We start from the raw sequence: 528,613 nt of genomic DNA, 5'->3' as shown, positions 1-528,613 counted from the left end.
AACTGAAAAGAAGCAGGAAAGAACAATTTTCTTCAACAATTTGTCCACCCTGTCACTGGAGAAAATTTAAGAATTTGGGGGTGTTGGTACTAAGTTAAACACAGCAGCTGTTCATGGCAGAAATGATTTAATACATACATTCTCTGAATATCCTATAACCAAAGCAAAGAAAAACACCAAGGGGTTTGCTCTCCTCCTTGGAGCTGACTGCATTCCAAGGCAGAGCTCAGGTCACATGCCCAAGGGCTGCGCCCAAGCTTGTCCGCAGCCTTATGCAGCTGTGGAGTCTGGAAGACTGTTGCAGGACTGCTGGCCTAGTCCCAGAATGTCAGCCTCGTTTTCGATTTACTGGCTCTTGTTGCTTTATGTCATGCTGACCTTATTGTTAAACACAGGTTTGTTTGCTTTTTTTCCACTCATGGAGACATGGGAGAGGCATTATTTTTAAGCTGGTTGAAAACTTTAACTGATAAAGCATTTTTAGAGAAACATGAATCAGGCAGCTAAGAAAGCATACTCTGTCCATTACTTTAAAGAAAATGTACAGATTATTAACTCTGTAGTGTGGCGTTAATGTCCTGGTCAATATTTAGATAGGCATGAATAAAATATTTAAATGATATTGTAAATAGTTTTCGGGACATATGCTATAGCTTATTTTTATTATCTTTTGAAATTGCTCTTAATACATCAAATACTGATGTATTCAATTTATCAGATATAAATTATTCTAAATGAAGCCCACTTCAATGTTTTTGTCTTGTCAGTTATATGTTAAGCTTCTGATCTCTTTGTCTATGATGTTTACTAATCTGAGTTTTTGTTCTTATGAATTATTTTAGACAGCAGTGGTTTTAAGCTTTTTGCCACGAAAAAATTTTCTCCTCCCCCAGGAAAGTTTATACCCTGAAGTATCCATCCACCAAACTCTACTTCTATTAAGAAATAGTTATTTTGTTTTCTTAATGTTCTGTTATTCAAAGACATATCAGTGAAAGCTGCTGAGCAGCATGAATAACAATTATATCCACACCGATTTGATATATTTTGTGTAGCCTTAACTTGATAGTATAAAATGTCATTGCTTTTTAAATAATAGCTAGTCAATGGTCTTCTATCGTAGGTTTCCTAAACTAAGTTAAGATCCAGAGCTTTGGGGTCATAATATATTACATACACTTATCTTTTTCTAAGGGCTTTAAAATTCATGAGAATAACCAAAAAAGGTACGTGGAAAGTTAATTCAAACATACCATATTCTTGTCAAAACAGAGATGTGGCTCTGCTTGTTCTCCATAAGGTAGAAATACTTTCCAGAATTTACCTAAACTAGTAAGCCCTGTATTTGCTATGATTAGGGATAGGAAGATATTTTCACATGGCAGACTTTAGAATTCCACACTTTAGCCAATAAAGTATCTCTTTTTGATCTTAGTATTCTGTGTATTTTAACTTTTCTAAGATGTGCACGTTTATAAGAAAAATCAGCACAAAGGGTTTTTTTTTTAAGTTAAAAGCTTTTAATTGAAATTTGAAAGAAACAGAAGAAAATATCAAAGTTCTTTGTATTTTGAGAGGATTAAATACGATTTACAAAAGTTACATGGAGGGCTATCTAAAACATTAACTTAAATATTTTTTGTTGAAAAGTCTTTAGGCATCATTTTATTCCTCAGCAACTAGCTGTGAAGCCTTTACTGTGTTGTATGCCAGTCACTCTGCCAGACTGTGGAGATAACCAGCATTTCCTTCTCCAAGCTTAGAGTTGGGTGGGGAATAAAGACAGGTAAACAGCTACAATATTGTACTGTGAGTGCTTATGCTGAAGAAAGTTCAGGGAACTACTAGAGCACCTAAGAGGAGCACCTACCTTGAATTTAGGGGTTAGCAGAGGCATCCTGAAAAAAGTCAAGCCTAAGCCATGATCTACAAGCAGTTTAGGAATTAGCAGAACATGCAGGGTGAGGAGATGCCAAAGGCAAGAAGAGAAGTATTCTAAACAGGAGGGATCCCGAAGAGAAAAGAGTATCCCAAACAACATATGCACAAACCTGATGGGGAGAGAGAATATAGGGTGGGGATGGATGATGAGACTGAAGAAGAAAGCCAGGTCTAGATAATCAGTGGCCTTGTACAGCATGTTAAAGAGTGTAGACTTGATTCTGTTGTAAACAGGAAAGCAGCACAATTCATATGAATATTTTAGAAGACTCCCACTGGAATATGGAGAATAAAGTTGGAGATGACTAATCCTGGAAGCAGGAAGAATATTTTTGAGGAAGTTGCACTATTTTGGTGAAAATGATGGTCATAAACACGAGGAGTTGTAGGTGATCATGACCTCCTCTCTAATTCTCCAGAAGGGTTTTGGAAGATATAACATAGGAACATTGACAGAACTGACGAAAGGAGACAAAATATGCCATATAAATTGTCAAACACAAGGCCAGACATCTAATTATTTTGCATATGTGTTGAAATTACAAATTTTTCAAGAAAGAGAACAAAAACTACAAAACTTAGTTTTACCAAGTCCCAGAATTCTATCTATCCAAACAATCTGTACCACTCCACCTATATCTCTACCTTTGCATTTCTGTCCAACCTCAAAGTCCAGGTCTATATACACAGGTAAGACTAAGCAGCTCAAGGTTCAGAAAATGAGAAAGAAAGAGGAACTGAGTTGTGTTGAACCCATGCAAAATAAACACATTCTTTGTATAGATTCTTGAAACTTCAAGAGGAGAGGAATTCACCTAACTCATAGATATTTGATGTTATGAATCCATGGCTGGGCTCGGCTTTTAAAAAGCCGTATCTGAGATTCCTTCTGTGGAACAAAGTTCCATCAAAGCCCATTTGAAAGCCTACATTAAAAACAAAATTCTTGCTGCATTGTATACAAATAATAATGCCATGATCAAATAATCAGATGCCATTATCAAGTGGAATTACAAAATGGTATACCCACTCCAAAAAAAGTAGGCTAAATTCTCGGTAGAGTGTCATGACTTCATGAGCCCTCCACAGCATTGGAGCTGAGGAGGAAGCACCGGTGAGCAATAGGTTGAAGAGAAAACTTGGCACTTAAGAATCTTTCCATCTTTTTTTCATCTAAAAGAGCCTTATTTTTGTATTACCTCATTCAATTTCCATCAAGGGCTGGTTTTCCTTTTTAGTTCCATTAACCAGACAGCAGCTGGGAAGGAAGAAGCTTTCTATGTGCACATGGTAGCTGTGGGAAGGAGGTTTCTTTCTCCAGGTCTTCACTGGCCATATGCCAGTCCCTTGTTAGTTATGCCGAGTCATAGAACCCATTTCTGTCGTCTCATATTTAAGTCTTTGGCTTGTGAATTTATCTATTCTTTCAGCTTCAGCACTGCAGAGTGCTGAGACTTTGCTAACTTCCATTCTTGCTGGCTTAGCAGATTCCTTATTCCTCTTAGGCCCAGCTGTTTTCTCATCTGGCCCTGCTGTGGAGTCACCTTGCCCTTCCAGGAGAGCCATGGCTTACCACTGCCTGCTAAGCCTCCACTCAGCTGCCACCACACTAAATCCAAGTTTCTCTAGGATGTTGCAGAGTTTCCGGGCAAGCATAAAAGTCTTGATTTTCCTGGACTTCCCTTTGTCTTAATCTCACCTCCTTCAAGTTTCAGTCTCAGAATGTAGGCATTTGTCCTCTTTGCCCTACCTATTCCTTCTTCTGAATCATGAAAGGCCCTCACTTCCTCTTGCTGTGTGCTGGAAGCTTCTGTCAGGTCTTAGAATGAGTTCTCATCTCGTCCTAGTAGCTTTCGATGCTTAAGTCCACCTTTTAAGGATACCTTTGAGATTTAGAACATTGTTTTTCACTTGAGAAAGACCTAATCTCCAGACTTGCCTTTCTGTGGATTTCAAACACCAATTGAGGACGTCAAAAGCTGAATGTTGACTTTCTTTGAATTTTCTGCTATAACAATTCCAGTTATCCTCAGAGCAATATGCCTCCAACTGACCAGGAGAAAGGTCGGGTGCCAAACAGAAAAACACAAAGATTAATTATTTCAAATAAGCATATACTTTGAAAGTGCTTTGGGAATTCATGAGGTTTTCTATCAAGAGGGTAAGACTCTTCATCCATCCACGTGTGCCTGACAGTCCTGGCACTAGCTGGTAACAGATGCAAAACTGTAAAAATTAGGTGATCATGGATTTTAACGGTATCATCACATACATATTTTCTATGTAATGTTTTATATTTCCCCTAAAATACTTTGACCGTTTTGCACATGGTAGATATTCACTTTTTTGTGTGTTGAAGTTGATGAAATCTTCAGTTATCTACCCCATTGCTTGTTAGTAAAACTAGTGTTAATACTTGGCAAGAGATGCAGGGAATTTTTCTCATGACTCACGACCTATTTAGTTATTAATGCTACTACCCTATTTTGAGTAAATAGTAGGTCACTGAGTACACTGTCAAGAGTTATACTTTTAAAGATATTTAGCACTATATACTTCTTGAGTCTAAAGTCATACACTTTGCTCATTTCTGAATGAAAAAGACATTTCAGAGTATGTTGACAATTGATGTGAAGGTTTTTGCTGAGAAGGTGAAACTGTTCTTTCATCTGTGTATGCCTGGGGCTGGGTCCCTGGCAGTGATTGGGTGACAATGCAAAGCTGTAAAAACTAGGTGCTAGTGGGCACCTAATATCATCACCGTGTACTTATTTTCAAGCTAATATGCAAAATCCCATCTCTGTTTTTAAACTAAGTGTAGATTTCAGAGAAAATATTTTGTGGTTCGCATAAGAAAACAGTCTACTCAGCTTGACAAGTGTTTTATGTTAAATTGGCTGGTGGTTTGAAATGAATCATCTTCACATAATGTTTTCTTTAAAAATATTGTGAATTTAGCTCTAATTCTTGTTATTCTGTGTGATAATAAAGAATAAACTAATTTCTATATCTCTCTTTATTAGTGAATTATAGCATCTAAAACCTCAATACAATTACATACAAGACACATACCAATTATAAGTGCATTCTTTACCAGTCATTTTAAATTTATAACCAACATTTCAATTTGTACAATACTGTATGTGGCATAAGGTTAGATACTGATATGGAAGATTTGGCATTATAGAGACAATATCCTTGACTGTGTATGCATTTTAGCAAAGCAAAGAGTGATTCTCAGGCAATTAAGTTGAAACCAACTACATAGTGTTTTAATCAGAAAGACAAAATACAATCAACTGATATCTAGTGAGATTCAATAATATACTGTTTTGGTTATTCACATTGATTAAAAAGTTTGGTATTACACAAGAATTTTCATAAGAAATTTAATGCATTTGACATTAAGGCAAATGATAATCTACTTATAATAACAAAGTATTTCAGACTACATTGGTTTCGTTACTAGGAGTATAATTTAGTATAGTCCTAGAAATATACAAATATATAAAATAAATGCCTAAATTGTATAAGGAATTGATGCAGGCAAACCCCAAAATGGGGGCTCAGCTTGGGAGGATTTTTGGCTTAATTCAGAAAAGAATTCAAGAGGGAGTCCACAGTGAAAGCAGCCAAGTTTATTGGAGCAACAGCGTCCAGCAAAATGGCTACTCCGTAGGCAGAGTAGCCCTCGTGGGTTGCTGGCTGGGTAGATGCATACCAACTCTTAATTATATGCTAACTATGAGGTCTGTTATTCACAGATTTTCTGGAAAAGCAGCAGGGAGTTCTTGGAACTATATAAGTTAATTTCTGGATGTTTCCATGACATTTGTAAAGTGTCATGGTGCTGATGGCAGTGTCTCATAGCATGCAGATGCATTGTAACTTCTAGTCCTAGCTGATTTGGGCCAGTTTCTTAGCTACACCTGTTTTTCATCAGCAGGGTCATGAAAACAAGTCCTGGTGATATTTTACCTCAGAACCATTATAGGTCTTGGAGACACAAAGATGAGTAGAACAGGATTCTTGCTGTAAGTTTGAGTTGATACAATGCCACATATTATTAATTGTTTGAAATGTCAAAATACTTGTTTCTTACTGAATCAACTGGATTTGGAATATACTAGAAAATCTGGAAAGCTTTATTGGATCATTTGGCCATGAAAATGTTCCTATCACATAAACACTTTATTTATTCCTGGTTAATACTATGTTTTCGGTTTTTAAACATGCCACCATATTCAGATTTACAAATGTAAATACTGTTGAGAAACTTCATATTTACCTGTGAAACAACATGCTGTTTTTTATAAATACTTGATTTTGATGGTTGGTGGAGTTTTTCCAATTGAAGTTAATTAATGAATAAAGAGAAAATGTGGCAAGTGGCTATGAATGTCAATGCACATGAGATTTTTCCCTTATGCCCCTATATGTCACTGTATGGAGTCACTGTAACAAACTAAGTGTAGCTCTCTCCACACTGATCATGAATAAATACTTAATATCAAGGATCAAGTTTTTAAAGCTATATTTCAATGGCAGGAAGTTATATTTACCTAAGCAGATGAAGTTTAAACCCATCTTATAAATGATCGAATCCAAACAAGTAGAATATAATATGCAGAGATCTGTGACCAGTTATTTGTGAGTAGTTTGGAATTCATAAAGCTTAAACAACTTAGGTACTCTATGAAAAAGCAAAGTATTTTTATGTTTGAATTATGTCAGCTACCCATAATTATGCTGTGATATAAGAGAAGCAGTATAGTAAGAATATATGCTCTGGAGCTACACCGTCTCAATCTCATTTCATGCTGTACCACTTACTATCTATGTGACCTTGCAGCATACTTTCACTCTCTGCCTTAGTTTTCTGATCTGTAAAATGGATATAACAATAGTACCTGTTTCATAGGGTTGTTATGAAGATCAAATCAATATAAGAAAAATAAACTTAGAGTAATGTGTGACATAGCAAGCACTATTTCAGTGTTTCATCCAAATTAAGTGGCTTTTTCCTTAATAGATAAATGATTAAGGGTACAAAAGATATTAAACTTTTATCTTTTTTTTTTTGAGATGGAGTCTTGCTCTGTCACCCAGGCTGGAGTTCACTGGCATAATCTCGGCTCACTGCAACCTCCACCTCCTGGGCTCAAGCGATTCGCCTGCCTCAGCCTCCCAAGTAGCTGGGACTACAGTTGCACACCACCAGGCCCAGCTAATTTTTGTATTTTTAGTAAAGACAGGGTTTTACCATGTTGGCCAGGATGGTCTCAATCTCCCTACCTTGTGATCTGCCTGCCTCGGTATCCCAAATTGCTGGGATTACAGGCATGAACCACTAGTGCCCGGCCTAAATTTTTATATAAACTATTTAGTAAAAATAATTTTTAATATTTTAGGTCATGGGAAATTCAGTAGCATAGTAATTATCAAAGTAGTAAATTTTTTCAGCAAAGGAGATCAAAGATAGACTGTTACGAGTGAAAAAATAGGGTATTAATCAACAAAATTATGAATCTGAATAGTCACAATTTTTCAGTTTCTGTACCTGAAATAGTTTCTGCATGGGATAGATTGGACTAACCAAATTTATCTCATTTTATGGCTCTAGCCTAACTACCTTCCCCATTAAATAATGTTTTTAAATATATGCAAAGAGAAAAAAAGAACTTTTTGAATTATGAGATATACCGAACAAAACAATAATGAAAAACTATTTATAAAATAGTTAAGATTAGATTATAAATCTAAAGTTGTATTTTGTCGGCACTAAAGGACTCCAATATTGTTTATATGTCAAAAATTATTGGCCGGGCACAGTGGCTCACACCTGTAATCCCAGCACATTCGGAGGCCGAGGCGGGCAGATCACCTGAGGTCAGGAGTTCAAGACCAGCGTGGCCAACATGGTGAAACCCCATCTCCACTAAAAATACAAAAATTAGCTGGGAGTGGTGGCAGGCACCTGTAATCCCAGCTACTTGGGAGGCTGAGGCTGGAGAATCACTTGAATGCAGGAGGTGGAGGTTGCAGTGACCAGAGATCACACCATTGCACTCTAGCCTGGGTGATGAGTCAAATAATAATAATAATATGAGAAACACAAAGTAAGATCTTTACTTTGAGAAATACTGTTTTGTGTAGTCCTTGTTTTGACACATGATGAACAGCTTGGAAATCTAAAATAATTCATTTTTTTTTTCAAATAAAATTTGACTCATGTGAATGAAATGTTTTAAAAATAAAATAAAATCCAACATTAATCACATTCAATTAAATACAGTGTATGTGTTCATTCTTCATTAATAGAAGTTCATTTCTCCTACTTCTTTTACCCTGTGCTAATATCAATTTCTAATTATTAGAGACCAACAATCAATATGAAATCAGTATTGCTGGTTTTTTAGCTGTCACTGATATGAGTACCTATTATGCACAAAGTCTTGCATTAGAGAACTCTACATACATTTTCCCTACCCATACAGCAATCTATACAAGCTAAACCTGAGTCACATTGTACAGAAGTTTAGGTAGAGGTTCACAGCAGTCCACTAAACCTGAAAAATGCCAGGTGCAGTGGCTCATGCCTGTAATCCCAGCACTTAGGGAGGCCTAGGCGGAAGGATCACTTGAGGTCGGGAGTTCGAGACCACTCTGGCCATCATGGTGAAACTCCATCTCTACTAAAAATACAAAAATTAGCCAGGCATGGTAATCCCAGCTACTTGCGAGACTGAGGCACGAGAATCGAGAATCGCTTGAACCTGGGAAGCAGAAGCTGCAGTGAGCTGAGATCACGCCACTGCACTACAGCCTAGTCAACAGAGCAAAACTCTATCTCCCCCACAAATTTTTTTTAATTAAATAAATAAACCTGAAAACCATTGTTTGCACCGTTTCTTCTTCCAAAGCAAAAGAAGTTTCTGTCACAGACAACTGGGGAGAGGGCAGTCAATGTTCTGGGAAAATCAACTATGAACAGCACTAATTTCCCAACAGCACAGTCTATGCTAAGGAATTCATCAGAGATCAAAAGAAACTCAACTCCTCTCCTACTAAATTTGTGATTAAAAATTGCATTTAGATTTAAGTACTGGAAATACATTCTGAGACAGAACATTTTCTTGCAAGTAATTGACATGGTCTGTGCAGTTGGGGAAACTGTCTCTTTAGTGACAGAAGATAGCACTTTGGATTAAAGAGTTGACTGATAGCTCCTAGATCTATAGGAATTACTATAATAGTGTTTTTTTTTTTTTAAATTCATACACATCTTAAAGAAAATATATCTTAAAATTTTATTCAGTGATATTAGGGAATGCTATATAAATTATAATAAATATAACATTCTTGAAAATCAAAAGTTCCTCTGATTTAACCTTTAACACTGAATCATTTGGAAAGGAATTTTTAACATTTCTTTTTTTTTTAATTATACTTTAAGTTCTGGGGTATATGTGCAGAACATGCAGTTTTGTTACATTGGTATACATGTCCCATGGTGGTTTGCTGCACCCATCAACCCGTCATTTACATTAGGTATTTTTCCTAATGCTATCCCTCCCCTAGCCCTCTGCTCTGGAATGTGTTTTAATAGTTGGAACTCTGAGGATAAAGTCATATTCTCAGTATTTTCATTATATTAAATAGTTCTGATATAATTGATGACTTAATGTCCTATTTCAAAGCTTCCTTATTTTATCTGAATGTTTTCATCTTTATGTAGCAGAAGGTTGAGATAAGTAACCATATAATCCTTATATAAAGGTAAGACAGATTTAGACACTAAGCATTTCTGTTGAAAACAAACTTGGGCCACATTGTAGACAAAGAACACATGCAGGATATATCACATTTAAATTTTGAAGTTACATGACATATATATATGTATATCATTTAAATTTTAAAGTCCTTAATTTGTTAAAGCCATGTTAGCAGAATTGTACAGAATTAGTTGTTTTGTTAAAATAAGGTTTAAATCACACCAACCTGGATGATATAGAACAGGAGAAATATTTTTACTTGTCATATTTATTTTGATTTTTATAAATCTAAACATTTCCTAATGATCACAATGATTACAAGATGCAGTGTTCTTATTGAAACATTACTAAGTAATGAACAATTAATCAAATGAAAGAATAATTTTAAGATGGATCAATGTCAAGAAATAGTTTTCTGAAAAATTTTAAGATTCACAAACCATTATTATGAACCTATTCAAGTTCTTAAATGATGTTATTAAAAAGTATGCATAGTAAGAAATGTATCAACTAACTCCTCACTAAACTTGAGAAAATATAGAATAACTAAGGTAAAAATCCATAAATTATGCAACAAAATTCAAATTGAGGAGGGAACTGCCATGCAATATTTATATTCATTTAACCAAATAATATTTACATTCAGCTTGCACAAATTTTCAAGTTTTGGTACAAGTGTTCTGTTGATTTAAGGATAATTATCACTAAGAATTTCTAAAAAAAATAAATAGAAAAACAATAAAAACCTGATTGATAACAGGTTATAGTATACTGGCAAAAATGGAGGTAATCAGTGAACAAGAACATAGATACCTGTGAACCTAAACAGAGATGGCCTATGTGCCAATTTCAGATACTTGTTAACAGCACCCAAATAAATACCTATAGTAAAACAAACAGCAGAACTTCACGCAGTTTTAAAAGATAGGTTTGTCACCAGTTTGAAAAGTAATCCCTTGTGATTTTAGTAATCTGTCTTTAATTCTGAGCCTCTGCATCATCATCTAATAAGCAGAAATAAATATTTTAATAAAGAGCTTTGCATTGAAATGCAATAGTGCCTATGAAATTCCATCACAGACAAGAAAACCTTATACAAATATGATTTTTACCAAGAAATAGGTAAGTACATGGCTAAACACCCTTACTAGATACAACACAACATTCTACAACATAAGTAGATGTAATTAATTAGTTTATAAATGAATAAATCTTGGGTCACCAAATATATGATTTTTCATAACCAAAATATATTAAGCTTACCAACATAGATACTTATCAGTTGAAAAGCCCAACAAACCTATATTCAAAAAAATTAAGGCCGGGCGCGGTGGCTCAAGCCTGTAATCCCAGCACTTTGGGAGGCCGAGGCGGGTGGATCACGAGGTCAGGAGATCGAGACTATCCTGGCTAACATGGTGAAACCCCGTCTCTACTAAAAATACAAAAAACTAGCTGGGCGTGGTGGCGGGCGCCTGTAGTCCCAGCTACTTGGGAGGCTGAGGCGGGAGAATGGCGTGAACCCGGGAGGCGGAGCTTGCAGTGAGCTGAGATCCGGCCACTGCACTCCAGCCTGGGTGACAGAGCGAGACTCCGTCTCAAAAAAAAAAAAAAAAAAAAATTAGAATGCTGATCTGGTAAATAAGTCATGGCATGTGGGAGAAGGCAGTTTGTGTGGGAGTGCATCTGGAGAATGGCATTCCAGGGCCACATGGACCTTCATCCTGTGTAACTGAAGAAGAGGTGGCTGTCAGCGTAGACCCATACCCTGCAATGGGAGATAGACGAGGAGCTGCTGCTTAGAAAACATGTCAAAAAATGATTGTTTGCACATACCCTGAATTTTTACAGTTTCCAACCTTCAAATAGAGAATGATATTCATAACTATTATATAAGAGGTCTTCAGTTTTAAACAAGTTTTGTGAACAGAAAAACATTTTATATTTAAAAGTCATGCAAAATTTAAGAAAATCATCTTTACTGGTAGCTCAGTTAATAGAATGTTTTCCAAACAATAAATAAGCATATGTCACGAGGAAACTGACTTAAGTAGAGGTGATCCAGGGACAGGAAGGGATTATTGTTTGTGCCCAAATTATCTGAATTGGCTATCTAAACTGGGCTGAATTCACTTTTGCTGTGTAACTACAAAATGTGTTTCTTTCAAGAACTCAAAAAAATGCTGAACTTATATTCCAAGGCTATTCACACTTTCCATCATTTTTATATTTTTAAAAACTTTCTTAAGAGAACTAAATTACATATATCATGTGGAGCTAATTTCTTTAACAAGTTCTTACCCTAAGTTATTTCTACTTAAGTAGGACTTACAGTGAAATTATTCAGGGATAATAAATGTCTGTTCTTAACTCTGCGTGTACATATGCATGAGTGAAAGGAATCTAGAGAAAAATAGAGTCAGGTCCCTCTTACAAAAGACAGCAAACATTACCTACTGTGAAGGCTAAAATATAGGGAAAAGAGTTTGGAAGCTTGAAATGAAAAAACTTTTGTGTTCTAAGCTGTGTTCTGACACTTCCTATTGAGTTGGCATGAGTTACCTATAACCTTTCTGAACTTTATTTTACCTATCTGAAAAAATGGGGGTGTATGACATACATGTAATCTCAAAATTCAACATTTTTGGAAATTATAGTATTATTTACTTCATTTTCGATTATTTAACTATGCCTTATTCTTATACTGCAATCTGGGCAATAGTTTAACAGATTTGTATTTAATTTTGTTTTATAAATTCTTAGTGGTTATTGTATTTAACTTTATGCAATTTGAACCTGAATGTTTCCATTGAATTACTAGAAAATGCAAGAAACAAATAGTTCCTTTTAATTTTCTACACATATATTAATAATCTGAAGAAATTTATGGTACTTACAAAAAATTCCCCCAAATAATTTTTTCTAGTTTTTTCCATTTAATTATGAAATTGGATAGCTATAGTATATAGCACTAGTTTGATTTGTAATACTTTCAAACCTAATACAGTTTTCCCTGAACTAAAACTTCTCATTTTTTCTATATTCTATTATTACTAAATTTTAACTACATTTTAAAAAGCAATTTTTGTTTTATCTGCAAAAGCAATTTTCCTTTTATCTTTCTATTTCCTCTCTATCCATTCCCTTTAATAAAATCTTGGTTCTGAAAAACAAGGCATGTTTTCCACTATACTTTTCTAAAATTTAATTTGACATTACTGTTCAAAATGTTAATTTGCACTTTCTCAGCTATTTTCAGAAAAGCTCATTGTTTAAATGACTTAAAATAATAAGCAAATAGGCCAGGCACAGTGGCTCTCATCTGCAATCCTAGTACTTTGGGAAGCTGAGGAGGGAGGACCATTTGAGTCCAGAAGTTGGAGACCAGCCTGGGCAACATAAGGAGATCCCATCTCTATCAAAAAATTTGAAATTATTCAAGTGTGGTGGTACATGCCTATAGTCCCAGCTCTTCAGGAGGATGAGGTAGGAGGATTACTTGATCCTGGGAGGTCGAGGCTGCAGCAAGCCATGGTCGCACCACTGCACTTCAATGCCGGCAACAGAGCAAGGCACTGTCTCATCATCATCATCACAGTAATAACAATAATAAGTAAATAGCTTCACACCATACCCTAAGGCTAAACTAAGTCAAACAGAAGTATTTAAATTTGTTTTATTGGTTAAAACAGAATAGTAAAATCATTTTAATGATTTTAACATGTCAATTTTAACAAAGTGCATGATAAATGTAAAATTTAGTTGTTTAAAAATCATCTTCAAAATAGGTATTTCAAATCAATAAGGCCCTCTATATTAATTTGAAAGTCACTATGTTTTGATCTGTTTTTAAATATTTTTCTGTATGGAATTTTTGAATTACATGTTAAGAACATGTACTGCTAAAGGATGTAATAATATTATTTAAAACATTAATGTTAAAATGCATTGCTAGTTCTGATGTATTTATTTCCACATATCAAATTCATTATTTTTACCCATCCAAATACCACAATCTAGTATCTAAATTGATAACTCTTATACCCAGATATGTGTTACACTTAAATTATCTTATTGCTTATAAATGTTTTTTCCTTTGCCTGGGTTTGTTTTTTTGTTTTGTTTTGTTTTTTTTGGTCTCTCAGTATACCGTTTACGCTTAATTAAAACAAAAATATGGTCAAAGAGTCATAGAATGTTGGAGTTGCACAAGCCTCTAAAAATCATCTGGTCCATGGGTTGTTTCTCCGTAGGGCAACAACAACTGGTTTTGAGGCAGTTTGAATTCCAACACAGTCTATGCAGAATTTCAGTGTCTGTGTATGTATACATGTTTTCCATTGCTCTCATCAACTTCTCAGAGGGGTCAACAATGAAACACATGTTATGAAAGAAATCAATTCCATCACTTCATTTTACAAATAGAGAACTTGAGACTCAAGAGAATCTGCGACTCATCCAAGGTCACAGTGAGGTCCAGAAGGGTCCAAGCACAGGAGTCTCTGCCCTGTGGAGTTAGGGTGTGCCACACTCCCAGATTGTGGTTGTGTTCAACAATCCAGAAGCTCCCTGAGCCCCATACTTTAGGGTGTGAGTGTGAGAGCTGGAGCAAGGTGCTGATTCGTATATTAAGAGGAAAAATCAGTTTTTATTTCTGAACTTATGCCATTGTCAGTACTTCACTTCTCACACCAGATGCATGGAGTTTTTTCCCACAATTCTCCAATTGTCTGCAGACAACTGGGTATCCTATGATGCAATTAATTCCAGTACCGTCTGGAGTTAGCACAGCCCTCACTGGTTAAGAGCCCAGTCCCATAAGACTGCTCCCACTTCAATTGAAAGGGGGTGGGTTCCCAGGTTTTCCACAATTTCTATCTGACTTGGCTACAAATCAGAGGTTCCCACAACCCCACCCAGGTTCATAGAACCCCATACAGCTCATAGAACTCAGAGAAACACTCATGTTTACTAGTTTAAGGTAAAGATATGATAAAGGATACAGATGAAGCGGTACATAGGGTGAGGTCCAGAAGGATAGAAGTTCAGGAGCTTCTGCCCTGTGGAGTTGGGGTGCACACCCTCCCAGCTGGGGATATGTCCAACAGTTCAGAAGCTTTCTGAACCCCATATGTTAGGGATTTATTTTATGGAGGCTTCATCACATAAACATAATCCAATTATTAACTCCAGCTCTCCTCTTCCCTTTCCAGAGAATGGAATGTGAGGCTCAAAGTTCCAAGTTTCTAATCACAGTTTGGTCATTCTGGTAACCAGCCCACATCTGGGAGCCCACCAAGAGTCATCTCATTAAAACAAAAAAATGATCTTATTATCCAGGAAATTCTGAGGGATTTTGGAGCTCTGTGCCAAGAGCCAGGTCAAACACCAAATATTAGAACAAAAGATGCTTCTAGAACCTCTATTAGGAAATCACAAGAGTTTTAGGAACTTTTGTGTTAGCAACTGGAGGCAAAGACCAATATGTATATTTCTTATCATTTCACAAGATTGACCTCAGAATGTTATTGATCTGTAGAGCTCCCAACATAAGTGGGTTTTCAGCTAACACCCGCTTGTGGCTTCCCCATAATTTGGTCTTCAAAAACTTAAAAGTGAATTTAATCTCCCATTTCAGTTAGCATCACAGTATTATTACACTGTAACTGTAATGTAATTAGAATTTAGTATTCATATTTTATCCCTTAAAATATATATTTATGGAAAAATTGAAATGAATTTCTCATAATTCTGCAGATAAGTTATTTCAGAGCACAATAAATTTCTGCCCATCCTTTTTTCTCAATTGAAAGAAATTATAGAAGTTGGCATTTCTGCTCCACTGACCATGGTGCTTGACCTATTCACTAGTAAATGTTGTGTAACCTTTTCCTTTCTTGTTATTTGGAGTTAGAGGTGATATAAAATAAACACAAAAGTCAGAATAAAGTTTAATAAAGATTGATCAATTTCATAACATTATATCTCATCTATGTCTGTCACTCACTTTTGTCATTTACTATTTTGTAAAAAACTTAGTACAAAAACTATAAAATGAATAGACAAATGATTTCTAGAAGATACATTCTGCTTTGAAATGCTCCAAAACATAGTTAGTAGGCTTAAAAACAGAATTAAACAACTCTGTCTTCTAAAAGTGACCATTATTTTTTAAAAATCCAATAATCGTCAAAATAGAAACATATTTTAAAGAATGACGATCTAAATTGACTTTAAATGATTAGAGAGAATGGAACAGAAAATATTTCTTCTGAGCAAACAAGGACCTGAAATAATGACAGAAAGAAATGTCCCCTCACTGTTCCCTAATGCAGTAACCAATATACATTGAGCTTCTATTATGTGCCATTCAGGAACTTGTAGGATTATCTAAGTAAAAAAACTGAAAAACAGAGCTCACACTCAATTAAATCATGGACTTGTTAGAGATGAAGAATATTATACACATGAGAAGAATTCAGGGAAATTTAATCCATAATATAAATATATCTTAAATCATAGGCTTCAATTCTGGTGTCAGAGTTCAGAGAAGGGAGAAGGTAGTATAGACCAAAGGAACGCAGTCTGGAGCTAATAGAGGTTTGGGTTAGATAGTTTGACCAAAACTAAAATAGCAAGTCAAAGTTTCAGCATGAAACTCCTCATAGTTGCAAATTTTCTTCAGACAAAGTCTTTGGAGAACAAGGGCAATGAAAAAGCTAACCAAAAATAGAAAAAGTGCCTACATGTGTAGTTGAGAAATTTATATTATAAAAACCACAGCAAATCGGATTCAGCAAAAAAAGAAGGGACATAGACGTTTATTTTAAGTAGGACAACTACCATGTTTTGGCAGTGTCATTAAAAAGATATGTAAATAATAAAAATGAGAAAGAGTATTGAAGAAGGTAATCTTAAAACTTGAAAAAATAAACATGTAATATCATATTAAAATGCCACAGTAAATAAATCTTGTCTCTGGCATCATCATTTAGAAATTATTTAATTTCTAATTCTTTCTCAAAACACTACTGCTGCTATTATGACTTATTTTGATGTTTCTTTTCCAAATAAAACCTCAGCAGCCAAGAAACTCAAAATAAAGCAACACATTTCATGAGGGCAGCCTACCCAAAGAGAAAGAAAGTGGGGGTTGGTGGGGGTTAGAGAGAGAGGTTTCAGTCTCTTAGCAGATTATGGTCCTTTTTAAGGTCATATGTAACTCAGTGCCAGGAACAGCAATTGTAAGAAAATGTTGCAAATAAACTTCTCAATTATATTAGCAAGGATTACAGCTTCTTTTAAAACTTCTCTGTTTTCTAGCTCTGAAGGTCAATGAACATTCCCATGAATCTTTGTATGTTTATACCCAAAGTGCACTGTGAACTTGGGCAAAGGAGGTAACTCTGGCTTAGCTGGGCTTTGTAGGTTGATATTACAAATACAATTGAAACCGAGCCAGTTTCACACTTTTGCAAAGCATTAAAAAAAAAAAAAAAATACATTTGTAAGTGGCATCCAAAGACTCAAGAGTGATTCCAGAGAGAGTCGTGTAAGTGGAGATTTATCTTTTGCAACGCTAACTGCTCTTAGTTCTCTGCCATCCTTCCTTAGGGCATCTTCACATGTTTGCAGAGTCCCCATGAATTCAGTCTGCACCAGGCTACACTAGCCTCCCCCAGTTCAGGCTATCTGCTACACACTTGTGCCTTTCTACACTCCCTGCAAACACATGCTCAGTGAACTGTCTCATTAGAAAGAAGCTGATCAATCAATACTCCAAGGAGTAAATAGAGTATGCCTCCCTGTGACATTTGCCTGTGAAAGGAAAATAAGTCTCATTCAAAGTGAATGTTGCTATTGCTGTTATGAGGCACAGGTCTCTTAGGGAGAAGGTTTGGGGCCGTGTGGTCTTAAAATTTAGAATAACAGAAGCGCTTTTTTTGAAAGGATTGTATTTTTGTAGGCGACGATGACTACAGCTAGAAATTGAGAGCAATGAAAGTCTAATTTTTTAGTCTCTCCAATTACAGTTACGAGGGAAGATGTAAATATTTTCTAATGAAACTCAGTATTCACATATCAATGCATTTAGATTTACAAGTGGGCCCTGATACTACTTCCACGTAAATCTGCATTTATTCCTTAGACGTCTGTTTGAGATCCGGAGAAATAAATGAGGCAGTAAATATGTTAGCCAGTCCACAATTCATGTTTACTTTTAAAAGTCTCCAAACATCTTACAAATAACAGTCTTTAGGGTGGGAAAGAGCTAGAGATCATTCCTCTGCCCTTTGATTAAAGAACTTAAAACACACACCCTTAGTACATTTCAAAGGGGACCTAAGGCGAACCTTCTCTTTTACGCTTAAGAGGTTTGTGGGTATAATAAGTTGCGTTTGGAAGAGACCACATGTAGTTCAGAGTGAATCAGTACACAATTCAGAATTCCATGACGTTGGCCAAAATCCACCATCTGTACTCTCCCTGGAGCTTTTTATGAGCTCTAACTTTTATTTTTCTTCTTAAAGATCAGAAAGAGGTGCCTCAATTAGAAAGATGCTTCTACAAAAGTACCTGAATTCAGGTAACACTTGCATTCTGCTACATAAAAGAAAGTTTTAGCATATGTTAATTAGTCACGTGACCAGGCAATTTACAAATAAGACATACTAAATTGGTTATAATTTCTAAGTTTAAGACAGGTAAAGAGAAATAAGAACAATGTAATCAATGATAAAAATCTCCCATGAGTCTCAGGATACTTAATCTGTCTACACTTTACCTTTGGTACTTAACGTACCCTTTGTTTTACTATTTACTTTTTAAGTCTATTTCATTCTTCAAGGTATGAATTAAGTTTCTCCTTGCCCATAATACTTTTCCTAATCTTCTTAATAAGAATTAATCTCACTTTCCTAGGAAGACCCTTTTTACCATGGCAACCACAGAAAGTTGACACAAAAGTTGAAAGAGAACTAGTGACAATGCCGAGGGTATTTCTCCTAAACAACACATACTATGTTAAAATAGCTCACGAACTATCTGTAAACTGAAGCTACAGGAAAAGTTTTAGTAATAAGATTCTTAGTTTTGTTACCAGGAAGGGGTCTCAATCTAGACCCCAAGAAAGGGTTCTTGGATCTCACGCAAGAAACAATTCAGGGTGAGTTCATAAAGCGAAAGCAAGTTTATTAAGAAAGCAAAGGAATAAATTTATTTTATTTATAAATTTATTTTTATAATATTATAAAATAAATATATATGTTTTTAAATATTTAAATATTATTAAAATATATATTTTTATTTTCATAATATAATTTTATATAAATTTATTTTTATAAAATTATAATTTTATATAAATGTATTATATAAATATAATAAATTTATTTATTCCATAATAAATATGGCTACTCCATAGGCAGAGCAGCCCTGTGGGCTGCTTGTTGCCCATTTTTATGATTCTTTCTTGCTTATATGCTAAACAAGGGGTGGATTATTCATGAGTTTTCTGGGAAAAGGGTGGGCAATTCCCAGAACTAAGGATTCCTCCCCTTTTTAGACCATATAAGGTAACTTCCTGACATTGCCATGGCATCTGTAAACTGTCATGGGCCTGGTGGGAGTGTCTTTTAGCATGCTAATATATTATAATTAGCATATAATGAGGACTGAGGACAACCAGAGGTCACCTTCCTGGCCATCTTGGTTTTGGTGAGTTTTGGCCTGCTTCTTTACCACAACCTGTTTTATCAGCAAGGTATTTGTGTCCTGTATCTTGTGCCCACCTCCTGTCTCATCCTGTGGCTTAGAATGCCTAACTTCCTGGGAATGCAGCCCTGCAGGTCTCAGCCTCATTTTACCCAGCCCCTATTCAAGATGGAGTCACTCTGGTTCAAACACCTCTGACAGCTTAAGAATTTACAGAAATCGTAATCCAATATTTTCAGATGTTTCTTCCCATCTCATACGTATCAGTTAATATTACATTTCCTATAGGATTATTGTTACATGTATAACAAGACTAAGATGCTTTTGAGGCTCTATACACCAGAAATAAAAACAAAATAGGTATTAAATCTTACAATGAAATAGAAAGTGTAATCCAGCTTAGGTCCCTAAATCATATCTATGAACTCTTATACCATTAGAATAAAATTCTAACTTAGAATGCCTTCTTCACTTTTTTCTTTTTTTTTTTTTTTTTTTTTTTTTTAAATTTATTTATTATTATTATACTTTAAGTTGTAGGGTACATGTGCATAACGTGCAGGTTTGTTACATATGTATACTTGTGCCTTGTTGCTGTGCTGCACCCATCAACTCGTCATTTACATCAGGTATAACTCCCAATGCAATCCCTCCCCCCTCCCCCCTCCCCCTTCCCCCCTCCCCCCTCCCCATGATAGGCCCCGGTGTGTGATGTTCCCCTTCCTGAGTCCGAGTGATCTCATTGTTCAGTTCCCACCTATGAGTGAGAACATGCGGTGTTTGGTTTTCTGTTCTTGTGATAGTTTGCTAAGAATGATGGTTTCCAGCTGCATCCATGTCCCTACAAAGGACACAAACTCATCCTTTTTGATGGCTGCATAGTATTCCATGGTGTATATGTGCCACATTTTCTTAATCCAATCTGTCACTGATGGACATTTGGGTTGATTCCAAGTCTTTGCTATTGTGAATAGTGCCGCAATAAACATACGTGTGCATGTGTCTTTATAGCAGCATAATTTATAATCCTTTGGGTATATACCCAGTAATGGGATGGCTGGGTCATATGGTACATCTAGTTCTAGATCCTTGAGGAATCGCCATACTGTTTTCCATAATGGTTGAACTAGTTTACAATCCCACCAACAGTGTAAAAGTGTTCCTATTTCTCCACATCCTCTCCAGCACCTGTTGTTTCCTGACTTTTTAATGATCGCCATTCTAACTGGTGTGAGATGGTATCTCATTGTGGTTTTGATTTGCATTTCTCTAATGACCAGTGATGATGAGCATTTTTTCATGTGTCTGTTGGCTGTATGAATGTCTTCTTTTGAGAAATGTCTGTTCATATCCTTTGCCCACTTTTTGATGGGGTTGTTTTTTTCTTGTAAATTTGTTTGAGTTCTTTGTAGGTTCTGGATATTAGCCCTTTGTCAGATGAGTAGATTGCAAACATTTTCTCCCATTCTGTAGGTTGCCTGTTCACTCTGATGGTAGTTTCTTTTGCTGTGCAGAAGCTCTTTAGTTTAATGAGATCCCATTTGTCAATTTTGGCTTTTGCTGCCGTTGCTTTTGGTGTTTTAGACATGAAGTCTTTGCCCATGCCTATGTCCTGAATGGTACTACCTAGGTTTTCCTCTAGGATTTTTATGGTATTAGGTCTAACATTTAAGTCTCTAATCCATCTTGAATTAATTTTCGTATAAGGAGTAAGGAAAGGATCCAGTTTCAGCTTTCTACTTACGGCTAGCCAATTTTCCCAGCACCATTTATTAAATAGGGAATCCTTTCCCCATTTCTTGTTTCTCTCAGGTTTGTCAAAGATCAGATGGCTGTAGATGTGTGGTATTATTTCTGAGGACTCTGTTCTGTTCCATTGGTCTATATCTCTGTTTTGGTACCAGTACCATGCTGTTTTGGTTACTGTAGCTTTGTAGTATAGTTTGAAGTCAGGTAGCGTGATGCCTCCAGCTTTGTTCTTTTGACTTAGGATTGTCTTGGAGATGCGGGCTCTTTTTTGGTTCCATATGAACTTTAAAGCAGTTTTTTCCAATTCCGTGAAGAAACTCATTGGTAGCTTGATGGGGATGGCATTGAATCTATAAATAACCTTGGGCAGTATGGCCATTTTCACGATATTGATTCTTCCTATCCATGAGCATGGTATGTTCTTCCATTTGTTTGTGTCCTCTTTGATTTCACTGAGCAGTGGTTTGTAGTTCTCCTTGAAGAGGTCCTTTACATCCCTTGTAAGTTGGATTCCTAGGTATTTGATTCTCTTTGAAGCAATTGTGAATGGAAGTTCATTCCTGATTTGGCTCTCTGTTTGTCTGTTACTGGTGTATAAGAATGCTTGTGATTTTTGCACATTAATTTTGTATCCTGAGACTTTGCTGAAATTGCTTATCAGCTTAAGGAGATTTTGGGCTGAGACAATGGGGTTTTCTAAATATACAATCATGTCATCTGCAAACAGGGACAATTTGACTTCTTCTTTTCCTAACTGAATACCCTTGATTTCTTTCTCTTGCCTAATTGCCCTAGCCAGAACTTCCAACACTATGTTGAATAGGAGTGGTGAGAGAGGGCATCCCTGTCTTGTGCCAGTTTTCAAAGGGAATTTTTCCAGTTTTTGCCCATTCAGTATGATATTGGCTGTGGGTTTGTCATAGATAGCTCTTATTATTTTGAGGTACGTTCCATCAATACCGAATTTATTGAGCGTTTTTAGCATGAAGGGCTGTTGAATTTTGTCAAAAGCCTTTTCTGCATCTATTGAGATAATCATGTGGTTCTTGTCTTTGGTTCTGTTTATATGCTGGATTATGTTTACTGATTTGCGAATGTTGAACCAGCCTTGCATCCCAGGGATGAAGCCCACTTGATCATGGTGGATAAGCTTTTTGATGTGTTGCTGAACCCGGTTTGCCAGTATTTTATTGAGGATTTTTGCATCGATGTTCATCAGGGATATTGGTCTAAAATTCTCTTTTTTTGTTGTGTCTCTACCAGGCTTTGGTATCAGAATGATGTTGGCCTCATAAAATGAGTTAGGGAGGATTCCCTCTTTTTCTATCGATTGGAATAGTTTCAGAAGGAATGGTACCAACTCCTCCTTGTACCTCTGGTAGAATTCAGCTGTGAATCCATCTGGTCCTGGACTTTTTTTGGTTGGTAGGCTATTAATTATTGCCTCAATTTCAGAGCCTACTATTGGTCTATTCAGGGATTCAACTTCTTCCTGGTTTAGTCTTGGAAGAGTGTAAGTGTCCAGGAAATTATCCATTTCTTCTAGATTTTCCAGTTTATTTGCGTAGAGGTGTTTATAGTATTCTCTGATGGTAGTTTGTATTTCTGTGGGGTCGGTGGTGATATCCCCTTTATCATTTTTAATTGCGTCGATTTGATTCTTCTCTCTTTTCTTCTTTATTAGTCTGGCTAGTGGTCTGTCAATTTTGTTGATCTTTTCAAAAAACCAACTCCTAGATTCATTGATTTTTTGGAGAGTTTTTTGTGTCTCTATCTCGTTCAGTTCTGCTCTGATCTTAGTTATTTCTTGCCTTCTGCTAGCTTTCGAATGTGTTTGCTCTTGTTTCTCTAGCTCTTTTAATTGTGATGTTAGAGTGTCAATTTTAGATCTTTCCTGCTTTCTCTTGTGGGCATTTAGTGCTATAAATTTCCCTCTACACACTGCTTTAAATGTGTCCCAGAGATTCTGGTATGTTGTATCTTTGTTCTCATTGGTTTCAAAGAACATCTTTATTTCTGCCTTCATTTCGTTATGTACCCAGTAGTCATTCAGGAGCAGGTTGTTCAGTTTCCATGTAGTTGAGCGGTTTTGATTGAGTTTCTTAGTCCTGAGTTCTAGTTTGATTGCACTGTGGTCTGAGAGACAGTTTGTTATAATTTCTGTTCTTGTACATTTGCTGAGGAGTGCTTTACTTCCAATTACGTGGTCTATTTTGGAGTAAGTACGATGTGGTGCTGAGAAGAATGTATATTCTGTTGATTTGGGGTGGAGAGTTCTGTAGATGTCTATTAGGTCTGCTTGCTGCAGAGATGAGTTCAATTCCTGGATATCCTTGTTAACTTTCTGTCTCGTTGATCTGTCTAATGTTGACAGTGGAGTGTTGAAGTCTCCCATTATTATTGTATGGGAGTCTAAGTCTCTTTGTAAGTCTCTAAGGACTTGCTTTATGAATCTGGGTGCTCCTGTATTGGGTGCATATATATTTAGGATAGTTAGCTCTTCCTGTTGAATTGATCCCTTTACCATTATGTAATGGCCTTCTTTGTCTCTTTTGATCTTTGATGGTTTAAAGTCTGTTTTATCAGAGACTAGTATAGCAACCCCCGCTTTTTTTTGTTCTCCATTTGCTTGGTAAATCTTCCTCCATCCCTTTATTTTGAGCCTATGTATGTCTCTGCGTGTGAGATGGGTCTCCTGAATACAGCAGACTGATGGGTCTTGACTGTTTATCCAGTTTGCCAGTCTGTGTCTTTTAATTGGAGCATTTAGTCCATTTACATTTAAGGTTAAGATTGTTATGTGTGAACTTGATCCTGCCATTATGATATTAACTGGTTATTTTGGTCGTTAGTTGATGCAGTTTCTTCCTAGCCTCGATGGTCTTTACATTTTGGCATGTTTTTGCAATGGCTGGTACCGGTTGTTCCTTTCCATGTTGAGTGCTTCCTTCAGGATCTCTTGTAAGGCAGGCCTAGTGGTGACAAAATCTCTAAGCATTTGCTTATCTGTAAAGGATTTTATTTCTCCTTCACTTATGAAACTTAGTTTGGCTGGATATGAAATTCTGGGTTTAAAATTCTTTTCTTTAAGAATGTTGAATATTGGCCCCCACTCTCTTCTGGCTTGGAGAGTTTCTGCCGAGAGATCTGCTGTTAGTCTGATGGGCTTCCCTTTGTGGGTAACCCGACCTTTCTCTCTGGCTGCTCTTAAGATTTTTTCCTTCATTTCAACTTTGGTGAATCTGGCAATTATGTGTCTTGGAGTTGCTCTTCTCGAGGAGTATCTTTGTGGCGTTCTCTGTATTTCCTGGATTTGAATGTTGGCCTGCCCTACTAGGTTGGGGAAGTTCTCCTGGATGATATCCTGAAGAGTGTTTTCCAACTTGGTTCCATTTTCCCCCTCACTTTCAGGCACCCCAATCAGACGTAGATTTGGTCTTTTTACATAATCCCATACTTCTTGCAGGCTTTGTTCATTTCTTTTTCTTCTTTTTTCTTTTGGTTTCTCTTCTCGCTTCATTTCATTCATTTGATCCTCAATCGCTGATACTCTTTCTTCCAGTTGATCGAGTCGGTTACTGAAGCTTGTGCATTTGTCACGTATTTCTCGTGTCATGGTTTTCATCTCTTTCATTTCGTTTAGGACCTTCTCTGCATTAATTACTCTAGCCATCAATTCTTCCACTTTTTTTTCAAGATTTTTAGTTTCTTTGCGCTGGGTACGTAATTCCTCCTTTAGCTCTGAGAAATTTGATGGACTGAAGCCTTCTTCTCTCATCTCGTCAAAGTCATTCTCCGTCCAGCTTTGATCCGTTGCTGGCGATGAGCTGCGCTCCTTTGCCGGGGGAGATGCGCTCTTATTTTCTGAATTTCCAGCTTTTCTGCCCTGCTTTTTCCCCATCTTTGTGGTTTTATCTGCCTCTGGTCTTTGATGATGGTGATGTACTGATGGGGTTTTGGTGTAGGTGTCCTTCCTGTTTGATAGTTTTCCTTCTAACAGTCAGGACCCTCAGCTGTAGGTCTGTTGGAGATTGCTTGAGGTCCACTCCAGACCCTGTTTGCCTGGGTATCAGCAGCAGAGGCTGCAGAAGATAGAATATTTCTGAACAGCGAGTGTACCTGTCTGATTCTTGCTTTGGAAGCTTCCTCTCAGGGGTGTACTCCACCCTGTGAGGTGTGGGGTATCAGACTGCCCCTAGTGGGGGATGTCTCCCAGTTAGGCTGCTCAGGGGTCAGGGACCCACTTGAGCAGGGAGTCTGTCCCTTCTCAGATCTCAACCTCCGTGTTGGGAGATCCACTGCTCTCTTCAAAGCTGTCAGACAGAGTCGTTTGCGTCTGCAGAGTTTTCTGCTGCTTTTGTTGTTGTATAGTTGTGCCCTGTCCCCAGAGGTGGAGTCTACAGAGACAGGCAGGTTTCCTTGAGCTGCTGTGAGCTCCACCCAGTTCGAGCTTCCCAGCGGCTATGTTTACCTACTTAAGCCTCGGCAATGGCGGGCGCCCCTCCCCCAGCCTCGCTGCTGCCTTGCCGGTAGATCACAGACTGCTGTGCTAGCAATGAGGGAGGCTCCGTGGGTGTGGGACCCTCCCGGCCAGGCGTGGGATATGATCTCCTGGTGTGCCTGTTTGCTTAAAGCGCAGTATTGGGGTGGGAGTTACCCGATTTTCCAGGTGTTGTGTGTCTCAGTTCCCCTGGCTAGGAAAAGGGATTCCCTTCCCCCTTGCGCTTCCCAGGTGAGGCAATGCCTCGCCCTGCTTCAGCTCTCGCTGGTCGGGCTGCAGCAGCTGACCAGCACCGATCCTCCGGCACTCCCCAGTGAGATGAACCCAGTACCTCAGTTGAAAATGCAGAAATCACCGGTCTTCTGTGTCGCTCGCGCTGGGAGTTGGAGACTAGAGCTGTTCCTATTCTCTTCACTTTTTTCAAACTACAGCTGAGCTATTAATAATTCCTTATAAACAAATTTACAAGAAAAAAACAAACAACCGCATCAAAAAGTGGGTGAAGGATATGAACAGACACTTCTCAAAAGAAGACATTTATGTAGCCAACAAACATATGAAAAAAAAAAAAGCTCATCATCACTGGTCATTAGAGAAATGTAAATCAAAACCACAATGAGATAGCATCTCATGCCAGTCGGAATGACGATTATTAAAACATTAGAAAACAACAGATACTGGTGAGGCTGTGGAGAAATAGGAACACTTTTACACTGTTGGTTGGAGTGTAAATTAGTTCAACCATTGTGGAGATAGTGTGGCGGTTCCTCAAGGATCTAGAACCAGAAACACCATTTGACCCAGCAATCCCATTACTGGGTATATACCCAAAGGATTATAAATCATTCTACTATAAAGACACATGCACACATATGTTTATTGCAGCACTATTTACAAATAATTACAACCCAAATGCTCATCAATGAGAGACTGGATAAAGAAAATGTGGCACATATATACACCATGGAATACTATGCAGCCATAAAAAAGGATGGGTTCAGGTCTTTTGCAGGGACATGGATGAAACTGGAAGCCATCATTCTTAGCAAACTAACACAGGAACCAAAAACTAAACACCGCATGTTCTCACTCATAAGTGGGAGGTGAACAATGAGAACACATCGACACAGTGAGGCGGACATCACACACCAGGGCTTGCTCAGGGTGGAGGAAAGGGGAGGGAGAGCATTAGGACAAATACTTAATGTGTAAGGGGCTTAAGACCTAGATAACGGGTTGATAGGTACAGCAAACCACCATGGCACATGTATACCAATGTCACAAACCTGCATGTTCTACACATGTATCCCAGAACTTAAAGTAAAACACAAAAAAATAATAATAATTCCATGTATTTGTAATGATCTCCAACATTTGAAAAGATTCTATATAGGCCATTTCATATGCATTATCTCATCTGGAAAAGCACCCCGATAGAAAACAGGCATTTATTACCACTGCATTTTTGAGGAGGAGAAAATGAAGCTCAGAGGTATTATGTTCATCAAAGGGTAACTGGCTGAGCTAGGGAAGGAAATGTGGTCTCAGCCACTCCCCTGGCCCATTTCCCTCCTGTCTTTTAACCCTACATTTGCTTGTTGGATTAGTCTTGCCTCTTCCTCTTTAGGTCAGTTTGGAAAACAAGAATTCTCTGAACTGTTCCGGAGACACTGGCTGCCAGTTAGGCTGCCTGTTACAAAACCTGAATGGCTATTAAATTGTTTTATATAATTTAAAAATATATATATATAACCTTTAAAGAAGTATATCTAATAGTGTTATTTTCTTCTCCCATTAAATAAGTTTTGAAATCTGATAGTTGAAACCGTTTATTCATCATTGCTATTCCATCCAGCAGTGCTAGCAACATCTCATTTAGTGGTTTTTAATCCTGCACCTGAGAATGTACAGCTATTGAGCTTATATTTTTTAGCCGGATCACTTTGAACATGAAAATTATCATCAAGTCTTGGTGAAAACTCTATTCCTTACCTAGGGCTAAAAGAAGAAGCAACGAGAATTTATAACTTCCCAATAGAGTTTTACTAGTTCTGAAAAAGAAATAAAGGGCTTTTAAAAATTTGTACTTTTTTGTTATTGCAGTTCCTTATATTGTTTCTACACCTGTAAAATTTGGACAACATCTATTTTTCAGGGGTCAGATAAGGAACAAATAATACTATCAGCTGCTATTGATTCAGGACTATTTCATGTAATACTAATAATCTATGAGATATCTTATTATAGCTCCATGTTACAGATTAGAAAACTGACATTTTAAAAAATCCAGATTTTAAGCCAGAAAGCACAATTCTGAGTATAACCACTACTCTATATGCCCCTATAAAATAATCTAATGACATATGGTAAAACTCTCAATTCACGGTGACTCTTGGAAAATGAAAAATATTCAAGCAGGAGAGTTCCATGGAAAGGTAAAGCCATAAAGTTCTTTATAGAGACAGAAAATATAATAAAAGGTTTTTCTCTGTTATTTCCATTCTTTTTTTTCGTTGCAGCCCTTCTCCTATTGTATGAAGAAAAAGATAAACAGCTCATACACAGACTTTCTTGAGTCAGAAGAGTCCCAGAAATGTACGCACCTGAAATGAAATTACCAAAGGAAAACAACTGGCATAGGGACTAGAACAGTCAGAACCTAATAGGACTGATCCCTCCCCTTTGCGGTAGCTGCTTCCTAGCTCGTAACTGCTCTAATCCTACTCCAAAACAAGCAGTTCCGCACCATGAGGAATGTGGACTTTCAAAGGTTGATGCTAATTGATTGAGTCGATGTTTCAGGAAGCATTTGCCAAGTTCCACCTCAGCATAAGGATGTGGCCTCCCTGCTACAACAAAGCAGCAGCAGAAAAAACTCTCATGGCCTGTGGATGATGCTCCAAAGCTAAAAACAGAGATTACGGTCAAAGGGTTCTGTTAATAAGACTTAAATGAAGTGAATTTCACATTGATACCAGCAGATCCTAAACCTGAGGATCTCAGACTAAACACTCGGTAAAAAATTCCAGGTTTGTAAAGCCCAAATGAGTCTATTTTAGATGAGCTCTTTTTAAAGGTTCATGTTCTTGGCCATTTCCCGTTCACATCCATTCTTCCCTACTCCACACATGAAGCCAGTATTTCCTCTGCTGACTCATTGTTCCAACAAAATAATGCAACTTCCTCTCAACACCTTTAAATTCTGCTGAGCGCCTCTGTTTGTTTAGCAGCTGTCTGTGCTCAAGACTCTGCCAGGAAGAAAGTCTGCGGATTTTTATGATTTTTTTTTAATGGATTCTGTTTACTTCTATGGTAAATGAGGCAGATATACTGATGATGAGGGCCTCAGATATTTGTAACAGTTTCCTCATTCAAGAGGACCCATTCCTCAGCCAGACGAATCAAAAAGGAAAAAAGGAAAAAGAAAAATTAATCACTACTCCCCATAAAATTCACTGGAACCCAAAGATCATAAACTGGTTGTTCACTGGCTACATCCGGAATCGTGTTGTTTGATCCAACAAGACAACATTCTGAAATATTTGCTGACATTTTTAAAGCAAGGAAGACACATGAACAACCAGATTTCTATCATCTCTTTAAAAATGGGAAAATCTAAGCCTACATTTTGTATGACAACAATCAGTTGGAGTTTAATAGGTCTGTGCCTTTCAGGGCTAGCACTGTACCACTCATCATGGCTTCACTTGGCCCTCTTCACACATTTGTATTACCTGACTAACCTACTAGGCGTTCCAAGTGTGGGAACCCTGCTGACTCATGTTGCCTTGGCTACAAGGCTGTCTGATGCTTCTATCTTTCAACTCATCAATTTCCCTGAAAGTAAAGTTGTGGGAAAATAAATACATTGTTTTATAAAAAGCTTTATAGCAAACTGTGAGATAGATATTTATCTCTATTTTCTGATGGGGAAATGGAGGCTTGCGGGCCTGAGGCCTCATTAGGTCTATGGCTAAAAACTGTTACATATTTAATGGGGAGACTGAGGCTTGTAGGCTTGAGACCTAGTTAACTCTATGGCTTAATCAGGATTCCAATCCAAGTCAGGTTTCCTGACTCTTAAGACCAGCCCTGTTTGCACTAAACTCTAATTCCTATTGACCAGTGAAGCAATAAGAACAAAATGTCCACAGGAATAAGCACCTATCCTGGAATATGATTTATATTCAGAACTTTGTAAATTCAGATGTTATATAGAGATAATGAGAAATGTATGCCTTCCTTGATAAGAAATGAATCCAGGCTTTACACAATTGCAGAGAGCAACAGTGGACTGGGAGCTGGGAGGAAGGATTCCAGACCCAACTGTGACATTCTCTGGTGTTGTGACTTGAAAAGGTCTCTTGTTCATTTGGAGCCTCCATGTGTGTTTGATATTTTATAATAGTCTCTGGCTTCATGGCTGCATCTCCTATTTAGGGGCCTCCTGCAGAGCCCTTCATCTCTGTCACTGTTTCCCCTAAGTGTTCTCTTTCTTCTTCCTCGTTCTTACTGTCCCCCAAGTCTACTTTTTCTTAATTCAGTGTTTTCCTTTGCCTTTCCACCCACAATCCCATCTTGTCCATCTGAAGTAGACTAGCCTCTGCAAAGTATTTGTAGATAGGTAAAGAGAAAGCATTTATTATATAGAATGCACTGTATCTAGATGAACTGTGTTGCTATAGGCCATTTGCTATAATGAATAACTTTTTAAACAGATATATTCTCATGGAATTATGAACAAAAGTATCATAGAATATATTAAGATTAAAAATTTCTTAAATCTGTGATTTCAAACAGTGAACATATAAGTGGGGTACAACACGACCCAGTGGAGGTCTAAAATGTGTACATTTATATATCATATGCTAGTGAGTCACATCTTATATAGACAGTTTTAGATCAGAGTTCTGGTTCCTTGACAGGTGAAATTAGCAGTACTCAGCCATCACATATGTTAAATGTGGCATTTCTCTGATGATTAATATTTTTTGGTTCTGCAAATGGTTTGGTTTAATAAACTGATGAGGAGGCAAGGTATTTCATTTGGCTAACTATAAAATAAACACTATTACAGAACTTAACCAAACAAGGGTTCTTCCTCACAAAACAAGCAATCTGTAGTTAACCAGTCCAGATTCCATGATGATATCAATGTTCCAGGATCCTTCTTGCTTTCATTTTGTGGCCACAGAATGGTACCTCTACCCTCAGCTTTTCTTCCCTTTTCCAGGGAGGAATAATAAAAGGGAAGTCACAAAAAAGAAAACAAAACTTTCCCAGTAATTTCCCTTTTAGGACTTTCACTTACATCTCATTAGCAGGAACTATATCAGATTGGCCCCACGTTGCAAAGGAGGCTATCTGAGAAATAAAGGGCAAATAGTTGCCCTAAACAAAATCTAAGTTTTCTTAGATTTTGGAAGGAGCGAGGATGAGATTTTGAGTAGGCAGTTTATATAGAGTTCCTGCCCTGGGCCCATAGTATATGGATGTGTGGAACTCACAGTCTGATAGAACACAAATAGATCATGAATAGATGCAAACCAGGTACTCTACACTTCAGTGGAATGACAGTGCAGGGGGCTAGGCAGACTCTTGAAGGGGAGAAGATTCGGGGTCCAGTTTCTGAATTTAACACCCACTGAAATCACGTATACTCAGCAAAAGGACACAGTTCCTCCTTACCTGTGAGATTGTGCTTGCTAGCAACTAACTCCCCCAAGCTAAGCAGCCAATCACACCTACTTCCCAGCAATCTCCTTGACAGTTATCTTGGCTTTATGTAAAGTTCTCAGGAAAGCCCCTGGGTTTATGGACCTTGCATCCCTTCTTGTAGACATCCCTGCTTCCAAGAGCATGATCTACCTAAATCAAATGTACTACAGAAAACAGAGATTATAAATATAAGTTTCTTTTTCATATAAAAAGCAGATGGTCTAGAAGTATGGCAGTTCTGCTCCATGAAATCATGCAGGGAATATACATATTTATATATTATATATATTTATATATATTTTATATTTTTAATATATATTTATTATATATAATATATATGTTGCATATATGTGTATATATGTTGCATATATGTAAATATGTAAAAATACATATATGTGTTGTACATTTTTGAATTTATATCTTTATACTAGTGCTTATATTTTTGTAATATACGTTCACCAAAATTGGATTGCTAGGGTCCAGTATTCCAATTATGAGCATTTTTAATTTATTAAATTTTGTCAAATATTTTAGATCAAAATGTTGAAGTAATTTACACATAATTCACATTTCCCTGCCACCTGCACAGAACTAGATGTCATCTCTGTAGTTGTAATCATCCAGGTGAAAATGGTATTATATTGTCATTTTAATTTGCATTTTCATTAGTGAACCTAAAACCTGTTTGAATGTTGTGTATATTTCCTCTTCTTTAAATGGATCCTTGGTGTCTCTTGACTGTATTTTCATTATGTCATTTTTCCTGTTAATTTAAAATAGTGCTTTGGATATTAAGGATATCATCTCTAACTGTTAACAAATATTTTTTCCATTCTAAAACATATCTCTCCTTTATGACATAATTTTCTATATTAACTTTACAATTTTTATATCATTAAGATTGTCTTTTTAAATTTTTAGTTTCTTGCTTAAGACTCCTTTATACAAATAAACTCCTAATACGTCTTTTAATTCTATTATTTTAATTCTAAAGATTTTTTAAATTCTATTTTTGCAAAATGGGGTCTAATTTTGTGTTCCTTTGCATTTATTGCCAATTATTAAATTAACCAATGTTTATTAAATAAAAGTAATTTAATAAACGTTGGCTAACCAATGTTTATTAAATAAAATTTAAATTAAATGTAGTTTATTAAATAAAATTAAATGTATTATTTATTAAATAAAATTTAATAAATTAAATGTGTTATTTGTTAAAGTAATTTAATTAAATAAACTAAATTATTAAATAAAAGCAATTTAATAAACTTTGGTTAATTTAATAATTGGCAACAAATGTAAAAGAACACAAAATTAGACCCCATTCATACTTTATGCAAAAACAATTTAATAACTTTGAATTATTAAATTTCATTTTTATATTTTTATGCATATAGTTGAATATACTTTGCTTTCTTTAATATCTAAATTTTTGTTTAATCTAATGCCAATACTATACTGTTTTAATTTCTGTAACTTTAAATTATATTATTAATCATACAGTACAATTATTGCCATTACCTCAAAAATGGTCTTGATCCATTTCTAACACATTCATCTTTTTTTTTTTTTTTCTTTTTAAGACTGCTCTGTTACCCAGGCTGGAGTGTGGTGGTACAATCTCCGCTCACTGCAACCTGCGCCTCCTGGATTGAAGTGATTCTCCTGCCTTAGCCTCTGGAGTAGCTGGGAATACAGTCGCCCACCACCACACCCGGCTAATTTTTTTGTATTTTTAGTAGAGACAGGGTTTCACCATGTTGGCCAGGCTAATCGTGAATTCCTGACCTCAAGGGATCTGCCCGTCTCAGTCTCCCAAAGTCCTGGGATTACAGGTGTGAGCCTGGCCTATTGATACATTCTTGTTACCTAAAGTCCATACTTTCTTTGGATGTTTTTAGTTTTTAGCAAATGTCCTTTTTCTGCATCCAGATTCCATCTAGAATATCATGTTACATTTAGTTGTCATGTCTCCTTAGGCTCCTCTTGGCTGTTGTTTTTGAGGAATGCTGGTTAGGTACTTTATAGAATGTCCTTCAGTTGGGATTTGTCTGATATTTTTCTCATAATTAGACTGGGGTTTTATCTTGGGAGGAAGTAAAGTATTCTCACCAGAACATATGAAGGGTACATTGTATCAATATGACTTTCTTGATATTGACCTTGATCGCCTGTCTCAGGTGGTGTATGTCAGATTTCTCCATGGTGGTACTCTTTCTGCCTCCAAGTCTATCTTTTCACATTTCCATATTTTACACAATTCCATTTTTTTAAATGTGTATTTTAGAATCATACTTGATAATTTCCTTATTTGAAGTTTTTGAGGTTTTTTGAGCAAGAGGGGGGGTCATAATTCTACTTCGCTGTTTCTGCTAAACAGTAGCATGGTGTTATGCAGACAAAAAGGAACATACAAACATTTGTAAAATTTTACCTATACACCCTAGTATAGGGTGTATTTCTTGTCAATTCCAATAGGCTGTTTTGTTTGTTTTCAGTAGACTGTATTGGCTTCCTAGGTACATAATCATACCTTCTTAAAATAAGGATAATTTTATCTATTTTTAGGGAAGACACATACCAATTATTTCCTTTTCTTATCTTACCACATTTGTGAAAACTTTCCACAGTCTTCATTAATAGCAAAGATAGCTAGTAATCTTGTCTGATTTCTAACTTAATAGAAAAAGACTCCGATATTTTGATGATTTGAAATAAACAGTCTTTGCATGTGTGTCATTTACCAATTTATTGCCTTCAGTTCCAAAGACATCCTTTTTTGTCCACCTTATGACACTGGAGCTGGACCCTGAAAACATTTCTCCGTTGCCAGCTGGTGTGACATTACACTTTTGGTCAATAGAGGGTAGAGAAGGGACAGTAACCAGATGAGATATACCTGGCCCAGTGGCACTCACCTAAGCAGTCCTAGCAAACCAGCTGTCACCCTCTAATTTTCCCGCCACAAATGGTCAGCCCCAACTCATACCCTCTAGGAAGTTTTTGGCAACCAGTATGCTGTGTATCTTGTGCTAGTCGTGCCCTCTCCAATAAAGTGTGTATGTCAGCCCTCAAGGGGTTCATTAAGTTACTAGTCCCCTGGTACTTTCCCTTTGCCCTAGGATAGCAGCTGCTTTCACCATTGCTATTCCTGTGTTCCTTAGAATTCTCTGTTAAGGGCTGAGCACAGTGACTCACACCTGTAATCCCAACACTTTAGGAGGCAGAGGCGGGCAGATCACCTGAGGTCAGGGATTCGAGGCCAGCCCGGCCAACATGGTGAAGCCCTGTGTCTACTAAAAATACAAAAATTAACCGGGCATAGTGGCATGTACCTGTAGTCATAGCTACTTGGGAGGCTGAGGCAGGAGAATTGCTTGAACCCAGGAGGCAGAGGTTACAGTGAGCTGACATCGTGCTACTGCACTCTGCCTGGGCAACAGACTGAGACTCTGTCTTAAAAAATATATACATATATATATATATGTGTGTGCATATGTGTGTGTGTGTGTGTGTATAATTCTGTTAAGCTCTTTAGTAGCTGATCACCTTTTAGTAGTTAATAAACCTTTATATTAATTTTAACCTGTTCTAATTACTGGTGTGATTTCTGTCTTCCAGCTAGACAGTGATTGCTGTACCATGTTTAAGTATTTAAGGATGACCTTCTTACTCCTATTTTACTTAGAGTTATTTTAGCACTGGCCACCAATCAAACAAAAGCCCGAGAAGCAGGTACAATAGACAGAATAATGGCATACTGAAGATGTTCACCACCTAATCCCTGGAGTTTGTGGCTATATTACCTTACATGGCAAAAGGTATAAAGCAGATAGGATTAAAGATTCTGAGATGGAAAGATTATATTGGATCATCCAAATGAACCCTATATAATCACAAGGGGTCTTTATAAGAGGCAGAAGGGTATATCAGAGTAGGAGCTGTGATGACAAAGCAGAGGCTGGAGTGATTCAAGAAAGGCCATGAGCCAAGGAATGCAGGTGGCCCCTAGAAGCAGGGAAAAGGCAAGGAAACAGATTCACTCCTTAGAGCTTCCAGAAGGAAGGCAACCCCACCCACACTTTGATTTTAAGACTTTGATCTCCAGAACTGTAAGTTCATAAATCTGTATTGTTTTAAGCTATTACATTTATAGTAACTTGTTACACCAGCATCAGAAATTAATACAGATTTTTGGTACCTGGAAGTGAAGTTCTGCTGCGACAAATACCTAAAAGTGTGAATGTTGCTTTGGAATTGGGCAGTGGGCAGAGAGCGGAAACATGTTAAGGAACACAAGAAAAAGGCTTCTATAACCTTGACCAGCCTGTTAATAGAAATATGGATGTTAAGGGTTCTGCTGCCAAGGGTTCTGAAAGAGGTGAGGGGCACATTAGAGAAAATGTGTGTTGCCGTAGAGAATACCTAAATCTTAACATAATGTTAGTAGAAATATAAACATTACAAGCGTTGCTGGTGAGGACTCAGGAGGAAATGAGGAACTTGTTCCTGGAAACTAGAGGAAAGGGGATTCTCATTCTATAGTGGCAGACAACTTGGCAGAATTGTGTCCCACGGTTAAGTGGACAGCAGAACTTGTAAGCAATGAGCTTGAATATGTGTCTGAGATTTCCGAGCAAAGTGTTCAATGTGCACCCTCGTTCCTTTTGGCTCCTTATAGTAAAATGTGAAAGGAAAGGAACAGATGGAGGGAAGGAGACAGTGACAGAGGCAGGGGTCATCAGAGAGAGAGAGAGATCTGAAGATGCTATGCTGCTGGCTTGACGGTAGAGGAAGCGGCGGTTGTCACGGAACATGGGCAGCCTCTAGAAGCTGGAAAAGGCAAGGAAACAGATTCTCTTCCAGAATCTTGAAAAGAATAGAGCCCTCAGATACCTGTGAGATACTGAAGAAAGATCAGCAATGCAGGCCCTGGGGAAGTATCGAAGCTGAAAGAAGGAGCTAAAAGTAAGTGGTGTAGTGAGCAGCTGGAATCGGTTGGTAAACTTGCTGATGTGGACTGACCCGGTCAGAGCTATTCCTCTTTCTGGTAGCTCTGCAGAGCACTAGCAGCAATGCTTAGAGATCCATTGCTTAATTCCTCCCATACAGGCAAGGGTTTTTACCTGGGTTCTAAGGATGGACTTTAGGGGAGGGGTCCGTAAAATGCAAAAAGAAGTAAGCATCTTGATTTTAGTCCCTTGAAACTAATTTCAGGCCTCCACAACTGTAAGATGCTAAACTTGTGTTGTTTGCAGCTACTGTTTGTGGTGATTTGTTACAGCAGTGATAGAAAACTAATACACCTGGTAAATAGCATCTCATGGAATTCCCATAGTAACCTTCTGAGGAAGGTATCATTTTCATATGGAATTTAGGCACAGAGGTTAATTAACTTGCCCAAAGTCACATGGCAAGTAGCAGAGCTAGGATATGAACCCAGAGCCTCTAATTCTAGAGCTTGCATCCTTAATTAAACGAGGTACTTTAGAAACATACCCAGGAGGGGCGTCTGCAGCAGGTAAGACTTACCTTGAGTAGCAGGAAAGGCCGGGCAAAGCTTGGCAGCTTAACTTACTCCACAATCCCATAGCTTTGTGTCGTGCATTACCCAATATTCCTTGGCTAGGGTGAAGGCAGGCCTGCCCCTGAACTCCCGGAAAGGTCCAGGATGGGAGAGACGATGATGGAGCCCTCTTGAGATGCAATAGCCAGAAAAAATCCTTTCTGGCAGATGGAGTTCTTGGGTTCACAAAGCAGAAGAAAATCAATCTGCTCGGCCTCGAGGCCACAACCCCGGGCCGGAGAGCAGTCTGAGAAGTAGTGTATAAATGCTCTGCAACCCCACGGGCTCTCCCAGCTCAAATTTCCCCGTGGTAAGTATTGTGGTCTCGTCGGGTATTCCCTCATCACAAGAATAGGCACCATCTGTAGGCTCGCCTGAACTTTTAAGCTGAGTCTGCTGAGCCTCGTTGCTTTCTCAGCCAGATGTTGGAAGGATTAAGTTGTCTCCAAGCTAAACTCCACTCCCACTTTCCACAGAGCGGATACTTGCTTCTGACGGACATTCCAGCCACAGCCTTTAGCCACTCTGTATGCAGCAGTCACTTGGTGCTTTTTAGTGTGGTGAGCAGGTGGGTCAAATGTGGGGTGCTTTTTGAGAATTGATCAAAACTATGGAGGCTTCGCTGGAAAGGAATATGCATCTAGAGACTCAAAGCACCTAGTATTTAATGGAGGGAATTCCCAGACCTCCCTAAGGTCCATCTTTGGAACCCAAGTTAAAGCCCCTGATTTTATGAAAGGAATTAAGCAATTAATCTCTAAGCATTGCTGCCTGTGCTCTCCAGAGCTCCTAAAAAGAGGAATAGCTCTGGCCAGGTCAGCCCACATCACCAAACTTACTAATTCTAACCACTCACTATGCCCCCTTCCTTTTCTTCAGCTGCTTTCTCAGCTCTGGTACCTTCTTCACTGCCTGCATTGCTGATCCTTCCTTAGCACCCTTACAGACATCTGAGCCACATTTGAATCCCCTAAATTATCCATTCAGAACAGTGGCCATGTCATGTCAACTTGACCTTTGAAATGAGTCATTTTCTTGAACTGGCTTTGTTCATTTCTTGGGTCAATGCAACATTGTCTCCTCAGCCCTCCTACAGTGCCCAAAACACACTCACCCTCACACTTGTCCCCCATCCAGTGTTCTTAACGGCAAATCTGATGGCATCATTATCCTCCCTAAACTCTCCCTGCCTTCTCAGATTGGCCCTCATGCTGCCAATGGGCTCATTTTTACCTCATCCCATCCTGCCACGCTCACAGGCCAACATGCTTCAGCAAGCAGTCAAACCCCTGGTCATTCCAAATTAGATTTAATCCGTCAGAAACTGTTGAAATCAGTGGGTCTTTGCTGCCTTCGTTTTCTATTGGTGTTCTGTCCTTCAGGGTCTAGTTAGGATGGTTCCTTTTGGGTGTGAAACCTTCTCTAATCCTTTCTTTCCTCTCTGAACTTGGGTTACTGTGTGCCCTTTTATACTTTGTGCCTCTATCATACCTCATTTGTACTATTGATACATAGATGTACATATTTTCAGGGTACATGTGATATTTTGACATATTCATATAATGTGTAAGGATCAAATCAGGGAAAACATTATTTTTTATGCTGGGAAGACTCTCTTCTAGCTGGAATGATTCTCTTCTGGCTATTTGAAAAATACGAGGAGGGGGCGGAGCAAGATGGCCGAATAGGAACAGCTCCAGTCTCCAACTCCCAGCGCGAGCTACACAGAAGACCGGTGATTTCTGCATTTTCAACTGAGGTACTGGGTTCATCTCACTGGGGAGTGCCGGACGATCGGTGCTGGTCAGCTGCTGCAGCCCGACCAGCGAGAGCTGGAGCAGGGCGAGGCATCCCCTCACCTGGGAAGCGCAAGGGGGAAGGGAATCTCTTTTCCTAGCCAGGGGAACTGAGACACACAACACCTGGAAAATCGGGTAACTCCCACCCCAATACTGCGCTTTAAGCAAACAGGCACACCAGGAGATCATATCCCACACCTGGCCGGGAGGGTCCCACACCCACGGAGCCTCCCTCATTGCTAGCACAGCAGTCTGTGATCTACCGGCAAGGCAGCAGCGAGGCTGGGGGAGGGGCGCCCGCCATTGCTGAGGCTTAAGTATGTAAACAAAGCTGCTGGGAAGCTCGAACTGGGTGGAGCTCACAGCAGCTCAAGGAAACCTGCCTGTCTCTGTAGACTCCACCTCTGGGGACAGGGCAATAACAAACACAGCCGAAACCTCTGCAGACGCAAACGACTCTGTCTGACAGCTTTGAAGAGAGCAGTGGATCTCCCAACACGGAGGTTGAGATCTGAGAAGGGACAGACTCCCTGCTCCAGTGGGTCCCTGACCCCTGAGTAGCCTAACTGGGAGACATCCCCCACTAGGGGCAGTCTGACACCCCACACCTCACAGGGTGGAGTACACCCCTGAGAGGAAGCTTCCAAAGCAAGAATCAGACAGGTGCACTCGCTGTTCAGAAATATTCTATCTTCTGCAGCCTCTGCTGCTGATACCCAGGCAAACAGGGTCTGGAGTGGACCTCAAGCAATCTCCAACAGACCTACAGCTGAGGGTCCTGACTGTTAGAAGGAAAACTATCAAACAGGAAGGACACCTACACCAAAACCCCATCAGTACATCACCATCATCAAAGACCAGAGGCAGATAAAACCACAAAGATGGGGCAAAAGCAGGGCAGAAAAGCTGGAAATTCCAAAAATAAGAGCGCATCTCCCCCGACAAAGGAGCGCAGCTCATCGCCAGCAACGGATCAAAGCTGGACGGAGAATGACTTTGACGAGATGAGAGAAGAAGGCTTCAGTCCATCAAATTTCTCAGAGCTAAAGGAGGAATTACGTACCCAGCGCAAAGAAACTAAAAATCTTGAAAAAAAAGTGGAAGAATTGATGGCTAGAGTAATTAATGCAGAGAAGGTCATAAACGAAATGAAAGAGATGAAAACCATGACACGAGAAATACGTGACAAATGCACAAGCTTCAGTAACCGACTCGATCAACTGGAAGAAAGAGTATCTGCGATTGAAGATCAAATGAATGAAATGAAGCGAGAAGAGAAACCAAAAGAAAAAAGAAGAAAAAGAAATGAACAAAGCCTGCAAGAAGTATGGGATTATGTAAAAAGACCAAATCTACGTCTGATTGGGGTGCCTGAAAGTGAGGGGGAAAATGGAACCAAGTTGGAAAACACTCTTCAGGATATCATCCAGGAGAACTTCCCCAACCTAGTAGGGCAGGCCAACATTCAAATCCAGGAAATACAGAGAACGCCACAAAGATACTCCTCGAGAAGAGCAACTCCAAGACACATAATTGCCAGATTCACCAAAGTTGAAATGAAGGAAAAAATCTTAAGGGCAGCCAGAGAGAAAGGTCGGGTTACCCACAAAGGGAAGCCCATCAGACTAACAGCAGATCTCTCGGCAGAAACTCTACAAGCCAGAAGAGAGTGGGGGCCAATATTCAACATTCTTAAAGAAAAGAATTTTCAACCCAGAATTTCATATCCAGCCAAACTAAGTTTCATAAGTGAAGGAGAAATAAAATCCTTTACAGATAAGCAAATGCTTAGAGATTTTGTCACCACTAGGCCTGCCTTACAAGAGACCCTGAAGGAAGCACTAAACATGGAAAGGAACAACTGGTACCAGCCATTGCAAAAACATGCCAAAATGTAAAGACCATCGAGGCTAGGAAGAAACTGCATCAACTAACGAGCAAAATAACCAGTTAATATCATAATGGCAGGATCAAGTTCACACATAACAATCTTAACCTTAAATGTAAATGGACTAAATGCTCCAATTAAAAGACACAGACTGGCAAACTGGATAAAGAGTCAAGACCCATCAGTCTGCTGTATTCAGGAGACCCATCTCACACGCAGAGACATACATAGGCTCAAAATAAAGGGATGGAGGAAGATTTACCAAGCAAATGGAGAACAAAAAAAAGCGGGGGTTGCAATACTAGTCTCTGATAAAACAGACTTTAAACCATCAAAGATCAAAAGAGACAAAGAAGGCCATTACATAATGGTAAAGGGATCAATTCAACAGGAAGAGCTAACTATCCTAAATATATATGCACCCAATACAGGAGCACCCAGATTCATCAAGCAAGTCCTTAGAGACTTACAAAGAGACTTAGACTCCCATACAATAATAATGGGAGACTTCAACACTCCACTGTCAACATTAGACAGATCAACGAGACAGAAAGTTAACAAGGATATCCAGGAATTGAACTCATCTCTGCAGCAAGCAGACCTAATAGACATCTATAGAACTCTCCACCCCAAATCAACAGAATATACATTCTTCTCAGCACCACATCGTACTTACTCCAAAATCGACCACGTAATTGGAAGTAAAGCACTCCTCAGCAAATGTACAAGAACAGAAATTATAACAAACTGTCTCTCAGACCACAGTGCAATAAAACTAGAACTCAGGACTAAGAAACTCAATCAAAACCACTCAACTACATGGAAACTGAACAACCTGCTCCTGAATGACTACTGGGTACAAAACGAAATGAAGGCAGAAATAATGATGTTCTTTGAAACCAATGAGAACAAAGATACAACATACCAGAATCTCTGGGACACATTTAAAGCAGTGTGTAGAGGGAAATTTATAGTACTAAATGCCCACAAGAGAAAGCAGGAAAGATCTAAAATCGACACTCTAACATCGCAATTAAAAGAACTAGAGAAGCAAGAGCAAACACATTCGAAAGCTAGCAGAAGGCTAGAAATAACTAAGATCAGAGCAGAACTGAAGGAGATAGAGACACAAAAAACTCTCCAAAAAATCAATGAATCCAGGAGTTGGTTTTTTGAAAAGATCAACAAAATTGACAGACCACTAGCAAGACTAATAAAGAAGAAAAGAGAGAAGAATCAAATCGACGCAATTAAAAATGATAAAGGGGATATCACCACCGACCCCACAGAAATACAAACTACCATCAGAGAATACTATAAACACCTCTACGCAAATAAACTGGAAAATCTAGAAGAAATGGATAATTTCCTGGACACTTTCACTCTTCCAAGACTAAACCAGGAAGAAGTTGAATCCCTGAATAGACCAATAGCAGGCTCTGAAATTGAGGCAATAATTAATAGCCTACCAACCAAAAAAAGTCCAGGACCAGATGGATTCACAGCTGAATTCTACCAGAGGTACAAGGAGGAGTTGGTACCATTCCTTCTGAAACTATTCCAATCAATAGAAAAAGAGGGAATCCTCCCTAACTCATTTTATGAGGCCAACATCATCCTGATACCAAAGCCTGGCAGAGACACAACAAAAAAAGAGAATTTTAGACCAATATCCCTGATGAACATCGATGCAAAAATCCTCAATAAAATACTGGCAAACCGGATTCAGCAACACATCCAAAAGCTTATCCACCATGATCAAGTGGGCTTCATCCCTGGGATGCAAGGCTGGTTCAACATTCGCAAATCAATAAACATAATCCAGCATATAAACAGAACCAAAGACAAGAACCACATGATTATCTCAATAGATGCAGAAAAGGCTTTTGACAAAATTCAACAGCCCTTCATGCTAAAAACGCTCAATAAATTCGGTATTGATGGAACGTACCTCAAAATAATAAGAGCTATTTATGACAAACCCACAGCCAATATCATACTGAATGGGCAAAAACTGGAAAAATTCCCTTTGAAAACTGGCACAAGACAGGGATGCCCTCTCTCACCACTCCTATTCAACATAGTGTTGGAAGTTCTGGCTAGGGCAATTAGGCAAGAGAAAGAAATCAAGGGTATTCAGTTAGGAAAAGAAGAAGTCAAACTGTCCCTGTTTGCAGATGACATGATTGTATATTTAGAAAACCCCATTGTCTCAGCCCAAAATCTCCTTAAGCTGATAAGCAACTTCAGCAAAGTCTCAGGATACAAAATTAATGTGCAAAAATCACAAGCATTCTTAGACACTAGTAACAGACAAACAGAGAGCCAAATCAGGAATGAACTTCCATTCACAATTGCTTCAAAGAGAATAAAATACCTAGGAATCCAAATTACAAGGGATGTAAAGGACCTCTTCACGGAGAACTACAAACCACTGCTCAGTGAAATAAAAGAGGACACAAACAAATGGAAGAACATACCATGCTCATGGATAGGAAGAATCAATATCGTGAAAATGGCCATACTGCCCAAGGTAATTTATAGATTCAATGCCATCCCCATCAAGCTACCAATGAGTTTCTTCACAGAATTGGAAAAAACTGCTTTAAAGTTCATATGGAACCAAAAAAGAGCACGCATCTCCAAGACAATCCTAAGTCAAAAGAACAAAGCTGGAGGCATCACGCTACCTGACTTCAAACTATACTACAAGGCTACAGTAACCAAAACAGCATGGTACTGGTACCAAAACAGAGATATAGACCAATGGAACAGAACAGAGTCCTCAGAAATAATACCACACATCTACAGCCATCTGATCTTTGACAAACCTGAGAGAAACAAGAAATGGGGAAAGGATTCCCTATTTAATAAATGGTGCTGGGAAAATTGGCTAGCCGTAAGTAGAAAGCTGAAACTGGATCCTTTCCTTACTCCTTATACGAAAATTAATTCAAGATGGATTAGAGACTTAAATGTTAGACCTAATACCATAAAAATCCTAGAGGAAAACCTAGGTAGTACCATTCAGGACATAGGCATGGGCAAAGAATTCATGTCTAAAACACCAAAAGCAACGGCAGCAAAAGCCAAAATTGACAAATGGGATCTCATTAAACTAAAGAGCTTCTGCACAGCAAAAGAAACTACCATCAGAGTGAACAGGCAACCTACAGAATGGGAGAAAATCTTTGCAATCTACTCATCTGACAAAGGGCTAATATCCAGAACCTACAAAGAACTCAAACCAATTTACAAGAAAAAAACAAACAACCCCATCAAAAAGTGGGCAAAGGATATGAACAGACATTTCTCAAAAGAAGACATTCATACAGCCAACAGACACATGAAAAAAATGCTCATCATCACTGGCCATCAGAGAAATGCAAATCAAAACCACAATGAGATACCATCTCACACCAGTTAGAATGGCGATCATTAAAAAGTCAGGAAACAACAGGTGCTGGAGAGGATGTGGAGAAATAGGAACACTTTTACACTGTTGGTGGGATTGTAAACTAGTTCAACTATTATGGAAAACAGTATGGCGATTCCTCAAGGATCTAGAACTAGATGTACCATATGACCCAGCCATCCCATTACTGGGTATATACCCAAAGGATTATAAATTATGCTGCTATAAAGACACATGCACTCGTATGTTTACTGCAGCACTATTCACAATAGCAAAGACTTGGAATCAACCCAAATGTCCATCAGTGGCAGATTGGATTAAGAAAATGTGGCACATATACACCATGGAATACTATGCAGCCATCAAAAAGGATGAGTTTGTGTCCTTTGTAGGGACATGGATGCAGCTGGAAACCATCATTCTTAGCAATCTATCACAAGAACAGAAAACCAAACACCGCATGTTCTCACTCATAGGTGGGAACTGAACAATGAGATCACTTGGACTCAGGAAGGGGAACATCACACACAGGGGCCTGTCATGGGGAGGGGGGAGGGGGGAGGGATTGCATTGGGAGTTATACCTGATGTAAATGACAAGTTGATGGGTGCCGCACACCAACATGGCACAAGTATACATATGTAACAAACCTGCACGTTATGCACATGTACCCTACAACTTAAAGTATAATAATAATAAATAAATTTAAAAAAAAAAGAGCAAAAAAAAAAAAAGAAAAATACGATAGGTTATTGTTAACTGTAGTCATCCTAAAATATGTTAATAGGTACAAAAATAAATGTACTGTTGTCTTTAACTTACATATCTGTCTCCCTCATTGAGCTATGAACTTTTCAGGCACAAAAACCATGTCTAATTTTTAAGTTATTAACAACCAGAACAGTGTTTGGCACTATGTTGGTTGAAAGAATAAACGCAGCTCATCCCAACTCTCCCTTCACCCACTCTATCCCCTCCCTCTCCCCAATCTCTCTATTAGCCTCTTCTCCTGTGTGATGTGGAATCCCCCGTCTTGGGTGGGATTGCTCCTTTTGGCTTTGGGGTCTTATTCCTGTTGGTTTTCCACTTCTGCCAAAATTTGGTTGGCTGATAACATCATCCACCCAGGTAAAATCATCCACTCCTCTTTCTCTGTATCCTACTTATCTTTTCCATCATTTCTGCTATTTCCCAGGTTCAGAATAGTGCCCTGTCTCAGGATCCTAATCACCCAATGCTTAATCTTTTTAGCATTTTATAGTATTATATTTTATTGATCTGTACATGTTACCACAATAAACCATGGATCTCTTCAAAAGAGGAAATATATCTAACTTTCTCAGGATCTCCAATGACTTGAATAGGTCCTACACAATAATTTTCATGTGTTCAGATGTCTACTGAATTTTTCTATTCTGTGCAATTTTGACAAGCGGTCATCTAGATCCACTCAAACACTCCCTGTGATTGAAAGCTGTTTCCTGAGTTCCGTTTGTGGAAGACTTGGCAATATAATTATGTTTTTGAACCTAAATCTCAATTGTTGTGACTTCTCCCAGCGACCTTTGGCTTTTGGAGTAGTTAGACATATCTTGCCCTCAAACATCAAAAAATTGCCCTCAGATAGCCCCAAAGAACTTGTTCATAGTTCTGCTAAACCTGTGCTTCTCAAACCTCATTGTTTATACATATCATCTGGGGAGCTTGTTAAAATGCAGATTCCAATTCAGGTCTGAAATTCTGCAACTAAATAGCTTTTAAGAGGTCGAAAGGTCAGTCAGTAATGACGCTCAGGTCTAACACATTTTCACATGATAAGGTTCTCACCGTCTTCGTCTTTCTTCTGGAGAAGGTCGAGTTTGCCAAATACCTCTTTCAAGTGTGGTAGCCAAAGCTTACCATACTCCACTAGGTGTAGTAAAGAGATGGTTCAATGAAAAGAGTACTTACTGGGTTTCAAGCCAGAACACCTGGATTTGAGTCTAACCTCTACCATATACCAATGATGTGACAATGAATAAGTCAGATAAATTCACCTGCCAGAGCCTTAGTTTTCTTTCCTGGAAAAATAAAAAGAGCAGAAGAGACATCCAGTGACAGTGTCTGGTAGTTGGAAGGACCAGAGTTTGCTGTGACACAGTGCATGGGAAACAGTTGATTAATGACTATGTATCATATACACTGGAGGCATTGATTTCTTTCAATGAAGCTTAAAATTTCACTTCTTCTGTTAGCATTTGCATCAGAAAGCTGCACACTCAAACCCCTAAGTCTTTAATAATTGAGTAACACCTACTAGTTGCAAGGCACTGGACTAGACCTTTCATGCCTGTTTTCTGAAATTTTTGTATATCCCCTCCCCGCAAAAAAGTTCTTCATTATAACAGCCAAGGTGAGCTGGGTCTTACTTACCTTTTGCCTTCCTGTTCCATGTGTACCCTCCAGGAAAGTTATCCTTTATCAAAGGATATCCTTTCTAAATAAACTTTTCAAAGATCAAACCCTCTGAGAAGCTGCCGTCTCCACAGATCCACAAACTGGCAGCAGATTACAGAGGAGATAAGAGCTCACCATTCTGCTGAAACTGTGTTAATATGGTCTTCAACTTCCTAATTAGTACAATGAGAGGCTTGGACTAAATTATTTGGTAACCTTGCTCTGAAAAGCTCTAAGCGTTCCATGGAGATGCCAGAGCTGTGGACCTGGCCGGGTGCGGTGGCTCACGCCTGTAATCTCAGCACTTTGGGAGGCTGAGGTGGGCGGATCACTTGAGGTCAGGAGTTCAAGATCAGCCTGGCCAACATGAGGAAACCCCGTGTCTACTAAAAATACAAAAATTAGCTGGGTGTAGTGGTGCACACCTGTAAGGGGGTGCTGAGGCAGAAGAATTGCTTGAAGCCAGGAGGGGGAGTTTGCAGTGAGCCGAGATGGTGCCACTGCACTCCAGCCTGGGTGACAGAGTGAGACTGGCTCAAAAACAAACAAACAAACAAACAAAAAAACGCATCTGTGGACCTGCATGGGTGAAGGGCAGACATATTTCAGCACATGTGAAGGCACTGAGGCTAGCAGCTTGATTCATATTTTTAACGTATCGGGTTCCAAGTAAGATTTATTTGAAGAAAATGATTCTGCTCCAGTTGCTCCAAAAATACATTTGAAAGCTATTTGAATTGGGTAATTGCAAACGCAACTTATGACACGTTCTTTGAAAAAAAAAAAAAAAAAGGTCTGTAAATCTGTGATATGATGAATATAAACATCTATGAGGATTAGAAATACATATTTTTGTTTTCCTCCCTCTAGCATAGGCTGATCCAAAGAATCCTTTTCAGCAGACTGGCTCCTGGCATTTGGAAAGGTGGAATATTCCAGATAACTTATTTCTGTCAACAAATAGAGTCTAGCTGAATGCTATGCTTGGCTCATTTACCCCAAATACCCAGAAACAGCATTTGCAAGCATGTCAACCAGTATTTTGGGGATTTGCATTCCCCAGGGTATCTTATTCGAAAAAGATTCAAATGTCTTTATATATCACCCATGTTCTTATCTATAGCCCCCTCCTTTTTCCCCTAATAGCAAGAATTGTCATGTTAGAAACTTGAAAAGAATTTTGTCTTCTCAGTTTTGGGCTATACACAATTTCAAAGTTAACAACACAACTTATTTGGCTCAAAAACTTCAACTGTAAGTTTAATATAGCTTAATTTTCCAAATTTGGAATTTTTTTAATGGTTTAGAAAATTGAGTTCTTCAACATCACCCCCAAATTATTCAGCTCAATCAAGTGTTGCTAGGTCTGGTAATGACAGAAGAAAATCTGTTTCACCTCTGCCCTTAAGACATGTTCACGTGTGTAGAGGGTTGTTTACTCCATTAACATATAAATAACTCCAGAGTAGATCCATATATTCATGGATGTTGAAGAATGATCCCACTGTTCCTGGGAGAATTGACACAGACACAAAAACACATGCCCACAACCGTATTCTTTCAATTATTAAAGGGTTTACAATGAATGCTCTTTTGCTAATGAATTTGTTCATTTAATGAAAGGGGCTTACTTTACTGTGTCTCTGTATGCTCAACTCTGTTCTAGTCTGAGATTGAGTGATGAATAGAAGATGTATCTTGCACACGCAGATCAAAATTTAATGGGGAACAAGTGAAAATGTTTAATTCTTTAATAAGTCACTTAAATTGGCAAAATGATATAAGTATCCCCAGCTCATGTATTGTTTTTTGGATAGTTTTGTTACCTTGTTTTTTAAACTATTAACTAAAGTTTAGACCTTATTTGGACATCACCAGCTTATCTATTATTAGTAGTAGCAGTAGTAGTAGTAGTAGTAGTAGTAGTAGTAGTAGTAGTAGTAGTAAGATGGAATTTCACTCTTTTTGCCCAGGCTGGAGGGCAATGGTGCAATCTTGGCTCACTGCAACCTCTGCCTCCACGGTTCAAGCGATTCTCCTGCCTCAGCCTCCTGAATAGCTGGGATTACAGGCATGTACCACCATGCCCGGCTAATTTTTTATTTTTAGTAGAGACGGGGTTTCACCATGTTGGCCAGGTTGGTCTTGAACTCCTCACCTCAGGTGATCCACCCGCCTCGGCCTCCCAAAGTGCTGGGGTTACAGGAGTGAGGCACCACGCCCAGCTATTACTGTCTCCTTTCTGTTCCTGGATCCAGTCCAGGGTTCCACATTGCATTTAGTTGCCCTGTCTCCCAAGTCTCCTCTGATCTGTGACATTTGCTCAGTATTTACCTATTTTTCATGAGCTCCACAGTCTTGAAGAGTACTAGGCTTAGATCTATTCTATAGAATGTCCTCAATCTGGGCTTATCTGATGTTTTTCTAATGGTTACACTGGAATTATGGGTTTGGGGAAAGAAAACCACAGAGGGGAAGTGCTCTTCACATCACATATTATGGGGTTCAAGTCAACCACATGATATCAGTGATATTGTCTTTTTTTTTTTTTGAGACAGAGTCTCGCTCTGTCACCCAGGCTGGAGTGCAGTGGCGCGATCTCGGCTCACTGCAAGCTCCGCCTCCCGGGTTCACGCCATTCTCCTACCTCAGCCTCCTGAGTAGCTGGGACTACAGGCGCCCGTCACCACACCCGGCTAGTTTTTTTTTTTTTTTTTTTTTTTTTTTTAGTAGAGACGGGGTTTCACCATGTTGGCCAGGATGGTCTCGATCTCCTGACCTTGTGATCCGCCCGCCTCAGCCTCCCAAAGTGCTGGGATTACAGGCGTGAGCCACCACGCCCGGCCCTGATATTAAGTTTTACCACTTGGTTAAGACAGTGGCTACTAGGTTTCTTTTCTGTAAAGTTATGACAGTTTTCCATACTCTAAATTTTGGAAATGAGATACTAAATCTAGCTCACCTTTAAGCAGGAGAGGATTAAATTCTACCTGCTAGAGGGAAAAGTAACTATAACTCCAATTATGATTTGGAATATTTTTCTAAAGATTTGTCTCTTCTCCCTCATTTTTTTACATAAATAAAATTTATTGTCATTGATATCCATGTGGATTCATGGATATTCATTTTGTACTTTGTTTTATAAGCCAATCATTCAATACTGCATTATTTTGTTGCTCAAATCATTCTAGCTTTGGCCACTGGAAGCTAATTCATTTTTAATTCTAAAATATCAGTTATAGGGGATTCCAGGCCAACATTTTTAACCAACATTCTTAAACAGTAGCTCATCTACAATAATCTATAATATCTAACCTAATAGTCCATTCCTGCTTAACTATACTGGCGTTAACATTAATCCTTATAACTTACCAGGTGTTGTGTCATCACTTTATCTCTTTTCCTCTGATATTGATGAAAACTACAACCTATGTGAGCAAGCCAAGTTGTCCAATGGTCAACCTGTGAGGCTTAGTTTTGGCAAAGTGATTTGCTGCACTCTGATAATCTATGGAGCAATGCAAAAGAAATACACGATTCTCTTTTTTTGATGCAGTGAAACAAAGTTTTACCTAGAAGTCAAGTCATGACCAAGAGGGTCATAAAACTAATAAAAATGGATGGGAAGAATTTGTACGCTGATATTTCATTCATAGTACACTTGGAAACTTTTACAAACATATATTTTCAGGTAAGCTTGTGTGCTTGTTCTATTTAGTATTTTGCATATCACCCATTTCCCTCTCCCCTTGGTGGATATCTGCATTATTAATAGGTTATCAACATTAACATTTTCCAAAGCTTGCAGAATACCAATTTGTGAGGAGAAGGTCACCAAATTCTGCTATGATTTAGCCATATCAAAGTGATCACTCACAGTACCAGAAACCTTGTTTTTTCTCTACATAAAGCCAAGAGGATTGCCCTCCAACACAGTGGGTCTTCAAGTACAAAGACTAAATTAAAATGTGCTTACAAAGTTTATTTTTAAAGTAATTTAAAACACAGTGTAACCATACATTAAAAATATTGTGGCAATTCAGATTAGGAATAAACATGAAGTTATTTACATGTTGGCACATGTACGTGTGTATATATACACAAAGTGCAGATAAATACAGAAATACTACAAAATAAACAAAAAATTCAATGATAATTTATGGACAATCACTTTTATATTTATTACTTAATTTGTCATGTTAATGACTGCAAAGAAGCTCCTAGTACTGAAATATAATATCTAAACATCTGACTTTTATATAAACTACAGTACCTCAAATTTTAACAGTATATAAATAGGATTCTGAATTAAAAACCCAGGTGTCTTCCCTGCCAAATTCCCTATTTGTTAAGGTTTCAGCTCAGAAATCAAGGACTCTGAAAATCCCAACCTTTGTTATGTGGTGGTATCTTGGATTTTAAGTATAAACCATGAGCAGACAGTGTTCTTAGACCAGTTCTTGTGGGGATCATTCTCTGCAAAAAGGAGGCAGTTGAGGGTACACTGACAGATATAAAACCTCAAAAATGCTGCCATATAGAGATTAAAAGTGTGCGTTTTATATATATATATGTATATGTAGCCATATATTTTTATATAAAATGCATTTTTATATAAAATGCACATTTTTAATCTATAAAACTGAGTAAATTCAAGGCAAAATTGAGTTGCTGTCAACTCTGGATGCAAAAACACCATGGGAAACACTGGGGAAAGATGGCAGATGGTCCAAAGGGGAGAAAGTGGTTAGCCTACTGAGGAGGTTTTGACACCTTCCGCCCCTGCCTCCTCCAACACTTTAGTTTCCCAAGTAGCCCTGTACACAAGCATCTTGAATGGTGGAGAATCTTTATGATGGCAATAAATGAAAATGATCTCCACCTTTTGGGACTCTTCAGTAAGTGCACAGACTCCATTTCTCTACACAGCACCAAGAAAAATTCACACTGAACTTGGCATCTCTCTCATGAATGCCAAGAGGTAAAGGAATGACGGGCTGGGCTCCCTAAACCATAGAATACCTTTTAAACATTGGTCTAGGACATGCAGATCAATTTTCTGCCAATGGCTTACTGTGAATGCTGTCAACATTCTTATGTAAGACTCTTTATTTAAAACAGTGAGTGCAGCTGCCCTCAAAAAATAAAAAATCCAATTTATTGATTTGATCCTCTAAAAATCCACATCATTCATAAACCTGAGTTTTCCGAAGGTTATTACCAAGTGGAACCGGCACATTTTGAAGCAGGTGGATAATGGTGACAATGAGGGATACAGTGTATGTGTTCAGGAAATTGAGACTAGTTGATGAATACTCGATATTTGTATCTGTGAATCAACAGGAGACAGGCAGGACACAGACTGTTCAGAAAATTATCTTTGTTTCTTAAAAGTGTTTTGATTTTGGAAGGTTAACAAAAAAGGGTAGGAGGCAAAGTTAAATAGCAATGTCTACCCTATGGGGAAACCTTTAGTCAAGAGGGAAGTAACTTCTGGACAAGAGTCAAGCCTCTGTTCTTTTTCGTGAACTGACCAGGAGATATGATTTCAGGGTCCTGTGCAGTGATGTGAGGTCATGCTAGCAGCTGTGAATTACAAATGTATCACAAAACCAAAGAACAAAATCTGTTCCCTAAACTGGTCTGCCTCTGGCTTTAGTGAAAGTATAAGTCTAGCTGGGGTTCTAAATGCTAAATAAAGCATCTTGAATACATAATTTAACGTATTAGTACAATTTGAAATGGCTTCAGGGAAAGCTCTGAGAGACTCTTCTCAACGGAAACCACATGAATAATGCCCTTTTTGACACAGACCAGAAGAATGGTGCTAGGAGTGAGAAGGTGAGCAGGGTACACCAGATTATGGTAAGAAATCTGTTTGCCTCACAACATAGTGAATTTTTAAGAAGGATGCCACATTATATAAAGCTAATTATCATAGAATAATAATAAAAGTCATATGTATCTTTATTTTTCCTACTTGGAAACCTAGATAATTTGGGGTTTTAAGGCACACTTTTTTTCCCCCACTATCTCTAAAAACAGTCAGCAGACAAATCATTGTTGAGAAACCTGGTTGTGTTCATGCAAGTTACAAAGCACAGGCAACCCACGCAACAAGCAAAACCACTCACATCAAACAAGGAGAAATGCGCTTCCTCATACTTCATGAACGTTACAGGAATACAAAGATGATTTTACTCTTCAGATATTTACACATAACACAACAGAAAAATCCTTCAGTTGACTAGTTTCCATAAACTTGGTAGCGTTATGGCAAAACAAAAGAGTCATCTGTGAAATACATAAATGTTTTGTACTGAGGGATATTTTCACATAACACAGGAGATGATGAACTTAAATTTAGACCCCCTCAATCTCATTGTCATACTGATTATACTGTAAGCAGTGATTGGGATGCACAGGTTGCATGTTTCGAAGGTATGGATGTGGCAATTCTAATGTATCTTCACATTGTTTCTGAAAAGCTAAGGTTTTGTTATTGAACTACTATTAGAAGTTGAATGTGATCCTCTTCCAATGTCTGGCATTGCCTTCTTGTGGAATTAACATTCTGTGTGATTTAGAGTACATGTCCTGACTTTCTCAATGCTCGTAAATACCTTATCTGTAGGAAACTTACTTTAAGGGAAAAGCAGCTTCCGCCTATCTCCAGTATATGGCCATGACTTGCTTACACATATAATCCATTATGAAAGAAAAAGAGCCATCCTCACAAATCTGGAAGATTAAAACTTCAAGCACAAGCACAACTTGAATCAGTGCTTCTGTAGCTTGTTTCAGCAAAGGGACCATAGCCAGTACTGTGGCTGCAACATATATGTCTTGCCATCAGATACAGGAGTTAGGCTTCATATCCACATCCTATGCAGTAAAAAAGCTTTAAACCTGAATGGAACATCCGTAGAATTAGCTTTCGACAACTCAGAAGCAGGAACACTTTGGTCTGTGTTCGAATAAAATGAAGGCTGAGATTTTCTTTATGCAGCAGCAGGAGGAGTAGGATTCTGAATCTCTCTTTGGAGTCAAGTTGGTCTTTGAAAGAAAACCAATTTGCTTTTAAGAGATTCTAATCTAGCAGGATACCAGATGATGGCAAGCATGCTTAAACCAAGGGTGCCGTATAGACTAAGGGACTGGTACATTGGAAATTACCTTCTGTTCCAGCAGAGGGCAATTAGAGTGTCAGCAATGCTGTTACTACTACTAAGGTCACCAAGGACCTAGACCTAGCAGATCCAGCAACACACGGTATTACAGTGTACAGAGGTCAACAGTGAGAGGTAAAAGAAAAAGAAAAAGAAAAAGTTATCAAACTTTTACATTACATTGCTAATTTTTATTACAGAATACTTTTCATTCTTTTATTTTGATTCACTGATATTTATTCCTGATTCTGACTCTGCCAACGGTTATTCTCTCTACTTGTTAATTCTAATCTTATTCTTTTTATTTGTAAAAGCATAACGTTTCTGAGGCATAGTTGTGTGTGTATATGCATATTTAACCTACTAATTCTAGAAACATTAATTTAAAGTAGAAGAGATCGAGATTACAGATTATAATCGCATGTAAAGAGTTTTATACAGAGTCTGCACAGTGGGGAACTCTGAAGTAATATGATGTAAGTAATATGAAGTAAGATGTCAAGAACAAGCAGGTCAGGACTGTGGCACTCAAAGGTCAGGTAACCAGCTTTTCAGGATCTTGAGAAGAAAGGCTCTTTGCCACATATAGATATTATATTTATAGAAATAATATATTAGAATTATTGAAATAGAAATATAGAATTAATGGTTCATGCATGACCAGATGCTGATATATATATAAGTGGACAGTAAATATCTATTACTATGTTCTACCAATTGACTGAAATTGCTAATAAAGACTGTAAACTAAAAGGCACAGAAGAAAATCATGGACAGATTTTATTTCTGCTAAAGATCACGAAACAATTTCAACCTCTGTGGTTCAAAATAATTTAAGGATCTTGTACCTTTGTGTTTATTTTCTGTTTCAACTAAGGATAGACTTCAGAAGGCATAGTTTCCCTTGTAACATTTTCAAACATCTTTTTCATTTGTAGGAGAACATTTCAAAAGTCCAAATTAAATTATCATTAAAATATTTTGACACTTTACAATCTTCCAAGTGGAAGTGAAGTTGTACGCCTTGATACTCTAGTTTTACAGTTTTCCCATGATTGGTAAATATTCTTCTGTGATGTCACTACAATGCTACTGGTAGAAAATATGTGCATATAATTTATCAGTATATTTTAATGTAAAATTTTATAAAACTCTCAAAGTTATGAAGATAGTTTTATACATCCTCTAAACTAGGGGTCAGCAAACTATAACCCATGAGCCAAATTTAACCCACCACAAAAATATTTGCTATCAGGGCTTTACAGAAAAAGTTCGCTGATCCCTGTGCTAAACCAATGGAAGGTGTCTGGAATTATGGACAGATTGTTTACAGTGGAGTCAGTGTATGACCTAATTTTACTTGCTTTATAGATACCATATACATTATTGCTTTTGAATATTATCATCTACTTGGAAAACAAATAAAGTTATATTAAAGACTTACATCCTTGAAATGTTTAGGACCAGCAAAACAATCATATATAAAAGCAGTATATTTCTAAGAAAAAAAAAACAATAAATGAACAATTTAAATTACATTTTTAACTAACAATTTCAGAGATCCTCAGAGAACGCCAGGCAGTAAAGGACAGATCTCAAAATCCATATAGCAGATTCTGGTTTCCAAATTTCTGGGATATAGTATTTAATATAGTATTTGAAACTCTACAATTGCTATGGAAGAGACATTGTGGAGAGTTACATATTATCCAAAAATACATTTTTCAGAAGCAAGATATTTCAAAGTAAGAAACCAACCAAAAAAGAATGGCCAACGATTTAAATCTTTTTTCCCATTAATAAGGAGATACATAGTCTGCTGGTGAAGAACTTGATAGAAATGGACTGTTTTCACTTAGTGGGCTGATCCCTGTGTATCTGTGTCAGATAAAATCATAGCACTTATTCGTTACCATGGATACCATGAAGATACTGCCATCCACTAAATCGTATTAGAGGAAGACAACATAATTTTCTGGAACTAGTCCCGTTTTGCCTTCATAAGTTGCCTTTAACCATCCTGGTTCCACTGATGGGTACACTGGCAAAATAAACAAATAAATAGCACTCGGTCAACATTTGTGTCAAATAATTATATAAACAGATGGGTTAAAGTCCCACATCAGATTGTACGCACACAGTCAGTCCTCAATATCTGTGGGAGATTAGTTCCAGGACCCCTTGTGGATACCAGACACTGCGGATGCTCATGTCCCTGATATAAAATGATGTAATATTTGCATATACCCTAGGGACATCCTCCTGTATGCTTTAAATCATTTCTAGATTACTTGTAATACCTTTCACAATGTAAAAACTATGTAAATAGTTGCTATACTATATATATTTAAACTTTGTATTACTATTTATCTATTTATTTTCCAACCTTTTTGATCCATAGTTGGTTAAATTGTGCATGCAGAACTCCTGGAATATACAGGGCCAACTATACACTCAACTTAAATGTCCACACAAAACAATGTCACAGCCCTTCAAAGTTGGATGTCCTTTGCATTCACATAGTCAAATGAAACAATCTCTCCCTCTCATACACACATGTACAAACAGACACATACACACAAATGCCTGCAGGGGAGGAATGAATCCAGAGGGAATTTAAAAATTTTTTATTTATTTTTATTTTTATTTTTTTGAGACAGAGTCTTGCTCTGTCGCCAGGCTGGAGTGCGGTGGCGCGATCTTGGCTCACTGCAACCTCCACCTCCTGGGTTCAAGCAATTCTGCCTCACCCTCCCGAGTAGCTGGGACTACAGGCGCCTGCCACCTCGCCTGGCTAGTTTTTTGTATTTTTTAGTAGAGACGAGGTTTCACTATGTTGGCCAGGCTGGTCTCAATATCTTGACCTCATGATCCGCCTGCCTTGGCCTTCCAAAGTGCTGGGATTACAGGCGTGAGTCACCGTGCCCAGCCTATTTATTTTTTTGTGGGTTGGGCTGGGCTTACCCTCCTAAGCAGCTGGGACTACAGATGCACGCCACCCAGAGGGATTTGATGTGTTCACGCATGCCCGTCATGACAGGCAGGACTTGGGATAGAATCTGAGGCTTCTGGCTTCTACTTGAGACTCATACCACCATGCTATTCCTTCATCCTCCCCATGATGATAAACTTAGAGGGAAGTGACATACTTACCATTAGAAAATATCGCTCCTTGTGGGAAGGAAAGCTCATGGCTGTGCTCTGCTTTACAGGAGTACATGGCTTTGGCTTGGCTGAAAGAGCAAGACAACTTGTCAAAACCTTAACACTCAACCTAAGGACATCTGTATTTTAAACTCTTCTTAAAGAATGCTATTCATTTTTACTTGTCATTGGAACATAATGCGCATAAAGTGCATATATAAGTGTACGTCGGTACTTTTTCCACTCAACACAATCATGTTACCAGATCAAGAAATCAAGGATTACTAGCACACTAGAAACCTTTCTTGTGTTTCTAGGCAATGTTCTCCAGGGTAACCCCTGGCTTATAACAATATAGGTTGGTTTTAGAGACTGCTATTATTTAACTGTTTAATAAGTTGCTAAATAGGCTGTTTTTACAGCTATGTAGAAACTAAGGTTCCTAGGAACCCCAAAGCCTTTTTTTCCCCCACTTTCATGTTCAGACTATCTGAGGTGAGATCCAAAAATTAAAAGGCTTAAAGAATGGTAAGTAAGTTGATTGGGCATGATATAGGAAAAAATAATAGGATAAGTTGATGATAAATGGCAACCAACTATAGCTTCACCATCAGGAAGATGATGGGGACAGGTGAAGGCTTTGTAAACCAGAGTACACCCATCCTTAACAAGAGAAGCCAACCACTCAGCTCCCAACGTCTGTCACTATGTGCAGATTCGTGCTCAATATACCCAGATACTCTTTTTTTTCTTTTTTTTTCCAAGTGAAGTCAGAATTTAGGAATTACATATGAGATATGATCCAAAAATATTTCAGCCAACACTAGAAAGGCATCATCTGAGGCTGCTAATCAAGGCACCAGGCAGGTCTCCTTTAATCTGCAACATTCAATGACCTTGGTAAGACTTGCAGCTGATCCCAACTCCAAGCACTTTCCATCTCTTCCACAACCAGAGTCCAAGACAATAGCGTTTCCAACCTGGTCGGCTGAATGGCTTCCTGGCTTCCTAGAACCTCTATTCCCTTACAATCCATTATCTATAGAGCAGCCAGAGGACAGCTGTAAAATGCCCATCAGATCACACTGCTTCCCTGACAACCCTCCAACTGGCTTCCTACTCTGGCCCACAAACTGTATGCAGTCAGGTGCCGGGTGGTCTCCCCTGCCTCTTTGTGTCCCTGCCTCTGCTCACCTACTCGACTCCAGTCACAATGGCCCTCTTTCTTTTCAAACACGCCAAACTCACTCCCACCTCAGGCCAGCTATGTCCACGCCCTGAGATGTTTTCCTCTTGATCTTCACATGGCCATGTCCTTCAAGTTCATCTTAAATTTCAAGAGCTTTGCTGAAGGTCAGGCCTTCTCTGATCATACTCTCTGAAATAGTTGCCCAGGGAACTATCATATCTTGCTTCAAGTCTGCATGGTATTGGTATCCGGTATTTTGTTATTATTGCTGATATTTTTATCTTCTCCCCTAGATAGAATGGAATCTCCACGAACAATGTCTGATGCTTAGTAGTAACTCAGTAAATGTTAGCTAAATGAATGAGTAAGAAAAAGGAAAGATGTTCTGGGTTCATTTTCTATATGATGAGTCTTTTTAAAGATTCAGGTCACCTTATCTATCCTCCTTGGGGTCCCAGCACTATACCTGCAAGGCAGCAGTATTTGCCTTCACAGCTCTCCCAAAGCAGCAGCATTACATTATAATTTCATTTCCCTGTTGGAGCTCAACCATGGGTCTTAACCCTACACTTCCAGAATGAGGTCCAGCCATTTAAACTGGGGTTCCCAAAGACTATCTGAAGATTGGAAAGTGTAGAGAGGAAAATTCTGGACCTGCCTCCAGTCTTTTCATCAGAGGTGATGCTCAGGCTGTACTTTCAGACAGCTTGCTAGCAGGGCAGCTTTGGGAATCACCCTGAGCCCACACAGCACAACGTCCCAGTGAAACATGGTCTAAGGAAGAACTGAAGAAGTAGAGGCACTCAGAGAAGGACAGGACTTTAAAGAACTGTCTGTGTGCACGTGAACACATGCATGTGGGTGTGCTAGTTGCATATAGGTGGGAAGTGAGAACATTATCAGGTTCTGAAGACTTCTAAGAATCAGACTATGGTAGGCTCAAGTAGAATATAAATGTTTTCCCTATAAATCTTCTAGCCAACTATAACCATTTGATTTGATCAGGATATTACTGAGGACTGCAGAACCATTTTCCTAAAAAAAAGGAAAGATTTTTGCGAAAAAATCACATTTTCTAATAGCAACAGCTTCCTCCAGTAAACAGTAAGTCCATCTTTCTTTGAATCATTAAGATAAATTATAAAGAGATGTATAAGGAAACAAACTCCAAAGTTGTAGAAGTGATTACAATATTCCTTACAATGGCCTAATTTTCAAAACTGTACTTTAAAATGTACCCCAAATCTTGTAATTAATATTTTAGACATATATGGTCTCCTTTTTTGTATTTATAGTACTCTATGGGACTGGTTGAGGGAGGGGAAAAGCATACAGAATAATTATTATCACTAAATAAAGACATACATATTGTTAAATACATCAAAACCACACAGCACAAAATACTACCTGTCATGACTTTTCAATTATCTGTGCACTGACTAGACAGAATTTTCTTCTGCTGAGAGCTATAACTGCAGGTGTTAACTCTGCAGAGAGCTTTGATGATTTAATGTAGACTCTGTAACAGTGAAGTTTCCTCAGGTGCTAATGCTTCCTCTTTTACTGTCTTGGTGGATTGAAGAGGATGTGAAAATAACACTGTCACCTACTGTCTCTCTCCAGAAGATTCTAATCTCTCTTTGAAAAAGATTTTGAAAATCCTGCCTCTTACTGCTTGGGAGAGTGAGGTAACGGCACAGTCCTGAAAGCCATTTCTTCTCTTATCACTGGGAAAATCATCTGCCCACAAGCCTCATTCCTCATGCTAAATGCCGCCTAATGCATTTAATGAATAAACTTACAAAAGTTTGACTGGGTCAGTGTGCAAAATTTACCAATGCTTATCTTAAACATAAGAGAAATTTTAAAAATTCACCAAAATTGATACAATGTCTTCCGGAGGCCTGTTTAACAATGAGAAATACACATATTTTGTATGCTATTGACAGTTTCACTTCTGAAGGGAGTAGGAGTGCACGGAGGTAGAAAGATACTAAAGCAATACTATATATAAAACTGGAAATTTAAAAAAATCACAACAATCTTAAGTATTCATCAGCAGAGAACTTAAAAAATAAATTAGAGCACACCAATCTAGTGAAGTATTCTGCAGCAACTATAGATAATGCTATTGAAGAACTCATGCTATGAAACGATGCTAATGCGTAAGACAAAAAGTTTACACATTTGTTCTTGGCAAGAATCCTAAATTGCCCATGACAGTTTACCAAGAAACACTGCATTTGCTTCTTGGGCACTAGTTGGGGATTTTTTTCTTTCTTTTTCTTTCTTTTTTTTTTTTTTTTGAGATAGGGTCTCACTCCATTGCTCAGGCCAATCAAGGCTCACTGCAGTCTTGACTTCCTGACCTCAGGCGATCTTCCCATCTTAGCCTCCCAGGTAGCGGGGACTATTAGGTGCACACCACTGTGACAATTAATGTTCTGTATTTTTTGTAGAGACAGGGTTTCCAATTCCTGGGCTCAAGTGGTCCACCCGCCTTGGCCTCCCAAAGTGCTGGGATTACAGGAGTGAGCCACTGTGCCCAGCCTAGATGCAGATTTCTTAACATTAATTACATGTTCTTTTCATAGATTTTTTTTCCAACAAATACTGGCATTTCCAGCTTAAATATCTAATAATACTGAACGCCTCAATGCTAAGAACTTCCACCTGAGCCTGTACAGTTAAAGCTGCTTGTGTCAAAGACATGCATATTGCAACTCCATTGAAAATGAAGTGAAAAAGTGAGTAACAAAGTATTTTTTACGTTAAAAATGTATATTTAATTTACTCATTCAACAAGCATCTATTGTGTGTTGGGCACTATGATAGCAACAATACAGTGAACTCCTCTATCCTCCCCACATCCCCACCCATGTGTCCTTTTCTGTGTGTTTATCACGGAGGAGTAGTTTTCAAAAGCGTGGTCAAGAGAATCTGTGTATGGGACATAGAGGGGCAGGCAGGAGCCTAAGATATCATTGCTCTGAAGCTAATGGAATGTATATGACAATTCATTTATTTTGTATTATGTCAGGTATTAAAGATATTTGAAAAAATGTAAAACAGTTCAACTCTTTTGGAAAATATCATTTTTCATCAAAATTATGTTATTTGTGCTAATATGTAATAGGCTTATTCTTATTTTCAATAAATACATATTTTAAAATGTTCTGTTTGAATTTCTAATACAGTAAATATCAATAAATATAATCCATAAAAACAGAAGCCCTTTGGGGATCCTTCATGATCTTTTAAGTTTATAAGGTGTTGTGAGATCAGGAAGTTTGAGAGCCACTGCCACGGATGAGATTAGAAGGCTGTGCACCAAATTTTAACCGTTTTCTTCAGGTGATGAAATTATAAGTGGTTTTAACATGCTTCTTCATTAGTTTTCACATTTTCTAAAGGAAAATCATTAAATTATTATTTTAAACATCACAATTTTTTTTTTTTGCTTATATGTGTTATGGTGATTTCTGCATCTTGTGTGTGTCTTACATATGTAACTGTGCTCTAAACCAGTGATCTATAGCCTTATAAAAACTCAAACTCACTGGGCAAGAAAACTTTGTTGAGCTTTTTGTCCTTTGTAATTTTAAGCAAAATATTTGTCTTTTAAAATTTGACAACAGAAACATTTGATTATTTATAATGAACCAGACACTCAATTCTCAATCTGTGCTTTTAATTCTCAGTTCAACCTTCAAAGCGTATTTGTATCGACTGCCTGATTATACTACTGTAAAGTGGATCTCTGCTCTGAGTATAACTGAGACCCAGGTGAAGGTTTTATGGATACTATTTTCCATATGCCTTTATAATGGTAAGACACAGCCTAGTGACATTTGGCTCTTAAAGGGATTTTATAGGTTAAGGAAAACAATTGTAAATAACCAATGTGTGCTTAGGGCTGTGCCGGGCACTATGACATTTTTCTCTATTCTAAAGGTTCTCAAACTTTCACGTACATAAGAATCACTTGGGGAGGCTGACAAAAATGCAGCTTCCCAAGGCCTCAGTCTTGGATATTGTGGTTTATAAGGTCTATGGTAAAACCCTGGAATCTTCATTTTAACAAGTCTTGCAGCATGGCCCCTCCCATTCCAGTGAACTTGCTTTCTTACTGATCTCCAGTGATGTCTTAGGAGTTAAAACCAGTGTCCTCTCCTGATCTCCTAAATCATTTTTTTTGCAGCTTCTACCACTGTTGGCCAAGCTTTCTCATCCTGTCCATTCTTCTTTTTCTGAACCTTAAATAAAACCATTCCCCAAAGACCAATGCTTGGCCATTTGTTCTTTTTCATTTAGTAAGCCCCCCTTGCTAGGTACCCTCACCTTCACCTATACAGTGTAATTGCTGTGTAGAAGTTTCTTAAATGGCATCAAACTCCATGCTCGCTCCTGGTTCCAGCTGCATCTTTCTAACTGCCTCTCATTGGCCCTCACAGCCTCCTCAAACCCTATGGCCAAAATTTTCCCTTCCTCCTACATACGCACAAGCTAAGATCAGAAGCAAAACCACCATTCTTTCCAACACTGTCTCAGAGACTTGGAAACTTCTTTTCCTGTCCCTTACTCCTAGTATCAAAACAGTAGCCCAATCCTGATCCTATCCATAAAAATCTCCTTAGAGCTTTTCATCCCTTTTCTACTCTCCTGATTCAGGCCTTTTAAATCTTTTTTTTTTTTTTTTTTTTTTTGAGACGGAGTCTCGCTCTGTGGCCCAGGCTGGAGTGCAGTGGCGCGATCTCGGATATCGGCTCACCGCAAGCTCCACCTCCCGGGCCGACGCCATTCTCCTGCCTCAGCCTCCCGAGTAGCTGGGACTACAGGCGCCCGCCACTGCACCCAGCTAATTTTTTTGTATTTTTAGTAGAGATGGGGTTTCACCGTATTAGCCAGGATGGTCTCGATCTCCTGACCTTGTGATCCACCCGCCTCAGCCTCCCAAAGTGCTGGGATTACAGGCGTGAGCCACCGCACCCGGCTAGGCCTTTTAAATCTTACCAGTTCCATCCTAAATGGTTGACTGTTCTCTCCCCATCACAACCCCCTGGAAAATGATCTGTTCCGGTGCATCACTGATGAGATCACTCATGTGTTCAATGACCTGCAGTGCCTGCGGCAATGCCAGAGGGGTTACTTTTCTGTTGCTCGAGGCCATCCACTAAAATCTCCCAACTGGTCTCTTCCCCAAATATGGCTAGTCTTCCTGCTGCCTCTACTCTTTCTATCTCTTTCAAGGTCTAATTCAAGGGTAACCTTGAGCTCCTTAGGAAAATAACAATGAGACAGGCATTGCAGAAGGTCTGGGAAATTCCCTCAACTTCTGAGTTGTTCAGTTTTATTTAAGTGTACAAAATAATATCAGGTTAAGAGTTAGTGTTTAAATACTACTAATATATTAATCAGAGGCTTGAGTGTCATAGGCAAGCCGTTTCAACAATAATTATAATAATAGTTATTAATGTAGAAACCATCTACAGAGCACCTGTCATGTTCAAACACAGTATTGCGTACATTCCCAACAATGTGGCAAGCTGAGAATTATGATCTTCATTGTATGGATAAAGAAAATAGATTCCCCAAAATTGCTAACTCTGAGGTTACATGAACTAGAAAGTGGTGAACTAAAAATTTGAACTAGGGTCTGTCTGACCTAAAGTTCATTCATGTTCCCCTGTGCCTATCTCAGTGAAAAGTTATGACACAAATCGCAAGTATTGTGAACTGACAGACTGTGACTCTGAAGGTAGAGCTGAGTGAGCTCTAAGTTTACGTTGATGCCCATTAAAAGTTGATTCAGAGTATTCAGAATGTAAAAACATATTAAAGAAGTATGAATTGGCTAGGCACAGTGGCTCACGCCTGTAATCCCAGCACTTTGGGAGGCTGAGGCGGGTGGATCACCTGAGGTCAGGAGTTCAAGACCAGCCTTGCCAACCTGGTAAACTCCGTCTCTACTAAAATTACAAAACTTAGCTGGGCATGATGGTGGATGCCTGTAGTCTCAGCTACTCAGGAGGCTGAGGCAGGAGAATCACTTGAACCTGGGAGGCAGAGGTTTCAGTGAGCCAAGATCGCACCACTGCACTCCAGCCTGGTGACAGAGTGAGACTCTGTCTCAAAAAAACAAAAGAAGAAGAAAAAGAAGAAGTATGATTTGACTGTTGAACATCTGAGTATATTTTTATTATATGACGGCTTTCTGATTTACTTCATCCATAGATTGTTTTCTTAAAGCTCTATGGGGATTACCTCTTTGATTATGATTACTTGAGTTTTTACTTAACAGGCTGACTTTTTAGAGCTTTCTAATAAAAGGGCTCCATCTAGTGAGCAATTCAACTATGTAGCATAACAGAAGAAGTAGCAAGGTTAAATCCCTTACACCAAGGCCTAAAAATCAAGACAATCTCAGAGCAATGATGTCCGCTGTGACATGCATGGGGCTTAGTTTTCACCATGCCTTGGTCAAAAGGAAGAAGATAAAGTCGCTGCTGACAGAGCTAAAGTGCATGTGCTCTTGGCTCAGCTATTTAAATACTAGGCACTGACCATTATTCTAGGAAGAGACCCAAGTGGCTCTACTCCATGCAGTTAAAAAAACCTAATACCTGAGGGCCCTCCCTGGGCCTCGAACAAAACCAAAAAGAGTTTGAAGGTTATTGGTATCCTTAATAACTATCCCATGCTCAGTACTGTATAGGTACTTCATAAATGTTTGCTGAAAAAGTCCACATACTTTTACAGGTTGATAAAAATTCTTTGGTTAAATAACTTTTAGAGGAACTACACAACAACTATACAACAATATCTGTGATTCCTTTACTTCACAGCCTCAATTAGCCAGACATGGGAGGCTCAAAAATGTCCTGGTATATCTAAAGGAAAAATCAAGGTTTGTTATTCAAGTTCTCTCATTTATATGCTCTTTCAACAATAGGCATTGTGTGTCTCCTACCCGTACTAGCAGCTAATAGTAAAAAAATAATAATAATGAAAAGCCCCTGCCTTTATGAAATTCCATTATTCATATTAAAAACCAAAGCCCAGATCAGGAGAATAAATTTGAAAGCAAGAAGAGTAAAGCGGGAACTTTAGAAGCAAGCACATTAGTAGAAGCAGGATGTAACAACTCATATCCTTTTAATAATGGAACGCAATGTAAAATCTGAGAACCCCTAATGAAATTATGTACTCTAAAAACAAAGTCTCCCTGGGCAATTAACTCTACAACATCTCAGTGGTCCTTAAGAATAACCATATTTTTCAATGGATGTCCATGATGATTCCTCCCGAAAGATATATAACTTTCAAAAATCAAGAACATGCTTTTGAAAAGTGTTCCTAAAATGATTGCCATCAAAGACGTATACAGGATTATAGCAATTTTTATCTTCTAGGAAATGTGTGTGTTTAGAGCCCTTCTTCTGTGAAGATTTCAGCAAATGAGACATCACTATCACAATCTGAGATGAAAATGCTGTTTACAGACATGACTTCCTGTGAAGGGCCAGTGGACTTAAATTTGACCATCTGCATAACGGGAGAGGCGGAGCTGTCACAGAGAGTGTCATGTCAATACAAAGCAACAATGTCACCCCTTTTTTTTTAGATGCATTTAAGGGTTTTGAGAACTTACCGCCCAGAAGAAACCGGCTTAGGTGAACCCACATTTTCAAAGAGTTGAGCTTTTGCTGCCACTCTGAAAAATGATTTAAAATGCAAGTTTTATGAAGTCAATCACACTCATTCTGCTCAAAGTGAAATTCAGGATTACCAGTTAAACAAGACAAAAAATGGTTGTCAACCATTGCCAAAATTGGAAGGGAATTTTAATTGTTTTAACCTTTAATGTCAATGAGACTTTTAGATCTAAGCTCCAGCTTACAGAGTACCAGACTGTAATAAACCTACAGCTACTTCCTCTGGGGATCTCACTGTCCTCATCCTTTTTATCTCAGAAAACCATGGGAGCAGTAAAAGGAACATTTTCTGTCTATTCTGCTCCCAGCAGCACCTTATTGACTCCTGTGGAGCCACAAGTGAAGATGCAAAGAATCAAATCAACATGACAAAAGCTCTGTTGTTCATTCTTTTAGTTAAGAAAACACTAATTATAACACTATTGATGTATTTTTTTATATGTGAACATATGTCTGTAAAGTGAAAAGGGCAAACTCTGAAAATATAGCCAATAAACAAATCTGTGATTTCCATCTTGTTTCAAATCATGAAGGGTAAGGCAGACAGGATACGTTCTAATTGAACAGGTAAGACTATCGGGTATGACTGAAAAGAATTGAATGAGTTTCTATATTTCCTGGAAGACTCTCTAAAATTCCTTGATATTCTAAGCTAGATTAAAAAAAAAATCTATCTTATTTCTTTAATTGACAAACTCTTCTCCCAGAGCCAAGTTATTTGATTATCTCAAAGATCATTTTACATCTAATATAGAACACACACTTTTCTCATTTGAATTTCTACTTTATCCTTACAATCACAAACAGAAGCTCTTCTCTTTCCTCCACAGAGAATGGAGTTTATATTCTCTCATCTTCCCTGATATATTGGCTTAACATTTCTTTCCCTTAATGGGTAGAACTACACACAGTGGGGAGTAGACACATTGACAAATATATTCGCCTATACCACTGTAACTGGATTTCCAACCAAACGAGATAGCGTACATTGAACATGCTCTGCGACCAAAAGGTTCTTGTCAGAGAAAAGGATGAACTAATGAATTTATGACATAGTTCCTATAGAAACAGGCTTAGTAAAATGTCTTACTGGACTTTTAATGAATAATTAAAATGTCAGGAAGAATGCCATCATGTTAAAAATGGAGATGGTGAAACAGAAGGAGCACCGAATTGAAGTCAGAGAACCCTAGGTTGGAAACGGTAGAAAGCATCAGTTCTCATCATCTCTAAAGTGTGGTTTATACTACCCATTTCAAAAGGACACTGCAGACCTTAAAAGAGATAACTCACGTAAAGACATCCAGTAATGGCTCAGACGGCATTAGGAAATTCTCAGCAAATGTCAGGAAAACAAAATGAAAGGGAGAGAAACTTTTTATTTCCAGATTTTGCTTACTTGTTTAGCCAGGTTTCCATTGTTCGTCTTCACCCACTTTCTATTCATGTCTATGTACCCTTCTCCTATCAGCCTTACCACTTCTGCATCATTTCCTTTGATGAGAAGTACCCCCTTTTGCCTTTCGTATTCCTCATTCTCTACTAGCTGGTTTAAATCAGTGAGGACTCAGATATGGGGGTGTAGGATGGAAGGGAGAAAGACACTGCTTTAAAACAGTGAGGAGAGCAGGGACCTGGTTTATAGTCAATGCGTGGCAGTCTCTTCAGCTGAGAGATGAATGTTTAGCTTTTAACAGGAACACTTTTAGTTCCAAAGCTGTAACTACTGTATTATACATCAATTTTCATTTCCTCGAATTAAGTCATAGCTCTGCTTCAAAGGAAAGTGCTTGAAGTGCTGCCCTGTGAGATTCCGTACACATCCAAAGACTTCCATATCACTCATAGAAAAGAATAGAGTCTTACAGAAGTAGACTGTACCCACTCTATAGATAAAGCATTCCCAACATATTCAACTTGTGGAATTCCCAAGAGTTCTTCTGAAACACTCAGCTCCTCTCTGTATCCCTGGGAGACACAGCAAATATACAAACGCTCACTTACACTGAGCCAGGACGCTGATAGCCATTGCTTGAGGCAGTGTCTAGTCTTAATCTCCTGCACATTTTTGGAGGCAGGTCTGGGTTTGGTGAAGCTTTGGGTGTCTCCTTAGAACCTACAGAATTTAAGCTTTGAATAGATCCACTGTAGCTCTTGTTTCCTAAAAAGAAAGCCCAAGAAAACAGGTAAGGTGCTATTAGACAACATAATAGCAGTAACACAGTACATGTGCATAACAAAAGGAAGCATTTTTCTCTGAGCCCAAATGGGAAGGTACAGAATGTTCTTCGAGCACAGCAACCCATCACTCAGGGAGATCAAAATCTACAGTAATTACAAAGACATCACTTCACAGACACGGAAAGATTCAGGAAAAATGTCACAGTGCCTAGGTTGTAAAATCCAAGCACAGGAACAAAGTAGATAAGCATCATTAGTTTCTCCACCATTAACTTTATCCCCGCTTAACCACACTAAATAATCCAGCAAAAGGGACATTGAGACAATGACATCTTGTACAAGTTCCATTCTGCCTTACCTTCAGCTGCAGAGATGGATCTGAGAGAAGAAGCAGAAGCTCTTTTCAGTCCTGAAAGCCCATAAGGCCCTTTCTTGACTAGGTCTATGGGTGGGGAAACGTCTCCTGGGCTAGTGACCGAAGCAACACTCTGGCAATCTGATTCTGCATCTGTCTTGGTTGCATCTTCTCTAGAACTTGATTCAGGACTAGTTGTCCAGAGACCAAGGCTTTTCTGTCCATTGGAAGATGATGGGGTTGCAATCCAAGGAATCCCTCCAGATTTCTCCCTGGGCTGGCAGGAAGCTGACTTTGTAGTGCTATTTTGTTCAGAGGAATGAGAAGAGAGTGACTCAATGCTCCCCATAGGTGTGCTGTCTGGGCTGCTGCTATAGGAGTCACCTAAGGAGTAGGAGGGAGAGAGAAAAAAGCAACTGTAACTATCTATTGATAACAGCATCACCAAAACCCTTCTATTCTCCAACTTACCATGTGTTCTGTGGCCACCTGACCACATTTAAGTGGTAGGCCCCTACCTAGTATGGAGAACTGTCCTCGGTACTGGAGAAAGACTTTAAAATATGCATTTGAACTTGTTGAACGTATTTTTCAATACTATTTCAGGAAGATTATATATGTACCTATGAACTACCTGCCTTTAGGTAATAACTTTACTTCTCGAACTATAAGTGGGTTGACTTGAATTCAGGCAAAATTTGTTTATGAAACAGAATTCAGAAGAGAAATAAGATTCCTTCATGATATTACAAGGAATCAATGAAAGGGGATATAGTAAAAACATATTTCTGCTTTCTTTTACTTTTCTGATCATAAGTGATTGATTCCAAGTCACGAAGTACTCAGCCTTCTTTCATTCAAAGGCACCACCTCAATTTTCAAAGGCTTTTTTCCTTTCCTGCTAAGAATATAGAAATGTAAGAAACTGGCTATTTTGCTGGTTTTATTTTCTAATGTTCCTAAAAGCAAGTTATAAGAAAAATCAGATAAAGTATAATAATACATTCATTCACATATGTCTAAATTAAAAATTAGTAAACTATTTTTAAAAAATTTTTCTGGGTATTTTAAAATAATTGGTATGCATATTTATGGAGAACATGGGATATTTTGATATAGGTGTGCAATGTAAAATAAGCACATCACGGTAATGGAGCATCCACCTCCTCAGGCATTTATCCTTTGAGTTACAAATAATCCAATTACATTCTTTTAGTTATTTTAAAATATATACTTATTATTGACTATTTTCTATTAAATATTGACTGTGGGCAAAAAATTGGAGTGGGGAGTATAAAATAAAATCAGAACGGCCACAGTTTAATGCGTGCCATGGTCTCAAGGTGCCACCCACATCACTGAGGGCTTGGCTCAGAATTGTAAGTTAATGATAATGTGTGTTGTTGCTTTTTATCTTTTCTCTTTCAGACACTGATACCCAAGAGATAATGCTTTGAGAACATAATGTGAAAGGAAGGAAGAAAATGACAGCTTCAGTCAGACTTTATCTTCCTTTCTTCTTTACCACTTTGACAATAGGACAAAACCTGCTACAAAGTAGCACCCAATGTACTTAATCACAGTACATTTTTTCCTTTTGTATCAATAATGAATTTGCTTACCCAAGCAACTGTACAACTATTGACAGAGAATATACAAATGATAAAAGAGGTGGTGTTGGGGAAAGAACATCAGTGTGAACATCTTCTATTTCTACCTAATTACCAATACAGTGAAGTACAGCTGAACTAAAGAATGAAGAAAGCATCTCCCTAAGGCCGGGTGCACTTACTATCAGGTTCAGCCAGGCATGGAGTATACCTCCCTCTGGGCTTCCTAGACCCTGTAGAGAGGCAGATTGCTCGTGTCCTTCGGGATCCAGATCGAGACTGAGGCTGAGGAAGAGGAATGCTTGGGTCTGGAGCAGTATGAAAAATCTACATATAAGAAAAACAGACCATGGTCAATAAAAGGGTGATATTGCCACTGTCATCATAAAATAAGCTTTGAACTATACACTACTTAATCAGCTGCAAAAAATAAGTATGCTAGAGCAATTGTAACTTTTCCATTTATCTGGAGTATTCTTTCTTTCACTGGGTTTTCTTTTTCATTCTCTCCCATTTCCCAAAAGTAAAATTTAGAAGATCTTTCAATAACTTTAAGAAACCTTCCAAATATGAACAAGACATATTGATGGTTTTTATTGTAATATTCTCTTTCCACCTTCATACTCTGAAAAAACATAACCTGAGAGGAACTGAGGCTCATTCTGTATCATTTCTTCCACTGAATGGCTCCTTGCTTCTCAGGAGAAGATGCTACCGTGCTGTTGGCTCTGAGCTGTCAAGGAGTGTGGCAAGCTGCAGGTAAAGGTATGAGCAGAGCTACAGGACACAGCCATGTGCTCTTGCGTTGTGAGAGAGCTTGTGCCCTTAGACACTAAGGGCGTGCTTCTGTGGGTGCTGGGAAGGGACCCAGGGGAGGAGAGGGCCTTAGTCATTCCCTCACAAGGACCAGATCAGAGATAAAAGGATTCCAAATTGTTAGACCTTAATTGACTCAATTTGCTTAATATTCTAACTAATTCAGCTTTCAAAATTTCCCATTTTCATAGTTATTCTAAGATCTCACTTTTTTCAAGAAATCCTTAGGGACTAGATATAGAGAAGACTTCAAGACTGTTCCCTATATTTTTTTCTTTTGTTTAGTTAGAACATTACCTCTACATAATTAAGAGTTTGATTTCAAAGGGATACAAAGAGAAGCTTAAAATAGACCCAACCACAAAGTGATTTCAAAGTGTTCTCTGCATAGGAGTAATAAACTTACCATACAATGTAAAGAAGAAAACCTTCTGAAGTCAATTATGTAGAAGGAAAGAAAACCATCTAACTGAAGGATTTTGGGAAGCACTTAAAAACTCAACAACAAGGAAAGAAAATTGAAGTCCCCATTAAGAAGTAATTTATACAAAACTTATGAGCTTTTTACATTTTATAGGAATAAATGATTGTCCTGTAAAGTTCATAGATGATACAAGTGCAAAATTCCTTTATAAAAGCAAGATATAAAACTTGACACTTCCACTTGAAAACGCAGCCTACCTTTTCATAGTGCTCTATCAGAATTTCCACCACAATATTCTGAAATTTAATATTCATCATAGCAGCCACAGTTTCTTCCTGTGCTCTCATTAGAGTCGGGCCAAATATGACACCAAGATTTGAGACAGTCATGAGATTTTGTTGGCTGTGTAGTGATACTCTGCAAATAACGAGCAACAAAAATATCTTAAGTTACATGTTTCAAAATTATGAAATAGTCTCTTCTATCAAATTTGTGGTGCAAAAAATGTAAACTATGCCATTATAGGCAAATTGTCCTACTTTTAGCCATTTCCAATTGGCATTTGGAGTATGGCCTAAAAAGATGTAAACAGATAACATTAACTCAAATAAAACATAATTACAGACAAAACAAATTAAAGAAAAAAAAAACCCTAATTTCCTAAATCAAGTACAATTACCCTAGAAAGATGATCAGCTGCTTGTTATTTTCAACACTACTATACTTCTTTTGGAACAAACAGTTAAGAGTAGACTGGTGGCAATTATATTCAGAGTCACCAAACATTATTGAGAACCTATTGCCAGGAATTTTCATACATATTATTATATTTAATCTTCCCAGTAAGTCAGACATTCCTATTGTACAAATTTTTAAAATCCCAGAAGCTCCTAAAGAAACATGTATTTTGAGGTCACAACAAATTCAGGACAGAGGTGCTGTTTCAATTCAGGTCCCCTGACTGCAAGTCAATGGGTTCCTTGAGCTCCTGGGATAGATCACTGACCAATACATGTTTCTTTTCTTTCTCCTTCATCTGTTTCATCCATCCATCCATCCATCCATCCATCCATCCATCCATCCATCCATCCGTCCATCCATCCATCCAAAACTTCCCTGAGTGCCTCCCTAGTGTTGGGTGCTGTGCTAGGCAAACAGTGAGACAAGGAGATGCGGTAGCATCATTGCTTGCTTGACAATAAAATAAAAAACCTCTGATATCACTGACCTGAGCAAAGTAATCCTAGCAACTATCAAGAATGACTTTGACTAGTTCACTAATTTATTCTGGAAATTAGATACATTCTTTAGAGGATACCTCATTCGTTTGACTTATCTTTTAGTTTAACTACTCATTTTTCTATCTTACTCCAAGTCAGGTTGTCAGACTGACCATGCGTCACAAACTGCATTCTACAACCAAAAGTAAGATTTTGTGGGAAATCTAGGATTTTAGACTATCCATGCAACTCCTGTCACAGAATAGGAAGAGAAGGCTGCCACGCTGACTGACGTTTTCCTTATGCCATAGAGAGCACGAGCTAAGAAAGCATTTAGTTCAAGTAAGAAGAGTTTCATTCCAAGTTTCCTTTTAATATAATCAAATATTATACATTAATTGCTTAATATGTATTAGAAAATCTACTCAGGAAAGTAGTATGTAAATGCAGTAAGCCTATCTAGATTCAGAGCTTGGATCCATCTCTTGGAAGTTGGGTAAGCTCATTTATGTTATTTAATATCTCCAGGTTTCAGTTTCCTTATCTGTAAATTATATATATAACAACCCATGTTGGGTTGTTGTGAGAATTAAATGAAATAATAAATTAAATCATATATGATCTCAAGATAATATTATCCCCTGAAATTAAATTAGCTTTAGGCACTCTTGCTAAAATGTCATAGTTCCCATAATGTAAATAAAGTGGAATATAGTTAATATTAAGCTCATTAGGAATAAACTTATGAATCTGCAAAACTTGATTTTGCGGTGGGTTCATGACTACATTGCACAGAAGATGGATTATGTTGACGATTGATTTTCTTTTCATTGAATTTTCTTTCTGCTGGGCTACTCAACTGTTACAGACTCCCACTACTCACCATTTCAGCAGGTTCTACAACTTATTCCCTCAACTCATGTAGGGAGCTAATACCCAACTGCTATCTCCTGGAACATATCCCTTTCTTTTATTAAAAGAGGAAATGTATATCAGGATCTGTCAACTTGTATTGTTTCAAATCTAGGAGTTTACACATAAAGAAACCAACATCATATGCTTAAGAGTTCTGCTTATGGAAATGGTAGAACATAAGGAGCCCCCATGGACCCAATACACAGAGAAAAAATCATAATGGATAAAAATTATTATTTAAAACCATACCCAAAAACACTTAAAGTCTCTAGAAAAAAACTTAAAGAATAAAGAAATATTTGTTCAAGCAAATCTAATTTTCAATAAGAAAAGCCAAGAGTCTGTGGCTTTTGAGGTACAACTGGCTCCCTCTTTCTTCCACCCCCAGCTCAATATGACTGAAACTCCACTCTGGGCAAATGTGGCCAAGAAGACAGGGCTCCCTCTTTTCTCAGCCCCAAGTCAAGGGATATAGTATCTCAAGGGTTTGGCAGGCTGTGAGCATGTCTCAGGCCCTCTACCTGTGGGTTGCAGAGGCTGAATTCCCAGTGAATGCAACTGAAAAGGCACTCACTGGGAATTCAGCCTCTGTAACCCAGAGAATTCTTTGCCTCCAACTAGCCACACACATAGGGTGGATAGCTTTACCTGAGGTGCAGCAGGCCAAGAATATTGGTGCCAAAATCTCCCTCATTTCAGGAGTACCTCCCTCAGCCAGTGCTGAGAGCAATGGGTCAAAGATTTTACCAGAGGGAGTGGAGTCCATATGAACAGAAAACTCTGACTCTCTCGCTAGATCATAAGAAATAGCTAGGAAAAGACACAGAAAGAGCCCTCTTAGCATCATAACAAATCTCAAAGACTTTTTTTTTTAAGTGACCTGGCAAGGAGCTGGAATTTAACTGGATATGCTCTAGAGTATTGTCAAAAACAACAGAGCAATCTACTAGCAGTTAGTGAAAACTAACAAGCTGGATGTGATACCAAATGAAGCAGACAGCTTTACAGACCTGCTAAGGAAACAAACAGAACTCTCCTGAAACTACTGTTATCCCTGGGTGACTGTGGTCATGTCCAAGACTGCATTCTCTGAAGAGATAATAGAAGAAGCTTCACACTGAGGAGGAAATAGACTTCACTAAAATAGTTGACTAAAGATACTAAATTAGCCTGGGCACAGTGACTCAAACCTGTAATCCCAGCACTTTGGGAGGCCAAGGTGGGTGGATCACCTGAGGGTCAGGAGTTCGAGACCAGCCTGACCAACATGGTGAAACTTCATCTCTACTAAAAAATACAAAATTAATCGGGTGTGGTGGTGAGTGCCTGTAATCCCAGCTACCTGGGAGGCTGAGGCAGGAGAATCACTTGAACCTGGGAGGCAGAGGTTGCAGTGAGCAAAGATTGTGCCACTGCACTCCAGCCTGGGTGGCAGAGTGAAACTTTGTCTCAAAAAAAAAAAAAAAAAAGAAAAAAGATACTAAATAAATAAGCAAACAACAATAAAAGCAAGAGAGGATCAGTATTAGTATCAGTATTAGTTGCTACAAAACAGTAGCTAAAATGCCGTGTCTTCAACCAAAAATTATGACAATGCAAAGAAACAGGAAAGTGTGACTGGTATACCAGGAAAAAAGTAGATAATAAAAACTGCCTGTGAGCAGACCCAAATGTCAGATTTAAACAGAAAAAGTCTTCAAAGAAATCATAAATATATCCAAAGTCCTCAAGAAAACCATGTCTAAAGATGAAGTATGGAGTTGTGGTAGCAATGTTTCATCAAATAGAGAATGTCAATAATGAGAGAGAAGTTATTTTAAAAATAAGAACCAAATGAAAACTGAAGTTGAAAAGTACAACAGCTGAAATGAAAAGTTCATTACTGGGGTTCAACACTAAATTAGAACTGACAGAAGAGTGAATCAGTAAACTTGAAGTATCAATAGAGATTATGCAATCTGAGGAATGGAGAGAAAGAAAAAAAAATGAAGAAAAACAGATCATCAGAAAAAAATCTGTGACATTAAGCACACTCATAAATGCATAATGGAAGTACCAGTAGCAGATGAAAGAGAGAAGTAGAAAAAAATATTCAAAGATATAGTGGCTGAAAATTTTCCAAATTTGATTAAAAACATTAATCTATATATCCAAGAAGCTCAACAAACTCCAAGTAGAATAACTGCAAAGATATCCACAGCAAGACACATCACAGTAAAAGTGCACAAGCCAAAGACAAAAAGAAAATTCTGAAAGCATTAAGAGAAAAAGTCTTACTGGGGTCTACAAAGAACCCCAATAAGCTTATTTCTCAATAGAAGCAATAATGGTTAGAAGGCAGAGGGATGGCATATTCAAAATGCTTAAAGAAAAAAAAGTCTGCCAACTAAGAATCTTCTATCCAGCAAAATTAACCTGCAAAAAGGAGGGTGAAATAAAGACATTTTCAGGATACAAAAATTGAGAACTTATTGCTAGCAGATCTACATCACAAAAAATACTAAAGGACATTCTTCAGGCTGAAAGCAAGTGACCTTAGACTGTAATTCAAATGCACATGTAAAAACAAACAAACAAAAAAACAAAAAACAAAAAACCCAATGTAGGTAATTAGGTAATTAAAAGAGTATAAATACATATTTCTTCTCCTTCCTTTTCTTGATTTTAAAATGCAATTTTAATAATATGTATGTATTAATAATTATATTGTTGGGCCTATAGCATTTAAAAATGTAGTATATTTGACAGTAACAGCACAAATGAAAAGCATAAAGCAAAGCTGTAGTGGAGTAAGAAAGTAATACTAGATGGTAATTCAAATTTATAGGAACAAATGAAAAGGTTAAAAAATGGTAAATAAGAAGGTTAATAAATGTATCAAACTCTATAAATGTACTTGCTCCTCTTTCTTCCCTCAACTTCATCTCTAAGAGGCATAAAATTACATAAATAAGGATAACAATGGATTGTTGGGATATAACATATATAGATATAACATGTTTATTAATGATAGCACAAAAAGGAGAAAGAGGAAATATAACTATGTAAAAATAATGTTTCTATAGCTCACATGAATTAAGTACATTCTGATAATCTTATATGATTATCTTATATGATAAGCCCTAGAAAATCTATTAGGATAAGAAAGCAGTAAAATTAAAACTGAATAGCAAAGACAACATGAAACATATAGAAAACAAAAAGAAAAATGGTAGATATAGGTCCAACCACATCAAGAATAACATTAAATGTGAATGGATTAAACAAGACAATCAAAAGTCAGAGATTATCAAACTGAATTAAAAAACAGTAAGATCCAACTATATGCTTTCTACAGTAGATATACATTAGACTCAGAAATACAAAAGGTTGAAAGTAAAAGGACGGAAGATGTATCATGCAAACAGTAACCAAATGAAAGCCAGAAGAACCATACCAATATCATACAAAATGGATTTTAAAACAAAAAAATGCTATTAGAGATAAAGATAAAATATAATGATAAAAGGATCAATCTGGCCAGGTGTGGTGGCTCATGCCTGTAATCCCAGCACTTTGGGACACTGAGGCAGGTGGATCACGAGGTCAAGAGATAGAGACCATCCTGGCCAACATGGTGAAACCCCGTCTCTACTAAAAATACAAAAATTAACTAAAATTAGCTGGGCGTGGTGTCACGTGTCTCTAGTCCCAGCTACTCAGGAGGCTGAGGCAGGAGAATCACTTGAACCCAGGAGATGGAGGGTGCAGTAAGCCGAGATCGTGCCACTGCACTCCAGCCTGGTGACAGAGCGAGACTCTGTCTCAAAAAAAAAAGGGTCAATCTAACAGGAATATATAACAATTATAAACATATATATAGAGTTAATAACAAAGTACTCAAATACATGAAGCAAAGTCATGCGCTCCTGAGTGGGCTTTCCAAACAGTGAATCAAGAATTTTGTTTAGTTTTACATTTGCACTGAGTAAGGATTATTGGTCACCTGAATATCATTGAATTAAAAACATCAACTGGCAAATGTAATACCACTAGCAAATATCCATGTGTAAAATGAAAAGATTTTCATTTAGGAGAAATCAACTTTCACTTCTTACTTTACATTCAAAAGAAATTCCATAATAATTTTCTAAAATGTTATGCTCCTAATGAATACATAAGTCCACCCACAATTTTTTTCTGTAATTTAATAACACTTTTAAATACTTAAAATTAGTTGAGAATCAAAGAAAACACCACAGATAGCAAACAAAAGGACTCTTAGGAAGAAATCAATGATTTATACTGTTTCTCAGACTTAATTAATGGAAATCTGGAATCAGTCCTTTAGTCTTTAGAATTCCAATCTAGGTTGATTGTCCTAATTTTTTTTCAGCCATGAAAGGTTGCCAGGGATCAAGAGTGTTATTAGCTGTTTGCTGTTTTTATAAGTAAATTTGTGGTGATCTGAATGCACATTCCACAGCTGCTTTTTGGTGAGCAAGGTTTGACCTTTTGAAAGTTCAAGAAAGAAGCCAGGAATGGTGGGGAAGGATGAGCAAAGTAATTTAAGCATTCTTTAGTGGCCAGATACTCTCCTGTGCTAGTGCCTGTGCCAAAGCCACACAGAGTCATATTAAGGGTATGGCTTGTGTTAATCTATTATTCTGGATAATTAAGCAAACATATTTTGTGTGACACACATGTGGATTTTCAAAGGACATTTTCAAAGCTTTTGCTAGAAAATTAGTTTGAAGACCAACAAGAAAATGTCTAATAAATTGTATAAATTTCATGAAGAGCTCACACAACTCAAAACTAATACTGACCAACATAGCAAGTCCTGTGTTCATTAGCTAAAAGGAGTGCTGCTATGAGTCAATAGTTAATGATGAACTTTAAGTGATGATGATCCTAGTAGATTTCCTTTTTATTTTAAATAGTGGTGGTGGTAATGGGTATGTGGGGGAAGATTTACATTATCTAAAAGCCTGCAAGTTGAGATGAGATTTATGAATATGTTTATGTAGCACTACAGAATGAGCATCTGTTATCCAAAATGCTTGAGAACAGAAGTGTTTGGATTTCAGATATTTTTCAGATTTTAAAATATCTGCATTATATTTACCAGTTGAGCATCCCAAATCCAAAAACTTCCAATGAGCATTATAATTGAGCAACATCTTGGCACTCAAAAAGTTGCAGAATTTGGAGCATTTTGAATTTTTGATTTTCAGACTTGGGATACTCAAGTTGTATTTCAAATGTATATGGCTCAAATGAGCATAAATTGGGTTACTACTTATTATGAAGAATGAAGGATTAATCATTTTATTGTAAATCATGGTACTCATTAAAATGGGAAATATGATACTCATTAAATATTCCCATTGAAATATTTCCCATTTTAATGTGTACCATGATTTACAATAAAATGATTAATCCTTCATTCTACTAAATAATGCTACAGGAAATTCTTAAGTAAGTTTAAAACTGGATTTAGACATTTGTTTCCAGCAGCATGGCAAATTCACTTTGGGCTTAAATATGTGTTTGTCTCTCTCTCTGTATCTTTCAATTTATAGAGAGATAGATAGTAGATAGATACAATATTTATAACGATTAATTTTGCATGTCAACTTGGCTAGGCTATGATACCAAGATATTTGGTTGAAGATTATCCTAGATATTTCTGTTAAGGTATTTTGTTCAGATGACATCATCATTTAAATGAGTAGTCTTTAAGTAGAGTAGATTACCCTCCATAATATGGGTGGGGCTCATCCAATCAGTTGAAGGTCTTAAAAGGAAAAACAACAACAACAACAACAACAACAACAACAACAAAAAACTGAGTTCCCAGAGTAACAAGGAATTCTGTCTCAAGATTGCCTTTGGATTCAAGCTTCAATATCAACTCTTCCCTGCCAGCCTGCACTGCAGATTTCAGACTTATTAGCCTCAATAATCAAGTGAACCAATTCCTTAAAATCAACCAATCAATCTCTATCTCTTTACATATATATTAAATATATGTACACACACACACACACAGACACTATTGCTTTTGTTTCTGCAGATAGCTCTGGCTAATATAGTATTTATTTACAAAGAGAGATTTTAAATATATGAATAAACTAGCAGCAAAGTTAGAAAAATCTACAGAGATCAAGTGAAATAATGAATACATGGAGGGAATCTCACAGTTAAGTGTTAGTTTTACCTAGGGGAACCTGTTGACTTTAGTAGTATAGAGCACTGGTCTTCAAACTCATTGCTTATAATGCACCAAAAAGAATTGGGAGGAAGAAAACTATATACTCCTTCATTTTTAAGTTGACACATCTACTTGTTTCATCATTAGTTTAACAATTGCAAAGGATATAATTATTTGCATAATTATATGCAAATAAACATATACAGGTACACACACTCATATAGAAATATCTTAAAAACAAACCACCATACTATTTTTTAAGCAAATTCAATGGACTCTAATTATAATACCAATATTATAACATCATCACATACTTTAAAAAGACATGAACAAACTTAACGGATGAACAATAAGTTAAATGAACAATGTAAGTTAGAGAATTACTTGACCAGATGCTTTATTAAGATGTCCAGCATCTCTCTGTTTTTCTCCGGCAATTTGTGCACCAATGCATGTACAGCCTCCACCCTGTAGTTCTGGTCATCAGATTCTGTTACATAAAAAAGGTTGCAAATGTTCAAGTTTTAATTGCAATTCAATTGCATTTAATTGCATTCAATTGAATTTCATTCAATGTAAATATAAGTAATCTAATCACAATTACCACCTCTACCCCTCATGCCTCACAGGCACTGCTTCATGTAGCATCATCATTATCATTCCCTATGACTAGAATAAGTTGAGTAACTCACTCATGGTCATGAAGTTAGGAAGTAGAGAAGCCAAAGAAGCCCAGTTCTACAGATTCCACACAGATGCTCTTAGCCACTGAACTGAATACTTTGATACAGCCAATACTCATCACCTGCTTGGGTTTTACTACCTAAAGACACAATCAAACCTTTAGATATGTGAATGACCACAGCAACTGCTATAGATTTCCTAATGTGCCAGTCACTAGAGTACGTATTAGTCTATTTATATGGTTTGGCTGTGTCCTCACCCAAATCTCATCTTAATTGTAGTTCCCATAATCCCTACGTGTTGTGGGAGGGACCCAGTGGGAGGTGAGGTAATGGAATCATGGGGGTGGTTACCCTATGCTGTTCTCATGATAGTGAGTGAGTTCTCATGAGATCTGACAGTTTTATAAGGGGCTTTTCTCCCTTTCCTCAGCACTTCTCTGTCCTGCCACCATGTGAGGAGGCACCTTCTGCCATGATTGTAAGTTTCCTGAGTTGCTCCCAGCCATGTGGCACTGTGAGTCAATTAAACCTCTTTTTCTTATAAATTACTGAGTCTTGGATGTTTCTTCATAGTAGTGTAGTAATACACCCATAGAAAGCTCCTAGAGATTCAACCCAGTGTGACCAGATGAAGCCCCGCATTCCTCTCATTTTACAAATATAAAGACAATACAGAAGAACTGTTCTGAAATGTTAGCATTATTACATAAACATAAGCCCCATAGATTTTCAGCCCATAATGACAATGGTAAATGTAAAATATAAGAATCATCTATGGCAAGCGTAGTCTGCCAAGTGAAAGCTAAGATGTTGGCATGTCTGCTAGAGAAATGTCTAACATTGCAGAACAAGAAAACCTCATTTAACATTCTCTTACTGTGGCAAATAAATTCTGGGATGATTCCCCACTGTACCAAATTCTTTCTCCAGAAAGTATCTTGACTCACAGGATTCACATTATGGGACTACCATTTCACCTGGGAGCAGCTATTTAGACATGGGGTGAAGAGAGAGCCTGGCTCAGGCTAAACATGAGGTCTAACCTAGCAACTGGAATGGAGACTTCAAAAATCTGATCTTACTGCTGGCTATGTGAAAAGGCAGACAATGTAAAATCAGGGCTGAAGTGACTAAATGTACTCCAAGAAAATCTGTCTGGGAAGGAAAGTGAGAATGACAGAAATACAGTAGAGAACAAAGATGAGAGATCCTCAGGAAAGAGTGAGTAGAGAAATGTCAAATCCCAAGTTGGCAGTTCCCGGTTGCAGGCTCATGGAAACCCTGACCTCTGTTCTGCCAAGGAATACACTGAAATATCTCTTAGGATCTGAATAACTTCCCCTTTATACTGAGCTGGACTTCTGCTGCTTGAAACCAAATAACCTAATTTTCTTAACTTAGCATCTAGTAAATATGGCTATCTTAGGTCCAGACAAAAGATGAGTTCATATATATAAGGATATATTTTAAATATCATGGTCATGAATATTATTATTACAATATAATCATCATTTGCTACAGAAGCAAATGGAGAAAAAACTTCTGACTAAAAGCTTATACTGAAACAATAAGCTCATTGAGCCATTTTAGCCAAGTAGCTCAAATTTCCTTTGTTATAAAGCAAAATTTCTGTAAGAAAGGGTTCTGGGTTAAGAGTAAAAAAAAAAAAAAAAAAAAAAAAACTGGCTTGCAGCCCTGATTTTGCCATGAATTTATTAGTGTCATTGTGCATATTATTTGCCCACTTTGGGTCCTGATTTCCTAGTTCATAGAATGAGAGGTCAGATTATATATTTTCTCTGGTCCTGTATGTCCTACAAAGATTTCTATGAAGAGGAGGTAGAGTGGAGAGCTTCAAGAGAAAACTAAATAGTGTAGATTTATAGGAGATCATGTGGTTAGTCATAAAAGCTGGACTGAAAACCGAGGTCATTCAATTTTATCTGACACTTTTATCAGCACACATTTCCTGTGACATTACAATGTGTGCAAATAAACTAACGCAACTAATTTCTTTCTTGGATTGTGAAAAATAATCTGGTTGTAGTCACACCTCATACATCTTAACAATGAAATGCCAGCTCTTAATTGTTACAAGTTGTTGTGATGGGCTCAGATGGTACCCAGTACTTCAGTCTCAATGGTTTACAAATACATGTTACTAACTTCTCAGATAGCATATGTAAGCTCTTCCTGCTAATATTTTAAATTGATCTATCTATTCATATCACATGATGGCAATCACAGATCTAAACAAATGACATAAATGTGATCATTGCAAATAAAATATGAGGGAGAGGGGATTGATGGAAGCGCCTGCTGTCTGCCAAAAATATTTGACTCATCTCCAGACTGACGAATATAGCACATGATCATGTGCAGGGACATAATTGTCTGTACATATTCAGAGTCCTGCTTAGTTGATCTTATAAGAAACTGATACTTGTCATTCAAATAAGATGAAATGAGAATAATAATTCCTCATGGTTCTTTCTAATCACCAGACTGTTACCCAGTGAGGTCTTACTAAGTGTCAACATATTTCAGTTAATTCTGCAATTTCTTATTGGCTTCTAAACCACATTATAAATTACTAAATATCAGATTAACAACTTTTTTTGTTTGTTTTTTTAATTTGAGATGGAGTTTCACTCTTGTTGCCTGGGCTGGAGTGCAATGGCGCAATCTCGGCTCACCGCAACCTCCGCCTCCTGGGTTCAAGCGATCCTCCTGCCTCAGCCTCCCGAGTAGCTGGGATTACAGGCATGCACCACCACGCCCAGCTAATTTTGTATTTTCAGTACAGACAGGGTTTCTCCATGTTCATCAGGTTGGTCTCGAACTCCCAACCTCAGGTGATCCGCCCATCTCGGCCTCCCAAAGTGCTGGAATTACAGGTGTGAGCCACCATGCCCAGTCCAGATTAACAACTTTTTAAGCAGTACTTGAAAAAAATCTTCACTAGCTGATACTAGTAATATATGCCTAAGTATGGCAGCATAAAACTACCTCAATTATAAAGTGTATGTGATTCAAGTATACTTACTAACAGCAATGATAAAATCTTTGTGCAACTTGTAAGTCATCAGTGGTTCTGCAAGGCACCTACAACAGAGAAGTAAAGCACATGTTAGAATAGTAGTATCTTTTATTCTCCCCTAAACTTTAAGTGTTTCTTTAAGAATTAGGTGACTGTCATTCATCAATTAAAAATAAAATAATATATAAATAAGTAAATAAAAGAACCGGGTGATTTGGCAGTTTGATAAAGTTCCAGTAGTGGGGCCACAGAGACACCTAAAATGCAGACCTCGAAGACACCAATGTACTTCTTTTCATGACTGTATTAACAACTTAGTACTTAGTATTTCTTTCCATGACTGTATTAAGAGGGGAGACTGGGAGACAATTTTTTCAGTGTCAGAATGACCTTACCAGAGGAACAAATATGGGAACAATAGTTAAAAAACAAAACAACACAACTTTCCATTCCAATTTGTTATTTTAAAAAGTACATGGAAATCCTATATACAAACTTCATATGAAACAACAAATACTAATTCAGTACTCAATATTATATTGTCTTTTAAATTATTATTGGAAAAATCAAGTACAAGTTCCAGAACACTAAATGTAAATCTTACCATGTCATGCTATTTCACCTTTTGTGAGGGAACTGAGCTACCGAGTGAAGCTTCTGGACACAGGCTCCATGAGGTCACACGGTTACTACCCAAGGGGTGAGTCAGAGACTGCATCCAGAGTACTAGGAGTTAAACCCTCCTCACCTGAGGTAGTTTTTCAGCCCACTCGTTATCGTCTTATTGTCCCACAGTTCAATATCAATATCAATATCGGGAGGGGATTTAGGAGCTGGAAATAATAAAACAAGATGTTTAAATTGTGTAGTTCAAAATATTCCTTATGCAATTATGAAAAATGGGCACAAACATAAGTAGGTGAAAAGAGAGAGGTCTTCATTTCTTAGAATGCAAAGAGTTAACGTTAGGACTGTTGTTTGTGTGAATTGATAAAAAGCTGACACTAAAACTCAAAGATGTATCCTATGAAATAAGTCTCCCAAATGAAATTACTGCTAATTGCTAACAGGACAGAGCAGTTACCATGTGCCCAGCATGCTTCCAAGTGCTTTACAGAGATTAACATACCCAATCCTCACAACTCTTAAGAGGCAGGTACCATTATTATCCCTATTTTTATAAACGAGGAGGCTGAGACACAAAGACATTAAGTAAATTACTCAAGGTCACAAAACCTGTAAGTTGCTGAGCTAGGATTCCAAATGACATCCATGCATCTTACTGTATCTCTAGCTTACCAAAGAACACTTGGGAAAAAAAAATACAGTATTATAAAAATGCCCCCTCAAATTCTCATTGTTCATCTATTATAAATAAACATTAAAAACTGAATATAAATATGAACTTTAAATATTATCTGAAAATATTCAAAGTCGCACTAGTCAAAGAAGCCTATACTTTAGATTACCTATAAGAACACAAAACTTATGTAAGTTGCTTCATCCAAAACTTACAAAATATGGTATTCATGAGTTTCTGAACTTTGGAGTTCACTCCTCCTATTCGGTAGAGTCCTAAAATGGTGATACCTAATAGGAAGGAAAATCACAAGAAAATGGCTTGAGATACAGCTTGGCAAGTACAGAATGTGAAAAACTCAGACATGTGCCTAACAAAATTTGAAAGCTACTTATCCAATTTCACAGTATAACTTTAGCAAAGCTATCCTGGAAACACCCATCAGACTTCTATTTCTCAGAGCAGACACTGCACAGTGATTTGAAAGTCTTTGAAGATCTTCAAAGTAGCAAAGTGTAGCTGCCTATTCACCAGTATTTGAATATAAAAAAGCAATGGAGATGAGAAGGGATGATCGGTATTACTCATGTTCTATTTCTTCAGAGTCATGGAGTCCTCCTGCATGTTGAAAAGTCCTATGGCATTTATATCTTCAGTTTAGAGATGAGGAAACAGATTCAGAGAATTCAAGGAAACTACTTCTCAAAACGTTGAAGTGGCAGCACTTAAAATTTAAATATAAGTTTATGGAACTCCAAAGCCCAATATGAATGTTGCTTTAGCCAAATTTTCCTGGAAGTGAGTCCAACATTTAACTGGAGTGGACTTCAAGACAGAGGTCATGATTAGAGTAAAGAAAGGTGCCAAAGCTCTGGCAGTGACAAATCAGCAAAAGAAAGTATATAAGGAAGGAAGGGAGCGAAGACAAGCTCCTTAGGAATCTTACCTCCTCAATGATTGGGGAAAAAAAAAAAATCAAAGAGGCCGGGCACGGTGGCTCAAGCCTGTAATCCCAGCACTTTGGGAGGCCGAGACGGGCGGATCACGAGGTCAGGAGATCGAGACCATCCTGGCTAACACAGTGAAACCCCGTCTCTACTAAAAAACACAAAAAACTAGCTGGGGGAGGTGGCGGGCGCCTGTAGTCCCAGCTACTCGGGAGGCTGAGGTAGGAGAACGGTGTAAACCCGGGAGGTGGAGCTTGCAGTGAGCTGAGATCCGGCCACTGCACTCCAGCCTGGGCGACAGAGCGAGACTCCGTCTCAAAAAAAAAAAAAAAAAAAAAAAAATCAAAGGGGTGCTTGCAGTAATAAATAAGGCACAGTTTATCAATAAGAAGTACAGTGAGGCTATATTAGAAAAAAATCTAAAAAAGAAGTATGCCTAAAGCATGATTTTTAGTAAACTAAAGCTCAAGGTATAACTATTTGTATACTGATACATACATCCATGTCACTCTTAAAATTAATCCATGTTAATGACCAAATACATCTTCATTGACTCATCTACTCTGAGAGTTTTCTATGTAAGAATGAGACATATGACAGGAATGCTATACTGATCAGGCAACACTGACCTCTTGTTTCCACAGCTTGAATGCATTTTCTCACAAAGTTGAACCCTGCTTCGTTCAAATACACTGAAAATAAGAGAGAAATGGCATTAGGTGTTTATGCTGAACTCACATCCCCACTTCAGTTGGCTCTGTTCATTGGCCCTTTATGACTCAACAGCAGAGAGGTTTTCACTGAGTTTTTCAAATATTTTGGTTAGAGGCCGACTTTTTATTTTGGGGTAGAAGTAGAGGAGGGAACTTCACCCTCACAGTTATTGTATCCACCTGCCAAGATCCTTCACACAAAGTGTATTACAACGATCTTATCCACTTTTCCTAAAAATAGCATTACTCCTTTACTATGTGTTATTTTTTTTCAAATGATAGGAGCAAATGCAATAAGAATAAACCCTTATTATGTATTGAAACTTGTAATATAAAGCCTTTTACATATCCTTTCCCATGATTCTCAAACTATTATCAGGTAGAGAAAAGGCTCTGCAGTCTCAAGATGATTCCCTGGGTTGCTGAAAATCTCCACTGTTCTCAGTTTTAAGCTCTAGAGTCAGGCTTCTAACTCGGGTCTGATTCTAAGCTTCATGCTCTATTTTTCATTTTGCCACTGTATTTAAAATAATTCAAAACATGCATTGTCAGTCACTAAACATCCCCAAAAGGTCCTAGGATTCTGAAATTGCAATTTTTGTTTTTTTGGCTAGATTTTCTTTGGATCAATTCTAATTTTTTAAAGGGTTTTGGGGCCAGATCAAATGAGATTCCTTGTATAAAGAGAAAGCATTTATTTTAAAAATACCAACTAACACCCAAAAAGAAAACTGAAAAACTTTTGAACTATGATACAAATTTTCATCACATGTGGTAGAGACACGATTTTTAAAATATTCTCAAATCATAAATGAGAATTCAAACCAATAAAAATTTAAAACTAACTTCCATTTAAAGACAGTAGATTAAACATTCTTGTAACTCAAAATAGACCCCCAGACAAAAAATATATATCAAAAAAATAATGATAAAAATCAAGAAAGGGTAACAGCAACAAACTAAAAACTGAAAAAAATTCTAGGCACAGCAAGCCAATGGAGCTGAACTGATTGACAGAAAGGCCTGAATAACCTGTGCCTAACAATGGAACTAGAGGTACTACCACGAAGGGGTATTTATTGTGTGTTGTTAGGTGAAATCGACAGGACAATAAGGCCTATTTTCTCAAAATCTAAAATCTGAGGGTATATATGACTGTTTCTATTTTCCTAAGAAAAAACTCCACAAATATATATGCAAACTATTGGTAAGGAGAAAGAGGGCAGCAGTTAGAAACTGTCGTTTTTAATTCACTAGGTATTTTGGGATTATTTGATATTTAAAAAAAATACATATATATGTGTGTGTGTGTTTAGCACTCTAAAAAACAACTTCAAAACTCTAGAAATAAAAATGTCAAAACTAAAATATGTATTGCCATCAATGGGAAGTAGCTCATTTATTTCTTTGTCCCCACTGTCCTAGGTCAAGAGAACAGAACTCAGTGAATACTTTCAGTGAACTCAACACACAAAAATGAATGGCCATGGCATCTCATTAGAGTACAGCTGATGACCTACCTACATAAGAGTGAAGCTTTTCTTGGACACCAAAGAGAGACTGCTTGCTTCCAATAACCCCAAAATGCCCAGCATAACACTAAGCATTCAGATATTTTAAAATACTTCTTGAATATAGGAAACAGGTAAGATGGAAAAGCAAGGAATAATTTAATTTTCAGTTTTAAGGACAACAACAAAAACTGAGACAAAAAATGTAACCCTAGGTAAAAACAAGACACTAGCACTTTTCCATCAATTAAAACTGCAAGTTCCTGACATTTAAAATGTTTGGTACTAGAGGTCACATTCTTCCGCTGTTCAATAAAAAGATGTATTAAGAGAAAAAGACAATCATTTTTTAAAAATTTCAACAGAACTTCCTTTCAACAAAAATATAATGAAGATAGTTGTGACATATAAAACAGAATTTCTCTCTTAAGCATTTTGAGAAAAATAAGTAATAACCAGGCTGTACCCCAAAGTATACTGGGATATTTGGCAGCAATATTCCAATCTTTTCTAATAAACTGATATCAAAAGCTTATCATGTAGAATAAAATCTTACTGAGAGTCAGTCTAACTGCAGGGTTATTCTACGGATGCTTCTGTTCTGACATATTCCATGGATCCTGTACTTAGCTCCCGTCATGTGAGTAAATACAACACTATCAATCAATTCAGAGATGTGGAAGAATATACTGTGTTGGCAAAAGTAACCATGAATTTTTGTTTCCTTTGCCCATCCTTTGCTTTGACTGAAAGAGTAGTTTCATGGTGCAGAGATAGTGTCCAACTTTGTTTAAAGCCAGGAAAACCTAAGGCCAGTTCTCAGCTCTAGTATCACTGCTGTATGTCTGAGGTGGTGGACATGTACCTATTATTTTATAAACTCAAGTTCCTTCATTTATAAAATGAGCGAAGTAACAATACCTAAGTTAAACAGTTGTAGTAAGATGAAGACAAATGGAATGAAACACTGAAGAGTGCCTAACAATGGAACAAGAGGAATTCAATGCTAGGTTTTTTTTCCTATCTGCTCCTGTCTACACGTCACTGCTATATGAAGGAAAACATAAGAAGAAATTATAAAAGAAGCCAGTCATTAGTTTTAACTAGATGAAAGGGGCAGTAGTTACTCTTTCACTTGTTAGCTCTGTTACTAGGCATGGTTTTGATCTCTCTGTGCCTCAGTTTCCTCTCCTACAAAATAAAGGTAATAGTTTCTTCCTCATAGTACTGTTTAAAGATGAAGTAAGTTAACATTTGCAAAGCTCCTAGAATAGCATATGCTTAGAATATAGTAAGTGCTTTAGAGTATTGGCTCTTATCATTATCATTACTGACTAGAGAAGAATGCAAATCTCTACATATGTAAACTTCGTGAATAAGGCATTCTTCCCACATGGCTAAAATTACTAGGGCTTGAGGGACAGTCAGACACAAAGTTGATTTTCAAAAAGGCATATATCACTTTGTCACTTATTTAATAAGTTGGATATTAAGAAATGTCCCCATGTGATCATTATACTTCAATAAATACAATGAAAAAACATATCCTCTCACTAGAGTTAAACAGACTATAGCAAACTGAAATTACTGTTTACCCATATCTGTTGTCCCTCCCTGCAAGAAGATTATATTTCTCAGCATCCTTGAAGCCAGGCTTGGTCATGCGATACTCACTAACAATGAAATATGAACATAAGTGACACGTGTCTTTACCCAGTAGCCACTAAGAGCCAGTATGTGGCTTGTAATTTTCTTTTTCCCTTGTCACAGGATCAGCAATGATACAAAGGGAGGCTTCTCTACCAACTCAAGTTCCAGAGTGAAAACAACGTTGAGAGCCACCGCTGACCTATATGGACATGTACTATAAAGAAGAAATGAACCTTTATTGTCATCAGCCTCTGAGACTTGAGGATCGTCTATTACCAAGCATAACCTGGCCAGTTCTGATTTAATTGTATATAGCTTAATTCACTGTGGCAAAACTCACTGAAATAAAGGCAACCCTACATAATGAACTTTTTCCCTCCCTTATCTAGAATATATCCCTTTTGACTACTGACTTGTCAATTCACATAACAAAGGCAGCAAAGTGCAGCAGTGGCAGGGCCTGTTGATGGGTGCTTTGCAAATAACCATCAACTATAGACAGTGCCTTCACTTCAGTACCCAGCGATTTCTGCTGAGGTCTGAGAAGAGGACAAGATGGCTCAAATAGTTTGTCTTCCAAGGACTGTGGATGAGGTAGTCACAGGGATTGTCATTTCTGAGGGAAGTCAGGGGCAAACACATTCTGTAATGGAAAATGAGCAATTTTCCAAAGCCACGAAGGGGTTACTATACTTAATGCATCAGTGCTCATAAGATTTCAACTAAAACGGGTCCTCTTAACCTCCAAAAAACAACCAAAAAACAAAAAATCACAAACACCTGAGAACTCTACAGTGTTCAAATGTCGATGGAAAGGGTTATTACTAAATCAAATTGCACCATTGAAAAGGCTGATAATTAATGATAATTCTCCTTCAGTAGAGGACAAGGTACTCCTGTGGCAACAGCACAGAGAGGAGGATAAGTATCATACACAGGAGAAATATGGATTTGCTGGTTTGGGTTCAATGCTTGGCCCACAGCAGGCAGCCAATACATGCTTATTGACTGATGGCTTGCTAGTTACTGGTTTGTACCAGGATTGCTTAAGTACCTTCTCCGATGGGTTCTATAAGGGTTAGAGTTTATCAGCTTACATGAGCTATATTTGTGAACACTTTCCCAGTTCCAGGCCCCACGCCAGCCCTGTATCTCCTCCATTTTAGAGAGAATGAGAGGGATACCCAGAATACAACCACTATCAAATTCTATAATATGAGAATTAGAATTCTATAACATTAATGATACTTGGCCTTCATGGGTGAGGGTAGAAGCAGAAGACCGACTAACTTAGTCAACTTAATATATTCAATCAAATGTTCAGTCTAAACCTTATTTCTTTCCCCTATGTAAACTGTTCAGGGATAAAGCTTTTATTGAAACCTACAAAAAGTTTCCATAAGGCAGTTTAGCAGCACAAAAGCTATTAATCTCAACAGAATTCAAACAGCCATGAGGAAAGGAAAAAGAATAGTCTTCCACAGAGCTAACAAAGCAAAAGTCCTTGTACCTTCAATTTACTAGCAATTCAAAACCTAGTATGTCCTTACAGATGTAATCTACTTGACCTTACAGTACATTCTCTGGGTTGACAAAACAAAGCAACACTTGGCTTTACTTTTCAGTTTACTTTGCTGATCTCCTGTTTCAAATTAAAAGGTCCCTTATCACAGATAAATAATATCATGCTATGTGTTAACTGAAATAAATAAAAAATAAATGACTACATTTATCAATGTTCATGACACCTGCTGGACCTTTTCTTTTCTCCTTAAGGATGGGCAGTTAACTCTCCACAGCCCTGGCCCAAATTGTTCTTTCATTCTGCTCTGCCTATGAAGAGCACTTGAGCTACAACAATTCTCCTGGGTCTCTGTGACAAAAAGAAAACTGTCAATGATCAAAGATTGGGGGATTATATGGTAAAGAAGAAGAATGATAACCTAGCCACATCTGAGAACTTCCAGAACTCTCTAAACCACAGAATGAAGCCCAAGAACATTTATAACAGATGGTAATTGCATAGAATGATAAGGAGCAAAAAAAGCTCATTGCTGTGGAGAATAGATACACAGGTACACTTGAGGAAAGTCACTGAAACATACAAGCAGAAGTTTAGAACTGTTGGGAAATGTCAAGATTATCTTCTGTTCCAATCCCTGCAATTTTGTATATAAGGGCTGAATGTTAGGTGACTTTGTGATTACACATGTAAATCCTGACTTTTATTAGTGGAAACATCAATGGAAAAGAACTTCCTTTTTCTTATTCACAGTACCTGGAGTAGAGTAGGTGCACAAAGGAATATTGTTGAACTGACTGTATGAGAGAATGAGACCTAAGTGCCTTTTCTTTCACAATGCTCACTTTCTCCAGACCCAGGGTTGAAGGACCAGCTCAGAAGCCATCACACAAAACTCATATTTGAATGGGGACAAGGCTCAGGGCATCAATAGAAAATGTCAGAGAAAGAAAGCCTAGAAGAAATGTTAACTGCTTTTGCCTCTGTTAATGACTGGTCCCAAGATGGAGGTCTTGGGGCAGGAAAGGTATGTCATAAAATGTAATTTGTTCCTTTGAAAGATGTATTCAAATGGCAGAACTATGGAAAACATAAGGATGAGCTACTTTTCACAAAATGTCCCCCGTGGCATGGCTTGAGGACTAGTTTAGTGCTAATCTTAATTGAAATGCATGTCATTGAGGACTAGTTTAGTGCTAATCTTAATTGAATGGCACTTGTTTAATATCGATGACAGATATTACTACTAAAAAAATAAATTCATTCCCAAAGTCTTACAATTTCACTATATTGCAGTGTATTTTACAACCAGAAAAGTATTTGTAAATTCAATACCCTGTAATTGGTCAGTATTTTGGTTTTTTATTTGATGTTTTTTCATAAAGGTGATTCAAGCTTTCCTTTCTGTTGAATTACACAAGTCTCATTTACGGCATCCATACTTTGAAAATGGTAAATTAAGAGTAACTATTAATACAAGGTAGGAAGACTTTTGCATGTTAGTCTTATAAAGAGTAGCATGAAACTACATTCACAGCATAATTTTATTCTTCATTCCATGGCATTTGTTCTCTGTAAATTCATACTATGGCCCTATTTTAGAACATTAGGTATTTCTTACACTGTTGCTTATAGGATTTTCAGTGAAGGCACAAGATGTTATGATTGCTTCTAAATGGCTGGCATTCAAAACAAACTTTTACCTAAGTTTTATATTTTACCATCCTAAGCTTTATTGTCTTCAGCAGTTCAAAAACACTAAGACATATTATGCAAAACTGAGTTTCCAAAGGAGAACAAGAGTATTGTAGAGTAAGTGGAAGCCATCTGAATTATGGAGGATATAAACGAGCACTCTTCAAAGTGGCCGGTGAATTAGGGCTGGTACTGGTTTCCGATACCAATTACAGGAGAAGTTACATACTAAAATTGAGCAATGCTACTTTTAGAGGAGTCAAATATCAACTAAAAAGAAATACAAGATCTCAAGAACAGGATGATGTACAAAAAAATGTTTAGAGGGGCTGACAAAAAGAAAGATATAAACTGATTTAAACACTTAACACAATGAGCTCACATGACTTATTCAAGACCTAACAGGTATGAGAATTTCACAACCACTGAAACACAAATTTACCCGAAACAGGAGTTCGAGACCAACCTGGCCAACATGGTGAGGCCCCATCTTTACCAAAAACACAAAAAATCGGCTGGGTGCTGGGCGAGGTGGCATGTGCCTGTAATCCCAGCTACTTGGGAGGCTGAGGTAGGAGAATCGCTTGAACCCAGGAGGCAGAGGTTGCAGTGAGCTGAGATCTTGCCACTACACTCAAGCCTGGGCAACAGAGTGAGACTCCATCTCAAAAAAAAAAAGGCCTCACTCAGGTGAATTAGCAATACCACAATATCCACCCCAGAGCTGCTGGCAGCTAAGTTCTGGAAAGTGAGTCCAATCCTGTGCCTTTAAGCCAGGGTTTCCTTTATTGGTAGCACCTGCCATAGTCTTGACTTTTCAATAGGGTAGTGATTCCGTTTGGGTGAGGAAATTTGAATCCCCATGTGTGTGACAGCTAAAAATAAGTGTAATTTTCAATAAGTTTAGTTTATGCAAAAGTAGTAAGACCTTTTGAAATCACTATGCATTTTTGTGTGTATTTATTTAGAATGTTTACAACACTTAATTTTAACATAGTACTTAATCCCTGCATTTATAAAGTGATTTATTAGATTAAAAAAGTTGCTAGGAGTTTAAAAGATTATATTTGTCAGGATCACAAATCTGTCTAGTTAGGGTGACTTTGAGAGAATAAAATTTACTATTTTGTCATCAGTTGATATGTCTAAAGAAATTTGACTGATTAAATGTACAAATGGGAGAATTCTGTTAGAATTATGAAAACAAAATAAAGTGAAAATGACTCAGTTTTAAAAGTTAGTGCAATTACAAATAAGATCTGTATATTGATTAAAAACAGGCTTCAAGTAAACATATGGCTTAAAATAAATCAAATATTAAAACTTAAAGCTTCAGATTCATAAATTTAAGCACTAAAATAGAAGTTTGTAATATTTCTTCTATGACCAAAAATCTTCCCATGGGTAATAAAAGCCTACTGGTACTAATGAGAAGAAGAAGAGCAAATCCGTGCTCAGCACATGTCTCAGGAAAGGCCTGTATTGACTACCATGGAGAAGAGACGGGTTCTGTCACAAGGAGCTCAGAGTACTGGGTAGGAAACTAATACGCCATACAAAAAGCCAGAGTGTGAGAAATGATATAAACACATGCACTCTAGGACTGCTACTTTTCTGAAACATGCACCATTTTATAACTATAATTGAAGGCACAGTGATGTTTCCGGTGGCTGATACTGCAGGATACCTATTTCCAGAAGAATGATCCTGTACTGCATGAAGATGCAGACTCCCTCTCCATCATAAGTACATTAGTTTTGGTGGTGCATTTAATTAAGCATTAGTATATTCTGATCAACTTGACTACGCCACCATTCAGAAGCCCTACTCAATACTGTATATAGGTGCAATTGTTTTCCATTAAGGATTTGTCCTTGGGTAATTTGAATGGGAAAGGATTAATCTTATAGTGGATATCAACAATCAAACTAATGTTAGAAAACACATTTCACATTCTTCTCAAATGCAATGTATACAACAGATTACCTTTTAGGTAATTATTAAGTATGAACATTTAGTACATACACAACTCTTACCATTTGGTTAATGCATCTGTGGTTAGACAAAAGTTGGCAATAAAGGATTTTATACTAATTACTTTCCTTGATTCCAGTAAGGAAGTAAATGTGAAAATAAAAACTGGAAACAATTTTTTAAAGTATTATTTAAAAATAATTTTAAAATTGTAAGTTATTTAAATTATTATTGAAAGATCTTTTACATCATGCATTTTCTTTTGATAATTTCTGAAGTTAATCACTAGAAAGCATTTAATTCAGATAAAATAATAGGCTTTTTATACATTCAATATTTATAACTTTCAAATGAGTGCTTTCCTAGTTTTTATTTATTTCATTCTAACTTATATTTCCATAGCAATCTAAATGTCCGGGTTGGTCAGGCGCAGTGGCTCACGCCTGTAATCCCAGCACTTTGGGAGAACAAGGTGGGAGGGTTACTTGAGGCCAATAGTTAGAGACCAGCCTGGACAACAAAATGAGACCTCATCTGTATTAAAAAATAAGAATAAAATAAATAAGAAAAGTAAATGTCAGGGTTACTGAGTTTGTTTGAAAAATAAATTTAGAAGTCATAAGACAAAATCCATTGCATTACATGAAACTTGGAATTGCTCTGAAAGTTATACAAAATAACCCTAGCAACAAATACACAAATTAATTTTAAATATCAAATAAAATGACTATGTAAAGTACTTCTGGAAATACCCTAAACTAACCACAGAAAAAAGGTAGCAAGAGGTTGGCAGGTAATTAAAGAGGATTCAGAACATGATGAAAAACATATAAACTGTGTTTATAAAGAACGGCTACAAACTAATGATTTAGTAATAATATAGTAAAAACATCTTTTCCTACATATACCATGTGTAATGACAAGGTCCTTATATTTTACATTCTTAGTTACTATCCACTAAAACCAGCAAGAATTGTTTATGTCTTCAGTCTTATACCTGTAAGAAAACTGGAGCAGAGAAAATAAGACAAAGGAGCTCTCTGCTGTCTTATATATTTATATTGATATAGATACATAAATATAGTATTTATATATAATTATATAATTCAGCTTGATTATTTATATATAATTATATACTATATATCATATATTTATTAACATAATTATACATAATAAAATATAATTACATCATATATATAATATATAATAATATATAATATATATAATATATAAATAATTGAGCTAAATATCAACTTTCTCAAATCTCTATCAGAGATAAAGCAAGCCATGTAAATAAGTAAATAAACACCAAAGAAATAAAAATTAACTTTTGTTACTATAATACCAGTAGTTTATGGTATATTGAGAAACATTTTAAATAAAAATTTCAAATTTGCTGTACCATGAGATCAATGGCGTTATACTATTTTCCCAGAATACTTACAATCATATAATGCTTCTGTGTTAAAAATGACTACATGATAAAATTTTAAATAACTATTAACATGACTTACTTTCTTCTTTCTTGCTTATAATGGCAGGCAGAGTATAAATCTAAAAAACAAAGGATGTCCACCAGTTACTTCCAGTTAATGACCCAGCACGAAAGATTAGCAAGGTGATATCTGTACATTAATACACAAAAAGAGTGTCTTGATTTCAAGGTCCTACAACTGCTGGGTCCATAGCACCATCTGTGTACCATCAACCAACTTCCTTCCTGTGGTTCAGCCACCCTCACTTCCCACTCCTTTCCATCCGTGACTGTGCTGCCCTGGACAAGGTTCTACCTCCATCTGATTTATGCATCTTATTCTCTGCCCCAGTAGGATGCATAAAGTACCGTTCTCAGGAAGTATGTCATAATGGACTTCGCCTGATTGCTCCTTCTTCCAATTTCCTGCTTAGCATGTTTTCAAATGTACACAATCCTAACTTGTACATTGTTGCGTTAACAAACTATTCCCCGAATTTGCTCTAAGTCAGGGCTTCTCAACTATTTCTGGTAAAGAGTGAATTTTCTTTTAAATCTATTATTAACATTTGTGTAAAATATAATAAAATTGAAATAGAAAATAATAAAAAAAAATCAATGCAGAGTTCCAATTTTTCAATTAAATTTAACAGGCTTAAAATAACTTAAGTGGCTACACGATTTTCTAAAGACTGAATCACCATTTCTGTACTGATCTTACTGTGGACTGGCAACACAGTTTGAGGGAGGGTCTCAAAGTCTGAGGACCACACTTTGTATGGCACTGTTGCTATACAGGTTCTTTGCCATCTAAAGAATGCTTCTCAAGTGACAGGATGGGGACTCTTATTTCCTCTCTGTGCTCACCCTCTACTGATCTAGTAACAGGTGACAGGATGGGGACTCTTATTTCCTCTCTGTGCTCACCCTCTACTGATCTAGTAACAGGTGACAGGATGGGGACTCTTATTTCCTCTCTGTGCTCACCCTCTACTGATCTAGTAACAGGTGACAGGATGGGGACTCTTATTTCCTCTGTGTGTTCACCCTCTACTGATCTAGTAACAGTGTTCTTTAAGAAAACAGACGGTGATGGATGATTCAGCCTCCTTCTTATGTAAGCCTTCCTATTTTTTGTAAGTAGACTATCATACTAATTTCAAAATAACCACTAAAAATGGGGATATGCATGCAAGTGAAAATGTCAAGCCACAGGCAGTTTTATTAAGCTATACTCTTTTAAAATGGTTTTGATGAGAGAATCAGTTCTTACCCTGAACCTTGTTCATCACTCTAATCACATGCCTAGTACAGGCCTTGCAAAGACGGGGCATGAGATAATTATTAACGGAATAAGATAACCTAATGGGTGCACCCAAGGTGATGAGTGTAAGTAATTTTTTAAGAAGTAATTTTAGGGTTTTAAATTAGTCCCAAAAGCCCCCTTATAAAGTAAGTCAGAAAGGTAGAGTTATGTGCCATGAGTGAGACTAGGAAAGCAGTAAAAGTCTCTACTCCCCTGATTTCGTTTTTTAACATTTTCAGTTATACTACAGGCAAAACATTGTATATTATGAAAAGCATTTCCATACATTATAATTATTAGGACAATAAAACCTAAATTATAGAATGTATCATAGTCTTACCGGTTCCTTGCCATCCATGGCTTCAAGCCAGAGTTTCCTATTAGCTTCTGAGAAGGCCTGTAACGTGATGATCCCATGCCTATTAAAAACAAATATTTTATATATTTATACATTTATTACTTTTAAAATCCTCAGTAAGCTAAAAAGATGAAATTTGAAGAAAAAAAGAGAAATGAAGAGAGAGGAGAAAAACATAGGAACTTTCTTTAAAAAGAAAAAGATTGAAGTATAATACTTTCAGAAAAATCACTGGGCAATCAAAAAAAAGTTTTTAATTCTAATGATCACAGGTGGTAAAACCATTAAGTGTTTTTGGTATAGGAAAGTCTGAAGGAGACTAGTTTGAAACTATTTCCCTTGAAATGATCAAAGAGGATGAGAAAGTCACATTCTTCAAAGCCATCTATGAATTCCACAATATGAGAACTCGACCCTGATGTGGTGCAGTCTAGTCACTAAAAACAATTACAATGAATATGTAACAATGTGGAAAGCCTCATACCATAACTAGGTAATGTTTAAAAAGACACTAAAACCAAAGCATTTCTCTATACCATGATGACAATACTGAAATGAATTCATTTAAAAATAATTCTCTTGCATGCAGTCATTCTGAAATAGTTACTTGAGGATATACTTAAAGAAAGAAACAAAAAGTAGGGGGAGGAAGGGAGTAAACTAGCATATGGAGGAAAAGATATAAAATATAAAAAAGGAATTTACTTAAACAGAAAATCGAGGGATCTGTGAAGAGGAACATTGAGATGAAAATTTTATTATAAATATTTTATAATTAAAAACCTGGAACGACAAATAATAACCTACATCTCTTCTGCAAATGAGAACACAGATCATGAGAATCCTGAATATATATCAAGATAATCTCATGTTGGAGAATTTAAGCCAGTGTAGTAATACCAACAATAAATTACTGAAAATCAGTATTTGTTGGATATTTACTATGTGACAGGCACTGTGTTATGTTTCCTTAATTCTCTCATTTAATCCTGAAAACAATCCTTTGAGGTGGGTACTTATTATCCTTAATTTACAGACGAAAAAACCTAATTACAGAGTTTAATAAAGTGCTCCAAGGTTATATAACTGGAATATGTTAAGAGAAAGCACTAACATGTTGGTATTTGTCTACATAGAAAATCCAGAAGTCTCTACACAAAACTATTAAAACTAAAAAAGAGTTCAGCAAGTAGGTCAGATAAGAGATTGATATATAAATAAACTAACAGCCTCTCTATGCAGTAATCTTAACCATTTAGGAAAACAAAATTCAACTCATAAAAAAGAATCCTATTCAAAATAACAATAAAAAGAAGGTACCCAAAAGTAAATTTGAAAAAAGATATGTAAAATATTCAAAAAGAGGTTTATTCCGCACCCATTGAAAACTTCACTGCAACTCCAGTCAAAATCCCAAAAGATATTTTGAGAAATAAGGGAAAACTTAATAAGTGGATCTTAAAAATCATAAGAACACAGGGCAAAGGAGTCAACATAGTTTAAAGCAGCCTAGGAATAGGGTCATTGCCATACTAGATACAGGCATACCTTGATGTATTTCTCTTTGCTTGATTGAGCTTTGCAGATACTGCTATTTAACAAATTGATGGTTTGTTTGTGTCAACTCTATGTTGTGCATGTCTATCAGCACCATTTTTCCAAAAGCATTTGCTCACATCATGTCTCTGTACCACATTTTGGTGATTCTCGCAATATTTGGAATTTTTCACTGTTATTATATCTAGCATGTGATATATGAACAGTGATCTTTGGTATTACTATTGTCATTGTTTTGGGGTGCCATTAACCATGGCATAAGATGGCAAACAGTCAATAAAAGTTGTGTGTACCACTGCTCCACTTACTGGCCATTTCCTCATCTCTCTCCCTCTCCTTAGTCTTCCTATTCCCTGAGATACAACAATATTAAAATTAGTCCAATCAATAATCTCATAACATTCTCTTAAGCCAATGCCTTATCCACAGCAAGGCCCTAACTATCTTCAATTTTATGAAGGCTGAGAGAGATGAATAAGCTGCAGAAAAAAAGTATGAAGCTAGCATACTTCATGATGTTTGAGGAAGGAAGCCATTTGCATAATATAAAAGTATAAGATGAAGCAGCAAGTGCTGACGTAGAAGCTGCAGCAAATTATACAGAAGATCTAGCTAGAATCATGGATGAAGGTGGCTACAGTAAACAACAGATTTTCAATGTAGATGAAATAGCCTTCTGTTGGAAGATGCCCTCATTTAGGACTTTCACAGATAGAAAGAAGTCACTATCTGACCTCAAGGCTTCAAAGAACAGGCTGACTCTTGTTAGAGTTAACGTAACTGGTGACTTAAGTCAGAGCCAATGCTCATATATCATTCCGCAAATCCTAGGGTTCTTAAAAATTATGCTAAATCTACTCTACCTGTGCTCTACAAATGGAACAATAAGGGCTGAATGACAGCACATCTGTTTACAGCAAGGTTTACTGAATATTTTAAGCCACTGTTGAGACCTACTGCTTAAAGAGGCATATTTAAATATTTAAATATTACTGCCCATTGACAATACAACTAGTCACCCAAGAGTTCTGATAGAGATTTACATGGAGAATAATATATTCATGCCTGCTGACACAACATGTGTTCTGTAGCACATGGATCAAGGAATAAGTTAGACTTCTGAGTTATTATTATTTAAGAAATATATTTCATTAGGCTTTCACGGCCATGAGTAGTGATTCCTCTGATGGATCTGGGTAAAGTACACTGAAAACCTTCTTGAAAGGATTCATTATTTTAGATGCCATCAAGAACATTCGTCCCTCATGGGAGGAAGCCAAAATATCCACATTAACAGCAGTTTGAAAAAAATTGATTCCGACTCTCAGGGATGAGGTGGAGGGGTACAAGACTTCAGTGGAAGAAGTTACTGCAGATGTAGTGAAAATAGCAAAAAAGCTAGAATTAGAAGTGGAGCCTTCTAGAATATGTGACTTTATTGCTGCAATCTCATAACAAAACTTGAAAGGACTAGTTGCTTCTTACGGATGGGCAAAGAAAGTGGTTTCTTGAGATGGAATCTTCTCCTGGTGAAGATGCTATAAACATTGTTGAAATGACAACAAAGGATTTAGCATATCACATAAACTTAGCTGACAATGCAGTAAGGCAGGGTTTGAGAGGACTGACTCCAATTTTGAAAGATGCCCTACTGAGTAAAATGTTATCAAACAGCATTGCATGGTGCAGAGAAATCTTTGTTGAAATGAAGAGTCAATTGATGTGGCAAACTTTACTGCTGTCTCATTTTAAGAAAATGGCCATAGCCACCCCATCCTTCAGTAACCACCATGCTGATCAGTTAGCAGCTACCAACATTGAGGCAAGATCCTTTGCCAGCAAAAAGATTACTACTCACTAAAGACTCAGATGACCATTCACATTACTTAAAATACTTTAAAATTAAGGGATGCATATTTTTTATACATAATGCTATTGCACACTTAATGGACTGCACTGTAGCATAAACATAACTTTTATAAGCACTGAGAAACTCAGAAATTTCTGTGACTCAGTTTATTATATTTGTTTTATTACAGTGGTTTGGAATCTAACCTGCAATATCTCTGAGTTATGCCTGTAGCTATAGGCTATGGTTTATGAGCATATATAGTAAGTCATCGTATACAAAGTGTATACATGGATACACACGATAAGCTAGTGTATTCAGAATATTGTGGTAGTAATGCAGGAGAAGAAAGACAGATCATGGATTACAGAGCAGAGAGCAGGAAGCATACCCCTTCTTATTGTAAATTTAAATCATAAACTCAGATTCATGACATTTATATCTCTTCCATTACTTTGGGCTAAGAATACCCAGAACAGTGTTTTGCACACAGTAGGCATCCTGGAGGCATTCAACTTAGCTGGCTGAAAGAAGCTTATGGTATTCCCACCTGCATCTTATTCCTTGGAAGCAAGGCCACCAAGCGGCAAAAGCCCACCAAAAGGCTGATCCTGGAGCCATGAAATATGCCATTGGATTCCTTCATGGTGATGAGGACCACGAGGCCCCTACATACACTTTCTCCTAATACAGTCATTTATATTGATTTTTCTGATTCTGCTTTGAGTGATGCTACTGTTTTCCAGCATCCTGGATTGGATTTGCTTTTTCAAAAGCATTATGCAATAACAACATGAAAGAATGAAATAAACATGTATACTGTTTTTTAAAAGACTAAAAAACACTTGAATGCTGTTTCATGTTTATATTTAAATACAGAAAGACACAGTTTAGCTTATGAAAAAAATAAAGTAAAAAGAAAAGCTCAAACCTTTCAACTACTTCTATGTCAAAGCAGAATCGTTTGTCAATTGAATCTGTCTTTCGTCGGATACAAGATTTTAATTTAAACATTTCCGGTGAGCTAGTAACAAGACCATTCTGAAACAAGAAGAGTATCATAGTGTTAACACGCGGACAAGATGAACTGAAATATATTAAATACATGAGCTCAAGTTGCCACATTAAAATGTTTAACAGTATAGGTTATGTATAAAGGTCACAATCACACCCTGTCTTTTTTTTATTCCTAATGTTAGCTGTCCGATCATAATACATAAAACCATTTGTTAATTAATGGCATATGCATGTTTTATTTAAAAGAATTATGTAACATGCCTGTCCAGTACCCTTCAACATATTTACTTACAATGTTAAATTATACTATAATGTACATTCCCTCAATACTTAGATTTAGAAAAGGTATGAAGTTACACAGTCACTTAACACCACAATTGGATATATAGAGTGCTTGTTAGGATACAACATTTGTTGCTCTTAATCAAAACTCCCTGGATTGCAAAGAGATTAGTATCATGTGTGTGTCTTTGTATCAGAGCCTTAAATGATAACTAGCTCAGGTTTACAAGAGAGCTACCGAAATAATATAGTTCCAGTATATACATGACATAATGCTATTGCTATCATATATATCAGGTTGGTGCAAAAGTAATTACAGTTTTCCCATTAAAAGTAATGGGAAAAAATGCAATTACTTTTGCACCAACCTAATACCATGTGATTGTTTTGCTGGTAACCCACTGCTACTAAAACTGACTCTCTGGACAAGATCCAACATAGGCCACATTCATAGGAATTCTCTTCTGTAACTGAGATGCCAGTCTATTTGAAGGGGAACATTTACCTAATGTGTGGTTAATTCTATGTTTGGTTGTGCACGTCATCAATTTATTAATGGAACTTTGGCTTGGTCTACTTACATTATTAACTCACTGTCACATATGTTGGATTTACAGTAGTAACTATTAGAGTAGAAACTAGGTGTGTTGTGGCACTTAATAACTTCCTGGGATGGTAGCAACTAAGGTTTCTTTTTCTCTGGTATGTTCTCCTTCATTTTATGCCTTTCTGTTTGAATTATTAGACTCTGATGAATGCCCAAGTACAATAAGTTTCAACTGATGTATTTGAGTATGTGTCTAAGTTAGATCAACATTTACCTCTGCCATGATCTATACCACTAATTATCTGGGCGAGGCACTTACTTTCTACTAACTTCATTTCCTAATCTGTTAAAATAAGGCTGGACTAATTATCTTCAGTGTAACTCCCAGCTTTAGGGTACTTAGATTGTGACCTAATTAATTCACAAGTTCAACCATTTGCCATATCCATACTTTAAATCACAAGAAGATTATATGCCACAGACAATAAAGCTCTCTGCAGCATTTCCTCAAACAAAGTACACTGTATTCTATATTGTGCACTACCCATGTGAGACATTCATTCAGTGACCAATTTACTTTTGGGGTAAATGAGCATCTATTGGTTTCTTCTGAGAAACCTTGTTAGCCAGCATTTTGGTAAACAGTATGCAGTGCGGAAGGGGACAAGGCATGCAGGGGCAAATGCAGCCTCCCACAGAGGCTACCCAGGGGAAAGATACAGAATCCCTGAGCCTGCTCCAGCCATTGACAGTCCCTCCCTGGGCTGCTAGCCAACCAACAGCATAGACAAATAACTCTGCTGCCGGAAATGTAAGATGATACCTCTGTAATCTACTGAAGGATCACTACATTTAACTCGACTGCTTATAAATATGTCATGGCCAAGTTAAAAGAAGACCCTGGCTACTCTTTTCAAGTCATTCGGCTCATAAAAATGAGAGAAAACATTTGACTTTCTTTTTTTTTTTGTAAATGGGTACGTGTTAACTAGAGAAACAAATGTGATTTTTTTTTCTTTTAATTCCATTACTTAAATAACAAACAGTTTAAAAAGCAAACAAAAAACAAAACTAACTCACCATTTTCCCACTGGATTTCATTTCTGAAACACTCATTGTAAATGTTTTACTTCCCTTATCATATGTACAATAATGTTTAATCCATGTAAAACCAAGCGGACCTAATGTAAGGAAACAAAACATGTTTTCAGATTTTGTTAATAAATGATCTGTATCAAACTTTGCACATTCTCCAGTGCTATGATACACAACTGAGTATCTCCATATACCATGCTAGTTTGTAACATTTACTGTGCATGAGAAAGAACAGAGAGACAGCAGTATAGGATAGAGAGTCTTAGAATCAGACAATGTGGCTTTACTTGTAGCTCTGACACCGACTTTGTAAGACTTGTAAGTTACTTTGGATCTGAACTTCAGTTATCCCACCTGTAAAAGTCGTATACTTGTACCCCATAGAGGTAGGAAGAATGAGGAATAAGAGTCTGAATTGTTAAAAATGGTCTCCTTACTTCTACCTGTATTCTTTACTCTCGTAACTGTCAGATATATATTGTTAAAAATGTAGCCAGGTCACTTCGCTCCTGCGTTCGGAACCCTCTAGTGCCTTCCCATCTTACCCCCGATAAAAATCAAAGAGCCTATTATCCACAAGGTTCCAAGTGAGTGGCCTCTCATTCTTTTCCCCATCTCACATCCCACTGCTTTCTGCCTTGTGCACTCAGTTCCAGCTACACTGCCCCGCTTGCTGGTCTTTGAACACAATGGAGGCATTCCTACCCAAGGGCATTTGCAGTTGCTGTTTCCCAGGCCTGGACTACTTTTCCTTTAGATACCTGCATGACTTGCACTGTTACCTCCCTTCAGGCCTTTTCCTAAATGTAGCTTTCATAATACGGCCTTTCCTGGGGAGATATCTAAGATCTAAACACCCTCACCTTGATATTTATCTCTTTCTTGCTTTCATTTCTTAGCCATTATCACTGTCTGAAATATGATTTGTTTCACTAATTTAGACCATTTATTGTGTGTCTCTGCCACAAGATTTTAAGAATCTATGTGAGCAGGAACATGTGATGTTCTGCTGACTAGGATATGAATTGTTAATCCTTACAACAGAGCCAGACATACAGTTGTCAGTCAATATTGACAAATGAATAATGAATAAAGGAATGAATCACGCATCTAAGACTTTACTAAGTTCTAAGACTTTACTGACCTTAGAGTTATTTCCTCTTACTCTTAATCTGGAAAAAACAAATTCAAATTACTCTTTAAAATGAAAATAATTTCCACTATCTATATGAGAAGGAACTTGTATGTGTAATGTTCACTTTCTTTTCCCCCCCAAAATACCATGTAACCCTTTCCCATAGCACCCATGTTATTGTCCAGTATTCCCCTCCTTAGGGAATTTACCAGAGAGTAGAATGCATTGTTAGTTCAATGTTAGTTCAAAGACCACGGTGGAAGACCTTCATAGGGAAGCCAAGTATCCTGTACCCAAGCACCATAGTGGGCTGAGTGCATTGAAAATGGTGCTTGTTTTCTATGTATTAATAGCATCTCCAACCAGGGACCCATCTTGCTTAACACCTGAATTTTTCTAGCAGCTACTATGCACATGTTTTTGCTGGCTTCATTTCAGAACCATGTTTAAAAGAAAGAAATTGAAATATTAAAACGTACCTCTTGAGAAAAGTGTTTCATGAGCCATTTAATTTTTTTCTTTAATAATAATGCCCTTGGTATCAAGTTTAATACTTAAGCCACTCCAGATTTTAAAATTGCAGGGTGCAGTCATACACTTTATCATCACAAAAGACTATTACAATTAACTTCAATTCCGTTTGGGGACCATTTCACACTATAATACTTAATAATACTTGTTGATAATTCTGTTACATGTGATGTAAAATACCTAAAGACTTAAGAGCTAATTAGTGGAAAGTGACTGGATAGATATTCTCATATGTAGTGACTTCATTATGTAGGTAGTAATATATGAAGCAATATTAGCTATAATTTTAAAATAGAAATGCTGCAATGCTCTGATGACATTTTAAACCAAAGACCCTTTTTCCTGCCTCCATCTTAAGTTCAGAACCTCCTGCATTTAATCCTCGAGTTTGCTGCAAACACATGCTGCTTTCTTTAAAGCTGATTGGCACTAGGCCAGGGCAGATGCTCTTAGACAGGCAATTCTAAAGTCCCCAAAAGTGTCTGGGAAAATAAAAATTGATTACAGCTCTAAAGTTGCAAAATAAAAGCTGTTTAATTATCTCACCCAGTAATCATTTAAGTTGCTAAGATGAATATTTGCAGTGTGGAAGGGGAATGAACATTCATCGAATACCTTCTTAGTGCCCATATTTTATCTAAGAACCTTTATACCAGACATTATAAAGAACATTTTAAGAAAACAGCCTGCGACCGAGAGATGGCAGTACTTTCATCAATAGGGCATGTGACTGAAGTTGTTCTTTTTAGAGAAATGATATTTTCAAGCTGTTTTAAGAATTAAATGAGACAGGCCAGGCATGGTGGCTTATGCCTATAATCCCAGCACTTTGGAAGGCCGAGGCGGGTGGATCACAAGGTCAGGAGATCGAGACCATGGTGAAACCCTGTCTCTACTAAAAATACAAAAAATTAGCCAGGCACGGTGGTGGGTGCCTGTTGTCCCAGCTACTCAGGAGGCTGAGGCAGGAGAATCGTGTGAACCCAGGAGGCGGAGCTTGCAGTGAGCCGAGATTACACCACTGCACTCTAGTCTGGGCGACAGAGCGAGACTCCGTCTCAAAAAAAAAAGAATTAAATGAGACAAATATAAATTGCAAAGAATAGTAAGAGCCCACAGTAAGCACAGTATTATTATTATTGACACTACCAAGAATAGAGACATTTTACATATGATATCTCTAATTCTTGCAATATCATGACAGGGGTTTAAATTCCTCTTTTATAAATGAAGAGAGACTGAGCTCAGAAAACTATTGGCACAAGTCACAGGTCAGCACAGGCACAGAATTTCAATATGGCTCTTACTCTGGAACCCCTGGCTCTTTCGGTTACTCTGAAGTCTAGCAGAATGTGATTTAATGCATGCCTTGAGGTGGATAACATAAACACCCCATATTTGGGTAGAGTGGAACTCTGTCTAAACAGTGAGTTAAGCCTACCCCATCACATCCATCTCCATTTATCACTCAATTTATGGCTTTGATATTTATTTGACATTGGTCACTGGCTGCTAATTGTGTAAGTGTGTCTTATGCTTTCAACTACAGAATAAAAACTTGAAGTCAAGTATTTATCTCATTTTTGTCCCCCACAAGAACTTATCTACCCAGTGATAGCAAGTGCACAATCGATACATCTTAGTAAACTGGTTAGATTGTTTTTAATGTAAACACTTTCAAAGATCCCAAGTGAGAAGGGGCTTTGGGTATTTGCTCCTCATATAAAAGTAATTTCAAAAGCATATAAATATATTCCTTTTTCTTTAGATCCCTTGGCAAAGGGAATAGGGGAATATGATAGGTGGGAAAAGACAGGAGGAAGAGATTATAATGAGGCAAGAGAGAATTTCTGAAGGTGATGAATGTGTTCATTATGTTGTAGTGTAGTGATGGCTTCACAGGTGCATGCATATGGCAAAATTTATCAAAAAATGTCTTAAACAGGCGCAATTAATTTATGCCAATTAGACCCAATAAAGCTATAAAATAATACAGGCAGATACAGATCAAATCAAGATGGAAATTGTCTTGGGGGAGGAAAAATATCAACAAAGAGAGTGTTAATAAGGAGAATTGAACTGTGAGACCCTCCAATTCAGACACTGCTAAGGGTCCATCACAACAGGGGCATAACCGAAGAAGCCTTTTAGAAGGATCTGCTGGAAGCACTGTAGAAGATGCATTAGATGATGTGCAAGCCTGGAGGCAAAGGGGGAACAGTTAGGAGGTCACTGCAAGGGTCTCGCCTGGGCGAAGGCAGTGGAGATAGAGAGAAGGTATGGAATCAAAGGATATAGAGAAAACAGAATAGACAGATTTGTCCCAAGGCTACAGAGAGACACTGGTGCTAAGGATGGATTGCCTTGACTTCTGCAGCCTACGAGAGTGGGTGGTGCCAGTACGAGAAATTTAAAAAAAAAACTCAGAGGAGAGGTCAGTACCACAAAGGGCTTTATCATCGGTCTAGAATGACCCAGAGAAGTTAAGCATCTTAGAACAAAAGATACCAACATCAGGTAAGTGCATAAAACACTGTGCTTAGTCCATCCATGTAACCCCCAAATTATTGAAGGGCCTATGCTTATAGACTGACCCAAATGTCCAAGAGCTTGACAATAGGTAGGCAAACCATGGTTCCACCCAGTGGGTGCACTCACTACCAAGTAGGACCGAATATGATATATTTGAAGATTATGTACAAAATAATATTGTAAGCTAATCTAAAGGTTTTTTGTTTAGGATAAAATATTGTGTGCCCACAAAGATTTCAGCAAGTGTGTAACACCTAGAAAAATATTCAAGAAACAAAATATAATCAGATCACAATGAATACAAAATCCAAGGATGGCACCTCCTCTATCACTTGCATGTTTACTTCCCTCACTGGCAACAAATTCTTCCAGTGGCCAAATATTTTATTGGTAGAAATGTGAGCTCCTTTCAATGTACTGTCACATGAAGGCTCTCGAACCTGGACAAAATCATTTCAAATAAATATTCAAAAATTTCCTTAGAGTCTTTTCGAGGCTTGAGTAAAAAACATAACAATTAAAAAAAAAAAGAATAAAAATTTCCTTAGAGTCCTAAATGAAATCTATATACCCTACTGACAAGCCAAAGGACTGGTAATTTTTCATGAACTGGGGGAGGGTAAAAGCTACTTATTATGCACTAATTATAGAGTACCTAGGCAGATCACCAGTTTTATCATGTTTAGATATGAAAACAGTAGACTGGCCAAGGTAGATAGTTATGAGAGAGAAAAATCCTAAAACCCAGATCTCTTGAACCGGCGTTCCTCTATCATCAAGTCCATGCAGTAATAAATGTTTGCAGAGTCTGCTGGATCAAATCAAATTTGTGTGTGTCCTGCTCTCCAACACATGAGCATCACTTAATCATGTTGCACATACAGTGTATCAAAAGCCTTTCACATTGGTCCACGATAGGCTGGAAACACACACAACTGTTTCTTCACCAAAAACAGCACAAGAATGATGCCTTAGGGCATATCCGGTTTGAAAGTGTTAATGTAGTCAAAATAGTCCAACTAGTTCGACTTAATGACAAGTAACAGGCACAAAAAAACTCCAGTTATACAAGTCTGAATGGCTTTTTAATATTTTTGAGAGAAAAATGTCCTCAGTGAGAGGCAATTATAATCATGCTCTATTGGCTTTGGTACTTATTTCCAAACCTCAAGAAGTAAAGAGTGCCAATTTGACATTACCATGATTACCAATTTTACACCTGAAAACTGACAGGGCACAAAATTAAATAAAATAATGCCAACAGAGGGTAAAACTATTATCACAGTCACCAGGATGATTCATCCCAATAAAGGCTTCGGTTTGCAAGTTTCCATGAAACTTTAAGTTGAGATTAAGTATCACAATTAAATGCTAAAACGGAACTCATGTTATGGTATGAGTGAAGACTGTAAGTTCCAAGTTCAACAATATGCCAACTTAGACATCCTGACGGCAAAATGTGGAAAAGCTTCCTCACTTTGGTCGTGGTTGGGGGGAAAGTAGATATAAAGCTGTAAGAAATTTCAGTCCTTCTACTTGAAGGAAATACTACTAACCAAGTCACATCTCATGGAAATATTCATAGATGGCTAAGTCATAACAGGCGTGAAGTTATGTCTTTGTGACTCACGTTTCTCCTGGACATACAGATAGCCTTCCATCGTCCACTGGCTGGGTGGTCTGTAGTCCTGGTTGGCAGATTTCATCCTTTGCATCAACCGCTCTACCTCTTGTCGAGTACTTTCAAAATTATTCCTCGTCTTAAGTAAATAGAAACAATAATTTCAGTCATTGTTTTCTACCAAGTTTCAGAAACACCCAGACTAATATTTTTAGTTTTTATTTATTTATTTTTGAGACAGAGTATCACTCTGTCACCCAGGTGCGATCATGGCTCACTGCAACCTTGACCTCCTGGGCTCAAGTGATCCTCCTGCCTCAGTCCCCACAAGCAGCTGGGACTACAGGCACACACCATCCCACCTGGCTAATGTTTTGTAGAGATGGGGTGTCACTATGTTTCCCAGGCTGGTCTCAAATTCCTGGGCTCAGCGATGTGTTTGCCTCCCAAAGTGCTGGGATTACAGGTGTGAACCACCTGACTGGCCCAGAAAAATGTTTCAAAACTGCAAATCGTACAAAGATGACCTTGATTCTTTTGGCAGTATTCACCACATCTATATCTTTGTGACGTTGGGTCCCAAGGTCTGATTTTGAACCGATTTAGTGAAAACTTCTCTGAATGACCTTCCGCATGTTTCTGTTTGAATCTCTGTGTGTGTGTGTGTGTGTGTGTGTGTGTGTGTGTGAGACTTTCTTCCTATTTTCACACTCCAACATTATTACTTAGAGGGTAAACTATGGCAATTTAAAAAATATAGGATGCACTACGTAAAATTTGAATTCCCTAAATACCTAAGGTAAAAAACAGATATATAGGGACTTAGTTTCTTTTAAGGGAAAAAACAAAATAAGTTCATACACTTTTGATACATGTGGCATTGAACAAGTCAAGAAAAAAAGTTTGTCACCACAGTTCCAAAGGCTATTTTCAAAGAAACATCATGTAGCTTTATTTACTAGCACAGGTATTATTAAGAGGTGAGTGTATAAATTAACTCATAAAAATCAACAGGTTTCCAAGTTCTAACTTCTTCTGTGGCAAGAAATAGATTACTCACTTTATATCAAGTTTACTTAAGCTATAGGAAGAATCAGGCTTTTCTCTGTGAATACCCCTTTTGCATTACCTCAAAAATATGCTTCTGAAGATATAATAATCACCATCACCTAACTCTAAGGAGTTCATGCCTCATTGAAAAAAAAAATCTCAAAATGAGCAAAATTTTCTTGTCACTTTCATTATTTTTGTCTTTAAACATAAGGGTCTATTTTTCCCCCCCAATTCCTTACCTCTCTCCTATTCCTGAATCCTAAGAATCTTAATGTAATTTTATTTAATGTGGAAGTAAATAATAAAGATACTTCAGCTTTTATAATTTTCCCTTTTAATAGTAACTGTAAAAGCCTAAATACTTTCCATATGGAAAAACAATAGAATGAATCAAAGGTGAAATTGATTCTGCTAGAAAATCTACGTTAAATAAAAGCTAAAACTCAAAACACAAGGGAATAAATCCCCTTACACATTTCTTATGGGGCATTCTAACTCTGTAGTTTTATTTATTGGATGTTTCCACAATGGCAAGAACCAGATAAGCAGAAAAACATACACTTTGTAGAAAATTAAGCAAAGGTTTTCCAAATGATTTGGGCTATATAGTACTTGGCAGTCAGGGTTTCAGTTATAGTAAAACCTCAACAATTAGGACATCATTATTCGTCAAGTTTGATAATGTGAAATGGGTTGGCCCAACTTTTGGGTGTGTTTTTATGTCAATGCAAGTGTTGCTCAGCATTTGAACATCAGAATTTGTATAATGATGCAATCAGAGACTAAAAGGACTGATTAGACTACTTTACAAAATAAATTCTGATAGAAATAGATGATCTGTATGGAAATAATTCTCACTTTAAAAAAATTTTTTATTTTGTATTTATTTTTTCTTATTTTTTTTTTCAGATTAGACGGGTAACGTGCTGGGATTGTAACAAGGTTCAGAGGGTGGCACGTCTCACACATGTGCGTGAACACCCAGACACCATGCCCGTGAACCGTAAAAGGATCTCTCGCTTATGTCTTAAAGCAGTTATTTTGAATGCCTCAAAACCACATTCAAACCTGTTATTTGAAAATAATAAACAGCACATATTTTATATTCAATTTCAGAGAAAGATGAGATCTTTGTTGTTAAAGTACAATCCTTCATTTCACAAATAAAGAAATTTTGCTCTCTTAAAGATGAGACTTCTCAGGCTAGGCATGGTGGGTCACACCTGTAATCTCAGCACTTGGGAGGCCGCGGCGGGTGGGCCACCTGAGGTCGGGAGTTCGAGACCAACCTGACCAACATGGTGAAACCCTGTCTCTACTAAAAATACAAAATTAGCCAGGTGTAGTGGTGCATGCCTGTAATCCCAGCTATTTGGGATGCTGAGGCAGGAGAATCGCTTGAACCCAGGAGGCGGAGGTTGCAGTGAGCCAAGATCGTGCCATTGCACTCTAGCCTGGGTGACGAGCAAAACTCCATCTTAAAAAAAAAAGACTTCTCTAAGGTCTTGTTTCCTTATTTCCAGTATTTTCTTTTCTAGTTTTCTTGAGGTATAATTGACAAATAAAAATTGTATAGTTAACATGTACAATGTGATGTTTTAACACATTTATACATTATGAAATTACCACAATCGAGTTAATTAATATATCAATCACCACATAGTTACCATCTGTGTATGTTGAGAACATTTAAGACCTAAACTCTTAATAAATTTCAAGTATTCAATACAGTATTATTAACTATAGCCACCATACTGCAAATTAGCTCTCCAAAGTTATCCATCCTGCATCACCCAGTAAATTAGTAGGAATGCTGGATGAAGGCAAAAGTTAATAAACTTTCAGGTGTCTCCAACTGGGTAATATTTTTATAAAATTTGCTAGTATAAATTTTTCTAACTAAGATTAGGGTTTTGTGGGGTGTATTTTCCACTAGCAGCTAGAAAAAAATTGTAATACATTTATAAAGTGGTTTCTCTTAATTCTTGAATTTTACTGTACTTAGGCAAGTATTTGAAAGATTCCAAGGTTTAACTTGGTTATAACTTAGTTGCCCTGTGAAATCAGATTCGCAGATCTGCTGAGAGACAGTAAGAACAGGTAGACTCTTACATTCTGCAAGTTGAACTGCAGCTGTTGCTTATACGGTGCAAATTCCTGGGCAAGTTCATATCCCTCGTGGTAAAAAGTAAATAAGCCCTGAAGAAATGACAAAAGCTGCAAAGATAAAGAGATAAAGAACCATGAAAATGTGTTTTAATGATCATTTAATGATATAAAATAGGGAGAAAATTGTATTTCATTATAATTCCTCAAACTAATACATTTTCAATGGCTTTGGCAAGGCAGGCAATAGATTTACAATTATAAAACAGAAACCACAAAAGGATTTTTATTTCCCTTTTGGTAGACAGTAATTTAACTTTTGAGGCTGATCAAGGACATTTGTCATGTTAACTATTCTGCTATTCAAATGCATTGAAGAAATATCCAGAAGAGACCACTAAGATAATGACTAAAGTATAATAGCATAGATCCCACCCTGCAAGAACTTCTAATCGAAACAAGGGGATAAAAGATGTGCGATGTAAGGAAGAGCAAACCAGTAAATCACAGATAAGAAGTAATCAAGGGAAGGAATGGGAATTTGGCCAGATGAAATTAAGAAAAAGCATCACAAGGTGGCAGTACTGAGTTGAGTATTGAATAGACAACATTTTAGCAAAGGAATGGGAAGAACTCAGGGAATTGGTGAGCAAAATCACTGAAATAGATAACACAGGTCTTTCATTTCTGAGAAAGTAAAATCTTTACAAAGTCATAATTTCTATGATCCTAACCTTCTAATCTCAAATTCATACGTGTATTTCTGTTTTTATCCATAAATTAAGACAGGCTCTCCATGGAATTATAGGACACAGGTTATATGGAACATTATATTGGAAAAAAATTATTTAAGCATTTTCATTTCATTCACAGGGATTTTATTTCACAGACTTGTATACTAACCTAATCTTTCCCACAACCTCTTCCTGCGATAAAGTTAGAAAACATTTTTGAAAAGTCACTCATAACTTATCTGTAACTTATTATTTTAAATTAAGGAAGAAACACAATTTGAAACCATTTTCTCATGTAAATAATATGCAGCCACCTCTTCTGTCTGCGTAGGCAGGGAGGATTCAGCTAAGCATCAGGCACATGTGCTATGATTTCCAACAGATAAACACTGGTTCTATCTGAAAACAATGACCTCATGCTTTTCTTCCTACAAACAAAGTCATGTTCATTTCAGAAAACATTTTCAAGCCATTTTTGTTGTTATATGTTAAGGACTTTTTTTCTCTTGTTCAAACAGTTCTGATAGTGCACCAAAATGTAGCATTTGCCCTTTTATAAATATTTTACACTGTCAGTTTTATGTCATCTAATACTATCAAACCTAAATATTCAATAGATTACAATGATGCTATATCAAATTATCCAATAAAATACATAGTCTACCTGAATGCATATAATATAGCATAAACAAAACTGCAGCTTAAATTGGATTAAAAAATACCTTTAATAAAAGTTTGCATATATAGATTTAGAGCTTTTCAGAGAGAAAATACTTTTGAAATATATATATATACACACATATATATATATATAACAGTAGTCTTCTAAACATCCAACTAACAGTTTATGAAGTTGCTAAGGAAGTATTGTTTCATGTTTTACCATTTATAATTAATCCACAATTAAACTGTCTTGTTACAAACTGGATGCGATACAAAGCAGGTGCTGCTTTAAAAGCATCATCAGTATAAAAGTTAATTAAACTTGTAAAGAAGATTTTAAGAATATCTGTGATAAATCTTCTATAAAACAATGAATCCCCTGAGATCCATCTTTTCTAATATTCTTGGTTTCTAGAACACGGAAAAAAGACAAAGCACACTGATGTTTTCAGAAGCATGAAGTAAACCATTCCAAACCACACCCAGAACACTGCTAAAAATTCTAACAAATGGTCAATTATGATTCTTTGGCCACAGAAGTTTCCAATACATTTAAATTTCTATGCCATGGCTTGATGCTCCAGCCCTAAAGTACTAATACTAATCTGAAAACATGAAATTCAAAACACTCCAAAATCCAAAATTTTTAGAGCACTGTCATGATACCACAAGTGAAAAATTCCACACCTGATACTTTTGCTTTCTGGTGGTTCAATATATACAAATTGTGCTTCATGCACAAAATTATTAAGAATATTGTATAAAATAAAATTATCCTCAGGCTATGTGTATGAGGTGTATAGGAAACATAATGACTTTCATGTTCAGACTTGGGTCCAATTCCCAAGATAGCTCATTATGTATATGCAAATATCCGAAAATATGAAAAAAATAGGAAACACTTCTAGTCCTAAACATTTTGGATAAGGAATGTCAATGTGTATTCTATTTCAAAAGACTAGACATCTGGAGAAGATGCTGGGTGCGCTCCAGGGAACTACCTGTGAGACGCTCCCTCATGCGAAGGGCTGCTGCATGATTGCAGATTCACTGAACCACATGTGGGTCGCCCTAACCAAAACTCTTATGGACGTATTTTCACACTGATTTTGGTAAACCAATATTTCCCACTAAACTCTGCTTTTAAATTCTTAGTCATGTTCTAAAAAGTAAGATCCTGGTACCCTCATCTTATTCAGATTATTCCATATCCTTAGCATTTTATACGCAGCCAACTTCAGTCAAGAGGAAAATAAACCCATTGGCAGCTTCTAGCAGAATTCAGATTCACTTAGTAGCAGACAAATTTCTTTTAATCTCATAAAGCACGCTGAGCACCTGCTAGGAAATGTACAATCCAATAGAAGGCACATAAGAATTATATACAAAAAACAATCCACCTTTTCCTTTTTATTCCACGGCTTTGGAAGCAGCATTTGGGTTTATTGAAGATCGCATTATGAAAAACCTGCCTCTAGATGGCAGCAAAGTTAAACGTTTTATAGGTTTGAATCCTATACTTGTTCCTTTCATCCTCTACAAAATTCCAAGATGTGAAATGAAAGGAACTGAACAGGACAGCCTGAAAAGCTTTAAGAATTGCACTTCCCACAGATCATTTTCTTTGGTGAATCTGCCCGAATGGCTGGGATGTGAGGGAAAAACTATGGTTTCAGTTTACCCTAAAGTAAATTTGACATTTAAAATAATAACAGTAACCATAATAACAACTACAAACTCCTAGATAGACAGAATAGTTTGAATACTAAGAAAGTTCCTTTTATCATTGGGAAAATCTCATATAGCACATTATTATTCCCAAGGGTTAGAACCAAATTACTTGTCACTCCAATAACCCAACCAATTGGAAAAACTGATACCATACTTACAGATAAATGATCTTTAAAATAACCCCATTACAAGCCAGAAAAGGAACAAATATTCATAATTTCCCAGCCCATTAGTAACCAATTAACTAAATGCAGTATGGATGTGGCACTTCCAAAAGTGTCAAGCCTTAAGTTACCACTGATGATGTAAATGGCAAATAATAGTAAGAGTTAAGAAAAGGGGTTGGTGAGATGAAGAGCCTCTAAGTGGTAGATATAGTTAATTTCAGATAACTGAATTGCTCAAACTGAGAACCATTGAAGTGTGAATGCTTTTACAAGGATGTGATTCACTCCTACATGCTTACCCTCTTTTCTGACTGACAACAATCAATTATTACAATGACCTCTTTTCTTTAGCTTATTAAAATTCTCAAAGTGGTAGAGACATCCCATCTTCCTACAGCAGCACTGCCAATCATGCTCTGAATTTGTTCTTGAGTTTAATGGAACCCTCACAATCAATTTCTACAGAGCCCGTCCACCAGCTTTACCAACAAAGTAAAGTCAGTTGTCAAATATAATTCAGTAACCATCTTTGACCACTAAGAACTGTAAGCATAAACCCTTCTCTCCTAAGAAATTAATCACTGCTTAAAATACTGAACACTCCACTCTCACAGTTAATGTCATATTTAATGATAAAAGAGTGAATGTGTTCCTTCTCCACCCAAGATCAGGAACAAGATAATGATGCCCATTCTTGACACTTCTAATATTGTGCTACAGCTTCTAGTCAAAAAAAAAACTAAGCAAGAAAAAGAAATAAAAGGCATCCAGATGAGAAAGAAAAAAGAAAAAGCATCTCTGTTTGCAAATGCCATGATCTCATATATATAAAATCCTACAAAATCCAGGGCAAAGCTATTATAACTAATAAACAAGTTTAATAAGGTTGCAGGATACAAAGACCAATATACAAAAATCAGTTGTATTTCTATACACTTGCAATGAACAATCTGAAAATAAAGTTAAGAAAACAATGCCATTTACAATAGCTTCAAAAAAATAAACTACTTGGGAAAAGTGATTTAACAAACGACGTATAAAAGTTATGCTCTGAAAACTGTAAAATACCGTATAAAGAAATTAAGGAAGGTCAAAATAAATGGAGAGTATCTCATGTTCATAGACTGGATAACTTAATATTGTTAAGATGGTAATATTCCCCAAATTGACATACATATTCTACACAATCCCTGTCAGAATTTCAGCTGACTTTTTTGTAGTAATTGACAAGCTGATTCTAAAATTTACAGGGCACTGCAAGGAACCCCAACCAGTCAAAAAAAAAAAAAAATCTTAACAACAAAACAACAACAACAAAAAACACTTCAAAACTTAACACAAAACAACAGTAATCAGCACAGTGGGATATTGGCATAAGGGTAAATTGAAACCATAGTCTTTCCTCACATCCCAGCCACTAAAGCAGACATGTAAATCAGTGTAATGGAATTGAGAGCCTGTTATACACATACATTCTGTCATCATCTGGTTTTTGACAAGAGTGGTACAACTACACAAGGGAGAATGAATAGCCTTTTCAACAAATTATTCTAGGATAATTGCATAGCCAAATGCAAAGGAATGAAGTTGAAGCCCCTACCTTATGGCATAGACAAAAAATTACCTGAAAATGGATCAAGGACCTAAATTTAAGACATAAACTATGAAACACTTAGAAAAAAGATAGGAATACATCTCTATGATGTGTTTGGCAATGGATTCTTATATATGACACCAAAAGCACAAACAACAACAAAAAAATACACAAACTTCATCAAAATTAAAAACTCATGCTTCGATGTACACTGTCATGAAAATTGAAAGAAAACTAATAGAATGGAAGAATATATTTAGAAAAATCATTTATCTGATAAGGGGCTTATATGCAGAATACATAAACAACTCTTACAATTAAATAATAAAAAGACAAATAACCTAGTTTAAAAATAGGCAAAGAAACTGAATAGACATTTCTCGAAAGAAATATATGAATGGTCAAAAAGCATTTGAAAGATTCTTGACTTATTAGTCATCAGAGAAATCGAAATCAAAACCACAGTGAAATCTAAGTTCACCTCTCTGGGATGGCTAGACACAAAAAGTGAGATAATAGCAAGTGTGTGTGAGGGACATGGAGAAACGGTATCCCTCATACACCACTGGTGGGAATGTCAAAGGGTGCAGTTATTTTGGTAGTTCCTCAGATGGTGAAACACACCATATGACTCAGTAATTCTACTTCAAGAGAGGGAAAAACTTGTATCTACACGAAAATTTGTGCATGAATGTTTATAACAGGTGTCCCCAATCCCTGGGCTGCAGACCAGTAAAGGTCATTTGCAGCCGGTTAGGAACCCAACTGCATGGCAGGAGGTGAGCTGTGGGTGAGCTCTGCCTCCTATCAGGTCAGTGCTGGCATTAGACTCTCATAGGAGCGGGGAGGCCTATTGTGAACTGTGCATGTGAGGGATCTATGTTGCGTGCTTCTTATGAGAATCTAATGCTTGATGATCTGAGGTGGAACAGTTTTATCCCCAAACCCTTCCCTCCCGACCAATTTTTTCTTGGAGAAATTGTCTTCCACAAAACTGGTCCCTGGTGCCACAAAAGGTTGGGAACAGCTGGTTTATAACATTATTCATAATAGTGAAAAGGTATCCATTAACTAATATTTGGACAAGCAAAATGTGGTCTATCCATACAATAAAATATTATTTGGCCCTAAAGGGAAAAGAAGTACTGATGCATGCTTTCAGATGGATGAACCTTGAAAACTGCATCTGAGTAAAAGAAGCCAATCACAAAAGGTCATTTATTATACAATTTCATTTGTATGAAATGCCCAGAGTAGGCAAATTAATAGAGACAGAAAATAATTAGTGGTTTTCAGGATTGGGGGTTATGGGGTATACTGGGAAAGACAGCTAACGGATGTGATGTTTATTTTTAAGGTGATGAAAATACTTTAAATTTTTTTGTAGTGATTGTTGCACATATCTGTGAATATACTACAGTCCCTTTGGATATTACAGTTTAAATTAGTTGTCTGTGTGGCATGTGAATTATATCTTTATGAAGTTTTTTTTTTCCTTTTTTGAGACAAGGTCTCACCCTTTCACACAGGCTGGAGTGTAGTGGCACGATTAGAGTTCACTGCAGTTTTGACTTCCCAGGCTCAAGTGATCCTCCCACCTCAGTTCCCAAGTAGCTAAGACTACAGGCGCATGCCACCATGCCTAATTAATTTTTGTAGAGGTGGTGTTTTGCCATGTTGCCAAGACTGGTTTTGAACTCCTGGGCTCAAACAATCCTCCCGCCTCAGCCTCCCAACTTGCTGGGATCACAGGTGTGAGCTACCATGCCTGGCCTGAAGTTGTTTTTAAAAAATAAAAATAAATACTTCCCATACACAAAGCACCATAATGCACTATAAGAAATCAAAATGTTATATAGTTCCATTCTTCACATTTGGCCATCTAAGCTTCTAAGAAGATTAGAAAAGTAAGGCAAAGTCAAGGCATCAATTTTCACACTGTAAAAGTGTCAGGCCTGTGAGTTAAATCTGTAGTCTTTGCAATTCCCTGCCTGGAGGAGACTTCGAGATAAACATCTTAAAGGATACCTTCAAAATGACTACAGATTGCTTTAAGTCTAATGCATAGATGTGCAAGGGAGTTCACGGCAAGAAAACAAAAGCATATACAAATCTAATCAAATAAATAATGAGAAACTTGAAGACAAAAAGAGAGCCAAGAATGGAAAGTGGCCAGTCAATGCTGGTCTGGAAAAGACTGCTTTTAAAATCAGAGGACAGAAGCACAAATGAATGAATGGACAGACATGCACACTGATTAATAAAACAAAGCCGTGGCCATCCATCTCCTCAGCACTCAAAAACATCATTGGAATTCCTGAAAAGATGGATTTCTGAGCATTCAAGAGGAGGGAATTCAGATGAAGGGGCCTGAGGTACACTTTGGTGGTAAAGGAACAGAGGCATTGATGAATAGCCAGCTTATCTTTAGAGCTCAGTTATAATAGAGAAGGTACTGTCACCAGCAAGGTGATAAAGTCCAGCAGAAGCTACATGATTGATTTCTACCAAACACATAGGATGCATTTTTCTTATTTTTATAAAATTCTGTTCATTAAATTATATCACAAATTTCCAATTTTCAATAACAGTACCCTGAACTTTAGATTTATCCATGAACTGTTGCAGATTTTATTTTTATTTAAAAGCTTTGCTGTTTCATTTTCAAAGAATGATTGCCCACAGATTTTAAACAGGATAGAAATTTAACTTTTAGTCCTACAGAGTTTCAAAAAACAATGATGCTACCTTATTTTTTTCACTTTGATTTACTAAATTAAAGCTAATTGATTATATTGAAAAAGAAAAAAACATCAAAAGGTTAATCTTTCAAAATCCGCTCATCTATATACTAGCGGATGGATTTTTTAAAAAGACTTAGCAGTAGCATTTCAATCTCAAAATTATTTAAGCTTTTTAAATTCAGAGACTCTAAAAAGTATTTTATAGTATACTTCTTGATAATAACAAGCAAAAACATGTTAGCAAATTATGCAAAATTTTCTTCAGCAAAAAATTTAAATTGGATTTAGCAGTCCAAGGGAAGAGCACCAAAAGCACTCTATTTTAGTTTATATATGATGATTTATTTTCCTTTTCTGCATTAACTTTAAACATTAATACAAAAAAACTACAATGGAGTCTAAAAGGAATACTGTAATATGAAAATGCTATTACAAAACTTACTCTACGCGTATATTTAGAAGGCTAAAATTAAAATGTGTTTTTAAAAAAGCTACCTGGGGCTTTAAAGCCACAACTAACAAAGGGATTCATAAGTGTTGTTTTCCTATCTAGCAATCACAGTATAAGTGAGGTACACACTGGCTGGTGCTTTATTGATGCTAACGATGTACCAGGTACAATACAAGAGCTCTACGCATTACCTGTGCTGGTTGATCCTCACTACGATCCTGGGAACTACACATTATTGTTGTCCTCAATATACAGATAAAAACCTGAGGCAGAGAATTTGTAAAATGTGCCATATTTGCACAGCTGTAACATGTGGAGCCAAATTACATCTTATTCCAACTCATTTAGCTATTATACTTTGTCTCTGCTTACCAAAGGTAAATCTCTTATTTTCTTCTAATTTTAAGGAGCTAACATAACTACACAGTATAATTTTCTAATCATCCATTTTATTTGGCCAGAGCAAATATTATCAGGAAGGATTAATTTCTGTGGTGAAGTGGCCACTAAGGAAGTGGTACTACACCATGACTTCAGATTTGGGTTCTGGGTTCCTACCTGCCACTTCAGATTTGTGGCCTTAGGCAACCAACAATCTTTCTGTAACTTAGCTTCTTCATCTAACAACTACTTCATGATAATGCTGTTATGGATTTATGTGAGCTAACAGAGAAAACACATAGCACATAGTAGTTGCTCACAAAACATACATCCAACTAAGTAGGCTTCAAGGACATAATCAACACATACACAAGTTTATAGCTGAATGAATCATAAGGCAGATGAGTCATAACAAGATTCCGTTTTCTAAGCCACAAACCTTTATGTACCGTGAAATACTTCTGAGACCTCTGGGCTCCTCCACAACTCTTACTCAAGCTGTTTGTGTTCAGAGTACTTCTAGAACTGCTTCTTCTAATCCATAAAAGTTCTCATAAACCTCAGGCAGCTCTGAGCAGTAGGTGAATATTATAACCAAGAGTCAGGAGATGTTTCTCCCTCCCTGATCTCTTTCCCCCATCATAAACCTAAACTTACGTATCTTGTTGCCATATCTGGAAGGATGAGCCTGCTGTTCAACAGAAACATAATATGAACCACAAATGAAGCCAATGTGTAATTAACTAGTCTCACTCTGTCACCCAGGCTGGTGTGCAGTGGCGTGATTTTGGCTCACTGCAATCTCCACTTCCAGGGTTCAAGTGAATCTCGTGCCTCAGCCTCCTGAGTAGCTGGGATTACAGGCACCCATCACCATGCCTGGCTAGTTTTTGTGTTTTTAGCAGAGACGAGGTTTCACCATGTTGGCCAAGCTGGTCTTGAACTACTGGTTTCAAGCGATCTGCCCGCCTCAGCCTCCTAATGTGCTGGGACTACAGGCGTGAGCCACCATGCCTGGCTAGTAAACATATTTTAGATACTTAAAAAAAAAAAAAAAAAAAAAGTGAAATAAATTTGAATAATTTATTTTAATACAATATATCCAAAATAGCATTTCAACCTGTAATCAGTATAAAAGAGGTATTAATGAGTTATTATCCATTTTTTCATACTAAGATTCTGCAGGCTGATGTTGATTTTATATTTATAGCACATCCTAACTCAGACTAGCTATGGGTAATTACTACCACACAGAATGGTGGGTCTAGAAATCACCAGTGAGCTATAATCCCTTTCTATATAAAATATAATAAACTAGAAAAAAGATGGCTATTAAACTTGTATAGCTTATAGAGAACTGAGTTTAAAAAGCTGATTTCAGGCCAGGCATGGTGGCTCACCCTGTAATCCCAGCACTTTGGGAGGCCGAAACAGGTGGATCACCTGAGGTCAGGAGCTCGAGACCAGCCCGGCCAACGTCATGAAACTCTGTCTCTACTAAAACTAAAAAAATTATCTGGGTGTGGTGGTGTATGCCTGTAATTTCAGCTACTCGCTCAGGAGCCTGAGGCAGGAGAATCGCTTAAACCTGTCAGGTGGAGGTTGTAGTGAGCTGAGATTATGTCACTGCACTCCTACCTGGGCAATAGGGCAAACTCCATCTCAAAAACACCAAACATACTAACAAAAAAATTGATTCCAGGTATGCTTTTAAAACAATAACACGTAGCTTATTTATAAATAACATTTGAATGTCCTCTTTTAATCCATGTGTCAGACCTAGTTTTTCTTTAGAATAATGACAATGTAGGAATATTTATTTATTTATTTATTTATTTATTTATTTATTATTTATTGAGACAGAGTGTTACTCTGTTGCCCAGGCTGGAGTGCAGTGGTGTGATCTTGGATCACTGCAACCTCCACCTCCCAGGTTCAAGCAATTCTCATGCCTCAGCCTCTTGAGTAGCTTAGACTACAGGCACATGACACCACGCCCAGCTAATTTTTGCATTTTTAGTAGAGACAAGGTTTCACCATATTGGTCAGGCTGCTCTTGAACTCCTGACCTCAAGCAATCCACCCGCCTTGGCCTCCCAAAGTGCTGGGATTACAGGCCTGAGCCACCATGCCAGCCAGAATATTTATTCTTAATAGCACATGAATATGGCATAGAAGTTTTATGACAAGCGGTATGATCTTGATATTAATTAAAACAATGTAAACTAATCTCAAATATATCATCGTAAGGTAAGAATATTATTTCGTGAATCACTATCCCCTGTTCATATTTTCTATCGGATTTCTTACAATCTATAGGAGATAGACCCATCCCCAGGGCATTTGCTTTACTCTAATGCTTATTTGTTAAACTAATCTGGGCTAAAGCTAGAATAGACTACTAGATTTCTGCAACATGCAATAGCAATACAAACAAGAATTGGATTTTTAAAGAACAAAAACAGCAAAGACATTAAAGTGTTTTCATGTCTTTTTATGTTTATAGTTCCCGGGAACTTTGGTTTACAACTTTTCTCCTCCAAATTAATTTGTCAATGCATAAACCTAAAGATTGACATACACACTCATGCTTCATTGATCCCATTTCTATTCTCATTGTTCAAATGGATATTAAGTACAACTCCATGGATGAGACTCTGAGGCTAGAAATGAGGATGAGACCAAACTGACAGTACTATTTGGTTTGGCCAGACGCTCTAATAGGAAAAACAGAGCAGCCAGGAAAATATTTTGGAAGAAGGACAATTTTAACATCAATTTTGACTGTGGTGTCATAAGAAAGGTATGCATGACAGAAGACTTATCAGGACATCATAGCTTCGGATAAGGTTGAGGGAAGAAAACACATTTCAGTTGAAAGATGGCTTCTACTTCTCTACCGTATTTTTACAGGAATTCATAAATTCTTGTCATTCTTTCTGCCACCTGTGAGCAAACATTTTTTTACAATCTCCTCTTTATACATCTGATGTCATCTTACAGAATGTTCTAGTTCACTGTTCCCAGACAGGATGGGCTATAAAAGAGACCTAGGGAAACAAGCGACCCCCATATCATCTTCCAAGAGGAATAAAGGCATACAGATGTGAAAGGATTATTCCAGGTGTGAGAAGAAACAACAGCACAGCAGATCAGCACAGTGTCTGAAGGAAATGGGAAGACACAACGAAGGAATATACAGAAAAACTGTCAGAATTAATGGGGTCTCTGACGGTTTGGTGTCAAGAAGAGCTGCAATTCAAAAATCCCAAGGGGCAGGCTCTAGGGAAGTAGTTTGCTAGCAAGAAGCGAAGCTTCAGAAACCATGGTGGGATTCTGGGGTGGGACTTAGTCAATGGGAAGGGGAACAGGATCCATAAGTAGTGGTCATCTTCCTAGAACAGGAAACGTTAGGCTGGCTAGTTGTCCATGAGCCCCAGATGAGCTTCAGAACATTCTCTAGGTCATAGAAAGTTTAATCAGATCTTAAAGTGTCTGCTATATAAGAGGATAATCCTAGGGGATTTAAGGATTAAGTGTTTGGTAAACAGAACTTGAACTTCAGTTTGTTATTCTAAATAAAAGGTAAAAGTTAAATCCCTGAGCCTGAGTGGTGGTCTTCAGTTCCCTCATCTCTCTAGCTGAAAGCTGGTCTTGCAAATGTGCCTACTGCCTAGTTTACAGGAGAGAGTCAATAGGTTCCAACTAAAGGAAGAGGTCCTGGAAGCCAGGTTGGGCCTGATAACTGTCCCCAACCTCTGCTCTGTCTCAGTTTTCCATTATCTTTAGGGGACAGCTGGTGGATTTCCATTAGAAAATGATTCATGTGAAATACATTTTACAATGTTGTCTTCCTTTGCCTTCTCCTTATCATATCCACTAACAGAGAGTATTTTATTTTTATTATGAATGGATTTTTTAAAGGACTGACATAGGAAGAAAAGAATGGCTTAAATTAGGTATCTGATTACTTATACATTTATTAACCCTATCCTCTGATCTCATGGGAATTGAAGAATGCAGACAACAGACCACCTGACTCTAGAGCAAACCTTTATTCATCATACATGCCACTTTGTCAAGACGCCTTTTTAGGCAATATTGGAACACATTAGGGTATCACTTGAAAAAAATGCTAAAAAATGAAATAAGCTTATAAAGACCAGCCACCTGTTCTTTTCTGTAATGCAGTTTACATTAGGAAATCCATTACATTTTACACTGACTTGGGAAAATAAATGACTTCATAGGAAAGTCCAGCAGATCCGAGCCCTGTGAGGAAGGGGAAAACAGAGCCTTCAGTTTTCCCTCTCTGTCTAAAGTTTTGCTAAATGGGTCATTTTACTGGTGAAGTGTACTCATTCATGTATAGATAATGTACAGCCCCTTTTTTTAAAATTTATTTAATTAATACATTTCATTTTTAGAGCAGTTTTAGGTTTGCCAAAAAATGAGTGGAAAGAATGAAGTTCCCTTATGCCCCCTTAGCTCACCTGTCCCCTACCACCTCTGTACTTCTCTCCCGCTAACAGCTTCCTCTCTTATTAGCATCTTGCATTTCTGTGGTACTTTTGTTATAGCCGATGCGGCAATGCTAATACATTAATATTAAATGAATCCATAGTACACATTAGAGCTCAGTTTTTGTGCTACCCATTCTACGGGTTTTGACAAATGTACAACGGTATTCTCATCCATCACTACACTATTGTACAGAAGAGTTTCACTGTCCTAAAAGTCGCCTGTACTCCACCTGTTCATCCCTTCTCTACTCCCCTTTTATTTTTATCAATCATAATTTTCAAGAAAAATTATATATTATAAAAAAAAAAGTGTACTTTTTTTCCATAGATTGTTTTCAGCCTACCATTTTTACAAAAAATCTGAAACTTACCGGTTCAACAAATTCAAACTTCTTTTTTTCTTGGACCTCTTGAATTTTAAAGACATATTCTAATGACGCTTCATAGAAGTTCTGATGTTCTCGGTCAATTTGTGTATCTGCCTAAAGAGAAAAACCAGAGGGTGATTACTGATGGTTCTACATAGAGAGAGATTCAATTCCTGCTCTGCTGTCTTTATTACAAAGTAACTCCAACCAAAAGTTTAACTCAGCACTTATTATAGTCTTTGCCTACAAGAGCATATAGTGTGTGGGGCAGGAGATACACACACAGACACATAACACACACAGAATAAGTACACAATACCCATTGCAGTTAAAAAAAAATACAAGAAATGTAAATGAAAAATTATGGGATCATAGAAGGATGGATAAAATTCAAAATTATGGGACAAAATGGTGGTATTTGGAGTTGAATCTTAAGACGAACAATTGACTGAATAGTCGACAATATAAAAAAAAAGCAGGGGCCATTTTCCTGAAAAAGTAAAGAGGCATGAAGAGATGGATTTGACTGCAGTGTGAACACATGGAGAAGAAGAGGGAGAAGTGAGGATAGCATCATACTGTAAAATATCTTGGATGCTGCATAACAAATTAGGATTTTAATGGAGGGAGAAGCATCTAAGAATATTAAGCAGGAGAGCCACTTCATTAGGTAAGATCTTAGATAATGCTGGTGGCAGAGTCAAACAAATAAACAGACAAATAAAAATTCAATGGCTCTAACCTGATGAATCATGCTATGTCAATGTCATGCACACTCATTATATCTGATTGCAATAAGGTTCTATTGACAAAGTATAAGAGAGTATTACTGAGGTGATTTCATTTTCTTTTAGACAATGCCTCTCTCTTCCCTCTTCTCTGCCTACTATCACCCTCAGATGCACTCTTTAAAAGTGACTTTGGCTTAGCAGAGAGACATGACTTACTTTTCTTGCCCACCTCTACCTTCCTTGTTGCCAGCTGGATGTTACAAAAGCCGATGGAAAGAAGGGGCTCTCTGGAGTACTAAGTATCCATTGACACCAATTTGGGGATAGAAAACTTGAAGCCATTTATAATGGGAGTTTGACAAACAAAATTAAAAAAAAAAAAGATTTTATTGGTAAGACTTCCAGTTAACAGAACTTATTAGTAATTAAGATTTGGAGGAGTAAAAAATTATACATGTACTTTTAACTGTGCAGGGAGTAGATGCCCCTAACCCCCACGTTGTTCAAGAATCAGCTGTAATTATATATACTTATTATGCATTTAATTAGGTGATTACAAAGAATCCAATATTACCAGCAACTCACTAGAGATGTTTAAAGTTGAGTATTCTAAATTTTAAGCTAATAAATGTGAAGAATGTATAAATCAGGTAGGAGATTTGAACTCAAAACTTTTCAGCTCCCAGACATCACTTATGAAAGATAGAGGTGCAAACAAAAAGAACATCAGCATTCCACACAAATTATATTTCTTTTCTTCTTACCTTCGCTTATTGAAACACACTATATACATAAGAATTAATTAATTTAGTAATGAGGGATAGGTGTCAATAAATGTTTAACAACTGGCTCTCTGGGGAGAAAAGCCTGATTTGCAATATTTGTGGTTTCTGTGGTACAAATAACTCCAAAATGGCCAGTTTCAAAACACAAACTCAACATCACAGAATGTGGGAGCTGGAAAGAGATGCAGGAAAAGGACTCTCTGGAGCGTGTCTTAGCACACTACTGGGTGACAGGGATGCAAGAATAGGGGCACTATTCTATTCCACAAGTTATTTTGGAAATTTTATTTACTTTAAAAGATAATGTCAGGCTGGATATGGTGGCTCACATCTGTAGTCCCAAAACTTTGAGAGGCCAAGGTGGGAGGACTGTTCGAGCCCAGGAGTTCAAGACCAGCCTGGGCAATATTGTAAGATGCTGTCTCTATTTTTTTTTTTTTAAAGAAAAAATACCCAAAGGATTATAAATCATGCTGCTATAAAGACACATGCACACGTATGTTTATTGCGGCACTATTCACAATAGCAAAGACTTGGAATCAACCCAAATGTCCATCAGTGACAGATTGGATTAAGAAAATGTGGCACATACACACAATGAAATACTATGCAGCCATAAAAAAGGATGAGTTCGTGTCCTTTGTAGGGACATGGATGCAGCTGGAAACCATCATTCTCAGCAAACTATTGCAAAAATGGAAAACCAAACACTGCATGTTCTCACTCATTGGTGGGAACTGAACAATGAGATCACTTGGACTCTGGAAGGGGAACATCACACACCGGGGCCTATTATGCGGAGGGGGGAGGGAGGAGGGAAGGTATTGGGAATTATACCTGATGTAAATGATGAGTTGATGGGTGCTGATGAGTCGATGGGTGCAGCACACCAATATGGCACAAGTATATATATGTAACAAACCTGCACGTTGTGCACATGTACCCTAGAACTTAAAATATAATAAAAAATAAAAAATAAAAAAATCTAAAAATATATATATATACACACATATATATATGTAACATCGTTGATTGTGTTGTGAGCACATGGGAACAAACTAGAATGTTGAGACCTTCAGAGTCTAAAATTTTTTTTTTCTAGTCAACAGAACTATGCAGAAAAGATTTAGCACAGCAGGTCTAACTGCTGTTTCTTGAAAGGTTTGCTTACAAAGCTGGACCTTGGCTGGTGTCTGGGAATGTTAGTTTAGGGAGGGTTCACATCACTCTAACAGCTAAGAGATAGCTTACTGCACCTAAACTGTTTGTACAAACAATATGGTTTATGCAAACACCTCCTTTCCCTCTGGGAGTTTGGAATTTGGGTACATGCCCGGGAGCGGGTGCTATGTGACCAGCTCCCAGTAAACCTCTAGGCAACAAGTCTCTAATGAACTTCCTCAGTGGACAACATTTCACAGGCCACAGCTCCTTGCAGGGGGAATTGAGCATGCTCTGTGTGTCTCCATTGGGAGAGTACTCTTAGAAGGTTGCACCTGGTTTCCCCCAGAATTTGTCCCCTGTACCCTTTCTTTATTTCCTTTCACTGTAATAGATCTTAGCCATGAGTATGACTATATGTGAGTCCTGTGAGTTCTCCAAGCAAATTACCAAAGCTGGGGGTGGTCTTGGGGACCCCAACACAAAAGTATTAAGTCATTTCTTCAGAAACTTATTTGCCATGCAGAGTCTCATCCCACTCACCCTCCTCCAAAAAGGGGAATGGGAAGCAAAGAAAGGTTAAAAGAGAAATGACTCTTGTTGTTTGCTACTTACAGGGTGTTTTCATAGCCTCCAATGTGGACTACAGAAATTTGATAGACCAAAGCTGCTAAGAAACATCATCCAGAGCATACAGTACTTAAGGAATATGACAGTTCAATTTCTTTACAGTATAAGATATAGAAAGACATTCTTTTACTTAGAATAGATCTCTTTAGTATGTAAGCTCATCATATGGTTCACTAGCAAACACTTGCTTATAAATCCACTAGCAACCGGTGCTATATATTTTGTACTGGATAAGTAGAGTAAGCCTAGGATTCATCAATTGAACTGAAATAATTTTAAAACTGAAAGGGAGCACTAGTAATAATTAGGCCAGAACAACAGGTGTAAACTGTTGTTTACCTGGCAAAAAAAGGGACCTAAAGAAACCAGATTAATTGCATAAGAAAACCATATGGCTCTGCAGATAGCTTATTGTAAAGCTATCTCAATTCAAAAGAGAGGGAAAGGCGGCAGGTGATATTTGTTGAATCATTTCTTGATGGGAGAAAGCCCCCCAAAATCTGGCCATAAACTGGCCCCAAAACTGGCCATAAACAAAATCTCAGCAGCACTGTGACATGTCCATAATGGCCCTAATGCCCAAGCTGGAAGGTTGTGGGTTTACGGGAATGAGGGCAAGGAACACCTGGCACGCCCAGGGCAGAAAACCGCTTAAAGGCATTCTTAAATCACAAACTACAGCATGAGCGATTTACGCCTTAAGGGCATAAATGTTCCCGCTACAGTTAACTAGCCCAACCTATTCCTTTAATTTGGCCCATCCCTTCGTTTCCCATAAGGGATACTTTTAGTTAATCTAATATCTACAGAAACAATGCTAATGACTGGCTTGCTGTTAATAAATATGTGGGTAAATCTCCGTTTGGGGTTCTCCGCTCTGAAGGCTGTGAGACCCCTGATTTCCCACTTCACACCTCTATATTTCTGTGTGTGTGTCTATAATTCCTCTAGCGCTGCTGGGTTAGGGTCTCCCCAGCAGAGTTGGTCTCGGCAATTGCCCAAGGAGAAAAGATTTAAGTTTGACTTTGAAGAATGAGGAAGAGATAAAACGAGAAGAGTTTGAGAGACGTGATACGGTCAGGAAAAGAGATGTTATGCTTAGGTAGGACAAAAGGTTTGTGACTAAAGGTTTTGTTTGGAGGAGACAGAAATGAGAGTTAAGGCAGAAAAATATAGAATGAGTGTAGATTTCATCGTATAGGCAATACAAAAACTTGAGAAGGAGGCTGACGAGAAACAAGCAATATTCAAGATTAACATGAGGACAGTGCAGAATACATTAAGAGGTGGCCTGGGTACATGTGAATATAAAAAGATCTCTTATCTGATAATGGTGAAGGAGTCTGGTGCACCCCAGCAAGAAAGAGAAGCTGAATGATGTGAGTGTGAGAAGCAAGGAAAAAGCCACAGATAAATTTGATACAAAAAAATACTACTACTAGGCTGGGCATGGTGGTTCATGCCTATAATCCCAGCAATTTGGGAGGCCGAGGCGGGAGGATCACTTGAGGTCAGGAGTTTGAGACTAGACTGGCCAACACAGTGAAACCCTGCACTAAAACTACAAAACTTAGCTGGGCATGGTGACACACCTGTAGTCCCAGCTACTTCAGAGGCTGAGGCATGAGAATTGCTTGGACCCGAGAGGTAGAGGTTGCAATGAGCCAAGATCATGCCTCTGCACTCCAACCTGGGCAACAGAGTGAAACTTGTTCTCAAAAATAAATAAATAAATAAATAAATAAATAAATAATACTAGCATTAACAGATAATTGAGAAAATGACAGGTGGGAGCAAATTTGGTAAAAGATGGTGAGGTGCAAGATTTCGCACTTCACTAGGAATTGGTCAATCTAAAGTATTGGTAACCAGCCAGAGGACAGAGCAAAGACAGTCAGGCATGATGAAATCATGCCATGAGAGATGTTCATCTAGATGTTATAAACAATGTGAAAGTAGAAGAGGTTTCAGAGACAGAAATTGAAGGATGAGAATAGAGATATAAGAACTATGCCTAAGGACTTTGCTTCATTTAGGAGGTGACTGAAGAGGAACCTACTGAAAGAGTAGTTAGTGATAGGCGGAAAAACCAAAATCTGGATGTCTAAAGGGAATCTATTTCCTCTTTACTTTTTTCCTAAGTATAAATATAAAAATATTTGTTATTGTAAGCTGATTCATTATTTGTTACTATGACAGAGAAATGTGAAGATAGTAAGAATTGCAATCCTACTGTTAATATTTTGATGTGACACACACACTTACACACACAAACACACACACACACAAACTTCCTTTCAAACAAGCCTGGTGTAATACTGCATATTCTGGTTTACAGTCCGCTTTTTTCCTATTTGTATGACTATTTCTCAATGTCTTTAAATGATTCTCCAAATAAGTTTTAATATATCACACTCCATTTTTGGTCAAACTACATTTGTATATTTACCCCAATCATTCTTTGTGCCATTTCAGATATTTATAAATTTCTGAACTTACAAATAATTCTTGTATCAATATTTAAACAATATCTACACAATTTTTATGCTTATCTCTGATAATTTCTTTGGGGTAAATTCTTACCAAGAGAAATCGTCTCAACTACCTAGCATGTTTCAGGTTTGTTGAAATACACTGTCAAATTTACCTTAAGAATGATTAAATCTTTTTATGCTCGCACTGGGAGAACAAAAGTGTGCCCAGTTTCCTATACCTTCACTAACAATAGATATTATCTTTATCAAGTTGAAAATGACATGTTGTTATTTGTATTTTCAAATACATGTGGCACTCAAACTAACCATATTTATTATAACTCATATTTCCTCCTTAGTCAATGCCTGTTTGCGTCCTTAGCCCATTTTTTCCATTGAAGTGTTTACCTTTCTGACACTGATTGGCAAACTCTTCTTGTATATAAGAGATGATAATCCCATATCATATGTTGTTTACATTCCCTAATGGTTTGACATTTAATTTGGCTTAATGTCTTTTGAAACAGATTACTTATTTTTATGCATTCAGGTCTTTCTACATTTCCTTTATGATGCCTTCCTTTTATGCTTAGAAAAGAATTATTTATTTACATAACAAATATTACTTCTTTTCATCCACTATAAAGCCTATAATCTTGAAAAGTTTGCTTCTGATTCTCCAATTGTTTACTCCAATGGCCTAATTGATGGTCTTGGGATTTTGTTAATAAAAGACGACCCTTCAATTCAGTCCTGGAAATGGGCAGCCACTTATTTTTCAACAACAAAATGATTAAGGAGTCAGCTGTGCAGGTAGGAAGGCACAGAGGGCCTTTATGAGAATGAGTTAATAAGCTTGGGGCTGACAGAAGGACCAGAGCTGTTCTAGAAAGGAGCAGATGACTTTTAATACCATGTCACAGAATTAAATATGTTTATGGCAGCATCTCCCTCCAACAGGTGTGATTCCTAGAGGGGCGGGGGCCGGGGGGGACCCAAGCTACATTTTGCCTTGTCTACATTATATACCCCTGAGAAGCTACCTTAACACAATGTGTTAGTTGTGTTGTGTTCTAGGATGTATCTCCTGGAAAAGAAGTGTCTGTGCACTTGTGGAGTGAGGTGGGAGGAGGATGTTACTATGCTATTATCTTTTTCAGCCTCCACTTAAATATGAAACCAGAATGTATTTTCTGTTTTACCATAGCCTAAGTTGTTAAAGCAAGGCAAGTAATAAATATTGAGCTAAGCTGTCAGGAAAAATTGGGATGTATTCTCTAGAGCACTTCAAAATCAGGATAATGTTATCATTTCCTTAAGATGGTTTAAGCAGTATCTTCAAAGAATGATTTCTCATATTTATCAGGAACCTAAAGTTCTTTAGGGTCTCTAAAGACCACGCTTAATTTTCCTTTAGTCAATTTGTAAAAAGGTGCCTGGCCATAGCCCTGGGCATGGTAGATGATGATGTACTGATGATAATTAGATGAGTGTCTCTCTACATGACTACATCCACATTCATAACATAACCCCCTTCTATCTTAGGTTTATTCTAGTGCAAGGTATTAAGACATTTGGTCTTAACATGATCATTTAAGACATTTGGTACATGTAAACACAGTATTAAATTACAACAAGCAGTACCAAATACAGTAAGGTTAAATATGTCCAAGAAATTTAAAATAGAAATCTAGTTTTTCTTAATGGCAGATTGTCTTCCATCAGTTTAGTATCAAAATCTTTCCACAAGCACACAATTATATATTAAATTATACTATTTTTAATAGCATGTGTTAATAACAGAAAGCATACTGATGAAGTCATATATTAATATTAAGCAAAACAAAACTTCCCAATGTTGAACATCTTTAAATAAAGAAATTTGATACTGTCGATGAGAACATATGCCTGTTGGAAAAAAAGGGAATCAGATGCCAAAATCACACTCCTGTTTCTTTTTGAGGCAGTAGGAACTTTGTAATACTCTGAGTTGTCAAGCATGCCTTCTGGTCGAACTCAGAGGTAGGAGAAATAAGAAAAGGAATAAAGAGAGCTGAAGACCAGGTTGATCTTGAAAAGCAGTTCAGGAAGGCAGGAGGTTTTCCTAGCAGAAGGATCAAGAAAGAGGCTCTGGACTACAACGTCTATAAGTGAAGAGAGAGGAGGAAGAGACTAAAGAACACTGCATATGGTTCCCGATCACTTTTTAGACAACTGTGGTGAGCTGCGGGTCAGCTACCCAGCAACGCCCTACTAATGGTGTTCACTTCAGTGTACACCAGGAGGCGGAGGAGAGATAGGGCTGCTTCACGTTTTTTTGTTTTTGTTCTCAAGGTGACAATGGCAAGGGAGTCTGGTTATTTATTTATTGGACATACTTTGACACTGAAATTGGAACTACATTATTCCTTAGTAAAAGAACTAGCCTTGATTTCATGAATTACAGTTAAAATACTACCAATGGGAAGAATAAAATATATTTCGGACAGAGGGAAGAAACAAACTGCTTAGATGTGTAGATGTGAGCAAAATATTTATTCATTTGTTCTTAAGGAAAATGGATATAAAATAATTGAGATTTAAAAACATGTAGCAGCTGGGCACGGTGGTTCATGCCTGTGATCCCAGCACTTTGGGAGGCCGAGGCAGGCAGATCACTTGAGGTCAAGAGTTCAAGACCAGCCTGACCAACATGGTGAAACCTTGTCTCTATTAAAAATACAAAAATTAGCTGGGCATTGTGGCATGTGCCTGTAATCTCAGCTACTCAGGAGGCTGCAGCACAAGAACTGCTTGAACCCGGGCGGCAGAGGTTGCAGTGAGCTGACAGCGCGCCACTGCACTCCAGCCTGGGCGACACACCCAAACTCCATCTCAAAAATAAAATAAAATAAAATAAAATAAAACAAAACATGTAGCTGTGTGTCTATCTTTCTCCCCATGCTGAAGCAAAGCTTTAAAATCAATGTTACAGATATTTTAAATTTAATATGAAGGCCATAATATGAATTTAATAGGTCCTGTCCCTTTAAAAATGCTCAAAAAGAAGAAAAGGAAAAGATCTTGTTTCAACCTTTCTCATTGTTGAAAGAAATATTAATCCTTCCCTTGGAACAGTTATAATGTGTTTAAAGTATCGTCCATAGTAAGTTCTCAATTAATTTAGCTATTGCTATCATAATTATTTTATTAAATAGTAGCAGATTTTGAGATAGTTTTACCTTCGGAAATTTTGACTTTATATGACTTAATGCCTTTTCCATTATTTCAGTTGGAAAAGCTTACCTCTTGTAAATGAGACTCCTTTTTCTTTGCAGACAAATTTAAATGCTTTTCAAGGATAGAATAATATTTTTCACTTTCTTTGTCAAACTTCTTCTTTCCATCCTAAAAGAGAGCAATAACAACAAAAAATATTTAATTCAGAGCATCCAGAAAACACTGATTTTCACCATTCCCATCAAAGTCCCATGTAATTATTTAATAAAGATAGTCCCAACTATGTGTAAAACCTTAATTTAGTAAAAATAGGAAGATGGAAGTGAAACAAGCCATTTCAGTATGTACTCTGCTCTCAAAAAAGCTTTCCATCTTGTAGTGAGAAATACATGTATAAACAAAAAAGGCAAGTCACATCTCCTTTGGAGCAAACGGAACTGTAGTATGGGTAGGGGCCAGGCTGGCTACAGCGAGTCCCACCAAGAGCGCTATAATTGACTCTTAACAATATATTCTGATCCAGTAGGTCTGAGATGTGACCAAGAGAAAATGTCTTTCTTAGGCTTTTTGTTGATTCAGATGAGTCAATATATAATGTCTGGAGAACCACTCACATGGAATCTTTTCACAGAATCATATTATTTCTCAGCCACAGAAGATACCTGAAATATCAAATGACTCATTCTTGACATGGAGGAAAAGATTTTTAAATGCTGGTAGTTTCAAATAATTAAATAAGAAAATTCGAAGTCAAATAAATCGAAAGGATTAACAACCTCTGTACCATAAACTCTGAACATAACTCTAATAGCTGACCTTTGTTCCTGATATGTTGGAGTTTTGGGGAGCAACTGGGAGGGGGAATAGTGAGAAGGGAGTAACTTTACCTTTATCCTATGGCATGCTTCCATAGAAATGCAAATTGAATGAAACATTGAAGGGAAGAGGACATACCTGGGCATATAATCTTCTACAACTATAAATATTGTATCCAGCATATATGTCTTTTCCATTTATAAGTCCATATGAAACAAATACTAAGTAACTACAATCATAAATTTCATTGGCTAAAGAAGTACTATTCCTTTCTTTTATTTCAGTGTCTCTAAAACTGCGACATCTGGATCACCTAAATTAGGTGTTTATAAGCACGTTCAGAATGCAGATTCCTATTTTTCTCCTTCCAGAGATTCTGGAACTGATTTTTTTTTAAACAAGTTCATTATGTGTTTGTAACACATAATGCTTTGCTTCATTACTTGCATAAATACCTAGAAGAGGTTATTTAAAAATAATCAATGAATAGATGCACAGATGGGTGGATAGAGGAAGGGAAAAAAGGAGAGAGGGAAGTATTAGATTGGTGCAGAAGTAATTGCAGTTTTTGTCAAGTGTAGAATTAATTATGGTTTTTGAACCTAACTGAACCTAATTAAAGAGAAGGAAAATCTTCCAGCTTAAGGGATTTTCCTGTTATTCTGAGGTTGTCAGATTCAGGTTTATCTATCTAGAAAATGCTATTTTGATCCATTGGCACTCTTAACTTTCTTCTCGGTTATACTTCCAAGCACCCATCATAATCTTTTTCCATGTGTGGAATTTTAGAAAGTGAGCTGGTAAAATTGAGCTGAAAAGGAAGAGTAAGTAAGGTTCTGCTTTAAGAGTTCACATCACTTTTAGACCATATAAGAAGTACTGAGATGTTTGTACATTAAAGTATTACCACCCATAAATGAGGGAAGGGAATAAATCAAACTATTCAAATAATTCTTATTACCTAAGGAGAAAATGTGGTCCTACTAAGATAAACACAACTGGACAATGAGTAGGATTCCACCACAAAAGGTGTGTTAAGAAACTCACATTACAAAACATGAAATAGCTGAACCAAAGGAAACGAGAGGCCCAAGGTTCAGGATAGAGAGGCTAGTCCTCTCCACTCACTGTTGGAGCAGATACCCCGGTGAATTTCCCATCTTGTGCTTGGTGGATGTTACTCTTTAATCTGGCACTTTATGCCCACAACTACCCTGCAACATACCTTTCTAAAGTTCTCTCTCACTAGCTCTTTTTCAGCTCCCTATCCATGATCCTTTTTTCTTTTCTCTCTCTAGGTCATTCCCTCTGACATAAATGCTCATTTCTTACAATTTCCACACATTCAAATTATATCTACTTTTGGCATTCAGCTCAAGCAAATGCCATTCATAATTCCCTTCTTTCAACTCTCTCCCTTTTGAATGTTCATGTAGTTATATATATATATGGGTCTCTAATAGGGTTCATGTTCTACTTACAGCAGAGATTTTATGTATACACCCCCATCTACCTTAAAATGGAACACCTAATGAATACTCGATAAATATTTAATAAGTGAAATTCTTCTTCTTATAATAGTGGCCACCACAGACCCTCACAGACACTCTATTTGTTCAACAAACTGTTATCCATGGTACAAGGAACAAATCTGTACAAACAGTCCTAACTCAAATCCACTAAGTGAGCAACCAGCTGGGTTACAGTATAGTACAGAAAACTGACTCCCTTTCATCTTAAAATAGATGCTTACAATTTCTCACTTTTCACAGAAGAGGAAGAAACTGGTTTCAGGAGGAGAGTGCACAGCTGTGGTGACGACACTTGTATCTTTGTTTTCAGTTTGGGTAGGGTGACATTTTTGGAAATGTTAATTTGGGGCCAATACATCAGCATTTCTGGCAATACAAAAATCATTCTGAGAACCACTTCCTGGACTCTTATTCAAACCCTGCCCCTTCACACCACCAGGCCAGAAAAAAAGATCTCTAAGGTTCCAATGATGTAGATAACAAAAGCACATTCAGTTTAAGCATAAAATTAAAGAGCTGAGATAAAAGACTAGGCCACATGAAGGACAGCTATAATCTAGGGAAGCATCCTCTAGAAAACAAAAAGCACTTTACCTTGCAACTCACATCTCCTCCAAAAGCCATGATTTACTGCGCTGTAAGCCAAGTCTTATTTGGACTTAGTATCGTAACCCCATATAGCTACCTCTTGTCTCTTGTGTTACTTGTTGTGGACATCAAACTAAGAATTTTCTCTGAGATCAGAGCTGCTAAAGGAAGGGGAAAAAAACTCATGAACTGTTCCTAAATGCTGTTCATGATCACTGTTTTCTTATTGATATGGCATTATTAAAAAAATAGAGACTTCATACTGTAATGGGACGTTTTCTGTCAATCCACAGTAAGTACATTTAAATTAAGTAATCATTTAAAATAAAGCCACAATAAAATAATAATCTTGATGGAAAAAAAGATGAAGAGTGAGGTAGAAGGCGGTGTTCTAGAAGATAAATGATAAATGATAAAAGATAAAAGATGAAGCGTAGTACTGTTTTTAGTATCATGGTTGCTGCCATTACTTACTATTTGTCTATGCAGATAAAGATGGAGAGACAGAGAAAGGAGACACAGAGACAGAAGGCAACTACTGACTAAATAAATAAAATATATTCTCAAAAATGGTGACTTAGTTCTCAGACTCAGTTCTAGTTGGTGAAAAGTAAGCTGCATTTGGGGCTGCAATCAGCTGGCTTTCTAATCTACACTGCATTTATTTCGGGCACAGTGCTCACATTATTACTTACTAACCATGGTCAGGCCACATGTCCATTTTATACACTCAAATGAGGAATGGAAGGAAACTACTGTAGCACAAACTCCAAGTGTCAACTTTACTCTTAAAATTGTGGTTTGTATTAATTTTTAAAATGTCAAATATTTATAAGACTTTAGGCATATCACAAAGATAAAAATATATTAATACACCCTCTTATAACCAACTGATCTTTGGAAAAGCTGACAAAAATACATAATGGGGAAAGGACACCCTATTCAATAAATGATGCTGGAAAATTGGACAGCCATATGCAGAAGGGTGAAACTAGACCCCAATCTCTTCTCTTACCATATACAAAAATTAACTCAAGATGGGTTAAAGACTTCAAGGTAAGATCTGAAACTATAAAAATCCTAGAAGACCGGGTGCCTGTGGCTTACGCCTGTAATCCCAGCACTTTGGGAGGCCAAGGCTGGTGGATCACCTGAGGTCAGGACTTCGAGACCAGCCTGGCTGACATGGCGAAACCCCGTCTCTACTAAAAATACAAAAATTAACTGGGCATGGTGGTGGGCACTTGTAATCCCACCTATTTGGGAGGCTGAGGCAGGAGAATGGCTTGAACCCTGGAGGGGGAAGTTGCAGTGAGCCAAGATCACACCACTGCACTCCAGCCTGGGCAATAAAAGTGAAACTCTGAAATTCCGTTAAAAAAAAAAAATCCTAGAAAAAAAACTAGGAAAAACTCTAGCTTATGGAAAGAATTTATGACTAAAATCTCAAAAGCAAATGCAACAAAAACAAAACAAGACAAATAGAACTTAATCAAACTAAAAAGTTCTGAACAGCAAAAGAAATAATCAACAAGTAAAGAGACTACCTACAGAACGGGAGAAAGAATTTGCAAACAATCCACCCAACAAAGGGCTAATATCCATAACCTACAAGAAATTCAATCAACCCCACAAGAAAAAGACAAATAACCCTATTAAAAACTAGGCAGAGGACATGAATAGACATTTCTCAAAAGAAGACACATAAGCAGCTAACATATGAAAAAATGCTCAATGTCACTAATCATCAGAGAAATGCAAATTAAAACCACAATGAGATACCATCTCACATCAGTCAGAATGGTTGGTCAGAAAACCACAGATGCTGGCGAGGCTGCAGAAAAAAGGGAATGATTATACACTGTTGGTGGAAACATAAATTATTTCTATGGAAAACAGTATGGAGGTTTTGCAAAGAACTAAGAATAGAGCTACCATTTTACATAGCAATCTCAGTATTGGGTGGGGTTGCCCAAAGGGAAAGAAATCATTAGATCAAACGGTTACCTACACTTATATTACAGCAGCATTCACAATAGCAGACTCATGGAATCAACCTAAATGCCCATCGATGGATAATTGGATTTTTAAAATGTGATATATATACACCATGGAATACTTAAACTACTCAGACATAAAGAAAAATGAAACACGTCTCTTGCAGCAACACGGATGGAACTGGGGGCCATTATCCTAAGAAAAATGACTCAGTAACAGCCAAAAACTGTATGTTCTAACTTATAAGTGAAATTTAAAAACCGGGTACACATGAATATACAGAGTGGGATAATAGACACTGGAGACTCCAAACAGTGGGAGGTGGGTGAAGGATGAAATATTACCTATTGGGTACAGTGAACACTATTCAGGTGATGGGTACACTAAAAGCCCAGAATACACGCTATTGTTTTAAAAGATGCCAATCCAATGTCTTCCACTGACCACAAGCAAGTACCAAAGATGAAGAACAGACTTTACCATACTTAATCATAAGTAGAAATAAATTATGAAAATGTTATCTAACCACATTTTTCTATAAAAGACTACTAGAAAGCTTTGTTTAAATACTTTAATTAGCAATCTTCGTTTTAATGTTACTATAAGTTTTAAAAAATAAGTGAATATTTCTACATTTCTTTGTAGTAAAAGAAAATATCATTAATATTGATTCATGATATTTTCAAGTCTCAATATTATTAATTGCCACATAGGGTATTGTGAAATTTCCCAAGCAACTATTTATGTTATCATGTTAGTATAGCCATTATCTAAATAAGCACTATTTTGAGAAATCCTTCAACTTAAGTAATAATAAAAACCAATAGCTGTTTGTATTCCAAAAACATGAGGAATTCTTATAAATTATCATGGTGTTAGGCTCTGAAAATACATAAGAGGATTAGAGGTAGCTCCAACTACCACCCCTAATTAGACTTCTTCTTCCTCTGATGGTGGGATGTACTCCTTGCCTAGAGTGGCAGCCCACAGCAGCATCACCACCTCTGACTCCCAAAAGGGCCAGTTGCTAGAACAGTCCACCCCATGTTATCTAGGTATTACCTAGGGCCCAAGGGATCTTGGCATCCAGAAGCTCAATTTGGTGAGAATATTGGTGTGGCTTGCACAGCAATGTCTCTCCTCTGGGTGATTCCACCCAACAACTCTTAATCTCTCAACCCATTCTCCACCAACTCCCCCATCCACAATCTGCTGAAATCCAGACATCCCAATATGGCTTCTTTCCAGAGGGTTGTACCATTATAATTCGCCATATCTCTTGCTTTCCCAGTTACGTCACTGCCACCACCACCAGGTGATCAAACTCTTAGGAACCAAAGGATTCACATTTGCATTTACAAGGAACTCCTACAAACCGGACAGAAAGAAGCAAGCAGATAATGCATGTCAAGGATATGAAGGGATAATGCACAAAAGAGGAAACCCAAAGTGTAACACACATATGAAGAGTTGTTCAAACTCATTCATTATTGGAGACAAGCAAATTAAATCCACCAGCTATTACATTATATCAATTGGATGCTATATGACTTAGAAAGTTGAATGATGCCATGTGCTGAGAGCATGTGGAGACACAGGAACCCTTATGTACTATTGATGGGATTGTAGAGGGGTGAAGCCGTTTTAGAGGGAAACATTGCACTACTAAGGGACATATATGTGTGTCCTAAGAACCAACTTCTGGGTGTATCTCTCAATGAGACGCTAACAGAAGTGTCCATAGCAAATGTGAATGAGGATGTTCATTAAGGTGTTATCTGTGGGAACAGAAAAGGAGCTGGGGTATTTGTTAGAGGGTACATAAAATGTTTTAGATGTGTGCCATGGAGTGCTACATGGAAGTTAGAGAGAAATACTAAATGTTGATGGATCTCAAAACACAGTTTTGGGTAGAAAAATTTAAAACAAATAGATACATCAAACAACATAATTTCTAGAAATTAAAATGTAAATAAGGAAGAGGGCTATTAAAATCAGAAAATAGAGTTTTAAAACATGAAGAATATCAGAAACCCATCTGACTAATAGAACTGCTGAATGAGAGATGAGAATCGCCAAAAAAAAAAAAAAAAAATTTCAGGAAAATTTCCAGAATGAATTTTTTTTAAAGTTTCCGTATTAAAATGGCCCAATATGTACACTGTGCAATGAATGAGAAAATAAACAAAAGGCATATCATCATAAAAGGTTTAAAAATATCGATAAAATGAAAACCTAAAAGCAATCCATACGAAAATGGAGCTTACATAAAAATCATCTGAAATCAGAACAATAATGGATCTTCAACAGCAAAAAAGAAGCATTAAATCAAAATCCATAGCCCTCAAATTTCTGAGGACTAATTCATTCAAATCTAGCTTTCTATTTCTAGTTAAATTATCATTCCAGGTGGAGGGTAGAATAAAAATATTTACAAATGTGTAAGGCCTCAAAAATTCTACTGCTTCTGTACCATTTCTCAGGAGAATACTGAGGGGTGTGCTTTGCTCACATGAGGGAATAAATTAAGGAAGTTAGGTACAAGATCTGAAAAAACAAGTTTTTTCAGTTTAGAGTCACAGAGAACTCCCAAAATAATGGTAATTTGATCTTCCAGAAAATTAGATGGACAAGTAAGGCTTTGAACTTTAAAGCAACCAGCTAAGATGAGAGTTACAGGAGAGATGTCTCTAAACAAATGGAATGGAGAAGGTATTATGTGATATGTCTAAACATATTAAGACTATCGCCCTGGTCAGAGTGCAGTGGCAACATCTTGGCTAACTGCAGCTTCCGCTTCGGAAGTCAAACAATTCCTGTGCCTCGGCCTCCTGAGTAGCTGGGACCACAGGCATGCACCACCATGCCCAGTTAATTTTGGTACCTTTAGTAGAGACAGGGTTTTGCTACATTGGCCAGGCTGGTCTCAAATTCGTGGCCTCAAGTGAACCACCTGCCTCGAACTCCCTAAGTGGTAGGATTACAGGTGTGAGCCACTGCATCTGGCCCAAGGTTTGTTGTGTAATTACATCCTTGTACTTGGAAACAGAAAATTAAGCAAAATTTGAAAGTAAGGCAATTATTGACACCAAGAAAAAAAACTTATGCAAAAAAAGTAATCATAGAATCTGATACGGTTCACCTATGAACCATAATTTATTGTTATGTGAACAATGAGCATTGATCTTTTTAAAAATGTAATCAAATGATATATATTTGGAAGGTAGCAGGAAGGGAAATATGTTTGAAGTAGTAGTGGTTGTGGTACTGTAAGGATGCTAAATATTCATCTTCCATAGGTGGAAGTTAATTATTAAAGACATACACAGTTTTCAACAACCTAATCATATGTGAAGGCATATAAATTATAAATTAAGCCAGCTCTCTGCTCTATCTCTATTCCAAAGTTCTGATACCTGAAGGCAAATACTTGTGAATTTTTAAGCTACTCATTCACATTTATCTTCACTTTTCTAAATAATATATTCACTTTCCTTTTTCAATTTTAGGCATTGTTAAATTCTTCAATAATTGAATTCTGTTTTAAAAATGAGAAGAAAAGGATAAAAAATGGAGATGGGATAGCAAGAGAGGAGGAGAAACACGAAAGTTGAAAAATTGGTAAGAATGAACAAAAATTAGAATGGAGAGAAGAGAAAGTTTCCTAAGGGTATGCTGACACCTGGCTCACAAGTAGATTTTTATTAATTCATTCATTAACTTGAGCTTTTAGTAAATACCCATTTTGTGACTGGTACTATGCTCAGTGCTGACCAAGACCAGGAGAACAATTAACAGTGGTTGTAAAGTAGTTTGCATACCAGAACTCCACATACAAATTCTACAAGGTAAGAATAATAAATCCTCATTTTATAAGCATGAAAACATTATCAAAGAAGAGAGAAGTAATCTGACCAAGGTCATAGAGCTTATGACAGGCGCGGCAGATAATCAAAATTAAATCTGTCTGTTCCCAGTTCCATGTTCCTTGCAAAGTAAAATGCAATCTAAGGAAGCAACAGATTAAAACTATAGCACTTCATTTCCTCCAAAAAAAAAAAAAAAAAAAGGTGGAGAGGTGAGGTGGGAGATGAAGGAGAAAAAGGACAAAGGAAAGAAGAGAGGGAAGAAAGAAAGAAAAGTGAACAAAGAAAGAGATTAAGGAAAGAGGGGATGAGAGGCCGGGCACGGTGGCTCATGCCTATAACCCCAGCATTTTGGGAGGCTGAGGCGAGTGGATCATCTGAGGTCAGGAGTTTGAGAACAGCCTGGTCAACATGGCGAAACCCCATCTCTACTAAAAATACAAAAATTAGCTGGGTGTGGTGGCAGGCACCTGTAATTCCAGCTACTTGGGAGGCTGAGACAGGAGAATCGCTTGAATCTGGGAGGCAGAGATTGCAGTGAGCAGAGATCACATCACCGTACTTCAGCCTGGGTGAGAAAGCAAGACTCCATTTCAAAAAAAAAAAAAAAACCATGAACCCAGGAGGCGGAGCTTGCAGTGAGCTGAGATCCGGCCACTGCACTCCATCCTGGGCAACAGAGCGAGACTCCGTCTCAAAAAAAAAAAAACAATATGAGAGAAGAAAAGTAGGAAGTAGAAGGGGTGTTGGGTATTTGTAATGCTGCTTTAAACCTTGTGAGAGAAAGAGAATGATGTTGAGAGCATATGATAGCATCTGCGATGATTAATACTGAGTGTCAACTTGATTAGATTGAAGGATACAAAGTATTAATCCTGAGTCTGTCTGTGTAAGTGTTGCCAAAAGAGATGAACATTTGAGTCAGTGGGCTGGGGAAGGCAGATCCACCCTTAAGCTGGTGGGCACAGTCTAATCAGCTTCCAGTGAATATAAAGCAGGCAGAAAAAATGTGAAAAGGCGAGACAGCATCTTTCTCAGCCTACATCTTTCTCCCATGCTGGATGCCTCCTGCCCTCAAACATCGGACTCCAAGTTCTTCAGTTCTGAGACTCAGGCTGACTATCCTTGCTCCTTAGATTGCAGAGAGCCTATTGTGGGACTTTGTGATCATGTAAGTTAATACTTAATAAACTTCCCTTTACATATACATATATTCTGCCCCTCTAAGAGAACGCTGACTAATACAGCATCCAGCCGGGCGCGGTGGCTCAAGCCTGTAATCCCAGCACTTTGGGAGGCTGAGATGGGTGGATCACAAGGTCAGGAGATCGAGACCATCCTGGCTAACATGGTGAAACCCCGTCTCTACTAAAAAATACAAAAACCTAGCCGGGCGAGGTGGCGGGCGCCTGTAGTCCCAGCTACTCAGGAGGCTGAGGCAGGAGAATGGCGTGAACCCGGGAGGCGGAGCTTGCAGTGAGCTGAGATCCGGCCACTGCACTCCAGGCTGGGTGACAAAGCAAGACTCTGTCTCAACAACAACAACAACAAAAAATACAGCATCCAATTGTCAATCTCCTCTTGTAGCTATGGGAAGACAAGGAAGACTGGAATTAGTAGGCAGACAGTGTGCGGAGTGCCTACAAGCTGATGGCTCTGACATCAAGTTAGGAATAAAACTAGGGTTACATAACTCTGCATACCAGACAAGATATGTGGAAAATCACCCTGGGTGAATTTGAAGATTTCCTAATTAAAGTTACTGAAGCTTTTTTCCATGCCAAGCATTTGGATTTCTCTGCTCTTCTAGGATGACAAAGAACTTGGATGAACAAATACGAACTGATAAATTACTAGGCAAAACAAAGACTACTTAGACCACTTATAACAAGTACTGGATCTGACTAAAACTAACAGATGTAATTTTTTTTCTTATTCCTAAAAACAATAGCAGTAGAAATTAAACTTTTATATTATATTACATATAATACTGCTTTAGTTCAAATTTCCAAGAAAACATTGCCTGAGGCAAAGCTTGCCTGCTAAAGCTTGGGGTGTGTGTGTGTGTGTGTGTGTGCGTGCGTGCACGCACGCATCTTGGACAGCAAGACTGAGGAATAGAGATGTGAGACAAGGAAGGAAGGTAAATACAAGTGGTCTCAGCTGAGCTGGCCACAGCAGCATGAGGAGCCAGCCAGCTACTCTACCTCTGTGGCACATCTCCATTCATGCTGTCCAAAACCAACACACCTTGGGGCTGTTCACTGGGCAAGCAAGCAAGAAGCAAGTTTATCTGCCAGTTCCTTCTCATAATTGATCAAAATTTACCGCATGGAACAAGAACTCTCCTGCCTTTCAGTGTCGCCTGGCCCCACTAGCAGTCATGGGAGACGCCAGAGCCCAGAGGTGACGGTACAGTACTCCATCCGTGGTCTAGACGTGATGGGAGGAGCCAACGTGCCCTGAAGCCTCTGCACCATACATGCTGCGGTTCCCACTGCAGCAGGAGTCTGCACTGGAGCCAGGCCTTGAGCATGTGAAAGGGATAAGATGTGATACTCCTAGTTCAGGGTGTTCTACTGAGCAAGACCAAAGAGCCCTGAAAGACATAAACTGGGCTCAATACCAATATAAATAGTCCTAAGATGTATATGAAAGTTAACATCTTTATTGAGTGTGTTATCTCTATGATTTTATGATAAGAAAAACAAAACATTTTCAAGAGCTTTGCAGGCTCATTCACAATCTTATTCTCTTGATCCAATTTTATATATTTTCCTATCAATAAGGATTTCTGGAAGATTATGCTTAAACTGACTCCCATCTTAAAGAGTGGAAAAATGAGGTTCATGGAAATTAATTATAGGCCACTCAGTCACAAGAGGATAGAATCTAGACTAAAACACAACACCTTTCTCAAAATCAGCATTAAACAGCACAACTGCTTAGTTTTAACATTTAAAGGAAAAAATGACTGCCCCATTCTTCAAAGGGTTAAAGTGTTTTGGTCAACGTTACAGAATTAGCCACATGAGCCAATTCCAGGAACTGCCTTTGACTGAATATCTGCTTATGGAATCCCCTTTTCTGCTAGTTTTATTAAAAAAGAAAAAAGAGGGTCTGTTCCAAGATGGCCAAATAGGAAGAGCTCTGGTCTGCAGCTCCCAGAGGGATCGATGCAGAAGACAGGTGATTTCTGCATTTCCAACAGAGGTACCTGGTTCATCTCACTGGGACTGGTCGGACAGTGGGTGCAGCCCACAGAGAGTGAGCCGAAGCAGGGTGGGGCATTGCCTCACCCGGGAAGTGCAAGGGGTCGGGGGATTTCCCTTTCCTAGCAAAGGGAAGTCATGACAGACTGTATCTGGAAAAATGGGACACTTCCGCCCAAATACTGTGCTTTTCCCAAGGTTTTAGCAACCAGCAGAAAAAGAGATTCTCTACCGTGCCTGGCTTGGCAGGTCCCACGCCCGTGGAGCCTTGCACACTGCTAGCACAGCCCTCTGAGATCAAACTGTGGAGCGGCAGCCTGGTTGGGGAAGGGGCATCCACCATTGCTGAGACTTGTGTAGGTAAACAAAGTGGCCACGAAGCTCAAACCGCAGATCAGCAAGACCTACTGCCTCTATGGATTCCACATCTGTGGGCAGGGCATAGCTGAACAAAAGGCAGGAGACAACTTCTGCAGACTTCAATGTCCCTGTCTGACAATGGTGAAGAAAGCCGTGGTTCTCCCAGCGTGGCGTTTGAGCTCTGAGAACAGACAGGCTGCTTCCCTCAAGTGGGTTTCTGACTCCCATGTAGCCTAATTGGGAGACAACTCCCAGTAGGGGCCGACAGACACCTCATATAGGCAGGTGCCCCTCTGGTACAAAGCTTCCAGAGGAAGGATCAGGCAGCAATATTTACTGTTCTGGAATATTTGCTATTCTGCTGCCTCCGCTGGTGATACCCAGACAAACAGGGTCTGGAGTGGACCTCCAGCAAACTCCAACAGACTTGCAGCTGAGGGACCTGGCTGTTAGAAGGAAAACTAACGAACGGAAAGGAATAGCATCAACATCAACAAAAGTACATCTACACCAAAACCCCATGTGTAGGTCACTAACATCAAAGACCAGAGGTAGATAAAACCACAAAGATGGGAAAAACCAGAGTGGAAAAGCTGAAAATTCTAAACACCAGACTGCCTCTTCTCCTCCAAAGGATCGCAGTTCCTCACCAGTAATGGAACAAAGCTGGACGGAGAATGACTTTGACGAGTAGACAGAAGTAGACTTCAGAAGATCGGTAATAAGAAACTTCTCCGAGCTAAAGGAGCATGTTCTAACCCATCACAAGGAAGCTAAAAACTTTGAAAAAGGGTTAGACAAAAGGCTAACTAGAATAAACAGTGTAGAGAAGACCTTAAATGACCTGATGGAGCTGAAAACCATGGCACAAGAACTTCGTGACGCATACACAAGCTTCAATAGCCAATTCCATCAAGTGGAAGAAAGCGTATCAGTGATTGAAGATCAAATTAATGAAACAAAGAGAGAAGACAAGTTTAGGGAAAAAAGAGTAAAAAGAAACGAACAAAGTCTCCAAGAAATATGGTACTATGTGAAAAGACCAAACCTACGTTTGATTGGCATACTGAAAGTGATGGGAAGAATGGAACCAAGTTGGAAAACACTCTTCAGGATATTATCCAGCAAAATTTCCCCAACCTAGAGAGGCAGGCCAACATTCAAATTCAGGAAATACAGAGAATACCACAAAGATATTCCTCAAGAAGAGCAACCCCAAGACACATAATTGTCAGATTCAATAAGATTGAAATGAAGGAAAAAATGTTAAGGGCAGCCAGAGAGAAAGGTCGGGTTACCAGCAAAGGAAAGCCCATCAGACTAACAGTGGATTTCTCGGCAGAAACTGTACAAGCCAGAAGAGAGTGGGGGCCAATACTCAACATTCTTAAAGAAAAGAATTTTCAACCCAGTATTTCATATCCAGCCAAACTAAGCTTCATAAGTGGAGGAGAAGTAAAAATCCTTTACAGCCAAGCAAATGCTGAGAGATTTTGTCACCACCAGGCCTGCCTTACAAGAGCTCCTGAAGGAAGCACTAAACATGGAAAGAAACAACCGGTACCAGTCACTCTAAAAACATGCCAAATTGTAAAGACCATTGATGCTATGGAGAAACTGTATCAATTAATGGGCAAAATAACCAGCTAACATCATAATGACAGGATCAAATTAACACATAACAATATTAACCTTAAATGTAAATGGGCTAAATGCCCCAATTAAAATACACAGACTGGCAAATTGGATACAGAGTCAAGACCTATCAGTGTGCTGTATTCAGGAGCTCCATCTCACGTGTAAAGACATACATAGGCTCAAAATAAAGGGATGGAGGAAGATCTACCAAGCAAATAGAAGCACAAAAAAAAAAAAAAAAAAAGCAGGGGCTGCAATCCTAGTCTCTGATAAAACAGACTTTAAACCATCAAAGATCAAAACAGACAAAGAAGGCCATTACATAATGGTAAACGGATCAATTCAACAAGAAAAGCTAACTATCCTAAGTATATATGTACCCAATACAGGAGCACCCAGATTCATAAAGCAAGTCCTTAGAGACTTACAAAGAGACTTAGACTCTCACACAATAATAATAGGAGAGTTTAACACCCCACTGTCAATATTAGACAGATGAAGGAGACAGAAGGGTAAAAAGGATATCCAGGACTTGAACTCAGCTCTTCACCAAGCAGACCTAATAGACATCTACAGAACTTTCCACCCCAAATCAACAGAATATACAATCTTCTCAGCACCAGATTGCACTTATTCTAAAATTGACCACAAAATTGGAAGTAACGCACTCCTCAGCAAATGTAAAAGAACAGAAATCACAACAAACTGTTTCTCAGACCATAGTGCAATCAAATTAGAACTCTGGATTAAGAAGCTCACTCAAAACAACATGGAAACTGGACAACCTGCTCCTGAATGACTACTGGGTAAATAACGAAATGAAGGCAGAAATAAAGATGTTCTTCGAAACCAATGAGAACAAAGACACAATGTACCAGAATCTCTGGGACACATTTAAAGCAGTGTGTAGAGGGAAATTTATAGCACTAAATGCCCACAAGAGAAAGCAGGAAAGATCTAAAATCGACACCCTAATATCACAATTAAAAGAACTAGAGAAGCGAGAGCAAACAAATTCAAAAGCTAGCAAAAGGCAAGAAATAACTAAGATCAGAGCAGAAATCAAGGAGATGGAGACACTAAAAACCCTTCAAAAAAATCAGTGAATCCAGGAGCTGGTTTTTTGAAAACATCAACAAAACTGATAGACCGCTAGCAAGACTAATACAGAAGAAAAGAGAGAAGAATCAAATAGATAAAATAAAAAATGATAAAGGGGATATCACCACTGATCCCACAGAAATACAAACTACCATCAGAGAATACTATAAATGCCTCTACGCAAATAAACTAGAAAATCTAGAAGAAATGGAAAAATTCCTGGACATATACACCTTCCCAAGACTAAACTAGGAAGAAGTTGAATCTCTGAATAGACCAATAACAGGCTCTGAAATTGAGGCAGTAATTAATAGCCTACCAACCAAAAACAGTCTAGGACCAGATGGATTCACAGCCGAATTCTACCAGAGGTACAAAGAGGAGGGGGTACCATTCCTTCTGAAACTATTCCAATCAATAGAAAAAGAGGGAATCCTCCCTAACTCATTTTATGAGGCCAGCATCATCCTGATACCAAAGCCTGGCAGAGACACAACAAAAAAAGAGAATTTTAGACCAATATCCCTGAAGAACATTGATGTGAAAATCCTCAATAAAATACTGGCAAACCGAATCCAGCAGCACATCAAAAAGCTTACCCACCACGATCAAGTGGGCTTAATCCCTGGGATGCAAGGCTGGTTCAACATATGCAAATCAATAAACATAATCCATCACATAAACAAAACCAACGACAAAATCCACACGATTATCTCAATAGATGCAGAAAAGGCCTTCAACAAAATTCAGCAGCCCTTTATACTAAAAACTCTCAATAAACTAGTATCTCAAAATAATAAGCACTGTTTATGACAAACCCACAGCCAATATCATACCAAATGGGCAAAACCTGGAAGCATTCCCTTTGAAAACCGGCACAGGACCAGGATGCCCTCTCTCACCACTCCTATTCAACATAGTATTGGAAGTTCTGGCCAGGGCAATAAGGCAAGAGAAAGAAATAAAGGGTATTCGATTAGGAAAAGAGGAAGTCAAATTGTCCCTGTTTGCAGATGACATGATTGTATCTTTAGAAAACATTCTGGAACTAAGTAGAGTATAGGTAAGAATTTGATTACTTAAAGCACAAACAGTTATTTCTCTGGTGGTCCTGTATATAAGCTGTTCATAGGCACATTTCCCATGAGGAACACTTCACAGGGATGGCCATGGGTGCTGCGGCCCTGTGTGCTGGCAAATGATCCCAGATGCAATAAGGTCATCGACTGGTAGCAATATCAACAGTTAGAAAGGTGGGAATTGTAGAAAATATCTACTACTACCTTTTCAACAGCTATCTTAGCACTGCTTTGTCCTTTTTAGTTTGGGGTTGTAGATTTCAACGATAAACTTTCATTATCAAAATTTCACATTAAGTGATGAGGGCAATGAAAGGCTTAAAGGAAGGAAAGAAGAAGCAAAAGGTGCTGGCATTGAAAATGGTCAGCTTGTGAGGCAAACACGATAACCAGTGCATTATGGAAATCATCATAAAAATTGTCAGCTTGGTAGTTGAAAGAGAGGGCTGGGTGGTAGAGATGCCACTTAGCTACTTTCAAGTCACATGGCTTAGTCCACGAACTTAATGAATCTCAATTTTCAGTCACAAAAATATACCTTTTCTTTTCATTTTACTTTACTGTGCAGTTTCAGCACTCAGTGAATGCTGATGTTTTGTTGTCCTTCACTATTGCTTTATAATCAATAAGTCCCTCTGTCACATCACATAAACATGACCAGAACACTTGCAAAAATGCAGTCTGTAAGTCAAGTCACTATCTTGTCTCTTGTGATATTACCCATGTCATCACTTGTACAGCTCACGGAAGTCAAGACTATGTTTATAACTATGCCAAGTCCGTGAGTGAGGACTGGTCATACCTTACATCATTAAACTCAAATATCCTGAAGAACTATTTGGCAGAATACATTCTGATATTTCTTTAAACTGTAGAAGTATAGCTGAATGAAAATTTTCCATTACTTTATTTTCGCTGGAATACAACCTGTCTAAAGTTCAAAATCCTCACTCTTAAACAATGCTTAATCTTTTCTTACTTTGGAAAGGATTGCAAAGAAAAAAATAGCCATTGGTGGGTAAAATGTGAGATTAATTCTCAGGCATGGGGTGATTCATTATTTCCCAAGAATTACTTAACTAAAGTTTTTAATAATGAATTTATTGCAGTTTTGAGACTTAAAAACTAAGTCATGAAAATAACTTGTGAACTAGAGAAAACCTAAAATAAATATTTCTATCAATTCTGTTTACTGCTTGACTTGAGAAATAGGGTTCTTCTTTATGAAGGAATTTATCAATTAGAATTAGGAAAATTCCTAAAAGCTTAGTTCTGTGGTCACCAAAAACTCAAAACTAATTATTACTAATAATTTATCATTCTTTCTTCCAACTCTTAATACACCAATTAATACAAATTAAGTTTTAGGTATTATAATTTCTATAGATTTAAATAAATCTTCAAATGCAATTCAGTTTTATGTTGAAAAAATTGAACTTGAAATTTTCCTTTCAGTTAATTAAACTGAATAAGGCGACAATCTGTCCCGTTTGTCAATTATTTGTGATTTTAAGTTTCTCCTCACCTTCAGTCTTATTTATGGCTTTTCAGCCATTCGTTGTTGCCAAAATAAATACAAAGAAAAATTTTACCCTAACTTAATCAATTTTATTACTAACAATACTTGAAAAATAATTAGAAAGTTCATTTTAATGCAAAGGGTAAGAAGAAGCATTATCTATTCGTTCTTTCCTATACTTCAAATATTTTCTCTCCATATCATGAGGTCCGGCATCAACCTACAACAAACTGGAAACATTTAATGAAATTAACTTACAATAACATAAAGTTGAAATTTAAAACACTGAGACTCAAAAGCCCTAATTCTTTCTCTTTCTCAAAAGAAACAGACACACACACATAAACACACACACACATCCCTAAATGTTTCTCTGAATAAGAATGCTGTCATTTCTCATAAAATGAGCCCTCAACTCTCCATGGAAATGACACTATTCAAATACTTCTGACATTCTGATGAATATATGATGAGCACCGAAAGGGAAATCCAAGGTGAAGGAAACAACTTACAAGTTCTTTTAGTCGCTTGTAAAATCGAAGTGTGTCACACGGTGACCACCTGTTCTCCATCTCCAGTGAGGAAGCAACAGAAGGAAATGGACTGAATCCAAGATATTTAGGTTAGTCAGAGAGAAGAATTTTTCAATTGCTTAGTATATCGAATTCTACTTGTAGACATGAGGTAATAACAATTAATGAATGTGCCCCGGCGAGCCAAGGGTCTTCTTCCTGAGAGCTCAGTCGTGCTGTACATGGAAAACCAGAAAGAAAATGTGCTTTTATTTTAAGGGCAGGCAGCACTCAACAGCTAATGTATTTAGAAATTATGGTTACTGACCAGAAACCTGATATTTTCTTTAAGACTTTTCTAGAAGCATCTATAATGTCATCTTCACGGATGCCACTATCTTCTTTATTTGGTTCTAGACAGACATCATATGTAATCAGTTCTATTTGTATTTACAAGAATGGTTTCTTTATATCAAACTCTCTAAACAGAGGCCTAACCCACCAGATTTTACAGTGTGAATTAAAGGTAAGACCAGAGTGTCACTTTTTAGAAATTGACTTAGTATAACACAGTGGATTTTTTAGTAAATACAATATTCAAGAAGCAGACTGCTATTGATTATAATTTGATCCCATCAAGAGCTACCAAAGCATCTGGTCTTCAGAACAACAGATTTCTCTATATTTCAAAATGATTGCAGTCATTTAGGGCTTTAAAATAGCTAAACTATTTTAATTAACACCCACATGATCTTCCTTAAGGTCTTGTTCCTTCTCCCTATTCATTATCCTATTTTAGTTAGAATAATTAATTTAAAATACAGTTTTTACTATTACATTTCTTTGTATAAACAGTTTCCAAAGCCACAGAATGAAACTCAAACCTCTTGGCAAGGTAAGCAAGGCTTTCCGTACATGTAGCACTTCCATGTCTTTTTCATCTCATCTCCAACACTTGGAACTTCGTATTTTATGCTCTACTAACACCAATGTGCTTGAAGTTCTTCTCACATACCATTACAATCTTTTGCCTACTATGCCTACGCTCTTTGTTTAGACAGCCCTCCTTTCCCCTGCTACCTCTCACTCATCCAGCAAGATCTGCCTCAAGTATCATCTTTCCGGAGACTGGACTTCCACATTAGACCAAGTGCACTTTATGTCCACGAGGCACTTCATACCTACGTGTACCTCTAACTCAGCATTTACTATGGTATAGATATAAACTATCTGTCTCTATTGCACCCTTCAATAGTTGATGCTTTTGGCTGGGCATAGTGGCTCACAGTTATAATCCCAGCACTTTGGGAGGCCAAGGTGGGTGGATCACCTGAGGTCAGGAGTTTGCGAACAGTTTGACTAACATGGTGAAACTCTGTCTCTACTAAAAATGCAAAAATTAGCTGGGTGTGGTGGTGGGTGCCTGTAATCCCAGCTACTTGGGAGGCTGAAGCAGGAGAATAGCTTGAACCTGGGAGGCATAGGTTGAAGTGAGCCAAGATTGTGCCACTGCACTCCAGCCTGGATGGCAAGAGCAAGACTCCATCTCAAAAAAACAAAAAAAAAAGTTTATGCTTTTAAGTTATTTCCTATGACTTACTCATCTCTGAACCTGTAAGGATATATATATATATAAAGGTCTACCTGACATGTGGATGGTTAAAATAATGTTTTTAGACTGAACACTTTGAAGACTATAAAAAACAGAAGCAACTGAAGGGGGAGGAGGGACAAGGACAGAAAGACATAAGGAGCTTGTTATGGGCCACACAAACTTTTATTCCTGTGAACAAAACAAGTCTTCTGACTCTTCTGTGAATAAAAATCCTATGAAACATGTGCTTGAAACCCAGACAAAGCCATGTTTTTGGCAATGCTTCCCTTTTTCAAGGTTGCGTCTATCTCACATGCCTCAGAAAAATCATCTACTCAGTTGGTCCAGAAATAACCAAAATGCCAGGAATTACATGTGGACAAGGAAAGGCATCCCTGACTCATCTGCCTCAAGATGCTGAGTGTAACTCATTATCAAAACAACAGCCCTCTTGGAGAGAACCTCAGTAATGGCATGAAGTGCCTGTGAAACAGGTGCAGCTCCCCAACACTTGGAGTTCTCTCTCAAAACACATAGAACCCTCCCCCATGGCACTCTAAACACGACACTGTTTTAGCTACTATCCTTGATAATAACAGAATAGCCCATTCTTCAGTCATAAGGACTATGTGAGAATAAAACCTACCTAAAATTAATTAACTATTAGTCTCTGCCACAGGCATAGACTATAGGTTACTTGAAGCAGCACTTTAACCAAATTTTTATTTTAAAAACATTAATCTGCCTTATAATTTAAGAAAATAAATATTGTTGGGAATAGTAAGTTATATCTATTTGATATAATATAACGGATTATGAGTACAGCCTTTAATGACAGTCAAGCACTCTCATTCCAAATCCTGATTTCACCACTTAATATCTACGGGGTCCTTAAGAGGTTATTTCTCAGATTTCCTCATCTGTACAATGCGAATATCAAAAGTACTTAATGAAGCCCTTAAAAGGATGGAATGAGATAACTGCTTGTAAATTACTTAGTACATTTCTCAGCACATAAATACTCAATCCTCATGGAACTTGTAGGATAATATAGAAAGCCATAAAAAAAAAAAAAAAAAAAAACACAACAACAACAACAACAATGAAACCATGAAAGGAAACAAACGCAACAGAACTTCTGAAAGATCACTGCAGCCTAGAACAGTTTGAGGAAGTCAAACTTCAAGCATCAGGAGCCAGCTGAGAGAGCTGAATATGTTGTAGACCATGAAGGGACATCTTGAGAGGCAGAAATGTGGACCTTCAAAAGATGTGGCTGCCTGAGGAAAACCTGCCCACAGATTCTTCAAAATGGCTGTCATCCAGATGCCTGCCCTGTTCATTAGTTCCTCTGAGCCTTGGCTAGTGACCTTCCGTGAGATTTTGTGCCTTATTTTTGGGTATTTGTTCTTTAACATTCCATTGCTTTCCTGACTTCACTTTTGACAGAGAACACCAACCCTGCCTATTGCCTACGGTGGCAAAGTCCAAAAGACGTGCCCTGGGTTACCTGATACCATGACCCAGATCCAAGAAGCTGGTCTCTAAAGAATGGTTAGGACTTGGGAAGGTAAACAAGGTGGGTCAAGAGTTAAGGATATATGAAAACTAGCACAAGCCCGTGAGTGAACAAGGAGCACTGCCAAAAGTAGAAAGAGACAGAAGAGAACACAGAAACTCTGTCAGTTACTAGTCTGCCTCTCATCTTCCAGAGAAAAAGAGTTTCCGATCTTTAAATACCTATAGGTTAATAGAAAGAAAGGACTAGGTTAAATTAGAAAACCAGGGTGTCGAACAGATCACTTATTAAATGTGCTAAGATGGGAAAACTCATTTAACCTCGTTGTCTTAGTCTGTATGGCTATACCAGAATACCACAGACTAGGTAATTTAGAAAGAACAGAAGTTTATTTCTTACAGTTCTGGAAGGTGAAAAGTCCAAGATGAAGGCAGTAGGAGGTTTGGTATCCTGGGAGGACTGCTTCAAGGTGGCACCTTGATGCTGCCTCCTCCATGCGGAGGAACTCTGTGTCCTCATATGATAAAAGGTACAAAAGGGCAAAAGGAAAGGACTCTCTCAATCAAGCCCTTGTATTATGGCATCAATCCATTCATGAAGATGGTACCCTCATAACCCAAACGCCTCTCAAAAGGCCCCACCTGTCAACATTATTGCATTGGAGATTGAGAATTGGGGGAGACACATTCAGACCATAGCACTCTTTAATCTTCATTTATTTCTACTGTAAAAACAAGATTATAATCATCTTGTCTAGCACAATCACTTTAGCGATTCACTAAATATTCACTGAACACTTATTTTGTCCTCTGAGTGTGCTACGTAAACATGACTTATGTTCCAAAGAAGCTAAGCTTAAGTAGAGGAGAGGATATAACACATAAATATCTACAATGTGAAGTACAGAGTACAATAGTTAATGCCACAAGAATTTCAACAAGATGCTTTGGAACTCAGAGGACAGATTAGCTTCTGCTGTAGTGATACTGAAACTACACTAGGAAACAAATGAGAAAATACACAAAAAAGCATCACACCCAATAGATTCTAACACACAATGACAACAAGGTGACAATGGAACCATGTCAGTGCCACTGTGACCATCACCACCATTACTTTACCAGTGCCTTTCCACCTATCCTGGAGAAGGTGCTCTTGTTCCTTCTACAGCATTACATGTTCTTCAAGAACCATATTAAATCCCTCTTCCTCTAAAAAGAGTATTAGAATCAATTATTTTATTATCTTAAAAGGCAAATTATCTGGAACAGGTTGTTATTTTAAGCCTTTTTTAACAATAAAAATGGAAAACTGGTTTCCTTTGAACAACAACATCTTTTGACATGTCATAAAGTGAATGGCAATTTGCTTTTTTCCATATGCACTTAGAAAATTTTAGCTAACTGGCCAAAGAATTTTAGGAATATACACATAAGTACATATAACCCCCAGCCCACATACACATCCCCATATCCCCCACTTTGTTTTAGGTTAACTAGTCCATTCTTTCCCAGGCAACACTTTACAAATCCCACTTTTCTCCAAAATGAAAGTCTGAATTCTCAATTTTGGCACTTTACAAGAAACGAAACTGTCAGTCATTGACAAGTAGTGGAAGTTTTTTTCAGGGCCTGAGGATACATGTCAAGCTAAATTCTGGAAAAGCATTTTTTTTTTTAAAGGAAAGGCTGTTTTTCATGACAGTCAAAGATATTACGCTGTAATTGATGTTTGGGGTGTTCTGCTTCACAGTCAACTGTACCTTCTGATGTGAAATACTTACCTATCTGTCTGTATTTAGCCTTCCACCGTGAAGAAGGTTCTGCTACTCTGAAAACAGCCTTTTAAATAAATGAAACAATTTTTAAAGAAAATACAGGGCTTGAGCGGGTAACAAAGAGCATTCTTAGAAACCTCCTTGCTGCCAGATGGGTTCTCCAGAAGCGGGAATGGATAGAGGTAGAGATGAACTGTGACGCAGGGAGGAAAAGCCCAGGCTCACTCAGTGGGGATCTCTGGAGCTAGCACTGCCTGTGACAGTTGTCTCCTAGTGAGCTTAAATGGCTGGGCCTTTCTGCTCCTGCCCCTATCAACCACTAGATTTGGGCTGTCTGAATTATGGCCTGTGTCAGGAAAGATGTGCCCTTGGGGAGGCAGCTTTCTGCAACTGAAGAGCCCAGGAGGAGCTGATAGCTGCAGACTGTCCGCAGTCATCCTTGTGAGTGGCAGGAGTTAAAAGGCCATCCTGAAGGGAAACTCGGGTTGGACATCTCTGTGTCCATCACTTAATGTCACACAGTTATACTGCACGATAGCTCACATCTTGGTCAGATGAATGCTTCAAATGAAATAGTTATGATTACCATGTAGGTACTTCAAGGATTTTTAAGCTAGAAAGACCTAGAGAAATCACTTAACTTCACTTCAAAAAGTAGAAAATAAAGATGAAAGTATTTGATTCAAGTAGTTTAGATAAAGGTTATGAGAGGGATCTGCAAATCTCAGAGGAGATATCATGGAGAATGGCATTAGACCTCATTGGTTAGTTGTACATGAACCAGCCACAGGAGGGACAGCTATGGAGAACCAGGGCTGAACTTCCACTGACCCTGGACTGAACAGTTCAAGAGCAAGGATGATCCCACTCATCAATGCCATCTCCAGTACTCAGCATGGTACTGGGTCCACAGTAGAGATGACAGAATGTTCAGTAAATAACTTAATGCATAGTATTTTCTGTATACTGGAAATGCATTGAACATAAAGTTTAAACCTAATTCAATGTTCCTCCTATTACATTTGATTTCTTCTCAAAGAAGTTAAAGGACTATTGGAATCTTACCAATATTTACAGTACCATCCTGAGTACTGACATGCATTGATAAGTGAGATCATTTCATGTCAGTACTCAGCACAGTATCAGGTCCATGGTAGGGATGACAAAATCCTCACAAACACAGCTTTGTGTTAGTTCTTCGTAATTTCTAGTGTTCTTCTTTTAAACTATCCAATTTAACGAAGCACAGAAAGAGACCGCCTTCATTTTAAATCAAGAAGGGTCAACATAAAGTCTAAACCTAATTCAGTGTTCCTCCCACTATATTTGATTTCTTCTCAAAGAAGTTAAATGACTACTGGAATCTTGCAAACATTTACAGTCTTATTGTTAATTTAGTCTTAATTTGGTCAGTTAGTAAAGAGATGCACTGATGAAGAGTCATTTCTTACAATTAACTTGCACATTAACTAATACATCAATTATTGTAATAATAAGTAACCTCCAAACAGGAACAGGGGCATCACTGTTCTAAGTAAAATTAGTCCAGATACAAAAGCTAATTCTTTGTGATGATTATAAAAATTAGAAGGAATAAAGAGCTATTTCTAAATCTCGTGATAATTTCTAAACAAAGAGATAGCAAAGAAAAGATCTTTCTAAATAACTAATAATGTACAAAACTAAGCAATCGGAGAACCCTGGAGTTTGAAGAAAACTAAGAGAAGGTCATTTAGTCCAACTCTATAAAGACGTGTATTGTTTCCCACAGATGGTTAATTAGCCTTTTCAGGAATTTTTTTTTCATACACTTATTCAAGGAAGTCTGTTCCCTGTATGACAGTTACACTTTTAGATTGAAACAAATCGATGAAATTCTTGTTTTTAAAAATGCAAGCTGTGAGATAATAACTAACAATTGGATAATACTTCAGATTTCACAAAACATTTTGCAGTAGAAATTTCATTTGAATCCTTCAAAATCTAAAGAGACAGCTATGAACTCTGCTGTTGACTTGCCCAAGGTTATCCAATCATAAAGTCATAAAGACTTCAAATAAAAAATGTAGACCTTGGCTTCTAAAGGTCTGAGCACATCCAAGAGATAGCACCCACTGAAAGAGGTAAATAAAGCTCAACTTGTCCTCTCGGCTGCAAACGTAGCTCATCAAGTATTGCTTAGGACACAATGCAATTACAGGGAAATGCTACACTTCTTTTCCCACAGCACTTAGTTCTTTCTGTGAAAATCTGAAGAGGATTTACATTAGGTAATTCAATCTCTGTCTACCTTAACTTATAATTTCATTTTGGTACCAGTCATCTTATTTTGAAATATTTTATTATTCATTCTTGCAGTTGCATTCATGTATGTGCAATAAAATTATAAAAATTTGATCTGAAGTTAACTTGGGAATTATAGCTTCTAGACAAAGATCTGTTTCTTTTGTTTCTTAAAATTAGCCAACATATATATAGTATTTGATAAATCAATGACAAAACATGTTAAATAAATGTTCAAAAATATACTTTTGCAAAATCTCTTTATTAGACTTTAGAATCCATTTCAAATTTATACAGACACATAGTCAACAGCAAATAATTGGTTTTAAAACTGAAAGAAATTATAAAAAGCATCTGCTATTCCAGCGAAAAAAAATGGGATTTAAACTGATTCCATGATAAATGGAATTTGACTCTTTGCTTTGCACATTTTTTAAGGCAGCAAGGGAAGCGCTATATAAATAACCTAAAGAAATTGTTGACAAGGAAGATTCTTTAAGATTCAACAGAAAATCAACTCAGTGTAATAAACCAATACACTTAGTTCCCTAAACTTTCTGGCTCTAACTGAGATATCCAATAGAGGCAGCCCAGTATTTTAACTGTTTAACTTAATTTGTCCCACACCCTGTCAGGCATAAAGGGAAAGTAAGTGGCTGCTAAACTGTTTCCTTCCCTCAAACTAGTGCCACAGGGAGTAAGGCTTTGGGGTGAGATCAGCATATACATGCCAACTCCACTAAATACTATCTCCCCAACCTGTGACCAAATCAGGCCATTTCTGGATGTTGCCAGTTCTAACCTGGCAACTGGGTACATGCCACATACTCAGTGGGGAAGAAAAGGTATTCTGAGGTTAGTCTCTCCCTGCAGCCACATCTCAGGCATATGGTCAGGAAGGAGCAGGCAGGGAGAATGGACTGGATTCAGATCTGCAAGGACCCTCCCCAAAATGATACTCAATTCAAATATTTCCTATTTTCACTGCCATGTGACCACCCAGGCTCTCTATCTACTTTTGCAGATACTCTGGAGGAGAGTACCCAAGAATAATTTGAAAGTATTCTGAAATATGAATGATAAACTTCATTATAGTAAAATCATATAGGAATAAAAGACTGACAGGGGAGTAGACGGCGGGGCAGTGGGGGATGGGGTTGTGGGGGCACGGAGGCAGGAGAAAGTACCTGAACTAAATATCAGGAAATGTGCTACAAAGCTCTGCTTTGCTTCACCAATGATATTTTCATGCTTGTGACATCATCATTACATGATTTAATTTTGACTCTTATTTATCATTTTCTACCATTTTGCTAGCTAGTCATTGAGTCCTTTTGATGTCTTTTGAATTTATTAGATTTACAGTATTGTTTATTAAAATAAATTCCTAGCTACTAAGTGTTCACCCCCAGATAGTAAATAAAACAGAGTAAAAGAAAGAATGCTACACTGAGACCTTAGATTGAATTTTGGAACAGTTAAGAATTGAAGGACTGATGTGGCTTGTTCTAAACCAACAGCAAGAAGAACAACACAAAAATACTTCACTGCTTTTAAAATAGTTTTATTTTTAAATTACTGTAGTTGCTACTGATTTTGCTGAAACAGTAACTTGAGCAACTCAGTGACTAGAAAAAAAATCAGCTGACAGCAATCCCAGACTGATAGCTTTTTTGTTATGAAACTACACAGAGAAATAATGAGAATCCAATGGGAAGACCACATACGTTGCCACAATCACACAGTACAAATTAAAAGAATGAGTGGGGGAAAATCCAGTGTGTAAGGTCTTATTCTAATTATGCCTAAGGTAGCATGATTCATAAAATGAATTTTGAGGATGAACACCACGCACAAACTGTTGTCCTAATTGTTAAATTCTAGCATCGAATTTTTCGGTATTGTCCAGACATGATAAACTGTCCTGGATACCATCTTCTAAAAATACACTGCAATATAAGAACCACATTCACCTCTGGAGCTATTCTAGCACCCAATAAAGACCCAGGGAATCCCCCTACTTTCCTTCTTGAAGACCCAAAGCACTAAATCTGTCCCTATTTCTAGTATATTTCATTTGCAGTCTTCTCTATAAAGTTCTCCAAAAAAGGCTTCTAAACCCTTTAGTTTTCAGAATTTTACAATTAATAACACAACAGATATTATATATAACAATATTAAGATTTATACTGTGTTAAGGTCAGGCATGGTGGCTCACATCTGTAATCCTAGCAATTTGGGAGGCCAAGGTGTGTGGATCACTGGAGGTCAAGAGATCACAATCAGCCTGGCCAACATGGTGAAGCCCCATCTCTACTAAAAATACAAAAATTAGCCAGGCATGGTGGCGGGCACCTGTAATCCCAGCTACTTAGGAGGCTGAGGCGGGAGAACTGCTTGAACTCAGGAGGCAGAGAATATAGTGAGCCAAGATCACACCACTGCACTCCAGCCTGGGCAACAAGAGCAATACTCTGTCTCAAAAAATAAAAATAAAAAACAAAAACAAAACAAATAAACAAACAAAAAACCACATTTATACTGTGTTGTTCTGTGCCAGGCACAAGGAATATAAAAAATGAATAATCTGTCCTTTAATAGCTCAGTTGAAAGGTGAACACTGGCATTTAAAAGATAAATTACAACCCAGCTTGAGGCTGTGTGTTGAAAGAGATGGGGTTCAATGACTGTAAAAGTCCACAGAAAATCCAGGATAAGCAGCAGTCTGGTGATTCCAACTCAAAAGATCATTTTGAAATTGAAACAAAGAACAATACAAAAGATAAATGCAATCAAAAGCTGATTCTTTGAAAAGATAAATAAAATTGATAGAACATTAGCAAGATTAAGAAAAGAAGAGAGAAAATCCAAATAAGGTCAATTAGAAATGAAATGGGAGGCATTTTAACTGACACGACAGAAATATAAAAGATCATTCAAGGCTACTATGAACACCTTTATATGCATAAACTAGAAAACCTAGAGGAGATGGATAAATTCCTGGAAAGATACAGCCCTCCTAGCTTAAATCAGGAAGAATTAGATACCCTGAACAGACAGATACCCTGAACAGAACAAGCAGCAAGATTGAAATGGTAATTACTACCAACAAAAAAAGTCCAGGACCAGACACATTCACAGCTGAATTCGACCAGGCATTCAAAGAAGGATTGGTACCAATCCTATAGACACTTCCACAAGAGAGAGAAAGAAGGAATCCTTAAATCATTGTATGAGGCCAGTACCACCCTAATACCAAAACCAGGAAAGGACAAAACCAAAAAAGAAAACTACAGACCAATATCCCTGAAGAACACAGATACGAAAATTGTTAAAAAAATAAATAAATACTGGCTAATCGAATCCAACAACATATCAAAAAGCTAACCCACCATGATGACATAGGTTTCATACCAGTGATACAGGGATGGTTTAACATTCACAAGTCAATAAATGTGATACACCACATACAAATAATTAAAAACAAAAATTACATGATTATCTAAATAGACACAGAAAAAGCATTCAACAAAATCGAGCACCCCTTTATGATTAAAACTCTCAGCAAAATTGGCATACAAGGGACCGAGCTAAGTGAAATAAAAGCCATCTATGACAAACCCACAACCACCATAATAGTGAATAGGAGAAAAGTTGAAAGCATTCCCTCCGAGAACTGGAGCAAGACAAGGATGCTCACTGTCACCACTCCTCTTCAACATAGTGCTGGAAGTCCTAGCCAGAGCAATCTGACAGGAGAAAGAAGTAAACGGCATCCAAATTATAAAGAGGTAGTCAAACAGTCACTGCTTGCTGATGATATGACTGTATACCTAGAAAACCATAAAGACTCCTCCAAAAAGCTCCTGGAGCTGATAAAAGAATTCAGCAAAGTTTCTGGATACAAAATTAATGTACACAAATCAGTTGCTCTCCTACACACCAACAGCAACCAAGCTGAAAATCAAATCAAGAACTCAACTCCTTTTACAATAGCTGGAAGGAAAAACAAACAAACAAAAACCAACAAAACAACTTAGGAATACACCTAACCAAGACGGTAAAACACCTTTACAAGGAAAACTACAACAGTGGTGAAAGAAATCATAGACAACACAAACAAATAGAAACACATTCCATGCTCATGGATGGGTAGAATTAATATTGTGAAAGTGACCATACTGCCAAAAGCAATCTACAAATTCAATGCAATTCCCATCAAAATACCACCATCATTCTTCACAGAACTAGAAAAAACAATCCGAAAATTCACATGGAACCAAAAAAGAGCCCACACAGCCAAACCAAGACTAAGCAAAAAGAACAAATCTGGAGGCATCAATTATCTGATTTCAAACTATACTGTAAGGCCATAGTCACCAAAACAGCATGGTACTGGTATAAAAATAGGCACACAGACCAACGGAACAGAATAGGGAACCCAGAAATAAACCCAAATACTTGCAGCCAACTCATCTTTGACAAAGCAAACAAAAACATAAAGTGGGGAAAGGATGCCCTATTCAACAAATGGTGTTGGGGTAATTGGCAAGCCACATGTAGGAGAATGAAACTGGATCTCACCTTATGCAAAAATCAACTCAAGATGGAAGAAGGACTTAAATCTAAGACCTGAATCTGTAAAAATTCTAGAAGATAACATTGGAAAAACTCTTCTAGAGATTGGCTTAGTCAAGGATTTCATGACCAAGAACACAAAAGCAAATACAGTAGAAACAAAGATAGATAGCTGGGACTTAATTAAACTAAAGAGCTTTTGCATGGCAAAAAGAACAGTTAGCAGAGTAAACAAGACAACCCACAGGGTGGGAGAAAATCTTCACAATCTGAACATCTGACAAAGGACTAATATCCAGAATCTACAATGAACTCAAACAAATTAGCAAGAAAAAAAAAAATCCCAGCGAAAAGTGGGCTAAGGACATGAATAAAAAATTCTCAAAAGAAGGTATACAAATGGCCAACAAACATATGAAAAAATAGTCAACATCACTAACAATGAACTCAAACAAATTAGCAAGAAAAAAACAATCCCATCAAAAAGTGGGCTAAGGACATGAATAAAAAATTCTCAAAAGAAGGTATACAAATGGCCAACAAACATACAAAAAAATAGTCAACAACGCTAACAATGAACTCAAACAAATTAGCAAGAAAAAAACAATCCCATCAAAAAGTGGGCTAAGGACATGAATAAAAAATTCTCAAAAGAAGGTATACAAATGACCAACAAACATATGAAAAAATAGTCAACTTCACTAATGATTCGGGAAATGCAAATCAAAACCACAATGTGATATCACTTTGCTCCTGCAAGAATGGACACAATCAAAAAATCAAAAAATAATAGATGCTGGCAAGGATGCGGTGAAAAGGGATCACTTCTACACTGCTGGTGGGGATGTAAACTAGTGCAACCACTATGGAAAACACTGTGGAGATTCCTTAAACAACTAAAAAGAAGAACTACCATTTGATCCAGCGATCCCAATGCTGGGTATCTAGCCAGAGGAAAATAAGTCCCTACGTGAAAAAGATACTTACACACACGTTTGTAGTAGCACAAATTACAATTGCAAAATGGTGGAAGCAACTCAAATGCCCATCAATCAGCGAGTAGATAAAGAAACTGTGGTATATATATACAATGGAATACTACTCAGCCATAAAAACGAATGATTTAATAGCATTCGCAGCAACCTGAATGAGATTGGAGACTATTATTCTAAGTGAAGTAACTCAGGAATGGAAAATCAAACATCATATATTCTCACTCATAATTGGGAGCTAAGCTATGAGGATGCAAAGGCATAAGAATGACCCAGTGGACTTTGGAAACTTAGGTGGAAAGGGTGGGAAGGGAGTGAGGGATAAAAGACTACAAATTGAGTGCAGTGTATACTGCCTGGGTGATAGATGCACCAAAATCTCACCAATCACCACTAAAGAACTTACTCATGTAACCAACCACCACCTGATCACCAATAACTGATGGAGATAAAAAAAATTAAAAGGAAAACATTTATATTGTGTTGCTCTGTGCCAGGCACTAGAGATATCAAAAATGAATAATCTGTCCTTCAGTAGCTCAGCTGAAAGATGAACACTGGCATATGAATAGAAAAATTATAACCCAGCTTGAGGTTGTGTGTGGAAAGGGATGAGGGTTCAATGACTGTAAAAACCCACGAAGAATCCAGGAGAAGCAGCAGTCTGGTGATCTGAACCCAAAAGATTTTCGTTTTTAACTTTATTCCTTTTGCCAAACAACACTCTCACCTGAAAACCATAATGAGGACAGAGAAGAAATGATAAAAGAGGAAAACTACAAGAGATGCAAGGGAAACATACAGTGGAGAAACTGGAAGAGGGGAGGAAATGGTGATTATGGACAGTGAAGAAAGGTAAGAACAGAGTAGATGAGGCAGGGATGTGGCAGCTCATAGGGTATAGGCATGGCAGGCAAAGTAGATGTTATAAATAACAGATGTGGGTGTGGGAAGAGGAATCAGAAAAAAAAGAAATGACAACATCCAATTTTGCCACCTTCTGTCCCAAGAGAAACCCACAGTGACACTGATGAGTACTATCTTTTGCCAACAGACAAACAAACAAAACCCACCAAAGAAAGAATGAATGTCCTTCCCTGAAGGGTTTTACAATTAGAATCTAGCCAGAGAAGATGGGTGGTACAGGTGGAGAAGTCCACATGTGCAGGGAACTGATTGACAGTTAAGCACAGACAGCGAGACAGATTATTTAACCATTCTGTTATCTCTCTAGTCACTCAGTACTTCAAAACCCAGGGATAACCCCCAAATAGAAAGGACCGCATTACTCTCATCAGAGATGTGGACACCAAAAAAGTGATACAGAGCAGTGCTTCTAAAACTTGTATTATGCATCTGAATCAACTAGGGGTCTTGTTAAAACGCAGATACTGATTTGACAAGCTTGGAGTGGGACCAAAGATTCTGCATTTCTAATCAGATCCTAGTTGATGCTGCTGGCCCCAGACCATATTCTTTTGAGGCATTATTAATTTTTTATTAAAATATTATCTACCTCAAACTAAACCACACTAAATATTTGTTCATGTCTTCTTTCCTTGAAAAAAACACACATATATTTGTTCACGTCTCCTTTCCTTGACTAAGCTAATCTCTAGAAGGGTTTTTCCGATGTTATCTTCTAGAATTTTTATATACTTTATATATATATGTAACCCCCCAAAGAATAAGCTTGTCTCCTTGTGCTTTAAGCAAGTCCGTGGAGGCATCTTTCATTTGATGTCAGGAAGCAGTGTTATAATGGGTGCAGACAGGATTTTAAGTAGAACATGTGCAAGATAAAATGAAAACATAACATAATTCGGCAGGGAAAGGATGCTCTTGCCACTGACTTACTCATTTCTCCTCCTCTTCCCTTTGCTCATTTTCTAATCTCCGCATATCCCCTGGGATCAGAGCTACTTTTATGATCTCAAATGAGACAATGTGGGTATTTCAGTTTAAGTTAGAAAGAAAGCACTTACTTTAGGAAACCACTTTCCTTTCCCTCACCCACAAACAAATGAAATTACATTTTTAAAGCAGGTCCCTGGGAGAAAAAAATTGCTGGGGAATCTTTCTAAGCATTAGTAATTGGACCACAGTTTGAATGGTAAGGGTATAGAGTACCTTTTCCCTCCTACTACTGCATGGAGAATGGGTGACTGGGCAGAGACGACCACCCAAATCATATCAATATAACCCAAAAGGAAACAGTTGAAAGTGAGGCCTAAGAAAAGCTGGAAATAGCAATAGAAGGAATGGGCCAGGCGTGGTGGCTCACGCCTATAATCCCAGCTACTTGGGAGGCTGAGGCAGGAGAATTGCTTGAACCAGGGATGCGGAGGCGGTGAGCTGAGATTGCGCCATTGCACTCCATCCTGGGCAACAAGAGCAAAACTCCGTCTCAAAAAAAGAAAAAAAAGAAATAGAAGGAATAGGAAATTGGCATTTATTACCATTTTTGTGCCAGACATTCCCATATTCATATGTTAAATCTCACAACACTTGAGAAGGACAGGTAACACCTCTTTTTTTTTTTTCTTTTTTTTGAGACAGAGTCTCGCTGTGTCACCCAGGCTAGAGTGCTGTGGTATGATCTCGGCTCACTGCAATCTCCACCTCCCAGGTTCAAGTGATTCTCCTGCTTCAGCCTCTCGAGTTGTTGGGATTACAGGCATGTGCCACCACGCCAGGCTAATTTTTGTATTTTTAGTAGAGACGGGATTTCACTATGTTGGCCAGATTGGTCTCGAACTCCTGACCTCATGATCTGCCTGCCTCAGCCTCCCAAAGTGCTGGGATTACAGGCGCAAGCCACCACGCCCACCCTGGTAACACCTCTTAACTGTCACAACAGTTAAGGAGTTGTCCTGAAGTCATCAAGTTCACACACAGCACAGCCAGGATTCATACCAAGGTCTCCTTGACTTAAACCCTGTGTTTTTTCCTCTGAAACAACTGAATCTCTGGAAAGCCAGACTCAAGACACAGACAAATCTGAGGTAGGAATTTTACAGAAGACATGAGAAACCATAGTCTTCCATTTACAAGTATGAAATGCTACTGATCATTAAAGAAAATGTAATTAACAGATTCTATCCTAGAAGTGTAATACACAGAGTAAACTTACATGAGCAAAGAAGTATAGTAAAGCGCACATGGCCACATAAATTTGATTCCCGTAGGAGTCTTGTATTTCAAGGCATAAATTAAACCCCAAATTCCCCAGAGGCTAAGTAAGGTAAGCAACATAAGAGACAAGAAAAGATATACAGGGAATATTTTAAGTGTCACTGCATCTCAGCTTTAGTTTTCAAAATGGAACTCTATTGTTTCTGATTTGATTTACTTCCTAGAACATCAAGAAAAACAACAAATACTATTTAATACTCCAATTCTAACAGATTTTTTAAAATATAAGAATTTGGCTTTAAGAAACAATACATCTCACAATGAGCTCACCAGTCTTACCAGCTGGGACCAGTTAACCACATTTACCAAATAAGGCAAGTTTTTTCAATGCCTGAAATCTTTCTACAGTGAGCTCACTTCACTTCTCACTGGGTTTCTACAGTAATTGTAGAGGTCATCTCTCCAACTCAGAGTCCGTAAATCACCAGGCTCTTGATGCAAACGTGGGTTGCATGGTCTCTGGAGAGCATTAAATTTGGCTTCAGATTATTACTGGCTGTATATAGAAGAGAAAGACGTAAAATCAACTCTAAATACAGAACAGTAAGAAGCTGTATTAAGCAAAATCTATTAATAAAGTCAGTGAGCTGTTTACTATGATGAATATAAATGGCAGAGCTTACCAGATTTCTCTCAATATATTTGTCCAGTTGCAAATATATCGCTTGCTCTAGGGCTGAGTCTACACAAACATACCCACAAATTTCAATAATGTTGGCTAACAAATGAGTTCACTTATCTGCACAATCCCAAGGAAACAAAAGATTTTTTTCTCTTTTTAATTGGCTGATTTTGTATAGTGTAAAAACAATGCATACAGACAAATCTATGACGAGATTCACCACTTTCTTACTTAAAATAACAAATGTTGTTGGGAGGAGGGTCGTCCACCATGTTTAGCAGTTCTGAAAGCTAAATAAAAGCATGTGATTGTAAAGTGTTTTTACCTGACCTTCTCTTAAATATTTAAATACGTTCAACTACAGAAGCAAAAAGGATTCTTCGTTTTTCTCTTCTATATTGCTTGTGTGCTAAGCTATAGCCCTAAACTAAGAATGTGCAAATTTTCTTCAAAGGTAAAAGGTTTCCATGAAAATAAAAATACTTGAAATAAAAATTTGTGGTGTCTGTGTTAAGAATATTATTTTCAGCCATGAATTTGTTCAAGGTCAAATTCAAGTTACATCTTGCTGTAAATTCTGTGGTTTTCCAACATAGGAAGCCAAATTATCAAACACATGTTATTAAGTTTATGCTATCTGAAAGGTATTTTGCAAAGGTAAGGACTGAAATTGGTTTCAGGTCTTAGTCCAGCGGTGAGCAAATTTTTCCTATAAGGAATCATTAAGTATTTTATCTTTTGTGGGCCACATGCTCTCCTACACAACCACCCAACTGTGCTCTTTCAACAAGAAAACCACCATAGAGAACACATAAACAAGTAAGAGACACTATGTTCCAATAAAGCTTTATCTATGGACACTGAAATCTGAATTCTACAGTTTCCGCTTGTCAAAAAATGTTACTCTTCATTTACCCTCTTTTTTTTTTTTTTTTTTTTTTTTTTTTTTTTGAGACGGAGTCTCGCTCTGTCGCCCAGGCTGGAGTGCAGTGGCCGGATCTCAGCTCACTGCAAGCTCCGCCTCCCAGGTTCGGGCCATTCTCCTGTCTCAGCCTCCTGAGTAGCTGGGACTACAGGCGCCCGCCACCTCGCCCGGCTAGTTTTTTGTATTTTTTTTAGTAGAGACGGGGTTTCACCGTGTTAGCCAGGATGGTCTCGATCTCCTGACCTAGTGATCCGCCCGTCTCGGCCTCCCAAAGTGCTGGGATTACAGGCTTGAGCCACCGCGCCCGGCCTCATTTACCCTCTTTATGTTACTCTTTAACTACCCTCAGTTGGCCCTGTCCAGCCACCCCACCACCCTGGACATGGCCATATCCCTCTGCCACACCCCAGGCCCTGTGAAGGGCCACTGAGAGGAGCCCACTGTGGGATGGGGTTGACTTCTGCTGCCTGCCTGGGTATCTGGGCCTGGCCACCAGCCGTGTTCTTCATGTGTTTATTTCATTTGACCGCTGAAGTGGTGGGTCTCATCCTTCCTGTCTCGGCCGAGAGTGACTGAGGGCTGCCTCACTGCAAACCCTCCCCCCAGTGTCAGTGATGGTCATCCTTGGCTCAGAATGACCAGGGGCCAGCAAGTGTCTCACCAAGGTCAAGGGGCAGGTGCAGGGGTGGCAGGGATGGCTCCGAAGCCAGAATTGTCTTAAACTGCAATGTCCTTTTCCATCCCCACCCCTAGCCCCAGCCCTAGCCCAGTCCTCCTAGGAGCAGGACCTGATAAAGCAGATGGTGGGGAGGCTGGGCACCGGGTTACTAACTCCAGTACGTTCCTGTGTCAATGGCCGTGAAATAAAGTCTGAAAACTTTAAAAGCAAAAAAATAAAAATAAAAATAAAATAAAAAATCAAAGTGAAACAAAAAATAAAAAATAAAAATAGAACAACCATTCACAGTTCATGAGCCACACACACACACACACACATACAGAGAGACAGACAGACAGACAGAGAGAGAGAGAGAGAGAGAGAGAGAGAGGAATAGCTTTAGTCAGCAGTTTGCCAACCCCTGTCTTAAAACATAGAAATCAACATTTGCAAATCAGGATGGAAACAAAAGTCACCCTTAACTGCAGGGTGGAAAACTCATCCTGAGGTAAAAGAGAACAGAGTCATCTGAGTCCTGAGATCCGTGCTTTGAGCTGGCAAGTAAGAACTGTTAAAGATAGCCCTGGATTCACTCTATTCTGTGCCACACTTCTTTTGGGGACTGGATAACAGCAGAATTTATGGATGGGGCAATAAGCCTATCCTACCCAAAGGGAAGGGAAGGAATACATTTTAAAAAGGAAAGATATGGCAGACTGGAGAACTAATCTGGCGCAAAAATAAACACATTACAATTCCAGAAGTTGCAGAATCAAGGTAGAGAATGAAAAAGGCAAAAGGTGGTGCCCCAAGGAAGCGGGAGGGCCAACAAAGAGGCTCATCTATGAACTCCATGGAAAAGATGGGGGCTCCAGAGGTCTGCCCTTTGCTTGATGGTATTCAGTGGGAGCTTACAGTCAAAGACCTTTGTGATCTGACACAGGCCCGAGGTGTCCACACCTGCTCTCCTGCTGATATTGTGTTTGGTTTCCAAGCCTTGAATGTCTGGCAGGTAACAGACATTGACGGTAAACAAAATTTATCATTGCTAGGGTCTGGATGTAGTTTGTTACCACCAAAACTCATGCTGAGGTTTAATTACCAGGGTAGCAGTCCTGGGAATCGGGGCCTAGTGGGAGGTGTTTGGGCGCCTCAAGAATAGATTAATGCTGTCTATTGGGACTAGGTGAGCTCTCACTCTCATGGGAATAGATTACTTCCCACAAGAGAGGGTTGTTATAAGGTAAGACTCCTTCTCCTGTTCGGTCCCTTTTTGCACAGACGTCCGGCTCTGAACATCCGTATGTACGGTACAGCACAAACGCCCTTGGCAGAAGCCAGTGCCTTGCCCCTGAACGTCCAAACCTGCAGGACCATGAACCTCTTTGCTTTATAAATTACTCCAACTCAGGTATTCTGCAACACAAAACAAAGACAACTATGAACATTCTAATGTAAATAATTATTAATTATTGGCTGGTGGGTGGTTTCTCAACACCAGCCTTTCACATTGCTCATAAGTTGTCTTCTTGAAATGCGGAGTCAGGACTGGACGGCCCTCATGAATACAGTATGTGGGTGAGGGGCATGTGCCTTAGAGTTAAAATGCCTGGGTTCCATCCCTGCTCTGGTACTTAGTATCTGCCTAATCTCAGGCAAATCACATTGTCCTTTCTGTGGCTCCGTTTAGTCATTAGTAAAAAGAGGCTGAAAAGAATAGGGCCTACCTCACAAGTTTATTGTAAAGATTAAATAAATAAATATATGTGAGCCACCTAGAAGACTGCCTGACATATGTTATTAATACCAGTTATATCCTGATCATCATTATTATTAAACAAAAAACTGGGTGTGACACAAAACTCTCCATTATTCTACCCTACCTGGCTATTTCATGCCTCATTTCTCACTAATTCTGCCTTCATCCTCCATTTGCATATACACGCTAAACTCTGACCTGGTATTTACTCATGCCATGGGTTATATAACACACCAGTAGGTTATACAATGAGTTTCATGGGTTAGAATCAGCATTTTTTTTTTTAATGAACTAAATTAGAGTAGAATGCAATAGAATATACCACAATACATCCCTTGTAGAAACAGAAGTATGTTAGCACATATACTTGCTAAATTGTGATGTAAAATATATTTCTTAATGTGGTTCATGTTCCTAAAAGAGAGAAAAAAAGGCTAAATGTAGCAGCTGCAATCACACCAGTATATATCAAGCTTCTAAGCCACATAACAAATTTCAAATTTTTATACCACTATGTCACTTCCTTTCCCTGTCTTCTCTTTTGCCAGGGATGCCATTTTCCCCTGTACTGACTGGAGAATTTCCACCAGTCTTTATATTGCACCTGCTGGATAGTATAACTTTACAGGGATCTTTGCCAGCCTCCCCTGGTTAGCCAGAGTGAGTTGTTCCTCCCGCTGTGCTTGAAAGATATGATGGGCATACTTCAGGTATATCAGTGATGCCTTTAAACCATAATTATTTATTTCTCTGGAGTTTCTTCTGCTACAGTGTGTGGTCTGTGAGGGCAAGCGTCATATAGTATTTTTGCATCCCCCAATGCCGAGGAATGTGCTTGTTACAAAGCAGATCAACACCATCCAATTGAATGTTTTTGTATCAGTGACAACATGAGAGAGATGATGGCATGGTAATCAAATTTCTCCTGACTCAAGACTGGCAAAGGAGAATGAGGTAGAAGAGCAGATCCTGTCAGTATATTAAATGATCAAATTTACATTCTAAAAAAATCTAATTCATCCCAGCACTTTGGGAGGCTGAGGTAGACAAATCACCTGAGGTCAGGAGTTCCAGACCAGCCTGGCCAACATGGTGAAACCCCATCTCTACCAAAAATACAAAAATTAGCCAGGCGTGGTGCACACCTATAATACTAGTTACTTGGGAGACTGAGGCAGGAGGATTGCTTGAACCTGGGAGGCGGAGGTTCCAGTGAACTGAGATCATACCACTGCACTCCAGCTAGGCGATAGAGTGAGATTCCATCTCAAAAAAAAAAAAAAAAATCTCATTAATTTGGAAGACAAAAACTAAAACATGGTAAAAGTCTCACCAAAACGTCTACTAGGCAAGGAAAGGATCAAAAAGCTGCACCTTAAGGGCTGCTGTGATTTTATTTTCGTCTGAATAAATAATATGACATGAACAATAACATAAATAATTTTACTGATCAATATAAATATACTATTTTTAAAAATGCTATAGTATCCAGATACTCTTTGGGGGCTTCATATTCCATTTTCATTGCTAAATTTCAACAACAACACTGAAAAATAGGAGCCGTTTATACAGAACAAGAGTTAGGTAAATAGGAACAATGTCATATTAAGAATAAAAGAACCAGGCTGGGCACGGTGGCTCACGCCTGTTATCCCAACACTTTGGGAAGCCAAGGTGGGTGGATCACCTGAGGTCGGGAGTTTGAGACCAGCCTGCCCAACATGGAGAAATCCTGTCTCTACTAAAAATACAAAATTAGCTGCGCGTGATGGCGCATGCCTGTAATCCCAGCTACTCAGGACACTAAGGCAGGAGAATCTCTTGAACCCAGTAGGCAGTGGTTGCAGTGAGCCAAGATCGTACCTTTGCACTCCAGCCTGGTCAATGAGAGCGAAACTCCATCTAAAAAACAGAACAAATTAATCTAACAGGGATGTTCAGCAAATGCTGACACTTCCTTGTAGATTCTAATCCTGGCAGCTTTGACAAACAGGTGGTCAATACATTTTGTTGGTAGAAGGGACATGAAAATTTTATGTATTTCTGATGTAAAAAAAAGGTTTGAGATAATTTTTATACTGGAAACAGGCTGAGGTTCATAATTTAATTTTTAAATCTATAGACAGATTCTAAATGTTTGCCTCACTGATTCATAGTCTTTAGAGGGTTTCCAATTACTTCCATGTATATTATAAAGTTTTAATACTAATTTAATACACATAGAATGTCGGTGACGGCAGTAGGAACAACCCAATAAAACACTTAAAATTCAAATGCTGGTACAATTTATTTACAACAGTACCGAAGAATAGATTATAAGGTATACAAAAGTATTTTATTACAATTATTTGGAAAATCCTTTTTTTTAAACCTTTTTTCTTAGATCACTCTGATAATAAACTCTGATATCTGTGTTTTCTCAACAACCAATCAACAATTACAGAATAAAATTAAACACAGAATGGCTTAACTCACTGACGGTTGTCACTTTATCAAAGCTCTGTGGTTAACATCAAATGATGAGCCCTACAAATCTATTGATTCCAAACACTTGAAACATACTCCTGTTTGTATCTGTAACTTTGAACTCTAAAACATAAGTGTGAAATACAGTGTTTCCAATTTTATTGAGTACTTGTTTATGTTTTCCAACGAAGTCAATATGAGGTTTCCTAAGTACTTTAGAATATTTCTCACCATTTAAGTTTGAAAAGCAGAAAGCACATATAGCTTCCAGACCACTTCAAAGACTACTGGAACCGCAATGACCCTGAACAAAGAAGCTATAAGTAAAAATAGTAACGCGTTTAGCAATGTCAAGGCCAAACTAGGTATCATGAAATACGTTTAGAATAAATTCTCTATAGCAAATTCTTCTGCAGCAGGGCAGCCAGGGAAATGTGGTAGAGGAAAGAATGTACCTACAGATAAAAGCACCAGCTCTTAAACCAAGAACACCACCTTGTTATGCAGAGAAGATACAAAGTTCACAGGGAAATTGTGTGCTATGGGGATGTTTCAGGCAGAGCTTAACTCCCCACTATTGGCCCTACTAAAAGCAAGAGACCTAGAAAATTTTCTTCAGTCAACTGAGATTTCTCCCTCCTCCAGATTTACTGTAAGTAACTGGATCTACTACAGAGAAGACTTCATTGCAAGAAAACAGGCTGGACTCTCACTCAAGAGGGCTGATCACTGAAAAATGAAAATAATCTTATTGTATAGCAAGATTTCAATCTCAAGATCTCTCACACAGATGTCAACAATGACATAAATGAGGCTCCACTGTATTGCACAGCCAATAACTATTTATATATGGCACTTGCAAATAGCATTAATTTTTTAAAAATGCATACTTGACCTAAAAACATAGCATAAAGACCTTCTGGAAAAATAAAATTTCGAGGGAAGCTTAAAACATTTCATAAGTATTGGTCTTTAGGCATCAAAATAAGGCATCATTAGGAGGGTAAAATAGTGAAATCTTACCTACAATGTAAGCACAATCAAATTATAAGAGCTTATTTTCCTATCTAAGCATAGAGGAACCACTTAAAGCTATAATAATCTATATAAGGATGTATGTATGCATATATTTAATATATAGTGATATACATATATTGATTTGAATTCTAAAACTTTCCAATAGAATGGCTTCTTGGTTGTGTTCCTATCTAAAATTCTAACTCTATGTGATTCTCCTGCCTCAGTGTCCTGAGTAGTGCTCAGCATCTGCAATGACTGGCATAGAAACATTAAATGCAGAAATAACTACTGACTAACAGTTTCCAGGAGATGTCATTTGGTTTGTTCTTCCATTGGTGTTAATGGGGTCAGGGCTGATACCTCACTAGGATGTTGTGAAGTTGGAGAAAACACACTATGAACTACAAAGGAAAAAAAAAGAGGAAAGATTTACATTCCTTTAAAGGATGCAGGTATGGTATAGTGCCAAGGTTATTGAATTAAATATAAAAGAACTTGGATTCAAATTTCGCCTACAGTATATATTCACCTCTTGGTGGCTGGCAATGCTCCTTCATCATTCTATCTGAAAAATGATGATACCTTCTACTTTATAAGAGTGCTATATATGGAACACTATATCTAAGTGTTCAATAAGTTGTATAGTGTCATTAGTTATAAGTAATGTCCATCCAGATGCCTTCTTGCTAGGTACCCCTGTAAACCACACTTTATCAATATTCAAAAATCAACCCAGATTTGTTGTCGTCTCCATGTTGATTTTTGAATATTGATAAAGTGTGACCATGAAACAAAATAAGGCAAACTAATCTACATGCACGATGACTTCATTTTTACAATGACACTTTGGTTACACTGACAGAAAGTATATAATAGCAATAATTATGAATAATTATAAAATAAAAACAAACATTTTAGTGCTTACTATGTGGAAGAAACTATGCTAAACAAATTATATGAAATGTCTAAGCTATTTCAATCCTATGAGAGTAGTTGTATTATTTTCTCCATGTTTCATATGGGGAAATTAAATCTTAGAAAAGACAACTAGAATGTCCAAGTTTATACTTCTAGTAAGTGCCAGAGTTTGATTTCAAGTTAAGATAACAATGTAGAACTTGCTGCTGATATTATAAGACAGTATCTCACTACCCAAATGAGCTCATCAGTATTCCTTATTTAAGGAGAAGAGGCATGTCTTCTGTGCACCAAATGTGCTATTAAAGAACTATATATTTTATCTCATTCCTGTTTAAAATCTGACTCTACTCCTTACTAGTTAGATTACCTTGGTCCATTTGCTTAACTTCTTTTCACTTCAGTTTCTTTACCTATAAAATGAGTTTAACAGGTGTCTTATTTAATAGGCTGGTTACGAGGATTAAGTAAGTTTACAAGTAAAGTGCTCAGGGCAACATTTAGTTAACTAAAATAAAGGGTCAAGTACTATTATCGTTAAAAAAGATGATCAAATAAAGTGAATAATTCTGTAACCTTATATACATAAGTGCCACTGACAGAAGTTATAATAAAGGGAACTATAAGGACAGTCATGACTCATTTATTACTGTTTTATTGTATATTAGATATTGCATTTTTTACAAATTGAAGATTTGAGGCAACCATGTGTCTGGAAAGGTTATTAGTGCCATATTTTAAACGATGCTCACTTTACGTCTCTGTGTCACAACTTTCTAACTCTCATAATATTTCAAACTTTCTCATGATTATTATATTTGTCACGGTGATCTGTGATCAGGGATCTTTGATACTACTATTGTGATGGTTTTGGTACTCCATGGTCTCACACCTATATAAAACAGTGAATTTAACTGATAAATACTGCATGTGTTCTGCCTGCTTTGCCAATTGGACATTCTCTGTCTCTCTCTCTTCCAGCTTCCTTCTTCCCTGACACACAATTAGGTACAATGGCTTCCAAGTGTTCAACTGAAAAGAAAAGTCATATGTCTACCATTTCAAATCAAAAGCTAGAAATGATTAAGCTTAGTGAAGAAGGTATGTTGAAAGCTGACAGAGGCTAGGAGCTAATCCTCTTGTGCCAGTCAGCCAAGCTGTGAATACAAAAGTTCTTATGGGAAATCAAAAGTGCTACCCCAGTGAACACACAAATGGGTAAGAAATCAAAACAGACTTATTGCAAATATGAAGAAAAAGTTTTAGGGGTCTAGACAGAAGATCAACCACAACATTCCCTTAAGCCAAAGCCTCATCCAGAGCACGGTCCTAACTCGCTTCAATTCCATGAAGGCTGAGAGAAATAAGGAAATTGCAGAAGAAAAGTTTGAAGCTAGCAGAGGTTGGTTCATGGGGAAGAAAAGCAGCCATATCCTAACATAAACATCTCAGGTGAAGCAGCAAATGCTGATGTAGAAGCTGCAGAAAGTTATCCAGAAGATCTAGCTAAAATCATAGATGAAGGTGGCTACACCAAACAACAGATTTTCAATGTGGACAAAACAGCCTTCTCTCGGAAGAAGATGCCATCCAGGACTTCCATAGCTAGAGAAGAGAAGTCAATGTTTGGCTTCAAAGCATCAAAGGACCAGCTGACTCTCTTGTTAGGGGCTAATGAAGCTGGTGACTTTAAGTTGAAGCCAATGCTCATTTACCATTCAGAAATCTTAGGGCCCTTAAGATGCATGCTAAAGCTACCCTGCCTGAACTCTAGAAAGGTTAAACAAAGCCTGAATGATAGCACATCTTTTTACGGCATAGTTTACTTAATATTTTCTTTTCTTTTTTTTTTTTGAGACGGAGTCTTGCTCTGTCGCCCAGGCTGGAGTGCAGTGGCCAGATCTCAGGATCTCAGCTCACTGCAAGCTCCGCCTCCCGAGTTCACGCCAATCTCCTGCCTCAGCCTCCCGAGTAGCTGGGACTACAGGTGCCCGCACCCTCGCCCGGCTAGTTTTTTTTTTTTTTTAATTTTTTAGTAGAGACGGGGAGTTTACTTAATATTTTAAGTGCACTCTTGAGACCTTTTGCTAAGAAAAAAAGATTCCTTTAAATATAAAACTACTCATTGCCAATTTACCTGATCACCCTGATGGATATACAAGTAGACTAATGTTCTTTCATGACTGCTAACATAAAATCTGTTCTGCAGCCCATGGATCAAGAAGTAATTTTGACTTTCAAATCTTATGATTAAAGAAATGCATTTCATAACTGATATGGTTTGGCTCTGTGTTCCCACCCAAATCTCACATCAAACTGTAATTCCCAGTGTTGGAGGAGGGGCCTGCTGGGAGGTGACTGGATCATGGGTCAGATTTCCCCCTTGCTAGTCTCATGAGAGTGCGCTCTCATGGGATCTGGTTGCCTGAAAGTTTGTAGCACTTCCTCTTTTGTTCTCTCTCCTCCTCCTGCTCTGCAATGTGAAGAAGGTGCTAGCTTCCCCTTTGCCCTTCCCGCATGACTGTAAGTTTCCTGAGGCCTCCACAACCATGTTTTCTGTACCTGGTTGTGAGTCAATTAAACCTCTTTTCTTCATAAATTATCCAGTCTCAGGTAGTTACTCATAGCAGTGCAAGAACAGACTAATACAATAAGGCTATCATTGTCAAAGACAGTGATTTCTCTGACAGATCTAGGCAAGGTAAATTGAAAACCTTCTGGAAAGGATTCACCACTCTAGAAGCCATTGACAACATTTATGATTCACGGAAGAAGTTGATTCTAATCCTTACGGATGACTTGGAGGGGTCTGAAGACTTCAGTGGAGGAACTTCCTGCAAATGTGGTGGAAACAGCAAGAGAACTAGAATTAGAAGAGGAGCCTGCAGACAAGACTGAATTGCTGCAATCTCATGATCAAACTTAAAGGATGAGGAATTGCTTCTTACGGATGCGCAAAGAAACTAGTTCCTTGAGATGGAATCTATTCCTTGTGAATATTGTTGAAATGCCAACAAAGGATTTGGAATATTCCATGTACTTAATTGATAAGGCAGAGGCAGTGTTTGAAGGAATTGACTACAATTTTAAAAGATTTAAAATTTTACTACGGGTAAAACGCTATCAAAAAGCAATATCACACACTCCAGAAAATACTTTCATGAAAGAGTCAACCTGTGAAGCAAACTTCACTGTAGTCTTCTTTGAAGAAACTGCCAAAGCCACCCCAGCCTTCAGCAACCACCACCCTTACAGTCAGCTGCTACCAACATCCAGGCAAGACCATCCACCAGAAAAATGAACACAACTCATTAAAGGCTCAGATAATTGTTAGCATATTTTAGCAATAAAGTATTTTTTAAATAAGGTATGTATGTTGATTTTTAGACATAACACTATGATTGCACACTTAAGAGACTACTGTATAGTGTGAATATAACTTTTATATGCTGTAAGAAATAAAACATATGTGTGACTCATTGGGATATTTGTTTTAGGCCAGTGGTCTGGAACTGAACCCACAAAATCTATTTCCAAGGAACCTGCCCATATACAGATCTTTTACCTCCTTTGTTAACTTTGCACCTAATTTTATTATTGCTATTATAAAGGGGATTGTTTTCTCAATTTTCCTTTTGGATAGTTAATTAATAGTATTACATTGGAAAGCTGCTTGTTTTCATTGATTTTGTATCCTGCAACTCTGTTCGAGTTGAGTGAGGCATTTGTAATACTTCTTAGATTCTCTAAGCTATTTTTATTTTGAGACAAGTTAGACTGCAGTCACTTTTCACATGACAGAAATCTAAGACTGAAACAGGAATTGTGACAACTATGTATAGATTTTTTGGATACTACATGCTAAAATAACTGCATGTATAAGGCATGTTTAAAAATAATAAACAAATGTTCAGAGACAGAAACAAACTCTACAATGGACAGAACAAAGGGACCAGAATTATCGGTTTCCATTACAGTCTTCAACATGAAAACAATATAAAGAAATCAAGTTCTATTATAAAATGACTAGCAATATATTGTTGATTTCTATATAAAAACCATAGAAGAATGTTCATATGATTTTTATTAAAGTCTTAGTAAAAATAAAAACCAATGTCTCACAAAACATTTTTCATAGAAATAAAAATGTATCCTTTAACTTTCACGGGCAGTATTTCCCAAGTTTCTTATCTTTAATGAAACAAGTCAGCATTAATTGCCTACTGTATACTGGGGACCCTGGGCATCAAGGGGAATTTCTTTTTTTTTTTGAGACGGAGTCTCCCTCTGTCACCCAGGCTGGAGTGCAGTGGCCGGATCTCAGCTCACTGCAAGCTCCACCTCCCGGGTTCATGCCATTCTCCTGCCTCAGCCTCCCAAGTGTCTGGGACTACAGGCACCCGCCACCTCACCCAGCTAGTTTTTTGTATTTTTTAGTAGAGACGGGGTTTCACCAGGTTAGCCAGGATGGTCTCGATCTCCTGACCTCGTGATACGCCTGTCTTGGCCTCCCAAAGTGCTGGGATTACAGGCTTGAGCCACTGTGCCCGGCCAAGGGGAATTTCAAAAGTAAGGGAAATATATTAACTATGCTTGGTTAAAGGGGTAGGTTTGGGCATATTTGAAAACATTTTGATAACTAAGATATTTCACACTAAACCATTTATTTGTTAAAGGTAAAGAAAATGAAGTATTTCACAACAGAGTTGCTCTAGGGAGTAGAAGGGCTTCTGGTCTGAGGAACTGAGTTCTGATCTTCACTGGGCCACCACGTCTCTTCCCAGTTTGTTTCTGTATAATATACATCCGTATGTGGAAGGTGAGCCTTTGTCCTCCTTAGTGCAAGTTCCATCACTAAACATATGTAATACTCTGGTATGTATGTATGTTTATAAACATACATTTGTTTTTCCACAGTGTATTATCTTTGATTAGAAACTCACACAAAGGCCGGGGACAGTGGCTCACGACTATAATCCCAGCACTTTGGGAGGCCAAGGTGGGTGGATCACTTGAGATCAGGAGTTCAAGAGCAGCCTTGCCAACATGGTGAAATCTTGTCTCTACTAAAAACACAAAAATTAGCCTGGCATGGTGGTGGGCACCTGTTAGTCCCAGCTATTCAGGAGGCTGAAGCAGGAGAATCACGTGAAGCCGGGAGGCAGAGGTTGTAGTGAGCCAAGATTGCACTACTGCACTCCAGCCTGGGTGACAGAGTGAGACTCCATCTCAAAAAAATAAAAATAAAAATAAAAATAAAATAAAAATAAAAAATAAAAACAAACAAACAAAAAACCTCAGACATACAGCTCTATCTATACTTCGGAGTCAGCTGGTCTACGTAGCAACAGGCATATAAAGTGCAGAGAGGACCTTACAATCAATTAACTCTGAGAACAGCGAAGTTTCCAATACAGTCATGGAAATGGAAATAGAATTGTCAATTTATTCAAAAAGCATCCAAAACCAGTTATGATTCATCTTACTCTATACTATTTGGTTGATGCAAAAGTAATTGTTGTTTTTGCCATTACTTTTGCATCAACCTAATATGACTACTATGGATATATTCCTATGGTGGAAATTCATAGAGTTGACATCAAGTGTTCTGAATACCTACTTTCCACTAGTATTCTAGAACTTAAAGCAGCAGTGTGTCAGGAGAAACTAAACATTCAATCTAAGCCTCTGACACATGTAATATGTCTGGCCTGTAACACAATTTCATTCTGAATATACCAACTTACTAAGAAACTTTAAATAAATACATCCTTGACAACTGTTTATAGATAATTCTCCTAATCTCCAAGTATCTGAAACAGCAGAACCCATTTCCTTCTGTCCTTCAGTTCAACAACCCCATTACTAATCTTTTCTAATGCCTCTCACGGATGCACGATGCTTCTTTCCCACAACTGTGACTTACCAAGAGCCTTACTTTCACAGTGAAGTATCAGGTGTCTCAAAGTGCCATAGAACACACTACAAAGGAAATGTTTGTGGTCCATGGATCTTATCCACTGCAGTTAAACAGTATCATCTGGTTGCAAGGCAAGGGCCACTTTGACTCAGCATTTTCCACTCTGTTTTGCCTGTGTGGACCAAGCTGAAGAGGTCGCTGACTGCAGTGGAAGATTCTACGCTTAATCAACGGCCCTGCCTTCCAGCTGGCTAATCAGCCCAAACATGCTTGTGGGAAATCTTCAAGGCAAAGGCTGAAAAGCTGCAGAGTGTCACTTTTAGAATTAACTTTATGCACCAAATAAGAAAATACCTAAGGAAACAGGGACTGAAGTAATAGAAAAAAATAAGTACTTTCATGTATGTTTATTCCACAATGCCAAAAGAAAATTGATCTATACATATATTTTGGAAGAACATGCCTGGTTTTTTTTGTTGCTGTTTTATTTTTTTGTTTTTTTGTTTGTTTGTTTTTTGTTTTGTTTTTTGAGATAGAGTTTTGCTCTTGTTGCCCAGGCTGTAGTGAAATGGCATGATCTCTGCTCACCACAACCTCCACCTCCTGGGTTCAAGCAATTCTCCTGCCTCAGCCTCCCAAGTAGCTGTTGGTCAGGAGGCTGGTCTCAAACTCCCGAACTCAGATGATCCACCCGCCTCAGCCTCCCAAAGTGTTAGGATTACAGGTATGAGCAACCATACCCGGCCAAACATGCCTGTTTTTAATTCACTATTCACTTTACTAAGCAAGAACTACTTGGCAGCTTAGAAATAATTTAGTACTAAATGCATCAGGCAGATAAAATACACAGAATCACCACCACCAAAACACTAAATGAATAATGTTAATGCTCAAGCCCGGCTTCATTTAATCACAAATTTAACCTTCCAGTGAATAGGTAAAGGCATAATATATACTGATGGGTGTTTTCAGTTGATCTGTCCTGCAGTTAAGATGTTTACAAAACAAAATAAAATGTTATTAAGACTCCTGCCACTGCAACTGTAAGATAACTTAAACCTCCACGTAAGAAAAAGATAATTCCCAAACAGATGAAACTTACTCTTTTTGGGGCTAGAAAACTTGGAATATGTGTACTAGGGAAAAAATTTTTCACAAAGCTCTAATTCAATTTTATAAAAACAACATTGATGAAGTAAAATATTGTAAGTCAAGGCTCTGAAATAAAATGGCTTCATTTGGGGACCACACTGACTGTTTCAGATCAGCTCTGTGATTTAGATCAGCTCTGTGATTTGGTGCAGGTCACCTCATCATTTTCCTCATTTGTAAGCAGGTATAACACCAGTACCCACCTCACAGTTTGCTTGTGACTATTTAATTAGGTCACAGATTTTCACTGAAAGTCCCTGCCAATAAAAATTAGCTACTACTAATTTTGAAAAGCCTCTCCTTGTGCTAGGACACCATATTCTTGTCATTTCCTCTTTCTTTTGTTCCTTCCTTCTCAGCCCCCTTTCCTGTCTTTCTTTTCCCAAACATCAAGTGTTGAGACAGTTCTTAGGTTATAAGCGTCCTGGGTCCTCTTCACTTGTCGCTCTATTCTTTCTCAACGGGATCTAACCTACTCCCATGACTTTAATAAACACCTAGAAGACAGAATTCCCAAGTGTTTGTTTCTAGTTCAGATCTGAACACACACCTGCTAATTCAACATCACATGGATGTCTCAGAGGAGCCTAAATTTCACTCATCATGACTAAAAACTCAACTTACCAGGCCGGGCGCGGTGGCTCAAGCCTGTAATCCCAGTACTTTGGGAGGCCGAGGCGGGTGGATCACGAAGTCAGGAGATCGAGACCATCCTGGCTAACATGGTGAAACCCCGTCTCTACTAAAAATACAAAAAAAAAAAAAAAAAAAAAAAACTAGCCGGGCGTGGTGGCGGGCGCCTGTAGTCCCAGCTACTCGGAGGCTGAGGCAGGAGAATGGCGTAAACCCGGGAGGCGGAGCTTGCAGTGAACCGAGATCGGGCCACTGCACTCCAGCCTGGGTGACACAGCGAGACTCCGTCTCAAAAAAAAAAAAGAAAAAAAAAAAAAACTCAACTTACCATCATTGCCATCCAACATAAATGTTGCCTATATCAGTAAGTGGTTCAACAACCACCCAATTATGCAACCTGAAATCCAGAGAGACATTTTCCTGAAACGTTCTCCTCCTAAATTTCCAGTGGGTAACCCACTTCCTACTATTGTCATTTCACCTCTAATATAGCTTTCTTACATCTCCTTGTCCCCACAGTTACTTTCACCCTCCTTATCTAGAGCCACTAACCACCAGCGCCAAAACTGGTTTGCCCCGGTAGTCTGTCCTACTCCTATCCATGCATGATATGCAGCTAGAATGACATTTAAAATACAAATATGGTATCACTCTCCCGCTAACATTTCTATTGCTTATCACTGCCCTTATGCTATGGAGTAAAATACTGTGAGTCATTTATAAAGCTGCACACGTGGCCTCTGCCTCCAGGGTCCACTGTGCTCCAAACACACTGGACTTTCTTCTACTAAAATGCGAGGCTCTTCCCTCCTCCACCAAGAAAACCTTTCTTCATTCCCATATTCCATTCCTTTTTTTGGAATATTTGTAAGTTTTTTTTCCCTCCCCACCATTGTGTCCCCTTTTTCTTCCTCATGACTTAGGTCTCTACCTAATACTTCTTGCAGAAGACATTTCTTGATTTCCTGGACAAGTTCAGATCCATTAATTATGCCCTTGTAAAGCACTCTGTACTTTTGCATCACAATCCCCAATACATTTGTAATTACTGCTACGTCTGTTTTCCATGAAAGATAATAGGGACATACGTGCAGGAATCATCTCTGACTTGTTTACAGCTACATCCGTTCATCTTATCAAACACCACGCATGCCACGTGTGAGCCAATTATGAGACTGATAAATATTTGCTGAATTAATTAACATAAAAATGGTTCTGATTTTAGTCCTTCCCTTGAAAATTGCTCACAATTGGTGGAGAAATGCACATAAAATTCTTATCAAGGCAAACTGTGTTACCTTCTTAAGAGAAATATGTGTAAAGGCTATTCAATCCTACGAAAAGGAAACCAAATAGGTTCTGGAAGGGGAACATCTGCATGAGAAAGGCCTATATAAGGAAGGCTTGTTTCTGGTGCTGGGATATGAAACCTGGCAAGACTTCAAAAAGTGAAGTGTAAGAAGTATTCCAGAGAGAGGGAAAAGTTTGGGCAAAGACATGATTAGTGTCAGGTATATACAGAGACCGGTGAACAGAAAATTATGCCTGCTGGTGGGGTATACTGAAAGGTAGCAAAGTTCAAAATTCCAAGTTGTGCAAAGCTTTCATAATCAAAATTAAACTGTCAAGCAGAACCACAGAAGGTTTCATCATTGGAAGAATGACATAATTGAAGATGGTGAAAATTTGTTAATATATTAGAAGGAGGGTGTGGAGATCAATGAGTAGGCTATTTCAAATATTTCAGACAGAGGTAAGGAGGAAAGGAGTAGAAATAATTCTGCATTAGAATGGACAGCACTGCCTGAATGGGGAAGGTATATGACATTGACTAAAAGGAAAACTCAAACAGGGTAAGAATGAGGGAAGGATGGGAGAGGAGATGATTAGTTCTATTTTAGAAACCTAAAGTTTTATATGCTCCCATGATGTTGCACAAGTGGTTAAAATATGGCTCTAAGAATGAGGATGCAGGCAAATTTCAGATTATTAGAATCAGAAAAAATTTAATTGGTCCATAGTCAATTAAACATTAACAAAAAGGCTTTGTGACAAACATTTCTAAATTTTTCACAAACACATATTTTTATTAATAAGAAATACAAAGAATATTAAAAGTTCTCATATAATCATTGCTTGAATTGTCAATGTGCCCAGTCCCTAATTTTTAATTTATTTAGGAAGAGAGTTCCTCATAATTTCACCCTGTCTTCAAAATAGTTAATTCCTACAATTGTTGGGATAGGAAGAACTCATTTATAACATGCTTTTTATCTACTCAGTAGAATAATATATTTTATGTCTAAAAGAAGTCCAGTCTTTTGTAATAGGCTCTATGCAAAAAGTTTAAAATGATGTGCAATTAAAAGGTCATTCTAATTTCAAAAATGTTAACATCTGAAATTATGTCATCTTTAATTATCAGGAGAATATCTAAAGAATAATAAAATGTAACACTTACTTTTGCTGCACCTATCTGTTCTTTTCGAAATTTCTCAAGTGGTGCAATTAATACATCATTAGCATTTTGGATCTGAAATAAAAAATGCACATATATTAAATCTTTCAGAATTTCATGCCAACAACATTGAAAAAATGGCTGCTTTATCCAACGTATCAAATAGACTGTTTTTGTTTTTGTTTGCATCTATAAAAACAACTTACATGTTATATACAGTTTTTCTACTTTATAATTAAGCTGTTTTCACATATTATTTCCCTTGATCCTAATAACAATGTGAAAAATATGAAAATAAGTACTTGTGGTGAAATCTTGGTTTGAATACTTAAATTTCTTCTTCTAAAACTTAACTAAGAAACAGCACATTGGGTATTAAATTTACAAATACCTATAATTACACTGGTTTAATGTAGCCAGTTCAAGCATCATTTTAAAATTAAACCATATAAAAGCTCTTCCATTTTGCCCTTAGAATGGTAGAATTCTACAGCTGCAAAAAAAGGCTTATTTTTTTTCCCCTATTTAATTAGATTCCTCATAATGAGGAATTGAGGTTTGCCTGAACAGTCTCATAATGTTTCCAACCTGACTAAAATAGTATTTGATTCCATTTCAATGAAAACATATTTTAGCCCCAAATTCCACATTGAGATTTACTTAAACTTTAAAACAAATAAAGCTTTTCATATTGATCTGTAAGACTACTGCAATGGGAGTGCAAGATATGAAGACCAGCAACTGAATGCAAGCAGACAGAAATTCCTAAGGATACCATTATTCTGGAAGGGGATGTTCTTTTAAAAAACAGCCTTTAGAAAGCATTAAAATAAAGAGGAGGCCCAGTTACAAAATTTATAATTTGTTCTACGATTATGACAACTGAACAAAATCCATTACATAATTAGCAAATACCAGGATAAAGAGAGAAAATTTCTTATTTTTAAAATATATTATTCTACTTTAAAAGAGGTTAAAGGGTATACAGGTGCTCCATGTACTATTTTTCTAACTGTTTTGTAAGTTTGAAATTATATCAAAATATATGCATTTCAATGAAAGTGTCACTTTCCTTATTTTCATTAAACTGGTTTATCTCTAGTCAAGTTTAATTTCTTAAAGTCCATCATCTAAAAATGCACACAGATAATATACAAAAATAAAAAAATAAAAACTAGCATGTTAACACCACTATCCATGATCCTGTTAATCTTTGATTTGCAGAAAAATGAGAATGACAGATCTTGAAAAGAAGACCAAAATCCTATGCTGTGAAAGCATACAAATTAGATTAATAGGCAAAAAATCTTGTCCCAGACAATGAGGGCCAACTGGAGATACCACTGACATCCATCACCTAATCCCCATTTCTGAGCTCAGACAGACATACCTCCAGATAGACTGTGCAGGCGTCCTACTGGGAAGAGATTATTAGAAATAGCAGTAAAATAGCTCACTTTTAATTATCTCTCTAAAACCTCTTTGCCCTCATTAAAACCCCCAATTACATACATACACACACACAAACACACACACAGACACACACACACACACACACGTATCCAGATTGTACAGATGCAATACATAGCTGACTCCACCTTTAAAGATAAGTTTGCATAAGGGGAAAGACAGTATCATCAGTACTTTTGTGTAATTTGGAATAATAGCAATAATAAAGGCTACTATTCATTGAATGTTTACTTTATGCTGAAAATTGCAATCAGTCCTTTACAAGCATGAGCTTATGTATTTAAAGTCAGCTAAATGGCTGGGAGAGAAATTCAAATCTGGAAGTGATAAGGAACGAGGCTGGGTTCCTGTAGTATTGACAGATGCATAGCAGGAATTCCAGAGACAGTTCTATGGAAGACACAAAAGGACTCAATGACAAATTGCATAGAGGGAGAAAGAGAGAGGAATCAATGGAGAAACTAAGGTTTTGGCCTCAGCCACTGGAACTTTGGTAACACATCAGAATTTGGGGCAAATGAGGTAGGGAGTATGCTTGATAGAGAAAGAATAAAGACAACGATTAATTTCACTTTGTTCCAATTACATCTGATGTCATGGAAAGATTCAAAGAAATATTATGTCAGAAAATTCCATCTCACATTGGCAGAACTAATAAAAATGAATGGATGTTTTTTATTGGGAAGGAAAGGATTGTGAAAGGGAGTAGATGGGCTGATGTCATATACTAAGACCTTGGCACTCACATTCACATCCAATGGTTAACATCTCTGCTAAACCCCTTCTCTTGTTGTTACATACATAGGACCTCAAAATAAAGCAAAAGCCAGATGATATAACAAAACAGAATAATTAACAGCACCCTGTGGGCTAAGTATAATTTCCTATCTCTATTTCTTTCACATTTCTTGGGTTATTTGGATTTGCTTTTTTTTCCCTTCTTTTCCCATTCTCTTACCATGAAACTAAAGGAAGAAATAAATAAGTGGCAAAGGTATTAAACAGAAAAAAAAAAAAAAAAAATGAAGGGGGTGAAAACGTCCAACAGGGTGATAAAGAACAACAGAAATGATTTCTTGAGTGTTTCTAATGTGTCAAATACTACACTAAGTTCTTCACAATATAGAGATTAAAGTCAATATTTTATGGGTAATGAAATCAAACATCTAAAAAATGATCTGGAACATATTAAAAACATGAATGTTAAAGTTCGACTCAGCTTCATTTGAATCTCAGTGCCAAAACTGATAACACACAGTGTTTCATCCCTGTACTTCTTAAAAGTTTTTATAAAAATTAAAAGCAAAATAAATTATTTTGAAAAAAATCACTAGCATAGATTTGCACATGGAAGGCTCTCAATAAATGTTAACTTCTTCAAATAATTGAATGTCTACTCTGTATTCATAACTGTCCTAAGCAGTCTTTACAGTTTCCCCTAAATGATTTAAAATGTAGTTACTCAAAGCTAGAAATTGAAATCCAGATTAATAACAGAACTTATCCAGAGGCCTAGCAGTAGTAGATAACCCCATGTTTTTCCATAAACCATTATAACAAATGCCTGGCTCTACCTCTGAAATATGATGCCACTTTTGTATGCAGTCAGTGGCTGCTGTTCACAATATGTAAATTTAAATTCAAGAGATCAAAATGGAAAATGCCAGCACTCAAAGGGCACTAAGTGGATTTACAAACCAATTTGGCTCCTTGTGAGCCTCATCTTTATACATTCCCCCTGGGAATACATGACTTTTATCCCTACACAGTGGTCACTCATATGGATTAAACCCTCCAATTCTGAAGTAATCCTGAAGTCAAGAAGGTGTTAAAATTTTGGTAGGATTAAAAGAGTTACTGTTGCTACTGCATAAGAAAGGAAAATGTCATATAGAGGGTACAAAACCCTTATTTAAAATGTGAATTAGAGTACAACTATGGTGACAACCCTTGCAAAGTTAAAAAATAAATCTAGAGAAATGCAATTTTCACTCACATGGAACTCTTTCATCCGGATTCACAAAACAAGCTTGATGAAATTCCTTCCAGAAGGGTAATACTTGGGGGAAAAATCAAGTCAAAGTTCAGGAGATTCAGGATCCCATAATATCTGTGGAATGTGCAACTTTGCATGACCTTACTAAGATGCTTTAGAAAAAATACAAAATAAATTTTAATACTCTCCCTAGATATTGATAAGATAAATTATTGAAGATGCCTTATTATGGTAATTAAGAAACAATTAACTTACAATTACTAGCCATTACCTAAACCTTGGCCTTAAGCAACTTATTTTTATAGATATTGGTTCACATTTAAAGTAAAAAACAATTACTGGTAATTTCACTTATTTTCAGTAGAAGAAAAGCAAATCTGACATTGGGTAATACTTCGCAATATAGCATCTACCATGCATTTTAACTGTGGGTAGGTTATTTAAGCCAGGCAATTAAGTTTCCTGTCACTTTCTTTTGCTATTTCAAGTGGTTCTAATAAACAGCCACAAGGGGGTGCACACAAATCATTCAAAAGTAATGGCTAGAAACGTTTTCATGTGGTTTGAAGAATGATTCTCCAAATATGTTTGGATTTCCTTTTTTACCCCCCACATAATCACAAATTATAATTTTCTATGGATCATGCATTTTCAAATGCTATCTTATAGGAATTTCCAGGGCGTGCTTTTCATTGCTGATAATCTTGCCACACTTATTCACTAAAAAAAAGTAGCAATGGAATAAAATAAATCTGAAAGGTATGTCTCTTAACAATTTTATTCTTACACTTCTTCCCTTTCCAGGTTTTGATTAAAATCCAGTGATGTTGGTGCCAGTCACAGCTCATCACTAATTAATGACTATATGTCCCATTATCTTGCAACTCATTAGCTAACACATCAGAATGTCTGAAAAATTACAGTTCCTTACCTCTCATTTTCAAAGCAATAAAACACTCAGTTTTGATGTAAAGATTTAATTATATTCTCAAGTACTATTTAAAGCAATACTTCTGATATTCTAAAGTACTATTTAAAGCAATTGCTTAAGGCTATAATACGCTACACTATTTACAACAAAAAACATAAATGGTAGAGTTCATTGCAAAAATAATTTCCTGTTGAGATGTCAATATAAACAATCAATACAAAGTGGAAAGACCATAAAGGTATGTAATAATAAGTGAAATGATCATAATTAATGCAGAAGATATCTACACAGTCTTTGATGTAAAATAATGGATTATTTTCCCATTCATATTTACAACTGAATCACATCACAGCTGAAAATCACATCACAGTTCTAATTTCTGATTGATTACAAGCAAGCATCTCTTCTCTGCCTTGTCCCAAACTGTATCTAGTTCCTCCTTCCTCAACAGCTTCTTAGGAAGAAGCTCTGGCAAGGGGTGGGGAACTGGGGTGCTAGCCTGGCATTCACTCCCAAGTACTGGCCAATTTAACTCTCCATAGCTACATAATATAGACATTCTTCTCTAGGTCAGTAAATCCACAGCACTACTAAACTAGATCTCAATGGCCAAAACTCACATGAGGTATAGAGGCTGGACACATGAGCACATCTTGCATTAATAAATAATCAGAAGTCAAAGACTAAATACATATTACTTCATACCCTTTAATGTGAGCAAATGACTGAAAAAAACCATACTGCCATCTAAAAACAAGTGCTATGTAAGGCTATCTGGATACTTGCCATTCATTTAATTCTGACTTGAATGCCACTTGCTACTTCAGCATTTTAATTTTTTTGGATCTACTTAGTGACAGAGTTCCACTATGAATCCCACTCCATTGGACCTCATCAGTTAGATCTAACTCTTACTTGAATTTAATATTACTTTCATCTTTCTCAATTTTTATCAGCAATAATACTTTTCTTATGGAAATATATTGGGAAAATTAACTTAAGTTTCTGGAGAATTGTTTCTGGAGAATGCCCTCTTCTTTTTCAGAAGATAAGTAGAAGCAATACACTCTCAGGAGAATACTCCCAGTTATTTTTAATTAATTGGCCTAACCATGACAACTATGCAATCTTGATCAAGTTACTCAAACTAAGTTTCCTTTTCTATATAATAAAGATGATAATATGTCCTTATCTCATGGCCTGCTTACAAAGGTGAAATATTTTACTTTATGTCTAATGATCATAAGAATTTATTAATAAAGCATTAATTGCCTATTAAATTCTTTCTTTTGAGTAGGCCAACTGCAGTGCTCTAGATTTTTTTTTTCAATGAATTAGGAAGCTGCTATTGGAGTTTTAGTATAAGAGTGATATCTCACCAGCACATAGTTGATGTCAAAGCTTATTAACTGCAGAAGAGTAGTCAATGGGGTAAAACGGCAAGCAATCTCTCTACTTCTAGAGTTTATAACTAGTGACGAATACATAAATCAAATTAAAGTTTGCTATTTTTTAATAAAACCATCTATACTCATAAGGTGGAGGAATGGAAAACCATGCAACCAAGAAGGAATTGACCATTTTCACAGAATCTAGCAGAGAAAGTGGGAGAGGAGAGTAGATTGTAAAATTTCATATAATCCACTGTGATGCAATTAACATCATAACTCTAGGTGGTAACAAATTAAACTATTTGTGTACTAGTTATTTGAACCACAAAGGTAGGTTATTTATTGTATCTTTCTTGTTCTTAAACTACTTTTGCTTTATTCCTTTCTACTCAGCAATCTCTAATGGGGGATTAAGATAAGAATACTTTTTAAACATTTAAGTATTGTAGAAACATTTTCAAATACCAGACATAACCATAACATATTGCCTCCCCACTTATCTATTTATTACCCGCCTAATTACTGCTTTTTCATTTATAACCCTTTAATATTGGAGGCTAAAAACAGAAAACAAAGTCAAACTTCTTTTCAACTATAAATATCAAGATATGTGAAAGGTCAAATTAGAATTGGCATCTTAAAAGCTGCTTAAAATAATACTCCAAATGACCTGCATATACATTCACTTTTAAAAACATACTTTTTTTTTATTTTGACCAAAAGGTATGCATTTAAGAAAGCAATTTTATAGAATTTTTTAAAAGACCATATTAACTCAAAGGTCACACAAGGAAGATATTTAAGTTATGTCATTCAGAACCTGTATTCTCAAAGGGAGATTTAAGAAACATAGTACCCTGAAGTGTTTCATTCCAACAGGTTAAATACTCACTCCTGCATCTGACTAGGTAAAAATGTTCTTCAGGGATACTGGTGAGGTTACTTCAGCCGGTTCTCTACCTTTGCACATTCTAAGGAAACATCAGGGTCTGCTGAACTTTGTACCTCTGGTGGCGCAACTAGACCACTCCAGTGATGTTCCTATGTTTGTTAATATGGCCAAAAATATTCCTATAACACAGTTGCCTTATTTATGTCAATATCCTCATGTTCATGAAAATATACCTCCTCCCATTCTCCCACCTCAAATATCAGAGACACCGTACATCCCAAGCTGAGCTAGTTAGGGCCTCAAGAGTATTTCTATTTATATGTTCTAACCCCTAACTTAGAGTGGGGGAAAGTGGCTTTGTGTATGGGAGCAAGGGGAGGGAGCTTCAGCAAAGTGATAATTTATATCACTCCCTCCCTCCCACTTAATGCTATTTCTTCTTGGTACTCCCTACTAAGAGTATCTTTGGATTGAAAAAAATAAAATCATTCATCTTTTATAAATTCTTCATTTGTGAATTTAAGCAAATTTCTGATAGCCTTTGCCAGTTTAAAAGCAAATAAAATTCATTAAATTCCCAGTCATATTTTATAGCAATTGCATTTTAGTAGCTGAATGTTAATATAATCATAATTGTCCAGTATTTCAATAATAGCAGATTGCCAAATGTTTAAGAAAAATGGAAGATACCCAGTGTATATGCAATTTCTTAAATTTCTTATTGTAGTTGTACATTAGTGGGGGAGAATGGGAATAAAGAGGAGGACAAGAGAGAAGAGGGAAAGAAGGAAGGAATTATGCAGGATACAGACGTACATAAACAAAGGAGAGAATGATCTAACTAATACAGGGAGAAATTAGGAAAAATTAGGTCTGGGGCCAGTGGTGTGTTAAAGCAAGCTCATAGTGGCTCACAGAACCTTTGTGCTCATCTCTTCCCAGCCCGCACTGGGTAAGTGACCTTTGTTGAAATCAGCCAAGGTGGGAGGATTTACTCCGTGAAAATCAGCAAGCTCTACAAATCAGATTTCTCACACATACATAGCCACATGTATGCATGCATGTGTATACAACTGGCACCTGAGTGCCAGTTTTTCCCAATCTACCACTGCCTGGAGCCAAATATGTAACTACGCATTGCTTAACAATGGGCATGTGTTCTGAGAAATGGATCGTTAGGCGATTTTGTCATCGTGCAAACATTGTAGAATGCATTGCACAAAGCTAGATGGTACAGCCTACTATACACCTAGGCTATATGGTACAGCCTATTGCTCCTAGGCTTCAAACCTGGACAGCACCTTACTGTACTGAATACTGTAGGCAACTTTAACAGTGGTAAGGTAAGTATTTGTGTATCTAAATATATCTAAACCTAGAAAAATACAGTAAAAATACGGTGTGAAAGATTTTTTTGTAACGGAACACTGTACAGGGCACTTACCATGAATGGAGCTTGCATGCCTGGAAATTGCTCTAGGTGAGTCAGTGACTGGGTGGTGAGTGAATGTGAAAACCTAGGACATTACTGCACACGATTATAGATTTTACAAACACTGTATGCTTTGACTACATTAAATTTATAAAAAATACTTTTCTTCAATAATAAATTAACCTCAGCTTATGGCAAATTTTGTACTTTTAAACTTTTTAATTTTTTAACTTTTTGACTCTCTTGTCAAAGCTTAAAACACATTATACAGCTATAACAATCTTTTATTTCTTTATATCCTTATTCTATACACTTTCTTCTATTTAAAATTTATGTTTTACTTGATGATACAAAGACACACATTAGCTTAGGCCTGCACAAGGTTAAATCATCAATATCACCATCTTCTACTTCCACATCTTGCCCTAATAGAATGTTTTCGGGGCAGTAACACACATGGAGCTGTCATCTCTTACAATGACAATGCCCTCTTCTGGAATACCTTCTGAAGAACGTGCCTGAGACTGTTTTATGGTTAACTTCATTATAAGTAGAAGTATACACTCTAAAATAATGATCAAAAGTATAGTAATACATAAACCAATAACAAAGGTATTCATTATCATGATCAAGTGCTATGTGTTATACACAATTCTATGTGCTATACTTCTACAGATGAGCAGCACAGATTTGTCTGCACTGGCATCACCAGAAACACATAATGTATTGCACTATGATATTAAGACACCTATGATGTTATTAGGTGATAGGAATTGTTCAGCTCCATTATAATCTTATGGGATCAATATAATGTATGTGATTCATTGCTGACTGAAATGTTACGAACACATAACTAAATATAAATGGCATGTACCATGAATGCTGTTGCTCTTGTTAGCAAATAATGTTTATAGTTAACGTTTTGTGATCATTCATTCGGTGTTCAGGTTCATCCTTAGAATCTTTCACAGCCTAGCACCACAGAAAGCTACTATCTCCTGGCCGGGTGCAGTGGCTCACCCTCTAATCCCAGCACTTTTGGAGACCGAGGTGGGAGGATCACCTGAGGTCAGGAGTTCGAGACCAGCCTGGCCAACATGGTAAAATCCTGTCTCTACTAACAATACAAAAATCAGCCAGGCATGGTGGCACACATCTGTGATCTAAGCTACTTGGGAGACTGAGGCACAAGAATCATTTGAACCTGGGTGGCGGAGGTTGCAGTGAGCTGAGATCCTGCCACTGTACTCAAGCCTGGGTGACAGAGCAAGACACCATCTCAAAAAAAAAAAAAAAAAGAAAGAAAGAAAGAAAGCTACTATCTACCAGATAGGCTTGTGAAGCTAAAACTGTCACCAGTGCTAGAGTAGAAGAAGTTTGCACCAGCATTGCTAGGGAAGCTCAGAAACCAGAAAGTCTTACATGTATAAAATTAAGTTTAAGTGTAAAGAAGCGCAAACGAATTTAATCTTTTCAATATTGGAAAAGACATATTTAATTGGAAATGTTATAGGTTAATAGGTACATGTTTAAAAGAGATGCTTTAATAACTAGATAAAAGAGATCTTGTGTAGTTAACACTCTTTACCACTATTTGTTGTTTAATATAGGTGTTTTTTGAATAAATACATAAAACATAACAGCCACATTATGACCACAACACAACATATATGGTCAAGAAGACTGCATATACTAGAGGACCCATAAGATTATAATGGAGCTGAAGAATTCCTATCACCTAGTGATGTCACATCTATTGTGACATTGTAGTACAACACATTACCTTTTCTGTGTTTAGTATGTTTAGATATACAAATGCTTATCATTGTGTTACAATTGCCTGCAGTATTCAGTATAGTAATATCCTGTATAGATCTGTAGCCTAGGAGCCTTAAGTGACAGTGGAACCATGTAGCCTACGTATTATTTTCGTATTTTGTAATTTCTAAACCTTCAAAAGTGGATATTTTCCCTATTAAAATCTTTTTTGAACAGTGATACACACTCTCTATTGCATCCCCAAACACAGTTTTAGAATTGTGCTGATGCTATGTTTACGTGTGTGATAAAAAGTCAACTTGAGTAGAATAATGATGATTGTTCTTGGCTTACGAAATGCTTACTTGAAATAATATAATGGTGAGGTAAGGATCAGCACGGCTACAGGAAGGTTAAGAAGAGATTATTAAAGGAGGAGTATTTCTCACACATAATTCTACCCAATTAAAGTTTGAGAAATGAGAAAAAAGGGATATTCCTTCAGAAACATAAGCATCATAACATTACCTTTTCCTAGTTCACTTTCCCTGGAACAACACTTACTTGGGATGTTTATGTCACATGCTATCTCGATATAAATAAACACAGGAAACATTGTAATTGGAACTTGTACAGCTAAGAAAAAACAGCACCAGAAGCTAATACACACACATAGTATATCTTTACTATAAACTACCCCCTTAGTGTCTGTTTGGATGTGAACATTTTAAGGACCTCTGAGAGTTAGGGGGAAGAAAAAATAATCTTTTTAAATAAATAATTCCTTGATTGAATAAGCCAGCAAATTTAATCACAGTGTTGTTAAAAATAAAACCAAAAAAATTTAATTAAAAGAGAAAACTTTAGAGCTTTAACACGGAATACAAAGTCCATGAATACCCAAAAGTTATCTACGTCCTACAATTTAGCAAACAAGAGATATGATTTATTTTGCAAAGATTTTCTTTTAAACTTTCCCAGGCATTTGAGCACAGGCTCTTAGTCATAGCTAAGAATTACTTCCCAAATAAGTTCCATATGTTATAACTCTCGGCCCTGGTCTTTTCCAAATCCAGATCTGGTCATAAACTATGGGCCAGTTTTCCACACTGTACAGCTGTCAAAAGCCTTTCTTACCCAAGGAAGTAAAGAGCCTCTTTCAGCCCTTAATGTGAGGTCTTACATCATGTGAAGAATGAGTGATATGTCAATACTAGAGAAATTCTCTTTAAAACATATGACAAACAACATTAAAAAAATTACACTTTTCCTTATCTGTGAAAAGTATGTTCCAACAGAAAATACAATCATTTAATAGATCATTAACATCTGACCTCTTTTGGTCTTACCCTGAGGCCATGGCTTGAATTACTTTCAGTTCATAGAACTGCCTATGAGGTTAAGATTCTTCTCCAGAAAATGAAGCTTGAAAACTACTTTTCTTCCAGACAGCTTGAGACATTTGAGACATTCAGACTCTCCTGCACTTATCATGATGCGTACAATCAGATAATAAGGCAAAGCAGCAACGCTATGCCACGTGCCACCTGAATCATCCTATATAATCATGAAAAACTGCTTGCTTCTCTTTCTTTTTCCTCCTAAAAAATTAAGAGATATCTACTATATCTAGTGGGAAAGAAAAGTTACATTTTGAGGCCAGGAGTTCAAGATCAACCTGGCCATCATGGTAAAACCCTGTCTCTACTAAAAATAAAAATAAAATAGCCAGGTGTGGTGGTGCACACCTGTAATCCCAGCTACTCAGGAGCCTGAGGCAGGAGGATTGCTTGAACCTGGGAGATGGAGGTTGCAGTGAGCCGAGATTGCGCCACTGCACTCCAGCCTGGGTGACAGAACAAGACTCCACCTCAGGAAAAAAAAAGAAAGAAAAGAAAAGAAAAGAAAGAAAGAAGGAAAGAAGGAAAGAAGGAAAGAAGGAAAGAAGGAAAGAAGGAAAGAAGGAAAGAAGGAAAGAAGGAAAGAAAGAAAGAAAGAAAGAAAGAAAGAAAGAAAGAAAGAAAGAAAGAAAGAAAGAAAGAAAGAAAAGTTAGCTCCTTAGATGCCCAGTTTACATGAGCAGGACGACGGTTGCTGGTTGTAAAACTCTCCTTCTTATCTCCATGTTAACCAGATCCCCAAACACAGAATCCTAACAACAAAACATATTGTCAATAATCACATCCTGTTTGTAACTTTCTGCTTTTACTAGTGTCCTAACACATTCCAGTATATTACTAGTTAAGGAATATTTTAATTAATCTAAATTACTAACCTGAAACTGCTGGAGGGAAAAATGCATGTTCTCAGATAATTCAGGAATACAGTAAAATTGAAACGTATGTTACCACCATCAAAATGAAAATAGCTTTTCATAGTAACAAAGATACAAAGCTAATGATATTAGTGTACCTTACCCCAAAGCTTCCCAATCCCTGCTTCATATGTCATCATGAGAGCACCTGGGTGTATCTTAACAGCCTTTGACTCAGGTGACCTTTCAAGAATTCTTTTGCAGAGTAAAAGGAGCAAAGACAGACTCAACCAACTTAATCTTACACTTCAAGATAAGAAAACACTCTACACTTCATCCATGGATCGACTAATGCATTTTCATGCTTCAGATATCAGGTGAAGTGAAAGCTTAATAATGCTTTCTCCAACCCAGATATTTCTGCCAAGCTCCTTATCTGTAAACGGTTTGTCCCACTCCCACGGACACCTCAAAAACATACCCTCAAAGCAGGTCCCAGCCTTCTCCACTCCACTGATTTATCTCCTCTCAGTGAATGGCACTATATTCAGCCAACTCTCCAGTCATCCTAGACCAAGGCCTCTCCTTCATCTTCTGCGCCCAATCCAGGATCTCCCCACCACCTTAGCTTGCCTCCAATCACATCTCTTCAGGTTAAATTAGCAATTACACAACTCTCAGCACTCCGTTTCACGACCCACCTATATTTAACTTTCCACACAGATGCCAGAATGTTCTCTTTAAATGGACAGTATTTCACTCCCCAGCGTTTATCGTCTCTCTACAACCTTCAATAGAAAAGGACTTGCTTTAGCCCAGTATCCAAGGGCCTTGAAAGAAAAGCCATCTCCTTACCTCCTAAAAATCTTTTTTGCTGCCATTCCCACGTGAGAAAGCCTTGATTTCTACCATGAGCATGGCAGAAGCACTTGACAGCCCTAACTTAAGCATACCTTGAGAATGAGACTGTATGGCAGATGCCCTGAATGTGTGTTCAGAGTTCCAAACTAAGGAATTGAGAGTGGACAACTGGAGATTCATTACTTATCTATGTGGAATATCTGAACCCTCAGCCTGTCCAGTGGAACATGAGCCATTCAGGGGATCGAGGCCTTTGCCTTGGGTTAAATAAAAATTGTCAGGTGGAGGTTGTTAGTGGGAGGGTGTTAACTGAAAATGCTATGTAACCTGCATGCTTTTTACAAGTGGGTTGGTGGTTCTTCTGGTCCATCCCACTGTCATTGGACCACTCTCTATGTAAGTTTCCCAGTAATAAAGCCCTATGTTTTGTGTGCTGGCTCTGGGTCTCTTCTTTAGCTGCTTGAACCTGGTGTCATCCTATTGAAGTTAACAGGGGTCTGGCATGCCACCATGTAACATGACTTATAAATCCTAGCTCCCTCTGGACCTCTTCAATCCTTCTCTCTGTTCCACTTGTTCCCTATCTGAACACTCTTACTCATTCTTTAAACCTCAGCTCAAGCTTTACCTCCTTGCTGAGCTTTCTTTAATATTCCTAGGTTAAGTCTCAAGGCCCTTCTTCAAACTCCCACAGGACACCGATCATATGACTATCACAGCAGATGCCAGTACTCTGCAGACCACAGTGTGCACAGTGTGTCTTCCCATCCAGATTATGAGTATTTTTGAGAAAATGTTTATGTCTCCAGCTTTTATTTTTGTATCCCCCAAAGATGAGAGCAGTATCTGAGGCATACAGTTATTAGCCAACAGTTATTTATTGATATAAGCTTATTGGTTGGAAGTGGGGGTAGGGTAGGAGGTGGAGAAAGAATTTGGAAGACAGGAAGTTAGAGAGTGGAAAATGCCAAAATCAAACTTAAATGATAAAGATGGACAACGTCAGACTTTACCTTCCTACAAACCAAACATCATTTTCTTATTCATATATCAGTTTCAGTCTCAAACAATGCATACCCTAGTTGAGTGTGAGGTGTTCTGATGAACCATTGAGAAAGAAAAATCAGAAATGCATGGATTCAGTATGAAGATACCCTTTGTCTTTTTTGGAGAAAGAGAAAATTTTAATAGATAACAAATGAAGACCACCTTCTACTTAAGCATGCCAGGTTACAGGTTTTTATTACATACAAAAACAAAAGGTTAATTACCTCATTAAATTTTTACTTCTACTTCTAAAAGGTGAATAGATGAGATTAACTTCTGGAACTTTGTTTCTTTGTAAATTCTAGTTCTAGTTACCATTTTGGAAATGAATCTTGAAGAAGCACTGGGGATAGAGTAGGGAGAATAGGCATGCTAAATGCTATTTGGCAAAATAACCTATCGTTAGCCATTTATTAGAAATAAATAAGCAATGGCCTGCTGTCTTATGAGGCCTTGCTAGGCTCTGCCAAAAATTCAATTAGGCTGATAAACAATCTCGGAAGAATGAAGGGTCAAAAACACAGCTTCTTGTCATCTTTGAGTTTACTAATCAGGGAACATATTATCTACATTACTAAGGTACAAAAGTACATTACTGAATTACAATTAGGACAACTGGGCAAAAAGGTGAAAACAAGGGCAAGCCTATGTAATGCTGTGAAGTGGATAAAATCTGTTTTCAAAAGCTTCTATCTCTTTAGCCACCCCTAGGTAGGTTTTGTTTAGCCTTTATTCGAGTGTGTTTATTTTATCTCTGAGTAGGCTTTGTCTGGCCTTTATTCTAGTGTGTTTACCATTACCACCTCCTCTCACTAAAAACTGTGCAGCCAGGAAACCTAAGTTTTATTTTTTAATTTTTTTATTTTCACAGGTTATTGGAAAACAGGTGGCATTTGGTTACATTAGTAAGTTCTTTAGTGGTGATTGGTGAGATTTTGGTGCATCCATCACCCAAGCAGTATACACTGTAGCCAATTTGTAGTCTTTTACCCCTCACTGCCTTCCCACCTTTTCCCTCCGAGTCCTCAAAGTCCACTGTGTCATTCTTATGGCTTTGCATTCACATAGCTTAGCTCCCAATTATGAGTGAGAATATACAATGCTTGATTTTCCATTCCTGAGTTACTTCACTTAGAATAATAGTCTTCAGTCTCATCCAGATTGCTGCCAATGCCATTCACTTCTTTTTACGGCTGACTAGTACTCCACTGTGTGTGTGTGTGTGTGTGTGTGTGTGTGTGTGTGTGTGTGTGTGTGTGTGTGTGTGTATACCACAGTTTCTTTATTCACTCGTTGATTGACGGGCATTTGGGTTGGATCCATGTTTTTGCAATTGCTAATTTTGCTGCTATAAACATGCGTGTGCACGTATCTTTTTCATATAATGACTTCATTTCCTCTGGGTAGATACCCAGTAGTGAGATTGCTGGATCAAATGGTAGTTCTACTTTAGTTCTTTAAGGAATCTCCACTCTGTTTTCCATAGTGGCTGTACTAGTTTACATCCCCACCAGCAGTGTAGAAGTGTTGCCTTTCACTGCATCCACATCAACGTCTACTATTTTCTGATTTTTTGATTATGGCCATTCTTGCAGAAGGTGGTATCATACTGTGGTTTTGATTTCATTTTCCCTGATCATTAGTGATGTTCAGATTTTTTCATATGTTTCTTGGCCATTTGTATATCTCCTTTTAGAATTGTCTATTCATGTCCTTATTCCACTTTTTGATGGGATTTTTTTTCTTGTTGATTTGAGTTCATTGTACATTCTGTCCTTTGTCAGATGTATAGATTGTAAAGATTTTCTTCCATCCTGTGGGTTGTCTATTCACTCTGTTGACTGTTCCTTTTGCCATGCAAAAGCTCTTTAGTTTAATTAAGTCCCAGCTATTTATCTTTGTTTCTATTGTATTTGCTTTTGTGTTCTTGGTCATGAAATCCTTGCCTACGCCAATCTCTAGAAGGGTTTTTACAATATTATCTTCTAGAATTTTTATTATAGATTCAGGTCTTAGATTTAAGTCCTAGATCCATCTTGAGTTGATTTTTGCATAAGATGAGAGATGAGGATCCATTTACATTCTCCTAAATGTGGTTTGCCAATTATCCCAGCACCATTTGTTCAATGGGGTATCCTTTCCCCACTTTTTGTTTTTGTTTGCTTTGTCAAAGATCAGTTGGCTATTTGGCTTTATTTCCGGGTTCTCTTTTCTGTTCCATTGGTCTACGTGCCAATTTTTATACCAGTACCATACTATTTTGGTGAGTATGGTCTTATTGTATAGTTTGAAATCAGGCAATGAGATGCCTCCAGATTTGTTCTTTTTGCTTAGTCTTGCTTTGGCTATGCAGGCTATTTTTTTGGTTCCATATGAATTTTAGGTTTCTTTTTTTTTTTTTTTTAGTGTTCAGAGAATCTTTTATTTTCCTTTCCTATTTTTTTTATATACTTTAAGTTCTAGAGTACGTGTGCACAATGTGTAGGTTTGTTACATATGTATACATGTGCCTTGTTGGTGTGCTGCACCCATTACCTCATCATTTACATTAGGTATATCTCCTAATGCTATCCCTTCCCCCTACCCTCTCCCCACAATAGGACCCGGTTTCCTGACTTTTTAATGATTGTCATTCTAACTGGTGTGAGATGGTATCTCATTGTGGTTTTGATTTGCATTTCTCTGATGGCCAGTGATGATGAGCATTTTTTCATGTGTCTGTTGGCTGTATGAATGTCTTCTTTCGAGAAATGTCTGTTCATATCCTTTGTCCACTTTTTGATGGAATTGTTTGTTTTTTTCTTGTAAATTTGATTGAGTTCTTTGTAGGTTCTGGATATTAGCCCCTTGTCAGATGAGTAGATTGCAAAGATTTTCTCTCATTCTGTAGGTTGCCTGTTCACTCTGATGGTAGTTTCTTTTGCTGTGCAGAAGGTCTTTACTTTAATTAAATCCCATTTGTCAATTTTGGCTTTTGTTGCCATTGCTTTTGGTGTTTTAGACATGAAGTCCTAGGCCGTGCCTATGTCCTGAATGGTATTACCTAGGTTTTCTTCTAGGGTTTTTATGGTTTTAGGTCTAACATTTAAGTCTCTAATCCATCTTGAATTAATTTTTGCATAAGGAGTAAGGAAAGGATCCAGTTTCAGCTTTCTACTTATGGCTAGCCAATTTTCCCAGCACCATTTATTAAATAGGGAATCCTTTCCCCATTTCTTGTTTTTGTCAAAGATCAGGTGGCTGTAGATGTGTGGTATTATTTCTGAGGGCTCTATTCTGTTCCATTGGTCTATATCTCTGTTTGGTACCAGTACTGTGCTGTTTTGGTTACAGTAGCCCTGTAATATACTTTGAAGTCAGGTAGCATGATGCCTCCAGCTTTGTCCTTTTGGCTTAGGATTCTCTTGACAATGCGGGGTCTTTTTTGGTTCCATATGAACTTTAAAGTACTTTTTTCCAATTCTGTGAAGAAAGTCATTGGCAGCTTAATGGGGATGGCATTGAATCTATAAATTACCTTGGGCAGTATGGCCATTTTCACAATATTGATTCTTCCTATCCATGAGCATGGTATGTTCTTCCATTTGCGTCCTCTTTTATTTCACTGAGCAGTGGTTTGTAGTTCTCCTTGAAGAGGTCCTTTACATCCCTTGTAAGTTGGATTCCCAGGTATTTTATTCTCTTTGAAGCTATTGTGAATAGGAGTTCACTCATGATTTGGCTCTCTGTCTGTTACTGGTATATAAGAATGCTTATGATTTTTGCACATTGATTTTGTATCCTGAGACTTTGCTGAAGTTGCTTATCAGCTTAAGGAGATTTTGGGCTGAGACAATGCGGTTTTCTAAATATACAATCATGTCCTCTGAGGATTTTTTTTATAATTCTGTGAAGAATGATGGTGGTATTGTGATGGGAATTGTACTGAACGTGCAGATTGCTTTTGGCAGTATGGTTCTTTTCACAGCATTGATTCTATCCACCCATGATCGTGGGACGTGTTTCCATTTGTTCGTGCTGTCTATGACTTCTTTCAGCAGTTTTTGTAGTTTTCCTTGTAAAGGTATTTCACCTCCTTGGTTAAATACATTTCTAAGCATTTTCTTTTTCCACTATTGTAAAAGGGATTGAGTTCTTGATCTGATTCTCAGCTTGGTCACTGTTGGTATACAGGAGATTTATGTACATTAATCTTGTATCTGGAAACTTTGCTGAATTCTTTTATCAGTTCTAGGAGTTTTTTGGAGGAGTCTTTAGGTTTTCTAGGTACACAATTATATCATCAGCAAAGAGTGGTAGTTTGACTTCCTCTTTGCCTATTTGGATGCCCTTCATTTCTCTCTCTTGAATGATGGCTCTGGCTAGGACTTCCAGTACCATACTGAAGAGAAGTGGTGAGAGTGAGCATTCTTGTCTTATTCCAGTTCTCAGAGGGAATGCTTTCAACTTCTCCCCATTCAGTATTATGGTGGCTGTGGGTTTGTCACAGATGGCTTTTATTACATTAAGCTGTGTCCCTTGTAAACCAATTTTGCTGAGAGGGTTAATTATAAAGGGATGCTGGATTTTGTTGAATGCTTTTTCTGCATCTATTGAGATGATCATGTGATTTATTTTGTTTTTAATTGTTTATGTGGTGTATCACATTTATTGACTTGCATATTTTAAACTGTCCCTGATCCCAGGTATAAAACCACTTGATCATGGTGGATTATCTTTTTGATATGTTGTTGGATTTGGTTCACTAGCATTTTGTTAAGGATTTTAGCATTTATGTTCATCAGGGATATTGGTCTGTAGTTTTCTTTTTTGGTTATGTCCTTTCCTGGTTTTGGTATAGGGTGATACTGGCTTCATAGTATGATTTAGGGAGGATTCCCTATTTCTCTATCTGGTGAAATACAGTGTCAACAGGATTGGTACCAATTCTTCTTTGAATGACTGGTAGAAATAAGTAAGAATTCACCTGTTCCTGGACTTTTTTTTGTTGGTAACTTTTTTATTACCATTTCAACCTCACTGCTTGTTATTGGTCTGTTCAGGGTATCTAACTTTTCCTAATTTAAGCTAGGAGTTTTGTATCTTTCCAGGTATTTATCCATCTCCTCTAGGTTTTCTACTTTATGCATGTAAAGGTGTTCATAGTAGTCCTGAATGATCCTTTTGTATTTCTGTGGTGTCAGTTGTAATATCTCCCATTTCATTTCTAATTGAGCTTATTTGGATGTCCTCTCTCTTTTCTTGGTTAACCTTGCTAATGGTCTATCCATTTTATTTAACCTTTCAAAGAACCAGCTTTTTGTTTCATTTATCTTTTGTAATTTTTTTTTGTTTGTTTCAATTTCATTTAGTGCTGCCCTGATCTTGGTTATTTTCTTCTGCTGAGTTTGGGTTTGGTTTGTTCTTGTTTCTCTAGTTCCTTGAGGTGTGACCTTAGATTGTCTGTTTATGCTCTTTCAGACATTTTGATGTAGGCATTTAGGGCTATAAACTTTCCTCTTAGCACCGCCTTTGCTATATCCAAGAGGTTTTAATAGGTTGCGTCACTATTGTTGTTCAGTTCAAAGAATTATTTAATTTCTATTTTGATTTCATTGTTGACCCAATGGTTATTCAGGAGCAGGTTATTTAATTTCCATTTATTTGCATGGTTTTAAAGAGCTCTCAAGGAAGCTAAGTTTTAAATATTTCCAATCGTTACCACACTCTTTGGCCTACCAATAAAACCTTATGATTTTCTATGGCTTCTTTCATGAAGACCTTGCTCCATGCTTCCTAACAACTAGTAATTCTGATAAATCACACTGATTTACTGACAGGTGCTAATATGCTTCTTGAGTCCTGGAAGCTAATTGTATGGGAAAATGTAAGACAGAATAATAATCCAATGTTGGGACTTTCAGTATCATGGATGGTTTAATGAGAGAAGTAATTGGGCTGGTGAAAAAAATAATTGCTGCTATATCTGTCTGCATGACAAAACTTGAATAGGTACTCATTTGAACTAATGATGACTTTATGGTAGATCAAGTTCATATCTAGGTAACATGGTAATAATGCTTCCTTTCTCAGTTTATGCATTAGACGATGGTGAATGTAGGAGCTATATATAGGTGTATGCTCAATGAAGGTTGCTGTCCAACCAGAAGCAACACACACACTATTATTTGTCATAACCTTTCAGGTGAGAACTTAAAATTGTTCACAAATGAAGTTCTGGTAAACTGAAGCTAGATGTTTTTGGCTTAGTTTGCAATACTTCGATCTTTAGCCACTAGGCCATAATTCATTAATTAATGCCTGCGACTCAGTCATTTTCAAGCAAATACTTATGGTGTAATACAAATCTCTCCTGGAGCTTGTTTACATAGTTCAGGAAGACAGACAAATAAGCCAAAAATAAACAAGATAATATCAGATAATGATAGGAGTCACAAAGAAAACAAAACAAGTTGATGTGGCAAAAAATGACGGCAGTAGTGGGCACTGAATTAAACTGGATATGCAAAGCCTCAGTGAGGAGATACCTTGGAACTCTGGCATGACTTACAAGAACTCCTTACCCCACTCCAACCTCTACTCATAGATCTGGGAGAAGACTTTCGGGCAGAGAGAAGAGCAAGTGCCAATGCCCTAAGACAAGCTGATGAAATGAAAAGAAGGCTAGCATGACGAAAGCCTAGTGAAGGCAATGGAAAATGGTCAGAGATAAAGACTGGGTACACAGCACCAAAGGTCTTGAGAACCATGGTATGAAATTTAGATTTAATTCTCTGTTGACTACCACAGAAATGCAGAATGTGATTATCATAATAAAGGATGAAAATTATATTCTATCTCAACTGGCTCCAGATTTTGTACTACATGCCATTGTTATTCATAAACGTGTTATACTTCCAAGGTTTTTAAAGCCACTGTCACTGCAAAGAACAGTGAAATCCACTGAGAGATGAGGGGAAGTTCTGCCCCTAAATTGAACTCAACTCCTGAACAAACCAAAAACTAACAGCAAAAAAAAAAAAAAGGAAAAACTCTTTGGTATTAACTGTCAATAACTCACCAAGTAAATCCAAATATGTGCAGCTTTTATCTATGATTCTACACTGACCAGAGCTAACAAGGTTAAAGCAACTTCTTTCCAGGGTGAAAGAAAGGATTTTTGTACTTCAATTAACCTGAGTTGTGCCTCACATTTACCACAATTGATGTCATCTAATTATAAAGGAAATGCTTCATTACACAAAACTGTACATATCAAGAGACTGTATTTCATGGCATACCTATAAAGTGAATCTATTCTTCACATGTCAAAGTTATACTATATTGAAAATAATCTAGAACTAAGGAGGAGCATTGAGAACAATCATAGCTAATATTATCCTTTCTAGGAGTAAGGAGACTGAAGTCCAAAGAAGATAAAATTTACAATTGTTTAATAGCAGACCCAGCACTAACATAGTGCCTTTTACCTAGCTGAACTGAAGTGAAATGATGTTCTTCTTCACTCGGTGATAACTTATCAACAATGTAATACAAATTTGGGTATAACTTTAAACACTCCTGTATATTATTAAGAAACGATTAGGTGCGTCATCAGAAATGGATAGTATTACATGAATTATACTATAAAAATATTGGAATGCTAAAAGCAGAAGGCTTCAATTACCTTGCTTTAAAATAAATCCCTCTCCTTTTTCCTTTTAACCCTTCCAAGTGGCAGCATCTGTGATTTTGGGGTGGTGAGGGATCTTGGTCATACGTACCCTTTTTGATATGCTCCAAGATCAAATTACATGGTCAAAAAACTTAAAGGAAATTAACACTAAATACTAAGTGTTCATATTAGTCACATTCTAAATTTAGATTCAGATTTATATATTTTACTCATTGAATATCAAGCCCCTTATATCCTTAATACTCAAAAGTGATAGGTCTTGAACAATCTCTTGAGTCACGTCTGGGAAGCAATGCTGAAGGGACAGAGGAACATTTTCAAACTTAACCCCCTCTTTGAAAATTCCAGTAATAGAAAATCACTGTTGCTGACAAAAGTGTTGCAGGGACCTCGGGTGTCCCAAGGCAAAGAACTAAGGAAGAGCTGCTTTGTGACATTACTGTGTAGGGGACGCACCATTTGTAGGAAATGTAGAAACATTTAGCTGTTTTAAAAGAATATGGAGGACATGTTTGATACAGATATTCAATACATTCTTTCAAGAGTTCTTTCCTTTTCCAAGCATTACACTACTGTCTTTATAAGCCCTAGGTATCATTTAATTTGAAGACTAGTTCATATTTTTACTTTTGGTTCAAAGTCTAGTCTCACAAAATAAAAATTCAGGCCTCTTTCTGGGTCACACCACGCATCTAAAAGTTGACAGTATGGTCTGGAACTATAGTCTCCTTTTAGGAGAAGTTTGGGAAATCATTCTATCCCTAGTTAGCTCCTTGTATCTTAAGAATCACCAGTTATTTGAAAGCTTGGAGGTTCTAGGAGGGGAGTGCAGCTACTCGTATACCCTTGACAGAAGACTGGTCCTCCTTTATTGGGGATGGTCATCCTCTTCGACTGAGAACGCAGCTTTGGAAGGGACGCGCATGGAGTGGTGAGAGTGGAAGGGGACACCAGCCTAGCCAGTCAGATCAGCCAAATCAACCCTGGCAATCAATGGGGTGACAGATGTCACAGCCAGATCATCCTCACATCTAACAACCACCAATTATTTGACATAAAACTGAACACACTGCCTAATCAGTCACTCTTTACTGTAGTGGTATCCAATTCTGCCCTTGGGCAATGGTGCTTTAACTCTAATCCATCTCAGGACTTATTCCACATATCCTCATGTTACTCCTTTCCATTTTCTTCACAGCAGATCCTGTCAAGAGCATTTCCATTTAGCTGGTGTGTGGAAGTTATAGTGTGTTTTAACTAGAGAATGATAACTCCAACACTGCCATGGTGATAGTCATTCACACTCACCTTTATTGGCTACAGAAAAAGTTCAGGCCATTATTTCTTATTTAAAAAAAGGATACTGTCTTCCATTAATCACTGATCTAAAAGATCATAAAATCTTGATAAGACAGATTTAGGATTTGCAGATACTGCTATATCTTAGGAACACAAATATCACTAAGAATGGCTGGCCAAGAGTTGTCAAGTCACTCTCCATTTAATTCATAAGAACTGAATTAGCCTTCACTACCTTTCTAGATATTAAGGGATGTGAGGCTGCCATATTATAGCTGTGTTCTGTAGATGATATGCAGTATATATACTAGAGCATATAATACATAGAAGTAGTATATAATACATGGATGGCCCTTGTCCTATTAAAAAAAAAAGTTATAATTTCATTGGGGCTCTAAGAAAACTAAGAGAAATAATTTCAACAATGGAAGTTAGTGCAAGGCTAAATAACTGAAAAAGGTTGGGAATTGAAATGCCTTCCTAAGAATTAAGCTGGGCTGTCAACTACCACAACTATATTTTTTGCCCCTGTCAGTGACTGATGACTCAACAATTGATCCTCAATGAAGCATTATATGCCCTATAAACGGGTTAAATGTAGATTTTTTTTTAACACTATCATGGTTCTTTTTGTTTGTTTTCCTTGGTGTTTTTGTTTTGTTTTGTTTTTGAGGCATGGTCTTAGCACAATCATGGCTCACTGCAGCCTTGACCTCCTGTGCTCAAGTGATCTTCCCATGTGGCTGGGACCACAGGCACACACCACCACGCCTGGCTAATTGTTTTGATTTTTTGTAGAGGCAAGGTCTCACCATTATCCAAGCTAGTTTCGAATTCCTGAGCTCCTCCAATTCTCCTGCCTCAGCCTCCCAAAGTGCTTGTATTACAAGCATGAGCCACCAAGCCCAGCCTACACTATCATGTTATAATTACGGTATCTTTAGCTTGATGAGCAGAAGTTTGAAAAAAATAATGTCTATACACATTGTCTTTCCTCACAAAGGACTTACTAATTTCAAAAACAGAAAAGGTAAAGCCACAGTGGAAAAATCTGGCAGATACCACTTTAATCAAGTGATCAAAGTTTACATCAACAGTAATGAGAAAGCAATGCCAGGTGCCTTAATTCCTGCCCAAAATGCAGGAATTTATTCAGAAGGAAGCATCATACAAACTCAAACTGAGGAAATTTCTACAAAATAACTAGCCCAAACTTTTCAAAGATGTCAATGCAATGGGAAACACACAAATAAACAAAGACAGACAGACAGACAGACCCAGGACTGAGACAGGCAGTTAGCCAGGGAATGGGACATAATTTTTTTCAGGCGGCTAAAAACAACACAAACAGAGCCAAACAGATTAGCACAGGACCTGTCTCCTAGTTTAAAAAACAAAAAACAAAAAAAAAACCTGTTACAACAGACTGCACCAGTGAAAAATTGCAGACATCCTGCTAGGCGAAAATAAAAATATAACAACAACAACAAAAACAGCCACAACTAATTAAATCCAAGATGGCCAAAAACTTAACTGACTGCTGACCCTTGGCTGCATTATGCCCCTATTATCATAAAAATTCCATGGAAAATACCTCCCATTCTCCTCATGCACCTGATACGACGACAGTTCCAAATTAAGCATATTTAGTTAAAAAAAAAAAAAAAGGATGACACCCAGATTCTAGGAACTGCCTGTGCATTTCCTGGAAAACCTCTCCCCTTGTTATAAAATATCCCATGCCTTCATTATGCTTATCCACATAGTATGTAAGCCCTGACCACCTTGCAGGCAGCCCATTCTTTTGAGCATGCCTGCACTCATTTCTTGTGTACTTGCTTTCACTCCACAATAAAACTTCTACACTTTCACTGTGATCTCATTTCCAAATTCTTTTTTGTGACAAAGACAAAACCTAAACTAGCCTTATGGATGACAGAACCATTCCAGATTTTCATGTCCAAAGCTGAGGAAAAAAATATGTATATATAAAGGACAAAATTGTGACAATTAGCAAAACTTGAAAAAAAAAATTCAGTGGTAACAGTAGTCTACCTGTGCTAAACTTCCTAATTTGGATAACTGCACTGCAGGAACGTAAGTGAATATCTGTGTCTTACAAAATACACACTTAAACATTTAGGGTAGAAAAAAAGCATGGTGGTTGAAACAGTCTCAAGACAAAGAGTGGTAAAGCAAATTTGGCAAAATGGTGAAGGATATAGGAAAGTTCTTTCTATTCTTGAAATTTTTCTATAAATTAAAATTATTTCTAAAGAAAATATAAATATTTTAGTAACTGCCAATGAAAATATGAGAAATTTACAATCTTGAACACTCCTGTCTTCATGACATAAGAATTATTTCTGTTTCCAAAACCAAAAATATTTTGCTAGAACTAGTCATTTATTCATGATATGATTTACCTCCAGAGACTAGAAAGCAGAAAGTAATCAATAACTTTCAAAACTGGTTGTAAAAAAAAAAAAGGACAGGCTGAAAATAATAGTGAGGTGTTTAAGTTCCAGACATTATATATGCTTAATGTTTTCTTTAATGCATGTATATTTTGACATCTTTCATTTAGTTAACCTAAAAAAAAAATAAAAACCGTACACATCTCAAATTAGGTTTTATATTTAAAAAAGAAACGTAACCACTCTTCAGCAAACAGCAAAAGCTTGGATACATGAAAAATTTTACAGCATCATCATTTTATAACAGAATTTATCTAATTTTAAATTATTAGAAAAAGCAGAAGTAACAATGAAACATAGATTCCTACTGATTCAAACTTGATATTTTCCAACTACACTTCATATTTCTCCTATAATTCAGAGTTCTTCCTATGTCATAAATATTGCCTGGTCAATTCCAGACATAGAAATTGACATTTCATCTAGTAAAAGGGTTGATTGTTCATGATGGAAAATTTTGTGTTCCACCTTTAAAAAGCTCTGCATAATGTAAAATTCTAATCTTCCTTCAGGCAGCAGTAACAGTTTAAACCACCACTTTATATTACTTTAGTTAACAGAAAATTCCATTCACATAGAAGACTAAGAATTGATCTGTGAACAATTAGGGAAAAGGATTTGGATTATGAAATCAGAAGATTAAATTCTACTAATAACTGCGTAATCTTGGGCAAGTCAATAAACCCATCTGAGTTTCTTCATCTGTAAGAGGATGAGATTTGACTGACTTCTCATGAGTCATTTTCAAAGCTCTAATGACTTGTAACTCTTAATATTAAGTATGCTCTTATCTGCTATTTTTGTCTTGATTTTGATAAATTACCCAAAAATCTCAAAAGAGATTTCCTTGTTTGGCTGGCTTCATTATCACATTAACTAGATAATCGTAGGAGTAGAGTGAGTTGGAATTCCATGGTTAATCATGTGATAAGAAATATTCAAACACACTGGTGAAATTCAAAGTCAGATTTATTCCTGGCAAAGACTGGCTTAAATCAGGGAAGAAGATAATTGTCAGAAAGAACAATTACCAATTGTATAAACTGGGGATCCAATGGAATATATATAAATATATACCATATTACTTATAACCGAATGAAGACTAAATAATTAGGATGAAAAAAAGTATATGGCAATTGGAACATAATTGAGATGAAAATGATCTAAAGTGTATCTCTTCTGGAATATTGCCCCTAAGATACAAATAATATAGTTATGCTTGTGATAAGCACTGCTACCCTAAGTTTCCCAACAAACACCTTCTGTGTGTCTGAGAATCTATGTTAATTAGTTCAAATCTTCTATGAAATGAGCTTGCCCACAAAGAAAAAGTTGTGTTTAGAAAAGTTACAATGCAAAGTAGTATTTAAGAATGAGTACCAGCAAACAATACAACGAAACTCATATACAAATAAGATACAAAGTCAAGGACACCTTAGGACTTAAAGTGTTATAGTCAGAAACCTTTATAGTCAGAAACCTTTAGGGTTAAATTAAATTAATTAAAACTTTAGGGCTAAATTAGAAGATCACGATGTGCATGTATAACTGTAAAGATAATGTATATACATTGAGTTCCTTTGGAACTCAATGATAAACGTAATACTGGAGGTCTCTTGAGAGACAGCAACCTTGAGTAATATGTCATGGAAGAGGAGGAACCTCATAAGTTAAATTCCATCCCTTTTATATCCAAAGGCCTGGGGATGGGACTTTCCAGTAAAACAGTATAAAATACGTAGATAGAAAGATGAACCTCGACACTATTTGACACATTTCAGAGTTTATATGAAAATGTGCAATCTAATGTAAAATATTGTTTCACTCAGATAAAGTGTTTTACTTATGAAACTGGGTGAATAAAATCATGAACATACATTTATAAATCTTTGGAAAGTTAAAAAATCAATGTTTTTAGATAGGAAGACCCACTCCAGAATCAAAAATAAGCACTTCTGTATACTGGATCCAACATTAAAAAAACAAAGACAAGAAAAAAAGGACTCAGAACTCCCTGTCCAAAGCAGAAGGGGGCCCCACAATGGGTTATGGCCTTCTTCCTCAAGTCATCCTACTCCATCACTTTGTTCATACCTTGGTCATAGCATTTATAGCCTCTATTCTTTGTCTGGCTACAGTTTGTCTGTATTCCTGCCCATTTCCTTAAGCTACTACTAGTGTCCTCAGTACTAATGGGTGTCTATTCATGCTATGAGTTTAAACTTCTGATGCCCACTATTACCTTTGCCTTTAGGATTTAAGTCCTACTATGTCTCTCTAATTCTGCTGTCTGCATTATCTGGCTTGACTTGAGTACCCAGTGACAACTTGTGTTCTCCCAGATATGATGTCTGTAGCTGTCTCACTGTACAAACTAAAGCTGCGCCCTAGCCCAAACACCAGGAACATGCCCTGCACTTGACCTCTGAAAGTCTAATTTACACTGTATGGATCAAAAGGACATAGGTAGACTAAGTTTTGATCCATATAAAGGAAAATATTCTACTAACCAGAGATGACCCATAAAAAACATGCTTTGAGTGTAGAAGTATAATACAGTAGCTATATGAACTGATTCTGGAATAGATAGCCCTGGGTTCAAACACAAATCCACTATCATATATCCGACTGAGCTTGTAATTTAATCCCTCTAATTGTAAATCTTGTCAACCACAGAATGGGGATACTAATCATCTTAAGAATGTGTTTCATGTAACTGTAATGACTGGAGAGATGTAAATAGGATTACATATGTCAAGTGCTAACAACAGTGCCTACCACATAGAAATCAATACGGTCACTAACCTGGTCAACTATTGGAAATTGGATGACATTTTATTTTCCAAACCTAAGATTTTTGTATGAGCCCTTGAAACAGTCATATGCAAGGAACTGTCACAACCTCCTAATGATAGTTAAAATGTTGTATTTTTTTTAAAGTATCTACCTACCTAGTTTTAAAACATGTCTGCAAACTCATTAACACTTCTCCCATCAAGAGGTACAGCCCAATTTCCCTCCTGTCAAATATGGACCAGCCAGAGTGAGTCACTTCTAACATATATGAAACAATGGTAGTGTACTATGTGGGTTCAGGGGCTAGATCAAAAAAGGCAATATGAGGCGATAAGTCAGGCTCTTCCTAACTCTCTTTCACTTGGGACAGAAGTTTTGGAAGTCATACTACATATAAGAAATCTGGCTACCCTGAAGGACCATGCTGGAGAGATCACATGCAGTAAGAAATGCTCAAAGAACCATATAACATCCTCCTATTTTTTGAGTCTTTCCAGCATCAATCGGGAGACGTGTGGATGAGCCTTGAGATGACTGCAACCCCAGCCTTCAAGCCACTCCGGCTGACACCAAGTGAAACAATGACAAGCTGTCCCATCTGAGCCCTGCCCAAACTGCGGATTCATGAGTAAATACAAGGTGTCATTTCAAGCCACTAATATTTGAATTGATTTGTTATACAGTATTGGAAAACCAGAATACTATCTTATGTATTTCTTCTTAAAATACTGGATAGAACGTTTAAAAGATACTTAGTAGAATGAACAAAGTAGCATTCTCTAATAAAGTGTCAAAACTCCTTAAAGCTGAGAAACTTTTAGGCAACAAATTGGTCCTATTTGTTTCAACCAAAATGGACAAACCTCAATTTCCATTCTGGAGAATAACTTTATTTTCAATGCTGAATTTCAGAGAAGAGCCAAAACATCAGGAGTCAAAATGACCTTTGGTAAAAATGGTAGATATTCAGATAACTTAGGATAGGGCAATACGCAAAAATGCAGAGTTAGACTTTTGTCAGCAGCCTGTATTTACAGGATACAAAACCCACATTCTAGTCGGCTGTGATGCCAAGCAGCACACTTCCCTTCTGGTCTCTTTGCCACCGAAAAAGGAATCCAGCTTGCTGTTCAGCACCCATTCAAAATCCTTCCATGTCACATTTCAGAGCCAGTTACTTGGATTCAGGTTCAGCCTTTTTGTAGTAAAGGAATTTATTTTCCAATAAATTGGCTTCCTTCCAATTCATATCCTGTACTATGCAGTGCCCAAGAGGGTGCCACATCTGGTCAAGCAAACTGTTTCAAGGTAGTAGTAACTTAGGAGGGAGAGGGAACTTAACTAGTAAGTGAATATAATCAATACCTTGTGAAAAATAATAAACTGAAGAGTTTAGCTGCAATGTTCTGTTAAGTTTGTCTGACATTTTGGTAAACACACTCTTAACTGAGCTTTCTAGTCAAGAAAGAATTCCTGATCTTCATATATGACAAAATCCTGAAATATTTTGTTCATACGTCATGTTAGGAAGACTTTTAGTTTGTGTATGAGTTAAGAAGCTTTTAATCACAAGGAGCAGAAAATCCAATTTGAAGTGTTTTAAATAAAACAAATACATCAGTTTATATAACTGGAGAAACAGGGGTAAGCGCAGCTTCAGGTTTGGCTAATCCAGAAACTCAAAAACATCATCAGAGATCCAGATTCTTTGCATGTCTCTGCTCTGCTGCCTAGAATATCAGCTACATCCCGTGGCTTGCTGCAGGAGAGCAGTCAGGAAACTATGTCCATCTTCGTTCAGGCCTGCAGAGTAAAGAAAAAGCCTATCCCCACACAATAAGCCTGAATCCTTGTCATCTGCCCAGTATGCCAGCTAAACTCATGTGCCTAACAGGGATGCCGTTGCTGAACAGCCTGGGCGTGGGCACACAAAGCCATCTGTGGCCAGAGGGGCCAGATTACCTGATGGCCATAGAGCCACTGAGCCACTGAGCCAATCATCCAGGACACACTCGTGCTGCACAAGGGGAAAAAGGACCCAACGGATTCAAGAGACCAACCTGCCAGTCCACAAAAATGCATTATGTACTAAAGTCCTATTTGACCAATTAGAAAAATGAATTCCTCCATTTCCAAGTGGCTTTTGTTCTGAAGTTCCTGTCCCTCACTTTGCCCCATTAGCTTTCATCTTGAAGTATGATTACGGTATAGGAGACATAGAATGTACTTTCCCACTGAAGTAATATATTTGCCATGTGCCCAAATTAACTCTTGGTATATTTAAACCATTTATAGTGGAAGTATTTAAGCTGGGAATGCATTTTTCCCTCCTTTCCCAGTAAACCAGAAAAAGTAGAAACCTATCTACAGACCATCGTGCCCTGGCAGAGGCAAGGAATTCCCCACAACCAATCCCCAGCAAGAGCAGCAAAAACACTAAGAATAAAATCCTCCACAGTAGCAGTAGCTTGGATGGCAGGAATGTGGACTTCCCTACACAAAGGCCATCTGTGCTTACAGAACGCTGGTGAGTCACTAACATACACGTGTTTCATCAGATATTTTCTTGACTCCCCTCAAAAAAACCACCCTATTAACTAATTTTTTTAGTACACTGTTATAACATCCTAATGATGTGGATGATTCCTTTTAAGTGAGTTCTGTGTTTTTCTTAATAAAATTTCACTTTTATGCATTCTTCTTGAAGAGTTTTGTTCCCTTCAGGAACTCAGAAATACCCAGTATAATGAAAACCTTGTTTAATAAGCTAATGATGATGTTTATGAGGATACTGACGACAGTAAACTGAGCTACCCTTTACAGGGTCCACTCCGCTGTATAATCATCACAACAGCTGGCTGAAGTAGGTGTTACTGGCCTCAGTTCACACACATGGAAATTCAGGCTTCAGACGCTTTGGTAACGTGCCCAAGCTCACATGATTAGAACACAGTGGAAAAAGGATTCCACCACAGCAGATATGAATCCAAAAATCCAAGCACAGAAAATTTCAATATAACTTGCAAATACTTTATTAAATTGAGTCAAATTATCTTACTTTTTTTTCAGCTTTGATCCCTTCCTATCTTTCCCTCACCCCATACATTACTCATGGTATTTTGAGAAGGGAAGAAAAATTATATCCCAATAAAAATGTTGCCCTCTGCCTTCTTCCCTTTGGTTCTGAAACAGTAATCTGTGGTGACCACCAAGGCTTCTCAAAGCAGGCTATTGACCTCGTCCGAGCTGACAAATTGTTCGCCTGTACTCCATCTCCCAACAATGCCGGGTGACAGCTCACTCTATGATATTATTATTACAGTTGGCATTAAACCAAAGAGATAATTGATTCATTCTCTGTTCATTCATCAAAAGCTGAAATCCTACCCCAGCAACAATCTGACAAGAATGCTGGCATCACAGATGAGTTGAGATGTTATTTTCTAGATCAGGGCTTCTCAGACTTTAAGGCACACAAGAAACACCTGAGGATCTTGTGACCCTGCAGCTTCTTGTTCAGTCAGTCTGCAGCAAGCCTGACATTATGCATATCTAACAAGCACTCAGGTGAGGCTGCTGCTGCTGCTCCACAGTCTATACTCAGAAGCAATCATTCTGTTCTCAACAGAACTCAGTAAGAACAAGAAGGAAAGCGCGTGCTGTCCATATTACAGCAGCCAACAAAACACTCAAATTACAGTCACAGGTTGCCAATATGAATCTTAAGTGGCATGGTATCCTTTTCCAAACTGCTACTGTCAAATTGGTATTTTTACTTACTGAGGCAATTTGTTGCTGCCTCACGGATAATGTCTTCCAAAGAGCATTCAGTATAAGGTTCGTCAAGCTTGGGAAATACATTCCTCCTGCTGAGACACACGCATGTGCAATATTGAAAATTGAGATATATTCTAGTACAAAAATAAAAGTTACTAAACCAAGAGGTTTTCAAAGTAATCTGACCATGGAAGAACGTTTTAACTTTTGAGCCCTTATTAACATCCTATTAATATTGCTTTTATTGGTATTCTACTGTCCTACAGAACACATATTTGGGAGATACAAACACACCTTTGGAGAATCCAAAGTATGTAGCTTCGATCAGAATTTTCTCCTTGCTAATGCTGCCAAAGCAGGAACTCTAGGACTTAGTCTTATGATCACAAAGTAGTTGTAAACATCTTCAATGAATGGATGAATTTTGTGAAAAATAAACTTCAGAGTAAGGAACAAGCCGATTTTGTTCATGTGATTTATAATCAGGGAATATCTGGGTGATTAGAACATTTTAGAAACAACTTATAATAATCACCAATCAGACAACAAGGGGGAAAATAACATACAACTGCAAACAGATAAAGGAATCATTAACCATTGGAAAATGCCAAAATTGAAGTTTATTATATGCATGCACAATATGAAAAACGGTAATTTCTATCCCTGAACAATCTGGCAGTCACTGGCCACAGTAGGGGCAGAGGAGGCGCCACTGAGGAGGAACTGTCTGTGTCATAGTAAAGTGGATAGTGCCTTTGAAGTTAAGAAGATTCTTCGCATACCCTGGTCAGCACCACTACAGATGCCAGTGTGTCCAGTTAAAATACATCTCCAACCCAGTTTGTAACTTTGGCTGGTCCAGTGATAGCAGAATTAACCTGGTGAGGTTTCTTGGAAGTCTTTTTTAAGAGAAATAAACTGACCTTTTTTCCCCCAAGCCGCTGTTCTTCCTGCCTGAAACATGAACCTGATGTCAGAAAGTGCCAACTGCCACAAAGCTATGCCTGTGGTGTGACAAGCATGAGGTTAAGGGCCACAGACTAAGGATGGCAGGAAAGGAGAGCTGCATTCCTGGAGGCATCACCCTTGGCTGCCTATTTCCAGATTCCTCCTTGCAGAAGGCCCATAAACTCATTAACGAATCAAGCCACTACTGTGTTTTGTATTACTTGCAGCCAAACATGTGCAAAATTACTTCGCTTGTTGGAATATTCACTAGTTGTGCATCCTGGGCATGTCGCAACTGTTAAGCCTCAGTTTACACATTTACGAAATGGTAAGGAAGGCCGAGCATGGTGGCTTCTGCCTGTAATCACGGCATTTTGGGAGGCCAAGGTGGGAGGATCGCTTGAGCACAGGTGTTTGAGGCTGCAGTGAGCTAGGATCATGCCACTGCACTCCAGCCTGGGTGAGAGAGCAAGACCCTGTCTCCAAAAAAGAGAGACAAACAGAAAAGCCATATCTTTGAACAATTAACAGTAGGGAGGCCCTTTCCCCCTTAAAGTCATGTATGTTGAATCTGAGAGTTCTGTAGGTCTATCTAGGCAGCTTTGACACCCTAATGCATGCCTATTTATAACGGTTCCTGGTACCTTGCTCAGGTTGAAACCACCACCAGGGTTCCAAAACATATTTGAGCATATCTAGTGAACTGCATTACTATTTCACAGAAGCGTAGTCAGAGACAATGAGGTAGTCTCCTTGAACAAACAAGCCTCAGTCATCAGAGAACAAGGGGGAGCACAGCATGTATAGCAGCAATTTGTCAAATATGTCCCTGGATCAGCTCTGAGGGCTTGAAATAAAGAAAGCTCTAAGTAAAACCACAAGAGTTCTTCCCCTGAACTTTGCAAAACACTAAGGAATTAAAAAAAAAAAAAAACTGGGGAAAATCCTTCTAAAGGGTGTTAACACAAAAGGAGAAAGGTATCACCCTCATGCTTTGCCACTGACTACAAATCAGCACTTACCAAGTGAGACCACTTAGGGGACTGATAGTGTCAAACAAAGCAAGGCATTCTCAACAGCAGGACCCCTGCAATGTGAAGAGCCGTGACTTTTACTTCCCATTGTTCATCTGCTCAGTGACAGGCAGCAATCCTTCACCTGCTCTCAGGGATGAGACTGTGGGCAGTCCCCATGGTTTTTATGAACACTTAGGAAATAAAAAGCCTTTAAATCTCTTATCCACCCACCCCCATGTGGTGAAGGAGAGAACCTATGTTTTGTAAAGGGTAGATTCTAGTTGACTTTTTCTTTTCCACACATCTCCTTTTCTGTTACTAACCATTTCCAGGATCACTGTGGGGCATAGTGAGGGAAAGTTCTTGCTTGATAGATTCGTTTTCTCTGGCCAAGGAGATGGGCTAGGGCCAGCTCTCTGTTGTGAATATTATTTTCACAGGTTATTTGAGACTTACTTCCTTAGTGCGCCCCCCGAACTATGACTTTGCCAATGTGGGCAGTGCCTCTCCTGTGGCCAGTCACACCTTACCCCGCAGCTTCTATACCCCATGGTATTCCCCACGGCCTCATACTGATGAGGTTCCCTATCCTACTAGCATTAGCCCTGTAGAAAATGACCCCAGGTAAACATTTCCACTATGGGTTCCCCAACAGGCCCTTGGGATTCATGCACCTTTGCATTAGGAATGTAGCCATGTGCTACAGGTTCTGCTGTCTTTTCCACATGCCACAGGCCACATCGGCTTCCCAAAGTATGAGTTGCATACCAGACCACTATGCCCCCGTAACTATGGGAAAATCATATGGTGTTTTCCAAGTCATTCCACTGAAGGTCCCATCACTCTATGTAAAGGTATAAGGCTGGGCCGGGCGTGGTGGCTCATGCCTGTAATCCCAGCACTTTGGGAGGCTAAAGTAGGTGAATCATTTGAGTTCAGGAGCTTGAGACCAGCCTGGTCAACATGGTGAAACCCTATCTCTACTAAAAATACAAAAATTTAGTCAGCCGTGGTGGCAGGCACGTGTAATCCCAGCTACTTGGGAGGCTGAGACAGGAGTATCACTTGATTCCGGGAGGCGGAAGTTGCAGTGAGCTGAGATCATGCCACTGTACTCTAGCCTGGGCAATACAGTGAGACTCAGTCTCAAAAAAAAAAAAAAAAAAAAAAAAAAAATGTAAGGCTCACAACAAAACTCACCCAAAAAAATCCTTCTCACAAAATTCTTTCCCCATTGCCTTCCTCCTCTTTTTTTAAATCCATGTTAAAGAATTGTGTAATTAACTTTTGCAAACGTCCTTTGAAAATCTCTAGCTTAATCTGGTAACTCCCTTCCGTACAGAACACCAATGGCAAAATATTTTTCCCAGTTGAGCAGCAGAAAGAATTACATACCCCAGAGAGACAGGGGTGACATGAGCAGGAAGGATTTCTTAGGGAGGGTGAGACAGTCCCTGAGGAGTCTCCAAATTTACAAGGTGGGAACAGGAAATTTGGCGGTTTGGAGATCTTGCAATCTTGAAATTAGTGTAGTAAGCAAGTAAAACATGAACTATTACTGTTAATATAATTACATTGATACTCAGGAGCTGATACGGTCTAGATAAATTCACTTTACCTAAATGTAATGATAATAAATTCTAAATTATGGTACATGAGAGAAGAACACAAATTACCCAAAGTTACATCTATTTAGTCTTGAAATGTATTAAGTGATTCAGTGTAATTATCAAGTAACTTTATAATGATATTGTCCCTAGGATAATATTAAAGCTACTTTGGATATCCATAGTATGAACATCTGAAAAAATTTAGAAGCATCCTGAGTTGCAGGAATAGTCAGTCTAGGATTTAAAAATCAAACTACATAAAGTCCACAAAATGGATAACATATACGTTCAACAGCCATCTCATTCATGTGTTTCCCCAACAGGAACGTATAGGATGTATTCCACACCAAGCCACAGAAATATGTTCTTCAAATTCTTTGCCCGGAAATTATTAAAACCCTGGAATAAGGGTTAGGTGGAATCCTTCAATATCACACTTTCAAGGAGAAGTGAGGGGAGGTGTGGGGAAGGGAAAGAAAGCAAAAAGGAAAGAGATAGGAAAAAAAAAAAAAAACAGCATTTTACCAGCTAGAATAAATAATAACTTGTCTGCCCACTTGGACTTGTGAACCCTGGATGTAAGCTTCTGAGGAACCGATCAAAAACTCTACTGAAGTACATCTCACAGCCACAGGAACTCAGCCACTGCATGGTTTTCCTCATCCCATTATGTCCAGAGCTTTCCAGCAATGCTGAGCATTTCCAAACAAATAAATAAACACAAAAGACTACATTTCAAAAATAGCTGCCTAAATTGGAGTCATAAAACACATGCACACTGAATGTGGGTACATGCCCATACAAGCTGGACTTGTAAAGACTGGAGTGAAAGAATGAAAAACAGAAGAAATCTGGGAGTGGCACTTTGAAGCAGATTTAAGGAGCGTGTAAAACACACACTACAGAGTCATCTCATCCATGGAGAAAACTGCATATACAGCCAACACAGTACTGGAGGAGGAAAGGCTCCCATTCATGTTTTCTCTACTCCAAGATAACACAAGCCAGATGCTAATATCCAAATATTCTTCACGTACAAATTAAGCATTAAATGAATGGTAAAAGTGCTTATTCTGGTAATAATAAAAATCGTGTTTTTATTTGAATGGCTGAGATAAACAAACACTTTGTTTAATGCCATTAAAAGTCTCAGAGTTAACATTTTCCTAATACTAAATGCAGTATTTTCAATTGCCCTATGAAGTTATGTTTAACTGTTTATATTATTAAATCGGTATGCCCTCTTCTCATAAAAAATGTTACAGAAGTAACACTCAACTGAATCAGAAACAAAGCATAGTATGAGAAATAAACATAGAACATAATATAAGGACAATATAATAATTTGAAGCCTGAAAGCATTTACATTACTTAATTATTAAACAAGAATGGGTAGTCTATGCCAGTTGATTAAGTAAAGGTATTTCAAATTTCTAGGAGCTGCTCGTTCTTAATTTTATCAATGAAAATGATGCTGTAAAATTTTTCTAACAAACACTTCCATTGCCATTACTATTTCAGAGTTACAGTGTTATTCCTTGTGATGAATGTACCATACTCCCAATGTTGTTAACCATCCTCCTTTGCCTATTAATTTGTTTATGCAAACATTCACTCATAACAATCATTCAGCCCAGCTGTGCTATGTACTAAGGCTTCTGAGACAAGTAACACAGCTTCAAGGAGTCTACAGCTTAGAATGGGAAAGAAACCGGTAAGCAATGATTACAAAATCAGGCAAAATGTGTAGTAGTAGAGGTAAAGTTATTCAAAACTTGGATGTCAAACTACTTTCACAGACATAAGTTTATACAGTAACCATGGAGTAGGGAGGGAAATAATTATAACCCCAATATTCAGAGCATGGACCCCAAGATTAAATCTGTCATCTATGATGATATATAGTTGATGAGGAGAAGAGTCTCTGCTAGAGTAATGTAAGCTCTACATTTTTCACTACACTATGCTGAATTTCCCAGTTCATGAAGATTTTGACAAAAACTCATCATCATATATCATATATACAACTAGTTATTGAATTCATGTGCTTCCTAGATCTATATTCAGGACTCCAGTGTAGAAGCTAGTGTAATAATCTCTATGTACTGATCTTGTGAAATTTTAATGACTTTGTTTTTTCTTTCTCATTTCTCAACTCTCTCTCTTGACCTTTCCTGTCATCCCTTTCTAGTGGAAAGGACTTCAGTCATTAGTAGTCTATGACTGAAAACCAGTGACGGCAATCTTAAAGCAAGCATCATTAAACTTTAACTTAAAAACAAGGCCAAGAGCAGACCACACAATCTATGTAAGCATGTGCAGAAAAGATGTGACCACCAGGCTATTGAATACTAACTCTATGCTACCCTGAGAAACTTCTCACAAACATTCCTACAGTTTCACTTCCAAAGGCTATTCCCCACATGCTGCTGGTGGGTGGGGGACATGCATGTACATTCCGATATACTTAATTTGTAAAAGCACAAACACTGTCTTAGTTATAACCTAATAATTCTAATAAACTCATGGTTAAATTCATGGCCAAATAATGCCCTTATTTTTTTTCAGCAACGCTCTACTTGATTGAAATTCTTTGTTTTAGAATTCTACTTTTGAAATCTGTCAGATTAGCACATTCTTTTCAAATATCCTCAATAGTGACATAACCTTTAAATATAGGTGTGGTTTTGGGGGTAAAATGATTTTTATTAGAGGCAATGCCTTGTTTTCACTGCTGATATCATCATAAGAGCTTCTCAGAGGAGGTCATTATTTATAAGGACAAATAAATCATTGTTTATATTTGATAACCTAATAATCTTTATTTTTTTATATTGATAGTCTTAATAATTCCATGAGTTAAGAGCTAATGAAACAAAGGCTTTTTCCAGTTAGAAAACTATCTCAGATTTTGCTGGTTGTTGCTTAGTTCAAGGGCCTGCAGGGAACTCCAAAGAAAATATTCCCTCTAGTAATACTTGGATTAAATTGGTGATTTGGATGTTTTGGCCAATTAAGACACTAGGGAATTACCGGCCTCAACCAGACACAGCCTCTGTAATATAAAACTGAACCATATGTGGTCTTAGTTTCTCAATCACATAAATTTGATGGAGGGAAGCCAACCAAAGAAGAAAATCTGTGTCACATGATTTCTACACTAACTCTAGCTACTAAAAATGCTCTGAAATACCCCTTTCCAGAGGCAGTGCTGGAGCAAGAGGTGAACTACCATCCTGAGGAAAAGAAAGTGGATTAAAACAGGCAGTTCTGCAAGTTGTCTTCCAGGGCATGATCTTTTGCAAAGCAGACCAAATTAAATGAAGCAAACGGCGCTCCTAGACCTAAAATGAATATGTTGATTTCCAGTTCTTTCTTCATCAAAAAGATGTCAGTGTGAACCTACCAATTCTCTGGGCTTCTCAAGTTTCATTTCTAAATTTAATTTGACCTAGTAATGTTTGCTGGGAAGAAAAATAGACCTTTGAGACAGTAGAATACAGGGTGGAGATCAGCTAGACTGAAAGAGTGGGAAATTTGGAGATTCTAATCATGGCTGTTACTCCCACCAGGTGCGTGCCTGTCACCTGTCTGAGTGGCAGGCTCCTCTGTCACATGAGAGTACCAGCAAGCACTCCACTTCTGAAATCATCCTTAACCTTCTCACTTTTGGCTAACAAAGCAAATTCCCAGTATTTGCATTATGGGCTGTTATATATGGATAAATGTGTTCATTCTTGGGGGTTAGTTTCTGTTGCCACTAAATTATCTAAAGATGTCTCCCACCGTTTGGTCATCAGTAATTACCTTTGTGAACTGCAAAACTTTCCACTCTGTGGGAAAAAAAGGGTAACAATCAAACTGCATACACTGTAGAACAGGACCACACAGTCCACACGGGCATGGAGCAAAGCATTCTATAACGATAGAACAGTTTTGCTCTCAAAGCATCTGGAAGTCTTTCAGATTAAATCACTGCAGTCCACAAACAGTGTAGAAATAATTTAATCATCCCCACTGTGGCTGAGGAAATTGAAGGATGAACGGTTTTCAGAAGGAAATTTGAAAGCAAGATCCAATTTACCAGTGTTTTCTACAAGAAAAGCAACAGAGTTATAGAAAATAACAGTGAAACAAACAGTAATCCATTTTATGTATTATTGTTATTATAGAAAGAGACCAGAACTTGATATACCCACCTACCACCCACTACCCACCCCTATAATCCACCACTGATTCAACACAAACTCATTTGGGCACTAATGATAGAAAAATATATTTTTTTAATGTTGAAAAATAGTCAACCATGAGAAATTATTAAGTTAGTCTAAAGATACACTCTAAAATTTATAAATGAATTTACAACAAATTAAGGTTATGCATTGAGAAAATTCCAAATTTTTTCCTGGAATGATAGTATTAAAAATATTTGTGTTTTAGACAAGTACTGAAATGTGTACCCTTAATTCAAAGGTGTCAAACGCTACCCTATAGAGATCTTGACCCTACCTAGGTCCTATGGAAGGATTCCCTTATAGTCACACAGTGAAACGTCACATTATTTTACCCATACATTTATCTGGACCACAGGACAGTCATCAGATATTCACCATGAGCGGCAGTATTCTATCTAGATGAAGAAATCAAAAGAAACATACAATTCTTGCTCTGGAAATTATTTAAATCTCAAGTCATTAGCAACAAGCCCATCATTTACCACTGAAGAAATGTGGTTCAGATTAATGTAAAATAAGAATGAATACACAAACACATTGCTTAAGGTGTTTCAGTTGTCATAATAAAGTACAGCTTCAATCAGCATTGGAAGGGAAAGAAATATAAACACAGTACAGGACAAAGAAAAAAAGTAAGATAGTGAAGAGAATAACTAAATCAAGTTAAAAGGTGACAATAAGAGGAAGGAAAGATGTCTGCTGCTTTATTGGTTTTCTTTTTCTTTTACTTTCTCCTTTTACTTTTTTTTTTGTTTGTTTGTTTGTTTTTTTGTTTTTGTAGTGGGAGTGGGGTAAACTAAGGGGAGGAAAGAGGAAGACAGCTTGCCCAGGCATACAAGGGATGTTTCACAGCCACATTTTACTCCTTCTGATAGAACAATGGGATGATTCTTTCGTCATTTTGAATCGGCTGCCAACATCAGGCTGCTCAGGCTGCCCCCAACAGCATACTTAAAACTTGATGATCTGGAAACTCAACTTGCTTTGTTTTAAAGAAGGCAGAGGGCATTTCCAAGCTATGTAACAAAGAAGCCTCGCTCTAGCAACACTTTCCTATTTCCTCAGCTCTGGCTCACCTCAGGTTCTTTGGCTCAGAGGGCTCCTCCCACCTAAAAGAGCTCTAGAATTGACTTGCCTTTTTCAAACCAGGATTCTATCCATTCCTGGTAACAAAGGCTTGTTACTTCAGTCCATACTCATCTCTCTCCATTTCCTTTTATACTTACAGGGAGGTCATCACAATTCAACAAGTCCATGTGTTTGAAATGCTTCAAGTTTATAATAGGCTTTTTTCTATCTAACTAGATTGTAAGCCTTACTCCAAGGCTAAGTCAGATACCTTTTCTCACATCTCCCTAGACAGTCAGACAGCTGGAAAGGGAAGCACTAAAAAAAGAAAACAAAGACAAACAAACAAACAAATGAACAAACAAAAAAGATGACCCACAGTTAATTAAAAAAAAAGTTTTATCTTAAAACATTTCTGGTCCTTGCATTTGTTTCAATGTTATTACTGGAAATCATAAAAGGAACCTTATTTTCCCATTGTTTTGAACAGTTGCATTCATATTTAAAGACTGAAAGACTGAAAATGTAACTAACAATACATTAGACAAAACAAACGAACTACTCTAAGCCTGTATAGTTATTAAAAAAAGTCAAACTGTGGTCCAAATCCCAAGTATCTGTTTATATAGAGCGGTATAAATACACAGACAAACAGGGTCCCAGTGTACTATTATAGAGCATGGAGGGATTAAAATAATACGAAATTACTACTCTGCAATATCATAAATTTGACTTAGCATAAACTGATCTATTAGCTATAATAAACCTCACTTAACCATATTCTCCATCTTTTTAAAGAATGACGGCTAAAAGTTTCTTTACTCTTTTTAAAGCCTCTTTAAGACTGTCCAGGGAAATCTCAAGAGATGCTTTCTTTTTCTCTCAGTAACTTTCCAAATGGCAGCAAAGAACATTCAGGAGTCCCTCTACTGATGAGAACAATGTTCTCCAACTGACAACATTTAGCAAATAGGCAAATATGGCCATGGTAGCCTCCAAAAACCCTAAGAACATTATATGGTGACTTCAGTCTTCATTGGTTTTTGACTTACTGGTAACTACCCCGACTTCAGAAGTACCCAATAATCTCAGTGGTAGTTTTAAAGTAGAAGTATAAGTGGTGTCATTAAACAAAGAAAAAGAGATAGCTGTGAAACTAGAGAAAGGGAGATACAATCACACTCCATTAGTAATTAGCAGGAGTTGCCTGGGAACCACCAATACAATATGAAACCCAAGCCTTCATTGTGCTTTATCTTTTCATATTGACTGCCTCCGAGCACTATGGCATACTAATAGGCTGAGACCTGCACCAAAAATTATCAAATGAAAATGTGAGAAATCATACAGACATTTCCAAAAATTGATATCCAAAATGAAATGGGAAATGCCAATGATGAAAAAGAAATACTGTGCCACTAAACTCAAAATGAGTATTCTTAAATCAAGAATTCCTAAATATCAGGAAGGAAAAACAAGTGCCTCACAAGCCATTTATGTTCTAATCTTGAGCCCTTTCATTATTCTATATTTGGATACAGATTTGGAAAGCTCCCTAATAATCTGATTTCATTTAACATATAATTATGTGGCTCTTATCTGGCAGGCACTATTCTAAGAGCTTTACAAATATTAGCTTAGTTAAGCATCATAATAACCTTACACTGGTGCTATTATTACCCTCCTATCACTAATGGGGAAAACAAACGAAATGTTAAGTGATCAAACAGCTAATGAGAGGCAGATTCCAGATGCACAAATTTCATATTCTGTGCTCTTAATCACTATGTTACCTCTCCTAAAACATTGCAAGCTAAACTCAGCAAATTCCCTACCATCTGCAATCCATCATTCCCTTCACATGCACTGACATTCACTTGGTAACCTACAAACCTCATCCTCCTCTTCCATTTCCTCAGCCCTGTACCCCATACCATCAGTATTGTCCCTGCCATTTCTATTTTCACTCACCACTCTCACCACTTGTTTACATCTCCTTCTCTCCATCTCCACTAGTGGAGTCATCATTTAGGATGCATGATGTCTTCTCAGCATTAATACAGTAGCCTTCTAACTAATCTCACTTGCCTGTGGACTCCTCCTATGAGCTGTTCTAAATACTAACAATAAAACTGATTCACTCAGTATACCTTTATTCATCCAGGTCCACTGCTACGTTTTGTGAATGCAAAAATGAATCAAAGTCCTGCTGTTTAGCGAGTGACAATCCAGTCTTCCCAGCTCTAATCATGTAACCCCAAAAATACTCATTAAAGTTCTGATACTTGCTGAATTCTGTCCAACTCCTTAGCCTGGTTTCTAAGGTTTTTATTATATGAATTTTTTTCTTCTGCTGCTCTACATAACTGATTTTTTCCCTACTAAAGCCATCCATGTTCTTGCATCTCCCCACATTTGCTCATATCTTCTTTCCTATGAGAATGCCATCTCTGCCTCTACATAATCTGGCTGAAATCTTACCCAACTGTCAAGGCTAAGCTTTCTTAGATATCACCAGACAACAGCTTCCCATAGACCAAAAAAATACCACAGCACTTCGAATCAGATAGAAGGTATCAGTATGCCTCACATTGCCCTGTTTACAAACAAGCTCTGATTGAAATAAAAACATGTAAGTTGTCCTTTTGGATGAATACATTCTCCAATACTCACTCCAGGAATAGCCAGCTCAGCCCAACAGTCCTTTCTCCCTGGCATTTCCTTCCCTCTTCTCCCTTTCCGCTCTATCTGCTGCTGTTGGCATACATCATGTCAGAGCTGACAGCAGAGGCTATATCCTCCACTAAGTCTTTCCAAATTCCTTCAGCTAGAAGTAACTCCTCCCTTCTCTGAACTTGGGTAACACTCTGCCTGTGTGCCTCTTCTAGCACCCATCACATCCTACCTCACTGATGCTATTTACGTTCATCTCCATCATTAACTCAGCACCTGAAGAATGGACCCTTGTCTTACATATTTGTCAATGATATTTATCATGGCACAGAGGCTACCAGATGGTAAGGATAATGGGTGAATAATGGGTCAGTGGGTGATTGCATTTATACCTGCTGGTCCAGGCAAAGAAGCTAACAAAATTAAAGAAGGTGAACAAGATAACTTTGGAGGAAGCAGGATGGAAGGACCAGGGAGACACATATCAATGGGTAGATCAGCAGGCACTGCTAGCTTCTTTCAGGCAACATAATTCCCTTCCCTTGCTTTACCATGCTAGATCTGGCCTCGGACTACTGGAGTCAATATGAATGGCTTGCAATTTACCAAATTACTGTTTCACAAAAGCAATCAGTAGAAATAAAAGTCCTTGACTTGCCAAGCTAAAACTCTGATAACATTCTGACAGACTGTTACCATGTTGGTTTGATGAACTATCAGTATCATCACCAACACTTCACGCAATGCCCTGTGGATTATTGGGTATGGAGACAGCTGAGTAAGTAATCTTCTGTGAGGTTACAAGCTGCACTTCTGAATGCCTGTTAGACTTTCAGTTCTGCTACCTATAGGCATTAATGGGTAGGCCTCAATTCTTTCATCTATAAAATCAGAATAATAAAAGTCATCTCGTGCAGTGGCTCTGAGGATTAAATGAGAGCATTCATGTAAGAAGCTTAGCGTAATGTCTGGCATATATGGAGGGGTCAAGCAACATTAATTATTATACAAATGTGTAAAATCTATTTGAGTTTATGAAACTTATACTCAAATTGGAGAAGATTATATATACTTGCACAAATACTTCATCTAAATTCAATTCAACAACCATTTCCTCAGCTTCAACTTACACATGAAGAGACAAGGCAGGGCACGAAAAAGAATAAAAATAAGAAGCTCCCCTATCTTTAGAGATCTTCAGTCTAGTAGAAAAGACTAATAAGTACCCCCAACTAATTGTAAGTCAGATAATATTAAGGGATACCTATTAGATACACTAGAAATGGCACCCCAGTAAATAAACCATTCCAGTGGTTCTCAAATGGAGGTATCTGGCAATGTCTAGAGACATGTTGGGTTGTCACAACTAGGGAGAAGGAAAGATTATTGGTCTGCTACTGGCATTTAGTGGGCAGAGTACAGGGATGCTGCTAAATATCCTACAACACATGAAGTAGTCCTCTGGAATAGGAAAGCACCCTACTCAAAATGTCAACAGTGCTGAGTGGAGAATCTCCTGTTCTCTGACTGGAAAGGAACTGTATTCCAGAGTGTCAGTCTTCACGTCCCCACCCACAGCCTGATTGACTTCTGATGAGACAGGCTTCCTGAGACTTTAGCTGCCTGAAACTCTGCCAGTGGCTTCTAATGGTTATTTCTCTTATAGGCTTATCCTCCTTTTGATCCAGGTCTATCTTTCCACTTGTCACCACATGGCTAATCAGGCCAAGAACAGACCTCACAAAGTTGCCTAGATTCCTAGCTTTACCATTCTCCTATGTGGCTTGTCTCATCCTCATCCAAGATCCAGTGACAACAACACTGAGAAGCTTGCCATGGAAATATCAAGCTATTCTCATTTTTATCGCCTGCTTTTTGGGGGCTGCCAGCAAAACCTCTTAAAACATAGCCTGGAAAGAATAAAAGGCAAAGGAAATTATTGTTAACTAACTGTTGCCAATTAAAATAATGAAACTTTGAATGACTAAATTATCCAATGTATAAACATACTTTATATTAGTCTGTTTACACAATGATTATCCTTCTTCATCATTTAGTATCTTAAAATGCGCAGTAAAAAATGTTTGATGTTTTGACAATATCTGCCCTACTACAAAGCTTGCTCTTGCATCAGTGTCTTGAAATAGTTGATGCTTCCTGTTCCTTTAAAATATTCACGATCTGTTAACCCTGTGAATTCATGGATACACAGCACATATCTCCACCTACCCCAACCATGTCTAAGAGCAAAATTAAACCCCAAAGTTGTCATATCCATTAGGATGGCTACTATCAAAAAAAAAAAAAAACTGTCAGTGAGGATGCAGAGAAACTGGAACACTTGTGCTCTGTTAGTGAGATTGTAAAACCGTGCAGCCATCATAGAAAAGAAGATGGTAGCCCTCAAACAATTAAAAATAGTTTACCATATGAGTCAACAATACTACTTCTGGATTGTATCCAAAAGAACTGAAATCAGGGTCTCAAAGACATATTTGTATGCCCATATTCAAAGCAGCATTATTCATAACAGTTAAAAGGTGGAAGCAATTCAAGTGTCCCTCCATGGATAGATAGATAAACAAAATATAATGTATACATACAATGGCATATTATTCAGCCTTGAAAAGGAAGGAAATTCTCATGCATGCTACAACATGAATGAATCTTGAGGACATTATGTGAAGTGAAAAAACTAGTCACAATAAAACAAATACTTTGCAATTCCACTTGCACATAGTATCTGGAATAGTCAAACTCCTAGGAACAGAAAGTAGAAGGGTGATTGCCAGGGGCTGTGGGGAGGGGGAGATAGGGAACTGTTGTTCAATGGTATAGAGTTTCCATTTTGCAAAATGACAAGTTCTAGAGATTGATAGCATAATAATGTGAATATACTTAACACTACTGCACTGTTCACTTAAAAATGGTTAAGATGATACATTATATGGTATGTGTATTTTACTATAACTACAGAAAAACAAAGTTGTTAATATTTAATGTCACTTCTAGGTATTCTCTAATTGTACTCATTAACTGAAAATTCTTTGCACATCTAAGAAGAAACATATCTACACATCTATCTGGGAACTAGGCTCAGAGCAACAAACATAGCTTAGATTTAGTTCATTTTTCAAGGGAAAATAAATGTTGTAAGTTATACAGAATAGAGCATTAGTGATTAACATGGCCAAAATTCCATGCATGTAGACTCTATTTCTCTTTCACACAATTTGCCTTAAAAAGGGTGATTTTGGAAGTCAATCCAGCCTACATATATGACTATCAACAAGGAAATGATTGGGTAAATTATGATACACCCATACAATGAAAGAGTAGATGTATAACGGTGCAAGGAGAAATAAAGCGTATTCAATTAGAAAAAGAGGAAGTCAAATCGTCCCTGTTTGCAGATGACATGATTGTGTATTTAGAAAACCCCATCATCTCAGCACAAAATCTCCTTAAGCTGATAAGCAACTTCAGCAGAGTCTCAGGATACAAAATCAATGTGCAAAAATCACAAGCATTCTTATACACCAATAACAGACAAACAGAGAGCCAAATCATGAGTGAACTCCCATTCACAATTACTTCAAAGAGAATAAAATACCTAGGAATCCAGCTTACAAGGGATGTGAAGGACTTCTTCAAGGAGAACTACAAATCACTGCTCAGTGAAATAAAAGAGGACACAAACAAATGGAAGAACATTCCATGCTCATGGATAGGAAGAATCAATATCGTGAAAATGGCCATACTGCCCAAGGTAATTTATAGATTCAATGTCATCCCCATTAAGCTACCAATGACTTACTTCACAGAATTGGAAAAAACTACTTGGTTCATATGGAACCAAAAAAGAGCCCACATTGCCAAGACAATGCTAAGCCAAAAGAATAAAGTTGGAGGCATCACGCTACCTGACTTCAAACTCTACTACAAGGCTACTATAACCAAAACAGCATGGTACTGGTACCAAAACAGAGATATAGACCAACAGAAGAGAACAGAGCCCTCAGAAATAATACCACACATCTACAACTATCTGATCTTTGACAAACCTGACAAAAACAAGAAATGGGGAAAGGATTCCCTATTTAATAAATGGTGCTGGGAAAATTGGCTAGCCATAAGTAGAAAGCTGAAACTGGATCCTTTCCTTACTCCTTATACAAAAATTAATTCAAGATGGATTAAAGACTTAAAATTTAGACCTAAAACTATAAAAACCCTAGAAGAAAACCTAGGCAATACCATTCAGGACATAGGCATGGGCAAGGACTTCATGTCTAAAACACCAAAAGCAATGGCAACAAAAGCCAAAATTGACAAATGGGATCTAATTAAACTAAAGAGCTTCTGCACAGCAAAAGAAACTACCATCAGAGTGAACAGGCAACCTACAGAATGGGAGAAAATTTTTGCAATCTACTCATCTGACAAAGGGCTAATATCCAGAACCTACAAAGAACTCAAACAAATTTACAAGAAAAAAACAAACAACCCCATCAAAAAGTGGGCAAAGGATATGAACAGACACTTCTCAAAAGAAGACATTTATGCAGCCAACAGACACATGAAAAAATGCTCATCATCACTGGCCATCAGAGAAATGCAAATCAAAACCACAATGAGATACTATCTCGCACCAGTTAGAATGGCGATCATTTAAAAGTCAGGAAACAACAGGTGCTGGAGAGGATGTGGAGAAACGAACCCTTTTTACACTGTTAGTGGGACTGTAAACTAGTTCAACCATTGTGGAAGACAGTGTGGCGATTCTTCAAGGATCTAGAACTAGAAATACCATTTGACCCACCCATCCCGTTACTGGGTATATACCCAAAGGATTATAAATCATGCTGCTATAAAGACACATGCACATGTATGTTTACTGTGGCACTATTCACAATAGCAAAGACTTGGAACCAACCCAAATGTCCATCAATGATAGACTACATTAAGAAAATGTGACACATATATACCCTGGAGTACTATGCAGCCATAAAAAAGGATGAGTTAATGTCCTTTGTAGGGACATGGATACAGCTGGAAACCATCATTCTCAGCAAACTATTGCAAGAACAGAAACCAAACACCGCATGTTCTCACTCACAGGTGGGAATTGAACAATGAGAACACTTGGACACAGGAAGGGGCATATTACACACCAGGGCCTGTTGTGGGGTGGGAGGAGAGGGGAGGGATAGCATTAGGAGATATACCTAATATAAAGGACGAGTTAATGGGTGCCGCACACCAACATGACACATGTATACATATGTAACAAACCTGCACGTTGTGCACATGTATCCTAGAACTTAAATTATAATAATAAAATAAATAAATAAATAAATAAATAAATAAATAAATAAGACTGACTCCTTTCTTTGTTAGGTCTCTGCTTAAATGACATTTACTCACTTAGGCCTTCCTTGATTTCCTGCATGAAAAACTCACCTACAGCCCCCTCTGCTACCTATCCTAGTTTATCTCCCTTTTTCCAGAGCATATATCACCATCTGATAATACATTTTGACTTTCTTCTTTGTTATGTCTGTTTCTGCTAACTAGAAGGCAGAAGCTCTTTTTGACCAGAGTTGTATTCTCAGCTCCTTGAGCAATATCCAGCCCAGAGAAAGAGATTAATAAATATTTGTTGCAAATAAATTACTGCTATCCTTTCCAACTACTTCAGTGTAGAAAATCCCATAAATTTCATCCGTTTTGTAAATAAAAATGAAACTATGCTATGGTCCACCATCCGCTTTGCTATAAAGTTTCCCAAATCCTACAGTTTACAGCTTGTATCTTTAAGCAAAAGATATAAGCAGAACCTGGCTGAACCTATTATTAATGTGTTCACTATATGAAGGCTCATTCATTCATAAGAAACTGAAGAGAGGGCCGGGCACAGTGGCTCATATCTGTAATCCTAGCACTTTGGGAGGCCTAGGTGGGTGGATCATATTAGCCCAGGAGTTTAACACCAGCCTGGGCAACACGGGTAGAGATCCCATCTCTATGGAAAGCAATATAAATATAACATTAAAAATTTTAAAAAAAAGAAATTGAAAAGAAATCAGTTTTTGGTAGCAGTTTTTAAGTGTAAGCTCCATAAATGAGGTAGCGAACTTAGGGCTAATCAATGACACTGTCCAGCAGAGTACACAGTCACAGAAGACAATCAAATCAAGACATCTGGACTGGGCGCAGTGGCTCATGCCTATAGTCCCGGCACTTTGAGAGGCCGAGGCAGGCAGATCACTTGAGGTCAGGTCAGGAGTTTGAAATAAGCCCGGCTAACATGGTAAAACCCCATCTCTATTAAAAATATGAAACTTAACCAGGCGTGGTGGTGCATGCCTATAATCCTAGCTACTCAGGAGGCTAAGGCAGGAGAATCACTTGAGCCCGGGGGGCTTTTAGTGAGCCAAGGTAACACCACTGCACTCCAGTCTGGGTAACAGAGCAAGACTCCGTCTCCAAAGAAAAAAAGACATTCGAGGCAGAAGCAGCATGGATCACCTACTCCATGAATTCCCAAATTCTAGTCATTCACATTCTACTTCCACGATTTCGGCCATGGCCATGTCCTACATTTTTCCTTATAAACGGATTTACTTCTTTTACTAAGCATCCTACAAAGCAATAATTTTCATTAAATTCAGAGTTGTTTTGTATCCAACACACATTGAAATAAATATGGAACTACTAACATTCAAAATGTTCATTCTGGCCGGGCACGGTGGCTCACGCCTATAATCCTAGCACTTTGGGAGGCTGAGGGGGCGGATCACCTGAGGTCAGGACTTCAAGACCAGCCTGGCCGACATGGTGAAACCCCATCTCAACTTAAAATACAAAAATTAGCTGGACATGGTGGCGCATGCCTGTAATCCTAGCTACTGAGGAGGCTGAGGCAGGAGAGTAACTTGAACCGAGGAGGTGGAGGGTGCAGTGAGCCAAGGTTGCACCACTGCACTTCAGCTGGGGTGACACAGCGAGACTCTGTCCCCCGCCGCCAAAATAAATAAAATAAATAAATAAATAAAATGTTTATTTTATTGCTGGTGGTTTCCATTTTACACTTTGGGAAATGCTGAACACTCCTCATTTACAAAAAAGAAAACAAAGTCCCAAGGAGCTTAAAGCTTTACTAGATGTCAATAATTAATTGAGACCTAGACTTTCCCAGTTTGTGTTCTGGTTTCCTGCTGATCCTGAAAACACGTGTTATTTTACTTGCATCACTTACATAGTATTCTGTTACCTGAAGTAACAGAAATAATTCTGTGGGTAAAACGTAAAGTGAATATAATTAAAAGTCTCAGATGGGAGGGGATATTTTATTTTCCCTCTATAGAAATAAAGCAAGTACTATGGAGCGCAGTTTTTTTTCCACCAAGGCAGTTAGACATGATTATGCAAATAAAGAGTACATCACTTTTTCAAACAACAGCATATCTGCTGTTGAAAATATGTGAAAGATACAAAGGTTTGGTAGAAGTCTGGAATGTAAAAAAGGTAAGGTTTTCATAGGGTGGCCACATTTTCCAAAGGAAAAAAGGAAATACACTAGCTTCAGGACCAGCCTGTGGTAAACCACCACACTAGAAAAAAAAAGTTAACCAAATCGCTATCAGTTGAATTATTACAGTAAATTACCTTGTCTAGTACAGTCAGGGGAAAAAAAGAATGTTGGTTAAAACCATTCTTTTGAATGGACTCATTGATTGGTTTTCTATTTATTTAGTTCCCCCTTTACTATCTTAATTTTTTTTTTAATTTTATACATGAAAGTCCTGCACAACCTTTGTTTAGTTATCCTTGAGTCTCGTATTTTTTTTGCCACTTTTTAAAGGTTCTGTTCAGAAATATAATTAATTTACATATATTAACCTGGCTAACCTCTCTTATTTATCTCTAATAATTCATAGATACTCTGCAATTTCCTACATGGACAATCATATCATAATATGACAATTTTGTTTCTTTCATTTTAAGTCTTAGATTTTTATGCCTTTGGCTTTTTTTTTTTTTTTTTTTTTTTTTTCTCCTGGAGACAGTCTCACTCTGTCACCCAGGCTCAAGTACAGTGGCACAATTTTGGCTCACTGCAACCTCCACCTCCTGGGCTCAAGTGATCTTCCCACCTCAGCCCCACAAGTAGCTGGGACACCATGTCCAGCTAATTTTTGTATTTTTTGTAGAAACAGGGTTTCGCTGTGTTGCTCAGGCTGGTCTCAAACTCCTGGGCTCATGCAGTCCACCCACCTGGGCCTCCCAAAATGCTGGGATTACAGGAGTGACACAGGCACGCCCAGCCTGCCACTGGGTTCATATTACTGAACAGACTAGGGGCCCTCCAAAACAATTTTGAATTTAAGCAGTAATAGTATACATCTTTGTGTGACTCCAAATTTTTAAGTGAATGTTTCTAATGTTTGAGTGAATTAACATGTTTCTAAGTCTTGTAAAATTTCATACACAACTATCATAGTATTCTGTTCAAATGACAACGTTAACCGGAAATTTCTTAAGGTCATTGCCATACTATAATAGACAAGAGTTGGAGTGATTGCCCAACTCACAATAATTCCTTTGTTTCTGAAAATAGCTCTATATTCAAATGAAAGTCTATGCAACATATTCTGTCCCTTTAACCTTGGGTAATTGGTCAAGTGTCTTTAAGTGACCTTGGCTGGGCCAATCAGAGCCTCTCCTACATTTCTTTTTTTCTTTTTCTTTCTTCTTCATCTTGTCTTAAAATGAGAAACTAGACAATCCTCTCTAGAAACAATTTCTGTAAGGTTTAGTACAATGTTTATGACTCACCATGTGGAAGAAGCCAGCTAACAGAATGAGGCCGATAAGCAAATGAGAGGAAGAGATAAAAAACCTCTTAGAGGCCTTACAGTTTGTGATTCTGGCTGTTTCTTAATCCCACAAGCTGCCCCAATGTCTTCCCAATCAATTTCCTGTTTGACTTGCAAATGAGTATCCTGGGTGACACAGCGATAAATCACAGGATGAAGTAACATAGCATCTTGATAAGAACCCCTAAGAGTTAGGCTTTTCAAATTATGAATCCTGATTCCAGGAAAAAGGGAATATTTATGAATAATTTGTTATTTTTAATTACTATTATAACAAGTAAAATGTAATGAACTATTTACTATAACTTCATGAGATATTACCATTGGGAGAAATACACCTGATTTCTAGTTACTTTTCATAGTTAAGAGTGAATGTATAATTATCTCAAAAAAGTTTAATTTTAAAAAGCTTTTGTTGCCCTTTCTTTGGAAATTAAATGTATCAAATTATCAACTTAAATTTGCATTTTCTTCCGTAGTGCATAAATACGTTCTATGGTTTAATCAGAAGCAAAGACAAAAAGGATTGTGTTAACCAGAAACTGCTCCCTTATTTCTGAATATCTGGTTGGCCTGTCACCTGATATTTCCCATTCATCCATAGTTTTGTTACCATTATTTAAAATTTCCCTTCGGGATATCTTTTATAGGTATTTTGCTCTTCTACCTCATGCCTATTTTGGTTTACTTTTTCTGTCCTTTAAAATTAAGTGCATCACCCAGATGTTAAACTTTTAAGGGACAGTGACACAATAACTTTATATACATTTACCTTTTACAATATCAAAGTATCTTTGTGCTTCCCAAGTATCAAAGAAGAACATCAAAGCATGGTTTATGAATGGAATAAAGACTAGCACTTCCCCAACTGTACCGATGGAAAGCGATGGCCAACACTAGAGAGTAAATGTATTTTCAAAAGTGCAAAGATAAAAATGCAAAGATTTCAATATGATGTGCAATTGCAAGACTTCAAAATAAAACTTACTAAACTAGGATAAATGCCAAAGGCAGGAAAACGAAAGAACTAGAGATGCGATGAAAGAGACCAGAAGTGCAGGTGTTGTGTGGCAGCTCATATTCATAGCCAAAAGCAACAAAAAACCTTGACACCCAAAGATTCATAGGAAAACAGCAAAACTTAAAAAAAAAATTCACTACAGTTTATATCTTGACAGAAAAAGAGTCAGAAGAATATGAAAGTACTTTATTCAGAGTATCCTATTTTAAACTAATTGCTTTTTCAATAGCACTATCTGGTTTAAAAAAAAAAGTTCCCTTTAAATTCTTCCCTGCAGTCAATGTCAAATATAAAAAAAAGGGAGGGGAGGGTCTTGGGAAACAGGAAAGTAGAAAGACTGGATGACTATTTGCACGTATGCATCTACAAATCTTTAAATTTAGCAATTGAATATATAACCATGAAATACAAGCTATCAGACTAGCATTCATCATAAGAAAAAATATTTATGCCCAGATGATTATAAAGCTGGATAGCAAAATACAAACATATTTTAAAATTAGTGTCAGCTCAGTTCTCTATGTTGACTACATGCTACGACAGCGGAACTCCTAATAGCATACAACCTGAATTTTACTAAGGAAAAATACCACCTTCTTTTGTTTCCAAGTATTATTTTGCAAGAGCTAGTAAAAAGCACCACAAAAAGTCTCAGTTCTACATTTTTCTTTCTTTTCTTTTTATTTTTTTATTTTTTGAGACAGTATCGCTCTGTTACCAGGCTGGAGTGCAGTGGTGCAATCTCAGCTCACTACAACCTTCACCTCCCAGGTTCAAGCAATTCTCCTGCCTCAGCCTCCCAAGTAGCTGGGACTACAGGTGCACGCCACCATGCCTGGCTAATTTGTGTGTGTGTGTGTGTGTGTATATATAGACACACACATATATATTTATACATATGTGTGTGTCTATATATATATATATATATATTTTTTTTTTTTTTTTTTTTTAAAGTAGAGACAAGGTTTCACCATGTTGGCCAGGATGGTCTCGATCTCCTGACCTTGTGATCCACCCACCTCGGCCCCTCAAAGTGCTGGGATGACAGGCGTGAGCCACCACGCCTGGCCACAGTTCTACATCTTTAATTCCTCTTTAATATACTCTGTTAACGAGCAGTGAAATGGCTAAAAGGACACATGCCAGGGTAGGCTTCATTGTCTAAACACTGCATTATTTCTATTCTGAGGCATGTTTTGAATTTTGACAGACATTTGTAGTTATCATTAAGAGTCTTAAGTCATTTTCAGTTACAGACTCAAAAGATATAATCTATAAATATGAACACTTTCAGTTTTCTGAAATCCTAGCAATTATCCTATTCAATTACTTCTCACTAATGATTTTTTTTCCAAAGAGAGTTTATTTATCCCTCAGACTTAACCATAATGAATTAATTTAAACAATCTGAGAAATGGTAAAAAGAAAACTGATAATTCTCAACAATTACCTTTTCTTTTTCTTATCAAGGAGTTTGTACTACTAAACACTATGCTAAATTTTGAACAACCAAGATGGTTTTTGGAACACCTAACATATACAAGGAATACAACAGTATAAAAAAGAAAAGATCAGATCTCTGACCACAAGGTGATTAAAATCAAAACTAAAAGAGAGAAGACATGGGATGGAACAGAGCAATGAGCTGCAAGCCCCAACTGCTGGAATTGGGTCCTGTACATAAAGTGTGGTCACTTACTGGTGTTCTACATCACACTGAGTAACTCATTTAGAGGCTATGTTGTTTCAGATTGTTGTAAGGATCAAATAACATGTATATGAAAACGCCGGGCCCAGTGGCTCACGCCAGTAATCCTAGCACTTTGGGAGGCCGAGGCGGGGGGATTGCCTGAGGTCAGGAGTTCGAGACCAGCCTGGTCAATGTAGCGAAACCCTATCTCTACTAAAAATACAAAAATTAGCTAGACATGTTGGTGCGCGCCTATAATCCCAGCTACTCAGGAGACCAAGGTAGGAGAATCTCCTGAACCTGGGGGGCGGAAGTTGCAGTGAGCCGAGATCGTGCCATTGCACTCCAGCCTGGGCAACAAGAGCAAAAGTGTGTCTCAAAAGAAAAAAAAAAAATGTATATAAAAGCTCTTTGCACAATTAAAAAACACAAATGAGGGACCAATAATCCCCAGACTTTGAGAGGCCAAGGCAGGTGAATCACCTGAGGTCAGGAGTTGGAGACCAGCCTGGCTAACATGGTGAAATCCCGTCTCTACTAAAAATACAAAAATTAGCCAGGCATGGTGGTGGGCAGCTATAATGGCAGCTACTTGGGAGGTCAAGGCACGAGAATCACTTGAGCTCGGAAGGCAGAGGTTGCAGTGAGTCAAGACCGTGCCAATGCACTCCAGCCTGGGCAACAAAGTGAGACTTGCCCCCAAAATAAATAAATAAATAAACAAATAAGAAATTTAAAAATGAATTTTATTATTGTTAGCACTAAAATATAAAAGCCATTATTATTGCAGTTGCAATAAATTGTATATGATCTACCACCTCTCAATACTATCTTAATATTTCACCGGAAAACTGGAAATCAGGAGATGGAAAGCATCCACAATTCAGTAAACGTGAAAATCAGAACTTTATACATGCAGGACATTGAGATGATGTATTATTCTTTTTTTTTGTTTTAATTTCAGGCAAAATCACTGTAGAAAAATGTTGCTATGGAGGCCGACATATCTAAAATTTGTTTCTAATAAAAGTTAACCTAAGACATACCAGAAACATAATCTGTTTTCATACATGTGGAATTTTGGCATACTGTGCCTCATTTACATGAGACAATAAAAGAAACTGGATTACTTCACAGATAATTGCACTTAAGCATATAACAGCACCAAAGCCAGAAACTTAAGATTAATTAGTATCACCTACCGAGGGCATAGCTGCAAAACAAAGATGTATGGCAAAAATAATAAATACAGGGAAAACTTTCATCAAGAGAAACGGGGATACACAATTTTTTCAACATTTAAAATATTCTACTACTTCATAAATTCTGGGTTCAAGAATGGGGGAAAGACTTAAATAGATTTATCAGATTCACTGCACATTTTTAGATCTTACATGTCAAAAATTTAATGTGGGAACTGTCAAAGGATTGATGGATAAAGTTTTCACAGAAATATATGCCTAAGTATTATCAGAGGCATTTGAACCAAGCAATTCTATCGTGAACAGGGGTGGAGTAAAATAAGGCTGAGACTTAACTGGGCTACATTCCCAGGAGGCTGGGGATTCTTAGTCACAGGATGAGATTGAAGGTTGGCACAAGATACTGATCATAAAGACCTTGCTGATAAAACAGGATGCAGTAAAGAAACCAGCCAAAACCCACCAATGCCAAGATGGCATCAAAAGCGACCTCTGGTCATCATTGTTCATTAGACATTAATTATAATGCATTAGCATGCTAAAAGACACTTCCACCAGCACCATGACGGTTTATAAATATCATGGCAACGTCAGGAAGTTACCCTACATGGTCTAAAAAGGGAAGGGATCCTCAGTTCTAGGAACTGTCCACCCCTTTCCCAGAAAACTCCTGAATACTCCACCCCTTGTTTAGCATATAATCAAGAAATAACTATAAGTATACTCAGTTGAACAGCCCACGCCACTGCTCTGCCTATGAAGTAGCCATTCTTTTGTTTCTTGACATCTATAATAACTTTCACTTTAGAGACTCGCCCCAAATTCTGTCTTGCATGAGGTATAAGAACCCTCTCTTGGGATTTGGATTGGGATCGCTTTTCAGTAACAATATGATGAACTTGTTGAAAATTAAGATAATTTCAAAACTTATGACTATGTTCTTCCCTTCTTCCCTAATTTTTGTAAGATATTGAAGTAATACATCCAAAGTACTTATTAGCACATCATACATACGATATCAACAATACATGTTAGTTATTGTTATTAATGGACTCTGTAATTGAAATAGAGTCTTAGTTTGTGACACTGTGATTTATATGAAGGCTCCAGATCCCCACAGCATGGGTTCAAACCCTTGCGATACCATGTATTAGTTATGTGCCTTTGAGTTTCCTCTCGTTTGAAATGGGTACATTAATAGCATATACTTCTGAAGCCTGCTGTGCATATTAAATCAGTTGAAACATATGAAGCAACTGCAGCAGTGCCTTGCACCTTGGAATGTTCAGTGTCAGTTGCTATCATCATCTAAAGCAGTGCTGCCCTATAGAAATATAATGCAAGGCACATAACAACAAACACATTTTAGGTGTTCGACAGACACATATTCCTGATGTCTAATGTACTGAGCACCACTAATAGATTCTTCACATCTCTTGAGGCTCACACGAAAGCTCAAAATCAACTGATTTTACCAACACACTTTTTTCTTTCTTAAATATCTAGGCCAGGCGTGGTGGCTCATGCCTGTAACGCCAGCACTTTAGGAGGCCGAGGCGGGTGGATCACGAGGTAAGGAGTTTGAGACCAGCCTGGCCAACATAGTGAAACTGTGTCTCTAATAAAAATACAAAAAATTAGCCAGGCGTGGTGGCAGGCACCTGTAATCCCAGCTACTCAGGAGGCTGAGGCAGGAGAATCGCCTGAACCTGGGAGGCAGAGGTTGCAGTGAGCCGAGATCGCGCCGTTGCACTCCAGCCCAGGTGACAGTGAGATACTCTGACTCAAAAAAAAAATTAAGAAGTTAGAAAATAAACATCTAAATCTATTCTGATTTTACTCCCATTAACTTTATTAACTTTATGTTTTAAAATAAAAGTGAAAGAAAAATAGAGGCCTTAATAGTCTTACAAAGAGAATATTATTGAAATTTTAATGAAGGTTATAAATTTTTCTTCTAAGTCCCCCTATAAGTTTTTTTTGTCCCAAAATAATACCCAGACAACTAGTTCATTTCAGGGAAGTACTTTTATTACTCAAGGATAAAAAGACAGGCTGGACACAGTGGCTCATGCCTGCAATCCTAACACTTTGGGAGGCCGAGGTGAAATGATTACTTGGGGCCAGGTGTTCGAGACCAGCCTATGCAATATGGTGAGGCCCGCAATCTCTGAAAAATAAAAATAAAAAGATAAAAACTGAAGAATTGGTTGGTCATGGTGGCACATGCCTATAATCCTAGCTACTCAGGAGGCTGAGGCAGGAGGGTCACTTGAGCCTAAGAATCCAAGGCTGCAGTGACCAGCCCGGGAGACAAAGTAAGACTCTGTCTCTAAAAGAATATACAAATACTGGGAAATCTAAAGCAAAATTTGTAACTTACACAGGTCAAAGGCAAACGTGAAATGTTGTGGGCAATGGTAGTTCTCATGTTTATCAAAATGAAAAATAAAAGAAATAAGTTCACTGGTATAAATTCTCTAAGATAAACCCTAGGTAAAATATTTTGAAGTTGAAGCTTCCCCCATTGGTGACAAAGATATAGCCAAGAAAAAAAATCTACATTGCTAAACACACAAGAAATCATTTGTCAAGGTCAGGGACTGTACTAGAAAGTGAGGGGCCCCGGGGTCAGACAATGATTGGAGGGTAAAGGAAGAGCATAAAGTGGACCAGATAATTTGGACCTTCTGTCCTAAGGAACGCTGCAGCCACTGGGTCCACAACCTATGTCTGTTATGGTCAAACATCTCTACTATATGCAAGTGAAGAAACAGGTTTTGATCAAGTCATCCAAAAAGCTTTCTCTCAGTTCTCCTACTGATCTAATGTCCCCTAGGAGGACATTAGACTCTACCTTGATTCTACCACATCTGATCAAACTGTGGACTCGATGAACCTCAGAGCTCTATCCTCCCACCCTTTCTCTTCTGTCTCACACTCTTAGCCCGGGTGATCTCACCCATTCTTATAGCTTTAAATGCCTCAACATATGTTGACAACTCCTAAATGTATATCTCCAGCCCCAGCTCCTCCCCTGAATTCCAGAACCATACATCTAGCTGCTCCCCAAACAAGGCTACTTAGATATACAATAGGCATCTAAATCTATCTAATTTTTTTTTAGTAGAGATGGGGTCTCTCTATGTTGCCCATGCTGGTCTCTAACTCCTGGCCTCAAAGCCATCCTCCTGCCTTGGCCTCTCAAAGTGCTGAGATTACAGGCATCTTCATAAACAGCAACATCCCCCACCAGCTCCATTATTTTTCTTTTTAGCATTTATCACCACCAGACATAATTTGTTTAATGTTTGTTTCTTCCCCTTAGAATGCAAGTTTCATCCGCGCATGGTGGCTCACGCTTGTAACCCCAGCACTTTGGAAGGCAGAGGTGGGCAGATCACGAGGTCAGGAGATCGAGACCATCCTAGCTAACATGGTGAAACCCTGTCTTTACTAAAAATACAAAAAAAAAAAAAATTACTCAGGCGAGGTGGCGGGCACCTGTAGTCTCAGCTACTCAGGAGGCTGAGGCAGGAAAAGGGTGTGAACCCAGGAGGCGGAGCTTGCATTGCGCTGATATCGCACCGCTGCACTCCAGCCTGGGCGACAGAGCGAGACTCTGTCTCAAAAAAAAGAATGCAAGCTTCATGAGAGCAGGTATTTCTGTTATAATATTAGAACTCAAGGGGACTAAACTAAGGCTATATGGAAAGGGCAGGGGGCCAGGGGAGATATGTGGGATGAAGCCTCAGTGACAAGAGGGAGCCAATCATGACAGGATATGGATGAGGATGTTCAAGGCAGAGGAAAGGGCAAAGGTATAAAGTTCAAAAGAAGCCTGTAGTGACACATGAAGAGGAATAGAAAGAAACCCATAGGGTTGGAGAACAAGCAAGAGGGAGTGTATTAAGAAGGGAGAGGCCAGCCTCAATGGCTCATGCCTGTAATCCCAGCACTTTGGGAGGCCGAGGCAGATGGATCACTTGCGGCCAAGAGTTTGAGACCAGCCTGGCCAACATGGTGAAACCCCATCTCTACTAAAAAAACAAAAATACAAAAATTAGCCAGGTAAAGTGGTGTGCGACTGTAGTCCCCGCTACTCAGGAGGCTGAAGCACGAAAATCACTTTAACCTGGGGGGTGGAGGTTGCAGTTAGTCAAGATCACGCCACTGCACTCCAGCCTGGGAGACAGAGTGAGACTCTGCCTCAAAAAAAACAAAGAAGGGAGAAATGGGGGTGGGTGAGGTTCCAGGGATTTAGGGGGTGGCACTATCACCTCCAGTGGCATGGAGGCAAAAGGGTCAACTTCACTATTTCAATACAAATAACAAAGAAGAGGTTCCCTAGAACTCTTCCAGAAGGCCACAACCTAGCGTTTCATCCTTTTCCAGGGAGTTCTCTTGTTATGTTAACATTGGTTCAAATTAATTTTGAACAGCCTAAGACGAAATGGTGGCATTTGCATAGCCAAGTCAGCTGTGATCTAAAGAAAAAGACTGGTTTCCGTAGTGGTACAGAAACTGAGAAGACGTTACCACAAAGTGTACATGGTTTAGAAGCCCCTCTCTGTATTAGGGGTAATCTGAGTCTGACCACAAAGACACCTTTTCAATGACACCTTCTAACCAAAATCATTGAAGTGTTTGCTGCATTTTATGTGGAAAAATTCTAGCATTTCCAATAAAGATGCACTTTTTAAAAAGCATATATCAATAATTGATACCAGATCCTCACCTTTTAAGTAATAAGCATTTTATTAAGGTCAGTACAAAGAGCTTTTAGATTATTTCTTACATTTGTGCCATTAAATTGCTGTTCTCTTCCTAGCCACATGATGGCAGCTGTCAATCAGCACTATGGAAAATCCTGCATTATGGAAGGTGTGTGAGACGTATGAGACAGAATAAACTATACCCTCCTCAAAAGTTTCTGAAACATACTTTCCATTATTTTCTCAGGTGCTTTTCTGTTGCATTAAAACTGCATTTTAGTTGGCTTTAGCAGAAACGTAAAAAAAAAGAAAAAAAAAAACTCAATACTTAAAGTTAGAAGGAGACAAGAGGAAGTTCCATTTCAAAAATCCATGTTTCTTTGGGCTCTTTTCTGCAAATAGTCATTAATCTCCCAAGATGACATATTCATCTTCCTAAATATGGTAAATCTTCCTCATGCTGAGATTACAGGTATGAGCAACTGTGTCCAGCCAATATTTTTGTTTACTCATTGTTTCAACATACTGAAGACTTTGGTCAAACCTAACAAACATATATATATATATAATACTCATGATTTATCAATTAAAAAACATAATCTGAATTAGTGGTTTTATAATTAATTATATAGTCCCTTTACAATTTCCTGGTACACTAAATAAATTTAAAAAGTCACATGAATTTTTGATGCCAGTGCAAATAAATTATATTTATGTAAAATTGTAGTCTACTAAGTGTGCAATAGTGTTTTGTCTAAAAAAAATGGTGTACATACCTTAATTTAAAAGTATTTCATGCCTGAAAAATGCTAACAATCATCTGAGCCTTCAGCAAATCATAATGTTTTTGATGGTGGAGGCTCCTGTCTTGATGTTGATGATTGTGAACTGATCAGGGTGGTGTTTGCTGAAGGCTGGAGTGGCTGTGGTAATTTCTTAAGACAACCATGAAGTCTGTAGCATTGATTGAATCTTCCTTTCACAGAAAATTTCTCTGTAGCATGAATTACAGTTTGATAGCATTTTACCCATGGTAGAACCTCTTTCAAAGTTGAAGTCTATCTTGTCAACCCTGCTACTGCATTCTCAACTAAGTTTATGTAGTATTCTAAAACCTTTGTTGTTATTTCAACAATATTCACAAGGAGTATGTTCACAAAGAGTAGATTTGATCTCAAGAAACCATGTATTTTGCTTATCCATAGGAAGCAATTCCTTATCCATTTAAGTCTCATCATGAGATTGCAGCAATTCAGTCACCTCTTCAGGCTCCACTTTAAATTCTAGTTCTCTTAAATCTTCCATCACATCTATAGTTACTTACTCCACTGAGTTTTGAATCTCTCCAAGTCATCCATGAGGGTTGCAATCAACTTCTTCCAAACTTCAGTTGATATTTTGACCTCTTTGTGAGCATGCATTACTAGAATCAACTTCTAGTGATGAATCTTTTCCAGAAAGTTTTCAATTTACTTTGATGAGCTCCATCAGAAAAATCAAAATCTATGGCAGCTATAGCCTTGCAAAAACATATTTCTTAAATCATAAGACTTGAAAGTCAAAATTACTCCTTGATTCATGGGCTGCAGAATGAATGTTGTGTTAACAGACATGAAAACAACACTAATCTCCTTGCACATCTCCATCATAGCTCTTGGGTGACCAGGTACATTGTCAATGAGCAGTAATATTTTTAATGTTATCTTTGGTTTTTTTTGTTTTTGTTTTTTTGTTTTTTTGTTTGTTTTTTCCTGAACAACAGGTCTCAACAGTGGGCTTAAAATATTCAGTAAACCATGCTGTAAACTGATGTGCTCCCATCCAGGCTCCATGTTCTATACCTAGAGCCCAGATAGGGTAGATTTAGCATAATTCTTAAGGGCCCTAGGATTTCTGGAATGGTAAATGAGCACTGGCTTCAACTTAAAGTCACCAGCCACATTAACCCCTAACATGAGAATCAGCCCATCCTTTGAAGCCAGACACTGACTACTTTTCTTTTACTGCTATGAAAGTCCTAGATGGCATCTTCTTCCAAGGGAAGGCTGTTTTGTCTACATTGAAATTCCATTGTTTAGTATAGCCACCTTCATCCATGATCTCAGCCAGATCTTCTGGATAACTTGCTGCAGCTTCTATATCAGCACTTGGCTGCTTCACCTTGCATTTTTATGTTATGGTGATGGCTTCTTTCCTTAAACCTCATGAACCAACCACTACTAGCTTCAAACTCTTCTTCTGTAGCTTCCTTACCTCTTTCAGCATTCATAGAATTGAAGAGTTGGGCCAGATGCAGTGGCTCACGCCTGTAATCCCAGCACTTTGGGAGGCAAAGGCAGGCTGATCACAAGGTTAGGAGTTCGAGACCAGCCTGACCAACATGGTGAAACCCCATCTCTACTAAAAATACAAAAATTAGCCAGGTGTGGTGGGGTGCACCTATAATCCCAGCTACTCAGAAGGCTGAGGTAGGAGAATCACTTGAACCCGGGAGGCGGAGGTTGCAGTGAGCAGAGATCACGCCACTGCACTTCAGCCTGGATGACAGAGTGAGACTCCGTCTCAAAAAAAAAAAAAAAAAAAAAAAAAGAATTAAAAAGAGTTAGGGACTTGTTCTCAATGGGTTTGGCTTAAGGAAATGTGGCTAGTTTGATCTTCTATCCAGACCACTAAAACTTTCTCTATATCAGTAATAATGCTGTTTCATTTTCTTATCATTTGTGGGTTTAATAGATTAGTACTTTTAATTTCCTCCAAGAACTTTCCTTTGCACTCACAACTTTCCTAACTATTTGGTTCAAGAGGCCTAGCTTTAAGCCTGTGTCAGCTTTTGACATGTCTTCTTCACTAAACTTAAATCATTTCTACCTTTTGGCTTAAAAAAGTGAGAGACACATGACACTTCCTTTCACTTGAATACTTAGAGGCCATTGTAAAGATTTTAATTGGCCTAATTTCAATATATTTATGTTTCAGGCAATAGGGAGATCTGAGGACAGGAAGAGAGATGGGTGAATGGCTGGCTGGTAGAGCAGTCAGAATACACTTACCATTTATTGATTATGTTCACAGTCTTATTTGGGTAGAGTTTGTGGAGTCCCAAAAAAGTCCTAACAGTAACCCCAACATTCACTCATCACAGGTCACCACAACAGATATAATACTAAAGAAAAAATTTGAAACATTGAGAGAATTACCAAAATGTGACACAGAGACAGAAAGTACACACATGTTGTTAGAAAAATGGTGCCAACGCATTTGCTCAATGCGGGTTACCAAAACCCTTAATTTGAAAACAAAAACAAAACAAATGAAAAACAAAAACCACACATTATCTGCAAAATGCAGTACAGTAAAGCACAAAGAAATGAAGTATGGCTGTATGTGTGTATATAATCCCCCAAGTGGACAGTGAGGTCAGTTAAATCAGAGATAATGTCTCAGAGAAGTCCGTAACCCTCACTGTAACTATCAGCATCGTTATCAACATCAACATGTATTCACTACGTGCCAGGTGCTGCTACAGATGCTTTTCAACAATCCTGTGGGATATATACTACTATTTTTCCCATATTACAGATGAGAACATTGCATCATAGACAGAGAACATCACAGATATTTGAAAACACTGGGCATAAAATTCTATTTTTGAATGGGTGTTTCACCAGTAACTATGCTCTAATACCTTTGCATATATTCATCCATCAATATAGAATGCTTTCCCTACCCTTCCCAGCCTAGCAAAATTCTCCCAAACTTCAGGATTCAACTCAAATGTTACCTTTTAACATTAACCTGGCAAGTAAGTTCCTCTTTCCATGAATTGTCTGAAACATTTGAAACATGTCTGTATTACAACACTGAGGTTGTTATAACCTCTAAATGTTTGCTGAATTAGAATAGGTTTCTTAATAGCAGTCTGTTCAATATTTTTAATCTCTAGAACAGTAAATTGAAAGCAAAATAAAGGTAGTTTACATATGCCAAGCAAATAAAATAATTAGAAAAAAGGTATATCTTATTAGCAATATATGATCATTATAGTCACAAATCGTTCCAAAAATACATATAACAATTAGTAGATGTGTCAAATCATAAGGCCTTGTATAAAGTTCGCTAGTTCAGGAGGTCTATTCTTTAATATGTTGAAACAAAGCAATATTCTTAAGAAATACAGAACAGACTTACCAGTCTTCGCCTTTCTTCTTCTACTGCAATGAGTAGTCTTGCAAATTCTTTTAGTGACTGAGCTGTTTGGAAAAAAAAAAAAATTAAAAGCATTAATATTTTCATTGCTAATATCTAATTACACAGGAAGAAACATTAAAAGGAAGCTAGTTATTAATTTGTATATAGTATATCTGTGATTTTATGTTTGTATAACCATAAAAGAATATACAATAGGATCCTAATGACTAACAGCTATGGATCAGAGATGTATGTTTGTCTGCATGCTACAAATTAAAGCTTAGCAAGTACCAACAATATTTTTTCTTCAAAGACATTGGAAGAGATATAGCTTATATATTTAATAAGTAAAATGTACATACACATTGATAAATGTAGCATTGAAATCATTTTTAAGCAGTGACCTACAAATAATCAAACATTTTTAAGTCTATAAGGAGCAATAAATCTACTATTTCGTGTATTTGGTAGCAGCCAGTAATGCAAAATTTTCCACTGACTTCTAGAAGCTGAAGTGTCACAGATAATTGGAAACAGATTCCATATACTGAAGGGATCAACTTTACTTCTACATGCAAGGTATGTTAGATCTTTGCTGTTCAATTCAGTGTGGTCAGAAGAACCAGTAGCATCAGCATCTTGGGAGTTTGTTAGAAATGCAGACTGTCAGGCCCCACCCCAGAATCTGCATTTTAACAAGATCCCCTAGTGATCTGTTTCTGTATTAAAGTTGAGAGGCCTGCTGAACTATCGGTACCTATATTGCTTTACTTTTGGTAGGAACTGAACAAGGACAGCAATTTAAATTGAAATGGGAAAGATCAAGTATTCAGAAACATTGTGGGAACAAATAAAAACTAAGCAAATAAATTAAAGGGAGGTTATAGTAGCATATTCTCTAAAAATGCATAGGTCCAAATGGCAATTATGGAAGAGTAATTCACTATATCAATTTTTCATACCTAATGCTTAAAATGAATAATTAACCAAATTCAGAATGTTTGGGTCACAAAAATGATAACACAAATAAACCTTCTCTTCTATGTCCTTTTTTTTTTTTGAGACAGGGTCTAGCTCTGTTGCTCAGGTTGGAGGGCAGTGGTGAGATCTTGGCTCACTACAGCCTCGACCTCCCAGGCTCAAGCAATCTTCCCATCTCAGCCTCCCAAGTATGTAAGACTACAGGCATGTACCACACCTGGCTAATTTTGTTTATTTATTTACTTATTTATTTTGTAGAGACAGGGTCTCACTATGTTGCCCAGCTGGTCTCAAACTCTTGGACTCAAGTGATCCTCCTGCCTCAGCCTCCTAAAGTGCTGGGATTACAGGTATGAGCCACTGCATCGGCCATACAACCTTATTTATTAGATTCCTAGTCACTTCCTTTTCCCATTTTAGCACTGGAAACAACCTGTGAGACCAGAAGTTTAGTAATTCTGGCATAAAGCCAACAACAAAGACAAGTAAGTGAGAAAAACAAATCAAGAGTCTCATCGAAAGAACTCATTAAGGAAGATAAAAAATATTTCCCATTTAACAATTAAATATTCCAACTTAAAATGTTGTTTTCTCTTTTCAGAATTACTAGGCTTACACTAGCCAAACTGGTGTGAAATGTTAAACCCTATGATTATTTCATATTGGATTTTATTCACAGCTACCCGAACAGAAATCAATGGATTACCTGGGAGACTCAGGATAATCTGATAAATACATTAATGGTCTTTTCTTTGAAGTTTGGATAAAAGAAATCTCTTCAGAAATACTGATATTAATGTTATAATACATTTCCAGTTTTGAAAACAGTAAGTTGAACAAAAATTATTATATAAAGAATATGTTAACTGGAGTGTATAACAGTATATTATATTTTTGCGCTTTCTTTTGGTAAAGAAAGTATTCCATCATTCTGGTAGGTATCTACTGCCACTGAAGTTCTTGGTTGGTGAGCTTGAAGAAGTCAACAAAACTCTGGGTGCTAGAAGGCAATTGATAACAGGTCTATAAAGAAAGAAGTCAAGAGGTAGGTCAGTTTGGGCTGCCTGAGTGTAATAATAAGTATGTTTCTTTAAAAAAAGAAAATTCCAAGTCAATTGTTAATTCCTGGGAAAACAACGTTATACAAATAACACAATCACAATAAACTGAGTAACTGACTTGTAACTAATATGTACAAAATCACAACAATATGATATGAAAAACTGATTTTGCTGAAGTTGTTTTAATTATCGAGAGAATAGGAGAAAGGCGTGTATAAAATAGTGTGAAGTAAAGACATGTATGAAAACAGTATGAAGCAAATGATAAATATCTAAAACTGAAAAACAAATTTTAAAAATAGCAGGACAATCATGGTCTTGAAAAAATTACAAGAAATGACTAAAAGTTCAACATAGTCTTTCTGAGAAATTAAAGTTAAGTAGTGGGGACTGGCAAGATAGGAGACTGCTAGTTTTCATTCATCCTAACGAAATCTATAACTTTTTCAACACATAATGAAAAATAAAACATGCTACAAATGCTTTATTTTCATACTAGTCTAAATGCTAGGAAGACATAGATCCTTTGTTATTAAATTTCCCAAAGGGCTAAATAAATACCTACTACATAGAAGCCTGTCAACAGCTATTTTGGAATAAATGAAAATATAACAATATTAGATTGGCAGAAGCACACTAGAATTTCCCATTTGGTCAACCCAGGAAATGATCACTGGCTCATACAGCCCCATGCTGTATCTTACTGCCTCCTGGGTATTGCCTCTGAGAACAGCTGAAGTCCACAGGCTTCCCCTAAGGTACCTCCTACCTCAAGAGCAAATGATGAAGTTGCCTTAAACCAGATTTTGGTTACAAGTAAGAAAACAAGCTCTCATTTTGCTATTATACCTTTTTGTTTAAAAATTTACGATGCTGTTTTCTATTTTACTTTAATTGTTTTCTGGTCTGTTTCCCACATGAACACTATTTATAGATTTAGTAAGATAATAGTTGATTATAATGGCAATGTCTGAGAAGAAACATTTTAACATGCAAAAGCAATTGCTTGTCTGGTTCCCCACAACAAAAACTCGTCTTCCTCCAGGAGTTTTCTGAGACTGGCCCCAATTTGACAATAAATTTTCTTTCCTCTTTTTTTTTTGTTGATTTTTCAGGGAAAGGACTTCAAAAAATGAACTGGTCTCTAAATGTTGTAGTCTCAGTTCCAGAAAAGTACATATTTCTTGGTACAATGAAGACACTCATGTTTGTCATTTGTTCTGTTAAAAAAAAATGTTGAGGACATTAAACATTCATTTTATGAATTAGTAACAGTGGCCTAACTTTTTAAGCCCATATCTGAAATTTTCCTCTAAATCCTTTCGTTTATAATAATATCAAAGCATTGTGTTAATAGTTTTCTAGGCTTAGCACAACGCAGATCTTTCTGTGCTTTCTTAAACAGGAATTTACAATACCATAAATAAGGTAGAAGAATGTAAGGTATTATCATGTAAATTGTATTTTAAGAGAACAGGCTGATGGGAATCTCCAGTCACTTCCCTGCCTGACCCACCCACAAAGTCTAACAGAAACCTCTGACACAAGCCAGGCAGATCCAAACTTCCTAGTGCGCCCCAGCAGCTCCCTAGACATGAAAGGCCAGGGTTAGAATTTCTGGTGCACAAGACCCAAAAATGCCCTAAGAGACCATGAAAACTGTGGAGTCTATTCTACACCACACATTGGGCAAAAAGCATATACAAAATAACTCCCCCCACCACCCATCACTGTGCTTTATACAGAATAGTTATTGAGTTTGTGTGAATGCTTGAGCCATTTATACTGACTTTCCTTAAGCAAAATCTGAAAGTTGCATGCACATTTCTAATACTCAAGTATCAGCAATAATTTGTAATATCTCATATTTTAATTGTCAATATTATTTACATAACAATTACTTTATTATCTGATTTGGGGATCCAGACTAACATGTAATACAACAGCTGGTCCTAAAATTACAGATTTTAACCATAACAACATTTTTTATGACAAGAGCTTGATTTAGTCAGAGATACATTCCAAAACCAATACTTAATACAGAGTAGACTGAAAATAGATGATCATTAAATGAATTTGGGAGTTTAAAAATACATTTCCACAATCTATTTTCTCTACAAGGAGAAACATAGCAACTCTTATTCTAGGATTCATGAAATACTATAAAAAGATACGGAAGATACTTTGGGGAATTATGTTAGCTATCTAAATTCCTGCCACCTGCATGAAACTTTGCTGACTATATTCAATAATAATCTCTCTCCCTTCCTGTCCATCTGGAGCATGAGATTACTAAAGAACAATCAAAATATAGTTTCATATATAAATTTTAACTTTCTAACAAATTATTGAGTTTAAGAATATTATCATAGGTTTCCTTTTTATCTGTACAACATAATATTGGAAAAACACTTTCAGAACAAAAAATATATATATTACTCAAGTCTATTTATGACACGTGCTGAGAGTATAAATGTTCACAAATACAATAGTTGAATCATACCTAGACAGTGAGGAAGTATGATGACAGCTTCTATATTTGTCAATATCATAAATCCTGAAACATTCCTAAACTGTCTAAAATACCTATTTTGCAGATTAATATTTTTAGCAGGCTTAAATTCACCCTACTATTTTTGCCTGGAAGATCTGTTTAATGTCTAAAAGTAGAATGAGAGAAAATTTTTAAAATTGCTCGTTCATTGTTGACATAACGCCACTACCTTAAACCCTAGATAATATACCATCAAATGTTTCAACAATTGATCAGTTTGGGCTTTATATATTTTAAAACTACAATGAAAATTGGGAAAGTATGTCTCTCTTGCATCCAATTAACATTTATATCATAATCAGACAATGCTGTGTTAAAATTTTTTTCCAGAAGTCTTTCCTTAAACTTAAATAGCATAAAACACATACCCAAAAAACAGTACAGATTATAAATTCAGTGACATATACAGTTATGTCAACAGCACACTATATCACTTTATTGGACTGCACAAATCACTTATGACCTTCTGTAAGGAAGATGGCTGCACTTTAGTCAGGAATAGGCCAAGGTGGCCTTCCAGCCCAGCATGACTCAGCAGGTTTGGAGTGCAGGCGCAAAGCTCTGCATGTTATATAACCATGCAAGACGCATTAGGTGATCACTCACATGAGCGCATGCTTGGCTTGGAGCCACTACTGTCTGTAAAAGGTATAACTACCCTGCTAACGCTCACACCCAGGCCCGCGCCCATGGCTTGACTGAGCCCATGGCTTGCTTGCGCCCACAGCTCACTCATGCCTAGAGAGAGAGTAAAGCCATATCAAAACTGTCTACGATCCCTCGAGCATTTTTTCCAGCTACCTGCCACTCATCCACCCACTCCCCTCGGTCCTCAGCTTGGGTTGGAACCTGACACTTGGTATAACACCCTCAGATATGCTATAATGGAGAATGGGGTCAGCAGTAATAGTTTAGACATTGTTATATCTTCAAGAAAACATAAAAATCTATAAAAGTCTATAAAAGCCAGATTGAACCAATGCAATTACATTTTATAAGTCCAGATGATGCCCCAACAATAACCTTACTTTTCCATTTGGATGACAGATGTAGGCTCTGTAAAGCCCTTTCTTAGTAACCTTCTGAACTGACATTTCATACAGAGTAGGAAACAAGTAGTAAAACATTACCACTTAACTTGGATATGAGCCCCAGCAGATGACTTGGTCATATGCTTCTAGATCTGGCCACACCAAGAAAAATAAGAGTAGGATAAACATACATAGCCAAGTGATAGCCAGCATTATACTACAAAAGCATGCAATAATCTAAGGACCATCACATCAGTTGTTTATGCTTGGAACTTACACTGACAGAATCTTAATTTTTCGAACACTAAAAAAATCAAAGGTAGCACACTGACTGCTGTATCCAATGGTAAATTTTAAGAACACTTTAATACATAACCAAAATAAGAAGCACAATCAGCTTGTGGTATGCCTAAACAATAAATACCATGTCAGCAAAACAGGCCGAGTTTTATTAAAAGTGACACCAACTCTCCCACCAGATACTTGGTGTCTTTGGTGGCAATTAATACCCTAACTGATAGGCCACCCACTCTGTCTGCAATACTGGTTTTATTTGCAACCACAAATTCTAGTTATTATTTTCTAGGAGCCACAACATCAAATAAGATTTTTCCACTCCATTTCTGGCTTCAGGCTCCATGGATGCTCACTTGCAAAGTCAATAAATGGCTTCCTATTAAATAAATCAACAGAAAAAAAGTCACAGCCCTACTGACGAATACTGGCATGTCACTGTAAATACAACCTAGTACTTGGAGGCCTACACCCTTCTTCTGATACTTCACAGTCCCTTGTAATCTAAAGCCTCACATAAAAAATACATGGAAATTTAGTTATCATTGAGGTATCTAAGTCGGGTTCTCCACAATGTCCTCCTTGTGGTCAGATTTTGTTTTTTAATTGCCAAACACAAATCAAAAACAGAGTCATCTTGAAAACACACTCTGAAATCTTGCATTTACATTATTTAATTATATCTTATCATCAAGGCATCCCAATGAAGCCACGCAATCAGATGACTTAAGTTTAGTCAAATATGAGACATACCAAGTTGGAAGAGCTTACTAGACATTATTTGAGTAATTACAAAGTTGTTTAATATCATAGCATAGTTCCTAATTAAGTATTAGGTATTAAGACATGCACAGTCCACAAAAGAAAATGACAATAAAATTAAACTTTTATCAAGTTGAGAAGATACTCTGCATAGGGTTAGGGGCATCTCTGCCTCAGCACTTATCTATCTTGTCTATCTTACAAGCACCTGTGCTGAATTTGGTCCCTCCAGCAATCAAACACTAATCCAGACTCTTCACAAGGCACATGCAAAGAATTCCTACTTTGGAATCCATTGGCTTACCATTGAGGGATTTCTTTATGCTTTCTCTTGTTCCTGTTTATCCTTTAACCATACTACCCAGACTCTTGGTAGGGGTTATGACCCATAATCTAGTCTCCTTTTAAATTCTCACTCAGCCCCTGTTCCCAGTGCCTCCCTCCATGCCTGGGTTCTGACATTGCACAGGTACCCAGGCACCAATCTGTGCTATACTTTAATCTTGTCTATCAATGTGGATCCTAACATTGCCTGCCAAACCACATTTGGGCTGAGATTCAGAACTTGTGACCAAGTCTTTAATCTTTCCTTCTCTTCTGGTCTAAGTGAATACTCTCATTTCTCTTAGCCTCACCAGTATAACAACTTATATTAGTCTGTTTTCACACTGCTACAAAGAACTATGTGAGACTGGGTAATTTATAAACAAAAGAGTTTTAATTGATTCACACTCCTACATGGCTGGGGAGGACTCAGGAAACTTACAATCATGGCAGAATATAAATGGAAAGCAGGCACATCTTACATGGTGGCAGGAGAGAGAGTGCACATAGGGGAAACTGCCACTTTTAAACCAACAGACTTCATGAGAACTTCCTCACTATCACAAGAAAAACATGAGGAAAACTGCTCCCATGATCCAATCACCTTTCTTGACACAGAGGGATTATAATTCGAGATGAGATTTGGGTGAAGACACAGAACAAAACCGTATCACAGCTAGACTCAAAAGAAAGAAACCTTCTGTAAGCCAGGGACTTGCCCCATAAGAGAAAGTGGCTGCTACTACTGCTCCAGATTGTTAGGATTACCTATGAAAATTAATAATAATTATGATGACTCCAGGGTGAAAGTCACAGTAGATTATGGGAATAATTCTAAGCTATATATCTAATAGTTTTTCCTTAGGATACTCTCCCAGAACTAGCTTAAAACAACTTAGTATAACCTACTCCGCAACTGCCAAACTATAAGGTAATTTGAGAGTTCAGGTATATATACTCGTATATATACCAGGTTTATATATATGGTAGGTGTGTATATTTCACAAAAGGTCAAATTTTGGCAAACAGATACATGCAAACACAAAAAGGACAACTTTCATTTTCACACAATTTCAAAACTTAATTTCTGCTGGCTTTTCCCTAGACTTCTTCCCACTATCTTATTACTTCAAATGAATTATATTTGAATTCTTCAGAAAACTTTACTGAGATTTTTGTCAATGCAGTAAGTGTTGCTGTGCCTAACGAAGTCCTCACGTCACAAATTTTGTTTTCTTTGCAAGCACACTTAGTATGCTCATGAAAATGAGGACCTGTGCAATTCTGATGTTGCCTTGTTTTGTTTTGTTTTAATGATGTTGATTCTGTTTCCCAGAGTCAAAACCACCCCCAATTCAGAAACCGTTTTCTGAATTTCCTCTACCAAGAGGCAGTGACATTACATATACTATCTCATTTAATGTCCACATCATAATATGAGGTGAAGTAGGTAATATCTTGATTTCACAGAGGGAAAAAAGGACAATCCATCAGCTTCAGAACTTGCCCTACAATCCCAGAGCTAGTAGGTGGAGAAGCAGGTATTTGATTTTGATTGTTTGATTCCAAAGTCTATTCTCTTCCAACAAACCATTATTGTCAAAGGGAAAAAATTAGAAAGTAGTGCCAGCCTGCATCCTACTACATTACAGGAGGAAAAGAACAGGCTTATCATCTTTAAAGGCAAACAGTTCCAGAGCTGTTTGTGCTCAAAAGTAAACGGGCGCCAAGTATCCTGATTGAAGGGGGATAATCAGTAATTTGCTGCTGACAAGCAACCACTTACACCTCGAACTGCCCCCATGTTTCCTGCCGTCAGGAACTACCTCCCAGCACTCCTTCACATTCCGCAGGCTGAAGCACCCCATTCATGCTCTTCTGCACCCAAGCTCCTGCCACCACCCACCCCAGAGAAGCCTCAACATCCGCTTCCTTGCCCAGTGCTCTTTTCCACAACCTCTTAACCTCCAGTGACCTCTTCTCTGTAATTCACACACCCACAAGGACACTAAAAGTTCAAGCTATCTAACCCCTTTGCTTTTGCTTTTTGGCAATCCTTTTATTCAACTCTAGTTCACTCCTAATCTTATTTCCCACAGTGGTTATCTAAAAAGAATTACCGTCTTTCTCTCAAGAACCCAGCCCCAAGTTTCCCCTCACTCTTACCAGATGGCCTGGCCTCCTGACTCTGTGAGAGAAATTCAAGACTCTCTGATCAGTACTGTCTTTATTCATTCTCTTCAACTTGTCTCCTGTCTCAGAAAAGGGGCCCTCGTCCTCTCAAAAGCTAACAACTCCACAGTAAGCCTCTAATCTCATTTCTCTCTCTTCTCCCTCTCTCTCTTGCCCTCTCTGTTATTTTTATCATCACTCCTCCCTCCTCACAATGCTGTTTCTCCTTCCTTTTGGTCTGCAAACTAGCTCCAAGCAAGGGCCCTACAATCCTAATGAGGTTCAAGGAAGAGAAAAACGTGGGGCTATGGAAAGGAGGAGGAGATTTGCCTGATACGCTGCTAGCACTATGCAAAGCTCTTTAATGCTCACAACATCCCATGGGAAAGTCACATGTAAAATCCTCAAATCTATTGCCATTCGCCGCATTTTCCAGATAGGAAAACTGAAGTATACAGATTAAATAGCATGCATGGTCATAGAACTAATGACTTGCAGCACTAAATTTTGAATCCAAATTAGCTGATCGGAAATTTATACACTTTTCCACTACTGTAGGTATAGCCCCACAGCACCATCCCCTCATCCTAAATTTAACACATTAAATTACCTCCAGGATATTTAATACTAAGGATTTTTTTTTTTTTTGAATCTCAAATTTAACACATGTCAAAACTAAATTCACAATTCTGTTCCATCCCTAGATGCCCTGGCACATAAGAATACATAAATGTGCTGGTAACACCACTCTCCTAGTAACATGAGCGAAGAATAATCTTCAGTCCTTCCTTCCATATACCCAATCACCAAATGCGGCTGATTTCTCTCCTCTACACTTCTTACATACCCATATAAGGATCTGACTTCATCTCTGCTGTCATATTACATTAGTTGCCCAGCTTATGTGGCTCTAACTCATTGTATGTAGGGACGCCAGAATAAAATTCCTAGAGGGCACCTCTGATCATGTCATTATCCAGCTCAAAATCCTTAAATGGATTTTTTAAAAGGGTCCAAACTCCATACTGCAAATAATTTGAGGCCTCCATGATGTGGCCAGAAGGTACGTGCCTAAGTAACTTAGCCCAAGATGCTACTATTTCTAATCTCAAGCTCTGCACCTCGAAACTACTGCACATTCCTGTAATTTTCCCATTTCCATGTATTTCTTTTACCTATATTTTCTGTCTGCATCATACCTAACCATTAGGACTCAGTTCAAATAACCTCCTCTATTTAGGCATCTTCTGATGTCCCCAGTTGGAAGTCTCTTCTCTGGCTCTGATACTGTCACAGCATTTTGTCCTTACTGTACCTAAAGCACTGGGCACCTTCTCCTTAGCATTATACTGATTAGATCATAAGTTATTTTTTTGACCCCTCTTCTATTTTGTAAGTGTGAGAAGAATACAAGATGATTTGATTCATGTTTGCATGAACCAGGAGGTTCTTTGCACTCAGAAGACACTCATGATTGGTAGAGAAGTTTAGGGAATCCAAAGTCCACATCAGTATGAACTAAGTAAGTCATATTTTGTATATCATTATAATTTGAAAAGCTGTTTTCTTTTTCATCCCTGGGAAATTTGCACAGCATCAGCACTGGCTCATGAAAATCATCTCTTATTCTAAAGATGTACACTTAAAACAAAACCTATTCTCAGCCTGTGAAGGACAAGGTGGCAAGAAATGACTAGGTTTCCCTACAAACAAGTGGCACTTACAGCTTTGGTGGCTGCGCTGGCATAACACTGGGAATCAGGGATCTGGGCATTCAAAAGGCACACTGCAGGAATAGACTAAAACGGTACAACCCTCCAACTGTGCCTTCTTCTGCACAGATCACAAGTCTACTGTTGATTTTTTGTTTTATTTTGTTTTGAGACAGAGTCTTACTCTGTTGACCAGGCTGGAGTGCAGTGGCATGATCTCAGGTCACTGCAGCCTCCACCTCCTGGGCTAAGGTGATCCTCCCACCTCAGCCTCTCAAGTAGCTGGGACTACAGGTGCACATCAACATGCCAGAATAATTTTTGTATTTTTAGTAGAGATAGGGTTTCCCCATATTCCCCAGGCTGGTCTCGAACTCCTGGGCTCAAGAAATACACCTGCCTCGGCCTCCCAAAGGGCTGGGATTACAGGCGTGAGCCACCACGACCAGCCAAGACTAGTGTTTAAAGCAGTGATTTTCCACAGGCTGCATGAGACACCAAGGATCTCCATAAAATTAAAGGATCCTAGGACCACCACCCAGGGGAGTTTGCCTTAGTTCAGGCCTGGGGTGGAGCCCAGAAATCAAATTTCTAAGGCTCCCCACAGCTGATTCTGATGCTAGGCAGTCTGGCAACTCCTGACTTTGGGAAATAAAATGCATGCTTTGTGTGAGGAATTAAAGATTTAAACTATATTTAAGTAGGAAAGTGTATATTTCAATAAGATTTGTAAGTATCATCTTTCCTTCCTTACTTGAAGTTTATGTGTATTTCAATGGCAGAAATAGTACTCTCAGCACTGAGATGTTATCCCTGAGTCCCAAAAATCAAGCATGACCCCAAAGCTCTTCTCTCCACTGCCACCTGAATCACAACTCACCAACTATCCTGAATTCTATCCTTGACAAAGAAATTACTCCAAATTCACCCCCTTTTTTTAAGCCTCCTATTCCTAGATAACTATCCAAGGCAAACGTTTCTTTTACTTCTTAGGCCTGTGATTCAACTCTATTCTTGTTTTCAAATTTCTCCCTCTCTACTCTGCTTCCTTTTCATCCCCAAATGTCTTCCTCCTTGCTCATATGTTTGTCCTTACTTTTTTGTCAATGAGTTCCATTAATTTCTGAGTGTCTATATCCTGCCTCCTAACTCACTTCTAACAGATAAAATCTCCAGGGCTATTGCCTTTCTGGTCCAAACATTTTATGTCAAAATTGAAACTATATTTTTATTATTTCATTCACATTTTAAAAAGTGTTCTCTTGATGCATAAGGATTTTGTGATGCACGTAATCTCTGACTCACTGTGAACTAGCAAAGACTTCCATGTTACAATTCATCACATATATGGATGCTAGGAGAAACCTCCTAAAGCACAACTGCAATCAAAAGCCTTGAGTGTTTTTTGAGAACCTGCAAATTAAACTCTAGACTACATAGCAAAGTGTTCAATAATATTCTCTGGTTCTCAATCCTTACACTCCAGCTAAGAGGATATCACATCCTGGTTTTCTTCAATATCACATATGTCAAGGTAATGAAAACTCAAGTGTACAATCAGACTAAGTATGCCCAAGCAGGAAAAGAAGTCTAATGATCCAGAGCAGGAGGACAAATAGAGAATCTGGAAAATTCTCCAATGCTCTAAATGCATTTAAAAACAAAAAACAAACAAACAAAAAACTAGTGCTGGTGCACCCAGTGTGCATCAGAGATCACTTACTCCTTTTGCACCAAATGGTTTCAAATCCAGAATTAGGTCAGTATCTGTGGGATCATATAAATTTGATTAATGGAGAATAAACCAAGCTTCACTTCACATGCAGTTTGTTGTAACACCAACATCTTTAAATTACAGATATCTGTATATTAAAAATATTACAGAAAAATATCTGAATAATCGTGACTCCTTGTATCTCCGTAGCACTTGCTGTAGTTTAGTATATAGTGAACTTACATATTTTATCATCTAACTTCTCCGACAAGAATACAAAACCCTGGCCGGGCGCGGTGGCTCAAGCCTATAATCCCAGCACTTTGGAAGGCCGAGACGGGCGGATCACGAGGTCAGGAGATCGAGACCATCCTGGCTAACACGGTGAAACCCCATCTCTACTAAAAAGTACAAAAAAAAAAAAAAACTAGCCGGGCGAGGTGGCGGGCGCCTGTAGTCCCAGCTACTCGGGAAGCTGAGGTAGGAGAATGGCGTAAACCTGGGAGGCGGAGCTTGCAGTGAGCTGAGATCCAGCTCCTGCACTCCAGCCTGGGCGACAGAGCGAGACTCTGTCTCAAAAAAAAGAATACAAACCCCCTTGGGGTGAGGATTTATTTCTGTTTTGCACAATGATGTATCTTCAGCACCCAATATGGCACCTGACAAATTCTCGGTGCTTGGTAAATACTTAGTGAATGAACAAGTAACCTCAAAGTCAAAGTTGACAACCTAAGAGCCAGTTATCAAGGTTCTGGTACCCATGTGACTTCAGAAAATCATTTCACCCCTGGGTCTAAAGGAAAACATCAGCATTATCTCCCATGCTCACCAAAGTCTCTTTCTACTCCAGTATACTAAATTTGTGATTTGCGAAACCAAGCCAACATTTCTAAGTCAGAAGTAGCATTTTCTGATCATTCAGAAAAAAAAAAAAACAGCTCATGTTGTTCCTCCCCACCCTCACATGTACATAAAGAAAGTAAGAGAAAGATCCTAGAACTATAGAAATGCAACTCCCAGAGAGAAAGAAGTAAACTACTCCACACCAAGAAAACACCTATGGTACAATACCATCCTCAAAGGCTATTTTAAAGCTGATGAAGAATTTATATTACAGTATATTCAACATAAGGTAGAGAAACTCCACAAAGAAAACTAGGAAAATACCAAAAAAACAGGGCCAGTGGGCTGAACTTTGAGAAATGATCTATTACTAGTGACCTCTTTCCAATTAATGAAAGTGGAAGCTGTGCACATAACACCCACAAGGGCCATCACTTATTTTTCTAGAGTCTGATGTTAACCAATAGGCACCCAACAATGCCTAGTCTATCTTGACTATATTCTCTTAGCATAATAAGCTTTGTTTTTACACCATTCAAAACAATTGTGACTTCACTGTCATTGGTTGTTTAATGTTGGTGTCCTCCAAAAAAACTTTAAACTACCTGTGCCACTCATTGTGGCTTAGATCTGGTTGAAACTTGAGTATTTACTGAATAAATGAGTTGTACAACCAGGAAATGCAGGCACAGACAAGTTTAACAGGGAGGCAAGAGAAAGCTACAAAGCCGGTTTCTGACTCTAATCCCCATCGGCCTTTGGCTGTAACAATGTCACTCTTACAGAAAAGCAAAAAACCTATCGTATTATTCGTCTTCAATAACACTCCACCATGCTTCATAGAGTGGACCCTGGGTGGGTCAGGTGGGCCAGCTTCATCACTGTTCTGCCCATATCCACAAATGCGCCAGCAATATTGCTTTTGGGGTTACCAATACGTTTTAGAATATGTTAATTCAAAACTATAAAACTTGCAAATAATTAGGATCAAATATACATTTCTGCATCCCAAATTAGCATGCGTCATAGCATTTATTCCACTATCTAATTATTTTGTTGAGATTATTTTTTACTAACCATAGATAAAAGTCCTCCTTGACTCTCTATCCACCTCCCTGAAATAAGACTTTTTTAAAGTCATGTTATTTTAAACGAGGGGTATTGTTACCACCTTATCCTTTAGTTTGTATACTCCATGAGGGCAAAATTTGGACCACCTTTTTCACAAGCACAGTTCTTGTCACATAACACATAGTCAATAAATATTTAGCAAATATAAAAAGAAAATAAATTTTTAGCTCTGGTTTAAAATTTATTTTAATATTTATAAATATTTTTTAAACTTTTTTTTTTTTTAATTTTTGAGATGGAGTCTCACTCTGTCCCCCAGGCTAGAGTGCAGTGGTGCAATCTCGGCTCACTGCAACCTCTGACTCCCAAGTTCAAGTAATTTTCCTGCCTCAAACTCCCAAGTAGCTGAGACTACAGGCACACACCACCATGCCTGGCTAAATTTTCTATTTTTAGTAGAGACAGGGTTTTACCATGTTGGCCAGGCAGGTCTCAAACTCCTGACTTCAGGTAATACACCTGCCTCGGCCTCCCAAAGTGCTGGGATTACAGGTGTGAGCCATCACGCCCAGCCAAAAACTTGTTCTAAATGATTCTAAAGTACATGTAAAAATTACATATGTATGTGCATGTGTGTAAATATATGACCTATTACCCTCTGAAAATTTAGATTAGCATACTGAAAAGACCATAGTAGATATATTCAAGTAAGTACATATATATAGAGTTATATATATATATGGGGTTTTTTGTTTGTTTGTTTGTTTGAGATGCAGTTTCACTCTTGTTGCCCAGGCTACGGCGCGACGGTGCAATCTCGGCTCACCGCAACCTCTGCCTCCCAGGTTCAAGCAATTCTCCTGCCTCAGCCTCCCGAGTAGCTGGGATTACAGGCATGTGCCACAAGCCCAGCTAATTTTGTATTTTTAGTAGAGACAGCTTTGTATTTTTAGTTTCTCCATGTTGGTCAGGCTGCTCTCGAACTCCTGACCTCAGGTGATCCACCCACCTCTGCTTCCCAAAGTGCTGGGATTACAGGCGTGAGCCACCACACCCAGCCAATGCATATATTATTTTTCATGTAAGGCTCTAAAATTCTATTTACCCTAAAGTGATTCATTTCTGTAAAAGTTTAATAGGTTTTGCAGGGGGCATTATTCACTCAACAAATATTTATTAAATCTTTGCTACAAATAAAGCCCTAAAGTACTAGGAAGGAATAGGAATACGAGTAAAACTGTCAGACCTCAAAGCGCATATAATTTGCTACAGGTGATAAGCAAGTGAGCCTTCTGTACAAAAGACTGGGCTGTTTTTTGTTGGGCAGAACAAAGTCACAAAAAAAGAAATGAGGTTTTAGGGGATTAATATCTATCAATAAGTTAAAAGTTAAATGTCTTTCCAGGCTTGTGACATGACAAGATTTCAGGTTATTTTTTACTCAAAGCCTAAAACATGAAACACCTAAGCTTTCGAATTTCAAATTAAGTCAAATAAAGTGCTTCAAAATACACACCTAATATGATAAAAGTATCTCTCTTGAGTAAGCATGTTTTCTTTAAGAGAGGAACACCACCTGAAATGTGCAACTTTCCCAGCTGCTTCAATCATTAATTGTGGGTGGTTTCTGTGTGGGTACAAAAATAAGGGTGGTTTAAAAAAAAAAAGGAAAACAATAATACAATTGTCCAACTGAGAGCTATTAAAAAGTAAAATATGCTTCCTCTGCAGAGTTAAAAAGAAAATGTTATTTGTGTAAACAATTTAGGCATTTAGAAATGTTCCATTTTAATACACAACTTCCTGATTTATATAACCACATTTAAGTGGTTGTAATGAGGATCTGTAAAAACTGATGGATATTGTTTTTGATTCAGGAAATGAGAAGGTAGTTTACTTCCTTGAATTTAAGAAAGTATCACAGGTCTCTTTTAGAAGAGTTCAGTTGTGGTTGATAATGGCATTGCCTTTGGTTTAGAAATTTTTCGTAAAAACGCCCAAGAAGAATCTCTTGGCTACAAACAACTTCATCTTTTCTTTTTTTTTTTTTTTTTTCCCTTAAGAGACAGGGTCTCAACATGTTACCCGGGCTGCAATACAGTGGTGTGATCATAGCTTCATGTAACCTCAACTTCTGGGCTCAAGGGATCCTCCAGCCTCAGCCTCCTGAGTAGCTAGGTCTTTAGGTGCATGCCACCATGCCTGGCTAAATTTTTACTTTTTATAGAACTGGGACCTCATCCAGGCTGGTCTGGAACTCCTGGTCTCAAGCATTCCTCCCACCATGACCTCTGCAAGCACTAGGATTATAGGTGTGAGCTATCACACGTGCCCAGTTCTACCTTTTGTATCACAATATCACTAGACAAAGGATTATAGGTGTGAGCTATCACACCCGCCCAGTTCTACCTTTTGTATCACAATATCACTAGACAAATATTAAGAGTAAACTGTAAAAATGCATATTTGTAGCTCACGATCAAATTCTGAAGAAAATTTTCACTGAGGCATTTTCAATAATTTAATCATTGAATTAGCTTAAGTCAAAAAAGAAAACAGGCCCTTTTGTAACAAAAATTTTTAATGATCTTTTGAATGTATTTTCTGCATTTATTATGGCAGTTATGATTTTTAACCTGAAACAAAGGCTATTATCTCTCAAAGGGTTTCTACACTATAGAGGAATTCTTTCAAAATACATAAATTGTTTCCCATACTTCCCACCCTAGACTATATTCTTATTTCTCATTTGGGAAACTGAATCAAATATTACCTTTCCATTTGACCTAACAGATGCATCTTCAAAGTAAGTGAAAGTTTTATGCCTTTTCTAGACAGTCACTCTTCTGACAAAGAAACTGAAGGAGATTTTCCAGCCACTCCCTTGAAAAAATTCTTCTTGACACCCTCAAATCAGGTATCCGAGATCACTCTCAGGTTTCTATCTACAAATCAAGGTGAGTCACCTCACCACAGTAACCCACTGATGCACACCCAGCCTCAGAGAGGTAACAAACAATAAATATCTGCACCTCGGCAAAGCACTGCCAGCACAGGAAGACATAGTAAAGCTCCTGTGACTTGAATTGTCACTGTTTTAACCTTCTATACCTTCACCTTTCAACACATTCTCCTAAAGACAGAACAAGAAAATGTCAGGTGCACCTCAGCCAATGCTGTACACAAAACTTGGTTCGGGTTTGAGCTCTCATCCATCAATCAGTACACATACAATTTGTACAAATATTTTCATACAAAAGTTTCTTTTTAAAAATGCAACATGCTCTTCGTGCTATTTTTTTTTTTTTTTTTTTTTTTGAGACAGAGTTTCGCTTTGTTGACCACGTTGGAGTGCAGTGGTGAATTCTTAGCTCACTGCAACTTCCACCTCCCGGGTTCAAGCGGTTCTCCTGCCTCAGCTTCCCGAGTAGCTGGGATTACAGGCATTGCCATCATGCCCAGCTCATCTTTGTATTTTTAGAAGAGATGGGTTTTCGCCATGTTGACCAGGCTGGTCTTGAACTCCTGACCTCAGGTGATCGCCTGTCTAGGCCTCCGAAAGTGCTAGCACTGGGATTACAGGTGTGAGCCACCATGCCTGGCTGATGCTAACTATTAAGCACTATCCTTGTTGCTATGTCTGCATATCTACAATTCAAAACGGAGTAAACAAGGAACCAGCAATATACTAGTTATGTCAGAAATAGCTGGGGGACTGTTAAAAAATACAGTTTGATTCAAACTACTTAATTTACTGACTCATTTCTCCCCTCAGAATTTGGAGCTATTACCTTAGTTGACAAATGGTAGTGTATTGCCTGTCACTACCACAGGAATTTTCTGTTTAGGTGTGTCTACAGGAATGAAGTCTCCACCAAAAATATTTACTAGCAAAGTGACTCTCCTTCTTGGTAAATGTTTAATCTCTTGAGTCCAAAGCTCATACTGTTCAAGACTTTCCTCAGAGTCTAGGTCATCATACAACATCACTAACCAAGCTGTTTATGCACAATTGCAACTGGACTTTTCAATGGTTTCCAAGATTACATAGAATGAATAAACTTTGCCTCATATTAATGACTAACATTTTTATTGGCACTAGTTCAGTTTGACTAACAATATCTAACTTTTTTTTTTTTTGAAACGGAGTTTTGCTCTTGTTGCCCAGGCTGGAGTGCAATGGCGCGATCTCAGCTCACCGCAACCACCCCCTCCCGGATTCCAGCTAGTCTCCCGCTTCAGCCTCCCAAGTAGCTGGGTGATTACAGGCATTTGCCACCACGCCCAGCTAATTTTGTATTTTTCGTAGAGATGGGGTTTCACCATATTGGTCAGGCTGGTCTCGAACTCCCAACCTCAGGTAATCCACCTGCCTCGGCCTCCCAAAGTGCTGGGATTACAAGAGTGAGCCACCGAAACCGGCCACAATATCTAAATTTTTAAAAAACCTAGAGGTCTTCTCATTTTTAATCTTTGATTTAAAATGATTTCAAATTATAAGTACTAAATACAAAAACCAAATAGAGTAACTTGCATACTCCAGCTTTGGTGTGGATAAAAATTCTCAAGTGATGTGCTAAGGCTTACAGTCTTTTATTATCCTATATACTAATGTGCTAAATCAATGTAGCTAAACAACCCATCTCATAGACAGGTTCATAGTAGTATCTTTGGACATCCAGCCGTTTAACCCACCATAAACAGTGTTTTCAAAAGAATATGATTTTAGTTTCTGCACAAATAACCTTTTATTTCCTATCAGTAAAGTTTTAAGGCTGGACAAATAACTCATATTGGAACATTATCAGTTCCCATGCAAGAGTGTGCTCCAAGACTGATGCAATGAGTATTGTTTTTGTATTTACACACATATTACTTTGTGTAATTATAGTTACATAATGGTACCTTTTTGTATTTGATCTACCCCTATAAATGTATGATATGAGAGGTGGCTTGAATCTATCTTATACCAGTTTATAGTCACTTTCCTCCCCTCCATCACCGATTTCTGAGCCCCACGTGTCTAGCACTGTACTCCTAACTCAATGTCTTCCTTAGTTCAAAAAACCAAAGCCAAATACAAAGTGGGCAGTTAGTGCAGCTGTGGGAAGTTAAGCGGATGGGCTCAATAGGCCACTTCCCACTCACCGAGCACTGCAGTGAGCAGATGAAAGGGAAAAGGCCAAAGCTCACCTGCAGCTCATTTATCCTTAGAGAAGGGAGGGCAATGGCCTCTTGATGCTCTTCAATGAAAAGGGAGGTGCTAAAAAAAAAAAAAAGTACAGGACACTACCCTGCTTGGGACTTCAGTCCTGACCTACTCTCTGAGCCACAGGAATTCCCCACTGGGTCTTGAACAACAAATTCCATTTTGCCTCCTTCCAAGCCAGCAGTGTGTCACTGGCACAAAACAAAACAAAACAAAAAACCCAGCAAGCACAGGCCAAAAGGGTAGGGGCAGAGGGAACTGGTAAAGGGCTGGGGCAGATGTACAGGCCAGACATGGGCCTACACATCAAACACACTCCCAGAACAACTTTCATAATTAGGCAATTACACTGATATAGTAACACCACCTTCTCTTCCTTACTTTGCCCCAAACCTTTTTTTTATCCTCTTCCACTGTGAGCACAAGGAAAGCAGACACCTTTATTCATCTTCCTATTGCCTTCCTACCCATTCCCACCACACCTTACACACAGAAAGCCTGCCAATGTCTTACTTTTCAAGTCGTTTTGCGCTGACATGACCCACATACAGAAGATGAGCTTCTTTGTAAGTCACAGGATTTTGTGGCTATGTCATCGGTAGGTCTCAAGCCTACTCCAGCTGAGAGTGTGGTGGGGCTATTGCTCGCTGCTCAGGGTCACAGCTGTCCCTGCCTCATTCCCCTTTCATTAAATCAGAGCAACAACGAAGTCGTTGGAACTCAGGCTTCAACAAGGCAAAGACAGCGGAAACGCTGTACCTTCCCACATAGAACTGAAGCCAGTGAAGGAGGATAAGCGTGATCCTTGTTCTCCACCCACTCCAGAAACACACGTTAGTCCCAGGGATACATTTTCCAGTTCCTTGTCCTTGGTAGAACAGCTTGGGATAATCTCATAATCTTCCATGTCAGCAATGATTCTTCAGAGCCTCTTACTACTACTTCTTTATTATCTACACAATTTATTTTTAACCATTTAGAGTGTATATAGGAGATCAGGTAAAGGGTAAAAAGTGTTGAATAGGATATTGAAACATATTTATATTTTTATATGTTTAATATATGTTCCAGAAATATTTTATACTTATAAGTCATTTTGCTCTAAGTTTTCCTAATAGCATTGCTATTTAAATCAGATTCCCAGTGCAAAGGTGTTAAATAAATCTCCTGATTTAAAATTAGCAAGCAACATTATATCTACTTGTGTAGATTCTTCATCTCCTGATCTCCAACCTGAGATTTAACTTCTCAAAGCCCATATAGCATTAGAATGTAATGTAATATTCATTGCTTGTAAGCCTTCACCTGCTGATCAGTTCACACCTCTCGAATCTAATCTGCAACAGCTGCACAACAATGTTCAATTAGCCAAAGTGGAAAGAGTCAAACAAGCCACTGTTGAGCTATCAAGTTCACTACAACTTGGGGAAATTATCTAACATCTGCCTAGAAGGTTGCATAGCACAGTGATTAAAAACCCTACATCTGCAGTTACTACACGCATGTGTGACTTCAAGATGACTTTTAAGTAAGAAGCTTAATGGAAACGGAAACATACAGAAAGATGTTTACTGTACTCTTAACAATAACAGGTAAAGGGTCAACCAGAAGTAACCTGAACATACTATAGGGATTATTTCATAAATTCATGTATATGAACCTGATGAAATAAATTCATGAAGTCATTAAAATTATATCATCTGTGGAAACCCAGGAGTATTTGCTATAATCCTCTTTCCAAAGAAAAAAATACCAAATTATATATATCATTGTATTAGAAAAATATGTATATAAGTGAAAAAAATTAAAGTTTATAAGGAAAATTATGTCATTTATTCAACAATTTATCTGAAGGTCTACTGTGAGGATCTGGGTCAAGTGCTAAGGCCAAAAGGGTTAAAAAAGAAAAAAATCTGGCTTCTGCCTCCATGGAATTTATAGCTTAATATAACTAAGTGAAGGCTGGGCACAGTGGTTCACACCTGTAATCCCAGCACTTTGGGAGGCCAAGGCAGGTGGATCACCTGAGGTCAGGAGATCGAGACCAGCCTGGCCAACATGGGGAAACCTCATCTCTAATAAAAATACAAAAATTAGCTAGGCCTGGTGGCATACGCCTATAATCCCAGTTACTCAGGAGGCTGAGGCACGAGAATCACTCGAACACAGGAGGTGGAGGTTGCGGTGAGCCGAGATCATGCCACTGCACTCCAGCCTAGGTGACAGAGCAAGACTCTGTCTCAAAATAAATAAACAACTAAGTGAAAATAACTGTTATGTAAATATGTGGGTGTAGCTTTTCTAAATAATAATGCTAATATATTTGTATTTTAGTGATATAATCTATATGTGGGTGTAGCTTTTCTAAATAATAATGCTAATATATTTGTATTTTAGTGATATAATCTAGGCTTTTACCTGGCTAAGTGTATACTACAAAGCCTATGTTGAGGACCAGACATTTATAACACAAATGTCAAGAAATGACAAGCAAAATGACCACTATTGTTCCAAATGTTGGCAGTGCATGATCCCTAATGCTGCCCTTCCCCAGCTCTCCTGTGAGGAGGAAGATGTCATGCATGTGGGAGGGCTCTCCCTTATTCCTGGAGGCACTTTAACTATACCTCAGGCAAGTGACAGGCATGGCTGGGACCATCTTTCATCACAAAACTGAGGGCTGAAGGAGACCAGCCCCTCCACCCTCCCCTCAAATTAACTAACACTCCTAAAAAAACAAGCAAAGAGAGTGATCACTTGGCATGTATCTGCTCAGAAAGACTGCCAATATGATCACAATGATGTATGTATCGTGTAAATTTCATACGCAGAGAGCTTGTCTAAGGACTCTGTACCCTGCCCAGCGATTTCTCCAAAAGGAGCTCTTGTGAATACAGGCAAGCTAAAGCCACACATTGAAGCCGAAACTCATTCAGCTTAACTTCTCCTGAGAGCCTTTTTTTGTGGGGGTAACATTGCCCTTTTGTTTCACAGCGAAGTCTGTGCTAGGATTTGCTACTCAGATAGTCAAAGCTAATGAAATATACTGTCTAGAAATACAGACATAACTGGTAGAACTACAGAAGAAAAAGAAAGGGCAGAGGAAGAAGAGGTATGTGATTGTGGAGAGGTATGAAGGGGATTATAAATCCCAGCTTCTCAGAGCGTGGTCCATGGACTAGGAGCATGGACATCACCTTCAAATCTATTAGAAATGAGAATCTTACATGCAAGCCAAGACCTGCAATTAATAAGATTTCCAGCTGGGCACGGTGGCACACACCTGTAATCCCAGCACTTCGGGAGGCTGAGGTGGGTGGATCACGAGGTCAGGAGTTCAAGACCACCCTGACCAACGTAGTGAAACCCCGTCTCTACTAAAAATACAAAAAAAAAATTAGCTGGGCGTGGTGGTGGTCACCTGTAATCCCAGCTACTTGGGAGGCTGAGGCAGGAAAATTGCTTGAATGTGGGAGGCAGAGGTTGCAGTGAGCTGAGATCGTACCACTGCCCTCCAGCCTGGGTGACAGAGCAAGACTGTCTCCCAAAAAAAAAAAAAAATTCTTCCATAGAAACCCAAAATCACCCTTATAGTATCGTCAAAGTCAGAAAATATTTTAGATGTTTATTATTTAGGTGTGTGTCTATTTGATTTCAGTAAAATAAATATTAGAAGTAGAACTTTCTAAAACAGTAGTACTTACCAATACTAATTTCATCATCTGTTTCAGCATCACCAATACATTCAAACTGGAAATCTTGTAATGACTGGGAAAATTTCTGCACTGCCATAGACAGATCTGCAATTAAAAGTTAAGCAAAAAATCCATAAGGTAAGGTTCCATTGAACCCTGATGAGTTTCCAAATATAACATTATATAACTTTAATTTTGTATTATATTAACCAGAATCCTTTGAAATACCAGTTTGACTAATTTAACCAAAATTTAAAGACACTATAAATACTGAAAATGAATCTGGTCAGTTCTATACAGTAGAGATTTACTGCTTTAAGAGAGTTTTGGTGGCAGATGTGTATTATCTGAAAGCCAGTTTACCAAAGCCTTTATCAAGGAACTACCACTTGCTGACCATAAATGGAGCATTTTTATTTTATTTTATTTCAAGTTCTAGATACATGGCCAGGATGTGCAGGTTTGTTACATAGGTAAACGTGTGTTATAGTGGTTTGCTGCACCCATCACCCATCACCTAGGTATTAAGCCCAGCATGCATTAGCTATTTATCCTGATGTCTCCATCCCCCTACGCCTCCCCCCTGGCCAAACAGGCCCCAGTGTATGTTGTTCCCCCGCTGTGGCCATGTGTTCTCATTGTTCAGCTAATGGAGCATTTTTTCGTTAAAAAAAAAAAAAAAAAAAGAAAGAAAGAAAGAAAAAAAAAAAGGAATGCTTCTCAGCTTGCTGGTGAAGGGCAAAAAGCCAACGGTTGATTAGAAAGAGTCACCAATAATATTCTGCACAAACTGTGGAAAAGTAGAAAATATGTTTCTATCAATAAACTAACGATTTTGGTCAAGAAGGTAAAAGATGACCTGAAAGGCTGTTTACAAATAACTTCGAGACTCAAGTTAAACACACCTTCCAATCCTGACTTCAGTCTGAACAAGGCCCAGCGTCTGACTAAACCTAGAAAAAGAATTCTTTATTTATGGGCAGAAAAAGAAAAGCCCAGAATAATAAGAAGTAAATCCCCGGGAGTCAACAGCCCAGGATGCAACCTAACCAAGTGATTAAGAATGCAGACTCTGGAGCCAGGCTGCCTGGGTGGAAATCCAAGCCCCACCACTTACTTGCTATGTGACCTTGGACAAATTATTTAACTCCTCTGGGCCTCTGTTTCCTCACACAGTCAAGCACTGCATAACAACATACACCACAGTAGTTCCACTAGACTATACTGTAGCTGCCCTACATGGGTGCATCTCTTTTTAAATCTTTTATACCATATTTTTACTGTACCTCTTCTATGTGTGGATATGTTTAGATATACATACTTACCATTATGTTACAACTGCCTACAGTATTCAGTACAGTAACATGCTGTAAAGGTTTGTAGCCTAGGTGGGATAGCCTACTTCACCGTATGGAAAGGTAAGTAGTAGACTATACCATCTGGGCTTGTGTAAGTATACTCTATGATGTTTGTACAATGACAAAACAGCCTAAGGATGTTTTTCTCAAAATGTGCTCTTGTTGTTAAGCAATACATAATTATACATAAAACGGGAAGACGGCATAACCATCTTATAGAATTGTTTTGAGGATTATATGAGTTAATATTTGCAAAGCGTTTAGAACCATGCCTGGCACTTAATAAACCCTACTTAAGTCTAATGAATAAAAATAAATCCACTTCACAGTGCAGCATCAGGAAAATCTTAAAGATCCCATCTCTCAGAGCTACTCTGATCATTTATGTCAACCCAGTCACAGATGTCTACACCAATAAGAAAATAGACTTTCCTGGAATTCACCCTATACTTCACTTAACAGTGTCTCTTGCGTGAGATCAAGTCTAATACTTGAGTCCTTACATTTAATCAAGCAATAGGAACTGATAAATTCTCCCTCCTTGGCCAAATTTGAGTCAGGCTCCTTCAAGCCCTCTTCTTGACTAGGCGTCCACCTTGTCCCTGACCCTTGCTGGGCCTGCAGAGTCTAGTTTTAGCAAGGATTCTACTAAGTCAGTCTAGAAAGAATCCCCTACCCTCAATATTTGTTCAAATTCCTCATCCCCCACCTTTCTTCAGCAAGAATCCTACTCCCATCAATGTCTCTTCTTAGTCATTTTCCATCCACCCAATGCCCCACATCCTGCTCCTTGGCCATAAATTCCCACTTGTTCTTGTTGTATTTAGAGTTGACCCAGATCTCTCTCGTCTACTGACATAGTCTTTACACCTGTTGTGATAGTCCTGAATAAAGTCTTCCTTATCATTTTTACAAATGTCAAAATAATTTTTATTTAACAGAATAATTGCGGTCCTATGCCTAGACATAACCACAGAACTTACTGTGGCAGCCCCTACAGTCATGAAACCCCAAGTCCAAGTACCTATCAATGTGGGCACTCAAAAGTGAAAAGGTCTCCAAACACGAAGGTCACATTTTGTACCATTGTCAGCCAAGGAGCTACCAACACACTCACCAAGGACAATTCCGTAGACCACCGACTTCAAATTTCAGACAGGCTTTTCTTTTTAAACACACATTAGACAGTTTCATTTTTAATTCTGGGTACTCTCCCTGAGACTTAGGAAAACCATTCCATTTAACAACCCTTTATTTTTATGTGTAGTATACAAATATAAAAGTACACAAATATACAAATAAATATGTAGTATACAAATAAAGGCCTTATGTTCTGCTGGATTTGAAGCCCCAAATGTAATTCCTACAGCAGAGTTGAGACTGGGGATACATGGGCAGATCAAGATGCTTGGGAACCCTGCAATGGATATGCTTCTTTCTCTCCCCTCGCCACCACCAAGAGTTCTTCTGAACTTCCCTCAAACGCAGATGAGCCTATTTGGAAGCTCTGTCCTAGGAAACTCATGACACAATCTCCATTTCTTCCCAGACTGTTCTTGACTTCCCATGGCCTTGCACCTTGACCGAAAAAGGCAATCTGTTTTGTCCCTTCACAGAGATCACTGTGAATGCACGACAGTAACTCCCATCTCCAAACAAGAATACAGTGGCCCACTCACAGGCTACTCTGCCAAGTTACTGAGTATGAGCACTGAAGGCAGATTAACTGGGTTAGAATCCTGCTTCCACCAATAATTAAGTGTCATGACTGTGGGTAAGTTTCATAGCCTCTCTGTACCTCAGTATCCCATCTGTTAAGTAGAACCACTCCTCAGGGTTATGGTGAGGAGAAAATGAGTTAATATAGATAAAGAACTTAGAACAGCATCAAACACAGAGAAAGCACTCAGAACATGTTGACTATGTCCATGTTCAATATCTAAGAAAGGAAAAATAAAAATTTCAGTTATGAAGATGGCAACTCTTGGACCTTAGATAACCTTGGAAAGTGCTCAAGACAATCTGTTGATAGCAGTTTCAGATTTTCTCGCTACACTGCAAAGCCATCAAGCCATGACAGTTATTATTGTTCAGCATTTCTGTGTAAGAGATGGGCGTCTATTTCAACTCCTGATGGAATCAAGAATGCATGAACGATCCTTTCACAGCCCTTCCCGAAGCATAATGAGAGACAGGATTATACAAGAAAATATGGCTATTAACTAGTTCAAATGATAATTCTAAGAATAAAGGGGAAGTCTCAAATATGACACATTTTCAACTTCAAATGTGTTCGGGTTCTTGATCTTCTTCCTATTTATTCTCATTTTCCTAATGCCGAAGTAATGATGAGGTCAAAAAAACCATCAAGGTAAAGAACTTATGATATGTTCCAGCAGTAATAATGATCAATCTCTAAAATGAGGAATCCAGCTCATGCTTTTAATCTTGGCTCCATCTCCTACTGACTGTGCAATTCTGAATTAGAAAGCCCAACATCTTCCCATTAATTTAAAATCACACGAGACACAATATTTTCCTAATTGTCTAACTAAAGTTTCTAAACCATGACCAGGCACAAAAAACAGAAGAGCTGTTTCTAAAACCTTTTCAATAAAGTTCATCCACATCATAATAGAAAGACCTCTATTTTAAAACCTAATAATTTTTTTAATTTGTTGTTGAATTTTAAAGTATCATATTAAAGAGTCAAATTTTCCTCTTAAGTATAAGACAAAAGATCCCATGCCATCAAAGAATCTAGTTTAGACAGGGGTGTCTCTCCCTATTATTACCCAACATTCATTTATTGGTAAGCAAGCCGTGTACAGTAAAGATGCTTCACATGCCCCCACCCCCACCCCTCCACACACACACCACATCCTTCCCATTTGCCTGACTGAAAGTTAAGCATCAAGCGTCTGCACATGCATTCACGTTATCACCTGAAAGAAGTTATACTGGGCTTTAATTAGTCAACAATGTTTTCATATCAAAGAGTTAACCACCAGCTTCCATGATTAGATGATGTTAATGAAACATTAAAACTTCATTTCATTAGAGGAATACAAAACACCTATGATTAAATAAATATTTAGTTACAACTTTTCTTGCACACAGACTTAAGAACCGAGGTCTCCTTGTTATTTTGGAGGTGTTAATGGAATTGCTTTTACAGTGTTAGTTACGGAAGTGGGCTATATATATTTATGTCAGAACAAGTACAACCAGTGGTATAAGGTAGTTCTTCCTAAAATCCAGCTTCTCTGGGATTGGATTTAAGGAAGACTCACAGGAGCAATTTGTCTAGATATATGTGTTGTAGAATTCTCGACTTTTGACAACCATGCAGAAGGCAGATATTATAAAGCAATGAGAATACAAAGGTTAAAATAGAATGTATCCTTCCCTCCTAACAGGCGCAGTCCCATAGCGGGGTGAGGCATGTAATTAATCATAACAGAGGGTGATCGATAAATTGTTTGACAGAGATTAATAACAACAGTACCTAGTACCTGATACTTTTGTAAGCATTTAATATAAATTAACCCATTAGTCCTCACAATAGCCACAAGAACTAGATGCCATCACTCCCATTTTACAGATTAAGAAACTGAGGCACAGATAAGTGACTTCCCCAAGGTCACACAAGCTAGGAAACAGCAGAACCAAAATTTCAACCCAGGGCGCCAGCTCCAGAATACCCACTTCACCACATTGCCACACAGTTTTGCACATAGACCTTAAATAAAGGTGGCAAATAAAAAGGCACAATCAGTTTGGATTGAGTGTGCAGGGGTAGAGTTGTTAGAAGACTCACTAAGAACAGGGACTTGAAAGATGCAACAATGTACCAGGAAGACTAAAACAATATGTCTAGAATCTTCCAAAGGGTAGCTTCCACGTACATACTCAACCATATCTCTAAAGACTCACACCAAGCTAAGGTACTGGTTATTGTCTGAAACAAGCCTGCTATTCTTTTGTATGTATGTTTTTATTGTCACTTCACCTACTTAGAACATACTTTTCTCCCATTCTTCATTGTCAAAAAAGGCCTTTTTTTAAGATTTCTCTCAAGTCCTCCTCAAGTCCTCATTTTTTCCAAAATTCTTTGGAAAAAGAATTTTCTGACCCCTTTCAATGTGACACTATCTCTGCCTTTAACTCTCCATTATGTTGGGACTCTCTGGTGATGCTTTCACCTTTATCTCAGTGATTTGTAAACCTAACCTACCCACCTTATTTTAAGTAGTATATTAATGGTAGGAAACTTTACCATCTATGAATACTACCCAAGCATCCAAGACCCTACCTTGTAAACAACAGCTCTTTTGTTGAAACCATCAATTTCTGCAAATTGGATAAATACTCCAAGCCCCTGGATGTCTTTTACCCTCCCTTCTTTCCTTTCACACTCTTACAAGCCCCTAATGTGGCTTTTACAGTCACTTGTAAAACATGAGTTATTCACTTTCAGAAATAATGATGATGACCACAATGTTTTAGTACTTACAAGCAGCTTTAATGTATGCTTTCAATAACAACAGCAATAGTGTTGGCAAGATGTCTTACTTTTTCAAAGTTCTTACATACTTAAATCTTACACAAAGCTATGAGGGCCAGTGCTCTGAAAAGTTAAGTAATAACTTGCCTGGAGTCTAAGAGCTGGACTCCAACCTGAATAGCTTTTCTGCTTCCCAAACTGAATGCTCTTTCATGGCATATCATAGTTAATCGCCAAAGAATGATGGGCATTAAAACTGGGAGGGGCTGGGCACCGTGGCTCATGCCTGTAATCTCCATGCTTTGGGAGGCTGAGACAGGAGGACCACTGTAGGCCAGGAGTTGAAATTGAACCTGTGCAACATAGCAAAACCTTAACTCTACTAAAAATGATTAAAAATCAGCTGGGTGCAGTGGCTTGTGCCAGTGGTCTTAGCTACTTAGGAGGCTAAGGTGGGAGGATCACTGAGTAAAGGAGTTCAAGGTTGCAGTGAGCTGTGATAATACCATTATACTGCAGCCTGGGTAACACAGTGAGACTTGTCTCAAAAAAAAAAAAAAAAAAAAAAAAGAAGAAGAAGAGGAGGAGGAGGAAGAGGAAGACGAACTGGGAAGGCTATGAGCCTTATAATATTTAATGAATCTTTTACCTGCTATATAAATTTTAAAACAGCAAGACTCATGTGTTGGACTCTATGAGAGACAGCTAGCTATGCTGAGCATGGAATAATCCAGCAGCAAATGTACATAAAATGGTCATTATAAAACACCATATTAAAAGACAAAGGAGCTGGGCACGGTGGCTCACGCCTGTAATCCCAGCACTTTGGGAGGCTGAGGCAGGTGGATCACTTGAAATCAGAAGTTCGAGACCAGCCTGGCAAACATGGGGAAACCCCATCTCTACTAAAAAACACAAAAATTAGCTGGGCACAGTAGTACACACACCTGTAATCCCAGCTACTTGGGAGGTTGAGGCAGGAGAATTAACTTGAACCCGGGGGGCGGAGGTTGCAGCGAGTCAAGATCATGCCATTGCACTCCACCCTGGGTGACAAAGCAAGACTCTGTCTCAAATAAATAAATAAATAAAATTTTAAAAAGACAAAGGAAATGTATGCTCATTCCTCTATTTTCTAATGCCACACTGAATAACATCTTAGGTTTTAGGCTTCTTGAAGGTAGGTATATATTCTTCATCTCTTTCTGCCCTTAGTGCCTAATAGAAAGCAGCTACCTGAAAAAGAGTGAAAGAAATGTAAACTAACTGGCAAAACATTCTTAACATTAAGAATTCACTATAAACAGCCGGGCACAGTGGCTCACGCTGTAATCCCAGCACTTTGGGAGGCCGAGGTGTGTGGATCACCTGAGTTCGGAGTTCCAGACCAGCCTGACCAACATGGTGAAACTCCATCTCTACTAAAAATACAAAAAAATTAGCTGGGCGCAGTAGCGCATGCCTGTAATCCCAGCTACTCATGAGGCTGAAGCATGAGAATTGCTTGAACCTGGGAGGCGGAGGTTGCAGTGAGCCGAGATGGTGCCATTGCACTCCCGCCTGGGCAACAAGAGCAAAACTCTGTCTTTAAAAAAAAAAAAAAAAATCACTATAAACTACTGAAAAGCCTGTGGTACTAAAAATACACACGAATATAACAGAAAGCCTTAATAAAAAGCACAGTACATTACACAGCAGAGTAATGTACTGAGTAAAGTACATAACAGAATATGTCAAGGAAACACCAAGTAAGCCTTGCTTTTTCAATAACTGCAGTTATGTTTTTAGTGTGCTCTCAGGAACTATAAGGGTCAGATTGTTAAATTGAGAAAAGTCGGAAGAGAAGAATACTGGGTGTGGCAAAGTATAAGAAAAACACAATGGAAATCTGCCAGTAAAAAACATTCCTATCACTTACTTGAACAAAGTTTTAAAACACAATCTTTGCTATTTTCTGTCTTATATACATGCCTAGAAAATAGTGGTTATCTGATGTTAAAAATCAGTCTTCAGTAAGAGGGCCCAGAACAAAGTTTGGTATGTAGCAGTCACTCAGTAAACGAGAGTTGAGCTGAAGGAAATTTGAGTAACGAACAGAAATGGAAATCAAGGAATTCTCTTTCCTTGAAGGCCTTGAGAAACACTGCCATGAAGCAAGGGGCACGTCTACAGGAGGTCACTGGAGACAGAATTACCAGAGAACCATGGAGCCCTGATGCTGTTCTTCATTCCCCTGAAAATGCAGAAAAAGCACAGGCTACGCCCTAGGTCACTACATTAATGTGCTGTATTCCAGGCTAAAACAACATGGTTGTTTGGGCACCTTCAAGTTGGTAAATCAAATTAGCCTAGCTTTAGGCAGTCTCATTCATTTTTACAGCAGAAGTATATTCAGAGTCTGCATCCCGTTTTGCAGTGGATACATCCACTCTCCTGGCAGGCATATTAAGTTAAGCATCTGTTTTCGATGTCTTATGTGATGAAGGTGCTCAGATCTGGAAAGAAGTCCTTTGATTAGAAACAATCATTCTTTTATGTCACAGACTACGCGTGCACAAGGGTCAAAGAGACATGGATGCCAATCCAGGGATCACCACTTACTGCAATGTGTTTCAGAGCAAGTACTTAGCCCCTCTGAATCGTAGGCTCCTCAAGTGCAAAAGGAAGATGTTAATCCTTTGCAAGACTGTCATGAATATTACATAAAACTGGCTCAGCACAGTGTCTGGTATAGAACAGAAACTTGAAATACTGATTCTCAACAAATGTTAACTATTAAACCATTATTTATTATGATGGCAAATACAGAATATGAAATATTTTCATTGTAAGCATAACATATTTAATCTGGGTATTAAATTACTATCTTCAAGAGAGCTTCAGTGAAAATAAATAGTGGCGCTGGCCTCTAATGAAGACCAAACAGTTTGTAATCCCATAAATGATATGTGTCTGGCAAGCAGTTCCAGAAGATTTCAGCCTAAAAATAACAAATAGGAACCAACACTTGGCCAGATTTTATAAAGGTTCTATAAACCTACAAATTCCATAAAAATTAAAAATGAGAAACCACAAAGACTTCACTTTGCTACAACCCAAGTTAAAAATAGAAAGTTCAAAGGATAAAATGAACCACCCATCTTCCTACCCTGGGGAAAAAACTTGAAATGGGTGGGTAAAGAACAGTGGCACAATGTCATTCTCCAGAGTCTCTTTCTGCCTCAATAACAGTTCCTCTGCCCCCTCTCTTGAGATTTCTCTTCCTCAGACTCTTGACTTCAGACAACTTTGTCTTTAGCCACCGTGTTTTACCTCAATACTGTGTATCTTTGTAAAGTACTATCTATGTTATCTCTGCAAACCACTCCTAAGTGGTCATTTAAGTTTAGATGCTGGCACCCCAAGCAACATTTTCTGAAATATCTCCCTTATCCTTTTTTTTTTTTTTTTCCTTTAACTACAAATACTAAGTTACCCAATATAGAGGAGTTTTGTTTTCCTAAGCTTCCCTGTAACTCAGGGGTGGCCTGGCCTGCTTTGCCTGGACTTCCTGGTCTGCCTACCCACCCCCGACTACTGCCCCAGTACAAGCACTCACTTCCCACTGTTGGATGAGCATTTACAACTTACTCTCTTATCAACAGATTCAGTAAGGGAAAGCCTCAGTATGTCAGCCTCAGTTGCAGCCCATTTTTCTTTTTATTACCTAACATATCCATCCACCCAAGATAATGACTTTGGAAGGACATTTGGTGTTACCTTACCTTTCATGTCATATGTCACCCTATTGCCAGGTCTTTCAACTTCCTTTCTCCACCCTGCCCTTCTTGGTGTCATGTACATTTGTGGCTAAATCATGAGTAGTTCAATTTCTTTTTTTTTTTTTTTTTTTTGAGACAGAGTCTTGCTCTGTCACCTGGGCTGGAGTGCAGTGGTGCAATCTCGGCTCACTGCAACCTCTGCCTCCTGGGTTCACACGATTCTCTTGTGAGTACCTGGGATTACAGGTGCCTGCCACCACACCTGGCTAATCTTTTTGTATTTTTAGTAGAGATGGGGTTTCACCATGTTGGCTACGCTAGTCTCGAACTCCTGACCTCAAGTGATCCTCCCACCTTGGCCTCCCAAAGTCCTGGGATTATAGGGGTAAGCCACTGCACCTAGCCTTTAATTTCATTTTAAAGGACATACTAGGCTAGTGAAGGATGTCATCTTTATGTTTTTTGACTCATCGTTTCTCTCAAACTATTCTTTGCAAACTCAAAATCCCAGCCAAACAAACCAATCTAAACTTAACTCTCTCAAGATCCACAAAGTCATTCTCCGCATCAGAAACGGCCCTTTGTCTCCGCTGTGACCTTCAAATAGAGAGGTATGCACAGCTGCAGGACTGCAAATCTGCATCATACCATCCAGGGGCTACCATAACATTAAGATACCAAGATCTGGTCTGCAAGAGCCTCCTGGCTATACTTAAGGATGGTGCATGTGGTTAATTTCAGTCCTATTAAAGTACCTTTAAAACTTGCCACATTCTAGATTAAGTAATCCTAAAGTTACCCTAGGTAATCCAATCAGCGCAATGTATCTGCTGATTTACAGACACCAAATGCTGGGGGCCTTATGGTATGCAGTCAGAGGTTCAGAAAGCTATGGACACTCTTAATTGCATCTTCCTGGGGCTACAACTTTTATTTGAAAATTGGGGAGAAGGAAGCCAAGTAATTTTACACACTTTTGCATTTTTAAAATGCATATATTGCAGGTAAAGCCTATTTCATATGAATTAGCTTGTACCTGATATTTCCTCTGAGGCAGCCAGTTTGGGCTATGTCCCCAGACTACCGAGAGGGTATTTTTCCCTCCTCTCATATTAGATGTACTTCAGGAGAAATCTTTGAGAAATATTGCATTATTGTACTCTACCTCCTCTTTTGTATGTCTACTGAAATACTTGAGACAATGTTTCCTTTTTATTATTATACTTCTTTGTGTCCAAATCTTATAACTCTCCCTGAACAGCAAGGTGTGGAGGACAGAGAACCCCTCCAGCCTTTACTTCACCCAACACAGGACTTTGAAAATAGGAAGCTGTCAATAAACAGAACTGAATGTGGGAAATCAGGGTATTTAGGAGAGGTAAATTAAGGCTTTCTTAAGATTGGCAGAGAGCAATTAGAGATAAGAAGCCAGGTGCCTAGACACAGGCTTACCCCTAGCTATAAAAGGTGCTATGAAGAAGAGAGGAAAACCAGAGCCCCAGCAAACACAGACTTAAGATATGGACATCAAATCAAGCAGATGAGATGTGAGGAACCAGAGAGAATGGCCAGAAGGTTCTTTCATTTAAGATCTGTTGGCAAGCTGCAGGGTGGTGGGGGTGAGTGGGGGACACCTGGCTGCTGACAAAAGCAGCCCAGACATTTTACCTGCTAACCTACAATCTCAACATTGCCTTGTAAAACATCCACTATAAAAATGATTCTGGTGGTCTATCCAAGCTTGATGGAGTAAGCAATCAGTGAAAAAGACAAACAAACAAACAAAAAACACTAAAATTTTTCCCAAATGTAAATCATTAAAGAAAAGGCTGGCATGGTCCTCTATGTCTTTGCAAAGCCTTCTAATACAAATAGATCTAATTAAAAAATATATTAAGAGTGAGGATATTGGTGTCAGACTCACTACTAGTTAAATTCTGTTTTGCTAGGTGGCCAAGTTAGGTTACTTAAGCACTGCAAGTTTCAATTTACCTATCTATAAAATGAGAATAATATTAATATACTTATTTCATAGGATCATTGTGATGAGCAAACAAAATCATGCATTTAGAGTTCATCATAGCATATAGTAAGAGCTTGATAAACTATCATAATTATAATTACTATTAATTTTTAAAGAGGTGACCAATGACTGGAAAGACATGTTAATTATTTCCTCTCAGTTACTAAACCTACATATCAGCCTATTTCTCTGGACCTAAACTGATAACTCATCATTTTATGATGCAGCTACAGTGCCTGCCAATCAAAGAAAAAAACTATAGTGACAACAAAAATCATTACAGTCAAATTGTCCCTATTCCAAGAGGTAAACTGATCATTTACTTAAGTGCGTTTTCATTTCAGCTGTTTAGCGTCATGCATCATTAATAAAAGTTATACAATACATATATTGCCTCCAAAGACTGGGTTTATTACTACAACTTCAAAAAAGTATCATCTCAGTAGTTAATAGATATCTGCATTCCAGCACACCTTAACAAAAACTTTCCCAGACCCAATAATAAAATCTGTTTACCCAAGCAAAGAAACAAGTTAACACATTCACACAAACCTCCAAAAACTTTCCCAAGTACAATTTAAATGGAGCAACAAGCTTAGAATGTGATTATAGCTTAAGTGGCTACGTTTAAGTTGCTACATTTATTGTTACAGCATATTTAGGTTTTCACTATTACATTTTTATTGATTTTTCTTTGATCAAATGGAAGTGTATAATATCAGATAATGTCATGGCTATATATGAACAGTATGGTTATGGCAAAAACAATCTTTTCACATAGCAATATGACTAATGTTCTCTTAAAGACTGGAAATATTTTATACTGAATGGTAACTGAAAGAATACATAAACCACTCTCTTGGACAAGATGTGGATGAATGCTGGCACCATGCCTCATCCTTCCAAAAAGAAACAAGAAAGCACACTGTCAAACAGGGTTGAGCCTGGGCTGCCAGGGAAGTAAAGGCACAAAGATCATTATTCTCCATTTACACAGTGTTTTTCTGTGAGTCGATTTCAAGAAACTCATTATCCTACATGTTTACAGGCTTCATTTTTCTGCTATCCTACCCCATTTTGACACACTAAAGCAATTTTTGAAACTATTTTGGAAAAACGGCATTTTTACATTGCAGATTTCATTATGTACCCTTAGAGCCACGCCATTTTTAAGGTATCACAATAGAGATGATGATTTTTGGTGAACTATACTCTTTTATGACTTTTTCTGTTCTAATTTAACTTCCAAGTGTTCCACTTTTAAGAGACTGACTTACTACAGCCATCTCACCACCTTAAATGCACATGATGGGATTTTTCAAATCATATTAATATTTATAGTCCTTATCTCATTGGAACCCTACTGAGGAAATAAGTTGTGTAGGTAATTATCTCCATTTTACAGATGAAGAAACTAAGGCTTAAGGTTAAGTGACTTACCCAAACAACAGAATCAGGACAGGAATCTCAATCTGCCATGTCCAAATCAACCGTCTTTCTATACCACCTTAAATAACTATGGACGTTCCTTATGGACGTTCCTTTTAAGCCTACAATTCTACCATACTGGGTTTAGCTCAGTAGCAAATAAAAATCTCATTTTCACAATATCATTTATAATGTTCATGTCTTATTTACCATTTTCTCACTTTAAAAACTGTCATTCTTATTGATCTTCCTATATTCTCGCCATGTAACTATTTTAACTGCCAATGTATTATATATTTACATGGAATGATTATCATAAAAATCCATAAATGTCTTTGAAGATATGCATCTTATATTTAAAGTATTATTTTTATTTTATGGGGTGATTCATGATACTGATCAGAAAGCATAAAAATAAATCTCCCGGGAGGTGGAGCTTGCAGTGAGCCGAGATCACACCACTGCACTCCAGCCTGGGCAACCGAGCAAGACTCCGTCTCAAAAAATAAATAAATAAATAAATAAATCTCAATCTTTTATTCTAAAAACTAAGCACAAAGTAAAACTCATTCACCTAAAATGCTGTGCTTTTCGAGCCACTAACATGTATGCACTTCAATGATCTGGACATAGACAGCAACTGCCTGCTGTGATTCTGAACAGTGAAGATTTTTATCTAGCATCCAGAACTGAGGAATTCCAACTGTGTCAATTTGTGCAACTATGTCTGGCTGTAGAACGTTCCAAACTTTGGAAGACACGCTATCTCTAATTATCATCTTACTGCAAATAATAAAGACTTTCATACAAATGATACACATAATTTATACCAGGCTTTAATTAATCAGCTTGTAATCAGCCTATGATTAAGTCACCATTCAATTTAAAAAGTTAACAAATATATATGCCATTTTCACTTCTGTAAGCATTTTTGGCTTACTCCAAAACTTCTTATCATCAGTTCTACAAACACTACAAATTTTAGGTGCTGTCATTTTTATTTACCACAGTTCATACATTTTAAGATGATAAATTGTATCAAAAATATTTTTTTTTTGAGACAGGGTCTTGCTCTGTTGCCCAGGCTAGAGTGCAGTGGTATGATCATTGCTCACTGCAGCTTCAACTGCCTGGGCTCAAGCTATCCACCGGCCTCAGCCTACTGAGTAGCTAGGAGTACAGACATGTGACACTATGCCCAGCTAATTATTTTTTTTAATTTTTTGTAGAGGCAAGGTCTCACTGTGCTGACCAAGCTAGTCTGGACCTCCTGGCCTCAAGCCGTCCTCCTGTCTTAGCCTCCTAAACTGCTGAGATTACAGGCATGACCTACCACGCCTGGCCAAAGATGATACATTGTAAGACCTCTATCCAATTTTAGAAATGTTAAAATATTAAAATTGTGAAACTTAGATTCAGTGAGTCATAGTGTATCTTTATATTTTATATTTCCAACAGTCATATTAAATAATGATATTATATAGAACATGACATTGTCAATTAAGGAAAAGCATTACCCCAACCTCAAAAAGTTAATAACCTAACGAGACAAACAGCATATACTGCACTGCCTCAACTTCCTTTTCCCAACTTTGACCACCATAAAACCTTAACACCATGAAAAACCTACTTTGTAAATAGATTTCTGTTGCCCCTGTTATGACAGTGGGAAATAAGAAATAAGTTCTTTCTTAGTTTTTCATTCATGCATATCTGGGGCCTGAAGCCTTCAAACCTACTACCAGTCCCTTGGGTTTGCTTTTGGCAGAGGCTCTAAGCCTAAAACAAGACGAGGAGCCTCAAAGAAGACAATGAGCTGACAATGGCTACCAGCAGCTGCTTATTTATATAAGTCATCCAAGAACCCTAGAAATGCTCCAACAGTGGAATTGTGTGCAATATTTTGGCAAGGGCTCTCCAGATAATGAACAAGATAGTACTAATCTCTCTGTCTTTTCGGGACGAAATCTCATGAGAAGAGATGTACAACTGAGAAATGAAATTGTGTATACTGTTACTGTGTTTTCCATATGCTCATAACTTTTTAAACATGGAAAATTCTCTATAAGATTCACATTCACGGCCGGGCGCGGTGGCTCAAGCCTGTAATCCCAGCACTTTGGGAGGCCGAGACGGGCGGATCACGAGGTCAGGAGATCGAGACCATCCTGGCTAACACAATGAAACCCCGTCTCCACTAAAAATACAAAAAAATTAGCCGGGCGTGGTGGCGGCGCCTGTAGTCCCAGCTACTCGGGAGGCTGAGGCAGGAGAATGGCGGGAACCCGGGAGGCGGAGCTTGCAGTGAGCCGAGATCGCGCCACTGCACTCCAGCCTGGGCGAACAGAGCGAGACTCCGCCTCAAAAAAAAAAAAAAAAAAAAAAAGATTCACATTCACATTCAGACGCTGTGCAGTGTAGGGACCCAGCCCATTGTGATTCAAACTCAATGACTTTTATGATAAATGAAGTAAAGTTTGTGCACTAGTTGCTACCAGGTCTGTGGTGGGGATGAGGCAGGAGCAAGCATTGTCTTCAGCCTCCACATACGTGCATGCACGCGATGTGTGCACACTCTCTTACACCCTACCATATATCACTATTTAACCCGCAGCATATTTGACTCACTAATCTGCCACCAGCACCCCCGTCCGTTAGAACCTAAATTCTATGAAAGCATAAATGTCAGCCTATTTTGTTCACTGTTCGACAAACAGATTCGGGCCTAGTATACAAAAGGCACTTAGCTAGTTTTCCATAAACAGATGAATGAGACCAAAAGTATCCAGAGTAAAATCCTCCAATAGTGGTCTTATTAAGATATGTATATCCTATAGTGGAATAAAAGTAGATAAGCACAGCCCTTTTTTTTTTATTACTTTCATGTGAAAACCAATACAAATTAGAATGAAGTAAAAAATACACTTTAATGAAATTTTGGCTCATCATTAACAGAATAAAGCTACGTAGTTATTGCTCTTATTGGGAAAGAGGGGTAGGTGTTTAGAATGGGATATGGGTTCCCTCTGTTCTCCCTTGAGGAGTGATTTTAAAGGAATGTGTAGAAAGCATTATACCAGAACTAAAGCATCACGAACAGAAATAGCATTCTTTTTAAAAATACAACTAGGCGGGCGTGGTGGCTCACGCCTGTAATCCCAGCACTTTGGGAGGCCGAGGTGGGCGGATCACGAGGTCAGCAGATCGAGACTATCCTGGCTAACACAGTGAAACCCCGTCTCTACTAAAAATACAAAAAAATTAGCCGGGCGTGGTGGCGGGCGCCTGTAGTCCCAGCTACTCGGGAGGCTGAGGCAGGAGAATGGCATGAACCCAGGAGGTGGAGCTTGCAGTGAGCCGAGATTGCGCCACTGTACTCCAGCCTGGGCGACAGAGCAAGACTCCGTCCCAAAAAAAAAAAAAAAAAAATACATCTATACAGAAATTAATGTTTTCTACTTACGCATTTCAATATTAAACAATTTTCCTTAAAGCTAACCTGAATCATGTAATCAAAGACTAAAATTAAGTTTTCCCAGAAGTTTATTTTCTACAAGTATGGAATAGAATTCAGCAAGGAAAAAGAAGATAATTAGGAGTGGTCTGAATCCAAGGTTCCTTAAAGTACCAGTTAGTTTCCGAGAATCATAAAGTAAGCACCTGACATGCAAGATCTTCATTTCCCTACTAAACATTTCAAGCATGTCTGATTTCTAGGTCACAGGTCAGGGCCTTGATTCCAAATTGAGAAACATTTCTTTAATGTTTCTCCACAATCTAGTAGTGTTCATGTTTACAATGAAAGGTAAAAATCTGTATTCATACATACAGATAAAACCACTATAGTTAAGTGGAATCTTACCAATTTGGTGATGAATATTTTTTTTAACATCTCCCATACTAACCAGTCTAAATTTAATTTAAACCCATTTTATCATGTGGTTATAAGTGGCACTATTGGGAATTAAAGTTAAAGATTCACAATTTAAATATTCATCTGGCGCAATGTGGCCAAAATGGCAGATTAGAGGCAGCCTCTGCCACTTGGAAAGACAAAATAGTGAGTTGAAATTCACACTGTTCGCTTTTTTCCATGGAGCAATGCAGGAATTTAACAGGAAAATGGGAAGAAACCAAAGACTCTTTGAAAGAAACTGCAGGCTGCAGCCTACACTGAGAGCCAGGAGGAAAAGCTGTAAGTCTCCAGAGTGTGAGAGAGGAAGAGACCGCCTCCAGGGTACACATTCCCACTGGGAAACCTGGCAATGCAGCCTGCAGAGGAAGGCCTTAATCCCACCCAGTGTGGGAACTGATATAGTAAGCGGTGTGGCATGTAAAAGTAGGACCAGCATGTAAAAGTAGGAAGAGCCTTCCAGTCTCCAGCACAGACGGAGGGAAACCATTCCTGATTCTACCTGACAGGAACTGACTCGGACAGTGGCAGCAGGTTGAAAGAAGCTCTCAAATGAAATTCATAATATAATCTCAAGTGAGGATAAACTCCCTTGGCCAGAACCAGGGGGTGAGTGGGAAGCACTTTCCTTGGAATTGCTCTAGCCACAGGCACAGGAGCTGGGCACCCCAGCTTTGTGGGCAGATGAGGAGTGGCATGGCCTAAAAGCCAGTTCCTGTCTCCAAGGAAAAGAATTATGGCCCGGGGCAGTACTGAGCATAGACTGCCTGGAATTTAGCTAGCTGCTGCTACTGAACACTGCAGGTGAGAGACCGGCCTCATCAAGTGCATGGAAGCTGGGTGAGGCTTCCTGCTGCCGGTTACTCCCCACTCCCTGAGCGAACTCTTCTGTGCAGCAGAAGCTACACTCTTCCTGGAGTATCACCGCAGTGGCCAGAGAACCAGTCCCCTCACCCCCACAGGGGCCTCTGCTTGCCCTGTACACAGAGAACCAGAGCAAGGGCCTGCCTGACCCAGCCCCCACCTGGCTTTGCCCCTTAACCTGCTCTGGTAACTTAACACAAAGGACAGAACTTCTGGGAGCCCTACGGCCCCAACCATCATCTGGAAACCAGAGTACATCCCCTGGGTAACATAAAGCAAGCACAAATCCCACCACCATTATGGTAGCTGGCACTGTCTCGCGAGCATCACCTTCTGGCTGGAAGCCAACCAACACAGACCATTACAGCATCCACAGGTATCATAACACTGTGCCCAGGAAGGAGAAAACCTGTGCATGAGCTATCACTATAGCCTGCACCACCCTGGCTAACCAGAAGGTTCTAAGTCTGTCCACAGGACCAGTTCATTACTATTACAACCAGAATTTGAGAAAGCCAAGAAACTAAGGCTATTTATAACCAAGAAATCTCAGAGTGTATGTCATTCCCCTGCCGCCCCCATTAGAATGGGTGCTGGTACCCACTGCTGAGAGGGTTGAGGACAAGTCACATCACTGGATTCCTTGCAGACACTCCCCAGAACCAGCCTGAATTACGGCAGCCTCACTGGGTGTCTAGACTAAGAGGAACATGAGTAGTCACAGTAGTCTGGCTCTCAGGGACTCCTACCCCCAGGGAAGAGGGAGTGTCCCAAATTAAGGGAACACCCAGTAGGGTAAAAAAAAAAATCCAGATGGCAGGCCTTGAGTCCCAGATCTTGCCACTGGTGAGAAGTTTCATTCAGCAGTGGCACAGTTGCAGTGCTGGGCTCAGCTGGGATAGTCTGCAACTCTACCGCAACAGACAGGCAGCCCTGGTGCTCATGAAGGGTCTTGGAAAAGGGAACTTCTTTTACCCCTCATCCACTACTGTAAAATAACTGGGACTTCTCCTACTGGAGCTTGGTGTGGGTGGGCCTATAGATAGCCCTTCTGGATCACTGCAGGGTGACTGCATCCCCACAGATGGAGCACCTTCCAGGTTCAGGCTTGCACGAGAGGCAGAGTGACACTTCCTCTCTGCTTCGAACATCAACATTTCCGCAGATGAACAAAAAGTACCTGTCGGGCTGGGCGCAGTTCTTACGCCTGTAATGCTAGCACTTTGGGAGGCCAGGGCGGGTGGATCACCTGAGGTCAGGAGTTCGAGACCAGCCTGGCCAACCTGGTGAAATCCCATCTCTACTAAAAATACCAAAATTAGCTGGGCATGGTGGCAGGCACCTGTAATCCCAGCTACTCGGGAGGCTGAGGCAGGAGAATCACTTGAACCTGGGAGGCGGAGGTTGCAGTGAGCCAAGATCTCACCATTGCACTTCAGCCTGGGTGACAGAAGGAGATTCCGTCCAAAAAAAAAAAAAAGTGCCTGTCTGAGATGATTTAACATTAACCACTGAAAATTCCCTTACCCAGCAGGTTTCCTACCAGGGGATCTAAATCTTCATTACCACACAAAGGTCCAACCAGATCTAGGAGGAACTCCCTTCAGAACAGTCAGATAGATGGTTCCTCCCAGGTGACTGAGGGAAAAAGACACAATGGGTATTCAGAAAGTGATAAGGAAACTCCTGTAGAAGCTCTGTTAGGAAAATTGCCTAACAATTGGCCTGCTCAAACGTGCTAGCTCTTTGCACTCAGCTAAGCCTTAAAGTACTGACAGAATCAGGAAGGAGCCATCTGTACCAATTCTAAGTTAATATGGACTGAACGAGGTCTTATTAATAGCGAAGAATCATTGAAATCCCAAACTTACATGATTTTCAACAAAAGTAAAGTTTGCTGAAAGTTAACAGTGTAACATGTATTATCCTAACTTCTAATCTTGTGGCCTTAGTCTAGTCCACAGACATGATGGAAGGAAAAGAATGGTTATCATCTTTGAGAAAAAAAAAAGGGGGAGGGGGTGGAATTTATGTAAAAAGGAATGTTACACGGTAAATTCTTGTCCTAAAATAAATTAACTGGTTGTTTAAACAAAGGGATGTTTGCAACAAGTCAGAAAGCTGAAGGATGTTGAAGAATTGTCTGTGAAAGTCATGAAAAAAAAGTTATAAAAGGGAATTTATGCAAGAAATGTTGTATAATTTAAAAGTAATTAGGCCTCCTGAATGTAAAACTATTGAAGAAACAGTTTATGTGCAAGGTGTGTAAGGAAAGTAAAATGTACTTTTGGTAAATGGATTATAAGGAGGAATAAGAATGTGGATTTTTACCTACATTAAAAGGTTAAAAAAAATTGCTTTAAAGGTTTAAGCAAGTTTTGAAATGTTAATTGTAAAGGAAACTCTATGTGTAAACGCATTGGGTAAAGTTAAAGGGGTATCATCCAGTTTTTCTGTGAACTGGACATTAAAATGAAAGCACAACAGGTTTTTCTTAAAGCACTAACCTGCTCTTTAACAAAAATTATAAAAGGTTAAAAAGAGTCTATAAAAATCTTACTTCATGGTCAGACATTAAAAATTGGATAAATATGTCTACAAGGTTTTATTAAAATTAACACACTAATATAAAGGTGAAATTTAGCTTATCTGGTATAAAAATCATACAGGAAGCATTGTTAAATATGAAATGGTGTTTGACTTTCTTTGGTCTAAAAACTAATAAAAATAGGTGCTAAAGAAAATTTCTCAACAAGAAGGCACCAAGGACTATAAAGTCCACTGTTGATGGCCCCACATTTAAAACAAAAGATCAATTGCTTAGAAATTATATACTTGGTTTATCTTCTACCTTCTGTTCCCTTAAAACAAGAGGTCTTTAGCACAGGCACCGCCTTTGGAGTTTCCAGTGCATCAGCACTGGCCTGGGGATCACAGTCTCATCAAAGGGTGGAAAGAAGGGAAACTCAAGCCAGCCTGGGAAGGACCCTACCTCGCGCTGCCAAACCACCGAGACTGCTGTTCATAGGGCAGAAAGGGATGGACACATCACACCCAAGTCAAGCAAGCACCATTATCCTCAGAATCATGGTCCATTTTTTCCTGGATCAAGCCCTACCAAATTAAAGTTAAGGAAAGCTTAGTCTATCTTTTCCTTTCCTTTCCTTACCCAGTGCTTATATCCAGTACTATTCCTACCCCTAGCATCTCTAACCCCACTTTAGAGTGCTTCTGTGTTTTAGGAGCAGAGGTCACTGGAAAGGATCCTAGAGGGTTCTTTAAGGTGTGCTTTGTTCTCTCTCCTCCACCTCCTATGGCTGCCCCTTTCCCAAACGTGCAAAATCAAACTATGACTCGCCTCATGCCAAATGACAAAAGCAAGGTCTCAGTAGTAGAAATAGGAGACCTAAGGCAAACCACAGCCATTGAAACAGTGTATAAAGATGCAAATGCCTGGTTAAAATGGATTAAATATTCTGTCCACATGTTAAAGGCAATTGTTATGCTTGCGCGCATGGCAGGCCAGAGGCCCAGATTGTCCCCTTTCCACTAGGGTGGTCCTCCAGTCAACAGGGCATGGGCTGCATGGTAGCTCTTTTCCAGGATTCTACAACCTGGAGTAATAAGTTGTGCCAAGCTCTCTCTCTCTGCTATATACCAAAGTTCGACACCCTGCAGGTCAGCCCCCGAGGGCCATCCAGCTTCCATCTCCCAACACTAAGTTCACTTCGTGTCTCCCACGACAGGGAGGAAACTTAGCGCATTCCTTGGAGACCTGAAGGGATGCAGTGAGCTTAAGAATTTTCAGGAGTTTATCAATCAATCAGCCTTTATTCATCCCTGAGTGGATGTGTAGTGGTATTATGGTGGACCTTTACTGGACACTCTGCCAAGTAACTGAAGTGGCACTTATGCTTTAGTCTAATTGGCTATCCCTTTCACCCTGGCATTTCATCAACCAGAGAGGGGAAAAATAAGACTTCATAAAGCAAAAGAAGCCCCTTATGGGTCTTTCGACTCTCACATCTATTTAGACACAATTAGAGTCCCATGGGCAATACCAGATCAATTTAAAGCCTGAAATCAAATACCTGAAGGATTTGAGTCAGTATTTTGGTAGGTGAAAATTAATAAAATGTAAATTGGATAAACTATATCTATCATAATCAACAGCAATCTATTAACTATACTACAGATGCTGTTGAAGGAATAGCTGAGCAATTAGGGGCTACTAGCCAGATGGCTTGGGAAAAATAGGAGAGCTTTAGATATGATATTAGCAGGAAAAGGAGGAGTTCATGTCATAATTAAAACTCAATGTTGTACCTTCATCCCAAACAACATTGGCCCTGATGGAAGTATAACAAAGGCATTGCAAGGTGTGACTACTCTGTCCGATGAGTTAGCCAACAACTCGGCTAAATGACCCCTTTACAGGATGGCTAGAAAAGTGGTTCGGTAAATGGAAAAGAATAACAGCCTCAGTTCTTTCTTCCCTCACAGCTATAATGGGTGTACTTATTCTTGTTGGGTGCTGTGTCACACCATACATCTGCGGGTTGGTGCAGAGACTCATAAAAACGGCACTTACTAAAACCTCCTTTAACTATCCTCCACCTTATCCAGAGAAGCTTCTTCTTTTGGGAAGTCAGGCAGAACAACTAAGCCAAGACATGTTAAAGAAGTTTGAAGAGAAAGAGCTGTAAGGAAATGCAAGAGGAGGGATTGTTAGATATGAGTTCTAACTTTCTCTTCAAAGAATCAATATGTCAGTATGTTCAATTCTTTGCCTTCTACTTTTAAACGTAACTTCCTCGTAAAGCAACCTTTTCCAATTACCTGCTCCACCCTGACTCATTCTGCACTGATTCATTCCGATTTCCTGCTCTGCCATAACCATTTATTCCACACCAAACTCCTCATCACTCTCTTTAAATTAGCCAATCATAATTAGTTTAGCCTGTGTGGTCTAACCTTAGCCAATAGGGGAATGACACAGCAGCAGGGGCCATATGCATCAGGAATAAGAACTCCCCCGTCCCTTGTCCAGATGTGCGCTCACCATTGCTCCATCTGTAAGGGCGCACACCAAGTACACTGCCTTGCTGAGAATTAAAAAGAAAATTTTATATTAAAGTGCTATTTCTGTTGCAGCACTGAAACTTTATTTGTAACAATGGTGAACTTGCTCTCACACAGAGCATATTGCTACTACAACCAGTATCTAAGAAAGCCATCATACAAAGACTCTATAACCAAGAAACTCATACAGAGTCTTCACTGCTGAAAGCACCAAAAGCAAGAGCCAAATTAGGCTACAATAAACTATAAACATTAAAGTAACATCCTTAAGGAGCAAAAAAGAAACTAAACACACACACACACGCACCACACAGAGTAAAATATAAAATAAATTCAAGAATAATTAGGAGAAATACTCCACCCAAATGAGAAGGAACCAGAAAAATAACTGGTAATATGATAAAACAGGGTTCTATAATAACCCCAAAGATCATACTAGATTTCCAGCAATGGATCTAAAACAAGACAAAACCTTTAAAATACCAGATAAAGAATTCAAAAGGTTGGTTACTAAGCTACTCAAGGAGATACCAGAGAAAGGTAAGAACTAACATGAAGAAATCAGAAATTCAGGATATAAATAAAAAATTTTCACTGGGCGCAGTGGTTCACGCCTATAATCCCAGACCTTTGGGAGGCCGAGGCAGGTGGATCACGAGGTCACGAGTTCGAGACCAGACTGGCCAACATGGTGAAACCCCGTGAAAGAAATCAGGCACATTCCTCAGCCCCGGGCTCAACACAAAGCACATTCCTCAGCCCCGGGCTCAACACAAACAGGCCCAGTACAAACACCACCTGGAAAAGTCTCCGATAAGGACACAGCCCTTTGTGGTTTTACTGAAAGCACGGGAACCAATAGAAAACTGCTAAATGTATAACTTAAAATGTAAACCAATTGTAATGCTGTAACCAAAAGAATTCCCTTGTTCCTCTGTAACTTTACGTATCTTATTTACATCGGGCTATAAAAAGCAAGCACTCGCATTGTTCGGGGCCCTCTTGTATGCTGCGGAAGGGAGGGACCAAGTTCGAACTTGCAGTAAAAGATCCTTGCCGCTTGGCTTTGACTCTGGACTCTGGTGGTCTTCTTTGGGGAACAAACTGGGCATAACACCCGTCTCTACTAAAAATACAAAAATTACCCGGGTGTGGTGGCGGTCACCTATAGTCTCAGCTACTCAGGAGACTGAGGCAGGAGAATCGCTTGAATGTGGGAAGCAGAGGTTGCAGTGAGCTGAGATCATGCCACTGCACTCCAACCTGGGCAACAGAGCGAGACTCCAACTCAGTAAATAATTTTCTCAAGAGGTAGGTATTTCAGACATTTTAAAGAAAAACCAATCGGAACTCCTGGAAATGAAAGGCACATTTAGGAAATTACAAAATGCAATGAGAAGTATTAACAACAGACTAGAACAAGCAGATGAAAGAATTTCATCTTCTCTTGAAAGAGCTCGAAGACAAGACTTTCAAATTAACCCAATCAAACAAAAATTAAAAAGAATCAAAAGAAATGAACAAAGCATTCAAGAAATATGAGATCGGCCGGGCGCGGTGGCTCAAGCCTGTAATCCCAGCACTTTGGGAGGCCGAGGCGGGTGGATCACGAGGTCAGGAGATCGAGACTATCCTGGCTAACATGGTGAAACCCCGTCTCTACTAAAAATACAAAAAACTAGCCGGGCGTGGTGGCGGGCGCCTGTAGTCTCAGCTACTTGGGAGGCTGAGGCGGGAGAATGGCGTGAACCCGGGAGGCGGAGCTTGCAGTGAGCCGAGATCACGCCACTGCACTCCAGCCTGGGAGACACAGCGAGACTCCGTCTAAAAAAAAAAAAAAAAAAAGAAATATGAGATCACGAAAAATGGCCAAACCTAAGAAAATCTGGTGTTCCTGAGGGAGAAGAGAAAGCAAAATGTTTGGAAAACTTATTTGAGGGAATAATTGAGGAAAACTTCCCTAGCCTTGTCTGACATCTAGCCAATCAAATCCAAGAAACTCATAGAACTCATGGGTGATTTATCACAAAAAGGACTTCACCAAAGCATATAGTCATTGGGCTATATATAATGTCAATATAAAGGAAAGCATTCTGAGAGCGGTGAGATAAAAGCATCCAGTAACCTATAAAGGAAAATCTATCAGACTAAAAGTAGGCTTCTCACTAGAAATCTTAAAAAGCAGAAGATTGGGGTCCTATCTTTAGCCTCCTTAAACAGAATAACTGTCAGCAAGAATTTTGTATCCAGAAAAACTAATTTTCATAAATGAAGGAGAAATAAAGTAATTTTCAGACAAACAAATGTGGGGAGAATTTGTCACTACCAGACCAGTCCTACAAGAAATGCTAAAAGGAGTTCTAAATCCTGAAACAAAAGGTCAATATGCACCAGAATAGAACCTCTTGAAAGCAAAAAACTCACAGGGCCTATAAAACAATAACACAATGAAGAAAACAAAGTAAGCAACACTTAACATGATAATTGGAAAGCACCTCAAGTCCCAATATTTACATTGAATATAAATGGTCTAAATGTTCCACTTAAAAGATACAGATTAGCAGAATGAATATACATCACGAACCAAAAATATCTGCTGTCTTCAAGAGACTAACCTAACATGTAAGGATTCATATAAATTCAAGGTAAAGGGATGGAAAAAGACATTCCACACAAATGGAAACAGAAAGTGAGCAGGAGTAGCTATTCTTATATCAAATAAAACAGACTTTAAAGCAACAACAGTAGAAAAAGACAAAGGTAGTCATAATGATAAAAGGATCAATACAACACAGAGATATTACAATCCAATTTATATGCACCTAACACTGGACCTCCCAGATTCATAAAATATTTACTACTAGTCCCAGTTCTGCTGGCATTAATGTACTATGTGACCTTATACGACAACTTACCAGATGATGACTTCCTGGACCTAAGGAGATCAGAACACACATTAAATCTATGAAACTTTCAAAAGGGCTGCTATCAGCAGAATGCCTGGCACATAGCAAGAGTTCAGTAATTTAACTGAGAACGCTTTATAATTAATAGGATCTGTTACTTCAAATTATAAAACACTTTAATTCCACAGGAACCTCAAAGCACTTCAAATGTATGACCACCACTACCCAGAGGTCACATATCTGAACCTTGAAAAGTAGAAACCTCAGAACTTCACACTCACTACTCCTGCACTGTGTTCCTCAAGGAAAATCAATTGCAGTCACTGAATGAGACAGATGTTAAGACCATTTCAACCCCAGGATCATCTCCCTATTTCAAAATTTCCAAGGAAATCAAGGTGAGAGGAGAGACAGACTCTCTCATACTGTTGTATATTGTGTTACACTCAGAAAAGGGAACAGAAGCAAAACTAAAGGCAGGTAGCCCAGTGCCTAGGAACCAGACCCGAAACCAAGGAACCAGACCCGAAACCAGGCCTAGGCCTGCCTGACCTAAGCCTGGTAGTTAAAATTCGACCCCTGACCTAGCAACTGATGTTATCTATAGATTATAGAAAGACATTGTAAAACTTCCCGGTCTGTTCTGTTTCACTCTAACCACCGGTGCATGCAGCCCCTGTCACTTACTCCCTGCTTGCTCAATCGATCACGACCCTCTCACGCAGACCCCCCTTAGAGTTGTGAGCCCCTAAAAGGGGCAGGAATTGCTCATTCGAGGAGTTCGCTCTTGAGACAGGAGTCCTGTCGATGCTCCCGGCCTAATAAACCTCTTCCTTCTTTAACTCAGTGTCTGAGGAGTTTTGTCTGCAGCTTGTCCTGCTACAAAGGAAGACACTGATGCCAGTTTGACAATCAGTTAACATTACAGCACAAGGGTATGCATTAATTACACACAAAAATAAGACTTCCTCTCTCATCCAGGAGTTAGCCTGGTGAGGAATTTAACAGATCACTTTCATCAATAGGATCAGAGCGATGACAGTATTTGATCCACAGTGAGCAAAAAGCAGAAGGAGATGTTTTGAAACATGAGTAGAAACTAGTTTGGGGAAAGGTAAGGGGAGAAAACTATTCGGATGAGCTGCCCTTGGCTTTTTATTTCCCAAAGAGATCACTAAGGTTTCCTGTAGAGTTTTTTAATTGAAAAACCCACAAAACTAAATTTGGAGTCTCATGTTAAAGCAGACAACCTTATGGATTTCCCTCTAACCTGGGCATGCCAGAACTGTACACTGCAGTCCCTAGTACAGCGCAAAGTACTGCTTGCTCTAAACATTAGTTAAGGACAAAATAACAATTTTCAGATTAAAATAAATACTTCTCAAACTAGGTTACTTGATTTCACCAAAATTCATTTCTGCTTTCACAATGGGACACTATGGGGCAAGAAGTCTCCCACACAGAGAAATCTGCTTTATAGGCAGTATCTAAGTAACACATGTCCTCTACCTAGCACTTTGCTTTAGGTTGAAAGCAGTCAGCTGGTATGCCAATAATTTAGATCCTTAGTAACTATAGTAACTACACAGGGTGAGGAAGCTAGGTCTTCAGGGTTCTTGAATCTGGACTAGAGGCTGCAGAGGGAAGGCAGGGAATGTGCAAGGGTCGGTAACACAGCAGACATGCACTAACAGGAAACAGCCCACAGATGAATTTCCTTTATCTCACCCTCTCTCTATTCACACACACTTAACGTTCATGCCTTTACAGACTGAGATGTGCCTTGTGGCTTCAGGAGGCACCACGTTTCACTAACTATAAGAGTAAGATTTCTTTGGCGAGGTGCGGTGGCTCACGCCTGTAATCCCAGCACTTTGGGAAGCCGAGGTGGGTGGATCACTTGAGGTCAGGAGTTTGAGACCAGCCTCGCTGATACGGTGAAACCCCATCTCTACTAAAAATACAAAAATTAGCCAGGTGCGGTGTGGTGGCAGACATCTGTAACCCCCACTACTCGGGAGGCTGAGGCAGGAGAATCACTTGAACCCAGGAGATGGAGGCTGCAGTGAGCCGAGATCGTGCCACTGCACTCCAGCCTTGGAGACAGAGTGAGACTGCATCTCAAAAATAATAATAATAATAATAATAATAAAATTAAATTTCTTCTTTTCTCTCTTTATGTACTCTGCAAAGGAATCTTACAGTCAGTCAAATAAATCTGTCTGCTTTCCCCCTCAAGCCCATGGGACTAGAATAAGGCCACATGTCCCCGCTCCAGGAATAACTAAAGTATAACCCACAAATACCCTCTTTATTCTTCTCTTGATAGACACAATTTTAACAAAAATAATCCAGTAAGTAAAGTTCCAAAACTTCATCAACCCTGTGCCAAATTTTAACAGTGGTTGAATCTTCCCTGGAGCAGCAAAATCTGACACTCAGCAACAGGAGAGGCAGGAGGAGCAGCTGCCAGGAGCAATGTACCTACCCCATCCCTTTATCTTGCAACTGCTGGCACCATCCCCTTCACTTTCAGGAACGATTCTACATCAAACTCTGCTTTCCAAGAACTTTTCCTTTACACATTCCATTCTGCTCCCCCTACACCATAAAGCTTTTGGCTAATGTTCACGGCATGAATGATACTGCCTTCAAATGGCAAAGAATAACACTTTGGTATCAGACAGACAGGTTTCAAATCTTAGTTCCACGACTGACTAGCTTTTGTTACCTGGAGCGAATTAACCTCTTTTGCACTCTCAATTTTCTACATATAAACGCTACTGCTCACTTCACAGTTTTTAGAAGATTAGAGAAAGAAATTCAGTGCCAAGTGTTTACTCAGCAAATATGTTTTTCTCTCTTTGTGCACCAAAGGAAAAAACTGAGTGCATCATATAAGATTTGAGAGAAGGAAGAGGCCATAGCATGACCAGTTCTTTTTAAAAACTTTTATATTCATAATAAAAGTCATGGAACAACAGGATCTAAAGGTCTTAGCATTTTAGACTTCACTGTCAACAGGAAAACTTCCAGAAATCATACAAAAAGGATGAACATACACAGGCAAGCTTTAGTGAGTTGAAAATTAAAAAAAAAAAAAATCATACTAATAACCTTTTAGCTTGCAGGCTGACACCAAGTAATTATTTCTTTAAAAAATAATATTTCAACACACATACAACAAATCACACACAAAAATTTTTAACAGATAGTCACCGTTCTAGGTAAAAGCCTTTGCCACTAGCATTTTTAAAAGCTGCAGCTGGACTGTGGGTCAGATGGCACTCAGCAGTTGTATGTGTTGGGGGTGGGGTATGTCAGGAATGAATGCGGTTATCAAGGCATTTCTAAGTAGGGAACCCTTGGAACAACATTAGAGTGAGGGTCATGGGAAAAGAAGTTTTGCTCACCCTACTTCCTGGCAGCATTTTCAGTACACAAGCCATAAGCAACTCATGTTTACAAAAGGAACGAGAAAAGAGGGGCTTGTGAGATGTAGCGCGGAGGGAAAAACTAAGTATAGATACACAGAAATTATACCTTCGTACATTACATTTTAAAATTCTTTAAAAACTCGAGAGATCGTTTTAAAGATTTAGCACACTTCACTACGCAAAATATTTCATCCTGACTGTTTCAGTAAATCGAATTAGAGTATTTTTATCTAAGTTAATCACAAAAATGAAACTCAATTAAGGAAAAGAAAACAAGCATGGTATATCTACTTTATCCTCTTTAGAACAAATTGCAATCTGAAGTTCTTTTTGAGAGTCATAGAAAAAATGTTTCTTAGGATCTCAAAGTTTCAAATCAAGAGTTCTTCGGGTTAAAACAAGATTGTTTAAGAACTAGATGAATGGTCCTGAACTTGAACTAAAAAAAAAAAAAAAAAAAAAAAAAAAAAAATCCAAGAGTATTTTAATTACCAAAAGTCAATAGTTCTTTATTTTTTAATCACTTTGGTAAAACTCAGACAAAAGAAAACCAGTTAACAAATCTCAAAGCTGCTTCATTAAAAAAAAAAAAAAAAAGACTCTGAGATAACTCGAACAAAAGAAAAAAGCCACTGTCAAATCTACATATTTCTATTGTGCATTTCCTTGAGTTAATCCTAGAATTCTGGAAAATTATAAGCACTTTTCAAAAAGATCTCAAACTGGGTCTGGGCTTAACAAACAGCTTTTTCCCTAAATTCTGAAATACATGCTTTCTTTATAAGTATGGATTTACCAATAGGAGTGGCCTCCTGATTGCTTCTGTGCTTGAATGCTATTAAATTAAACAGACAAAATATGGAGCATTGACCTTGGCAAGGAATGCAACGGGCACAGTTTGTTTTGCCCTGCTTCTTCTTAAAAAGAAAACAAAATATTCAAACTTGAAATGTAATAATAAACAGATTTCCACATGTTCACTTTATTTGTATTGTAATAAAACACTTCTACTTTTTAACTACCTTTAGTAGTTAGTAGCAATAGTACTTCTCTAGCAACATACTTTTTTACTTTATTTAGAGGAATAAATTGTTTGCAAGTTTTACACATATTACCCTCGCTGATAAAAATCATGATACCTCTCCTTATACAAAAATAGGTAAAAGGCCAAGAGCAATACTGCTTTGATGGAATTGCAAAATGAGAAACAATATATATCTGATGGAATTACTGAGTTACCTCTCTTTTGTCTTTAAGCTAATGTCAGATCCTTAAGATGATACTCTTTTAAATCTAAAACAAAGCTGGCACTTCCTTGTTAGACTGCAGTACTGTGAGGTTCCAAACTGACTGCAGCTCTGAAATATCAGCATCCAATTTCTTCTGGTTATTTCAATGAATTGCAGCCCTTCCCACATTTGAACGCCCAATCCACATTTTAAAAAATGACTTTCTCCCAGCTCCCCCCTTCCACGTTACTAGTATTAAAGATGAAGAGAGAGAGCATATGTAAATAATTGCCTCTGAAGCATTGTAATAATTTTAACCAAGTCAGTATTTGACAGCTATAAATTAAAGGCTATCACAGTATTTCTACAATATTTTCTTGACTCACAGAAAAAAATCATTTCTTACACTGAATATTCTCCCAGCTCCCCCAGTTCCCATCAAAATACCTGAAAATATTTTGGATACAGAAATAAAGTCTTCTTTTGACATTTAGCAACTGCCTACTATGTGCAAAACTAATACAATTTCTCACTGTATAAAGACTTTGCAATCTGATGAAAAAAGAAACGACCACGTGCCTACTTTCTGAGGAAGAGCAATGGGAGGGGATTGATCATGAGCAACAGGCAAGCAACTAAAACACTAATGTGAGGTGTAGGCCCCTTTTAAGTCCTCTCCCAGCAGCTTATCAATATAAATCTGTTAGCATTTACTGCCAATAAGAAGTTCCAATAAAGTTCCTTTTTTCTGCTTTAAGTTTAACAGGGAGAGTTCATTCATTCAACAAATAAGTAAGCATCTATTCAAGGGCAATTGCTGGGCCTGACACAGGACCTCGTGGTAAGAGAAAATGGTGAGCAAGGCCAAGATGAACCAAGACACCTCCATCTCATGGAGCAGGCCATCTGGAATACCTATGAACGCTGAATGGCGGGACACCAGTATGATCCCCAATAAGAAAAGAAATGGAAACAAATGAAAGTTTTAAAGGACAGCTAGAGTTAGAATTAATATGATGCATGAACCTCATATAGTGATAATGATAGCCAAAAACAACCACCACAAAACATAAAAATCACAGGATTCTATGCTAGCATTGTCTCCTTGTACCTCCACATCAACCCTACACAACCTTCCAAAATAAGCATCTTCTTTGTAGCTGCAAATAGTAATCCTAAGTGAGATTAAGGGACTTGCTTCATTTGTATTCATGGGGGAATGGAAGCAGAGATGCTTATATAACCATAAGGCTATTGTCATTTATAACAAAATTAATACTAATTCCTTAATACTATCAAAAGCTAGTTCACATTCACATTTCCCCAATTATTTTTAAATCTGTTTTCCACTTGTTTACAAATAAGAATCCTTACAATGTCTACTCATTGTATTTCCTTATGTCTCTGAGATCCCTTAATCTCTTTTAACATAGAATAGTTAACTATTCCTTTTTTCCTTCTTTTCACAAGCCACTGACTCATTAACTAAACTGGTTCCATTGTCCTATAGGATGCCCCAAATTCTAGATTTAGCTTATTGCTTGCTCAAAGTGTTGCTGACCTTGTTCTTCTATCCCTGGTGTTCCCTGGAGTCAGGAAGTTATATGTAAAGCCTTGATCGGAGGTAGGGAAAAATTCAGAATAATGTGCTTCTCCTGTCCTTTGTTTTCTTTCTTAACAGAAGACACTATCATTTATATAAGCCAAACAACAAACATATTTTTAATTTAAAAAAAAAAGACAAAATGCTTAGCTTATTATAACAGTCAAATGTCAAGATCCTTTTGGAGAAATTACTCTTTACCCTCCAGGTCTAAGTCTTGTAGCACAAAAGGAGCTACCAGAGTATTGTTTAGAAATCCATTAAAAGAAAGAGAGAAAAGACAGTGTTTGGGAAGGAAAAAAACACAGAGACACCCTGCAGGGATGTGACACTGTCTCCATTACATTCCAGTTCCCATTAATCATGTTTGATAAGATGGTGGCAGTCCCATGATTTGTCCACCAGGCATTTTCTGTGTGCCCAGAGCCCCAAGATTTCTCAACCCAGGTTTATTCCAGGAAGGCAGCTCAGGGGGATTTCCACCAAGTTCTCTGTCTCACCAGAGCCATCCTCAAGCGATCTTCGGGAAGCCCCGGCATGCATCCATATAAAGAAAATTCTGAGGCTACTGTGGAAAACGGAGATGTAAAAGTACGAAAAAGCTCACAAAGCTCCACAAAATGATGAGAATTCTCTATCTCTATTCCTTCTTGCTCAAGCCCACTGAGGCTTCAGGTTTCAAAACAAACAAACTAAAACCACCTAAACAACCTTGGGCTAACCACATTATCATCTCCCATTGTCCTACTCTAGGTGTCCCCAGTAGAAACAGCTGGGCCATGATTTTTTTGCAAAATATATCTCAGCTCTGAAAACTATCCTTTCCTTTCTATTGCTTCCCTTTACTCTCTTGATTTCTGAACACAGTACCTACGACCACATTACCTAGGTAAACAAAGACAGTCACTCAAATAGGATATCAAACACTGAAAAAGTACAAGTCTGTTGGCACGGTGGCTCACACCTGTAATCGCAACACTTTGGGAGGCTGAGGTGGGTGGATCGCCTGAGATCTGGAGTTCGAGACCAGCCTGGCCATAGTTTCAATAGTGAAATCCCATCTCTACTAAAAATGCAAAAAATTAGCTGGGCGTGGTGGCGGGCACCTGTAATCCCAGGTACTAGGGAGGCTGAGGCAGGAGAATCGCTTGAACCCGGGAGGTGGAGGTTGCAGTGAGCCAAGATCATGCCATTGTACTCCAGCCTGGGCAACAAGAGCAAACCTCCATCTCAAAAAAAAAAAAAAGTGCAAGTAAAATATTGTCAAATCACCAACCTTTCCCCAGTTTTTTCATATTTCCTATTCCTTTTTAAAAAGCCCTGTAAAACTAGAAATCATGCAAAGAAAGAAAATGACTTAAAGTGATTTCCTATTCCTATTTCCTATTCTTTTTTAAAGCTCCTGTAAAACTAGAAATCATGTAAAGAAACAGAAAATGACTTAAAGTGACATTATTGGAGTCACTTTTGGCATTTCCTTTGTCATCATAAAGCAAGCCTCTTAAGAAATAGTTCAGAAACATAAGGGGGATTCCACTTACAAAGAGAAACTAAACTAGGAAAGGGGGAAGAATTTATTTGATGGCATTGGCTCACTATTAAACTCTACATGCTTAAAATAAAAGCAATCATAAAAGAGTATGTACCAGAGAAAACTGGAGAAAATCAGCGCAAGATGGGAAATGAGAAATGGTTTTGTCAGTTCCAACTCTTCACCACACAGTGAGGATATGATCCTGAAGGGGTCTGATGGGAACTTTCACATCCAGTTGGTAACTAAGCTAAGTAGACCCAGGCTCCTGCAAACCCTAGACACAGGGTTTTTGTTGTTGTTGTTTTCAGATTGTCCTTACTGTGCATTTCAATTTCACTTCTGTATCTGTTACCAGTGTAAACCGGCTACATCTGTATACTGGCATACTTAATACATTAAATGAAAGGTGTTCCATCTTTGGAATCATAGCACACACGTGTGACCCACTCCTAGAAACCTGGAAAGATTAGAAAACTGGCAGCTTCACCTTGTTCTGACACCAAGTCTGTTTCTGTGAGTTAAGTAGAGCATGAAAAGAAAGTCACATTGGTTCAAGTGTCATCGCTCTTCCAACAGGTTGACATTTTGAAGCCACTAGGGACAAACCTTTTTACAATTAAAAAATTGTCTTAGCTATATATGAAAACTTTAAGAAAAATGCCAAAAATCCTACAGAAGAGCTCTCCTTTAGCATAAGAAGTGGATTCTCGTTGGGCGCGGTGGCTCACGCTTGTAATCCCAGCACTTTGGGAGGCCGAGTAGAGCGGATCACCTGAGGTCTGGAGTTCAAGACCAGCCTGACCAACATGGAGAAACCCCGTCTCTACTAAAAATACAAAAAATTAGCTGGGAATGGTGGCACACATCTGCAATCCCAGCTACTCAGGAGGCTGAGATAGGAGAATCGCTTGAACTCGGGAGGCAGAGGTTGTGGTGAGCTAAGATTATGACATTGCACTCGAGCCTGGGAAACAAGAGCAAAACTCCTATCTAAAAAAATAAAAATTTTTTTAAAAAGGGGTGGATTTCATGGATAACAATCACAAAAGCTTTGCTTTGGGCCGGGAGTGTTGGCTCATGCTTGTAATCCCAGCACTTTGGGAGGCCGAGGTGGGCAGATCATGAGGTCAGGAAATCGAGACCAGCCTGGCCAACACAGTGAAACCCCATCTCTACTAAAAATACAAAAATTAGCGTGGTGGTGGGCGCCTGTAATCCCAGCTACTCGGGAGGCTGAGGCAAGAGAATAGCTTGAACCTGGGTGGTGGAGGGTTGCAGTGAGCCAAGATTGTGCCACTGCACTCCAGCCTGAGCGACAGAGCTCAACTCCATCTCAAAAAAAAAAAAAAGCTTTGTGTAAATGGAGTGCTGTTTTTTGTTTGTTTGTTTGTTTGTTTGTTTGTTTGTTTTTTGAGACAGAGTCTTGCTCTGCTGCCCAGGCTGGAGTGTAGTGGCACAATCTCCACTCACTGCAACCTCTGCTTCCCGAGTTTAGGCAATTCTCATGCCTCAGCCTCCCAAGAGACTGGGATTACAGGCATGTGCCACCACACTCAGCTAATTTTTCTATTTTTAGTAGAGATGGGGGTTTCACTATGTTGGCCAGACTGGTCTCAAACTCCAGACCTCAGGTGATCTGCCCGCCTCGGCCTCCCAGAGTGTGGGATTACAGGCGTGAGCCACAGCATGCAGCCAGGCCTCTGGAGTGCCTTTTAAATACACAAAGAGAGCTACATCTCTTAAGGAACTTTGTTCTACATCTAATTTATGGGATCTCACTAGCAATCCATTTATAATTCAAGTGTATGCTTAGAATTAGTGTTTGCAAACCTTTCTCATTTCTTAGCCCTACTATAGATGCTCAAAAAATCTTTGCCATGTGAATAATTCTTTTAAGCTAACATTTATTAAGCATTTACTATGTGCTAAGCATTTTGCCAAGGGTCTTCAAGTAATCTTACATAATCCTCATGACAATTCCATGAGTTAGGCCTTTTTATCCCTATTTCATAGATAAGGAAACTAAGGCTTGCCTATATTGAATAACTTGTCATGAGTCAACCAACTAGTGGGAATCTGCACCTGGATTTGAATCTAGCAGCTGAACTACAGAATCAAAGTTCTTAACCACTGTTTTTATATTTGCTTTGCATAAAGTGAAAGAGTATGCTAAATCCCAGGCTTTACATGCCCAAGTGTTACACTGGATTTGTGGTGATTTACTTTGAAATATTCATTATGAGTAATACGAAGTGTGTTAACAAGTTAATCTGACTCAATGTTTTGGAGCTGGCTAATTAACATGTGTTCTCACTAAATCAATATATTGATGTTAAATAATTAGTATAAAAAGTCTCAAGATTTTAAGGCAGGCTGAGTAGCATAGAAAGAATTAGAGATAATTTTTCTGTTGGTAAAATTGCTGCTTAGGTAAGTGTTTGATGGAAGAGGAATAACAGCTACTAGCCCTTAAATGAATAAGACATAAGCCAGTCACTCACTATGACACAGCTCTCTACATCTACAGCCTCTTGGCCTCTACATCTATAGCCTCTTGGCCTGTGTCCACCTCAGAGGGTCTAGCTGCCTGGGCTGAGCCCGGGACCTACCAATCTTGTCCAGGACTTTCCTGGGTTGTGTTTTAGAATAAGGCTCCACCCGAGAAGTCAGCTGATACGCCTGAAGATCTAAAGAAGATAATCTTCCAAGCCAGACATGCATGGCTGTTTCTACCTACTTGCAATCAAAGGCCCACATAAATATATGGCTAATTTTGGTCTGAGACGATGTACATTCTTGTTTTAAGTTTGCAGGGGTAGAGACATATAGACTGTTTCCACAGCTTCTAACTATCAAAAACTGTGCAATCATCATCCATTGAAAACTTACTGAGCACAGTCCTAGTTACTGAGGATTCAGCACCAAGCAAAAGAGATAAAATCCCTGCCTTCATGGAGCTTAGATTCTGGTTGAAAGAGACAGTTAAGGCCAGGCACAGTGACTCACGTCTGTAATCCCAGCACTTTGGGAGGCTGATGTGGGAGGATCACCTGAGGTAGGGAGTTCGAGAGTTGGAGACTAGCCTGACCAGCATGGAGAAACCCAATCTCTACCAAAAATACAAAATTAACTGGGCATGGTGGTGCAAGCCTGTAATCCCAGCTACTTGGGAGGCTGAGGCAGGAGAATTGCTTGAACCTAGGGAGGCAGAGGTTGCAGTGAGCTGAGATCACGCCATTGCACTCCAGCCTAGGCAACAAGAGCAAAACTCCATCTCAAAAAAAAAGAAAAAGTTAAATACAGAAGGTATTAGAGAGTGATAAGTACTATGTAAAAAAACAGAAAAGACAACAAGGAAACTTCACCTTTCTTTGAGATGGTAAGGGAAAGGTTCTCTGTGAAAGCTACTTTTGAGCAAAGATCGGATGGAAATACAATAGTCATTAACTGGAAGCAGGGATCTGCATAGCTGCTAATTGGGTTGAGCAGATGGTCACACTAAGATTCTCTTCTTATCAGTCATATATTTAGGGACTAAACAATAGCTTACTCAGGGCACTCAGCAGCTCAGATAACACTCAACCTTGCGTGCTCCCACGGCCCCAGAGTGCCCCACTAAAGCTAGTCTCATTTACTTAAAGAACCCAATTCTCAGATACAGCCCTTTCCATTGACAATATCTGGGTAAGCAGTAAAATGAAAAGATCTGCCCACAGTTCTTTAGAACACTGGGATGAAGTTATTTACTGTGTTGACTTCAAACCTTTAAAAGAATATAATGATGGCCAGGCACAGTGACTCACGCCTGTAATCCCTGCGCTTTGGGAAGCCGAGGCTGGTAGATCAAGAGATCGAGATCATCTTGGCCAACATGGTGAAATCCTGTCTCTACTAAAAATAAAAAAATTAGGCGGGCGTGGGGCGCCTGTGGTCCCAGATACTCGGGAGGCTGAGGCAGGAGAATTACTTGAACCCGAGAGGCGGAAGTTGCAGTGAGCTGAGATCGCATCACTGCACTCCAGCCTGGAAACAGCGTCTCAAAAAAAAAAAAAAAGAATATAATGATATAAATCTAAGTTATACTGTGAGGCACCAAAGCATCATTCCTTATTTTAAGGATTAGTTTTCTAAAGTCATTTCATTGAAAGGAAAAAACAAAACAAGACCAAAAAAAACTTGAATGACTGCCATCATATAGCAAAAGCTGCATATAGGATAGTGGTCCTATTAAGATTATAATACTGTATTTTTACTATACTGTTTCTATATTTAGATACACAAATTTTTACCATTGTGTTACAGCCATCTACCATATTCAGTACAATCACATGCTGTACAGGTTTGTAGCCTAGAACAACAGGCTTTACCATATAGCCTAGGTGTGCAGTAAATTATACCAACTACGTTTGTGTAAATACACTCTACAATGTTCACACAAGGACAAAATCGCCTAAGAACACATTTCTCAGAATATAATCTTGTCATTAAGCAACATATGACTTACTATTTAAGCAACCCACTTTAAGGAAAAAATGTAATTAAAGTTTTGCAATTTCTTAGACACGGCTTATATCAGCATTTGCATGAGGCTTAATCAAAGACGTATGCCAATTCTGATAGTCCTTGAGAGAGAAGGAATTTAAGCTCTGACGTGCATATTCAGTGTTTCTTAAAATCTGATTGTGAGAAAGCAACATTGGCTTTTCAGCTGTAATTGAATTCCACCCTAAAGAGGTCATTTTGACAGCGGATTTCTCCATATTCACGCACACACCCAGAGCATTAATACATAAGGTTTAATAGCCATGCATACCTCTGCAGTCAAATACAAAACTGCTGATTTTCTCCTAAAAAGAATTCAGATGCTGATGCTTAGCAGAGAGTAGAAAGATAAAAAACCATGATGCAGTTTGAACTTTTCTTCCTGCTTTGTACTTGATTAAAAAAATAAATAAAGAATCATGATGTCCTTGTGGAAAATGAGGCTACACAATCCACAGTACATCAAACTTTCCTTAAACAGAAAACTATCACCTTGTGTATTTCGTCAAATTAGTCTTATTTGAAATTTAGGCCAGGAATGGTGGCTCATGCCTGTAAATCCCAGCACTTTGGGAGGCCGAGGCAGGTGGATCACGAAGTCAGGAGTTCGAGACCAGCCTAGCCAACATGGTGAAACCTCATCTCTACTAAAAATACAAAAATTAGCCAGGTGTGGTGGTGGGCGCCTGTAATCCCAGCTACTCGGGAGGCTGAGGCAGGAGAATCGCTTGAACCCGGGAGGCAGAGTTTGCAGTGAGCCAAGATCACGCCATTGCACTCCAGCCTGGGCAACAAGAACAAAACTCTTCAAAAAAAAAAAAAGAAAGAAAGAAAGAAATTTAGATTACAAATTTACAAAGCAGGGGAAACAGTGTCACATGATATTCATACTAGTCATCCGGAAAAGAGATTCTATTATATTCAGTACACTCTGCTGTAGTATAACATGGATGCAAATAATACATTTTAGAAATGTTTTAAAAATTGCTATTTGTTAAAAGTTAGCTTTAATTTATCTATGCAAATTAGGTACATGGACACTTTCCTTCCTATTAGTGATTAATAAACTGACTAGGAAGTCTAGATGGTTATGACAAAGCATTGCAGAATATCTTCTTAGTCTAGAAATATAAATTTTCAATCTAATCCCAAGTCTAACTACATAAGCAATTGACGTATGCTCTAAAACTGGGCCAAATTCACAACAGAAACACAATCTCCTCAGCTGGTAGCATTCACAGTTTTCTTATGCTTGAATTTTCAGCTTTGTGATCCACGGGTTTCCTTTTGCCATACAAAATTTAGATATATCAATTAATATACATTAATAATTACTAAATACTTTCTTAACATCAGGATTCAGGGTTTATATCTACTCAGTACATTTATCACACCACTTTAAAAAAAAAAACAGCAACATCCTTTGGCCATCATGCTAATTAAATAAACAAATACCTATTTGTATATTTTGTTAAGGGTAGCCTAAAATTCAGTGGTTTGGCTAATCAAGAGAAAGCCCATCACTTTATTTTCTGACTTTGTTACTGAAAGTTAAAGAGACAGAGAGAGAGAGAGGCTAGGTGCAGTGACGCACACCTGTAATCCCAGCACTTTGGGAGGCCGAGGTGGGCAGATAACCTGAGGCCAGGATTTCGAGACCAGCCTGGCCAACATGGCGAAACCCCATCTCTACTGAAAATACAAAAATGAGCCAGGCATGGTGGCCCATGCCTGTGACCCCAGCTACTCGGGAGGCTGAGACAGGAGAATCGCTTGAACCTGGGAGGTGGAGGTTGCAGTGAGCCAAGATCACGCCACTGTACTACAGCATGGGAGACACAGTGAGACTCCATCTCAAAAAAAAAAAATATATATATATATATATACACACACACACACACACACGCACACACACATGCACACACACACACGCAAAGCAAAGTCATTCATACAATTTCACTTACTCAACACTTATTTAGCTCCATCACGAACCAAACACACTGCTTCATGTTAAAGATAGTTTTCTACTCCTAAGGAGCTTATAATGAGGAAAAGAGGAAAGTAAACAATTGCAATTGCATGGTGTAAGTGCTGCAATAATTCCTCAAATGGAGAGGAAAGAAAGGGCCAGCAACCATATCTGAGAGGATGAACCAGAAGGCTCCAGAAGTTTCCAACTTGAAATAGCAACTCTATATTCTTCTGTGTTACCATCTCTTGCCTAAGGCATCTTTATCTCTCTCAGTGGAAGACTTTCTAGTCAGTAAGCCCCTGGCTAAACTGGAAAGAACTGGAATTTTTATTCCTGAGACTCAGCTTATCGGTGCCCAATCATCACACAATGTGGGCTGCTTCAATCCCACCCCTTTTGCAGGTGGGAGCACAGGTGTGGCCTTTTCAGCAGCCAACTGCTTGGTTAAGGAGATTCCATCCTAGCAGGCTTGCTGTTGAGAGGTTTCAGTAAACTCTTATGTTTTTCTTCTTAGGAGGGAACAAAATTCACCCACCAAACTGACTATAGGAAAAACCAATTGTGTTTCTCTTCTATACTCCCACACTCAGCACTTCAGTGAGCAGAGGTGTCAGGTTTTCTCCTCTCACCAACCAATTCTCCAACACCAGCTGGGTGTCCTACAATTCAATTTAATTCCGACACCAACCAGGTTTAGCACAGACCCCACTGTTTAAGGGCTCAGTCCCACAAGGCTGCCCTGCACTTCAGATGCCAATCACAAGTCGTAGGGCCCTAGGTTCTCCACACTTCTGTCCGACTTGGCTACAAATCAGAGGCTCCCAGGAACCCTCCTCAGGTTCAATAATTTGCCGAAGTGTATCACAGAACTCAGGAAAACAATGTATGTACTACTGTCGATTTATTACGAAAGATATTTTAAAGGATACAAATAACCAGATGGAGAGGTACATAGGGTGAGCTCCATCAGAGTCCCAAGCTTCTGTCCCTGTGGAGTGGCAGTGCTCCACCCTCCCAGCACGTGGATGTGTTCAGCAACCCGGAAGCTCCCAGAACCTCAGAGTTCATGGAATTTTATAGAGGCTTCATCACGTAGCCATGTTCTATTATTAACTCCATCTCCAGCCCTCTCCCCTTCCCAGAGGGTGGGGGTGGAGCTGAAAGTTCAAGCCTTCTAATTGTGGCGGACTCTTTCTGGTGACCAGCCCTTATCCAGGAGGGAACCAAGAGTTATCACAGAAGAACAAAAGACGCTCCTATCACCCAGAAAATTCCAAGGAATTAACCACCATGTCAGAAACAAGAGTCAAAACCAAGAAATTACAAGGGTTTTAGGAGATCTGCCAGGAACTGGAGGCAGAGGTCATATATATTTTTAAATTATATCACATATGCAAATTTTATATTTTAGCATTTATTTGCATATATAAAAATGCAAGTGCATTAAATCATGATTTCCCAAGTTTGCTGCACAAAACCACTTCAAATCAAACTATAAGAAAAAGAGAAACTTAAGAATAAACAATAATAATTTCTTCATAGCCTTCATTTCTTTCATCTATGGCTCTTCAAACACATGACAGCAGGTGATTTTCACCGATCCCTAGAAGCAACAGAGGAACTATAACCAACAAGCACTTAAATCATTCTCCTCAATCAAAAAAACAATTCTGCAGCATTCCTCAACTTTCAGGACTTCCCCTAGGATCACCTCACTTCCCTGTTGGAATCATGATTTCAAACTGAGCAAGGTTAGATGAATGCCAAATGAAGCCCCACTGCTACAGATGTAATTGCAAAAAGAAAGCACCACAGAGAAGTTCACCCAACTGAGTTCAGACACTTAAGGGAAAGTAATTCCAATCATCTCCACGACAACTCAGATGGCAGCAGCTCAGTCATCCACTCAAGGAGCTGAAATTATACAAGGCTTCCCTAGTGGGGTTCTATAATGACTTTTTGCTAGCGCTCCATGTAAATTCCAGATATGAAAATATAGCTCCCCAAATAACATGACTTCCTTTTGCAAACAGACTAGACTTTTCTTAAGAGTAAAATAAGTTTTGGTGCTTTAAAATTTGCATTACATAGTTCTAAACAAAATACTAACTGTCATTGCATTTATTGGCTTACACATAAAAATGTACCCAGAAATATACTTTTAATTCAAAGCAATTATATGCCACATAGCTGAATTAGGGTTTTATTACCACTATTGAACAATAGCAACCATTTAATGGGTACTTACTATGCGACAAACGCTGAGTTAATTACTTTACTTCCATTATCTCAATCGTCCTAACCCATCAGCACCACCAGTATCTCCACATTTAATAAAAAATAGAGCCAGGATTCAAATTTAGATCGGCTGTATTCCAATTCCCTTGCTTTACAATTGGGGGTTACTTTCTCAAAAGGGCAGAATCCGAAAGCTTGCTCATTATATCTCTTCTTCTGTCCAGAGAACATCACTTTAATATAATAACATTACAACCTTTTATTTTCATTTCTTAACTCGGCCTGCAGTTAATTCTCTGTTCTAGTAACTTTCTTTTTTTGAGACAAGGTCTTGCTCCCAGGTGCGATCACAGTTCACTGCAGCCTCAAACTTCTGGGCTCAAGTGCTCCTCCCAGCTCAGCGTTCCAAGTAGCTGGGACTACAGGTGCACACCACCATGCCTGGCTATTTTGTTTGTTTGTTTGCTTGTTTGTTTTTGTTTTGGTAGAGACAGTTGCCCACTCAAACTCTTAGCCTCAAATGGTCCTCCCGCCTCAGTCCCGAAAAATGCTGGAATTACAGGCGTGTTTCTCCATGCCTAGCCGAAATTCTGAAGTCATGAATAATTCATCAATATTTTGGTCAACAACTTTAATGAATTGTTTAGAAAACTTGGTAAAGAAACTCAGTCAGTTGTTAGCACTCTAGGTTCTGATTGTAGCACTTTGCCACTGTAGTAAGTTTCCTAGACTTCGGGCCTCTCAATCATCTTTAACGACTAGCTCTGCTGCCTTCCTTCTCTGTCCACTCCATCCCAAAGTGATCTTTCCACCTCCCGAATTCATAACACCTGCTACTTCTCTAATCTGGCAATTAATCCTGTATACAGACAGCTCTTAGTTTTCTGTTTATGGGTACTCAACTTGTCTACTGCGTCTAACTTTTCATTTTTACTCCAGTTAGCTTCACATGGCAAGTAGCAGCTGGCATTCCTACTCATTTATATATTATGATTCTCCTACACTTTCGAAAGGAGGACTTAATGGTATACTTTTACTTTGTTTTGAAAACAAAACATGCATATGATAGTTTTTTTAATAATTTAAATCTGCATAAGTCCATCGGAATATACACCAAAAAAAGTACATATGCACTTACAGCACACTCAGAAGTAAAAACTGGCAAAAAGAAAAAAAAAATTAAGTAGCAAAAACTTGGGCATTCTGGAAAGCTGCAGCTCATCTTTTGGTTTCTCTCAGTAACACTCGAGGTAAGAGAAATAATGGAGTAAAGGACAGGAAGAAGTCCCACCTTTACTACATTTGTACTATTTATATTTGGATACTATATTGTTATATAGAAAAATGGCAGTGTAAATAAATACAGACAAGATTTCACCTACAAAATTTAAAAAAGGAAACAGCAAATCAGGCACTCATGCATTTCATGCTAATAAAAACATAGCGTTTTCTACCCAGTTAACTATTATTTATTTAAAACTTCATGAATTCTTACATTGCCTGTATACTTTTGATGTTGGTTATCTACCAAACAAACTGAATTAAAAAGGGTGTTTATTATTCCTTAAGGCCTAAAAATGTTCATACTATGAATCCCAAAGACAACAGGGGAGACAAAAATAAGGAAAGGAAAGGAATCTGTAGTTCCTGGCTCCTGCAGCTACAGCACACATTAACCACAGGCTAGCTCCTAGCCCAACTGGCATCAAACCTCATTTGAAATGCCTAACTACCTCAGTTCCTATTACTCTACACATCATGTCCAGCTTTTAACAAAAAATTACAAGCCATGCTAAGAAGCAAAAAAACCACAGTCGTAAGTGACAATGCAAGAATCACACTCAGACTCAGATCTGACACAGATGTTTAAATTATCACCTAAGGAACTTAAAGTAACTACAATTAATATGTTAAGTACTCTAATGGAGAAGGCAGACAACATGCAACAACAAATTGGTAGTGAAAGCTGAAAGATGAAAACTCAAAGAGCCAAAAGGAAATACTAGAAGTGAAAAACACTAAAACAGAATGAAGGAAGAACCCCTTTCATGGGCTCATCAGCAGACTCTAGACAAACTCAGTGAGCTTGACAAATGTCAACAGAAGTTTCTCAAACTGAAGAGTGAAAACAGGGAATAATATCCAAGAAGTGTGAGACAACAACAAATAATATAACATACACATAATAGGAATACCAGAAGAAGAAGAAAGAGAGAAGGGAGCAAAGAAACCTATGAAGTAATAACGGCTAAGCATTTTCCAAATTTAACGGCAGATACCAAACGCTAAGCGGGATAAATTACAAAAAATCTATACCTAGGCATTCCATATTCAAACTCAAGAAAAGCAAAGAGAAAACAAGGAAGAAAGCCAGAGGAAAATAACTTTACCTATAGAGGAACAAGGGTAAGAATTTTATCAGATTTCTCTTCAGAAGGCAAGAAGAAAATTGAATGAAATTTTTAAACTGCCGAAAGAATCCTGTATCCAGGGAAATTATCCGACAAAATGGAAAGATAAATGATTTCCTTGAACAAACAAAAACTGAGGGAATGTGTCGCCAGGAGACCTGCCTTGCAAGAAATGTTAACACTTCTTCAGGCCTACATGAAGAAAGGAAGAGAAGCAGAAAGAAACAAAATAATGTAAAATAAAATTTTTATCCTTTTTATTCTGAATTCATCTAATAAGTAATCATTTGTTCAGAGTAATAATAAGAACAATGTATTGGGTGATTATAGCATATAGATACATGAAATTACAGCATTATGAGAGATGGAAGGAGAAACTGAAAATACTGTTAATAAAGTAACTGCACTACTGATGAAGAAGTATACTGTTATTTGAAAGTGGATTTTAAACATGTATATTGCAAGCTCTACAGTAAGCACTTAAAAATATTTATAAGTGGCCGGGCGCGGTGACTCATGCCTGTAATCCCAGAACTTTGAGAGGCCAAGGTGAGCAGATTACAAGGTCAGGAGATTGAGACCATCCTGGCCAACATGGTGAAATCCCGTCTCCACTAAAAATACAAAAATTAGCTGGGCCTGGTGGCGTGCGCGCCTGTAACCCCAGCTACTCGGGAGGCTGAGGCAGGAGAATTGCTTGAACCTGGGAGGCGGAGGTTGCAGTGAGCTGAGATTGCACCACTGCACTCCAGCCTGGTGACAGAGCAAGACTCTGTCTCCAAGAAAAAAAAAAAGGAAGAAGAAAAATATGTAAAAGCAATAAAATGGGCACATAAGGGAGCAAATAGAATTATATAAAATCCAAAAATACCAGCAGATTAAATAACTTACTTCAAAAGGACATATGGGTCGTAGAAATCTCCAAAGAAATTTTAAAATATTTTGAGTCAAATAAAAATAAAACTTATAAAAATTTTGGGTGTAACAAAAGCATTTTGGGGTGTAACAAAATAGTGTAGAGGGAACTATTTAGCAATAAATGCATATAGTAGAAAAGCAGAAAGATCTAAAAGCAATAATTAAGCTTCTGCTTTAAGAAACTAGAGAAAGAAGAGCAATATAATGCTAAAGCAAGCAGCAAAAAAGAAAAAAAGAAAGAAAGAAAGAATGAAAAGTAGACCACAAATCAATAAAATTGAAAATGGAAAATTAACAGGGGAAAAAAAAAATCAATGAAACCAAAAGCTGGTTCCTTGAAAAGATTGGCAAAATTAGTAAACCTCTAGCTAGGCTAACCAAGAAAAAAAAAATAGCGAAGACCCAAATATCAGAAATCAGGGTTATCACTACTAATCCCCCTGGGCATTGAAATGATAATAAACAAATACTATAAGTAACTCTATGCCTACAATATGAAAACTTAGATGAAACTGAACTAATACCTTGAAAGATACAAACTTTCAAAATTCACACAAGTAGATAATCTAAATACATCTTTATCTTTAAAAATAATAGTAATAACTAAAAACCTCCCAAGAAAGAAAGCACTAGGTCCATACAGTCTCACTGGGAATTCTACCAAACATTTAAAGAAAAAATTAAACCAATTCTCCACGAGTTCTTACAGAAATAAAAGCAAAAAGAATGCTTGCTAACTCATTCTATGAGGACAGTATTACCCTAACAACAAAACCAGACAAAGACATGACAAGAAGGGAAAACTACAGACCAATATCTCCCATGAACATAGATATAAAACTCCTCAACAAAATATAGCAAATAGAATCTAAGAACTGTTAAAAAAAATTACCCCCACAAAGTGAGATTTCTTCCAGTTATGCGAGGCTGACAGAACATTCTAAAATCAATCAATGTAGCCCATCATATCAACAAGCTAAAAAAGAAAAATCTTAAGATCATATCAATAAATGCAGAAAGAGTATTTGAGATAAATATATACAAGTTCATTTGTCAATTAAAATTAATTAAAAAGTTAAAAGAGTTTGAAAAACATTTAACAAAATCCAACATCAATTCATGATAAAAACTCTCAGCAAATTAGGAAGATTGAGGGGAAGTTCCTCAATTTGATATAGATGATCTACAAAAACCTACAGCTCATGTCATATTGAATAGTGAGAAACTAGATGCTTTCTCCGTAAGATTGGGAACAAGACAGGATATCCCTCTCCCCATTCAAATCCTAGCTAATATAAACAAGAAAAGGATATAAAGAAATACAAATTGTGAAGAAAGAAAAGGAACTGTTTTTGTTTACAGAAGACAAGTCTGTCCATGTTGAAGATCCTAAAGAATCAACAAAAATATTCCTGGAACGAATAGCAAGGTTTCAGGATACAAGGTTAATATATAAAAGTCAATGTCTTTCCTATATCGGAAATGAAAAGGTGGAATTTGAAATTTAAAACTCAACATCATTTACATTTCACAAAAAAAATACTTAGGTTTAAATCTAACAAAATATATCTAAGATCTATATGAGGAAAACTACAAACCTCTCATGAAAGAAAATTTTGAAAGATTTAAATAAATGGAGAGATATTCTATGTTTCTAGGCAGGAAGACTTAAAGTTGTCAAGATGTCAGTTCTTCCTAACTTGATCTATAGATTGAATGCAATCCCAATCAAAATCCCAGCAAGCAATTTTATAGGTATCAACAAAGCTGATTCTAGAGTTTACCGAAAGGCAAAGGACTCAGAGTAAGCAACAATATTGAAGAAGAAGAATAAAGTCAGAGGACTGGCATTACCTGACTTCAAGACTCACCATAAATCTAAAATAATCAGGATTGTTTGGTATTGGTGAAAGAATAGAAAAATAGACCAACAGAATAAAATAGCTCAGAAACAGACCCATAACTGATCTTTGACAAAGGAGCAAATGAAATATAATAATGCAAAGACAGTCTTTTAAACAAATGATGCTGGAACAACAGGACATCCACAAGCAAAATAATAAATCTAGATACAGACTTCATACCCTTCCCAAAAATGTACTTGCAATGGATCACAGGTCTAAATGTCAGCACAAAACCATAATACTACGAGAAGATAACTTAGTATTATGATAAAATCTAGAAAACTCTGTTTGGCAAACCCAAAGTTAGATGTAACATCAAAAGTTTGATCCAAAGATAAAAACTGGTAAGTTGGACTTCATTAACATTGAAAATTCCTGTTCTGTGAAAGAAACTGTTGGGAGAGTAAAAAGTTCTAGACTGGAAGTAAATCTTTGCAAAACATATGATGTAAACGTCAAATATACACAATAAAATTTGCACAGTGGCTCGCGCCTGTAATCCCAGCATTTTAGGAGGCCAAGGGGAGTGGATCACCTGAGTTCAGGAGTTCGAGACCAGCCTGGTCAACATGGTGAAACCCATCTCTATTAAAAATACAAAATTAGCCAGGCATGGTGGTGCATGCCTGTAATCCCAGCTACTTGGGAGGCTGAGGCAGGAGAATCACTTGAACAGGGAGGTGGAGGTTGTAGTGAGCCAATCATGCTACTGTACTCCAGACTGGGTGACAGAGCGAGACTGTCTCAAAAAAAAAAAGAAGTAATAATTTTTTTAAAAAACTTTGCAAAACACGTACCTGATGAAGGACTTATATCTAAAATATACAAAGGATATATTCAAGAATATTCAAGAATAAGAAAAACAACAACCCAGATATAAAAAAGTCAAAAGATCTGAACAGATAACTCACCAAAGAATATATACAGATGGCAAAAGAGCATATGAAAAGACGCTCAATGTTTTACGTCATTAGGAAGGAGCAAATAAAACAACTATGAAATACTACTACTTATCTATTAGAAGCACTAAAATCCAAAACACTGACAGCACCATATGCTGTCAAGGATATACAGCAACAGGAGCTCTCACTCATTGCTTATGGGAATGCAAAATGGTACAGCCACTTTGGAGAAGTTTGGCAGTTTCTTGCAAAGCTACACATACTCTTACAATATGATCCAGCAACCATAGTCCTCAGTACTAACCAAAATGAGTTGAAAACATTATGTCCAAACTAAATCTGCTCGCAAATTTTTATAACAGCTTTATTCAATACTGCCAAAACTTGGAAGCAACTAAAATGACCTCCAGTAAGTGAATGGATAAGCAAACTGGTGTACATCCACATAACATCATATCATTCAGCAATAGAAAGGAATAAGTTGGCCAGGCATGGTGGCTCATGCCTGTAATCCCAGCGCTTTGGGAGGCCAATGCTGGCAGATCACCTGAGGTCAGGAGCTTGAGACCGGCCTGACCAACATGGCGAAACCTTGTCTCTACTAAAAATACAAAAAATTAGCTGGGCATGGTGGCAGGTGCCTGTAATCTCAGCTACTTGAGAGGCTGAGGCAGGAGAACTGCTTGAACCCGGGAGGCAGAGGTTGCAGTAAGCCAAGGTAACGCCACTGCACTCCAGCCTGGGTGACAGAACAAGACTCCATCTCAAAAAAAAAAAAAAAAGAATAAGCTATCAAGTTATGGAATATGCATTTAAGATGGAAGAATCTTAAATGTATACTGCTAAGTGAAAGAAGCCAGTCTGAAAGGGCTATATATTGCATGGCTCCAACTGTATGACATTCTGGGAAACGCAGAACTATAGAAGCAGTTTAAAACAAAACAAAATATCAGTGGTTGCCCTGGTTAGGTGAGAAAAGTGTGGGAGAGTTGTTAGGTGAAGAACAAGAGAATTGAAGGGTTATAAAACTATTCTACATCGTACTGCAAAGGTAGATACATGACATTGTGCGTTTGCTAAAACCCATCCAACTGTACAAGACACAGTGAATGAACCTCAATGTAATCTCTTGACTTTAGTTAAGAATAAAGTCTCAATATTGGTTCATTTATTTTAACAAATGTACCACGCTAATGCGAGATGTTAATACGGGAAACTTGACTTCATACGTGTATGGGGGCAGGGAAGAGGTGGGTAATACTGTAACTATTATTTGCTCAGTTAAAAAAAAAAAAAACTTAAAAAAATTCTGTATAACTATAGAACCTAAATAAGTATATGGAAGTTCACCATATTATTCTTTTTTAAAACCTGAATGAGAAGCATATGGTAGTTCTTTTTAATATTCATTTTTGAGTACATTTGAAAATGTTTACAGTAAAAATAGTAAAATTTTTTAAGAAAATAAAAGCCTAATCAGGACCATGTATATATGTATATCTTAAACTTTTAAAAGCAATATGTGTTCAATCAACATTACATGTCAATATTAGACTCTCAAAACAAAAAGGTGATCTCAACCAATATAGTCAAATACAAATATCATCATTTTAAGTTCTTGGGGTTTTTTTGTTGTGGTATTTTTCTTTTCAAAATACTCTTGAAGACACTGAATCTAGCCATGTTTTCACTTTAATATGACTGGAATTTTTATCTTGGGCCTTTTTTCCCCATGAGAACAAAACCAGTTGTTATTATTAAATATTATTATTGTATAAACAGTACTGAAACATTAGAGAAAGCTTGGAAAAGAGGACAGAAATAATTATATTCTCACCATCAGGATAGTCATTTGTATGAATTCTTTTCCCATTTTTTTCCAACATTATCAACAATCATTCATAGGAACAATTTACATATGGAATCCCTTGAGGCCCACCTAAAACTTTTTGCTTTAGGTTTTAAACAAAATAATCCATTTAATTCTGCCAGATGATCCAGTTTCTGGGCAATCAGTAAAAGGCTGCTGAATTGAGTTAAGGAGTGACTTACTGGTTTTCCCATCTCACATACACCAGACCACCTATGTGAATAACCACCACGGTGTGCCTTCTGGGACAAGATCTCAGCACCAGCAGATTCTCTATTTAGGAAAACCTAATTATCTAGCCTACAATCTAACCTAGTGATCTAGCGCCAAAGCAACAATGGTAAAGGCTACAAATGTTGACTACAGTGCCAGACCAACTGGGACATGATGACTCAGTCAATGGCAGGAATTTGGCACCAGCCACATTCAGCAGGGGAGGCAAGGTTGGGGGTGAAACTACAGCCTGGAAAACTGCCTGGGATACAGAAGTAATAAATAGCCTTGCTGCTAAGCACTCTCTGCTTCTTCTTTTCTCTTTTCAAGCACCTTCTCTATGAATGTGTGAAGTGGCTTCATTTTTCTTCTATGTAAAACAACAGGCTCAGGATGTGCAATATCTGAAAGACAGGAAGAGCGGGAATAGCCAAGAGTATCCTTTTGCTGCTCATTTTACCACCTGTCATTTTGAACCTACACACACAACACACACACACAGAGTAAAAGAAAACAAGGAAAGAAGAGAGAGGCAGAGATACGGGTGAGGTCACCTGTGAGTGAGTGAGTAGATACCAGAACCTGGGTGCAAATGCGTTTGTGTCATGTATCTGACCTCCAGCTTGCTGCCGAGTGCAGGCAGACAACAAGCTAAGGAAAATGCTAATAAGCAGCCCACAGAAGGCCAGCTGCTGGCTCCTACTGGACTTGATCTCTTAAGGTCCTCTGAATCCATCTGTTTGTTTGCCTAGAGCTTTTCTCCTTGCTGCCATGGAGACTGATGTTAAATAATTATCATGGCCAAAACTTCCAACAGAGCTCAGAGTAGATACATCCTCCTGTCACAGCCTTCATCTGCTGTAAAATCTTCCCCTAACTTGAAAATTATCAATTAATATTCAATTGTTTTCTCCTAATATTCGACTGGCCAGTATTTCAGCAAAAAGAAAAAGACAGTATCTAGTGGTGAATGAAGAAGTAGGAAGCAAGAAATCTGAATTCATTTAGCTGTGCCTGACTTTTTTTTTTTTTTTTTTTTTTTTTTGAGACAGTCTCGCTCAGTCGCCCAGGCTGGAGTGCAGTGGCGCAATCTCGGCTCACTGCAAGCTCCGCCTCCCGGGTTCACGCCATTCTCCTGCCTCAGCCTCCCGAGTAGCTGGAACTACAGGCACCCGCCACTACACCTGGCTAATTTTTTTTTTGTATTTTTAGTTGAGACGGGGTTTCACCGTGTTGGCCTGGATGGTCTCGATCTCCTGACCTCGTGATCCACCCGTCTCGGCCTCAAAAGTGCTGAGATTACAGGCCTGAGCCACCGCGCCCGGCTGACATTTTTAAATTTATCTAGCACTAAATGCTCTTATTCTAAGTTTTTCAATTAGTCCAATGTTCTTTCCAATGTTTTCCCAGTAATCTATTTTCTTTGAAGGATGATTGGTTCTTCCAATCTATTAAGGAATTCCAATCTATTAAGGAATTGTATTCAATAAGGTACATAAATCATGAGGTAGATAAATCACAACCTTCTCTTCCTTTCTCCATCACAAACTCCATTCATTAGAGAATACTTTAAAGCCTGAATAAAATAATATCAAATCTATCAAATGTAATACACATTTAAATAAGTCACGTTAAATAAAGTACTGAACCATTACATAAACAAGAAACTAATTTACATGATAATTTACTCAATACAGGATTCACTTTTTTAGTAATCTGTGCATTTAATATACATGAAGTGGAAAATTACTATGTGAGAAATTATTCTAGGTGAGAATTTACTATGTTAGAATTAGTAAAAAATTACTATGTACCACATGGTAGATGATTCCAGTTTAATTAAATTCTTGTTTAGAAATACATTTTTATTTTAGCATTTGAAATCCATTTCCCTACCTATATGTAACCTTAATTTTTCTATTCCTAGTGTGTCTGAGACCTTGTCCAATTTATTTATCTTCAAACTTTGCAGGCTGGCATTTTGCTGTTTCAAACTTGCTAATCTGAGTAAATCTTCCTTTTTTCTAACAACCAAGCTATACTCCTCCAAAAGTCTGAAATATTCTTAATAGAACAAAATAAAAAGACATGGTTTATGTCAAAGGCATGCATTTGCACAGAAAATATCTGCTTTCATGAACTAAATAAATTCTCTTTCTTGACCTTAGTATCAGATGCTAGATCCAGTGTCTATGACCACCTTCAGGAGCTATTCACAGTGGGGCTGGCCAAGTTCTACCTTGAAGGGCCTCACAAGACCTATAAAATGTGTCTCATGCCACGAACACCATGACCTCCAAACCATCTCTCTTCTCCAAGTGATCTGTCCCACATACCTTTGCAATAAAAAGTGAATCAGGCTTCACTATATACATGCTAGAGACACACATCTAAACTTATAAGATGGTGTACTTCAATTTTTTTTTATTTTGACCATGACTCACAGTAATAACTACATTTTAAAATCTGATGTTGTATCCTCATGCGTGTGTACTTATAAAACAAAAACAAGTTTCATTAAACAACATTTGCCTTTAATATACTGAATACACTACGGTGTCTTTTTTTTTCAAGGCAGAGTCTCACTCTGTTGCCCAGGCTGGAGGCAATGGCATGATCTCAGTTCACTGCAACCTCCGCCTCCTGAGTTCAAGCGATTCTCTCTGCCTCAGTCTCCCAAGTAGCTGGGATTATAGGTGTGCGCCACCGCATCCTGCTAATTTTTGTATTTTCAGTCGAGACAGGGTTTCACCATGTTGGCCAGGCTGGTCTCTAACTCCTGACCTCTAATGATCCGCCCACCTCAGCCTCCCAAAGTGCTTATATATGGTGTCTTTTTTACTCCATATTTTTTCTAATACTAGTTCAACTTACTACATTGATTTCACCAACCCTCTATGGTCACAAACCACAGTTTGAAAACCATTGGAACATTTGAATAATATCCTATGTGACAGAACTTGAGTGCCAGCACAGAATACTCAGGCCAGTTCATGCAGAGTAAACACTAAATCCACATCAAGTTTGAATTATCGCTCCTTCCCTACTTGCATGAAATAAAACCAAGACTGCTTCTCCGTGGTTTCCTTTTTTGAATTTATCTTCTACATAACCCAGAGCCATCCTCAGATGATAAATGTTTAGTGATATGTGTTATTCAACAGATGTCTAAGCTGTTGAAATCCCCTATGAATACTTAATTCTGTAGCTTTAAGTATCTCAAGAGCTCATCCTGGAATTTTCCTTTCTGGCCCTCCTTCAGTCAAGGGGCTCTGAATTGATACCCAAGGTCTTTGCTTATTTATTATTTATTTTTGCTCCACCCAATGCATTCATTCTCCAAATAACCTAAAGATAGTTGTGGGTTTTTGTTTTGTTTTGTTTTTTGTTTTTTGTTTTTTTGAGACGGAGTCTCGCTCTGTCGCCCAGGCTGGAGTGCAGTGGCGCGATCTCAGCTCACTGCAAGCTCCGCCTCCCAGGCCCACGCCATTCTCCGGCCTCAGCCTCCCGAGTAGCTGGGACCACAGCGGTGGCTCACGCCTGTAATCCCAGCACTTTGGGAGGCCAAGGCGGGCCGATCACAAAGTCAGCAGATCGAGACCATCCTGACTAACACGGTGAAACCCCGTCTCTACTAAAGACAGTTTTTTTTTTTAAGGGGGTCAGGAGTTCCTATCTTTCCTAAAATATCTCACAAGACTTATCCTACCAGAAAAAAACATTTTAATTAATTCCTTTATTTTTTGCAGACTTGACTACCAACAAAATAAAACTACTGAAATTTATATATTTTAGTACATTTTTATGGCGAAATTCAAGTCATTTTCTAATAATACTGTCATCCTCCTAAGAAACATGCTTTTATCCCGTAGGATATAAAACCACGAAAATACAATTGTATTTCACATAATAAACATATAAGTGAGTCCAGAGAAAGAACTGATGCTTCAGAAATTGACAATCAGTAAATTTACTAACTAGAAAACTATCCGTTCGTTTTCTGAAGTACTCGATTTCATTATCTTCATTAACTGCCAACAGCATTTGTTTGACACGGAATCCACTGGTTGGTTTGTTTTGTTTTGTTGGGTTTTTTGGGGTTTTTTTTACTTATAATTAAATTCTGGTGTTTCAATTATCTAAGCTTAAAAACGTCCTTCACAATGAACCACAAGCAGGTCTTAAAATGTGCAGTGGTATGTGCTGCATTGCTGTCATGGCCTGTACTCAGCACATGATGATTCTGCACCCCCAAGGACCCAGCACAACTGAACGGGCAGAAACCACAGTGAATCAAATATAGGACAGGCAAAAGTCCCCATGAAGCTTACGGGACAGTTTAGGCTAACTTTCAAAACTAACAGTATATGTTTCCCAGGTCTCCCCTCATTTCTCATTTGTTAACTGCTTTCGTTTTAAAATATACCAATTTGTCAGTCCTATTATGAAGATTATTCATTTCTGCTTCAGTGCTCTGTCGCTGCTGCCCTGTACTGCCAGACTGTCTTCCCACACCAATCGCATCAGTAGGTATCTCCCTGGAAAATATGCTGACTGCAATTCCTCCAATGACTTCTCAACCACCTAAAACCATCCATGTTAGTTCTTTTACATATCTGTATTATGTTTAGTTTGTAAGCTTCCTACGAATATAAATCATTGCTTCCTCACTCTTTTATAAGGCCCCTAATGTGAAGTGGAATACAGTGCACCAGTATCAATCCCTAAGAGGGGATTACCACACACCAATATCAATCTCAGAGGAGGATTCTAAATACCTCGCCAATACTATGCACCAGTATCACTCTCAGAGGAGGACCCTAAAGCCCTCATGAATTTCTACTAAAGTCTATCACTGACAAGAGGTTTTTACACAAACTCACTTTTGCACATACGCTGAGGATGAGTCTTGTGAGACAGAACACTCTCACATCAGGTTAAGCAAAGCAACTTTATTACTCACAGACAGGTAACAAGAAGCAAGAGAAGCCTAGGATCCATGGCAAGCCAGTCCCCAAGTATCAGGAAAGCTGCCTGGGAGAAATGAACTCTTTTTTGTGCATGTCCCACATCAAACTGCAGCTGAAAGCACTGCAGTCTAGGTTTTACACCCCAGGGGATACTAGGTTCACTGGGTTAAACCATTGCAGGACATCCTGTTCTACAAAGGACAAGGACAAAGTCTGGGCTGTTCTGGATAGTTCTTAACAAGTTAACTAGAACAGGAAATGAATGCGGAGGGAGATCTCCGTCAAAGGCAGAATTACTTCTTCCACCAAGTTTTAAGTTTTCTCCCAGCCCTACTTATTTAAGGACAGAAAGAGGAAAGTTACCCTTATTCCCCAACTGCCGACAAAAGCTAAAAAAGGGTATAATTAATTTGAGATCCAAAGTCAACCTAGTTTAAATAAGAATTCCATTTTGGCCGGGCGCGGTGGCTCACGCCTGTAATCCCAGCACTTTGGGAGGCCGAGGCGGGCGGATCACAAGGTCAGGAGATCGAGACCACGGTGAAACCCCGTCTCTACTAAAAATACAAAAAATTAACCGGGCGCGGTTGTGGGCGCCTGTAGTCCCAGCTACTCGGGAGGCTGAGGCAGGAGAATGGCGTGAACCCGGGAGGCGGAGCTTGCAGTGAGCCGAGATCGCGCCACTGCACTCCAGCCTGGGCGACAGAGCGAGACTCCGTCTCAAAAAAAAAAAAAAGAATTCCATTTTGGTTTTTTTTGTTGTTTTTTTTTTTTGCTTTTTTTTGAGATAAGGTTTCACCGCATCACCCAGACTGCAGTGGAATGGTGCAATCACAGCCCACTGCAGCCTTGACTTTCCCAGGCTCAGGTGATCCTCCCACCTCAGCCTCCTGAGTAGCTGTGTCTACAGGTGTGCACCACTATGCCCAGCTAATTTTTGTATTGTTTTTGTAGAGACAGGGTTTCGCCATGTTGCCCAGCCTGGTCTCGAAAACCTGGGCTCTCGAACTCCTGGGCTCAAATGATCCACTCATTTCAGCCTCCAAAAGTGCTGAGATTATAGGCGTTACCAATGTGCCTGGCTAAATAAGAATTCTTTAGGTCTATCTGTTGTCGTTTAACCTGCTGGAAGAGGATCTGAAAAGCCTGACCAAAAAGAATCTGAAAAGCCTAGCCAGATATCTCTTCGCTAAGTGATGTCTATTACCTCTTCATCAGGTCCAAGAACTAAAAACTATCCCCAGATGTTAGAGGGCTGGCTGTCACATGTGCTCAACAAAATTTCTTTCACATTGGAATTTCATAAGTCCTTTCCCATTGGTTGTAGAAGAAAGATGAGGCATCCTATCAGCTCCGGAAGTTGGGTTAGCGGGAATGGCTGCTTCCAACAGCACTGAAGTATCTTAAATACACACACATACACACGCACACACACACACGAATTTTTATGTTTTACATGTAAGTGAACCTAAAAATTCAATTCCCTTTTAGCCCTTTGAAATGTTTTTATAAAGTTTAGTAGAATTAGGAATATGAAATGTCATTAACAATAACCTTTTCACATTGCAACATTTAAGAATTGACTTTACAGGTAAATCCATTTTAGTCCTCTTTAAACAAATCATTTCATAGTCTCTAGATCATATAAAAGTTCTGCTAAAAAGATTTTCCCAAAAACAGGATTTCAGAAATTTTTGCATCATTCTGCCCATTACAGTTACTCATGATTTAAATAACAGAAACTGTAGGATACTGATACCGTATTACAAAACCATACCTGTTCAGAGTGGCCAGGGCCCAGTGGCCAAAATTCTTGCCTTAAATTATTTTTTTCTTTTTACTTCAGCAAAAGAACAGAAGAGATGATTGTGGCATAACAATTTTGTAGGAAAGGATGACTGATAGATACAGTAAAATTCAATCCACATTAGAAATACAAACATGGATCACCAAAGTAAACAAAATGCAACAAATCTGCTCAAATATAAACTGGATCCAGGAAGGCAATGAATACAGCAGGCCACATAAGATTAATACTTCCAAAAAACAAATTTCTGCAGATCCCCTAAAGAAATCCCTAAAGGATAGCCAATAATAATGTTTTATTACAGCAAATTCCTTTTGACTAAATACCTTAAAATTTCCATGTATTTTTTAGCAGAAATTAAAGAGAAACCAAATTATTTTTTTTACTGGGTCATTTATTTTAGATTAAATATGTCCCTCCCTAGCATAATGCTTAATCCACATTAGGTGACTAATAATTAGCTGAAAAATGAATTAATTTAATTATCACAATAAACCTGTGTGGCAAAGATAGTTATTCCATATTTAAAGTAGAGGAAACCACCTCAGAGAGAGCTAAGAACTTGCCCAAGGTTGTATAGAGGAGCAGAGGATCCATTCCCAGGCTGGTCTAATCAGTGGCAGATCTTACAAGACTATAGCAGTTTTGCTTCATGATTTCCAAGTCTCAAATTTTCTCCTTTCAACTTTGACTCATCTGCCTCAATATCTGTGACTTCAAAGACAATAAGGACATATTTTCCTATGAGGGACTGTCACAGGAATGAGATTTGTTTCTAATAGTAAATAAAACATTACAAAAGATATTGAACTCACTATAGGTCCTCTACTTAAACCTGTGCCAGAAATGTCTTCTCAATAATCTTAAAACCTAAATCTGTTTTCCAGGAGAACCCTTATGGTTATTAATACTAGTTATGTTTTAATGGGAACACCTGGTATAATTAATTTGTCCACAAAAACTGTGTGCCTACCACAACCAGGTAAGACAACCCAGACTTGGATATGTATATTTTATGATAGTTTCGATATGTCATTTCTAAAGGGATGAAAAGAGGCGCTGCTCAAAGATAATTGGATAAAAGGAGAGAAAGCAAATTAAATAGCCAGAAATTGGAGGTAGGAAGGCAGGTAGAGAAAGGTTGTAAACACTAAAAACTAAGAAAGTTGTTAGCAAATTATTTACAGAGAATTGTTCATGGATTGAAAAAATATATAGTTAAAGAGTAAAGACTTTAAAAAGATTGTATCTATTCCAGCTTCTACCTGATCAACTCTCAGTAACTGGCCTGAGCTTCAGAACTCATGAACTCCTTCCCTCACCCCCACACAAACACACACATATGCACACTGAAAGGCCGTGTGCACTCTAGAGAATTACACCTGCAAAGCTCAGAAAGAAGGACAACCAGGAGGTCTCCCTCCCAACGTTTCCACTCAGTTCTCATTAACTTCCCTTACCCCACTTCTAGGTGGAGAAGGGGAGAGGAAGAAAAATCTCTTTAATATCACTACCCCGATACATTTTGCACACGACATTTCTTTCTGTTATATTTTACTAATTTCTTTCACAGGCAATTTTTTTCATATAATTACAATAGCATGTAACAATTCGGTACTTTGCTTTTCTCTTAGATTTATATCAGAAGAGCAATATTTAATTGTCTAGATAACTAATTTGGTAAACTTTATTAGCAATTACTTAAGTCATTTCTAATTATTTTCTATTATAAGTAAATTCTAATTATTTGCACAGGCTAAAACCACAGTTCCCAAACTGCATGCAATACTGCAGCAAACTCAAAGGGGTGCTGTGTGACTCAACTAATTAGTTCTTACCCCCAACCTGGGTAGAGGTATGTTCCCGAAAAAACTCAGGGTTCCTTGAGAAAGGATGAAAGGGCAAGGGAGCTGGGTAGGCAATCAATATTACCTGCTGTAGAAAGAGTATCATAATTGAGATCACTAAACCAGTGGGTACAAACCCTTTAATGTTCTTGAAACATGTTACTAATTTACAATGCCATAGGGGGAGCCTGATGAAAGTTAGAGTCTCAGTACACCTTTAATTAGCCGAAGATATTATTTTAACATCTTTTAGCTAATTAATTCGATAAAAAATAGATACCTTACTCTCATATTCATTTGCATTTCTTTGACTCCTGGTAAAGGTGTTTATCTTCTCATAGGTTAACAGCTGTTTTCATCCTTTAGCTAATCAACTGTCCTGTGTGTAGTGCCCAGTTACCTATTGGCTTCCTGACCTTTCTTTCCCCCTGTTTATTTTATAGATAATAACCATTTTGTTGTGGATAAATATTCATCACCAATTTAAGTTTACTAAGAAAAGGGGCTAGACACAGTGGCTCACGCCTATAATCCCAACAATTTGGGAGGCTGAGGCAGGAGGATCGCTTGACCTCAGGAGTTCAAGACCTGCCTGGGCAACATAGTGAGACATCATGTCTATAGAAAGTAGACAAAAAAATTATCTGGGCATGGTAGTGTGCACCTGTAGTCTCAGCTACTTGGGAAGGTGAGGCAAGAGGACCACTTCAGCCTGGGAGGGCAAGGCTGCAGTGAGCCAAGATCTTCTCACTGCACTCCAGCATGGGTGACAGAGACCTTGTCTCAAAAAACAAACAAACAGAGAAGATTCTCATTGGACAATATAAACAAATTCAAGTAGAAGTAAGAGGTAAAGGACCTATAAGAGACTAAGAAGAAGTTGGAAATGCTGATGAAAAGATTGGTAAGAGAATATGGCTCCCAAGAAGCCAAGGGAAAAGAAGCTTCAGTTAACAAGGAGTAGCCAACAGAGTCAAATACACAACAGTCCCATAATAATGACCAGAGTGTTGTTTCAATTTGGCAACTGATCACCAGTCCTAAGCTCTGCAATATCTCAGTGTTAAATCTTTACAAACTCAACATAACCATTTATTCAATAGTTACCTGAAACAAATGTGTACATGACAAATTACTAAATATAAAGGGACAGAGACTATAGTTTTGAAAACTCTAGGATGTTAATGCACACATGCGTGTGCACACAGGTATGATCTGAGGCGGTGTGACACCACAGGGTTGAACAGAACAAGTGGCCATAAAGAGCCTGAAGCCAAAAGGCACCCTAAGAGATTATTTTCTTCTAATAAGAAACTCCTGGTCGCACACGGTGGCTCACGCCTGTAATCCCAGAACTTTGGGAGGCCAAGACAGGCAGATCACAAGATCAGGAGATCAAGACCATCCTGGCCAACATGGTGAAACCCTGTCTCTACTAAAAATACAAAAATTAGCTGGGCGTGGTGGCATGCGCCTGTAGTCCCAGCTACTTCGGGAGGCTGAGGCAGGAGAATCACTTGAACGCGGGAGGCAGATGTTGCAGTGAGCTGAGATCGTGCCACTGCACTCCAGCCTGGGGACAGAGCGAGACTCCATCTCAAAAAAAAAAAGAAAAGAAAAAAAAGAAACTCCTGGCCAGGCACAGTGGCTCACGCCTGTAATCCCAGCACTTTGGGAGGCCAAGGTGGGCATATCACAAGGTCAGGAGTTCGAGACTAGCCTGACCAACATGGTGAAACCCCGTCTCTACTAGAAATACAAAAAAAAAAAAAAAAATTAGCCAGGTGTGGTGGCACGCAACTCTGATCCCAGCTACTCAGGAGGCTGAGGCAGGAGAATCGTTTGAACCTCAGAGGCGGAGGTTACAGTGAGCCAAGATCATACCACTGCACTCCAGTCTGGGAGACGGAGTGAGATTCCGTCTAAAAAAAATAAAAAAGAAATTCCTTGAAAAAATACAATGTTATGATATACAAAAGATAATATGATTTGTAACTCAGAAGTAAATGAATAGTTTAGAACCCCAAAAGAAATATGCAAGAGCTGACTTAAGCTGTCCACATTAAGAAAAAGAAGGGCGCGGTGGCTCAAGCCTGTAATCCCAGCACTTTGGGAGGCTGAGACGGGTGGATCACGAGGTCAGGAGATCGAGACCATCCTGGCTAACACGGTGAAACCCCGTCTCTACTAAAAGAAAAAAAAAGAAAAAGAAGTAATTTCAAAGTGTGAGACTGAATGTGCTTTGAAAATAGTTGTTCCTGATTTCCAGTTAAGTTCAGCAGATGCCCCTCCGACCCCATTGCATTCCCAAGTGCAACAGAAGAATATTCTGGGGCTTCCCAAACTCCATGTCACAGTGTGTATATCACAAGCTTCATTTCAGGATAACAGATGGATGCAGATTTTCGGCAGGAAAAATTCTTTAAAAGATGAAAGTCTTATTCAATTGCATAGCTGATACATGATCCAATTTCCTTCTGGTGGACTGCAGCAAACTGCAGATGTTTCTTTACTCAAAATGTAACCCATTCTGGTTTCACTTACATTTTGTATGTCAACTGCTTTAAATTACTTACACATAAGTATCACCTTCAATCTGAGGACTTTCAGCCATAAATATGCTAGTAATAAAAAATATGCAGAAGCGACAAAAATATTTCATATAATGGTATAAATGGTATATACAGTAGGCCTGCCTCATCCAGTTTTGCTTTCCACCATTTCAGTTACTCAGTCAACTGAGGTCTGAAATATTGAATACAAAATTCCAGAAATAAACAACCAGTTTTAAATTACATGCCATTCTGAGTATCGTGGTGAAATACTGTCTCATGCAGTCGTGAGTCATGAATCACCCACTGTCCAGCTTCTCCATGCTGTATATCCTACCTACCCATTTGTCACTTAAGAGCTGTCTCAGATATCAGATTGGCAGATCACAAGAAGAAAGGTGAGTATAATACAAGGTATTTGAAAGAGACACAGACAAACCACATTCACTGGGAGGCCGAGGCGGGCAGATTATTTGAGGTCAGGAGTTCAAGACCAACCTGGCCAACATGGTGAAACCCCATCTCTACTAAAAATACAAAAAATTAGCCGGTCACAGTGACACATGCCTGTAGTCCCAGCTACTCAGGAGGCTGAGGCAGGATAATCACTTGAAACCAGGAGGCAGAGGTTGCAGTGACCCAAGATTACGCCACTGCACTCCATCCTGGGTGATAGGGTGAGACTCCGTCTCAAAAAAAAAAAAAAAAAAAAAAAAAAAAACTGTCTCAGATATCAGATTGACAGATCACAAAAAGGTGAGTATAGTACAAGGTATTTGAGAGAGAGACAGACAAACCATATTCATGTAACTTTAATTACAGTACATTGTTATAACTGTTCTATTTTATGATTATTGTTGTTAATCTCTCACTATGCCTAATTTATAAATTAAACTTTATCATAGGAATATATGGACATGAAAAACAGTACACATAGGATTTGTTACTATCCTCAGTTTCTGACTGAGGGTCTTCAAACTTATCTCTGTGGACAAGGAAGGACTGCTGTGATACAATTACAATATTTCTATTTTTTAAGTGTGTTCATGTGAACATGGAAGGTTAAATTAAAAATATAATGAAGTTTATCATCATAAAAAGCCAGAGAAAACGTTTCTTTTCTGGAATATTTTTAATAGTGATGTTACTTTACCTTTTCTATTTAAAAACTAGTGTTAGTATAATATCTACTATTTGCTGATTTCTTGGGGATTTTGTTTGCTTTCTGTTGTTTTCTTTTTGAGACAGGTCTCACTCTGTCACTCAAGCTAGAGTGTGCAGGGCTTCATCATGGCTCACTGCAGCCTTGACCTCCTGGGCAAGCAGCTGGGACTAAAGGCGTGTGCCACCATGCACAACTATTTTTTTTTATTTTTTTGTAGAGATGGGGGTCTCGCTATGTTGCCTAGGCTGGTCTCCAACCCCTGGGCTCAAGCAATCCTCCTACCTAGACCTCTCAAAGTACTGGTGTTGCAAGTGTGAGCCACCATGCCCACACTAATTATTGATTACTATGTACCAGGTGCTATGCTAGGTACATCTCACAAAAGGGACTTAACCTTCATTTTAAAAAGGAGGCATTACCATTATTATTATCGGCAATGCAAAAACGAGGAAGGCAGGGTTCAAGGAGGAGAGTGACTTACTAGGGCTACTCAGTGTACATACACACACACACAATCTCCATATCTACAACAGTGCCTGAAGTGCAGTAGGTGGTCAGTAAGTATCTCCTGAATAGCTCTGATTGGATGAAGATCAGATATCATATTCTCATATAAGACTCCTACTCTGTATGCCTACTATCAAGAAAGTATGTACAAATCACTCTATGGAACAGAGAAAAGAAGGCAGCTATCTGGAGGAAATAAAGGCTATACATGGCACCTATTAACTCTCAATACCAAGCAATAACAACATGCATACCGTATTTGCAGCAGGCCCACAGTCATGTAAACCCAGGAAAGCAGGACCTCTGTCTGGCCTATATTCCCAAGGCCTAGAGCAGTACCTGACACATAGCAAGTGCTAAACACAGCTGTTGAATGACTATGTGAGTAAATGTCTCGTTTTCTTTCTCCTTCACTTCTTTCCTCCTTGCTCAACACTGTTCTTTGCATCTTCTTGTCTTCTCTCACTCCTCTTATCACCTTTCACACTTACGTAAACATTGCTTTTGTCTTGCATTTACTGATATGAGAGTTTAAAATAGTTATCCATCTATAATTAAAATTAACAGAATGCAGAAATGATACTTCTTTAAATACCTTCCAAGTCATTCCATTGTCACCAGCATATAAAGGCCCTATCTGAATTTGTTATAGAAAATGATTAATTTAAATATATACTTGGCTCTCGAAGTGCTTTCTATCATAAAGAATGCAATTTAAATGCTTATAAACTTAAGTTTCTCTTTATAAAAATGAGTTGTAAAGTTACTATATGACCCAGCAATTGCACTCCTAGGTATATACCCAAAAGAATGAAAATATATTTCCACACAAAAAAAGGGACATCAATGTTCACAGCAGCATTATTTTTAACAGCCAAAGAATTAGAAGAAACAACTAAAATGTTCAACTGACAAATAGATAACAAAATTTGGTGCATTCATATATCTGAAAAACATTTGTCAATAAAAAGGAGTGACATACTGATCTACGTTTAAATATGGATGAACCTTGAAACACGCTAAGTAAGCACAGCCCTTCACAAGAAGCTACATATTATATGATTCAATTTATATGAAAAATCCAGAACAGGCAATTATGTAGAAACAGAAAGTATATTGGTAATAGTTTCCAGGGGCTAGAGAAGATGGGGAATAAGGAGTGACAGCTAATGGGGATAAGAGTTTCTTTGGGGGTGATAGAAATATTCTAAGATTAGATAGTGATAATGGTGGCCAACTCTGCATATATTAAAAACCAGTGGCTTCTTAAAAGGGTAAATTTTATAGCAGTGAATTATATCTTAAGAAAGCTGTTAAAAATATATAAATGGCATCTTGAAAGAAGGCATTCCCATAAAATTAAAATCAACCCTTTGAAACGGCATCTTGAAAATGCAAAGCTTTGTTACAAATAGGAAATATAAATCACCTGTACATTTTAGCAATATCCCTTGAATCTGAGTTACTATATGTAATTGTTATTGCTGAAGAGAAAATTAATTCTTTAATACAAATATCAATTCCCTGAATAAGCCGACTGTAATCAACCTCATTCTAGGAAGTCTACACAACATGCTAAAAGAGTTGTCACAATGACATTTGTCTTCACATACGAAGTTTCAGAAGTGGTTCCAGTATGAAGTGGTTAATGACCACCTGTAGACTTCAGCCTCTCCAAACACTAGTTTGACACAACTTCCTGTAAGTTCTGTCATTTAATGAGCACTTACTAAAAATACATCATGTGTCCATCTTCTGAGTCCCAAAGATTTAGTGCCTACTCTTATGCAGCTAACTTTCTAGAGAGAGAAACAGAGAAGTAATCAAATCATCCAGGCAAGATACAATGAAAACCATTTTACATACAAAATCATAAAATCTCAGATGAGGAAAGGTCCTTAAAAAGTGAGCTAACTCTGGGCATGGTGGCATGCGCCTGTAGTCCCAGCTACTCAGGAGGCTGAGGCAGGAGAATCGCTTGAAACTGGGAGGCAGAGGTTGCAGTGAGCCAAGATGGCTCCATTGCACTCCAGCCTGGTGACAGAGCGAGACTCCGTCTCAAAAAAAGAAAAAAGTTAACTATTCCACAGTACAGGTGCACTCCCACCGCAAGGCACATTCAGTAGACTAAGCAATGATACATGGTCTACAGCTCTTACATCAACGTTAAACATAATGCCAGGCATGGTGACGCCTATAATCCCAGCACTCTGGCAGGCCAAAGTGGGAGGACCACTTGAGACCAGCTGTTTGAGACCAGGCTGGGCAACACACGGAGACCCTGACTCTAAAAAATAAAATAAAAAATAATTAAATAGGCCGGGCGCGGTGGCTCACGCCTGTAATCCCAACACTTTGGGAGGCTGAGACAGGCAGATGACGAGGTCAGATCGAGACCATCCTGGCTAACATGGTGAAACCCCGTCTCTACTAAAAAAATTTAAAAAATTAGTCGGGCGAGGTGGCGGGTGCCTGTAGTCCCAGCTACTTGGGAGGCTGAGGTAGGAAAATGGCGTGAACCTGGGAGGCGGAGTTTGCAGTGAGATGAGGTTGCGCCACTGCACTACAGCCTGGGCAACAGAGTGAAACTCCATCTCAAAATAATAATAATAATAATATATAATGCATGTGTCCAGGTAAGGTAAAGATATTGCTCAGAAAAATCACCTCACATCCTCTTTTGAATGAAATATGGTGGTGGTAATTTATAACTCTCGTCTAATTTCTATCTAGTCTTAACATTAGCTGCAGATGAACAAGGTGAGAAAACTAACATTAATACCAAGTACCATAAATTGTACTAGATACTTTACATGTCTTATCTCAATGAATCCCAAAAATATGCTGATAAAGTAAGTATCACTCTCATATTATGGACAAAGAAAAAACTCACAAAAGAAGCCAGGTGATGTGCTCACAATCAAGCCGCTAACAAGCAGCAGACCTAGAATTGAAAATCATTTGTCTGACTCCAAAGCTCAGTCTCTTGCTACTATTCTAGGCTGACGACTGTTAAGGCTAAATCTTCAATGATCCTGCTTAACATTAAAATGTTCTAATGATTAAAGCTGAAATGTTATTAGCACTGCACATGTGTGAGTGATAACACTAAGCTTAGCTAAAGCGCCACCCCTGTTTTAGTCAGATTTCATATTCAGATTATTTGGTTAAATTTGGATTAGTCTGAGTCAATACATATCCTGACAGAAGTACAAAGCACAATCTCAAAGATACAAATCCAAGCCATAACCTAAGGACTTCAAGCGGGGACAATGTCTTTCTTTTTCTTTCCTTCTTTTTTTTTTTTTTTTTTTTTGGTGGTGGTGGTGGTGGTGTGGTGGTGGTGGTGGTGGTTGTTGTTGTTGTTGTTGTTGTTGTTGTTTCGCTCACCCAGGCTCACCCAGGCTGCAGCGCAGTGGCTTGATCATAGCTCAGTCCAACCTCAACCTTCTGGGCTCAAGCGATCCTCCTGCCTCAGCCTCCTGCCACCACACCTGGTGTGCATGCCACCACACCTGGCTTAATTTTTTATTTTTGTACAGACAAGGAGTGGGCGGGTAGGGGGAGGAACGGGACTTGCTTAGCCCAGACTGGTCTCCATCTCCTAGCTTCAAGAGATCCTCCCTCCTTGGCCTCCCAAAGTGCTGGGATTACAGGCATGAGCCACCATACCTGATCTGAGAGTATCTTTCAATTGACATCTTGCTTCTGCACCCTTGTTTCATCCTCTCATCCCCTCTTACCGGTGGGTATCACAAAACATCATACTCAGCCAGCCATGAATACTCACAAATTTCTAATTTCTTTTTTTTTTTTTTCGAGACAGAGTTTCACTCTTGTTGCCCAGGCTGGAGTGCAATGGCACGATCTCGGCTCACCGCAACCTCCGCCTCCCAGGTTCAAGCGATTCTCCTGCCTCAGTCTCTCTAGTAGCTGGGATTATAGGCATGGGCCACCACGCCCGGCCAATTTTGTATTTTTAGTAAAGACAGGGTTTCTCCATGTTGGTGAGGCTAGTCTCGAACTCCTGACCTCAGGTGATCCGCCTGCCTCAGCCTCCCAAAGTGCTGGGATTACAGGCGTGAGACATCGCGCCCGGCCCAAATTTCTAATTTCCATTAGAGCAGTATGAGGAATGAAGGCAATCCTGGGAAGAAAAGGTTGTGCACCCAAGAGAGTTTAAACTTGACAAACCTGGACACCATCACTGTCACGCACTGACTTTCCCTGTTCAGGATTATTCGGGATCTGTATTCTCTTTTTTTTTTTTTTTTTTTTTTTTTTTTTGAGACGGAGTCTTGCTTTGTCGCCCAGGCTGGAGTGCAGTGGCCGGATCTCAGCTCACTGCAAGCTCCGCCTCCCGGGTTTACGCCATTCTCCTGCCTCAGCCTCCCGAGTAGCTGGGACTACAGGCGCCCACCACCTCGCCCGGCTAGTTTTTTGTATTTTTAGTAGAGACGGGGTTTCACCATATTAGCCAGGATGGTCTCGATCTCCTGACCTCGTGATCCGCCCGTCTCGGCCTCCCAAAGTGCTGGGATTACAGGCTTGAGCCACCGCGCCCGGCCTGTATTCTCTTTCTTTAACCTCCGAGGCTGGCCTTTTCCAGCCTGTTCTTCACTTTCTAAGCTGTCCCAAAAGCTAAGATTTCCTGTCCCTTGTTCCCTAATTCCCTCAACCCCAGGCCTGAGCTCCTTTCTAACTCACAGATCCAATAAGAAATATCTTTCCTTCTTTGTTCTTTTAAATACTGTTTTGTTGTTAGGGCACCATCCACATATCCTCTCCTGGTGATTCTGACACAAAGTTAACTGCACCACCTTTCCTGGATCAACTAGCTAAAAGGCTCAATTCAATGTTCTCACTGAGCCAACTGAATCTTCCTCTTCAATTCTTAACTGAATGTCCCTTTTGTCTCTAATTAACACACTCAGCCCCTCCAGCAATGCCCTATCAATTTCATCATGTTTGTTTCTCACCAGTAACTGCCTGGATGAGCTCACCTTCAGCATAATTACATTTACAAAACATCTGTGTATCACAAGAGACACCTAGGAAAGCACTTTTCTAAGCCATTGTCTGTCTTCAGTGCAGAAACTGACATGGGAAAGAGTTCTCTCATCCACAGTTTGGCCGGCTAATTTTGTAAAATTGCCCAATTATTGATTTCACTTCTGAGAAGTGCAAATTGTGATCATCATTTTAAATAATTTGTGTACACCACTGACTTGAACCAGAAGAACTAAAGCATCAGCAGATATGTCTTTGTCTCAAAACCTATATTGCCTGTTCATTAAGCCCTAAATGCCAACCTAATTCTTTCTTAGTTCTCAAATCAAGATAGATAATTATTTTTTAAAAGGTAAATCAAAACGATATCATATCTTATAATCATTTCCTATTAAGCAGATCTAATTTGAGTGGGACAAGGCCATGCTTTAACATCTAAGAGAAGCATCATCATTTCAATAATTTCTCATTTTTAGGGACTATGATAATAACATTGACAAGAATCTGTTAAAGTTAAATCTTGTAAAAAGCTGAAATAATTCGAGTTACAATGATCCTGCCAAAAGCAAGTGAAAAAAAAAATGCTACATCTTCATATTATGTTATTATGCATTCTTTCCATTGGCCCACACAAAAATCCTACAAGGAATATAAGGTAAATGTTATTGTCATTTTTGATGAAAATAGAGTATGGGGCCAATGGCTTGGACCCATAATACTGGTTAGTGGCAATGCCAACACTGGAACAAAGCTCTAACTCCTGATGATGTTCCCCCAGATTATCTGGTCTGAAAAGTTAGCACAGAGAAGCTAGCACAGTTGCACGTAAAACCTGCTGAAAATACTACGAAACAGTATATTCATAGTCCCCATTCTCTGGCTCATTTACTACACAGATATTCAAAATCCTCCTCCATCTCATGCCCTTAGTAAAATGCAAACTGGTTGATGTTCAGTAGTTACTGAGCATCCACAATATGGTAAGAGCTAATTAGAACACAAAGATCCAAGGCTGGGCGCAGTGGCTTATGCCTGTAATCCCAGCATTTTGGGAGGCCGAGGTGGGCAGATCACCTGAGGTCAGGAGTTCGAGACTAGTCTGGCCAACATGGCGAAACCCCATCTCTACTAAAAACACAAAAATTATCCATGCGTGGTGACACGTGCCTGTAATCCCAGCTACTCAGGAGGCTGAGGCAGTAGAATCGCTTGAACTCGGGAGGTGGAGGTTGCAGTGAGCCGAGATTGTGCCATTGCACTCCAGCCTGGGCAACAAGAGCAAAACTTCCATGTCAAAAAAAAAAAAAAAACCCACAAAATATTCTAGGCACCTAGATGTTTCTATTCAAATTGAAAGACTAACTAAAATACAGGCAAACCTCATTTTATTGCACTTAGCAGATATTTTCTACAAACTGAAGGTTTTTTACAACACCGCATCAAGCAAGCCTATTGATACCACTTTGCCCAAAGCATGTGCTCGTTTCCTGTCTCCATCACATTTTGGCGATTCTCACAATATTACAATTTCTTCATTATTGCTACATCTTTATCATGACCTGTGACCAGTGCTCTTTGATGTTACCATTGTAACTATTTTGGGATGCCATGCACAGTGTCTGTATAAGCCAGTGAACCTAGTCAATAAATGTTGTCTGTGTTTTAACTGTTCCACCAATCAGGCAGTCCTCCATCTCTGTTTTTCTTTTTGTGCCTCCCTATTCTCTGAGACACAACAATATTAAAATTAGGCCAACTAATAACCCTACAATGGCCTCCAAGTATTCAAATGAAAGGAAGAGTTGCATGTCCCTTACTTTATTATTTTTTATTTTTTAATTTTTATATACTATATTATTATTATTATTATTATTATTATTTTGAGACAGGGTCTTGCCATGTTGACCAGGCAGGTCTCAATCTCCTAAGCTCAAGCAATCTGCCCACCTTCGCCTCCCAAAGTGCTCGGATTACAGGTGCGAGCCACCGTGCCCAATCATCCCTCACTTTAAAGATAAAATGATCAAACTTCATGAGGCAGGCACAACAAAAGCCAAGACAGTCTGAAAGCTAGGCCTCTGTTGTCAGTCAAGTTATGAATGCAAAGGAAAAGTTCTTGAAGGAAATTAAAAGTGCTACTCCATTTCTCCTAGTTCCATGAGGTAGGAAAAAAAAAAAAAAAAGATGCCACTTCAGTGAACACACAAATGACAAGAAAGCAAAATAGTCTTATTGCTGATATGGAGAAAGTCTGAGTGATCTGTAGATAAGATCAAACCAGCCACAATATTGCATTAAGCTAAAGCCTCATCCAGACCAAGGTCCTAACTCTCTTCAATACTATGATTTCTATAAGACAGGTGAGGAAGCTGCAGAAGAAAAGTTTGAAGCAAGCAGAGGTTGGTTCAAGAGGTACAAGAAAAGAAGCCATCCCCATATGATAAACGAGCAAGGTGAAACAGCAAGTGCTGATGTAGAAGCTGCAGCAAGCTCTCCAGAAGATCTAGCTAAGAGCATGGATGAAGGTGGCTACAATAAACAAGAGACTTTCAATGTGGTCATGAAGCCACCTTCTATTGGAAGAAGACATCTATAGGACTTTCCTAGCTACAGAGGAGAAGTCAACACTTGGCTTCAAAGCTTCAGGCTGACTCTCCTGTCAGGTGCCCAAGCAGCTGGTGACACTGAGTTGAAGCCAATGCTCATTTACCATTCTGAAAATCCTAGAGTCCTTAAGAAGCATGCTAAATCCACTCTTCCCATGCACTAGAAATGGAACAAAGCCTGAATGACAGTACCTCTGTTTACTGAATATTTTAATCCACTGTGTGGTTAGAGGCCTATTGCTCAGGGAAAAAAAAAAAAAAAAAAAAAGGTTCATTTTAAACTATTACTGCTCACTGACAATGTACTTGGTCACCCAAGAGCTATGATGGGGATGTACAAAAAGATTAATATTGCTTTCATGCCAACGAACACAATATCCATTCTGTAGCCCATGGATCAAGAAGTAATTTCAACTTTCTAATCTTATGATTTAAGAGATACATTTTGTAAGGCCATAGCCGCCATAGATAGCAATTCCTCTGACGGATCTCAGCAAAGTACATTGAAAACCTTCTGGAAAGGATTCACCATTCTAAATATCATTGAAAACATTTGTAATTCATGAGAGGAGGTTAAAATATCGTTAATAGAAGTCTGGAAAAAGTTGATTTTAACACTTATGTATGACTTGAAGGGGTTTAAGACTTCAGTGGAGGAAGCAAATGCAGATGTAATGGCAATAGCAAGAGAAGCGGCATTAGCAGTAGAGCCTAAAGATGTGACTGAATTGCTGCAATCTCAAACTTAAACAAATGAAGAGGTGCTTCTTACAGATGAGCAAAGAAATTGGTTTCTCCATGTGGAATCAACTGCTGGTGAAGATGCTGTGAACATTGTTAAAATGACAGCAAAGGATTTAGAATATTATATAAACTTTAAAAAAGCAGCATCAGAGTTTGAGAGGATAGATTCCAATTTTGAAAGAAGTTCTACTATGGGTGAAATGTTATCAAACAGCATTTCATGGTATAGAGAAATCTTTTGCACAAGGAAGAGTCAATCTGTGGACAAACCCCACTGTTGTCTTATTTTAAGAAATTGCTACAAGAACTCCAGCCTTCACCAACCACCACCCTGATCAGTCAGCAGCTGTGAACATCCAGGAAAGACCCTTCACCAACAAAAAAGATTATGACTTGCTGAAGGCTCTGATGATTGTTAGCATTTTTCAACAATAAAGTATCTTGTAATTAAGGTTTGCACATTTTTTAGACACAGTGTTATCGCACATTTAATAGACTATGTATAGTGTAAACATAAGCTTTACATACACTGGGAAACAAAAAAATGTACGTAACTCACTGCATTGTGATATTCACTTTATTGCAGCTGTCTGCAACGAAACCTGCAATATCTCTGACATCTGCCTGTATAATAAACAGAGACACATAGGGAGAATAACATGTGACAGTAGAGGCAGAGACTGGAGTGATGCATCTACAAGCCAAGAATACCCTGGATGGCTGGCAACCACCAGAAGCTAGAAAGGGCAAGGAAGGGTCCTCCCACAGAGACCTCAGACAGAGCATGGCATTGCCGGCACTTTTATTTCAAATTTCTTTTTTTTTTTTTTTTTAAATTTATTTATTATTATTATACTTTAAGTTGTAGGGTACATGTGCATAACGTGAAGGTTTGTTACATATGTATACTTGTGGCATGTTGCTGTGCTGCACCCATCAACTCGTCATTTACATCAGGTATAACTCCCAATGCAATCCCTCCCCCCTCCCCCCTCCCCATGATAGGCCCCGGTGTGTGATGTTCCCCCTCCTGAGTCCAAGTGATCTCATTGTTCAGTTCCCACCTATGAGTGAGAACATGCGGTGTTTGGTTTTTATTTCAAATTTCTAACCTCAAGAATTATAAGAGAATCACCAAGCACGGTGGCTCACACCTGTAATCCCAGCACTTTGTGAGTCCAAGGCAGGTGGATCACCTGAGGTCAGGAGTTAGAGACCAGCCTGGCCAACATGGTGAAACCCCATATGTACTAAAAATACAAAAATTAGCTGGGCATGGTGGCGCACCCCTGTAATCCCAGCTGCTCGGGAGGCTGAGGCAGGAGAATCCCTTGAACCCAGGAGGCAAAGGTTGCAGTGAGCCGGGATCACGCTATATATATATGAATAAACTTCTGTTTTAAGCTAAGAAAAAAATCATTAATCTCTCTATATATAAACTAAATATATTAATGCAGACAGAGAAAATCAAATTTGAAATATTTTCGATATAGAATTATAGGGCTAACAAAATGGATGGGGTGAAAAATGGGAAGAGTTAGAAGGACTCAGTGTTTCCTGAGAAGATTACCAGATGCATGATGTTATAACTGAACAAAAAGGAATATAAAGAGAGCAAGCTGGAGGAAAAGAAAAACTTATTTTTTGACAGATTGAGTCTGATTTGCCTAAAGCACATCGGCATCAGGGTAGTTATATCTCCTAGGCTGGTAAAAATCAGGCCCAAAGTTTAGGAAAATTAGGTCAGGGCTGGAACCCTGGGAGCAGATGTTATCACACAAGGAAAGCAAACAGTCAAAGAGCTGAGAAGGCACCACCAATATTTAAGAGAAAGGAAGAAGAAATAAAATGAAAATGGAAGAGGAGCTCTGAAACATCACAGACTGAGAAACAGGTTCAGTGATGGAGCTGGAACTACAAGAAGTAATAACCTTAGCAAAAGTCACCCCTAAGGAAAACCAGAATTGCTTTTAAAAACTCCCTCCTTAGCTCATATGTCAACATCATTATTTCATGGTACACAGCTTTCCCAAATCTCCCACAAACAGTGTGCCTCTAAAAAAGTCACCTCGATTATCTCTAAAGTCGACGATTTTTAAAGAGAATGTTGTTCCTTAAGTTTTCCACAACCAACTTAAAAAAAAAAAAAAAAAAAAAAAAAAAAAGGACCTTTTTTTTTTTTCAGACAGAATTTCACTCTTGTTGCCCAGGCTAGAGTACAATGGTGCAATTTCGGCTCACTGCAACTTCCTCCTCCCGGGTTCAAGCGAGTCTCCTGCCTCAGCCTTCCCTTCCCGAGTAGCTAGAATTACAGGCATTTGCCACTACTCCGGGCTAATTTTGTATTTTTAGTAGAAACGGGGAACGGGGTTTCTCCATTTTGGAAAATGACCTTTTTTTTAAGACAGGGTCTTGCTCTGTGGCCCAGGCTGGAGTACAGTGACGTGATCATGGCTCACGGCAGCACTGACCTCCTGGGCTCAAGTGATCCTCTTGCCTCAGCCTCCCAAGTAGCTGGGACTACAGGTGCACACCACCACACCCAGATAATTTTCTTTTTTTCCTATAGGGACAGGTCTCACTGTGTTGCCCAGACCAGTCTTGAACTCCTGGCCTCAAATGATCCTCCCACCTCAGCTGCCCAAAGTAATGGGATTACAACCAACTTTTAAAACAGTTGGAAGCCTGGGTGTGGTGGCTTGTGCCTGTAATCCCAACACTTTGGGAGGCTGAGGTGGGAGGATGGCTTGAGGCTAGGAGTTGGAGACAAGCCAAGGCAGCATAGCAAGACCCTATCTCTACAAATAATTAATTTTTAATTAAAATATGTTTTAAAATAAATTAACAAAACAGTTGGAAGGCTAGTCTTAGAGTCTTTTGATTCTCTAGTATTATAGAGTAACTTTTTCATAGAAAGAAAAGAAAGTCTAATACAAGTTCCAAAACCATAATGCGTAAATTGTTTTCACAACTGACTTTAATTTGCTTCCCCTTGCTATCCACTCCCACCCTCACCCCTTTTGGGCCCTATCTTTCATTCAGACATTTTAAGGAATAAGGAAATTAAATAAATGAAGAAGACAAAATTCTCACAACAGCGAACTAAACCAATTTACATAGCTCTCATTTGAAAGGGATAATACACTACACAGAATACTTATTTCTATTAGTGCCTTATCACTCCCGTCCACACACAGACACAGACCAGTCTTCCAAATTAAATCATCACTTTTCCTGTATATAAAAGAGAAAACTGAACCTGGGTCTTTCATTTGGATAAGCTCCAGTATATATTTACACACGAGGGAACGCTATTTGGCATGTCTTTCATAGAGCAGTAGGCAATATGGCTTTTTAGATTTGCATGAGGAAATATCATAGAAATTCCACTACTGATGAATGCGCCTAACTTCCAAATAAAGGGATGTCATTCCATGTCTACCTACTTTTTTCCAGAGTAAAGCCAAGATTCAGGGATAGTACTATAATTAATCTAACAAGTTTATATACAGGCAGCAGTTTTCCAATTTTTTTTTTACATATTACCTGACATTGACAACCTCCTGGGATGGTTCCCCATTCTTAACAAAATAGAAGATCCTCTCCAGTATACCCAGAGATGATCACCAAGTCAGATAAACCAACATTTTAGAATGTCATGTTCGGCATTTTAAAAACACCTTTAAAAATTAAGACTTTTTGAGATGAGTGCAGTGGCATGCTCCTATAGTTCCAGCTCCACAGGAGGCTGAGGTGGGAGAACTGATTGAGGCCAGGAGTTTGAGGCGGTAGTGCACTACGATCTTGCCTCTGAATAGCCACTGCACTCCAGCCTGGGAAACACAGCAAGACCCTGTCTCTAAAAATTAAAATAAAATTAAAAATTAGGGGACCGGGCACAGTGACTCACACCCGTAATCTCAGCACTTTGGGAGGCTGAGGCGGGTGGATCATACGAGGTCAGGAGTTCCAGACCAGCTTGACCAACATGGTGAAACCCCATCTCTACTAAAAAGACAAAAAATTAGCTGGGTGTGGTGGTGCACGCCTGTAATCCCAGCTATTCAGGAGGGTAAGACAGGAGGATCGCTTGAACCCGGGAGGTGGAGGTTGCAGTCAGCCAAGATCACGCCATTGCACTCCAGCCTGGGTGACAAGAGAGAAACTCTGCTTCAAAAAAAATAAATAAATAAAATAAAAAAATAAAAATAAATAGACTTTTACCATAGAATCTAAAAATTGGAACTGAAAATCTGTCATAATTGATTTTACATAAAATAATCTACAACGTGTTTTATTATTATTTTTTGTTGTTGTTGTTGTTTTGACACAGGGTCTTGCTCTGTTGTCCAGGCTAAAGTGGAGTGGCACGATCATGGTTCACTGCATCCTCAACCTCCCAATCTTCAATCGATCTTTCCACCTCAGCCTCCCAAGGAGCTGGGACTATAGGCACACATCACCACACCAGTTAATTTTTTGTATACTTTGTCGAGATGGGTTTTCATCATGTTGCCCAGGCTGGTCTCCAACTCGAACTCAAACAATCCATCTGCCTCGGCCTCCCCAAGCACTGGGATTACAGCTGTGAGCCATCACGCCCAGCCACTATCAGCTTTATCCTAGCTTTTCCCCACTATATTTCACGTAAAAATTAAATTAGAAGAACTATTCTCAAAATCCTAGAAACTTCAGGCTTATTTTTCCTCTTTTATGTGTTCCCAAAAAGGAAAAAGGTTGGGACGACTGACAGATTATTAGCTACTATAAGATACCTTACTATTCCACAGTTCACATTCCTTACACACAGTGTTCTATCTGTGTTCCACCAAAACATTTTCTTTAGTATTATAACTGGATTCTTGATAACAGAATCAGAATACTGCAGATATAAAGAATGGAGTATTCTGATTAACCAAATATTCTGGTTAAATGAATCCTAGAGGCCAGGTGCGGTGGCTCACCCCTGTAATCCCAGCACTTTGGGAGGCCGAGGAGGGTGGACTGCCTGAGGTCAGGAGTTTGAGACCAGCCTGGCTAACGTGATGAAACCCCATCTCTACTAAAAACACAAAAAAATTAGCTATGCGTGATAACGGCCACCTATCATCCCAGCTCCTTGGGAGGCTGAGGCAGGAGAATCACTTGAAACCAGGAGGTGGAGGTTGCGGTGAGTCAAGATCGCGCTATTGCATTCCAGCCCAAGCATCAAGAGCAAATGAATCATAGAGAGAAGAATCTACCTTACCAGAAATATCCAGACTGATGTTTAAATTCACCTAGCCAAAGACAAAATAATTAAAATAATTACATTTCCATTGACTGTCCTGGTATCATCCTGCCTCTTTTCCTTTGCTTCAAGGGCCATTAAGGTGAACAAATGTTATGTAAGTTGCTATGCTTATACAAAAACCAGCCATTATAACTCAGAACATGGCAGTAAAACATGGAGTACAGGCCCTGTGCCTTACAGATCCAGGTACTCAGCAAGGGTTTTTATTATTTACTACTTCTTTTCGAGACTGAGTCTCACTCTGTCACCCAGGCTGGAGTGCAGTGGCGCAATCTCTGCTCACTGCAACCTCTGCCTCCTGGGTTCAAGTTATTCTACTGCCTCAGCCTCCTGAGTAGCTGTGATTACAAGTGTGCACCACCATGCCCAGCTGATTTTTTGTATTTTTAGTAGGGACAGAGTTTCACCATGTTGTCCAGGCGGGTCTCGAATTCCTGACCTCAAGTGATCCACCCACCTCAGCTTCCCAAAGTGCTGGGATTACAGCCGTGAGCCACCGCGCCTGACCTCAGCACGTGATTTTAATTTTCAGGATGAAAGTCAGCAAGAAGCAGCCCATGGTTGATGAGGCCTGAATCACTGGAGATATACTATAAGGATTATCAGATGCTGGGCAGAGATTCAGCAGGCTAGAGGAAAAGGAAGACTGGAAGAGCTGCAAGGTGAAATTGGTGGGTGGCAGGTAGAGCTGCAGGGAGGCTGGCACCTGCCTAGAAGGCTGAAATGAGCAGAAATTACCATTTATACTGCAGACATGGCTGGGACAGAAAAGGTGGCAATCACGGCTCTGGCAAGAAATCAATATTCATGAAAGTGATTTAAGACTAAATAACCCCCCTTTCCTTCAACCTTTCTTATCTATCTAAAATAAACATTTCAGTGTTGCTTATCATTTACTTAATGCAGCTTAATCTCCTCATTTTAAAATATTAGGATATTATTTCTGTTCATGAATCTAGAGAAAAGATTTGCCATTCTCCATATACACATTAATAAAACTGCACTTGACACCAAAGCAATCCCGGCCAGGTGCTATGGATCACGCCTGCAATCCCAGCATTCTGGGAGGCCGAGGTGGGTGGATCACTTGAGGTCAGGAGTTTGAGACCCGCCTGGCCAACATGGTGAAACCGCATGTCTACTAAAAATACAAAAAATTAGCCGGGAATGGTGGCACACGCCTGTAATCCCAGTTACTTGGGAGGCTGAGACAAGACCTGCTTGAACCAGGGAGGCAGAGGTTGCAGCAAGCCAAGATCATGCCACACTGCACTCCAGCCTGGGGACAGAGCAAGACTCCATCAAAAAAAAAAAAAAAAAAAAAGGAACCAATCCTAATGTAAGCTTTATCGTTTTCATCTTATATAATCTGAATAATTCTTAAACACCATCATTAACACAATCAGCACTGTACTCTAAGAAATGTTAATAAATGAATGGAGACTTGCTAAATCAGCTCTTCAATGACTTAAAATGTAGTGGTTACCTGAGTTTCCTGCACTATGAAAGTACCTTGATCATAACTGTAATAGGCAGTGCAAAAGGCAGTTATTGCTAAGCCAGTCTCCACTAGACAGGAACTGTTTTTTGTTCCAACAGCAACCCATTCTCTGACCTAACTCAGAAGAGGCCTTTAATTACAACCGGCAGAAAAAAGAAATCTAGGAGAAATAAAGATACTGTTAAAGGGCACCTATTAAGCTCATGGAGATCATGAGAAGAGAGGTAAGATGGAAGTAAATAGCCAGCCCAATTTAATTTCACTCTAATGAGCGCCAAGGCTCACATTTAAATTAACACAAGTATAACTGCTTTTACTTGCAACAGGTCTCTGGAAACAGAACCTTAAAGCACCACATTCCTAATCTACTAGTTCCTAAAATTAATTACAGCTCATCTGAAAGATGCAATTACTTCTGCTCATTTAACTTAAATTCTAATGATTATAAGAAGTAAATGAATGGTTGAAGTAATTACACCTCCACACCTCTGATTAGGCTGCCCAACTACACAAGCAAACAACCTTAGTGGAATAAGGGACTCTTTGCCGAATAAACAGGAGTCCACGATGAGTTCCAATTAAAAAAAAAAAAAACCCAACTACGTGCAAATTTAAATAACCAAAAAGAGCCTAAAACCATGGCAGTTCTTACCAAAAGCTAAAGGATGACCAAGTAAACAGGGCAGTAACTATGGGAAGTCTCCAATTTTGTAAACTTGCCTTTTCCCCCCCTTTTAATCTTTCCTTGTGCCACCAAAAATTCTAGTAGTAAAGTGGGCCCAGAACACACACACAAAATCAAAGCTGGCTTAAAAAGTAAAACACTAAGTGAAAAAAGGCTAAGCTGAGTTAGTGAAACACAGAAAATGAAAGGCAGAGGTACCTCATCTTGCCTAAGACATTTCCACCCGCTGTTTGCACTTAGGGTTTTCCTTTACTAAAAACACCTACTTAATTCCCAAATCAAAAATATATCATAGCAGTGTATCTCAAACTGAGGTCTGTGGACACTCAGGGTAGACACCTTTAAGAAACTGTGCTCTCCTCTGGCTAATGCCTTAATTAACTGCGCTGTCCACATCATCAACATAATCGGTGCCATGTTCATTTGGGTCATGGATCACTAGTGCCAGGAACAACTGCTACCAGAACAAAGGCAATATGACCGAGTAATAAACAAATAAAGCTTCTGATGGAAGGAAGGCCATCATCAGGGCAAGAAGATTCTCAAGAACTGCAGGTTGCAACTAGGAAAAGTAGTGAGAAAATGAATCACCAACAACACACCAGATATTATCAGCAACCTCTGAGAAGAAAATTAACTTCAGCACAATAACATCGTCCATTAGATTAACTAAATGTTGCTGACAAGTTTTGTATTGGTTTCACAATATTGTTTTTATTTACTTTGTAAACTGATTTTAAGATTGCATGAATGTTATAAGCATAGAATTATAGTTCCATGCTTGTGTATATTTAATTATCACAAGAAATAATTAAATGTATACAAGAGTCCTTTATCTTTTTTTTCCTTTGATCAATACTAAACGTATAAGTTTAGAAACATTTTCCAAAAAGTAGACCAAACAGCAGGCCAGTTCCAGCTTAAGGGAACTAGAAGAAGACTGAAATAAGGGAGAAAGGACAGTCAAGATGCTGCAGGCTAGGGTGGAGAAGGAAAGATGATAATGCTCTCCCCACCCAATCAATTCAACTCAATGAGTATAACTCTTGCTATTTATTTCTTTTTTAATTTTTTATTGACAAACAAAAGTGGTATGTATTTATGGTATACAATATAATGTTTTGATAGACATAACATGATGTTATATATATTTCACACATTGTAGAATGGCTAAATCATGCTGATATGATCATTACCCCATAAACTTATCACTTTTGTGTCTGTGGTTAGAACACTTAAAATCTTGTGGCACTGGGTGTGATGGCTCATGCCTATAATTTCAGCACTTTGGGAGGTGGAGACAGGCAGATCGCTTGAACCCAGGGGTTTGATGAGACCAGCTCGGACAACATGGTATAAACCTTGACTCTACAAAAAATATCAAAAATGAGCCTGGCCTGGTGGTGCATTTCTATGGTCCCAGCTACTGGGGAGGCTGAGGTGGGAGGATCACCTAAGCCTGGGAGGGAGAGGCTGCAGTGAGCCATGTTTGCACCACTGCACTCTGGCCTGGATGACAGAGTGACCCTGTCTCAAAAACATAAATAAATAAAAATCTCCTTGCTACTCAAGTTTCCATTCTGTCTATTTCTGTCTATTCTCTTTTTGTCTCTTTTTGGGGGTCTGTGTATTCTTACAAGGAGAAAGCTCATTTTACTTAAAGATGACTCTTTGAATTCAAAAGTATAAAGACAAGAAAAAGTAAAGGGTAAATTATATAAAAAATCAATTTTGAAATGTTTCTTTGAATGTAATTCCTAAAAGGAAAAAAAAGTTAATAAGCAAAAGTAACCAACTCTTTCACAGCTCAAATTTTGAGACTGACACCTGTTAAAAGGATACAGTTCAAAGAATTATATTTGATGAAAAGGGTAGAGATGTTCAATCATACACCATTAACTAAAACTATTCACCAGTAAGAATATTTTCAAACATCACTCACAAAATATCTATGTGGCATATAACAAAATGACCAAACAATCCTGATGGTAAGATTGTTATAGATTTTCCTCACTTCACAGGAAAGTTAGGACTAAGAGAGGTTAACTTACTTGCCAACTATCACACTGTACTTGATGACACCAAAATTCAAATCCAACTCTAGGTCAATACACTTAATTAACTATTATCCTTTTTCTCCAAGTGCACATGAATCTTAAATGTAATAATAGATGTTTAAACACACGTTAAGTATCTTATATGTATTACTTAAAATTGAAATCATCTAGTTCAATTGAAATCTTCTAGTTCAATTTAAAGGAGCCTTCCAAATAGTCTACTGAAGAAATTACAACTTGAACCACAGAGCAAGGAGCATGTGTGACTTATCAGAATGGTCAGGTGTGTATTAACTAAGAGAGTGCAAGCCAAAACTCTCACGGGAAAAGTTAATAACAGGGATAAAAATAATATAATATGCTTAGAAATACATGGTTGATTGTCTGCTAAACATTTTACATTAAGAATGCATTAATTGGCCGGGAGCGGTGGCTCAAGCCTGTAATCCCAGCACTTTGGGAGGCCGAGACGGGCGGATCACGAGGTCAGGAGATCGAGACCATCCTGGCTAACACAGTGAAACCCCGTCTCTACTAAAAAATACAAAAAACTAGCCGGGCAAGGTGGCGGGCGCCTGTAGTCCCAGTGACTTGGGAGGCTGAGGCAGGAGAATGGCCCAAACCCGGGAGGCGGAGCTTGCAGTGAGCTGAGATCCGGCCACTGCACTCCAGCCTGGGCGACAGCGTGAGACTCCCTCTCCAAAAAAAAAAAAAAAAAAAAAAAAGAATGCATTAATTATTAACAAAAATAACAGTGCAGTGCTTAAAAAAAAAAAAAAAAACTGAAATGGATAACGGATACATCTATTGAAATAGTCTGTATAAAGTTAGGGAAGGTGAAGTCCTCACCAGGCAGGAAAGAAAAACAGAAAGGACAGACTGGGGGAAGAAGAGCTCCCTCAGTGGAGTGGGCAGACTCATGGTACAGGGAGGCTCCCACAGTGGAATGGGCAGCCCCATGGTACTCTGCCAGGGGACATGTCTGGGCTAGTGGTCAGGGCAGGGGCAGCCAGTGACAGAACCAAGCAGGCCTCGAATCCTTTTGACATACTCCTCCTATTATCCAAGTAGCTGCAGCCCAGCCTCAGAGCATCCTCCCTAACGGACAAAAGGTGGCTTGGTAGGAAAAAAATCAGTGCAATAGTGTGACTTCAAGGGTTCCTTTGCTCCAAAATTCCTCCTATTTGGCAGCTGCTGTTAGGAATTATTTTACCAAGGAATAAAATATTTTCCTTTTCACAATGAAAGAAGTAATAATCAAATGTTAGTTACAGCAATACACTCTCACCACAAACTTAAGAATCCTAGAAAGACAGCAGGTTGTATATTTAAGTACATAAGCCAAATTAATGATGCAGGGCCTATATCTTCAAAGAGCCTACACTCCCAAGATTTCTTCACTTATGAATGGAAGAACAAACTATAATGATGGGAATCACCTGACTTTTTACAAAGCTAGATTCAACCATCATAATAAAGTATGTAATGTCACTTGTAATATAATGTACCTGTCAGAGCATTTATCACAGGTATGTAAGTATTTTCAACTTCTAAAACACTAAAGTTTATCTCAAGCAGAGCGGGGAGAAAAATGTAGAACATCTGGCACCTCCAACAAGAATTGGCTTGGCATTTGGCACTCTGAGATGCAGCTCTTTTTGAAGAGGCATCATGCTGTCTTAGATGCAAAGAGGTTAGTCCCGTGAGACTTTAACCAGGATTTGCAAGCCAGAGGAAGGACAGTCCACATTAGTGTTTACGCAGGGTGACAAGAATTGCAGACAAACTATATTTTTCACAAATCACAGTAAATGCCATTATCAGTAGTAGCCTCGAATTCAGAAATTAAGTGAATATGGGCATAAAATATATTATCTTTACCTTGGTTAAGTAACATAGGTGGTTAAGTAAATGTTTTAACATTTGGGATGGTTAAAATAAAAGATATTTTGGAGCACACTAATTTCAAGACATCTTGCTAAGCTCCCTCCTTACTGCTAATACGTGTTTCAAAATATAGATCCGATGCTAGCATGGTCTCAGTTTTAGGCACACACATCCCTACCATGTTATACAAAGATGATGCCCCCATATATGTCCTGAGGATTACTAGATCACCCAAAGGTCTCTCTACCTTTTTAAAGTATCTCATTCACCCAGCTTTAAGTGACCAGAGATTCCAGGGCTTCATTTCAGTAGTTAAAACGTCCAGAAACCTCTATTAAGATGCAAATACTTTTCACAGGCTCCTTTGAAGATGGAAAAAAAAAAGAAAAAGAAATAAATAATTTTTTTTTTTTTTAAGATGCAGATACCTCCTGGGAAAGGTAACAAGCCATATCATCATGTAGCTGTGCTCAATTCTCTGTAAGAGAAACTCCTGAGTTTCAGATACTCTTAGGTTCTTAGTAATTGAAAGCAAAGATCCAGAGGATACAAGAAGGAGGCAGGAAAATTTGGTCAGGAGGTGTATGGGAAAGGAGGTGGAAGAAGCCCTATATTATACACTATAACAGTCTTTATATTCTATAGCTCTTCAAAAGTTCTGATTGGCCTTTAATTCCTGAACTTTCATCCCAATGACACACCCAACACCCACACAATGCAAACCAAAACTAAGACGCACAGAAAACTTGCAGAGTTAAAATGCACTGGTGTCATGCTGTCTTTGATTATCTTACAAAATGGCAAAACTGCAAATGTCTGCTTTTTAAAAAGCCAACTCAATGACTGTGTCCAATGAAGAGCTACTGATGTACGGGAGAAATTAATAACTTTCTTTGAATATCACTAAACTAGCCTAATTTTATCCTTAAGACAAACTCTTGATTACCCCCTTAAGGGCTTTTTTAGTTCAAACTATTAATAGACACAACAATGTTTTTTAAAAAATTTAAAGTCCCCAACATCTTTCTAGGAGCATTACACAACAAGATGACTTTGAACGACTTTCCTCAGGCTATGTTCCAGTGCCCTGTAGAGAACTTTCCCTTCCCTGTAGATATGTAAGTAAATAAGTAAAGAACACCTAAGAACAAACTTTGTTGGCCACCAGCAGGGGAGCTCTTCAGCTTTTGTCCCCAAATCCATTCAAACAAAAGAAGCTCCGACTCTTCCAACCCACCCTTCGGACCCGCACCCCGCGGGGACGCTCTGGATCCGGGTGCCCACTCCCCCGCCAGTCCTACTTACTCCTCAACGCCCCAATGAGCAGAGAGCCGTCCTTAATGAGCTCCTTGATGAACTTGTTGGTTCGCTCCAGCTCAATCTCGTGACACTGCAAGCGCTCCCTGAAATCCGGGCTGTCCAAGTAGGAATCGCTGAACTCCAGAGTGGGCAGCCCCATGGCACAGGCGCTGCCAGCGGCGGCCGCGGGAACGTCCGGTCCGGCGGTCAGGGCGGGGGCAGCCGGCGGCCGCGGCGGGCGCTGGGGACGCGCGATCGCGGGGAAGGCGCCGGGACGTGAGGGGACTGATTGCACGAAGGAAACGGGCCCCGAGCCCCGAACCGCCTGCGCGGGGCTCAGTCTTCCTCTCCCGAGGCAAGGCGAGCGCAGGCGCGGGCGGCGGGCCGAGGCGCGGGTCCGCTCAGGTTGTTGTCAACGGGACGCATCGTCGTTCGGAGCGCTGGGGCGGCGAGCCTCCGGGCCGCGGCCGGAGCAGGAAAGTTTCTCTCACTGCGCGCAGAGACTTCCGGCAGTTCCACTCCCCAACTCTCTTGACAGTCGTCGGCGTTGTGAGCCAGAAGCAGCGCACAGCCGCAACTCCGGCCCTGCTGGGGAAACCCTCCCCCTCGGCGGACGCAGGCTCAGAGCGCTTGCAAATCGGACTCGGGCTCCCAGACCCTCCTCCCCGCCGCCGCGCTCCCACCCCGCGCCACCCCGCCCCTTCGCCCCTTTACCCTCCTGCCCCAACCGCCCTCCCGCACTTGGCTCCAGGGCTCCCTGCGCTACAGCCGCGCGCTTGGGCTCCGGCCTTGGCTGGGGTGTTAACCCTGTCCCCTCTTGGGCCCCTGGTTTCGGCTAGCCCTTGGTGACGCTTCGGGGTCCCCCGCTCCACAAAAGGATCTGACTCCCAATATACCTCCCCTAACAGTCGTCCCCTCCACCCACTCCCTAGAATTCTCTGGGAGAAAAACCAACGTTAAGTTTCCCTAAAGTTTGAGTGTTTCGAAGCGTAGATGGAACATACTACTGTCTAGAGTTCGTTTAGATTTTACTTCACACGTTCACACTGAATGCATTTGAATTCCACGTTGAGAAGTTGTCCCGTCGCTCTCCCACTCCTCAGTTTCCTTGATTCAGCCTGGTGGTGTTTCTTCCCCCCGCCCCCACTCCATAGCTGGGAAGGTGGGATGATTCTTCAAGTCATCCTCACTCTACTTACCTGCTCGTACTTCTAGAAGAATACCTATTTGCATCACAAGAGCAGTATCTCCTATTGGCACCTGGATGGACTTGTCCTAGGAGCGGGGAGATTTTCAAATTGTTGAAGTGGACTGGAGTTTGAAATAAATAGTTAACTCCTACCCACAGGCATTATCCTTCCTCCATTGGAGGTTCACCTAATAAATTTCTGTTCCCTTAAAACCTTGACAGCAAAAGAAACGACTGCTTTACATCTCCTCCTGACATCATCTATAGGATTTCTGAGAACTCAGATATTGTTCTTAAGGATCTGCTTTTAATTTCTACATTTTCATTGCTTTGTCCATATGAACCATCTGTTTAAAAACTATTCTACAGATCATGGGAAAAATTCCACTAAAGTGCTTTACATTTTTCCCAATTAAGTGTCAGAGCCAGTCAAGATTTTTGGTTTCAATTTTTTTAATGTACATGAACATTAAAAATAACAGGTAAACCTAAAACAGGATAAGATCATGTAAACAGTATGGGCCAGGCGCAGTGACTTATGCCTGTAATACCAACATTCTGGGAGGCTGAGGCAGGGGAATCACTTGAGGTCAGGAGTTGGACACCATCCTGGCCAACACGATGAAACCCAGTTTCTACTAAAAATACAAAAATTAACTGGGGCTGGTGGAGCGCACACCTGTAGTCCCAGCTACTCGGGAGGCTGAGGCGGGAGAGTCACTTGGAGGCAGGAGAGTGACTTGAATCTGGGAGGCGGAGATTGCTGTGAGCCCAGATTGCTCCCCTTCACTCCAGCCTGGGAGACAGAACGACTCCATCTCAAAACACCTTCCATCCATATGTACATCTTTGGCCCTCAACATATTGGCAAAATGGCCAGTCACCATTAGAGCCATTTCAACTCCAAGTGTTGAATTTTTGTCAACTAAATACTCTTCAATTTTTTTTTTTTTCTTTTGCAGGGTTGGGGAAGGGAGAGGCAGTAATTCTGTTTGTCAGTTAATGAAATGACATGACATAAACAGCAGTGGACTGTGTTTCACCTGAGGTGATTTTATATTTACTTATTACTCTTCCTGAAAGACAAAAAACCACCCATGCCAAACAGTTTCCTTTCAACTTTTGCCATGTTGCTGTTCCTAACAACTGAATCCAGTGCCAAACTGCTGAGATATGAAACGATAAAATATAACATTCTCTTCCTGTTTTTCATTAAATCATCGTACTGTGATTAAGTCTTTAAAAATGCATCAGTGGTGTTTCATAAGTTGCATTTAATATGTTGGATGTCAATATTTAGTTTTCTTTAAACGTCTTACATGCCAGGGCAGATGTGTTGTAGATTCTATGATATGGGTTATCATTTGCCCATTCATGTATGTAATTATATGTTTTATGTCTACTGTCTACATGACTAAGGTCTGGGTGGGGAAGTGATTTCCATAAAAAGATAGAAGCAGCATTATCCATGACCTCAAGCAGTTCTCAGAAAAAGGAAACGCAGAGAATAAGTACCCATATAACATAAGGCAGAAGATGCTATGTTCCACAGCCTCACACAGATGCTATGCTAATAATACACTGATGCTACTGTTTATCAATATGTTTCCACTCAGGCCCATCATTGCATTTACATGGAATTAGGATTTTTTCCCCTACCCTTCACTCATGAGTCCCTAAAGTTTATCATGTTATAATGGGCTTATTTCTTGTAGGTGTTTTCATAGTTACTCATGCCCTATTCCTGTGATTCATACTTTAATTATACCTGCTAGTCAGGCTTTCTCTTATGCCACATTAACACAACTACTTGAGAAAAACCAGAAATGCTTTTGCTTTGAGGTGGATTTACTGTCAGTTTTAAACTGTTGTTTCCATGCATTATTCTCTCCATCATAATTAACTGAACCAGATTCTTTCCAAGAGAATAGACTTTCTGTATAAAAGATCAGCAATACCTGAAAGCTTGTTTTCATAAACAAATGTAATGGATTGAAATATAGCCTGTCCAGAAATCTCCGCTTCATAACACATGACACTGTAAGCTGCATGGTAAGCTTCGCATATATTATTGGCTGACAAGCTCTTTGGCACAGAGAAATGTTTCTGTTTGTTTTCCTGATTCTGGAATAGGATGTGTGGGCTTTGTTTACTGGTTTTTGAGAGCAAATATATAGTACAGGATAGTAAACTAATATGGCATTTGTAAATCTGCCTAAAACTTTTTCTTGACGTAACTCATGTCTGACATTTAAGCCTGGCACTTCCTATGTACTCAGTAAGTGTTACTGTCAAGCTATTATTACTTTTCAATTAATTATGTAGATTTAGACCACCCAGACTCGGATAATCTGAGGTTAAGCTCAAGCCTGGTAAGCGATGACTAAACAGAAACCAAGTGTTTCTTCTTGGTTTCCCCTCCTCCCAGCTCCTGGTAACCATTCTACTTTCTGTCTCTATGAATTTGACAATGTAGGTATCTCATATAAATGAAATTATACAATATTTGCACTATGTGTCTGTCTTATTTCACTTAGATGATTCAGTCATCAAAAAGAGAAGCAAAGAAGAAATAAGAATTAGATATACATTTAAAACACATATGAGGGGCCATGCCAGGTGGCTCAGCCTGTAATCTCAGCACTTTGGGAGGCCCAGGTGGGCGTATCACCTGGAGTTCGAGACCAGCCTGGCCAACATGGTAAAACCCCATCTCTACTAAAAATAGAAAAATTAGCTGGGTGTGGTGGCGTGCACCTGTAATCCCAGCAGCTACTAGGGAGGCTGAGGCATGAGAATCGTTTGAAGCCAGGAGGCGGAGGTTGCAGTGACCCAAGGTTGTGCCACTGCACTCCAGCCTGGGCAACGGAACAAGACTCTGTCATCTCAAACAAATAAAAATTTTAAAAAACCCAAAACAAATAAACAAAAAGAAACAAGCATTTGAACCTACTTAATTTTTGACTTAACAATTTCTAAAATACTCTTCTGCCAGCCAAAAAAGGAAGTTCAGATTAAGCCCTTAGATAGCAAGATCTTTTTATTCTGCCTTATTAAAAGTATTATTGTTGTCACACACAATGCTCTTAACATCACTATTTCTCATAAAATTAGTTGGTGTATGACATTGTATTTCTGATGGGCAAAGGTACACATCATTAGTGACAGTAGCCTATGTGACTTAGTAACATTGTCTTTTCCAGTTAAAAAAAAATGCTCTCACAAATTGTAGAGCCCCTCTCAAATCCATACAGCTCTCCCTGCTTCCTCTCCATGGTTGTCATAAAACACAGACAAGTGCTAAATGTAGTCCGGGTTGAAAAAGAAACTTTGCTTTGTCCAGGGGTAGGAAATGGGAGTCTCACAGGAAGAGTACAGAACATAGCCCACATTGTATGAGTCTATGGATTTCAAGAGTTCATTACCCAATAGATGGACTCAAGAGCAATGATTGGAAGACCAAAAAGTCAAATGATTGAGAGATGAGAAAAGAGAATTTAGATGGGATAAGTACACATGAGATTGGGCAACAGATGGGCAGTAAGCAGATTAAATAAAGGAAGGAAATAGAGTGTGATTTTTGTGGATGAGGTAAGAATCCAACATGACTCTGAGATTTAAGCCTATACAACTCAGAAGTGTTATTTATTTTTTTTTTTTAGAAGAGATATACATAGGTTTAGGTTTCGTCTCCTATGCTGAGTTTGAGGTAAAGTTAGAATAATTAAGAGGCACTTTCTTAGAAAGAAAAGTGCAGCACAAACACTCAGGGCTGTTGGGTTAGCTTAACAGAAGAGAAACAGAAGCAGAAGTCGAGGTCAACTAGAGGGGAAGAATAGCTGCAGAGAGTGGAATTTGTTCTATGTGACAATATGACTTTTTTTTTTTAAGAGATGGTGTCTGGATATGTTGCCCAGGCTGGTCTTGAAGTCCTAAGCTCCAGCAATCCTCCTGCCTCAGCCTCCCGGAGTGCTAGGATTACAGGTGTGAGCCACTGCACAGTATAACTTCTAAAGTCCCAGCCAAATCTAGATTTTATTATGATGACAGATTTCAGATGAACAGGATGAAGGAAAAGAACAGAAATCTAAGCAAGAAACACTCAACAACTAACTACATTTATGAGGGGTGGGGAGAAAGAAAAAGGAGAGGGGGAGATGGGGAGAGAGGTAATGACTTAATTTAGGAATAGACTTTTTTTTTAGCACAGATTTTGATTTCAATTTAGTATTGCCCTCTTGTGGCAAACCATGATGTTTGCTAACTCTGACAGAAAACCTCATAAAGAGCACAGGAAAAGGAGACAAAATGAAAAGGAGCACCCTCCACCAGTACTGGGCATGACAGTTTTTGCATGTATTGCCCCATTTAAGCTTATCCACAAGCATGTGAAATAGGTATTAAGTTTGATTAGCCCCACTTTAAATTTTTTATTTATTTTGAGATGGAGTTTCGCTCTTGTTCCCTAGGCTGGAGTGCAATGGCGCCATCTCGGCTCACTGCAACCTCCGCCTCCCAGGTTCCAGTGATTCTTCTGCCTCAGCCTCCCCAATAGCTGGGATTACAGGCACGTGCCACCACGCCCGGCTAATTTTTGTATTTTTAGTAGAGACGGGGTTTTGCAATGTTGGCCAGGCTGGTCTCGAACTCCTGATCTCAGGTGATCTGCCTGCCTCGACCTCCCAAAGTGCTGGGATTACAGGCGTGAGCCACCGCACCCAGCCTGATTAGCCCCATTTTTAACAGGTGGGAAAGTTATAACTGAAAGTGATTAACTTGCCTAAATTTATGTATAATAGTTAGAAGGTACTTGAGTCGGGATTTCCATCCAGGTCTTCCTTGGTAAAAAGGCCATGCTAAACACACACACACACACACACACGCTCAACAAATATTCATAAGTATCTGTTATATTTCTGTGCTGCTGTAGATGCTGGAAATACAAGAAGAGTAATTTTGAGTAAATTTACCTCAATCCTGACCTAATCAAATTTTCAATCTAATAAATTATAGCAGCAATATTAATCAAATGGTCACCCAAAGGCCATTTATGAACTGTGGGACTTGGGATAATTTACGTTTAGGTTTTACACCTTTCCTGAGTATAAAACTAAGGATGATAGTGATAACGATAATGACTATCATTTATTAAATCCTTACCATGTGCCAGACACTGTCCTATGCTAATAATGAAATAACATCCATTGTTTCACTTGGGTTATTTTTAGCTCTAGACGTGAGACATTTCTATACCTCTATGACTCAAAATTAGAACAAGAAATCTCCTCCAACCGATAATGACAATCAGTTATAGCTAGAGTGTTGTTGACACTCCACCCCTGTGTGCTTGGAGGCTTGTAGCTGCATTAGAAGAGGAAGTGCTGTTCCTCTCTTACCTCTCACTGAAACCCTGATGGGTGTGGCCTCCTCTGGATTTCAAAGCAGCCACTGACCACACAGAAAGGAAGCAAATGTTTACTGAGCAACCACACTGTCCGGGGTCCCACGAGGCCTACAAATCCTCACACTAACCCTGGAGGTAGGAATTTTATAATGAGGATGAGATTGTTGAAGACCCAAAATGCAAAAACAAAAACCAAGAACCACAAGCCAACAAAAATACCCAGATAACTTGCCCCAGGATAAACAGTGAAGTATCTGACTCCAAGACCATACCACAATGAATACGTTGGGACACATGATATGCAATATGTATGTATTGCATGCATACATACATACATACATATATATATATATATAGTTGTTGTTGTTGTTGTTGCCATGGCTGGAGTGCAATGGCGCAATCTCTGCTCACTACAGCCTCCGCCTCCCAGGTTCAAGCGATTCTCCTACCTCAGCCTCCTGAGTAGCTGAGATTACAGGCGCCTACCAATACACCTGGCTAATTTTCTGTATTTTTAGTAGAGATGGGGTTTCACTATGTTGGCCAGGCTGGTCTCCAACTCCTGACCTCGTGATCCACTCACCTCGGCCTCCCAAAGTGCTGGGATTACAGGCGTGAGCCACTGTACCCGGCCTATTTTTATATAGCTTTTTCCACATTTACATTTTTTTGCGTCTAGACTCTAAGCTTTTAGATTAAATCTTATTTCTTTGTATCTCGTGCACTTTGCACGCTATCAGCCCATAGATGATACCTAACAAATGTTGTTTTGAATACTTGAGTGCCTTACAATCTTCTAACAATCATTCTTCAGCTTCTGTGGTAGAGGTGTCTGCACAGATTTGTAGAGAAAGCCTTCTCCCATTTGGCACGGAGGTCTCCACGTGTTGCTTGAGCTCTACTGAGCATGAAAGGAGCGGAGCTCATTATCCGTGCTTCCAGGCGATGAGTACATCTGCGCTAGAACTGCTGCCATCCAGCACACTGTAACAGGCCCTGGCAAAGGCAGTGAAAGACGTGATGAGGAAAATAACTAGCTCAGAAGGAGCTTAAGGAAACTAACTAAAACAAATGGCTCCACACCCAGCAAGGAGAAGTCATAACTCGATCACAGTGAAGCACCGTAATGAATGTGATAAGAAGGATCGTTGAAAAAGAACAGACCCACAGTCTCTACTGTTTGAACATTTCAGATGGAAAAAAAGAAAAAAGAAAAAAGAACAAATCTGAAAGAATCTGTAACCCATAGCACAGCGGCAACTTCCTTTACAAGGAATAAAGATACATAGTATCATCCTTTAAAAGGTATATTATCTTACATTCTGTCAGTGTGAATTTTATTTGCTAATGGAATTAGAAAATTGCACAAAATTTGTCAGGTTTTACAAAACTAGGTATAAGAACAATTTAAAAAAAAAAAGAACAATTTTTTTTTTCAGAAGAGTAAAGTTCTTATTTTTACACTTGTTAGTCATTTTTTTCCCCAGCTGCCAGTTTGTTGAAATTTTATTGTGAGACAAAAGTGGATTACTGAGATTACACTTTAGTTTACTAGATAAATAAAAGTAGAAGTAGTCCCAGTTCCATTTAATGTTGCAGTGTATTTCACCCTTATGATTTTTTTGTGATCTTTCAAAGATTGCTTCAAAGATTTGTGGAGTCTCTGAACTCTATTACATTATGTGGTCAAGTAGAACAACATTTTACCATATGGTGAAAATCTTGTTGGTACTGAAAATGAATATTTAATGAATCATTATAAATCTTCTAAACCTGCTTTTCCCTCGATTTTGTATCATGAAAATTTTCAAACAGACAGAAAAGCTGGAAAAAATAAGGCAATGGATAGCTACATGCTTTCTACTTGGATTCAACAAATGTCAACATTTTGTCACTCCTCATTTTATTTATATATATATATATACACACATGCATATGTATATATAAAAGTTTTTTTGTTTTGTTTTGGTTTGTTGTTGTTGTTGTTTCTAAGACAAAGCCTCACTCTGTTGCCCAGGCTGAAGTGGTGCAGTGGCGCAATCTCAGCTCACTGCAATGCTCCGCCTTCTGGGTTGCCTCCCAAGTAGCTGGAACTATAGGCGCGGGCCACCATGCTCGGCTAATTTTTGGTATTTGTAATAGAGACAGGATTTTGCCACGTTGCCCAGGCTCGTCTCGAACTTCTGAGCTCAGGCAATCCTCCCGCCTTGGCCTCCCGAAGTGCTGGGATTACAGGCATATAAGCCACCACGCCTGGCCTCCATGAAACATTTAAAGTAAATTTTAGTCGGGCTCGGTAATCCCAGCATGTCAGGAGGCCGAGCGGGCGGATCACAAAGTCAGGAGTTTGAGACCTGCCTGGCCAACATGGTGAAACCCGGTCTCTACCACCAAAAATACAAAAATTAGCTGGGTGTGGTGACGGGTGCCTGTAATCCCAGCTCCTCGGGAGGCTGAGGCAAGAGAATCACTTGAAACCGGAAGGTGGAGGTTGCAGTGAGCTGAGATGGTACCACTGCACTCCAGCCTGGGTGGAAGAGCGAAATTCTGTCTCAAAAATAAACAAATAAATATAGTAAATTTTAGATATTTTTGACACATAATCTCTAAATATTTTAACATGTATCACCAAAGAATAAGGAAATTCTCCAACATAACTAAAACTTAAAGAAAATTAATATATGATAAAAATATCATCAAATAGCAAATTGTTACAAAAATGACTTTTATAGCTAAAAAAAAACAAACAAAAACAAGATCTAACCAAGATCTTTACTGAGTCTAATCAATAGCCTATATAACTCCAAATTTCTATTTTGGAGGGCAAGAAAAAAAAAAAAAAGGCCATTAATCATCATTCCATTCACTAATTAAGATTTTTGGAATAATTGAGCCTAGATTAGTATGAGGCTTCCTTTACTACTGTCCTGAATAAACATTTGCTAATCAAACTAATGGAAGAAGAACTGTTTTAAGTAGAAGTATTCCCAAATCCTTAAGCACTTGAATTTGTCATTGGTAGCTTCTAGGAAAAGACTGCTCTAGAGAAAGAGAATGCTGTGCAAAATGGACGTCTGGCATATAGTGTGTGGTCAGTAAATATTTTTTGACAAAATTAATGAATAAAATACTGAGGACCTAAAGATAAACAACATCAGCATCATCTGGAAAGTGGTTAAAATTGCAAAATCTTGGGCTCCACCTTCTACCTAGAGAATTAAAAATTCACAGGAGGGGCCTAGCATCTGTGTTTTAATAAATCTTCTAGGTAATCCTCATGCTGGATAAAGTTTGAGAACAGCTGACCTAGAACATTTCTTAGTAGACACCAAGATTGAAGAGCAGTCTTAGAAAAGGAAATTGAGAATACAGCTTTGAGATTAGGCAAGAGGAAAAATGATAGGTAGAATGGCCGACAGAAGCTTAGCTAGATGCCAATGTCAGGGGGAGCCAGCCTGCAGGCAGAGCCTCTGCTAGGGAAATGACAATAGGAACACCACCCTTCAATTACATCATTACATATCTAATGTTCTTACTCTCACTGTTTAGGTGCACTTGATAGCCTTTATCTTCAGAAAAGACTATCAGAATGTCTTACTTGGACAGGCGCGGTGGCTCACGCCTGTAATCCCAGCACTTTGGGAGGCCGAGGTGGGTGGATCACAAGGTCAGGAGTTCGAGACCAGACTGGCCAACATGGTGAAACCCCATCTCTACTAAAAAAAAAATACAAAAATTAGCCAGGCATGGGTGGCGGGTGCCTGTAATCCCAGCTACTTGGGAGGCTGAGGCAGAAGAATTGCTTGAACTCGGGAGGTGGAGGTTGCAGTGAGCTAATATTGCACCACTGCACTCCAGCCTGGGCGACAGAGAAATACTCTGTCTTAAAAAAAAAAAAAAAAAAAAAAAAAAAAAAAAAAAGGTCTTATTTAAATTTAATAACTGACACTACTGAGCAATAATTTTTCTTTTTAGTTTTATCCTAGGCCTCTGGGTTCAACTCACACAGAGAAGACGGGACTGGGACTGGGACTGGGCAGGAGTGACAGGTATAGGTGGGTTGTCACCTGACACAGTCTCTTCCCTTGGAAAGGAACTTTTGTTACCACAATGACTCCCTGGTGTTAGCTTCCAAAGTCAGTTTCACAATGAAATAGGTATGCTGGGATCTTGTCTAATAGGTTTCCTCAGTCAGAAGGCTTAAGGATGACTCAGGACCGGAAATGATTTGACTTTTCCTTTCATGCTGGAGATAGAGACAGTTGAAGAGGGAAGGAAACAATAATAAAAATATTGAATGAGGTTGTTTGACAGGGAGGAGCAGAAAGAGTAGGGATTTCCAGGTTATCCTTCCATCTCTAGTGAACTCCATGTGACAGATGACTCAACGGGAAACATGAAAAACTGTCTTTTTCCAGTTTTGTAAACCATTCACATGCCTAATGATCTATTAGTGAGATTTTCTTTCTGATAATGATTGATTTCTGCCATTCCAGACAATAAGAAATAACTATGGAGTTATGTGTAAAAAGGAGACTGCTACTGTCTAGCCTTCTCTAGACAGAAAAAAAAGGGTTACCTAACCATAAAATATTTTCTTCTCAAATAAGAAAAAAAAAAACCCACAGTTCTCTTCTAAGCTTTTTCAGGGCATCTTCAAAAATTAGAAAAATAATTGCTAGCTAAATTATTTCTACAACAATGTGATTAGGTCGGGTGCAGTGACTCACACTTGTAATCCCAGCACTTTGGGAGGCCGAGGCGGGTGGATCACGAGGTCAGGAGTTCAAGACCAGCCTGGCCAACATGGTTAAACCCCGTCTCTACTAAAACTACAAAAATTACCCAGGCGCAGTGGCAGGCGCCTGTAGTCCCAGCTACTGGGAGGCAGGAGACTCGCTTGAACCTGGGCAGTGGATGTTGCAGTGAGCCGAGATTACGCCACTGCACTCCAACCTGGGCAATAGAGTGAGACTCTGTCTCAAAATAAATAAATAAATAAATAAATAAATAAAACAATGTGATTACTCCTGTTAACATAGTAGGATTCTTAACTATGACAATATATAAATATAAAATTTTGGTCAAAAGTAGACATTTCATAAACACCAGGAACCCCATTTAACTGTGTAGATTATTTATCAAGGTAAGGTGATTAATTCCACATTTTCTCCATGGGTTATTCTCTGATGATTTTTTTTTTTTTTTTTTTGAGACGAAATCTCTCTTGTACCCCAGGAGTGCAATGGTGCGATCTCAGCTCACTGCAACCTCTGCCTCCCAGGTTCAAGCGATTCTCCTGCCTCAGCCTCCCAAGTAGCTGGGATTACAGGCGCCTGCCACCATGCCCGGCTAATTTTTGTATTTTTAGTAGAGACAGGGTTTCACCATGTTGGCCAGGCTGGTCTCGAACTCCTCACCTCAGGTGATCCGCTCACCTCAGCCTCCCAAAGTGCTGGGATTACAGGCATGAGCCATTGCACCCAGCCTCTCTGATGACTCTTATTGCAATCTCTTTCACTGTTCCAAAATCTGTATCTCCGGGCAGACCCTTGCAGCAGCTGCCCACTGGACATCTCCACAATGGATATGTCAAAGGTACCACAAGCTCAGCATGTACACTTTGGTACACTTATCCTTTTTCCTAAACCTGCCCTTCAAATTGCATTTTCTACCTAAGTTGGATATCTAGGAAACTTGACATGCAATCAGTCACCAAACTACCTTTTTGCTGTCTCCTCTCTAACCTCAGCTTCAGCACTAGGTCAGTCCTCACTGCCCAGGCAATTAAAATAAGTCCTTAGCTTGTCTCCCTGGCTCCAGTCAGCAGTTCTCTAATCCATGATTACAGCCAGAATAATCTTTCTAAAAAAAGCAAATCTCATTATTCTCTCTAGGGCTTAAAATCCTTCAGTGGCTCCTCATTGATTAGGGGATAGAGTCCATACTCTTTCGTGTGCCAAACCAGTCTCTGTTATGTCTCCAACATTATTGATTGCCTTATCTTCTACGTCTGAAATTATGCTTCAGTCCAGTTGAATTTCTTTAAATTCCCCTAATGAGTTAGCGAGAGGGATCATCAGAAGTTCCAGAGGCATCTATGAGAAATTTTATGTTTTAATTTTGATTGAAAAATTTAAAAATAATATAAGCCTACTTTGAATCATCTACATCAGTGCTTTTCAAACTTCCGTGTGCATAGGAATCACCTGGATATTTTGTTAAGGCACTGAGTACGAACCAGTAAGTCCTGTATGGCCCAATATATTTCTAACAAGCTCCAGGTGATGCCAGTGCTGCTACTCCCTGGAGCACTTTTTGAGTATTAAGGGTCTAGGATGATGACTACTTCCTATTTTATTTTTGAGGTGGGGTATTCCTCTGTTGCCCAGGCTGGAATGCAGTGGTGTGATCTTGGCTCACTGCAACCTCTGCCTCCCAGGCTCAAGAAATCCTACCACCTCAGCCTCCTAAGTAGCTAGGACTATAGGCACATGCCACCATGCCCAGCTAATTTATAGATCGATAGATAGATAGATAATATATATTTTAATATTTTATGTGTGTGTGTGTGTGTGTGTGTATAATTTTTTTTTTTTTTTTTTTGTAGAGACAGGATTTCGCCCTTTGCCCAGGCTGGTCTGGAACTCCTGAGCTCAAGCGATCCACCTGCCTCAGCCTCTCGAAGTGTCGGGATTACAGGCACAAGCCACGGCCCCCTGCAGCAATGACCACTTTCTCACTAATACCACAAACTTGCCTTACCGTCATGGACTAATGAAGATGGAGAAGACAGTATTTCAATATTTCAAATGATAGACTGTTTTACAAATGAAGACCAAGTGATGTCACGGCTTGCTGCACAAAGATTTGGCAATGGTTCTAGTTTTAAAAAAAGATGAAATAATTGAATCATCACTTAGGACAACGTAGTACAGGCGTGTCAATTTCAAAAGATTCATAGCAACCAAGACAATATTGTTTTAGCAAAAATTATCAGTCATACCATTAAACTGATATTATTTAAATGATACTAGTTTTATGTTTTTCTTTATGATTAATTTGTTCATCTGTTTGGTTTTATAATTATGTAACAGCTATAAGCATTAGGGTTTATACTTAGTGTTGTGTTTCTTTGCATATAATCTAAATTGACTCCAGGATACATGAGAAATATATTCCTTTATAAGAGATCTAAATACTACACAAATCTGAGAAATACTGGACTAAGCCTACTCATGTATCTTTGCCTTTGCTCCTGTTGTGACTGCTGGAGTACCCGTCCCTAATCCCTTGTCAACCTCACCATTCTGCCATGTCTCAACAGTACTTGGCAAACATGTACTGTTCCCTATGATGATGGCTCCTTTTCTGAGACCCATAGTCAACTTCATACGACAACTGTGTCCTGTCCTAATTTCTTTCATAATGTCTGTAATGCTTTGCTGCACACTTAAATGCACATGTTTGCTTACTTTATTCACTACCTCTTCTGTCCAAGGACAAAGGCCTTGTCCTGCTTATTTGTAATTATTTGACACACCACAGCTGCTCAATAAATATTTTCTGGAAAGCTAAATGAAGGCAAAACATGGTTTGCTCCTTTACAGCACAGACAAAAAAGAGTGTGCTGACCTAGCATGTGTTCACATTTATGAGTGAAAAAAATTAAAACTATAAAATAATTGTAACGTTCTTCTATATGTAATCTGATTCTAATAAGGTAATTCAAAATCCTATTTTCTCCTAGAGAATCTGCTGAAAAGTTCATATTTTCCCTAATTTTCTGGAGGTCTGATTGTTTAGGTTAAGCGTAGAGCGTTTTCAAATAATGCAACAAGAACATTATGATTATATTTTGGTTGATACATCATGAGAACTAAAAATAGAGTGGAAAGACTGAAAACCTTTACTTGAATCTTCAGCCAAAGTATGGTTAAACATTATGGATGAGCAGGAATTGTGGCTTTTAACTTTCAATTACACAGGATAAATTCCACAGCCTGTAGATTGTCCTGGTTCAACTTCCCAGCATTTTGGCTTTGCCATTCAATTATGGTTACACCTTCACTGGTGCTGGAAGAGAGAGTGAAACTTAGTTTACCTTGAAGGACAAGACAAACCTGAAATAGAATATTTGGCTTTATTTGTGGAGACTGATTTTTTGGCCTCAGAAAGTAGTCTACTTTCTAATGAGGAAGACTCTCTCTTAATTAACCAGGACGATGGACAGTGTGAGGTTGGGATTGGGATAAAGAACTGGAAACCAGAAATGGGTTCCATCTAATTCTGACCTTGATGTGTAAATATGACTGTAGTGCTGTGCAAATACTGTTTGAGAGAATGGCTTTGATGGAACAAAGCGAAGTTGGCAAAGTACAGACCTAGATTTTTATTTTATGTTAATAGTTGCTTCCACTTCACTATGAGAACAAGATCCCCTTAGCCCTAGAAGCCATAGAAACTTGCACAGTTTAGCGGTTTTTGAAGATTAATTAATTCATTTATGGCTTCAACCAAGCGTTTCCCTGCTTAAATTAGAATAAATAATTTAGGAAGGGGATATTTTTCAATATCTTACACAGATTACTTCCATCAGGAAGCTTCCCAGCCATGCTCAGTGACAGTTACCCACTATTTCCTTTGAGCTAGGTTTATTTCTCCTACAGGATTCATGGAGTACGTAATACACATTCTATTTGTTGACCTGATGTAAACAGGGTGGGAACAGATAAACATAGACATGTGGAATCTTGAACCTGTGATACAGTGGATAGAACACCTGATCAGGAGTCAAAATGCGTGGTTTCAAACCCTCTTTATCCATATGACCAAGTAGAGAAATTTCTCTCTTGTACATTTTGTAGACTGGGCTTTTACATTTTACTTTTCTACTTGAGATTGAGTATTAATCAGTTCATATGCCCGCTCTTTTGCTCAGTCTCGGTCGCACAATGTGTGCTCAAATAGTCATTATATTGAGCTAAATTAAATGTGGCATTCTTGGTTTTCACTAACATGGCCTTCTGTGTTTCACAAACAGGATCTTGGTGCAAAATTGCAGGCTTTTTTTTCCCATTTGCTACAGAGGAAAACACACAGACTAAAAACATATTTGCCCTATTTATTTTCTGATGCGTCAGAAAATTGTCTGCCCACATGTCACAGAGTTCAATTAACATTATTGTGTATTTTACTGTCTAACATTGTGCTTATAAAGGAATTGAGCTAGTCCTCCAGATTTTATTTCTCCTTGATGTCTTTGCTCTACCTGTACACTGTGTTAATTTCTAAATGGGCTCTTATCCTGGGAATCCCATTTTTGAGACAGATAACTAAACCACAATCTGCTTTCTGAATGTCTTAAATGCCTACGCACTAACCGCAGCTGTTTGTTTATTCCCTGTTTCAACAGGGACAAATATAGTCACTAATTTTTGCCTTTTAAGGTAACAATCCAATTTAGTACTGAAGGTGGGGGGAGGTAGAAGACAGAGGAGAAATCATCATAGTCATAGAAGACACAAAAATACAAAATATCACAAGTCTCTGTTCTTTGAACATTCACATAGAAGACATAAACAGAGTGTGTACAATGTAATTTAACAGAATAGGTTCAATTCTGTGGTATTTTGACAGTATCTCTAAATGATTTGTGCTTTTAGGCAATTTTTGAAACTTCATCATGTAGTATGGCCCATAAGAACTCAGTTTGTACTGTCTTATACATATCTTGTTCTGTAGAAATTCAGGTTATGCTGGGCGTAGTGTCTCACTCTTGTAATCCTAGCACTTTGGGAGGCTGAGGTGGGCAGATCACCTGAGGTCAGGAGTTCAAGACCAGCCTGACCAACATGGTGAAACCCCATCTCTACTAAAAATATAAAAATTATTTTTATATTTTTATATGTACTGCCAGGTGTGGTGGTACATGCCTGTAATCCCAGCTACTCGAGAGGTTGAGGCAGGAGAATCGTCTGAACCCAGGAGACAGAGGTTGCAATAAGTCGAGGTCACGTCACTGTACTCCAGCCTGGGCGACAGGTGAGATTCCATCTCAAAAAAAAAAAAAAAAAAAAAAAAGAGAGAGAGAGAGAGAAATTCAGGGTATACTTCAGGAGTAAAGTGTCCCGTAAATTTTGGATATGGATTGTATGGGACATAATTGGAGGTCATGTCATTAGTACACCACAGTCATATTTATCAAGTGATCCCACATCATACAGTCCTGACTCTATTTCTCTGATACTAATTTTTATTCATAATAAATGTAGGGGTGTGGCATGGCATTCCCTGGGAGTGATAGTTGCACCTCATCTTTGCACATGTCTTTATACTTCACATACTTTGTCTCATTTAACCCTCTCTATTACTCAGAGCCCTTTAAGTTGCAAGTGGCACAAACCAACTTGAACTAGTGTAAGCATTGAAGGGGAGGGAATCCTTCGGGGGGTGGGGCGGTGGTAAAGGCTTAATTTAAAATTTCAGGAGCATCTCGAACTCTGTCCCAAACTCTCACGTCAGATTTTCTCTCCACCTGGCTTTGGCTTCACATATTTCTCAGTGTTTGCTGTCCTAGAGGAGAGATTCTGTGCGTTCATATAGCAAAACTCAAAGAGAGACTTCAATTGGCCCTTTTGGGTCATGTGCCCATATCTGGGAGCAATTATAGTACAAAGAGAGGGTTGCAGTATTCTGCTTGGCTAGGTCTGTGTCACTTGCTAAACCTTGTGGTCAGGAGACTGATGGGGCTCTCAGAATTAACCAACCATTGTATCAGAACTACACGAGGTAGGAAGGCGCTGTTCCCAGAGGGAAAAAGAATGCTGGGAATTTGACAGCAATAGATGGTCACTGTGTTTCAAAACACTAGGAGGGGTATTGCTTTTCCTATTTTAGAGACTTAGAGAGATTGATTTGCCAAAATTCACATTGCTAGCAAATAGCTAAACTAAATCTGCTAAAGTAGTTAATTCCTTTTGCTGATCTTCAGATAGAACACATTAACCACTTACAAAAATCCTTCTTTCTTGGTTAAGTGCGGAGGCTCACGCCTGTAATCCCAACACTTTGGGAGGCTGAGGTGGGTGGGTCACCTGAGATCAGGAGTTTGATACCAGCCTAGACAACATAATGAAACCCCATCTCTACTAAAAATACACAAATTAGCCAGGCATGGGTGGCACATGCCTGTAATCCCAGCTACTAGGGAGGTTGAGGCAGGAAAGCTTGAACCCAGGAGAAGGAAGCTGCGGTGAGCCCAGATTGTACCACTGCACTCCAGCCCGGGTGACAGAGCAAGACTCCAACTACAAACATAAAAATAAAATTAAATAATGAATTCTTCCTTCTCTATGGAAAGGGCATGCAGATAGGACCATAAAGTTACCATTTCAAAGTGATAGTAATGTGGTGCACTTGACGACCTGGGAAGAAATCAGGGATGTTTTGCAAGTGGTTACAAACAACAAGAAGTTATTTTAAATATAGTACAGCACTGCAAGAAAGAAACACCAATATTGCTATCGAACTTGGCACAGTGGCTCATGCCCATATTTCCAGGTACTTGGGAGGCTGAGGCAGGAGGATCAACTGAGCCCAATAGTTGAAGAGCAACCTGGAAAAATAGTGAGACTCTGACTTAGGAAAATAAAATACCAAACTGTATAGATCTAATTTTCCCTTAAGTATTCTTCTGAGATGCTGCAGTGGGGTGGCAGAGAAAATTTGGTTAAAATGACACAGGGGTAGAATCAGGTAAACTAAGAAGCTTTTTTTGTTTAAAAGTGGTTTCATGCAGGTTGCTGTCAGAGGCAGCTGGTCTAAGAGAACTGGGGCAGGAATAGAGGTCAGAGAGTGTCTGGTCAAAAGGCTACATGTACATACCTAATTTGTATTGTCTGCTCCTAGAGACAAGAAGGAATCCAATGGATAGTTCTTCCCCAACTCCTGGAATCCCCAAAGCCTCTTTATCAACAAATATTTAGCTATTCAAATTTAACTCACTATTGCATAATTTTTTTTTTTTTTTTTGAGACGGAGTCTCGCTCTGTCGCCCAGGCTGGAGTCCAGTGGCCGGATCTCAGCTCACTGCAAGCTCCGCCTCCCGGGTTCCCGCCATTCTCCTGCCTCAGCCTACCGAGTAGCTGGGACTACAGGCCCCTGCCACCTCGCCTGGCTAGTTTTTTGGATTTTTTAGTAGAGACGGGGTTTCACCGGGACTATTGCATAATTTTAACATTAACTTTCCTTCCTATACTTCCTAATAAACTTCAGATGCATCAAGATATCATCTCAAGAAATTTAGTAGAAAGTTAAAATTAAAAACAGAAGTCATTGACAGAAGTTTTGTGAAGAAAATAACAGACAAGAACACCAGTTTTAGATTGGACTGAAAAAAATGCAATCCCTAAAGAAAAATGAGTTAGATTTTATGGAAAACTTCATTAAATAAACAAACCAAGAGAAAATGTAAGCATATAGTTTTAGGGAAACAAATTTATGTATCATGTATCTTGAGGTCTGATTGGGCGGGTAGTGGGGAAAGACCATAACTTAGAACTACTCTGTAAGCAATAAAAGCATTTTAACCACATAATTTAGAGGTTTTTAAGGAAGATAGCCTAGTACTTAAAATAGTCTTGTGACTTTTTAGTGTGAAGATGGGACAATATTTTTGGTGTTAAGGAAAATGGGGATGTGACAATTGAAAATGCCATAGATGTTTAAAGCAAATAAACACTATTTTCAAAATTTATTGGAAAATATACACTGACCCTATGTTGTCTATAGAGATTTGACTATGTCTATAACTTCATATTTGACAATAAATAGTACATGTGTTGATTTAAATGCTTTCAAATGCTTTTCAAATTTCCATGAATATAACCTAACTTTATTATTATTATTATTATTATTAATTTATTTATTTATTTTGAGATGGAGTCTCGCTCTGTCGCCCAGGCTGGAATGCAATGCTGTGATCTTGGCTCACTGCAAACTCTGCCTCCCGGGTTCAAACAATTCTCCTGCCTCAGCCTCCTGAGTAGCTGGGATTACAGGCATGCACCATCACGCCTGGCTAATTTTTGTATTTTTAGTAGAGACAGAGTTTCCCCATGTTGGCCAGGCTGGTTTCAAGCTCCTGACCTCGAGTGATCCACCCGCCTTGGCCTCCCAAAGTGCAGGGATTATAGGCGCGAGCCACTGTGCCTGGCCAAGTACAACTTTACTTTAAATAAGGAATGGACATTTTATACTAATCTTGATTAATTTAGCCTTTGTTCATCAGTCTTTCTAAACTATATCTGAAATATCTTACTGTTTAGTAGCTTATGGTACTCTAAACCAAATCTTCTTGTAGAAGGCAGATCAATTTTTGTTTTCAAGGTCAGAAGGGAGAAAAACGAACAGTGACAGAGTTGAAAGAAAAAAAAAGTGTATCAACTCACGTTTGAATTCTGCTATGGCTAGAGAGTTATTTGCTGTCTAAAACCATGCTATGTACTCAGATACCAAGGTCCTGGGTGACAAATACAAAAGAGCCGTGCTCCTGGAAAAGGCCAAAGGGAAAAGCATTGGCAGAAAGATCCTAACAAATACTCTTACCTGTTGCTCAGTGCCTCCCCTCTATTTATAAACTTTCAACACACTGATTTTCGTAGTTATGCAAGGAAGAACTCTGACCCCTACTCGTTTATACTCACTTGTCCAAATGACTAGCAAAAACACTCTCACAGCTTCTTGGTATTTCACCCGTTTTGAAAATAAAGGAGCTTCTCTATTTTCCCAGGAATACAGGGAGAACTTACTGAAGAAGAAATTTGAAGAACTAGGAAGTTGTGTGGCAGCCATACCATCCCTATTCACTCTATAAACTAACTTAAAGCTACATTAAGAAGATTACATTTAATTTTATAAAATTGAAACATCTTTCAAACTTGTAGCTTGTAATTGAACATATTGATGTTGGCACTGATTTCCAGCACAGATGGAAACTTAGGTGAAAACTCGCGGTGACTCTGACTCCTTGATCAGTAGAAGCAGTTATTTTATTTTATTTTTAAAATTTTTTTTTTAGTTTTTACTTCATAATAATAAACTTAACACTGCAATCCAGCTAGGCATGGAAGGGAACAAGGAAAACATGGAACTCAAAGGGAACTGCAGCGAGAGCACAAAAATGATAGGATACTGCGAGCAAATGGGGTGGAAAGGTGCTCTCCCCAGCTACAGAATGAATGGTCTGGGGGTTAAGATAAAACACAAGTCAAACATATTAGAGTTGTCCACAGTCAGCAATGTTGATCTTCTTGCTGGTCTTGCCATTCCTGGACCCAAAGCACTCCATGGCCTCCACAATATTCATGCCTTCTTTCACCTTGCCAAAGACCACAGGTTTGCCATCCAACCACTTGGCATTGGCAGTGCAGATGAAAAACTGGGAACCGTTTGTGTTGGGTCCAGCATTTGCCATGGACAAGATGCCAGGACCTGTATGCTTTAGGATGAAGTTCTCATCTTCAAATTTCTTCCCGTAGATGGACTTGCCACCATTGCCATTATGGCATGTGAAGTCACCACGCTGACACATAAAGCCTGGAATATTTCTGTGGAAGCGGGAACCCTTATAACCAAATTCTTTCTCTCCAGTGCTCAGAGCATGAAAGTTTTCTTCTGTCTTTGGAAGCTTGTCTGCAAACAGCTCCAAGGAGATGCAGCCCAAGGGCTCACCGTCAAAGGCGATGTCGGAGAACGCGGTGGGGTAGACCACGGCTGATAGTACAGGGCTCCCGGTGGTGGCGTCTGCAAGGCCGAAGCCGTTATTTTAAGAACAAAGACCTGCTAGTTTTTGCAAAGCAAGTTTATGCTGATTGCTATCAACTAGAGCTTACAGCTTGTTTCTTTATTGTTTTGTTTGGTAAGTGGGTCTTGCCTCAATTATGATTCTCTATCTTTGTGCCAGGTTGGGATCAAGGAAAACCATGCTTTGTTTCTAGCTGTGTGTGCTCTCTATCTCTTTGTACTTCCATTTCCCCATCCATAAAAACATTTCAACTTTTCATGGCAGTTAACCTATTTCAAATATCTCTCAGGGCTCAGACTAAAGGAATGATATACACTTTAATTTATTTGTATGGGCTTTGCCATTCGGCGCTCTTTAATTTTAGCAATTTTCATGAGCACTTAAATGTAATAATGCATTTCATGTAATAATAACACTTAATTATTATTATCTATTATTTATCCAATGATCTCATGGTAGCTTATAAACACTAATTAATTGAGATTTACAAAACCCTGTGAAGTTTAAGTAAAATGGCCATGTTGCATTTACCCACTTATTCCTCTAAATACTGCTTTGAAGTCTTTAAATATTTAATTAGTGATTATAACTCAAGCTGCTATCTGGGAAACCTAAAGTAGACCCATTTTTAATCTTTGTGTGTGTGTGTGGTTTTCAAATAAAGTTAGTAATGACTTCTGGATACAAAAAACCCCAGAAATTTTACTAAGTAATTTTGACTTAGGGTTGAAACTACATTCTTAGAAGTATTCAGGTAAGAGAAAAAGCTATGCTGACTGTCTACTGAAGACGGTAATAGTGAAATAGCTCGTTATTCCACTACAGCATTCTCCACAGTGGTTGGGGACGCACTGACTTCATAAAGATTTTATTATGAGCCTAATACCTATTTTTCACACTTTCTCTGATTATCTCTTTTGACTTTTACCTCAAATTTTAAGAATAGACTGTTTTATAATGGGAGAGAGCTATGGGCTGGTAATCCTGAGGTCTGAGCTCTTCTACATCTGTGTTTTAAACTATTTATTTCACTTTGTTAAATTTTTTTCTATAAAGTTGAGACAAAATAATGCATACTCTACTATCTAAACATTGTAGCCATCATAAAGTGAGATAATATATATAGTTCTTTCTCTGGGTCCCTACTAGGCTCATATTCAATCAACAAATATTTATTTAATGCCTATTGTGTGCCAGTCTCTGTTCAAAGGCCTTGGAATACAGCAGTACATAAATAAATAAATGAAAGAAGGAATGAATGAAGAACTTGTTCTCATGAAGCTTGTAATCCAGTGGGTAGAGGGAGATAAATAAGTAAAAAATATATAATGTATTAGACAGTGCTGTGGTTTGAATGTCTGTCCCTTCCAAAACTCATGTTGAAATTTAATTTCCATTATAACAGTATTAAGAGGTGACCCCTTTAAGAGGTTGATTAGGCCATGAGGACTCTGTCCTCATGGGTGGGATTTATAACTTTATAAAAGGGTAAATTGGGGCCCCCTTTTGTCTCTTTGTTCTGCCTTCTGCCATGTGAGGACAAAGTGTTCCTCCCCTCCAGAGGATGCATCATTCAAGGCACCATCTTGGAATCAGAATTGCCAAACCTGCTGGCACCTTGTTATTAAGAGTTCCCAGCCTCCAGAACTGTGAGCCAATAAATTTATGTTCATTATAAATTACTCACTCTGTGGCATTTTGTTATAGTAGCACAAATGAACTAATAAATAAGATGATAAATATTATGGAAAATTCTGATTCAGTAGAAGTTCTACCACTTATGAGCTATGTAGCCTTGAGAAAATTACCTATACCTCAGTTTTCCAAGCTGAGATATGGGAAAAATTATACTACTAACATGTCAGAGTTGTTTTGAGAATTTGTATCTATCTAATCACAAATAGTCCAGTTTGCTATTGTAGTAAGATTTAGTGAATTGCAATCTATTTATATAGTCACTATGATAACGAGAAAGTAAAGGGACTTTCTATGACATGCTGGTCTTCTCAGAAATAAGATTTCAACCCAGGCAGCCTGATTTATGGTTTCTGCACTTAACTACTGGCCTACATTACTTCCCACCAATAATTACAGTTAGAGCTTCACATGCATAATCTCATTTAATCTACATAAGAACCTTATAAAATAGGAAACATTAATGTCCCCACTTCATAGACTCCTCCTTTGACCTTCCGAAGCACCATCACCATCCTTCTTCAGAGATCATCCCAGCTCTGGAGGGCCTCTCCAAGTTTCAGGTGCTAATTTCTCTAACCTTTTCTCTTTGTGCTTCTCATCGTTGAGGTGATAGGGCTTCATGCAGTTGCAAGCTATGTGTCGTTTTAGTATCCTCTTCCCATTTTTCAAGATACTTTGTTCTAACGGTTTCGACAAAGCTATGTGTTACTTCAGTGTCCTCATTTTTTAATTTGCCAATACTATTCGATCAGTTCCTTTTAATAAAATTTGTCTGTTGAAATGCCTACTGGGATTTTTGCTTTCCTACTTCGACCCAAAATGATTCTGTACTTAGTACTAAAAGTGATCCCTCGCTAAAAATACACCACAGTGATGAACTATTGGGATTGGCTTAGTCATGTTCTTGGCCTTGAATGAAGCACTAAATGTATGCTGATCAGAAGGGGAGTACTAGTAATCCATAGCATGCAGTGTCAAGACACATCACAATTGAGTTAAGCCCTGTATTTGATTGTGATCAGTTGCTAACTCAAGCAAACACCTCACACTTTCTAATGTAATAGTCCTTTGCATAGATGGCTAATGGTTTATTTAATCAGTCCTCTGTAGATGAAGTAGTTCTCAATTTTTCACTAGGATAATGCCATTGTAAACATATATAATATATATAAGTATAACTATTGCTTTAGGATAGTATTTAAAAAGTCACGTTTAATAATGTTGTGAGAGGTTATTTCCGGCAATGGAATTGTAGGTGATCTTTAGTTTCTTCTTTAGAATATTCTGCATTTCTAATTTCTTTTCCAATGAGAATTTTTTACATTTATGATAAGAAAAAAATGAAGTTATCTCCTCCCCTCCAATTAATGACTATTAATTTTACTACTATGTCAATATAAGTGTACTTTTCTGTGATTTAATGAGATTTCCAGCAACTGTGAACTCTGCAATAATGAGGGTAAGTACTAAGTCAGTTTAACTGATTGCTATGGCTCATGTTGATCAATTCTTTTCCTCAGGGTGAAAATACTTTTCAGTTAACCTGAAAATAATTCATGAAATCATAGAATCTCTAGGTTGAAAGGCACTACAAATGTCCTAAAGAAGACCAAGAAAAATTGTCTAACTAAATAAATGTTTAAGAGATAGACATAGAGATTTAGAGATGACTGGAAGAAACTTCAGGAGCCAGGTGGCTTATGACCTCTTCATCTGAGAACCAGAGAGGCTGACTGATCTTTGGTAACCAGGATAGTGGCTGAGACGAGACTAGAACTGAGGTACCAAATCCTGACTCCTGGCTTAACATTCTTTCCATTTAACTATAAGCTCCACACCCTTGTCCATATTGTCTGGTATCGTACCATACTTTGAAAGTTACACATGGCACTGTTATTATAGTAGACCCTCTTATCCATGGTTTCACTTTCCACAGTTTCAGTTACCCATGGTCAACTATAGTCTAAAAACATTAAGATATTTTGAGAGAGAGAAAGACAGAGAGACCACATTCACCACTTTAATTACAGTATATTGTTCTATTTTATTACTAGTTATTTTTGTTAATCTCATACTGTGCCTAACTTAGAAATTAAACTTTATCAGAAGAATGTAAGTATAGGTAAAAGCTTAGTGTAGATAAAATTTGGTTCTATTTGTGGTTTCAGGCATCCACTGGAGATCTTGGAACATAACTCCCGTGGATAAGGAGGGACTACGGTATCTTTGTTTTTAATTTTTCATTGCAATTATAATATAAAAATATATATGATGCCTATACTTTAATAAGTGAATATTTTACCTGTTAAATACTGGGAGATCCTCATGGCTCCCTAGTCTTCTCACTACAATTTTTCCTAGACAAATTCATCCAAAACAAAAGCTTGAATTATCGACTATAAAGCCGGCATTACTCAAAATTTTATCTGCAGCCCATCATTCTCTGATCCCCAGAGAGGTGTTTGAAAAATCAAGAGTAAAGGTATGAATTAGAGAGAGCAGGGCACAGGTTTTATGTAATAGAACTGGACAAAGATTAGAGACCAAAAATACCACTTGAAGTTCAAGCCCATGCAGGAGTAGAAGAGGATGCCTAGGTTGAGAGTAGAGCAGAGGTAGGGAACAGAATGTGATTTCAGACGTGGTGAGGGCAATAGATCTAATTTAATGTACATAATGATTGGGTGTGTGGTGGAGCATCAGGTGGAGCGCTCTAGATAAGCACATTGCCTAACACATTGGTGAACAGCAACAGTAAGCCACTGGGAAGCCAAATCGAAGCACAGAAACCAGTCAATGCCTGTGGACCAGCATCTACATTTAAGTAAGTCCTGTGTATTTGTCAGGAGGAATCACATTGGCTGTTTCTTCTTCCCACTTTATAAAAAATCCAGAGTCCTCAAACACGTCAAACCAGCAGTGAATATTGAAATGGAAAGCCCCAGCACCAGAACTTGAGGAGCAGGAATAGAGTGGGAAACCCTTCTCAGAATATTCCTCACTTCAGTACTGAACATCTGGTTGGACAAGCCAAAAAATTAATAATCACCTTTAACATTTTTAACTTTTGAAATAATTTCAGGCTAACAGAAAACTTGTAAGAATACTACAGGCTGGGTGCAGTGGCTCATGTCTGTAATCCCAGCACTTTGGGAGGCCGAGGTGTGCGGATCACCTTAGGTCAGGAGTTTGAGACCAGCCTGACCATCATGGTGAAATCCTGTCTCTACTAAAAATACAAAACAGTCAGGTGTGGTGGTGCATGCCTGTAATCCCAACTACTTGGGAGGCTGATGCAGGAGAATTGCTTAAAGACAGGAGGTGGAGGTTGCAGTGAACCCAGATGGCGCCATTGCACTCCAGCCTGGGCAACAAGAGTGAAACTCTGACTCAAAAAAAAAAAAAAAAAAAAAAAAAAAAAGCTAGGCACGGTGACACACGCCTGCAATCCCAGCACTTTGGGAGGCAGGGGCAGGTGGATCACAAGGTCAGGAGTTCGAGACCATCCTGGCCAATATGGTGAAACCCTGTCTCTACTAAAAATACAAAAATCAGCCAGCTGTGGTGGCTGGTGCCTGTAGCGCCAGTTACTCAGGAGGCTGAGGCGGGAGAATTGCTTGAACCTGGGAGGTGGAGGTTGCCGTGAGCCGATATCACACCACTGCACTCCAGCCTGGGCTACAGAGTGAGACTCCATCTCAAAAAAAAAAAAAAAAAAAAAAAAAAAAAAAAAGGCTGGGCATGGTGGCCCACGTCTGTAATCCCAGCACTTTGGGAGGCCAGGGTGGGTGGATCACCTGAGGTTGGGAGTTCGAGACCAGCCTGACCAACACGGAGAAAACCCACCACTACTAAAAAAAAAAAAATACAAAATTAGCTGGGCATGGTGGCACATGCCTGTAATCCCAGCTTCTCAGGAGGCTGAGGCAGGAGAATCACTTGAACCCGGGAGCTGGAGGTTGTGGTGAGCAGAGATAGTGCCATTGCACTCCAGCCTGGGCAACAAGAGTGACACTCGATCTCAAAGAAAAAAAAAAAAGAAAGAAAATAAAAGAATACTACAAAAAACTTTCTGGATATCCATTACTCATATTCCCCAAATGTTAACAATTTATTTGCTCTATCTCTTTCTCTGAACACACACACACATGCACACACACGAGTTTTGTGTGTGCATGTGTATTCTTTAAGGGTAAGTTTTAAATTGGATGCCTGTTTACTCCTAAATACTTCACTCATTTTTTCCTAAAATTACAGAAATTCTTTCACATGAAAGTAGTATATTATCAAAATCAGGAAATTACCATTGATACAATATCCTTATCTAATCCACAGGCCTTATTCAGACTTCCTCTAAGGCCTTAACAAAGTCCTTTGTAAAAAGAAAATCCAGTATCATGCATTGTATTCAGTTGTCATTTCTCTTTAGTGTCCTTTATTCTGGAATAATTCCTGAGTCTTAGGATTTCATGACATTGAATTATTTATTTATGTATTTATTTATTTCTCATCACACTGAATTTTTATTTATTTACATTTTTAATGTTTTGAATTTCAGTAGGTTCTTGGGGAACAAGTGCTGTTTTGTTACATAGATAAGTACTTTAGGTGCGATTTCTGATATTTTGGTGCACCCGTCATCTGAGCAGTGTACACTGTACCCAGTGTGTAGTCTTTTATCTTTCACACCCTTCCCAACCTTCCCCACAAGGCCCCAAAGTGCATTGTATCATTCTTATGCCTTTGCATCCTCATAGTTTAGGTCCCACTTATAAGTGAGAACATATGATGTTTGGTTTTCCATTCCTGAATTACTTCACTTAGAATAATGATCTCCAACTCCAACCAGGTTCCTGTGAATGCCATTATTTTGTTCCTTTTTATGGCTGAGTAGTATTCCATGGTATATATATATATACCATATTTTTTTTATCTATTTGTTGATTGATGGGCATTTGGGCTGGTTCCATATTTTTGCAATTGAGAATTGTGCTGCTATAAACATGCATGTGCAAGTGTCCTTTTCATACAATAATTTCTTGTCCTCTGGGTAGATATTCTGTTGTGGGATTGCTGGATCAAATGATAGTTCAACTTTTCGTTCTTTAAGGAATCTCTACATTGTTTTCCATAGTGGTTGTACTAGTTTACATTCTCACCAGCAGTGTAATAGTGTTCTCTTTTCACCATGTCCATACCAACATCTACTGGTTTTTGATTTTTAAATTATGGTCATTCTTACAGGAGTAAGGTGTTATTGCATTGTGGTTTTGATTTGCATTTCCCTGATCATTAGTGATGCTGAGCATTTTTTCATATGTGTGTTGGCCATTTGTGTATCTTCTTTTGAGAATTTGCTATTCATGTCCTTTGCCCACTTTTTGATGGGCTTATTTGTTTTTTTTCTTGCTGGTTTGTTTGAGTTCCTTGTAGATTCTGGTTATTAGTCCTTTGTTGGATGTATAGTTTGCAAAGATTTTCTCCCCTTCTGTGGGTTGTCTGTTTACTCTGCTGATTATTTCTTTTGCTCTGCAGAAGCTTTTTAGTTTAATTAAGTCTCATCTATTCATCTTTATTCTTGTTGCATTTTCTTTTGGGCTCTTGGTCATGAACTCTTTGCCTAAGCCAATTTCTAGAAGGGTTTTTCTGATGTTACCTTCTAGAATTTTTATAGTTTCAGGTCTTAGATTAAGTCTTTGATCCATCTTGAGTTGATTTTTGTATAAGGTGAGAGATGAGGATCTAGTTTCATTCTTCTACATGTGGCTTGCCATTTATCCCACCACCATTTGTTGAATAGGGTGTCCTTTCTTCATTATACGCTTTTTTTTTTTTTTTTTTTTTTTGAGACGGAGTCTTGCTCTGTGCCCCAGGCTGGAGTGCAGTGGTGCACTGCAAGCTCCGCCCCCCTGGGTTGACGCAGTTCTCCTGCCTCAGCCTCCTGAGTAGCTGGGACTACAGGCGCCCGCCACCTTGCCCGGCTAATTTTCTTGTATTTTTAGTAGAGACAAGGTTTCACCATGTTTGCCAGGATGGTCTCGATCTCCTGACCTCGTGATCCGCCCATCTCGGCCTCCCAAAGTGCTGGGATTACAGGCTTGAGCCACCGCACCCAGCCTTCACTATATGTTTTTGTGTACTTTGTTGAAGACCAGTTGACTGTCAGCATTTGGCTTCATTTCTGGGTTCTCTATTCTGTTCCAGTAGTCTGTTTGTCTATTGTTATACCAGTACCATGCTGTTTTGGTGACTAGTGACTATAGACTTAAATTAATAGTCTAGTTTGAAGTTGGGTAATGTGATGACTCCAGGTTTGTACTTTTTGCTTAATCTTGCTATGGCTTTTTGGGTTCCATGTGATTTAGGATTTTTTTTTTCTAGTTCTGTGAAGAATGATGGTAGTATTTTGATGGGAATTGCATCAAATTTGTAGATTTCTCTTGGCAGTATGATCATTTTCACAATATTGATTCTACCCATCCATGAGCATAGGATATGCTTTCATTTGTTTGTGTCTTCTGTGATTTATTTCAGCAGTGTTTTGTAGTTTTCCTTGCAAAAGTCTTTAACCTCCTTGGTTAGGTATATTTCTAAGTTTTTGTTGTTTGTTTGTTTTTTGGAAGCTATTGTAAAATGAGATTCATTCTTAATTTGGTTCTCAGCTTGGTTGCTGTTGGTGTATGGCGGTGCTACTGATTTGTGTACATTGATTTTTGTATCCTGAAAGTTTATGGAATTTATTTATCAAATCCAGGAGCCTTTGAGATGCATCTTTTGTGTTTTCCAGGTATATGATCATCTCATCAGTGAATAGCGACAATTTGACTTCCTCTTTACCTATTTGGATGCACTTGATTTCTTTTTCTTGTCTGATCATTCTGGCTAGGACTTCAGGACTAGGTTTAATAGAAGTGGTGAAAGTGGGCATCCTTGTTTTGTTCCAGTTCTCAGGGGAAATGCCTTCAACTTTTTCCTGTCCTGCATAATGTTGGCGGTGGGTATGTCCTAGATGACTTTTATGACCACAAGATATGTCCCTTCAATGCCAATTTTGCTGAGCGTTTTAATCATACAGACAAGCTAGATTTTGTCAAATGATTTTTCTGCATCTATTGATAGGATTATGTGAACTGTGTTTTTAATTCTGTTTAGGTAGCATATCACATGTATTGACTTGCATATGTTAAACCATCCCTGCATCTGTGATATGAAACCCACTTGATTATAGTGGATTATCTTTTTGATATGCTGTTCGATTCTGTTAGCTAGTATTTTGTTAAGAATTTTTGCATCTACGTTCATCAGGGATATCGGTCTACAGTTTTATTTTTTGGTTATGTCCTTTCCTTGTTCTGGTATTAGGGTGATACTGGCTTCACAGAATAATTTAGGGAGGATTCTCTCTTTCTCTCTCTTTTGGAATAGTGTCAAGAATATTGGTACAAATTCTTACTCAAATGTCTGATAGAATTCAGCTGTGAATCTAGCTGGTCCTGGACTTTTTTTGTTGTTGTTAGCAATCTTCTTATTGCCATTTCAATCTCGCTGCTTGTTATTGGTCTATTCAGAGTTTCTGTTTCTTCCTGTTTTAATCTATGAGAGTTGTATATTTCCAGGAATTTATCCATCTCCTCTAGGTTTTCTAGTTTGCATGTGTAAAAGTGTTCATAGTAGCCTTGAGTGTTCTTTTGTATTTCTGTAGACTTGGTTGTAATACCTCCCATTTCATTTCTAATTGAGCTTATTTGGATCTTCTCTCTTCTTTTCTTGATTAATCTTGCTAATGGTCTATTGATTTTGCTTAGCTTTTCAAAGAAACAACTGTTTGTTTCATTTGTCTTTTGTATTTTTTTCCTATTGTTGCTGTTTCAATTTTATTAAGTTCTGCTCTGATTTTTGTTATTTCTTTTCTTCTGCTGAATTTGGGTTTGGTTCTTTCCTGTTTCTCTAATTCCTTGAGATGTGACCTTAGATTGTCTGTTTGTGATCTTTCAGACTTTTTGATGCAGGCATTTAATGCTATGAACTTTCCTCTTAGCACTGCTTTCGCTGTATTCCAGAAGTTTTGATAGGTTGTGTCACTATTATTGTTCAGTTCAAATAATTTTTTAATTTCCATCTTGATTTCACTGTTGACTCAACAATCATTCAGGAGCAGATTGTTTAATTTCCATGTATTTGCATCCTTTTGAGCTAATTTCCAATTTTCTTCCACTGTGGTCTGAGAGAGTATTTGATATAATAATTTTGATTTTCTTAAATTTATTGAGACTTGTTTTGTTGTCTGTCATATGGTCTATCTTGGAGAATGTTCCATGTGCTGATGAATAAAATATATACTCTGCAGTTGCTGGGTAGAATGTTCCATAAATAGCTCTCAAGTTAATTTATTCTAGGTTATAGTTTAAGTCTATTGTTTCTTTGTTGACTATCTGTCTTGATGACTTGTCTAGTGTTGTCAGTGGGGTATTGATTCCCCTGTTATTATTGTGTTGCCATTTATCTCATTTCTTAGGCCTAGTAGTTGCTTTATAAATTTGGGAGCTCCAGTGTTAGGTGCATATATATGTAGGACTGTGATAATTTCCTGTTGAACTAGTCCTTTTTCATTATATAATGTCACTCTTTGTCTTTTTTAACTGTTGTTGCTTTAAAGTCTGTTTTGTGTCTTATAAGGGTAGTTACTCCTGCTTTTATTTATTTATTTAGAGATGGAGTCTCACTCTGTCACCCAGGCTAGAGTGCAATGGCATGATCTCAGTTCATTGCAACCTCTGCCTCCACAGTTCAAGCAATTCTTGTGTCTCAGCCTCCCAAGTAGCTGGGATTATAGACACATGCCACCATGCCCAGCTAATTTTTGTATTATTAGTAGAGATGGGGTTTCACCATATTGGCCAGGCTTGTCTTGAACTCCTGACCTCAGGTGATCTGCCCTCCTCGGCCTCCCAAAGTGCTGTGATTACAGGATGAACCACCGTGCTTAGCCATTCTGCTTGCTTTTCGTGTCCATTTGCATGGAATATCTTTTCCCACTCCTCTACCTTAAGTTTATGTGAGTCCTTATATGTTGGGTGAGTCTCTTGAAGACAGCAGATACTCGATTGGTGAATTCTTATCCATCCTGCCATTCTATATCTTTTAAGTGGAGCATTCAGGCTATTTACATTCAATGTTAGTGTTGAAATGTGAGGTACTATTCTATTCATTGTGCTAGTTATTGCCTGAATACCTTGTTTTTTTCATTGTGTTATTGTTTCATAAGCCTTGTGAGATTTATGATTTAAGAAGGTTCTATTTTGGTGTATTTTGAGGTTTTCTTTCAAAGTTTAGGATTCCTTTTAGCATTTACTATATTGATGGCTTGGCAGTGGTGAATTCTCTCAGCCTTCGTTTGTCTGTAAAAGACTCTTTCCTTCATTTATGAGGCTTAGCTTCACTGGATACAAAGTTCTTGACTGAAAATTGTTTTGTTTAAGGAGTCTAACGGTAGAACCCCAGTCTCTTCTAGCTTGTAGGATTTCTGCTGAGAAATCTGCTGTTAATCTGATAGATTTTTCTTTTTAGGTTTCATGATGCTTTTGCCTCACAGCTCTTAAGATTCTTTCCTTCATCTTGACTTTAGGTAACCTAATGACTGTGTGCCTAGATGATTATCTTTTGTGATGAATTTCCAGGGTGTATTAGTCGTTCTCATGCTGCTAATAAACACATACCCGAGACTGGGTAATTTATAAATTTATAAAAAGAGGTTTAATGGACTCCGTTTCACATGGCTGGGAGGTCTAACAATCATGGCAGAAGACAAAGGAGGAGCAAAGGTACCTCTTACATGGCAGAAGGCAAGGGAGCGTGTGTAGGGGAACTTTATAAAACCACCAGATCTCTTGAGACTTACTCTCTATCATGAGAACAACATGGGAAAAACCCACCCCCATGATTCAATTACCCCTCACTGGGTCCCTCCCATGACACGTGGGGATTATGGAAGCTACAGTTCAAGATGAGATTTTGGTAGGGACACAGCCAAAGCATATCACCAGGTGATCTTTGAGCTTCTTGTATTTGGATGTCTAGATCTCTAGCAAAACCGGGAAAGTTTTCATCAATTATTCCCTCAAATACGTTTTCCAAACTTTTTTAGATTTCTCTTCTTCCTCTGGAACACCAATTATTCTTAGGTTTGGTTGATTAACATAATCCCAAGCTTCTTAGAGGATTTATTCATTTTTAAAAATCCTTTTTTCTTTGCTTTGTCTAATTGAGTTAAGCTAGAAGCCTTGTCTTCAAGCTCTGAAATTCTTTCTTCTACTTGCTCAATTCTATTGTGGAAACCTTCCAGTATATTTTGCATGTCTCTAAGCATGTCTTTCATTTCCAGAAGCTGTGATTATTTTTTATTTGTGATATTTATTTCTCTGAAAATCTTTCCATCCATATCCTGTATTATTTTTTAAGTTTCTTTACGTTGGTTTTCACCTTTCTCTGGTGCTTAATAATCCTTGAGTAGCTTAATAATCAACCTTCTGAATTCTTTTTCTGGCAATTCAGAGATTTCTTCTTGGTTTGGATTCGTTGCTAATGAGCTAGTGTGATCTTTTGCGGGTGATGGAGAACCTTTCTTTGTCATATTATCAGAATTGTTTTTCTGGTAATTTCTCATTTGGGTAGACTGTGTCCGAGGAAAGATCTGGGGCTTGCTGTTCAGATTCTTTTGTCCCATGGGGTGCTCCCTTGATGTGGTGGGCTCCCCCTTCCCCTAAAGATAGAGCTTCTTGAGAACTGGACTGCAGTGATTGTTATTGTTCTTCTGGGTCTAGCCATCCAGCAGATATACTGGGCTCCAGGGTGGTACTAGAGAGTACCTGCAAGGAGTCCTGTGATGTGATCCATCTTCAGGTCTCTCAACCGTGGATACCAGCACCTGCTCCAGTGGAGTTAGCAGGGGAGTAAACTCTGTGATCGTCCTTGGTTGTAGTTTTGTTTAGTGTGCTGACTTTCTCAAATACTGGTTGTGCTAGCAGTGAAGTTGTCACGTGGACTGACTCAGGACCTGTGGTTATCCAGGATGTTGCAGGTGGTGAAATTAGCTGTTGTTTTCTCCTTTTTGGAGCAGGGTTTTTATTTTATGAGTTGCTGTAATGACTTGAGTTGTTTGGCCACCAGTAAAGGTCGCACTTTCAAGAAAGCATCAGTTGCAGTAGTATACAGGGAGCTACAAGCTTGCCCTAAGGTCATTTGGATAAGTATTTGGGTTTCTGAGGCAATGAGTGGGGCCATAGAGCTCCCAGGGAATTATATCTTCTGGGCAGTTAGAGAAAGACCATGCGGTGGGGGCAGGGTTGGGTGTTTCTGAGCTCAGACTCTCCTTGGCGGTGGCTTGCTGCAGCCTCTGTGGGGGATGGGGGTGTGGTTCTCAGGCCAATGGACTTATGTTCTCAGGAGCATTATGGCTGCCTCTGCTGTGTTATACAGGTCTCCAGGGAAGTGGGGGAAAGCCAGCAGTGACAGGCCTCACTCAGCTCCCACACAGTTAGCAAAGGCAGTCTCACTCCCACCATGCCCCACCAACACCACCAAATTTATATCAAGGCAGCCAGTGAACCGGGCGGAGATCTTGCCCCAGGCAACAAGGCTTGTGATTGTGAAAGTAAACAGGGCTTTCAGGCTTTGTCCCTCCCCACCTGTTGCAGCTTCTGTGCTGGTATCTGCAATTCCTATTTGCCCCTACCCCCAGATTCTGCCCTGGATAATTTGCGCTTGGTCAAAATTATTACAAAATTTGGCTGGAAGTTTCCTTCTCCCTGTAGTCTTTCCCCAATTTTACTGGCAGCCCTCCCAAGGACCCCTGTAAAATAAAGTTAGAAATAGCTTCCCTGGGGTCTGGGAGTGCCTACAGGGCTCTTCCTGTTGCTTCTTCTACCTTTGTATTTTACTTGGTTCTCAAAAGTCACTTCAGCTCTTGGTAAGGTTAAATCCTTATCCCATGATTTGGATTTTCAGGTTCTGTAGTGGGGATGTGTGTTCAGGGTGGACTTGGACTTCACCCCTCTCACACTTTGAGCACTCACAGTTTTTCAACTGTCTCATTGAGTTTGCAGCGACAAGCCACTTCTTTCAAAGGGTCTATGAATTCTTTTGATTTCCCTGTTATGTTCCTGTGGTAGTGCTTGGAGCAAAAGTTCATGATGCCAGTCCCGGCACGCTGTTCTGTCCATCCAAGTGGGAGAGCTACAAGTTAGTTCAAGTCGACATTAATAGTTTGGAAGACTGTTGATCAGCTATTTTTTTTTTTTTTTTTTTTGAGACGGAGTCTCACTGTGTCACCCAGGGTGGAGTGCAGTGGCACGATCTTGGCTCACTGCAAGCTCCGCCTCCCGGGTTGGCACCATTCTCCTGCCTCAGCCTCCCGAGTAGCTGGGACTACAGGTGCCCGCCGGCTAATTTTTGTATTTTTAGTAGAGAAGGGGTTTCACCATGTTAGCCACGATGGTCTCAATCTCCTGACCTCATGATCTGCCTGCCTCGGCCTCCCAAAGTGCTGGGATTATAGGCGAGAGCCTCAGCACCCGGCCAGATCAGCTATTTTTTAAATTTTTGTAAATATCTCATAATATAAAATTTGCCATTTAAAAATGTACAGTTCAGTAGTGTTAAGAATATTCACATTATAATCCAACTCATCTCTAGAAATTTTTCATCTTGCAAAACAGAATCTTTATACCCATCAACCACTAATTTCCCTTCTCTCTAGTTCCTGGAAACCACTGTTTTACTTTCTGTTTCTATGATTTTGATTACAGTAGGTACTTTATATGCATGGAATCATATAGTGTTTTTCTTTTCGTGACTGGCTTATCTCACTTTGCATAATGTCCTCAAGTTTTATTCATGTTGTATAGCATGTGATAGGATTTCTTTCTTTTTCAAGGAGGCATAATATTCCATTACAGGTATACCCCACATTTTCTTTTCCTTCCTTCCTTCCTTATTTCCTTCCTTCCTTATTTCCTTCCTTCCTTCCTTCCTTCCTTCCTTCCTTCCTTCCTTCCTTCCTTCCTTCCTTCCTTCCTTCTCTTTCTTTTTGTTTCTTTGTGATAGGGATACCGGCTGAAGTGCAGTGGCATGAACACAGCTCACGGTAGCCTCGACCTCCTGGCCTCAAGTGAACCTCCCACTTCAGTGTCCTGAGTAGCTGGGACCACAGGCATGTGCCACTAAGCCCAGCTAATTTGTATTATTTTTTTTGTAGAGACAAGGTCTCACTATGTTGCCCAGGCTGGTCTCAGACCCTTGGACTCAAGTGACTTTCTTGCCTCAGCCTACTAAAGCGTGGAATTACAGATGTAGCCACCATGCCCAGCCATACCACATTTTCTTTATCCATACATATCCATACATTTATTATCAATGGACATTTGAATGCTTCCATCTCTTGACTATTGTGAACAATGCTGCAATGAACATGGGGTGTGCAAATATTTCTTTGAGATCCTGCTTTTAATTCTTTTGGCTATATATCTAGAAATGGGGTTACTAGATTGTATAGTAGTTCTATTCTTAATTGTTTCAAGAACCTCCATACTGTTTTCCAGAATGGCCACACTAATCAACATTCCCACTAACAGTGCACAAGAGTTCCCTTTTCTCCATATCCTCCTTAACACTTGTTATTTTTTGTTCTTTTGATAGTGGGCATCCTATTGAAGGTGAGGGCATATCTTATTGTGGCATTGACTTGCATTTCTCTTATGATTTATATGATATTGAGCATATTTTCATATACTTGTTGGCAATTTGTATATCTTTGCAGAATTGCCTATTCAAAATAAAGCCGTATGCCCATTTTTTAAATTGGGTTGTTTTCTGTTGTCAAATTGTAGAAACTCCATATATATTGTGGATATTAACCTCTTATGAGCAATATAATTTGCAGATCTCTTCTGCCATTCTGCCCGTTGATTTTTCACTCTTTTGATTGTTTATTTTGATGTACAAAAGTTTTCAAGTTTGATGTAGTCTCATATTTCTATTTTTGACTTTTTGCTTGTGCTTTTTTTTTTTTTTTTTTTTGAGACGGAGTCTCGCTCTGCTGCCCAGGCTGGAGTGCAGTGGCCGGATCTCAGCTCACTGCAAGCTCCGCCTCCCGGGTTCACGCCATTCTCCTGCCTCAGCCTCCCAAGTAGTTGGGACTACAGGCGCCCGCCACCGCGCCCGGCTAGTTTTCTGTATTTTTTAGTAGAGACGGGGTTTCACCGTGTTAGCCAGGATGGTCTCGATCTCCTGACCTCGTGATCCGCCCGTCTCAGCCTCCCAAAGTGCTGGGATTACAGGCTTGAGCCACCGCGCCCGGCCTTGCTTGTGCTTTTGATATCATATCCAAGAAATCATTGCCAAATCCAATGTCCTGAAGTTTTTCTCTCTGTTTTCTTCTAGAAGTTTTATAGTTTGTCTTTAATCCATTTGGAGTTGATTTTTTTGCATATGGTCTAAGATAATGGTCCAAATCCATTATTTTGCATATGAATATCAAGTTTCCTCAACGTAATTTGTTGAAAAGACTGCTCTTTCCTCACTGTGTAGTCTTGGCATCTTTGTCAAAGATTATTTTACCAAAAACATAGGATTTGCTTCTGGCCTGTCTATTCTGTTCCATTGTTCTATACATGGATCATTTTGGTAGAACCACACCATTTTAATTACTGTTGCTTTGCAGTATGCTTTGAAATCAGTAAGTGTGTGGTTTCCCATTTTACTCCTTTTCAAGATCGTTTTGACTCTTCAGTATATATGGATTTCGTAGACTGTCCTTCTGTTAAGGATTGTTTGATATCTTCTTATGATTAGATTCTAGTTATGCACTTTCCAGAGAAATGACAGAGAAGTGATGTTGGCTTCTTCTCAGGGCATCACATGCTGTCAATTGGTTCATTTCTGATGGTGTTAAGTTTGATCATTTGAGTAAGGTAGTGTCTGCCAGGTTTTAGGAGTCATCATTTCCCAATTCATGTTTTTTTCCTATCCTTATCCAGTCATGACTTCTTGTGGATTTTACTAGCTAAATATTTCTCAAATCCGTCTGCCTTTCTTCTGTGTCTTTGATCTAGTCTTGATGACCTTTCACTGCCCCAAACATGCTGTTCTCTTGTTGGGAACACTTCCTCACCCTCTTGGTTTTCTGTCTCTTACTCTTTTTTCCAATCTCAGCTCAAACATCACCTCCTCCAGGAGGCCTCCCCTGACCTTTTAGAAAAACCCAAGTCCCTTGTTTCACATTCTCACAGCACTGCGTGTCTTTCATTCCTGGGACTTATGACTGATAAATTTGGATTTGTTTGTGTGATTTTTGGATCTACATCTACCACCTCAGTAAGCTCTATGGCAGCAAAAATTACTGCTTCCATTTGTGCTAAACCAAAGTTTTCAGCTCAAAGCATTAATAAATAATTGTCTAAAAACAGTAATAACAATAACAGCATCAATTCTGAGTGCTTATTATTTGCAGGTAACTCTCCTAAGTTCTTATTATCTTTGTATTACCTCAGAAAAGCAAGTATGAATGAAATATAGTTTATGAAAACAATTTTTTGTGTGTCATTGAATTTTCCAGTTGTGCAATCTTTTGTAAATTATTTAATTGCATATTTGCTTTTGGTAACTTATTGCCTAAAATGTGTTATTAACTGCAATAAGGAATCTACAGTAAAAAATAGATATATCTTTACAAACAAGACCTTATAAATAGTAGCCAACGACTCTTTTAAATAATCTTTGTGTCAAGACACATTCTTTCTGCATTTGTAAGCTTACTCAACTCAATTGCTTGAATAACTCTTTTTACAGAGTGATCTGGCACTGTTAGAAACAAAGTCCACAAAGAGAAATTTATAAATTCACAATTAAAGCACACCAGGCTCCATAGCTTTAAATGAATGAAGTTGGAGAAAGAAAAAGACCATTTCCATTTGACACCATGGTTCAAATGTCATTTTTTTCTTTCAAAAATGACCTACTAGTAGTTATTGGCCAAACCCTGTTTTGAAGTCTTTGACTCCCATCACCAGTAGCAGACACACTCTGGTTTTAACTCTTTTGACTATGGTTTTGTCTTCTAAAGGTCAATAGGAGAATTTTTGCTTTGGATAAGCTTTAAAAAGATTAACAGACTAGATTTGCTTCATCTGCCTTTTAATTACAAATTGTATACATATAAGTTTGAGATCTTCAAGAACATCCACAGGGGCTCCCAGAAGAAGGGCACGTCATTTTCCTACTTTAGAATTTGTTTGCAGTAGTTGTCATTAAATTGCAATTTAATTAATGGTGTGTGTTGCCTGGGTTGAGGGAGTAAGGAGTTAATTTTTTAGTATAAGTTGTGATATGAGGATGAAGAGTTAAAATTTGCTCAAATACCTATAACTTATATATCGTAACATATATCAATGAATCAGTCAATCAATCAAGAGGTATTGTAAAGTTCAAATGTCTAAACATCAGGGTATTTGTAAGATCCCATTGATAGAATTTCTTCATTACCAGAAAAAAAGAAGACAATCCACGTTTTAGAGACACAGAGGATAGTTTGGCCATCTACATAAACTAAGAACTGCCTGAATTTGGATAGTGTCAAAATAAGACATTATTTTGGAATTTGGTTTAACCTCCTCATCCTTCTTGAAAGGACAGATGAGAAGACCTTGGAAATATCAGGCACAGCCCTGAGCTCTGGGAACCAAACTTTCGTGTAGGATGTGTGTATAAACTAGCTTATGACATGAAGGGGAAAATATTCTTTTATTTATAAACCCCACTGAATAAAATTTTATAATTAGCCAGACCATGAAGGAGAGTGCCGAAGTGCAGTTATTTGGTTGAAAATAGAAGTAGTGCTGTAGCTCAGTTCCTGAAAGTAGAAAACTATCTAAGAAGATTCTCTATAGTATACAAAAGATAACCTGAAAAAAAGAAGCATAGTGTGCTACATGTTTGAATTACGGAGTGAAGAAAAAGTTGAAACCTTGTTTTTTTTCTCATCATAAAAGTAGAGTCATAAATATGTTACAGAAAAGACAGAGAAGAAAAAACCCACCTACATGTATGTCATATGTTTTTCCAGTTCTTTTACATACCACACACTCATACGTGTTCTTTTAATAAACAAAGTGAGATCCAACGACATGCTTGAAATTGCTTTAGTCATTAAACATTATGTCACTAATTAGTTTCCGCAATTTAAGTATTCAGCTAAGAGATTTGTCTTAAACTAATTTTTAAAAGCAGCATAAATATCTTACCCATTATGTAGTCAGGTTTTGCATCATATTTTGAAAAATGCATAAGTGTTCTGATTCTATTATGGCAGCACTATAGCTCCAGGGCACTCATGCAAGTTCCTACAGCACATTCCCCACATCATTTCAAATGGCTGCAGAGTATCCCACAATATTCCTACATTATAATTTATCTAGCAGCTGGTGTGGTAGTGCCCACCTGTAATCCCAGGTACTCAGGAGGCTGAAGCAGGAGGATCACCTGAGTCCAGAAGTTCTAGGCTGTGGTGCACTATGCCAATCAGGTGTCCACACTAAAATTGGCATCCACATGGCGATCTTCCAGGAGCAGGGGACCACAGGGTTGCCTAAAGAGGGGTGAATCAGCTCAGGTCAACAATGGAACATGTTGAAACTCTTGTGCTGGTCGGTATTGGGAATGTGCCTGTGAATAGCCACTGCACTCTATCCTGAGCAACATAGTGAGACCACCGTCTCTGGAAAAAAAAAAAAATTACCTAACACATCCACTATCGTTGAGAATCACGTTGTGGAAATATTTTCTTATCACATACAGCACTGCAAATAATACCTTTGCAGGCCAATTTATGAGCATATCTATGACTGCTTCTTTGGGGTAATTTCCTGAAAGTGAATTCTTGGGTGAAACGTTATATATTTTTTAAAAGTTTTAAATATGAATTGCCAAATTGTCCCCTAGAAAGGACTTACTAAAAAATCAATATACTGTCGCAAGCATAATGTTGGAGATCTCAGTTTTGCCAGAACATTGTCAAAACTTCACTAGAGCTACGAAAAGGAATGAGGTGCTGATACATGGTACAACACGGACAAACATCGAAAACACCAGGCTTGGTGAAAGAAGTTAGTCACAAAAGACCATCTCTTGTACGATTTCATTTATAGGAAATGTCCAAAATAGTTAAATTTATAGAGACAGTAGATTAGTGGTTACCAGGGGCAGTCAGGGGATGGGGGAATGGAAAGTGACTGCTAATGGAAATGGGGTTTCTTTTAGGGGAAACAAAAATATTCTAAAATTAGATAGTGGTGAGGGTTGCACAATAACAGATATTTAATATATCTTTAATATATTAAACCGCTTTTATATCAACAAAGCCGTTACAAAAGCACTTTATTGGAAAACTTGACCACTGAAAGGAAAATTAGTAGCTATAGTAATTTGCCTTTAATTAATAGTGATACTGCACTTTTCTTGTTCCATATGTATTGGTCATTTCTATTTCCTTAGTGAGGTATATTTGTCATTTCTCTCACTCCTTTGAAGAGTATTCATGCTTTTCTTAATGATTTGTATACTTCCTTATCAAATAGGATAATACATACCTCTTAATATGTGTCTTTCTATATACAAAGGCAAAAAAAATCTTTATAAAGTACTTATAATATTTTAATTCAACATTCTAGGCAATATAATGCCTTTTTATATCAATAAGAAGCTAGAATGGAGTCTTAATACCTTAATTTATTTCTAGAATACCAATAATTTTGATAATTCTCTGGAGAATGAGAAGCAGAGGATATTGACTCTAACTAAATTAGTTTCAATGTTATAGGCAGTCGTAGCCTGCAGCTGCTGGCATTTGTTCAACCCCTAAATTAAACAACATGTTAAATGCAGCTCTGAAAGGAATCCAACCTGGCAAGTGCCCTAACAAGATATGTTAGTTCATAACACACTTTGGAAAATTAGAAAATGCAGAAGACAATTGGTGACACTGAACAAATGATGTGTCATTGGTTATTTTACGATGCATTGACATTTAATTCAAGAGTTTAGGGTAAATTAATCAAGGACTAAGATTCATGATTTTTTCTATTGTTGAGTAAAATATTCACTGGGTAGAGTGAAAAACAAAAAAAAATGTAGCATTCTTTCAAAATACTATTTTGACATGCAGAAATCCAAATTTTATATCAATTTGTTGATGCTACAACTCCATTGATTGCAGGAAACACCACTAATGCTTGAGGAAAAAAAATCAGCACTTCCCCATTAAATGTATGCATCAATTGTGAAATTTATCACAATTTTACAATGCTAAACAGTGAAGAGTATGCCTTAGTATTGTGGTTATGTGGTAATTCAATACCGTTTAATTTCAAGGAAACTGTGAGCATCCAACTACTGGGAGACTTTGGTTCCCTAAACCAACTTTAGATGCTTTCATCTCGTAGTGTATAAAAGTTTACTTTTAGTAGTGGAACCCAGAAAATGGTTCATCACATGAAAATATTGATTATAACTAAGGAAAGAGTGGAACCATAAGGACCAGATTATAATCTGTATTGTGACATTTATTGGGAACTTCATTATCTGGCCAAACCAATGCCTCCAAATTCAATCCAAGAGCTGATTAAACATAAGCTACCACTTGCAAATCACTGGGGAAAGAATTTTTGAGATGTAAAGCTGAACAAGATCTTATTCATTGTTTCTGCCCTAGAGGAGCTTGATGAAACTGTTTTTTAATTTTAGTTTGGGAGGCTGGGGCGGGCTGGGGAGATTAGAGAAGAATGGGAGAGCCTAGGGGTACTTAATTTCCACTCATTTTGACAGGTGAGAAGAGAGGCAATGTCTTGATAGCATAATTAAAATTAGAGATTTAACGTACAACATGACAATGCTAATTGTAACATTATATTGTACACTGGAAACCTTCTAAGGCAGTAGATTTTGGGTGCTCTTTCCACACTCACAAAAAGAGTGACTATGCGAGATGATGGTCAAATGAATTTGCTTCACTGTCGTAACCGTTTCACTAGGTATATAAAAAAAATCACACTGTATACCTTAAATACATACAGTAAAAAATAAAGGTGAATCAAGCAGAGAGACAAACAGTAGGGAGGTTTGGGACTAAAGAAACAACCAGTACAGGGGAGGAAGGAGGCAAGACAGGAAGTCAAAGAAAACAGAAGAGCAAATGTTGCAGTTAGGAGAAGCTGGGGAGGCGGCCATTTGTGGACCTCTGGGTCAGAGCAGTCCAGTGATCTCTGATTCACATGAGAGCAGAGCCGCCTTGGCAGTGGGAAAATGGATGATGCACCACAGCATAAACAAACAAGCTTCTCAAAGAATGGGTCACATGTCAAGAGAGCTGAAAAACAAGAGCGGGCAGGCTCTGAAGAAAGTCCTGTGAAGAATTTTCTGATGAAGAGAGAGGCTGCTTCCTGGAAAGCAGGCAGGATTGTACAGAAAGTTTGTAAGGAAACAAATTTTTCAGGCTCAGCTGAAAACGTGTTTATGTAACACCTCTCATCTAAGGTCCGAGGAATGCTTTACAGACGTTTACATTTCTAGCTTGCTTGTTTTCCATGAGACAGGAATAAAATTGAAATGTGTTTGTGATCTGTTCCTTGTCCTGTAATTCCTATGAATTTATTTCCCTGAAGACAGAGGTAATCTGGACTCGAGGGTTATGTTAACAATAGAGGGAATGGAATTTTAGATTCTTTGTAATCCCCAATTGCAAAAGATATTAGGCCATGACCAGGTTGGATGACTTTTAGATAGTGGCACATCTAACACAGGGAGAACAACCATGTGTATGGGGACTCCGTGAGGTTATGCCGAAGGTTAGTGACACTGTAACCTACACTGCACTTTGCATTTCTCAAATGTGGTTTAGAGTATTCTTGTATAATTACTGCATAGTTTTAGTTTTTTACAGAACTAAAATAAATATGAAATAAAATGAGGCATGCGTTTCTAAGATCAAAATTTGGTCCATTCTTTCTGGACACAATTTATCCTAGATTTCTCACATTTCCTCTACCTGTTGGTTTGCTTTTTATTTTTCTCTCTTCTTGTTACTTCTCAGAAACAAATCTTACAATTAATATAGGAGTTTTAGCAAATGTCTTAGCAATTGGGATGTGAAAATAAACAATAAATAGTTAATAATATGTACGAGTCTGGGAAAATATTCACAAAGTTTTTTCTTTTCCTGCTTATGTACAACTCTTAACTGGGACTGTTTACTTCTAATATCATAAACACCATAAAGAGGAAGTATTGAGATTGTCAGAATACAATCCTGATGGAAGAACACATTTGTAACTTTTTTTTTTTCTTTTTTTAGATGGAGTCTCTCTGTCACCAGGCTGGAGTACAGTGTTGCGATCTCGGTTCACTGCAACCTCCACCTCCTGGGTTCAAGCGCTTCTCCTGCCTCAGCCTTCCGAGGAACTGGGACTACAGGCGCCCACCACCATGCCCAGCTAATTTTTGTATTTTTAGTAGGGACGGGGTTTCATCATGTTGGCCATGATGGTCTCGATCTCCTGACCTCACTTGTCTCAGCCTCCCAAAGGGCTGGGATTACAGGCGTGAGCCACTGTGCCTGGCCATTTGTAACTTTTTTTATTAACAAAACATCCTTCCTATGAAGAGCTTCATCTCATATAGGAGAAACTTCCCGGGTTAAAACGCATTCTTGCGCTATCAGGACATCTGAAAACAACAGATGGTGCCAGAACAGTGGGAGCGAACAGATGGGATAAAGCAGAGGGAGAGGAGGAGTAGGAAAGCACAAACATGAGAAACTCAGCTGGCAGCCAGTGAGCAGAGAGGTCCAAGTGCATGCCCGCAGGAGGCAATGAGGACATGGAATCTGATGGAATTTCAAAGACAATTCCATTCAAACCCTGACTTTTTTTTTTGTGAGGAAACTGCAGGCCAGAGAGTTAAGAGATCAGACCAAATCACAGAGCTTGTTTTGTGTTTCAGCGTTGAGTCTTCTAATTCCCAGTCTAGCAATTGTTCTCATGCATCATGTGGACCTCTGCTGATCTAAACTTGTAACAGGACCCCTTCCCTATTCTAGCATTAAATAACAATCCTGAACTGTACTCTTTTCTTTCTCTGAAACAATTGAGAAGAAACACCGTTTAGAAAACCTATAAATGACGAAATCCCGAATATGGAAGATGGGTATCCTATAGAGCTTCACTCCCTTATCTATTTCTCTTGTGCCTGATGCTTCAGCCCCTTAGCTCATTGTTTATCTCATTTTGTTTCTTCATTAAAAGGAAGTATTGCATTGTGATACAGTGTGTGGACTTTGATTACCCGGGTTGGAATCCTGGACCCTAGAAATTACGTATGTGACCTTGAGTATGTTACTTAATACCTTTGTGTCTCAATTGCTCCATCTGCAAAACTAAAATAGTACTGACCTCCTGTTGTAGTCAATCAGTTTCTGTAAGAGTACCACAGACAGGGTGGTTTATAAGCATCAGAAGTTTATTCCTCACAATTCGGAAGGCTGGAAGTCTGAGATCAGGGTGCCAGTGTGGAGGCCCTTTTCTGGTTTGCAGACTGCCATCTACATAAAGAACAAAAGAGCACTCTGGGGTCTCTTTTATAAGGGCACTAATCCCATTCATGAGAGCACCACCCTTATGATTTAATTACTTCCCAAAGGCCCCATCTCCTAATACAATTATACTGGGGGGTAGTATTTCAATGTACAAATTTCAGAGGGACATAAACATTCAGTACATTGCATTTCTCATGGTGGCTGAGAGGATTAAAAGGTTTTAACTCAAGCAAAATGCTTAGAGCAGGGCTGATATTTGGAATGCTCAAAATGTAGCCATGGTTATTATTCTTATTTCAACCAAACTCTTGAAATACTCTTGCCTCTGCCACAAAAGGCCAATTCACCATTCATATCCTAGCTCCTCTGGAAGTTTCTCCAGACCTCCACAGGATGACTTGAATAACTTCTTTATGCTCCCTTGAACATACACTTTTGTCCATAAGCTGTTATACATAGTAGCATAATAGAGAAAATACAATAAACTTATTATTTAAAACCTAAAATGTTCTAGAGCCACTTCTGCTTAATGACTTTTTTTTTTTTTTTTTTGGACAGAGTTTTGCTCTTGTTGCCAGGCTACAGCACAATGATGTGATCTCGGCTCACCACAACCTCTGCCTTCTGGGTTCAAGTGATTCTCCTGCCTCAGCCTCCTGAGTAGCTGGGATTACAGGCATGTGCCACCATGCCTGGCTAATTTTGTATTACAGACAGGGTTTCTCCATGTTGGTCAGGCTGGTCTTGAACTCCCAACCTCAGGTGATCTGCCCACATCAGCCTCCCAAAGTGCTGGGATTACAGGCATGAGCTACTGTTCCCAGCCTGCTTAAGGACTTTTACTGAGTTTAGTAGATCAAATGAGTAAGTAAACATCCATGCTATTTTTCTCTTGTAAAGAAGCTCAGGACAAAAATGTCAAGACCTTCAACAGATTTTCTGGACTGTTAAAGGGCGGAGGTCCATAGTTGGGCAGGGTTTTTAATTACAGGGTCCCTGGATTTGCAAAGGTAGAACCTGAGACAGGAGATAGTGGTTGTGGTGGCAGGGAGGGGTTAGAGAGTCACATTGCTTTGCTTTTGGTGGCCAAACTGGGTATGAGGGGAGGAGCCTGTCTACAAGAGTCCAGGATAAGGGAGAAATCAACAACTTTTAAGATGAGTGGGATCTGAGCAGTATTAGGACATAAAACACAAACCTAGCGATGTCAGCTATAGATATAAACACCATGTATTCATGATGTGTGCTTGTGAATGAAGGAAGAAGAGTTCTCAGTTCTATGGCTGGATTGGTGCTGTTGAATACTGGGCCCCCAAATATCACTAACACAACCTCTTAATAAGACATGGTGTATCACTTACCATGGTGAGGGAGCCCACCATCTCAATAGAACTTTGGTGCCATCTTGGAGTAGGGAAAGCAAGGTCAGAATTAATTGAGAGTTGAAAGTTTGGTTCAGTGTGAGGTATGCACAAGACAATGAAAATATCTATAAATTGAGCTAATTCATCCTAAGTGAGACCTCAGGGCTAGAAGTTACTAGGAAGCACGTAAGCCACCCTCAGAACTCTGGAAGGACTGGAAGAAACATGGGATTGAGCATATGGTATGGGATTTAAGTCATTTAATCTTCAGCCTTCAGCAATAAGTCTTTCATTTTGCCACTGGCAAAGGTCAACAATGACTCAGCAATTTTCACACCCAATGGGCTCTCCAATGGGCTTTTTTCAGGGGTCCTCTGATTGCTACCCTTATTGTTGTTGCTCTGGCAGTCTTAGGAGACCCTCCGCTCTCACCTGAATTTCTGCTGTAGTTGTTGCTTGGTGACCCTTGGCCCTTACTTGTCTCTCCAGCCTCCTCAATTGCTGAGCTCTGTTCCTTGACACTGTGTTCCAGCTGCAAAGAACACCTCCAGACCCTCTGCTTGGAAAGTGCTGTTCTAGACCTCCCTGCTGCCTGGCTGATGACACTGAGCAGTCAGCACTCTGCTTGGGTGTTCCTTCTCTGACACCTTTCCTGACAGCATGCAAGTGAAATCAGGGTGATACTCAAAATAGTAAATACAACAACTAGTACAACATAGGCATTAGCCAATCAGAACACACACCAGGATGAAACAACCTGATGTTCAATGTAACACATGTTAGTTCTGAGTAGATTTGACCATCTTTGAGTGACGTAGCCACTGGTGCCAGCACACATACTCTTGCACTTGCCTGTACACCAAGGCCATCTTTCTCTGAGAGTGTAAGCCTCATGACAGCATGGACTACATTTATTCATCTCTTTATCTCTACAATGTAGACATAATATAGGCACACAGTTTCTTAACACTTATTAATATTAAATGTAAGAAATCTCAGATTTTCTTACATTTAAGAAATGTAAACAGGCTTGGCAGAAATACAAATAGAGGAGGATATTTAAACTTCTTACCAGCTAAGGAAACTGAGTATGACAGAGGTTAAGTAATTTGCCTATATTCCCACAGGTAGTATGTAGATTCAGAACCCAGACTGCTTATCTCACTCTTGGAGTCTTGGAGTCTCCATCCACTCTTGCATTGGGTGGAGTTCAGGGAATGTGACTGGGAGGAGTATGGGTTACCACCGTCTCCTGTCCCCAACACACTGTGGCGTTCTGACTAAATAATCTGGATCCTTCACTTACAAGTTCAGCCCACTCATTTCATCCTTTGTCCATTGTTCTTTCATTCCTTCATCTCTCCTGTCTTTTATTTTTTCATTTCTTAACTATCGTTTGAAACAAATTTACACAAAATAGTGCTTGCAGATATGTTAAAGAAAAAGGTGAATGTAGGAATTCAAACAAATACTTAGGCACCAGTGTTCATAGCATTATTCACAGTAGCCAAAAACTGGAAATAACCCAAATGTCCATCAACGGATGAAGAAGCAAAATGTGTACATTCAATGGAATGTTATTTAACCATAAAAGACATGAAATTCTGATGTATACTACAATATGGATGAACCCTGGAAACATTATGCTAAGAGAAATAAGCCAAACACAAAGGGACAAATACTGTATGATTCCACTTATATGAGGTGCCTAGGATAGGCAAATTGACAGAGACAGAAGTAAATAGAGGCTACCAAGAACTGGGGAAAGGCAGGTGCGGAGAGTTATTTAATGGGTGGAGTATAGAGCTTCTGTTTAGTTTGATGAAAAAGTTCCGGAAACGGATAGTGGTGATGCTTGCATAGGAATATGAATGTACTTCACACCAATGAATTGCACACTTAAAATGGTAAATTCTATGTTGTGTGTATTTTGCCACAATTAAAATATAGTACTATGTGGAATATAATAAAACTAGCAGCCTCTCGCAAACACGTTTCCCTCTTCTAATTTCACTATCTAGAGGTAACTAATTTTTGTTGTGTTTCCTTCTCGCATTCATCTATGTATCTATGAATATTTTTATTTCGAATTCTTGGTCTATCACTCTTTGACAATGTCTAGTTATTTTCTGTTACTAAAAACAAGCCCTTGGCTCCTCCTCCCCCCATCTCTGAGCCCCATCCTCTCAGTATTGTTTCTCTGTGTTTCTTTTTTCCGGTGTCATTTGGCCATTCTTCTCATGTTGGAACTTAAATTCTGCTGTTCAAGAACCAGTGTCACGTGTTCTTGAGGGGCCAGTTAGCCCTAGGTGCCCACTCAGTGAATGTGGCACAGGTGACTTTGTTTTCTACTGAGTACATTTGTCCCTGGTTGGAATGCAACACTGTCCCAAATATCAACACACTTATCTGGGGCCCTGGCAGAGTGCCAAGCTCAGAGAAATTCCCGGTCTTTCATAGCTAGACTTGAATGTGTGTATTTCCAACTGCTGGTTCTGGCTGGAGTCCTGCTTCCAACAGACTCATCTCTGAAACTCTCATGCTGCAGCCATGTGACTTCATTTGGTCTCACTACCTTGCCTGCTGCTGCGGTCTCCTCCCCGGAGTGAGCCCTCACGGATATGGACAGTAGATAGAATCAAGGACAAGTTCACCATGTCTCTTCGTACTCTGTAATTAGGTTTATTGCTTTTCCAGCCTTCACTTCCCTAGTGCTTTCTGCCTTCCCTTTGGACTAATGACACTGAAGTTCCAAAATAGCTCATAGCCAAGCCTTCCAATGTTTATGACAGAGAAACCTTTGGAACCAAGCCAAAATAAAGCAAAACAAAACAAAATCTTTTTCCAGAGATCTGAAGGGCAAAACTGAGAACTTGGATGAGGCTTGGGAGAGAAAATCATACATTTTCAAGAAAACACCGTGCCCTGAAGGTTAGGCACTTGGAGGAAGTAGTTGACCACAACACGACAAAAGCAGGTGCTAGCTAGAAGAAAAAAATGGACAAAAATTCTGGATTTGAATCCTTGTCCTAAACTCTTTGGACTTCAGCTTTTTTTCCTCTGTAAAATAGTGATAATAATAACGTCTGCTATACTTTTCTCACAGGGTTACTGTAAAGAGCAAGTTAAATAATATATGTGAAAGTATAGTAGCGGGTTTGAATCTCAGTCCCAAATGTCAGGGAGCAGAGAAATACAACTTCATTTATTCACTGCAAGCTCCATTCTCTTCCTTCTTTCCTTTGGTTGCACCTGCGTTCTTTGGAATTTATGTAATGAAATGCATTCGGTATCTGGCTTGTTTGGTTCACTTAACAAATATCTGAAGACCTATTATGTGTAAGGCACTTAAAAGATTTGCTCTTTTTCACAAGGAAGGATAGAATCCAGGGCTTTGCTCTTCTTTTTGACTATACCTTAAATCCTTTAAACCTCATCAAAACATCCAATTTCCTTTTGTAGAAAATTTCCCATGTTTTATCCTGCAGGCTGTGCACTTCATAAGTATGCACTTCATAAGTATGCACTTCATACATACAGTGGGATGTGAATGGGAATTCAGACTTGTTAACTTTCTGCTTTTGTCATTCATATGAGGTCAATCTGTTTGAGACCCATTTTATTTTTTAATGATCATTATGCTCCTTATGCATCTCAACAGAGGTGCGATCTTTTGATATATGAATGTACTTCACATGTATATATGGGAGAATTTCACAAATATATTTGTGATTTGTTAAGGCTGCCGTTATAAAGAAAGGAATATACATTAACAAATAAAGTCATACAGAAGCACGATTTCCAGGCAGTTCTTGAATTTTAGCAGTTTCCTATGGCTAGCAAGGGGCTTGTGTACTGGGGTGACATTAAATATTCAATAAATGTACATTGAATGCATGAATGAATAAAAGAAAAAAAAGAAGCTGAGGTGAAATTCATATCAGTTAACTTGGCTATTTGCTACTTTGATGGCAAGCGCCAGTTTTAAATGATTCATCTTATGCCTGCCATCTTCCTCCCCACCCCCATGAAAAGTTGGCTCTCTTCAGAGTATATATTTATGATTTGTAAAGGCTGCCATTATAAAGAAAGGAATATACATTAACAAATAAAGTCATACAGAAGCACGATTTCCAGGCAGTTCTCGAATTTTAGCAGTTTCCTATGGCTAGTGAGGGGTTTGTGTTCTGGGATGACATTAAACATTCAATAAATGTACATTGAATGCATGAATGAATAAAAGAAAAAGATAAAAAGGAGGTGAGGTGAAATTCGTTATCAGTTAACTTGGCTATTTGCTAGTTTGACGGCAAGTGCCAGTTTTAAATGATTCATCTTATGCCTGCCGTCTTCCTCCCCACCCCTCATGAAAAGTTGGCTCTCTTCAGAGTATCTGCTGAGTTCATTGTCTGAGACATAGCACTATTTTCTCCCTCTTCTGATCTGTATTCCAGCCTGGACCACCTGCCTGGAAAACCTTCCCGTCTTCTGCTCCACAGACAGCCTGCCCTATTCCTCAGCGAGTTCTTGGAATTGCACTGCACTAAAGGGGTGAAAATGCCTACAGTGGCATTCCAGAAAGGGGAGGGTCCTAGGGTCCTAGGAGACAGCGAGGAGACCTTAATTTCACACCTAAGGTGAGTAGAGAGAGCAGCGCTGGGGATTTGAGGGGAATGGAGAGTGTGATGGGCAAGTTACTGAAGCTCCTTATGCAGAACAAGAGGCTTTATCATTTAATCCACAGGTGACTGGGAATTTCCTGTAAGTTCATGGAAACAGTCCCGTTGTGTGGGTTACTGTCTGCTTTATCTCTCACATGAGAAACAGGAGCCTGGCTACAGCTGCTCTCTCTTTTTCTCTTGTTTGTTATCCCACTGACCTTCTCATTTGTACATGTTACTGTCTGGATCAAAACATCAGTAATAGCCCTCCGTTCCCTAAATGCTATGGGTGTTGTGCATTCATAGCGCTGCTGAACCTGGTCATTCCTAATCAGTGTGTCTTTATCTACCTACAGAACATGTGGGTGTTGCCAGTTAACACAGCGATCCTTTGGCCTGCCAGGCAGAACCTTGCCTCTGTGGCCGTGGTTCCTGCTGTTTAATCGACTGAACACTTCCTCTTCTCAGTTTTCCACTTGTGAAATTTTCCCTTCCCTTAAAACTTTCTCTCAAATTTGCCTACTCCCCAAATCTTGGTGATTTGTTTTCTGGGCTGGGCCATCTGCTTGGAACACCTTCAAACCAAATATCCTTGCACCTACCCTATTTAATTACCTAAGTCCTGGTACCTATGGTAATGGCTTTCAAATTTTTTGAGTAAAACATTTTTTCCTTATTATAATAGTATCATATGCTTATTTTAGAAAAATTAGAAAATGAAGTCAAGTGAAAAGAAGAAAATTATAACACCTTTAATTCCATTCTTTTATAACCTTTCTTCTCACGTAAGAACATTTCATGGATTCCCCAGAAAACAGTTGCACTTTTAGCATTTTGATTTAAAAATTGCATAATAAACACAAAGCTACTGTGGTATCAGTAATGCTTTTAAATGAATTTATACTTTATTGTCATGATAATATCACCCTACTTTTGAAAAATAGTATGGGAATTCATATATGACAAGGTAGCTTTTCTGGATTGCATTTGAGTTTGGTAACACCCATTTCCGGGGCGCTCTTTGTGTTCCGAGTAGACAAGCTTCCTTCTTTTTTAATGGAACACTGTCATTGAACTAGAAATCTGTAAATTCAAAAAAAGACTAGATATTTAAATATACACATCTGTATAACATTTGCATAGCCATGCTTATATTTATAAAATTTTAATGGCATATAATGTATATTATATATGCCATATTTATGTAATCTGTGTACAAACCATGAGACAATCTGTTAACATTTTTGCATGCCCAGCAATAGAGTAGGAGAAGATGGTTAAAAAAAATTTAATATTTTTTTGCAAGGAATGTCTTGCATACTAAAAAGTGTTTATTCTGTTTTCCCTTGTCTCTGGCAGGCTGTGAAGCACTGTTCAAAATGCTCTTTTTTGGTGAAGTTTGGCCTATAGTCAGCTTAATCTCTCCATGGCAACCCACTGGGGACAGGCTGGGTCAGAGGCAGGCACCCAGGCGTCATGTCCATCTGAGTCATCCAAGGGAGCTGAAAGGCAAGGAAGATAGGCCTATGGCTCTGATGCTTTTCTTGGAGTGAATGGGAGACCCAGTGGAAGAGCAAAGAATGAAAATTTTTTTCATTGAAAATGAAAATTCAGCCCAAACTTTGACTTTGGGGACATCATGACCACACTACCAAAGGTCAATCTGTGCTGCTGCCTCAGGTTCTTCATGTTTGGCTACTTTTTGGAGTTGTGTAGATCAATTTGAATGTCAGTAGGATAATAGAATAGTTACAGATATTAAAATAAAAGTCTGTTATAATAGCAACCTAATGTCTCTCCACCTATTGCCTATTGGGTTGTGGATAACAGTAAGAAAAAGCAAGTGAGAAAGTAAGAGAAGATGAATGTTAAACAGTGCTCTTAGCTCTGGGAAGGTAATCCGTAAAGCATATAATAGAGTTTAGTCTAATCCCTTACAGAGCTGCCTTCTTTCAGGTTTTCCCATTGCACGAAGCGCTCAACAGGATTAAACTAATCACTTTTACAGTTCTATTAACATATTCAATATGTGAAGTCGCTATTGAAGCCCTAAGGAAGAGCCTACTCAATTGTTAAGTTCTAACTGCAGAAAAATCAATAATGAAGTTACCAAAGGCCCTTAACATTGGCATAAATAACACATGATTATGTTTAGAGGATCTGTTTAATTAATGCCAGTTTACCTTCTCTAACAGACAGAATTTTGGGTTTTTGAGACACATGGAGACCACCAAGAACAAAACTCTTCTTTTCATTGGAAAAATTCTTCTCTCTTCTCCCTCTAGGCACAGTATTATTTTGGTTCTCTTGAGTAACTCAATGTCTTCAAAAGAAGTTTATTCCATAGAAAATTAATTCCATAAGGTGATCTTTGAAAAATATTTTCTTTATCAAATGAATTTAGTAAATGCTGCATACTATATCCCTGTCTTAGAAATTTACAGTGTATATGAATCTTTAATTTTTTCTAAGTTAAAGAAATCTGTTCAACTTTGTTTACTAGCTCATTTCCAAAACTTACATAATGAGATCATACCAAAAATATTTTAAAGAATTTCCTACACCTGTAAATATGGTTGCCCCAGGGTTCCTACCTTTTTCTTTCTTTCTTTTCTTTTCTTCTTTTTTTTGAGACAGAGTCTCTCTGTCATTCAGGCTGGAGTGCAGTGGCACAATCTTGGCTCACTGCAACCTCTGCCTCCCAGGTTCAAGCAATTCTCCTGCCTCAGCCTCCCAAGTAGCTGGGATTACAGTCACCTACTACCATGCCCAGCTAATTTTTGTATTTTTAGTAGAGACGGGGTTTCACCATGTTGGCCAGGCTGGTCTCGAACTCGTGACCTCATGATCTGCCTGCCTCAACCTCCCAAAGTGCTGGGATTACAAGCATGAGCTACCATACCAGATTTCAAAACTCTTTTGAAGCAATGAGTTTTGGTGCATTAAGGGAAGGGTGGTGCAAACTAGAATGATAAAGACATTACTCAGTTTTGACTGCTAAATAATATTTTCTTTTGGCCCCTCGGAAGGCAATAGACTTGAGCAGCAGGCTTTGTTGAAAGTTGAGATTATTATATGCCATAGTAGAGACATCTAAAGAGATGGTGGAAGGTAGTCTTGGCCTTAGGAAGGAAAGTCTGACCCTTCTGGATCGAGGAGTGGGAAGAAGATAGTTAAAGGGAAGAGGACAGATGGCCAGACATATGTGGAATGGTTTCACTTTTAGCCTCAGAGCTTGTGGCAAAGGATTACTAGATGGATAGGAGATGAGGAAAAGTCAAAGGAGCGGGTCTTTTGCCCCATTTTCTGGTCAGAACTCTGGGAGACCATCAATATGCTACTGTACCAACTAGAGAAGGGGTGGCATCAGAATAAAAATGGAAGCATGGAGTGTTTGGGCAGACAGAGACTAAGTTAGCAATTGTGAACCTCTTTTAGTTTCCAAATGGCATAGACAAGTCCTAGGAATTTTTGTAAGACCTATGGGAGAGGGGGGAAATAGAAGAGTAGAGAGCCAGCAGGCCTCCTGCTGAAGATGAATGAAGCAGGTAACTGCAGAAGGCCGAGGCAGGAGACTCTCCATCAAGAGGTCCTAATGAGGTGGGTGAGGGTGATCTCAGAGTGGTCTTTACCACTGATGAGAGCAAGACGAGGTTGAGTCAGCAAGAAAGGACCTTGAGCTCTGCCTAAGCCAAGAGACTGGGTCTTGCACTGACCGGCTGCAGACATCCTCAGTGGCCGTTAGCAAGCTAACCAGTGCCCAGGCAGATGAGGCACAGCTCTGAGATCAGAGAACCTGAAGGACAGTAAGAGCATCTCATGTTTCTCACTGCCATTAGGCATATAAAGAGTGGTGTACTGCTAAATGTGTAACCAGCTCTCTTTCTCTCATTCTTTCTCTCCTCCTCTCACAAAACAAAGTTCTGACTTAGAGCATATGATAATTGCTATGGAGTCAGTACTGACACCATGCTTGTTTTCTGGTTATCAGCACGTTAGTGAACACAGAGTTGGGAAGAGACGTGCGTAAATGTCTCAGACTTCACGTAAACCCCAGTTTTTCACGAAACTTATACCTGGGTGTCAAATTAAGAAGGGATGAGGGAGGGAAAAAAAAGTCCAAAAGACTCAGATACATGCTAGTTAATGTTACTCTTTCCGTCCCTACTTCTCCCAATGTTCTTAGTTGAATGGAAGTTTATAAAAAAGTTATATTGGAAAAACAAGTCTACATTGACTTTGCATTATCTGTGTGTAAATTTTTTTAACCTACTCCATTATTTAAGCACAGAACTGTTTTCCCCTCTGGGTTACCAATTTATGAATTACGACTTTAATAACTCTTTATCCTTCATTGATTTCTCTTCTACTTACAAATTTGGGAACTCCTCAGGGCTCAGATTTTCTTTCTTTTTTCTGTTTTCCTTAGGTCTCTATTATTGGTCTTCAACTATATGTTTTATTTTTTATAAATTTGTGAGCCTATATCTCCAGTCTGACATCACCTTTAATGCTCAAATTCTCTCTTTTATATTTCTGTACAATTCTCTGTCTTATACATTTCTTATACAATTCTTTGTCATCCAATTAAACCAATATGTTCAGAATCAAATCTAGTTACCACTCTCAAATCAGTCCCCACTTTCCTAACTTAACCTTTTCACTATTCTTGGAATCATCCTTGTTCCCTCTTTTCACACTCACTTCTAAGCAATGTGTCTCTCACATTTTACCCTTATTTTCCATTCTCATTGCCTCAGCCGCAGTTTAAACATTCATGACCCCATGTCTAAATAATCATATTAGACTCTGTGTATAATAATTTTTATTTTATTTAAAAGGATGTCTGCCAGGCGCAGTGGCTCACGCCTGTAATCCCAGCACTTTGGGAGGCCAAGGCAGGCGGGTTACCTGAGGTCGGGAGTTCGAGACCAGCCTGACCAACGTGGAGAGACCCCCATCTCTACTAAAAATACAAAATTAGCTGGGCATGGTGGCACATGCCTGTAGTCCCAGCTACTCGGGAGGCTGAGGCAGGAGAGCTGCTTGAACTGGGGAGGCGGAGGTTGCAGTGAGCTGAGATCACACCACTGCACTCCAGCCTGGGTGACAGAGCAAGACTCTGTCTCAAAAATAAATAAATAAAAATAAAAGAATATCTATCTTTTGTAAATAATAAAAATAGTTTATTACAAAAAATAGAAAATAGAGTTAGGACAAAACCAAAACCACCCAAACAAAAAAGCCAAAAATAAACAGAAATCCCACTGCCCACACATAACACTGCTGTTAATCTCTTAGTCAGTCTTAGTCCAGGTATTTTGAGTGTGTGTGTGTGTGTGTGTGTGTGTGTGTGTGAGAGAGAGAGAGAGAGAGAGAGAGACAGAGAGAGAGAAGGAAGGAGAGAGAGAAGGAGAAAGTATGTATGAGCACATATTAATCACTTATAAAATATAATCCACATAGCACAACCATGGGATTATATTGCACATACTATAGTTAACCAACTTCTAAATTTAACAGGATAATGTGTCTATTTTTCATGTTAAATATGCATTTAACAAACTTTGGAACATATTATGTATATTATAGTTAACCTTTTAAATTTAATAATATAATGGTGAATATTTTTTCATATCAAATTTATATTTAAGATTTTAACATCATATTCCACTAAATGGCCATACCATGTAACATATTACATTTACTAATTCTTCATTAATGAATATTTAGCTGTTTTCAGTTTTGCACTGTGAAACACACGCATATATATATATATACACACACACACACACACACACCTTTTTGGATGATGGAATTTTACACATACCTATATATACACACACACATCTTTTTTGGTGATGCAATTTTTTATGCTTAGGTAAAATTTTCAATATTGAACCCACATATACAAAGTCCCACATAGTGTGAGATGGAGTCAAGGGTGAAAAGACAGTGAGGGCAAGCCCTGAGCTGCAGATCTGAGTGTGGGAGCTTGGTGTCAGGTTTCATGCGGCTGTGTTCCAGCACAGACCACAGAGGGGAATGAGAATTTGAAATTACAACTTGGCCTTTTATGTCCCCACAAGGTTATATTTTAAAAGGTTAAAAAGAAGAATAAGAAGGAGGAGGAGGAGAAAGAAAAAACAATACTAGCCTAGAGGTTGCCTAATCTGTGCTTGAACACTTGCAATAGCAAGGAGTTCACAATTTTTCCAAAATTTTCCATTCTGTTTGTGTCTCTCCTTAACATTTGCAGGGCCCAGGGCAAGAGGCCCACGTATTCACATACTATGTGCCTAAATATTTACAATACATTCTTCAAGCTAAAAAAAAAGTTATGTTTTCTTTCAACTCTTGGCTCCATCCCATACTACAAAGTACCTTGCACATATGTATGTGGCTGTCTCGGCCCATAAGTCTGGGCTCTGTATATTCCTCTGTTGGGGACCCCCAGGCCTGGATGCCCATGTGTATTAGAAATGATACTGGGAGACATGGTTTGGGGGTTCATACCAGGAAAAAACTATTTCCAACTAGTGGGATAGTTTCATGAAAGAAGGGCATTTAAAGTAGTGACTCCCACAGGTGAAAATGGGGAAGAAGGGAGAAAGTTTGTGTGAGGTGTGGGCAGAAGCAAAGAAACAAATGAGTTCTGGTACGAATGAGAGAATTGTGAGTGGGATGAGAAAGCTGGTAGGAATTTTGTGAGACAAGGATCATGTATGAGTCCATTTTCACACTGTTCTAAAGAACTGAGACTGAGTAATTTATAAAGAAAAGAGGTTTGACTCACAGTTCTGTATGGCTGGGGAGGCCTCAGGAAACTTACAATCATGGCAGAGGGGGAAGTAAGCACCTTCTTCACAGGGCGCAGGAGAGAGAGAAAGAGAGAAACCATTAGATCTTGTGAAAACTCATCACTATCAAGAGAACAGCATGGAGTGGGGAATTGCCCCCATGATCCAATCGCCCCCCACCAGGTCCCTCCCTCAAGACCTGGGGATTACAATTCTAGATGAGATTTGGGTGGAGATATAGACCCAAACCATATCAGACCATAAGGACCATGGTAGGCCTGGGGGATCTAAAATGATGTGTAAGGAGATGGAACATTATCCTTCAAATAATGGGGAATAATTGAAAGTTTTTGAGCATAAAAAATGATTGATTACATCTACGTTTTAGGCAGCTAAATTTGGTAGCAAAATTAAAGGTGAATTGTAGGTGGTCGTGGACTGGTGAAGAAACAGAATAGTCCTTCAAATTTCCTGTCTCTAATCTTTTCCTTACAATGTTCTCTCACAGTGCTGAGATGGAAGCTATTAGTTCCTAGCCACTCTATAATGCACTGTGGGAAGACAGTGCATTATAGACAAGTTTAATGTTGGCTCCTAGATTTACCATCTTATAGCACATGTAGCAGAGAATTAGCAGTGAAATCACCAAAGACACTTGAAAGATGTCCAGGGTTTGTTAGCATAGAACTCAAACAATGTCTTAAACAATTTTCAGTTTTAAGTAATCTTGGCAATAGATTTGTTAGCAAATGTTTATGTATGTGTGTATGTGTGTGTGACGTTGAGTACACAGATTTTGAAAATCTGAACTCTGTTTGCTATTTACCATATTTACAGGGGGCAAGGAACACTTTTTTATTTTTCTGGGTCCTGTAGGAGCTGATTGAAGGCAGAAAGAGAGATTGCCTTTGGGATCTGATATAGTTTGGGTATGTGTCTTCCCTAAATCTCATGTTGAAATGAAATCCCCAATGTTGGAGGTGGGGCCTGGTAGGATCATGAGGGTGGATCCCTCATGGCTGGGTGCTGTCTTTGTGTAGTGACTGTGTCCTTGTGAGATCTGGTTGTTTAGAGTGTGTGGCATCTCCCCCTACACTCTCTCTCTCCTGCACGCACTCCCATCATGTGAGACACCTGCTCTCCCTTTGCCTTGCACTGTGATTGTAGGCTTCCTGATGCCTCCCTAGAAGCTGAGAAGATACTGGTGCTATGTTTCCTATATAACCTGCAGAACTATGAGCCAATTAAACCTCTTTTTTTTTTTTTTTAAATAAATTACCCAGTTTCAGGTATTCGTTTATAGCAATGAGAGAATGACCTAATACAGAAAATTGGTACCAGGAGTGGGGCATTGCTATAAAGATACTTGAAAATGTGAAAGCAACTTTGGAACTGGGTAACAGGTAGAAGTTGGAAGAGTTTGGAGGGCTCAGAAGAAGACAGGAGGATGAGAGAAAGTTTGGAACTTCTTAGAGACTGGTTAAATTGTTGTGACCAAAACGCTAATAGTAATATGGACAGTGAAGTTCAGGGTGATGAGGTGTTAGATGCAAATGTGGAAATTATTGGGAATTGGAGCAAAGGTCACACATGTTATCATGCATGTTATGCCTTAGCAAAGAGCTTGGCTGCATTCTGTTCATGCCTTAGGGATGTGTGGAGGTTTGAACTTCAGATGATTTATGGTGTCTAGTGGAAAAAATGTCTAAGCAGCAAAGCATTCAATAAGTGGTGTGGCTGCTTCTGGCAATCTTCCCTCACTTGTAGGAGCAAAGCAATGACTTAAAGTTGGAAGTTATGTTTAAAGGAGAATCAGATTTTCAAGTCTGGAAAATTTGCAGCATGGCCATGTGGCAGAAAAGAAAAACCCCTGTTTTCAGGGAAAGAATCCAAGTAGGCTTTGGTGCAACTACTTGCTAGAGAAATTTGCATAACTAAAAGACCCAAGTGCTGATAGCCATACCTATGAGAAAAAATCCTCAAAGGCATTTCAGAGTGTTTCCAGGAAGTTCCTCTTATCAAAGACTCAGAGGCCCAGGAGGATTGAATGGGTCCAGAGCAAAGCCCAGGGTGCCACTGCCCTGCACCACCCCAAGAGGCTGCTCCTCACATGCAGGTTGTTCTGGCTCCACCCTTAGCTCAAAAAAGCCCAGGTACAGCTTAGGCAGCCACTTCAAAAGGTGCACACCATAAGCCACCATGTAGTGGCTTCCACATTGTATTAAGCCTGCACTGCAGGCACACAGAAAGCAAGAATGAGGGAAGTTTGGCAGCCTCCACCTTGATTTCAGAGGATGTAGAGAAAAGCCTGGGTACCCAGGCAGAAGCTTGCTGCAGGGAAAGAGCTCCTACGGAGAACCTCAACTAGGAGGTGCAGAAGTGAGGCCTTACACAAAATTTCCAACTGGGGCACAGTCTAGTGGAGCTGTAGGAAACCAGACACTGCCCCCCAAACCCAGAACAGTAGATTCTCTGGAGGCTTGCAACCTGTGCCTGGAAATGCTGCAGACACTCAACTCCAACTACTAGAGAGCAACCACAGGGGCTGCATCCTTCAGAGACACAGGAATAGAGCTGCCCAAGGCCTTGGGAACCCACCTCTTGCAGCAGTGTATCCTGGATATGGGACATGGAGTCAAAGGAGATTATACTGGAGCTTTAAGATTTAATGACTGCCCTGCTGGGTTTTGAATTCGCATGAGGTCTGTAGCTCCTTTCTTTTGGCCAATTTCTCCCTTTTGGAATGAGAATGTTTACCCAATGCTTGTACCCCCATCGTATCTTGGAAGAAATAACTTGTTCTGATTTTACAGGCTTATGGGGGAAGGAGCTCATTTCCAGAAGATACTTGGAACTTTGGACTTTTGAGTGATGCTGAAACAAGTTGAGACTTTTGGGGGACTATTGAGAAGGGATGATTGTATTTTGAAATTTGAGAAGAGCAGGAGATTTGAGGAGCAAGGGAGGAATGATGTAGTTTAAATAGTTGTCCCCTCTAAATCTCATATTAAAATGTAATCCCCAATGTTAAAGGTAGAGCCTTGTGGGAGGTGATTGGATCATAAGGGCAGATCCCTCACGATTTGGTGCTGTCCTTGTGATAGTGAGTGAGTTCTTGTGAGATATGGTTGTTTAAAGTGTGTGGCACCTCCCTTCTACTATCTCTCCTTCACTCCCACTCCTGCCATGTGTGATGCCTACTCCCTTTCACCTTCCGCCATGATCGTAAGCTTCCTGAGGCCTCCCCACAAACTGATGCCAGAGATACACTTTCTGTACAGCCTGCAGAATGGAGCCAATGAAACCTCTTTAAAAAAATAATAAATTATCCAGTCTTAGGTATCCCTTTATAGCAATGCAAGAATAGCCCAATACTGGATCTAATTTGGGAATCAGATGAACTTTGCAAAACAAAGTCTGTATACACATGGGGAAAGTGAAACAAAATATCTAGTGATTATATTGTGTTACTGTAGGCATAACTGTGAACTTTAAAAAGTATATATCATTTATAAGGAACACTATAATTATAATATATCTATGAAATACATTATTTCCTGGGCTACCTCTAATAGTCCCTTCGAGGTCATCTGCGGAAGGTCAAATTATTGACCTAATTTTGGCCTATTGATCACAGCACAAAGCTGAGTATCAGTAGCATTTATCACTGGCTGTCAAATATGCACAGTCACATGACATGAGGAAATGTCTAGGCAGTTTTTAGGATGAAGTTTACATACTGCATATAAAGCTTTTCAAATTTAAAAAGGCATTTTATTTGGATTCACTTTCTTTTGCCTATTTATTTTGTGAAATTGTGTGCAGAGCTGTTGGACATTTGGAAATTGCCCTGCTTGAAATTCTATTCTTATACTTAACCTAAGTGACACCATCTCCTTTCTTCTTGTTCTGACTCTCTGGCCTCTCACTCTGTCTCAGCATTTCCTGCTGAGCTGTCCTGCATACCTCTCTGTTCTCCATCGTTTGTCATGCTTCCTGCCTACTCTCAGAGGAAGAACAAGAAAGCAGAAGGTTGAGAGTCAAGAGATACGGGTTTTCACAACTCCTGCTTTGTCACTCACTAGCTGCATAATTTTGAGAAAGCCTTTTTCACCTTCCTTGGCCTTAGTTTTCTTCATCAGTGGAGTAGGTAATAGATGACCTCCAAGGTACTCTTCAACACTAACATTTATGACTCTAACAAACGAGCAACATAATTATTACAATAACAGTAGTGAGATACATAATTAAAGGAAAGCTGCCTCAAAATATGAAGTGTTTTGTGGTAATGCTCTAGTGATGTCATGAATGCTGAATACACTCCACGTGAATGATTTCTTACATTTTTTAGGAGGCTCTTTTCTCTCCATCTCTCCTAAAGCTGTTTGTCAATGGAGTGATTTAATTTTTTTCTTCTTTAAACACCGTGCACTGCTGTATTTAGAGTTGAGCCCACTCTGACCACAAGCAATGTGTTAACACTTCTTGTGAAGGGATATTCTGAGATCTAGTTGGTATTGCAGTCACTAAATCTCCATGAATGGGATCCATGACATATTTGCTTTATAGCAGACTCTGTTCTGTGTCAAATAATAGAAGAATCAGGAGGAGTTATCTTCAAATCAAATATTTAGAAGGACATAGCTTACTGCAAAGATACTGGGATTTTGAACCAGAGACCTATATTTAAGTCCTGGATTCAACAATTAATAGTTCATACCCAGTTCCAATGAACTTGTGACCCAGGATCTTAGCATTGTATTTATTACCTTCCCCCGAAAAATTCTTAAAGAAAAGCGTGATGTAATTTCTGGCTGAGAAATAGAGTAATCGTAGTATTCATGAAAAGCAAAAGGTATTTTAGAAAAATGTTGAAGCAAAAATATAAAGGACAAATTGGATTTGTAGTCAGGGAGTTATATTTGACAGAGACAACTCCTGGTTAATAAGGCTTGGGCCTGAACAATTGGGAGCAGAAATAAAAATAGTCAGAAGTCATTGGCAGGTGGTAAAAGGAATAATGGGCATTGTACTGGAATACATACTGACTTCGAGGTAGTAGCCAAAAAATTGGTGGACATGCCTAATAGTCGATTAAAAATAGGGCCTGGAGGTACAGGCTTAGGGATCATTTGTGAAGAAACTGTAACTGAAGCCTCATTAGTTTATCTCCGAGAGAGGGCATAGAGTACAGATTTTCAGACTTTAGTGTGAAAGAGAGTATCTTGTAGTGGCTGGCCCTGACCTCAGAGACTCTAATTCAACGAGTTTAGGATGGGGCCCAAGAATTTGTATATTCCACCAGCACGCCAGTGATTTTGATGCAGGTGGTCTGTGTTTCATACGTTAGAACAGTAATTCTCAGTACTTAACATGCATTACAATCACCTGGAGGGCTTGTTAAAACACAGATGGCTGGACCCCACACCCATGGTTTTTGGTGCTGTCGGTCTGATGTTGGGCCAGATAATTTTTTTTTTTTTTTTTTTTTTTCTAATAAGGCAAGTACTAATGCTGCTTGTCTGGGGACCACACTTTGAAAAGCCCTGCTTTGGGACACACTGACTTCACAGACACAAAGACGCTAGGAAAGATTCAAGGACAGATGCCTGGAGGAAAATCACATTCAGGAGAGCAGAAAAAAGAACCAGTGACAGCCACAAAGAAGCAATTACAAAGGTAAAAGAAGAATCAGTATGAAGATATGATTGAAGGGGATTAAATATGTTTAAAGAGAAATTTTTCTTTTTATAAAAGGCAGAATGAAAAAAGTCACCTCTTATCTCACCACTGCTAGGATGAAATAAAAATAATAATACTATTCTTATAGAATTGTCAAAGAATTAACTGAGATACAGTGTCTAAACTGCTTATTGAAGTCTGTAGTAAGTGCCCAAAATGTATTACTAATATTATTTTAGTGACAAAAATCACAAAAGCAGTAAGTAGCAGAGATGAGGCTCTTCCACATTAAGCTCCTAAGGGAGAGAGGATTTAGAGGAGAAAGTGATAGTAACAATACTGAAGGTCGGTCCATCTCCCAATTCAAAGTAAGGCAAAAATAGAGAAGAAGCCCTTGGGTTTGATGATCACGTAGGATAATTAGGGCAGAACCAGATTGTAAAAGGGTTTGGCGCTCAGGTGAAGACAACAGGTGTTGCAGATTCATTTGAGAAACCTGACAATAAAGGAAAGGTGTGGAATAAGATGGTGGATAGAGAAGGCAACAAGGTAAAGGCTTTTTGTTTCCACTGGGATGGGGAAAAGCTGCACACATTTATAAACCCAGAGAAAAGCACCGTAAGAGTTGGCTGGCTGAAATATGCAAAAGAGTGAGAGGGTAACAAAGGGTGGTCTGTGCAGTGGTATGGAGCAGGCTCAATGGATGAGGCAAAGTTGCAGGACGGGTGAGCCTTTGAAACGAAACCATATCTACTTAGCAGAATGTCAAAAAAAAGGGTAAGTCTGGATAAGAGGTTTGTTAAAAAGAGAGGGGAGAAAACTTCAGCTACTCATTTAATTGCTAACTCCTTGCTTTCTTAACTTTTTGTGTTGCGTTAGCCCTGCTAAATCCTATTACGTGTTTGTTCAGCTTCTATACATGGCTGTTTAGTGCAGCAAATTAACTTAAATATTATCATAATAAAGATATTAAACACCATATGTTGTCCTTCTACTTTTCCATGCTGAGCTCTCTCACATTGCTCATATTCTCCAAAACCCATTTTCAACTTGTCCAGTTTCCTTGGGCCTTCTCTTCCACTACATCTCTTGCATACTCTCAGCAGATAACTTGACTCCCTCTTTTGATGTCTTAAATCTCAATTCTTTCCAGTGTACAGAGTAATTATTTTCCTGGGATTCTCCAAAAGTGAGCACTGAAATTGTATTTAGTATGATTATGGACTCATGGATTTAAAAATGTTTGATTGTTTTAATCCATTAAAGTTATTATTTTTGATGTTCAAATTGTCCCATTCTCAGCCAGTAGAAAATGCTTCAAGTTGAACCCTTATACTGCTGCTATAACCCCAGTTATTACTAATAGCATATTTTTTGTGTTTTTTTTTTTTTCTTTTGACATGGAGTCTCACTCTGTCGCTCAGGCTGGAGTGCAGTGGTACAGTTTTGGCTTACTGCAACCTCCACTTCCAGGGTTCAAGCGATTCTCCTGCCTCAGCCTCCTGGCTAGCTGAGACTGTAGGCCTGCACCACCGCATCTGGGTAATTTTTGTATTTTTAGTAGAGACAGGGTTTCACCATGTTGGCCAGGCTGGTCTTGAACTCCTGACCTCAGGTGATCCGCCCACCTAGACCTCCCAAAGTGCTAGAAACTGATAGCTTTCTTGGTTTCCAATGAAACAAAACATTCCAGGTCCATACTGTGCATTCGTTGTCTGCATTTAGGTATTTGTCCAAGAAGACTTTACAAATTTTTATTTTTACATATATATTTTTAGAGGTTACAGTCCTGGGATTACAGGATGTGCAGAATTAGAGGACGCTTTTCTATTCTGTTATTGAAGTATTCTCCTTTGGTTTCTAATACATGAACCTCTTGTGAATTTTTTTTTTTTTCTAATTTATCTGGATGTTTCTTCTCCGTCTTTATAAATGCTGATTTTCCCCACAATCTCAATTTTTACACTTTCTCTGGGTGAACATACCCATTTCCCTGGGATAAACTACATCCATATGCCAGTATCTCCCAATCTAAGTTACCAGCAGAGGTTGTTCCTAATAAGCTCTATAATCCTGATCATGCCTCTTATTTCTTTTATATTTATTTATTTAAATAGTTTTTGGGGAACAGGTGGTTTTTGGTTACCTGGATAAGTTCTTTAATGGTAATTACTGAGATTTTGGTTCACCCATCACCCGAGAGTGCACGCTACTGAAATTGTAGTCTTTTATCCCTCACACTCCTTTCTTCTGACTTCCCAAAGTCAATTATAACATTCTTATGCTTTTTCGTCCCCACAGCTTAGCTCTCACTTGTAAGTGAGAACATAGGATATTTGGTTTTCCATTTCTGAGTTACTTCCCTTAGAATAATGGTCTTCAACTCCATCCAGGTTGCTGTGAAGGGCATTATTTCATTTCTTTTCATGGCTGAGTGGTATTCCATGGTATATATATACCACATTTTCTTCATTCACTCATTGGTCAATGGGCGTTTAGGCTGCTTCCATATTTTTGTAATTGCTAATTGTGCTACTATCTATATGCATGTGCAAATATTTCTAATAGCTCTCTTAGCAGTTTTCCCATGCATATGGAATTGATTGCAAATGTTTTCTAAATGAGAGAATGAATACTAGATAAAGCTGAGTAAATTAATTTGCTTATTCCTCAACTTGTTGATACAGGGATGAAGTTAATAACCAGGAGTAAATGGAGGGGAAAGACAAAGGGAGGACTTGAAGGTAGAGAATGCTTAGCATAATTGCCACAGTTTGAGTGCTAGGAAATGCAGGGAACATCATCTAGAAAAGACCTGGCATGCTCTCTGTCAATCTTACACAAATATCAAACTTCATTTGTTTATTTATATTTATGTTTTATGTATTATTATTTTTTCTTTAGGAATAGGGTCTCCCTCTGTCCCCCAGGTAGGAGTGCAGTGGTGCAATCACAGCTCACTGTAACCCTAAACTCCTGGACTCCACCAATCCTTCTGCCTCAGCCTCTGAATTAGTTGGGACTACAGGGATGCCTCACCATGGCCAGCTAATTTTGTAAAACATTTTTTGCAGAGATGGGGGAGTGGGTCTCACTATGTTGCCCAGGCTGGTCTTGAACTCCTGGCCTCAAGGGATCCTCCTGCCTCAGCCTTCCAAAGTACTGGGATTACAAGTGTGAGCCACCACATCTGGTGATATTAAACTTTAAATTGTTGGCAATAATAGGAACATACGATATTTAGAAAATGTAGCTCAGGCAGTTTTGAATGATGTGGAGAAATGCTACAAAAATGCCTATGCTCCTAATAGTGTGTCAGATTTTCACTTGTATATTTCTGGATGTGAGAGCTGAACATTTATGAAAAGAAATATTAAAAATACCATCTTTTATATGGATGATACTGTGTGGATAACATAAATAATTGATTTTTCTTGGCTAACATCACAACAGTGTTTTCAGTTATTTTTCTAGCACTGAAAGATTTTGTTCTATTGTCGTTGGGTCTCCATTGTCTCTGATAAGAAATTAGTAGATATTCAAATTCTTGTCCCTAGAATGTAATTTCTAGATGTGTTCATGATATTCTCTTTATTATTTATTTTAATTTTTAAAATCAGTTTGTCCATGATGTGCCTGAGCATTTAGTTTTCTTTGCATTTATTCTACTTGGGGTCATTGAGCTTCCTGAATCTATAAATGTATATCATTATCATTTACCAAATTTAAATTTTTTTTTTTTTGAGACATAATCTCACTCTATCTCCAGACTGGAGACATAGTCTCACTCTCACTCCAGACTGGAGTACACTGGTGTGATCTTGGCTCACTGCAACCTCTGCCTCCTGGGTTCAAGAAATTATTGTGCCTCAGGCTCCTGAAGAGCTGGGAATACAGGTGTGTGCCACCATGCCTGGCTAATTTTTGTATGTTTAGTACAGACATTGTTTTGCCATGTTGGCCAGGCTGGTCTCTAACTCCTGGCCTCAAGTGATCTGCCTGCCTCAGCCTTCCAAAGTACTGGGATTACAGGCAGTACTGGGATTACAGGCTGAAAATTTTTTAGTCATTTGTTCCTCTCCTCTTCTTTTGGGGCTTCAGTTACTTGTATGTTAGACCCTTTGCTATTTTCCCACATATTCCTGTTCATTTAGTTTCAATCTCATTTCTGTCTCTTATTCAGATTGGATAATTTCCATTTATCTATCTTCAAATTCATTGACTCTTTCCATTTCCATTTTGTTTTTATCCCACCTAGTATTTTTTTTCAGATAGTGCATTTTTCATTTGAGAATTTCCATTTATTTTATGGTTCTTGTTTCTCTGCTGAGATTTTTTTTGTTTTGTTTTTGTATTCATCACAAGCATATTTTCTTTTATGTCATTGAGCAGAGTTATAACAGTGGCTATAAAATCTTTGTCTACTAATTCCAACACCTAGATTATCTTGGGGTTGGTCTCTGTTGATTGTCTTTTCTATTAAGGAGTCCTATGTTTCCTTGTATGTGAAGTATTTTTGTATTATGTTCTGGACATTTTGAACATTATGTTGTGGAAATTCTGGATTCTGTTTTATTCTTCTACACTTGATCTTAGCCAATAGGTTATGAAGTGATTAGATTCTGTTACATTCTTCTGAAGAGTATTAATTATTTTGTTTAAGCCAACAATTAACTTGTTTGAACTAACACTAAAAATTTTTCTCAGGTGGAAGCTCAAATCTCAATTCTGTTCTCTGATCCCTTGCTGCAGTTTTTTTGGTTGCACCGTTCTGGAGTCAGCCAGAGATTTCAGCATAGTTTATATACAAAAGCTGAAGTTCTTCTCTAAGTACTTCTCTTTTCTGGAACTCCCCCTCACTTTGCAGTTACTGTAGTTTCTCAAACTTCCTCTTCTTCAGTTTAGAAGGACCATGTATAGGCTTTCTATAAGAAGTTTTAGCAGTTCCAATAGGCATTGCCTGCCTGCAGCCTCAGGCTAAAAGCCATAAAAACAGAAAACATATTCCTGAAGTTTCCTTTTCCTTTATCCAAATGTTGACTTCCCTCTTTCTTTTCATTACTCTCTAGTAACTTCAGGGAGCTTTTTGTCTTTTTTTTTTTTTTTTTTGTTTTGTATTTTGTGCAGAGTTTACAGTTGGTGTCTGCAGGAGACTCAATGTAATAGAGACTTATCTAGCTATACTGGAAGGTGTCAGGGAATATTCTTTTGGGAATAAAGTTTAAATGAAATTGAAGTTTTCATGATCTCTAAGTACTAAAAATATTTTGATAACAGAAAATAAATAATGTTTATTGTTATCCAGAATCAAAGTTTTTTAATCCTTTAACACTTTTCTTGGATGTTTTAAAAATTAAAGATGATAGGATAGTTTCATAGTTTATTCTTTTCTCCAACTTATTAAATACGCTGTTCATTAAACTGATTTATTAAAGTATTATTCAGTGACTCCTATACATAGGTATTACTTTTGCTTCTGGAGATACACTGTTGGGTAAACTGGAGTATGCGCCCTTAAAAAGTTCTGTCTTATGGAGGAGACAAACACATAAATAAGTATTGTATCACAGATATGGTCCGTTTTGGTGCATGTTCCAATGGGTGCTTGAAAAGAATGTGTTTGCTGTTGTTGGGTGCAGCAACAACACATTAGATCCTGTTAGCTGATGGCATTGTTGAGTACTTTTATATCCTTGTTGATTCTGTCTAGTTTTTCTATCAGTTGTTGAGAGAGGGGTGTTGAAGTCCCTAACTATAATTGTGATTTTTCTATTTCTCCTTTCAGTTATATCAGTGTTTGCTTTACATATTTTACCACTCTGACTTTTGGTGCATACACATTCAGGATTGCTATGTCTTCTTGGTGTATTGACTCTTTTATCATTAGGCAATATCTCTGTTTTTGGTAATGTCCTTTGCTTTGAAATATACTTTATCTGATATTAATATAGCCACTTCTGATTTTTTTTGATTAATGTTGGCATAGCATATTGTTTTCCATTCTTAACTTTCAACCCATATATATATATATATATATATAATTATATGAAGTAAATTTTGTAGACAGCATGTAATTGTGTTATGTTATTCTTATCCACTCTCCCAATTTCTTTTAATTGGCCTATTTAGACTATTTATGTTTAATGTAGTTATTGATGCGTTCAATGTAAATCTCTCATTTTATTTTTATTTTCCATTTGTTCTTTCCAGTTTTTGTTCCTCTGTTTACTTTTGTTTCCATCTTCCTGTGGGCTACTTGAACATTGTTTTTAGAATTCCATTTTGATTGACCTATGGTGTATAGAGTATATCTTATTGTATATCATTTTAGTTCTTTCTCTGGGTATTATGTTATATAAACATAACTTAGCCAAGTCTACCAGGGTTGGCATTTTACTAATTTTAGTAAAGTATAGAAATTGTACTTTTATTCTCATTCCCTCAATCTTTTAATACAATAGTCTTCAATATTTTGGTAGTAACTGTTATATTTATTGTTTCAAATATCACAAATAATGTCAAAAACTCCAAAAGATAATGAGAATATATTGAATTTACCCGTATTTTTGCTTTTTGTGTGTTCTTTTTCCTTTCTTGATATTCTAAGATACTTACTTTGATTTTTTTTTTTTTTTTCTGTTTAGAGAACTTCCTTACAATGTTCATTTAGGATAGTTCTACTGGTGACAAAGAGTTTTCTTTCATCTGAGAATGCTCTGATTTTTCTTTGATTTTTAAGAGATAGTTGAATTAGATATAGAATTCTGGGTTGCCAGTCCTTTTCTTTCAGCACTTCAAAAACTACTGTGACATAGCTTTCAGGGCCCCATGGTTACTAGTGAAAACATTCACTGGAATGTTTTCCCCTTATCCCCTTATGATATGATGCATTGTTTCTCTTTTTCTGCTTTCAAGGTTTTTAGTTTTCAGAAGGTTGACTTTGATGTATTTGGTGTGGGTTTATTTAGGTTTTATTCTGTATGAGATTTGTTCAGCCTCTTGAATCTGTAGGTTTATGTCTCTTGCCAAATTTGGAAAAATTTTTATCATTGTTTCTTTGAATACTTTTTTAGCACTACTTTCTTTCTCTTCTTTTTCTTGAACTTGATGACATAAATGTTAAATCTTTTCTTATAGCCCCACAGGCTTCTGAAGTTCTAATTATTCATTTTTCAGCTTATTTTCTTTCTGCTTTTTTTATATTGGACAATTTCTGTTGTTCTATCTTTAATTTCACTGATTTTCATTTCCTCTCCATTATGCTATTGAGCTCATCTATTGTGTGTGTGATTTTTTAAACTGTATTACTGTCTTTGTTACCTTTAAAATTTCCATTTTGTTCTTTTAAAATGTATTTTATTTCTTTTCTAACACTTTCTATGTTTAGACTCATTTTTTTCCTTTGTTTCAAGCATGCTCGTGATTGCTCATGAAGCATGTTTATGATGTCTGCTTTAAAATGCTTACCAGATAATTCTAACATTACCATCATCATGGTGTTGGTGCCTTTTGGTCATTTTTTCCAGTTCGCTTTGTGATCTTCCTGGTTGTTGGTGTGATGAGTAATTTTCTAATTGAAATATGTATATTTGAGGTGTTATGTTTTACATCTCGGGATCTTATTTTATTATTTTTTATTTCCTATTTCTATTTTAAGTTCAGAGGTACATGTGCAGAATGTGCAGGGTTGTTACATAGGTAAATGTGTGCCATGGTGATTTGCTACACAGATCATTCCATCACCTAGGTATTAAGCCCAGCATCCACTAGCTATTCTTCTTGATCCCCTCTCTCCTTCTACCACCTCCCTCCAACAGGCCCCAGTGTGTGTTGTTCCCCCCATGTGCCCATGTGTTCTTATCATTTAGCACCCACTTATAAGTGAGAACATTAAGTATTTGATTTTCTATTTCTGCATTAGTTTGCTAAGGACAATGGCCTCCAACTCCCTCCATGTTCCTGCAAAGGACATGATCTTGTTGCTTTTTATGGCTGTATAGTTTTCCATGGTTTAGATGTACCACATTTTCTTTATCTAGTCTATCATTGATGGGCATTTAGGTTGAGTCCATGTCTTTACTATTGTGAATAGTGCTGCAAATGAACATATGCATGCATGTGTCTTTATAATAGAACAATTTATATTCCTTTCAGTACATACCTAGTAATGGAACTGCTGGGTTGAATGGTATTTCTGCCTCTAGGTCTTTGAGAAATTGCCACACTGTCTTCCACATGTTTGAACTAATCTGTACTCCCACCACTAGTGTAAAAGTGTTTTTTTGTTCTCTACAACCTCACCAGCATCTGTTGTTTTTTTAACTTTTTAATAGTAGCCATTCTGACTGGTGTGAGATGGTATCTCATTGTGATTTTGATTTGCATTTCTCTCATGATCAGTGATGTTTGTTGGCCGCATGTATATCTCCTTTTGAAAAGTGTCTGTTCATGTTCTTTGTCCACTTGTTAATGAGGTTGTTTGTCTATTTTCTTGTAAATTTGTTTAAGTTCCTTATAAATGCTGGACATTAGACCTTTGTCAGATGCATAGACTGCAAAATTTTCTCTCATTCTGGAGCTTGTCTGTTTACTCTGTTGATAGTTTCTTTTGCCATGCCGAAGCTTTTGAGTTTAATTAGATCCCATTTGTCAATTTTTGCTTTCGTTGCAATTGCTTCTGGTGTCTTCATCATGAAATTTTTGCCGTGCCTATGTCCTGAATAGTATTGCCTAAGTTTTCTTCTAGGGTTTTTATAGTTTGGGGTTTCACATTTAAGTCTTAAAGCATCCTGAGTTGATTTTTGGGTATGGGGTAAGGAAGGGATCCAGTTTCAATTTTCTGCATGTGGCTAGCCAGTTCTCCCACTGCCATTTATTAAATAGGGATTTTTTTCCCCATTGCTTGTTTTTGTCAGGTTTGTTAAAGATTAGACAGTTGTAGGTGTGTGGTCTTATTTCTGCGTTCTCTATTCTGTTCCACTGGTCTATGTGTCTGTTTTTGTACCAGTACCATGCTGTTTGGTTACTGTAGCCCTGCATTATAGTTTGAAGTCAGGTAGCATGATGCCTCCAGCTTTGTTCCTTTTCCTTAGGATAGCCTTAGCTATTCAGGCTTGTTTTTGGTGCTATATAAATTTTGAAATAGTTTTTTCTAATTCTATTGAACAATGTCAATGGTAGTTTAATGGGAATAGAATTGAATTTATAAACTACTTTGGGTAGTATGGCCATTTTCACGATACTGATTCTTTTTATCCATGAGCATGGAATGTTTTTCCATTTGTATGTGTCACCTTTGATTTCTTTGAGTAGTGGTTTGTAGTTCTCTTTGAAAAGGTCCTTCACTTCCTTTGTTGTATTCCTAAGTATTTTATTCTTTTTCTGGTAATCGTGAATGGGAGTTCATTTGAGATTTGACTCGGCTTACTTGTTGTTGATTTATGGGAATGTTAGCAATTTTTGCACATTGATTTTGTGTCATGAGACTTTGCTGAAGTTGCTTATCAGCTTAAGAAGCTTGTGGGCTTAGACTAGGGGGTTTTCTAGACACAGGATCATGTCATCTGCAAACAAAGACAGTTTGACTTCCTCTCTTCCTACATGGATGCCCTTTATTTCTTTCTCTTACCTGATTTCCCTGACCAGAACTTCCAATACTATGTTGAATAGGAGTTGTGATAGAGGGCATCCTTGTCTTGTGCTGGTTTTCAAGGGTAATGCTTCCAGCTATTGTCCATTCAGTATAATACTGACTGTGGGTTTGCTATATATGGCTCTTATTATTTTGAGGTATATTACTTCAATAGCTAGTTTATTGAGAGTTTTTAGCTTGAAGGGATGTTGAGTTTTATCAAAGGCCTTTTCTGCATCTATTGAGATAATCATGTGGGTTTTGTCTTCAGTTCTGTTTATGTGATGAATCTCAATTATTGATTTGCTGATGATGAACCAACCTTGCATCCCAGGAATGAAGCCAACTTGATCGTGGTGGATAAGCTTTTTGATGTGCTGCTGGATTCAATTTGCCAGTATTTTGTTGAGAATTTTTACATCAATGGTCATCAAGGGTATTGGCCTGAAGTTTTCGTTTTTGGTTGTATCTCTGCCAGTTTTGGCAGGATAATGCTGGCCTTATAGAATGAGAGAGGAGTCCCCCTTTTTAAATTTTTTGGAATAGTTTCAGTATTAATGGTAACAGCTCTTCTTTGTATGTCTGGCAGAATTCAGCTGTGAATCCATCTGGTCCTGGGCTTTTTTTGGTTGGCAGGCTATTACTGCCTCAATTTCAGAACTCATTATTGGTCTATTCAGGAATTCTATTTCTTCCTGGTTATAAAAAAGAGTGTATGTGTCCAGTAATTTATCTATTTCTTCTAGATTTTCTAGTTTATGTGTATAGAGGTGTTGATAATATTCTCTGATGCTTGTTAGCATTTCTGTGGGGTCAATGGTAATATTCCCTTTAACATTTCTGCTTGTGGTTTGTTGTTGTTGCTGCTGTTTTTTGAGACAGAGTCTTGCTCTGTCACCCAGGCTGGCGGTCAGAGTCCCCATCTCTGCTCATTTCAACCCTGCCTCCTGAGTTTAAACAATTCTTCCACCTCAGCCTCCTAAGTAGCTGGGATTACAGGTGTGTACCATCATACCAAGCTAATTTTTGTATTTTTAGTAGAGATGGGGTTTCACCATGTTGGCCAGGCTGGTCTCAAACTCCTGACCTCAGGTGACCCGCCCACCTCAGCTTCCCAAAGTATTGGGATTACAGGCGTGAGCCACCACACCCAGCCTTAATTTCATTATTTACCCCAAAGTCACTCAGGAGCAGGTCATTGAATTTCCAAGTAATTGCATGGTTTTCAGTGAATTTTTTAATCTTGAGTTCTAATTTGATTGCACTGTGGTCTGAGAGACTTATAATTTCAGTTCTTTTGCATTTGTTGAAGAGTGTTTTACTTCTGATTATGCAATCAATTTTAGAGTAAGTGCCATGTGGTGATGAGAAGAATGTATATTACATTGTTTTGGAGTGGAGACTTCGATAGATATCTATCAGGTTCATTTGATCCAGAGCTGAGTTCAGGTCCTGAATATCTTTGTTAATTATCTGTCTTGATGATCTAATATTGTCGATGGGGTGTTAAAGTCTCTCACTATTGTTGTTTGGAAGTCTAAGTCCCTTTGATGGTCTCTAAGAGCTTGCTGTATGAATCTGGGTGGTCCTGTATTGGCTGCATATATATTTAGGATAGTTAGCTATTCTTATTGAATTGAACCCTTTACCATTATGTAATGCCCTTCTTTATCTATTTTGATCTTTGTTGGTTTAAAGTCTTTTTTTGTCAGAAACTAGGATCAAAACACCTGCTGTTTTCTGTTTTTCATTTTCTTGGTACATTTTCCTCCATCCCTTTATTTAGAGTGTGCGTGTCCTTGCATGTGAGAGGGGTCTCTCGAAGACAGTATACCAATGGGTTTTGGATTTTTATCCAAGTTGCCATTCTGTGTTTTTTAAATTGGGGCATTAAGCCCATTTACATTTAGGGTTAGCACTGTTATGTGTGGATATGATCCTGTCATCATGACGCTAGCTGGTTATTTTGCAGACTTGTTCATGTGGTAGCTTCATAGTTTCACTGGTCTGTGTTCTTCAGTGTATTTTTGTGGTGGATGGTAATGGTTTTTCCTTTCTGTATTTAGTGCTTCTTTCAGGAGCTCTTGTAAGGTAGGTCTGGTGGTAACGACTTCCCTCAGCATTTGCTTGTCTGAAAAGGATCTTATTTCTCCTTTGCTTATGAAGCTTAGTTTGGCTGGATACAAAATTCTGACTTGGAATTTGTTTTTCTTAAGAACGTTGAATATTGGCCCTCAATTTCTTCTGGCTTTTGGGGTTTCCACTGAGAAGTCCACTGTTAGCCTGACGGGCTTCGCTTTGTAGGTGAACTGGCCTTTCTCTCTGATTGCCCTTATTTTTTCTTTCATTTTGACCTTGAAGAATCTGATGATTATGTGTCTTGGATATGACCTTCTTGTGGAGTATCTTACTGGGTTCTCTGGATTTCCTGAATTTGAATGTTGGCCTGTCTAGCTAGGTTGGGGAAGTTTTCCTGGATAATATTTTTCTAAATTAGTTCCATTCTCTCTGTCTCTTTCTGGTACCCTAATCTGTTGTTACTTCAGTGTCTTTACATAATCCCATATTTCTTGTAGGTTTTCTTTTTCATCTTTTTTTCTGTATTCTTGTCTGCCTGTCTTATTTCAGAAAGACAGTCTTTAAGCTCTGAGATTCTTTCCTCTGCTTCATCTATTCTGCTATTAATAGTAGTGATTGCGTTGTGAAGTTCTTGTAGTGTGTTTTTTAGCTCTATCAGGTTGGTTATGTTCCTCTGTATACTGGCTATTTTGGCTGTCAGCTCCTGTATTGTTTTATCATGATTCTTAGCTTCCTTGCTTGGGGATACAGTGTGCTCTTTTAACTCAGCAAAGTTCATTTTTATCCATGTTCTGAAGACTACTTATGTCATTTCAGCCATCTCAGCTTCAGCCCAGTTCTGTGTCCTTGCTGGAGAGGTGTTGCAGTCATTTGGAGGAAAGGGGGCAAGCTGGCTTTTTGAGCTTTCAGTGTTTTTGTGCTGATTATTTCTCATATTTCTGGGTGAATCTACCTTCAATCTTTGAGACTGTTTACCTTTGGATGGAGTTTTTGTGTTTTTGTTTGTTTTTTCTTTTAATACTCAGGCCACTCTTTGGTGTGGCTGCTGCAGTTTGCTGGGTGTCCGTTCCAGACCCTAGTCACTTCAGGTTTTCTAATACCTGTAGGAATCACCAGTGTAGCCTGCAAAACAGCAAAGATGTCAGCCTACCTCTTCCTCTGAAAGTTCTGTCACAGGAGGTGCTGACCTGTTGTTGGCCCTAACGCCCCTGTAGGAGGAGGCTGGAGACCCCAGTTGGGAGATCTCACCCATGCAGAAAGCACTGGATCAGAGATCTCTTTAAAGAGGCATTCTGGCTGCATTTGGGTAGAGCAGCTGTCCGATGTTGGGGATCCCTTCAGCCCTTGATCCGTTTGGGCTCTCTAAGGCCCCCAGGCTAGACTGGCTGAGATGCCCAAACAGCAAAGGTGGTGGCACTCTGTCCCAGGGAGAAATTAGAACTCTGATGGCCCTCAAACACAGGCAGGGGTGGCCAGGTGCCCCAGCTGGGAGGACCCGCCCAGGGAGAAGAAGTGGATCAGGGTCCCGTTTAAAGAAGCAGTCCGGTCACAACTTGACAAAAGAGCTGTGCCATGCTGGGGAACCACCTCTGCCTGGGTTGGCTTGGACTCCCCAGATCCTGCAGGCTGGAACAGCTGAGTGAGTCGTCTAAACAACAAAGGGGGCAGCTTGCCCCTCCCACCAGGCACTTCATCCCAGGGAGAAATCAGAACTCTGTTCTTAGAATACAGTTAGGGGTGGCCGGAGGCCCCAGCCGGGAGGACCTGCTCTAAGAGGAGGACTGGATCAGGGTCCCATTTAAAGAGGCAGTCTGGCCACACCTCGATCAAAAAATTCATGCTGTGCTGGGAAACTGCCTCTGCCCCTGTTGGCTTGGACTCTCCAAAGCCCACAGGCTGGAACAGCTGAGTTGTCCAAGCAACAAAGCTGGTGACCGGACCCTGGCCCCCAGCACTCTGTCCCAGGGCGAGATCAGAGCTCTGGTGGGTGGTGGTGCCTGGAGGCCCCAGCTGGGAGGTCCTGCCCAGTGAGGAGGAATGGATAGGGGTCGTGCTTAAAGAAGCAGTCTGGCCACTTTCTGGCAAAGTAGCTGTGGAGACCCATCTTTGTCTGGACCATTTGGACTCTCCAAAGCCTGCAGGCTGGAACGCCTGATTTGACCAAACAGCAAAGATGGCGGCCCGCCCTTTCCCGAAGGGGCTTTATCTCTTCTCAGGCAGGCTCCACCCTGTTACTGGTGGCTGGCTGGAATTCCAAGCCAGTAGGTCTGGTCTTGTGAGCTGCTGTGGACGTGGGGCCTGCAGACAGATGCTGCTTGGCCCACTGGATTCAATCACCTTCCTAGGGGTATGTGTAGACTTCTGCGTTGCCTGAGTTACAGTTACTTTTGTTAGGAATCCTGGGACTGGAGTATGTCAAGCTCCTAAGTCTCTGTGTGTGCCTCAGTAGCTGCTCTTTGGGAGAGCTGTGAGACTCCACACAGCTCTGTGTGTCAGACCCAAGGCCCAGGTGGAGTGGGCTCATGAGGGGATCTCCTGACCCAAGGGTTGCAAAGATCCGTGGGAGAAGCGTGGTTTCCCAGGGTTGCACATTCACTCACTGCTTCTCTTGGCTGGGGGTGAGGGTTCCCTCGGCTCTGTGTGGCTTCTGGGGAGTCATTGCCCACCCTGCTTTTCTAGGTTCTCTAGGAGTCAAATTGTTTCCCTGATCAATTCCAATGCAAGTACCTGGATATTTCAGTGAAAGATACTGTGTTCACTCCTCCTTTTTATTACTTTCCAAGAGTGTCACACACTGCAGCTACTTCTCATCAGCCATCCTGACCCCATCTATGGATCTTACTTTAAATCTTGTGTTTTAGCAAGTTTTCCTGACACCCCTCTGGGAGGAGGATGCTATCTTGTTATTGCCAGGTGGGGGTAGAAGTCTAGGTCTTTATTGACACAGGGGAGGAGGAACTTTTTGTTATTGCTGAATGGGTATGGTGGTTCAAGCTTCTCATTAGGTCATTGCTGATTTCACCCTGGCTTGGAGGAAGAGAGGCATCTCATCACTACTCACTACAAATCATCCATTGCACACAAACGGAGGTGAGGAGGGATGCAGTTTTGTTACCACGAATTGCTGATGAACGTCCTAACACTTCACTCTGCCTCCTCTGACACCACCCCAGCAAGGAGGGGTGGGGGTGCCCTGTTTCCATTGTGTGGGTGTAGAAGTCCAGGCTTTCCAATGGCCTCCACCTTAAGTGATGTGCCTTCTTCTCTCCATTTTCCATGGTGGTTTTAGAATGTCCAGAGTTTTCACTTGTACTTAATAGGAGGAATTGGGAAAAGCACATTTACTCTATTTTTGTAGAAGCTGAATTCTGAGAATTTTCAAATTCATTTTTGAATAGATAGTACATTTACATGATATAAAACCCAGCAAAATATATAAGCTATATAGTAAAATGTCACTCATTTTTTTCTTGTTCATTTTCTGCCCTATTTCTACCATGCCCCTCACCACTAGTTTCTTTTTCTTTTTCTTTTTTCTTTCTTTCTTTCTTTTTTTTTTTTTTTTGAGACAGAGTCTCACTCTGTCACCCAGGCTGGAGTGCAATGGTGCCATCTTGGCTTACTGCAACCTCCACCTCCCGGGTTCACACCGTTCTCCTGCCTCAGCCTCTGAGTAGCTGGGACTACAGGCACCTGCCACCATGCCCGGCTAATTTTTTTTTTTTTTTTTTTTTTTTTTTTTGTATTTTTAGTAGAGACGGGGTTTCACTGTGTTAGCCAGGGTGGTCTCAATCTCATGACCTTGTGATCCGCCCGCCTTGGCCTCCCAAAGTGCTGGGATTACAGGCGTTAGCCACTGTGCCTGGCCTCTTTTTTTTAAAATCCCGTCTGAGTTATTTTATACATACATAAGAAAATGATGAAAACAGATAATGTTTTACAAATGGTGTCATAATATACACACTGTACTGATCTCCCTTCCTCTCTCCATTTGCTATATATTTAGAGACCTTACCATATCAAGGACATTAAAAGCTTTCTTGGTTTTTGTTTTTGCAAAATAGCTCTATAAGTTTTCACTGTATGAATAGAAGACATTATTTTAATGGAATTTTATAAGTTGTGTTGCTGAATTGTAAATTTCCTCAGAAGTACTAGTATCTTTTTACAATATATAGTCTATCAGTAGTTACTCTCACTTAAATTGTAAGATGTTTGGGGAAACTGGGATCCAGCTTGTGTGTTTTTCCTTCTCAAATGGTTTACATGTAATATGTTTATTTCGAAGATAAAGAACATTTGTCATATTCTGTTTGTGTATTGTTTTCCAGATGATCTCAGGAATTCCACGATTCTGACATTTTATGAGAAAAAGAAACATGCCAAGTCTAATTATAGGAGTTAGAGAAGTGTTTTGTGTTTTTAATTGCAAGACATAGCTATGCAATACACTTTTGGATGGTCTCTTTCCACTTGCAAACTAATGCTTGTAAGCATAGGCTTTTCCTAGACTCCTGCCATAATAATTCTGTTCTCTCTTCCCTGTTCCAAGGGCATGTCTCATGAAACCTGCAGTCAAATGTCTCATGAAACCTAAGGTTTCTGGCAAAAAAATTTTTATAAGATTTGCCAGCCTGCATAAATTAATCCAACGTAACCAACTGATGATAACAGATTGGAAACTTTTGGTTGAAACACAGAAAAAGTAGTTCACTTGCCACAGATGGAAAGCCTGCAAAGAGAGAAAGTCAAAGATGTTTCGAGTTTTTTTAGAAGACAAGAAAAAGCTGTTTGTATCTTCCTTGACATCATTATTGAGGAGAGACTTTCTTGAGATTTCTGCATGTGAAACTAGCTACCTGGTGCAAGAAAGGAAGGAATCAGGATTGTAATCTTTCCTTCTATTTTTGTATGTGATCATAAGGAATTTATGATAGAATTGGAAGTAGCCGAATTAGAAAATAAGGACTTGGTTTATTTTAATGCTATGATATTGTTAGGTAAAGTGGTTAGTAGAGAGTATGACACAAAGTAGTCTTTTAGTAAACACTAGTAAATAACTAATATCAAGGAAATCAACCAAGCTGCTTTGAGAGTCTCAACTTCCTAAATCTTGATGGGCTCCATTGATCTGTCAAGACACTTGACATCCAAAGAGACCATCCAAAAGTGTATTGCATAGCTGTGTCTTGCAATTAAAAACACAAAACACTTCTCTAACTCCTATAACTGACACACATACTTTTCACACTTTTGTTGTTGTTAATGAAATCAATAGTTTGCTCAGAGAAGGTGATCATATCCCCAACTCAGGAATAAATCCTAATTAGCCTAAGCCAGTTTGCTACTCTCATTCCCCTTGCCAGTGTTTGTTTTACGAATTGGTGGTGATACAATTTTGGCCAGTGAGATATATTAAAAAAAGGAGTATTGTTGGCTTTTTATTTTCAAAAGATGTTTTCACATAAGAAGAAACCCTGAGGAAGAAACAGGCTTTTCCTCTCCTGAAAATGTGGTAGCTAGCTTGACTGGGTTAGACTGCAGACAGGGCCAATTTTCTGAGGATGGCAAAATGGAAAATGGGAAGAACTTAAGCAATCAATGATAATATCAAGCCCAGAAATTGCTAATTCTAGAGCCTTGGTATATATCGTTTATGTGACATAATAAGTTCTCTGTATTGTTTAAGTTGTTGTGATTTGGGTTTTCTTTCATTTGCAGCCAAAAGTTTCTGATACAAGATGTTAACATGCTAGATTTGAAAAAAATTGAAAGCACTAATAATTTATTGACAAACATCCATATATTCAAACAAAATTTGGATAGGTATATTTGGAAAAAATGGCAGTTAGAGACTATATTTAATTTTCATTTGATAAGTCCCCCAGGCTGAGTAGAAATATACATTTGTAACTAGTGTAGAATAATTCAATGAATATAATGTTTTAATTTTAGAAATCATTCACAAATTTTAGGCTGGGTGCGATGGCTTATGCCTGTAATCCCAGTACTTTGGGAGGCTGAGGCAGGTGGATCACTTGAGGTCAGGAGTTTGAGACCAGCCTGAGCAACATAGTGAAACCCCGTCTCTACCAAAAAATACAAAAATTAGCCAGGCATGGTGGCATGCACCTGTAATACTCCCAGCTACTTGGGAGGCTGAGACATGAGAATCACTTGAACCTGGGAGGTGGTGGTTGCAGTGAGCTAAGATTATGCCACTGCACCCCAGCCTGGAAAGAAAGAGTGAGACACTGTGTTAAAAAAAAAAAAAAAAAAGAAAGAAAGAAAGAAAAAAAGAAAGAAAGAAATTATTCACAGATTTTGAAGAATGCAAGGTACACCAACTAGATTATTTTTGCATCCTCAAGATATTTATGAATTACCATGCATCTTTACAAACAAGAAAAGCTTTCAAGGAAAGCTGGAAGAGTTGAAGGAAAGAACTCTGTTCATTAAGCAGAAGCAGCTTCCATAAAATTTTAGGGCCGAGTTCATGAATTCATGGACAAAGCTGGAATTTATGACTGTGTGATAAAATTCTGAGATATGTTTGGGCTACTTTACTATGGAAAAGTATATAGGTACTCTTTGACATGATAGGGTTATAAACCCATCATAAGTTGAAAATATCATTAAATTGAAAATACACTTAATGTGTCTAACCTATCAAACATCATAGCTTAGCTTGTCCTACTTTAAATGTACTTAGAAGACTTTCAATACAGTATTCAATACATGACATGAGGTAGTCAACATTTCGTTACAAAATGGGCTTCATGTTAGGTGATTTCGTGCAGCCTAATGAATTCATATTGTGTATCACTAGCCCAGGAAAAGATAAAAAATTCAAAATTTGAAGTTTGATTTTTACTACTGAATGATTATGGCTGTCACACCATCGTAATGTTGAAAAAAGGTAGGGCAAACTCATTGTAAGTTGAAGGCCGTCTTCTCTGAATTTACGGAACGCAAGCTGAGAGTTTATTTCTAGTGATATAAATCTATAGTCAGAATTGAGTTCTGACCCGTGAACACTTGCATAATTCTTCAGAGGAATTTAGTTCAGTCTGTTAAATATCACCATTCTTATTGATTAATCACAAGTGACCAGTAATTAGCACTAGGCCTATAACTGTGGCAACAATTCTTTCCTGATTGGGCAAGTTGTCCTGGTTGGAATTTTAGCGTATTGCTTCTATGTTAATATGCTTTTTCATCAGTCTTGAAAAATTCACTTCCATTGTAATTGAATTATGATTTTCTCCTAAAGATGATTATTTTGAAAAGCTAAAATTAAGGAAGCATCAGTCAAATCCAAGATAAAGAATTGGGCAGGCAATAGACATTTGCATGGAGGGCCGGAGACAGGAAATAATGCCTCTGAGTCATGATATTATTTGTTTTAAAATGCCATGAACTTACAAGCATGTTATTGATATTGGAAGGAGAACTTCGTAAAATTTCTTGATAACAATAGGATGATAAACATTCGTTTTATTATTTTTATTGCTAGTAATTATGTCTAAAACATCATCAATATTTTACTCAATATATTGTCTGAATTTATTTGAATAAATAATATCATATTTGCATGTTTATAAGTCACTAATAAAATGAGTTTTGATTTCAGTTTCTTTAACTCTGTTTTTTCCAGTTTTCGTCTTCTTCAAAATTGAGGTTTTCAGAAATCTGAGTTTTCTAATTTGGAAGTTTCTGTTCTATCTGAAAAGTTTTGGGGGTAAGTTTTTGTAATACTGCCAAAAATTTGTTTTTGAATAGTTTTAAATATGAAAAATGTCCATAGAGTATGTACATATACATGCGTTCCACACTTAAAAGCCTGGATTCTTCGTCTTTTTGCTGTCAGAGATCTCACCACATCCAGGACTTTGCGTATTATCTCTTAGCAAATGTCATTTGAATACCTATCTCTGACATTTTTACCTGAATATTTTGTTGGCATCGCCAATATTTCTATAGCCAAAGCCACCCCTTGTATATCCAAAACCATCCTTTCTATAACTGAAAACAACCCCTCTCTCTCATATTTCTGTTTGATGTCAGTATCCTTCTCATGGTGATTCAGGTTTGAAACTTCAAAACCATTTGTGAATTTATTTTCTCCTTTCCCTCCAGTGTATATAATCTGCTGCCAAAATGCGTTTTCTGCTTCAGGGGCTACTAGAAGAGAATCAGACGCTAAGCATTTGTTAGCCCTCTCCATATGCTCATTACCATGCTAGCTACAGCGGGGGACACACAAGAAACTTTACATTTGATGCAAGAAAAGCACAGAAGATCACGCCTAGGTGGTCTCTCCAATTTCCTTGTCTGTCAAAATAAAAAGTACCAACACTAGCTTGTTCAGCAAGTAGTTAGCATATACAAACATATGACATTATTTCTATTCAGTAGGGCCTATGAAGTAGATGCCTAATTTGTAGAAGAAAACTAGTACCAGAATCTCAACAGTTTGAAATGGGCATAAAGGATAATAACAAGACATCACAGATCCAAGTAACTCATACAGGATGATCCATTACTACTTGAAATATGTACTAATTTTCTGGTAAAGTCTAAATCTTAGGTCAGGTCTTCTTTGCTCTCCTGAAAAGATAATCATAGATATGGATATGGATACTCTCTCTCTCCTTCCCTCCTTGAAAGAGCTTGGGTCGGTTAGATGGAATAGCTTAATTTTTACACCTCATAACAATGACAGGCCATGATTTCAAAATGATCGCTCACCAAATCTCTTTTCCAATTTGTTTTTAGAAACAGGGTCTGACTCTGCTACTCAGGCTAGTGTGCAGTGGTCTGATCATAGCTCACTGCAGTCAAACTCCTGGGCTTAAGTAATCCTCCTGCCTTAGCCTCTTGAGTAGTTAGGACTACAGGCAGAAGCCACCATGCCCAGTAAATAATTTAAATTTTTTTGTGTGTGAGAAGATGGAATCTCACTGTGTTGCCCAGGCTAGTTTTGAACTCCTAGTCTCAAATGATCTTCCCGCCAATGCTTTGCAAAGTGCTAGGATTACAAAATCTCTTTTAAAATTAATTTTTGGGGCCAGGCACAGTGGCTCACATTTGTAATCCCAACACTTTGGGAGGCCGAGATGAATTCAGGAGTTCGAGACCAGCTTGGCCAAAATGATGAAACCCCATCTCTACCAAACATACAAAAGAAAAATAAAAAAGCTGGGTGTGGTGATACATGCCTGTAATCCCAGGTACTTGGGAGCTTGAGGCAGGAGAATTGCTTGAACCCGGGAGGTGGAGGTTGCAGTGAGCCCAGATCACACCACTGCATTCCAGCCTGGGCAACAGAGTGAGACTCCATCTCCAAAAAAAATATTAAATTTTCTCATTCTTACAAATTACTGATGCCATTTACTGCCAGAAATTGGGGGGTGTGGGAGGTGATGATTCCTAGAATTACGATATCCTGTGAGATCCATGAGAGTACACAGGACTGCCACCTCCCCTTTGAGGCGCTGGGATCGTGGGGTGGTGATTTGACAAAACAAGTTGAACTGACTCTTGCAAGTAGGAATCACACAGTGGAAATAAATTGTGGAGAGAAATTCAGGCAGAGAAAATAGGATGTGTAAAGACTTGGAGATACAATAGAGTGTGGTCCTTTCAGATAACTATAAATTCAGACATGGAACATAGTATATGAAGTGTGGGAGAGGGAATATAAATTAGACTGAACTGAACTAAGTATCATGGACCAGAACATGAAGTTCCTGTTTTGCCATCCTTTAGAGTTCCTGAGGTCTATAAGAAATACAGATTTTCTAAAGGATTTAATGGAGGGATATGACATGATCCTAATTGTCCAAAGAATATTGCAGGAGTCTTTAAGATAATGGATTATCAGAGGTGAAGACAAGAAGCTGAAGTGTAATTAGGAGGCTGTTACAATAATGTAAGCAAAAAAACGAGTGTTAAATAACTGTAGTGTCATCGAGAATGGAGGTTTTCAAGAAACAGAAAGCCCATTCATAGGATCAACAGATTTTGGTGGTTCAAGGACTAGAAGGAGTGAGAGATAGCAGGTTTCTGGCCTTGGCAACTGAGAAAATAGTGTCACAACTCAGACTACAAATAAGTGACCATGAGCCCTGCTCAATTCAGCCTGGTCAGATTTTCAGTGGGGTGGCCAAGGAAAATGATGAGATAAAGCCCCTGGATTTGGTGGCCACTAGAGAATTTTAAGAGTGATCTCGGTGAGAAATGTAGGCCAAATTAGAAGGACTTTAAGAAGTAAGAGTGAGGAATTGAAAAAATTGGGTTTAGACCTGTTGCAGAAAGTCAGGGACCCCGAATGGAGGTACCGGCTGAAGCCGTGGCAGAACATAAATTGTGAAGATTTCATGGATAATTATTAGTTCCCCAAATTAATACTTTTATAATTTCTGTCTTTACTGCAATTTCTGAACATAAATTGTGAAGATTTCATGGACACTTATTCCTTCCCCAATCAATACCCTTGTGATTTCCTATGCCTGTCTTTCTTTAATCTCTTAATCCCGTCATCTTCGTAAACTGAGGAAGATGAATGTCACCTCAGGACCCTGTAATGATTGTGTTAACTGCACAAATTGTTTGTAGAGCATCTGTGTTTGAACAATATGAAATCTGGGCACCTTGAAAAAAGAACAATATAACAGCAATATTCAGGGAACAAGGGAGGTAACCTTAAACTGACTGCGCCAGTGAGCCGGATGGAACAGAGCCATATTTCTCTTCTTTCAAAGGCAAATAGGAGAAATATTGCTGAATTCTTTTTCTCAGCAAGGAACATCCTTGGGAAAGAGAATGTGCCCCTGAGGGTAGACCTATGAACAGCCCCCATGGGGGTAGACACCTTTTACAGTCGAAGTCGAAGGGATGAAATAAGCCCTGGTCTTCTGTAGTGCTCCCAGGCTTATTAGGATGAGGAAATTCCCTCCTAATAAATTTTGGTCAGACAGGTTGTCTGCTCTCAAACTCTGTCTCCTGATAAGATGTTATCAATGACAATGTGTGCCTGAAACCTCGTTAGCAATTTTAATTTCACCCCATCCTGTGGTCCTGTGATCTCACCCTGCCTCCACTTGCTTTGCGATATTTTATCACCTTGTGAAGCATGTGATCTCTGTGACCCACACCCTATTCATGCACTCCCTCCCCTTTTGAAAATCGCTAATAAAAAATGGCTGGTTTTACGGCTTGGGGAGCATCACAGAACCTGCCGACGTGTGATGTCTCCCCCGGACACCCAGTTTTAAAATTTCTGTCTCTTGTACTCTTTCCCTTTATTTCTCAAACCAGCCGAGACACTTAGGGAATAGAAAAGAACCCACAATAATAAATATTTGGGGTGGGGTTTTCCCCCAATATAGACTAGTTTTATTCTAAGACTTTTGACAGAGGAAAGTGGAACATGATGGCTGACGGAAGAAATAACAAGGTAAAGGGAATTTGTAAATGTACTTTATATAATAAAATTAATAAATACATTTTTATTTTAATAACATTAACAAGATGATAAATTTTAAAAATTATATATGAGACTTAGGATGTTTGTAGACTAAGAGGAAGTAGAAAGGGAGAGATTGGGGACCAAAGAGGAATTAGAACAATTAAAGAAACAGGCCAAGCAGAGCTAGGAAGGGATAGAGATAATCATAGAAATGATAGGTTTAGACTTGGGAAAAATGACTATGAATGAACCCATTGCTCTAAGACAAGAGGGAAGGAAAAGATCATGTGAGAAGAATGAGAAGGATTTTATATGGAAAGGAGGGTATGACTACGGAAGGGTTCTGAGGTAGAGAGACAAGATGTCAAAGCAGTTCATGTGAACAGTGTCCATCTCCCAGAAATAATGATTTTATGCTCATAGAAGTGGTTTGGATTAGCAGTTGAGGGTATATGATAAGGAATCAGTAACTGATGACTGACAGTATTGTTGCCCATGATTGGGTGGATTGCTTGAGGTCAGGAGTTCGAGACCAGCCTGGCCAACGTGGTGAAACCCTATCTCTACTAAAATTACAAAAAAGTAGCTGAGTGTGGTGATGGGCACCTGTAATCCTAGCTACTTGGGATGCTGAGGTGAGAGAATCGCTTGAACCTGGGAGGTAGAGGTTGCAGTGAGCTGAGATCGTGTTACTACACTCCAGCCCGGGTGACAGAGCAAGACTCTATCTTGAGGGGAGTAGGGGAAGGGAAAAAAAGATTCATAGGGGACCAGTTATTATGAATTCCTGGATGACCTCTTAGCATAATTAAGAAAACCTTTTTCAGGTTTCACCTACCTGTTAGAAACTCTCGAGAAAGACAAAGGGAAGACCAAGAAAGTGGTGTGACTATAGTCTCCTTACCTCCCATTTCTTAAGGTTTGCATCCACCCTACATAATGTCTGTGTCTCAACTCATTTATGTTTTCCAAGTGTATCAGCAGCTATGTCTCAGTGCTTACCAGTTGAGTGCATTTATGAAAGAAATATACACACACATAGCAGCAGAGGGGTAGTAGGTGAGTCCAGATAGTGCCAGATAAGAAATCTTTTTCCACATTCCAGCCACACCAATGCCTTGATGCTTCCTGGATGGAAAACATTTGCTTTTTCCTGCCTTTGCACTTTTGCCTATGCCTGTACAATAATTCCCTTCTTTTCAATATCTGAACATATAAGGCTCAGCTCCAATGCTACCTGTTGGGAGGCTTCTGTTGTCACTTCCCCTAGAATAGATCTTTCTCACTTCTGAATGTCTCTAGTACTATCTATGCACAGCTTTTATGGGCGTCATCATATTTTAAATTATTTTATTGTTTGTTTGTATGTCTACCATCCTTGTTTAATTTGTGAGATCCTTGGTGATAGGAACCATGTTTTAAATTTCTGTGTATCTTAAACTAGAGACCATCACATAGTAAATGGTCAGTAATACTTGACAAATAATATACAAAATAAACAATGGAGAACTTTGTTTATTTTGATAAACAATGATAAATTTGGTTTGTTTTGATAAACCAAATGATAAGTATCTTTAAGAGGCAATGATAGGGTGAAAAAACCCATGGGCTTTGAAATTAGCAGCCCTGAATTCAAATCCTAGCTTGTAATCAGATTACTAGATGTTCGATCTTCGACTAGCTACTTAACTTCTCTGAGCTCCCATTTACTTAACTATAAAATGGGAATAATTATAATTACTTTGCAGACTGGTTAGGAAGATTAGAAATAATATGAATTATTTAGAAAAACGCTTGGCATGTAGTAAATAATAAATAATAGCAATTGTTATTATTATTTGCTTTATTTTATTTTATACTTAAAATGTAGCAGAGTTACAAAAACCCAAATATGCACCTTATAGCTTAAATAGTAACGAGAAGAGGCCAAATCCAAACTATTGACATGCTTTAAACTGTACTGGAAGAAACCCAAGACATTCTGTTTATAATTTGGCCTTGGATCCAGTGAGCAACTGACCACAGCTGCTGGATGAATGTACTGTGAGTATGTCAGGTGCTACTAACGTCACTGCTCAATGCAAATGCTTATCCAGGGGTCTATGCAGTACTAACCACTTAGAAATGGCTCCATGCACAGATGGTCTGGGTTTCACTTCATTCAGTTTGTATAGCTTAGCATGGCCAATCTGTCACAGGGAATAATCCTACCCTAACCAGATGGAGGGATCAGGTCACCAAGTATTGTCTCATTCCCATTTCTAATGACTATAATTACATGAAGCATTTTTTTTTTTTAATCAAGCAAACATTTTACACTAAAAATAAAGCTCATAGTTAATTTGAAGGAATTCTTTGCCCAGGAGTTCTGGAATTAGTGAATGTCTTGTTGAGTGAGCAGCAGGGAACTGAGGACCTGCCACCCAAAGTGAAAACAGGCCAGAGTACAATAGCAACCACTTGGGTAATTGGATGTGTGTGTATTCAGGGAAACCACAAGGTTGCCAAGGAGAAGTGCACTGTGATGGGCTGTTTAAAATAGAGCAAGTATTTTAGGGAGAGTAAAAAATATCCAATTCTATGTTGCCAGACATCATTTGTAAATATCTTTCTATCCCGGGAAGAAAGATTATATGCAAGCAAGTATGCCAATAACTCTTTTCAAAAAACACTTCTCAAGACGGCTAAGAGACCTAACATTGTCAGGGAAGCTGCTCCAAATGATGTGCTTCACTTTGTTAATATCAAACAGTTCTAGGGTTGCTAAATGGTGCTCTCCTCAGAACCACTTTCTTGGAAGGTGTGTGAGTATTGATGTGGGTGCAACAAGTCCTCTGACTAGATTACCAGAGCTGGCAATAATAACCTGGAAGACATAGGTGTAGCAGGTGCTGAAGGTGTGTTAGGCATGGGCAGCAGGTCATCCCCTAGGCTCCCTCCTTCCTATGTTCATTTCTTCACCCTTCCCTTTGCACACTCTCTGCTTCAGTTATTCTCTGCTGCTTGCAGTATCTACAATAAGTCATGTTCCCTGTTTTTTGTTTCCAGCTCCCTTCTGCATGTTCTTTCCTCTGCCTGAACACACCTGCTGAACTTTCCTCCTGGATAATTCCTTGTTTCCCTTCAGGTCTTGTTTTTCCTGAACACATCCTAAGATGCCTCCCCTCTGTTCTTCCATACCACCTGGTATTCCTGCAGATAATTACTTGTCACATTGTCTATTACCTGCTTATTTTTCTGTCTCCTTATTAGCCTGAAACTCTTTGAAGGCAGGTGCTGGATTTTTTTTTTCAGTTAGATCCTTAATGCAGCAAGTTACTTAAGACCTAATGAGTAATCAATAAGTGTTTGTTTAATAGATGAATGAATAGATCAATAAGGGTGCTCCCTTGTAGCCTAAGAATACAAAAAAAACATTGACGTGTCATATCAGCATGATACTAAAGAAATCAGACATGCTGGAAGTCAGACAAAAAGACTGAGTGAAAAAGGTTCGCTGTAGGAAATCATTTGTTTCAAAATAATCTTAACATATAAAGTGTTTCAAGAGTAATATAAAGAACTTTTAGTTCTTGAGACATGTGGGACTAAGTTTCTGACAGGATGTCTCATCACCTCCAAATACTTTATTCTGTATTTCCAAAAAACAAGGGTCTTTTCTAGTATGACACAATCCAGAGAATCAGAAAGTTAATTGGATCACTATCTCATCCACAGGCCCAATTCCAGTTTTGCCAGTTTTACCAGTAAGGGTCATTTATAGGAAATAGTCCAACCCAGAATTAGGAGTTGCATTTAGTTAGTGTCTTTCCTTAGTTGCCTTCAATCTGGAACAGCTCTGCAATCTTTACTTGACTTACATGACCTTGACACTTTTGACAGGCTTTTGTTTTTGTAGAATATTCCTTATTCTAGAATTTGTCAGATTTTTTCTTGATTAGGTTAGGAGTAGACTAAATTGGAACATCACAGGAATGATGTTGAATTTTATCTTTGCATTATATTAGATGGCACATGGTTTTGATTTGCTTTATTATTGTTTCTGTTAGCATTTATTACTTGAGCAAGGTGATACCTGCCAACCTTCTCTGCTGCAAAGTTATTCTTTTGTTCCTCTGTCTTAGAATGTTCTTGCTACTATAAAAAAATACCTTAAACTTGGCAATTTATAAACAACAGAAATTCATTGCTTACAATTCAAGATTAAGGCACCAGTATGTCACATGCAAAGATACACATAGGCTCAAAGACAAGGGATGGAGGCAAATGTACCAAGAAAATGGAAAACAAAAGAAGCAGGGTTTGCAATCCTAGTTTTTGACAAAACAGACTTTAGACCAACAAAGATCGAAAAACACAAAGAAGGGCATTATATAATGGTAAATGGTTCAATTCAACAAGAAGATCTAACTATCATAAATATATATATGCAGCCAGTACAGGAACACCCAGATTCATAAAGCAAGTTCTTAGAGACCTTGAAAGAGACTTAGAACCCCACACAATAATGGTGGGAGACTTTAATACCCCACTGACAATATTAGACAGATCATTGAGACAACAAATTAACAAAGATATTCAGGACCTGAACTCAGCTCTGGATCAGGCAGACCTAATAGATATCTACTGAACTCTCCACCCCCAAGCAACAGAATATACATTCTTCTGATTGCCACATGGTACTTACTCTAAAATTGATCTCACAATTGGAAGTTAGACACTCCTCAACAAATGCAAAACACTGAAATTATAGCAGTCTCTCAGATCACTGTGTAATCAAATTAGAATTCAAGATTAAAAAGTTCACTCAAAACCATACAACTACATGAAATTGAACAACCTGCTCCTGAGTGTCTTTTGGGTAAATGATGAAATTAAGGCAGATATCAAGTTCTTTGAAACTAATGAGAACAAAGATATAATGTACCAGAATCTCTGGGAAGCAGCTAAAACAGTGTTAAGAGGGGGAATTTATAGCACTAAATGCCCACATTAAAGAGCTAGAAAGATCCCAAGTTAACAAGCTAACATCATAACTAAAAGAACTAGAGAACCAAGAACACACCAATCCCAAAGGTAGCAGAAGAGAAGACATAACCAAGATCAGAGATGAGCTAAAGGAAATGGAGATGTGAGAAACCCTTCAAAAGATCAACAAATCCAGGAACTGGTTTTTTTTTTTTTTGTTGGTTTGTTTTGTTTTTGCAAAAGCTAATAAAATAGATGGATTGCCAGCTAACTAATAAAGAAGAAAAGAGAGAAGATTCAAATAAACACAATTAGAAATATTAAGGGGGATATTACCACTGATCCCACAGTAATACAAACAAGCATCAGAGAATACTTTCAACACATATATGCACATAAACTAGAAAATCTAGAGGAAATGAGTAAATTCCTTGACACATACACCCTTCCAAGACTGAATAAGAAAGATTGAATCCTTGAATAGACCAATAATGTGTTCTGAAATTGAAGCAGTAATAAATAGCCTACCAACCAAAAAAAGCCCAGGACCAGATGGATTTACAGCTGAATTCTGCCAGATGTACAAAGAAGAGCTGGTACCATTAATACTGAAACTATACCAAAAAACTAAAAAGGAGGGAATCTTCATGCTAAAAACTCTCAATAAGCTAGGTATTGATGGAACATATCTCAAAATAATAAGAGCTATTTATGACAAACCCACAGCCAATATCATACTGAATGGGCAAAAACTGGAAGCATTCCCTTTGAAAACTGGCACAAGACAGGGATGCCCTCTCTCACCACTCCTATTCAACATAGTGTTGGAAGTTCTGGCCAGGGCAATCAGGCAAGAGAAAGAAATAAAGGTATTCAGTTAGGAAAAGAGGAAGTCAAATTGTCCTTATTTGCAGATGACATGATTGTATATTTAGAAAACCCCATTGTCTCAGCCCAAAATCTCCTTAAGCTGATAAGCAACTTCAGCAAAGTCTCAGGATACAAAATCCATGTGCAAAAATCACAAGCATTCCTATACACCAGTAACAGACAAACAGAGAGCCAAATCATGAGTGAACTCCCATTCACAATTGCTACTAAGAGAAAATACCTAGGGATACAACTTACAAGGGATGTAAAGGACCTCTTCAAGGAGAACTACAAACCAATGCTCATCGAAATAAAAGAGGACACAAACAAATGGAAGAACATTCCATGCTCATGGATAGGAAGAATACACACAAAAATAACCAGGTACGGTGGCACGCACCTGTGGTCCAAGATACTCGGGAGGCTGAGGCAGGAAAATTGCTTGAACCTGGGAAGTGGAGGTTGCAGGGAGCCAAGGTCGTGCCACTGCACTCCAGCCTGGGCAACAGAGTGAGACGCTGTCTCAAAAAAAAAAAAAAAAAAAAAAGGTGTCAATGAATTCTCCAACACTATTCAAAAGGTGGAGACAATTTACTCTCACCTTGGGTGTGGACTGAACATAGAGACTTGCTTCTCGTGAATAGAATATGGTGGAAGTGGTGATGTGTGATTTCTGAGACTACAAAATAATAGGCATTGTGGCCTTCTCCTAGCCCTATGTTTAGGTCACTAGTTCATGAGTCATGAGGACACTCAAGCAGCCTTATGGAGAGGTCCATATGGCAAGGAACAGAGCCCACAGGCCAACAGCCAGCAAGCATCTGAGGCCTCCTGTCAACATGTGACTGAACCATCTTGGAAGCAGATCTTGCAGTTGCAGTCAAGTCTTCAGATAACTGCAGCTCTGACCAACATCTTGGCTGCACCCTTGTGAGAGGTTCTCATGCAGAAACCCAGAGTTAAGTTGCTCTCAAATTCCTGACCCTGAGAAACTGTGAAATAATATATATATATTTTTTTTAGTCACTAAATTTTGGGGTAATTTGTTCTGCAGCAATAGATAACAAGTGTGCCTGCCAACCCAGAGATGGACTCTCAGTCTTGCTTTAAAAAACTTGGTGAAATAAAGGAATATGACTGTACGTACTTCTGAATACTGTGTTGCATATCACATGGATCTAGAATGACAGGGACATTCTACGTGATCAGAGGTAATAACACGTATCCCAGCTGATGGGCTCCGTAGGCTAGGACATTCCCAAGCATTTCCTCTTCTTTCCTGCTCAACGCACATTGGTAGTCTGGTCTCTGAGGACTTAAATTCTGAGGAAATACATTTTTCAACCACAAATGATCCCAAAACAATGTAAGATATTTCTGATGAATGAAAACATCCCTGGAGTTTCTCATCTAAATTTCAACAAATGGTAAATATTTGAGATGTGATAATATTAATATGAATTGCCTCAAAACATTTCAGGTACCTAATCTGCAATTAAAAGTAAAATGCAGGAAGACAAAAAAAGAATTAGCTGCTTTAGACTGAGAATAAAAATCCTACGTATAGTTTCTCTGGGAATGGATAGCTCTGTATGCCTTTGAGGTGTGCCTCATTGGTTCCTGACCTTTAGGTGGGGAGGATGTTACTTTGCAAATGCAAAGTGGCTTAGACAGACATTCGCTGGTAATCTTCCAGATAAAAGCACCCCTTATGTGGAAATTCAACATAACTGAAGTTACTGTTCAAAAATCGTTATTTGCGGGATGAAAAATCTTGCCTGTACCACCCTCATTCCAATACATGCTGTGATTTCTGAAAGGTTTTGTTTACTGATTCAATCTTGACCTTATTCAGGCCCCTGGGAATTCCCCATTGGCAGCTTTATTTGCAAATTCAATTTTAGTTCAGAAATGATTTGAATAAAAACTGATCAGGTAGTGAGCACTATGAAAACATAGAGGAGGCCGGGCGCGGTGGCTCGAGCCTGTAATCCCAGCACTTTGGGAGGCCGAGATGGGCGGATCACGAGGTCAGGAGATCGAGACTATCCTGGCTAACACGGTGAAACCCCGTCTCTACTAAAAAATACAAAAAACTAGCCGGGCGCAGTGGCGGGCGCCTGTAGTCCCAGCTACTCCGGAGGCTGAGGCAGGAGAATGGCGTGAACCCGGGAGGCGGAGCGTGCAGTGAGCTGAGATCCGGCCACTGCACTCCAGCCTGGGCAGCAGAGCGAGACTCCGTCTCAAAAAAAAAAAAAAAAAAAGAAAACATAGAGGAGAAACACACACACACACACACACACTCAGTGGTCAAGACTTTAGTAGGAAAACATTGCTGCATTTTGGGTAAGTTTATTTAAAAGTATTTTTTCTGCCCCAAATGCCCAAGACTGAGAGGAATTTCACAGAATACCCACTGGACAATATATTTTTTAAAAATTCCAAGATGTAGATTTTATAGATCAGAGCAGAGATGGGAAGCCAAAGACCATCCATCAATTGATCTCTTTCTCAAAATGTTAAGGAATCTCTTTGGAAGTTCTCAATGACGTGGTTTGATTTCCCCCCAGGACGCTTGGGGTCATTTGGAATGCTGAGTAGATGTGTGAGTTTTGCACTTTTGGAGATCTGGGTGGGATGGAAGAACACAGTGGCACGTGGGGCTTGGCAAAACCTCTTAAATTATTTTTCAAACACTTTAGGTTTGGCAAAGGCAGATTGAATTTTGCCAAACACCATTTTCCTTACTTTAGAACCCTAGCATCCTTCAAGAAAAAATTAATACATATGCTTTTGATTTACTTATTCTTAAGTCCTCAAATTATTGTCTTGAAACCATTGATTAATGCCAAAGGAAGTCTTTTGAACCATTTAATGAAATCGTTGTAAAGTCCTCCCTGCATCTCATTCTACTTCCTTTGCCCCTAATGCCAAAGTCATATGATGCCAATATCAAATCGAGTCAAGATTTTTGAAATGTTGCATTTTGTTTCCTATTTAGAACTTTGTGAGAAGGAAGTGGTTCAAAGATTAGCTAAAAATACAACTTATTGTTACTGGATAATGTAATTGTAAGATCATAAAATTTTTGAGTTCTATCTTTTCTTCAGCATAAGATTCCTCTTTTTATCCTTCTGGGCGTCACCTACTCTCACCTATGAAATGGTTCCCTTCATTACTGAATAATAGGTTTACCCCTAAGTTGTGATTAAGTTCACAGTAGGCAATGTGGTTATTATCCAGGGTTATTATGCAATGGTGACATGGAAAAGGTCAGCTTCCTTGGAGTCAACCATTTCCTGCTATCTGCTGATAGGTGAGAGTAGGTGACGCCCAGAAGTCAAGGCTAATTGCTAGGCTTTTTGCTTGGTTTGGGCATCCCAAGGTCATTGCAAATCCCAAATGCCATAAACTGATTTTATCATTTCCACATCCAAACCTTCTTTTTATTCCTATCCTTTCTAACTTGGAGAATGGTACCAGACTCCCTCACCCCCTCATCTGAAACTTCTTCCTGAAAAACCTACCCTTTACATTGTATATCCAGGGGACTACTTATTCAACAAACATTTACTGAGTGCCTAATCTCATTAGCAAATGAAAAGTGCTGAAGCCCCACCCCCCACGCAAAAGAAGGCAGAAGTCAAATGGGTATTGAATGGTTATACCAAGTTACGATGTTATTCTGGGCTTAAATGGTAAAGTGAGATTGGATAGAGCTGTGTGGTAGGGTTACTTCTTGGTGCTTGCCTTTGGCCAAGCAGAGGCAGAGAGAGGATGGCCACAGATAGAAGCCCTTGGATAAGAACAGTGTCAGCATGATGATGATTTCATGCCCTCCACTGACCCAGAGGCTCCCAGGGGGCAGAAACTTCTCGGAATATATGAAAAGGACTCCACTTTCAGGAAAGTGCCATTTGTAAATTGGCTACACGTGTAGGGGCATAGCAAAGAGTTGTAGGGGGACTGGCTTGGGATGGAGCTGCTGGCCTAATCTGGGGACTAGCACAAAGTAGGGGTGAATGGGCAACCTGGGTGAAGAGCACCAGGACATGAGGCTGGTTCATCTGCTGGCTATTCAGAAGAGACACCTCTAGTCATGAAATCAAGACCCTTGCATGAGCATACAACACACAGTTTAAAAATAAACCTGTCCTCATGCTGGCATTTAAGAGCTTTGTATTATTTCCTACAATGTCCCGATGTCTGGGTCAATCACCATGTTATGGGACCTTGGTAGTAAGAACTATGTGACAGATATGTGTATCTTTATAATTTTCCCTTAAACATTCAAGAAAGCAGATGATACAATAATCCTTGCAGTATAAGCATGGACAGAATACAATGGATCCTCCCAGTAGAGGTGATGGAGATTAGAATAACTGGGCAAGTCTTCCCAGAGAAAGTGACAGCTGATTTGAGTTTGAAAAGACAGCTGGCAGTGATCCCAGTGAGGAAATGGAGTGGGGTAGAAAGGAAGGGCATTTCTGGCAGAAGTATCACCATGGGTCATGGAGACAAGAAAGCAGGGCTCATTCAAAAAACTATTGAGTTCATTGTAGAATATGAGGAAGGAATGGTGAGAGATGATTTAAGCGGGTTTTGTATTTCATGTTAAGGAATTTGGACTTTATCATGTAGATAATGGGGTATTATTAAAGAGTCCAAGCTGGGGAGTTACATGATTAGATTTACTCTTCAGAAAATTTACGAGGCTGGCTGCTTGGCTGTTTAGAGGGGGCAGTCTGGAGATAATGAGATCAGCTTGGAGGCGGTTTTAGTGATTCAGTAAAGGCATTTTGTGAGGCTTAAGAGAAGGAACTAAATATTTGAGAGCAAATTAGACACAACTTGATGACTAATGATATCTAGATGGTGAAGGACAGGGAAGGGCCGAGAGTGACTCTTAAGTTTCTGTAACTGAAACATGATGTTGCCATTTACTGACAGGGGGAATTCAGTGTAAGGAAAGAGAGTATGTTAAGGTTTGGACATTCTAGACCATGGAACATCCAAATGGAAACATCCTGATATAGGTCTCCAGTTCAGAACACAGACATTTAGGTCAAGGAATCATCAACACATAAGAGGCTGTTGCCATCGTAAAAACAGATGTCTTCTTTCTAGAAGACTTTATATAATGGGAAGAGGGTTGAGGACACAGTTCAGTGGCAGAGCTTCCTGCCTGGCATAACATGGTCCCAATTTTCTGTGAGATAGTGATCCCTTCAAATTTAGGAAAGTTTGATAGGACTAACGGTATCCAGGGTCCCTGGGCAGATTGTCTGCAGGTGTGGCAGCTGTTTCCAGGGATACTCAGTGGGATGTTGGAATATAGTGCTTCTAACAGCTTATGTGGCTGTCTTTGAAATTGGCTAGCATGATGAAGGTCTTCTAGCCCTTGCTTTGCTGCAAAACTCAGAAATAATCGAGGAAACAATCTACCATTTCAACATCTATTGCAGACATTTTCCTCAGAGTGGAAGTTGCCAACTGTAGTGTTGCTGGGGGATTGATGGTCTAGGTACCTAAGTAGCCCTGGGTATGGTCAGTTGAGAGAGATGGAAGGTGAGAGGGTGGTAGGGAGGCCAGACAGGGAGGTAGGTGTCACTCCTGGTGGCTGCCCCAAGTCTCTGACTTCACACACACTGGATAATTCAGTCAGTGTGTGGCCAGTGTGAAATCCAAATTGTCTGGAGTACTGCAAGTACTTCAGATGAGAATGCCACCATTTTGGAATCCTTGATAAGAAACAGATCAGTCAGATTAGAAATTCACTTTTGCATAAGAAATTTTAATATTACATTTGTCAATGAAAGAAAAGGAAGAGCTATTCAATTCTTGAAATATAATAACTGTTGCAAAGATCTGAATGGTTGTCAAAGGTTAAAAATATATTTAATCACCTACTGTGACAAAGTTTCTTGTTGATGTTTACTATTCAGTGAAAAAATTATGATGATAAAGTGTTGACAAGGAATTGTTAATAGCCATTTCAAGAATAAAAAGATTTAAAAGTATTTGGGAATTTCAAACAAATTTAACATTTAAAAACTTTTCTAGTTCTATTTTATTTTTTCCTACCATAAATAATACAATATAAAAAGAAGGTAATTCCTTTTTTTTTCACCCTGCACCCTTTAGATACCACCAAAGAGTGTCCAGTTTATCCCTGAATGTTATATAAATACTTTCATTATCTATGTACACTACAAAGTAAAAAAGATTGGGAGCCACTGACCTGGGGAACACCAACATTTAAGGGGTGAATCGAAAGAGAGTAGTCCTTGAAGGAAATTGGAAAAGATCAGTCAGAGGGAAGGTATCAAGTAAGGATAGAGCAACAGCAAGGAATCCAAGAGAGGTGGAGGAAGGGAATGGTTAACAGAGTCATAAGGCATGGAGAGGCTGAGGAAGATGACTGAGAAAAGCCTTCGGTGCCTAGCACCTAGAAGATGATCGATGATCTCGCTGAGGGCAGTGTCAGTGGGGTGCTGGGGGTAGGATATTGTTTGCTGTAGGCTAAGGAGTGAAGAGGTGTTAGGATGTGGAAGCAATGAAGTATAAATCTACTCTTTCAAGAAACTCTATTTCAAGGGATAAAATGGATGACATCTAGAGGGAAAATCATATACAATTAATAAGAATTGTGTGGTTCCTCCACAGAATTGGAGAATAGAATATATTCATGGGTTGGCATAAAAGAGCCAGTTGAGAGAGAATTGTTATAGCTATAGGAGAAAGGGGAGAATATACATCATGAAGCAACCTCTTAGGAGATAGAAGGGAAGATCAGAGTAAAGGGAAACAGGTTAGTCTAGAGCAAAAGGGACACCCTTTTGGAGATGAATGTGAGGTTCTGATACCAACATACTGCAGTGCAGCTACAGGTAACTGAGGGCATATAAATCTTATAGTCTGGATTTTTCTTAGTGTACTAGAAGGTCAAATTAACCTAAAAGGAAGCTTGAAAGAGGGAGAAGGGAAAAGGGGAGCTTAAGAAAATGGTCAAGGTTGACGTTTGGAGAGACTTGATATTGTAATCGTGCTCACCTGAACAGGTCGGTGACTTTTCTGCAACCATATTCAGTAAGTGTAAGAGTAGAGAAGACAAATAGGTGGAGAAGCTAGGTGGCCGGAACGATGAGAGCGCTGGAAGAATGACTGACGAAACACTATAGGGTTTGGGCAACATGGGGAGGGAAGTGAACTGCTTAATGTCTCCCAGGATACAGTGGGTCTAGGAGTAAATCAGATGTCAGAGTTATCAAAGAATGAAGGGGGAGAAGACCATATTTTGTGCAGTGTTTGAGAGGGTGTTGGGAATTTTGTTTATAATGAAAGATGGTTTTGCAGGCTCACAGGGGGAAAACTTAGGAAAGATAAAGGGCAATGAAGAGAAAATTCAGGAGAGAGGGAGCACAGAGCAGTAAGGAAAGAGAAGAGAGAATCACAAAGGCTGGCATTTTGATTAGAGTTTGAACCATGTTAAGATTGCAGGAATGGGAGGCATTAGTGGGGTCAATAGGCCTTGATGTCCTGGGGGAAATGCAGGCTCAATGCCACACGGTAAAAGGACCCTCATGAGGCTGGTGGGGGCCTTCCTCAAGGTCATAAACAGGAAATGGTGAGAAAACATTCACTGTCCTCCGAAAGCTGGAAGTGCTTCAAGCCTCAATTCCAACTGCGACTTCTCCAGGATGCTCTGTCTCACATGTCCCGGCAGTAAGCAAACATTTGGTCCATAAGGAGGCTGCGCAAAGCAATGTGATGTGGTAACATGGTTGATTGGGAAGTAGTTCCACTTTTGTGTCTCAGTTTCACATTTAAGGAAGTGTTCTGGGCAGGAGGCCCCTGAATCAGTCAGCAGGTCAGGCTGGAGTTCCACACAATACCAGGAATGGTGCCCTGTGGAAACCTAGTGACTCTTACAGATTCCAACCCTTTGCCTCTGGGTCAGTCCAACTAAAACAACAATTTTGGCTCAAAACAAAAGAGCATGTTACCACCTACCTTTGCTAGTTGAAATGAAACTAGAAAAACAGCCTCAAAACACAGAGAATTCTTGATTCATCTTTTTTTTTTTTTTCCCCCTGAAGGAATTAGGGTTTTAATAACTATATTATTTCTGTCCTTCTAAATGGGATATAATAAAGCTATATGATTTTTTGATTATTTAAGGTTCTGATGCTGTATGTATCCTTCATTTTGCTACAGTTGTCTGAGGTGCTTTGGTGAGGTACTATCTGTTGGGGAGTGCTATTTGAAGCATCTTTTTTTTCAGGAACAGGTAAAACTGTAATGACATTATAAAACTTCTTTTTTAAAAGCCACCTGCCATAAGCATAAGAAAATGTCAATGCTTTTAAGTATATGCTCTTAAAAATATTTGGTATGTAAAAATAAAATTTTATGTTAGATGTTTTTCTTAAAATTTTTTTAACAGCTGACAACACTAAAAAACAGAGGGAGAAAAGAAGGGGTACATTTAGTATTAGTTGTGATACTATGTATCTAAATGATAGCTCCACCATAAACTTCCTTCCATCTCTTTGACTCTGCACCATATGTTCATCACTACATAAGGCTCTCTTCCTTATACTCCATAGGACAAGGAACATATCTGGTGTTTTGTGGTATGCGTTTCCTATACACCACGAAAGACATTGCCCACCCCCCAAAAATGTTCATCTCACACACACACACACGCATTGAGGAGATTCATGCCTTGTGTCATCATTCTGTCCGCTCAAATCCCATCCTTAAGCTCCCACGTTAAGTGCCCCTATTCTATAAGCAGGCATTCACCGTAGAACACCAGCCAATGTGAGGGACTGCTTTCATATCTTTGCATCCCTGCAATGCTTAATGCCCAGCCTGGGATGGAGAAGGCATTCAATCATATTTGATGAGCTATACTGCCTGAAAGATGTATAACTTTAAGGGTGTGTAGGGAAGAAGGTAGGAGTCTTAGGCAGTGGGTTGGTGGGGGAATGGTGGATGAGGTGAGAACTGTTTAAGTAAAGGCAGAATGATTATATATAGAAGTTTAGAAGTTGTTTTCTCTAAGATCTCAGTCAACTGGAAAGACTAAGAAAGAAGCTTTTTTTTTTCTTTTTCTTTTTTTGTTGAAGAAAGAAATTCTGAATTTCTGAAGCTCAACCCTGCTTGTGATAGCTAATTTTATGTGAAAATTTGACTGGGCTAAGGGATGTCCAGATAGCTGGTAAAATATTATTTCTTGGTGTGTCTGTGAGGGTGTTTCTGGAAGAGATTAGCATTTGAGTCAGTAGACTGAGTAAAGAAGATCCACTCTCACCAATGTGGTTGTGTACCTTCCACTCCCTTGAGGGTCAACATTGAGCAAAAAGGTGGAGGAATTGTGAGTTTTCACTTTCTCCTCTGGAGCTGAGACATTAATCCCCCTGCCCTCAAACATCAGACTCCAGGACTTAAGCCAGTGACCCCTCCACTCCTGGTTCTCAGGCCTTTGGACTTGGACTGAATTATACCACTGGCTTTCCTGGTTCTGCAGCTTGCAGATGGCATATCATAGGACTTCTTGGGTCCCAAATTGTGTGAGACAATTTTCATAATAAATTTCCTCATCTCTCTCATGTGCGCTCTCTCTCTCTCTGTCATATATATATACACACACACACATATATGCATCTCTCTCTCTCTCTCTCTCTCTCTCTCTCCCCCCCTCTCTCCCCCCTATGGTTTTGTTTCTTTGGAGAGCCTTAACTAATATACTGCTGATCATAGGAAAAGATTGTATCAGCTCAGAAACCAAAGGCATGTCTATAGAGTGATGTGAGTGAAAGAAATATTTCAAAGAGTATTGAGACATAGAGTAAACCACAGAAGTGTCAGGACAATGACTACTGCCTCAAGCAGTTACCATGTGAAAGTGGGTCCCCTCATTGTTTTATAGAGCAAGGCAAGGCTTCGAGGTAGTGGGTCCAGGATGCAGGTAATGCAGGTATCATTTCTTCCTAGGCAATGGTACCAGGTGCACTCACTCCATGGCCCTCTCTGGTATTCCCTGGAGGAACAAAAACATGCTGCATCTGTGTCGAATTTCCATCCAGAGTATTTCAGTTGAATCACTATCAAGGTTAGGGGGAGCACTGACCTTCTTTCTCTGCAGCCCATCTCAACAGGAGCTAGTATGCTCAACGCGTGCCAAAAAATGAATTCGTGATGTAGATGACTAAAATAAAACTGCTTGTGAAAAGCTAGTTTATATACTGAGACAGAAACATAGTCTTAGCTGCAATTGTATTTACAGGGAAAAAATAAACAACAGAATAAATCATCAAATAACACTTGCTCCTTCTTTTTTCTCTACCCAGCTTTCCTTCTCTTTCATGCTCAACCCATGAACTCTTTGTGAGTAGTTTATTTTACCAAAGAAGTTGTTTGATCAACTTGGAGTAGATTAGCTGAAAATAAATTGATTTGATCAGGAGATGAGTGTCAAGAACCCTTTAATTTAAAAAAAGGAGGTTGGGTTGGTGTTGACCATGGGGAGGGAGGAAAGACGTCATAATTTTGAGATATTCACTTGGCTTCCATTGAAAATAAAGTTAGTCCGTCATTCTCACACCAGTTGAAGGGTAAAAATCACTCCAGATTTTTTGCTGCTTCCCAAATATAGCCTAGATATGTCAGCTGAAAGGCAAAATAGGGTCAGAACTTCTTATGGGTTCTTCTCCTCTAGGAGATTATGAAGGAGAAATCTATTTTGTAACTCCCTATGTAAGGCAGGGGATACATGATACCGATCTAGTAAAGCAGGCAATTTTAAATCTGCAAGGAAAATAGATATAACTTCTCCACCCTAATTTGTGGGATTATTTCATCCTTTGTCATGATACAAATATCTATGATGTTAGAGAGGGAAGCTTGGTCTGAGTTGTTATTCTCCTATCAAAATATGACTCATCATCATTGAATCATAAGTTGATAAAATGTGATCTAAATAGTTGTTAAAATCAGAATTTAGTTTTCCTTTGGCTTAGTTTTTCCCATCTGGTTTTGGTTTTATGGTCACCTTTCCAGCTCTGAGCAAATGCTTAAAAAAAAAAAAAAAAAAAAAGATTAAGAAAATAAAAACACTTTTACTTGTGAAATATTGTTCAATCTTCTAAATATACAGATTGTTCAGGAAATTGAGACTGAAGTTTGATATTATGCTAGAGACATATGCATTAAATACCAAAGCAGCACACAGACATAAAATGAACACATTTCATTCCTGAATGCCTGTTAAAGAAAACAAAATGATGATTCCCTCCCACACTGATACTCTGCAACAGTAAGAGTGAGAGAGAAAGATAGGGAGAGAGAGAGACAGAAACAGAGAGAGAGAGAAAGAGGAAGAATACTCAAATTTACCGGTTAGAATGGCCAAGAGATTGGAGCCAAGTTCTTGTGGGTAACCATCAATTCCTTTATTTCCAAAGGATCATCCTGTTCTCCTTCATCAGATCTCATCTACCATAAAACAATAAAAGTAACTGATTTCTGTGTCCACCTTGGTTGCCTCCAACTTGGGACCATGGAGTGTATTCCAGGTCTATTGGTCAATACATGAAATTGATAATAGTAATACATGGTAGTGAACATCTACTAAGTGCCAGCAGCTGTTGCGTTAAGTGCATTGTAGACATTATCTTTGGTATGCACAGCAGTCTTCTGTGGTAGTTTGCATTATCATTGCTGCTTCATTTAGAGGAAATCAAAGTTGGGGAGCTAAAAGACTTGCTTTAGGTCGCAGAGTTAGCAAAAGGGTGGAACAGGATTTGAAACCACATTTGTATGTCAGCATTTATTCTTTAGCCTCTATCTTTATAGTCTGAGGCAGGCAACTACCAGGAAAAGAAAACTACCTGGAAGGGCTGCAGCATTTCCTCTATGTTCTGACTCCCCCCTCGTTCTGTGCACACCCCATCATCACTGTGCTGTTTATTATGGACCATTTCCTTATCTGTCTACCTGTCTCTCCCTTCTCCTAGGCTGAGCTTCTTGATGGTGAATCCAGAACATTGATGTATCCTGACACACAGTAGGCACTTAATACATCATAATTGGGTGACCTATGCTAAAAAAATGACAGGCTGGGTATTTATAATAATTAAGACCATAGCCTTGCCCAGCTAATTCTGTATTCATTCTCAGATGTTCAATAGTTTGCAACTGCACATCGACTTTTTAAATGTAGACAGGTGCAGCTGAAAATACAATATGATGCATAATTGCCATTACTATACTTGGCATTTGTAAATTTAATTATAATTACAGAATTAGCTATTGCACTGTATCAAAAAGGAGTGTTTTAATTTAACGTTTTAATAGGAAGCGTATGCATATTTACTAATTTCATTATAAAACTATCACCAAGTAATTTTTGAATATCTATGCCACAAAACATAATTAGCTCTGTTGATGGAAGATGTTGTAGTTTTATTTTAACAGAGACTTGTTTTACTCACAGTAATACATTGTACTTAGCCCAGTCCTCAGATGCCCTCTAGTGTTGATGCATAGTAAGTGAGTAATAGAGTAAGGGAAAATAAAATAAATATATCCAGCAGTGGCCCTTTTGTAATCGATGATCACATCTCTTCTGACTTACCAGACACATCAAATATAAGGAAAATAGTTTGAATGTTTGCTTTGTCATCTTGAGTTAATGTAACTTTTTAGAATGTTTCATGGTATTAAAAATAACAGTAAAATAACACAAGTGAATGCGTATAGATATTCACATATTCATTATAGATAACAGTGCAACAAACATCTATGTACCAAAGTTCTGGCTTAAGAAATATAAAAGACAATGAAACAATAGAAGTAGAAAAGAAAAACATTCAGTTTTTGTTTCACTTAAAAGGTCATTAAAAAATGATGTCATATTACCCACAGAAAAATAGAATAAGAAAACTCATCCCCACATGAATAAAATTAATCCTCAGCCTTGTTAACAAACATGTTCTAGTCAGTTTATCAAACCAGTAAATCTTACTAAGAAAAAAGATTAAAGATTTCCATAATTCTTTGTACATAGTGAGCCCTCAATAGATAATTATTTATTTTGTACTCAGTAAATAATCTTATGCTAATAAGTCTTGATTGATTGAGACTTTTTTTTTTCTTTTTTTTTTTTGAGACGGAGTCTCGGTCTGTCGCCCAGGCTGGAGTGCAGTGGCCAGATCTCAGCTCACTGCAAGCTCTGCCTCCCGGGTTCACTCCATTCTCCTGCCTCAGCCTCCCGAGTAGCTGGGACTACAGGCACCCGCCACCTCGCCCGGCTAGTTTTTTTGTATTTTTAAGTAGAGACGGGGTTTCACCGGGTTAGCCAGGATGGTCTCGATCTCCTGACCTCGTGATCCGCCCATCTCAGCCTCCCAAAGTGCTGGGATTACAGGCTTGAGCCACCGCGCCCGGCCTGTTTGAGACTTTTAAAAGATATCATGGGGGGAATAAGAGTTTCTATAATGTTGAAAAATTCATATCATCTATCTGTTTGGAAATTAAATTATTTCAAGGTCATTTGCAAAGGAAATTATTTCATTCACTTTCTAAAAACAGAAACAATAACTATTTTAAAAATTTACTGATTTAAAACTCTTTCTATCATGATTGTTTCTCATAACTTCAATTTAGACTACTTATGTTTCAGAAATATTTTATTACTTTATTGAAAATTGGTATTACAAACCCATTGTCTTAAATTTGTGTAAGACTCTATGTTAATGGCCAACATCTCAAATTCACAGTCAGATGAGAGTTTCCACTTTGTCAATTAAAAAAAAGAGTTTTGTAATACTCAAAAACACACAGAAACAACTCAACGTGCTTTTCCCACAAGATGTCACTATGGTACTTATGAAATACAGTCATAGATGTATTTATCTGTCTGTGACCTTATTTTTTAAGAAATGATCAATTAAAAAGATTCATATATGGATAGACGATCCTGAAATTAAATACACATGAAATAAGTGAATTTATAGACGTTCAATATCTACTACTTATGCATGACAGCAAACATATTTATTTGGATATATATTGAAATCTTAATTATATGCATCCAAAGGGAATATAAAACTGGCAATCTAAGAATACATGCAAGGTTGTAGTCAAAATTATTCATTCTTAGACAAATACCCTAAAATATGACATGTCACTCACAGTGAGACTCACCTCACTAAGTATGTGATACACTTATGGGTGGTTACAGATTGTCTAGATATTTAATATGCATGATTTTTGATTGACTAACAACTGGCAAATTTGCCTGTCCTTGCTTTCTGTTTTAAGTGAGCTGGAAGTTAAAAGCCAAGAAGTCAGATAGACCAGAGTTCAAAATACAGCTTAGCCACCTGTATAACCTCTGGCAAGTTAATTAAACTCCCTGAGTCTGATTTCTAATTTATAAAATGGGGATGGTAATATCTATCTCATTGCAGTTGCTGGGAGAGTAAATCGAGACAATGCGTGTAAGGCACCCAGCACAGAAGAGATACTCAATAAATAATTGTTGTCATTATTAATTCCAAGAGGGAAATGTTAATTAGAATCACATTTTAATGTTTGATCACAGGCCTTAGCATATGAAATGCCTGAGTTTGGTTTACAGATATGGAATTCCTGTGTAATATAATTCAAGCATATACAAAAATGTAAACACAATAATTGATATTATATAATGACCTCTAATCAAGGTTTTTTTCTTTTCTTTTTTCCTTTTCTTTTTTTTTTTTTTTTTGAGACAGAGTCTCCCTCTGTTGCCCAGGCTGGAGTGCAATGGCACAATCTCAGCTCACTGCAACCTCCGTCTCCTAGGCTCAAGCAATTCTCCTGCCTCAGCTTCCCGAGTAGCTGGGATTACAGACGTGTGCCACCATACCTGGCTAATTTTTGTATTTTTAGTAGAGACGGGTTTTCACCATGTTGGCCAGGCTGGTCTCGTACTCCTAATCTCAGGTGATTTGCCTGCCTTGGCCTTCCAAAGTGTTGGGATTACAGGCATGAGCTACCACTCCTGGCTTTCTTTTCTTTTCTTTTCTTTTCTTTTTTTTTTTTGTAAAATCAAGTATTTGTTTGAAGAGTAAACACAAGTCTGACCTTGCTTTTTGGAATGATTCTCTTCTGCTGGTTACTGTAAGTGAAATTTGACTTAAGTTTGGCAGCTGCACATAGTTAAATATCATTTAGCCAATTGTTGGGCAAACTGGGGGATTTCCTCTCATCCTCTTGTGTTAATCCCTTTAGGTTGTACTGCATTGTTCTCCTATTTTTAAGCCTTCAATAGCTCCCCAAGGCTTTGAGGATGAAGTACAAATATGGCAGACATCTGCAGCTTGCCTAGTCAGTGTAATCAGCCTCAGATGTCACAGCCGGAATGTTCTTGCCACCAGCGCATGAGCTACTCTTAAAAAATGAGGAATCTGAATGCCGGGAGCCTATACTAACTTGCCCAAAGTCATGCTGCTCCTAAATGACAGTGCTAAGACTAGAGTCCAAGTGTTCTCACTCACTGGCTCTAGCCCTAAATGAGGAGGACACCTTAATCCCCGAATAAAGGGTTATTTTCTTCAACTCAACTTCTGTTAAAGACCAAAACCAGATTGGGGAAATGAAGAACTGCAGAGTAGTACTTGCTCATCTACCAAGCAGCAAGATGTTTCAAAAGTCATAAGAAATCCTTTTTGTTTGATATGTCCCATCTATTAAAATTAAAATTTTATTTTTTTCTCACAAGTTTTGAATGGGACAACTAAGTAAAATAAAATAGTATAACATTGCTCATCATTTCTACATCGTGAGTTGGTTTGTGGGCCACTCGGAGGTCTAAAGTCCTTTCATGCTGATGGGGACTCTGTGCTACACTAGAAGCAGCAGGGATGTGTCGCACTAGACCTTTGCTTCTCAAAATTGTGATCTGCAGGCCAACAGCATTCGTTTCACCTGACAGCTCATTAGAAATGCAGAATCCCAGGCTTCACCCAGACTTCTTTTTTTTTTTTTTTTTTTTGAGATAGAGTCTCTCTCTGTCACCCAGGCTGGGGTGCAGTGGCGCGATCTCAGCTCACTGCAATCTCCGCCTCCTGGGTTCCAGCGATTCTCCTGCCTCAGCCTCCCCAGTAGCTGAGATTACAGCCATGTGCCACCACGCCTGGCTGATTTTTGTATTTTTAGTAGAGACGGGGTTTTACCACGTTGGCCAGGCTGGTCCTAACTACTGACCTCAGGTGATCAATCTGCATCGGACTCCCAAAATGCTGGGGTTACAGGCGTGAGCCACCGCGCCTGGCCCTCACCCAGACTTCTTAAATTAGAAGCTGTAGTTTAACAAGATTCCTAAGGGATTTGTGTGAACACTGAAGTTTAAGGAGCACCATCTTAAGCACTACATGAAAGAGCCCCATGAAAGGAGAATGCTGTTTGGATCCCGTCTTGATGCTCTGGCTGATTTTGCCCCAGGAAACATGCAAACTCCTTGGCACAGCTATTTACATTAATTTGGAACTCTAGAAATGATAGATTTCTGTTCCTTTCTTGGAAAATTATTGATGATACCTTGTTTAACAAGGAAATAGTTAAAAAGTAACTGGACAAAAATGTTTCATTGCATTTTTAAAAATGGTAAACTTACATCCATTGAGGAAAATTTAGCTGGTACCTGTAGAAAGAAGAAAAACCATTTGTCAATACAGACTGATGGCCACTATTCTTACATCTTTGTGCATTACCTTTCTGTTACACATGCACACACACATGTATTTACTTAATATTTTCTTTTCTTTTTCTTTTTTTTTTTTAAGACACAGTCTTACTCTATCACCCATGCTGGAGTGTAGTGGCGCAATCACGGCTCACTGCAGCAGCTTCGACCTCCTGGGCTCAGGGGATCCTCCCACCTTAGCTTCCCTAGTAGCTGGGACTACAGGTGTGCACCACCACACCCAGCTAATTGTTTTGTGTTTTTTGAGGAGACAAGGTTTCGCCATGTTGCTCAAGTTGGTCTTGAACACCTGGGCTCATGTCCTCTGCTTGCTTGAGCCTCTCAAAGTGCTGGGATTATAGGTGTGAGCCACTGTGCCTGGCCTTATTTAATATTAATATCAATAAGTAATACATTCACATGGTTCAAAAAAAAACAAGGTATGAAGTTTTTTGTCCATTTCTGTACCCCACTGCTCAGTTTTACCTTCAACTCCAATAGACAACGACTTTATTTTGTATATCATTTTGAAGATAATTTTATACATCATGAAGTAAGTATGAATATTTATACTTTCCCCATTTTAACACAAGTGCTAGCTTTATTCTACACAGTTTCTCATCACATATATATCTTTTTATGACTATTAAAAGGTCTACAACTATATGTTATGTAAATTGCTTTTTCACTTTTTATTTTACCATAAGCATTTCTCATGCTTTTACAGAGTTTTCATAAATGTCATTTGAAATGACCAGATAATATTATATTGTGCATATTTACAATAATGTACTTAAACAGTAGAGGTTACTTTTGTACACTGTAACTCTGTCACTCTTCTCCTTACACTGCTGGACTGGAGGTATGACCTTTTAATACTTGTAAAAAGATATACGTGTGGTGAGACACTGTGTAGAAACCGCAGTGTAAGGAGATGAGAAAAGATTAGGTTCAGTCAGAGTTGCAGAAATACGTAGAGAAGAACATTGTCTTGAAAGAGTTGGAGAGTGTCCATTTTTGAGAGGGAGTGGGTGAGGATAGCAAGAACCAATGATCTTCCTCTCACTGTCTTCCAATCCAGTCCAACACTAAATTCAGTGTTGGAAAGCCAGTTAACCGGGCGTTAAAGGGAAATTGAAGCTCAGATTATAATGTGATAGATACTAACTGGAAGAGTGCCTCAGAAAGGACCTCAGAAAGGGGATGGGATATATATGTATATCTATCAAATATCGAGCTAAAATAAAAAAACTTGAAGGATGCAGTTATAAAGAAATATAATTGTGCTCTCTCACTCTCTCGCATGGTCCATAGCAAATCTGCAACTCTGACCCATTGTAAGTGGGAGTTGACTTACTCTCAAAGTATTTCCAGAGACTCTACTGCTGTAGATAATCCAGTCAGTATCTCATTCTTTAGATTTCTCCGTTATTAGTAAGACACCAGCATGCAATGTCCACCAAACTCAAGAAGACAATGTAGTTAGCCCAGAAGCCATTCTTTACAGGGCTTCAGGGAAAAAAGGAGCGTCTTATCCCCACCATGGGTAGATGAAAGTTTTCTCAAAATCTTTTCTCACCCCTTACTCCAACTCTTGGCCACTCCCAACTCATTTATAGACTGGAGGTCTATGGTTAGTTACAGGGTATAAAACTAATTCTTGGCCACTTGTTTTACAATTCATAGTTTGATGGTCTTGCACAAATACTTTCATATGCAGATGTGATCAAAATAAAGTTAAATTCATCATTTTTGATAATTGCCAGGTACATGCATGTATAACTAGTACACATTCAAATTTGTATCAGTTTTAATATAGTTGCTTTTTAGTACCTCAAATACTGAGAAACTTGTATGATGTGTTATTCTAGGAGCAGTACTAGCCCGGAAGGGTCTTGAATTTCCTTGAATTTTATTTTTATGTCAAAGGATTTGCAGTTTCTTGGGGATTTAAAATTTCAGTTTGGAGGTGTATTTTTTTTTTCCCCTCAGAGAAAACCATATGTATTGTTTTCTAGAGAAATAAGGAAATGAAATGCCACAAGTGAGAAACCAATTTAGGTTGGAGATTTTGTATGTATGTGTACATTGTCGTCTGTCTATGAGATAAATCTATGTGGAAAATGTCATTTTGGAATTACCTTTTTATGCTATGAAAGAGTGAGAAGGAGAAAGACAAATAATTGACCATTGCCATTTTCAGTTTCTGTTGCTTTCTCTTGCAAGCAGATACAATGCATAAATACTAAATGTTTATACTAAAGCTGCTTCTTGGCAGATGTGGATTATATTCTAATGGGGCACATTCAAAGAACATCCCCCACATCACTCATTTATTCTGCATCTCCTAAGCATGTCTCAGTGCAGCTCCACTGCACTGTCATGTGCAGGTTCACTCAGCTCTCTGTAATTGCTCGTTTGCTGTTTTAGCCCGGGCTGAACCACACATTGAGCAAATCTCCTATACAATGCAGCTTGAACAAATTTATAACTTAAGCTTGGAGTATTCGTTGTCTAACATAAAGTAACCCTTTGGTTTACCAACAGTTATCATGAATGTCCTTTAATATTAAATCTTCCTTTGTGTAGTTTTAAAAATTAAATACATACGAAATTGATCCAAACACACGTTTTCAGTGGTGGGTTTTCCTCAGAGCATGCCAGTGGTGGATACAGAGTTAAGTTACCTCAAGTAACTTACGGGGAGTGGGGGAGTCCAGAAGCGGGGAACATTAGCAGTCCTCTTCCTGAACAAATGTGAGTCTAGCCTTGTCTTTGAGGATTTGCAGAAGTAGCCAGGAGGAGCTTTCGGGGTCCCACAGGAGCAGGTAGGAGACATGAATAGACAATGTTTGAATTAGTTCAGCTCTTGTGAAAAGCAATTTGGAGGTTTCTCAAAGAACTAAAAGTAGAACTAGCATTTGACCCAGTAATCGTATCACTGGGTATATATCCAATGGAAAATAAATTGTTCTACCAAAAAGACACTTGAACTCAAATGTTTATTGCAGCTCTAGTCACAATAGCGAAGACATGGAATCAACTCAGGTGTCCATCAATCCCAGGTGGATTGGATAAAGAAAATATGATATGTATACACCATAGAATACTACATAGCCATAAAACAGAATGAAATCATGTCCTTTGCAGCAACAGGCATGCAGCTGAAGGCCATTATCTTAAATGAATTAATGCAGAAACCGGACACTGCATATTCTTCCTAATAAGTGGGAGCTGAACATTGGGTCACACAGATACAAAAATGGGAACAATAAACTCCGGGGATTCCAAAAAGGGGAGGGAGGCAAGGGGGCAAGGGTTGAAAAACTACCTATTGGGTACTGTGTTTAATATTTGGGTAACAGGGTTATTACATGCTTAAACTTCAGCATCAGGTAATATACCCATGTTACAAACCTGCACATGTACTTCCTGAATCTAAAATAAAATGAAAATCAAGTCAAAAATTAAAAAAAGTCTGAATCGGTAAAAAAATAAAAACAAAAATATTTGCTACTTAATGTTATGATTCTCTCACCTTTCTACATATGTGAGTGAGGAGGAGGAACTGGGCTATTTAGGACACGTGTCTTAAAGATTTTCTTTCCCTTTCATTCTTATTTCTCTACCAGAATAAGTTGCTTTTAAAAACATGTCCAGATCTTGCAGCTTCGTTGGGCTCTATAGAATAGAGTTATAGAGAAAAAATGCCATCACATAAAGCACACGGAGTCCCAGAAGAACAAGCCATGTCTTGATCTAGTATGAAAAGTGAGGGAAAGAGTTAATGCTCCTTTAGGCTTCTTAAAGTCAGTGACAATATCCTATTTGAATTTTTATCCTCACAAGTGGCCCTTCAGTAAATGCTGCTTAATAAAGAATGACTAGAATAAAAGGGCACACAGCAGACAGTCTGATACGATTCTAGGTCTCTGATGTATAACATTGGTTTCTCAGACTATGATCTCCTGTAGGGCCAAGAGCACCGTCATTTCTTTCTAGCCCATATTTCTCCTCCCTGCCTATGGTGCCTCCCTCCTACCCTCAAGTACCTAGGAAGGATTGTATGCCCACTCAGAGGTTGCTAAATGATTGTCTAGGATGATCAGTTTAGAGTCACTTATTTATAACTATTATAAATGTTGGTACCATTTTACTTTTGAATTTTAAAAATTTCATAAGACGTATATGTTCAATTTAGCAGAGTAGAAAATAGATAAAAAGACAATGATTCACTGTGGCACTAATTAGAGATAGCAAGGTAGAGATCTCTACAAAAATGGGATCACACTGTACATACATATTGTTTGTGTCCTGTTTTCTCTCTTTGTGACAGACTACAAACATCTTTCTTTGTGATGCGATTTTAGTAATGATCTATTAATGTAATGTCTTTCTCATGTGCTCTACTCTAACCAAGATTAATCAGCTACAAATTTAATTTAAAAAAAATAATATGGATGCTTCTAATGAATCACTACCGTTTATTATGCCTCCAGGATTCATCAAACAGTGTCAGTTCTGCACGTGATATAGAAAAGGAATGGGTTCACCTCAAGAGGGAAATTAAGTTTTAAAATCCAGCTAAAAGTACATGAAAAAGTAGCAAAACCTCAAGGGAAAGCTGAGCATTAGCAGTGAGAAAGTGACACATGGAGAAAGAGGGCAGGTACAGCCATCATTCTCCCTTGCCCCTGAGCACCTGGGGAAGGTGCAGAGAGGCCCTCGTTGTGCTCCTCTCCTGTGTAGAGAAAGATCAGGAGCAGGAAAGAAGCAGCTCCTCCCAAAATTCACTAAGGGAGATTATTTGAGTTTCAAGAAATTTGTGGCTATTGCCCTCATAGCACTCAAAATTAGGACCAGTCTGATATAAGTTTATTAACCCACAGAAGGTGGTGCTCTACAGAGAGCTGGGCCTTGCAGGGCTTCGTAGAGCTGAAGCAGAGATGCTCCTCAGGGACAGCCAGCTATGGACTTGGTTTTTTCCCTCCAACCCCCACGAGGGGATGTGGCTTCACTGGTGGGATTTTGGTTTAGTAAACAGGCATTTTTAAGTGCATATTTTGGTGTATTTGCAACCACCACCACTATCTAATTTCAGAACATTTTCATCACCCTCAAAAGAAGCCCTGCACCTAGTAGCATTCACTGCTTATTCCTCTCTGTCTGCAACACTGGCAACAACTAATCTATAGATTTGTCTATTCTGGGTATTTCATATAAGTGGCATCATATAACGCGGCCTTCTGTGACAGACATCTTTCACGTGGCATAACGTTTTTAAGGGTCTTCCATGTTATAGCATGTAGCAGCGCTTCATTCTTTCTTATGGCTGAACAATATGTGGATATATCCCATTTTGTTTATCCATTCATCAGTTGATGGGCATTTGAGTTGATTCTACCTGCTGGCTCTTATGGATGATGCTACTATGCACATTCGTGTACGCATTTCCATGTGAATATATATTTTCAATTCTCTTGGAGAATCTGATGTGTTTGAATATTTCTTTAAGCAAAAATCCATGAATTTGGGAGCTTCACATTTTCTGCTCAATTTTTCTGTGAACCTAAGGCTACTGTAAAAGTCAAACCTATTTATTAGTTATTTTAAGTGCACAGATTATTAGCTTTTAGTGTGAATGGTGATTTAAGCATGCTTGTGAAGGACAATGGCATGCCAGGAATTTGGCTTTCTCAATGCCAATCAGAGTGACCACCCGCCCCATGGTGAAAGCAGGCATGAAAAAAAAAAAAAAAAAAAAAAAGCCAGGCCAGGAAAGTGCATTTCCTTCTGGTCTATGTGGCACCTGGCCTCCATTAAGTTCTTATCCTTGGCTAAATAAAATGGAGCATTCAGTGAGTATAGGAAGGGGTATGATCTCTTGCCCCATATGGTAACCTGGAATGCTGCAGGTAACATTCTTTCCTTTAAAATAATATAAATGATAAAATAATACAGGTTGATTTGATGAAATTAGGAAACATAGATGAGCATAAAGGAGAAATTAAAGTATTTTCATATAAATTACAGATAACATTGTTAACTTTTTTCAAAACATAAAATCAGACAGTATAGTTTGTGTTCTTTTTTTTCTCTAATCAATGAACTGTGAATATATTTTAGAGACATCTATTTAGAAATATCTATTAATGTGATATTTTTCATTTTTTATGTTCTGCTGTAACCAAGTTTAATCATATTAAGGTTTTTTTTTTTTTTTCTTAAAAAAATAAGAATGATTTGCTTTCTGGTCCAAAGTAGGCATTTCCATTTATTTTATCCTAGGCTCAAACAGTGCCAACCATACGTGAAGCATAGAGAATTGGACCTAACCGAAAGGGACACGCTGACACTTAAAAATAATGGTAGGTCTGCCTGGAAACGGTAGGGAAAACTCATGAAGAAATGGAAAACCTGGAAGGGAGAGTTTGGTTTTATTACAGAATGAAAAGAGGTAGAAAAAGGGTGTCTAGGGTTTTACTGTGGTGAGAGAAGCCTGGACATTTTGAAAGCTGAAAAAAGGAAAGTCCAGAGGAGGGGCTTATGGCAAGGGATTTCCAGGTCCCACTGCTGAGAACACCCAGGCACCCAGACTGTGCCAGTGACCAGAGGTTTATGGATGCCCGCTGGCATCAACAGAGAATTTATTTGTGATCACAATTATTACCAGATTTGAGGTGCTGTTTCAGAGGTAATATTTTACCATCAAAATTTGAAAATTATCCATAACGTATGTTCATTTGAGAGTAATTAATAAAAATAATCAAAATGATAATAAATATCTTTTATTTTGTATCTTAAGGAAGTGTGAAGAGATCTCTTTTTATAAAAATGAGATGATAAATTCTTACATTGGTGTACTGGCTTTTCTCCTATAAATAATCTATAAACATCTTTTTGGTAGCATGAATTTTGGGATGCGGACTATCAATTTGGTAATATGTCTGTTTACTTTCAGTTCCAACCATAGGTAATCAAATCAGGATGTTGTCTGAATAGGCTAAGGAGACACAATTCCTCTCCATGCCTTTGGTAACTCACTACCACTCAATGTGCCCTCAGGATCCAGTAAAGCATTGGTTCTTCATAGAGAAAGAACAGAACCACCTAAAGGAGCATACAGAAACTAGGAAAAAACAGAGCTGTAAAGGCAGGGAATTGTAGAAGAATATTCTAGAATTGGAATGCTGAATGGGAGGTGGGAATTAGAACTTGCTGTGCTAGGAAGGAGAAATAACAAGGAAAAAGGGGCTTTCTGTTTAATAGTAACAGTTACTGAAGCTCAGAAATTTAAAAAAAAAATAAGGAAAAGCATAATATTTCAGATGAGTACATGGGAAAAGATCATTGTATCATTTTTTTCTTTCTGTCCCTGCAGCACCCAGTGTAGGAAGCACTGCTCATTTCCTGAGGTAGGGGTGCCTTCCAAGCACCATGAAGATAGCCTTATATTGAATGAGTTTATTTATAAATAATGACTCAGTTAATAGCAGAGTTTATATCAAATTCACTTTGAAAGGTATGATTTTATCTCAGGTTACTCTTACCCTTCACTTACCCTTCTTCCCCCACAGGTCACAATACCTGGGATGACCAGCCTCTGATCTCCCTTCTTGCTGTGGTTTGGGTATGGTTGGTTTGTCCCCACTAAATCTCATGTTGAAATTTGATCTCCAGTGAAGTGGGGTTTGTGCTCTCTTCACGTGTGCTGCTTCCCCTTTGACCTTCTCCGCTGTTAGATACAGCACAAATGCCCTCACCAGAAGCTGCGCAGATGCAGGCACCATGCTTCTTGTATAGCCTGAAGAACTTTGAGCCAAATAAAGCTCTTTTCTTTAGAAATTACCCAGCCTCACGTATTCCTGTACAGCAACACAAAACAGACTAAAATGTTGCCTTCCTCCTCCCCTGAAGACCTCCATGTGATAGGTGTCCTACCTTATACCCTGAAGGAAGGAATGCCTCAGGGATGCCAAGAAGAATCTGAATAAACAGGCCTTGCTAAATTTATTTTATCCCAGTTTATTGCCATTAGATATAAAACTTATCCCACTTTATTGCCATTAGATTATACCCTTGTGTCCTTTAATCACACTCCTGCATGACTGTCCATAAAAACACACAGATTTCCCCATTTCTTTGAGCCTTCATTTCTGACATCTCCTGTGTCACACAAAAATTAGATTAAAGAAATTTGCATGATTGTCCCTTGTTACTCTATCTTTCGTTACAGGGCTCTTAGCCATGAACCTGTTAATGAATAAGAAAAAGACATTACTTTTTCCCCTCTACAATCATAAAAGCATAGGTATTTGTTTTTACATATAAGGAGAAGCTGTAAGCACGCTGTTGGTGACCTCACTCTGGAGGACCACTGTGCCTGTGGTAGTGTTTCTTTAACCACTAGTAATTAGCTCAAGACATTTTTCATGAATTGAGCAGGCAGCCATACTTTTGCTTCTCAGCTGCAGACAATCAGTACCATTCCCCCCCATCCTCAGGTGAATGCAGAGTACTGTCAGCTGTGTATGTGGTGAGGCAAGGACTGTTCTGTCTTCAAGGGGCATGCTGAATTTCAAAACCCAGCTGGAGTGTCCTAAAAAAGTAGAAGAACACTAAAGCGAATGGAACACTAGAAAGAAGAGTCAGGTCAGGAAGCACGGTAGATAAAGAAAATCCTGGGCTTCCACTGCGGGTACTGAAGGTTACCCCAAATTATAAAGTCCTCCAAAAGCTAAGGCAAGAGCTGGTTCACAGAGGTCATTTATTTATGATGTGTTCACAGAGGTCATTTATTTATAACTCCACAACAGAGAGATGTTTTACTTTCAAACTTCTAAAATCATACGAGTAATACATGTTAATGCCACAGTCATTAGGCCCCATCCTTGTCTAGTAAAGTATTACTTGTCTAGTATAGTAGAGTAGTGCTTTCTCTGAGATTAATGAAACACATAGATTGAGTAGGATAATGGTAAGTTTAAAAATATTATCTGTATTTATAAATGACCACAATGAACTCTAGCGGGAGGCTGGATCTCAGTTTCAGTGCTACTGTGGGAAAAGGATTTCTGAACGATATCCTACAACTACCATAACGATCAGAGTCAAACCAAGTATGGCAGTGGTGCAGCAGTCATTTACCTTTGAAATTTTTTTCCCCAGCTCTGTGAGGATTCTCTCTGGCCAGTGAGCTGCATACCCTGTAGGGGAGTCAGGGGTGAGGAAAAGCCAGGCCGAGGTGGGCTGCATTTGCTCCAGCTCTGTGCAGCTACCTCACTTCCACTGTTTCTGAAATCTTGGCCGGCAAATTGGGAAGATACAGCAGGGCGTTCGTGTGTATGTAGTCTCTTCCTGCCAATATGTAACCCACCGCAGTTATCATTTTACCTATTTAATGTTTAAAATAAGTCACACAGGTTTATTTAAGGGGAAAAAACAATCAGGAAATAATGATTAGCAAAAAGAAAAATTTATTTGTGGTGACCCGAATTAAAGATAGTAATATAGGCATATTTTTACAAATTGAATCATCTTGTATATATGTTTATATTCTGCTTTTTCTGGTAGTGTGTATTGAGAATCTCTTATGTCTGACATTATATTTGAATTATACTCAAAACATGGTGTTGTTTCTTCTTTATGCTGTTCTGTAACCAATATTACCCACTGCAAAATTTTATTTTCCTGTTGAGGCAGTCGTAATTCCCTTTCCTGTTCCATGAAAGGTAATAACACCCACAGGCTTCAAGATCCAAAAAAAATGATGTTAGACAAAGAATGAGATCTTCTAGAACTGAGTTCCAGAGGGAACTGCATGAAAAGGGTAGCAGGATAACAGAAGGAAATAGAGAGCTGGAAGAGCCAGTTCTTCCTGCAACAGTCTAGAGAGGCAGAGAGAAAAGACCAGACCTTCTCTGGGATATTGAAGTTTATTCAAATCCCACACAATGCAAAAACTGCAGAGAGGCAACACATTGCAGAGGAATGTGTTGGGCCACCAGCCAGAAGTTAGTAAACACTAATGGATGGTTCTGATGAATGATGTGTTCACAGAGGTCATTTATTTATAACTCCACAGCAGACAGATATTTTACTTTCAAACTTCTAAAATCACACGAGTAATACATGTTAATTTGAGAATAGATAAACGCAATGAAGAAAATCACTATTCTAACATGTGATCCATTATGATAATACTATACCTTATTTCTTTTTCAAAACTGGGATTATATTGTATATTGTATCTATAGCCTGTTTTCTCTATGTATCTATTTATTTTTCAGTTGCATTATAACTCATTTTTCTATTTGATCTGAAAAGATGATAATTGGAAGTCCATAAACTCCAGGTGCTTCAATATCCCCAGCTGCCCTCTTTCCTTAACTTACGGAGTCTTGACTGCTTCATCATTCCCTCAATTCTATGAGATACCCCAAACTTTTCAATATAATCTTCCTCCTATTTGAAGTCTGCAGAGTCACTTTGTGGTGTTTGATACCAAATTTTAAGCAACATATACAAGAATTATGGGAAAGATAAAGAAAAACAGAGGAAGGCACTCAGGCCTAGTGAAAACTGTTGCTCTGCATGGGGGCAAGATAAAGTTAAAAAGCAAACAGACCTTCATCTGAAGTTGCGTAAAAAGGAAAGATAAACTTACCAAAAAACAGAACACTGTTAAAAGGAGAAGCAGATCCGCCTGCAGTTGGAAAAGAAATTAGAAAATGGGGAGTCTGCAATTTCATTAACTTAGTGAATTAACTTAGAGTTTAAAAACTTCAGAGCTTAAAAGTTTTTGTTTGTTTGTTTTTTTTTTTTAAAGGCAAGATTTTGAGAGGAGTATAAAGTCTGGGACTCACTGAGGATATTAGTGTGGGAAGAACCAAACAACAGTAACCTTAGATCAGAAAATCTCTGAATATTTTCCAGCTGGAAAAACTTCCCTTGTAAGAGAACATTTACTGGATAAAATACTAGGGAAGAGGCAGAGCGTTGGTCAATGAAGCAACAGAGATAAGTTAAGAATAAGAATCATTTCCCAAAGAATATTTAAAAAAAAACTGTATTTTGCAGATATTCTAAATTAAGCATAAACAGAGCAGGAGGCTCTATTTCCTTTAAAATAAAGTACAAGTTTTTATTAAAGTATAAAAGCTCACTAAAAATTAATTTAAAATGGCCACTTCAGAAGGAAGAGCTTGTAAACGTATTAGCCCTTTTTATGAGACTTGTCATATTTCTCATTTAATTTTGTTAAAGGAACAGGGAGACCACTTTGAATTAAACTAATATTTATATGCAGATAAAATTGAATGTAGTCTCTAGGGTGAGTCCATCTTCTCCTAAGAAAAAAAAATTTCTGGGGGAAAAGACCCTATTTGGATCTTTTACATTGTGTATGCCAGGCTGGGAACCTAAATTTGTCCCTTGTCTCTTATACTGCCCTCAAATTAGGTTTTGTATGACTGCCTGTGGTTGGCCTGTGTCCCATTCTATCAAGTTTCATGCTTGCTACTGTATTTACTGCCAATCAATGTTCAGAGTGTACTAGGGCGCTAATGGATCTTGATCAGTGATCTCGATTTCTCAACCTTCTCAGCCATTATATGCTATACTTTTAGAAACAGGTATTTATATTTCCAAGCTGGCATACAGGAAGGCACATTCATTGATAATAAGGAGTCAAGGAGAAGTTAAAATAGACTTTTGACTGTCTTTTGCTTATCAGAAGCAATTACTATCATTGGACTCAATTCTGCCAGTAGACAGAGTTAAGTTAGTTTTAGAATAGCAGTTGAGTAGGCAGTTAAATGTCTGGACTGTGCCTTTACTTTTTGTTCCCCCTCTAAGATACAGCAGGTACAAAAATGAGAGTAATTAATCTACTGGCTTCCTTTGAACACATTAACTTTCAAATGGGAGGAAGAGAGGTGAACGGTCACTGGAGCCTCTTTGAAGCTTCATGCTAGAGCAAAGATAGGAGGTGGACAAAGAAGTGGGAAAGGGGGAAGGATAAGGTTGAAGAAAAGGTGATTGATTTTATTTTTTCCAGGCATGGTTCCCCAGTGATACATGAGGAAAAGAAAAAAAAAAAAAAAACCTTTAATTCCCATGAGCAGAATCCCCCAATAATATGGAAGGATTCTTAATTAGCTTAAGTTAATTAAAGCCACACCAGAAATTGACTATACTTTCTAAATATTCTTCGATATGATGTTGTGGATTTTCTTTTACTTTACAGTATATGTTCCACTGAAAAGCTCCTACCTTGTTTCAGCCAAGGTAAAAGGAAAAGATGACTTTCTATTCATTCAAGCGTCATGATTTTAAGCTGTTCATGACAAACCTGCCAACAGATCCAAGGTGCTCAGTTAGGAATTCCAGGTTAGGTAAAAATCTTGGAGACAGTTAAATACAAAAACAGATTCTGAGGCAAGAAGCAAGATAGAAATGGAATGAAAAGCCCAATTTTTCCTGAGAATAGGATTGGGATGCCCAGAACTCCTTTGTATCAGGTGCTACTGCCCAGCTGTCTGCGTTCCATTGTACACAAAGTTACTTTTGGAGTAAATTTATAGCCTCGCCTGAGGTTACTTCTGTGGGTCATCTGTGGGATGAGGTGGCATGATATTCTGTTTATGCTCCCATTTTTTCTTTGCTTCTTAGCTTTCATAAAAGAAGGCCAACTCTACCCCCAACATGGTCAATTATTAGTATACTTTGCTCCATACCTAATTGACACCAAAAACTAAGGACTTCAAGAACTGGTCAAGGAATATAACTTTAAATACAGAGTTGCCAGATAGCTACTAAGCAACTACCCCAAGAGAATATTTCTCTAGAAAAATGAACCTTTGATATACTATTTACTATTGATTAGGGCTTGAATTCTGCATAGTAAGAAGACTGATAAATTATACATGATTTTTATCAATAGAGATGTAAATTTATTCTCTCAGTAGAAAAACATAGACCCCAAGATTGTGGTTTCATTGCCCTATAGGTCATTAACCAGTTTTTATAATAAAAGTCAAATTTATCAAACCTGTTTCATCACTACCTTCCTTTTATTTATTTATCTTTTTTGAGACGGAGTCTCGTTCCATTGCCCAGGCTGGAGTGTAGTGGAGCGATCTCGGCTCATGGCAGCCTCTGCCTCTTAGGCTCAACCAATTATCCTCCCTCAGCCTCCCAAGTAGCTGAGACTACAGGTATGCATCATGTCTGGCTATTTTTTTTTTTTAAATATTTTTAGTAGAGGTGGGGTTTGCCATATTGGCCAGGCTGCTCTTGAGCTCCTGACCTCAAGTGATCTGCCCGCCTCGGCCTACCAAAGTGCTGGGATTACAGGTGTGAGCCACCACACCCAGCCCATCATTGCCTTCCTAAATGCCTATATAAACCTCTGTTCTGCAAATGCTCTTTGAACCAGCTTTACCATCCTGCTGGTCCCGTCTCTGATGCATTAAACAAATCTTTGATACATTCACCAAATGTTTGAATGAGAGTTAACATTTTGAAAGGTGTACTTTGACAATGCCTTTCCCTACCTGCTCTGTGAAGGCTCATCTTACACTGTTTCAGGGTTTTCTTTGTCTCTCTTCTAGAGCTCTCTGTTCTTGGATCTCTATAAACCATATTCTTGCTTCTGAGGAATTTTATGAAAGGCAGGATGGTGTCATGGGAGAGAATCAAATTTTAGAGTCAGACAGATTCGAACTGATGTCATGGTTTCCTGACACATTTGCTTTTCAATCCTGAACAGATCACTTCTCTGGTCATATTTTTCTCTATGATAGAATTAATCACATCTACTTGGCAAAGGAATTGCTCAGTTGATTCATTTGTGAAGTGAGGAAGTCAAATTGGTTAACCTCCAAGGTCCTCTTCAGTTCTAAGATTCTGATTCCAACATTTAAGAACTTCTTATTCCCAATTAACTTTTAAGAGTCAAACATTTAAATATGCAACGTTCATTTCTCTTGGTTCGATACTTGGTTATAGAGCAGCCACAGCAGATAGGGCACGGAAGACTCAAATACCCTCCACAAATCAGGCTTGTAAATTCCCAGGATGCCTGGTCACCATAGGAGCTCCAGATCACTTTCAGTTCCACTCATAAAAGCACCAGTTGCTTTGTTGTAGTTTAAATCTAAGTATCTAACAAGTCAGCAGTTTGTCACCCAACATTAATATAAACATAACTTATAAGTAAAATTAATTTTTACAACTAGTGCCAAAGTCCACTGTGGCAGGGGCAGTGGTTGGGAACAAACAAACCAATCCAGATGAGGCTAGTTTATTCCTGGGGCCATGATATCATCTTCAAGTATACCTTGGCAGATGGTCATGTTTTAGGAATTTACACAAAAATGAGACTCTGTTAAGAAATTTTCTCTATTCCTTTAGATTCATAAAAATACTTTTAAGATTATCATATACAAAGCCCTAAAAATAAAAAATATTTCATCATGTTTGTGGGCTTAAAGCCTGTCCCTATTTTAATTTTTACATTAACACCAAAATATATTTTAATAATGCTATTTGATATTGGCATGGTGTTATTCCAATAATATTTCTCACTTTGGTTAACCTAGTTCCATTTTTTAAGTAATTTTAAACATGTATAGTAAAGTAGAATAAAAATTGTAATAACCTAAATATTTTCAAGGACTTAGTTATATTTTTACAATAACTGGCTGGGCGCAGTGGCTCATGGATGTAATCCCAGCACTTTGGGAGGCTGAGGTGGGTGGATCTCTCCAGGCCAGGAGATGAAGATCAGCCTGGCCAACATGTTGAAACTCTGTTTCTACTAAAAATACAAAAATTAGCTGGGCATGTTGGTGTACGCTTATAATCCCAGCTACTCGGGAGGCTGAGACATGAGAATCGCTCGAACCCGAGAGGTGAGGTTACCTGGGAGCTGAGATTGTGCCACTGCACTCCAGCCTGGGCGACAGAGCAAGGTTCTGTCTCAAAAAAAAACCCAACAGCTAATAATTTCCTGCATGTAAGTCATATGTGAATGATACATCTATTTTCATGTTTTAATAGTTTGCTTGAACTAAACAGTTGTGCAATTCATCTTACGTAATGAAGTTATGAAATGATATTCCATTATTTTTGCCACATCCTATTGGTTAGAAAGAAGTCATAGGTCCCACTTACATTCAAGAGGAGGAGATTGTCCAGGGACATGAGGCAGGATCACCGGGGGCCATTTTAGAGTCTCTTCATCACAATTCATAAACAAAAAGTGTCGCAAAGCTAAGGCTGTGATTAAATTGCAGAGGTACAGATAACATGCATAATAGTCGATCAGAGGCCGGAGAAAGCACTGTGCCCAAGCAGATGAAAAACTATTTGCATGACAGCCCAAATTGCTTTACCTCCCTGTACTTGTTTCTGTGTATGTAGAAACAGATAACCGGACTAGAGGACATCTAAGGTCCTAAATGTCTATGGTTGCAAAACTATGTAACTACTGAGCCTCAGTCTTCATAGCTATAAAGTTTTATTTAGTATTATTATCTTTCAGGGTGAATTCAAAGTCAGAGAACCTGCAAATTCTATTTTCCTTCCAGGAGCTCATCAGCTTTAAGATAGTCTCATTCCCAACAGGCATTAAAAATATTCACATTGTGACTAACAAATAATGTTTTGTTTGTGACATGTAGGATATTGACCTAAAGTTGTCTTTTACGAAGTATCTCCTACTCTTTCTAGAATACAAACGCAGATCTCTGAGCAATGGAAAGCCACTTTAATACAGGCTATTGACCTGAGTTTATGAATACTGAATTCCGTGCCAGAGAATGGAGGAAAAATATTAGGTAAAATTTTTTTCTATCTGTTTCACCCAGAAAACAAAACAAAACAAAGAAAACCCTGCTCCTTGGGTATAGGTACCTGAATATTTCCAAACTGAGGATATAGAAAATGGGTCCCAGTGAGATTTAAAGGGCCATACATAGGCAGAATCATAATCAGGAGATTCATTAGCAACCAGTGTAAAGCAACAGCATTTGAATTAGAAAGGCAGCAAAGACAAAAAGCATGCTTTGCCTTGGCACATCCTGAAGAGTGAGGAACATTGGAATCCATCAAAACAACAGAAGAGATTGCTCACACAATGCCTGAATAAGCAAGTGGAACGAAATCTGCCTAAAAAGGGAGCAAAAACAAGTTGAAATCATCCTAGCAGGGTATTTTAACACATACTTTTTGGATGAATTCTTAAACTTGGGGCTGTTGGGAAAGAATGCATAAAAATAATTCTAAGAAACAAATTCCACTTTCAAATCATCACCCTTTTACAAATTGCCTGTTTCCCTTCATGTCATTTTCTGGGAAGTCATGTTGACCTTCCCATTATGTCAATCAAAGTAATTATATTCTGAATTTTAGTTTTGCTTGCATTCTCTCTGTTAATGTTTCCTTATTTGAACTCTAGAGGGAGAAAGACTTTTCTTATGTCCTCATAGTTCAACAGCTGGGTCTATAAAATAAATGAACAACAGGCAGATTAACAGGGCATAAGGTATGCAATTTTATTCCTGTTTAATATTACATACATGGGGCATCATAGAAAAAAAAGCGAGTATCAAAAAATATGGGGAGACATGAGAGCTGCAGGACAGAAAAAGTGTAATACCTTCTCTCACTCATTGCAAGGTTCACGGCAGAGACACCTATAACAAAAGAAAGGTCAATAAGAGAAAAGCATACACATCTATTTAATGTAAGTTTTACAGAACAAGGGAGCCTTCAGAAATGAAGATCCAAAGAGACAGGGAAGCCTGCGTATTTTTATGCTGAATTTGAAGAAGATGTGGATGGTTGTGGAGAAGTACTGTTGGACGAAGGGGACACAACCTAATGGTAATAAATGAGAGGGAGCTTAGTAAGACCTGTTTGTTCAGATTCTTCTGTATGTCCCCGTGTCTTCAGAGATGAGGCTATTTCTTTCCTCTGGGTGTACGGAGGGCATCTCTGGAATGAGGGTCTTATGATCTGCTTCAGTAGGAAGGGGTGAGGGGAAGGTAAAAGTGCCCTTCCTTCTGCTGTTTGCTCAAATGCCAAGGTATCGTAAGTTGTGACTAGTATGTTCTGAACCCCATCGGCTTATATTTTGTCTTAACAGAAGAAGGGGAAGGAGTGTAGGCCACTTGGGGGAGAGTAAATTTTTTTTTTTTTTTTTTTGAGACGGAGTCTCGCTCTGTTTCCCAGGTTGGAGTGCAATGGCTCCATCTCAGCTCACTGCAAACTCAGCCTCCAGGGTTCATGCCATTCTCCTGCCTCAGCCTCCCGAATAGCTGGGACTACAGGCGCCCGCCACCTCGCCCGACTAATTTTTTGTATTTTTAGTAGAGACGGGGTTTCACCGTGTTAGCCAGGATGGTCTTGATCTTCTGACCTCCTGATCTGCCAGCCTCGGTCTCCCAAAGTGCTGGGATTACAGGTGTGAGCCACTGCTCCTGGCCAGTAAATGATTTTTAGGAAAGATGAATGAGCCCTGAGAAGAATACATGGGAGAAACGATAGTTTATGACAAGGTTTGTCTGGTTGTGGTGCCAAATTTAGTCTCCTCTACTATGATAAGGGTCAATTTTACCAGGTTGATGAAACTCCTGGGGAGGAGATTGACTACAATTGTGTTCCTTTTGAAGCATCTGACCTTAGGCAGATAAGGGGAATTCAGAGAAAGCCTCTCTCTCCATTTGCTGTTTTGCAAATGCTTTCAGTTCACAATAATATACCTGTCATTCAAGAGACCACCTGGATGGTGAAATAGTAGGAAGCTGAACTTTTATTGGTAATTTCAATTTGCAAGCTGACTAGAGAGTCTCAGGCACGTGCTAAAGGTGGTCTGTCTCCAAAGAGGGGAAGGGCAGGTTGGATTTTATGCCTCACAGGGTCCGCATTACGCAGCAGAGTCTTACATATTCAGCAGGTTTGGGGGAAAAGCTATACTTGTTTATGAGGGGAGCTGAGTGCGTGCACAAGGGTAAGCATACATGTAATGTACATCCCGTGTTCATTTTTTTTTTTTGCAGGGTTTTAGCATTAAAATGGGGTGAAATTTAGCTCTTTTTGTTAAAAGGTGAACTACAGGAAACAGAGAGTTTGTGCACAGCCTCTACAAGCTGGCTGGAACTGGCTAAAGGTCTGCAGTAAGAGAATGTTTAGGCTGGATGCGGTGACTCATGCTTGTAATCCCAGCACTTTGGGAGGCTGAGGCAGGTGGATCACAAGGTCAGGTGTTCAAGACCAGCCTGGCCAACATGGTGAAACCCCATCTCTACTAAAAATACAAAAATTAGTCGGGTGTGGTGGCAGGCACCTATAATCCCAGCTACTTGGGAGAGTGAGGCAGAGAATTGCTTGAACCCGGGAAGTGGAGGTTGCAATGAGCCGAGATGGCCCCACTGCACTCTAGTCTGGGCAACATAGTGAGACTCAGTCTCAAAAAAACAAAACAAAAAAACTTTTAGAAGGCCAGTCCTCTGTCCAATCAGAGCTGTAGTGGTCTGGGTTGTAAATCAGAGTTAGGAGGAGTCTGATAATTTTCCTGATAGTGCCTGTTGTTTGGGAACTTAAGGGTGTAGTTTTTCTTGTAGCCCTAGGAATTTAAAAATTTGCCAGGCCAGCTGGGCCCTCTGCCTTTGATCTGTTAAGCAACTTTGTTTGTTTAACCTTAGGGACCATCTTAGTTGATAAAGGCACATCTATTTTGGTCTTTCAGATCACCTATGTGCCAAAACAATACATTCTGGGGTGGCATGTCCTGAAGTCCTTCAATACCTCTGGGTAATAAATCTGCCATCTCCTCCTGTGTGTGAGGTTTTAAACTCCCTTTCTCCTCTTTCCCCTGAGTTTTGCCATCTTAATTTATTGAAAGGTATTTGACATGACATCTTGAACTTTTGTACTCTACAAATGATTCCGTGTGAACTTCTCTGCATGTCAGGGGAAGCCCATTCTCCCCGGGGGGCTGAAGAGGTAACAAGAGAGTAGAAGGGAACTTCCTGTGCTCGGTGCCCAGGGCTCTGCCTGGACTGACCCTGCAAAGGGGAATCGTTGTCTTCAAGTCAGGGACTGTGCAGACAACAATTTTGATGCCATCTTCATGTCTCCAAATTGAAGGCAGCACGATTGGATGGAGAAACTGTTATGAAACAGTATTTCCTTGAGAAGTTTCCTGAATCTGAACAGCCCCAGACAAGCCACTCGCACGTAGGAGGTGGCTTTCAATCTACGTCCACACAGGCTCATTAGAGTCAGATTTTGTCATTTCTCGGATCATCTGTAGATCTTGTTACCACACAAAGTCTGATACAGTGGGTCAGGTTGAGGTAGCATTTCTGCATTTCTAACAGGATCCAGGCTGACCACACTTGAAGCAGCAGGGTCCTAGCTTAACCCCTTACTTTACAGGTAGGTGAGAGCTGTACAATTACCCGGCATAGCAAATTACCTGGAGTCAGGCAGGTAGTTAGCAGCAGGGCCGGGACTAGAAGCCAGATTTCCTGATTCTCAGTGAAACACTCTTAGCCAAATATTTTATAACACTGCCTCTTCTCTCATAACATCCCCAATATTTAGCATCGTTGGGTCTTAATGTATGCATATTTTAATGATATCCAATTTACTACTTACTATTGGGGTATAAATTTTACTTTTTGGATAATTTTACTTCAATATTGTGTGTACACACACACACACACACACACACACACATATATATATACACATTTTCTTAAAAGGTTGAATTGAGTTTAAATTTTTTTTTCTTAACCAAAAGGTGCTTGATTGTTCTGGAATCAATTAATTAGTGGATTACTATGAAGCATGGGAAAAATTTTGAGAAAAGATACATCATATCTGCATAACTGAGATCTTTAGCAAAACCATAAAGCTGGGAAGAAACCCATGTTTTATTTACATCAAGGTCTGCCTCTTCTACGCTAACCTTGATACAGAAGCAAAAGAAACAATAGTCAGAAAGAGAGGACTGGAACGAAACAGGCAAGGCTGTGAGCTAGAACTTCTCTATCTCAACAAATGAACACACAGAGGTGAAAGGCTTTGTAAAACATACATTCAAATGCCAGATATAAAGCAGAAAAAAAGATAAAACAGTGGTCATATCTGGGTGTGGAATCACATATCCATTCTTAAAAACAACAGAGTTGATCTGAATTATTTGGCTTAAAGTGCACTGGCTATTGAAAAATTCAGCAATTTAACTATTTGCATATCGAGCATTGCCCAGAAGCAAGACTGAAAGTTCTTTTCAGAAAAGGATGGTTTGCTTTCTCCCACATGGTGACCAGTACAATTCCTCTAAAGGAGCTCACATTGATGAAGTATTGCAAGTAATTTTCTGGGTCAAGCTCTGCATTACAACAAATAGGGAAGCACCAGAAAAGTAAGCCTTGCTTACTCTTTCTTGAAACTGCAGTTCCTTTTGCTGCCGCCTAGATTGTTACACAAGCAAATAAATCCTTTTAATTGGCCCACCCCTGGGGGCAAACAGCCCACCCTAGTAAGTAATCATATGGAAGAGTGGAGGCTGGTAAGGTGGGGTGTATCCTGCTGAACAATTTTTGCTTTTATTTTACCAACCGATTTTAAAAGGCAGCATTGTAACTTGGCATTAAATATTTAAGAATGATATTAAGGTAAGATTGATTCATTTAACAGGCATAATGGAGTGGGGAAGCCGCATGGAGTGACTAAAGGGCTTCACAGTGGGAAATCTATGCTAGCAGGCATCAGTCTGCACCTGGTAATGACCATGAATAAACTCGCCTTCTTGCTATTCAAATAAATTGATGTGCAATTCATCTGCTGTTTAGAGCCATTGGAAATGCACTGCACTAACTCTATTCCTTGGCAAGCATCCCAATTAAGTGCCTGGGCCATTTATCAGAGTGCCAAGTGTAGTTCAAGTTGTTACCAAGCATCTACCATTTACCAAAATGGCAATTTGTTCTAAAAGGGGGTATAGGGTATGGGAAAAGCAGCAGGGTGTGGTGGAAAAGATACTGGACTCAGACAACTGCAGTTCAAGGTCTGACTTCCCACTAGAGCACGCATCATTGAAACTCCCCAAAATTGTTTCTTTACCTCTATAATGGAAAGAATAATGTACCTGCTTTTCTTACTTGTGAGGCAAAAACAGAGTAATAAAAGTGAAAGCACATTTCACTTTAAAAAGTACTATTCAAATTATGAGTTATCACTAAGAGCATAATTCGTGCAGAGGCACCATAATGCCCACCATTTATTTCCGCTAGTGTTTCACACTGTTCCCTCTCTTCCCTTTTTTTGTCTTGATCAGACAATCTCAGAGCAGGGTAGAGAATAAAAGTGTCAACCTTTTAAAAGGCGCACACCTTATGAGATACATAGGTTTGTATTTCTTGGTGCTAAAATGTTCAGACTAGTCTTTTAGTTTTATTAGGCACTTCTTGGAGATATATAAATCAATAAGAGAGCACTTTAAAAGCACTTAAAATAGGTATGATCATAAAGAGCGGCTAGCTAATTTGAGAATTTTATTTATTTTATGATAAGAATTTTAATAGATTCCTGTTGATTCCAGTCATTCTAAAACATGCCATTTACCCTTCAGTCTTTCCTAGTTGGATGTGTTTGGCAGATTGGTTGTGAAATGTAGAAATATGATTTATGCCTTTTAATTTTAGAGAAATATAACTTAGAACAAATTACGTCCATGCTCTGCATTGAAATGGGAGTTCAGGAAAACAAAGTGCTTACCTTTCAATAATGAATTATCTCCTCCTGAAAAGTTAGAAACAAGCAATAGGATGGGTTATAATAATCTGCGGACCATGTGTCTCTACTGATTCAATTAAGTGAAGTACACAGTAGCCCACTAAAAATGCATTGATAGAGTGTGTGTATTAGGAATTGTGTTGACTTAAGTTATTTACCATTCTGATCCCTTTGTTGTTTGCTTTTCTCATTATCTTCTACACATTATTAAATACAATCATTAATGATGGCTGACTGTAGTTTGCTGATATTATTTAATCATTAATATCTAATATACTTCAGTATCCTGTATGATTAAACCTGATGGTTGACTTAGTCAAATGAAGATATTTCCATTAAGGGCAAACAGTGTAACCATAACTCAACTACATCCCATAAGATCCTAGGCAGGATCTCTTTTTATGTAGCAAGGTGATATTTTCCAACCCCTCTGACTATATTCTGGCAATTGCCATTATATAGGCTATAACTCATTTGTCTACTCAGCTTTCTTCTATTGATTTTTATCTTTCCTGCCTAACTGTGATGAGAATAATGGTTCCAACAAGAATCTAGTTGGTATCAAGCTGTTTTTCACAGGAAGCAGCATTTGCAAAGAAGAACTTTACTATAACCAGTGTGTGCAAAAAAGAACCCTACTATGTCGGTAAAATTTAGAGAATAAACTTCTGGCCACTCTCTTCCCAGATTTGCTTGAAACATAATTTCCAGTAGTTTTTCTTTCTTTCTTTTTCTTTTTTTTTTGAGACAAGATCTCACTCTGTCGCCCAGACTGGAGTGCAGTGGCGTGATCTCAGCTCACTGCAACCTCCGCTTCCTGGGCTCAAGTGATTCTCCCATCTCAGTGTCCCAGGTGGCTGGAGTCACTGGAGTGTCACCACTACACCTGGCTACTTCTTGTATTTTTCTGTAGAGAAGGGGTTTGCTATGTTGCCCAGTCTTGTCTTGAACTCCTGAGCTCAAGCGATCTGCCTGCCTTAGCCTCCCAAAGAGCTGGGATTACAGGCATGAGCCACCACTTCTGTCCTAGTTTTTTTTAATGGAACATTCTTCACAAGATATTAAGAAAGGAATAGTGGTAGTAGATTGTTACGAACTGCCTGTTTGTGCCCCTCCAACCCCCAGATTCATATGTAAAAGCCTAACTTCCAATGGGATGATATTAGGAGGTGAGAGCCCTTTGGGAGTTAATTAGTGTTCTTCTAAAAAGAGGAAACTAGAACTTTTCCCCTTTTCCCACCGTGTGAGGATACAGCCAGAAAGTGGCTGTCTGTAAACAAGGAAGGTGGCCTTCATCAGATACTGATTTTGCTGGCACCTTGATCTTGAACTTCACATCTTCCAGAATTGTAAGAAATAAATTTCTGTTTTTTAAGCCCCCCAGTCTGTGGTATTTTTGTTATAGCAGTCCAAACTGCCTAAGGCATATTCAGAATACATTTTCCCAAACCACAAAGACATACAATGGATAATAACTTTAAAATCATGAGGGAAAATAAATCCTTCTTTTTTTTTTTTTTTTTTTTTTGAGGCGGAGTCTTCACTCTGTCGCCCAGGCTGGAGTGCAGTGGCACCATCTCGGCTCACTGCAAGCTCCGCCTCCCGGGTTCGCGCCATTCTCCTGCCTCAGCCTCCCGAGTAGCTGGGACTACAGGCGCCCGCCACCGCGCCCGGCTAATTTTTTTTTTTTTTTGTATTTTAGTAGAGACGGGGTTTCACCGTGTTAGCCAGGATGATCTCGATCTCCTGACCTCGTGATCCGCCCATCTCGGCCTCCCAAAGTGCAGGGATTACAGGCGTGAGCCACCGCGCCCGGCCAATAAATCCTTCTAACCAGGTAAACATGGTGCCTGCAGGAATCAACACTGCAATCTTAGAAAATAACTGGTACTGGTACAGTGACTTCAAGGGTGCACTCCTCTGTTCAGGGCAGAAATACTTCAAGAATTGCCTTGCTTTGTCATTTAAGGTTAAAAAATAGGAGAAAAAGGTTAAGTTTTAAAACTAGTTGAAAATTTACCAAAATCTTTCTTAGTTCACTAAAAAAGTAAAATTTAACTCTGTGCTGAGTAGTCTACATTAGAGGAATTATCCAATTTTTACTGTAGGGCTATTATAAAAAGTTTAGGTTGTGGCAATTTGTGACTTATGACACTAAATATTGAGATTTTAAAAAAATTCCATTTTCAAAATTTTTGAGTGAATTCATAAGATGTATAAAGAAAATAATTTTTGGTGAAAAGTGATTGTTTTGAAATGCCGTCTAAAATTATGATAACAGAAAATTGATCTGTAGTTTGCTTATATAAGCTTGTTAAAATAGATGTTTTCAGCTCAGATAGCTTCTTAATATGATGAATGTTGGTAAAAGTATAATACGAAAAAATTATAAATGAGTTCTATTATTTCCATTACCTGTTTTCTACAAATAATAGAGTAGATGTGGTAAATAGTTCTTTCGTTATTTCTAATTGTATGTACACATTATAAAACATTTGGAGCCAGTGATACTTTCTATATAGTCCTCCTTATTTGAGCTCTTTGTGTGCCTCAGTTTCCTCATTCCTAAATTAAAAAAAATATTTGATACTTTTCTCATTGGGCTGCTATGAGGATCAAATAAATGAATACATACAAAGTTTAGGTCCTGGAACACAGTAAGTGCTCAATAAATAAATCTGTTATTATCACTATTAATATTATTGGCTGCTCTATTGAAATCCATTTGTGTACCAGCCTCACCTAGATCATGCTTATTCCTCCCAATTTTCCTTCTTTCCCTCTGTCTATGCAGAAGTTAGCCTCACACTGCTATGAAGTAATACCGGAGACTGGGTAATTTATAAAGAAAGGAGGCTTAATCGGCTCATGGTTCTGCAGGCTATATAGGAAGCATGGCAGCATCTGCTTGTGGCGAGGCCTCAGGGAGCTTTTTACTCATGGTGGAAGGCAAGGCAGGAGCAGGCATCTTCACATGGCCAGAGCCATCTTCACAGGAGGTGAGAGAGCAGAGAGGTGCTACACACTTTTAAACAACCAGATCTTATGAAAACTTACACTCACGAGAACAGTACCCAGGGGATAATGCGAACCCATTTAGAAGAACTCTGCCCACATGATCCAGTCACCTCTCACCAGGCCCCATCTATAACACTGGATACATATAATTCAACAGCAGACTTAGTGGGAACATAGATCCAAACCATGTTAGCCTCCTTTCAAGATTCTTTCCTCAGAGTTGTGAAACCTTTTCTGAGCCAAGTCTTTCCTTTTATGGTGCTGCAGGTTGTATTTGGCAAAACGCCAGGGAGCACGCTTTACATTGCAGTCATCATATTTGAAGGGTTGTTAGGATTGTATTCTTGTAGATATCCTCAAAGTGTCTCTGTCAATGGTGTTAATACCAATTTGTACCAGGTCAACTTTGGGGCTAGGGAGGGGCAATTATTATTCACCATTGAGCTTTCAGTAATTTCCAAGCATAGTGTAGCAGACAGAAAGATAGACTTGGTATATGTGCTCCTTGAGAAAAAGAAAAGTAGGTAGCCAAGAAGTATTTGTCAAATAATTAAAATCAAGTGGCCTTTAATCCAAGAAACAAATTATATCAAACTTTGGTATGAATTTTAGGGTAGAAGATCTTAGATCCCATTGGTTGTGCTTGCTGAAAGCGATGCCTGAGATCTTGGTCTGCAACCACAGGAATTAAATGGTCTCCACGAAACAATGAGACCTTATTATACCTCTTAGTTATCAGCTTTCTCATTTTAAAATTAGACCAAGAGGACTTGCCTAATTCTGAAAATTAAAAAAAAAAAAAAAGATCATCTCTGGGAAAGTGATCTATAAGTGTAAGATTAATATATTTTGTTCCACATATCTTGGCAGGCATTTCTTTTTCTTAAGATAATCATTTTTTTCATCTGCCTTTCTTCTACTTTCTTCTGGAAGGTTGATATGTGCCATGAGTTGAGCAGGTGATGGTTCTTGTTTGCAGTCCAAGGTACCAAAGCAGCTGTAAACAGAAGCTGTATCTCAGGAAAGGGCTTGATCAGATTTCATTTCATTTGAGCCCACTGAAAGGGGATTTGGGCTCAATGAGACGTGCAAACAAATGAAACACAGAAGGCTGATTAGTGGCATTGCAGAATACTGAAAGTGGGTTTGCAGAGGACAGTGGGAAGTGGCCCCTGGAGTAATCTGTGAGCCAAAGAGTCACTCTTTAGAGGGAGTCACTTTTCTTGTTATGTGGTTATTCTTATGACTGTAGACTCGAATGGCCAAGAGCTCTTAGAGGCACACTCTAAGTAGACACAATCCATGAGATTTAAGATCATGCACGCTAAAATTAAAACTGACACTTGAGGAATCTTTACATTTGGCTCTTGGATTAAAAGAAACAGCTTGCTCCTTTTCATGAACACATGGTATCTCAGATGAAAGACTGAGCAACCCTGAATTTAGTAAGCAAGACCTAAAGTGGAACATAAGCTGAGGCTTTAATAGAATGAGAACGGATGCTCCTGGTTCCCATAAACCTTCATTTTTTTCCAGCTCATGCGTACCTTTTCTCAGGGATGAAATCAATCTTTTTGAAATGAGGAAATGAACTGTGTCACTAGCCCTCAGAGTTATGAGTGAAAAATATGGTGGATGTTCAGCCTCACATAGATGCAGCAAATAATTCAGCATATTGAAAGTGTCATGTTGATTCCCGAGATGATTTAGCCAACATTTCCTAAAAATCTTACTAAATTTGAATTCTTTAAATTTTCAACTTATCCCATCCATGTTTAAAATTCTCTTTTTAAAAAATGTATGAATAATTAATGCTATGCATGCCTTTAAAAAAAAATACAGATCTTTATAGCCAGAAGGGACTTCAAACACCATGCAGTCAAATCCTTTCAATTTAAAGGTAAGATGCCGAGGCTTAAAGAGGAGAAATGTTTGCCCAAGAGTGTAAAGTTATAGAGATGGGGCTCACATCAAGGTCTCCTCCTTCTCTTCCTTCTACACTAAGCTATACTTCAAGAAAAGAATAAATAAGGCAGTTTCTATTCATCAAGGCAATATAAACATTTGGTTACAAGCTTTCTGTGACTCTCAGCTACATACAGCATAATAGTTAAGAGCATAGGATTGATATCTGACTTAGTCTCCTTTCCAGTTTTTTCATGTCTGTGGCTTTGGGCAAATGACTTAAACTTTCGGTTTCATTTTCCTGATTCATAAAAAATTTGAAAATGTATATAAAATTTATTCTGTATTTGGCTTGGTGCTATATACTTGACATGAATTATTTTATAAGTGAAATATTACATAAAATAATTCATGTCAAGTATATAGCACCAAGCCAAATATAGAATAAATGCGTAATAAACATTAGATACTATTTTTTATGTCTATATCTGAAAAACAATTTTTTAAGGAAATTTTTTGTAGCTAAACCCTTCTGCAGTTAAACAATGTTACAAACAATGATCTTTGGGCTCTAAGTAATTCTGAAATCTTGATGAGCAAATTGAGGTGTTTAAAAGTCAAACGTTATTGACATATCTTTCAATTTCTTTTAGAAAGATCTGCCCTCTCAGGAGTTTCCACATCAATCAATTTCAGTTATTTTCCATTTGGATAGCGAGTATAAGAGCTTTACCAACAAGAAGAAAATTGTCAAACCAGCTTCTCTGCCTTGCCTAGGGTGCCCCTCAGCTTGGAATGTCATTCTCTTTTTATGTACGTCCAGATTCTAGTCATCCTTTTGTCACGTTGGCTCAAATGCAGCAGGGATCCCGCATGAGCCCCCTATACCTACCTTTCAAAAAATATTTTTCTCTGTGTCATTAACAAGTGTCAACGTGGATGTCATTCTTTCAGGTAAAAGGATAATCATGATACTGTGAGATAATAATAATAGCTAACCAATATTTATGTGTTTAAATTAATTTGGCATCCCTTCCACTTCTAGATCAGTTCTCATGTCTGAGCACCACAGCCCCTGTCACAGAACTTGCATTAGTGATATCCTTTTGGCTAGAGCACAGGTCCTGGCACCAGATTTCCAATTTTAGCTTTGCATTTTCTTGGATATTTAATTTTGGATCAGGTATACACTCTTTCTGCAACTGTTTTCCTCTTTCTAAACTGGAGCTTTAAATAGTTCCTTTCTCAGCTGGTCATTATGAGAATTAAATGGGTTAATTTATTTAAACCCCTTCTGATTGGTCATTATATTCTCTAAGACCAAGCAAAATATTCACTGAGAGAATGCAAGTAAAGACTGTGAGATCTTGAAGGGCAAGAGCTGTATTTTATAAATCTCTGTATACAGTCAGTGTCTAATATAGGCCTGGCTCATTATTTATGCTCAATAAATGTTTAATGAATGAGCAAATGAATGTACATTCTTTCAAAAGCCTTTTTTCTGCCAACCTTGGAAATTTAATTGCTAATTCCTTTGTGCTCCTGGATTCCCACAGCACTTAGCTGGTTCCTTCCCTATAGCACTCATGCATGACTTCTTTGCATTATACTTGCTTGCACTTCTACTTCCCTGACCAGTTTTTGAACTTCTTGAAGGTGAGATCTGGTGTTCATTCTGTACCCCTTCAGCACTTAGCACAGTATAAGTGCCCAACTCATGTTTGCTGGAAAATAAAACCAAAAAAACAATGACTTTAGTCAAGTGTGATACGGAGCATGTTGAAAATCTTATTGATCACTGAGTCCCTGGTTCCATTATGAGTTTACTTCAAAACTGTAAAAAAAAATGAGCTTCCTGAGAAGAAATAGGAAACTTATTTTTAAAAAGTGTCAAGTAGCCAGTCTCATAAAAAATTCCAGCAGATGTGTTCTATTTACTCCGAACTCCATATTCTATTATTTAAAACTAAATGTTTTGTTTTTCTTTTTTTTTCCCTTCATGCTATGTTAAGCTTTAGATCTTATTTAAAAGAAAACAAGTACTTTATCTTAATTTAAGGCACTGAACTTTCACAGTACACTCTGGAGGCACCAGACCAGCTTGTTACAATATGGACGTTGAGATCAAGTTGAATCAGCAACATCTAGGAAATGCACGTTGTAGCTGAACACAGAGTCCAGTGTTGTCTGTGTTTTATTTCCATAACACTAATGTCAGGGGTAGAGCACACATTCTTTTCCTGGTCTGTTAATTCTGCCAAAATGTCGTTCTTGTCAAAATGTCTTCAGAGGTTCCACAGTAGATGTTAAAAATGTAGCCTTGTAGAAAATTGCTGTTAATATGATTTAGCTTTTGCAGTCAAGATCCCTTCCTTATAAGCATTTTGGTTTTTATCATACCTCAGCATGAACACTTCTAAGTGTGTTTGCATTTCGTACAGAAACTAATTTGTTGAAATATCATCACACAACCAGTAATTAGGCATTAAAATTATCCCCAAATTCTGCCAGAGCACTAAGGGTCACATAGGTTTATATACACCTAGCTAATGAGTCAGGCTCATTTAAAAAATTCATTTGTCATGCTTATTAGAATGAACCTGTATTCCTTTATTACCCAGTACAAATCCTTTGCATATCAAGCCTAGAGCATAAAATTAAAATTGCATGAAACTTTGATCTCCTTCTTCATTAATCATGCTAGATAATTATACACAGGTGTCATCGTTTGTCTAATGGTAGATGCTTTCTGATCCCCAGTGCTGAATATTTGCTGTGTACACTTAAAAGGGGACTGAGATGTGTACAATACAAACCATATCCTTTTTATTATACCATGAGTTGAAAAATTCTACCTGTACTATACTTAGAGATTACTTTAATTAGGAATATCTGACAGCTAATCCAATGATAATGAATTTAGGGGCCTAAATGAACAAAAGAATAAGAAAGTATAAAAATAGGTCAAATTAATTTTTACAAAATTAAGCAATGTATTCATTTAGATAATGTCAAGATCTTAATTTAAATTTCTTTGTTTAAGCTTACTTAATATGTTATCTGAAATAAGTAGCCAAATAGTGGTTATTCTGTAATTGCATAAACACAGAGTATTGCATTTCGTAAAATATACAGTATACAATGACCTATTGAAAACTGTTATATGGTGACCACTAATAAAATACTGTGCAATCAACAATAGACTGATACAAGAGTAAGTCTGCAATCCATTGACATCCCTTTGGTGTAATTTAAATGTCTATTCCCATTTAACTTTCAATCAGCTTACCCAAGGGTGTAAGATTGTAGTAAGGTATAGTGTAACATATGAGTTATGCCAATATGTGCTTCATTTACTGTTTTGTTTTTCTGTGAATGCCAAAATGCAGAACCTTGTTACTGACATCAAAGATAAATCACAGCCTCCAGATACTTAGACTGATACGAGAATAGTGTTCTCAGGGGAAACAAATATCAAAATGTTAACCTAGTCAGTGAGTTTAGAATTGATCAACAAAACTTATTATCTTGATTTTAATTTGCTTGACACAAATATCCAGTGTGCTAGATACATAATATAGACATTGACATCTTTTTAGATACTATAAATTATGATTATACATTAACTCAAGAATTGTTTGCTGAACCTTAACAATTTGTAGATTACTGTGCTAGGTCTTGAGGATGCAGAGATGAAAGAGAATTCCTGATATCAAGGTGCTGACAGACTTTTGGGGAAGAGAGCTTAACAAACCAATAATTTTAACAGTGAGGGTTGTGTGTAGTGCTGTAGCTACTCAGAAAAGAGATTCCCAATCACAGATGAGGAGAAGTAAAGAAGAATTTCCTGTAAGAGTGATCCCAGAGGAAAGTCTAAAAGAGCAAGTTAGTTCAACATAAGAAGATTGGAGGGAAAAGAGTTCCAGATAGAGGGAACAGCATGCATTAAGGCAGGAAGACTTGGAATACTGCATCATATTCTTGTCTAGTTATGACTTTGGGGTAGAGTATATGCTGAGGAATAGTAAGAGATGAGTGGGGAGAAGGCAAGGTCCAAATCCCAGTCTCATGTGCCATGCTAGGGAGTTTGAATTCACTCCTGAAAGCAGTCAAGATGTTCCAAACCATTTCAGGCAGTCCAGTGACATGGTATCATTTGATTTTTTGTTGTCATTAGGAACCCACTCTGATAGTAATGGGGAAGGAGGCTGGGCTCAGTGGTTTTTGTAGTATGAAATGATAGTCCTGAACTAATAGAGTAGCAGTGGAATGAAGAAGAGTGAAGAGAATGGAGATGATGAGAATCAACAGAACTCAGTTATATGTACCCATATTAAGTCAGATTGGGTCAATAAGTGATATTGTTTTTTATCCCTGTATGGATTTTCCTTTCCCTTGTTTCCTGTCAAGCAGGTTTCATTGTGTCTTAGTTGCCTCAGGGAGGCAGGGGGTAAAAAGTGAGAAGAAGGAGCCAATATACTTTTTGGTCATGTTTTTTTTTTCAAAGGACTAACGTTAGGAGAATTTGGGAAAGTCTGCAGAGCTGGTAAAAAGGAGTAAAATGCATGGGAAAAATGGCTGGATATTTTTAAAACATGGAGATTTTCCCCTGGATTAAAAAGAGATTCCCCTTTAACTGAAAGGAAGAGCTTAGATAGCACTTAGCTGAGTGTTCTGGCTCTAGGTCCTTCATAAAATTGTAGTCAAGGTGTCATCCAGGGCTGCAGTCATATATTAGCTTGACTGAGAAGGAGCATCCACTTTTAGGTTCTCTGTATGATCAGAGAGAGAAATGGTTACAGAAAGGCTTCTGGCAGATGGAACTAAGAGCAGTTTTGAGACAGGATGTCTATATCCAAGTATGGTCCAGAAGCAACAGAGATCTACAGGATCTGAGGAGATCACATGGACAGGAATGCAAATATTCTAGGGGAAATTCAGATAAATTGATGTCCCAATCACCAGAGAGTGTCCATCACTCCATTTTGACAATACGTAAGACTTTGGGAACCTTGAGATGACATTGAAAGGGAAACCCTGAAAATGAATAAGGTTAAGTTGACCACTAGCTCTGTGAAAGGGGAATAGGAGATAAAAATATGAGTTGGATCACTTTATAGAAAAGGAAATGTTTTATTTCCCCCATCTATATTTGTAAACTAGGCTTTTAATTTACTATGTGTGCTTTTGAGGTTTAAAAAATTATATTCCCCATATGCTTCCTTTTGGTTTTGGGGAAAAGAGAGTGCAAGAAGTGTAAGAATAAATGGAGAAAAGACTAAAGCCAAAAGTTGGTAGAAATTAAGAAAAATGAGAAGAAAATAGGGACATTAGGAAGATTCTTTAGCAAAGACCAAGAGTATTACTAGAAACTTATTCTCATCTGACAAATGTTTTTATGTTTCTCTAAATTATCCACCAGACCTATGTAAAATGTTTTGTATTTTAGCCTCCTCAGAGACTTTGGAAATAATAGTATCTTTTTTTGTTTGTTTGTTTTTGTATCAGTGACTGGAACCTTTTCTTTATAAGTGAGTAATTCATGATAAAAATAATCTTTGCATTTTCTGCCCTATGTAAGATCCTGTGCTCTGCGTCTGGTGTTTTATCTAAGTCTGAAAGTGGTGGGAGGATCTAGGAAGTCTCTAAGATAAGTCAGCCATATTGTTTTGATTTGGCCAGAATAGGAAGGGGCTAGGAAATCCAGGGAAAGTAGCTTGTTGGCCCCAGGTGCACAAGGAGTGATGGCCAAGGTAGAGTGATGCTCTCTGCTCTGGTGTGGTCTTGTTCCATCAGGAAGACACAGGGAATCAGGTGGCATTTTCTCTAGTCAGCAGTGATGAGGGCTTCCTAGGATTGCTGAAGTTGTAGGGTCACGGTTATATACACCACAAGAAGGGCTTTGGAGATCCTATTACACGTTCTTTAGTGTCATCATTGCCCTCTCATAGTGTGACTTTGCTGTAAATGATAACACCAATTTTGCACAAACTCTTCAAAATATGGGGGTAAATTCTCTTGTTTTGCTTCTGTCATCTCTTTTTCCCTAGTTTTCCTTCAAATGTAAGTTCTTTATCAAAAAAATAATTTCTGAAAGTTTTATTTTGTCTGTGATACTCCTAAAGACACCGGTCAAGGCATCTTCCTACTTCCACAATGTCTATAAGCTTGTGGCTTTGGTGGAACTCATTATAGGGGAGGCCTAGAAGACAGCCAGGCTGATTGGCTCCCACAGGTATTGAGCATCTTATCTGAAAGGACTGGAAGCATGTGGGCTGCTTCTTCAACCAACAGCAGGAAAGTTTGCACACCAAAGTGCAGTTCTGCTGTCTATTCCTGTCATGTCACCCTGGTTTCTCTTTGGATTCTTGATTACCTTTGTGGAAAACCCTCCTTATGCCTATAAACGAGCATATGATAAACAACAATAAAACATTTTTGAATTAGTTTTAAGTGTAAATTTACTATTGATTTGTATCTTATAGCTGATGGAATACTCTTAACATTTTTACAGACTTTTACAAAATTTAATTTATACCCTATGAGTGTTTTCAGCTCAGTCGGTGATTTTCTGTTTATTTTTATTTTTGTAGAGATAAGGTCTCGCTATATTGCGCAGGTTGGTCTCAAACTCCTGACCTCAAGTGATCCTCCCACTTTGGCCTCCCAAAGTACTGGGATTATAGGTGTGAGCCTCTGCATCCGGCTAGTTTAAAAAATGTCTCTGCAGAATTCTGGAGTTTCATCTGAAGGCCTTGTGCACCCAGCTCAAGGAGGAGGTGATCATTGATTGATTAGTTCATTCATTGAAAAATATTTATTGAGCACCTCCTATATCCGGGTGCTTTTGTAGGAACCTAGGATACAGTGCTGAGTGAGGTAGGCTAAGTCTTTTCCCTCGTGGAACTTACGCTGCCATATGAAAGATAGACAATATACAATGGGATTAAGCAATATGCCTGTAAAGGACTTACCGCAGGGCCTAGCACGTAAGTGCTCAATAAATATTATTATTATTATTTATCTTGGATGCTTTTGTTATCAGATGGGTGCATTAGCCTGTCCCTTTGGACTTTCACTATGTTGCCTTGGGATCTGGGCTTTCTGTAACTGTATTTTCGATCAGGTCATTATGTTTGTCAACTTCAGAAGTTGTCTGGGTGTCTGGCAACAGGTGAACCTGTTTTGGAAAAGTCCTGTCCTGCTTGTGTGCCCTCAATCTGAAGTAAAGGAGGCATTGCCAATAATCACTTCCCAATGCCCTGCAGCCATATTGTCATCTTCTAGAATGAATGCATCATTAAAACTTTTTCTTCACTCTTTCTCTCCATCATTAGTGTGATATGTCAACACAGGATGCAGCGTATCAATCATTTCTTGAAGGATTTCAGTAGCAGTTTTTGTGGGTAATGAAAGTGATTACCAGGTTGTTAGTGAATTTACTATTGACAATCTGATACGACAGTTCTCTCACACACAATAGCAAGTGTTAAATGAACCTAAAAGAAAAACTGAGATGCCAGAATAAGTAGCAATGAAGGGCTAGAGCTTACTCATGAATCTGGATGCCTGATAAAACATTTTCACACTAGGAAGTACCTAAGGAATGAGATGGGAAAATGTCAACGCACACTTTCTGGAATAGACTGGAACCCAGAGTCTTATCTCTTAGTCATGAATGTTAATTTTAAGGAAAAGAGACCCTGTAGGGTTTACTTGATTTCTCAACTTTTATGTCAGTTTTACTTTAATTGTATTAATTTATTTGTTTATTCAATGAGTAAGACATATGCATGACCTTTATTATGTTCCATAATTAACAACTGTTTCTGGAGTTTAGATTTCACAGAACTATAAGTTAGAAAAAGTATGGGAATCATTGTAGGATTATCATTTCTTATATAGCCAAGAAAGGAGAATTAAAAAGTGTTTTTGTCTAGTAGTATTATTATTATTTAATAGAAGAAAGGGCATGTTAAATACCAAAGGGTAGAAAGGCCATCATCTCAGAATAAAGGACAGTTCTACAAATAAAGTTAATTTTAGACAAAACTTGCTATTCATTTTTCTCATTTTTTCTAGGCACCCTGGGGCAAGCTGTCACAGGTTGGTACTAATCAGCTGTTATTCTTTAACTAAAGATGAACATATTTAGTTATTTCATGATGAACAATATTTCATGATGAACATATTGTACCTTTCGAGCATGCTCTGTGAGGGCCTTCACCATAGCAAATCCTTCTCAATCTCCCTGGCAGTCCCCACCTGCACTGAACTCGGAGGAAAGGCTGGATCAGTTCTTTTTACCACTAGGATAAAATTGTAGAGGCATTCAGCAAACCATGGACACTGGAGTTAGAAGAATCGTCTGGTTCCCTATTTCCAAACTTCATTCATTCTACAGCAGTTTTGGTCATATCTGCATACAATCTGTACTGACTTATTTAGCATTTTCTCGAAATTTGCTCTAATTTTTTAATTTAAAAATTACGTTAAAAGGAAAACTTACTAAGATTGTAGTAGGTTATAGTTCACTCTAAGAATATTCTATTAATGTTAAGTGTGTCAAATTGGTGAGGATTGTGTGTCTATCATTAAGTTGCATGTCACTAGAGTTCTTCAAGCAGAGGCTGAGTGACTTGTTAGGGAGGTTTGTAAAGGACATTTTCATAGCAGCATGGGGCTGCTATGAAATTTTCCAATTTATATTTACATCAACAGTGTAGAAGGATTCACTTTTTTCCACATCCTTGCCAATTATTATTGTCTTTTATCTTTTTTCTGATAGCAATTCTAACAGGTGTAAGGTAATTTTGATTTGCATTTTCCTGGTGGTTAGTGATGTTGAACTCCTTTTCATATACCTGCTGGACATTTTTGGTCAGCATATATAGTTTCCAGAGAATTTTTCTAGAGAATAGTCCCCAAGGCAAGGGTTAATGCATTAATGCTTTTTGTACGAGATGCCAAACCTAGGGCAGAAAGAGTGAGGAAATAGACAAGTGAAGCAAGGAAGGCTGTGAGGCAGTGATAAACGATGTAATACTTCATAACAGACCACAAAAAGACACAGTAGGGCATTTAGCACATGAGTTCTTTTTGCATAAGAAACTTTTCAGAATGGGCTGTAAGGAGAAACTGTGCCAGGATTAGTTTGTGGGAGCAAAAAGTAGAGAAATTATGTATCAGCTTTTGCCCTGTGGATTGTTCACTTACTGCAATTCTGAGTTTTATCGTCTAGCATCTTCAAAGGCTGCCCTATGTAAGATCCTGTGCTCTGCGTCTGTTGTTTTATCTAAGTCTGAAAGTGGTGGGAGGATCTAGGAAGTCTCTAAGATAAGTCAGCCATGTTGTTTTGATTTGGCCAGAATAGGAAGGAGCTAGGAAATCCAGGGAAAGCGGCTTGTTGGCCCCAGGTGCACAAGGAGTGATGGCCAAGGAAGACAGAGCAGCTGAGGGCCTAGGGACAGGTGGTTCCAAGGGAATCCAGGGATGCAAATAAAATTTGTGTTGAAATAATATTCATTTGTAGAGAGTTCAACCAGACCAATGTTTTCCAAAGTCTATTACAAGTACCACTTGTGGTATACAAGATAATTTTAGGTGACTATGAATGAATACTATTTAAATGTTTGGTGTTTGTTTTAATGTGTCTTAGGACAAAATAACTACTATATAACAATGTTATATGCTATCTTCAACACAATGTAAGTTTTCTATTGGATGTAACTTTTAAATAAAAAAATAGAGTCAATATGAAGAAAATATGAAATAAATCAGAGTACAGATTGCATGCAGTTATGATAAAAATTACTGTGGGATGATTGAAGTTTACAAATAGGGAACAAGATGATTCTTCTAACTCCAGTGGCCGTGATTTGCCAAATACCTCTACAACTTTATCCTAGTGGTGAAAAGAGCTACAAAGACGTAGTAACACAGGACCCCTGTTCGCTAGTGGGTGAATTTCTTTGTCTCGGATTTGATTTTAGAATCCTATACTTTTTCTCAATAAAGCTCTGCTAGCCTCCCAGTTTGATTTTACAGTGCCTCATTTTTTCTTTCATTAAATATTTATTTGCTCCAGTCCCTTAACGCGAGAAAAAAAGAGGAAAACCTAACAGTCATTTGTAGGGGTACTTATTCTCTCTCTCCATCCTGAAGCATTTCCACTAACCAAGACGATTCATCTTCATCCTTCATTAGAGTGTGTTATTCACTGAAGTGGTTTATGGCCAAATAGAGCTGCTGGCTTTGCAGATTCTGTTTGGGGGAGTACTGAATCAAATGTGTTCTTTATGTCTAGATAAACCATTCCTTAGATTTTCTTGGTTGAATCTGTGTTAATTTTCAAAACTAACTGTCAAAGAGATGACAACCTTACTAGCAAAACCTGTTAGAGTGTGGCCACTTTAATTCAGATGGCCCTATTAAATACACTGTACCTTGCATGCATATATTAAATTAAGAATTAAAATATTTTATTCTTTTTGACAAAGCTAAAAACCAAAATATATAAAGAGATGAAGGCACGGTTTTGATAACAGTACTTTACAAACTCTTTACAGGCAAGTAAGATGATACAGAATAATACTACCAGGATGGGCAGTTAAACAATCCACAAGAATTGGATCTGGGATATTTTTGCCAAGCTGTATTCCTCCAAACAGACTATAGGAGGTGCTTCTTTCTTTTTCTAGCTTTTTTGAGAAAGAATTGACAAATACAATTTATATAGATTTAAGGTATACAGCATGATGTTTTGGTGTGCATATACATGTGAAATAATCAACACAATCAAGTTAAGATTATATTCATCACCTCACATAGCTACTGTACCCTCCTTCCCTTTTTGGTGATGAGAACACTTAAGATCTACTCTCTTAGCAGGTTTTGAGTACATTGATATGCTATATAACAAGGTTTTTGTCAATGGCAGGCTGTGTACACAATGATAGTCCCATAATACTGTATTTTTTATCGTGTCTTTTCTGTGTTTAGATATGCAAATACCATTGTGCTGCAGTTGCCTACAGTATTCAGTACAGTAGCATGCTGTATAGATTTGTAGCCTATGAGAGGTAGGATATATATATATAGCCTAGGTGTGTGTATATTATGCCATCTAGGTTTATGTAAGTATACAATGTTTGCATAATGATGAAATTGTCTAATGATGCATTTCTCAGAGCATATTTCCATCATTAAGAGATGCATGACTGTATACATTATTAACTGTAGTCACCATGTTGTAGATTAGATATCTAGAACTTATCCAACATAACTGAAACATTGTACCCTGTCTTAGTGCATGGGGTGCTATGAAATTCTCCCATTTATATTTCCATCAACAGTGTAAAGGGATTCACTTTCTTCCACATCCTTGCCAACTCTTGTTATCTTTTATCTTTTTTATGATAGCAGTTCTAACAGGTGTGAGGTAATACCTGATTGTGATTTTGATTTGCATTTTCCTGGTGGTTAGTGATGTTGAACTCCTTTTCATATACCTGCTGGCCATTTTTGGTCAGCCTGTATATAAACTGTAGTCATTTTCACATGTTTTCTTTGAAAAAATGTCTATTTGGGTTCTTCACCTGTTTTAAACTAGGTTATTTTAAAATTTCTTTCTTTCTTTTTTTTTAAGAGACAAGATCTTGCTCTGTCACATTGGGCTGGAGTGCAGTGGTGTGATCCTAGCTCACTGCAGCCTTGAAATTCTGGACTCAAACCTGAAAATTCCCACCTCAGTCTCTTAAGTAGTTAGGACTACAGGCATGTGCCACCATACCTGGATAATTTTTTTTTTTTTTTGGTAGAGATGGGGTCTAGTTATGTTGCCTAGGTGGGTCTTGAACTCCTGGCCTCAAGTAATCCTCCTGCCTTGATCTCCCAAAGTGCTGGGATTACAGGTGTGAACCACCATGCCTAGCCTTATTTTTAAATTTCTGTCTTTTTTTTTTTTTTTTTTTTTTGCTATTGCATAGTTTGAGTTTCTTATATATTTTGGATAACAATTACTTCTTAGATAGTTTGCAAATATTTTATTCAATTCTTAGGGTGTCTCTGCACTCTGTTGATTGTTTCCCTTGCTGGGCAGAAGCTTTTAAGTTTTGAAAGTATTTGCCTTGCGTCCTCACAGCTTAGCTCCCACATATCAGTGAGAACATACAACATTTGGTTTTCCATTCCTGACTTATTTCACTTAGAATAATAGTCTCCAATCTCATGCAGGTCACTGCAAATGCTGGTAATTAATTCCTTTTTATGGCTGAGTAGCATTCCATCTCATATATATATATATGTATATCTCATATATATATATAACAGTTTCTTTGTTCACTCATCAATTGATGGGCATTTGGATTAGTTCCATGATTTTGCAATTGTGAGTTTTGCTGGTATATACATGCATGTGCAAGTATCTTTTGTGTATAATGACTTTCTTCCTCTGGGTAGATATCCAGTAGTGGGATTGCTGGATCAAATGGTAGTTCTACTTTCAGTTCTTTAAGGAATCTTCACACTGTTTTCCACAGTGGCTCTACTAGTTTACATTCCCACCAGCAGTGTAGAAGTGTTCCCTGATCACCACATCCATGACAACATCTACTATTTTTTGAGCTTTGATTATGGCCATTCTTGCAGGAGTAAAGTGGTATCACATTGTGCTTTGATTTGCATTTCTCTGACCATTAGTGATGTTGAGCATTTTTTCATATGTTTGTTGGCCATTTGGATATCCTTTTTTGAGAATTGTCTATTCATGTCTTTAGCCCACTTTTTGATGGGATTGTTTGTATTTTTCTTACTGATTTGTTTGAGTGAGTTGTAGATTCTGGATATGAGTCCTTTGCCAAATATATAGATTGTGAAGATTTTCTCCCATTCTTTGTGTTGTCTGTTTGCTCTGCTGACTGTTCCTTTTGCTGTGTGAAAGCTCTTTAGTTTAATAAAGTTTCAACTATTTATATTTGTTTTCATTGCAAGTGCTTTTGTGTTCTTGGTCATGAAATCCTTGCCTAAGCTAATGTCTAGAAGAGTTTTTCCAATGTTATCTTCTGGAACTTTTATAGTTTCAGGCCTTAGATTTAAGTCCTTAATCCATCTCGAGTTAATTTTTGTATAAGGTGAGAGATGAGGATCCAGTTTCATTCTTCTACATGTGGCTAACCAATTATCTCAGCACCATTTGTGGAAAATGGTGTCCTTTCCCCAGTTTATATTTTTGTTTGCTTTGTTGAAGATCAGTTGGCTTTAAGTATTTGGGTTTATTTCTGAGTTCTCTATTCTGTTCCATTGGTCCATGTGCCTACTTTTATGCCAGTACCATGCTGTGTTGGTGACAATGGCCTTATAGTATAGCTTGAAATCAGGTCGTGTGATGCCTCCAGATTTGTTCTTTTTTTTAGTCTTGCTTTAGCTATGTGGGCTCTTTTTTGGTTCTGTGTGAATTTTAGAATTGTTTTTTCTAATGCTGTGAAGAATGGTTGTGATATTTTGATGGCAATTGCATTGAATTTGTAGATTGCTTTTGGTAGTATGGTCATTTTTGCAATATTGATTCTTCCCATCCATGAACATGGGACGTGTTTCCATACGTTTGCGTTGTCTGCGATTTCTCCCAGCAGTGTTTTGTAGTTTCCCTTGTAGAGGTCTTTTGACTCCTTGATTAGGTATATTCCTAAGTATTTTATTTTATTTTATTTTTTCAGCTACTGTAAAAGAGGTTGAATTCTTGATTTGATTCTCTGTTTGGTTGCAGTTGATATATAGAAGAGCAACTGATTTGTGTACATTAATTTTGTATCCAGAAACTTTGCTGAATTCTTTTATCAGTTCTAGGAGATTTTTGGAGGAGTCTTTAGGATTTTCTAGGTATACAATCATATAATCAGTAAACAGTGACAGTTTGACTTCCTCTGTACTGATTTGGATGCCCTTTCTTTCTTTCTCTTGTCTGATTGCTCTGGCTAGGACTTCCAGTACTATGTTGAAGTGGAGTGCTAAGAGTAGGCATCTTTGTCTTATTCCAGTTCTCACAAGGAATGCATTCACGTTTTCCGCATTCAGTATTATGTTGGCTGCTGGTTTTTCATAGATGGCTTTTATTACATTAAGATATGTCCCTTGTATGCTAATTTTGCTGAGAGTTTCAATCATAAAGTGATGCTGGATTTTGTCGAATGCTTTTTCTGAATCTATTGGATAATCATGTGATTTTTGTTTTGAATTCTGTTTATGTGGTGTATCACATTTATTGACTTGCATAAGTTAAACCATCCCTGCATGCTTGGCATGAAACCCACTTGATTGTATAATGTCTCTCTTTGTCTCTTTTAACTGCTGTTGCCTTAATGTTTGTTTTGTCTGATGTAAGAATAGCTACCCTTGCTATTTTTGGTTTCCATTTACATGAAATGACCTTTTCACCTGTTTACTTTATGTGAGTCCTTATGTGTTAGGTGAATCTCCTGAAGGCAGCAGATTGTTGGTTGTTGAGTTGTTATCCATTCAGCAGTTCTGTATCTTTTAAGTGGAGCATTTGGGCCATTTACATTCGATGTTAGTATTTAGATGTGAGGTACCTTTGTGTTCATCATGGCAGTTTTTGTTGTTGCCTGTGTACTTTTGTTTATTTTGTTTTTTTCTTTGTTTTTGCTTTTTAACTTGTATTTTTGTTCTATAAGTCTTATGTGATTTAAGCCTTAAAGAGGTTCTGTTTTGATGTGTTTCCAGGGTTTGTTTCAAGATTTAGAGCTCCTTTTAGCAGTTCTTGTAGTAGTGGCTTGGTAGTAGTGAATTCTCTCAGCATTTGTTTGTCTGAAAAAGACTGTATCTTTCCTTTATATATGATGCATAGTTTCACTGGATACAAAATTCTTGGCTGATAATTGTTTTGTTTGAGGAGGCTGAAGATAGGGCCCCAAACTCTTGTAGAGTTTCTGCTGAGAAATCTGCTGTTAATCTGCTAGGTTTTCCTCTATAGGTTACATGATGCTTCTGTCTCACAGCTCTTAAGATTCTTTCCTTCATCTTAATTTCTGATAACCTGATGCCAATGTGTCTAGGTGATGGTCTTTTTGCGATGAATTTCCCAGGTATTCTTTGTGTCTTGTATTTGGGTGTCTAGGTCTCTAGCAAGGCTGGGGAAGTTTCCTTGATTATTCCCCCAAATATGTTCTCCAAGCTTTAGAATTCTCTTCTTCCTCAGGAACACTGAATATTCTTAGGTTTGGTTGTTTAACATAATCACAGGCTTCTTTGAGGCTTTGTTCATATTTTCTTTTTCTTCTTTCTTTGTCTTTGCTGGATTGGGCTAATTTGAAAACCTGGTGCTCGAGCTCTGAATTTCTTTCTTCTGCTTGTTCAATTCCATTGCTGAGACTTTCCAGAGCATTTTGCACTTCTGTAAGTGTGTCCAATGTTTCCTGAATTTTTGATTTTTTTTTCTTTAAGCTATCTATTTCCTTGAATATTTTTCCATTCACTTCTTGTATTGTTTTTTTGGATTTCCTTGTACTGGGCTTTGCCTTTCTCTGGTGCCTCCCTGATTAGCTTAATAACTAACCACCTGAATTATTTTTCAGGGATTTCTTCTTGATTTGGATCCATTGCTGGTGAAGTAGTGTGATTTTTTTGTGGATGTTAAAGAGCCTTATTTTGTCATATTACCAGAGTTGGTTTTCTGGTTCCTTCTCATTTGGACAGGCTCTGTCAAAGGAAGGCTCCAGGGTTGAGGGCTGTTGTTCAGATTGTTTTGTCCCATGGGGTGTTCCTTTGATGTATTATTCTCCCTATTTTCCTATGGATATGGCTTCCTGCACAAGCTGCACTGCACAAGTTGCAGTGATTGTTGTCTCTCTTCTGGGTCTAGCCACCCAGCAAGTCTACCTGACTCTGGGCTGGTACTGGGAGTTGTCTCCATAGAGTCTTGTGATGTGAACTGTCTCTGGGTCTCTCAGCCATGGATACCAGCACCTGTTTCGGTGGAGGTAGTAGGAGGGTACAATGGACTCTGTGAAGGTTCATAGCTTTTGTGATTTAATGTTCTATTTTTGTGCTGGTTGGCCTCCTACCAGGACGTGGCGCTTTCCAGAGAGCATCAACTCTGGTAGTACAGAGAGGAAACGGTGGTGGGCGGGGTCTTAGAACTCCCAAGATTATATGCCCTTTGTCTTCAGCTACCAGGGGGGTAGGGAAGGACCACCAGGTGGGAGCAGTGCTAGGTGTGTCTGAGCTCTGATTTTCCTTGGGCAGATCTTGGTGCAGCTGCTGTAGGGGGTGGAGATGTGGTTTCCAGTTCAATGGAGTTGTGTACCTAGGAGGATTATTGCTGCCTTTTCGGAGTCATGCAGGTTGTCAGGGAAGTTGGGGAATACTGGCAGTCATAGGCCTCACCCAGTTCCCACACAAACCGAAGGGCTGGTCCCATTCCCACCGTGCCCCACTATCAGCCCTGAGTCTGTTTCCTGGTAGTGTGGAAGCCGGGCTTGAGAACTTGCCCCAGGCTACCTGCCTCCCAGCTGTGAAAGAAAAGGGCTTGGTTCCTCCCCTGCCTGTAGAGTCTGCACACTGGATTAGCGCCCTCCTCTGAGCTCTGGCCAGGAAGCTTCTTGCCCCACTGAAATTGCTACAAAGTTCAGCTGGAAATTACCTTCTCCCTGTGGTGTTTTCCCCCATTCCTCTGGCTTCCCTCCTGATGGATCCTTGTGGTGCCAGGCAGGAATGGCCTGCTTGGGGACCCATTGAGCTCCCAGGGCCTTTCTGATGCTTCCTCTACCCCTGTATTTCTCTCGGCTCTCTAAATTGACTCAGCTCCAGGTAAGGTTGGAAATTTCTCCCACAAACAGGCCTTCAGTTTCCTCAGGGGGAGTGTGTGTTCAGGAGGGGAGGCTCTCCCTTTCCCACTTCCGCAGTTGGGGCACTTAACAGTATTTGGAGTGTCCCCCAGGTCCTGGAGGAGCAGTCAGCTTCTTTCAGAGGGTCTGTGGGTCCTCTTGGGATTGCCGGTTTGTTCTTGCAGTTGATTTGGAGCTACAATTCACAATGTGAGCTTCCACACGCTGCTCTGTTCATCTGAGTTGAAGCTGCAATCTAGTTCTGCGTCCTGTCAGCCATGATGATTCTTTCTTTTTAATTGAATGCCTTTTATTTGTTTTTTCTTGTCCCCATATTTTGTTATTGATTTCCAATTTGCATGTTTTTATATTGTGTATCCACTAATATATGATTGTAGCTATGGTTATTTTAATACTTTTATCTTTGAACTTTTCTACTAGAGGTGAAAGTGCATCACCATAGAGTACTCTGAATTTGACTATATGCTTTTATCAGCAAGTGTTAATCAGCATCCTTTCATTTCAACTTGAACAATGTCCTTTAGCATGTCTTGTAATGCAGGTCTAGTGATGATAAACTTCCTTAACTATAGTTTGCCTGAGAAAATTTTTATTTCTTCTTCTTTTCTGAGGTATAGCTTTGCCAGATATAGTATTCTTGGTTAGCAGGTTTTTCAGTTTTTCTTTTGTCAGTTTAAATATATCATCCCTCTCTCTCCTGGCCAGTAAAATTTCTTCTGAGAAATCAGCTGACACTTTCATAGAAACTAACTTGTATGTGATAAGTCAATTTTCTCTTGCTGATTTCAAAATTCTCTTATTTTCTTTGACTTTTGATAATTTGATTATGGTATTTCTCAATGTAATCTTCTTTGGATTAATCCAATTGAGGACTTTTGAACTTCATGAATTTGGATGTTCATGTCCTTCCCAAGATTTGGGATGTTTTCTGCCATTATTTCTTTTAATAATCATCTTGAGCCTTTGTCTTTCTCTTCTCCTTCTGGACTTCTGTAACACATAATTTGATTCACTTTATGATGTCTCATAATTCCTGTAGGCTTTCTTTATTCTTAATCGTTCCTTTTTTTCTCATCTGACTGGCTAATTTCAAATGATCTCTCTCAAATTCACAGTTTTAATTTTAAAATTTCATTCATTGTATTTTTCAGCTCTAGAATTTCTGTGTTTTATAATTTCTGTTTCTCTGTTGAACTTCTCATTTTTTTCATTTCTGATTTTTTGGATTTTGTTTTATTGTCTATCTGTGTTCTCTTGTATCTCACTGAATTTACTTCCTTAGAATGATTATTTGGAATGCTTTGCAAGGCAATTCATAGATTTTTATTCATTTGAGCCCAGTTACTGGAAAACTATTTTGTTTTTCTAGTGGTGTAATGTTTTCCTGATTTTTCATGTTTCTTGAGGTTTTGGATTACTGCTTTGCTTTTGAAAAAGATCACCTCCTCCAGTCTGTACTGCATGGCCGAAGGAGAAAAATACATTCCTCGTTCAACCTGGCTAGTTACCCTGGGTTTTCCATAGACCTTTTTATGGATGTTCCCATTCCATTCCTTTTGTTCCCTCTTGGGAGAGAAAATCTAAGGATTGTATTGCTTCTCTCGATCCTGTACAGTCAGGCTGAATGTTGAGAGTCTCCCATTTATTTGCCAAAGGGTACCCTAAAATATTAAAAGTTAAGAACCTTTTTTCAATCTAAAAGAGTTGAACCAGCTTTCTGAGATGTACTGCCTTGGGGGTAGGGTAGGAGTGATGCGGATAAAGTAAAACTGTTTTTCTTACTCTCTTAAATTCATTGATTCTCAGTTTTTCTTTTTACTCCAAGGAGGGGCTGGCACCTGACTGCTGGACTCCTGGGTTCCCACAAAGGTACTTGTGTTCATGGATGTTTTTGGGTAGGGTTGGTATGAGGGCTAAAATATCTCTCTACCATCTTTCTGACATCACTCCAGCCAGAACTTCTTGATATGATCTTTAAAATGGTTTCAGGGCTCTCATCCAGTTACTTTAAAAGTGATTATTATTTATTCCCTAAAGCAGTTTTGACAGAAAGTTCTCCTAATGACAATATTGCCAGGGTAATAATAATAGCAGGAAAAAGTACTTAAGGAAAAATTAATGAATTATTTCTTAAATACTTACTCACTTTCTGTTAAGGAAGATATGTCCTTGAAGAAGCCCTGTGCTGTGGTTTGAATGCCTGACTCTCCCCCAAAATTTACATTGGAATTTAGTCCCCAATGTGATAGTATAAAGAGGTCGGGCCTTTATGAAGGAACTAAATTATGAGGGCAGAGCCCTCATGAGTAAGAGTAGCAACTGATATGGTTTGGCTGTGTCCCCATCCAAATCTCATCTTGAATTGAAGCTCCCATAATCTCTATATGTTGTGGGGGGGACCCAATGGAGATAATTGAATCATGGGGGTGGGTTTCTCCCATGCGATTCTCATGATGGTTTTATAAATGGCAGTTTCCCTGAACACACTCTCTTGCCTGCCATCATGTAAGACATGCCTTTGCTCCTCCTTCGCCTTCTGCCATGGTTGTGAGGCCTCTCTAGCCATGTGAAACTGTAAGTTCATTAAATCTCTTTTCTTTATAAATTACCCATTCTCAGGTATTTCTTCATAGCAGTATGAGAACAGATCAATACAGCAACCTTATAAAAGGGATCGAGGAAACTATTTAGCTCTCTTTTTATGTCCTTCTGCCTTTTGCCACATGAGGATATGACCTAGATTCCGCCTTTCTGCCATGTGTGGTTAGAGTAAGAAAGTCTTCACCAGCTACTCAATGTCAGCGTCTTGATCTTGAACTTTCTAGCCTCCAAAATCTGTGAGAAAAAATTTTTTAATACCCTGACTTGGAACTCCTATGAAAAATAAATTACCCTGTCTCAAGTATTTTGTTATAGCAGCACTAACAGATTAAGGCATTTTGGATCCAGAAATTAATGATGGACCCAATTTTTCTTCACTGCTTTTCTTATGGCTTTATAAAAAACTTGATCTACTAAGCTTTTATAAGAAGTCGAGATCATATCAATATTGAGAAAAATGGTAGAATCAGAAGAGTCCTAGGAAGGATGGGTGGGAAGAATAGATTTTGCTGGGAACAAATCCTAAGGAAAGATACTAATATTAACAGGTCCAAATTCAGATTAGTAGACCCAGATATTTAAATACCTTTGTTGTAATAGTGGGAAAGGTAAATGGCAGTAATTACTGAGGTAATTCCTGCTCAGGCAGGAGTTGGAGAAACTGTTTTTGGAAAAGTGAATTGGAAAGATAAAAGGTTAGAATGTATAATCATCATTCTGTTTATATGCCTTGGGCTTAGTTGATTTACCTGATGCTCTAATCACACTCACTTTAGTCTAAATATAGAGAATATCAATAATAAATAATGTGATAACTTTCATACTGTGGAATTCCTTCCTTTAAGAAGGTGGCTCTGTTACTGGGGCAGCAGAAATAGGGTAACAGAAAGCATAGAGGGTATGAGATTAGTTTGATTCCCAGGTAGGCCAGGATCTTTTCAGGGAAGTGATGGGCTTATTTTCAGCACCATAGTTAGGACTTCTTTGTTGTTGTTGTTGTTGTTGAGATGGAGTCTCACTCTGTTACGCAGGCTGGGGTGAAATGACATGATCTCAGTTCACTGAAACCTCTGCCTCCTGGGTTCAAGCGATTCTCCTGCCTCAGCCTCTTGAGTAGCTGGGATTGCTGGTGCCCACCACCATGCCCAGCTGATTTTTGTATTTTTAGTAAAGATGGAGTTTTACCATGTTGGCCGGGCTGGTCTTGAACTCCTAACCTCAGGTGATCCACCCCCCTTGGTCTCCCAAATTTCTGGGATTACAGGCTTGAGCCATTGCACCTGGACATAGTTAGGACTTCTAATTGACACTGAAATTTTATCCTGGAAGTTGAGTGTAAGGGTATGGAGGAAGCCCTATGGATTGTGGCAACAGGATGCCAGATACTTTTTTTTCACGATACCAAGTTATAGCTCATCCATAGATTCAGGCTTATTGAATGCACTGTTTCTCAAAGTATGGTCCTTGGTCCAACTGCACCAGAATCTCCTAAGGGTATTCATTACAATTACAGATTTTTTGATCTCACCTCTTGAGGCCCTTTAGAGTTTCTTGAACTGAGACAAAAGGAACAGGTCTTTGTATTCTTGTATTGAGAAATTTTTGAATATGATTGAGGTGGGAGTGTGACCTTGGATTAGGCAGTTTCCTTTAGCTAAAGACAATTATAATCATCCACATCAGTAGTTAACATACCCCATGGCTGGAGGAATGAGTGCCTCTGTCCGAAGCAATGACTATAGTCCAACCCTTGCACTAGTTGGGTATACTTGTTTTAACCAGCAAGTTCATCTCATTGGTAAAATCTGCCCAGGATTCTGAGTGGTCTGTGTTCTGGAGAAACTTTTGAGAGGAAGGTAGTAAGATAAATTATAGTCCCAGTTACTGAAACTACTCTTGAGAATGCAATGAGTACTCAGTTTCTCCCTCCTCTATCATCTACTCTAGATTCCTCTTATTTTGGCTAGTACCTTTGCTGGTCTAGGAGGATTACTTGTTTGAGTAAACCAAACCCTCATTCCAAAGGGGTGCGAGTCTCTGGTAAGTATGTTTTTCTTAGACTGTGGTTGTTGCACTTATTCGTTTACCAACAAAATTGGGAAGGGAAATCCCAACAGAGACCCTGATAGACCACCTGGGTGCCAGATGTATTCTTTCCTGTGGTCATTGTGTAATAGCATCCTTGCCTCTTCCTGAGGATCAGGGTTGATTGCACCTGCAGATATGATCATTCTTTTCCTTGCAACCTGTTATCTGTGATGAAGAAACTTAAATAACGGCAGGGCATCAGCCATTTCTTAAAGTTCAATAGGACTTTTACTGTGTCCTCTGTTGGAAGATTTTCTATTCTGGGAAACCATGCCCTCTAGAATTACAGACTTTAAAGTTGTAGGTCAAGAAGTGATGCTACTTTGACTTCTATCCTTTAGTTCCTAGATCTATGTATTCTACTTACTGAGGACGAAGTACCATACAATAGGGATTAATTTAGGATGTATTTTGCCCTGTAAAGGATGGTGCCTCTCAGGGTAGCATCTTCGAGCTGATATCTCAGTTTCACCTTAAAAAACTCCTTTACCACTCTCTCAGGCTGATAGCCATTGAGTAACATGGACAGCAAGTGCCAGTAGATCTCATCATTATGTGCCCACTGCTCTGTCTCCTCTGCTTCAAAGTGAGTTCATTAGTCTGAGGCTATATTTTGCAGAAAACTGTGTTGCTGGTTCTTTTTTTTTTTTTTTTTTTTTTGAGACGGAGTCTCGCTCTGTCGCCCAGGCTGGAGTGCAGTGGCCGGATCTCAGCTCACTGCAAGCTCCGCCTCCCGGGTTCCCGCCATTCTCCTGCCTCAGCCTCCCGAGTAGCTGGGACTACAGGCGCACGCCACCTCGCCCGACTAGTTTTTTTTGTATTTTTTAGTAGAGACGGGGTTTCACTGTGTTAGCCAGGATGGTCTCGATCTCCTGACCTCGTGATCCACCCGTCTCGGCCTCCCAAAGTGCTAGGATTACAGGCTTGAGCCACCGCGCCCGGCCACTGGTTCTTAAACTCTATAAGCCAACATATAGTGGGGTCGGCTGAGGTTTTGCTGGTATGATAGGCAAATTCATATCTACAGTATGGTCATTTCCATTTAAGATTGCTGTAGTTTGTTTATTTCCCCAAAAATCTCATGTTGAAATTTGGTCCCCAATGTTGGAGGTGGTGCCCGGCGGGAAGTGTTTTGGTTATAGGAGTGCACCCTTCATGAATAGACTAAATGCCCTCTCTGTAAAGGGTGAGTTTCTACTCTGTTAGTTTCCACAAGAGCTGGTTGTTAAAAAGAACCTGGTATTCCCTGTTTCAGTCTCTCTTACTTCCTTTTAGCTGTGTGATCTCTGTATACTTTGGCTCCCCTCACCTTTTGCCATGACAGGAGGCATCCTGGTGCTGGCATTATGCTTCTGGCATTATGCTTCTTGTATAGTCTAAATAGCCATTAACAAAAATCCCCCACCACTTTAAGCAAAAAATAAATTACCCTGACTCAGGTATTCCTTTGTAGCAATACTGAATGGACTACGAGAAAATTGGCACTGAGGAGTGGGGTGTTGCTACAAAGATACCTGAAAATATGAAAGATACGTTGGAACTGGGTTATGGGCAGATGTTTGAAGAGTCTAGAGGACTCAGAAGAAGATGGGAATATGAAGGAAAGTTTGGAACTTCTTAGAAACTGGTTATGATCAGTCTGGTCACTGGTTATAATAAAAATGTTGATAGAATATAGGCAGTAAACTCCATGTCAAGGAAGTCTCAGATGAAAATGAGAAAATGATTGAGAACTACAACAAAGGTCATTCATGTTACACCTTAATAAAGACCTTGATTGCCTTGTGTCTGTGACCTAGGGCTTTGTGGAAAGCTGAAATTAAGACTGATGACCAAGATTATCTGGTGGAAGAAGTTTTTAAGCAGTAAAGCATTCAAAAGATGGTGTGGCTGCTTTTAATAGCTTAGAATCAGATACAGATGCTGCAGCAGAGGAATAATCTAAAGGTGGAATTTATAATTTAAAAGGAAGCAGAGTGTAAGTATTTGGAAAATTCACAACCTGGATGTATTAGAGAAGGAAACAGCATTTTCAGGAGAGATAAATCTAAGAGTGTTATGGAGCAACCACTTGCAGAAGAGATTAACATGACTAAAGGGAGCCAGGTGCAAATAGAATAATGGGAAAATGGCCGTGAACACATTTCAGAGATCTTTGAGGCAGCAACTCTTATCATAGGCCCAGAGGCACAGGAGAACAGAATGGTTTCAGGGGAACAGCCCACAGTACCACTGCCCTGAGCCACCTTGGGATGCTGCTTCCTGCATCCCAGCTGCTCCACCACCAGCCAAGGCTCAATTGGACAAAAGTACTGCTCAGGTCACTGCTCTGAAGGGCCTACGCCATAAGCCTTTGCAACATTTGCATGATATTAAGACTGCAGGGGCCAAGGACACAAAAGCCATGGAGGCTTGGCAGCTTCCACCTGGATTTCAGGAATATATTGAGTACCCAGGCAGAAGTCTGATGCAGAGGTGAAGACACTGCAGAGAGCCTCTATGATAGCAGTGCCTAGTGGAGTCATGGGAGTACAAGTACCACCCTCCAGACCCTAGAATTAGAGAGCCATTGGCAGTCTGCAACCTCACCCTAAAAAAGCTGCAGGCATTGGACTCCAACTCATTACAACAGTCACATGGGCTGTACCCAGAAAAGCCATGGGGTTGGGGCTGCCCAAGGTCTTGGGAGCCCACTACTGGCACCAGTGTGCCTAGAATGTGGGACATGAAGTCAAGGGAGATTATTTTGAAGATTTAAGATTTAATGTCTGTTCTGCTGGGTTTGGGTTGCAAAAGGCAAGACCCCCTTTCTTTGGGTCTATTTCTTCCTTTTGGAATGGGAAAGTTTACCCAATGCCTGAACCACGATTGTGGCTTGGAAGTAAATAACTTGACTTTGATTTTACAAACTCACAGCTTTAAGAAAGTTGCCTTGAGTCTCAGATAACACTTTGGAATTTAAGTCTGTGCCCAAACAAATTAATATTCTTAGGACTATTGGGAGAGGATAATGGCATTTTGCAATGTGAGAAGAACGATATGAAATTTTGGGGGCCAGGGGCAGAATGCTGTAAGTTTGAAGGCCTGTATCCCCCACAGCTTGTGTTAAGATTTGATCCCCAGTGTTTGAAGTGGTGCCTAGTGGGAAGTGTTTGCATCATGGAGGCAAATCCCTCATAAATAGACTAATGTCGTCCATGGTGGAGGGGACATGAGTGATTTCTCACTGTATTAGTTCCTGTGAAATCTGGTTGGTAAAAAGAGCCTGGAACCTCCTCTCTCACTCTCTCTTGCTTCCTCTCTTGCCATGTGATCTCTGCATACCTCGGCTCCCCTTCACCTTGTGCCCAGAGTGGAAGCAGCCTGAGGCCCTCACCAGAAGCAGTTTCTCATGTCATTTTTCTTGCAGAGCCTGAAGAACTGTGAGCCAAATAACCCTCTTTCCTTTATAAATTGCCCAGCCTCAGGTATTCCTTTATAGCAATATTAAACAGACTAAGACAAACATAAATTGCTGCTCCTTACAGAGTATAAAGGGTCCAGTTTAATAAACTTGCAATCAAGAGGTTGGTCAGTCTCTGTAAGAGATGGTGCCATATCAGGGCCTCAATGTTGGATTCTGTTTCTCACAGGAAGGACATTTAGCAATGCCTGTAGCTAGATCAAGCCTTGATGAAAGTTAAATAATGATACTGAGCTGTGGTCTCCATTATCTCCATTGCTTTAACAATGGCAGTAAGGTAGCTGATGACAGAGTCTGACTGATGTCAGCTGGTTGACTTATTTGGTCTACTTAATTGTTGTCTGTTGTCCATTGTCATGTACTTGATTGGATGCTCTCCGGTGGGCATTTCTGTGAAATGTAATGATTATCACACTTTTGTGCCCACTTTTATAGGTTCTCCTAGACTTCTCTCTGATACTCAAATATTTTTCCTTCTAGGTCCCTGATCAACCAGTCAAACCATTCACCACTGCTCATGAGTTCCCTTATATTCTTTCCTTGGCCACATGTCTTTCAACAAAATGACTGACTAGGCACATTCCCAAAGTCTACTTATTGAGAGACGATCCATCACTGCTGTCTTTAAGGCCATCCCTGAGTGGGGTTATAATGCAGCAGCTTAGCTGTACATCTGTGGCTTGCACACACATACTGAGAAGACCCATTTGTCAACCAAGCTCAGTATTTTTCCTTCCCCATAAACAAAAAGCTGATCATATAGGCTCCATCTCCAACTTCACCCCCAGCAACAGGTGTGAGCTGTTGGAGAGGCACAAATAAAAGTGGGGATGACATGGAAGTCTGAATCACTTGCTTGCACAGCTTACTTGCACCCTCTAATCTCATTCATGCCAGTTCTAATGACTTGTTCTCTCTAAAGGTATTTTGTTATTGCATTAACTTGTAACTTGGTAAATCTAACTGTATACAACTTACAACAGGCAGTTGTAGGACCTGTTGATTTCTTAAGGTCAGATACTACATATCCACTAGGTCCAGCAACATGCCAGATGTTGTTGAAAGGTGTATAGTTCTTTGCTGCAGGTGGCATGGTCTTGTACCAGATCCCTAGAGGGTCTATATTGTGATTCTTCTGCTGGATCTTGCCATAAGCTTCACATAGCATTTTTTTTCTCATTATAGATACCTCTAGTGCCATAGGCTCTGAGATGAATTGTGTCCCATGTAGCAGGACTGTTTATACCACAGCCTAGGCCTAATGCTTAACTATTTCTTGTTCTGAGTTCAATTCAAAGTGGTTTGCTTCTATGTAAGAAGTACAAATTGGTCAGATGGGTCAGAATAGTATTCTCAAGTGTCAAATATGTGGTCTTCAGAACATGCAGAGCCCTGACAGATGATTAAACATTTGTATATCACTTGCCTGATGATAAAATTCTGAGGAGTAATAATTTTTCCTTTATTCTTGAAGCATGTCTCAGTATGTCTCAGATCACTGGACCCCTGGAACCTTAATGGGTGTGGTAGGCCCCTAAATCTTCTTAGTTTATCTTCCTCATTCTGGAGTGAGTATTTCTTATCAAGGAATCAATCATACATGCCACTTCTTGCTCATCTGATCCAATTACTATGATCTCATGAATATAATGCACCAATTAAATGTCCTGTGGAATGTTCATATGGTCCAGGTCTGTTTGAATTACATTGTGATGGAAGATGAGAGAGTTAACATAGCCCTTGGGCAATACCTTATTGTAAATTGTTATTCATCTCATAGGAATGCAGAGTGACTCTGATACTCTTTTTTGATAGGAATGGAAAAGATTGCATTTGCCAAATCAAAGGTGGCTATGCTTGTATTCTGTAGCAGAAATACCACATTTGGCAAAGCAACTGCAATTGGGACTACTACTTGTTGAGTTTACATTAGGTTGCTGTCATTTGCTAGCATCCAAGGCTGTAACCTTGGTTCAGTCAACTCCCTTTGGCGGAAGGAATGCCTGGAGTTTTTAGCTATGAGTTTTCAGCAGTCAATACTACCAGCAGCTGGAAGAAAGAATGCATTGGTCTTGTGGGTGGGATCTGGGCAATATACCACAGCATATGCTACAAATGGGTTCTTTTAATAATTCTTATGCATACTTAAGTTTGAGTACTGTCTTTAGGGAGGATGCCCTATGTTCCTCAGCTGGGAATTTAAATATTTTTACTTTGAATCACAAAAAAAGTCTAGTTTTGGTTCACATTCCTCTTTCAGTTTATTTTAGCCATTAATTTGTGTCTCAGTGTTTTTGAAATGTATTAAATTGTCTTTATAGAACTATTTTGTTTCAAACATCAGTCATAGTTTTATTCACTAGAATTGTGTAGGGGTTAAAAGTGAGTACAATTGAAATAGACAAATTGTTTTTTTCTGCTTTCAGAAGACATATTGTGATTCTTACCCTTCACACAAACACACACACACACACACACACACACACACACACACTCTCTATATGTACATGTCATTACTTTTCCAAACCATATCTAGTCTAGATAAAACAAAGGATTTAAAAGAGCTGCAAGACCTTTTTGAGGTTGTAGACAGCTATGATTACATGTAATGGTACAGATGTAGTTACTGTCAGCTAGCTTCTGTGAAAGTGAAAGGGGCAACTCAGCACAGCACAGCGGTTACTAGCATGTCCATCAAATCCAGATTTCCTGGAGTATGACCACCAACTACAACTCTACCTTTTTCTCTCTATTTTAACCAAAAGAGCTTTTCTGCAGGCAAGGAAGCAAACAAGAAGAAGACATTATTTTGAATTAACTTTGAATCATCTTTAAGTATAACAACAATCAACTATTTAAAAATAATAACTATTTCAAAATTTCTTAAATTACTAGTAGTAATCCATTAATTATGACACCTGGTCTGAACATGCCAAAGTGAAGAAATATTGAATTTTAAAAAGCAAACTAACACAGGACAGATAACTAAACACTACACATTCTCACTCATAAGTGGTAGTTGAACAATGAGAACACATGGACAGAGGGAGGGGATCAACACAGACTAGAGCCTTTCATGGGGTGGAGGGCAAGGGGAGGGAGAGCATTAGGACAAATAACTAATGCACGTGGGGCTTAATACCTAGATGATGGGTTGATGGGTGCAGCAAACCACCATGGCACAGGTATACCTATGGAACAAACCTACATATTCTCCACATGTATCCCAGAACTTAAAATAGAAAAAAAGAAAATGACGCTTTAGTTCACTAAACTCTTCAAATTTGGCTTTGTATCAGAATCATCTGGTGTACCAAAATAGTCCTGAATCTATGCCCTTTGTTTTTCATGGAATCAAAATGTAGAATATGTCCATTACCTCCAAAAATTTCCCCATGTCCCTCTGTGGTCAACTACTCTCCACATGTCTAGATCCTGGAAAACACTGACTTCTTGTCTGTCCCCTGTTTTCGTCTGTTTTGCCTCTTCTAGAATGTCATTTAAAAGAAATAATGAATACACAGACTTTCAAGCCTGGTTTCTCTCACTTAACAAAATACATTTGAGATTCATCCGTGTTATTGCACATATCAGTAGTTCATTTTTTTTTTTTTTTTACTGCTGAGTAGAATTCCATTCCATGAACAGACCCCAGTTTATTCACCAGTTGAAGGATAATTGAGTTGTTTCTAGTTCTTGGTGATTAGGGATAAAGGTAATATAAATATTTGGGTATGGAATTTTCATGAATATATGTTTTAATTTCCTTGGATAAGTGCCTAGGGATGGAATTACTGGGTTATATGGTAAAGGCATACTTTATAATAAACTGCCCAACTACTTTCCAAAGTGACTATGTCATTTTGCACACTGCCTCTGGCTCCAGCAATGAGTGAGAGTTCTGGTTTTCATGTACTTTGCCATCACTTGATAGTGTATTTTAATTGTACCAATTCTAATAGTTGTGTAATGGTATCTCAGTATGGCTTTCACTTGCATTTTTCTTACAGATGAGGATCTTACTGAACAATTTGGTTTGAGAACCTGACTTTAAATCCTTGTTCTGCCACTTTCTACTTGAATCACCTTAAATAGGTTACTTAATCTCTCTGAGCTTTAGTTTTATCTTATTTCTTTTTTTAAATTATCAGAACGGTACCATCTCTCTTTTTTTAAAAATTATACTTTAAGTTCTAGGGTACATATGCACAACGTGCAGGTTTGTTACTTACGTATACATGTGCCATGTTGGTGTCCTGGACCCATTAACTCATCATTTACATTAGGTATATCTCCTAATGCTGACCCTACTCCCACCCCACGACAGGCCCCGATGTGTGATGTTCCCCTTCCTGTGTCCAAGTGTTCTTATTGTTCAATTCCTACCTATGAGTGAGAACATAAGGTGTTTGGTTTTTTGCCCTTGCCATAGTTTGCTGAGAATGATGATTTCCAGCTTCATCCATGTCCCTACAAAGGACATGAACTCATCCTTTTTTATAGCTGCATAGTATTCCATGGTGTATATGTGCCACATTTTCTTAATCCAGTATATCATTCATGGACATTTGGGTTGGTTCCAAGTCTTTGCTATTGTGAATAGTGCTGCAATAAACATATGTGTGCATGTGTCTTTATAGCAGCATGATTTATAATCCTTTGGGTATATACCCAGTAATGGGATGGCTGGGTTAAATGGTATTTCTAGTTCTAGATCCTTGGGGAATTGCCACACTGTCTTCCACAATGATTGAACTAGTTTACAGTCCCACCAACAGTGTAAAAGTGTTCCTATTTCTCCACATCCTCTCCAGCACCTGCCGTTTCCTGACTTTTTAATGATCGCCATTCTAACTGGTGTGAGATGGTATCTCATTGTGGTTTTGATTTGCATTTCTCTGATGGCCAGTGCTGATGAGCAATTTTTCATGTGTCTGTTGGCTGCATAAATGTCTTCTTTTGAGAAGTGTCTGTTCATATCCTTTGCCCAGTTTTTGATGGGGTTGTTTGATTTTTACTTGTAAGTTTGTTTGAGTTCTTTGTAGATTCTGGATATTAGCCCTTTGTCAGATGAGTAGATTGCAAAAATGTTCTCCCATTCTGTAGGTTGCCTATTCACTCTGATGGCGGTTTCTTTTGCTGTGCAGAAGCTCTTTAGTTTAATTAGATCGCATTTGTCAATTTTGACTTTCGTTGCCATTGTTTTTGGTGTTTTAGACATGAAGTCCTTGCCCATGCCTATGTCCTGAAGGGTATTGCCTAGGTTTTCTTCGAGGGTTTTTATGGTTTTAGGTCTAACATTTAAGTCTTTAATCCATCCTGACTTCATTTTTGTATAAGGTGTAAGGAAGGGATCGAGTTTCAGCTTTCTACATATGGCTAGCCAGTTTTTCTAGCACCATTTATTAAATAGGGAATCCTTTCCCCATTTCTTGTTTTTGTCAGGTTTGTCAAAGATCAGATGGTTGTAGATGTGTGGTATTATTTCTGAGGACTCTGTTCTGTTCCATTGGTCTATATCTCTATTTTGGTACCAGTAGCATGCTGTTTTGCTTACTGTAGCCCTGTAGTATAGTTTGAAGTCAGGTAGTGTGATGCCTCCAGCTTTGTTC

General features: G+C 38.4%; 1 protein-coding gene and 1 non-coding gene across 2 annotated transcripts; both read right to left on the bottom strand.

Annotated features, from left to right (window-relative positions):
• Positions 1 to 54,430: 54,430 nt before the first annotated feature.
• ARHGAP42 (Rho GTPase activating protein 42) lies at positions 54,431 to 361,803 on the bottom strand. Its single transcript, XM_002799784.4, has 24 exons — positions 361,259 to 361,803; positions 276,717 to 276,812; positions 253,285 to 253,346; positions 187,984 to 188,055; positions 135,357 to 135,458; positions 126,294 to 126,404; positions 112,941 to 113,045; positions 109,785 to 109,914; positions 103,942 to 104,042; positions 101,947 to 102,056; positions 97,592 to 97,670; positions 95,986 to 96,025; positions 86,036 to 86,098; positions 84,675 to 84,749; positions 83,908 to 83,992; positions 83,166 to 83,224; positions 79,818 to 79,923; positions 71,360 to 71,519; positions 70,045 to 70,189; positions 68,256 to 68,636; positions 67,721 to 67,877; positions 65,653 to 65,715; positions 56,822 to 56,901; positions 54,431 to 55,709 (listed from the first exon to the last, which is right to left on the bottom strand). The coding sequence occupies exons 1-24, from the start codon at positions 361,410 to 361,412 to the stop codon at positions 55,621 to 55,623; spliced, it is 2,625 nt and encodes an 874-aa protein (XP_002799830.1). The 5' UTR covers positions 361,413 to 361,803; the 3' UTR covers positions 54,431 to 55,620.
• Positions 111,737 to 111,841, bottom strand: LOC114672562 (small nucleolar RNA U13). The gene has a single exon (XR_003722965.2). It is a non-coding gene; the product is annotated as a small nucleolar RNA U13 (small nucleolar RNA).
• Positions 361,804 to 528,613: the final 166,810 nt, after the last annotated feature.

Source organism: Macaca mulatta, chromosome 14 (assembly GCF_049350105.2).
Source record: "Macaca mulatta isolate MMU2019108-1 chromosome 14, T2T-MMU8v2.0, whole genome shotgun sequence".
NCBI lineage: Eukaryota > Metazoa > Chordata > Mammalia > Primates > Cercopithecidae > Macaca > Macaca mulatta.
Note: the sequence above shows the minus strand (reverse complement) of the source record. Positions and strands in the feature narration are given on the sequence as shown.

Excerpts from the sequence above, each read along its gene's own strand:
- ARHGAP42 (XM_002799784.4), bottom strand. The coding sequence starts at position 361,412 with ATGGGGCTGCCCACTCTGGAGTTCAGCGATTCCTACTTGGACAGCCCG. Across the intron at positions 104,043-109,784 it reads TCTGTATGTCCAGGAGAAAC|GTCCGCTTGGTTTTACATGG; the intron begins GTGAGTCACAAA and ends TCCTTACATTAG. Across the intron at positions 97,671-101,946 it reads GACATAGAAGTAGTTGAAAG|GCATGGGATCATCACGTTAC; the intron begins GTTTGAGCTTTT and ends TGTTTTTAATAG.